Source organism: Patiria miniata, unplaced genomic scaffold (genome assembly GCF_015706575.1).
Source record: "Patiria miniata isolate m_02_andy unplaced genomic scaffold, ASM1570657v1 HiC_scaffold_20, whole genome shotgun sequence".
In the NCBI taxonomy this organism is placed as follows: Eukaryota; Metazoa; Echinodermata; class Asteroidea; order Valvatida; family Asterinidae; genus Patiria; species Patiria miniata.
The window spans coordinates 36,659,508-37,208,971 of record NW_024037059.1 but is presented as its reverse complement, the minus strand read 5'-3'; the positions used below and the strand labels follow the sequence as shown (position 1 = coordinate 37,208,971).

At 41.5% G+C, this 549,464-nt stretch overlaps 13 protein-coding genes across 24 annotated transcripts; 6 read left to right on the top strand and 7 right to left on the bottom strand.

Moving 5' to 3' along the window:
* The first annotated feature begins 1,090 nt into the window (after positions 1-1,090).
* Positions 1,091-15,484, top strand: LOC119728949 (serotonin N-acetyltransferase-like). Of its 5 annotated transcripts, none has more exons than XM_038201401.1 (7): positions 1,091-1,397; positions 5,029-5,196; positions 6,116-6,172; positions 9,772-9,878; positions 10,422-10,544; positions 11,044-11,197; positions 11,575-15,484. In XM_038201401.1, the coding sequence occupies exons 2-7, from the start codon at positions 5,121-5,123 to the stop codon at positions 11,640-11,642; spliced, it is 585 nt and encodes a 194-aa protein (XP_038057329.1). In that variant the 5' UTR covers positions 1,091-1,397; positions 5,029-5,120; the 3' UTR covers positions 11,643-15,484. The 5 variants fall into 5 exon arrangements, with proteins under 5 accessions (XP_038057329.1, XP_038057327.1, XP_038057328.1 ...); XM_038201399.1 differs by lacking the exon at positions 1,091-1,397 and adding an exon at positions 2,273-2,616; XM_038201400.1 differs by lacking the exon at positions 1,091-1,397 and adding an exon at positions 2,629-2,754.
* A 7,681-nt stretch (positions 15,485-23,165) lies between these two features.
* LOC119728947 (regulator of G-protein signaling 20-like) lies at positions 23,166-49,259 on the top strand. 3 transcript variants are annotated; one of them, XM_038201397.1, is made up of 6 exons: positions 23,166-23,458; positions 41,837-42,023; positions 44,517-44,594; positions 45,694-45,755; positions 46,944-47,110; positions 47,917-49,259. In XM_038201397.1, exons 2-6 carry the CDS (start codon positions 41,854-41,856, stop codon positions 48,100-48,102), a joined length of 663 nt encoding a protein of 220 aa, XP_038057325.1. In that variant the 5' UTR covers positions 23,166-23,458; positions 41,837-41,853; the 3' UTR covers positions 48,103-49,259. The 3 variants fall into 3 exon arrangements, with proteins under 3 accessions (XP_038057325.1, XP_038057324.1, XP_038057323.1); XM_038201396.1 differs by lacking the exon at positions 23,166-23,458 and adding an exon at positions 30,457-30,746 and having other exon boundaries at positions 41,837-42,020; XM_038201395.1 differs by lacking the exon at positions 23,166-23,458 and adding an exon at positions 30,457-30,746.
* Positions 49,260-59,633: 10,374 nt separating this feature from the next.
* Positions 59,634-80,087, top strand: LOC119728946 (transmembrane protein 214-A-like). The gene is made up of 17 exons (XM_038201394.1): positions 59,634-59,794; positions 62,224-62,528; positions 63,795-63,879; positions 65,809-65,940; positions 66,714-66,799; positions 67,804-67,909; positions 69,402-69,483; positions 70,057-70,158; positions 70,966-71,005; positions 71,283-71,384; positions 72,780-72,920; positions 73,829-73,942; positions 74,525-74,642; positions 75,831-75,927; positions 76,768-76,936; positions 77,690-77,904; positions 79,470-80,087. Exons 1-17 carry the CDS (start codon positions 59,665-59,667, stop codon positions 79,477-79,479), a joined length of 2,034 nt encoding a protein of 677 aa, XP_038057322.1. The 5' UTR covers positions 59,634-59,664; the 3' UTR covers positions 79,480-80,087.
* A 7,336-nt stretch (positions 80,088-87,423) lies between these two features.
* Positions 87,424-98,995, top strand: LOC119728945 (palmitoyl-protein thioesterase 1-like). The gene is made up of 10 exons (XM_038201393.1): positions 87,424-87,571; positions 88,968-89,077; positions 91,479-91,606; positions 93,573-93,643; positions 94,632-94,719; positions 95,107-95,121; positions 95,515-95,605; positions 96,524-96,622; positions 97,057-97,128; positions 98,184-98,995. The coding sequence occupies exons 1-10, from the start codon at positions 87,475-87,477 to the stop codon at positions 98,304-98,306; spliced, it is 894 nt and encodes a 297-aa protein (XP_038057321.1). The 5' UTR covers positions 87,424-87,474; the 3' UTR covers positions 98,307-98,995.
* A 16,296-nt stretch (positions 98,996-115,291) lies between these two features.
* LOC119728944 (gamma-aminobutyric acid type B receptor subunit 1-like) lies at positions 115,292-138,401 on the bottom strand. Its single transcript, XM_038201392.1, has 20 exons — positions 138,261-138,401; positions 137,941-138,058; positions 128,808-129,283; positions 127,437-127,574; positions 126,655-126,825; positions 126,096-126,197; positions 125,447-125,512; positions 125,106-125,300; positions 124,258-124,399; positions 123,490-123,593; positions 123,000-123,063; positions 122,805-122,879; positions 122,136-122,286; positions 121,278-121,410; positions 120,657-120,767; positions 120,364-120,486; positions 119,452-119,566; positions 118,721-118,938; positions 118,442-118,558; positions 115,292-117,753 (listed from the first exon to the last, which is right to left on the bottom strand). The coding sequence occupies exons 3-20, from the start codon at positions 129,261-129,263 to the stop codon at positions 117,139-117,141; spliced, it is 3,096 nt and encodes a 1,031-aa protein (XP_038057320.1). The 5' UTR covers positions 129,264-129,283; positions 137,941-138,058; positions 138,261-138,401; the 3' UTR covers positions 115,292-117,138.
* A 1,675-nt stretch (positions 138,402-140,076) lies between these two features.
* On the bottom strand, positions 140,077-428,788 carry LOC119728943. The gene is made up of 224 exons (XM_038201391.1): positions 428,337-428,788; positions 415,774-415,835; positions 401,344-401,445; positions 400,541-400,618; positions 399,906-399,998; positions 369,553-369,829; positions 368,449-368,690; positions 367,475-367,594; positions 367,058-367,153; positions 366,279-366,409; positions 364,993-365,161; positions 364,758-364,846; positions 364,383-364,587; positions 363,227-363,355; positions 362,628-362,705; positions 361,718-361,879; positions 360,912-361,016; positions 360,300-360,395; positions 355,655-355,777; positions 354,435-354,581; positions 353,629-353,783; positions 351,842-353,403; positions 351,334-351,497; positions 350,035-350,207; positions 349,494-349,632; positions 348,813-348,991; positions 348,014-348,257; positions 346,766-346,966; positions 339,101-339,247; positions 338,073-338,318; positions 336,576-336,722; positions 335,296-335,721; positions 334,394-334,531; positions 333,805-333,987; positions 333,487-333,601; positions 332,829-333,043; positions 331,844-332,161; positions 331,254-331,420; positions 330,681-330,840; positions 330,220-330,457; positions 328,942-329,186; positions 327,661-327,861; positions 326,753-326,899; positions 325,794-325,934; positions 324,957-325,241; positions 324,565-324,745; positions 323,708-323,847; positions 323,313-323,427; positions 322,564-322,778; positions 321,403-321,720; positions 320,895-321,061; positions 320,081-320,240; positions 319,469-319,667; positions 318,762-319,003; positions 317,696-317,929; positions 316,686-316,832; positions 315,781-316,527; positions 315,378-315,492; positions 314,386-314,603; positions 312,697-312,858; positions 312,280-312,435; positions 311,234-311,400; positions 310,802-310,961; positions 309,700-309,919; positions 309,177-309,406; positions 308,762-308,995; positions 307,903-308,049; positions 307,115-307,540; positions 306,358-306,678; positions 305,570-305,902; positions 304,785-305,102; positions 303,913-304,079; positions 303,080-303,450; positions 302,626-302,858; positions 301,827-302,060; positions 301,527-301,673; positions 300,493-300,727; positions 299,835-300,025; positions 299,106-299,541; positions 298,617-298,834; positions 297,722-297,865; positions 296,839-297,012; positions 296,462-296,628; positions 295,724-295,883; positions 295,131-295,323; positions 294,242-294,504; positions 293,141-293,344; positions 292,338-292,484; positions 289,294-289,482; positions 288,211-288,447; positions 287,226-287,546; positions 286,560-286,674; positions 285,753-285,970; positions 284,863-285,180; positions 284,240-284,406; positions 283,970-284,129; positions 283,152-283,344; positions 282,320-282,552; positions 281,502-281,735; positions 280,624-280,770; positions 279,729-280,154; positions 279,224-279,544; positions 278,924-279,038; positions 277,765-277,982; positions 277,084-277,395; positions 276,451-276,617; positions 275,331-275,490; positions 274,799-275,039; positions 274,298-274,527; positions 273,752-273,985; positions 273,016-273,162; positions 272,302-272,727; positions 271,421-271,741; positions 269,056-269,170; positions 268,034-268,251; positions 267,534-267,851; positions 267,000-267,166; positions 266,378-266,537; positions 265,180-265,251; positions 261,338-261,530; positions 260,407-260,639; positions 259,805-260,038; positions 259,143-259,289; positions 257,191-257,616; positions 256,368-256,688; positions 256,127-256,241; positions 255,386-255,603; positions 254,371-254,688; positions 253,818-253,984; positions 253,132-253,291; positions 252,228-252,447; positions 251,105-251,337; positions 250,034-250,267; positions 249,124-249,270; positions 247,695-248,120; positions 247,109-247,429; positions 246,177-246,291; positions 245,310-245,527; positions 244,633-244,801; positions 244,135-244,283; positions 243,781-243,947; positions 242,915-243,074; positions 242,155-242,374; positions 241,266-241,498; positions 240,330-240,563; positions 239,765-239,911; positions 238,897-239,322; positions 238,362-238,682; positions 237,127-237,241; positions 236,398-236,615; positions 235,556-235,873; positions 234,664-234,830; positions 233,882-234,041; positions 233,224-233,431; positions 232,045-232,277; positions 231,032-231,265; positions 230,254-230,400; positions 229,389-229,658; positions 228,941-229,096; positions 227,744-228,064; positions 226,754-226,868; positions 226,147-226,364; positions 225,383-225,700; positions 225,048-225,214; positions 224,744-224,903; positions 223,811-224,036; positions 223,392-223,630; positions 222,009-222,242; positions 221,731-221,877; positions 220,699-221,124; positions 219,515-219,835; positions 218,936-219,050; positions 218,251-218,465; positions 217,321-217,638; positions 216,270-216,436; positions 215,868-216,027; positions 215,491-215,740; positions 214,797-215,032; positions 213,316-213,445; positions 181,086-181,285; positions 179,309-179,641; positions 178,446-178,608; positions 177,704-177,870; positions 177,009-177,338; positions 176,439-176,589; positions 175,525-175,688; positions 174,841-175,056; positions 174,436-174,549; positions 174,124-174,237; positions 173,697-173,909; positions 172,996-173,157; positions 172,607-172,777; positions 171,850-172,176; positions 170,802-171,128; positions 167,842-167,926; positions 166,991-167,220; positions 166,333-166,539; positions 165,973-166,098; positions 165,233-165,562; positions 164,789-164,995; positions 164,275-164,394; positions 163,918-164,023; positions 163,309-163,535; positions 162,608-162,934; positions 162,041-162,367; positions 161,711-161,911; positions 161,333-161,461; positions 160,844-161,020; positions 160,261-160,416; positions 159,925-160,131; positions 159,521-159,640; positions 159,180-159,346; positions 158,585-158,744; positions 157,995-158,189; positions 157,072-157,200; positions 156,459-156,602; positions 155,756-155,944; positions 155,070-155,351; positions 154,674-154,836; positions 154,182-154,348; positions 153,527-153,719; positions 151,643-151,809; positions 150,438-150,597; positions 140,077-144,056 (listed from the first exon to the last, which is right to left on the bottom strand). Exons 1-224 carry the CDS (start codon positions 428,395-428,397, stop codon positions 143,779-143,781), a joined length of 47,766 nt encoding a protein of 15,921 aa, XP_038057319.1. The 5' UTR covers positions 428,398-428,788; the 3' UTR covers positions 140,077-143,778.
* An 8,693-nt stretch (positions 428,789-437,481) lies between these two features.
* Positions 437,482-450,890, bottom strand: LOC119728939 (eukaryotic translation initiation factor 3 subunit E-A-like). Of its 2 annotated transcripts, none has more exons than XM_038201387.1 (13): positions 450,754-450,890; positions 448,259-448,318; positions 447,269-447,326; positions 446,228-446,388; positions 445,012-445,116; positions 443,859-443,984; positions 442,821-442,945; positions 442,390-442,510; positions 441,069-441,170; positions 440,184-440,293; positions 439,323-439,425; positions 438,599-438,739; positions 437,482-437,683 (listed from the first exon to the last, which is right to left on the bottom strand). In XM_038201387.1, exons 1-13 carry the CDS (start codon positions 450,853-450,855, stop codon positions 437,642-437,644), a joined length of 1,356 nt encoding a protein of 451 aa, XP_038057315.1. In that variant the 5' UTR covers positions 450,856-450,890; the 3' UTR covers positions 437,482-437,641. The 2 variants fall into 2 exon arrangements, with proteins under 2 accessions (XP_038057315.1, XP_038057316.1); XM_038201388.1 differs by having other exon boundaries at positions 437,482-437,680.
* An 885-nt stretch (positions 450,891-451,775) lies between these two features.
* LOC119728938 (E3 ubiquitin-protein ligase rnf146-like) lies at positions 451,776-453,821 on the top strand. The gene is made up of 2 exons (XM_038201386.1): positions 451,776-451,930; positions 452,357-453,821. The coding sequence occupies exons 1-2, from the start codon at positions 451,864-451,866 to the stop codon at positions 453,556-453,558; spliced, it is 1,269 nt and encodes a 422-aa protein (XP_038057314.1). The 5' UTR covers positions 451,776-451,863; the 3' UTR covers positions 453,559-453,821.
* Positions 453,822-458,428: 4,607 nt separating this feature from the next.
* Positions 458,429-465,264, bottom strand: LOC119729139 (uncharacterized protein C8orf74-like). The gene is made up of 5 exons (XM_038201663.1): positions 465,118-465,264; positions 462,518-462,716; positions 461,728-461,954; positions 459,546-459,722; positions 458,429-458,887 (listed from the first exon to the last, which is right to left on the bottom strand). Exons 1-5 carry the CDS (start codon positions 465,166-465,168, stop codon positions 458,582-458,584), a joined length of 960 nt encoding a protein of 319 aa, XP_038057591.1. The 5' UTR covers positions 465,169-465,264; the 3' UTR covers positions 458,429-458,581.
* A 2,158-nt stretch (positions 465,265-467,422) lies between these two features.
* LOC119727283 (monocarboxylate transporter 13-like) lies at positions 467,423-471,842 on the bottom strand. The gene is made up of 4 exons (XM_038199137.1): positions 471,610-471,842; positions 469,834-469,978; positions 468,287-469,177; positions 467,423-468,058 (listed from the first exon to the last, which is right to left on the bottom strand). The coding sequence occupies exons 1-4, from the start codon at positions 471,778-471,780 to the stop codon at positions 467,937-467,939; spliced, it is 1,329 nt and encodes a 442-aa protein (XP_038055065.1). The 5' UTR covers positions 471,781-471,842; the 3' UTR covers positions 467,423-467,936.
* A 6,653-nt stretch (positions 471,843-478,495) lies between these two features.
* Positions 478,496-479,020, top strand: LOC119728094 (C-type lectin domain family 4 member M-like). The gene has a single exon (XM_038200167.1). The coding sequence runs from the start codon at positions 478,496-478,498 to the stop codon at positions 479,018-479,020; it is 525 nt and encodes a 174-aa protein (XP_038056095.1).
* A 4,564-nt stretch (positions 479,021-483,584) lies between these two features.
* Positions 483,585-491,055, bottom strand: LOC119728936 (monocarboxylate transporter 13-like). Its single transcript, XM_038201384.1, has 6 exons — positions 490,688-491,055; positions 489,869-490,162; positions 488,336-488,670; positions 487,231-487,459; positions 486,220-486,363; positions 483,585-484,464 (listed from the first exon to the last, which is right to left on the bottom strand). Exons 1-6 carry the CDS (start codon positions 490,860-490,862, stop codon positions 484,193-484,195), a joined length of 1,449 nt encoding a protein of 482 aa, XP_038057312.1. The 5' UTR covers positions 490,863-491,055; the 3' UTR covers positions 483,585-484,192.
* Positions 491,056-503,676: 12,621 nt separating this feature from the next.
* Positions 503,677-549,231, bottom strand: LOC119728934 (mediator of DNA damage checkpoint protein 1-like). 5 transcript variants are annotated; one of them, XM_038201379.1, is made up of 22 exons: positions 549,119-549,231; positions 542,945-543,059; positions 541,729-541,845; positions 540,284-540,376; positions 537,957-538,055; positions 525,181-525,288; positions 523,908-524,070; positions 522,994-523,065; positions 522,492-522,527; positions 521,726-521,848; positions 519,979-520,089; positions 518,549-519,168; positions 517,049-517,430; positions 516,456-516,832; positions 515,578-515,739; positions 512,826-514,274; positions 512,040-512,243; positions 511,114-511,182; positions 509,615-509,714; positions 508,139-508,320; positions 507,198-507,358; positions 503,677-506,662 (listed from the first exon to the last, which is right to left on the bottom strand). In XM_038201379.1, the coding sequence occupies exons 2-22, from the start codon at positions 543,038-543,040 to the stop codon at positions 506,569-506,571; spliced, it is 4,818 nt and encodes a 1,605-aa protein (XP_038057307.1). In that variant the 5' UTR covers positions 543,041-543,059; positions 549,119-549,231; the 3' UTR covers positions 503,677-506,568. The 5 variants fall into 5 exon arrangements, with proteins under 5 accessions (XP_038057307.1, XP_038057308.1, XP_038057309.1 ...); XM_038201380.1 differs by lacking the exon at positions 549,119-549,231 and adding an exon at positions 549,022-549,041; XM_038201381.1 differs by lacking the exon at positions 522,492-522,527.
* Positions 549,232-549,464: the final 233 nt, after the last annotated feature.

The following is a 549,464-nucleotide window of genomic DNA, read 5'->3' as shown; positions in this document are numbered from 1 at the left end:
TGGAATTTTCTTCTGCTTGGGGATGGACATGCTTGATTCGTTGATTAAAGTGCCGTTTAAATCCAAAGAATATTTAACATACATTTTTGGGGTTTTGCCCTTCACCGACCTATATTTAAAGGCAAAAAACACATAATTTTGCATCACCCCAACGCAAACTCTATCTTATGAATAACAATCCAACAAGTTAACAGTTCAAGTTGCTATACCACCAACACATTTTGGAGTTATTGATGAGGGTCTCTTTTGTAGTCGGTGTAATTTATTTTAAAATCAGAATTTGGCATTTAAAGATGGGAAAGTTTCGAACATCTTTACACGTGTAGCCAACTTTGATCATTATTTCTTACTTTTTAGCGCTCTGTTTTTACTTTGTGAAGCGCTTTGAGACATTTGTAACAAGCGCTATACAACCACGAGTAGAAACGGTGATGGGAGACATTTTAATAGCGTCATAAGTTATACCTTTGGGAGACATGGTGGAATAAGGGAGACGTTTCAGTGTCTCCCCAATGCCTCAGCCCCTATTTAGAGGCAACATTTTATCGTCGCAAATAGGCTAGTTTGATTGCTCGTTGTCCAATTAGTAAAAATACCAAAATTCGTGGGGGTATGATAAGGTAAAATTGGGGGCATGGGGTCGTATGGGGTGGCATGGGTGGCTTGTGCGTAAAGCGCTCGCCTCTCACCAAGGTGACCGCGGTTCGAATCCTGGCCGCGGATCACAAGTGAGTAGAGTTGTGCGTTGGTTCTCTCCTGTGCCACGAGGATTTTTCTCCGGGCCCTCCGGTTTTCCTCCCTCCGGCAAAATCAAACACTTTCGATCTCAGGCTGTGCTCCATGGTCATATAATTCAGTCATGTAACTTTTCCTCGGATCAGCTGATTTCCTCTTTTTTACGTCCAATGTGTGCCATTGAAAATAGAAAAACTCTGTACAAAGTCTTGGAAAGATTTGAATTTCCTCTTTTTTTGTGACTTCCCAGATGCATGCCTGATAATTATGGGTCGATGTGGCCGGCAGCCATAGGCGCCTTTACGTGCCAGCGGCCCGACCACGTTGCAGCCGCGTCCTTCGCAATTCAGCATACCAGCTGCGAGTAAGGATGATTAGGGAGCGTCTCCAAAGTCGGGAACGTTCCCGTTCCCACGGAACGTTCCCGTTTGGATATGCCCGATCCACTGGATCGCGAGCATATACCCGCGGGGACACAGCTGTATGCTGCTCGATCCAACGGAACGTCCCACTGGGCACGTTCCAACGGGCATATGCCCGCTGGGAACATTCACACTTGGGACTTGTACACGTATGCCAGTGGTCAGCCTAGCTGTGGGGCAGTAGCACTAGCCACGGCAAGATGAGAGGACGCTTGTTTTAATACCGTTTGAAAAGAAACGGTGGGTCATTATTTATTTTTAATCTATGTATATTTTTAGGCCTATGAATCTAGTTTTAGCCGTATCAGACAATAGTGAAAATGTTCCCGTAACTTTTGGTATACTTCCTCCATGGTATAAGTGACATTATTACACTGGAAAAGTAACTGAAAGCGCACTTGGAACGACTATGGTTTTCAATGTTGATAGTATAGCATTGTTTGTCTTCGTTCGTTTTTATTTCTTAAATTTTGTTTGAGGAATTTATCACGCATAGCCTAAATTAGTTGTTTGGAAATCGAATTTCTATTTTCAATTAAAAAGGAACTGCGGCATTAAAAAAAAGAAGTAAACCACGACGATGGAAAAATTGTAAACCGTGATCAGTGTGGTCAAAATATAAATCAAGTGATTTATATATAAAGACCGCAACTCGTAAGTCCTTTGTAGATCACCAGCCGGTCTCACCGGTCTCACCAATATGGCGTCAAATTCATTCACTGTGCGGCTCTTTAGCCGCTATCCAGTCTTTATATAGAGATCAGTGGCCTACTCTAAAGTAGAACATGCTGGTGTTGTTGATGTGGAAGATTATTTAAACAAAGTATATGAGGAGCGATTGCATCGTGCTCGTGTATTTTAACACGAAACAAAAGAAGACACATGTATAGGGTTGTGAAAACATTGGAAGGGGTGGTCCCCCTTTCTATTTGTAAAAAATTCAGATCTGCCCGTCAGTATGTGCAATATACCTTCACCCGAAGCGAATAATATTGATATCCCTCCCCGCCACACACGCAATTTCCCCGACCTTCCCATGGTACATGTATGTCTATGGCGGTACAGGTATCCACCACCGTAAAATAATCATACAACATTAGTAAATAGTAACCTATTAGTAAATAGTAACCTATCAATAGGACCAGCATGACCAGTTGATGTGCTCTCGCCGTAAAAACCGTATTTTGTGCGCCACTGGCATTCAAGCCGCTTCGTCTTCTCCAATTGGCACTCCAAACGATAAACGTGTGAACTTTGAACTCCTCCATGCGTAGACCCTACCACTGCCCTACTGTACACCACTCTTCCTAGGCTCTGTTTTCCACCGTCATCAACTCACCCGTGTTGGAGCCGGTAGATCCATTTCCGCAGATAACAGCAACACGGCAGTCCTGTGATTTACCATCAGTATTTTGTACATGTATAATTAAGCAGCTACATGCACTTTTAATTTGAACAGGTGAGTGAAATAAGTGTAATGTTGGGAAGAGGTTTGGCAGACGCCATGTGAAGTGACTCGCTATACATTTTATTGTTGTTCTGAGAAAGAATTGGAAGCTTCGAACTGAGGAAGAGACTGAATGATATCCGTCAGAACGTGAGTTTGCTGCATGCTAGTATAAGTAGTCTACCAAGATAAGCTAGGATTGTTTTGGACTTGTTTTATAGGTCTGAGCTCAGACTGGGACCTTGAGTGCTCAAAAACATGCAAAACGAAATCAGGCCAACTTTACTCACTCTTTACTTTAGCCAGCAAAAATCTCCGAAATTTTCATTGGCAAATAAGGTCCTCAGTATTTTACCAACCAAGTTTGAAGATTCAATTCAGTGTAACTTTAAAGGAGACTTTTCTTCAATATTTAGGAGACTTTTCTTCAATATTCTGCACATGAGAGGGAATCAAGTGATTTCAAAATGGGCTGGAGATTAGACAGTACATGTCCACCCAAACTAATAAACAGTCTTTTCAAACAGCTAGGTCAAACAAGTCCAGTATGCCTCTAAAGCAGAAATAAACAGACGTACAGTCGATATGTATTTGGTTCTTGGTAAATATCCATCTTATAATAATCCTCCACAAGGAGGACCTCTCAGTCACCGGAAAGGAACATTTTCAGGCGTCCCCCAAAGGTTAAGTATGAGACAGTCTAATGTGAGGGCCCCAGTAATGGGTCGAAGTACGTCCTATCCGTTAGTCGCTGAACTCGGTTCAAGGTCAGCGACACACGATTCCATACGGATTACAAGGGGAAATCCATTCAAGGAGGAGGCTCTTATAATACACCGTATAGTATCCTTTCTCTACATTAGACTGTCTCATATGGTGTGACTGTGTGTTGTAACATTAAACAAAATACGGTAATAGTCCCGTGAGCATCATATAAGCAGGATACTGGCGGATAATGTGACAAAAAGACGTGTAGTAGAAGTGTGAGTAAAGATTGCATATAGCCCTTATCCGATCAGAAAACGAAAAGCAATAATCCACAACTGCAAATGGGTGCTTCTTTGTCTCTTGCCCTCCAAAAAAAATGACATCTCTAAATTTGTTTACAAAGAGCGTGCGCCATTTTGTACACAGAAATATATAGGCATAATACTAGGGTAGCAGACCAGTAAATAAACTTCGATAGACCCCAATGGTAAATGCTCCCACTTCAAAAATTCGGGAAAAATACTCGCAACTCTCCAAGGTGTTCGAAACACACATCAAATTAAAGCTTATTTCATCATCTTTCATTTTCTGTTCAATTTACGGGGGGTCAACTGATGACTTTTAGGAGAAATTTCCATCTGAAGACGATCACCCCTGAAAATAGTCCTGAAGCCCATCGCCATTTTGAAAAACGATGCCTACACTCCATTGCAAAATAGAGCGCTTTTAGGGTGCAAATTACATCCAAATTACACAGAACTGCAAGCTCCCAGTCCTGTGCACGGCTTCCACCCATATTTTTTACAAACCCTCAAGTTCATGGCCCACAGCATGCTCAAATACCGAAGATTTTGAGGGCATGCAAATCGCGATTTGGCCGGCGCAGGCAATTTCGGACCGATTTACTGGTCTGCACCCCTAGGTGCAGTTTGCGTTGCCGCCGGGGCAGGCCCTCCAGTGGAGAGTTTTAACTACGTGTACTCAGTGGCGTAGCCAGGAATTTTTCAGTGGGGGGCGCTGGGGGGCTGGAACATTTCATGGGGGGGGGGGGGGGGCGTCATGTAGATCAATGATAATTTTTTTAGAAACTCAAAATCTCAGTGGGGGGCGACTTGGGGGGGAGGGGCGACAAGGTTTCATGGGGGGGGGCTGTCGCCCCCTCACGCCCCCCCCCCCCCCGGCTACGCCACTGCGTGTACTGTTTTAACTACATGTATAGAAAGATATATGCTCAAATTCTGCCAATATGCACCACCGTTTTCCAGTGCTGTAACCGTAGTTAGCAATACCAAAGGCAACCGGTTGTGCGTGCAGTAACACAGTATTCGCTGTCGATGGTTCAGACATCGCCATAGTTGGTCTATATATAAGTTAAGTTGCTGGTAGCATGGAGGAATAAGAACATTCCTCCATGCTGGTAGTGTCTTGCCATAGTTGGTCTATATATAAGTTAAGTTGATGGTAGTGTCTTCCTATATTGACTACTCAATATAGTCACTATAATTGATTACTCAATAGACACTTCTTTGTTAAGCTGCTGTGGATTGTATTATTCAGACACTACGTGAATTGATCTTTTTATTATGCCATGCACCATCAAGCAAGACGGCCGGGTATACAGTCACAGTGCAGAAACGGACGGGTGAGAATTTCACGCGAGAATTTCAGGCGATTCAACTCAATTCTTTCGTCTGCATTCTGTTTTGATCCCACCAGAGGTTGATATACGGGCCCTAGTGCAGGTTGGGTCAGTGTGGCATTGACGTTCAGGGCAAAATTTGGTCCGTAGAACCTGACAGGAGAACTTAATGACGTCCCCAAGTGCATGCATACGGAGGGTAACGGCGGAAGAAGTTCACCAAGCTTGGCTACTGCAAGCCCAAGGTAATTAAACCCGCATGTTAAAAAAAGCAGTACTTGGCTAGTGATCGAGTATAATCTATCGAGAGCGTCCGACAAGCTCGATGCAGACTAAGTATAGGCCTACGTTCATGACTATTTCCTTGCGAAAAGGGATCGATATGGCCCTTGTTTTCGGATTTCCCCCAAAAATTTACTTATCCAAATGGGCGAAGTGGTTGTGGGCGAAATGGTTGTGGGCGAAATAGTTGTGGGCGAAGTGGAAAATGGGCGAAGTGGAAAATGGGCGAAGTGACCGACACTTTTATTACCTTATATACCGATGTATAGAGTGCAGATAGTGAAGGTAGCGCTTGAAAGACTAACTAAAATAAATTATGGCATAAGCTTTCGTAGCTACATTGTACTTCATCAGATGCAATGAAGAGAGACCATTGCATCTTTATTGCATCTGATGAAGTAGCCGATGTAGCTACGAAAGCTTATGCCATGATTTTTTTGTTATTTTAGTTAGTCTTTAAAAAGTGATACCTTCACTTTATATCCGTAAACAGGGTATAATTTAAAAAAAAAAAAACACAGGCTGCATTTCTACCTCGATGTGCCGAGCACCGCTATCACTTTAGGCCTCCAAGTACATTCATGGAGGCCCATTTCAAGGCCTATTTATAACCAAGCGTGGACATTCAGGAACTTCAGGGATCTTCTTATAATTATATCTCGTTCCCTGACCCATTTTCATGCAACTGAATAGTTCTGAAGTCCAGCATGCTGAATGGTATTATAACAAGCGGTATACTAATGAAAAGAATGTTTTCTCCGGCTGACGTAATGTCGCGCTGCCATGTGCAAAAGCATTGTTCCAGGTATTGTGCAATAATTAAGTACAAAGCAAATGTATGATGACGGATTATCCGAATAGTCTATTATTGGTATTATATAGGGGCGTCATCTACTGGAGGGGTCACTCAGTGTGCAGTTCGTGTTGGCCAACTCTTCGGTAAGAATTGACATAAAAAGTGCCCGACAGTACCGACACTAACATTTTTTTAAAGTTATAACTGCCAATGTTTTGTCCTGCAAACTCTTTATAGCATGATATTGCCATTAACGCACACACGCACCAACAAAATCCACCAAGTTTTTTTCTTGGGGAAATACGCTATTTTAGCAATCTCCAGAATGCCCATTTCTGCATCCGAAATGCCTTATGACCTAGTAACCTGTGTCCAAGTTGGAACATTGCCTAACCAATACAAAATCATCATGAGCTGCATGGTCAAATTCCATTTTTTTTTGCAAGAGAGATACGGCGAATCACCTCAATAAGACACTTGAAACGTAATGTAAATTGACCACAAACGAGGTTGAAAATAAAGTAGGACGATGTTGTATAATTACCGACCTAACTCCTTACTTGTGGGTGTTTGCATTGTGTGACACCTGATCAAAGCGAGCTTTGGATTCTTACGTCCTGGTATTGACATTAAAAAAAAAATCAATCCCAATAATTATCGCATTGGATTATCTTCTCTAAAGTATATGACTGTATGTATTATTGACTGTAAGTGTAAACATGGACTTTAGTCTCATGTTCTGTTGGATCTATATCATGTGTGGGTGGAGTCGGTGCTCTCGTATCTGGCATTGCTCTTCAGTTATCCCTGTCCAATATTGGCAACTTCTATTAGTAATACTCCTCAGAATAGAGGAGTATTATAGAGTGAGTTTCCCACATTCTGTAAAATACTTATCTGCTCGCTTTTTACTGTTTAAAGGTACAGTCGATTTGTGCATTTTGTTCGTTTGAAGCAATAAACGTGCTCAAAATCTAAAGAAGGGTGCTGAACAACTAACCTGATGAACTTTCAGCTCAGCTTCAGCTGTATATTCCGAGAAAAACAGCATTCTAGGATCTCGATTTCAAATCAAAAATTGCTAAATCGTGTTTTTAATTGGGCCTGAATTCAGCGTCCGAGACACGTTCTCACTGAGCCAATTGCAGCTATATACGCGATGTCGCGCACCGATCCGACGAATTATAGCAACCGCGTGTGCGTCGTGCCAAGGGGGGCGCGCGCTTCGCCGAATGAAAAAAACGAACAACAGAAACTAACGGAAATTTCCTTCAAAATTTTCTTCAAAATGACAGCATGCTAGAAAGAATAATTTCACTGGGAGTTGGTTCCCTTACTATCTTTCAACCAAGTATGTTTTCCAACAATAATTACGTCAGTTACTTTTTGGACAGCTGCAAATGATGGACTGTAGCTTTAAAATGAAAACATCTCGTGAGTATACGAGTTACCATTAGACCGGCATTTGCCTAGATAGTGTATATGTACACGGTTGACTAAATTCGTTACGGTACGTAGTTCCGTATTGCCATACGAAACGATTATGCCTCACAGATGGCGCAGTTCTCCTCTTATTTGCATAATACATTTAAAAATACCAACAATAACGTCAATAACATTAATATCACGTAAGTATACAATTGAATTTTATGCTGGCGTTTCACGGTTTCAGCTGATGAAGAGACAATGCAAATTTAGCCTGTTCAAAGCTTGTCGCCATCTGGTACGGTCAGAAATTGTGTAACTTCACCGGTCTCGGACCCAAAAAAATCCAGTTTTGTTTGATTTTTTTCAAGTTGGTCTAATGTGCTTTTTCAAAATTTCGATTTTCTTTTCCGAGCGAAATTTAAAGGAAAATAATGTTTTGCTTGTTATTTGAAACAAATAAATTTGCTTGTTATTTTTTGCAGGCCTTTATACATTTTTAACAAGTGGTTTTTTTAATGGCTCGCTCCAGTTCAGAAATTGTGCACACTTTTCGGACCGATTGGGGAGCGTCCCGCTTCTCAATTCGAAAGTTAAACTTAATTAATTGATAACTTGTCGTAGGCCGATTTTTGTTTCGTTGGAAAGCTCTCAACTAATGTAATGCTAGAAAACTATCCATTCAATTTGAAAATCTTTTTTTTTTTTAAGGTGCAACACCCAAAAAAGCACGCGTACACCAACTTTAATGTATTGTTATAGTGGGAAAATACCCAAAGGCCGACATAAATACCTTGACCGCGTGGCCAACAGGAACTACACATGTATTTAGTGTACTAATCAGTACGCTGAATAGTGGTTTTTTTTTAGTGTACCCCGAATAGTACACTGGTACTTGTTCCTTAATTGTGGCAGAGATTGTGGGGACTACACACGATTTGTCTCATGGTAGTTAGCCTATGTGGACCGTAGGCGCTGTGGGACAGCAGAAAGTCCCCATAACTCGGTCCTAATTGCCTAAACAAAAACTTCCACATAACGCGGTGGCCCGTCCAAGGAATAGTACACAACTCGATGCACTGATCAGCACACTGAATATAGTTCCTGTTGGTCACTTGGCCCAGGTAAAAGTCCGTCTGGAGCCCCAATAATGATTCTAATATCAATGGCAGTGGCTATATTACAAAAAAATCAAGATACTTAACCAGAACCCCTATGATGTGGAAAAAAATCATATTGAAATTGAAGGATTCAGGACTGTCGGGGTTAGTCATCTGACTTCCCATTTCAAGAAAATTTGGCTATTTTTTATTACATAATGCACTCGATATTTTTTTCCCAAAAATAAAACAGTTTGTTCACGATATTTTTATTGATGCAAATAAACCTGCCGTTGATCTGAGATTATAATAATTATTATTAAACTGTGTTGTTTTAACTGCACATTCAAAAATACCTGAGAGAGTTTGCCCATTCCTATTGGTCGGGAGCCCATCACGTGGGTGGTTTTAAACGGTCAATAAAACACCAACTATAGTAAACACTTTTTTTTCTGTTGTCATTTGAATTTGGTCCATTTTACCCTATTCATTACAGAACTGAGCCCAATCTAATGCATTTTCTTGAACCTCAGTTTCTGAGGTTCAAGCCTAATGAAGCATGTAGTGCCTGCAGCGGATTACCTGATGTTTTAACATGTTTAGACTGATAAGAGCCTACTTGTGGTCAGCTGTAACTGATCCACCAGCTAAGAGCAGTGACATGCAGGTCGTGGTCAGTATAGGTGTTATATATACCGGATGCCAGTGTGTGACCATCCATATGATGCTACATGTATTATGTAATCGCTTCTGCACTACATGTAGGATAGCATGTACATTGTGTATGTACAATGCAGCTGTGTGATTCAGGTGGCTGAAGCATAGTGACTAGTTGAACGTTCACATTCTTCACGGATGCGCAATACTACAAATGAGTTCGAAGCAAATATGTGCTTGGCCGGTATTAAACAAGTACGCTTAAAACCGACTTGGTGCTCGGTAATACCGATAATTACTGCGGCCAGGCCCCTACCCGTGTAAAACGTAATTGTTTAAAACCGGCCAAGCACATACATGTATTTATTCCCTTATTTTTTTGGGTTTGCAAGGTTCAACCATGGTTCAACTGTCAGTGTCATTTTCTCAAACCAGTACCAGGTGATGTTGTAGCTGTGATGTCACATTAGACACTGTTCATTAGGTTGCCAAGACATTCAAAAACATTCAAATCAAGATCCAATCATCGAACTTTTTCCCCCCCAATTCGTTTGTTGCAGGTTCAGAAAATAATGATGACACGCTGCCGGAAGAGGAATATGAATTACGACAGCGGGAAGCGCCAGACCTGTTCTGGGGTTATTTTGAAAACGGTCGTTTAATTGGCGTAAGTTAATAGACCAAGTCACCTCTGACGTCATATCGACATATCGACATGCAACATTAACATACAAGCATCTTTCACATTTTACTTTGTCAACCAACATTAAACATAAAATGTCAACACTCTTAAACAGATCATGTTGCGATTGATAGACGTGCAGTGCAGAATAGAAAATGGGTTTCATGTGACCACACATTTTCAAAAAACAAATTCTATAATTGTTGACATAAATTGAATTTCTAGCTGTGACCCAGCCTTCGAAACATAATGATAAGTGAAAATCTAAAAAAAAACACCAAAAAAAACAAACAAAACGTTTGGAGTATGAAGACGAAGGTGCACCCTTAACCCTAAGGGCTCCTTGGGGGTCAAGGACCAAATACCACAGAATACTACATGTGTTGTGCACACTTGTATGGAAAGAAATGCATACTACAGGTTACTACTTAGTAGTATTTTGTAGCTTTAGGTGAGGTTCATCTGCATATGTAATTTGCATTATTAAACCTCAATTATACAATAATTACTATTTTGCATTTCCATCAGTTTGCCAGTGCCAGTTTGACCTCTGAGAGTAAAGTGACCGCCCGAGCAAGGCTGGCCCATGATCCTGATGGCTCTACCGTGTGCTTAAACACGCTGCGTGTTCACCCAGATTATCACGGAAAGGTACATTACTTAGCCATTTTGACGGGAGTTTTATAAAAATAAAAAAAAACCGGTCACCTTCTATCCGTCAGCACAACCAACACATCCTACACAACCAACACATCCTTTCATAATCAGGAAATACATAAAATTGAACTAGAAAGTCAGTTGATAATAGAATCGAATAATAATAGTCGGCCGACCAGCGTTGCAAATATCCCATTTTTCTTGACAATGACAGCACACCAGGAGCCACAATTTACAGGATGCTTTAGACTGTCATTCCCTAACAATCCAGTAAGGTATTTCGTGATAATTTGATCATTTCGTTTTGTGATGTTTGCAAATGTTGTATCTTCCCTTTAAGTCTGGTAGAACATGCATGTTGTACCAAAACTACTCTGCATTCTACCTTACCGCGAAGAGAGACCCTCCGGGGCGGGTTTTTTTTTTGCCTTTTAGGAATAAAACAAATAAGATGTCAGGGTACAATTTTGATTATCGTGTCTTTCTTCCACAGGGCATTGAGACTGTTTTGATTGACCACCTCCTCTGGTATGTGGAGGAAAACTTGAAGAACGTGAATCAAGTCTCCCTGGTATGCAGAGACACCCTGATACAGTTCTACGAAGGACTTCACTTCCGATGTCTGGGACCTTCGATGGTGAGCCTAGGTATGTTGAGACTCGTCATATCAGTTTATCGGGTGGTAGCATGGGGTTCATATCAGAAAATGAAAACAGTGATGAGCTTTAACAGCAAAAGAAGTTAACCAGCCAGTGGCGTATAAAAGTTTTAAGCCAAGAAAAAATAAATCCCCTCCCCTTCGTTAGGGCCAGCTTCTTTTTTTTTGTAAATTTGAGAAATATCTCTCCCTGTTCCACCTCTATAGATACCCAACTGCCACCAGTGAATTTTACATGTCGTTATTTGTAAAATGCATTATTTAAATATATTTTCTGATTTATGTAGTATTCTTGCCATACTATTTGATTATACATTTATATATACAGTGTATATTCAGCCGAGGCATTGTGTTTGTGTTTCACAGGGGTTAGTTCCAAGCAGTGGTTTGACATGGAGTACAAGATGTCACATGAGAACACAGGTTTTGCATAATCGTCACCTGATGCCGTCTTGCCCGTGCGCCTTACGTTTTTCGTCGGGTACCCTGGTCCATGTAGATACTAATATTGCTAAAAAAAAAAAAAGATAAGTGCGTCACCTGCATTGAGTTTGTGTGTTCATGTACATGCATCTTGTACATGTAAACTATCTGCATTTATCGGTCTCCTTGGAGGTTTACCTGACTAAATTCAATAAAGAATGAATATAGAAGAGGCTTAATAGTACGATCAACTGCAGAACAAAAGCACCTGCACCTCAAGGATGTCTGCCATGCAAAGATTTATTGGCTTTATCCACAAGATGGCCATTGTACATGTATATCGTCCTTCCAAGCACCAACGAGTGTGCGCTAGGTTACCACGTTAATATAATACCAATTGCAAACCTTGCTGCGTCCCCCCCCCCCTTTTTTTTGCAATTTGGAAAAAAGTAAGATGCTGTTTCATCCTTCTTTTGGAAAGTTTGCATCACCACACTGAGTAGATTATTGAGCAGATGACTCTTTATGATTTTTGCGGTGATTCAACCGAAGATCTTTATTGTCATTCTTTCAAAAAATATTGTTTAACCTCCAGATGATCCATCTGGGTTTTTTTGCTTTGTATAGAAGAGTAGATGGAATAGGTAATGGTGGGTACTTTGTATTATACCGATGTATACTGTAAATAAGTGTATTCAAAATCATCGAGGTCCGTATTTATTTTGTATCCCATGCATATTTTATGAATACATGTATTTCCAATTTACAGAATTCTGTTTTGTTACCTGCAAGGACCATCGCATGTTGGAACCTGGTGCAAATTTCAAACAGATGCTACACAAACAAAACAATTTGCTTAGCACTGAAAGTATTTGCTTAGCAGCAAATGGTAGCCAACAAAAATGTAATGTGGTGTGAACCGTGCACTGGGTAACTTTGGCACCCTGGGTAACTTTGGCACCCCGGGTAACTTTGGCACCCCGGGTAACTTTGGCAGAAGCCTAACCCGGTGCTGCAAAATGGTAGCCAACCAAATTGTGGTCATGTGGTGTGAACCGTAAGCTGGAGTAACTTTGGCACCCTGGGTAACTTTGACACTCTGTGTAAATTTGGCAGAAACTTTACCCCGTACTGCAAATGGTAGCCAACCAAAATGTCATACGGTGTGTACCGTAAGCTGGGGTAACTTTGGCACCCTGGTTAACTTTAGCACCCTGGGTACCCTTGGCACCCTTGGCACCCTGGGTAACTTTGACACCCTGGGTAACTTTGACGGAAGCCTTACCCCGTATACTGCATTAGTATTGCGCGGGATTACTGACAATTTTAAAAGAAAATTAATTCCGTAAAAAGTCATTTCCTAAAAAGAATATTTCGGTTTTGGATGGTTTGTTTTTTGTTTCCTTTAATAAGTTAATTAATTTGTTTTTGCCAGTAGTGTAAATCCGTTTCGGGCAGTGGGGAGGACCTTTAAAGTAAAGACCTTAGTTTGAACTTTATTCTTCACAGAAAAAAAAATGAAAATCGAGAGAACATTACCCTGCACCAGTTTCATACCAAAGGCTCTTATTACAGAAGAACTGGCATGGCTCAATAACACAAGATGTAGGCCTACGGAGCTTCTCCTTTGTGGTACTTTTTTTTCGCAAGATTTTTTTTCAGTGAATGATATGTAGGCCCTATCTCCCCAAAAACTCTCCGGAATTTTCGACAATGATTTAATTACTACCCTATCAATAACCATGCAAGAGCATTGTTATTAGACAATTGAATTAAAATCAATTAGATAAGGGAAAACACGACTGCACAGTGTACATGTTTTGAACACCTGTTCTTTGCCAAAGCAACAGGCGGAATGATGCCACGATCTAGGCACATCCATTATACAAACATTAAAGCAAACACAATAGATGCAACTGCATGGACAAAAATCGAAATTGAATTTAAAAAAATAACAATCGATACAAAACATTATTAGGCACAAGCCTGGGCCAAAATCAGGGAAAAGGTAATTAATATCTCAATTGTCTCGCTTCGCATTACTCATATTTAACACTTTCACAAAAAGACAATGCCGTTTCACTCTGGCCATAAAACCTTAGTTTATTAAGAGCGATAATTTTCAAACAATGACACCCAAATAACAATTTAAAGACAAATTCAGGACAGTCTCTGTTAAGTTCGTTGTTACCCTGGGTAACTTTGACGGAAGCCTTACCCCGTATACTGCATTAGTATTGCGCGGGATTACTGACAATTTAAAAGAAAATTAATTCCGTAAAAGTCATTTCCTTAAAAGAATATTTCGGTTTTGGATGGTTTGTTTTTTGTTTCCTTTAATAAGTTAATTAATTTGTTTTTGCCAGTGGTGTAAATCCGTTTCGGGCAGTGGGGAGGACCTATAAAGTAAAGACCTTAGTTTGAACTTTATTCTTCACAGAAAAAAAAATGAAAATCGAGAGAACATTACCCTGCACCAGTTTTATACCAAAGGCTCTTATTACAGAAGAACTGACATGGCTCAATAACACAAGATGTACGGAGCTTCCCCTTTGTGGTACTTTTTTTCGCAAGATTTTTTTTCTGTGAATGATATGTAGGCCCTTTCTCCCCAAAAACTCTCCGGGATTTTCGACAATGATTTAACTACTACCCTATCAATAACCATGCAAGAGCATTGTTATTAGACAATTGATTTAAATTCAATTAGATAAGGGAAAACACGACTGCACAGTGTACATGTATTGAACAACTGTTCTTTGCCAAACCAACAGGAGGAATGATGCCACGATCTAGGCACATGTCCATTATACAAACATTAAAGCAAACATTACAGCAAACAGTTGCACGGACACGAATCGAAGTTCAATTAAAACAAAATAATAATCGATACAAAACATTTTTAAAAAATGTACATTTGTAATTCTTGCGGGAGAACATTTTGCAATAAATCGAATAGGAGAACGTTGTCACGAGTGCCAGTGCGAGTACATGTAATGTTTTTCTATTGAGTACGAGTGCGAGTACAGATTCATGAGTACGAGTACCAAAAAGTACAGTGCCAAAAAGTACGAGTACCAAAAAGTGCGAGTACCAAAAAGTGCGAGTACCAAAAAGTGCGAGTACCAGAAAGTGCGAGTACCAGAAAGTGCAAGTACCAGAAAGAGCGAGTACCAGAAAGAGCGAGTACCAAAAAGTACGAGTACCAAAAAGTACGAGTACCAAAAAGTACGAGTACCAAGTACAAGTACCAAAAATTGCGAGTATGAGTACGTACTCTATACAACACTGCACTGAAATGAGACTGATTTTCCTATTAAATGAACCTTTTAGAGTATTAGGCAGCGGGTCACTTTGACGAAGTGTTTTAGGCATTCAAATTCTACTGAGTAAGGACAGCTTGCTGAGCAAAGGGGATTACAATCCAAAGTGTCAAAAGATGTGTATCGATTTTTATTTTTTTTATCAGTTTTAACTAGGGAGAGCCGTTTTAGTTTGCTGAGCAGAAGTTTCTGCTCGCTTATTTTAGATAAACGAAGTTGAGCCTTTGACACATTAAAGCGGTTGCTATTTAGACATATTATTCCGTGGTGCAAATATATACAGTTTAAATCAATTGTGTTATTTCTTTGTTTACGTTTGCAAAGCTCCTTTTTTTCAGGGTTTAAGTGAAAGTGCATTTCAATCCCATTTAGATAATTTGTGGCTTAATTTTATTATACGTTTTCGAATTAATGTTCAAGTTTTGTAAAGTTCAATTTTTGGTTGCTTTTGAAAAGTTTGAATAGACAGTACAAGGAGTTTATTGTTTTTCGTGGTGCAGGTAATAAATTGTATTTTACTTTAACAGGAATGTCTTGCAGCCGTTTCAATTCTTTGACTTAAATCGGGAATTATTTTAAGGCCGTGTCTTGGCAATTGCTTGGGCATTATACCCGCATCAATCACTCTGAGATATGCGTTTGTTCGTTCGCTTATTTTCAATTTGTATATGTTTCACGCGTTTGTTCGTTTGCTTATTTTCAATTTGTATATGTTTCACAAAGAATTTGACTGTGGCGAGATCGAACCTTCAAACTCCCAAATACTTGCGTATACTGTTGCTGTCATTATGGCTTCGGATCAGCGCCCATTTACCAAAGATATAGGGCTGGATGTTTGATCTTGATCCACTACTTGGCAACGGATCCATTGGAATCCATGTAGAGCCAGGGGGGGGGGGGGAGATTGGAGTGGTCATCAGATACATGTATTTTGAAGTGAATTATGGTCCCTTATGACGACTTTGTCTTTGAAGACCTTGATTGTAGATAATAGAAAACCTTAATTACTAGAAAACCAAGATCCATTATTATCTATGCACAGAGCTAGAGCCATGTACGGGAGATCGGCGTGGTCATGATACCTGCATTTTGAAGTGAATTATGCATGGTGACATTGTCTTTGAAGACCTTAATAGAATACCTTAATTACCAGAAAACCCAGATCCATTAGAATCCATGTACATGTATAGAGCCATGCACGGGGGAGATCGGCGTGGTTATGATACCTGCATTTTGAAGTGAATTATGGTCCCTTATGGTGACTTTGTCTTTGAAGACCTTACAGATAATAGAATACCTTAATTACTAGAGAACCCAGATCCATTATAATCCAAGTATAGTGCCATGCACGGGGAGATCGGCGTGGTCAGGATACCTGTATTTTGAAGTGAATTATGGTCCCTTATGGTGACTTTGTCTTTGAAGACCTTACAGATAATAGAATACCTTAATTACAAGAGAACCCAGATCCATTATAATCCAAGTATAGTGCCATGCACGGGGAGATCAGCGTGGTCAGGATACCTGCATTTTGAAGTGAATTATGGTCCCTTATGGTGACTTTGTCTTTGAAGACCTTACAGATAATAGAATACCTTAATTACAAGAGAACCCAGATCCATTATAATCCAAGTATAGTGCCATGCACGGGGAGATCAGCGTGGTCAGGATACCTGCATTTTGAAGTGAATTATGGTCCCTTATAGTGACTTTGTCTTTGAAGACCTTACAGATAATAGAATACCTTAATTACAAGAGAACCCAGATCCATTATAATCCAAGTATAGAGCCATGCTCGGGGGAGATCGGCGTGGTCATGATACCTGCACTTTGAAGTGAATTATGGTCCCTTATGGTGACTCTGTCTTTGAAGACCTTATAGATAATAGAATACCTTAATTACCAGAAAACCCAGATCCTTTATAATCCAAGTATAGAGCCATGCTCGGGGGAGATTGGCGTGGGCAGGATACCTGCACTTTGAAGTGAATTATGGTCCCTTATGGTGACTTTGTCTTTGAAGACCATGTCTGTCGATAATAGAATGCCTTAATTACTAGAAAACCCAGATCCATTATAATCCAAGTATAGAGCCATGCACGGGGAGATTGGCGTGGTCAGGATACCAGTATTTTGAAGTGAATTATGGTCCCTTATGGTGACCGTCTTTGAAGACTTTCAATGTAGATAATAGATGCTTTTTCGCTTTTAATTTGTATTATGTTTCACAAAGGGTTTGACTGTGGTGAGATATGAACCTGGAAAAGGAAAAATACAAACTCTCTAAGGTGTTTAAGACACACATCACATTAGAGCTTATTTAATCATCTTTGCATTTTCTTTTCTATGTTGGGGGGAGGGGGACCGATGACTTTTGGAAGAAAATTCCATCCAAAGACAATCACCCCTAAAAGTAGTCCTGAAGCCCATCGCCATTTTGAAACCGGAAGCCTAGCTCCATAGCAAATAGAGGAATTTTAGGGCCTAATTTCATCCGAATTTCACAGAAATACAGTGTTGCAAATGGTGATTGCATGGCGCGCGAAGGCAAGTTAGGGCATATTTACTGGCCTGCACGCTTACTGTACTGTATGAGAAGTATCTACTCTTGAATGTCATAGCTTCTCAGTGAGGGCGCTCTATGGGTCTATAGACCTTTCTGCGCTTGGTTGGCAAACTGCATTTTTGCCAACCACGGCCTGCAAAACTATGGAAGGTCCAACACTGCAAAAATGAAGAAGGGTTATTACAGATCACCAAAATATTATTTGATACATTTTGTACTTGAAAATACAACATTTTCAACAAAGCTTCAAAATAATTCCTACATATGCCTTTCTACTATGTGTTGATGGCGTTATGAGGACTTTTTTGGAAAAATATGTTGCCAACCACGTACGGCTTCAATTTTTGCGCTTACGGCAGCAAAATGGCGCCAATGTTTACAAACAAAAGAAAGGCCTATAGACCTTTCGATTGTTTGTAAACATTTAGCGCCATTTTGTATGGGCTGCCGGATGCCGCAAGCGCATTATTGAAGCCGTGGTTGGCAACATATTTTTCCAAAAAAGTCCTCATAACACCCATCGTATAAGAACAAGGCATGTTTAGCAATTATTTTGTAGCGTTTGTTTTGTGTTTACAACAATCAAATAATATTTTGGTAATCATTAATATAATAACTTTTCTTCGTCTTTGCAGTGTTGGACCTTCCATAGTTTGGCAACAATGGTTATTGGCAAAATGTGCCAGCCACGCGTCGGTGATAGAAAGATCTATACATTTTTATTAGCATACCAGTGGAGTTCCGTCAATCCAAGAAAACCCCTCATTTGGACCGCTGCGACGAAGCCCTAGCCACCAATAATCAGATTTCCCCAACGATGAGATGAATTCTGAAATATCGCAAAGTAATCATGGCATAGGTTAGTGTGAAAACTGGGCACTATTTTCGTTATGTCCTAGATACACTAGCCGAGGTAGGTATAAAGAAATAACATACAGAAGAATACATTTAGGCATAAGATTTTTTTATCGGCAACAAGTCATTATTTTGGTTGGTACTTATATTATTCGCGGCCTAGTACATGGTTCTCCCGTGTTGGTTAATGGGGAGGTATACCAGCCGTGGTCACATGGTTTTCTACAACCAATGAAATTTGGTTTGTGTTGTTAGAGCCAGCAGTACGATGTATTAAAATGTAGGCTTCGGAAAACTCATCCAAGACGTTAAATCCTCAACTGGAAACACAACACCAAAATGTTTACTCCCACCTTAGGTACCGGTAATAACTTCTTTCCAATTTCAAAAAACCAAATCCAAAACACATTAAAATAAGAATTAACCATACTGGGCAACGTGCAGTCATTATCCTTTATGAGAAATAATGGCAACAATGGGAGGATGTTAGTTTGTACTTTGTTGTATTTGAAATAAATTGAAGTTACCAAAATCAAATAGCACCGTAGACCTCAAAAGGCTACTGAAAACATACCTTGCACGAAATCATTCTCTTGTTGGCTGTGAATGCTAGGCAGGTGGCCTCCGTAGCGTTTACACAGGACATCCGCGTCTTGGAAACTCCACAGCACCTCTGGGTAATTGTGCTCGAAAAGGTAGCAAGAGGCTTCAAATTCATAGCGGTTATAGTCGCATGGGATTGCTGGAGAGACCATAATGTATCAAAAATATATAAACTTGAAACAGAATATTTACACTGAATTATCAATGGGGCACCCATAATGTGCTTTTATAGGATGGGTTTAACCCTTTCTATAATCTTGAATCTATTTTTTTTTTATAATCTTGGATGCGTTAAAGGGAATATACAACATTTGCAAACATCGAAAAATAAAACTACCAAGTTTTTGCGAAATACCTTAATAGGACGTTGGTAAATGACAGTCTAAAGCATCCTGTAAAATTATGGCACCTGGTATACTGTCATTTTCAAGAAAAGTGGTATTTTTGTATCAATTTCCAACGCTGATCGGCCGATCAGCGTTGGAAACAACTGGCTTTTTTTCAAATACTGGCCCCAATTGACTATTGCACTTGTTTGCAATCGATTACAAACCTATAAACGGGTACGAGCCAGCTAGACTGGTTCCCTGACCTTACAATTCCCCAATGTATGTAAACTCCTCTGTTTCTTCTTATATGGAGTCAGGGAACCAGACTACAGGTAAATGATCGTTTTTCTTGGTTTTTATAGCATTTTCGAACCCAAAACCTCCAAAAAGTCAGTGTAACTATATTTGCTTTATATTTCCAATCCCCCAATTCCATCCATTTCTGAAAATTACAGCAAAAGCAAATGATGTATATTCCCTTTAATATCGCTGCGATAAACATCATCATCTTCGTACAAGTCAGATGAAGACGAATAAGCCCCATGTCACGAAACAATTTCAGATTGTGCGACACCATCGTTGAATCCATACTTCTTGCAACTAGTAAAGAAATTAATTGCCAATAAATGCATTTTGTGCACGATATTTTAACCAATTGCAGTACCAACAGCTCATGTTCCAGTCCGAGCTACCTACCTTGAACTATTTTACCTGAGCGTCTACCTCAGCAACTCCATCGCATCCTTTTTGTCAGCATCCTGAGACTCTCATCAATGGGAAGAAGTTATCGAGTGTGGTCAAGGACAGCTCATATTTTCTTAAGAGATTGAAATCTTCGTTTCGCCATCCCTCAACTACGTGAATTTTGCGGTTCGTGATTTGACAGTAGGCGCTCGATGCATTTGCCACTATAGCGCCCCCATCGTCATTAATACATGTTGTTGAGGTAGTCGGATGAGGGCGCAATTCGCATTGTCTATTCTCTCACGCGCACACCCTTCGCTTCATCCAAAATGAATGCCAAGGCGCTAGTAATCAAATAACGATTTTTCATACTTTTAATATTATTTAATGATAAATGCAGCTCAAAGTATTTAGTTTTTTTCTGTATATGCTCTTATACTTTTTAGGCCAAGAAAAAAGTGCAACAGCCTCCAACACACAACAGGATTTTTTGTTATCACGTGGGAGAACGCAAAGTTTCCCCCTAAAAAGATCCAGCCCAAATTACTGCTAAACAAGAGGATCAAAAGGAGACTGATGTTATGATATAATGTTATTATGCTCAGTAAAATGGGGCCAATGGGACTCAGGAGAAGGCATCGTACATCGTACACGGGCTACTCACAATACATCTCAAGTTTGCGAAATTGATATTGAATTGCTTTTTTATATAGTTTTTTTTTTATGACGTTGACCTTTTGCATACACTCAGATGTCAGATATCGGTGAGAGAAATTGATTACTTTGACTGCTCCAAATGATATCTTTTCAAGGACGTCAATCATTATTATCTGGAGACCGTTGATAAAGCGGTCCATTTTCATGCAAATTTGCTGTGAATCAACACTAAAATAACAAACGCCCTCTCTTCTTCGCTGACGGAGCCCATAGTAAGCAATCATAATGATGATGAGTTGCTTGTTATTTTTCATGTACACGTAGGGGTTTTTTTTTCAGAAGAGAAATCTCCTTCTTATTACGTCAATGATACGAATAGCTACATTTTCCAAGCAAAACATTGTCTCCTTGCTTGAAGGACATTATTAGAATTCGCCGTATAATTTCCGTGTATAGTTGAACCCATACATTTATTTTGTTTCCCGCTTTATATAAGCAATGTTTTAATAATAGCTTTTAATGAACCATTGCTTACATCATGTACTTCAAATCTTATTCAGAACATAGAGCTTCGTATTATCAAATGAACCAATGCATGTCTATTATGTATAACAAATCCATGTAATCCGGTTTCTCATTCATCCTCCGAGTTCCAAATTTAACATGTCCCTATTTTGCTTCCACAAAACCTCCTTGATACATACAAAACTTCCTTAGCCTATAGGCCTGCACTGAAACATTCATTATTATATCTATATTTGAAGAAGTTCTTTTCACTTCATGATGAACAAGTATCCTCTCTGAACTGAATCAATACTCAGTTTTGCACATTTCAAATGAAAACGTCATCAAACCGGATATATCGAGTACATGTGAATAAAATGTGTACTCAAATTTATACAATCCAAAAGATACTCTATTTTCAAATTAAAACAACTTGTTCCACTAGAAAAGCTGAATGTCGAATCGTGTGACAAAAACAAATACTCACAACTTTACAGGGTAATATCAAATGAAAAAGTTATCTGCCCGATCACTCTACGTTTGTAACTCAACAAACGCAAATCTCTGTTTTGTTTCCACGTTTCTAATCGTCTTCAATTCTGAATTACCTCGTGTAAGCTCTATGACAATTTGTTTGTGCCAACTCCGTATTACCAATTTAGTTTTCATTATATTTCTGTCCCTAAGTTTATACGTATTGGAAATGGGGTTGCGTTGTACTATAAGTAGTCGAAACGTTTCGCTATTATATTTCTAGATTTTAATTTATAGGCCATATGTTTTATTTTGTCTTTATTTTCAAGTTTCAACAATCTATACATACATGAATGGATGTGTAACGGAGTCGCTGTTCTTTCTCGTTTGGTTCATAATCATTTACATTAATTTCTACATCTCAATTGATCCGGGTTCTGCACTTTCAATGCATAGACTACGTGACCGGAAATCAACCTGCATTGTGTGGTTTCCTGTACAAGATCCGGTGATACCACTGGTGGTTCATTGTCGTTTATTCACCTCAGATCTACTTCCGCAGGTTTATTGCATGTCATCATATTATAGACGGCATAAGCCAATGAACCAATAGAACTTGGAACATGTTGTTATAACTGCGGATCAATTAATTAAAGACCCGTGTAAAGTACAAGGTGCGATGATATCGCGATTCGTTCTGGTCGTAATGTGCGTTGTTGTGGAATGCGGTGTTGCATCAAAGACTGTGTCATAGCATAGCTTCGCTCCATGGTCATAGTTATACCCCCTCCCCCCTCATATAGACTCCGTCTCCGCCCCTAGTGCCATCCGGTTCGTGTGCATATTTAGAGTTGACTGAGGAATGCGTCATAATGAAGAACAATACAAGGTCGCATAAATTAAATTGCAGTAGAAAAACTGATGACTTTAATTACACCTTGCCTAACTTCTAAATATGGGAACCATTTTACAGCAAGGCTATTGTTAGAAATTGGTAAAGGGATGGGTATTTACTTCATTAATTTTTCTGAAATTTCTGAATAGGCCTTTCATCATGTTGAAGAAAAAAATCATGATTGCTTAATAATTGAGAGGCGTGCATAGTTATATCCAATCCACCCACAGATTATATTTTGTATTGTTGGAATGATGAAATCCGAACTTTCTTCCACGAATACCCGAATTTCACGAAAGCCCGTTTCCTTGGTTGTTTTTGTGGGCAAACTCCGGATCCGAGAACGGAAACGGTTCATTTCAGTTGAGAGAGGTGCCGGTACTGGTTGATGGTATTCGAGCTCAAACGCAGGAATACAAAAAAGGTTAGTTTTATGTGTGTGAGGGAAGTTTGTTTCTTCACTAAATGATATAGCTTTGTAGTGGCGGTACATTCTCCCCCATTCATATTAAGGGCAAGCCATGATAATTAGTGTTATCTTGATGGAATCTGTTATTTGTTTTTCTGATAATGGTTCTGTGCTGGTCTGTTTTGTAAACTGCGAGCAGATAAAGTTATCACGTGTGGCCGTCGATCTGCGGCCCTAATACTCGCGGTTTGTGTATACATGTGTAACAGCTGCCTGCGGGGGCCGTTCCGCCAGCTACGCTTTGCTAAATACAATGTGAGTTGTCGCAAGACTGCATGGTACGTGTCCTTTATCGTCAACTTGTGGATTGAAATTAGTTTGACGTCTCTCTCTCACAACTGTGCTGGTTTTCAAACAAACGCCCGCTAATTGTGACTTCATCAGTGTTGGCATTGTATAATCATAACATGAACGTCATGATGGATTGTTATGGCCACTGATTGACTACAGGACGAGTTTACACACATGGTAAGGCAGGTGTTTTCCAATATCCCACTGTCTTATATATTAAAGCTTAATGGGCAAATGTTATTGCAACTGTGAAAATAATTGATACTCTAATTCTAGCTCCATGCTCTAATCTTCAAGATATGTATTTTATGCTAAATATGGAAAGATTGACTGACTGGTGTCTGCTTTCGTCATGTGAAAAGTCCATGGTTTATCATAGTGGCATATCTCATACGCCATATCTCGTTTTCAGAAAGGTCACAGATTAGAATCGTTTTGGGGTTTTTTTTTGGGGGGGGATTTGTTTTTCGTCTGAAGCAAGACAAATGGTTCAAATATTAAAGTAGGGTCTGAAGCTGTTGCAGTTTCAGATCAGTGGATACTATAGGCCAATACAGACAAAAACCTACGTACACTATTCTGGACTCAAAGTGAATTAATTCAATGCTAGCACTTCAGATTCAAAAGATGCCGTTTCATTTCGAGAATATTGTTCCGTTTCGTGATAAAATCCACAAAGCTGCTCTGTGGAAATGATTATCACTCAGCCAGTATGACGTCCAGGTGGGTGATCTGCGCTGAATTCCACGAATATTGTTAAGTTGTTAAAACTTTGCCGCATCAGGAATCAAGGTTTTTTTTAACAACCTTCAGTGATTGTTTTCTTTCGAAAGATACTTTTTTTTCAGACGGAATAATTTTACAAGGTATTTGGTACCATGCATTCCTTTCATCACTTCGTTTTTCTGATCAAATCGGCAGGTTCTTTTTTTGGGGGGGGGGCGGGGTTAAATATTAATGCCTTTCACAAAGCTCAACACTCGAAAGCGAGCATGGCTATAGTGTTGAGGCAAAAAGGCTGATGAAGTTTCGGGTTGTATTGTACAAAAAAAAATGTCAGTTGCAACAAGCGATTCTCTCGATTCTGCGTATCACCAAAACTGGTTATTTACTCATCCAAAATGTACCTGCTGCTCCTTGCGACACTCACACGACACCTCTATGGATATAAAAAGGGAAGTATTTCCGGGTTTTGGACTCCCCGGTTTATCCTGTTAATCTTCACTGAATAAACAGTGAACGTTAATCCGCAAAACCGTGCGCATAATCTCTCAGGTATTTCCACTAGACATTCAGAATACGAAGAGAGGTTTACGTCGCGCCGGTCACAAATTGAATGCCATGCATCGGAGACATCAGTGGAAACTACGTCAGGCTGAAAAACTATTGGCCTTGCATTTGAAAACTCCCCAATCCCAAAGCCCACACATAATACACACGATGAGCTCACCATGTGCGAACGAAAGAGGGCGTTGTATATATATATCTGAACATGAAATTCGCGAGCGGCGGCAATTACATTTCGCTGGTCCATGTGCGCCGACCCTCCGTTTACATTTGACAATGAATGCGCACCAGTGAAGGTGGGATTTGGCCAATCAGCGAAAGCGAAGCAGTGTGGGCTGGTCTGGTCTGTCCACTGAATGGAAAACTTTCGTATTGATTCTAGTCATCTAGGGTTGTCAAAATTAACAAGTACCCTCATAAATACATTTAATTCCGATATTATCAAATAAAAACAGGATAAAGGCAAAACAGTCATCATCACATATCAACAAGACACTTGTGTAGCTGACCGTAAATTTCCTAAGTGAACTGCTAATAAGTATCCATGTTCATATTTGCGTTTTAGCGAAACAAATTTTTCAATTTTTGTTTGCCCCTATCGTGAAACGACAGAATTTCATTCAAGTGCCATAATTATTATGTCAATCATTCTCAGAAATAGGCTTCACCGACAAATTATGGTTTGTATGAATTTGAATTTCATTGAATAACCCTTATCATTATTTGTTAGTATTAGTAATGAGATTCGAGTCTAAATGGTTTAACATAAAAAAACGTCCACATTGAAAGAGCTCCGCATTATTGTTGTGCCTTTTAATTTCATGGCACCCCCACTTCATTTTGGGTGTTCTCTACATATTGTTTAATGTTTCTTCTTGTTGTCGGACACAAATTCCGGTTTTTAAGTCCAATCGTTTTATGTCTTGCCCGACATCTTCATATTGCTACCTGCTTGGTCAATTGCATGATGGTCATGTGTTTGTGTTTTTACCATAAATACTATTGTTTCCTTTTCCATATCACTAATTTGGTTTACATAAATATAATAATGTTATTTGTTCAGGATCTGATTGTATATAAAGGGCCCATGTAATGTGTTTTTAATGCAATGCTTGGAAATCCACCGTTGTGTCTCATTTAACTCTATATTCGTTTTGCCATTTTCAAGGGAATTTTGGTGCTTTTTTGGTTTTTATGCTATTGCAATTTCTATATTCATGAGCAAGGATGTGACGTCATTTCAGGCAGAAATCTCAATGTCACAGCAATTATCAGCACCAAAAGTTGCCAGAAGTTTGGATATTTCCCTGTCGTAAATTTTATTTTCTTTGGTGATTCGTTGTTGTGTCAGTACATGACAGTAAGCCAATTAGCAAATTTTTCTCGCAAATATTTCCAATAAGTAAAATTTTGAGTTCACAATTTGAACTGAAAATTGTTGTTACTATGGTTATTTACAGATTTAGATTTTGCACTAATTTTTCTTGTATTTTTCCTTTTTCTTAGTATGGTAGACTCTATTCGTGTTGGCATAGCTCATAGTGATTAGAATTTAATTGTCTGAATTGAAATATAAAGGATGATATAGTTAATGACGTATAATTATTAAGTGCATATTATACGGAAATGAAATATTAAAAATTGAACTGAGTGGCTTAACATAATTATTAGGGTATGTTAAATCACAAATTTTAAATTATTCCTCAGAGCAGACTGATATTAATTTGTAATGAACTTTTATGTTAATTCATTGCAGTCAGCGACGGCGGAACGGTTTTCAAACTGGGGGGGGGGGGGGGGGTGGCATCACCAAAAAGGGGCACTTGCACATCCGTGCTGAAATGTCGACACGTTTTTTTTCACTGGACACTTGGCCTCCGTAAAATCAATGCCATTTTCCAAAATAGGGGGCGCTCTTCTAAACTGGCCATTATGCAGGGTGCTTCGTAAGGGTTTTGGGGCTTGGTTTTCATATTCCTCGCTCATATCAGAACTCTCTATACCATTTTGGGAAATGGTTACTGAAAACAAATTATCCGAAATTTTACGGCCAGGTTTGTTTTCATCTCGAGGGGGCACATCTATGCTCAGGGGCCACATTTATGTCCGCAAAAGGAGCACTTGGGTAAATCTGGGGGAGGGGGCGGGGGGCAAGTGGCCCCCTTCAGCCCCCCCCCCCCCCCCGGTTCCGCCGCCCCTGACTGCAGTGTTGTAGTACTGCAGTGTACTCGTACTCGGTACTCGTACTCGAATGTCAAAGTACTCGTACTCGAAATGACGGTACTCGTACTCGGCCAGCAAAGTACTCTTACTCGACATGTCGAAATCGTACTCGATCATCAAAGTACTCGTACTCGAATAGCAGTACTCGAAGAAACAAAATGGCCTAGCTTGACTTACCACGTCGGCCTTATTTTATCGATACTTTCAGCTAGCTGTAAGTGGGTCTGTATATCGGTCTGGCTGGGCCTGGGCCAATTATTACGCACAGCGAACCATCTGCCGTATGGCCGTATTCGGAAATAGAAGTACTCGTACTCATACTCGTACTCGGAATACAAGTACTCGTACTCGTACTCGGGCGTACAAGTATCGTACTCGTACTTGTACTCGGAAGGGCAAGTACTCGTACTTGGAGACCTGTACTGTACTCGTAACAAGTACTCGTACCGGCGTATTCGGTTACCTAAGTACACGGCAGTACTCGGTACTCGGAAAAAGTACTCGACTACAACACTGATTCATTGCTTTCATTTCTACTCGCGTTCCAAAAATGAAGAGGTTACCTCGCTTTCAAAGTAATGTGGTCCACTCGTGAATAATGCCCATAGGGGTACTAATGTGTATTTGTTGGATGGAAGCAAAAGTGCTAGGGTGAGAATTTGTATCCCCTTCCCAATGTAATTGACAAAAAACTGACTAGCGCGATGCACAATTTTATCAGGGCCCAATTTCACGCACCTGCTACATAGAATATTTCGCTTTGCAAATTTGAATTCTATATAAGAATTAAAACCAAAAATCAATGGCATTTTAAATTATTCCATTTCTTACCCAGTGCCCAAGCAGTTTAAACTGGTTTCAATTGGGTCCCTGCGTGCAATACAAATTATTAAATGATGCTAAACAAAGTAAAACTCATAAGGAAGAAGAACATTGGTGAAACAGACGACGTACATTGATACTTAAAGTTCAAACATTTCAGAAATATTGCAGAAATAGAGCTATATACACAGCACTTGTGCACAGAGGCAGACCACACCATGGATCACTGCCTCAAATGGCCGATACTACCCCACCCATGCAGCTCCGGAGACCTCGCGAATGCACAAATGGAAAACGACCATTTGATGCTTTGAAGATAGACAAAAAGAAGAAGGACACAAGTTCATTTTCTCGCAGCTGATAAGCACATTATCTGCTGAGCACATTATATATGTGCTAAACAAACCAAAGAAAAAGAGGGGGAGAGGGCGGGGGAGACAAAACAACCAAAATAACATTCGATGCATATTGACCAGCAGTGATTGGTGCTAAGCAAGTAAGTTAAGCAATAATTTCTGTTGCGCAGCCGGCCGCAGATGAAGTTGAGGCTCACCGTATAAGCAAACTTCATTATCTCAAATCCAAAGTCAGAAAATGATTATCATGTGAACCACAGAAGCGAGTATTTAATCAATGGACGAAAGACTTTTTTCCCCGTGGGTTATAAAACGGTAGTCCATTGACGCCACTGTGACGTCACCGTGTGATAACAAGCGCCGGGACATCCTGTGCTGTGTTTAATGACTTTGCGACCAAGGTCCTGATGGAGTCTTTAGTGATTTACTTACGCTAAGGCAGCTGCTACTACTTTCGTGGTGTTGAACTGTTAGGGTTCGACCTTAACTTTTCTGTTCACTAGCCAGCCGGGCTACTGAAACGGCCTCTTAACTAGCCCGTGGGCATTTTCACTGTCAGTGTTTGTCAGTGTATTTAATTAACAGATTTTTAATTAACAGATCTAATAATTTAAACTTTTAAAACAGTTGATAAGACTAGACACAAATTGATGGGGTTTTGTTTCTGAATTTAATCCGTTTATTTCTTCCTGTGCGTTCATCTTTGCCGTATCCCAATAATTTTCTCTCGCCAGCCGGGCTACTTCAGGAATAGTTTGACTAGCCCGCCGCTGTTTTGACTAGCATTTGGCTAGCGGGTTACCGCTAATTTCGAACCCTGGTTGAACATACCACTCTTTGTATTAATATTTTAACAAATTTGATAAAGGAAAGGGGATAAGTAGCATCGATTCGAAAAAAAAATGTTCCCTCCTCTTCTTAATTAATCAATATAATGAGTAAATAAATAAATCAATCAATTAATTAATTAAAAAAGATAAGAGATACACTTGTTGGGGGTATCCACCAACCACCCTACCCTGATCCGCCTTTACAGAGTGCCTTGCGGGGATCACATTCGCGCATAAACATAACAAATTATCTCCCGGATCATAGATTATCAATCGGTATGCAAATAATTGCAGAGTACTAATAAAGAAGTCGGACTAAGAAGAACATTAATGTGTACACATTAATACATAGAAACCATATCCTGGCTCATTTCATTTCGCATTTGAAATCACCTGTTCTTGTATGTGGGTTATTCTAATTGGTAGGAACACAATACATTACGTAATGATAGGGACAGAGCCCATTCAATCGTCATGGTCGAAGTTAACTAATAGAATACACTCCTTATAGTGCATAGTCAAATGATATTATTCTTTGTGGTTATTGTGTTACATGTATATCTATATCTATATACACCGTTACAATAAAGATTTAAAATTCAACACGATTTCTGCCGTTTACGACTTGTGAATAAACGTACTTTGAATGTGCTATTGAAACGTAAACAAATTGACATTACTATGACATGGTTATATTGATGGCATTAATATGACATTTTATCACCACCATCTCGCCGTTATCACCTTTATAATAACGACGATATTGTCATTACCATACTCTCTATTATCGAATTATAATTACTATCTAACCGCCATCACTTTCCCAATCATCCATACCATAACTGCTACATTTTTGTTGTTGTTTTTGTCGATCGTAGCGTTCATGATATCGCAAAATGTATAAAATATTGTCCCCATATTATATGCTAAATATCTGATATCAAAAAAGGGGAAGAAAACCAACAAGAAATGAGTGTCGAAGTGATATCCTTTTAAATGCCGAATGTGAATCATTAGTCTATTTTATTTCTGTTTTCCCCGAGCGTCTGTAACTAGCCAGGGAGAAGCGGAGTCGCTCTGGGCTTACGTGCCGATGGCTAGTGTCCTCATCGCCCGTAAACCGCTTCACTTATAACGCGAGCTCCCGTGCACCAAGCGACCAAATGCTTTATGTTCATGAGGACGTTTGGAGCTGATGTTCCCCAAGCATGCATAATTATCTGAAAGCGAGTGCAGTGCTGTCTCTGCACAACTACGATACGAGTCCCTCTGTACGTACGTTCAGAACATTTCCATTAAGCGCGCGTTCAGCGCATACAACCCCTTTCCCGGCACTCGCACGCAAGCATCACACACATCCACATACGGTACATCCCTGATATGATATCTATGTTCAGCGAGTTCAGTTCGTCTACTGTAGATAGCAAAAGCAAAATCGTATCGACGAATCCCAACCGTCTGATCTCCGCGAGATGCGTAAACCCGTAGCGGAGCGTTGCGGAGGCAGGGACCAGACGTTGTTCAGATCAGCTGGCGACGTTGCTGGGAGATTAGCTCCCGCTGTCTCCAATTTTTTTTTTTACCCAGCATTCCACACAGCGCGTCCGCATGCAATTATTATAATTGCACTGCGGTCACTGCAGCGGTCGCTAGTTGCGATATAGCGGTTGTCCCGTACCGTGTACATAGAACTCCCTGCATACATCACACAGCTTCCATACCATACAATCTCTATTATAATTTATATATCTCGCTACGTTAAGTCTATACCTGCTGTCCCTTTGCACGAGATACTCGCTTAATCTGTCGGCCATTCGAGCTGCAATATAAGGCGCATAGCAGGCAGTCAGCCGACGCATTTTTCGGGCGGGCGTTTTACGGGGGAAAAACATGATCGCATGAAGGTGACAGGGCTGTGCCGAAGGAGATCTGTTCGTTTGCCGTTGGGTATGTACCTTGGATTTCCCCTCTCTGGTAGCTAGATGTCATTTTTGTTGTGGTAATTTTCATTTTGTTTGCCCGCTGCATCTCTTGGTCGGTTGCTGGGTCGTCCCTGACGATCGTAGCTGGGCCGGTCGTGCTGGTTATCTTGCTCTGTCTCACTCACAACAAAATCATCAAGAATCCTCCCCCGATCCGTGGTATATACCTCCCCTCGATCCATCCTCCATCTTCGCCCGGCACTGTCACTTCACCACCATCCATCCATCTCAATTTCCATGTCGCTGCCTAGCTCTTAAATCAACGTTCATTCTAAATGCATTTTGTTCCACTCTAATTTATAGCGCCGTCGATAAATACCAATCCTGCCTTTAATTGTCTGGAATAGCAAGGGCTGGGAGCGTTTCCCTTCGATAGGACCGAATTGTTATCACCGATTTGGAAACAATTGCTTTCCTAGAACTTCCTCTTTTGAAATGAAATAGAGCTTGACGTGGTATTTACAAAAAAAATGACAACATTGACTTTTTCAAAAGAACGATTTGGTATTTTCGTAAGAATATGTCAGATATATTGGGTAAAGTATAATCTGTTAATGTATATTGTAGAATGTCATTCTGCAAAAGCTACTGTATTTTCTGCATTTTTATATGTGACTATCCCATAAATGACTTAGACCGCAAAACGTAATCGGAATTTCACGCAACTAAGCCAGATAAAATATTGATCAATGGTTTGGGGGTTTTTATTCAGGGAATATTTGCACGTAAAGAAAAATGTATGGATATTTAATCTTATATTTGTTGGCAATAAAACCTTCTACCGAAAAAAAATGTAGCGCATTGAACTCTATAAATATTTAAAGCTGGTATTAAAAATATCAATGTGTTGTATTTTCTCTGAGTACTGACAAGCGCATAGGCCTATATCCATCTGTCACATAAATACCCTTAGAAATACAGAGTCGTAAAAATTCCAAATACGATGCTGCGGCGGTTATTGTATGGTTGTTTGTACAGTATTTGTCCCTCAAACGTGGCGAGCACCAGACTAAAAGGTAAATATTATTACTATTGATGTTTTGCAAGCCTAGCCACATTCATCAACGGATACGTGGACACATGTTAATTTCAATGAATACACACACTCATTACCAGTACGTCCTCATCGATATGCATAGTGCTTTATAATTGGCTATGCTTTCCACAGTTCTCCAAGCTGACGGTTAGAAAATGTACACACGAGGATTTTTTTGCTTGTATTAAAAAAAAACCCAGCAAGTCATGTAGCACAAAGAAATTTAGGTCGAGCTTAACACATGTGCAATAAGTACAGTTATTGGTATTTAACTTGTTTTGATAAAATGGTCATAATGAAAAGACGATGAATGACCACAGTGGAGAATCAAAAGCTATGACATTTCTTCATTCGTCGGTCACTCAAAAATGTCCTGCTTGTGTATTGTTTGCTAGTAAGAAATTATTTGTTTGTATTAATGGTTTGCATGTTCTTTTAAGGTTGGTATAGAAACAAGTGAAAGAAAATATCAATTGCACTACTGCTACTAATATCACATTCACTACTACTGCTGCTGCTGTTGCTACTTAAACTATAACTGATAATTTTGCTGCTGCTGCTTCTGCTGCTGCTGCTATTGCTACTAAAACTATAACAGCAGATTTTGCTGCTGCTGCTATTGCTACTTAAACTATAACTACTGCTGCTGCTATTGCTGCTATTGCTACTTAAATATAACTTCGGATTTTGCTGCTGCTGCTTCTATGCTACTATATTGCTACGTAAACTATTACTGCTTATTTTTGCTATTGCTATGTAAAATATAACTACCGATTTTGCTGCTGCTGCTATTGCTGCAATTGCTTCTTAAATTATAACTTCTGATTTGGCTGCTATTGCTGATATTGCTACTTAAATTATAGCTTCTAATTTTGCTGCTGCTGCTATTGCTACTTAAATTTATAACTTTTGATTTTGCTGCTGCTGCTATTGCTACTTAAACTATAACTGCTGATTTTGCTGCTGCTGCTTTTGCTACTTAAACTATAACAACTGATTTTGCTGCTGCTGCTGTTGTGACTGCTGCTGCTGGTTTTGCTGTTATTGCTACTTAAACTATTACTGATGATTTTGCTGCTGCTGCTGCTACTGCTGCTGTTATTGCTGCTATTGCTACTTAAACTATATCTGCTGAATTTGCTGCTGCTGCTATTACTACTAAAACTATAACAGCCGCTGCTACTGCTGCTGCTATTGCTTTTATTGCTCCTTCAACTATACCTGCTGATTTTGCTGCTGTTGCGACTGCTGCTATTCCTACTTAAACTATTACAGCCGATTTTGCTGCTGCTCCTGTTGCTACTTAAACTATAACAGCTGATTTTGCTGCTGCTCAATGCTGCTGCTGCTGCTACAAAACCCATTGACACTTCTACCCATGCCGCTTCTTGCCATGTTTCTGCTACTGATGCTGCTTTGTCAAAGTGTTAGTAATTAGTTTTATTGCTGCTGCTATTATGCTGTCGTCACATTAAATTGCATCTGCTGGTGCTGGTTAAAGAGCTTCTGATATCATTGCTTCTACATAATAATTACTTAAGTGAAAATTGCTTATAGAACAATTGCTGTATAGTCTTGGCTCATTCTGCAGTTATTGATGTTTGCCAGGTTGGGCTATAATATGTTGTCGCTATTGATGCTGCTGCTATACGTGCACCGACTTTTTTGTGATTGTCTTGATGTTATAATTCCTGCTGACTGTAATAATGCTATATTTCTGCTCCTGCTGGTGCCGCTGCTATTGCTGCATCAACTACCTCGGCTAGTAAATGGAATACCATTCGCTGACGCTGTTGCTATACTTGCTGCAAATGTTGGTGCTGATGCAGCTGTCAATGATGCTGCTGATGATAATAATGACGACGACAAGATGGCGACGATGACAGTGACCACATCGGTGACGATGACGATGACTATGGTAACACAGATATTAAAGGCAGTGACATTCATTACGATACAGATGACAATGATAAGGATTATGACACCAAATATAATGACGAGGGCAAGATGGCAACAACAAAATGACTGACGCCGACATTAAATACTGGTGATAAAGATGTTGACGATGACATTACTGACAAACAGACAAGAAAATCAGGAAAACAACGTCGAAAGAATTCAATAATTGTTGAAAACCATACATAACTAAAACAGGAGCGTAAAGGGTCATCTAAATGAACGTCACACTACAGTAAGTTTCTCGTGCACTTTTTCGTGAAATTATGTGAAATTGTGAAACTCCCCTCTTCGATATTATTGTAAAAGTCAATGTCAATGTTATTTCTTGACAACTGAGGGCGTTGTTGCTATTATGTCAAAAGAGCCTGAAAGTTCACCCCTGGTGGCGCGCTGCTGAACCCCTTGAATACAAAAATTAACGTGCAAAAATTATACAATTTGCAATTATTTTTGGTACATTGACTTCTGAAGATTATCACCCTCAAAAATGCCTTTGTAAAATTGCTACTAGCATCTCAATTAATGGAAACAGAAAAAGATCGCCTGACGTGAAAGAGAAATATCGTGCCTAAAACTGACCTCTCATTTCCAAAAATCTAAAATACATGTGGATTAGTGGAACTCGGTGTACTGGTACAAAGATGAAAATTTATGAAATAATTTTGGGGCGGTCATTGGGTGAAAACTGAAACTTAGATAGGAGAATAAAATGTATTTCGGGACATACTAATACTTTTTAATAAAATGGAAGGACTCATCATTCACAAACAAATCTAAAATTCTGTATTCAAGCAAGCCCGACTATTCTAGAACCCATCGGCTGTAGGTAGGTAAATCTTCGCGTCGTATCATATTCGTTCTCACGCAAGTAGGCCTACAAGATGTGCCAAACAAAAGTGATCGAACAAGGAGACCTAGGTACGAAAATGCCGGATGTGAAAGGTCGTAAGTAAAGTTCGTTTTTACCCATCTCCAACTGATTTCTCATCGATATTTTTTGTGGAATGCCAAGATAAAATTCCACTGTAATTTTTTCTTGGGGTGATTACGGTTGGAAATCATTCTGTCAACAATTATGGCAAGAGAAAGGGCAATCCAGTGTAAAATGCCCATAGAAGGGTCGCAGAGGGGTCCGGAAGCTCAAGGACAAAATGGCGTACTTTTCGGCTCTATTTTAAGCACTCCCATCAGGTACATTATCTGTATAATATTTTCAACCTTGAATGCTCCTCATTGTTTGTACATTAGGTTTGCTCATCACATTGTATGAATATCGAAACAAAACGCCATTTTCCAGAAAGGGAAAAGTTGGCACCTGATTCTACCTAAATTGTGACGCTGAAGCCTCTATGGACGATGACGTCACTGCTTTGCTAATGAATATGGAAATTCTTTTAACACAAACGAAAATTGTAAGGCTCGTATAATTGCCCCCTGAAAGGCTAGTACAACCTGAAAGGTCAGTCCTATACAAAGTTGAAGATTTCAAAGAATTCATTTAATACTGTTTCTTTGGTCCTACAAAATGGCCATGCATTAATTTTTTTAAATTTGAAAAAGAAACAAATATACTGAAAGTGAAAGAAGGTCAAGGACAAGACGACATATTTAAAAAAATAAATAGAATTATGGAAATATGGCCTAATAATGTATTTAAATACACCGCCCCGCTTACAGTCATCCACACTATAGACTCACCACTTTCTCTTGTCCGCCTAAAAACCCATCATCACCATCGCACCTCCTAATCCACCCTCCTAATTTCACCACTCCCGCCTTATCACCCAAGACCCCTTGGCATCGCTGATGACCACCGCACAACAACCCCTGACCGACCGTTCCCCCTCCCTCTGCCTTTGTTGTGATTATAGCACTAACATTGTTGTATCTTCTATTAATTAGTGTAATGGTCTGAAAACGTTCGATTTCCTGACCAGAAATGTCCACCAGAGCCCATTGACCAGAATAAGTTCATTAAGTACGGATAATAGCGTAGTAATGATGACAAAAATAGTATTGTCTAATGAATGGGTAACTATACAAAAAATATAGAGAATAGTTAATATGTGGCACAATGACGTCTTTTGAAGCCATGTGAATAGCATTTAGCTATAAGAAGTAACAGTCTGGTGTACATCATATGGTTTGAATGGCTATAAGTATAAGTATAATGATCAATGGAAGATTGATGTTAGTTTATCAGTGCGTGCCTAAATAATGTACGAAATAACACCATTTTTCATTATCCCAATATTTTGCATAGAATTTTGCATTTGGAAGAACCAGCCAATCAACTTTTGCAAGTTTTTTGCTTGAGCAGTTTGTGAAATGTGAAATGCTGTAATACAATTAAAGCAATTTTAATATACCACAGGCTGGAGAACGCCCTTAATTATAGTGAGGGCAGATTCTATATTATAGACGCTTTGCATGGTGCGTTAATGAAGACTGTTTTAAACTAAATTCGTTGACAATGAAAGTACAAACTGTCTACTTATGCGTATGTCAGATGTGGAGCCAGATGCAAGGGATCTATTTGGCCAAAAGCAAATATCGATTTAATGCTGAACTTTTCATCCTTAAAAAATATTAATAACTAAATTTATCCACCACATAATGTACAGGGACATTATTATGTGTACTTGTGTGTTTTTCTGCCTACATGCGAATTAACAAAGAAAACGAAGACGATTGTTCTGGGAAGTACTGACTTGTTGTATTACACACACAAATAATTAATCAGCACAATAAGCAAATGGCCACTTTAACTGTTAACTATGAAATGATTTTAATGACTCAACAAAATTGTTTGCGTGACGCCAGGCCAGCTCATTTTGTTGATTTGTACAGTTCAGGTCAGTCCAGTCGGTATAGCAATTTGCAGCAGTTTAATTCATTTTCATGATTTTAATAGCTGTTTGCTGTTTGGCTTCTGTATTGTTAACTAGTGCTCATCGGCTGCAGAAAGCACGTTGCAGTTCTAGGAATCTATTGGGTACGCTCAATTGACGTCAGTTCTGAAACAAAGGTACAAACAAAGAAAAACGAGATATATCCAAAAGAGGAATATCTGTGAAAGAATTACGGATTTTGAGATAAGGAATGCACAAATTGGACAGGCACTGTGATAGATATATAGGGACACAATTCCGCGTGAAATAGACTCAACAGAAAGCTGAACTACTTACCTCACTCTGTGGCATAAATACAAATATATACATGTATATTTTTTAGAACTGTGGTAAATTGTGGAGTTGAAATGCTTTGTGGCATGTATGACATTGCAGTTGTCATCACAGCATTATAATGATCTTGTTAAGACAGTGTTGTAGGCAAGTACATTTCATGACAACGAGTACGAGTACTTTTCCGTGAGTACGAGTATCTTGCCGTCAGTGGCACGCCCCCCCCCCCCGCCTTTGTCCGTGTCCCTCCCCCCGTCCCCCCGGTCCCCCCCCCCCCTTTTGAAATAAACAGTTTATGTCATATGCCTTCAGGTGCTCCCTTGAAAAATGTGTGCACCCCAAGCTGCCTCCTCAGAATTTCAACCCTATAGTTACGCCACTGCTTCGCCATGAGTACGAGTACGAGTAGGGCCTGCAGGTTTTTTTATGAGTTCGAGTACTGCTACATTTACAGGAGTACAAGTACATTTACTACATAACTGAATACTGTAATTAAGAAATTGCTTCACATGTAATTATGTTCCCAAGGACTTACTGTTGTCGTATTTGGCATTTAACATTTACAAAATTCTACCTAACAATAGAACGAGTATGTTGCAAGTACGAGTACCGGGTACTTTGCCATGAGTTTAAGTACGAGTACGAGTACAAGTGTTTTGTTCTTTGCGAGTACATTCTCACTGTGGTATGATGTGATGCTGTTAAAAGTCCTTGCGACTGAAGATATGTTTTGCTGCTTTTTTTGTATACACATTTTTGCTCTAGCACTGTGGTGTTTTGCGGTTTCAAATGGGGTAAGAATTGAACTGGAAAAGCCTTGGCGCAACTGATTTTTTTAGACGACAAATGTAATGCAAGGTTAAGTTTCACTGCTGGCAAAACCGCCCGGTTCGAGTGACTTTTACGTTAGGAAAGAATGCGAAATTAAACGAGCGTAACTTTAGGTAGAACCCTGCAGTACCCGGTTAAACCTCATAAAACCCCATAAAACCTCATAATACCCCATAAAACCTCATAAACCCCATAAAACCTCATAAACCCCATAAAACCTCATAAACCCCACAAAACCTCATAAAACCCCATTAAACCTCATAAAACCCCATAAAACCTCATAAAACCCATAAAACCTCAAGGTAAACCTCCAGTTACCGCCTGTTGAGTATTGCATTCTCCCCTTACCGAGTTTACACGTCTTGGATCGGTAAATTGGAAGAACTACCTTCCACGATAACTACTGTACTTTTTTTTGTTAAAAGACAAGTCAAACCTGCTCCCCAGAAAAAAAACCCGCACAGACCTGTAGTTAACCCCACAGATATCTCCGAGGAAATCGGTGCATTTGACACTAAAACCTTACACAGTGCTTGATGGAGTGTGGTACTTGCTGCGACTGCGAATTTGCAGGGGAAGAAATCTCTTGTCTAATTAAAATGTTAGCCATTTTGTAACGGACGCTCCACAAACCAATGACGTCTGCGCCCATTGACCACTGCAAACCAGAATATTGCCCACCTCCATCAGTATTCGTTAATTTTCTCCAGATTACTCACAGGATTATTATTTTAACGCAGTACTTGCGTTTACCCCGCTTGCAATTCGCAACCTTGGTTTGTAGCGGGAACGTGAGCAAGCTCTACCTTCGACGGTTTCGAACAATGAGACCTTGGTGACGTCAACGTTAATTGTACGCGCCGTGCAGCCTCTAAAGGTCGCGAAACTAAGAAGGGGGATTCGAAATTGCACATCACGTGAACTTCAAGCAAATTCGTCAAGCTCCGCTGGAACAGATAGGGCGCGAATGAAGGCAAAGCCCGTGGACCCAATTTCCATGGAGCTATTTTTAGCAGAAAAATTTGCTCATCAAATTTATGGGCTAAGCAAAAACTAGCCGAGAACAAGTCTCAAACACTATACGCTGCATGACATTTATTATTAATGTATGATAAATTAAACCAAGGATTCCTCAAAAGCGCCCACGGCACTGTAGCTCGCAAGCCTGAAGAAACCTGTAGAGAGGAGACAATGGGATGAAATTACAGTTTTAGAGATGTGAGGAAAACCCCTGAAGATTATTCTGGGGAAAACACATGGAATCAGGTAGGGACTGCATGGAAACCCAATCCACATGTTGGCTCAGGCGAGATTCGAACCCAGGTCACAGCGGTGGAAGGCGATGATAGTGCCGCTACGCCAACCTGACTCCCCATAATTATAGCCCGGTAGGCTACTTTTGATAATTTCTTTTCCCGACAGTTTCTGTTGTTGTCATCAGTAACAACATGAAATTGGCCCTTGGCCTTTCGAAGCAGAGACAAGGGAGGCAAACTGTTCTCCTACCCCCATCCCACCCCACCCCATCCCACCCTACCCCATGCCACCCCACCCCCGATGGTTATACGCCACTGTCTCTCCATTGTGTAACATAAATGCACATTCATAATGTGCACATGTGAAATTAATCAGTGTCTCGTATAAAAGAAGAGGGGAAAAAATGTACCCTTGAAAGCATGCAGCGTTGACCTTCGTGTTCAACCATGGGAGAAATTATTATCGTTGGCTGCATGTCATGTTGAACAGGATGAAATGTGGCTATTTATTTCTTTTCGTAAGCATTGAGGCAGTATTTAAATTAGGCCATGCCCATAGAAGACGAACCTCCTCCATTCAGTAGCGGAATTAGGGGCGGGGTGGGGGTCGCAGCCCCCCCCCCCCCCTCCCCCGTTCAGCCGCTGACTAATGTTATGAAACTAGTAAAATGGGGCCAAAATAATAAATGAAAATTTGCTAAAGTTCCTAAATTTATTCTCAAATTGCCTTAGAATGCAGGAGAAAGCAACGTAGATTTCTCTCGAAATTTCCCCAGGGGCAAGTCCCCGACCCGTACCCCCGGACCCCCTATAGCAATGCGTGCCTACGGTACGGCTTAACTGAACCCCCCCCCCCCTCCACCTTCATATCAACCCCACCCCCGTTTCATGAAAGCTAGATCCGCCTCTGTCCATTATGTATGACTTAGGCATGAATTCTCGCCAAGTGAACTTTACAGGGTTTGTGGCAAACCATATGTGGCAAACCATATGTTATTGCTAATTAACTGGTCTTGAACGAGAAATACAGATATAAGGAAGGTACCCAGTTACTGAAAAAAAATCTTTTACATCTGAAATTGTCTTGAATCTTCTGAACTTTTTCATGAAAGTCAAATATGTGTGGGGCTAAGCTAATGATGGAACGGGCATATTGACGTACGATGTAACAGATTGACATCGAAAATATGAATTTGGGTTTGAAAATAGGAAATCCTTCCCAGAAAAAAAACATTGTCTTTATCAGAAAGAGGGGTCTTAAATTATGGGGAAAAAACCCTTTAAATTGGAGTTGATTTCAAGTACTGTTTGTTGCATAATATGAAGATTGGGATCATCAGTATTACGCAACCCGAAGTAGACGGTTTCCGTAGCGTCAAATCGTGTAAGTAACTCGAGGAGAAAATTCTGAAACATAGACCTACATTACTTTCTTTTTTTTATTGGCCGATACAATCTTCCCGGGAGCAACTTTAATACCAAGGTCGTCTCCTTCAAATGTCTTCTTCTTTTTTTCGACTGCAACGCTGCAGACACAAGAGCCCTTTGGTGACCCAGTTTGGCCGTGTGCCTCTTTCATTATCTCAGAGGTATGGCCAGGCATCTGCCTGCCTTCGTCCAGATCCCAATGATTCGTCTAAAAGACTATAGGAGTAACGAATATGCCCCCAGCAGATCAGTTTGGCAGGGAGGAAGATACGCTACATACAGCGCGCTGCTGCACGGTGATAATGTGGCGGAGTCGCTGCCAATATAACGGTTGGATGATGCCGAGATTGCGCGGTCATTTCAAGCAAGCGCAAATATGACTACGGGAAATGTCACTATTTCACTTTGACAAGATCAGTGATTTTTTTCTGAGACAGAGTTTTACTCATACCGCTACATTTCACATGCTCATGTCGTCTGCGCTTTCTACTGTCGTCTGCGCTTTCTACCTTATACTCTCTTGTGTTTTGTGAGTCGTATAAACTTCAGTTAGTAGTGAATTGCTCGTTTTAATCGTTTGTGCTTTCCTGTGTTTCTTGTCTCTTGTTTGGTTTAACCCGCCCGCCTGTTCATCCTCTTCTCAGGCAGCCTTCATTCTTCCCATGGTTCAATCCATTCTTTAGCAAACCCTCACCTATTACAAAAAAAATAATCAAGTTATATGTGCCTATTGATTACCATTTTTGAGAATTTGTACTTATACAGACTCACCGCATTATATTTGTGACCGGGGCTGAATTATCAATGCAGGAGGGTCTGGGACCAAGGTTTTTGGGAGGCTCAACACAACACGAAAGACTGGCTTCTTAAACCGAATGAATTGATGCAGTGGGATATGTCAGTGACATGAATTACGTAATCGTTCTGCATGGACAAAATTTTAAGATAATTTGAACGTTAAAAATATTCGCCGAGTTGCCATTTTATTCTTAGCTGTGCAACAACGTTTCCACAATTTTTTTTTTTACGAGCGAGACGGAATGTTTGTAGGTCCCCAAAAAGTTGGAGGTCCTAGACCCGAGCCTTTTGGGATCGTGCCATAGTCTGCTATAAACTGCTCCAAGGACCAATTTGGGGGCGCTATAGGCAAAGAAGCACATGGATTTACGTAACTGCTCAGCAAAACAGGATACCAGCCAAAATACCGATAGCCTAAGATGTATTTGTGGTTCCCAGCTCGTTTTGCTTAGCATGTTAGTTGGCTACGCCAGAGTTTCTGCTTAACAGGTCCATCTCTCTTTTGACCCTGTTGACCAATATTGATCATACATCTTACTTTCTCATCTCCGTTGTCCTACAGCACCCGCATTTCGTTCCATGCTGGTTGAGGCGCCGGAGAGCATGAGGGAGTCGTCTCACCAAGCGGCCAGGGATCCGCCGTCTGTGTCCTCCACCCACCAGGTGACGGAGGGCGCACAGGAGCGGCCGGGCACGCGTGGCTCCAGGGCCTGCTGTTTCTGCTGGTGCTGCTGCTGCAGTTGCTCGTGGTAATCAATAACCAACTCTGTGTTGTTCCCCCACACCCACCCACCCCGGCCTGACCCCCACTCCTGCCCCAGCCCCTGCAGTCCATGGTTGCATGTGTGTTTTGCTTGCATACTGGATACAGTGGCTAGAAAAAAACTGAGGAAGGAGTCACTTTTTAAACTGACAGGATAATGTGTCGTAGGCTAAAATCATTTGGGTGCCATCTTTGTGGTACAGTGTATACAAATCCGGCATCTAATCTTGATCCTGCCCTGTAGTCATCAGCAACAGTACAGTTATACAGGGTGAGTCAAAAAACCGAAACCCAAATGTCGGGACTATTGTTTTATTGAAGTTCTACATGTAGCAATTTCAAAATCTAGGATATGAAAGCCCAATTCATAAGCTTTCTTTCAGTACAAGAATCAGTCAAAACACTTCTGTACTTTTTAAGTTACGGAATTTTAAACACAACCACCGTTTGAAGGTTCTGTCCACGGATCACAAAAAAGGTATGCGTTCTTTCAGCAAAACGAAAACAATTCACACACATTCCTATGTAGTTTCTTTTCGTTTTGCTGAAAGAACACCGAACTTTTCTGTCATCCGTGGACAAATCCTTAAAACGGTGGTAGTGTTTAAAATTCCGTAACTTGAAAAGTACATGAGCGATTGTAATGATTCTTGTACTAAAAGAAAGCTTAGGAATTGGGCTTACATATCCTAGATTTTAAAAATGCTACATGCAGAACTTCCCTAAAACAATGGTCGCAACATTTGGGTTTCATTTTATTTTTTTCTCACTCTCTACTTTGCGGCCGCCATATTTTTTGGCCGTAAGAGTGACTCGTGGTGGCTTCATTTCTTCCTGCATGGCCATAGGAGCGTGCGCAGTCCAGATTCAATAGAGATCACTGGGTGGAGGGTAGCGCGAATGAAGGATGGGAGGAGTGTACCCGTCATAACTCGTCATAACCGAAAAGTCTGACCTCAGAATTTTAAAGGAGAAACTTCCGTTGCTAAGTAAATTTTAGGCCGAGTACCAGTCAATAACATTACATTAAATTTTATCTGCAGCCTTTTGTTGTTTTGGCTAATAATTCTTTGTGAAATGGGCCCTAGACTACGCTAGTTATGGTAAATAATCTGAAGGTGTGAACACACTGACCGGCGGCCTCTACGGGTTGAGGAATCCCGTGGGAAAAAAACCCAATAATTCCAGAATTGGACAGGACACTAAGTGACACTGATGTAAATGCCAGGTTTAAGCAATGCAACCAACCTTGGTATGCCAATCTTAACTAGTTCAATCATCGTCAAATAGTTAAACTGGAGTTAGCGTATAGTTCTTGGTTGATCTTAATTTATGCTAATGAAGGAGTGTACCCACGAGCAACTATCAAAATTATCCGATCGGGTTTTCCTTTGAAGCAATCATATCCATGTCTTCTTGAGTCCGAACATGGACAGGTTGCGATCTTTTGCTCATATTGTCAAATTGGCATATAGCGGACCTTTAAACTCTAATAGTATCTCTCTTTTTCCTACTTTGTATAAACATGCCACTGCATTTCGACCGCTTAACCTGAATTTCGAAAAGTTCATGTGCCCCGTTCTCGTATCTGATCAGTTCAGCTTGCTATAGTGCTAGTGGCAAATCGAATGTCATGACTTTTGTCCCTTTTACAGTCTTGTTTATGGCAAGCCAGATTCGCACCTCTGTGCAGCTGCGATATCGTAATCGCTGGGCATAAGATAAAAGTACTTGTCGTCTGATACAGAAGTCAAAATGACTTTTGCGGCGATTTGATTGGCGAAATGTAAACTCCAACTTTGCCAAGGAGCTCAAAGTACAAAGACGAATTCGGTACCGTCAACAATCTAGGCAATGTAGAATTCTAAAATACGTAGGCACTTGGTCGTGTGCTGTATATTCGCTAGTCACAACAAGGTCGACGATTCGTTGCTTCTACGGCAGAAAGAAAGAAATATAAGTCTTCAATCTACGTGGAGTAGGCCTAGTGCATGTGGGCGTTGATGTCCTTGATTTGAATTACCGTGCGATTGTCTGGCCATAGGTCTTCTCAAAACATGTCGGATCTTGCGTCACAAGAAAGCGGCGATATCGAAAATACTGTTGACGGGCAAGAGTGAGTATTTGGTGGTTTTTGCACGGTATCTGTAATTGGAACAAAATGCGAGACTTAAACCAAACAACGACCCCGTTCCTCAACGTCACTGTGAGGGTTACCAATATATTACGTAAGAACATTCAATCAGACGTAACTTACCAGCCTGTATCTCACAAACGTGAAATGTCCCATTGGAACTCGAACTAGTTCTGGCCCCTCGTAAACGAATCGTTTTTATAACACATGAGAAGTTGTTTTCTCATCCTCTTGGGAAGTTGATACATGGTTAGTGCGGCATCGGATGCAAGCAGGTTGCACATGTAAAGATGATATTAATTGGAGTCAATCTCTCTCTTTCTTTCTCTGGTTATCCGTCTTAAGTTTGAGCATGAAGAACACAGCCAAGGAGGAGTCGGGAGGTGGGTCCATGGAATTGGCCAATGGAGATGCCAATGATAAGTAAGTATGCGGAGTCTTTATATATATCAAACCAATGCTTCGTCTCTGTCTTGTTGTGCTTCGGCCTTCAGACTAATGACTTAAGACCTCGAAACATTTTGATAAACATTTTGCTCATCAGACTTTACTCATTATGGCCTCACTTTCGGTCGGACAAACATCAAACCTCTCACTCGAAGCCAGAGATAGGAGTATTTCTTATTGGTTCCTATTAATAGTAAACACGTCACAATGATCCTTGAGCCCGAGATGCAGAAGAATTATAGACGAGATTTAGAAACTGGCCCTTTTGCATGCTGCGAGGTGCAATCACAGTGCCTACCAAGGTGGAGTGCCGACGGTGCCTCGTGGTCTGGAGCACTGATCTTGTGGTCTGCGGGTAATTCTGCAGGTTGTGGGTTCGAGTCCAGCCTGGGGTCGTTGTCACTCATTGTGTCTCCCCACCCAGGAGTAAATAAATGGTATACCTGTCAGGGCAGAGATGGTTATATTTTATTGATTCTAGCTGCCTTGCGCCGAATTGGCTGCATCGAGCTGTATACTTCCAAAGGGGGCAGAGATTGTAAATTGTATTTGGAATGTTTCATTGGGTAATAATAAATCGCTTTGATCTTAGTTACCCGTTTTTGTTATTATTACCTTAAGATAACTTAAGACCCAATTTCATAAAGCAACCAATTAGAAAATATCTCTGAGCGAAAATACGTTCTGAGAGCAAAAATCTGCAAAGAATCTGCCATAAGCCATTCACATCGCTTGCAATTTAGGATGTTGACTGGTGTTTTCTAAAAAAAATTATATATGGGGAGTAACTATCGATAGCTGGAAGCTTCATGAAAGCTACCCTTGACCATAGAGTTGTGTTTATCCTCAAAAACCACAAGAAAGTTCGGAGGAAAAGACAATAGAGATAATTAGTGGCACTATAATGTTCTTAGCAGGTTGACGAACTATTTGGCATCAGCACTACGATGCAATAGTAGCAAGATCGAAAACATTTTTTCATGTGTGGGAATTGGGTGGAGTTGCGGCACTGACGAATAAGGAATTTAAACTTTTTGTACTAACTGGTACGTCTTTCGCTTTTTTTCATGCTCAGTCCTACCATGGAGGAAATAAGAGTTTGGTCACACTCATTCGATGCAATGATGAGAAGTGCAAGTAAGTGATACTTGAATTTGCACGTAAATTGTATATTTCGAGTTGTAATGGACACAAAGGACCAGCTGCGTATAGTTAGTCAATGGTCTGGTTGCCTTTCAAGCTACTAGATTAACTATAATTAGCTGGTTGGTTACTACCCTGGTTAGTTGGTTAGCAACTGGCATGACCAGCTGCATCGCTAGTCACGTCTGGTTGGCTATCAAGCTGTTGGCTTATTTAATCGTGTTGGCTTGTTACTGGCCTGGTTAGTTAGTTAGCCACTGGAAAGACCAGTTGGCCGGTCACTGTCTGGTTTACAATCACGTTGTTGACTTAATCGATCAGCTAGCTGCTTACTTGCCTGGTTAGTTGACTAACTACTGGCTTGACTGGATGGCTGGTCACTGGTCTGGTTGGCTATGACGATGTTGACTTAATTGATCAGCTAGCTGGTTACTGGCCTCAGCCTGGTTAGTTTGTTAGCTACTGGACGACCAGCTGGCCAGTCACTGGTCTGGTTGGAATCAAGCTGTTGGTTTAACTGATCAGTTCGCTGGTTAGCTACTGGCATAACCAGCGGCATATCACTGTCTGGTTGGCTTAAATTATCAGCTAGCCGGTTACCGGCTTTTTCAGTGCTGGCAGGTCATTGGCCTGCCGGTTAACCAACCTGGTCAGTTGGCTAAATACTGGTTTACTGGCTACTGAGTTTCTCGGATGGCTGGTCGCTTGCCAGCTGGTAACGGACCTGTAGGTTAGCTAGCCACCGGCGTGATCAACTTGCTGGCAACCGTCTGACCGTATCTAAATGGCTGGCCAAAGTCTAAAAACATGTATGTAAATGCTCGATGATTGCATGCTGAAGGTTGTTTAATTTGTGCATCCACATTTCACATGTTCATGACAGGGCTTTTTCCGTTGCAGTGAAGGGAACGTTCTATCCAAAATGGTGTCCAATATACCTCTGGCACCATTATTAGTCTTCCCATCCCATGATTTAAGCCTTTTTTTTAATAAGAGAACAACATCCCAACAAAACTGTTTCGATAAGTCCTAATACATTTTCAACAAGGTGCGCAAAGTGTCGTACATATTTTTTTAACGTTTTGGACGACAAGGTGCTCAAACGGTGTTTGTTTTTTTTTAAATCCCAAATTCTCCAAAAACCAGATTATAAACTTCGTGGTATTATTTGTTTGTTTTCAGGGGGTCGCAGGAGATTTCGAGATTTTTTACGATCGGAATATAGCGAAGAGAACCTGCTGTTCTGGCTCGCCTGTGAAGAGTTGGGGAAAGAGTCGAACTCGGCTGCCGTGGAGGAGAAGGCCAGGCTAATATACGAGGATTATATATCCATCCTCTCGCCAAAAGAGGTTGGTATCTAACAGTGGACAAAATGTTGTTTTGTTAGACAGTGCCGACCGTCAATATCTTGACTGGCCGGTGTTGGTGTTTGTTAGAGCTGTACGATTGTATGTGGTTGCCATTGTGCTGCTACTGCTGCTGTTGCAAGGACATGTATTGCAAACTGCTGCAAGGGTATAGCTGTCTTCACTTCTAGTGCTACTAATTAATGCTGCTGCAACTACTCCTAGCTAATGCTGCTGCTACTGCTACTGCTTCATTTAGCTGCTGCTGATGCTACTGCTGTTGCTTCTAAATACTCTTGCTGCTAGCTAGCTGCTTTTTATATATTGCTACTGTTGTGGTCCCAGCGGCTGCAGCTTTTGCTCCACCTGTCTTCCGCTGATGCTGCTGCTTCTGTTCATACTTGCTCTTGACGTCGGTTTTAGCTGCATCTTCCTGCTGCTGCTACTGCTGCATTAGGGATACTGTTGCCGCTAGTTGCTCCTGCTGTTGCTTTGGGTATACTCTTACTGCTAGTCAGCTGATGCTAACGCCAGGTAATGTTACCGTTGTTGCGCCTAGCTGCTGTTGCTGCTGCTGTGAAGTGCATTTACTTGCTCCGGCTTCCACTGCAGCGGCTAACGCTGCCCCTGAAAACTGCTGCTGCTGTTGCTGTATACCATACTCGAGCTGCAGCTCCACGCGAAACTTTGGCAAACGCACTTTGATCGTTCTTGTTCTTGGTCGTTGTTGTGCCGCATTGTTGTTATATTGTTCCTTTTGTGGACCAGTAGTTCTGTTCAATTTCCATTATTATTATTTTTTTGTTCAGGTAAGTCTAGACTCGCGCGTTCGGGAGGCCGTTAATAAGAACATGGACAACCCGACCAACCACACGTTTGATGAGGCCCAGCACCAAATCTACATCCTCATGCACCGTGACTCCTTCCCCCGCTTTCTCAACTCCAAGATGTTCCGGCGGATGCTCGAGAACGCCAGCAGGGGAGAGAAGAAGTGAGAGGGAAACCAATGGGTGGGGTGTGGGTCTGGGGCCAGACCTGCCCTCGTGACTTTATTGGTGTGATAAATTCGAAACACTAATGATGACGTACAATTGGACGTTGAACGGAGCAGTGTACCGGATACTATACATTGTGTGGACAAAATGGACGACAAGACGGTATCGGCGATTGTCTGGCATGTCTGGCTGTTGCCCTCAATAGGAAGAAACGATCAAAAACGATTAACAAAAACACCAAAAACTAATTCAACAATAACATAAACATCAATACCATCAACAAAACATTAGGATCAACTACAAGAGAAGCATTGCAACTTCATATGGAAAGAAATATCAGTAGCAACAACACAATGTCAACACAACCAAACAGCAAAGAGGACGGCATCGCACGGATATACACACCTGAGGCTTGTCACACACCGTGATAGAACATGACGTCACAGATCAGACCACGTGACCATCAGACGAACGAGATGACGACAGCAGAACGGTCCCGCGCCGCGCGTGACACCGTTGGAAAAATTGGCTGCATGGTAGAATGTGCGGCATCCACCGCGAGAGGGCGTGATCTCCGATTCTAGAGGTTTACAATCAGGTAGAATATAATGTGGTCTTCAGCAAGACAAGACGGGTGCCGTACTGATGACTTCAGTGCTGGAGGAAATGGTGTGGTGGAAAGGTACGGAAGTGAACGACGGCAGTATAGCCAATTATCTTCCTCAGGGATTTACACAAATTTACACGTCTGCGCGCTCCGCCATTTTCAAAATGGCGGTCGCGTTGACAAATAAGGAAAGAAAAATAATTGGAAGGGGGAAAAACTTGAAACCCGGTGCTTTCGTTTATAAGGCTGCTTTGATGTAATCCATGGCCAATTGAACTGGTGTAGCTGAAAACGAGGCGTGCATTACGAGAACGTGTGTGATTCAAGGGTTGTACGGTCGCTTGCCCGATGGTTTGTCTTAAAACCAAAGAGCTGTCAAATGGCCTAATTTTAGAGTAAGAAAATAGGGGTAAATTACAAGTCCTTCGCCAAACCTTTAACGCATGACAGTTAAACAGAACTTTGATTCGGGGCTCGTTTTTGCTGGGGATTTTGGAAAGCCGAACTACTCACTCGATAGAGTTTCCAATTATCTGGCTTTTCAAAGAGGATAATACAGAAGATTGTGTCGGTAAATTGTCTCGCGATTACAAAACCTAGAAATTGTCACTGAGTAAAAACAAAATCACGCTCATAACGATTTTTGGAGCCTAAATCACTAACATTCAATCTTATATCCCGGTAGAAACGATTCGAAGCCACATTAGAACTACATGTAGAAGCGGAGATAAAAGTCATGTGACGTTCTATGGTATTTCACACTGGTAACCTTTTACCATGTGAAAAAAATTCGGAAAGGATACTGATCTATACTGCCCCAATTTGTGCCTGCGGGACTACTTCGATGGTTCCCTGATAAATTTTGGAAAAGGTTGAGATTGGTATCTATAGTGAGGCCACTCGGCTGAGTTTGGTGATGGCTTAAACGATAACAGGATGAAAAGTTTGACTTGAAACATAGTGTGCCGGGTTGTTGGGCTTGTGACGTCAGAGAAAGGAATTAGAAAAAAATAAAGAGGTTAAAAACTGAAGTTAACAATTTTGTGGCCTTTTTATCAACGTGTATTCGCGCATGAAGATGGGACTCTGAACCGGTGCAAGCGACTTTTCTACACCCTTGACCAAAGTAGTTTCGTCATTATGACGTTATATAGACTACATTTTGTTTCCTCGCCACATAGGCTCAGATAGTGAGTTTTTATTACGTAACGCAACGGATGGTGACTTTTGATTTATTGTGATACGGTAAACCTATGAAAGAACACGCGCATCTGCCAAAGAACTTATATTCGTACGAAACGTATTGATGTATTATGTTTTTCGTTTTCTACCCACGAATTTTGATGTGTATTGCTTAACGATTTTACAAACGGACGGCCTGATTTGTATTGATTTTTTTGCTGTATTTTTGGTGACCGTAGTGTATTTTTAACAAAAAATAAGTCTGAATGTGAAAAAGTCTTGATGGATGACAAATTAAGTAGTGAAATGTTTTAGATTAAGATCTGGGAACTTGTCAGATTTTTTTCGGTTTTCGTCGTCATCGTGGTTTGTACTCGTACCTTTTTACAATGTCACACACCATTGTGTATGTGCACGTGTATCGTATTATAAAATAGGTGCTTTTTGAAAAGCGAGTGGTAAGTTTGGAATTTGTAAGTTACAAATTTAGCAGTGCAATTTTTTATCGTTAAAATATTGATTGAGCTGTACAGTGTGAAGAGTTTTAAGGCAAAATGTTACCTCAATTCTATGGTTCTGTCGTCGGCAGTTCGTTTGTAAATCCACACGTAGGTGTCTGGCTTACATGTTCACTTTTCTTCTTCGTCTTCAAATCTTTAAACTTTGTATTGCTTCGTAGGAAAAATACAAGAATTCTGCAAGCATTCAATCCCATTCCTTTGTTACACTCAGGGTGCCAACCATATCGTAATATAACTGTTCAGTTGGGTTTTTTTTGTCAGTGACCGAGGCGACTATAACACACTGGAACCAATAGGCACGCACACCAAATTAGACACCCCGGCCAAAGTATAAAAATTGGGACAAACTGAAATATTTGTTTAGTTGTGTATATATAACTAAACAGGCTCGTCATAAAAATAAGTTGACTAGTTGGTCAAAAAGAAAACACATTTCTCTCGATTTTAAAAGTTTGTAGCCTAAGTTTCAAAACAATGTCAGAAAAAAGAGAAAACAAACAAACACCAAAAAAATGTATATCTCAGACGCGGTCTATATTTATCTACATTGAAAAAACTGTGTAATAGCAATTGAACACTTTTCTAAACACTTTGTAAAACAGTTTGTAAACATGTTTAAATAATAAATACGTTTAGAGTAAGGATGTATATAGTGTTTGGCAATTGAATATTGATGTTTAGGAATTGACCACATAAGTGTTTAGCTTCTAAACATGTTTACAAAGTGATATCAAAATTGGGTTTCATTGCTAGACACAGTTTTTAGAATGTATATTTGGGAAACGTGTGTATCGGCGTGATACTACAAAAAGGTCGAAGTTCAACCTTACTTTGCAAAATGGCTCATCTGACGGCTCAGCTGTATCTTCTTGACATCTTTATTGCAAAAAAAATCGAGCGCCAATTTAAGATGAGTCCGAATTACCTGGCTTCGCCTACTTGCCAGCCGTAGACAATTCGGACGCGGTCTGTACGTGGAGCCCTGTGAAAAAAATATTCCAGCAGAATCTTGAATCAAAGTCAACATTTCGACCCTCAGGCCTATCTCAAGTTGTATTAAATTCGGAAATGTTATGGGGAATGGGTAGTGGCCATACGGTACCGCTCTATGATCTAAACCCTAATCTTAATCTGAAGCAAATGTCTGAAATTCAATGGATATTTTAAAAACATACTCGGTAAAGATCTTTCTTTTATTAATCTTTTAATTTTTTTTACGAATTAATAGTTGTCGAATATAACTTAATGAGGAACATAACAATCTCTTTTAACGCACGAACCAAAGATTTAAAAATGTTTCCAACGTTGTATAGGCCTAGGTGTTGCTTCTTCTGCAGGTTTGCTAGGCTACTTAGGATTTGATTTTTGAATAGAGAGATTTTTGCAATTCGCTTTGCGCCAATTTGAACCTTAACGAGAACAATTTCTTGCAGTTACGTAGAATGTAGATTTTTCTCAATTAGGTCTCAAATTTTCTCAATTGTCGAAGAAGGCTTTCTCATTTTTGAACAGATTTCATGTGTAACAGTCATTTAGAAAAAAAATACCTGTTTTCCAGTTAGAGCGATAACAGAGTGAAAATCATATGGAGAAGTGAAAAAGAACTGTTTTGTATAGTAGCACAGCCTGGATTTTAACCCTTACAGAGCAAGTGCGAAATTCCCTCATTTTCCCGACATCACCACAACTTTTTCGGCTGATATATTTTGCGCATGTCTTGAGACCAAGTTTATAAAAAAAAATGGGGGTACCGTCTGCGCAATACAGGGTGAGTCAAAAAAAGCGGAACCCAAACCCCCAAAAATATATTTTATATTTAAACAAATATGTAGCGCCGAAAAAAATAATGACAGGAAAGCCAATTTCATAAGCTACTTTTAGATGAAAAAAATTACTGAAATTTCTCAATCCGTTCAAAGAATATCACCATTTAAACGCAATGACCCTAAAACCTGTCTCGTCCAAAAAAAGAGCAATTTATTGTGTGTTTTGACTGTTTGGAACAACAAAGAAAATACACATAATACTTGTTTCAACAACTGTCAACAACCGTAGTACACAATATCTTTATAAACACCCTGGTTAAGCAAACAATATGATTTATAAAATCCACTTCTTCTTTTTAAAGACGGGCCTTCAAAAGGACTTTGTTGAATATTTTTAACTTTTAAACTGAGGTTTTATCGCTGGTGATGTTTGAAGACAATAAATTATGACGACGATTCTTGAAATCGCATTTTTGGACGAATTAGGTTTTAGGGTCATTGTGTTTAAATGGTGATATTCTTTGAGTGGATTGAGCAATTGCATTTTTTTTCACCTGAAAGTAACTTATGAAATTGGCTTTCCAGTCATTATTATGTTTGGTGCTACATATTTTTTAAAAAATATGAAATATAATGTTGGGGGTTTGGGTTCCGCTTGCTGTGACTAACCCTGTATCAAATGTTCGGATGGAGGATGGCGCGAAATGTGAACTTTTATATTGATCGATCACAAGCAAGAGCGCTTTTATTATTATAGACCATTGTGTACAATATAAATCACAATAATTTATCAAAACCCTCAGCAAATTGACTGAAACATTGCACAAAAACTAAGTATGACACTCGCTGGATGCGTATTAAATTTAAACAAAATCTGTCGAGGCAGCCGAGATAGATATTGGTTGGAATTCGCTTCAAAAGGCAAACAAAATCTTGCTCTTGAAGGATTAAAAACCGCCACAGTTGCACAAACGCATAACTTGTATAATTTTGTTCCGATGTGAGTTCAGACGTAAAGGTCCAAACAAGTGAAACCTGGTGTCATATTAAATGTGGACTCCTGTGAAATCTGGTCTGTTTTACCTTATATGGATCATAACACTCACTGTCTCGTGAATTGCCACTGTTCCCATTGTGTCCACTGAGGCATGCGCAACCAATGAGTCCATATTTCATAAGAGTCCAAATTTCACACTTCACCGGTAATTTGGGATATGCCATGATGGCATTTTCCCCCACGTAATTCAGAGGCTGTTGTTGCTGGGCATTTGCGAGAAAAGGTTGACCCAAGGAAAGGAAAGAGTTTGACCAAAATGTGCCACTGTGGTGTGTATTGGTATACGGTTTGCTCTTTGCGCTAAAAAAAAAAATAATAAACATTTTAGATTCGTCATTCTGGTTACTACACAATGACTGACAAACCAGCGGCACGGCGACATTGCTTTGTCGGGCCTTCGTTTTTGTAGTATAATAGATGTCAGTGACCTCTGTTCCTTGTCGTTGTTTTACATCACCAACATAAACTGAGTATGCTAAACAAATAAAAAGGGACCAAGTAAGATCTAATGTAATAGAGGAAACTGTATTATTAGCATTGAATTTTATTAATTGTTATTTTCTTCCCGATTTCAGATCAAACTATTCGTTTTTACGTCTTGCTGCAGTTTTGAAGCACTTCAACCGTGTGTACATACATGTAATGTACGGAAGAAATAGTTTATGGTGTAGATATGTTTTCATTTTTTTGATGATATCTATTTGTAATCGTGTCGACATGGGGTGATGATTGAGGGATATTATTTTGTTACAGAAATTTAAGAATACCCAGGATGACTTTATACTTATACGTTTATGTCTGACCGTAATTTGCACCCTGGATTGCACAGTTTGGTATACTGATTGGCAGAATCCCCCAAATGCCAATGCTTAGACGAGATTATGACTTGTGCAGTTTTATCATGCAAGGATCTGTGCATTCGTTTTGATATGGTGTGAAATCTCGTGTACTTTGGCCAACTGGGAAATCAAATTTCTGCGTCATTTTGTATGCTAAAGTTTAAGCCAGTTATCGTATTATCAGGTGCGTCTTTTACCAGACAAAAGGCAACATAAGTTCTCTTTTTTTGTCTAAAATAATTCTAATTGGATATAACAATAGAATAACGTACCGTTCTATATGCGGCCATTGAAAAAATTTAGCCGCAAATAAGACTTTTTCCCCCTAAAATAATTTGTCCGTTTACGAATTCAGAGAATATCTGGCACCCTGACTCGTTGCACATGCATTGAATTTTACGGTCTGAATAGACCGTTGCCCTAAGATTTGGAGCAAGATTTTGCATTAACGCCCAGCACAGCCGGCATGTGTTTTAACTGTTAGGCCTACAAGCCGGGAATTCACATTTGTACGATTTCTCCCTTAAAAAATTCCCATAGAAGAAAAAAATGCTGTAATATATCTCTCAATTTTTCCCTGTAAAAGTTTCAGAAACACTTTTGATTTGTTTTGGAAAATGAGGTCCTAAAAAAATCGACCGTCGCTTACTGAAAAAGTTCCTTCCAAAATTTGCATGGCTTTTGGTCAAGGAACGCGCTGGCCTTGATTATTGAAAGCATATGAGACCAACGTCATGAAAATTGATAACATTATTCTCACAGTTATGAAACCATGGAAACAATCTGGATAAATCCACTTAATCAATAGAAGTGTATTTTTTTAAATTTATCTAAAAGATAAACGTATAGGCCTACTTTGTAATCCCGATCAATTGTATTAATTTCCACCATGGGGGGAAAAAGGTTTACAAACGTAATTCTGTGTTATATTGGTTCGTGAAAATGTCCAGAAAAATCCCCATCCTAAATATTCATTTTCCGATCCTTATCATTTATTATTTAATTAACGCATGATTCTTTTTGTAAAACAAGAAATGATCTGGAGAAGACGGATCATAACCAAAAGTGGATGCTTGTGCGCATGCGTGTGGCGCAAAAGGTTCTTTTCTATACCAACCGTGTTTTATAATTACGTACAAACGCTTGTATAACATGTCAACCTTTGTAAATAGTACCCTTTTTCCACCAAATCACTGGGGTATACGTAGATATAAATAATTATTGTTAAGAACAAACAACTTGTGAAAAAAATTGTATGAAAATTGGATTCCTATAGCGAGTAGCAAATTTTTTTGTGCATATTTGCCTCATAAGAGGACGACAATTTTTCGAGGTGTACATGTTGCGTGTTCGTGTTGAAAAATAAATAAATAAGCGCTGATGGTTCAGGCTTTGCACAGATCTATGGCAGCCAAATGTGTCTGTTTTGTGTAAGTGTCGATTGTCCACAAATTAAAAACATTACTGCTGTATAAGTGTGATAGTCGAGTGGCATATACCGAGTGTGCCCAAAAAAGTGCACATTCATAAAACAAATTAATAATCAACACTGTTCAGTGTTTTTTTTTCCTTTTATGTAATTATATATCACATTAAAGCCTGACTATTTCTTAATCCACTCCTTTTTACCCCATTCCATGTCAGTCCCTAGATCCAGTATACAATCAATTAAGTGAAACGGTGTAAATTTTACTTGGGCCCCTCTCACCTGGACATGCTGAATCTACAATCCCAGCCAAAATGGTTGGGACACTTCTTGAGCCTGCCACGGTCACCCACTCCCCCGCTCCCCCGGTCTGAATGTTGTTCTCCCCAGCTGATGGAGCACACACCGCGCAATGAGAGACAAAATTGAACGGGGGCTGGGGGATCGCGAGGATGGGGGCCCAGCGAGATTTGGCAAGGATTGTAGGTACAGGCCAGTAAATCGGTCCGAAATTGCCTACGCCGGCCAAAATACGATTTACATGCCCTCATAATTATGCAGTATTTGAGCACACTGTGGGCCATGAACTTGAGGATTCGTACTGGAACGTGAGCTTGTATTTCTGTACAATTTGGATGAAATTGGGGCCCTAAAAGCGCTCTCTTTTGCAATGGAGTGTGGGCACCGTTTTTCAAAATGGCGATGGGCTTCAGGACTATATTTTAAGGGATGATTATATTCGGGTGGAAATTTCTCCCAAACTTGTTCATCAAGTTAATGAAAGACCATGAAATAAGCTTTAAGCTTGATGTGTGTCTCGTAAATTGTGAGAATAATTCCTGACTATCTGAAGTGGGGCCATTTATCATTGGGGTCTTTATTGCACCCATATAGGGACACTGTTAAAAGCGGGCCCTTATATGGACGCTCTCGGACAGTAGGTGGCGCTCTCCATCGCTGCCGACTGACGTGGCTCGCTTTTTCCGATGATGTCGCCGGCCCCTTCGCGCTCCCCCCCCCCCCCTCCCGGCTCGCTCTTATAAAATCTGTCGCTGGTTGCAATTTGCAACTGTACAACCCCCCCCCCCCCCCCCCCAAGGTGTCAAAAGGCAACTTATGAACGGACGAGCCATCGGCTGATATCCTGCTGCCTAGCTGCTTGGTCGTGGCCCACAGGCCTTCCCACATTCTGGGGACTCCAACAATAATTTCTTACCCCATTTCATTTTCTCATCCTACATGACCTACAGCAACTTCATTTGGCAAGTCAAAGGCAAGTCTGTAAAAGCCCCATGTTATGGAATTTTCCAATTCAATCCTTAAGGTACATGGGGTTTTTCACTTGACTTTGTTTTTCTATTTTGTATTTCCAGTTTTAAGGTGAGGGGCTTTGTTTTCTTGCGTTTTCCTATTTTGCGAATATCTGTATATTTGGGGAATGTTCACAATTAAATAAACGTTATAATTTTGAAACATGTAATAAACACATTACAATGTACATTTTTATTTTTGCCCGGCACAATACTGCATACTGCGTTTCTTACTTCAATTGAAAATTGCGACATTAATAATGGCATAGTCATATTGATGGAACAAAACTTCGTTTTGATTATTTAGTAAATTATTAAAAATTCATTGATTTATTACATAGACCTTTGTTTTGTTTTTAATGCTACCATAGGCCTGTCGAGCAGATGTAATCATGAAACTAATTAAACCAAAGTTTTAAAAAGTAGAGGCTAAAAAAATCAAAAAGTTATGTGCTAGCCAAGCTTTCAGGGGTCGGTCTGAGCCATAACAATGCCCCAGCCAACCCCTTAGTTCTCTTCCGGGGTCTCGGTGTCCCCGACCAATACACACTTTCTTCCCTGTCCATCCATGTAACCCCGGAGGGCCAGTCACCATGTAAAAGCAAAGAGCTAAGGGAGGAACAGGGCGGCACCCTAAGCCCTGATCCTCCGAGTGGACCACATGCCCTGAACCTGTACGAAGGTGCCAACCTGGAACTCACGGACAGTACCAGCCGCAGAGCTTACCGATTAAGCTAAGGTACAGTTGGTATCTTACGACGGGAAATTAAACATCTTATATGACTGAATAGAACGCGTGTGTTGAAAAGCAAAAAGACACCGACAGGATTCGATCCCGGACTCCGCGATTCGTGGACGATGAATCTAACCACTCGGCCACCAGGCTTCCTTAGAATTCTCCTCAAAAATAACTTGTCTTAATAATAGGCATCTGTTTTGGCTTCATGGACGAACAGATTTGAAGAACAAGATTTTGAAGTCAATTGAAGTCGCCGTTTCGGGCAGTAATGAGTCAATTGTATACGGCAGCCTTGTTAGTAGTAGGCCTATACGTGCGCTACTTATCGTTACGCAACAATGAACACTTATTACTATGTAGGCTATTTTGAATTTTGGCGGGATGGGGGTCCAGGCTCGTTAGATTTCTATATCCGATCTGATCATGTTTGTAATATTTAGCCTATTCTGCGTGTGTCAGAGCAGGGGGGGGGGGGGGTTCCAGCTGGGTGGGGAGGGGTTGGGGTTCGAACCCCCTGTGTATCCGCGCCTGACTATACTGTTTGTATTTGGAGAGATACAGATTCTCAACTCCATCAGTACTATTTCAAGAAAATACGGACGTTTTGAAGAAAAAACAAAAAGGAAACGAAAATGTGTTTCTACAATCCCGGCCAAAATGATTGGGACACTTCCTGAGCCTAACAACAGTCACCCGCTCCCCCGCTCCCCCGGCCAATGTTGTTCTCTCCAGCTGATGGAGCACACACCGCGCAATGAGAGACAACATTGAACAGGGGCTGGGGGGGGGGGGGCAGCGAGATTCGGCAAGGATTGTAGATGTCCCATATGGAAATTACCATTCATCAAAAATAATGTTATCATACGGCTTCCATAGAATTATGACATCATCAAATTGTACTTTTGTTTGATAACATTTTATTACTCGTTGGTGCATTATCCATCCCGTAAAAATATATTTTTTGGGTGAACGCCGTTCACAGAGTACGTTTTTTTTTAAAGTCAGGCGAAGAGACGTAGATAGCTGCATGGGGATAATAGCATCATAATCTGTCTACCTGTAGGTAAATGAGGTTTTATCTTGATAATTACCAATTGAATCGCCACCGTATTGCATGTATGACGTAGGCAATTACGCATATTACGGACTCCTGGGAGTACGCCAATGAAACAGGGGTGGGAATGGGGAATGAGTTCTCTGCACCCACCCTCTCAACTGAACCCCCCCCCCCGCCACCACCACCACACCCCCATCCCCCCATCACACCCCTTGAAATAATTTATCCATGCACTCGTTGACTACACACTATTATAAGCATAATTTTGTGCCCCGGTGCCCCAAAATAATTAACGCCTTCCGCGGAGTTGCTCGAGCTTATTGCATAAAAACGAATTATTGGCCTATTGTATTTTAATACATAGGCCTAACTATAGGCCCAAAAAAAATTATTTAGAAATCGTAAGTTGGAGGTCAGTGGTTCCAATCCTAGGAGTGTGGTATATTTCGGGTAAGTAAAGTCGGTAAGCAGTTTGTCGTATGCTTTTTGCCAGTTTGAATCTAGGCTTATTGTGAAAATTCTTAAATAGTCCGTATTTCCTTTGTTTAATTAAGGCTGATTCCCCCCCCCCCCCCCAAATAATATCCTATCTTAACGAAAACTGATCAGAGCATTGGGCATATGCCTCATTAAAGATTAGAAAAAGTTTAAATTTGGATTGTTCTTATTGATTTTGCAGTATTAATGATCTACTATTATAAAAGCTTCAGAAACGCTCTTAAAAGTTTTCCGCCCCCCCCCCCCCCCGGGTGATAATATACTATAACCCCGCCCCCAAAAATACCCCGCGACACACAAGCACACCAACAAGCAAATAACTAATTCGTTTTGTAGTACATATGCCTTTATTGTATGATTTTTTGCATGGCAACAAATTCATCAGAATGAACAAATAGAACTGAGACGGCATAGCTCAAATTCCCCTCCGCAAGTTTGGAGCCACGCCCACCCTTCCCAACACACACAACTCATCGTACAAGCAGGTACCCGTACCGTGCGTGCGTCGATGCGGAGAATTATGACGGGAACCAGCGAAAATAATTTAGTGAAAATCCAACATGGCGACCTTCAATGTAGAAAACGTGAACAAATGGGAGACTGTCTCCAAAAAGAAGAAAGCTTCCACTTCAGACAAAAAGGCGGCCAGGAAAAACTTTGCAAACACTGCGCAGACATTGGATGTAGCAGGTGAGTGCTTTCTGGGAAATATTGCGGATAAGATCGATTTGTTTCCGATAATCGGAAAGGAGCTGACTAAACATATTTTCTGTCCATATGCTTACTGCAGCCAGGCTGCCCAGTTTCCGGTCTACGCCAAGTAGTAGGCAATCGACGCGACGGAATAGTACATAGCTACTTCTAGTGTAGGGCCCCTCTTTAGTTTCGATCAAATTAGAGTCAAGGGTGTTTTTTATCATTCAAAAATCATCTTTTGGAAAAAAAGGGGAAAAGTTCCATACTCGGACGTCAATTTATCTGCTGCCAAACATATTAATTGTTACTCCTAGAACTATGAGGCTCCGCGTGAGCGGAGCCTCATAGATCAAGAAGCCCGCAAAATTGCCTGCAGCACAAAACACTAATAAAGTACAAAAACGTCCATCAAAATGCAGCCATTTCACACAGAACCGCTGCACAGTTTGCCCCTATACTCCGTACTTTATCTCTTGACATACTCACGTATCTTGTGCGGAACTAACATAGGTGGATTCTGTCGGTTTTTAGGCCAAAATGATGAAAAATATGCCCTTTCCGCACTGAGCCAACCTGACACTTGAAACGTGCACGCATATGATCGAGCGATGATTTTCGGTTCGCTCGGAGCGCGCCGCGGGGGGTACGGTACAAGCGAAATGACGGGCTTGTACCGTACCCCCCGCGGCGCGCTCCGAGCGAACCGAAAATCATCGCTCGATCATATGCATGCACGTTTCAAGTGTCAGGTTGGCTCAGTGCGGAAAGGGCATATTTTTCATCATTTTGGCCTAAAAACCGACAGAATCCACCTATGTTAGTTCCGCACAAGATACGTGAGTATGTCAAGAGATAAAGTACGGAGTATAGGGCAACCTGTGCAGCGGTTCTGTGTGAAATGGCTGCATTTTGATGGACGTTTTTGTACTTTATTAGTGTTTTGTGCTGCAGGCAATTTTGCGGGCTTCTTGATCTATGAGGCTCCGCTCACGCGGAGCCTCATAGTTCTAGGAGTAATTAATTGTCACCTCACCTTGTCCTTTGAACCAAGAGAAATCCAGGAAGCTGTGTTAAGGTGAAAAAAATTTACTCAAAATGTGTTTTTAGAGCACATTTTGGATGCATACGTCATGCAGAACTAACTTGAAGCAGCCGGTCAAAACTGATTGTAGTGGCTGAAAGACAGCGGTACGTTATACACGTGACATCAACAACCATGACGTCGCATGAGCCTGCCAATGATAGTGCAATACGTCATTATGAATATTTATTTTCTCATGAATATTTAGTTTATTTCAATGGATACTTCAAATACGTCCAAAGATTGATTATTGCAACAGCGATCGTGCGCGGCCTAGCGGTTAAGAGTCTCGTGTATCAAGCAAGCGTCAGAGGTTCGAATCCCGATGAAGTAACTGACTGATTAATAAATAGAAATTAAGGAAAGGTGAGAGTAGAGGAGGGAAAGTGGAGGAATAACCATAAAAGATGTAACTTTTGGCGCTAGAAAAATTAATTGAAAAAAGTGACGTCCGAGTACGGAATTTTTTCCACATGTAGAACTTTGTCAAATTTTGATTTTCACATTTAGGCCTAGTTTGTAGTTTATTTTTGCCTTAGAAGCATACTCGCCCTCTTTATAGGCTAATCAGAAAGTGCTGCCTTTTTTCAGATGTCTATTTTTCGTGAAATTGCCAGATTCATTTGCACACATTTGTGTATCAAAATTTCAACATGAAATTTCACGAAAATTTTCACTATTGCCTTATACTACATGATCGTCCATTACTAGTTTAGTATTGAAGATCTATATCTCCTTCACGAGTTCTAAAATGGTTTGTTGTACCAAAATAAGTTCTGCATACAATTACAAAAGCAGGTAAGAATGTTGCATTCTGACGCCACTTTTATCATCATATAAATCTCAATAAAGGTCAGTCAGTCCAAAATTGTTAAAAAGACATGAATCTGGGACTGAGAAACATTTTCAATTTTGTCAGAAAATACTCTGAAAGTGCACTCCACTATCAATAGAATTTGTACACAACCAAAGAAGTGGCGTCTGGATACTACAGTCTTTCCTATTAAAGGCAATGTACCTTCCCCCCAGTTTTCAAGGTTTTTAACGGTAGGTATTTTGACCGAAAATTATTATTTTATTCACACGAATCAATGGCCAATGCAGTTGACAATTTGTGTCCATTCACTTTCTCGTAGGATTGCCATCTTCATTTTCGTAGTGTGTTTTGTGGTCATTGCTATCATTCATAGTGCTTATAAGACTACTCATTTCCAAATTATACAATTTTGGAGACTAACTTTCAATCAAAAATTATGTAGACTAATTTTCAATTTCGTCAGTGTCTGTCGTTTATATTTTGATTGATTTATTTGTTATTTTTCCTTTTTCCTTCCTGAACTAGTCCCTTTGAAAGAATCAGAAACGGTCTTTGATGCCTTCAGCCAAAAGCAGAATGCACAGGATCCCCAGCCCTCCACCCGGGCAGACCCCGACAGCCCCTCTGGTAAAAAGGCCGCCGGCGACGCCTCAAAGAAGGCACCCGGCGGTGGGCAGCAGCAGCAGCAGAAGAAGAAGAAGGATAAAGAGCCGGCTCGAAAGGCCGAGAAGGGATTTGAAAATCTGGTGGAGGCATTGAAAGCGCTGGATCCCAGAGAGCTGAAGGCTCAGCTGAATGACGTCCAGACGAGATGCCCGGAGTCAAGATCGGTAAGATTCTTTGAAATATAAAAGAAATTTAAATGCGTTCTTCTGCCTTGTCACGGATTTTTCTCTTTTTCTCTTTCGTTTGCAATTGTCACAACTAGTTTTCGTTGATCACAATATTTATTTTATTTAAAAATCTGAGTTTTTAGGAATAAGTGAGACCTATGGAAGTGAAGCCAGCAATGTCAATGTTCCCTTCCAGTTGATAAATAGGGAGCTACATTTGTTTTTCTATTCACAATTATTGATTTGCTCCTTATGCATTATGATTAAAAAAAATTATACGAATATTCCGTTTTAAAAAATGTAGCCCGGTTGATTATATGGTGAGTTTTATTGGAAACTTATTTTGAGTATATATTTGTGAGGTATAACTTTGGGAAAACTCATATAATAGAAAATTTGGGGCATTTTATGCCACCGTAGCGCCAGAGTATGTTGGTAAAATGTCGCCAACGTGCGAAGACTAGTGGATGTCTCACACTGCGCATGTGCAGCAAGTAAGCCCATATTGAATTAAGTGACTGCACAGGCCGGCTATGGGCTATGAACATACATGCAGCAAACACGTATGGAAATAAACAAACAAACAAACAGACAAACTACGTCAATATAGCAAATGGGTCTTTACTACTTCCCAATACACGTTCAAAAGTACCAACAATTTGATTAAAGTCCAGTGCCCTTCTCTGAAGCTAACCCTGTCATTTGTTGAAGGGGAATAACCTGTATTCAAGCACTTACCAGTGATGTAGTGCCTTGATGCTAGGCCTTGGCCTTAAGGCTGCCTTAAGGCTGGAATTGTGCGTCAATATAGAAGTAAATCGCTATTTTGTTTTAGTTAAACCATATTTATGAAGACCTGAACTTATACTTTAATAGATACAATGCAGTCATAAAACAGTGTATGCGAGCATGTTGATTGCAATTAAAGACAAGTTGTTCTTCTTAATGAGCGATTCGTGATGATGTGTCATGTGACTATAATTAGTTCTATATTAGTGGTCATTTTATAAAACAGGGCCTTGGCCTTGGCCTTAGCCTTGAGGGTTTGGCCTTGGCCTCGAGGCTTGAGGGTCAAAGCCTTGGCCTTGGCCTTGAGGGTCAAAGCCTTGGCCTTGGCCTTGAGGGTCAAAGCCTTGGCCTTGGCCTTGGCCTTGAGGGTCAAAGCCTTTGCTCCAACACTGGCACTTACAAACAGACATACACTTGTTTTGTGATACATTTGCAATGATTGATTTGATTATTGTTTTGTTTTTTGTTTTCTAGTTGTGGCTTGGTGATATCGTTGGCTTTATGAATAAAAAGTTAGTAACCAAGGAGAGTGACCCAGTGTTCAGCGATCAACCTCCCAGTGAGTACTGCAAGCTTCTTCTGTTTTTGTTGTTGTATTACTCTTATAATTTACTTTGCTTTTTCACTTTGTGATATTTGTCTTTTATCTTTTATCTACGGTGACCCGGTAATGACATGTTGATGTTAAAGGGAAGATACAACATTTGCAAACATCACAAAAACGAAATGATCGATTTATCACGAAATACCTTACTGGATTGTTAGGAAATGACAGTCTAAAACATTCTGTAAAATCGTGGCTCCTGGTGTGCTGTCATTTTCAAGAAAAATGGGATTTTTCCAACGCTGGTCGGCTGACCAGCGTTGGAGAAAACTGGCTTTTTTCAGAAAGTGCTCCTAATTTTTCATAATTAGTTATTCCGCGTTTTCTTTGCAATTGATTACACACCTGTGAAGGGGTCCAAGCCTGCTGGACTGATCCCTGACCTTACAATTCTGCAAAGTTTATAAATTGCTCTGTTTCATCTTAAGTGGGGTCAGGGAACCAGACTACAAGAACATGATTGGTTTTCTTGGTTTTTCCAGCATCTACACAAGCCCAAATCGTGAAACAAGTCATTTTAACAATATTTGCTATAACATACTAATCCTCCAAATCCATTTATTTCTGAAAATTGCAGCAAAAGCAAATGTTGTACATTCCCTTTAACCTTTTTAATATCAACATTTAATCTTCGCAGTATGAACATTCAACCTTCACATGTTGCCAAACCCTAACCTTCCCAAATCTTCCAAAATCCTCTTTGCAAAATTGAGGATTTTGAGGCTATTATGGCAAAAATGTGTGGCTGATTTTGTAGGATGCACTGTGTCAAGGTCTTGGGCCGGACCTTGTGTTGTTTATGCCCAGCCATTCATGAGTTTAGGTGTACATTATACTTGAAATCCTCCGCACTGCTCCAGGATGTCACTGGCTCTGCCTCAACATATTGACAGTGATTGCTGGAGGATTTTGCAGGATTGAGGCTGTATGCAGTTTTTAAGTGGAGGCAGTTGGAGAATTTTGCAAGATTGAAGTTGCATCCTAGCAAAAATGAGTTAGGGTTAAATTATACAAATTATTTTGTGAAAATTAAAGGCATTCTCGTCCTGATGAGAGTGCAAGAAACTCAGACACTTCATATCGTCTACATCAATCTGACATAAAACAAAAACAATAAGTTTGAAACCTACCAGATCAATCAAAATTCAGAAGATTTTGAAGGATTTCACAGACTTCAGAATCCTGATCAGCGACCAGTTTAGACTGGCTCACTTTGAACATTTGAATATTCGATCAAGTCCAAGTTAGAATGATTGAATACTTACTTATTGGAAATAAACACCACTATATGTGTAAAGGTACCACTAAGGAGACACGTTATCATAATTTCTTCGCACGATGGGAGACATCGGTCATTAGGGAGACATTTTCATGTCTCCCTAATGTCACAGCCCTCCTTTAGAGGCACAGTTTTATTGTCGCAATTAGGTTATATTTGTTGCTCGTGGTCTAATTAGTAAACATACCGAAATTTGTGGGAAAAAGGACAAGGGAATATTGGGTTAGGGCACATTTAAGTTTGAAAATCTTTGTGCACAAGCCTATGGGGATGTCTCCCAAATGTCCAATCCAGGGTAATTATTGTAACACTACATGCATTTAGGGTTAATCTGTCGGCATTAGGGTTAATCTGTCACATAAATTTATCCCTACACTGCTTCTGAGGAAAGACTTGTCCCATTTGCAGGAATCTTTTTTTTTTATGTATGCAGGACAAATAGTTATATACAGAGTTGATCAAAAGCAAAAAAAAGGTCTGTTTACAAGAAAAGGACAAACATTGTGATGTGGTTTAAGGCACATCCAGTAGGACTTCTGGCAATACCTTGCTTCATTCCCAAATTATGCTTGAAGGATCAAATTGGTGTTGTTTCTCGTTGGCAGCTTATCCGTTAAGCAAAACAAGCAAACACTTGTTGGACTTCTTGAACGCCACACTGAAGAGCTACAACGCCGACATGCTGAAGGCGTTCTTTGACTACTGCATCAGGGAGCTAGCCGGGGATCTCGGCAAAGGTAAACAAGTATTAATAGGGTTGATGCCTAAAAATAGTCTGAAGATGACGTGGGTGCTGACAGGTTTCGGTTGTGGCAGCATAGCATCGTAGCTATGAAATTGAAGCCCTTGTGAAAATTGTAGCCTTTGTGGACTTGCAGCCCTTGTGAAATTATAGCCCATTTCCTCCCCACCCTCTACCCCCACCCATTGCCCCCACCCTTTGCCCCACCCTTTGCCCCCCCCCCCCCCACTACCATGTCCCTATCCCACCCCTTCCCCCACCTTACCATTTCCCAACCCCATCCCTTGCCCTATTTAAACCCTTCCCTAATACTCCACTCTTCTCAGATCCCCATGTCCATCTCTCCCCCACTTCACCCCCACCAGCTGAACACCTTAAGTAGTTAATCCTAACCTTGCCAGACGCAGCACAGTGCATCAGGTGGAAACAAGTCTGGTGTACCTTTGATGCATTTAGCTATCAACACCAGTGCATAAACGGCCAGTTCTGAAACAATGAGAGCTAGTCCCATTGAACAATGCCACAGTTGTATCCTGCTGCATTCGGTGAACACAGACTCTGAGGCAGTTTGGCCTTTAGACTTTTGACCTGATGGATCTTGCTACACTGAGCAGGCTTTAATTTTTGACAACTGTTGCATGTTGCTGCGTTTGGCAGGGTTTCTAACCAAAATATCGTAAAGGATTAGGGTTAATTAAACCACCCCAACCCCGTCCCAACCTCATCCGAGCAAACTTAGTACTTATGCCATGGTACCTTTTCCCTCAGGTCAAGCAGCAGTCAATGGCTACCGGGTTTTCATACAACTTATCGCGTCCAAACACCCAGAGTTTGTCACAGAATCCATGGACCTTGTAAGTGAAAATGTTTTTAAAAAAAATGTGGTTTTGAAGGGGGAAGATTGGGCAGTGTTTTCTTTTCACAGAACTTGGAAAAATTAAACAAATATGTACAAAACCACAGTTTCCAGTCAGGTATTCAATATGTCAATCTGCAGATTGTATAAATGTGTTTGTCTTTCACCAAAATATGTAAATCTACGTACAGGATGCGTAAAAAAAAATTTAAAAAATGCTAGGACCATTGTTTTAATGAAGTTCTACATGTAGCACTTTCAAAATCTAGGATATAAAAGCCCAATTCTTCAGCTTTCTTTTGGTACAAGAATTATCCAAATCACTCATGTACTTTTCAAGTTACAGAGTTTTGAACACAACCGGCGTATTAAGGTTCTGTCCACGGATCACAAAAAAGTTCAGTGTTCTTTCAGCAAAACGATAACAAATCACATGAGGATGTGTGTGAATTGTGTTTGTTTTGCTGAAATAATGCACACCTTTTTTGTGATCCGTGGACAGAACTTTAAAACGGTGGTTGTGTTTAAAACTCCATAACTTGAAAAGTAAATGAGTGATTTGACTGATTCTTGTACTAAATGAAAGCTTATGAATTGGGCTTTCGTATGCTAGATTTTGAAAGTGCTACATGAAAAACTTCACTGAAACAATGGTCCCGACATTTGGGTTTCGTTTTTTTGACTCACCCTGTACAGCAGGGCAGCAAGGTTATATTGGAATAAATATGTTGATGCTATAATTCTGTGGATGGGAGGTTTGCAGTAATACCATGTCAATGATATGAGTTGTGTACATGTACTTCTGAAAAGAACCAGTTGGTTCAACTCGACGTGTCAAACAGTATGCTTAATTATTCGTCATCTATAATTCTAGTGAGGAGAGTTTATATTTTCAAATTCACCATTGAGATTTACAATTTACAACGTCAGAGAATCTGTCAGGTCGATAGTGATGTAGATCATTTCTGATTGTGCTTTGTTCTGTATTTGTTTTTCTCCCAGTACTTAACCATGGTGAGAAGGAAACAGAATGAAAAGTCACACTGCCTGTCCGTCTTGTGGTCGTGCGCTCAAGCTGGATACAGTGACCCCATTATTGGACTGCAAGGTAGGAGGAGGGGGTTAGGGGTGCAAGGTGGGGGGTGTCACATTTAAACTTCAATTTAAAGGAAAGATTACCCATTCGAGAATCATGTGAACTTTACGAAAGATTTCATGAAATGTAATTATTTTATTATCCTGTAGCTAAATAAAATGATTGTCTAAACTTAGAAACACAAAACTTAGAACTACTGTTGGCCTCAAACTTTGCAGACTTTTTTTAACGTAGTAATCAGTTTCGAGGCGTGGCAGCAGCAGAAATAACAATGTTTTTCTGCGGCAAGGCATTGTTTGTGTTCTCTGTGGAGTTTGTAAGATTTCAAGATTTGTTTTGTGACCCTCGTTTCTTTAAACAGTTTCAGAGTTGTGTTGAACCAAAATATTCTGAAACCTTAAAATTCCATGTTTGACGTCATTATGGGGCACGACGCGTGAACGATGGACTGCCACAGACTTTGAAATGACTCCAGAGTTCAGTAAATTGACAATTAGTGCAACAATTTTGCCTTGCTGAAAACAAATTCTGTTTGAAAACAAATTCTACAGGGATTTTCGATTGGCACCACTCTGGAGCACTGAATTTTAGTTTAAAAAAAAGAAGCAATATGAGAAGATTAGCGTTGTTATCAATTATAATCATTTTCGGCTGCTAACATTCATTTAACCCTAACCCCCTAGGCCCTTGTTGCTTACAACCATCCTCAATCCTCCAAAATCCTCCAAAATTTTTCAACTCCGCCTAAATTTTTCAAAATTGTCAGACAGTCCTGCCTCAAAATGCATTCATCCTCAATCCTCCAAAATCCTCCTCATCCCAAAACTTTGCACTCGTGTTTAAATGAAGGATAACCAACGCCAAATCCTTCAAAATCATCAGACAGTCCTGCCTCAAAATGCATTCATCCTCAATCCTCCAAAATCCTCTTGTGCTTTATTCACCATTCATCCTCAATCCTCCAAAATCCTCATGTGCTTCAATCACCATTCATCCTCAATCCTCCAGAATCCTCATTTGATTCAATCACCATTCATCCTCAATCCTCTAGAATCCTCCAAAACCGCCAGGAGGATTTTGGAGGAGTGAGGTGGGTTAGGGTTAATGGTCAGGGTAGATCATTTTTAATTTGTGCATTTATTTTCGTTTGAAGTAACAAAAGATTGCAGCACGCGATGTCACACACTGAACCGACAATTAATAGCAACCACGCGCACGAGTGCCTTGTGTCAACACTTGCGCAGCCATTCACAGAAGTGCCGAATTACAAACCAAGTACTGATGGAAATTTCCAAAAATGTGTCACTTGACGGATCTTTGGAAATGGCCTTCTTTTAGATTTTTCTTCAAACTGACAGCATGCCAGAAAGAATAGTTTCACAGGGAGTTTAGTGCCATTGCTATCTTTAAAACAAGTAAGATTTTCAACAATAATTAGGTCAGTTACTGCATATGATCTACTTTACCTTTAAAATTCAACTTCTTGTATGAATTTTCCGCCTAGTATGGTGTGGTTTGATGCTACCATTGCTTGGTGTTAAGCCGGCCTCCGCGTATGCCATGGCCAATCTGGACAGAATATTGAAGTAAGTCAGCTCACCGTCAAGAGAAACGTTACACAACTTGCTACAGCATTGCCTAAAACACGTTGAACTCACAAATGTTCTTTTAAAGGCGTCAATTTGTTCGTTTCCATTAATAGCACCACGCAAAATCCAAAGAAGAATGTTCAAATCCTAAGCTGTTGAAGTTTTAGCTCAGTGAATATTACACTATTTAAGAAAACAGTGAAAACATGCAGAATCTTTGACCATGAAACATGATACCATCGATAGAACTCTTTATCTCCGACGATCAGTCGTTTAACGGCTTTATGTAAAAAAAAAATCACCTTCATTTCTTGATTTCTTCTAAATGACAGCAAGCCAGACGGAATAATTTCACATCTTGTTTAGTACCAGTAAGCTTTTTGACAATAATTCTCTACGTTACATTTTGGATAATGCAAATGATCCTATATGCCTTTTGGGTCCAAATCACACTTGTCAATTTTCACAAACGTCCTCGGGCCAATGACCTCACCACAGAAACCTACCAATTTAAACTTAATTTTGTATTTAGTTTTCAAAAAATTGATGATTGATTCGATGTGATCGCAGGCAGAAGATGGACAAGCAGAAGGCCCATGAGGTCCTGGGGCCCAATCAGTTCTTTCCCATCGTGGACTTTGTCTTCACACCAGGGACTGCACTCCCAGCCCAGTGAGTACATCAGTGTGGTTGTCAACCACAGAGTGTTCCCAAAAAAAGTGCAACATTCAGCAAACAAATAATTAAAACTGGTTAACCCTAACTCCCTAGGCCTTTTTGCTAGGATGTAACCTCAATCCTGCAAAATCCTTAAATTGACCTCATGAAAAAATAGCATTAAGCCTCAATCCTCCAATTCCTGCATTATTTCTTGAATATGGTCCGTGGAGGGGTGACCACTGCCTGAATCCTGCAAAATCCTGCAGCAGTGACTGTCAGTATGCTGAGGCTTGGCCAGTGACATCCTGGAGCAGTACGGAGGATTTCAAGCATAATTTTTGTATGGCTGAGCAAAAACAACACACAGTCCGGCCCAAGACCTTGACAAAGTGCATCCTACGAAATCAGTAACTCACTTTTACCATGTAACCTCAATCCTCCAAATTCCTCCACTTTGGCAAAGAGGATGAAGGATTCAGGGCAGTTAGGGTTAATGTTTTTTTAATCAGTGAAATTATATATTTACATTCAAGCCTGGCTATTTCTCAATCCACTCCTTTTTACCCCATTACATTTGGGTCCCTAGATCCAGAAGTACAATCAATTAAGTGAAAGGGTGTACATTTTGCTTGGGCCACTCTTACCTGTGATGTCTCCAACTTCAATGCCTGTTCGATGCCTATTCAATGCTTAACCCAGATTCAGCATGTACAGGTGAGAGTGGCCCAAGTAAAACTTGCGATATGTGGAACAATAACTAAAACAAATAGTCGGACAATATAAAAATTAATCAACTTTTTTAATTTTTTTCCTTTTCAGACTGCAGAAGCAACTCCTTAAGCATTACTCCAAACTGAAGGTAATTCGGTTTACTCTTTTCAGTTAAAATTAAGCAAATTTTCAGGATTTTTGTGAAAAAAAGTTGTTGAAGGGGAATTTGAAACGACAAGCCTAGGATCCAATCCCGGGCCTAATTTCATAGGATTGCTCAGATCAAACTTGGTAACACCAAGAAAATATTCACTTAGCTGCAATGACTGGCGGAAATGTCTGGTTGTCAAAAACGACTTTTGCTGGCACATAAATTTACTTGATCTAACTGTTTTTGAAATTGTGTGTGATTTTATATTTCCCAGAGCATAGCCTTTGGAACTCATCCAGAAACCACCCTGCGGCATTTCTTTCCCTCGCTGTTAGCAAGAACGACGGTGAATTGCCCGGAGCAGATGAAGAACGAGGTGAGATAGCGTCCTGTGAAGCTGTTGTGCTTGGGAAAACTTAGCTAATGCAGGTTACTACAATGTAGCTAAATGATCATGTGACATGGAAAAATCCCGGAAAATCGAGGAATGTAAAGCTCTCATGGATAGTCATGACTCAGTTATCTGATAACCAGTCACAAAAAGTTGATATTCCAAGTGAAACGTCTTGGAGTCCAGCACAACCCATAAATAATGATGCATAATATTTGCGTTAAGTGTTTCATGACGTGTATGTTTAACAAGAATAAGTGTGAGGATTGGTTGGCTGTGGGGGGCGGGTGGAGGCCATCTTGTAGATGGTAATGCAAAGACCTTTGTTTTCAGTCTGATAATAATATTAATAATAATAATAATTACCGAAAATGGGACCATAGGGAGACATTCCCATAGACTTGTGCACAAAATTGTTCAAACTTAAATGTGCCCTAACCCGATATTCCCTGGTCCTTTTTCCGCGAATTTCGGTATTTTGACTAATTAGACCACGAGCAACAAATATAACCCAATTGCGACAGTAAAATTTTGCCTCTGAAGGGGGGCTGTGGAATTAGGGAGACATGAAAATGTCTCCCTAATGACCGATGTCTCCCAATTGTCGAAGAAATTACGATAACGTGTCTCCCTAAATGCTACATTTGTAGTTTTAATACAATGTACAGTATTTATAATCTAGAATCCATCTCTAGAATCCATTCAAAGGCGCCGGTCTATAGATGTAAAGAAAAAAAAAATCAATTGTTGGGAAAAGCCAGCATGATGACTGGCCAGTGTATTGTAAATAGGCTCCTGAGATGGAACAACAGTGTAGAAATTTGTCATTGAAAGCTGTAATTTTGTCTGGAAAAGTCATGGAATTTCATTTTAAGTTTTCTGTAGGAACCCTGAAAATTGTCTTTGTCTGGTTTTCAGCACTTTAAATAATGCCTTAAAATTAAAATTCCTTGGTATTTTCCGCTCACGGGTCCATCAGATGGGTCTAGAATTTCTGGGTCTGAATTTCAAATTCATACCACAGGACTGTTCTTCAAAACAGTTGGGCATATGGCAGCTTAGACAGTGGTTGATTGATAAGCCAGCTGTGCCCCCAACTTGCCTGATTTGTCTGTTCATGGCCTGTTGACTGAGTTTGACTTGTCATGGTGCTTGCTTGGCATATGGTCTGACTGCTAGTGACTAGCCTGTGTTAAAAGTATAGCAGGGGAAGCGGATGGACATTTTGACTGTCTGTGACTGTTTAAAATAGTAAGAGGGTTAAAGTGAGTAAAGATGACCTGACTTTGCTTGGAATGTTTTCCTGCGTCTGGAGTCTAGAGTTTGACATTGTCCTCTGTCCAACAAACCCTGTGATTACTCCTCTGCTTGCTTTTACAGCTGTTGAACACCCTGATCATCTGTCTGAGTACGGACCACCACTGCTTCAGCAAATGGCGCCAGATGTACGACACGCACCTGTCGCAGTCTAGTGTGCTGATGAACCACATGCTGGCATCGTGGGAGAAAGTACAAAAACAGGTTTGATAAACATCTCTCAAATGATTTTCAGCATCGTTAGACAACAAAGGTGGCTTCTCCTCCTACCAACGTGTTTGAAACCCTGGCTCCGTTCCCATCCTCGGCCTCGGATTAATTTTTGAACATAATGTTTTTCACTACACATTTGTGGAGAGTGTAGCCTAGTGGTTAGGGTTTGTGACTCATGATCAGAGGGTCAGGGGTTTGAATGATATGTTGTAACATGCTGGCATCATGGGAGAAAGTACAAAAACAGGTGTGATAAACATCTCAGATTTTTTTCAGCATCGTGAGACAACAAATGTGTCTTCTCCTCAAACCGGGGGCTCTGTTCCCATCTTCGGCCTCGGATCAATTTTAGAACATAATGTTTTTCACTACACATTTGTGGAGAGTGTAGCTTAGTGGTTAGGGTTCGTGACTCATGATCAGAGGGTCAGGGGTTTGAATTCAACTGCTGGCTACATGTTGTGTCCTTGGGCAAGCCACTTCACCCCCACTTGCCTCTCTCCACCCCAGGAGTTAAATGGGTACTGGCATTGGCTGGGGAGTAACCTGCGATGGACTGGCATCCCATCCAGAGGGAATAGAAATATTCTCAGTCGTTTCATGCCAAGGAAACCAGAGATAAACACCAACCTGATTGGCCATATTGGCTTGCAACGGAATCTACTACCCGCTACACCTTGTTTTTAAAGTATTGGGAGTACTTTGTTGGTGCCTTGGAATTAGTAAGAAAGTGTCTCTGGGATTTGCCAGGGATTGTACTGATTTTGTGGAATTGAAGAAGGTTCTAGCAAAAATACCATGGGCATTTGATATGAACGTTGCATATATCACATTAGCAGACTAATCCGTTCTGAAGCTATGTACTTCTACAAATTCATTTGTTTTGCTTTGTTGTGTAGTTACCAAAGCAACTTCTGAAGGAGACCGTCCGCGCGTTTCACCTGACCAACGAGGACATGGCCAGCGCAAGAAACGGACGATCAGAACACGAGCAGTGCAAGCTAGCATGCAAGGTTAGGCTTGTGTTTTGTTACTGTTTTAAAACTTCTCAATTGGTCAAAGTCCACAATTGGGTCCTATAGTGAAAAAAGGTAACATGATCTTTTTTTGTTGTTATAGGAAGGAAAAAGAAGTATCTTCCATGCTTAAAAATCAGAAATTCAATTTCAAAACTTTTTTTGTGGGGGGGGGGGTCCCAATGCCCCAATGCATGCACAGTATAACCCAAAATATAAGCTAACCCTAACCCGCCTCAATCCTCCAAAATCCTCATGGCGGTTTTGGAGGATTTTAAAGGATTGAGGATGAATGGTGTTGAAGCACATGAGGATTTTGGAGGATTGAGGAATGAATGGTGTTTGAAAAGGAGGAGGATTTTGGAGGATTGAGGATGAATGCATTTTTTGAGGGCAGGACTGTCTGAAGATTTTGAAGGATTGAGGCACTGGGCATCTTTCATTTTAACACAAGTGCAACATTTTGGAGGATTTTGGAGGATTGAGGATGGTTCCTAGCAAAAAGGGCCTAGGGAGTTAGGGTTAATCTCATTTGTACTTTTCTTGTATTTCTCTTGGTATTTTCTTTCTTTGTGATAGGAATTGCTGGAGCGAATGAGTGGCTTCGAGTTTCCATGGAGGAGTATCCTGACTACGATAGCTCTTGCCGTGATCACATTTATTGCCTTTGATGTGTATAGCCACAAAGGATTCCACGGTATTGTATACTAGTCAGTCTTGTGGCTAGCCTTCTTACTTGTGTAACAAAGTAACAACGTTTCCTTACGTGTAAGCTTCGCTCATTAACAAGTACTTTTGTCAGTTCTATTTGTGTCCGTTGCACAGCTAGACCGATACATTCTATAGGTTTAAATACAAATGAGTCATTAGATTTCGGGTCCATTTTGTGTCGTGTCCCTGTTACATCTGACATCTATGATTTCATAATTCTGATGCACTTCTTAATGCAGTTGCCCTCCAAGAGTGTTTATTAACCCTAACTCCCCAGCCTAATTTACTAGGAACCATACCCATTCAGGCAAATTCCAACACCCACATGGGAAATTGTACACACACACTGTTGGACTTAGTTTCTGGAGGTATGCCAACCCCAGTGTGAAAGACCATCTGTTTAGGGGAACTGTACCTATCCCAACAGATTTAAACACAAACCTGCTGTTGAACTTTGATGGCTTGTGTTCGGTTAGGGTTAATAGCAAATGACCTACCCAACAAACAAAAACATCGTTTGAGGGCATTTTTAATGATACTTGAATGGCAATTTGCAAAGTTCAGTGGTGACAGGGACAGGACAAGTGTCACACTTGGGGCTCTTGCTTTATAGAATGGCCCAGATACATCAGTGCAGTAGTCGACTGTATCACCACTCCTCACAAGTTCTACTGTTATCATTCTTGTTACTTACGAGTTACGACAGGATTTTTGAATTGATTCAATTATGTTCAGCCTAGATGGCCTGGCGGTTAAGAATGAGATGGCCTAGCGGTTAAGAACACTGGACTCGTGCTCTGGTGTTTCAGAGGCAACAGTGGCGTGGGTTCAAGCCCGGGCCCGGACACTTGTGCCCTTGAGCAAGGCGCTTGACCATTATTGCTTCGTCCTTCGGGTGGGACGTAAAGCTGTAGGTCCCGTGTGTTGTATAATGCACGTAAAAGAACCCAGCAAACACTTATCGCTAAGAAAAGGGGTTCGCCCCGGTGTTTCTGGCAGTTATCCTCATACATACACCATGAGACTGTACTTGATAGCCACATCAGGCGTTTGTACAGAAGCTAACAGACACAGATACAATCAATTGAACATTTCCATTTTTCACACAAGTTGATTTGTTTCACAGTCAGTGTTTTCATAGCCGACTTCTTTTGTTTCACAATTGACTCGACAGGCTCTCTGACGCAAGCATTCTTTGAGCGGTCTGGCATCTCGGCGGTGTGCAAGCAAGCCTGGACTAAAATCAGTCTCTACCTGGGCATTGCAGTCGAGTAAGTATGCGTGTATGGTCAATCTCATCCAAAGTATGTGAAGCTTTGGGTGCGTTCGAGTAGCTCACCCGGGTCAACTCGGGCTAGTCCCTTGCTGTCGATTAGCTCTGACGTCATACTCTGGTCAGCCACCACAGAACCTGAGAAATACATTTTCTACCAATTTTGTATTGAAATAAAAGTCCAAATATATCAAATGACAAGGATCTACATGTCAATTATATAAAACAAATATTGAGTGGCTTTAAATTGTGAAATGGGAGGAATATTAGCGCTTCCAGTTCACTCGGCTTCGCCTCTTAAAATGGAAAAGTCCAGATTTACTTTGCGATAATATTCCTACCATTTCACTCTGAGCCACTCAATATTTGTATAATAGTCGACTGATAGTCCAACCATTCTGCATTTGAGTGAAGTTTAATGGTTTACCATAGTCCTTGCTAATAATCACTCTAAGGTATCAATGGAAAGCTGATAAACTACCCTATCACATTCAACCACGCTGACAGTGATTAAGAGTGAAGTTTAATAGTTGAACTATGGTTAACCATAGTCCTTGCTAATAATCACTCTAAGGTAGCAATGGAAAGCTGATAAACTACCCTATCACATTCAACCACGCTGACAGTGATTAAGAGTGAAGTTTAATAGTTGAACTATGGTTAATCATAGTCCTTGCTAATAATTACTCTAAGGTATCAATGGAAAGCTGATGAAGTACCCTATCATGTTCAACCACACAGACGGTGATTAAGCTCAAACGTTTTATAATTAACTAGGTAATCCAGTATATTTGGATTACCTATTTTCTTATGAATCTTTTATATATTTTGATTTCAGCTGGGCATCTGTCAACATCCCCATCTACTACGTCAAGGCAGCTGAGTTGTGCGGACCCTACCTGGTACTGATGAAGGACAAACTCTATGCGTTAGTCCTGTATCTGGCTGAACTGACCGCGCCTTTATGGGCGTGGCTCAGACTAAACGTCCCCATTGCTCTAGAGTGGGTAAGCTTCAGGAAACTTAGGGAAAGTCCTAATCCTGTAATGATTGGCACCGATTTATATTCCCTGGTGAAGATTGGCAATTGTAGTAGTAAAGTGTCTTGCCTAAGAACACAAATATCATGATTTCCATCAAGGTTTGAATCCCAGTTGAACATGAAGTAGGTGAAGTTGTAGCTGAAGAGGAAACAAAGAAGAACCAACACCCCCTCCCCAACACCCCCCCCCCCCCCAACACCCCCTCCCAATTGTGTGATGGTCATAAAATCATTGCCGCTTTTGAATCTTTTGTCTATGGGCTCCGTGCGCCAACAAGAGAGGGTGCTTTTTTTACCCCTTTCGAGAGCCCCGTGGATAGGACAAGCAGTGTGAGCTTACTGGTTCACGCACGTATCGCAGGAAGTACGCACGACGTATTTTATTCTGAATATACACAAAGCATTGCGCAAAGCCATAGCGTCTTCGCCTCAACGTCAGGCGTTGTCGGCAATGCGTTTGAATGTCTCTCCAAGTGGTCTCCCCCAACTCTCCCTTTCTTACCGTTGAAGGGTACTTGTGCACGGAGCCCATAGCTATTTTCTAGGTCTTTGACAGTGTCAATTATGCAGGAACAACATGTAGCTGTACCTCTACAAATCTGCTTTACGCACAGCCCAATACTGGACACACCACACAATGAGGGCCAACTTGAACCAAATCACCTGCCAGGGTATTATCCTTAATTGCATCTTTTTTCTCTCTCTTCATATCCCCCAGATCAAAGCCCAGATTCCAATCCTCTGGAACCTCCTCTGGGGCTACCTAGTCTTAGTATGGGACTTCCTCTCCCCTTACCTCGTCACCTTCTGGAGGACCATCTCTCCTTACCTAGAGGCATTATGGGACGGCATCCTGCACTACTCCGTCCTTCTCTGGACGTCCACGCTGCCATATTTGAAAGCGGCCTACCAGTGGTTACAGCAAATGCTCAAGTGAGTGAGGTTTCTATAAATGGCATTTTACTTCAAAACTGTTGATGGATCACAGGTCATCAGAAGTCCATCATTCAATCACGGATGTCATCCATTTCCAAGTCTCAGGCATGCAACTTTTCCTCGGATCTGCTGATTTCCCCGTTTTTGACTTCTCATGAACGCCATTACAAAATAGAAACACTGTAGAAAGTCTTGGGTGGTTTGGAATTTCCTCGTTTTTTCTAAATTCCCAGTTGCATGCCTGAAGTCTAGTCACGTGCTATATTCAATTGAACTGTGGCAAAGACATTCCTTTGCTATCGTTCAGCCCTTGTTACTTAAAGGTAGCATTCAACATTTGTAATTTGTGCATGATGTTCGTTTTAAGCAACAAAAGCGCTCAAAATCTAAAGAAGGGTGCTGAACAACTAACCTGATGTACTTTCAGCTTAGTGAATGCTGTATATTCCGAGAAAACAATATTCTAGGAGCTCGATTTCAAATCATGTTTTGAATTGAACCTTCATTCAGCATCCGAGACATGTTCTCACTGAGCCAATTGCAGCTATGCTATGTCATGCACCGATGAATTAAAGCAACGGCGCGCGTGTGCGTTCTGTCAAAGCTTTCGCGCGCTTCGCCGAATAAAAGAAAAAGAACTCCTAACGGAAATTTACAACGATGCTTTTCAACAATAATTATGTCAGTTATTTTTTTGGATAGCTGCAAATGATGGACTGTACCTTTAACACTGGCCTTTTGAATTGACTTGTTATGTACTTGTGGTCCGTCATATTTGCCTTCATTACAGACATCACTGTTTTACTCTCAATTTTTTATGAAATGTAGCATTGGTTCAAAACTGGAACTATTAAAAAAAATATCTATCGAAAGTTCTAGAACACTTTATCCTTACCCCATTCAATTTGGAACTTTTGCACCCTACTGAATCGATAATTCGTCGGGTGCACCACGAAGTGACATATTGTCCATGGACTTTGTGCGCACAATACGTCACTTCGTGGTGCGACTGACTAATTAGTCACGCCTGAAGCCTGCAGAGTCCAACAGAATCCAAATAGCATTTTGTCCACAATGTTCAATGGCTTTACAGATAATTGACCTGTCGCGGAAGAATCGCGTTAGAATTGAGTCAAAGCAGCAATATTGTCCAATTGCATGATATACAAATGGACGTGGAACGCGCAAAATCTCAGACAAACAAAACTTAGTGTATACAAATTACATAGGGTTGTCTAAGGGGCGTGGATAACTCGCAAACAGCGATAGGTCAATTGAGGTATTGCAGTAGAATCGCGTCAATGTAGCTTGTGAAATATTGTCCAATTACACGATATAGTAATGGACGCGGAACGCGCAAAATCTGAGACAAACAAAACTTAACGTACAAAATTCCATAGGGTTGTCTAATGGGCGTGGCTAACTCGCAAACGGGGATAGGTCAACTGCACAGGACACTGCTGCAGTTACGTAAGTGTAAAACAAAAAAGACCGTTCTGTTTGTAGGTATTTGTTTGTGTCATTTGAGTTATTGAGGTTGACTTTTGTTTTCTGTCGCACAGCACGTCGTAATCAGATGGACAGCTGTCAAGACTTACGAGACATTCCAGGCGAGCAGGCTTTTTCCCCTCTAATAATTTGGACTACACTACATGAGAAAGTACAGTTCCTTAGATATATCGTTGTGTCAGTGCAAAAACATCGTAACTTCCAGTTTTTTCAAAATTCAGATTTGTGTGTATTTTTATCAAGATTTACCCATAAATTATTACAGGAGAATTTCATTGAAAAATATTGCGTCATTGTATTGTTATTGATTAAAGTCATAAAGTCGTATCTCCATTACGAGGCTGAACTTTTAAGCAAAAAGTCGTATCGCAGCACATTTATATGCAAAATGCCATATGGTCGTAAGGGTGTTTGTGCAAAAACATTGTTGGAAAACATCTCAAAAGTATTCCAAATTCATATGCTTGTACTGATGTGACAATAGTGAAGTTTATTTTTGCATTTTCTTGAAACCAGATTATCAGAATAAGAATATAAGACAAAATAATTTCTAATTTGTAATAAAAAATTAAGTAGGTGGAAAATACGAGAAACAAAAATAAAATGGAAAACACGAGAAATATTAAACTAGAGATTATTCGTACACTGAATAAGATGCTTCTGGGAATTATAACAACATTCTTGAGACAAGCTAAATACAAGCATGTTGTTCAATCCTGAGATGTTTTTAGGGATACGGTAACAAATATTTTGTGACTTTACCCGATTTGAGGTCTATGTGCTAAAGTAATTGGGCATTATTGTGTGTTCGTAAAAAATCCTTGTATTTCGATGAGTCACGACGTTTTGACGAAAATATACTTAGCGCGTGCGTCTTCTCAAGCTAAAAAATCGTACGTTGATCCAATTCGTTGATAAAAGTTCTTTTATCTAAAATCAAAGAGTTCAACATATTGAACATGTTTCTGAATAAATGATCTTCCTAAAAAAAATTTAATCTTTTAATTTAATGAAACGCAAAAATTTAGCGAGCCACCACGAACATATTTATGCATTTTTCTTAAAAAACAACTCAAAACCGAGATACAATGTTTTTGCACTGACAACATGACGATGTCGTCTACAAGCAATGCTCTGATTGGTCAAAACTTTGTGTCATATGACCGGTTTACCGGCAATCATTTAACATACGTGCTATGTCAATTTATCAAGGTCGTAGTTTTGCTTCAGTGTAGGGTTTAACCTGTTTCAGGCTGCAATGCCTTACAAACAAATGTTAACAAATATTTGTTCAAATTTACTAAACATTATTTTTCTGCAAAGGCAGAACTTTGAAGATTTTAATTCGCTATCTAAAGCTTTTCTTTTTGTCAATTTCTTCTCCAAATATGTGTTCCCCAAGGTAGGGGAACCCATAATTTTTCGTATATTCTTAAGAATGGGATTTTGCTTCAGTTTTATGGAAAAAAAGGGGGTTGTTTTCTTGGTTTTTGGTGGGGGTTTTTTGGTTGTTTTTTGGGGGGTTTTTTGCTTTGGTTTTTTGGGGGGTGGGGTGTTCTATTTTTGACAATTTTTCTCTTGATATTTGCCACTTTATTTGGGATATTTCCAGGAATTATTTAACAATTAAGGCCACAAGAAAAGCTGTCTTGTCAGTTGCAACTTGATGGCTTGTGGTTACCTTGAGATGAGTTTGAATGACTTGGCTTTTCCTGTCATCAATTTTTGGTCTTGTGTGGTGCTAGCTGTTTTTAAGTGAGTTTTCACTCTTTGTGAAACATCTCTTCTGTGTTATATAAAACTTTTCATTCTATTCATCCATATGAAGCTTTTGAAAAAATGCTACTGAGAAAGGTGTTTTTTTTCCAATACATGTATGTCAAATTTCATACAAGGTATTTAAAGGGAATATACATCATTTGCTTTTGCTGTAATTTTCAGAAATGGATGGAATTGGGGGGTTGGAAATATAAAGCAAATATAGTTACAATGACTTTTTGGAGCTTTTGGGTTCGAAAATGCTATAAAAATCAAGAAAAACGATCATTTTCCTGTAGTCTGGTTCCCTGACTCCATATAAGAAGAAACAGAGCAGTTTACATACATTGGGGAATTGTAAGGTCAGGGAACCAGTCTAGCTGGCTCGTACCCGTTCATAGGTTTGTAATCGATTGCAAACAAGTGCAATGGTCAATTGGGGCCAGTATTTAAAAAAAAAGCCAGTTGTTTCCAACGCTGATCGGCCGATCAGCGTTGGAAATTGATACAAAAATACCACTTTTCTTGAAAATGACAGTATACCAGGTGCCATAATTTTACAGGATGCTTTAGACTGTCATTTACCAACATCCTATTAAGGTATTTCGCAAAAACTTTGTAGTTTTATTTTTCGATGTTTGCAAATGTTGTATATTCCCTTTAATGTTAAGACCATCTAAATTTAGATATTTTGTTTTCGATTAAATCAAGTTTTCTGTTTATGTTGGTTCTATTATTTTTGTCTCAAGAATTACATTGTAAAAGGACATTGTGGTTAACACACATAATAAAATTGGATCATCTTTACATTTTTTTAACAATCTAATCCTAGCCGTATGAAAGGAATGGCTGGCAAAATATTGTAAGAAAAGACCTAAAGGTCTCTGTTTGTCAAAAACGGTAAAAGTAAAGAGGTAAAAAGGGGTAAAAAGGTCTCTGTTGTCAAAAATGGTAAAAGTATCGAGGTAAAAAGAGGTAAAAGGCCTCTGTTGTCAAAAATGGTAAAAGTATTTAAGTACGAACATTTTTACTAAGAGAATTTTGGGACTACTTAATCCTTCTATTTTGGACGAACGTTGGTTATTTTCTATGTTAGCCAATGTAGAACTTTGGGTTGCTTTTGCAAGCAACTTGAATATTTATCATATAAGATTTTTGTTAATGAATGCATTCAATGCAGCTATACAGTGTACGCAAAAGAGAGCAATATTACATGTAGAACTGTATTTTCATAAAAGCTAGATTCTGCCTTGTTGAATCTATTCAAATCGGATAAATATTTTCACTCGCAAAAACAAAACGGATTGACAGATAGATAATTGTTCATTGTTAATGTAAGAGTTAATTTGAGATGTCATGGTGTTATTTGATAAAATTGACTTTGCTATTTGTTTGCTAGATTGATTCAAAGTTGATTTCAGTGCATTGACATTGGTATGTTAATAAATGTGTTAACACATTATTTCCTTTAATGTTGCCTTGAGTTTATGTTAAACTTTTTTGTTTTTAATCTAAAAAGTCCATTTTTTTTTTACAAATTACTAAGTCTGAGCACTCTCGTATTGTTGCAGCATTTTATCTGTTCCTTTTTGGTTTGACTTTCATATATGATCTCTTTTCCTTCAATCAATTTGGTTTTCACGTTTCGTTGTTTGCCAGTTAAAACTACACTGTAAAAACTATATGATTCTTGAGTTTTGCCACTCAGTTGTTTGTCTGTGACCAGAACCAATTGTCATATGAATGTTAAGTCGTGCCCAGGAGATTTTGAATTGAAACATAAATAAAAACGTTGTGTATTTTCACAAAAATTGGTGTTGTCAATTTCGATTTTTTTAAATTGTTGAAAGTAGTGTCTACTTCTTTTTTTTAACTAGACCCAGGGGCGGATCCAGAAATATGACCTTTTTTCTAACTATATATCTATCTGGGTTTTCTACACACGGGAACAGCTTAGCTGGTATTTTATGCTTTATTGAAAAACGTTTCATGTTTGCTTTTATCACTTGAATGCATATCTGACTATAACTTCTATCTGTATTACAAATAACTTTAGAACGCTGACCAAACGTGGCGTCTTGATCAATGCTTGCCGGTGCGTTGTATCGCAAACCGCTCATACTCGTGCTTAATAAGATTACTGAAAAGTGGTTCATCGTTTCATTACCAACATGATGAGGGTTAAAGAAAAATAATCATAGTTTAAACCATTTAACTGTATAGATATTACCTAACTTCATATTTATGTTTATATACCTCTGTTCTATGACTATTTAGCTATCATGTACATTGATTCCTTTTGGCAAATTTTGTCATGTATGTGTGAAAGCAAATCAAAAAAGAGAATTGAAGAACTGCCCAAAGAAAATTGCTGTCCATTGTGTTCATTCATTTTTAAGAGTAAAAAACTTACATTTTGAGTAAAAAATCAACCCTTTGGATCCGCGCCTGCGTGTCAATGACAATAAATTCTATAAAGCCCCAGGTAATGGCATTTTAGAATTCAATCCTTTATGCACATTCTTGTGTCTAAAAATGTAAGGCTAACCCCTTACATTTTTGGCCAATTTTGGTCAAAAAATGGAATTGCTTGAAACTTGCAGGGAAGATGCCTAAGCGACCCTAGAACACATTCCTATTCGTTTTGGTCAGAACTGTTTGCAGGGCGGGGTGAGGGGGGGTTGCGAGCGAAGCGCTATGATGCACATCAAGAACAGCGCCCAACGTTTGATTTCTTTTTTTATATATAGAATTAAGGATGAGAACATACTGCTCTCATTATTTTTCAGGAAAATAATGTTTGATTACAGGCTAATGAAAAACTGTTGGAAACAGCGAACGGAACAGAGGCCTGATTATAGTGTTAACAATCAATCCGTAAAAACAATTTATTTCCTTTTCTAAATACGTCCGTATAATGTTGAAATAGTAGTGACGGAGTTGAGAATCTGTATCTGTCCAAAAATACAAAGAATGGAAGTCAGGCGCGGATCCAGAGGGGTCGAAATCCCCCCCCCCCCCTCCGAAAAACGCGAAAAATGTATAATTATTTTATTAATGACACTGTCCACCTGTCCGCAACAATCGGATATGAACATCTGACGGGCCTGGACATCCCCCCCCCCCGCAAAATTTCCTGGTCCGCCCCTGAACGCACTTGATGCCTTTTCAAAAAAGCCTACATAATCACGGTGTTCATTGTTGCGTAACGATAAGTAGGTTTAGCCCACGTATAGGCCTGAAACAAATGAAAACAGTTGGCTCATTGTTGCACGAAATATCGACTTCTGTTCGTCCATGGAGCTAGATAAAACAGATGCACTCAACAATGTTCAGTGTTTCTCCGCCTATTCAAACAAATCGTTTTTGAGCAGAATTCTAAGGAAGCGGAATGGCCTAGTGGTTAGATTCGTCGTCTACGAATCGCGGAGCCCGGGTTCGAATCCCGTCTGTGTCTTTTTGCTTTTCAACGCGCGCATTCAGTTAGTATAAGATGTTTAATTTCCCGTCGTAAATCACCAACGGTACCTTAGCTTAATCGGTAAGCACTGCTGCTGGTACTGTCCGCGAGTTCCAGGTTGGCGCCTTCGTACAGGTTCAGGGCATGTGGTCCACTCGGGGGATCAGGGCTTAGGGTGCCGCCCTGTTCCTCCCTTAGCTCTTTGCTTTTACATGGTGCCTGGCCCTCCGGGGTTATATGGATGGATAGGGAAGGAAGTGTGTATTGGTCGGGGATGCCGAGACCCCGGAAGAGAACTAAGGGATTGGCTGGGGCATTGTTATGGCTCAGACAATCCCTGAATGCTTGGCTAGCACATAACTTTTTGATTTTTTAAAAGCCTCTATTTTTGTTTAATGCTTTAGTTTAGTTTGATATTTACATCTGCTCGGCAGGTCTCCGGTAGCATTAAAAACGAAACAAAGATCTATGTCATAAATCAATGAATATTTAATAATAATCAATATTAGGTTTCGTTCGATCAATACGACTACCATTATTAATGGTGCAATTTTCAATGGACGTAAGAAACGCCATAGGCTATACAATATAGGCCTACATCTTTCAAATAACGTTTCTTTAATTGTAAACAATTCCCCGGGGTCGGCGGGCCGCGGTCCGACGCGGCAGTCGGATAAACCCCTCCGCCGAGACCTACAAGCCCGGGCGTCCCCGGGCCGCGAGGTCTGTGGGCGACCCGCTCCGGCCGCGCCGTTTTCCCCACGCGGAACTCTGGCGTGGGTCACTCCCGCAAACGACCTGAAGATAGCACGGTCCAGTGGTGGTTCTGGGGTGGGGGGGGGGGGGGGGGGGGGGGGGGGGGGGTCTAGCCCCCCCCCAAAAAAAAACCCCACAAACAAATGCACTAGCAAAATGTAAAAATGTGACGTACATGGGAACGGGTCTCCCCCGAAATAAATAGTCGTGAGAAGGGCGCATTATGTACACTTTTAGTTGATATAGTGTGCCTGATTGTAGGATTTTATCAGCGCTCCCCATTTAAAATATGGCACGCAATTCAAGAAAAAGAATCAAAACTCTCCGAGGCGTTCGAGACACACATCGAATTAAAGCGTACTTCTTCATCTTTCATTTTCTTTTCATTTTTGGGAAGTCAACCGATGACTTTTAGCAGAAATTTCAATCCGAAATTATGATCACCCCTTAAAGTAGTCCTGAAGCCCGTCGCCATTTTGAAAAACGATGCCTACGGTCCATTGCAAATCCCAAATTTTAGATGCAATATTCTTTTGAATGCCAAAGTCTGTCCAGAAAACGAATTGGAATGTGTTTTAGGGTCCCTTAGGCATCTTCCCTGCAAGTTTCAATCATTTTAATATTTTGACCAAAATTTACAAAAACCTAAGGGCAGCCTTACATTTTAGTAAATTTTGGCCAAAAATTGACTTTTCTCCAAACAATGCAGAAATTCATTTAGAGGTGAGAGGAACATCAATCAATATCCAAAGGCCCAACATTTGGAGAATTTTGGCAGAAATCGGCAATTTGTTGAGATTAGTATTGACATATTTATGATTGATTTTATCCCAAATTTGAGATGCAACATTCTTTTGAATACCACCGTCTGTCCAGAACACGAATTGGAATGTGTTCTAGGGTCCCTTAGGCATCTTTCCTGCAAGTTTCAAGCATTTTTGTTTTTTGACCAAAATTGACTAAAACGTAAGGGGTTAGCCTTACATTTTTAGTCAAACTCGGCCAAAAATTGACTTTTCTCCAAACAATGCAGAAATTCATTTAGAGGTAAGAGGAACATCAATCAATATCCAAAATATCCGCGGTCGAAATTCCTCCCCCCCCCCCCCGTCCGAAAAACGCGAAAAATGTATAATAATTATTTGAATAATGACACGGTCCTTCTGTCCGCAACAATCGTATATGAACATCTGACGGGCCTGGACATAACCCCCCCCCCCCCCCGGCACTATTTCTGGGTCCGCCCCTGAACGCACATGATGCCTTTTCAAAAAAAGCCTACATAATCACGGTGTTAATTGTTGCGCAACGATAATAGTGGAGCTGCTTGATTAGGCGAAGTAAAAAAAACAACATGTTTCTCGTCCCCGCTCGCTTCCTTTTGGAGGCCGCCTGGATTTTCTTATTATTTTTTATTTTTGAAAAATGCAGTAAAAAAACACCGAAAAAGTCCACAAATTCATCGAAAAATAAATTGTAGACCAATACAAGTCTAAATGACACTGTAAATATGTTCAGTTCTCTTGTCCAACTTATCATTTCATTTTAAAAGTGTCATTGAACAGTGGAAGCACCAACAATTGCAGGAAATTTTTAAATGGCGGCTATCTTGAAACAAATAAGAAATAAAGAATAAAAAGCCCCGCTTCCTTCTTTCTTTCGAAAACCCGGACGAGAAACATGTTGTTGTTTTTTATTTGGCCTAATGTGTTGCAATCATGATTTAACCAAGCCACAAAAAGCAATCGATAAACCTCATTCCCCATTCTGCCAGCATTTGCCGGATCGAAAAGCGATAAAAATATAGACTCGATATTTGCAGTTAAAAGGGCCAAAATAAACACGTGTTGAATTTGACGGAAGAGCACACGGACATGACGGCCAGAGAACTTTAATTACAATGCAGTATCATGTGACATGATCCTCGAGGAATCACATGACTTTTACAGCGCAGCGGTATGGTCTTGATCCTAGACGTCAACCACAGTTTGGAGTCGGCAGTCAGTGCAGTCAGGTGCACTGTGTTACCCGTGTTTTGTGCACTCTTTCAGTTTCACTTGTCAATCGACCAGCGAGCGAACGACATGGAAGTACAGATTTTTCTGGTTTTTCTGGCCTGTTTGTCGCCAGTATTGGCGACAACCAACAGTACAGTCCCACTTGTTATGTGGCATGGCATGGGTAAGAATATATGATTGTTTTGAAATCCTAATCAAATGCCTGTAATTAAACACTAAACAAAAAACTTAAGTGGATGATTTTTGATCAATTATCATTTTGACATTTAGGGCTTATACATTTACTAAGTCTGAACAATGCTACTTCCGCGTTGGCTAAATAAAACAAAAGGTTTTGTTTCTCTAAAGATATCCAAACATAAGATTAAATCATGAAAAACGTTTTGGGGAATAGATAAAATATCCCATGGACAAACATCTTGTTTGATTAACCTTCAGTTAAATTTCATTTTTGGGAAAGATGTGCGGTCAAATCACTCATCGAAATCTCATTTAAGCAGTCAAGGCCTAAAGATCAAATTCAACCCAATCAAAGTTTCCCCTTTGAATTTGTAGTTGTACTGTCTTAAATCATTCCTCCATGCTTAAATTATGTATAGTCGGACTCCCTATTATCGCGGCATCCCTATTATCGCGGCATGGGAAATTTCTCTTTTTACAGTGTCAAAACTCCTTCAAGTGGCGATTTTTATCCAGTTCACCAGTCATCAAGGATTTTCTACCAAGTTGTATAAAAAGGACGATTAAAAAATGTTGTGTCTTTCGGGACTTTTAACGATTTTAATAAATATTAACGTTTTCCAAAACTTGCAAAATTTTCCCTCACCGTGTCTGCTAAAAGGTACCGTTTATATTTTAACATAAATCTTTAATTGCGCTCTGTCCATGAAAGTTCCATTGTCTGGTTCCCATTCTTCAGCTGCAAATGTAAAATGAAGTCAAACGACGATATTTGCAGCGCGAAATCGTAACGACTTTTACGGGATCAAAATAAGCACCGCGCGTTAGCAAAAATAAAACGGCACACCGTGTAAAGTGAATGGCGCCCTCAATCGCCGATCAGTAGACTTGCCTCAGGGATTTTGTTCTCCTTTCGGGGGAAGGGCAGGGTCTTAAGAAATCATCCTGCAGACATTTTGTCTTTAATCAACTTGAACGTTACAGGGAAAATATCAGACTTTTTTCAGGGGGTGTTTTGGTCAAACATAAACTATGAACAAAAAAGTTGGGATCATTATAAAAACCACTTCCCGCATACCGCGATAATAGGGAGTCCACCTCCGTTCGCACACGCCGCGCATGTCTATTTTCACAGGCATCGTACACGGAATAAACCGCACTACCCGTCAGATTTTTTTATATTAATTTAAAAAGGAAGAGTTATACTACACATAAGACAGGACAATTCTGGAAGGTTAGTGGGCAATCTCTATTCCGAACGAGAAACGTGATAAGTACCGCGATAATACGGCGTTCCATCCTACTTCCAATAATTTTCTTGATTCTGACTTTTCATTGTTCAAATTTCTTGAATCTTTGTCTGTTTTTAAACTCTTAAGGCGACAGTTGTTGTAATCCACTCAGCTTGGGTCACATCCAGACCCTGATAGAGAAAGAGGTACCAGGCATCTATGTCAGGTCTCTGGAGATAGGCGACGGCATTGTGGAGGTAAGCACCCGGCCAGACCAGCCCCACTAGTGTGGCCGTCGGTATGCTGCGCTGAACCAAAGGCCACACACCATGGTCCGCGCACTACTGAGGACGTTTTCATAAAATTTGCAGGGAATTTCTTACATATGGTTGTATTCTACGATGTCCCAACTATCACTTCTGGGATGCTTGGGTGTAATGATGTTCAATTTTCCAAGATATTCTTGAATCTTTCTGGAGCCCATATGCACCCGTGAAACGTCTGGTGATGGCAGCCATTTTGAATGTGACAAGAGATGACCTCAAGCTGTGACGTCGCGTTTATGCAAATTGCTTGTCGAGCGAGGGCGCGAGTTGCAAATGCAACGGCTGTTTCCTGTGTCGCGCGACGTCACAGCTTGAGGTCATCTCTCTTGTCACATTCAAAATGGCTGTCATCACCAGACGTTTCACGGGTGCATATGGGCTCCAGAAAGATTCAAAATATCTCGGAAAATTGAACATCATTACACCTAAGCATCCCAGAAGTGATAGATGGGACATCATAGAATACAACCATATGTAAGAAACTGCCTGTAAAATTTATGAAAACTTCGTCCTCAGTAGTGCGCGGTACCACGGTGTGTGGCCAGAGGTTCAGCGCAGCATACCGTGGCCACACTAGTGGGGCTACGTCAACACATGCAGAAGCGTCAACACAGCGTTAACACCTACAAAACGCATTCAAATTGACAAAACCAGTGTTCAAACCGAACAGTATGGGCAAAAATAAAATTTTGGCTCAAAATCAATAGGTTAAACATCTGAAAATTGCAATTTTCCGTTCAAGAAAATTGGCTCTCAGTGCAGCCCCGAAATCGGTAGCCATGTTGCTTCAGGGCAGCGCGGACGATACCATTAGGCAAAAGGGGTGATAGCAATATACAATAAAGCAACAAAGGGCGGCCATTAGGTGTGAATCCGCATACAACATGATAATTTCATTTAACCTGCACACCCATATCTTAAATGTTGTAGCCCAAGCTCCATGTGAAGGCAAGATGGCGGACAACGGCAGTGCTGCTTAAGAGATATTTTTCGCGTGAAAAAAAATCCATTTTCGTGAACAAAATGTAACATCTGACCCACCAAAAATCTCTTTAAGTCTAAAGTTTACTGTTCTATGCCTTTTTTGTCAATTTAGAATGCGTTTTGGCAGTGTTGACGGTGTGTTGAGGCTTCTATCATGTGTTGACGCTGTGTTGACGCTTATAAGTACGACCCTTCCTGAGTCAAGGCTATATATGAAACAAGTCAGAGTGACTGCTTTTAACCAAGGAAGTGCATATTTAGCCAGCTAGATTTAGCTGGCTTTCTTTCAGTAAATGATATTTAACCAGTTAGATTGCACAGCGCCCTCTTTGATGAGTACATGAGTAGGCCTACACTATAAAAGGTATTAAATTATCACCATCATCGTTTTTTTTTTTGCAAGACCCGTGGACGAGTGGATAGCACATGTATCTCATGAATAACAGATCCCCAGCAGGGTTTAATTCCCAGCTAGCGACATTTTCAATTTTTGGGGTTTTTTTTCATCCAAAGTTTTTTAGAATATTCTTCTTGTATTATTTGAAATTAGCTCCAACACTGTATAACTGCCCACTGTCCAGGAACTTTACCCAGCTAAAAAGAATGGGACCAATAAATAGGTGTCAACAAGGAAGTTACCATCGACAAACAGTGGCATCTGAAAATAAAACCTCAACTTTACGATTAAAATGACACCACAGTCAAGTGCGCACGTGCGTATCTTTTTTTAACGGTATAGTCCATCATTTGTAATTTGTGCATTTTGTTCCTTTGAAGCAACAAAAGTACTGAAAATCTAAAGAAGGGTACTGAACAATAACCTGATGAAGTTTCAGCTCAGCTTCAGCTGTATATTTCGAGAAAAACAACATTCTAGGAGCTCGATTTCAAATCAAAAGTTGCTGAATCATGTTTTGAATTGGGCTTGAATTCAGCGTCCAAAACACGTTCTTACTGAGCCGATTGCAGCTACGCGAGGTGGTGCACCGATCTGACGAATTATAACAACCACGGTGCTTTTTAAGACGCGCTGTTGGAAAGGCCTTCTTTCGTTGATTTCTTCAAAATGACAGTTTGCCAGAAAGAATAATTTCGCAGGGAGTTTAGTCCCCTTACTATCTTTCAACCAAGTATGTTTTTCAACAAAAATTATGTCAGTTTTTTTTTACTTTTTGGATAGCTGTAAATGATGGACTCTGGCTTTAATGTTCAAACCAGGGAAAAGTTATTTGAATATTTGGTTGATGGTCAAGTATTCGAATACATGTATGCGGTAAATTCGGGACAACCCTACTGGTGTGCCGTTCATTTTCAAACTTATTTGCGTTTCAATTTCAAATATTTGTAGGACACCACAAACGGCTTCCTCCTGAATGTCAACAAGCAAGTGGAGATGGCCTGCCAGAAGATCAAGTCTGACCCCAAACTGGCCAACGGCTACAACTCCATGGGCTTCTCACAAGGGGGTCAATTTCTGTAAGTTAGTTCCCCACCCCCTTAGCTAGCAGCCTCCGAGTAATGTCCCCTTTTCCCGACCTAGCACCCGTTCCCCGACCTAGCACCCCTTCCAATATCTAGTCACTCCCTCATCAGAGTATAGTCAAGTCTAGCTGTCATCAATCGACTAGACTTGTCTAGTTGAGCTGCAACAAAAGGCACAGTTTGAGACGGTGTAGATACTCATTGACCAAACCAGTCAGTTAGTAAGTCGGGGAGTCAGTCAGTGACTCGGGGGGGGGGGGGGGAATTCAGTCAGTCAGCCAGTCAGAGACTCACTCAGTCAGAGGATAAAAGTTTAGCCTTCGGATCCAGCAAAAACAAAAGTTCAATGTATGTCAGATCATAAGTAAAATCACAAGTATTTGAGGACAAACAATGAGAGATGAATGCCCTTGTTATAGTTAGGTCGAAACGAAACTCGAATTGATGCTAGCTGTGAGTGTGATCAAATTGTGAGGATTGTCTTCAACTTGAAGATGATCAAAGCTATCGCATGTAATCAAGTGTAATCACAAGTAAACCACAAGCCTAACCATGAGTAAGATCACAATTAATTGAGATACATGTAAGTAGAAAGTAAAGATACTTGTGGAACTTTGTGAGCCAAGGCTTGTTTGTGTGAAATACTGTCCATCCAAATCTAAGTTTTCCATAAACTTGCTGGAAAGTTGCTGGTAAGTGACACTGAAATGTGGAAAGTTGTGGAACTTCGTAAGCCAAGGCTTATTTGTGAGAAACATTTTCCATCCAAATCCAAGTTTTCCACCTCATAAAATTGCTGGAAAGTTCAGAAAAAGGTGAGTCCTACTAAAACACTAAAGTCATCCAACTTTATGGTTTGTTTGCTTAACCATGAACACTGACCTCCTCTGCAACCTAGTGTGTGACTGGTTTGCCAGACTTTACCCGTGTTTTATCAGTCTTTGTATTTTTATATGATTGATCAGTTTTACTAGCATTGTCAGGGAGTGCTTTCAAGTGTTGTGACATGTGTACAGTGACTACTTGATCTTTGGTCAATCTGTGTCATGTGCATCTGTGCGAACAAACATCGGCCAGTTTTCACCAAGATCCTTAGCACAGAATATGCTAAGCACCAAAAATAGTTTGCTTAACACAAAGAGGTGACCAGCTAAAATGCCATGTGATGTACATTGCCTTTGACTGCTTCCCTGCTTATTTATTACTGAGCACACAATGTTGAAGTTAGAGCAATATTAATAGTAGCTGCATGAAATTGAGCTCAAAACTTTTTTTTTATATTTATTCATTTTGTACTTATTTTAACTGGGTAGCCCATTCCGTGGAATCCACTGATCTTCCACGAGGCCCAGTAAAGAGAAGACAGTGTGAAGAGATTACTGTTTTAGATGTGGGAGGAAAACTCCAGAAGAATATTCTGAGGAAAATCCAGGGAATCAAGTGGGGACTGAAAACCCAATCCATGTATTGGCCCAGGTAGAAATCGAACTTGGGTCACAACTGCGGAAGGCAAGGAAAGTACCGCTACGCCAACCTGACTCCCCAACCTGACTAGCAGACCAAAAAATATCTTTTAAACTATAGTTTTTCTGACGTGTCCACTAGGATTGAACAAGGAAGGACCTAGTTTGAGTCGACAACAAATGAAAAGGCCATTTAATAAGCATTATTATCTTCAAGCAAACTTGAATCCTCGATGCTGATTGGTCGATCCATGGCAACAAACGACACCACTCGGCCTTTAACCTCGTGGCATGTGGGACACAGACACGCTACATTATTCCGTGTTCCACTCGCGCTCAAGGGATAACTTAATAACATCCTAAATACTAGGGCACACTACTGAGGGTCAATAAACTGAAACACAAATTGAAATTGAATGACCAATTTTCTTGTCTTTGATGTTTGAACCTAAATATTGACCACGTTTTTTTGTTTAACTTTTTGTTTGTCTTTGAAGGAGAACAGTGGCCCAGAGATGCCCAAGCCCTCCAATGTTCAACCTGATTTCAGTGGGAGGACAGCATCAAGGTATGGCCCTAAACAAAGCTTTACAATCACTCTTATGTTATGATGGATATCATTTTATTACTTACGATGGCCACCATGAATGATTTCAAAATATTTACAATGTATGATGAGTTAAACTCATCATAACTTAAGTTGCAAGTCCATCATTAGTCCATCACAAGCCATCCAGTCCTATTAGTTAAGTCACAAGGTACTCAAACAGATTGTGACAAAAGCATTCCTTTGTGACTCGTAACCTAAACTTGGTCAAGGCTTTCGACGATAGTGTCCAATTATCAATTTTCGGCCACTAAACAGTAGCCGTGGCCTATACACTCACACATAATATACGAAGCGCGGCTATGTTTTAATATTCAAATCAGTTGGTGCTGGTTGAAACACCTTGGAACAACAGTGGCGATGACCTACTTTTTGGGGCAACTTTCATTGACTTGTTGCTGGATTTATATCGAGTTATATTTGGTCTGCGGACTCCAAACTTGTTGGAGAATGTAGCCACACTATCCAGCTCTCTCTCAATGTAAAATATGAGCCTCCACGACCAAGTACTGAATGATAATCTCATCTTTATTCACATACGGGAAATACAGCTACGAAATAAGAAAAAAACATAAGCCAAGGCTGTTTCAAGGCATTCGTTCAGCACCAACAGATGGCATATTTGTAGCCTAGCCGCGTGAGGTTGCTGTTTGCGCTTTGTACAGTACGTGTGAGTGCATAGCGTGCGTGGCTACTGTTAATGGTAGCGGCCGACAATTGACCACCGGACACTAAAGTCGAATGCCTTGACCAAGACTACTTGTGACCAGACTAGCAAATTGACCTGTGATTTGTTTGTGACCTGGACTTGTGATCGACTCAACTATCGATTCAACTACAACAATGCCTTTTGAACTATTTTGCACACTATTATAGTACCACTGACTTAAACTGAACATAAACTCCCTGCCTGTATAATTTATAATTATTATTATTTTTATTTTTGAAGGTGTCTTTGGCTTCCCAAGATGTCCTGGGGCATCAGTTTCCCTGTGCGACTATATGAGGAAACTGCTGAACCTTGGTGCCTATATTTCGTAAGTAATTATCAAGTCCAAAAGGGGAGGGGAGGAGACTGAAAGGGGGGGGGGGACATCCCAATAGCAACATATTTCTCCTTTTTGTTGGAATTAAGGGTACAAGCACTTTCCTGTTGGTACTAGCATACCCCTGCTTGTAATTAGGTTTTTGTATTGGTAATTGCCTTCCACTCAGAACCAAAACCTAAATAAGCAACTGGATTTATAATAATATCAATGACATTGATATTATCTTTTAACCTAATATTCTTCAAATATTTTATAAAGAAAATGAAAAAAAAAATGACCGTTTACAATCATCTAACAATTTTAAATATAAATTTCATTTGATATTAATTGTCCTTTTTTTTATTCTTTTCCTTGCATGAAATCCAAAATGGGCAGATTTGTACAAGACAAGTAAGTATTATAATTCTTCTTTTTTGCCCTCTTTAACTGACTTTGGAAGTAATTACTGACATATAAACAATTGGGGATTATTTCCTCAAGAAACATTGAGGAGAATAAATACAGAGGAATATAACTTTGATTCTATTGTCAGTTTTTCCAATGCTGGTCGGCCGACCAACGTTTGAAATTGATACAAAATTACCACTTTTCTTAAAAATGACAGCACACCAGGTGCCGTGATTTAATACAGGATGCTTTCATTCGCTAACAGTCCAGTAAGGTGTTTCATAATAATTGTGTATTTCGTTTTTTGATGTTCGCAAATGTTGTATATTCCCTTTAAACTAAAGAGTGTTTGGCAATTGTCTGCGACTGATTTGTTGTTTTGCGATTTGTTTTTAGCCTGGTGCAAGCGGAGTACTGGCAGGACCCACTGAACGAGGCAGAGTACAGACAGAAGAGTATCTATCTGGCTGACATCAACCAGGAGAACGTGAGGACCAAACCCACCTGTCAATCAAATGAATTAATCTAAATAAAAGAAACGTAGGTTTTGTGGAGTACCATGGCCTCATGGTCTGGTTGCGGGCTCGAGTCCAGCCTGGGGTTATGGTGCGTGTGCCCGTGGGCAAGGCACTTTGTCACTCATTGCTTCTCCCCACCTAGGAGTAAATGTGAGGGCAGAGATAGTTATTGTCATTGATTTTTTTTTAAATTAGCCAAAATGGCAGCATGGAGCTTTATTTTGTTTTGGAGCCTAATGAACAGGGGCAATAATGATGTGATTGAGAGTCCACCTAATTGAATTGGGCTTTAGAAACCCATTCTTGTTATTAAGCTTTATTTCATATCCAGTGCAAATGGTGCTGGTACTATTATAGTTAAGTCATCACAATTTCTGAAAAGTTTCCTGTCAATCACTGCGAAGTGACAAGTGATCCAATCTAGCATAAGTGACGAGCTATTTTACATAAACTGTGACAATGTCCCTTGTCACTATTTACCAAATGTCACATGTAATTGTCTTTATGATTTGACTTGTGATTGACATGAATATTTGATGACATCCCCTTGAAACAGTTTGTAACATTTGACGTCCGAACATTGTGCCTCCATTGAGTGTTGCAGATGGGATCTGTGATGATCTGAGATGATAATCTTTGATGATATTTGGGATGACCAGAGATGATAATCTGTGATGATCTGTCTTGAAACCAATGGACTTGTGATTGACTTGTGATTGACTTGTGATTGACTTGTGATTGACTTGTGATTGACTTGTGATTGACTTGTGATTGACGTGTCATTGACTTTTCCTTGACTTGTCTTTGACTTGTCTTTGACTTGTGAGGTCTGTCAATCAAGCCTTCGGCTAACTGGGTTATTTGTTTTCTGTGACATTCATTTACAGAAAGTCAATGAAACCTACAAGACGAACCTGCAGAAGCTGAAGAAGTTTGTGATGGTGATGTTTGGCAACGACACCATGGTCCAACCCAAGGAGAGCGAGGTAATTATCACGCAATCTCTTTATCACAGAATTCAATGCGCACAATAAACACGGTGCGATATCACCCTGAATGTGTGACATGCGTTTTAATATACCAGACCCGTGGCAGTTCTAAACCAATGAAATGACAGTATCCAAGCATACGATAGAACAAAGTCGTTTATCTATTACATTAACTCATTTTTTAATGGAAATATACTCCCGTCAAAGGTTTCAAAATAAGCATCTTCCACTTGTGTTCTTGAGCAAGTAACTTTACCACAATCTTGAATGGCGGAATTTACATTGGAGAGATTTATGTTTAATACAGAAACAGCTGTGGAAAGCCACTGATCTAATTGGGCGCATGATTTGGTTATCAGGTTAATTTTAACTTTGTTTAACTTAACGTTCATCACAATTTCTTTTTCTCTGCCCCCCCCCTCAAATTGTAGTGGTTTGGCTTTTACAAGGCTGGACAAGATAAGGAGGTGTACACCCTGCAGGAGAGTCCACTTTACACACAGGTAAGATAAGCTCCCTTGAATCTTAAGATTTTGGTTTTTGTTTCTTAAGTGTGCACTATGGTGAAGATACTTAGAAATGAAGTTCAGTTTGGAATCAGAATGTTTTAATATTGAGTTATGATATAATTTGATTATGCTGGTCCAACATCTTTTTTTTTTATCTGTGTAGCCTATTCAGTGGAATCCACTGGCCTCCCGTGGGGCCCAGTAAAACCTGAGAGTAGTATATTCTGGTGAAAACCCACAGAATCAGGCAGGGACTGAAAATCCAATCCACATATTGGTCCAGGCAGGAATCGAACCCGGGTCACAGAGAAGTACCAGCTACGCCAACCTGACTCTTTTTGCCATATTTAACCCTCATTCCCAAGAGTGTATGAACAATCATATTGAAATTGGAAGATTCTCATTCAGGACTGCTACGGTTCATGGAAAATTTGAAAATTGAATTTAAATTGAATAGTCCTTTACAGGGAATATACAGCATTTGCAAATATCAAAAAGCAAATTACCAAATTATTTTGAAATACCTTACTGGACCGTTAGTGAATGACAGTCTAAAGCATCCTGTAAAATCATGGCACCTGGCATGCTGACATTTTAAGAAAAGTGGTATGTTTGTATCAACGCTGACCAGCGTTGGAAAAAACTGGCTATTTTTTTTCAAATACTGCCCCCATTTACCATAATTAGTTAATCTGCAATGGATTACCCACCTATGAACTAGCCAACTTGACTGGTTCCCTGACCTTAAAATTCCCTGCAGTCTATAAATAGCTCTGTTTCATCTTAAGTGGAGTCAGGACTATCAAGACTATCGAATCAGACTATAAGAACGTGATTGTTTTTCTTGGTTTTTCCAACATCTATGAACACAAAACGTCAACAGGTTTAATAGTGTAATACTATTTGCTATAAAATACTACCCCCCCCCAAGTCCGTCCAATTCTCAAAATTACTACAAAAGCAAATGTTGTATATTCCCTTTGATGTCAAAGCAAAAACTACTTAATCTAATTTTGACATTTTCTTTTGTTTTCTCTTTCGCTTCTCAGGACAAGTTGGGCCTGAAGGCAATGGATAAGCAAGGGAAGCTGGTATTCCTGACGTCCCCCACCGATCACCTGCAGTTCACTGAGACATGGTTTGTGCAGAACCTGGTACCGTACATCAAGTAAATCTGTCCCCTCCCCCCCCCCCCCCCAGCAAAGACAATCAAATTTCAAAGAATACTTTGGACTTTGATTGTGAATAAAATTTAAACAACCTTTAAAATTCTATGCAAGGGATTAATTACAAGGGCGGATCCGGAGAGGTCCGGAATGGAGCCACCATTGAATTTGAGCAAACTTAAAAAAAAAAAAAGGTGTTATGTCACAAAAAGGTGAAATTGAGTTGCATACATGGTTGGAAAGCCCACAACGTAAGCTTTCATTTGGTATATAATAGAGCTCCATAGCCTCTCCTGGTCTGGAGATATGACGTATTTGCATGTGAATTACATCCCTGGAGTTCAAATTACACAACTGAGAAAACAGGCTTTGAAATGGCTGGCTTTGTAGTAGATCAACAGAACGATGCACACAAAAGGGTTGTGTTTTCTACTTTGTTCATCAAAATCGACATTTCTGTGAATGAACCCTGAAACTGTATGTATTAAAGATGTTGTTTATGACAAAAAATGAAAATCACATTTTGATGAAATCTTCACCCTCTCAACGTTGAGCGGGCCATTACAAAATAATGCATGGCGTGACTTAATACCCTTTTTTGTGATGCCGGTCACATTTAGAAACTAAGAAAACAAACAAGAATTCCCCCACCCCCTAAAAAAAGATTGGTAAACATTTCAACCCTAACAGGATCAGATCCAAGCCAAATGTAAACCAACTGGGTCACCAAAATATAACTGAGTTTTGATTTAAATAATGAACTCAGAGACATGATGTAGAATTAAACGTGTACCTAAAACTAACAAAAAGAAAACTCACATAAAACCAAAAGAGGAATGACAAGAAAACCAAACAAAAACCAAAGTAAGATTTAAGGCTTTGCATGGTGGAGATACTAATGAATGAAAGGTTTGCGGAAACGCCATGTGCGAATAATTTCTCAACTAAGACAGTTGAGAAATTATTCGCACATGGTGTTTTCGCAAACCTTTCTTTTATAAAGTAATTAAAACAGAAAAAAAAAAATCATTGCCCTGAATGAATTGTTAAAACCGAAGAGAACCAAATTGACTAGAATAATCATCAGTTGGAGTAACTTCCCTGAAAGCAAAAATCTGGCACATTTACACGTTTACATGTACATGTAGTTTGAAATTTAAACACATTATATCGGGCTGATTATGTGATTAATTTACTGTCACATTTTTATAAGGAAATCTTTGTGATAGAATTGATTAAACCTTGATGTACACGATTTCGTTCAGTATATCAATATAGCTAACTTTGTATCAATTGTTGTTTTCTTTACAAAATATAGCGTAACGGAATATTGGATTTTTTTACTGTGTTATTTGATTATACTTTTTTTTCTTCATTTTTTTAAATGAAGATCTGTTTGAAATGTTACTACAGTTACCAGAATGTCACCAATGCCAAATAGCCAGATGCAATAATTGCAACAAGTGATCATCTCTACAAATTCACTGAAAAGATACTCATGGTGTGGTTTCGCCTAATTTAATATTGTGGTTATTGTGCAGTAATTCTGCCGCAAATATAATCAAATTTTTCTGGTAACATTCAGATGGCACAATATTTTTCTATGAATAAAATAATGAAATATCAATCATGAATGATACTCATCATATTACTAATGAATTCTGGATTGATTTAGGAGCATTCTCCTTTTATTTTACCATTATATAATTTGGCCTTATAATGAGAGCTTGTTCTTCTGTTTCCACTTTCTTGTATTACTTCTCTCCAATTTTAAGTTTTTAAAAATGTTCAAGGCTTGTCTGAAATTAGCCTTTAGTCGAGTCCCACGCGCCTATACCCGGACCATCCGGACACGTAATGCACCCCGGATGCTGGCACGTAAAAAGACTAGCACGAGCGGCAAAGCCGCGAGGGCCTTTACTATCACGTGGAACTAATCACTTACTCATTTATTCACGTAATATAAATCAAGCAATATAAACCAATCATCTAACGGTGGTTTGCGGTTACCAGCAACAATGGCGCGCGTGCTGTCTGGCGCCAGACGACGGCTGATTTACTTGGGTAATTCTGCATTTTCATTGGTCAATTCACAACGGGTAATGCATTATGCATGTCTACCAAATCGGTAGACAAATGTAAAGAAAAACATAAGCGTTCTCCACGAGATGGTAAAGGCCCCCGCGGCTTCGCCGCTCGTGCTAGTCTTTTTACGTGTCAGCATCCGGGGTGCGTCACGTGTCTGGGTAAGCGCGTGGGACTTGACTGAAGGCTAGTCTGAAATTAAAAGTGTTGTTGATGTACATATTTAATATGTTTTGTTGATCGTCATCGTAATGTTTGTTTTCTTGAAATGTAATAAATTGGGCATGATTCCAAGTAGCAATACAAATTGTTTACCTCAATTGTAAAACTTTGTAGTCTGTTTGTTTAGGGTGAGTGCCACACCTATTCCCCCCCCCCCCCTCCCACCCATCCACCCCCAAATACATACTTGCAGATTTAAACACATTCCAACTCCATTATTGGACAGATCGATAGACAATTTAAAAGAAAATTGAGTCCACGTTTTGGGGGAGAAGTAAAAATTAAGGTCATTCTTGCCAAAATCCTCCAAATTTTGGGTATTTGAACACCTCCAGGGTCGCCCCTGGAGGTTGTATGATTTTTTTATAGCATCGTACCGCTAATTCATATTTTGGCCAAATTTCATTTAAAAAAAATGTAAGGCTAACCCCTTGCAATTTTTGTCAATTTTGGTGAAAAAAATGAAATAGCTCCAAACTTCCTGGAAAGACTCCGACCCTCGAACACATTCCTACTCGATTAAAGGTTTCCACCTCTAGGGGCGACCATTAAATGTCGCCCGCAGCGGTTGTGACCGCTAGGGGCGACCAAAATAAATCGCCCGTAAAAAACTGAAATTGCTCCAAACATCCTGGAAAGACTCCTAAGGGCACCTCGAACATATTCCAACTCGATTAAGGGACAGATATATCAGTACAAAAAAATTCATATTTTGGCCAAATTTTATTAAAAATGTAAGGCTAACCCCTTGCAATTTTTGTCAATTTAGTCAAAAAATGAATTTGCTCGAAACTTTATGAAAAACTCCTTAGTGCACCTCGAACACATTCCAACTCGATTTAGGGACAGATATATCAATACAAAGAATTTCATATTTTAGCCAAATTTCATTAAAAATGTAAGGCAAATTTTGTCAATTTTGGTCAAAAATGAAAGTGCTCCAAACTTCCTGGAAAGACTCCTAAGGTCCCCTCGAACACATTCCAACTTGATTTAGGGAGAAATATATCAATAAAAAGAATTTCATATTTTGGCCAAATTTCATAAAAATGTTAGGCTAACCCCTTGCAATTTTTGTCAATTTTGGTCAAAAAATGAAAGTGCTCCAAACTTCCTGGAAAGACTCCTAAAGTCCCCTCGAACACATTCCAACTTGATTTAGGGAGAAATATATCAAAAAAAAGAATTTCATATTTTGGCCAAATTTCATAAAAAATGTAAGGCTAACCCCTTGCAATTTTTGTCAATTTTGGTCAAAAAATGAAATTGCTCCAAACTTCCTGGAAAGACTCCTAAGGTCCCCTCGAACACATTCCAACTTGATTTAGGGAGAAATATATCCAAAAAAAAGAATTTCATATTTCGGCCAAATTTCATAAAAAATGTAAGGCTAACCCCTTGCAATTTTTGTCAATTTTGGTCAAAAAATGAAATTGCTCCAAACTTCCTGGAAAGACTCCTAAGGTCCCCTCGAACACATTCCAACTTGATTTAGGGAGAAATATATCAATAAAAAGAATTTCATATTTTGGACAAATTTCATTAAACATGTAAGGCTAACCCCTTGCAATTTTTGTCAATTTTGGTCAAAAAATGAAAGTGCTCAAAACTTCCTGGAAAGACTCCCCAGGTCCCCTCGAACACATTCCAAATTGATTTAGGGAGAAATATATCAATAAAAAGAATTTCATATTTTGGCCAAATTTCATAAAAATGTAAGGCTAACCCCTTGCAATTTTTGTCAATTTTGGTCAAAAAATGAATTTGCTCCAAACTTCCTGGAAAGGCTCCTAAGGTCCCCTCGAACACATTCCAAATGAAAGTGCTCCAAACTTCCTGGAAATATGAAATTCTTTTTTTTGGATATATTTCTCCCTAAATCAAGTTGGAATGTGTTCGAGGGGACCTTAGGAGTCTTTCCAGGAAGTTTGGAGCACTTTCATTTTTTGACCAAAATTGACAAAAATTGCAAGGGGTTAGCCTTACATTTTTATGAAATTTGTCCAAAATATGAAATTCTTTTTATTGATATATCTGTCCCTAACTCAAGTTGAAATATGTTCGAGGGGACCTTAGGAGTCTTTCCAGGAAGTTTGGAGCAATTTCATTTTTTGACCAAAAATTGACAAAAATTGCAAGGGGTTAGCCTTACATTTTTTATGAAATTTGGCCGAAATATGAAATTCTTTTTTTTGGATATATTTCTCCCTAAATCAAGTTGGAATGTGTTCGAGGGGACCTTAGGAGTCTTTCCAGGAAGTTTGGAGCACTTTCATTTTTTGACCAAAATTGACAAAAATTGCAAGGGGTTAGCATTACATTTTTTATGAAATTTGGCCAAAATATGAAATTCTTTTTTTTGATATATTTCTCCCTAAATCAAGTTGGAATGTGTTCGAGGGGACTTTAGGAGTCTTTCCAGGAAGTTTCGAGCACTTTCATTTTTTGACCAAAATTGACAAAAATTGCAAGGGGTTAGCCTTACATTTTTATGAAATTTGGCCAAAATATGAAATTCTTTTTATTGATATATCTGTCCCTAACTCAAGTTGAAATGTGTTCGAGGGGACCTCGTAAATGTAAGGCTAACCCCTTGCAATTTTTGTCAATTTTGGTCAAAAAATGAAAGTGCTCCAAACTTCCTGGAAAGACTCCTAAGGTCCCCTCGAACAGATTCCAACTTGATTTAGGGAGAAATATATCCAAAAAAAAGAATTTCATATTTCGGCCAAATTTCATAAAAAATGTAAGGCTAACCCCTTGCAATTTTTGTCAATTTTGGTCAAAAAATGAAATTGCTCCAAACTTCCTGGAAAGACTCCTAAGGTCCCCTCGAACACATTCCAACTTGATTTAGGGAGAAATATATCAATAAAAAGAATTTCATATTTTGGCCAAATTTCATAAAAAATGTAAAGCTAACCCCTTGCAATTTTTGTCAATTTTGGTCAAAAAATGAAAGTGCTCCAAACTTCCTGGAAAGACTCCTAAGGTCCCCTCGAACACATTCCAACTTGATTTAGGGAGAAATATATCCAAAAAAAAGAATTTCATATTTCGGCCAAATTTCATAAAAAATGTAAGGCTAACCCCTTGCAATTATTGTCAATTTTGGTCAAAAAATGAAATTGCTCCAAACTTCCTGGAAAGACTCCTAAGGTCCCCTCGAACACATTCCAACTTGATTTAGGGAGAAATATATCAATAAAAAGAATTTCATATTTTGGACAAATTTCATTAAACATGTAAGGCTAACCCCTTGCAATTTTTGTCAATTTTGGTCAAAAAATGAAAGTGCTCCAAACTTCCTGGAAAGACTCCTCAGGTCCCCTCGAACACATTCCAAATTGATTTAGGGAGAAATATATCAATAAAAAGAATTTCATATTTTGGCCAAATTTCATAAAAATGTAAGGCTAACCCCTTGCAATTTTTGTCAATTTTGGTCAAAAAATGAATTTGCTCCAAACTTCCTGGAAAGACTCCTAAGGTCCCCTCGAACACATTCCAACTTGATTTAGAGAGAAATATATCCAAAAAAAGAATTTCATATTTCGGCCAAATTTCATAAAAAATGTAAGGCTAACCCCTTGCAATTTTTGTCAATTTTGGTCAAAAAATGAAATTGCTCCAAACTTCCTGGAAAGACTCCTAAGGTCCCCTCGAACACATTCCAACTTGATTTAGGGAGAAATATATCAATAAAAAGAATTTCATATTTTGGCCAAATTTCATAAAAAATGTAAGGCTAACCCCTTGCAATTTTTGTCAATTTTGGTCAAAAAATGAAAGTGCTCCAAACTTCCTGGAAAGACTCCTAAGGTCCCCTCGAACACATTCCAACTTGATTTAGGGAGAAATATATCCAAAAAAAAGAATTTCATATTTCGGCCAAATTTCATAAAAAATGTAAGGCTAACCCCTTGCAATTTTTGTCAATTTTGGTCAAAAAATGAAATTGCTCCAAACTTCCTGGAAAGACTCCTAAGGTCCCCTCGAACACATTCCAACTTGATTTAGGGAGAAATATATCAATAAAAAGAATTTCATATTTTGGACAAATTTCATTAAACATGTAAGGCTAACCCCTTGCAATTTTTGTCAATTTTGGTCAAAAAATGAAAGTGCTCCAAACTTCCTGGAAAGACTCCTCAGGTCCCCTCGAACACATTCCAAATTGATTTAGGGAGAAATATATCAATAAAAAGAATTTCATATTTTGGCCAAATTTCATAAAAATGTAAGGCTAACCCCTTGCAATTTTTGTCAATTTTGGTCAAAAAATGAATTTGCTCCAAACTTCCTGGAAAGGCTCCTAAGGTCCCCTCGAACACATTTCAACTTGAGTTAGGGACAGATATATCAATAAAAAGAATTTCATATTTTGGCCAAATTTCATAAAAATGTAAGGCTAACCCCTTGCAATTTTTGTCAATTTTGGTCAAAAAATGAAAGTGCTCCAAACTTCCTGGAAAGACTCCTAAAGTCCCCTCGAACACATTCCAACTTGATTTAGGGAGAAATATATCAAAAAAAAGAATTTCATATTTTGGCCAAATTTCATAAAAAATGTAATGCTAACCCCTTGCAATTTTTGTCAATTTTGGTCAAAAAATGAAAGTGCTCCAAACTTCCTGGAAAGACTCCTAAGGTCCCCTCGAACACATTCCAACTTGATTTAGGGAGAAATATATCCAAAAAAAAGAATTTCATATTTCGGCCAAATTTCATAAAAAATGTAAGGCTAACCCCTTGCAATTTTTGTCAATTTTGGTCAAAAAATGAAATTGCTCCAAACTTCCTGGAAAGACTCCTAAGGTCCCCTCGAACACATTCCAACTTGATTTAGGGAGAAATATATCAATAAAAAGAATTTCATATTTTGGCCAAATTTCATAAAAAATGTAAGGCTAACCCCTTGCAATTTTTGTCAATTTTGGTCAAAAAATGAAAGTGCTCCAAACTTCCTGGAAAGACTCCTAAGGTCCCCTCGAACACATTCCAAATTGATTTAGGGAGAAATATATCAATAAAAAGAATTTCATATTTTGGACAAATTTCATTAAACATGTAAGGCTAACCCCTTGCAATTTTTGTCAATTTTGGTCAAAAAATGAAAGTGCTCCAAACTTCCTGGAAAGACTCCTAAGGTCCCCTCGAACACATTCCAAATTGATTTAGGGAGAAATATATCAATAAAAAGAATTTCATATTTCGGCCAAATTTCATAAAAAATGTAAGGCTAACCCCTTGCAATTTTTGTCAATTTTGGTCAAAAAATGAAATTGCCCCAAACTTCCTGGAAAGACTCCTAAGGTCCCCTCGAACACATTCCAACTTGATTTAGGGAGAAATATATCAATAAAAAGAATTTCATATTTTGGCCAAATTTCATAAAAAATGTAAGGCTAACCCCTTGCAATTTTTGTCAATTTTGGTCAAAAAATGAAAGTGCTCCAAACTTCCTGGAAAGACTCCTAAGGTCCCCTCGAACACATTCCAACTTGATTTAGGGAGAAATATATCCAAAAAAAAGAATTTCATATTTCGGCCAAATTTCATAAAAAAATGTAAGGCTAACCCCTTGCAATTTTTGTCAATTTTGGTCAAAATATGAAATTGCTCCAAACTTCCTGGAAAGACTCCTAAGGTCCCCTCGAACACATTCCAACTTGATTTAGGGAGAAATATATCAATAAAAAGAATTTCATATTTTGGACAAATTTCATTAAACATGTAAGGCTAACCCCTTGCAATTTTTGTCAATTTTGGTCAAAAAATGAAAGTGCTCCAAACTTCCTGGAAAGACTCCTCAGGTCCCCTCGAACACATTCCAAATTGATTTAGGGAGAAATATATCAATAAAAAGAATTTCATATTTTGGCCAAATTTCATAAAAATGTTAGGCTAACCCCTTGCAATTTTTGTCAATTTCGGTCAAAAAATGAATTTGCTCCAAACTTCCTGGAAAGGCTCCTAAGGTCCCCTCGAACACATTTCAACTTGAGTTAGGGACAGATATATCAATAAAAAGAATTTCATATTTTGGCCAAATTTCATAAAAATGTAAGGCTAACCCCTTGCAATTTTTGTCAATTTTGGTCAAAAAATGAAAGTGCTCCAAACTTCCTGGAAAGACTCCTAAAGTCCCCTCGAACACATTCCAACTTGATTTAGGGAGAAATATATCAAAAAAAAGAATTTCATATTTTGGCCAAATTTCATAAAAAATGTAATGCTAACCCCTTGCAATTTTTGTCAATTTTGGTCAAAAAATGAAAGTGCTCCAAACTTCCTGGAAAGACTCCTAAGGTCCCCTCGAACACATTCCAACTTGATTTAGGGAGAAATATATCCAAAAAAAAAATTTCATATTTCGGCCAAATTTCATAAAAAATGTAAGGCTAACCCCTTGCAATTTTTGTCAATTTTGGTCAAAAAATGAAATTGCTCCAAACTTCCTGGAAAGACTCCTAAGGTCCCCTCGAACACATTCCAACTTGATTTAGGGAGAAATATATCAATAAAAAGAATTTCATATTTTGGCCAAATTTCATAAAAAATGTAAGGCTAACCCCTTGCAATTTTTGTCAATTTTGGTCAAAAAATGAAAGTGCTCCAAACTTCCTGGAAAGACTCCTAAGGTCCCCTCGAACACATTCCAACTTGATTTAGGGAGAAATATATCCAAAAAAAAGAATTTCATATTGCGGCCAAATTTCATAAAAAATGTAAGGCTAACCCCTTGCAATTTTTGTCAATTTTGGTCAAAAAATGAAATTGCTCCAAACTTCCTGGAAAGACTCCTAAGGTCCCCTCGAACACATTCCAACTTGATTTAGGGAGAAATATATCAATAAAAAGAATTTCATATTTTGGACAAATTTCATTAAACATGTAAGGCTAACCCCTTGCAATTTTTGTCAATTTTGGTCAAAAAATGAAAGTGCTCCAAACTTCCTGGAAAGACTCCTCAGGTCCCCTCGAACACATTCCAAATTGATTTAGGGAGAAATATATCAATAAAAAGAATTTCATATTTTGGCCAAATTTCATAAAAATGTAAGGCTAACCCCTTGCAATTTTTGTCAATTTTGGTCAAAAAATGAATTTGCTCCAAACTTCCTGGAAAGGCTCCTAAGGTCCCCTCGAACACATTTCAACTTGAGTTAGGGACAGATATATCAATAAAAAGAATTTCATATTTTGGCCAAATTTCATAAAAATGTAAGGCTAACTCCTTGCAATTTTGGTCAATTTTGGTCAAAAAATGAAAGTGCTCGAAACTTCCTGGAAAGACTCCTAAAGTCCCCTCGAACACATTCAAACTTGATTTAGGGAGAAATATATCAAAAAAAAGAATTTCATATTTTGGCCAAATTTCATAAAAAATGTAATGCTAACCCCTTGCAATTTTTGTCAATTTTGGTCAAAAAATGAAAGTGCTCCAAACTTCCTGGAAAGACTCCTAAGGTCCCCTCGAACACCTTCCAACTTGATTTAGGGAGAAATATATCCAAAAAAAAGAATTTCATATTTCGGCCAAATTTCATAAAAAATGTAAGGCTAACCCCTTGCAATTTTTGTCAATTTTGGTCAAAAAATGAAATTGCTCCAAACTTCCTGGAAAGACTCATAAGGTCCCCTCGAACACATTCCAACTTGATTTAGGGAGAAATATATCAATAAAAAGAATTTCATATTTTGGACAAATTTCATTAAACATGTAAGGCTAACCCCTTGCAATTTTTGTCAATTTTGGTCAAAAAATGAAAGTGCTCCAAACTTCCTGGAAAGACTCCTCAGGTCCCCTCGAACACATTCCAAATTGATTTAGGGAGAAATATATCAATAAAAAGAATTTCATATTTTGGCCAAATTTCATAAAAATGTAAGGCTAACCCCTTGCAATTTTTGTCAATTTTGGTCAAAAAATGAAAGTGCTCCAAACTTCCTGGAAAGGCTCCTAAGGTCCCCTCGAACACATTTCAACTTGAGTTAGGGACAGATATATCAATAAAAAGAATTTCATATTTTGGCCAAATTTCATAAAAAATGTAAGGCTAACCCATTGCAATTTTTGTCAATTTTCGTCAAAAAATGAATTTGCTCCAAACTTCCTGGAAAGACTCCTAAGGTCCCCTCGAACATATTCCAACTTGATTTAGGGAGAAATATATCAAAAAAAAGAATTTCATATTTTGGCCAAATTTCATAAAAAAATGTAAGGCTAACCCCTTGCAATTTTTCAATTTTGGTCAAAAAATGAAATTGCTCCAAACTTCCTGGAAAGACTCCTAAGGTCCCCTCGAACACCTTCCAATTTGATTTAGGGAGAAATATATCAATAAAAAGAATTTCATATTTTGGCCAAATTTCATAAAAAATGTAAGGCTAACCCCTTGCAATTTTTGTCAATTTTGGTCAAAAAATGAAATTGCTCCAAACTTCCTGGAAAGACTACTAAGGTCCCCTCGAACACATTCCAACTTGAGTTAGGGACAGATATATCAATAAAAAGAATTTCATATTTTGGCCAAATTTCATAAAAAATGTAAGGCTAACCCCTTGCAATTTTTGTCAATTTTGGTCAAAAAATGAATTTGCTCCAAACTTCCTGGAAAGACTCCTAAGGTCCCCTCGAACACATTCCAACTTGATTTAGGGAGAAATATATCAAAAAAAGCATTTCATATTTTGGCCAAATTTCATAAAAAAATGTAAGGCTAACCCCTTGCAATTTTTCAATTTTGGTCAAAAAATGAAATTGCTCCAAACTTCCTGGAAAGACTCCTAAGGTCCCCTCGAACACCTTCCAACTTGATTTAGGGAGAAATATATCAATAAAAAGAATTTCATATTTTGGCCAAATTTCATAAAAAATGTAAGGCTAACCCATTGCACTTTTTGTCAATTTTCGTCAAAAAATGAATTTGCTCCAAACTTCCTGGAAAGACTCCTAAGGTCCCCTCGAACATATTCCAACTTGATTTAGGGAGAAATATATCAAAAAAAAGAATTTCATATTTTGGCCAAATTTCATAAAAAAATGTAAGGCTAACCCCTTGCAATTTTTCAATTTTGGTCAAAAAATGAAATTGCTCCAAACTTCCTGGAAAGACTCCTAAGGTCCCCTCGAACACCTTCCAACTTGATTTAGGGAGAAATATATCAATAAAAAGAATTTCATATTTTGGCCAAATTTCATAAAAAATGTAAGGCTAACCCCTTGCAATTTTTGTCAATTTTGGTCAAAAAATGAAATTGCTCCAAACTTCCTGGAAAGACTACTAAGGTCCCCTCGAACACATTCCAACTTGAGTTAGGGACAGATATATCAATAAAAAGAATTTCATATTTTGGCCAAATTTCATAAAAAATGTAAGGCTAACCCCTTGCAATTTTTGTCAATTTTGGTCAAAAAATGAATTTGCTCCAAACTTCCTGGAAAGACTCCTAAGGTCCCCTCGAACACATTCCAACTTGATTTAGGGAGAAATATATCAAAAAAAGCATTTCATATTTTGGCCAAATTTCATAAAAAAATGTAAGGCTAACCCCTTGCAATTTTTCAATTTTGGTCAAAAAATGAAATTGCTCCAAACTTCCTGGAAAGACTCCTAAGGTCCCCTCGAACACCTTCCAACTTGATTTAGGGAGAAATATATCAATAAAAAGAATTTCATATTTTGGCCAAATTTCATAAAAAATGTAAGGCTAACCCCTTGCAATTTTTGTCAATTTTGGTCAAAAAATGAAAGTGCTCCAAACTTCCTGGAAAGACTACTAAGGTCCCCTCGAACACATTCCAACTTGAGTTAGGGACAGATATATCAATAAAAAGAATTTCATATTTTGGCCAAATTTCATAAAAATGTAAGGCTAACCCCTTGCAATTTTTGTCAATTTTGGTCAAAAAATGAAAGTGCTCCAAACTTCCTGGAAAGACTCCTAAAGTCCCCTCGAACACATTCCAACTTGATTTAGGGAGAAATATATCAATAAAAAGAATTTCATATTTTGGCCAAATTTCATAAAAATGTAAGGCTAACCCCTTGCAATTTTTGTCAATTTTGGTCAAAAAATGAAAGTGCTCCAAACTTCCTGGAAAGACTCCTAAAGTCCCCTCGAACACATTCCAACTTGATTTAGGGAAAAATATATCAAAAAAAAGAATTTCATATTTCGGCCAAATTTCATTAAAAATGTAAGGCTAACCCCTTGCAATTTTTGTCAATTTTGGTCAAAAAATGAATTTTCTCCAAACTTCCTGGAAAGACTCCTAAGGTCCCCTCGAACACATTCCAACTTGATTTAGGGAGAAATATATCAAAAAAAAGAATTTCATATTTCGGCCAAATTTCATAAAAAATGTAAGGCTAACCCCTTGCAATTTTTGTCAATTTTGGTCAAAAAATGAAATTGCTCCAAACTTCCTGGAAAGACTCCTCAGGTCCCCTCGAACACATTCCAAATTGATTTAGGGAGAAATATATCAATAAAAAGAATTTCATATTTTGGCCAAATTTCATAAAAATGTAAGGCTAACCCCTTGCAATTTTTGTCAATTTTGGTCAAAAAATGAATTTGCTCCAAACTTCCTGGAAAGGCTCCTAAGGTCCCCTCGAACACATTTCAACTTGAGTTAGGGACAGATATATCAATAAAAAGAATTTCATATTTTGGCCAAATTTCATAAAAAATGTAAGGCTAACCCCTTGCAATTTTTGTCAATTTTGGTCAAAAAATGAATTTGCTCCAAACTTCCTGGAAAGACTCCTAAGGTCCCCTCGAACACATTCCAACTTGATTTAGGGAGAAATATATCAATAAAAAGAATTTCATATTTTGGCCAAATTTCATAAAAAAATGTAAGGCTAACCCCTTGCAATTTTTCAATTTTGGTCAAAAAATGAAATTGCTCCAAACTTCCTGGAAAGACTCCTAATGTCCCCTCGAACACCTTCCAACTTGATTTAGGGAGAAATATATCAATAAAAAGAATTTCATATTTTGGCCAAATTTCATAAAAAATGTAAGGCTAACCCCTTGCAATTTTTGTCAATTTTGGTCAAAAAATGAAATTGCTCCAAACTTCCTGGAAAGACTACTAAGGTCCCCTCGAACACATTCCAACTTGAGTTAGGGACAGATATATCAATAAAAAGAATTTCATATTTTGGCCAAATTTCATAAAAATGTAAGGCTAACCCCTTGCAATTTTTGTCAATTTTGGTCAAAAAATGAAAGTGCTCCAAACTTCCTGGAAAGACTCCTAAAGTCCCCTCGAACACATTCCAACTTGATTTAGGGAGAAATATATCAATAAAAAGAATTTCATATTTTGGCCAAATTTCATAAAAATGTAAGGCTAACCCCTTGCAATTTTTGTCAATTTTGGTCAAAAAATGAATTTGCTCCAAACTTCCTGGAAAGACTCCTAAAGTCCCCTCGAACACATTCCAACTTGATTTAGGGAGAAATATATCAATAAAAAGAATTTCATATTTTGGCCAAATTTCATAAAAAATGTAAGGCTAACCCCTTGCAATTTTTGTCAATTTTGGTCAAAAAATGAAATTGCTCCAAACTTCCTGGAAAGACTCCTAAGGTCCCCTCGAACACATTCCAACTTGAGTTAAGGACAGATATATCAATAAAAAGAATTTCATATTTTGGCCAAATTTCATAAAAAATGTAAGGCTAACCCCTTGCAATTTTTGTCAATTTTGGTCAAAAAATGAATTTGCTCCAAACTTCCTGGAAAGGCTCCTAAGGTCCCCTCGAACACATTTCAACTTGCGTTAGGGACAGATATATCAATAAAAAGAATTTCATATTTTGGCCAAATTTCATTAATTAATGTAAGGCTAACCCCTTGCAATTTTTGTCAATTTTGGTCAAAAAATGAATTTGCTCCAAACTTCCTGGAAAGACTCCTAAGGTCCCCTCGAACACATTCCAACTTGATTTAGGGAGAAATATATCAATAAAAAGAATTTCATATTTTGGCCAAATTTCATAAAAAAATGTAAGGCTAACCCCTTGCAATTTTTCAATTTTGGTCAAAAAATGAAATTGCTCCAAACTTCCTGGAAAGACTCCTAAGGTCCCCTCGAACACCTTCCAACTTGATTTAGGGACAGATATATCAATAAAAAGAATTTCATATTTTGGCCAAATTTCATAAAAAATGTAAAAAATTGCAATTTTTGTCAATTTTGGTCAAAAAATGAATTTGCTCCAAACTTCCTGGAAAGACTCCTATGGGCACCTGGAACACATCCCAACTCGATTTAAGGACAGATATATCAAATATTTTTGCCCTTTATATTTAATATTATGTCGCCCCTAGAGGTTTCCACCTCTAGGGGCGACCATTAAATGTCGCCCGTAGCGGTTGTGACGGCTAGGGGCGACCATAATATGTCGCCCGTAGCGGTAATGGCTACCGCTAGGGGCGACCATCATGTCGCCTGCAGCGGTTGCTACCGCTAGGGGCGACCATTATATGTCGCCCGTAACGGTTGTGACGGCTAGGGGCGACCATAATGTCGCCCGTAGCAGTAATTGCTATCGCTAGGGGCGACCATTTTGTCGCCCTAACGGTTGCTACCGCTAGGGGCGTCCTTTATATATCAATACAAAGAATTTCATATTTTGGCCCAATTTCATTAAAAATGTAAGGCTAACCCCTTGCAATTTTTGTCAATTTTGGTCAAAAAATGAATTTGCTCCAAACTTCGTGGAAAGACTCCTAAGGTCCCCTCGAACACATTTCAGCTTGAGTTAGGTAAAGATATATGAATAAAAAGAATTTCATATTTTGGCCAAATTTCATAAAAAATGTAAGGCTAACCCCTTGCAAGTTTTGTCAATTTTGGTCAAAAAATGAAATTGCTCCAAACTTCCTGGAAAGACTCCTAAGGTCCCCTCGAACACATTCCAACTTGATTTAGGGAGAAATATATCAAAAAAAAGAATTTCATATTTCGGCCAAATTTCATAAAAAATATAAGGCTAACCCCTTGCAATTTTTGTCAATTTTGGTCAAAAAATGAAATTGCTCCAAACTTCGTGGAAAGACTCCTAAGGTCCCCTCGAACACATTCCAACTTAATTTAGGGAGAAATATATCAATAAAAAGAATTTCATATTTTGGCCAAATTTCATAAAAAATGTAAGGCTAACCCCTTGCAATTTTTGTCAATTTTGGTCAAAAAATGAATTTGCTCCAAACTTCCTGGAAAGACTCCTAAAGTCCCCTCGAACACATTCCAACTTGATTTAGGGAGAAATATATCAATAAAAAGAATTTCATATTTTGGCCAAATTTCATAAAAATGTAAGGCTAACCCCTTGCAATTTTTGTCAATTTTGGTCAAAAAATGAAAGTGCTCCAAACTTCCTGGAAAGACTCCTAAGGACCCCTCGAACACATTCCAACTTGATTTAGGGAGAAATATATCCAAAAAAAAGAATTTCATATTTCGGCCAAATTTCATAAAAAATGTAAGGCTAACCCCTTGCAATTTTTGTCAATTTTGGTCAAAAAATGAAATTGCTCGAAACTTCCTGGAAAGACTCCTAAGGTCCCCTCGAACACATTCCAACTTGATTTAGGGAGAAATATCTCAAAAAAAAGAATTTCATATTTCGGCCAAATTTCATAAAAAATGTAAGGCTAACCCCTTGCAATTTTTGTCAATTTTGGTCAAAAAATGAAATTGCTCCAAACTTCCTGGAAAGACTCCTAAGGTCCCCTCGAACACATTCCAACTTGATTGAGGGAGAAATATATCAATAAAAAGAATTTCATATTTCGGCCAAATTTCATAAAAAATGTAAGGCTAACCCCTTGCAAGTTTTGTCAATTTTGGTCAAAAAATGAAATTGCTCCAAACTTCCTGGAAAGACTCCTAAGGTCCCCTCGAACACATTCCAACTTGATTTAGGGAGAAATATATCAAAAAAAAGAATTTCATATTTCGGCCAAATTTCATAAAAAATATAAGGCTAACCCCTTGCAATTTTTGTCAATTTTGGTCAAAAAATGAAATTGCTCCAAACTTCCTGGAAAGACTCCTAAGGTCCCCTCGAACACATTCCAACTTAATTTAGGGAGAAATATATCAATAAAAAGAATTTCATATTTTGGCCAAATTTCATAAAAAATGTAAGGCTAACCCCTTGCAATTTTTGTCAATTTTGGTCAAAAAATGAAAGTGCTCCAAACTTCCTGGAAAGACTCCTAAAGTCCCCTCGGAACACATTCCAACTTGATTTAGGGAGAAATATATCAAAAAAAAGAATTTCATATTTCGGCCAAATTTCATAAAAAATGTAAGGCTAACCCCTTGCAATTTTTGTCAATTTTGGTCCAAAAGTGAATTTGCTCCAAACTTCCTGGAAAGACTCCTAAGGGACACAATCCACCTCGATTTAAGGACAGATATATCAATACAAAGAATTTCATATTTTGGCCAAATTTCATTAGTAATGCAAGGCCCTTGCAATTTTTGCCAAATTTGGTCAAAAAATGAAATTGCTCCAATTTTCTTCGAGAGAAGACCATTATGTTGCCCCTAGCGGTTGAGACCGCTTATCTAATTCAATTCCGAATTTAAGTCAATCATAATTCAACAAAAACAACACAGTCAATGAGGAGGCTATAACTTCAGAAATAGGTGTTCTGTTGAATTGCAATTTTATTCCATAATTGGGCGTACTATTTGACAGAAGTAGTTGAAATTACAAGAGGAATTGTCGGAAAAAAATGTAAATATAACCGAAACAATTACTGTGTGCAATCAGTGCCACATTTTTATTTCCAGACAATAAATTCAGAAATACCAGTTGTATTCAATTGAAATGTTGTCTATTAACATGCCCTACCATTGTGAAGAAGCATATTCTATGTCCAGTGGAACTGTTAAACAATAAAGGTGATCTCACCTAAACAACTGAGTGCGTTCAGCGAAAAAAATACAATCCAAGTTAAGGACAATCGTAATAATGCAACGAAAACCACACACTTGTTTTCCAGACGACAACTCCAGAAATACTTGTTGTATTGAATTGAACTTTGGTCTATTATGTGCTCGTGATGTCTTACATAAGCTTTTCAAATTATAAGAGGAAATGCCAAACAATAGCATTAGTATCACCAAAACATTTTAGTGAGTTCAGCGCAAAAAAAAATATAATCCGAATTAAAGTCAATATATAATGCAACTAAAACAACACACTCGTTGTGGAGACGATTACTTCAGATATATCCGTTCTACTGAATTGAAATTGTGTTTAATAATAAATCGTGGTATGTTCATGAAAAGGTTTAAATTACAAGAGGATTTGAAAAACAATAAAGTTGATATTACTAAAAACAATTGAGTGCGTTCAGCGCAAAAAATACAATCCGAAAGTCGTTATTTATGCAATCAGAACAACACAGTTGATTTCCAGACAACACCAACAATCCATATTGTATTCAACTTAAATACAGTCTACAATTTGATCGTGATGTCTTACAGACACCAGTTAAATTTCTAAGATTGTCAAACAATAAAGTTAATATATCGAAACAATTGAGTACGTTCAGCGCGAAAAATACAATCCGAATTAAAGTCAATCTTTAACGCAAGTAAAAATACACACTCCTTGTGGAGACAATTACTTCAAAAATATCTGTTGTATTCAATCAAAATTTTGTCTATTAATAAGTCGTAATATGTTCATAGCTTCTAAATGTTGCCTGCACAATGTGCAAAAATATTTTGTTTAGGCTAATTAACATGTGGAGTGAGAGGAGCCTAGAAATGAAGCAGAAATATGTTTTTTATTCATTCATTAGATAAAGTGATGAATGCAGATACATACATTGGCACAATTATTCACATTTTACACATTTTACACACATTATTTATATGTTAAAATATATGTCTTTTAATTTGTTGTTCAAAGATTACCAGAATTTATTTTGTTAAAACTACTTACAATTAAATACATCCATGTTTAACAGGCCAATTGACATTTACATGATATCCTAGAAACAGATTAAGTTATCTATAGAAATATTTACCAATTTAATTTATAGTATGACTTCAATTTTTTTAGTTACCTTGGGCGAACAAAATTTACATTACAGTTATCATTACTTTCAATATACTGTACTCTACTTCCAACCCAGTCAATATGCAATAAATAATAAATATGATACACCAATATTTATGCTATGATATACTAAAAAATAAAAAAAAATTCATGCTTTCCCAAGCACTTACAAAACCGAGGTAATATAACATATAATTTAGTATACATATCATTAATTTGTGCAATTCAGGTTTTCTATAATTTTGACACAAAACATATAACATTTATATGGCAAGATGCATATTTTTGTAAGCCTCTTCAACAATTATATACATAAATATTTACCACAGTGTTTACCATTGAAGATACTCGAAGTATAAGGTATGACATAACATGTGATCACAAACATAATATGAAGACGATATGAAGTCATTCATATTTACATCATCGTGCTTTCTATGTCATCCCCGTCATGCTCACCCGGCACCCAATCGCCAGCCTCATGTTGGCCCTTCATGCCGATTGGTGACGCCCTAGGTGATTCCTGTGGGGTTTTCCTACCTGGACCCAGGTCCGCATCACCGTCCGAGTCGTCATCGGTCGGTGGCGCCGAACTCATCCGGCCGTTGGCTCTCTCAGCCGCCGCAGCTTTCTCCGCGACTGCGGTGGAGTATTTTGGCGGGTCGTGGTAGGCCTCCACCGCCACTGTGATGTCCGAGGCATCACGGGCATCCATCTCCGAGCCGTGGACAGGGGCCGCACCGTTACTCACCGCCGCCGCCTCGCCCGTCGGGGAGGTAGCCCCACCTTGCTCCAGGTTCCAATCCGACACCTGAAGGCCCTTGTTGTCGTAGGACAGGACCCGTATCTCGCCTGTGTCCTCGTCTCCACGGACCGAGGCTACGATCTCGGCAACCTCGCTGGTGAGCTGGCCACAACTGCAGCCGAAGAAATGACCAAAGCACCACAGGCCGCAGCCTCGTGTGACGCCCTGCCGGCCATAGCTGGTGCGCTGGTTGACTTCTTTCTTCACTATTTCAATCTTTCGGTCCACCTGTAAGTTAAGAAACAAGTAAGTTTATAAAACAAATGCTTCTGAAATTTCAAAACGTTGAGACAAACGTCTGTCAAGAAAGCATGGGGGGGGGGGCTTATCACTACGTCGCTTTTTTTCAATACTGGCGAACAGGTTGCATACCGGCGGACATTGTATACAAAAATTGTTTATAACTGTATTATAACATATTATGTTCGCCAGTATGAAAAACGCGTGGTGCAAATTATTCGCCAGTATGGAAAAACGCGACGACAAGTGAACTTTCTATTTTGTTTTTGACCGGACGGTGAGGTGTATAATTATGCAAAAAATTCAATGACTTTAAAAAATTACAGTCCTAATTTTGCCGGGAGTAGAAATATTACTAAAATATCTATCTTGATGGTGCCAACTACATGATGGTCAAATGTTCATTTTAGAGAATGAAGACAAACTAGCAGTTCCAACACAACTTTTGTTTTAAACGAAAAAGACGGGTGATCTATTAAATTTTTCAAACCACACTTTCTATAGCGCAGAATTACTCCGACTAACGAATTTGACTCCAGGGTTTTACACTATCGTGTAAGTATATAGTTAAGTATATAAGTATATAAGTAAGTATATAAGTAAGTATATAGTTAAGTATATAAGTATATGTAAGTATTTAGTTAAGTATATAAGTATATAGGTTCTCTCTTGGTACCTCATCGATCTTGTGACGTAGTTTGGTCTCCTCGTCCACCTCCTCTTCGTAAATCTCGTCATCTGTGCGGTAGTCTGCATCCGTCTTGTCACCGAACGAGTGACGCAAGGCAACCAGCTAAAGAGGATGGGTACCAGCGAACACGAATATGTAAATGACTTCATGTTGAATACAAAATGGTTTTTCTTTATGTCTGCGATTGAGACATGTTTTATAACAGAAATAAAGCGGACAGACTTTGAAGTCAAAGACAAAATATTGACGCCCATGTTGATTCACCTTGGGCATGAAGACGATGAGCAGTGTCAGCGTGACGGCGGTCCAGGTCAGAGCACCGATGACGGCGTAGGAGATCTGTGGGGTGTTGCTGAGAATGAAGGACAGGGGCGCACTGACCACGCTCAAGGTGACCACGCAGTAGATGGCGATGCCGGTCCAAAAGGTGTCATTCAGGGACAGGATCTTCAGCTCGCGGGTCTCGTAGGCCAGGAACGCACCTAGATGTGCACAAAAAGGTCCGATACGAGACGTTCGACCGCTCATTTTCATTTGTTTGCATCATGTTTAAGCCAATGTACGTATGTATTACGGTTGAATTATATCCGACATTCAACTTATTTTGTATTTGTATGTGAATGTTTACACAATAGAAAAGAAAAGGTGAGTTTGCTGCCACCATGCGTCTCAAAAGTCTCCATTCACATGGATCTATGAATAAACTAGGTCCAATTTCACGAAATACCATTTGAGCAGAACTACTCTATAGTCATATTTATCACATGACAGCGCTGTTAAACTGATTCTGCGAAGACCGTGTCATGTTAAGCAGAAACATTGTCTAAGCCTGGAAGAACATTTTCTCCACTAAAACAGGTTATCAGTCAAAATGACATACATTGTATATTGCTTTGCAGAATATTGTTATTGATGTTTTGAGTAATTATATTACATTACTAAGATGGCTTCATTAAAAAAATTCGAGTGCAAGACACATTTGAAATAAATCTTACCAAGTAAGAGTGCCAGACCGTGAAAGACGAACAACCCAACAATGAAGTAGATAGAGTCACCCTGGGTGCAGAACTCAACCAGGTCATTGTATCGTGTGTTCTCGTTTTCATTCAACTGAAACATGACCAACAAAGTATTTATACAATTTATGTTCAAAAAGTTAAATAAACCACAAAAGGGGACTGACTGAAATGAAATTATGAGCTGTGTACAAGCCTATTGAGGGCACTCTGTAGGGCGATGTTGGCCTACTTCCCTGCCATTTTCTAAATCTCGGCTTCATCTTTTGATCAGGCTTCGTATCTGGTGTCTGAATCTGTTTTAGACGCCTTTAAATGTCAAAACCAAAACGAGTAGGACTACTCCAAGTTGATATCATTATTTGATAAAGGCATAATACTGTTTGCGAAGTATACACTGTACTTATTTTAAGTCTCTCACTATGTCATGGAGCTAAAATCTCCTGCAACCGAAATTGGAGGTGATACCAAGGGTTCGAAAACCCTATTTTTTGCGACCAATTTTTAAATTTTCCAAAAAGGAAGTGTGTGATTATTCGGCAATCGGCCGGGATAGCCCACGAAGGTCTCTCGACTTATTCCCAGCGGAGCCCCTTGGTAGAAGATGTGGAAGGAAATTACAGTTCTAGTGGTGGGAGGAAAACCCCAGAATGATATACTAGGGAAAACCCACAGACTCAGGCAGGGACGGAAAACCCATGGAGCCTACACATATTGGCCCAGGCGGTATTCGAACCCGGGTCACAGCGGTGGAAAGTATGCCAACCTGAGTGGGAACCAGTCTAGCAAAGCAGGGAATTGTCTTTCATATTGGTAGCCATGTTCTGTAACCTTTCCCTGCGAAGGGGCACCTTAACTTAAAAGTCCTTTGAAGAAACATAAAATGATTACCCTCTCATTCACAATCTCCGTGGTTGACTGCATCGGGAAGGCCACGATCCACACGACCAAGGCGGCGATGTCTACAACAAAGAAGATCAACATGGTCCGGGCCATGTGACCACCGTGTGGATCCTGCGGATAAAATTGCATGAATTATCAGATTATATAAATCAGCTACTTGTTTCCAATATACCTTAAATGTGTTACCGATTACGTGAATGCACGATGAAAGAGCTACTAAAAGGTATTAACTTGATTGCACCCTTAGGATGCCAAAAAGGTTAATGTTCAAATATACGCACTGGCTTCCACAGGTTAGCCTTGGTCACCAGCAGCTTGTGTGCCCGATATATCTTGGAAAACAGGACACCGTAAGCACAGGCGAATCCAATGGTCAGTGTTGATGAGCTCAGCTGTGAAATACATCAAAGAAACATTTAGAAAATTAATCTACGTCATCACAAAGAAAAAAGGGAGTATTTTAATAATTATAAAACTGTTAAAAAGTAAATCAAGACATAAAACTAACACGTTTAGTTACCTCTTTTACGTTTGAGTAAGACTGACAGATATGGAATTTTAATGTCAAAACAGTAAAGAATACACACGGTGTTAGATAATCTACAAACAATAATGTTAATTTTCTTTTAAGAGCCTAACAATGAGCTAAGATAGAACATACTTCGATGCATATCAACAATACGGAGTGAGAGGCTTTTGGATATAATTAATAAAGAGCACATTATTTTTAGTACTACAAATTATGAAAAATATCATAACATTACACAAATTACAAAAGTATTACCCAGATGCTGGTTTCAATTATATGGCAGATTAAACAGTGGGAAATGGTGTGAAGGTATGAATACAATAAATACAGTACGACGTTGTGCGAAAGCTAGTTACTTGATAATGTGACAGACCTTGCAGATAGTAGTGAAGTATTCCTGTCCGACGAGACCGCTATCCATACCAAGCAGCACCACCGTGCCGTAGAGGAGAACACAGCCGAATAGCATAACACCCAGATAACCGGGCATGGCTCGACCAAATACACTGTTGAACAGAAATCAAGTTATCATAGATAAACAAAAAAACATGGGATATAGGAACAATGCTCGTTGTATTCCATCACAAGGCTAATTTCAAGTCCGTCACATGTGAAATCACAAGTGAAAACACAAATGAAACCACAAGTGAAATCAAAGTTGAGTAACATAAAGACATAGGTTTGCCTCTGTGACAGCTTATTCAAATAGCTTGTGACTGGGCTTGGTGAGAACGAATACCTCGTGAATGTCTTGGTGTTGATTTGTGAGAGCTTGACTACAGCTGTCTTAAGTGTTTGTCAATCCTTTTACCAGATATTCGTTTTGTTTCCTTTCGTCAGTGTTTTTAACATGTCAGCCATAAGTCGATGACAATTTAAATCGTGTTAGAGCAATGAAAATGAATTCCTTCGTCAAACTTTATTTGAATAGTTTGTCACTCGACTTGAGACTAGACTTTGCGATGTAAAGACTTGTGATTGACTTGCAATGACTTCCGATTGACTTGCGTTGACTTCATCACATCTCACGCTTTCCTCGACATTTTTTGTCCTCATTTTCTTCGTAGTATTTTTAAAACCAATTCATGTATAAAACTGTCACAAAAATTAAGGCAAAGCTGTGGAATAGACGATTTACCAATTACGATTGACCTACTTCACTAAAAAAAATCCCCAAACTCTGCAGAATTCTGCAGAGTACTGGAATAAATTTTTATAATGATTCACTCACGATCTTTGCCTGTATGCCACCATGAAGAGAGCTAGGACAAAGACTAGCGTGACCCCAACACCCGAAAACCCAGCAGCTACGTAAATGTAGGTGTGTGGGACGTACAGGCTGATATTCCTCTCAGTGGTTGCATCTTTAGGTGCTACTCCACCTGTTAAAAAAAGACAGTAAAACACACTTTGCACCCTTGATTGCAAAACCAAAAGTAAGTCCTCACTAGAGGGAGAGTTTTGTGGGCATACAGTGACAGGTGACTTTCTCTGAATGGGGACGTGGTTCCAAGAGGAACCGGTGACCAAATATTTCATGGAGCTGCTACATGCACAGAATTTGCTAATTTGCTTACGTGAAATATTTGCCGAGTAAGAACAGCTTACCAGCTGAAATAATCACACAATGTCAATGCCTGTGATTGGTTCTCGGTGGATTTTGGCTTAGCAGATAAGATTTAAGCAATATTTTCTGCGAATCAGTTCTGTGAAAACTTGCGATTTACTTTGTAAAAAAAACGTTTACAATTTCCGGTAATACTCTTAATATTAAATTGCTCAATGCTCACAAAAGTACAACTATTACGACTAATAATCGGTAATATTCAGATCAAGATTTAGACAAATCCCACACTGTTGTTACTGTTTTCCAATAACACAATGTTAATGAATAATCTACCTTGCCATTCGATACCGTCGATGATAAGCTCTTCCTTCTGAGGCGAGTATCGGCCAATTGGTACCTCCGTGCTTTCTGAGTGAAGGAACACCAAAATCAAACAGAATCGACCATAGGTTAAACACATTCATGCTAAAAAGAAAATACATACGTATAAACGGTGATGGCAAAAGTTCTCTGAGTCTATAAGCTTACCTTTCATCTGGCGGACTTCAATTAATCCTTCCCGATTGCCATCTCTGGTGAAGCTGACTGTCCCCTGCAATTTATTGCAGCAAAATATCAATGTATCGTTAGTTCCTTTGCCTATTTCTAATAAATTTAAAAAACGAAATGATATTGAATGATTTACTCTGACATCGTGTTGTATTGAACTGCCATTAAACAAGTGCGAGTGCACAATAAGTTCTAGCCGTGTTGCAAGAAGTCTTGCATGGAATTGATCAAAATGATGCCTGCCAGAGCTTAAAAGTGCGACGCCGAAAAGTGCGACGCCGATGGACATATGGAACACCATACCTTCAAGTGGTCAATTTTCGGGACAGACAGACAGACCAAGTGACATGTAGAAGCTCCTGCCAGAGCTTAAAAAGCCACAAACTTCGTTATTTGGACAGCCTATTCAACACCGGACAAATTTCCTGAACGATAAAATAATGTGCATGTTGCGCGTATATATACTCACCGAGACACCTTCAAATTCCAAGTTGTAGAGAGTGTCCATGAACACTTCCCGCATCGCCACGTTCTCATAGTGAAAATCCTCCAAACTGTCCGATGTGAAATTGCCTAAGGATCATAAACACCATTAACAATGAGGCACATACAAAGACGGTTGGAACATAATATTTGGGACTCCATAGAATTTCTACACAATTCAAAAGACGATGTCGTCACAGCAAACAAAACAACATCAAAAATGCATTTAGAGAACAAGATACAATGTACCGGTATTCAAACGGAGTACATGAGAAAACGTAAATAACGATATGGCAGGATCAGCATTATTGACTTGATATTTAATATACTGCAGGCAGTTTAAGGCTCGTTGTATATTCAATTAAGAATGCTGCCTAGAAAATTGTTCATCAAATTATCCTAAAAGGACTTCAAACTAAACTGTCCGATTTTTTTTAGAATGATCTAGATTCAAAGCTTTCGAGAAGATATCAACGAAGGAAAATGGGTCCATGAAAAGTGAGATTACGCAACTTTAGAAAGTTTAGACGTTCAGTACGTTCCGTACGGAACGTTCAGTACGTAATGAAAACAATACCTTTAAAAGACGAAACAGAGAGTGCTAAGCTTATTAAGTGCCTTCTTGAAGAATAAAAACAAAAAAACACGTTCTTCTTTTATAATCAATCAGTGGAGGAATTCATCAAAATGATTCTGTTTCAGTAGAGCATGGACTTGCGGGTTGTAATTACGGAAATTAAATGTTGAATCTTACTCAAGCTTTTATTAAGCGTGAGTGCGATGGTCCAGGTAGCGTCGTAGGCGTAGGAGGCGGCAGCCTTGTTGGCGTCAAATGACGTCTGGTTCTTCTGGGCATCAAACAGTTCCTCCACAATCGCCTCATATTCCCTCGCAGTCTTGAGGAGAAAGATAAAAATACTATCCAGGTAATGCTGGTAGGCCCTAATCACTAAATGCATGTCTTGAACAAATCGATGCTTGGTTATCATTTGATTATTTGCACTCCTTCAAGTTCGATCAACCTTAAGAACTGAACATCACGATACAAAGTAAAACATTTGCAGATCTTGAAAAGGAAAGAGGGAGGAACGGTTCCGTTGGGGTATCCAGGTTCGGGATGTAGGGATACTATGGGGTATTTTCCTTTAACAAAGAGGCCAAAACTCGATTTCGTGCGTAAAATGGTTTTGTAAATGGGGGAGATAGTACCAGCCATGAAGTGCAGGAGCTTTCAATTCCTGAAAAAAACCAAAACCCCAAATTACAACATGTCATCAGGGAAATCCCCAATGGATACGCCACTGGAAGTGTCGATCCCATTCCTCAAAATCCTACTTGATAAATTGTATCTTTTGTCCTTGCTAGCTCAATCAGCGTCAAGACTCAACCAGCAGCTCCCAATTGCAGGAAAGGCAAATGTCTGGTTTCTAAGTTGGAATACTCACGGGTACTCATTAAATGCCAAAGGTAACTCTGGCAAGACCAGAAACTCCGTCTTTAGTGCAGACCCTTGGGATTTCAGGTTGGCATTCAAGAAAATGATGGCAGCACTAAAGCAAAAACTCCTTGTTAAGTATTTTTGTTTCAAACAATTGTACTTACGTAACCAGACGGAGTTTTCTGGTCCTTGTAGATACTCAAGGGGATGTTCTCAGTCGAGATGTATCCTTTAATTGCCTGGTGCAGCTCCTCGGGAGTGCAAGCGACTTCATCGTCCGGTACCTCCCACCACTTGTCCTTGTACCCGCCGGGCAGGAACCAGGCATAATGCTTACCGTACAGCTTCTGCTGATACGCCTGTAAGGAGCCATAATGAACACAACAAAGTCTTCAGAGAGCACATATTGTTAGGGGAAAAAATGAAGGACTCCATTTACAGTAGTTGAGAAAAGGGTACTGTATACTACTGAAAATGGCTTTAAAAGTTTAAATGTATGAAGTACCTGGCAAAATACACGCCTGGCCATGTTCTCGTAGAAGTTGCCGAAGATTATCCACGCCCCTTTGCTCTGAAATGGGAGAGAATGCAACATAATCCGTTGATGTTCAGACAATAACATCCCTTTAGTAAGAGACAAACTACGCTTTAGAACATAAGACGTACCTCCAGAAATAGATTTGTGAAATTACCATGCATGGCAGTTCACAGCAAGACGATTTCATGAACATAGTATTTTTTTCTGACGATCATAAACTATAGGCGAAATTCTCTCGGAAAGACCAATTAATTTATGAATATGGAAACTTAAAATAATATACACAACATGATATCAAGACAGGTTGGCGCAATGATACCTTCCTGTGACTCATTGTGAAACTCCCACTCAGGCTGACATGTGGGTTGGGTTCCCATTTATTCCATACTTTTTCCTCACATCTCGAAAACGTATTATTGTTGATCGTCTCCTTTCCCTCTAGGTAACCTATCCCTCTAGGTAACCTATCCCTCTTGGTAACCTATCCCCAGTCTTCCTTGCTATACACCTTTGCAATTATCCCGTAACCCTTGTTCTCATAATTGAACAGATGAAATAAAATATTTGTATAATGTAAATTTAGGGAATCTGATGGTTACTAATATTGTAAACCCACCTTAAGATTCTTGACCTGTTCTTCCGGATCCACGGTGAAGCTCTCTGAAGTTATCAGTTCGATATCATTGTTGGCCAGTAGAGTGCTGAAATCGTTGATGGACTGAGGACATTGTAAAAACATTATACGTATTGTAGTCGCTAAGACATTTATACGTTTTCACTTCTACAACACCATCCGTTTTGCCAATTTAAATAAGCGCCTTTACGTTTATTGGTACTAAAATAAACTTCATCTTAAGAAAGTTCCCACTTTGGATAAAGCTAAATGTGTACGGGATCATTGATGTGTTTCAATTGCCTAGACACAATCCCCAATTTTGAGAAAAAAAACGAAGATCCGGCTCGACACTTCTGTATATCTAGAAGCATTCCTAAATGTTTTCATTCATTTGCTCCCCAGACAAAATTCGAAATAAACAAGAAATTGAAATTACAATGATATCAATTTAGTCAATCAGTCAGTCAGTCATTGACCCACTCAGTAAGAGGCAAATAAGTTGGCCCGAAGGTCCACCAAACCAAATTAAACACAATTACGCAAATTGCGCTAATCTTACTGTCGAGAAGACTTCCTGGTTTTCGTGCAGGGTGGCCACTCGGGTCCAATTATATCGCTTGATCATCGCCAGGCGGGCGTTGTTGAACTGGGAGTCGGCAGCGTTGGTACGGAAGAACGTCTTGTACTGGCTACGGACTGACAGCGCTGGGCTGGATGCTGAATACGATATCTGGGGGAAAGATAACGAATTTCACTTGCATCTATGGCTTCGTTTCAAAGCATTATTACTATATAGGAGCATAGTGGCCGTCTATAAGAGGGTGGGATTTCAATATTTTCAGTAACAAATAAAACGTGTACCATGCCTATCCCAGCGTTACAAAAACACTGCCTCTAAGCCACTATACATATGGTCTACTGGAATGAACAATTGCGGCCCTTACAATAACTGCTCTGGAGGTGATACCGATCATCTTGCTATTCATAACTTTCGTAAATAGTGCCATTTGGGAGACACTTTAGCCTCATGAGAGATATGTGGCATTAGCCTCAGCTCTGATTTAGAGGCAACATTTTAATGTCGCAAACAGGCTAGATCGATTGCTCCATGGCCCAGTTAGTAAAAATACACAAAAAAATTGTTGGGGTAGGATAAGGGATAATCTGGGGTTAGGGGTCAGGAAAGTCGGGGAAAATGTATGCACAAGTCTATGGGAATGTCTCCCTATGAGTCCCTAATGGTACCATTTTTGGTTGTTATTATTATAATCAACCCTATTAAACTGTTAAAGCGCACCTTTCCCTTTCAAATTGGACCCCAGTTACACCACTACTCTGTACCTGGATAATGTTCCAGAGGTCGGCAGCCAATGAGATGGTCTGAGCCACGGAGGAGCAGCCTGCACCTAGCAGCATGTGATACTTGGTCCCGGAGTTGATGTGCTCAAATAGAGCCTGAGTAGCTATACCTGCATTGCACTACACGCCGGAGGCAAGGGGTGATAGAAGTCAGATTAAACATGGTATGTGTTATGAGGGTTACGTGTATCTGTCGACAAAACATGAAGAAGAAACAATCCGCTGATTATTGTAGACCCTAACTGTTATTATCTTGGAAAACATAGAAAAGGCAAGAGATGATATCGTCATAACGTTTAATACCTGGTATTTCGCACATACAGCACTTTTCTCTCATCGCAGTCGAACCATTAATGACAAAAACGCATAAAAAACCTAGAACAGACAGTTGTCGGTGTGAAAACAGAAAGCGATGTACAGGGACTGGCCAACGACGTGCCTACTTTATCAAACTGAAAACAAGGTGAGCGCGATTTACATCCAACGCTCAATAATGGTGACATAATTTCGATACGTTTTTAGATCTAAATGTTTAATTTATAACAATTATAGAGTATAACATTATTCTTGTCGTATAATAATTCGTTACCTCTGACTTTGGACAAGAAGGGATAACTTCAAAATAATCAGTTTCCTATAACAGATGAATGTTTGAATTAGCCATAGGACAGGCTATTAAAGTTCCGCCTTAAAGGGCGAATTCCAATGTTTAAAAGATTTATGATTCTCTTCTTTCAATCAGTAGTCGAACGGAATAAAAACAAAAGAGACAGTCGTCGACAGCACATGGATCCTCATGACACCATACACACACACAAATAGAGGAAGTTAGCGTCGTCTTGTGTTATCTGCACTCTCAGAAAGCTCATAATTGAAAGCGCTGCTATCTTCCATCAACGAGATTAGATTTAGCCTTTGTCGTCACTGAATTCCAGTGTTGTGAAGTAGCATTACAACCGTCGTAATCAAATTACATTTCTCTACGGAATCGATGATGCAAACCAATGACCTTCCTGAGGTAAGGTACATATCTGAAGTGTCCTGTACAATTGACAAAAGCCAATTATCTCTGGAGAAATATCAGACGCGCAGTCAGAAGTTAGAAGTGTAGATTAATTGCTCAGCGAAGATGGGTGCTTCTATTTAGTTTATTTGTTTATACATTTTGCAGAAGGATGAACACAAATTATATCAAACATAAGACTCACTTTCACTCCGACATGGAGAGATATGTCTAAACAAAAATTAAAATGCTCTTCTCTTGTTTCAAAATTGACTAATCTATAACCAATTAATACCAGAAGAGAACACATTTAAGCCAATGTTAGTAGGCTAAGTTGTAAAATTACTCACAAAGCTATCATTCCAGTTCATGGCGAGCCGATATCCCGGGAGGATGTCCTCCTTGTCGTTGATGTGCTCCAGGGCGAGGTTCGCTGCCAGCAAGGCGCTGTTCCCGCGGTGAAAACTATCCCCGGAGATCGGAAAGAACCCCACAATGTACAACGGGTACCTCGGGTCCTCCGATAGCGCCTCGGTTGATGAACTACCCGGGGAGTTGGTGGACCCGGCTGGCTCCGTAGTCATACGTGGCTGTGGCGTGGTGGTGAACTGGACACCAGACGTGCCTGATGTCATGGTGTCAGTCAGGACAGCACCAGTTGATTGGGGCAGACTCAGGGAGACGGTGGTGATGGTGTCTGCCGAGGATTGTGGGGTAAAGGTGACGGTGGCATTCGGGGTCGGCTGTTGGGCGTTGATGGTTGAAACTCCGCATAAGAACAGCACCAGCGCACAGTAGTACTCCATTTTGGAAAAAAAGTTTGATCCTGCATCGGGATAGAAAACGCATACATTAAAAATTCTGTTTCAAAAGATATCGCTTAATGGTACATGCACTTTACTTAATTTTTGTGCGTGAATTTCTTCTCCAGGGCAGGGTGAAACCAGGTTTTTTTTCAGGTAGTGGGGCACTGAGGTAAAGTTTGAAGTAACTGCCACTTGAAATGGTGGTAAGAATGGAAGATATTAAAAGAATGTCGATATTTCATAAGTGAGTACGTTTTCAAAGGGAATAGACATTGTCAAACACCGGTTTGTTCATCGAGTTTGGTACAACCAGCACAATAAACGACATCTTTGATCGATGTAAGCAAATATTATACACCTTTGTATTCTTTTTTTTTAAATGTGGGTATTTTAGATAAGAAAACAGCCGAAATCGACCAAGCAATTCGGGACAGCTGAATCAAAAAAATAATACTCTAATGAGGATTATTGATCGGAAAATCCACTGAAGTTTATGCGATTGCGTTGTTTCTAATTCTTTCTGCGTAGGCCTATGACAAACCTTTAGGTATTTGTCAAGAAATATGTTACACTTTAATTTGTGGAAAATACCGCAAGAAAATCAAATCGTGTTCATTTTTGGAGTCATATTTTTGGAACCATTTTTGTGTGTCACACTCCTTCGCATTTTCCTCCACGTATGTCAGTAATAAAACCCGTAGGCGTTTTAATATTCAGACACTTAAACACACGTTCAACAAGATTTCCGGAGGCCTCGAGGTCATAGCCGTTATATAAAAAGAACTCGGCATTTCTCACTGGTTATTTCACTCATGCATTTTCCACATGAGAGCTCTTTTTCATTTGCGACAGGAAGAATTACTGGTCGTCGTGCATTGTTCAAATAAAAGGGATTTAATATTTAAAAATAATGTCATCGAGCAAAACAAAACTTGTTACTACAATCGCATAGAATCACTGGTGCAGGCCTATACGCCCTGCACAGATAAAGTCAGTTGAAATTAAGCATCACGAAATAGCAGGGGAAGTGAGATTAACGTAGCACGCTAGATTTACTAGCAGTAGACAAACTCAACCAAAATCCTTCATATTAAAGGATATATTTGAATTCTGAGCTTTACGTAACTGGCGATTAAACTAAAAGCAAAAATAGTTCCGCAGGTATCGACTAGATAGTCTGAGTGATGTTTAAGTTTATGTTAAATAGCAACCGAGTATAAATGATTTAATCAATGAGGAAGAAAACTGATGAGAACTGATTCGACGTTTGAGACTATCACCATGCAACGCTTCGTTTGGCGGAAGATTGCAAATTGAAATGATTTTGATATTGCACGAGGATTTATTTGACAGGTTTGGCATGCCAAGACAACAATTACATCGCATCATTGGACATTGGGCGCACGGTAAGATGATACAGCTGCTATTAGATTTGATTACGCTTGAACATTTCTTGGAGTTCACTACCCCATCAGTGCAGTCATATGAGCAGTACAGCAAGTTAAAAAAAAAAAAACATGAACAGAAAGACAGGACGTTTATGTGAATTGGTCTGGTTTTACACTCACTTGATTTACCCTCCCTTCCCCCCCCCAAAAAAAAAAAATTCAACGATATTAATTGTGTTCACGTGCTACAGACAAAAAAAAACATTCTTTATTATTATAAGTAAATTATTATAAATGATTTGTTTGTTTCTTAAGACAAGATGTGGCAATCACAGATTGAATTGCATCAAGTCGAGACAGGAAATAAATCTAGCACACAGTACTTATAAATACATCCAAATAAAATAACAGTAAACAAGTACAAATATTAACAATTACCCAAATGTCAACCCTCTAAAAAAAAGTTTTTTGTCCCAGCTTCAGGCCTACTACTGCCCCAGCCCCAAAACTACAAAAAATCCCAAACTTTATTAATATATGTTTCATTAACATATGTTTTCCATATCTTTACACTTTAATTAGCGAGAAATATGAAACAATTTTACAGCTGTGAAATTTAATGCAAAGGGCTTCAAGAACATTGCTTTAATATTGCAGTTGAATTACGTTTTAAATACATTTCCAGAAAAATAAGAAATTTGAAAACAATCCACGTGGTACCACAACAATGTATGCCTTTCAGCCAAATGCAGTTAACTTGTGCAAAATTGTGAAAACGTGTTTAGCCTACAGAACTTGGAAACAAAATGAGGTCAGCGATCTTCGGCTTTGAACGATCTTTTGCTTAATCCACGTTGTGCTGTTTCTTTGTTGCACGAGAGAGTGTGGTACTTGAAAATAATAAAGGCTTCAACACCAATCTACTGACAACAAGAAGTGATTTATCTTCCATACCAAAATAATAGGACAGAATACAAAGCACCATATCTAAACAATAGTCTATCATCAGTCTATTGCAAACGTCGGGAAAAAATGTTGCCTGAAACAAATGGTATACTAGGCATATAGTATACCAAACGGATTCATTCTAAGCACGTACAAATAAATGCTGAATAGGATTTTTCTGATGGACTAAAGATCTATACATCGAAGCAATCTGGGGATCTCTTCAATACACATGCATCACTTTATTATTAACATCGTGGGAGCCTCGATGTTTTTTCCTTGCAGGACGAAATTGGCAAAAATTATGTTTGTCTCGGGAGGCGTTGATGCCGCTCGCACAGAAAAATTGAAAGGACTTGTGATTTTTGTTCTTGTCACACACAAAAATTATATTGTCGGGGGAAAAACTAAGCACTGTTCAATCCATGGATGGGCATTTGCTCAATTCATAGCTTACCTAATTATCTTTTCACCGACAACGCAGCAATCATTAAATTTTACAATTTTTGTCTCTTGTTAATATCTGAATGCATTGACGTCAGTATTCAATAAGGTAGGGCTACGTTTTTCCTAGCGGTTATAAACAGGAGTCAAAGTAACACTTAATCAAATGTGACGAGGAAAAATATCCGCTGAACAGCTTGACCTTTGCGATTTCTAATTCTCTTATGAGTGTTTGTTTGATCGTCATCCCACATAAAAGAGGGTAACGATATATTGGGATTTAAATGATTTAAAAGAAAACATAAGCACTTTCGTCTGAGATGCGCCATTTTGTTCCTTAAGCGCGTTTCCCACGAAAACATAACCTTGCAAAATGTAAAGATTTCTGATAATTATCGCCATAGAATATATCTCGACACCAAGGTTTAATTTCGAAAACCTTTGCTTCAAATGCAATTAAAGCGCTTTCGTTGTTGCTGGACGTGATGTCCCCCAGATAGATGTCACGTACATGGAGTGAATTACGCGCCGCCAGCCTGATGTTGACAGCTTTGGCTTATAATTCAATGGCATTAACTCACTGTTGGAAATACGTATAGAGCCCAGACAATGTCTGCCATTTCAGATATAAAGATGCGGGGTTGAAACATTTTCTCCATGAAATATGAAAAACATTTTAAGTTCATGTGACCCAGACCTTTGAAATGTGGTAAGTAAACAATCTAAGACACTAAATTTGGTGATCTTCGGACGAAAGTACACCTTTAGATTGCTAAGTGCTGGCAAGTGTCAATATTTGAAAATGGATAGACTTTGGTCCCTAGGACTCTTAAACAACTATCACTGCTAATTATCATTTGTGACTGCGGTGTCTGGTTAAAGATTCTCTCACTATTTGTGTGAGTGACTCATTAACGATTCTGCACGATGCTATTTTAATATCATGAATTTCTAGAATATTACAATATTAATCTCCACTGGTTTCCATCGCCTCAACGATCCGCACAATCTCGCTCTTTCAATTTTCCTACTCCTTCCGTTATTAAGACAAGAAATTATCAACTTAAAAAAGAAGTGTTGAACCTGAATAGTATTAATTAAGAATTCAGTATATTTCTGTAAATCTTGAAAGTTGTCGTAACAGCTGTTGTAAATAATTATGTCGTTTTTGCTGCATAATCTTGCGTATGTTAATTCAAGAACGTCATGTTCGTATTTTTTTTAGGAAGAGATGGTGGTGTACGCAGTGCCTGCCTTTATTGCCACGTCACTTTAAAACAAAAATTGGGTTCGCTTTTTTGGGAGGGGGGCACATGGCCCCGTTGCCCCCCCCCCCCCCGGATCCGCCATTGATAAAGCATGAACAACATTGCTCACAGTGTTCGATTTCTCAGTGATCAGAAGCGCCCCGTGACATGCATTGGGCTAAGTTCACACGATTCACACGAGTTAAAATGCGATCTCAGAAACGATATTCTTCCAGGCCGAGCGAGAAATCCCCCTAATGATTCCATCAGCGGGCTTTTTCTCGACCGTTTCTCTCCCCCGAGTCAAAACATCATCTGCGATCCGGTTAGAGAATGATTAATGGGAGATTAAACGAAAATTTCACAGTAGCACGACGGTACGAGACGCAGAAAACAACTAGTCTTTGGTAGGAAGCAATTACCGAGGGCTCAATTCGGCTGCAGGCTACCTTGATAAGTATGATCAGCTGTCACGCTTGTCTGATCTGTCCTTGCCCAATATTGATGACTTAATTTTGAAACTCATCACGTTCGTGCACTTAGTGTTTACATTGTATCATGACTCTGACATGTTGAATCGCACAGCAGATTGTGGTTTAGACAAAGGATGTAATGCAAAAAAGCAGTGACAAAGACACCTCTTTGAAAGCTGCAAACAAATTAGGATATCGCTTACAATTTTTGGAATAAATATTATGTTGATGATAAACATGCCATTTCAATTCATGTTCATGTGTTTGTACCAAGAATTTCATGGAATCCGATTGTTTAATCAAATTATTCGATTGCCTTTTTGAGTGAGAACGACTAAAAGTTGGCATTTAGAGCATTGTTATTTCTTTGGATCACATTACTGACACGTATACTTTAGGAGTATTGAGTTGTTCGGATTATTTTAACGCTTATAAAAAAAAGACAGCAAGACATAGACTAATGATGGACAACCCTACTACATTATATTACAAGTTTTCGCAAAATGGCTCACAAAAGAAAACATTCCCGGTGGATAATTCGTTGTTTACACAGTTATCAAGCCAAGACAGTTGATATATTGCGATGTTGCTCAAATGGATGGCTAGATTCACCGAAATGCCGTCGTTTTTTGCGGCAATAAAGGGCTGCAGGAAAGGGCAAGCGTGTCGTAAAAAAAAAGTACATGAAAAGATAATTAGGTTTTCAATTATCCTTTGCGGATGAGCAGCAACAGCTGTAAGTTCACAATGCCAGGCACTGACGGGGCCGGCCGGAACTGATTGTGTAACAGCGACTTTATGTATAGGCCTGATTGGGTCAAGATTGATGGAATCTCTTCCCTAAAATCAATAGACCTTTAGGATATCATGCTGCTACCATTTCAGTCATGTTCCCTGTTATGTATCCAATCACAGTACTGGATAATAATTTTGTGTGCACAAAGGACCAGACTATTATTCCTTCAAGCCTCGCCTTGGTTGCGTTGATTTGAATGGGAAAAATCCAAATGGCCGCAACATGATAATGGTCTATACACTTTATTCACGAGTCGGCCATTTCAGATTAAAAGCGAGGCAAACATTTCATTTTTGGAACTTGCGAGTAGAAATGAAAACAACAAAACAAAAGTTCATTACAAATTAATACCGGTCTGCTCTGATGAATAATTTAAAAGTTGTGATTAAACATACCCTATTGTTTTAACCCACATTTAAAACAAAATTGAAAGTGAGGCTTGGCATGCACTCCAATCATAAACTAGTCTGGCACCAATCCATTCAACAGTTCACAATTTGTACAATAGATTCAGGGAACACGATCGAAAATGGCTTCCTCGAGAATAAGGTATATTCCAGATTTCAGAGTCCTGATTTTGTTTTTGCTTTTTTTTTTAATGCAAAGGTACAAAGAAATATTTCGTGTCAAGCAAACTCTTTGTAAATGAAAATTGGGGTGTCCCACATATTGCAACATTTCTACAAAATGTAAGGAATATTTCTGGCGTACGAAAGTGTTTGAAAGCGAAAGTAATATCAATTTGTATACATAAAACTGTGGCATTTAATTGCCAATCCCCCTTTTCCTGTTTGGCCATCTACACGGCCTATGCCTATATAATAAGGCCAAAAAAAATAATAGTTCTGCTTCCGGTTACCCTACCTACCCTATTTGGACAGCCTCACTCTATTTTTTTTTGGGGGGGGGGGGAAATGAGGGAAAAAATCCGAAAAGCATCAATTACTACCTTTAACCATTGACTACACGCAGATCCCTCCATACAATAGTATACAAATAACGAATGTTTGTGAGTGCGATGGTAAGAATAATTTCATGAGGTGACAGATTGAATGTTCTATTCCACGAGGCGAAGCCGAGTGGAATAGAACATTCAATCTGTCACCGAATGAAATTATTCTTTCCATCGCACGAACGTAAAACATTCGTTATTTGTTTTATACAACACCTGAATAAGTTCTAGATTGAATGTTCTATTTCTCGTCATTTGATTGGTAAATTATAAACTACAATTGATTTTGATTTTAAAGATGTTGAACTACCCCTTCACGAAAATGTTTGAACCCAAGCTGTAGCGCTGGCTCTTTGGAACAATACGCGCTACGCTGAACGCGCACACCAGCATGCATTTTGCACGCAAATACCGCGTCATGGAACAAGCGCAAAGTGAAACGGTATAACGCATGGGTATAACGCATGGTCGCACCGTGCATTATACCGAATAATACTATGTCACGTGATCTACAATTCACCAATCAGATGACAGGGATTTATTCAGGTGTTGTATAATACACAACAGATTTGCCAACCTACCTACGATATTTTCAAATGCCATGTACTCGGAAGCAGAACTATTTGTTATTGGCCAAAATATATTACTGCCCTCATTTTCAGGCTGGACTTTGAAAAGCCCGTCAAGCCTTGCTGAGATCGAATACTCCTTAATACTACAGGGATTATTCTAAGGGCAATATAATAGATTGGATGCATTACATGGAGAGGTTACTGTTTGCCTAAGCGCAGCTAAAATAACTTGGTTGTACCAATTGGAAAAAGTGAATGAGGAAATCCGAGATACATTGGTATTTGCTATAAAACAAAACAATTATTCATTTCACTACCATTAAGTCCTACTTCGTTATAATTACTTTTGTTGGGGGCACTTATTTTGCCGTAGGTTTTCTCTTTTTTGAGTGCCCTGCAAATTCTATTTTTTAGGGCTGTGTTAGGAAAGAATGTAGTGTCCACACGCCACTTCTTTGGTTGTATACAAAGTCTATGGAGAGTCGAGTGCATTTTCAGAGTATCTTCCAACAAAATTGGAAATGTTTCTCAGTCCCAGATTCATGTCTTTTTCTACATGTTTACAATGACTGACCTTCAGTGAGTTAATATATTTTTTAAAAAGTGGAGTCATGATGCAACATTCTTTTCCTGCAACCTACTTTCCCTAAATTTGCCAATTAATCATACCACTTTAAACTATGGCTGTCGTGTTTTGTTTTTCGTGGAAATTGCCTATCACAAAATATGTAAATGATTTCGAAGCCAGTGATGAAGGTAAAATCGGTGACGAAGCCGGATTTTCAAAAACATCCAATAAAAGAGTAGAATGAAACTACATTATTATAATTTTAATGAAGAGAGTTTCCATGGTGTCTAGGCACTGCGCATGTGCCGATTTCAGAATGATTCACATTAATATACATGTAAGCTAGTTGGCCTATCTAAAAAAAAAATCGCACAGTTCGACTGCACGTTGTCGGACTACACATATTTGGACAGTACAACAGCTTGCATAAGAAATGTTATAATCATAAGGTGGATTTAAGTTCTGATAAAACGTATCAGTAACTACAATTATTTTATTTTTTTAAATCACCCACTTTTTTTCCCTGTAGAAATCAGTTCAAAACACCATGGTGTCGGACGTACTTAGACATATTGATATTTTCAGCTTAACCGTTGAACATTGTTAGAAATAAACTATATTTCAATAAAATACAGATATCAAGCTTCAAAATGATATACATGTTTCATTTGTGACATTTGGATTTTTTTAGAGTTTTAACATGCTTTATATAATCCGAGGAATTGCCTAAATATATGTAAACAATATTCATGTAAAATGGAATGTATTTCTGACCGTCTGGCTGAATGATTCAAAAGATTTTTCTTTTAATATGGCGGCTTCAATCATTTCTATTTGCACTACAGCAACATATCTATACCAATATACACTTTCATTCCGAACAATCAAATAATACGAGTAATCATGATTGTTTTGAAGGGAAATTACACTAATAAGCCGGTTTATGTGTTATTTCGTCATCCTTCTTACGGTTTCACTCTTGCCTCGATGCAAAAGGTAACCAACACAATGTAAGGTATTTTTGTGCAAGTGCGTGCAAGGACGAAAACAGCAAATTTTTAAATCGTGGCTCCGTAGTAGCATGTATTACTGTTTGGCCACACTCTGACAAAAGGGTTTTAAAAAAGACTTGGTTTGAAAATTGTCTGTAAGATTCATTCCTGAAATAACGAATCAACACTAGGCCTAGTATACAATGCCACATTCCGCACGGCCAAACCTTTTCAACGAAAATCAGGCCGATACCTGACAAGAATTGGATATCTCTCATACCAATGTGAGTGGTCACTTACCTTTAAAAAATGTGTCCGCTAGCTTGTGTAGGCCTATGTAGTCAATGTCCAGGCCTATACTCGGGCCTTTATACGAGGTCCTGTGGGCTACATCCCATCAGTTTCTACGGCAACGAGACTGTGAACATCAGGAGTTAAAATCGCAAATGGGTAAATTAAGGAGGATGAATTACAAAGTCGTAAACGAGTGAAGCTTAAAATGCCTGACGAAGAAAGGTAGACCACTGCATGAACTCGCAACTGCCGAGGCTGTCGTTTTCATCTATCTCTCTCCAATCTGCAAAACAAGGCAGATCCGCATATGACGGTTTTCCGCTAACCATACGGTCGTACTCTCACGTAGACCACGTCTAAACAGGCGGGCAAAATGCATTCCCGCCCGTTTTTATTGCAGACGAGATGAGGCGTGCGCGATACAACGACGATAACATCTATGGCAACAGAGCAGACGGTGGAAAAAGAAACGCCAAACAAAATTGCATTGCTGGTAGCCGTGTCTGGTTTACGCGTCTCCATCGAATGGGAACCATTGATATTATGCACCTGGCCAGAACAATGCGCGCATTCCGTGCTTGGCCGCCGCTGTTGCATGTGCCCACAGTTCGATTATAATCATGTGCGTCGTTTATGGGGAATCGAAATTATGCCTATAAACATCTGCTGGAAGCATAATAGCGCATACATGAATAATGTGCGATCTAGGGTGGTTGAAGGCTTTCTGAAGTTAGCATATTAAATTAGCGAGACCGTTCGTCTCTTTTGAACGAACGGCCCTTTGTACAAAAAAAATGATGTAATTTGTTATCAAACATTTTCTTGGGATACCCTAGTCACTCTTCAATTCGAATTTGATGTAAACTTAGCATTAGAAAACGCGCAAGACTACACCAAACCTTTTATATTATTGCACTAGATCACCCCCACTTTTTATTTTTTATATATATATATTTTTTATAAAGAAAACAGTCAATTTAACAGTGTATAACTCACAGATTCGTGTGCCCGTTGTACAGAGAAACGTACGTTAGGTTACCTCAGTTCAGGCCTATTATCTTCTCACAAGTTTGTATTGAAGCCAGGGCAATTTTCACCGTAAATTACTTCGAAAGCACGGGAAAAGGGAGTATAATTATAAAAAAATATATATATAATATAAAATTAATTTGCCCAAAGAAAGTTGCACGCAAGTATTATTATCATATCCCTTATGTTGCCCTTGCTCTTTTCATTGAGAGAAAGCCGAGCCCTCCGATCAAATTGGAAAATCGATTCTTCGATGTTGACATTTCGAGATGGAGGCACGCGTGCACTGGCGGTGCAGACAAGGTGTACCTGGGAACGAGGTCTGAATAAGCGAGTTCCAAAATAGTCTGGTAAACAGCAAGATTCGAAATTTTTTGGGGGTTAACTGTGGCAGATAAATGCACACAAGGCTGGGGGGGGGGGGCGTGGTAACCAAATCTGCATTCTGTGCAATTTTTTGTGCAATCGAAAAGAGGTAGATGGCACTTCCGTTCGCACAAAAGTTTTGACACAAAGACACCTAAAGACACTTCGCTGTCCAAAGGTTTTTGCAAAATGTTCTACTTCAGAACACGATGATTTCTTCAATTCTGCTGGTACCCCGGTATGCTTTTGCACGCATACCATGAATTTTTTTATCCCGAAAGAAAAATCGGCAAATCTTGATGTGCACATATAATACCGAAATGGATTATTCAATTCAAACCACACTGAGACCTTACGCGTAAAATACACAAGGGGAATAATAGCTTAACTGGAGTTAACTGCTGTACAATGTACATAAAGTGCATTGTATCGTTCTGAATTAGTGTTTCTCAACGGCGTTTCCGGAATTGAGCGCAGCCTTTGGGTGTAGTACGGTCCCTGCATTTCCAAAAATTCCCTGCATTTCTCGTCAAATTTTACAGCATTATACTGTAATACAATAAGGAAATGATTGATGCTCTTGGCAATAAAACTCATGAGCGAGTGGAAAACACATTTTGGGACATCATTGCCAACTGTAAAGTCAATTCGCTTCAAATTCGCTTAAAGACAAACATGGCCATTCCACACAAACAACAATGTGTACCGGTGAACGACAACCAAAAAAGAAACGGCGACAAGACGAAATGGCTTATGTTTTTATTGCAAAATAAAAATTTATTCGCTTAAAGGCAATCGTGTGACAAACACGATTATAGCAAAAAGTCCCCCAAACAAATGTAGGAAAGCCGATTGTGTACAACTAAATCAAATCCGTTGCTGACGAAAACTTAGAGTAAACCTCCTACAATTGTCAATTAAAAAAACAAACAAGTTTTGCATTTCTAACAAGCATCACTAATGCCTCAATTTAAACAAAAAATGTAAACTCCTAGTCTTGCAACCAGTCGTACTGTTTTTAAACCTGCACTATAAAGCGACACCGTTATAAGTCCCTTTGATTGGACAGAACTAATGACGTCACTCAGATCGCCATAACTTTCGACCAATCACATACAAAAAGAACATGTTATTCAAACGAATGGTAGAAACAGTTCAGCCAATTACAAAAAAGATATCGCCAAACATTTGAATAATACATTTACGATTGTCGCATTTTTATAATATGTTTGTCAAAACACTAGTGCAAGAAAATCTAATTGAAATCTACGACGAGCATGGAAAAACAAAATTAGGTATTTTTTTTTGAAAAAGTGCTACTAAACAAGAAAATTTAATGGTAAACTTAAATCTCGCTCACATTGTTTTATATTTTAAAAAAATGCTACAAATCGTTTAAATTTTAAGGATGCCTCCTTCCAACGCAAACTGAATCAAATCAAATGCAAACATATCTAGAAAACTACGCATTTAAATAAAAACGCCTCGAAAGAAGTCTAACTCACGTTATTTTATGTTTTCTTTCGGGTCTCTATTTTCTACTGCAAAATAGAATGCGTTGATTTCTAACAGTTTTTATGATAATTGTCGGTTTCTCTTCACGCCAAATAACCCATTTCACGTTTAAGTAATAATCATATGCAAATGAGAATCATCGACATTTTTTTTGTTGAAAGACGAAACGTGACATGACGCCCACAATGACACGGCAAAGAGAAATGTACGGCCATATGGATGGCAGGGGTTCGATTCCCAACAATGTATCACATATTGTCTTGGTCCGTGATGCTAACTGTAAAACTGTTTGATAATTTGCTAAGTTTGGCAAATTTGGAACAGATTTTGAAAGATTGACATCAGCAATTGCTCGAACCAGTATAATATAAGACGGTCAATGAAATCGAATGCGAGTTATTACAAAATTACTTCTTTTATCCGAAGAGCACATTCAAACGACCATCAAGTATTATACTATTACATACAGTTAATGTGATTTTTTTGTTACTCAAGCTAATATACGAATGCCAGTCATTGATGCAAGAGTAGTAATGTCAAGTTAGCTAATTCCTTCAAGGATTGTTTCTTATTAACCCGGTTAAGTGACCTGTGTAACCCGTCCAATAGGGAGCCTCTCGATGAGTTAATTCAACTGGTTTATATTAAACCCCTCCTGGTTAGTGATTACTAACCACAGCTTATTCGTTTGAACGACATAATCTACTCTGTGAACCATTAACCTGGAACGCTTAGTACACTATACATTTTTTTTTATACACTATATGATACGAAAGACTGATGCAAAAAGAAAACAAAAATTGAATTTTCAAAGCTACATCTAGTTTCTTATTACTTGCTTGCTTTAATAAAAAAAAAAAAGGAAGCATTTCGTAGTTAAAATAACGCTGCTTATCATGGTTAACACTGGTTTTGCGATTACTAAATGCATGATTTAGTTACTGTGTGTTACATCCTGGGTTTGACAGGTAATTTCCTATGATCGCTGATCCCCAAAAGCCATCCAGGAAAAACCTGTCAATCCAAAAACGAACCACGACACAATGTTCATGATTTTGATTGGATGTGTCCCCAACATCCACACAAAATCACAAATTTAGGCTTTTTTTTTAAAAACACGTTCTTCAAGTTAAATGCAGGCGCAGAACAGGTCCCCACATATTCAGTGCCTGCAAATAAAATGCAAACCGGGTATAGTGTTAAAATAATCAACACAAACAAATAAATGGAATTTTTTTTTTGAATGATTGGAATATATGCTGAATCGGTAGTTAGATTAACAGTTGGTTACCTGTCAGAAAAACAACTGGTCCCCACAAGTTGTTTTCGCTTCCAGTACCAAACCAAACCGTGTTGAAATCAAACATAAGAAACTGGTCCCCATTCAAGTTCCTCATGTAAGAACAACACAGTTAAAGTTACGGCATATTACAAGGAATATCCGTTTGTTTCACAAATAATACAGGACTTCTCCCCAAAAGTTTGTATTATTCAGAATAAAAGGATAAACTTAGTTTCTTTCCAAACTCAGCATATAAAAAGGAATTAATTTCAAAATTCACTTGTCTACACTACATGTATATTATGGATTGTTTGTATTTTGTTTTTACTTCACGTATACAACTACAAGATTACTACACTGTACTAGTAAATTATGTTATTTTTTTAACAATTTTTTTACATGTAATTTCAAGCAATAAAGTCTATGCTGTCTTTTGCGACCATTTCCACTCAAAAATATATAAAAAAAGATCCCACACACCAATTTAAGAAATGGCATTTACTTGACAAAAACAAAATAATCCTGTCGTTTGACGACGTCTGCGCCACTGTTATTAGAAAAAAAAATCTAGTCTACATGAAAATTAAACAATGTCAGATCGTGGCCACATACACTTGACCATAATCTACATCAACTTAACGAGCAAATCCATTTTTTTTGGTAGGGGTGGTTACTTTGGCACAATCCCCAATTCAGGGGCAGCACATTTCTCCACAATCTTGACACTTAATCACTTCATGTGATTTTAAGTTTTTTTTTTTTTATAGTTTTCAAATCCAACTGCGTGGATCTGTCACATGATTGGTACATCTTGACACAATCGATGGTTACACTGTCACAATTGGTAGACTGTCGTTATGGGGTATGACAACCCCAAACTATTAAGACCACATTGGCTATTTCAGTTGGACATCTTTCAAAACAAAACATCCACAGTCACCAATCCACAACTATTTCATGTATACTTTTTTTTTTCAATAAACACTGCATAAACTCATATCTAGTAAGTAACTGACTTTGTCTCACCTACAGATACAAAAATATGATCAAATATAGAAAAAAAAGACAGGAATAATAAATCACATCCTACCGATATATACAGATATGAAAGCAAAACAATATTTTCTACACAGGATTTCAATCAAAATGTTTTCTAAGACTATCATTCAGAGAAAAATTCAACGTTTACTTTAACATCTTCTTCATTTCAACAAGTAACTTTTAGAGGAAGACAGTACATTAATTTTGACAATTTTCCCAAGAGCGGCAAAAACAAAGAGACAGAAAAAGTGTTTAGGCAAGGACATCAAACAGGCACAGAATTCACCAAGACAAGTACATCCCTTCAGATAACTTGCCGCGGTAATTTCTGTAGCTAAATTTAATGTCCTGCAGAAGTTTTAGTAGCACTGGAAATAATTCCTCATAGAGAACTCCAGCAGGTCGTTTTTTTTTTAATGAACTATGAAATTCTTAAATTCTAAGATATAAATGTCCATAGGGTTTTCCATTTACAGGGCACCCTTTAACATGTAATAAAGCATCTAAGAACTGTTTTCCAGTGGATTATTAATGTCTTGTCTCTTTTACTCTTTCAGTGCAAGCTCAAGGGTGATTGTCTAGATTTGGTGTCAGAAGTGGGATCAGGCTCTCTAACGCCAGGCCCCGGTTTTGGGCTTGGGCGATGTCTTGGTCGTGGAGGTTGTGGTCGTGGTCTTGCTAGTGGGCTTGCTCAGCCGTGCGTAGACGGACGAGGCAGAGGAGGCGGGCCTGGTGACGGTGCGCTCCTCATCGCGCAAGGTGCGCACCGTGACCTCGCCACGCATGCTGCTTCCCCTGGGCTTGGTCTGCACGTCCACTGTGGAGTATGTGCCCAGCACGTTAGTGGAAGTGGAGTAGCCCGAGGCCCCAGGACGACCTGTACCCATTCCTATCACGAGACAAAACAAACCAGAAATATTGAGTTAGTCACAATAACTCATAAAATCCTTACTTCAAAATTAAAAAATAATAGCAGTTAGGCAGAATGCGGCTATAACAAACACCATGATTCTGAACACACTGTACTATAACGATCTTTCAGCATTGCCTGCTGAAAATTGTAATAACAACCACCCATCTACCAAACAATCTGTTTGTTCACGCCATTGTGTTTGCTACAGGACAATGTAGGAAGTTCTACAGTGTCGTTTCTAACCATCTACATTGTGTTTGGGGTAGGGTTGACAACTGAGCAAATCTGTTTTTTTCCCCAAAAATTCACGGTTTTTGCACCACTGTGAAAATTTAAATCTCTCATGGCTTTCTGCAATATTAATTTCTTCCTGCAATGACTGTTTTGATCACAAATTAAATTATGAACAGACTTGCTCATTCAAACTTATGGGCCTCTAATAGTATAACATCTTCTAACATGCAGGGCTTTGTTTTATTTGGACTCTGTAAGTGCATCAAGTCCAAACATGCAGACACAACAAGGCAGCAGGCTTTTATAAATCTCAAGTACAAAAAAATATAAATATCTGGATAAAAACTTTGGACGTATCACATTCATAAAATACAGGGCGAGTAAAACAAAGGAAACCCAAATGGCAGGACCATTTTCTTAATAAAGTTCTGCATGTAGCACTTTCGAAATCTGGGATGGGAAAGCCCATTTAATAAGCTCTCTTTTAGTACAAGAATCATTCAAATCACTCATGTACTTTTCAAGTTCCCAAATCCTAGATCTATGTCAGATGTACCAGGGACAGGGAAACAAAAGTGGACTCCAAATTTTATAGAAAGGTCAAACATGTAAATGCATAGTTTTTCCCATGACATGCATAACAGAGGAGTCAGAAAAACCAGGAATACGTATTATACATAATAGTAATATAATGAATCTAGTACAAAAGTCAAAGGAACTGTATGCAAATTTAGTATCGACTTGGAAATTTATTGAAATTGTACTCCTATGCTTTTGCACATGTAACCAATAGCCAAAACACAATTCCTTAACGTGCCGTCATTTAAAAAAAAAAACCTTTTTAGTTTCCATTCTACAGTATATCCTATGCCCCTAGTCGCGTATTCCCGTAGGTATTCAAACACACATCTCAGCCAATTTGCTCTTCAACATTTGCCTGGCCTGGACCTATTGTTTGCCCGTCCATCAGCGCCTGGGGAATTTTTTATTAGACGTCTTATTTGGACAAATTGAATGCATTAGGGATCTCATTTCAGGCTCATAATGAAGTTGGGAACGCATGGCCTCGCATACATATGTTAAATTTCAGTGATGTTTGTTCGAGTAAATAACACCGAAATGCAAAGTGCACTATATCCTCTTAAAAATAATAAACAGAATTTGTGTATGTTTGTACACCTACTCCTGCCTACTCCTATTGTTGTTAATATCGTAGAGCTTCAGAAATCTAAAAAAAAAAATAATTGGCTAGACTGCTCACATCTCAATTTAGCAACGACTACCCAAAATTATAATAAAAATAATACTGCCTTGAAGTCTGCAATATTTTATGAGGAATGCTTCATTTTGTCGGACAACGCAAATCTGATTCATGTACTAAATCACTAGTCCGTTGTACTCAAGCCCATTTCGTAATTTGGTAAGAGACACTACACATAGCCTTTTGTTATACTTCCAAGAAGACACTTCAGAAATCTAAAGAAAAAAAAAATTGGCTAGACTGCTCAGATCCCAATCTAGCAAGGACTACCCAGATTATAATAAAAATAAACCTGCCTTGAAGTCTGTAATATTTTATAAGGAATGCTTCATTTTGTCAGACAAAATCACTAGTTCGTTGTACTCAAGTCTGTTTCATAATCTGGCAAGAGACACTTCACAAAACCATTTGTTATACTTCCAAGTATAACATTGCTATCCAATTTAAAATTATATTACTACTATCCTTGAAGTCATGTCTGTCATAACCACGACCTCCTGCAGCAGGAAGAATTTTAAATACAATCCATGCTCCAAAATTTCTGGAATATTATTTAGCCAACCAAAACAACACCAGAGATAAAACCCAATATCTAGCAAATTAAATATCTCTCTTTAGTACAGATATGGGCAAGGAATATTTCTTATCTGAATCTGCCATTCTTATAAATATATTATATCTGAATATTTAATCTATAGACAAAGTTCTTATCCCTATCTCTGGCAACAGAATCTGAAGCAAAAAATCTTTTCAACTTAACATTTCTATAGAGAAAAACCGTCAATGTCACCATTATCAATGCCTGACTGAAATGAAAAAAGAAAAAAAAAAAAAAAGAAGAGACGAATGGCCGATGCATAATGCATGTCTCTTTTGGCAGTCGACCAATTTAACACGACTTTATTGTGTTTGTTCTGTGTCCTATCAAAAGTAATTTCATTTTGATGCAGTTTAATCAAATCTCCATCCTTGGGGGCCCGGGCCTATCGCTCGCTGGCCGTCCACAGACCTCGATGCAAATCAAGTTATATTGCCACTGCCGAGAACTGTACAGTGATTTGCACGATCCAAAAAATAAATTCTATCCCCTCCCCCCCCCCCAAAAAAAATAAATAAGTAAAATACGAAGGAATTTGAAATTAAACACGGAACCTCCTGGGCTAGGTCAATGATTAATAAACTGATTTGCTAACTATTTCCATTTGGTTGTATGATTAACAACTCCCGGAGAACTATTTTTAAAAAACGACTGATACGAATAAAAAAAACATCACATTTCAAATTCACATGTACTATGTTTTGCTTGATTTAAATGTACGTCTGGTTTAAATTACTTTGGATGGTTTTTTCATTTTTTTTTCTCAATTAGAATCAATATTGGAAATACCTTATCACTATCGGCATGAATAATTCTTCATAGCTTCGTAATGTGAGATAACAAAGGGAAAAAAATGGAATAAAATAAATTTAAAAAGGAAAAAAGGAATAAAGACCAATTATCTAAGCACAAATGTCCCTATTGGCTGATACAAACAATAAAATAATATCAATTCGTGCGACGCATCATCGTAGAGAGCTGATGCAGCCCAGCAGGCCAATTGCCATGGCAACAAAGTGGGGGAGATTGTGGCACTGACAGAAGCCATCTATTCAGCGAGGCTGGACAACCCACGACGGAAGGTTGAGGAAGCCTTGATATCTATTCAACTCCAGACTCGCGTGGGGCAGATAAAGCCTAATGGCTTAAAAGCATTTACAGATACTCCGACATCTTCAAGAGAATTTGTTGATACGTGGAGGACGTAGAAGAATCTTAATGTGCTTGATTTTTTTTTCCTCCCTTAATACATCCCTTGAGGTCTTGACTTTTGTGCCAAAAGGCAGAAGTGAAGGAGGCTTAAAAAATGACATAAAGTAGACGGAAAATAAAAATCTACAGTGTATGGGGAAAAAAATGAAATACATTCTTTGACTTTGCTAAATAAACTTGACTAACGAAACTGAATTCAATAAAAACAATTTTGCTTGTGAAAACTATTTAAGTAAATAAATTTAGAGGGACGACAGGGAACATAAAGTTTTTCCCAAGCAAAACATCTCACAGACAAACTGATACGAAAGGGCTGGGACTACACACTTCATCAACAACTACAACACGTTGCTAGCTGCTCTCACCATCAATTAAGCAAACCACGTGAAACAGGTGTTTCCAATATGCAGGAATATAAGCCTGCCTAAGGTCAACCTGCGATTTGCTTGCGTCGTGATGGAACTAGCCTTGGCTAAGGTGATCAATCAGTTGGCGAGGAAAGAATGTTCGTTCTTTGCCAGCTGATTTGTATATTGTAGTTACATCAGGTTGCTGTTTGCGCTTCGTACAGCGCATACAATGTACATACTGAAATTTTTATCCTTGTGGAGACATTTCTTTGTTCTCGTGTAGTAAAGTTTTCGAGTTTGAAAGTGTAGTTTCAAAATGCTCTTATTTTAACCAGAATTAATTTCCTTGGCTGAAATTCGGACTTATCCCTTTTCTAAAACTCTTCCATTTGCGACAGATTAACCCACCTTGGAAATTCCTAGATTTTGAGTAAAATCCATATATCTATTTCGTGAAAACCTTGTGGAGACGTATTCATCTATAGAAATTGCCCTGTGGAGACGTATACAATCTTTTTGTTCCCTATTGTGTGCATGTCTCCAGAGGGCACGGTGTATCAGATCATACATACGGCTAGTGTTTATGTTTTAAGGGGCCAGATACCATCATAGAAACTATTGACGAACGCCTTGACCAAGGCTAGTTCCGTCGTTGCGCAGGCATTTCGCAGGTCGACCTGAGGCCAGCTTAACAACAGAATCATTCAAATGTTGGAACTGGGAACGGAGGGTTCAGTGAAAGTTTCAAACGAAGGATTAGGAATCCAATTTGAGTTTGTGACAAATACATTTCGGGGCGGGGAGGGGGGGGGGGGGGCATGATGCACACCGAACAATACAAACCAGGCAGATTATATCTAATAATGGGATTTTACAAACAATCTAGTCAAAATCTAATCGAAAGAAAGTATGGATTAAAAACAGGCGCTAGAAGTAAATTTGCAGCATATACATACTTTGCAAATAATCCTAGTGGCGCATTCCACCTCTTTTGGCGGCTTTTTGGGACGAAACTGAACAACCAAATATTGCGGGTTAATACAAAAGGCCATATATTGTTAAGTGGCTGTTAATCCATGCCATTTTTTCGAATAACAAGATTAAAAGGAAAGAACAGCGTTAGTGAGAAAGCCACAGCGAGCGCGAGTTTTTTTTAGTTGAATCAGTGGGGGATTATTTTAAAGGCACTCTGATCTTACACAGTTCAGACCTCAAATCCTTGTGGTGATAATTACGGTCATCGTTTTTGTCTTTTCAATAAATTAACATCTCGGACATGAGAAACTGATCCAGACCAGAGTGCCCCTTTAATGCAGGAGGAAAGATTGACCCTTCACCCTGTGTGTGCGTGTGTCTTTTAGACAGAGTCCAAGCATAGTGGTGCTTCTTCCTTTAAAGGTGAAAGTGGATCTGGATCCCATGGACAGAAGAAGGTTCAAATAGAGAAAGACAGAGGTACAGACTAATTAAAATGAAGTATTATAGAGGAAAATAAAGGAAAAATGGAATGGCATATGAAATGATAGTATTGGCATACTTAAACCAAGCAAATTATACAAAAGATATTATATCACATGATGATATCATTGTGGTACTATAGAATGAATGTTACTATAAGAGTGAGTATTAGCTGCAAAAAAAATCGGAGATATAGCACAAAAGTATCGCTGAAAGCATCGTGAAGAATTCTTTACTTCATAAAGATGTTTCTGTCACAAAATAGCATCATGTCTTGAAGTATTAATGTGCACGATTGTGGCATGAATTAAAAAAAAAATTGTTATTTTCTGAAAACTGTTATTAAGATAGATGTATCATGGAAAATGCAGCAAATTTGGGCACTTTTGGCTGGATTTTAGAGATTGAAAAGTTCAGTATCGCATAACAGTGGGGAAAAACCAGAGAAAACAACCTCATATGTACACCTGCATCTGGAAATTGCACTGACCCAAAACAGGTGTTACGGAGCCCCTAGTCAATCACAAATCAGGGTTTTCTGATGGCTGGTCTGGGTGTAATTGTTCCCCAAGAATCTAGACACACTTCTAGAACACTTCCTACTACTAATGGTACAACTACACTGATAACAAAAGCTGGCCGCTGCACGTTGAGGACCATGGGGCCAATTGACCTATCGCTGTTTGCGAGTTAGCCATGCCCCTTAGATAACCCTATGGAATGTTTGTACCCCAAGTTTTGTTTGTCTCAGATGTTGCGCGTTCTGCGTCCATTTGTATATCGTGTAATTGGACAATATTTTAAAAGCTGCGTTGACGGATTCTAACGCGATTCTAGTGTGATAGGTCAAGTTTAGGGATCTGTATTACGCACATTCGCTTAGCACAGATAAGTGTGCCTTAGCAACGACAGGTTACCAGCCAAAACATCACACAAAGTATACAGCTGGTGACTGGTTCCCCGCTGGAATTTTCTGAGTGAGAAAATTTGCTTGGCACTATTTTCTACAAAGATGCTCCGTGAAACTTGGCCAAGTAAATGAAAAAAAAGAAAGCCGATCGCAAATAATAGAGTAAAGGCTGCCTCAGAATTACTCGGCTACGGCTAGGGGTAACGCACATGTCTATGGAAAGTGGCTTCAGCCGCTGTGTGATTGCTAGCCGCAGCCATGTAACTGTGGCGCAGCCTTATTCAAGAATCATCATCAATGACGTTATGGTCTTGTTTTTATTTCTTCTACTCACCGGGTGCGGAGTGTGTGTCTCTGGTCGTGCTCTTCCTGATCGTAGGGTCACCGTTCTTGACACCGCTGCTGCTGGAGTAGGCCGAGGTCCTTGTTGTGCTTCTTGGCGATAGGCTGCTTCCTTCTTGCCAGGGCCTTGTCACCTTCCGTTTTTCTTTGATCTGAAACAGAGTTTAAAAAATGTGTATTATTTATTTGGAATAGAAGAACAAGAAGAGTAGGAAAAAAATTGTACAAAAACAAGGATTTTTCTCAACAACAAAAACTAGCTGGGGAGGCTGGCTCATACATATGCCAATGATAAGCAAATATGATGTCACACAACACTTGTGTCAAACTTTACTGGCAGTGAAATGTTGTCAACTTTTGTGCCTCTGGAGCATAACTATTTTGCCTTAAGCCCACAAATTTAAATTATCAACGCTGACGCAATGCGCAGCATCCAGCTGCAAACACCATTCATGGAAACAGATTGTATTACAGTTTATCAAAAACAATCAAAAAGAACCTGGACATTATTGTATTACACTGTATTTATTCTCTGAAAAATCAATAAAACCATAGAGTGCTCGTGCGTTTAGGCAGGGCGGTTTTGGGTGCAGTGACTGGAGGGTTAAAAAGGACTGTTGTTTGTTTGTTTTTACTTGTATTGATATTAAGAACGATATAAAAATAATATCAATTTCAATGCATGAATTGGGAGAACAAGACCACTCAACTAATGACCAGTTTTTTCAGCACAAAAAAACCCACTTAATAAAGCAACATGGGAGTATAACAAGAACATATTGCATAACAAGTCATTTGGGATGTTCAACATAACCATTTGGGCAATTCCATGGTTACTCACGTTACATTTTGGATGTACTTTTGAGTTTCCTTGGGCTGAAATTACCTTACTGAAAAGGTTTAATAACTGTTATCCCCATGGTAGATAGAGTAGACCTAGACCTACCTAAGCACCAAAGATGACATTCAGAAAACTGTGTTATGTATGATAAACAAGACGCACAAAATCGGTTACTCACGTTACATTTTCGTAACAGTTATTAAACCTTTTCAGTAAGGTAATTACAGCCCAAGGAAACTCCAAAGTACATCAAAAATGTAACGTGAGTAACCGTGGAATTGCCCATCTTGATTTATGGGTGTGATGGATAAGATACAAGTCTGAGAATTTCTTCTTCTTTTTTTTGGTGTGCCTACCTTGATGAGTGGTCCGCTGAGGCTGCGGGAACCAGCGCTTCCAGTACTGGACTCAGATGGTGAGCGAGAGCGCCGGCTTCGACTGGACTGGAAGGGCGTCAAGCCTTGGGTCACGCCCTCGGCCAGAATGAACTGCTCGCGCAGCTCCACGTTGGTGCGTCCCTTGGCTAAATACAAACACAAATAATAAATGTATACAATAAACAAAATCTAGACAATGCCTGTTTTTCCTTCAACCTTTTGAGACTTTGTAGATGTAATCATTCAAAGAAATTCGAAATAAACCAAACAAATTAGTCATTGAATAACACAGTTTGTCCTTCATATTTTTTTTGTATCACCAGAAACTGAAGAATCCAATTTTGATGGAATTAAAGAGTAGCAATATGTCAACTTATGGAGAAAAAAAATACTTGAGAGAAATAAAAGTTGATATCCATTACCCTTGGAAGGGGATACAAGGGACTAAAATATTTAAATACGAAGCAAGAAAAGTTGTCAAGCCCAAGCATTAGACCAGCATCTTAAATATGCATTTGAACTATATGTCTCTCTCAAAGATGGCCATTGCTGTAAGAGAACTGCAACTGCGTATTTTACGTAATCAAGTGTGCAGTGTTGAAAATGTTCCAAACACGCGTGCTTGTTGCTCGAAATGTGTTCAAAATACGACGCAGCGGAAGCGTGTAATGTAAGTGAAATTAAAAAGGCTGGCGCACATGGCTGGTCTGTAGAAAATGACGTCATTTGCGAGAGACCTATTTAAGCAAAGTTCAGCCTTTTCTAGGGGCGTTTTGATGAGAGACAATTTTTTTTTTAACTGCGAGCCTCAACTTTACTCCATTATTTTTTATCAGACTCAAAGAGCGTGCGAAAAATCATATTAAAACTGGGGGATTCAGGACTGTTAAGGCACTGGAAAATATTTGGAATGTTCTAAAATTCCTGGATAATATTGTTCACTTAACCATTCTAGGAATTGGTACTAAGTTCCAAAAGAGAAGATCAAGCAGAGAGTAAGACTGCCAGCAGAGTGGTACAGGAGGGAACGTCTTCAAGAAGGGGTAAAGGCAGGGGAACCTCAGAAGGTTGCAGTTACGGGATTCCAAAAAAAACAACCAAACTTTTGCATGCACAATGACCGTTCAGAATCATGCTTACCCCTCACGCCCTTATCGGGCCCAAAGCTTCTTAAAACTTCTTTGTGGGAATTTTCAACAGGATACAAGAAAATGTTAATGAAACAAAAATTGTACTCTTTACCAAAAACTACTGTCAATTGTCAATAAAATGTTGTGAAGACAAAAACGTCTCAGATGAGGTAGCTACCTTATACTGTGTTACAACTAAAGCTGCCTCCTCACAACAGGTGCAAATCGCAAAGTGTTGTTGTTTTAAATTCCATGTTATGACTGGTCTTTAGTATAGCCAACTTCGTCTCCACTCCAAAAATCCTGCCACATTCAAACCAAATTCACCAACTACTGGCTTTGTGCACGAGTATTTTGTCTCTCCATAATGTAATTGGTTGAAGGAGCCCGGAGCACGACTCACACGAGCCTGGTGCCACCGCAGAAAATGCCTGTTGCCAGATTAGTCTATATCAGATACTAGACCAATATTGTACTGGAATGTATCAAGTTGATGGATTAAATTGTTGGAACTTTAACCAAAGCTGGCGTGAAGCCGTGATTTCGTAAATTCCCATGACTATACTTCACAAGAGTAATGGGATGTTCCGGAATTAGCCATAAGCCCTGCCCACTGGTTTGGTGACCATAGCTACCATGGTCACCTGACCAAAACTTGTGACCTAATTGGTCAATGCCCACTGTTTGATTGACAGGAATGGTCCATTGCAACAAGGGGGTGTCATTGCCTTACCTCTGCAAGGATCGTTCTTGACCAGGAATTCGTCCAGTGCCAGCCAGCCGCCGCCCACGCGCACCATGACGGTGCTGCGCAGGATGCGCACCAGGCGCATCTGCTGCGACTCGCCGAAGCGGTATTTGGTCTCGGCGATGCGCTGCACCTTGAACTTCTTGGAGCAGGTGCAGAGGTTGCACTGCCGCTTCACCTGGGGGGAGGGGGGGGGGGAATAATTGGGATGGAGGTTTTGTTAACCATTTAAAAAAGTGTGAGGTATTCTAAAGACCAAAGAAATCCACAATATAAAAATAAAACGTTTTCAAACCAGCCAATGTACAAATTTCTAAGACTGGTTGAAGCCTAAAAATGTACGGCCTTAATAGGCTGTTAAACATACACCTTTTAAATTTCTGAAATGGTCTTTTCATGATGGACAAACTTATGTCACAATTTCTTAAGTTTATTTGATATGCAAGTGGAAAAATAGCAAATATGCCTAAAATCTGTTAAACCTTTATGTACATTCAAAATAGAAGGGCATCGTTTTGTATTTATCATTTCTCAAGGCATGCAGTGTGGTGGGTTATGTAAGGGTCTTTTCCGCAAAGCTGAAGTTTGCGCGCATGTATGCTAAGAATGCACCTCCCCCGCCCCTTGTTAACTGACTTACCTCATCTTCGATCTTCTGAGCGTCAGTCGCTGGGTGGGACTGGCTCTGGCCACTCTCCCTCTCCGGCCACAGCGCGGCGATGAACTCCTTGTAGTCCACGTAGCCGTCGCCGTCCCGGTCAAAGATGTCTACCACGGCGTTCATCTCCAGCTGGTTGGTCGGGAATTCTGTGGAGGAGAAGACAGAGAATTTGAAACCTGGTTTTACTCTTTAAATATGGAATTCAATGTCTCACTGAGTAAATTGTTTTTTACCGTTAGGAATCCCATGCCTACATAAAGCAGGATTGACTAGCCGTGAATGTTAAATTTGATACAGCTTTTGCTTTGGCAGTAGGTGATTGATAAGTTACCTGCTTGCGTCTGTTGATGGAATTTGACAAATCACGGTGCTCAACGCAAATGTGATCTGATTGTTGGTGACTAGCCTGTGTACACAGGCATGGCAGGGAAAGCAAATTAAATTTTGACTGTCTGGGACTGTCAGACTTACTGGAATTGATGATTCCGTCCGAGAACTCCTTGCGAGTCAGCTTGCCGTCACGGTCCAGGTCCAGCTTGCGGAAGAAGTCCATGACGCGAGCCTTCTTGTGGCTCATCCAGCGCACGTAGCGCTGGCGCCAGTCGTCAAAGTTGAAGTTCTTCAGCTTCTTCAGCTGTGGAGGAAAGTAAGAAAAAGTGGGCTGACTTAAAACAATGCCATGCTTGAATTGACGAAAAAAAAGGTTACAAAATATTGGGCCAGTACTGTAAATGCTCCAATTATATGACTAGCTTTTGTGCAGATGCAGAATTGATGTAACTGTGGCTAACCCATAAACTTTAAAAAAATAAATAAAAAAAATTGCTGAAAACTTTTAAACAAAATTTAACAAAAGCAAACACCAACCTCTGCTTGTCTGTCGAGGGCGTCCTGCAGCCTGCGTCTGCGTTCCATGGCCATCAGCCAGACTTGCTTCCACTTGTTGTGCAGGGCGGCCACGCGGGGGTTGCGCGAGGCGTCCGGGCCGGGGCTGGGCTCGCGGCTCATGGGCCGGCTGCCCTTGCCGCGGCGCGAGCGGTCAAGCATTGGGATACCGGCAGGGCCGATGTCCGTGGAGCGGCGGCGCTTGTGGGACTTGGTCAGGCGGTCGACTTCGGACTGCCTGGTGGCCATGTCATCCTCAAATGCCTGGGGAACAGAAGAAAAGTACCGAGTGAAAAGCAAGTCCTCAAAAGGTGAAGGGAATTCTGGGTTTTTAAAATGTTACTTGTGTCTGTGATGGCTTATGTTGTGCTTCGAGTTACAATTCTTGTTCCTTTTGCCATGTCACAGCGTTACATATTTTACTTTTTCTAGCGTTTTGCATTTATTGTCTTCTTTAGCCTCGCTTAGTTTATGTGTTTGGGTGATTTTTGATGTATTTGAAATTTTTTTTTTTTTTTCAAATTTAACATTTAAAAAGTCCTTTCAAGCTAAACATTGTCTTCTCTCTATAGGTTTGCTTCAAGCTTGCGAGCTACAGTGCCATGGTGCTTTTGAGGAATCCTTGGTTTCGTTTACCAGAAAATAAAACTGATGAGTGACTATTTTACCTGGTGTTCCTCCAGCAGCTTGTTGATGCGATCGATGTCGTCGGGAGTGGGCCGGGTGTCCCTCTCCTGCAAGGTGTTCTCCGACTGCTCCAGCCACTTGAGTAGCTTCTCCAGGAGCTCGGCGTTCTCCTGCAGGTTGGTCAGGGCATCCTCCAGCTTGTCCTGTCTCTCCTGGTACCAGTTCATCACCTGTAGAAAGGAAAGTTTGCAATTTTCATCAGGCCTGTTTTGAGGCGAGTAAAAAGATTCTATACACTCTTCTCCACCAAAATTTCAAAGAGGATACTTCTGCACCCCTACCTTCCAAAAAGTGAGGGCAGCTACTCAACAAATAATGTAATTATTTTTCCTTATTTCTCACTAAGATCCACAAATTAATCTGTTTCGCTTTTGAGAAAGATCTTGCTAGGATCCAAACGGCAGAACCTCTACTTTTTTTATTTGTATATTTCAAGAAGTATTCATTATTCACTTTGGTTATGCACAGGTAATAAAGACAATTTCACACATGATTGCAATACGCATAAACAAAATTTGGCATTTCCACATTTTATAAAATAGTGCAAAAATGGGAGCTTTAGCCAGAAAACTATTAAACTTCGGCACAAGAATGCATAGTGGTGACAGGGACCGTTTACAGGAACACCTATCAAATGATGTCAAAGCAAACATTTAGTTTATGGAGATGGAAAGTTGGACTGACCTCTTCCCATCTAGCTTGTAGTACTGTGATCCAGTGTTTGATGACGGTGACAGCGTCTGGGTGGCACTTGGCCAGGATGGCCTCGCCCAGCTGACAAGCCTCGTTCAGCCGTCCCTCGTGGGTGTCGATTCTCAGCTTGAAGTCCTGAGAAAAACAAAAAACATCCAAAAATATAAATTCTCAAAACTTCGTAAAAAATCTCCAAGATGTCATACCAATCGCAACTTTGCAATGCCCTCTTTATGGAAGAGCACGTTCTGATGAGGACCATTTAATAGTCGACTTGGGGTTGATTTGTGACATCACATACACCTGTGCACTGATGGGAACATGCGAATGCCTTTAGTCAAACGATAGTCCAAACGTCATCAAGAAACTTCTTGGTCTGAGCTACCTGCTGTGGATTATAATGCACGCGGCTATTGATAACCAGCGAAGCAAAACTGCCCCAGGCTAAATGGTAGACTAGAGTAGTCCAACTGTCCTGAGTTGGAGTGAAGTCTGTCGAGTGAAGTTGGTCTATCATTAACCGTACTTGTCAATCTAACTTGCTCAAGTTTGTCGCTGCCAATTCAATTTGGCGCTTTGGATAGAATTTGACAGGACATATTACCCTGTGGGCTTCCAGTAGATCTTGGATGATCTCCTTGTCTTCACTCAATGGTCCCTGGAATTTGAGGGTCTGTTCGGCATCGGCGAGCCACTCCAGCAGCATGTGCACCGCCTCGTGGAACTCCTCAGCCTTTGGAAAAAAGAAAGATGAGCAAATTCATAGTCATTTGAGAAGAAAACATATTTCAAGTCAGGTTGGCACAGTGGTACTTTCTTCGCCTTCCACCTCTGTGGCCTGGGTTTGAATCCCATCAAGGCAAACATGTAGAATGGTTTCAGTGCCTGCCTGATAAAAAAAGGCTTTCCATGGAATATCACTATGGGGTATTCCTCCCACCAAACTTAACAATTCTTCAAGGGGATTTTTCAGGATTGTGAGTAACACTTGAAACCTTTGAAAACTGTTGTGAAGTGGTTTCCACTTCACTAACTGCTTAACCGATTAGAACCTGTACTACATTGTATTACATTGTGCTTATTTACTGAAGAATCCATAAAGCCATAGAGCGCTTAGGCGCTTTCAGGCACTAAAGTGAGTAATAGGCAGGGTGGTTTCGGGTGCTACAGTGACTAGAGTGTTCAGGTTATCTTTACAAGACGAACAAGTATCCTCATGGTTCTGAATTTAAAAAATGTGTTCTTATACTGAATTCTCATTATTTATTACATTGATGTTTGAGTGAGATAGATTGAATTTCATAGGTTGAAATAATCAGGGGTTTTAAACCCTCTGCTTCATCTCACGATTCAGCACAAAGAGATTTTAGGCATCGGAGCCCCTTTCAATCTCTTGTCAAGTGCTGCTGTCTAAGTCAATGATAACTAAGGGGGAAAAAACCTAGTGCTGACAACAGACTTAGCCGTAGCTCTGAAAATTCGTTTTGGACATGGCCTATGGCTATGAGGAGAAGTCTGGTGCCTTACCTCCTTCATGGCATCCTCCAGGCGGTCCTGCTTGACCAGACTCAGCTGGCAGACGTTGTCCCACTTGATGCCCAGCTCCTGCACCTTGGACTTGAGGTGAGAGGTGTCCTCGCTGGACTTCTCCATCAGGTCCTTGGCCGACTTGTTGACCGAGCGCACGCTGCTCTTGCGGCTGCCCAGGTCTCGCTGGAAGCTCTGTGGATATAGAAAAAGAAAGCATGCTACATCGTCAAGGAGGAACTTTGTGCAGGAATGCCAAAAACTCACTGCTCAAGGGCTGAAATATTTGCCAAAATTGCAATACACCATACAGACTCACATTGCAATACCACACACTTGTTGCGTATGTCGGCAGTGAGCGTAGCACACTAGCATGGTGATTGTTCGTCATTCAATGTGATTGCGGCGAGTCTATGCAGAAAACCTACCTTTGACCAAACGCGCTCAGTACAAGTCTAACACGCTGATAACACACAGTACATAACCAATTTTCTTATTGGTTTATGAGCTGTATCCATACAAGTTTGTATGACGCCCTCAACAGACCATGCACGAAGCGATTACCATACACCCGTACACATTTTTTTTACCTTGTGAGCTTCCATGAGGTTCATGACAGTGTCGATGTCGCCGTGGACCAGGTTGTTCTCATTCAGTTTGGGTTCCACCTCGTACAGCCAGTCCAGCAAGGCTTGCAGGGCGTCCTTGAACTGGCCGCTGTGCAGCAGGGATTCCTCCAACTTGCGTTGCCTGTGGAACGAAGGACACAAATGAATAAAGACATTCTTAAACCCCAGAAGTCCTTTTTTAATATGTCCTCAGTCTGGGTGCTAGTAATTGTAAAGGACCGGAGTTTGGTTTTGTTCCCAATCATGCAATCAGTCGCGACCCCTGGCAAACCTGGTTGAGCCCCTGCAGTGGTAGAGTGTGCTATCAGCAATTTTATTCAAATCCAGTCTTGGGAACATTGGCAGCCTGACCCAAAAAATTCCAAGCATACCTTACACAGGCTGTATTCAAGCTAAAGTGTGCATTCTAAAGACCAAAGAAATCCACAATACAAAATAAAATGTTTTCAAACCAGCTAAATGTACAAATTTCTAAGACTGCTTGAAGCCTAACAATGTATAGCTGCTTCTGGCTCTCCTAATTCCTCTTCAGAAAGGTGTGACTCCGTTTTCCTACCTGTCGACCGATTTGCCGCAGACGGTATCCCATTTGTCCTTGAGGTCCGTCAGCATGCCATTGATGATCTTGGTATCAGCTGGGTTACTCTTCTCTCGCAGGGAGCGGCCGGCTCGCAGAGTGCCGTCGTAAGTCGGCTGCTTGGATCCCAGAGAGCGCTGGAGCTCCTGTTAATGGAGTAGAACAGTAGATGGTCAAACGTGCTCCAACAGTATTTACGTTTGTTAAATTTATGTATCCATTTTACCTCTGCGCCAAACAGGGATTGACTTGTTCAGTTAAGCTTTGAGATCGCAATAACATAAAAGCATGAAGTACAAAGATTATAAAAGGCAAGTTACCTTGTGTTTCCTGAGTTGAGCTTTGAGGGTCTCAGGGTCGCTACCGATGGATTTGTCCAAGTCCAGTTTGTTCTCGGCTTCATCCAGCCAGTCAAACATCTTCTTGTACTGGTCAGCAAACTGGAAGGCAAAACGATGATCACTTACAACTAACAAGTACAATTCATTCCTCAAAACAGGATATTGCATGATTTTTACAATGTTCATAATAATTCTCTAATGAACAGATTATAACAGTCGATCTTCTGCCAACCTGTGCAAGTAGTCACCCGTAATTGTTTAAAACATAGAACCTATTTATAATCCTCGGAATAATTTAGTACCGCGCGAATCTAGAACACTATTCTAAAACAGGTGTAAAATAGTGTCACAGGTGGTGGACAGAGACCAGCCCCCAATTGTACCTGTTTAGAGCGTTTGAAGCCGGAGTCAAGCTGTCGGCTGCGCTCGTTGCAGCGGTTCTGGACCCTGTCCCAGCGGTTCTGCACGCTGATCAGCAGGTTCTTGATCAGCGTCACGTCCTGCTTCTGGCTGAAGTACTTGAGCTGGGTGCCGGTCCGGTCCAGGTCTTTCATGGTGTCTCGCTTGGCTGCAATGTCCCGAAGGAAGTCCTGTCACGGTAAAAAAAAAATATAGTTTAGTTCAGTTCATTATGAGTAGGGTCAAAGGCAGACAAGCATGCACTATCCGACAGACAGTCAGGGAACCAGGCCAAGATGGCTGCAGATGAGACAATGTACCTTGTGCTCTGCAATCTGCTGGTTGACAGTCTCCAGGATGGTACTTGGAGGCTTGGCAGCATTCATGGTCTTCTCGGCTGTGGTCAGCCAGGTGATGAAGGACTGCAAGGCATCGTGGAATTGCTGGGCCTGCTTCAGGGCATCTTCAAGCTTGGTCTAGAAAAAGAAATAACAGGGAAAATTAAAGACCAAAATTAGTTTTGTGCATCCTTCTATAAAACTGTTTAAAATTTGGGGGGTTGTTACAGTGTTGCACTCGCATGTAGTGGCTAGGTATTCAGAATGAAGGTGTGGACCTGACCTGGGGATCACAGATGTTGGTGTCCCCCAGCTGGACAATTTACAACAATTGCTGCACTCAGGAATGGGCACCTGTTTGTGGGAGCACTTCTTTACACTCAGAGAGAAAAATAAGGTCTTTTAATTTTAATAATCTTTGAAAAGCTTATGATAGCGTTGAATTTTATCGTCAGCTGTACAGGAAGTATAGTTTTCAGATAGATATGGCCCAAGACAAGTGCACGTCATGAAACATCAGGTCACTTTACGATTTAAATCGACAGACAGCCATTTTTGGACTTACCTGTCTCTCTGTGGCTTTCTGCTTGGCATTCTCCCAGTTGTTCTGCAGCTGCGACAGCGTGTGGCCAACACCGCCCTCGCGGTCCGCCTCGGGTCCAGCCTTGCTGCGCAGCCGGCGACCTGTGTCCATCAGGCGGTCGTAGTTCATCTGCTCTCGGGCCATCTGCTTCATTAGGTCCTGAGATGGAAAGAAAAAGCAAGAAAGACATCGCAAGTTGAATTGGATGAAGTATTTTAAGTCTGATCACTTGGAAGGGATACTGCTTCTTAATAAACATTGTCAAATAACCCACAAAGGAAAACCAAATTGTCTCACTGTAAACTTTGCTTTAAATTTGAAGAAAAGGGTTTTTAAGATTTAAAGAAATGTCAGAGAAATTCCTCAAAATACTTATAAATAAGTACACAGTGTAAGCCACATGGTCACTTAGCTCTCAATATTTTTAGTCTAGAATGTGATAGGCCTCTATATGGTGCAATGAATTCTTACACTGTGTTTTTCTAGTTGTTCTCTGGCAGTTTCTGGTAGTCCACCGACTGGCTGGGCCGATGAGAGCTGGCTGTCAAGGTCCTTCAGGTAGTGGAGCAGGCGATTGGCTTCATCTCCAAACAACTTGCTCTGCGATAAACACAACCAAATGAAAAGTTCCAAGTCAGGAAAGAGAAGATGCTCCCAACGCTGAGTATATTGGGGTCGACTGATTGATTCAAATCAACGATAGTGAAAAAAATTCCTATTATCTTCACCCAGTAGTCCCTAACGATGTATATGGATTCATCAGGAAAATAAATACAATGTAATACAATGTATTACAAATCAATACAATGTAATACAATGTAGTCAGGTGTTACTGGGTTACTGCCATACCTCTCCAAGGCTTCCCTCCAGTTCGCGCTGCCGGTCCTCGCTCTTCTTCATCAAGTTGCGCCACTTGACGTTCAGGTCGTCCAGCTTGATCTTGATGACGCTGGCCAACTGGCGGTTGTCGGCCGTGGTAACAAAATTGCGGCCGGCCTGGTTGACCGAGTCCACGCTGGACTGGTGCGACATGATGTCGTTCTGAAGGACCTGTAAGGGGTAACAGCCAAAACGCAGAGTGTGGATTAAAACCAATGAATATCTGCAGGGGTCTTAAGAATGGAGCTCTCCCGACGTCCATATTCAAGTGGGAAATCTTAAACTGTTGATTATGCTCACCTTGTGTTTGGCCAGTTCAATCTCGGCCTGCCTAGGGTCTCCCATGATGGGCTTCTGGTCCTGCATGGCCTGGTCGGCCCGGTCCATCCATCCTATCAGCTCGTCCAGCGTGGAGTCCAGCTGGCCCAGGGCCAGCATGCCAGCCTCCAGCTTGTGCTGTCTGTCGAAGCTGCGCTCTGTCAGGGCCTTCCAGCGCCGGTTCATGTCGCTCAGCGGACCCTGCAGGGCCTCCCGGTTCTCAAAGGTGCACTGGGCCAGGAGCTTGTTGCCAAGCTGGTTGGTGCGGTCCAGGGTGGGGCTCTGCCGGTCCTGATCTTGCTTGAATTTCTGTCAGGAATTCAATCAAAGGGTTTTTTCCTTTAGTTAAAATCTTAAACTAACTCTCTCTTTAATAAGGTTTTTTTCTCCGGACTTTCAGGGAAAACATGATAAAATTCATGGAATCTTGAAGGATTTGCATGGTTATCTCGACAATTTTCAAAACAATGTTGCACGATGGCAAGAAAATACTCCTTACCAGACCCGCCCATCATGAAAAAAAAAAACAGGGTAAGTTCGGTGCCTCACCTTGAGGTCATCTAGTTGATTCTTGATGGTCTGTGGGTCTGCGCCCACGGCCTGCATGGCTTCCAGCTTGTCCTCAGCCTCAGTCATGTACTCATCCATCTTCTTCAATCCGTCCTCGAAGGCCTTGGACAGGTCCGTGGCGTTGCGCAGGTTCTCGTCGCGGTTGCGGTAGGCGGCATTTAGGGCCTCCCAGTTGCGGTTCATGTCGTCGAGGTTCTTCTGGACCTCTGGCTTGTCAGCCTCGCCGACAAGCCGCATCAGCTCCTTGCCGGACTGACGCGTGTTCTCCAGGTCCTGGTTGACGGCATCGACGTCTTCCTTGATGGCCTGTAAGGTTTTTAAAGCGTATCAAAATGGCCTCAGCATAATAAGTATTTTCAATTTGAAAAGATGTGAAGGTTTGTGTGGCCAGCCAAAGAAGAAGAGAAAGTTCACAGAGACACAGCACGCCAATAAATCAATTTTGCGAGTTGTGTCGCTCTGAGCACTTCTGTGTAAACATTTAGTGTGATATTCTCCTATGTTTATCTAGTGACTTCTCCGTTCTGACAATTTTGGAGGAACAAATATACTTTCAATAAGCTATACTATTGGTTCATAATTTGAACAGATCCATCACAAAAATCAGGTAGAGTGGATGCCTAAAATGACATCACTGCAGCAATTTGGAACTTTCACCAAATTATTTTCTAAGGACTTACCTGTAAGACATCCTGTTGGTCTTTGACAGCCTTCTCCTCCACGGCGGGTGGCTCCTGGGTGTTGATGTGGTCCTGGATGTCCTTGATCGTAGCGTTGGTGCTGTTCAGCTCCACCCAGAATCCCTCCGCGGCATTCATGGCTTCCATCAGGTTGCTGGCCCGTTGGTTGGCTGTGCGGACGATCGTCTGCCACTTGTTGCTCAGTTGGTCCAACTTGTCGCGCATCTCTGCAGAGAGTTTGAAAGTTGTCGCTTAAGACTTGAGAAATCTACTTTTATGTGACCCAATCTAGCAAAGTGGGGCACAAGTTGCCAGAGCTACTTTTGAGTTATTGACCTTTTAACAGATTCTTGCACAATTGAAATCAACAGGAACGGTTTACCTATTCATTAAGTATGTTTGTATATCAAGTTGTCAAACTTGATATAAAAAGAATGAAGAGCAATTATGTACTTATTACAGCATCTGAAAAAAGTGAAAAATTGTCCTGGAGAATTATTTTGTGGAATCCGGTCACACATGTGCTACGTTTGAGTGTTTACCATTCTACAGCTAGACCCTTCAAATATCTCCAAATATTTAAACAGTGACCTTTTAACCTTATCTCACCTCTGACATAGGGGTCATCTGCGGATGCTGCGCTGATCATGTCTTGGCCGGCCTTGCGCATGTTGTCCACTGCGTCCATCTGGCTGTCCACCTGGTCTTGCAGCAGCTACAAATCAGAAAAGAAAAAACATGACAAAGAGTGTCTGGAAGGACTAATGGATGCCATCTTGCCGAATGCACGCTGGTATACGTATATATTATATAAATGGTGAATTGCACTTGTGAACCAATGAAGCGTCCTTCACATTTCTCTCTTTTTTTTTTCAGGGACAGAATACATTCAACAGAGGGAGTGTTGATGATAAACTCTAGTGGGGATTGATACATGAGACTGCTGGTGAATGGGTTTTTGCTAACCTGTAGCTTCTTGCGTTGTTTGCGGAGCACCTCCGGATCAGAGGAGATTGACTCTGGCCGGGAGAGCTTCTCAGCGGTGATGTTCAACTGCTCCAGTGTAGAATCCAGATCCTCAATGAACTATTACAGAAAGTGAATATTAATGAAAAATAGTGATCACAACAATTCCTTGTACAAAGCTGCACAAAATACAGTGAATGTGTTTTATGTTTAAGGTGTCAAAATGTTCTTAAAATGTTTTGCTTTCAGCAGCAAGATTTTCTTTTTCTTTCATTCCACTGCGTTGTCCTCATGAAACTTTGGGAGCATTGTATAAAGTAACTGCTCCCTAATTGTTATTCTGAACCAATAATCATTTGCAGTGTATGCAGGGCCCCAATGGAAACCAGTTTTTAACTGTTTGGGCAAACCCTGGGTAAAGAAATGAGTGAAAAGTGATTCTGTGGTCGGGATTGGTGTATAGTTCCTTCAACCTTAATATTTGTGAAAATTTCAATTATGGAACTATACTAACCGAGCTGGTTCGTTGGAGAAGGTCGTAGAGTTTCTCGCCCCGCTTGTCCACGTCCTGCTTGACGTTGTCGTAACGACTGTTGTCGCTCTCCACTTTGGCGTCCAGGGAGCGGGCGCCGGGGCCAGGGCTGATCTTGCTGAGCTCGGGGGCAATCTTGTTCAGCTTGTTGACGTACTGTTGCTTCTCATTGACGGCCTGGCTCATGAGCTGTCAGAATTAAAAATGCAAAGATAGAAGATATATCAACAGAACTATCAGTGACAAGGCTTCATCTGGCCCATTAAGGGGGCAGATTTGCAGCCTGATACTAACGAAGCAGGCGAGTCACCAAATCCTCAAAACTTCTGAACAGCTTAAAATATCCTTGGTGTGGTTTCTAAAGGCGAGTGACATAACATAGGATATTTTTTGCCAATGGTTGGAGCAGTGTCTCAACACCCTTACCCTGTTCTTGTCCACTTCCTTCTTGATCTCTTCAGCGTCCAGTCCCGGCGGTCGCAGGCTCTTTAGCTCCGACTCAATGTCGGTCAGCCAGTTGGCCAGATCGTCGTGGGTCTCGTTGAAGGACAGAGCCAGTGGTAGGGCTTCCTCCAGGACCTCCACGCGGTCGGCACTGGCGTTGGACAGTGTGTCGTATTTCTGCTTGAGCTGCTTGAGCCGGTCATCCAGGCGGCGACGCTGGGCAGGGTCAGCAGTCTGCTGGAGGAGGATCTCGGCGGCGCCGCTGACGTCCTGGACTCGACTCATCTTGGAGTTGATCTCTCGGTCTAAGACCTGCCAAGACAGAAACAGAAGGTGCCACACTTGTTTTAAAGCTGGTCTATCTGATTTTAGCATTGTCGGAAAACAACAGAGGATGGATTGATAAATGTAACTAACAGGACCTGTTGGCAGACACAGAGTCTAGGGGTGCATTCCAGTCACGTAAACATGTTTGAATTCTTTTCTGCAAATGTGCCAATCCCAAATGAAACTATGATATGCAATCGATATACTGTTGTCAAAATGGTGGTGCCCTGTATACCAATCCTACTGTTATTATAGCAGCTTTAACATAGCTAATGACTCGGGAAGACCATTTGCCTTTGTTGCTAATGTTTGCCAATGATGGTGGCGAACAGTCAGACATACTTGGGCAAATGCTGCCAACGTTGACTAATGTAAAAAAGGACCTACTGACTGACCTTAGCTTTCTTGAGCTGTTCCCTGACTCCGTCTGGGTCTACACCCACTGTCTCCCTAGCGCTGTTGTTGAGTGTTCTCTCAGTATCGTTGATCCATGCCAGCAGGTTGTCCATGTTCTGCTCCACCTGTTGCAAACAAAGCACAGATATTTTTTTTAGTGAATCCCCTATTTGTAATTGGCTACATAGTATGTATAAATGATGCCACCAGAACAGAGATATTGACACATTGATAAGTTGCCAACACGCGAATGCAAAGTGAATTTGAGGTCACAATTTAACACTTGTAGCAAACTTTGTTTGCACCAGGTATAAGCTGGTACCAAGTCCAATTCAGCAGAAGGAAACTGCCAGGCCTACCTTCTGTGCCCCTTCCAGCTTGGAGATGAGCCGGTACTCGATGTCCTTAGTTTGAGCGCAGAGTTCATTGAAGCGGGTGTTGGCATCGCTACACTGCTGTCGGATCTCAGCTGCTCCTTGGCCTGGGCTGATAACTATCAGCTTGTCGCCTTTGTTGTTCAAGGCGTCGATGGATGGGCGGTGCTCGTCAATCTCTCGTTGCAGTTTCTAGGAGGAGGGAAGGAAAAGTGTTGAGTATTATATTATACATCCAAGACTCACCAGAACTGTGCTGGGGTTACTCCTTCAACATCCAAGGAGGAGTAAACCCAGAGATGTTTTACAGACAGCTCTGGATCCTGATGTCTGGAACCTGATGTCTGAAACCTGACGTTTGGATACTGACGTTTGGATACTGACGTATGGATCCTGACGTCTGGATCCTGACGTCTGGATCCTGACGTCTGGATCCTGACATCTGGACCCTGACATCTGGACCCTGATGTCTGGATCCTGACGTTTGGATACTGACTTATGGATCCTGACGTCTGGATCCTGACGTCTGGATCCTGATGTCTGGATCCTGATGTCTGGATCCTGACGTCTGGATCCTGACGTCTGGATCCTGACGTCTGGATCCTGATGTCTGGATCCTGATGTCTGGATCCTAATGTCTTACCTCTTGTACAGCCTTCTGCTGTTCGGGGCTGGCCGAGCTGTCAAACCTGCGCAGGTCCTGCTCAGCCTGGGTCAGCCACTTGTCTACGTTGCTCTGGAGTTGGTTGAATTCCTGAGTCAGCGGCACAGCCTGCTGGAGCTGATTGAGGCGATCCTCGCTCTTGGTGCAGACGTCCTCGTAGCGGTTCTGGATAGAATCCAGCTTCTGTTGGACATCGATGATCTCTTTGCCTGTTGAAGAGGAAAACATGACGTGTAAATTGCAGGTCCATTCCATGATTGCTGGACGTGAAGGGCCAGCATACTGGCCTCTGACTGAGTCACCGACTGACTGACTGATTGATTGATTGACTTGGTCGCTGAATATAACTACTGCTCAAAAGTGAGCATGTGATAATGTGTGCTATTTAGCTATGGCAGTTTTCCAGTTTGCATTCCAGTTTTTACTATACTTTCTCTTTATGCATGTGTGCTCTATACTTGTTTGTGACGCTTTGGGGGTGCTCAGGAGTCTTGTGTCAAACTGGAAGGCTGAGAGGAAGTTTCTGACTGACTGACTGATTGATTGATTGATTGATTGACTGAATATAACTACTGCCCAAAACTGAGACTTTCTGGTCCATCGTGTCTAGTCCAACTCCATGATTTACTTCTCAATCACAACTTTCAAGGTTTCAAAGTAAAATCTTTTGTTTTTCAAAGTCTTTTGCTTGAAACTTTTTTGGGCCCATAAGGAACTTACAGGCAACTAAAGCAATTGCTCAAAGACTAAAGCTTAAAAATCCCAGTTTAGAACCAAAAATTGAAAACTTTAGGCTCTTTCAGCCTAGAGTATGATCTGTTTGGTTTTACCTGTGCACTGCTTTAGCAGCTCTTGGCCATCTCGTAGTACTTTGTTGATATCTGGTCGACGACCCTGAATGTTCTCGTCCAGTTGCTGTAATAACGAATTGATTACAAAGAATTTTAAAGAAAAATACACAAAACGGCAAACTCTGCAAATTAAGTGTTGTCTTGGCATCCAGAAATAGTCTTGCTGTTCAAATTTCAATGTTGACACTTGTCAAGTATTGTGGTTCAAATGGTTCCATAAAAAAATGTTAATTTAGAACTACACCCAGTAGTTAGAGAACAAACACAAAACTTATTTAAAAAGTGAATATATTGGAAAAAAATGATCAGGAACTGAATAAAATAGGTAATTGTCAGTGTTAACACTGTTCAGTGTGGGGTTAAATAATGGGGAAATTGGGATAAAACAACATGAATCAGTGTTAATTCAATTCATTCAAACTTTGTCATTACTTAAACACATTAGTTAGACTTTTTAATAAAACTTTATGTAAACAGCAAAATGTACAAATGTATCATGAACTGCTCAGAATACAACCAACTTGTCTCCATTTTAAAATATTTGTCTTGTTTCCAACATTGTTAGTCGTCCCATTGAAATTATTTGAAGATGAAATTTGATGATATTTTTAACTGATGACTTTTGTTACTGGATGGATAATGGTTCATTATATAAATTTTAGGGTCCAAATTGTGACATTTTTCCTATCTAAGTTTACCTTGGTACTTTGTAATTCACCATTCAAATACATCAAGAATGACTTCAAATGATTTTTATAATTGTGGGTTAGGTAGTTGGCTCTTCATAATCACTCTTGGAGGATGACTGCATGAAAGAGTGCATCAGAATTATAAAATATATAATTGCAGATTGAACAGGGACAGGAAAAAAGTGGACCCCACATTGATAGAATGACCAATACAAGTTTAATTACAAGTTTCCCGACGATTTTCATTTGTTTTGCTATTTGATGATAAAGCTTTTGCATACTGGCATATTTGTTTACCCATAGTTGACCCATGCATAAATGGAAGGACTGCCAGTCATACTGGATTATGCATAATCCTAGTTGATGAAAAACCTTAGTTAACTAATGGAGATGAAATGAGGTTAATTAAAAAATTGGTTAATGCTTGTCCCAAGTTTAACTTGGGTTGGGATGAAGAACAAATGAGTTGATATATAATCCAAGTTAAAGATATGTGAACTGGAACAGCCTGCAGGGGTTGACGACTGTACAAGGTAAACCAGTTTGTGTTTAACCAAGATTGAAGAGTCACTGCCTTAAACCAGTGAGAATGGACTGGATTATGAAGGTTAGTTAAACCCGGTTGAGTTACAATCCAACTTGATGAATCACTGCTTGACCAGTGGCGATGAACTGGATTATGAAGGTGAGTTAAACCGGTGAAGTTACAATCCAAGTTGATGAATCACTGCTTAACCAGTGGCGATGAACAGGATTGTTTAGGCGAGTTAAACCGGTTAAGTTACAATCCAAGTTGAAGAATCACTGCTTGACCAGTGGCGATGAATGCGAGTTATGTCAGTTCATGTAACAATCGATCCAAGTTGAAGAATCGTAACCAGGCCAGTGGAGATGAACATGACTTTATCCTGGTTAGGCTAAACCAAAGTTGACATAACTTCCGATGAATCACCTTGAACTTTGTTTATGGGAATGTCAGTGATGATGAACGAAATGCCAGTATTTGAAAGTCGCAATAGCTTTGTTAAAGCATGAAAGATTGTTAACGTCATAGTTTTTTACGCAGGAAAAAAAGCTCAAAATTTTTTACAAAGTTTGACAGATTCATTAACTCTAGGTTATACTACTATTTACATGTAACTAAAGATGATACTAACTGTGTTAAGATAAACTTGAGAGTAACAAATGGGGAAAAGTGTTAAGAATATATGCCTTTTAAGAACAAACAGAAGTGAATCAGTTTTTGACAAGATTGAAAGATGTGCTTGATAAAAATTGCAAACTTTTCTGTGTTCAGAATAACTGTGTAGCACTACAAAATTGAGCAGAATCAAAAAGTGATAAAAACAATTAAGAGAAAATCGGAAATCTGAGGTTATTTCAAACACACTGAGAGATCACCGTTAGTAAAAAAAAACTTGGGGTAAAAAAAAGGCAAAAAATGGTCAAAGGTAAAAGGAATGGGAAACCGCAAGCAACCTCCACCTTCAATGGTTAACTGTTTTGCCCTAGGAATCCACAGTACTATAGATGGTTACCAACCAATCTCAGATCACAAGGAAAAACATGCCAAGGTATTTAAAATGTTTAGCTGAAGTCAAAAACAGAAAAGTGTAGAAATAAACCTCCACCCTCACCGGTGCCCAGAAGTTAAGGGACCAGCTTTGTGAAACGGAAAGACTGAATAAGCAGAAAAAGTCAGGTAGATCTTTAAAGAGAGTTTGCTTGTTTGAAAAAAAGTACATTTGTAGTGTTTCCAACCGTCTTGGTCTGGTAACCTTAGGGTAACCAATGACACTGTAATGGGTTCAGAACAGTGAATTATTGTGCTCAGCTTATTATGGCATACAAAATCCCTAATTAAATAAGGACACTTGCTTTTTAAGATATTTTTTTACATAGAAACACTTCAAATGTACATTTTTAAAGACCATCTAGCCTTAAGCCTGCAAGGAAAGAAGGAAAAGGAATGTCACTAGCAGTTTAAGTCGGACAAAAGCATGTGAGGGGAACCGCAACCAGTAAATCTCTAGTAAAGAACACAGTGCAAAACAGCAGGAATAAGAAGCAAACAGGTTAAAGCAGAAAGGGGGAAAAATTGTGAAGAAGAAAGAAAAATCAAATTCAGCCAACACCAATCACTGACAATCAGAATCTCTCCACACGGTTGGGGAAGAACAACCCGCGAAAACCTCAAAAAAACCCAAAACACCCGGTGGTAGTAGAAGGGGTAGTAGTGGACTACTGTACCCTGTGCTCCTTCAGCTGCTTCTGGGTCTGCTCCGGGTAGATGGAGATAGGCTCCACCTTGGCTAGTTTCCTCTCTGTGTCGGTCAGCCAGCGCAGCAGGGAAGCTTCCCCTTCCCCAAAGACCTGGTTACTGGCCAGGGCGCGGGACAGCTTGCCCTGCTTGTTGGCGGTCTTGTCCTCCAGGGCCTGGAACCGGCTTTCCAGGTTGTCCAGCCTGGTCCGGACAACCTCTTGCTCCACGGGCACGCAGATGTCAAACAGCTCTTCCCCTTTACGTTTGGCTTTCTCCACGTTGGGCGCCTGGCTCTGGACCTCATCGGCCAAAGTCTTTACAAGTTTGCATGGGGGTTCAAGGATATTGCATTTCTTTTTATCAGTACACTATTTGGACGAAATGCTTAGTTTCCGAGGGTGTTGACAAGTAATGCTTACACAACAAAAATCGAGGTCGTCAAAATTTAGAATATCTGCGGTATCTTTCCTGTGTATAGCCAACCCTTACTCCTTAAAGATGATATGATTTTGATGTCAACTCCACCAATAATGCATTTACCCCCTAGCCATCCCAATTGGCGTCACAAAAAAGACCCCCGTCAATCTCTGTGTGCCCATCAATCCAGTCTTGTAGTCAAGTCCATCACAAGTCCTCCAGTCTCGAAGTCAAGTAACAAGCTATTCAAATGAACTATGACAAAGGGATTCCTTTGTTATTGTTCATTCCCTGTAAAGGCTGGTTCGTTCTTGACGCGACTGCAAATTGAATTCGATGTCATAAAACATTCGCTTCGAAATTCGCCCAAGTCGAAATTCGCCCAAGTCAAAATTCGCCCAAGTCGAAATGTGTCCAATTATTGGGAATTTGCATTGCGAAAATACTTGCCATGCTGTCACAACTTTGAGTATGACACCGGACCTTACTCATGACTGGACCTGTGAAAGGGCTTGTGATTTCCTTTTGATCAGACTTGCGATGGACTTGACTTACAGCATTGCATCTAACGTTGCTGGCGTTTTGTACTACAGATTCAATCTCCACCAATCGTCTTACCTGTTGTTCCTGTATCTGTCTCTGTATCTGAGCCTTCTCGGTACTGACGGGCTCCTGCTGGGCCAGGCTTCGCTCTGTCTTGTCCAGCCACTCCACCAGGGGGTCGATCTGCTCGTGGAACCCTTTAGCTGTCTTCTCCGTCTGCTCCAGCTTCTTGCGCCGGTCCCGGACCGAGTCCACCAGGGCCCGCCAGCGCCGCTCTAGGTCTGTCAGCTGTTGCTGGATGCGACTGCGGTCCTGGGGCTCTGAGACACGGGATAGCTGCTCACCCATCTCCTTGAGAGCGTCCACGCTGGGCTCGCGGTCCGTGATTAGGCGGTCCAGAAGCTGTGGAAGGAACACAACACAAAATGAAAGTCTGAAATCACCATCTAATGCATGTTTCCAAAATACACAAATGTAACTAACAAAAAGTTCACAAGCTTACTTGGGTGGGACTTGAACCCACGACTTCCTGCTTACTAGTGCAGACGTCTTACTACTCGACCATGGAGCTTGCCAGAATCGCTTTAACTTCCCCCACCCTTACAAAAATGTATCCCACCTATAACTTTGTTTAAACCTGCCATTTTTTGATGTACCCAAACCCTGAATGAATAAAATATACATGTTCTAGTGAGAATGCTGCATGCGACATACATTGCATTATATTGTGCTAAGCAATACATTTGAGCTTAGTAAGTTCTTTCATTCTTTCCCTCTGTGCTTCGCAGCTACACGCGTCCTGTTCTTGTTTGGTTTTTGGCTTCCTACTTACCAGCTGTTCAGACAGCTGTGCTTTGACCACCTTGTAGTCTGAGGACGGATCCTTCTGGTGAGTGACCAGCTCTTCGGTCTCCCCGATCCAGGACATCAGGCTGTTCAGGGCCTCCTGGAACTTGCCGCATCGGAGCAGTCCCTCGTTCAGCTTGGCCTCCCGGTCAGAGTTCTGTAAACATCAATCCCACAAGGCCAACCAATGATTAAGACTTGTAGAATTCTATTTCATTGACCACAGTTCGCCAATTGTTGGTTGTTTAGTAGTGTTGTCACTAGTTGTAACAATCTCATTGATCAGATATTCCGAGTATGAGACCTGCAAGTGCTAGGGCCGTGCATTCTCGGATAATTTAAGTATTCAATTTTCGGATAATTTAAGTCACTTACGGCAGTCTTCAGCTTGTTCCAGCGGTCGTTCATGGCCTCCAGGTCGGATTCCAGCTTGGTGGTGTTGACCCTAGGGGCTGCACTCTGAATCAGGCTCTGACCCACACGATTGGCCTCACGGATGCGCGTCACCAAAGGATCCACGTAATTCCTGATGTAGGTCTGGAGGCAAAAGGAATGTTATATGTATTAAGAAGATGCTGAAAACTTTTCAAAGACTTCCTATAAAAAAGGGGTGACTGAGACACCAGGCGCCAAAGTTTGGCTTTAAACAGGTTCAGCACTTCAATAAGTTCTTTTGTTAATTTTTCCAAGCTTAATTTATAAGGGCAGAGTCTATTAACTTTAACCCTTCCAGATGCACCACAGTTGGACCTTGTTGCATTTGGCACTTAACCCAAGTGCATAAACTTCCAATTCTGAGACAATGGGAGTTAGTCTCATTGAACAATGCCACAGTTGTATCCTGCTGCAGATGGTGACCACAGACTCTGAGGCAGTTTGGCCTTGGGACTTTTGACGTGTTGGATCTGTCTATACTGGGCAGGCTTCTCACTTTGACAAGTATTGCATGTTAATAGGACCTATATACCATTTGGCAATAATATCTTAAATTTGAACTTGTCAATTTCGCAGCAGATTTTTCAGTTCAATTATTTTCAAGTTTTCCATTACAAGCACACAACTGTCATCTTCCCTACCCTGAATTCCTTCATCTGTTGTTTGACCATCTCCACGTCGGCACCCACAGGTCGCTGGCTGCGTTGCTGGGCCTCGGCCTTCTCCAGGCTATCGTCCACATCCTGGATGATCTGCTGTAGGGTCTTGAGCCTGCTGGCTGTCTTCTCCAGGTCGGCCTGGCGGTTGTTGGTCCGCTCCCTGATCCGGGCCCAACGCTTGTTCAGGTTGTCCAGCTGGTTTTTTTTTTACGAGTGGGAGAAAACGACAACAAATTAGACCGATCTCTTAATTTCATACAGACAACTTGATGACTGAAATTTTGTCAGGGGTAAAAATGGGTGGCTGTGAGGGTGGAGACCAGACTGCACTAATCTCAAGGTGCTGCAGGAAACTGGTCTAATGGCCTGATGAACGGGGGTAATAACAGTGCTTATCATGATACACTACCTGATCTCTGAAGCCATCTGGGTCGGTCATGTAGCCACGGTCGATGATGTCACGGAAGTTCTTGTCAGCACCCAGGAGCGCCTTCTTAATGTCGTCCAGGTCATCATGGAATTTCTGTAAATATTAAAAAGTGATCACAATTTTTCAAACCTGCAGGGTTTTACATAAAAATTTTACCATAGAATTCAAAGGGGAAAAAAACAAGCATTCGTCTTTCAGCTTTCTTAAAAATCTTTGGTTTCTTCATTTAAAAAAATTTGAAACTTTCTAAATGATAAATCTTACATAAGCCAAATGTCCTATGACTCCTACCTGTGTTTCTTCAATCTGTGTGTTGACAGTCGGCGTGTCTCGGCCGACTGGTGAGAAGTTCTCCAGTTTTTCCTCGGACTTTGTCAGACGAGAGCCGACGTCATTCAGCAGTGACTGAAACAAAAAAGTAGTTTCTTTCATTAATTGATGAACAGACTTGAAAAACTATGACTGAAATTCATCCAAACAACAACACTTAAATTTCATCAATTCAACATCAGGGCCCCATTTCTTGGTGGGCTAAGCACAACCTTTCTACTACCACTGCCTCCATCAATTTCATGTCAAATACGCTTAATGTCAAGCAGAAATATTCTGCTGCAAACTGCATAGCTTTGCTGCTAACTGTTAAAGCAGTGCAACCGAATCAACCCTGGTATTTTCAGAAAATCTCAAGCGCTGTACCTGGAATGCTCGGACTTCCTGGTTCCCGGCCTCTAGCTGGTTCCTCCTCTCGCCCACCATGGCCTTCAGTCGGTTGTAGCGGCGGTCCACTCCGTCCACCTCGTCCACGATCTGACCCGTGTCGGCTTGTGAGGGCGCCGCGGCCATCAGGTCGTTGCTGTGGTCCTTGACCACCACAATAGTCTTCTCGATGTTGTCCATTTCGTCTTGAAGCATCTGGCGTTGGAGAATGCAAGAATGGAAAAGATTTACTTTCACGTAATAAACTTACAATTAAAGTATTGCAGTAACTTTAACTCAAGTATTGTCTGAGTACCAGTCGAGCAGCTCAAAATCATTCTCTGATGTTCAATGGACCCTTCCCAGCTGTCAATCAACAGTATGTATTGACCAATCAGATCAAGACTTTTGATTGGGGGATCACGGTAGCTCAGTCAAACTCGACCAATAGTAGCTCGGTCGAACTCGGTCACAGGCACTGTGAGAAATTTACTCAACCCAAAGGTGGGTGGGGCTTATGGTCAAATCTTTTCCAAACTGTCAATCCACAGTATACATTGACCAATTAGAGCATGACTTTTGATCACATGACCAGGGTAGCTTGGTCAAACTTGACCAATAGTAGTCCAGTCGAAATCATTCATAGGCACTCTCAGAAATGTACACAAACCAATGTACACTGACCTGTAGTTTCTCCAGGTTGCGTGGGTCCTTGGTGCCGATTGCATCGTGGGATGCCAGCTTCTCCTCAATGTTGGCCAGCGAGCTCTGTGATTGGTTGACGTTCTCATGGAAGCTGCCCAATCGGTCGGTCAGGTCCTCTAGGACGCGCAGTTGGTTGTTGACGTCTAGGATGGGTAAATCATTTCAAAACATTTGTTCGCTTTATATCTATTTTTCAAGTTAACTGCAGTGCGTTAAAGTTGCTCTCACTTTTCGAGATTCACCTGGAAAATATAGTTTTGACTTTTAAAATGCGGCTTAGTGTGGCTTAGCAGTAAGGGTTTGTGACTCATGATCAGAGGATCAGGGGTTCGAATACAGTTGCTGGTCATATGTCGTGTCCTTGGGCAAGCCATTTCATCCCCACTTGCCTCTCTCCACCCAGCAGTATAATGGGTACCGGCATAAGCTGTGGAGTAACCTGCGATGGACTAGCAACCCATCCAGAGGGAAATATTCTCAGTCCTTTCATGCCCAGGAAACCGGAGATAAACACTGGCCTGATGAGCTATATTGGCTAGTGCAAGACTTTACTACTTCTCTTAGTGTGCAAAAGCAAACCAAAATGAAAGCCTTGTTTCAGAGGTTACAGCTGCCCAAAAAAGAACACAGTCAGCTTTTTTGGTTTAAAATCATACATCTATAAGTTGAAAATTCGTCAGAAGGAAAAATATGAATTTGTTCCAGAGCATGGGAGTGCAACTTCAACAGTAGTTTGGAAAAATTATATCAATTTAATGTTAATTTCGTTGTCAATTAAAGAACTGGTGTTGAAATCTTTGATCCATTTGCAGACAAATGGCTGTTTTTCAAGAGTTCATTTTCTGCTCACAACCCCATTCTCTACAAAACTGACCGAAGTGTATCCACGTTACCTCTTTGTAGTTTCTCCCATCGGCCGTTGACCTCTGACACTTGATCTTTGACGTAGGGGTGGTCCACGTCCGTCTTGTTGACCAGCTCGCTGCAGGTCTGGTTGACGGCCTTGTGGTGGTCCCGATGGTTCTCAATATCATCACGAAGTTGCTGTGAGGAAAAATAAATTAAATTATAGTTTCGTTTTAAATAAATATAATTATGCTGTTGTCTATATACGGAAATAGCTGCCTCAAAATTGAATCATAGGACACACCCCTTAGTATCTAAATTGTTTCTGTTTTCAGTCCCTACCAGATTCCGTGGGTTTTCCCCAGAAAACTCTGCTGGGCTTTTCCTCCCACCTCTAAAACTGTAATTTCTTCTCATTGTCTTCTTTCCACAGGTTTCTTCTGGCTTGCGAGCTTACAGTGCATAGGGCACTTTTGGGGAATCCTTGGTTTCATTACCAGAAATGATTAATAATAAGGACTTGAGGACTTATATCCCTGAGCTCAGCTTCAACTTTGACATTTTCTGAATTCCATTATCTACCATCATCAGAAAAAAAAACATCCAATTGCTCTCACCTTGACCACTTCATACTGGCGCTTGACCACGTTGGGCTTCATGGTGACTGGTCCCAGCGAGGCCAGCCGGTCCTCAGCGCTGCGCAGCCACGGCAGGAACTGGTTCAGCTCGTCCGTGTACTGCTTGGCCTTCCCGCTGCATTCACGCAGCCGCTCCTGCCGCTGCGTGGACTTGTCGTTGACGCCGGCCCACTTGGAGACCAGGGCATCCTGCTTGCGCTGCAGGGCCGACTTCTCCGGGCCCGGGGGCGCCTCGTCTATCAAGCCGTCCATCTTCTCGATCATGCGCTCGTAGGTGTAGACCTGCTTGACTATCTCCTTGGGGATTTCCTGTTCAAAAGAGAAATTGTCAATAGTTAAAACTGATTTTGGACAAAAAACGCCCTATAGAAAGCGGCAAGCAATGGACTAAAATGAGACAAGCTTTCCTAGTTGAACTGGAACCGAAAGATTCAGTTGAGGATATTATTTACAACCAGTGACTGGCCCTTTGGGTTCAGCAAAGTAAAAGTCAACTCTGTCTCATGCCAATATTATGGCCTTCCTGGGTGGAGTTATCTCCAGTTTCCTTAGTATGAAACAAAACCGTTATTTCATTCCCCATCCTCTACTAACAGGACAAACTGGAAGTAAGTCAAAAAGTCTTGACTCTTGAGGGCTATCCTCGCAAAATGCCAAATGATAACTGTCCTCACCTCGTGCTCGACGAGTTGCCGTCTGAGGACGTCGGGCTTGGCTGAGATGGGTTTGGAGGATGTCAGTTCCCTGTCCTTGGTGTCCAGCCATTGCAGCATGCTGGTGTAGGAGTCCTCGAAGTCCTTGGATTGGAGTAGGGCAGCCTGGAGCTTGCCTTGTCTCTCGTCTGGGGAAAAGAAGAAGAAATTGGAAAGTCTTGTGAGTGTTACTGGTTTAGATGCATTTTAGTCTATTTTAGAATAGTTTTTGGTCAGAATTTCAGAATTTCATTTCAGAATCAGGAACCAAATCCATAGCAACACTCAACGGTAAGCACTTTTTCCTGTTTACTACGAAGGATTTTAGAGTGAAGGAGTTTGGAAAATTTAGGAATACCAAGTGAGTTAGGGTCTGTGTGTCGTTATAGAGGTGGTGTGTGGGGATATCACACCCCCATCAAAATTGTTTGTTGGCAAAATTGTCGTCCTGTTGGCGAAATGCGTATATTGGTAAAAATGCCGCAACGAAGAGTGCCACCTATCGTTTGATAGTGTCTAAGATATTCTACTTTGAACAGTGCCTCGAATTTCAAATGATGTCCCCACCCCCTTTTGATTTTGCGGTCGCTGGCAGACCAGAAAAAAAATCCTGGCTACCTTCCAGCACTGAGAATCTGTCGGCAGTTTTTTTGTCACATCCACCATTCCTTGGCCAGGGTCCATACCGTCATGATAGTCCCTTTCCTTTCATCACGACACTTACCTAGTTTCCTGCAGAGTTCTGTGTATGGTGTCTTGACACTCTCCAGTTTGAGTGTGACCTCAGCCTTGGCCGTTGTCTCTGGGTTCAGTGTTGTCAATGCCCGGTGGACGTCCGTCATGGACTCCACAGCTGGCTTCTTCCTGTCCGCTTCCCTCTGTAACGTCTACAAATCGAGCAGAAAAAATGCACAGAAATGCATTATTGCAGCCTCATTCTACCAGTCATCCTTATGCAGTGTACTCAAACTTGAATGTGTTTTGTTATGGCTGAGTTTTATTGGCCGAGTTTATTTCCGTGCAGCATTTTCCCTTTGACTGCCTGTCAGCAGGCCTCAGCCAGCAATGACTTGGCTTGCTATATTTCGAGTTTTAGGCCCCTTGTCATGAGAAATTGTCGGATATTTTTTACATGGATAGAAGGCTGGATAGTGTGGCTCCATTCTTCAACAGTTTTTCGTTTCCAGTTGAGAAAGTTGGACTTACTCATATGTTTTTTTCTTTGTGGATGAAGCACTGAGCCTTCTTATCTCAGTCAGTAATTTTTGTTCAGTTTATTTAGTGAGGAATTCTAGAGAGAGGCAATATTTCTGGGCTGATCGGGGCCAGATGCCCAGTCCAGTTTTCTGCTTTAAGTGTGAAGCAATACCTAACCAACAAGATCGGTTGCGGTATAGAATTCATGTCACGAACTTACAAATAGGTTCAAGCTTATGCATTGATTGTACAGGATTTGAGTACTGAATAATAGTCAATGATTTTGCTTCATTTAGGAATTCTTCAGGAATAAAACAATGTACACTGTGAAAATGTGTAGTCCGTTAAGTTTGGATCTCAAAGAAACTTTTTTTCTAATCTTCTTCGTACCTTGGTCTCCTCCATTTGTTGCCTGACCACGTCAGGATTGCCGCTGATGGGCGCCAGCGCCGAGATCTTATTGCCGAACTCGATCAGCCAGTCCGAGTTGTCGGCCAGCGTGTCGTGGAACTTCTCGCTCTCCCGCAAGACGTCGTCCACCTGTCCCTCCCGGCCGTCCAGCCGCTTCTTGACCTCGTCCCAAAGGTGTTGGATCTCGCCAATCTGCTGTTGGACCGGGGAGCTCTGGCGGGTGCGGGGGTCCTGCTTCTCCAGGATGGCCTGGCCGGCCTCCTTGATGTGGTCCAGCTGGCCCTCGTGGGCTGCGAACTCATCTTGCAGGACCTGGGGAGGGATAAGATGGAGTTTTATGTTCTAGCACATTGTGGGGTCTCAAAAAGGGGACATTTCAGAAAATGAAAAAAATATGCGAACAAACTGTACGAATTGCATACAAATTGCCTCAAATTCAACAATTTTATCTTTATCATTAGTACAAATTTGGTTTTTAAAATGAATTGAGATTGGAGACAAGTACTTGCTTTCTGTCAATTTGGTCTTAATTTGTGCAATTTTGTATATTGATATATTTTCTTTTATATATATATAAAAGAAATGGGTGAAAAATTATGCGGAGGAGTTTGTTCATTTTTTTTAAATAGTTTTTTTTTAATTTGTCCTTTATTTCAGGCGTAAAATGCAAGTACTATGTACCTAAATATAGAGGATCTCCAAAAATTAGTTGCAAAGCAGTCTTAATTTCTTTTAATTATTTTACACAAATGACAATAAGAATCAAAATGTTAAACACAGCAGATATGTTATTACCTAAAAATGGCCATTCAGGGTGAGTTCGATTTATTGTATACAGAAGACATGCATAACAAAATCTGGTAACCAGCCAATATGTCATGGGATGAACACTGTCAATAACTGGTTCTCACAGTCCATAAATTTTCCGAGAACAATATCCGATATTAATCCTAGATTAAATACTCAAAGTCTAATATCGTTTTGACCTTAAACTGCCTGCTTCAAAATTCAAGACTTAAATATAAAAAGAGAGGCAAGATTAACGTTTATCTAGATCTAAATATAACACGCCTAATTAATATTTACAGAAGCGTTAAAAATTCACACAAGAGGTGTTTGTGTCAATAGATATTTTAAAGGTTATGTTGATTTAGTATTCCGTTTAGTGGATCATACAAGCACTTACACGCTGAATAAGCAGCTGTTTCTAGTCAGACTAAGATAGCTCGAGGCAATATTGAATACATTATCTAAGAGATATATTTTTTTGATATTCGTGTGCGAAGTCAAAGATGGAGTGCTGTGAGTGTTATCAATACTGATCTTGGTAATTTATTAGATTAAGTTGTCAAAAGATAGGCCCAAATTCCGCAGGCGAACAATCTTATGTCAATTAATCTTTTCATTAACTGAGTATTTGATAGGTATGCATACGTAACGTGTTTAAAGTAACAACTTTTTTTATCTTATCTGCACACAGATAGTCACCTAGTTTGTGATGGAAATGGAATCTAGTAATGGCCGGTTCACACTTCATGCAAATACGCATCAAATTTTACATCAGTGAGGTTTGAACCTGTGATCTCCGGATTGCCGTTCCGGCACTCTACCAAGAGGCCGTTAACCCATACATGGATATGCCATGTAGCCAGAGATCACGCCCAAAGTCATAATGCTAGCAATATTTACTGCAAACCTTGGAAATAGGGCATGTTATTGTTTAGCAAAAAGTCAGTTAATGCCTGGTTCTCCATACCTCCACTTGTTGTTTCTGGTTGCGCAGGATGCCCGGCTCGATGCCGATGGGTCCCAGCACGGCCGTCATCTTGTCCTTCTCCCCTAGCCATGTCTTGAGGCGGTTGTAGGCTTGCTCGAAGTCTGTCAGGCTGTTTATAGCGCCCTCTAGATCCTTGGTGCGCAGCTTGGCCTTGTCTTGGAGGCGGATCCATCGCTCCTCTGGTGGTTTGAAAAATTAAAGGAAAACATTCAAAATTTGTTGTTTTACAGTCTTTCCAGTCTTCAGTTGATTGTCGAAACATGTGCCAAGTTTAAAGTCAATCGGATTTATGAAAATGCCCAAAGCGGCTTGCAGAATGAAAACATGTACAAAGTCTATGTACAAGTGGGGAAAAAAATGAAGAAAGGAAGAACAAAAAATAATATTATGGAAAAAAGGGCTTTTTCGGGCAGTTACAGAAACGGCCAAAAAAACCTGTAAAACGAAAAGATAGGGGCTGACAATTCAACAGCTGATATACATAAGAAATGTAATTTTTTTCTGACTAGGCCTACGTTTCAACAATGCAGCAAATCTAAATAAACATATTACAAGTGAGTCGAAGCAAATTGTGTTGAAGTTCAACACAGCTGTCTTCTGGTGCCTGAAAGAAAAATGGGTTGTTAGAAAAGGTTTGGGAAATGGACGAGGCAAATCTAAATAATATGAAACAGCCAAGGATTGAGAAAGGATGGCCACACATATGGGAAAGAAATTTGGTTTCGAGTCGTCGGCTTATCCAGTCGAATCTACCTTCCTCAGCTGTACGTGAAAACCCACAAAACTTCTCTCCTTGGGGGACGAAATAACAACGGCATCCATGATTTGCAGCCCGAGTCGGGGGAAACAGACACAAGATGAGAATCGTAAGGATCAACGGAGCGACATAGAGCAGGAGCCAGTCCAGCATGGCGGACTATAAACGGAGACCAGTCCGGCCAAATAAACTCCAGAATGTGTACATGTATGTAGAGAAAGCAGTGTGGCTGCGCTAATAGATTTAGCATTGGAATCTGAATTGGTATCTGGTACTTCAAACAAGAGGGTCATCCGATGACATTGGTCTTGTATCTGAACTTTGACGTGATGAGGCAGTGTGAGTGTATGGTGTAGGACGGCTGAGAGTGAAATCTCTCAGCACCAGACTGGTTTCTGGCTGTCGTCTTCCAGATGGGATGCGAGGGGAAGACGGATGGCTTTGACGTGAATGGTATGATGGGAATGCACCTAAGGGGATGGGGACGTACATGAGAATGGTGGATGACACCAATGTGTTTTGGGGGTTCAACATTGTTCAACAACGGTTTGGTGCAACACACTTGAAGGGAAACTTTTTGAGTGTCATTCTACATCAGTGGATTAATTTAAAGCCATATGCGCCAAGATTTATGGTGACTGAAAAACTGAAGTGGAGATTTGTGCAGTCTCAAGTGATAATAAAATACGTGGGGAAGATGTTCTACTTGTTGGGTATGTATACATGCAGTAGTATGTAGTTACCAGAATTCAAATTACTAAAATCATTGTTTTTATGAATTTCACAAAAATGGCATACCAAATATGATTGCATCTTTATTTGATATATACAAAGTAGTAGTACATGATGATGGTAATAGTTTGGCCATTTCATTGTAGTTCCAGTTTATTAAGTGAAGGGAAAACTTCAGCAGAATTAAGGAGGATACAAGGGAAATATTACCATTCCCTCCTGAAACTAAAATTTGAAAAGTGTGAAAAAATGTTGGGAAATGTACAGCTTATGTATTTTTGGTATCAATTGACCAATAAAACATGTAGCTCAAAAGTGTAGAATCTGCACCTCATAATTAACAAAAAGAACTGCACACAAATGTCCAAGGGGTCAATGGACTTGGGTAGAACTGCAACCAATATGACTGAACATGGATAAATTACACCTCATGGGTGGAGCCCTTGGCACCAACTGTGTTTCAAAAGTGGCATTGTGAAACTAAACAAAGGCATTGCCACCTTGACCACAGAGGGTGCATGGATCTAATGACAACAATGAACCAGGTAGATTGGTAACACGATACGAAGCAGGAAGGTGGCAACCCTTCTTGCTCAGTCAGTGGTAGGAGACCCGAGACAGACGATCTCGGCCTGATCGTCTTACGTACTAAGGTTTAAATCAACAAGGATCCACCGTATGCAGAGCCGGGTTCGATTAAGGACTGCGCGAAATGTACCGAATATTTGATCGTATCTACCGAATATACGAATAGCATGTTACCAAATAGAATATTCTAAAAATATTAGCCGTCTCAAGAAGATGATAAAAAAAAGTTTTGTTTTTTTTAAATGAAGTTTACAAGAATTATATACCGAATAGGATTCCGTCTTTATTTGATTAACAAAATTTGTACTACATCACGGCTATAACTTGGCCATTTCATTGTACATGCATTTCCAGTTTTGCAATTGAAAGCTTAATTTAAGTAGAATTATTACCGTTCTCTCATAAGTATCACTGAAATTTGAAGTTTGGATGAAAAAGTTGGGAAATGTACACTAAAGTATTTTTGGTATCGACAGACCAATAAAACTATAGCAAGTAGTTCAGAAGAGTGCACTCTGCTCTGCATTGTGGGTAAGTTCACAACAAAAGACCTTTTGCGTAGCAGCCATCTTAGAGGGCAATGCCTTAGCTTTGCTGGGATATGCATGAGGGAACCTTTTGCGCATTCATTGTTACTAAATTAAAGGGGGGGGGGGAAATACATGGATTTATTCTCCCCACTATAGTTTGCTTGTTTAACTTGGCAAACAGAGCTGCGGAAACAGTTAATTAAACAAAAAAGAGACGTTGTCCATGGTGCACAGTGTGTGCCATTGGTTGCTATGATCACAAAGCTGTCTTTTCACACAGGAAATCCCCTTCCACAGAAGTAAGGATTAATAGGCCATTGGAAGAAGGATATTATCCAGCTAATCTCCAAAGCAAACAGATTACAAGATTAGGGCTATTAATAATGTGTAAACACTGCATTAGAGCTGGATTACTTGCATGCCTGTGATGTGCGTAATGGGATCAAGTATTTAGCTGGTGTTATTCTTATCTTGTTAAACCAACATAACTGTTGAAGTGGGAGCTCAATACTCCCACTCTTACTGGCCACTGTACTTTCTCTTTTTTAAAAACCTGAACAAAGAAATTGACTGGAACGGGGTTTGAACCGTGACATCCAGATTGCCAACTGAGCTACAAGTATCAAGCCCTATGTTGGTGTGTTTTTTTTCTGTTTCCAAAATGTGACTCCTTAACATTTTGTTACCAGTTTTAGGAAAACTTTCATGTTATTTTCTTCACTCGTAACATTTTAACATTCTAAAATTATTCTCACTTTTTGAATGACAAAAGTTTTAATCAAGTAGGATTTGAACCTTTGACCGCCACAATACTGTTCTGGTGCTCCACCAACTGAGCTATCATCAATTTTATTTTGTTCGGGGTTGGTAGTCAAAACACAAAAATGATGATCACTTTTTGGAAGAACACATTGAAATAAGCTGAAATTTGAACCTGCAACCTTCAGGGGACAGGAACAGCTGAACTAGCCAGCTCTAAATTAAAGCATTTCCAATTTGTCAATGTCGTTATTCAGGGGTACTAGTCAAAAGCCCCAAAATGTATACTGATCATATTTATGTACAAATTCTGAATGAATAATTATTTTTTGTCAGCGATATTTATAAGCGCCTGTCTATTTAAGTGGGTATTATGATTGTCATACACATGTGTGTTATTTTCAATTGCGTGGTATAACGATGTACACGCACCATACAACCAGATGGTGGGGACGTGTGTCACGAGAGCCCTTCATCAAAATTTGGACATCTACTTCAAGTCCTTTGCTGTGTCAGGTAATCCTGGATGAACATTTCAAATGACAATTCTTGATCAACAATCACGAGGTAATAGACTCTTTGCATTTGAGCCATGTTTGTGTTTGTTCCATGGGCTCTGTGCGCCAACAAAAGAGGGCGCCCTTTTACCTAGCAATGACGTCCCATGGGCGGGACACTTATTTCGCTGGTTGACGCGCGTGCACCGTTCCTTGTGTGTGACGCACGTGCACCAGGGGATTTGTACTATGTACACGCAGTGGCCACGCTTAGCGACAAACTATTGCAGTCAGGCAAGATGGCGTCCTTCGGTCACCCCAACTGGACTTTCTTTGCCGGTGAGGGGGTACTTGCATGAGTAGACCTCTTGTGCACTCACTGTTACTAAATTCAATCAACAATACTTCAACACCTAAAAAAAATGGCTACTTAGATTTTGTGTCTTGTGCTTTTAAACCCCCAACAAAAGTTCAGATTTTCAGAAATTTTAAAACTAACAACTTTAAAAACAGACGGAGTAATGATATTCAATCGTTACATATCATGCTGGTAATCGTGGGGATTAGATGCAGACCAAAGCCACGATGAAATCGACCATGTGAAATCTAGTCGCAGCCGACATTACAATTAAATTACAAGACCGCCAGTAAATCTACAGTAGAACTCGGGCGAATTGTAAAAACATGTGTTCTGCAACCGGCCAGCCATGAAAACATCAATTGCGAATTCAAATGGGAAAATACATGTAACCCTAACTCCCTTGGTGTAAATTTAACCGTGTTTTGCTTCAGTTCACCTTCAATCTGTCTGAATCAAACAATATGCAGTCACTTGAGACACGTTGAAAATGACATTTTTTTTTACATTTTGTAAAAATTGCGCCAGCAGCCCATGTAAAGTAATACTATGGTAAGTGATATAGACAGGGCTGTACAGTACTGTAATGAATCCTTGAAAATGCATCGAAATTCCGGTGCGGATTTCAGAGGATTTAAGGAAGTAATCTTTCATGTTGCCACATTTTTCATTTACATGTATGACCATACATATACATTAACACTGCCTGTGTCTTGTTCTCAAGCTGATATTTGCTAAGGAAATCAATTGATTTTCTGCAAATACCAGCATTATTGGACCCAGATGTTTGAACAAACTGCCTAACCTATCCTCATATGGTCTTATACAGCTCACATGACTAATTATTTTTGTGCCGTGGGGTACACGCATTGAAATGTACCAAACATGTAAAGTAACTGTCCACTCTGCATTTGCTGGGTTGTTTTTACATGTAGGTTTTGATGCACGGTCTGGCAAGACCGAATTGCCCGCAAACTTACCAAAAAATGAAGTAAAAATTTAAACAAATGCAGGACAATGCGGTACAATAAGTTTGTATTTTTCACGGATATGTTACCGATTACAAACCAAGTAAAGACTAAAATTGGTAAATTAGGGGCAGTATTTGACGAAAGTCAGTTTTTCCAGACCAGCCTTGTAAATTCCATTTTTCTTGAAACTGACAGCACACCAGGTGCCGTGATTTCAGAGGATGCTTAAGACTATTATTCACTTACAGTCCAGTAAGGTATTTCATAATAATTAGGTAGTTTAAATTTTGATATTTGCAAATGTTGTATATTACCCTTTATTCCCTGAAACACTCAAAAATAAACTGCCTGTACATTAAACTGTCCAAAAGGGCGCCTCAGCACTCTATCGTTTAATGGATCCATCGAGGATTAAGTACAGTGTACTTCAATGAAATATTAACCATGAAATGAAAAAACCAAGAAATATAGGGCACACAATTGCTTATAGTATACCCAAGTGCCTGACATGCCCTGGCCCTCAACAATGATATAAGTGCCATAAATACCACTGAGCTATTTATGATGCAAGCTTAATGTACAATTCAATGCGTGTGGCCAATGCATGTACATTCCCATGTGTTATAAGCGAGCAATTCACAATACTTGCTCAAAAGCAACCATTAAAAAATGTATGTCCGCTGACAATTTGTATGACCTCGCAAACCCACAACATGCTATACCCTATACAGGCCTCGAATATATTATGCATATTTTATTACCCAATGTAGCAGTATGTATCCTTCTAACAATACAGAATGTACGGAATATGGATGTGTACGGCCTATTTCACCAATTACACGCTGTGCTACTCCAGTGCTTTTGCCCATAAAAATAAATCATTGCTAGTCATCAGCCGTGAGCACCTGGGGCCATTTACAATAAGTCAAGTCGCTCCGTGATGCTCATACGCTACGCAGGTTTTTCTTGGGGGGGGGGGGGATTAACCTAAAATATTATAAACTGTTCCAATTTTAGGTTTAAAGTGACATGTGTCACTTGTGTGGTTATGTGTAGTATGGTGACTGTAGGGGCAAGTGTTTATTTTGTTGTAAATGTGGAGGTTAAGAACAAATTTATTTGTTGAAATCATGCTAACTGCCCCTCTGCTTAACCTTAACACCCTACTGTCTTTTACTAAGCACTGGACAAGTCCGCCAAAATCCATCAATCAAGCTGCTTCCAATGGATTGCTTTGCTTTAGGCCTCCAGGCCCAAGTCCATCATACTCCATCAATATTTAGCCACACCAGGCCTGCAGGACCAAGTCCCCCGAAATCCACCGAAACGGGGATGGATTTTGGTGGAGTTGGGGAGGTAAGGGTTAATAAATTTTGTTCTTGGACAGTTTCGGTGCTGTTTTTTTGTTGTTGCAAGGACACATTGAAATAAGGAGCAACAATTAGCCATTATCTGAAAGGAACTTGAGAAAACTATTACCGGCTTATAAATAGCACTAATAGCATCGGACATCCTGTGGCGGTATCTCAAAACATCCTGTTATTTAAATGAGATGTGAGCTGATGGTCTATCTTTCATGTCTTTGGAAGTTCCAAACATGTGTGTATATGATTAAAATGCTACTGCCAATTCATATAAATACAATAAAAAATGCTTGACCTGATTTCGACCACACTTTTTTTAATACCCAATGCAATGTGAGAAGGGCGTTTCCAAAATTGTCATGTTTCAATAATAAAAAAAGTCATGAAATCCAACATATTTATGCTGGCATCCTTTTTTTCAAACCCCTGCACTTGAACTGAAAATAATCAGATTTTTAAAACCTCCCATTTATGTTATTAAAAATGCTGGTTGTCTGCAGCCCCGACAGGCACTTAAGATCAGGTCGCTATGGTAACACAAGGGTTGAAAACAGAATACATAGATAATTGGTCAGATAAAAATTCATATTTTAAAATTTTCTCTCACATGTGAACTGTAATGGTCAAGTAAGATGGGTTACATGTACGTCCAAGACACAATTTGACTTCAAGGAACTCGGTGTGGTTCACCAATACCAAAATGTGATGACAAATGCGGTATTAATTTTTTGCATATTTCCCACCAATCGACATATTTTTTTTAATGATGTCCCAGTATGCATCTCTTTCAATGCAACTTGGCTGATCTCAAGCAAATCTTGTCCATACCAATTTCCCAAGCAAGAGAAGTGATCGTATTATGTAAACACAGTTTCAAATTCTAATTTCCTCTTGCTCAATTACAAATGTAGCTGTACTGAACTGGTAGGGAAGAAAACGGAAAACAGGAAAAGATGACGCACGGAAAGTAATGGGTGGGTTAATCAATTGCGTATTTCAATCAACTTCAGATGTGTAAAATAGCATCCGATATTTGGTTTGCCGAAACACCAGCAAATATTCTTGACAAGATAAATGTAAGCTGTGAGGTTTTTGTGAAAGTCTCATGAGTTTATCTGACCAACTTCATCAGCAAGCTCAAAACCTCTCATAGATTACATGTAGTATTGATTATTTTGGGTGGTTATATTGATTAATACATGTAGGCCTACATGTAGCAGAAGTAACATTATAGATATCACTACCGAGTAGTAATTTGGTTATGAAAAAAAACTGATGGAAATCTAAAACTAATGTTTCAATCAGTAAGCTCTAATAGTCTTCAAGTAAAAACAAAACTACTGACCCAATTACAGTGATTTCTTCTCCAAATTCATAACTATCTGGGAGCTCAGTAAAGTCTCAGAAAAATACATGAGGCATCATCTGTTGTCATGGTTACATAATGTGAATGAGGACAACTCGACTAACAAGGTAAAGAGAACGAAATCTGATGTGTGATGCAAGAATGTGTTGCAGTGCAAAACACATACAGCAATGATTCATTAGGGATACAGTGGTTGGTATTAGAAGATTAAATTAAGGTAATTCATGTCAACAATTCACAGGCTTCAATACTCACATTGCATATAAGCAATCACACTACAAAATAATAAATATAGCTGCTGGGAACGCAACCCCCCCCCCTCCCCAAGTTTTTTTGGCAAGGGACCTTTTATAATCCAGAAAAAAATTGTTTGTACTTGAAACTTTGAAGGGACATCAAGCCGGACTCTAAATGATAATGGCTAGGCTATATAAACAACATTCTCCAAAACCTCCTGGTAGATTTTGAAGAATCAAATAGGGCTAGGAGCACAATTTGATTTTTTTTTACATATTTTTTACAACTTATCTTTAGATGTAAAACTCTCGGTATCAGATGACTTTTTCACAAAATAAACACGTCTACTGGCTTGACACTTATGCACCCACAATTGACAATCAACGGATACGAATTTCAGACACGCACATGCCCGCATTTTTGTTTTTCATTTAGTCTTTTTGTTCAGTTTCAAGACATTTTCATTTCAACATTTTGATTATATTCATTGGACGCTCACTGCCTGGGGGGTTATTGTGTTTACAAAGCACCTGGCGTTCTGTCACGTGATAGCAATTGATGATTTATGAAGGTACATGTTCCCGTATTATATTTCTCACTGCTAAGGCTCATGACTGATTTATGACTTAAAATATTGATATTACGGGAAAATGGTACATTAGGGAGACATCCACATAAGGTTGTGTATTCATTATTCCAAACTTCCCTGACCCATACCTCCAATCCTACCCCCACGAATGTGGGTATATTTAATGTTTTGGACCACGAGCAATCGATCTAGCCTATTTGCAACAGTACAATTTTGCCTCTAAATGGAGTTGTGACATTGGAGAGACATTGAAATGTCTCCCTAAGGTATAACTTAAGATGAAAAAAAACATCTCCTTAAGGATGCACCAACAGGAATTTCTATAAGCTTTCCACAGATTTCAGATGAAATTTTTTTTTCAAATAAAACTGCATTTATAATAATATTTTGTGTACCGTACATTTTTGGCTTGTGATTTTTGAAATGGTTGAACATAACCCCAACAACCAAGCAAGTATTGCTAGGAATCGTCTCGAATCCTCCAAAATTCTCCACTGTTTAGGAAACCAATTGCACTTTTTTAACACTTTTAACATGGTCAAGGAGCATCAGGCCCATGTACATGTAAACTTACAGTTGCTGCACCCTAAAAAATCGCAAGCCTGCTTTTAAGTACAGCATCCCAAAAGAAATGCAACAGTTTTTTTACACCTGATTTCTGAACCGAAATGCAGTGATCAGTACATAGGAGAATAATAAGTGAAAGGGAATATACAACATTTGCAAACATCAAAAAATAAAGAAAACTACCAAATCATTTTGAAATACCTTGCTGGACTGTTAGTGAATGACAGTGTAAAGCATCCTGTAAAATCACGGCACCTGGTGTACTGTCGTTTTCAGGAAAAGTGGTATTTTTGTATCAATTACCAACGCTGGTCGGCCGACCAGCGTTGGAAAAAACTGGCTTTTTTTCAAATACTGGCCCCAAGTGAGCATATTTAGTAAGTCCACATTTGTTTGCAGTCGATTACACACCTATGAACGGGTACAAGCCAGCTAGACTGGTTCCCAGACCCTACAATTCCCCAATGTCTATAAACTGCTCCGTTTCATCTTAAATGGAGTAAGGCAACCAGACTACAGGAAAATGATTGTTTTTCTTGGTTTTTATAGCATCTTCGAACCCAAAACGTCAAACAGTCAGTGTAACAATATTTGCTATATATTACCAACCCCGCAAGTCCATCCATTTCTGAAAAAGACAGCAAAAGCAAATGATGTATATTCCCTTTAAAATACGATGAAAATGTTATCAATGATCAACCAGATTAAAGTACAGCAGTTAATTGTACAATTCCACACATACAGACGATTCCGGGTCCACTTTATGCAAACTTGTTTATAGTCCAATAGATTTACTAAGTAATTCTGTGTACGTGTATTGTGCGACATGTTCACTCAGTCTACGAACTTGTCAGTTGCTTAGCAGTTAACGAAATGCATTTGGAGCTTGTCTGGACGGTAAATAAAAAAACTGAGTTGTCTCTGTTTGCTATTCCAAATGTATGCAGCTGTGGATATAGATTGCACGAACTGTGAAATTGATTTCTGCTTCGAATACAGCCCTCTATCACCTAAAGTTCACCTCGCATGGAACACATGTATAATTGCCATCCAATTCCAAATGGGGATATGGAACTACATGTACACAGCTGGTGAAATTGTTTAATTATGCAGGCTGCATAAAATTAACTTGACACTGCCATCTGTGAACAATTGTCAATAAAATAAGCAGCGTCTTCAAAACTTTCATAGGTATGTGACTTCTTTATTTTTATTTATTTATTTATTTTAACTGGGTAGCCCATTCAGAGGAATCCACTGATCTCCCAGTTAAGAGAAGACAGTGTGAAGAGATTACTGTTTTAGATGTGGGAGGAAAACCCCAGAAGAATATTCTAGGGAAAACCCACGGAATCAGGTAGGGACTGAAAACCCAATCCACATATTGGCCCAGGCAGGATTTGAAACCGAGTCACAGCAGTGGAAGGCGAGGAAAGTAATGCTATACGCCAACCCGACTCCCCAACCGGACTTATTTAAGTGTTGACATGTCTGTCCCCTGTGGTGTTTTTCCTCCTCATTAATGTTAAGACTGTAGATCCATCCACATATCATGTGATAAACGTCTAGAGCAGAATAACACAGTTTGCTGAAAGTCGGTCTCCCATGACGACAACATCCAATTTGGTAAACAAGTGACAACTGACATAGACTTTTACTAATTTCTTCCACACAAACACACAAAAGTTTTGGAATTATTTCCACAACAAAGTAATTAAAGAGGTTGTGGAATGCTCGAAGACATTTCCGTCATTTTTGGGGTATATGTAGCCTAAGGTGTGATGAAATAAAAACGACTATTGTGTCCGTCATGAAATGAGTACAAAAGGTACTTTTGAGAGCTGTTTTTCAGGTCCTGTTTCGACCCTAACGTGCAATTTGTGTAAAAGTCGTCGTTGGGGGCAGCAAACAAAACATAGTAAATCGTGACGTAATAAACAGGACTCGTTTATATTACTATGTTTTGTTTGCTGCCCCAACCCCCAACGACGACTTTTACACAAATTGCACGTTCGGGTCGAAACAGGACCTGAAAAACAGCTCTCAAAAGTACCTTGTGTACTCATTTCATGACAGACACAATAGTCGTTTTTATTTCATCACACCTTAGGCAACATATACCCGAAAAATGACGGAAATGTCTTCGAGCATTCCACAACCTCTTTAACCTCGCACTTTTCAGAAAAGTTCGGGACACAAGCAGGCTCAAACAAAACCCAACCCACTTCTGAAGTGTCTTCACTGGGAGTCCAAAGAAGGTCTTTCAAATGTTTGTCCTCAAACAAGGAAGTTTACATGGGCAACGAGGCAAATATTTGCTCAGTTCTGACGGATATGTGTGTTCAATGCTTTGTGTACACCTCTGCCCAGCATAAACTGGGTTTAGTTTTCAGTATGGTGTTGAGTAGGGCGATAAAGAAAAAACATCTGTTTGCATTTTTCTGCATGACCAAAAAAGGACATGATTTGTAATGCTGACAGGTATATAAGTGGCTTAGCGGAACGCTATCTACATACCGATCCAAAACAAATTCGTAAGAACAAGACAATGCAAACCAATTAAAGCTGGCCCCAGAGCACACAGAATTGCATTCCACGTGTGTGGACAATAAAATGCATGTCACGCACCGAGGGTGATATCGCACTGCCTTCATTGGAAAGTAGGCTGGACCCTCTGGGACCAGCCAAAAATTAATACTTGGAAAAATATTTCAAGAGATATTACATACAATCCGGAATTTCTGTTCAAAAAGCATTTTCAATCAAAAGAGGATTTCATAATTGCAGCCATTACCATTTCTGTTATAACAATAAATGCGAACATTTTGCGACACCGACACAATTTTCCACTGAAACAGATTCAGAGTGTATTTTCACACAATATTGCCTGTTTCGCTTCAGATTTCAGGAAAGCAAACAATGTTCTAATTATAATGACCGGCGGTAAACAATTAAAAAGAAATTTGGCCAAGGATGACTTCATTACTCAAATATTCCATCTAGTTATCTCCAATTACTCATTGGATTTTATGAGCCATCTCGATCCACCCAATAAAGCATGTACATGTAGACACGCACACATATCTTTTGTTTTACGGACAGCATTCATTCAACCAATGAGCTATTATGATTATGATGCACAAGTACCAGCACAATGAACAATGAGATTCGTCAGCCGCAGCGCTGGACACCCAAAACCTGCCGTCTTTGCCCAAATGCAATCAATAAAGCAGCTATATCAGGAATCAATATGTGTTAAAGCATGCAGCCCTGTACTATTCCGAAAGAAAAAGGGGGGGAAAAAGAAAAAGGGAAAAAAACTAGAGATTCAGCAAGCATAGACTGACATATATTATGTTTTCCAATTTTATATGAGTCTTTGAAATGTTTAGGCCGGTTGATTCTAATTCATAAAATTAATGACCTTCTGTGGTCGACCAAAACATGAATGATCTCAAGGTAGTCATGCTACAGATTATAAATACTGCAGCAGAAGCTAGGCGCTCGCCGTCTATGCTAATTAGTACTGAACAAGTAATGAGTTGTTCTGTCTATTTATATTAGGATTAGCACAGCCTTTTGTTTGTTGATGATGAGTCTGACATTAATCATTTATCTAGCTTTGTTAACGTATGGTTGGTACATGTATAAGCGATGCACATTTTAATGTGGGAGACTGCCATGCAGTTGCCTTTCATGAATTTGATATATACAATGCATACATTATTTTTCAAATTTGCAATTTTTTCGCTATACTGTTTATGCAGTTGCCTAAATGAATTTGATACAATGTATACATTTTTTTATAATTTGCATACGTTTTTGCTTTATGTGAGTGCTCATAAATTATGTCATTGAAATTTATTTGTCCAAAACTGCTCTCGAGTTAATACTGTAACATTAATAGTGTACCACAAGTCACCGTCTTTGCAATTGGGCGTGCAAACTCCTTTAACTTTTGCAAGCGACATGAAATTTGAAAAGACCAAAGCACTATTTTTTTGTGTTTGTGGTATAACACTTTGAAATGCTGGACAAAAATAAACCCATTGAGGCAAAATCGTGAATAGCTTTGCAACTCTCCCTGGATCAGCGGTGGAAAATGGCAACAATGAACAAAACACACCCCCTTTTTGAGGTGTCTATACAGTACGTTCAGTCTGATTCTCTGAAAATGGGCATTCTTCCATGACAAACTTGGCTCATTGGCCAGCCAGGCAAACAATGTTGATTTTGCCATAAGCTCTATGGTTGGGTGGGTTGGGTGAGTTGAATGGGATCTTTATTGAGAGTAGTTCTGAAAAAGGATCTAACAGTGTAGTCCAAACAACGCGGAAATAAGACAAATATTGTTTACTGGCGGTTTGCCTGGATGTACTTGTACTGCAGGGTTCATGATTCACATTATTCCAGCATTCCCTGCAAAAATCTCATACCAACAAATGTTTGATTCGAAACCGAGGTTTACTGAAGTTCTGAAAGCTTGTTTTGCAGTTTCCACCTACTGTCTGATTGACACTCTTTGTATGCACTAAAATGGGTTTAGCATAAAAAAAAAATTGTACTTGAAAAGTGTTAGAATTTGGATTGGAACTTGGGCAAAGCAATTTTGAAAAACTCAGGTTGTCTAACAGAGTACATTTAAAAGAAAATGCACAACATTTTTAGGGAGGCGTGACATGACAAATACTTAATTTCTCAGTTGAATGCTACATGCATTCCTTCTGATACAAGCATTTACAGCAAGCAACTGAACAAAATATAACCTGGAAGGGAGACGTTATGGGGTTTTTTTTTGGGGGGGGGGGCTATTAAAAAGCGATGCCGGTTCTGTTTACTTTTGATACTGCCAATCAAGCGGCTGACCTTTACCCGGATCATGCACCTTTCCATTATGTCATGATCTCTGCTCGATAAAAATCTATATTTGTTTTAGGATGCATCATCATGTGTTGATGCGGTTGTAAAGGCCAACTGTATAAAGTTTATAGTTAGGGTCATCACATGTCTTTCTATTTAGGGAATTGGTGGGTGTGATTGTACTTGTAGCACTTTCGGTTCGCAAGATTTAGTTATGTGTTAAACATGTGGATGTATGTAGCTGATGTGATTTTAAAGTTTTGCCATAAAAAAAACTGATGCATTTATACATGAGTTTATCACTTTGAAGGAATGAAATCGCAGTTTTGCAACTTCCTGAAATACCACTTTGCAACTACTGGAGGCAACAGTTTAGCAACATTCGGAAATTGGAAGTGACTGTTTTTAAAAGTGTGCATAACCACTTTGAACTGAAGATAAACAAAGAACCGGGTTGTAGTTCATTCCTGATCCTTCACAAGGAAAGCACCTAAATGGGGGTGGGGGAGATGGGTGTGGGGGAGGTTTGATGGAAAAAGGTACAATAACACCTTCGCACGTCTTACTCCACATGAAAAGAGCCTACACAGATATGTACATGTACAAATCTAACAATCCCATACAGTTTCTACTAGGGTGAAAAGAATGGAAGTTTCTTGGAAGTGCTGAAAGAAATCTTTACAACATAAGATGCCAACCTTTTATGTAGACTAGCAGTTTTGCTGACGATGATATTCGGCCTGCCGGATTGGTCACAGTTACTGTATATTCTGCGGTGTCACTCTCGTTAACATTACATATTACTAGCATGCTTTCGCTTTGGTTGGTGTAGATTAAACACCAGTCTGTCGTGACCACCTCCTGGGTGTTCTTCAACCACTGGACCTCCGCCCGCGGATGGCACGCGAACTGCGCGTGGAAACACACAATGTCGCCCTCGTCCACCTCTGTGTCCAGCAGGAGGCGGGAGAACTTGGGCTCCGCCTCCCAGGTGGGGCCGCTGGGCGAGCTGGTCTTGCGCGACACGGCCGAGACTTCAACCCGACCGAAGCGGTTCCCCGTGATGAACGTCCGCTTGGTGCTGCCGGGTGTCGTGTCCGGCACGTCCACCCCGGCCCCGTTGACCATACTCCCGTTCTGATGCTTGATCGGAAACTGGTACGGAATAAGCGGGGATCCCTGCCTGATCATCGTTCTGTTCGGGGGACCGTTCTGTTGCTTGGTCCCTCCTTGCCTGCTGACCGCAGGAGGAAAATTGGATATTCTCGGCGAACTCATGTTTACAAAAATATACACAGAAGGCACTTTCAAAGTATCAAAACAATCCTGGAATGTATGTCAAAAAAACTATTTTTGGCTCTTGTTGGACGAAGCTGACAATCTTCCCTATTGCATATATATGAACACATCTATACGGATGCTCTTGAACTTTTCAAAGTCAGCAGGGCTTTAGGATCCATGAAGAAATTCTCAAGGGAAATTAAGCCGAAGGACAAACACATATACACAAGGTCCTTCCACTGAGTCACTGACAGCATTTAGACACACACACATGTATGGGTGTAGCAGGTTGTTGAACTAAACTGCAACAGTAACCAAACACAGACATGAAGTGCCAGCAATCATCAATGCCCAGCTCCGTACAAACCCAGAGTTTGTTGTGCTCCCTTTTTACCAGGTCTTGGTATTCAATGTAACAATAGGGATGCAGACTCATCAATAGGACTCTCAAAGAATGAGCTGGCTTATCTTGGCTTCTCCTCAACAGTGGAATCAATACTCCAAAGCACTCTTCTCTCAGCTGTGAATGACCCAAACAAACACGGTCCGTAGAAAAATCAATCACACACACTGAGGTGGACCGTTTAGCTTGAAGTCAGTTCAGTGGACACACTCGCTAACATCAGCCACACTTTAATATTGCACAAAAAATTAGTAGTACTGCTGGATCCCATCTGCATGCTGTCATATATACACAACAAACTGACGACCACATGCACACGTTCAATCAAAAACAAGTGTCAATTGTCCGATACCCGTTATCCAACATGCACGCTGATATAATGACTGCGCTTCCTGTGCGAGGGTAGAGATGCCGTGTGTAGGTTGCTACCGGTGCTCTGCGCCACATCTCCCACACGCTGTCTTCTTCCTGTTCTGATGTTCCCACCAAAATTCCATCAGCCCCTTGGATTAACCCGGAAAGGTACTGGTGTGCCGACCATGCAACACCAGTTGTGATCAGGCTACTTCAGGTGTGTGCTATTTTACACCACAGTGATATGTATCTTGTTCCAGGCGATTGCACTGACTGAATTGCTGTTCAAACCCCTCCACAATAATAACAATGCATAGGCACTGCATAGACAGTACAGCCCGTGCTTTTCTATTCCCACTGTACATGACCCTACAGGTTAGGGTCAGACACTGACTGTGCTGGATTCTTCCATTTCAAAGCACAGGTGGTTTTTACAGAATTAGCATAACTATTAAAGGGACCCTTTATATCTGCTGATCTCCACACAAAGCTGAGTGAAAGATTTTGAACTGCTATTGCACGATGTTAGACTGGACAGACTTTTACTGATACACTAGGAACAGTTTTGAAATGGAAACATTGTTTCTTTTTTTTATCTTGGATTGTTTGATATAATTTTTTCATTAGAATGTTACGTTAACATTTGGAATCTGATTTTAACTGTGAAAAACGTTTTTAATAAACCACTATTAAATTGACAATTTTAACTTGAGCATTCCATTTCCTGTTAAAACAACCAACAGATTTACAAGAACATCTACATATATACCAATATTTTACCCCATTTAGTTTGCTGTCTTTCTGTTGATTTATTAGCAGATTTTCATAACAAACAACAAAAATCCACAATTAACAATGAAAATCTACAAGGAAACCTTACAAATTAAGCTGTATAGCCCTATGCTGGTATATTCTTCCCTTTTTAAGATTTCAGATACCGCAACGCCCACTTCTGTAATTACTACAAACAACAAGTGATGACATCATCAGGAAAGATAAACATTTGCCTCCGGAAGGCAAGGTCGACGGTGGTCAGGCAGCCAAAGTTCCTGTTTGGGTTTGGGGAGGGCTTTCGCCTTGTGATGTCATAAGGGCCACCGTAAGGACAACTCACACAAGGCCAATACCAATTAAACTGAAATCTTAATTTACATTAGCTTAGTATGACATAGTTTGGGCTTAAGTAATTACTCTGGTCTATGATTACATTATTAAAGTGGCTACTTCATTTCCCCAAGAGACAATTACACATGAAGATATGGGTATAATGCTTGGACTGTTTGCTTGGAAGCTGGAGCTCTACGTACCTTATTCATGAGGAAACCTTCTTTTTTTTTAATCATGAGGAAACCTGAATCAATTTTATAAATTGTGAACTGTTGAATGGGATGGTGCCAGACTATTTTATGATTGGCGTGTGTTCCACGCCTCACTTTCAATTTTTCAATTTTAATTTGGCTTGAAACATTAGGTATGTTTAATCACAGATTTTGAATTATTCATCAGAGCAGACTGGTTTCAATTCTTTTATTTACTCGCAAGTTCCAAAAAAATGAAGACTTTACCTCGCTTTAGATTTAATATGGCCGACTTGTGAATAAGGTATATAGGATAGAAGCATGAAGTTTGAGGGTGCTATTTAGCACACCCAAAGGAGTCAAGCTGTGAGTGAGTCCTTAACAAGTAAAATCACAAGTAGTGTGGAATGAGCAATGCCTCCATCGCCATTCATTAAAACAGCTTGCGATGTTAATAGGACAGGATGACCGGCTACAATTATGACAATACCAAATTTGAGGTGCGAGATGTTTATGAGCAAGGGGAGTCAGGTTGGCGTAGCGGTACTTTCCTCGCCTTCCATTCCTGTGACCCGGGTTCGAATCTTCCCAGGCCAATATGAGCATTGGGTTTTCAGTCCCTATCTGATTCAGAGGGTTCCCCCCAGAATATTCTTCTTGGGGTTTTCAACCAACCTCTTAAACTGCAATTTCTTCTTCATTGTCTTCTCTCTACAGGTTTCTTCAGGCTTATGAGGTACAGTGCCTAGGGTGCTTTTGAGGAATCCTTGGTTTCATATACCAGAAATGAATCATAATAGTAAGAATAATTCATTTTGAATAATTTGCAAAATGTGGGAATTTGTTATTACATTGGATACAAAGAATTTACACTGGGAAAAACAGATTGTAGCATATAGCTTGTGGCAGATAAATGTGGATGTGGATCATGTGGTTCACAGAAAGTTGCAAAATAGTTATGAGCCCTGCCCACTCCATTACTGTTGAGTCACAATTGCTTCCAACACATTTTTGTGTTGCTCTTATTATTTTGGTTGTATAACTCATTGCCACCCACTGCTTATAAAAGAGGTTAATTCCCATGCGTGGTTTTTGTGGGTAAATGACAATTTAAGCCAATGTTTGTGTTGTTTTTTTCCTCAATGAATTTTCGTTTAAATATGAGTATTTGAACCCGTCTCTTACTGTATTCTATAAAGGCAGACTTGTTATTCACATGAATACAAATGCAAAGTGAAGTCGATGTCAAAAAACATTAGCGTTGAATTCAACTTTTGCAAATTTACACTGATTCGCCGAAATTTGCTGCGGTCACGTTTGCGTTTCCATTCTCACCTATTGTGAAATGGCCTGAAAATGGTCCAATTTCTTGATAAATTTCTTAGTTTTATTAAGAAAAAAATATATGAAATAACCATTTTGACCATTTTTTGCAAGACCTTTAAAGAATACAGAGATGAAAAACAGACAGTAGGTTTGTCAAATTTGCCATAAGTGGATTAAACCAGACAGGATACTTAAGCTGGCATCTGACAAGTAAGGCAAAGCCTTTCAACTTGTTCCACCTACACACTTATCCTGTCAATGGTGATTAACCCTGGTCACATTTCTGGTGAAACCAACACAAAAGAACCTTTTAATTTATGAAAAGCATCGCAAGACTTTGATAATCCTGATTACTATATGAAACTGAAACATGGTCATTCTTTACAACTTAACATTAGATTCAAGTGGTTTCGCCTGGGATAATTTCGAGCAAAAGTTATATTACAATTTTTGAATGGAATTAATTTATTCAAAGTCGTTACATTCCTCACTTTATATTTATATTATATTCAATGCAATATTTTTGAGTGATTATAATTTTGTATAGATGGCTTGGTAAAGGGAAAATTTTCAAGTTAAAAAAAAAATAGTTTTCATGAGCTGTACCACAAGGATAAATTCCATGTGTGATACGTTTTCATTATGAATCAATTAATCATAAATGGAGGAGATGACAATCTTAATCTTCACTGAGAGTGTTGAAAAGTTTTATATGATTATTTCATTTTTTTTTGGGGGGGGGGGGGCAAGTTAGTTTAGGTAAATAAAAAAAAATGTATTTTTGCTTCAGGCACAGTTAGCCACTTAAAGTGAATATCCTATCTTATCAAACAGGAAATTTAAAGTGCCGACGGACAGTTTCCTAAAAACTTCCCAAGTTGTACAGGAAATTCTTATTGTAAGGTCATTAATTGTACCAACTGCTGTATCAGATTCGAACTAGCCAACAGACCCCAGCAACTATAGGCTTGGTGGTAGAGTGGTTAAATGTCTACACTAGAAGTTGGGGTTCGAATCCCACCAAAGAAGCTAGTGAATTGTTTTTTTCTCACAAGTTCCAGAACACTTGAGTACACAGAGCTCATAAAATTACTCGGCGAATGGCAAGACCCAATTCAAATTGACATGTCCGTGACAAATTTCCATCACATGTCTTCATATGTTGCTTTAATAGTTTAAGATCCAGCCTAGATAGATAGTTTAAGTCCCAGCCTGAGTAGTATGGGCACTTGAGACAGCGCCCGGCCGCTAAATTGATTATGTGACTGTGCATGGTAATCAAATGCCTTCTGGATGTTCCTGGGAATATGTTAACCTACATTTGAAAGATTAGAAAAACAACAGCAGATTTTGACAAAAGAAGATGGGGGGGGGGGAGTGTAAATTTGAGACAAGAGGTAGATGGTATAATTTTTTTATCAGGATTGTCACTGTCAATAGTTTAAAATGATTGACCATGAAAATATATGCAACACGGTTCCACAGAAACAAAAACAGGACAATCTCGTCAATGCTCGTCTTAGAACTGACCTTATTTGTCTAGATTAAAGAAGACTTAAAATTCTTAGGGGAACCTGGGACGCTGATTAACAGTGTAGAACAGCACCCTGAAGACTGCAATGACTGAATTCCCAAGATGATAAGGAAAGATCCTGTAACATTCTAAACACACTGAGTCATCACGATCAACGTTGGATGACTGCTGATGTTACTGGCACAAGGAAAGCTATTTGCATGACTGCAATTCTTAAAAAGTTGGTCAATAAAATAGACAAATGGGTACACAAACCCTAATTCTGTAGACAGATCAATGTAAATAAACTGACAGTCATAATTAATGTACATTGAATGGACAATTTCCTTCGCAAAGATTTTTTACTTGGGGAAAAAGAACTTGACATAGGCCTACATCAAGGATGTTAGTGGAACTGCAACATTTTTGCAGTTTTTGCAGAGTTCTACAAGAAGGAGTATATGACATCACTATGGTATTTGTCATTAAAAAAACAGGAGGAATTTCTGTAATCACAGTAGGACTTGCATCCCCCAAAGATGTTGATGAAAGTCATTTAACAATTCTTGTGCATGCTTGTGAGTCCCTACATTTCGCCTCTGAAGGACTTGTTAAGTTTGCAACATCAGGCCGCATTAATTTTTAAACTTTGCATACTTGTTATATATCGGTGATTTAAACTGCAAGGGGTCTTGTGCCCTGACTTCAAGTTATACTACTAATGTCGCAAGTAAAAAATGTGGGTAGCAGTTGCATTCACAGATATATGGCATGATTTGCAAAGTTTGAACTTGGAGATATTCAAGCTCTACGAAATGCACTCTGTGAAAAAAAGTTCACTTTAACTGCCGACATTGTACATATCAGGAGGTGTGCCGTTTAATACATTCCAAACTGCTTCCGAGAATTTTTCTTCTTTTTTCTAAAGGCCACAGTATAAAATTACAATTGATTCATGGTTGGAATTCGGGCAGGAAAAGCAGACATTTGACACACAGGAAGCTTTTCAAAGGAAATGGCATCGGATATTTACACCTGGAAGGCCTCGAACTAAATCCCACAACAAAGTCATGTGTCATTAATTTTTGTCTATTCTAAACTTGGTGATTGAATTTAATGACGTGACGGCTTTCACAATGTTTTGTTGATTATTCTAAAGAAACAGGAAGTTAGTTTCTCAGTTGGTGAAATATCCTGAAAGGCTTTTGAAACTGCGACATTTTCGCACTGAAAAGGGCAAAGTTCTTACATTCTTAACTTTAACGTTGCAGGAATTTTGTTTTTCAATAATTGTTTTCATTGGAACAGGAAATAAGCAGTGTTTGTACTGACAGAAAAATAGTTAGAAAAGATGACATTTAAAACTAAAATTCAGACTTTTCCTTGTTTTGAGAGTAACTTTGACAAATACAACAGAATGTCCCTAAAACCGTGAGTATATGGGTTAAATAAGTCACGGCAATATGGGTCATATTCTATACATTTAGGTTACAAAGTGTGACTTTTTCCTGTCCCTGTTACCTTTGGGGGGGGGGGGTTCTACCCGATGTTCCCCAATGCCTATGTTCCCCAATACCGATCGATGTTCCCCAAAATCCATAGGATTAGGGTTAGGGTTAGGGGTAGGGGAAAAAGTGGACCCCAAGTTTATAGAAATGACCCATATGAGGATACAATTTTACAAATACAAATTTCTGCAGTTGCCAACTCTCGAAGCTGCAAGCCCCTTTAAGCAAACATGACACAAGAACTGTGCCAGCGTAATGTACATTCAGTCAACAACAGAGGGCAGTATGTATTCCCCTCAGATATAGACATTATGCACAGTGTGCTGTGAGGAGAACAAGTCCCACTGGTTGTCTTATACACACATCTTCATTCAATGGTAAAGATATTCAGCCGTGTTGTGCAAATATCGGTCAACAAAGGAGGTTTTATTGATGTCCCTGCAGCTTCTAGATGTTTAACCCTACTCTGTAGACTTTTTTTTGTTAAGGTTCTCAGAATCTACATAAAGTCATACACTCTGCAGTGAATATGATGTTCCATAAGCTCCCCACAGAATAGTTGTTGGACTACATGGTCCTGAAATTGAAGTACTGCAAAACCTGGGCTGCGTTCCACTTACATGAACAACGTAAACATTGACAACAATTTCCCTTTGGCTATATGCACAAAAATATTGTGAACGGTCGGCAAAATTTGCTTTGAGTAGAACACAGCCAAGGGCCCAATGTCATGGAGATGCTCAGCAGAATTACTACCTAAGGCCGGGTAATAAAATAAAACAGTTTCTCGTCTGGGCTTTAAAAAAAAAAAAAAAAGATGGCGGAAGGATTCTTCCATTTTCTCAACTCTTTCCTAATACAAAATTGTGTCCACAGGAGCAGTAACCTTTTCTACATAGCTACAATTTTTTTTTGAGACAAATAAAAAGACAACATATTGATCATGTATTTACAAACTATATTGCAAATGTATGAATTAAAAAAAAAATTAAGGCGGGCAGTAAACCAGGAAGCAGGCAGGGACGAGAAACTTGTTTGTTTATTTACTCGGCCTAATACATTTTAATGCTGACCATGAAATTTTGCTTCATGGGTTCTTGGCACATCTGGAGTGCCAAGAAAAAATTCAGCCATATCTCTTTTATGACCAAATCATGCACTTAAATGTGTTCTTATTGAAAAAGGCTTTAACAAAGTGGACCACTTTCCCTGTAGGACACTGTTACCATGACAACATGTAGGATAAGCCAAAGGTCTTTGATAAACATGATCAATCACAATGTGAGACACTCAAACACTGGTTAATAAATAGTCAGGGGAAGGGATGTGTTCATCATGTCATACAAAATCTGACACCAGGAACACTGAGCGAAGAACTGTGATATACACATGTACATGTATACAAGCTGCAGTAGAAATATCACATTATTGCCAGAGGCATAACAGATGAGCTCAACATTAGTGGGTTTCTCTTTGATGTCACCTTTTTTTTTGCATTACAAATTCCTTGGCTAAATTCGGAGACTATATATGATAACTCTATTTTTATATTGGCAAAGAAATTTCAAAGGAATTGACTTTTTGAGTTGAAATTATACTTAATCTGTCATGCAGAGACTCTGTAAAATCTGCACAACACTAAAAACAAATGTAACACAAATGGGACTTAATGTTTGCATGGTGGACATGATCAATGAATGGGAGGTTTGCGGTGACACCATGTGAATGATATCTCTCTGTGAGATGTCTGTGAGAAGAACCAGTTGACGTTTCGAAAAAGTGAGCTCTATTCCTCATTGGTTTAACCGGATGTTTCAAACGGAGTGCTCTGTTCGTCAGAACAGAGTTCGAAGCAGATAAACCAACTGTTTCTTCTCAGAACCACACAACTCACCAAGAGATATCATTCTCATGGTGTTTCATCAAACCTGCCTTTCATTGAAATGTAACACAAATTGAACAAGTGGGAATTATCTTTGGATATAAAACCTCACGTCTGAACTGGGACAAAAACAGGGGAACAAACAAATTCAAATTGGGACCTATCTATTGAATTGAAAATGCATGCACAACACCACTTTTGTGAAAAAAAATACATAAATGAAGGGCTGAAAGCTGTAAGCAAAGTAACATTATAAAAAGCTAGAAGCATGATAGCTTTTGAGAAAAAAAATGTTTCCAATGACGATGAAAAGATAACCAGGAAGATATAATTCTAAAAAGAGAACAAGTCAATATTGGACAAAATGAAACATTTCTATAAATGCAAAAAAATAAAGAAAAAAGTAAGAGAGGTTCATGGGATACCCAGTGAGACCTTAATTTATTCTTACGTATGTCAAAATTTATTTTTGCCATATCAGACTTTTATTTTCTTTTGCACCACTTGTCACGTTTGCCTTTCATTTGGACCTTGTGACTTTTTATCTGTTTATTTTATTGGTTTTCATATTTCATAGAATCTAGTCAGTGTAATGACAATTGCATTCTGTGCTATCAGTTACAGTTGATTAATTTAGAGGAAAACTGTATTGAGGATTTTGGGGAACTACCCCTTCATAATAAATGGTATAGAATATCAACATTTGCGGGATGGGGTTCCAATGAACTAGTCCAAAGACTTGTTGGTTAATGTATAATCATTAGATAAGATTTCAATTCAAACAAGTTCACAGTTCAAGAGCTTGTGAATTGGTTTCAAATTATTTTTGTTCCTCAGTAATCGGATCTTCCACGAACTGACTGATGTGAGGCAAGAAACACAGGAGACATTGAATGAAAAACATATGTTTTCAGAAACAGATATACACAATCAAAACAAAACTTAAGTTTTGGGACATTTGCACGAGAGACGTTTGTTTAATACAGTTGTGTAGCAACCACATCAGCTACAAAAATGTTACTGTTAGTGGACTGTGACATCTGTGCCTGAAACTTGAGGTATACAGGAAAAGTACACACACATGTATACGGTGCCGATATGTTATGTACAATTTGAAAAGAAAAAGCTTGAAATCAGGCAATTGCAGGACATATATTAACATCCCTGCTGCTACTTTTATCTCAGTGAAATTTTGCGGATTCAACCCAATCTTACCCATTCCTCAAAATTCCAGTAGGTTTAGCCCCCAAAAAGGTGCTTTGCACTGGGCTGAATGCCCTTCGAAAGGTTTAAGTATGAAGAATGTGTCATTATAGTTTCCTGCACAGTGGAGTTTGGAAGATTTTGGTGCATTCGGAAGATTTCAGAAGATTTTGGTGGATTTTGGCAGAATTTGTATTTTCGTGGATTTGGAAGATTTTTGTACATTTTGGAAGCCTTTGATGGATTGTGTTAGATTCAGGATGGTTCAAACCAAAAATGCCCAAATATTTAGGGTTAGACAGCAAAAAATAAATAATACATAAATAAAAAAAAAATAAAAAAATTGGCATGCACACTAGTTTGTCACACGCTGAAAGTGACACTACTGAATATGAAGCCCAACTTTTGCTGGTGAAGCGGGATATAAATGAAGAGCTGGAAACAAATCAAGAAGCAAAAGCGAGAACTAAAATTTGAGGGGGGGGGAGGAACCACAAGACACAAAAAAGAGGGAGGGGTGTGGTATCATCACCTTCTGGAGCAGCCGTCGCATCAGGTTCCTCCTCTTTCTTCAAGCGCTTCTTGGCATCGTGCCGTGAGCAACATGCTCCCATACTTCCAGGAGCTTTGGTGAGAATTTTTTAATGAGGGCAGGCATGAAGAAAGCAAAGGATTGGATCGGTTATGAGCAAACAGAAAGCCTTGAACTTAAAAAAAAATGGCGTCTTCAGATACAGAACTGATTTGCAAAGATATTCTTCTTGTTATTTCATAGGTTAAACAAGAATATCAAATAGAGTTGGTTATTTCACAGTGAGAAAATATTTTCTTCTGATTTATTTGGTAAAGATATTCTGCTTGTTATTTTAGCTGCTCAACAAGTATCCAAATAGTTGGTTATTTCACAATTCCTTGTGAAACTTTTGAAAAGAAAAAAGAAATTCAAAGTCTTTGGTACTATGAATGACTTTTCAATAAACTGACCTAAAGATTTCAAGTTTTGTATGCAGACTTCTTAAATTTGTCAAAATTCCACGCATCATTTTTACCAGTGTTTTAAAAATCATGCTTGAATATTTCTTGAAAGGCTAATTGCATAAATTATTCAACGTCTCATTTGTCAATTATCAATCATGCAGCATAATTAGGAATGCATGTATAGGGAATGCTGGTCCCCACACTTCAATGAAATGTTTGTGAAAATATAATACAGTTTTCCTGGGTTGTGCCAGGTAAATTTTCTGTGAATTTGTTAACAGAAAAGGCTGCCATTTTTGTTCAGTCTGCTGTATACAAACTATGATTTGGAAGAAAAAAAACAAACAAAAACATAAGTAGCCTAATTTCCACAAGCTTAATTGGTTGAAAAAATATCAACAAATTACCACACATATTACACGTATAACATAAATAGGCAGCGGAGATGAACTTGGAAAATACTGACAGACGATATGACTTTAAGGTGTCTATGCCTAAGCCAGAAACAAGTATCATTATGAAGCATATTGTGTACATATGTGACTATGGTAACAACTGAACGTGGACTGTACATAAGGATAGAGAAAAAGACATGACAGGACACTATAGACAACACACATACCTTGCCAAGTCACAGCCAATTATGTAAAAAGCCGGCATGCAGTAGTGCAACGACAAAGTGAGAACTAGAACTCCGCGCGTCGGTATCACAGAACATTAACAGTAAACGTGGGTTGTACGAGTGACCTTGTCGCAACAAAATCAACACAATGGTAGTAGGAATGAACATGGAAATACTTTGTACAAAAAAATATCACATGCTGTAGCATTGTTCATGCGGAGAGACAGACAGTGTCGGTGGGACAATTGAATGGGGACACATGGCTGGATCAATATGCAAAAGAAAAAGAAAAAAATGCAGATGTCAAGGGTCATTGACTGAGGCCTTGGAATTGGTAGCTGTGGGACAATGAATACTGGAACAATAAAAGTCTAGGGCCCGGGAAAACAAAGAGAAAGGATCTCAAAATATACTTGTAAGTCTTTTCTAATTTATTTATATGTATCTTTTTTTTTTGGAGAAGTGAGAGATGATTTATACAGAAAGAACAGGTTTGTATTTTACTTATGCACTGTTCCGACGCGAGTGTTTTGCTTTAAGCCTCGTGTGTGACTTTTCTGCTGGACATTCATGTTGCATACTTGTTTTCATACGACAGACTCTTTGACATTTGAAATTAACACCGCTATCACCGACTCGGTCGCTTAACTTTCCACGGCTAAAGTTTCAGCACGAAGAGGGAAAAAAAATCTGGCTGTAACAACTTCTGAGTCATTTGATATTGTGATTTTTTTCTCTCAAAAAGTACTTGAAAAATTCGGGCAAATTGTATTTTTTAGTCAGCCATGCTTCCATAAAGAAACAAAAATGATGTCATCACGATAATATCGTATATCGCAATATCTTTTTCCTGATATTTCGGCTTAAAACTAAATGGATATCGAATATGCTGAGTTATATTTCAGTTTTCCATTTTTTTTCTCATTTGTTTTGCAAATATGGAATGGCATCTACCAAAATCATGGCATGCATGTTACTATTAAAATCCAACAAACAGGTACAATTAAGGAGCAGATTCGTATTATATATTTTGCCTGGATCCCCAAAAATGTATCATTTAAAAAAAAAATATCCTGATCACTTAAAAAAAAACAAGCTGGTTTTTGGATGGAGTATATCTGTCCTAGAATAATCTGTCCTGAATATACAAGACCTAGCTGGATTGCAACATTAAAAAATTATTAAAAACTAAAATATAAACACCATGAATATAAACAATGACACTTTTGAAAAAAAAAACAAAAACCCTGGTTTAAGTGTGCACGCAGTAAACCTCACTGCCAACGTGAACACCATAAAAACCAAGGTTACTTTTTAATTGGTGACGGATGGTAGTGTCGGAACATGTTTTATCTTTCTATGAAGAAGCTAATATAGATATGAATACATGCATGACTCCAAATCGACAATAGTGCATTGTCCCTAAGCTTGGGGGCACTGTACTTTTTTTGGCCATTTCCAAGTCAGTATTTCGACAATTAGCTGGAGCTTAACACAGCCTGTTGGAGCTGCATCATTGTCAGAGTATAGTCTGACTGGCACCACCATTATCTTCAACGGTTGCCATGGAAACAACCTTGCTAGTTAATTTGCCCTTTTGAGCTCAAGCCAATTCAAACAAATGATTGATGAGTTTTGATGAACAAACTGACCTTCTCAGAAAAATATAAAAATATGCAAGCCTGATAAAAAAAACACGCAATTGTTCAGCAATGAGCAGTAGAAGTACAAAATACATACAAAAGTCCCATCATTACAAATGGCATTGTTTTTACCATTCACCCCACCCCATTTGTTTCATGAATTAAACATGAGCTTCATACATGACCATGGCGAGTCATTTGGCATAATGCCAGATATACAGGTCATATAAATATCATCTCTATGAATTTTACACACAATCGGAGGACATCAAATTTATAACAGTTTTTACAATAGGCGATATATAACACATTTAACTGCACCTTTTGCTTTGATTTTAGCTAAAATTTAAAAACAAAAAGAGGGAAACGGCACATTTCCTCTAACTCTTCTTCTTCTTTTTTGGAATTTGCATCATTTGTACAATTTCAAATTAGACACCTAATTTATCAATTTCGCCAGATCATATGGAAATAATTCAGTTGACAAATTCAGTACACGAACATGGCAAGAATTGACCAGCAGGCAACATGGGACAAGTGGGAAAAAAATCCTCACTTGGGACCTGCGATATGGAGAACACTGAGAAAAGCACAACACAGAATGAAAACATGCACACTACCACAAGTGTGAGCACCGTGTGAAAACATACAACTGCACCAGTGTCAACGATTGAAATCCCCGAACAGACTGGGTGAAATGGGCCGTGAACGTAACAACATATCCCATTATAACCCACCAGAGGTGTCGAGTCGGAGAATCAGTCGGCGTTAAATGGCAACATGGGGTGGCACGGCAACAGGAGGAATAACGGAGCAGTTATAAAACAGCTGATCACGGTGCGAGGTGTGTGCTGCCATCAGACGTAATTTACATATCGCCGTGGACGTCCGTACGCCATGTTCAGCACGTGGCAATCGGCGAATGTTGATTCACTAGATGCCGTACACGATAAATCCTGAGTCTCTTTACAGATGACAATTCGATTGTAGGCTACAGATGTCATACAGACACGATACTATCACCAAAAATCTACACTACGTGAAACATTTACGTGTCACTTGGTAAAATGCTTTCAGTGTCATGTGTGTCTGTATATTATAGATTGATATTGGATGCTGTGTAGCCACACAGGATTTCACCCTTCTTTATTTACTAATGGTAGTGGTCCACCCACACCGTGAGGTTAAAATATCAACCTCATTTGCTATGCGGTGCATATCATTATCTATATTTACATATGAATGGACAGGGAGTGCTGGGGGAAACCGCAGGCCTGGTTGCATGGCAAATCAATATTGATTGGGTAAATTTGAATATGAATTGGTGGTGGGGGTTAGGCCTACATCAGGGCATTCCTGGCCTATCCATTTTTAATGATAGGTGTGCAACTGTATTGCATAGATCGGAGAAAATGACAGTGGAATTGGACCTTCATTTTTTTAACGAAACTTTCTGAGTTTTTCCCCCACCCTAAAACAAAATTCTGTAAATGTTTCTAAAAACTGAAAACAATTTCTAGTGGGGGTGTTAGAGCAGTTTAAGCTTTCAATCAGTACATGTATATTACTCTAATTTGAAAAAAAAAAACAAGATCAGTTTGTTTTTCTCTTGAAGATATGAAGCAAAAAAACAAGAAGTGCACACAAGAAATGTAGTTTAAAAATATCCACCTGATTATCTTTTCAATTATTTTTAATACTGAGCCACCAATGCCAACTGCTTGAGTCTATGTTATGATACAGTGAAGGAGACAGGACAAAATGCCAAGTGACAGATGTTAGATTATTCCTCAATCGGTGGAGGAGAAATTGATCAATGAACTGTTTCACGAAAAGCCAACGACCCGTGAAACGCACAGAGGGAGGCGGCAGACACAAGACCAATATGGATGCCATATGAATGCAGAATAAACCTTCAGTCGGGGAAAGAGATTGTCAACTTCACAAGCTCGCTCCTGGCAGGATTCGAACCCGGTACAACCAACATGAAACACAGAACCAAAATATAAAATTCAAATGCTCCGAAGAATTCTTTACCCATAAAATGAAGCACAAGTAATTCAAAAAAAAATTGACAGAACCCTTTAATTTTATGCAAATTACGTAACCTGGATGTTCCAATCTTATCAAGCTGTACAAGGCTAATGCATGTCTGGTACCTGACGACACAACCATGATGTTATGTAAACGTGCCAAACAGGAACCAGCAGCTGGCGAGGGCTGTATGCAAATTGGTTTTAATTGATTGGGTTTGAATCATATCTCTATAGCTTTATTGATCCCCTTGTGTTAAACACTATGTGCACAGGTGCTTTTGTGCTCATTGCATATGATTCAGACAGACGGTAAACATAATGAACCAGTTTGTCAAATGTTAATGAGTTGGTCAAAATTTGTTCCCAATTAAAATAATCTATCAAACTCAAACTGCTAAAGTAAGAAAGAAAAATGACAGCAAAATTTGAAAACAACCTTTAGGCCCCCCCAAAAAGTCTTCGGTTTCTGGTATGTGCACGTCGCCGTAGCCATGCGCATCGGCAAAATGAAAAAGTTTTTTTTTTCAATGAAAGATGATGTCTCAAAACCGCCAAACTCACTGGTTTGACTGGAATCCTGCTGCTGCACAAGTTTAACGTGTTTTTAGATGGGGTTACGATCGAGAATAAGCTTTATGTGGCCTCTCTGGACTCCCATATATTTGCACTAAGTTTAGTCGGGCACCATTTGCAGTGATCAGCCGACATTTGAAGGGAAAAAAAAACGGTAAATAAAACAAAACAAAACAAAAAACAGCGTCGCCACACCACTTTTCGGGCAAGCTCCGTACCAGAAACCGGAGACTTTTTTTTTTTGGCCTTAGGAAGCACACACAATATGAAACTGTAAACTGAATGCTGAAAAAGAAACATGATGCAAAATATAAAAATAAGACACAAACACACGGGAAAATAAAACAACAACCCGGCATACAGGAAAAGCAAAAACACAATGGAGGGATGGATGGGCGGGGTTAGGTGGAAAAAGGGGGTGTTTGTAAACACAGTCATTCCTTTATTTCATCATTCCATGCAACAATTACTGAAGAATAATCATTTTTAACTTTTGCTGGTTGAAATTCAAAGGGTTGTTGTTTAAAAAGAACAGGGCATTCAAGAGAACAATCAAAATTTCCGATTTGGCACAATTTTGAGGCTAAAAAAAATCTGTTTAATGTTATACCAAGTTTTGGCAGACTTTTTGGATTTTACAATTCAATCGGATACACAAAAAGGTCGAAAACATTTTTTAAAAAATGGCAAATTTTTGCAGCATTTCATGCTATCTTTAAAAAGTATATAATATTTTCTCCAGAATTTTCACCATTTCGTATTCCCTTCTGACTACGCAAGCTTTTCTAACACTGAACCATCTTCAAACGTATCTGTTAATATGGAAACCAAAAGTATTCACAATAATGCCTTGTTCCTTTTGTTCCAAAACCTGTAACTCAGTCGCAGCTTTTTATGAATCCAATAAGAATCCAATTTCGATCTCAGGAGGTGAAGATAAGCCTCAGAGAATATCTCACATAAAATGTCTCTCAAGTTGCACAGCCATTCCAATGTTCACCATTCTTTGTATCATCGGTTTGCACGATACTTATATTTGAAGATATAAAATAAACCAAATGTGTGATCATATCCTACAAATTGAGGTTTGTTTTTAATGCACTCCAACTTCACATAGATTTGTTGAGAATTAGACATTCACATCACAAAATATTTCAGGATCATGTGATGACTAAAATATTACATATGAATTTAATATCACAGGACCTGTAAGGCAAATTAAAAACTCAATATTTCCACCTCATTTCTGTTGGATTTGATGACATATTCATGTTCCACGTTCACATGGGACTCAAATGCTGCACCATTGTTTTCTTAAGACGGTGGTGACGATCCCCTCGCACTTTGAAGTGCTGAGTTGTAACTCCTTCGGTGTTTATGATTAAACAAGGAAACAAAAAATTCCAGGACTTACCGAGTGAAGACATCTGCTTGAGGATGTTGTCAGCTCCTGGTTGATGGGTCTTGTTCACGGTCAGGTTCTCGGCAAGGCCTCGGATGGTAGAGACGTTGGCAGAATGGTCGTCGATGTCGCTGGCAAAGACCTGTTAGTGAAAACAATGTTTGCATTCTTGAGAAAGTTGCTTCTTTTTTAAAATCAGTTTCTGTTGAATTGACCTGTCGCCGTTTGCGAGTTAGCCACGCCCCTTGGACAACCCTATGGAGTTTTTGTACACTAAGTTTTGTTTGTCTCAGATTTTGCGCGTTCCGCGTCCATTTGTATTTCTTGGACAATATTTCACAAGCTGCGTTGACGCAATACTACCGTGATAGGTCAATTAGCAGTCTTTTCAAAAATATTAGTTCAGGAAATGTAAGAATGCAATCATTTATTGAATTTTTTTGGCAGCTATTGATTGCTATTGCGCCCATACGCCTGGGACTCATGCAAATAAAGTTCTGCGCACATTAAAAATTATATCGCATGTACTTTGCGTCACAAGTGCACAAACTTTTCCATACACACAGTGCGTCCCATCTCCTTGCCACCCATTGAGACCATGCCATGACATGGAAAAATCAAATTCCCTGGACTAGGGTTGTAGTCGAGTCCATAAGAAGTCCTCACGAGTCTCCACAAGTCCATCACAAGTCCTTCACAAGTCCCCACAAGTTCATCACAACTCCTCATGCATATATCATGAGTCCCCACAAGTCAATCATGAGTCCTCGCAAGTCCACACAAATCCTACATTCTCAAGGCAATAAGCCATCTGTGAGTAACCTATACCCTATATTTGAAAAACATCTGGTACACTGACTTGCTCAGAATGCTTGTCACATTTTAATTTTGAATTCTTCAGCCCACAGACACTGTTGCTAATCACATGATTCAGGGCAAGCTCTTGCATAGTTACATAAGAGACGCTCAGCACCAACACATTGTTCACAATGGGTGAGAATGGCACAAAGACACCAGACCATACCGGAGCTGGGGGTTGCTAGCGTAAGGCTTGCCCCGAATCACGTGATATAGTAACAGTCTCTTTGGTCGGGAGAATGCAAAGTTAAATCGTGCAAAGCATTGGATTAAGTCAGCGTCCTAGATTTCATTCAAATTTAACTCGCAAATGGCTTATTCACAAGCTACTCAAACAAACAGTGTCAAAAGCATTCCTTTGTTACTGTTCATCAGCTGTTACTTGTGACCGGACATGCGATGAACTTGTGAAGAACTCCTGACCCATTAGGCCCCGCCCACAAAAAAGTGAACAACAACATGCGCGCTTCTCTAATGCCACATTATACGCTCCAGCTGCGCACGTCATACCACTCAGACGCATGCCAGACTTTTGTGCATGCATATTGGACAATAATCACTGCTGCAATTGGTTTAAAAAGCACGGGAGCTGTGTTAAATGGATCGGCCTTATTACAACACTGCCGCAGACCTACCATGTGGTCTTGTAGCTTCTTGCGAGCCTCCTGGGCCGTGGGTCCCGGGGTGACCTCGGTCTTGAGCTGCACCTCGGCCTTGTCCATCCAGGCCAGGAAGTCGCCCACCTCGTCACGGTACGTCTGGGCCTTCTCTAGCGCCCCCTCCAGGTCAAACTTGCGCTCCGTCAGCTTGTCGCCGACCATCTGGTAGCGCTCGTTCACGTCCGCCATCTGGCGTTGGACCTCGCTCATGCCTGCCAAAACCATTGAAAATTGTTTTGTTTAAGTTCATTTACAAATATACAATCTGTTTTGTGACTTTATTTAGGCTTTGGAGAGTAAAAATTTGGAGATGGCTGTTGATACATCATGTGTAGTGACTAACTCTAGTTTTGAGAGAAGAAGTATAAACTAGGCATTTTGGTAGGCATGCCCTGACCATCACCAAGCAATATTTGAGGCAGAAAAAGTTTGCTAAGCACTAAGCATGATGTTTATTGCCTGTAACTGATTCCCGGATGAATTTGAATTGAATTGAATTAATCTTTATTATATCCCACTGGGGTAATTTAAAATGCTCGCATACAATAACAACATTGACACATTATAAAACACAGTTACATATACAATTGCACGAACAGTAAAAACGAACAATAAAAAAGTTACAAACAATATCTAAGTAAATGTACAAATTTGGACTTTCATGACTTACCGTCATCCAGCATGAAGGAGCTCTGGTCCAGGTCAGAGCCGATGGAGCTGCGTCGGGAGGAGCTCAGGCTGCGCGAGTCGTAGCTGCGCGTGTCCGAGCGCATGGACAGGAAGAGTTTGGAGCGCTTGATGGGAGAGGTCTTGCCGATGCCCGGCAGGTCTGGGTCCTGGGACAGGGACTCCAAGGTGATGCCGAGGTGGTTGACGTCGTCGATGCGGTTCAGGCAGTTGTCGTATTCGGACTGGAGCGGCTGGATTAAAAAAACACAAGGTCGTTCAACATTCACTTCATGTAAAGTAATCAATGTAGTGACAAATGTGTAGTCAGGGTACCAGACCAAGATGGTTGCCATGCAGCGTAGTGAGAGGGACACCAACCTGGTATGCATCCATCTGGTGCTGCAGGGCCTCCGGTTCGATGGCCACCGGCGGCAAGCGGTCTACCCTGTCCTCAAACTTCTCCAGCCAGTCCAGGGTGGTCTTGTGCTGTGCCTGGAACTTGTCCTGCGCCTCCTGACGTTCCTGTAGCTGGCGGTTCCTGTCAATCAAAGAATAATAATTAGCGTTGAGAAAATAATCTAGAGCGGAATTTGAACCTGTGACCTCAGAACTCTTAGCTGGCGTTCTACCCACTGAGCCTCCCAATTTGAGATGTCTTGGCTCAAGACATAGCGTTATAACTTCTGTGGCTGTCCTAAATGCCTGGCGCTCCAAAATCACAATCGGTCAACAAAATGTTAACTGTCAAACTACACATTTTTCTTGAAAAGTTAGACCTACCTCTTCTGCATGATTCCTTCCAGTGACTCCCAGTTCTTGTTCAGATTGGCCAGCGTGTCCACCACCCGGGTCTTGTCGGAGACCTTGGGGTCGCGAGTCACTTCGCTGCCCAGCACCTTGATGTCCTGGTACTGGCTGCGATGGTCGTCAATGTCACGTTGCATCTCCTGAAATTGGGAAACAAGAAAACTGTTTATTAACCAGTTTGCATCGGAGGCCGAGTATACACGCAAGCGTTTTGCAGTATTCCGAACGGATGACTGATAAACACGCAGGAAGTGAGGCCGGAAATATCAGTCAGTGACCCACTCGCAGCGAGCGAGGCCCAAAATATGAGTGTGCTGTCCGAGGGTGTTGGCTTCAACCCGCCCGGCGTGAGGTCGAGTGAAAAGTAATCCCGCGCCTCGTTCCGTTCTTCTCAAAATAATCCCTGCGTGAACTGGTTAAGGGGATCCAAAAGACAAAGTTAAGTGGGCTTCTGGTGAAGTAAACAATACATTTTAGCCACGGGCATTGCTGTCGGCAAAATCCTGCGTCTGTCGGCAAATATGGCATAAAACGAGCAACGCCGCTAATTGACCGATAGTGTGTTAGACCATCTGCTTGGAGCAGCGCCCCCAACAGTTGGATGCCACCCCCTTCCCTAACAGTGCCCTTAATAATCAGACACCTCCACTACCCCCTATTATGATTTTGTGGTGCCTGGATGCATGGGCATCGCCAGGATTTTTTCTAGAGGGGTGGCAAAGCACATTATATCCCAAAATTCTTGTACTTTCTCAAGCATATTCTCAATTTATCATTTTTTCAAAGGGGGACATGCCCACCCCACCCCAATTGACACCCCTGCGAACGCATTAAATTAACAGCAATATGACTTTGCACCTCTTTTTTTGGTCTCCTTTTTCTTTCTTTTTTGCTTTTCCAGGGGACCCCCCTCCCATGCCTGGATTTCCAGAAAAAAATCCCTGGCTACCTTCGAGACTGGAGGGTCTGTCAGCAACTTTGTTCTCAACCCCTTAGTCAACTGGTCTTCGCCAGCCAATCTTACCAGCAAGCGAGTACCCAGCTCCAGTAGGTCCATGCGACCGAGGTCTTTGGAGGTCAGCCGGTCGATGAACGGCACCAGCCAGTCCTCGAAGATCTCCACCTGATCCTCCAGCTGGGACAGCTTGCCCATCAGCTTGTTCAGGTACTCGCCGTGGTTGCGCACGCTGCTGCTCAGCTTGGCATAGCGGGCGTTGACGTCCTCCAGCCGGGCCTGGGTCTGCCGGGCCTCGGCCGGGTCGCTGGACTGGATCAGCTTGGCGGCGGTCTCGTTCAGCGTGTCTACGGCGGGCTTGTGGCCGTCGATGTCGGTCATCACGTACTGTGCCAAGAAAAAACAGAACACAGGTGGATAGTTGAGAATCTAGACATTCAAAACCTTCCTGAAACTAGTTTCTAGTTCTGTCATATTTTCATTTTATTATGTTCAGCATGTAGGGATCCTATAACGATTTGCACTTTTTTTGATGCTGGTTAATACTTAGTTCGAATTTGTGACTACATGGCATGTTTATAAACTACGAAATCTTACAAGTTCAAAACATTTCAAGTATGGCGAATGTCAGTGCGCTTGTTCTATGACGTCAAATTCACGTCAGGTATCTGTCAGGTTAAGTTTATTTTTCCACTCGTTGACCATAATTTTGAGAAATACATGTTTCTGAGTGAGGGATCATTTTGGATCCCAATACATAAAGTAATGCAAATACTCTACTTTTACATTTGGACAAAGTACAAAACTGGCCTTAAGAACTGTTTATTGTTTTTTTATTTTTATCGATATTCAGAATCCCTCCAAATAAATTAAAAAGGTTGGTGATTGGTCACAGACCTTATGGTTTTGCATCATTGTTATTTAAAACCCCCTCCCACAAAAATTCCAGGCTGCTGATTGGTCATAGCAAAAAATACAGGATTGTGATTGGTCAGCTACCTTCTGGTCTTGCATCATCTCTAGTATGGCCTCCTTCTTGGCCGAGATCGGCGTGTTGACCACGCGGCTGCCGTTCTTCTCAGACACGGCCAGCCAGCGCAGCAGGCCGTCGATGCCTTCCTGCACGCTGTGGGAGTGGGCCAGGGTGCTCTGGAGCTGGTTGGTGCGCTCGGCGAGCTGCGACTCCATGAAGTTGCATTTCTCCGAGACTTCGCCTGAATAAGATGAAGGACAAGGGAGGGATAGTGCGGTTAGAGTTAATATCACGGACTATGGCTTACCACAGTTTGGGTCATCTTCATCGAGTGCACAACTACTCTCTTCTCTACAGTTTGCTATTTTGACAAATCATCCATGCAGTAAATTTGTGCTTTATCTTTGTTGAGGTCTATGGCTTGCATCACTAAAAAAAAAACCAAGCAGGGCTTTTTAAGGGACATTTTTAAGTGTGCATGGAGGAATTAACTTTGCTGATCCGCAGATGTAGGTCATCAGACTTCTATAAAATGCATAGTCAACCGAGTCGTTCTCCGCTATGGCAGAGTCAACTTGGGGGAGCGTGGGAGCAGAGTCAACTACTGGGAGCTTGGTTAAAAACTTTATGGCGTTAATCAACCATTCAAATTGGACAAATAATTCATATATTTTGAGGAGTTTTTTGGTGGAGTTTATTTCCGTAACTTACGGATGGTTGCCAAGACCTCATCCTTGACGGTGTCCTGCGTATCGGCCAGGTCCTTGCCGTACTCCTTGAACTTGCCCACATCCTTGGTGTGAAGCACGATGTCATCGTGAAGTTTCTGCCAAGAAAAAGAAGTACATTCGCTCGTTATAAATATAAAAGCCGTAAACAGATGTTGATTTTTTCGATGACACCACGCAGGTACAGCAAGATTTATGTTTGCAACAGCAGCTTTTGGGTGAGCAAGTACGGGTGAAGACAATGGTTACCCGTAGTTTGACTTACTCCAGTCAAACACAGGATAGTTGGACTTCTTTAGTCGACTATTTGGAAACGGATCCAGGGGCACAGTTGCTGCACTGGTTACCAATATCCACGCACATCATAATGTACCGCTGGCAGCAAGGATCATGAAGTTTTCTAACGTTTTGACCGGCGGTTGACTGGAGGGGTTCGCACGTTGCTATTAGCGTGCAGGCGTCAGTTACATCACGAATCAACCGCTAGTCGACTAAGGGTCCTCGCCCCGACTTGTTCTTTTCTGCATTGCAAGTAATACCTCAAAATCCAGCAAAATCTTACTTTGACTCTCTCCAACTGTGTCCGGACGTTCTCAGGCTCAGCGGCGATGGGTTCCTGCAACTCCCTGCTCAGTTTGCCGTAGGCCTCATCCACCCATGGCAGCACTACGGCACAGGAGCTGTTGTACTTGTTCTGTTTGTCAGTCAGCTGCTTCAGGTGTTTGTAGTGTGCTCGGCTGCCCGTCCGCAGCTTGTTGTAGCGCTCGTAGACGTCGTTGATCTCGTCCCGGATCACGTTGGCGTCGGGGGCCTCGGCGAAGGTCCGATTGAAGTCGGCCGGGAGGGAGGACATGCGGAAGTCCGTCAGCGACTCCCGGTAGTTCTGTGGCAGTTTGGGGAATGATGCATGCATATTTTTAGCTTGATGAAAGAATTCTTACATTCACCACTAGCTAAATTAATACAGGTTGATGAAGGAGATCCAAGAACAATATTTTCAAAACTGTTAATAATATTTACTGCCTTACACTCTCCAAAGCCAACATCTGGCTACATGTATGTGTTTAAACAATATGTACAATTTAAGTCCATTCCTTTTCTTTTTTTATATACAGAAACGTATTTCACGTAAGGCCTAGACTCTATCCTCGTACATACTACAGAGGAGGCTTTTTTGTAACTTCAAATACATTTAATATTTATTTCTGTCTTTTATTTGTTATTTTATTATTGTAAATGGCATGCAATTCAGTTTTTAACAGCTAACTGTCATGTTTTTAAATAAACCATAAACCAATGTAGTAATTAGATGCATCTAGAACTTTCCAAAGCACTTATCAACATTCCAAAGTTGTTAAATACACAAGAAGATATCAATTGAAAATTTAATGCAGGTTTATAAGTGAGATTTAAGAATACTTTCAAAACTGTCAACGATCTTTGCTGTCTTACACACTCCAAAGCTACAAGTTGAGTCACTAAACAAACTTTAGAATCCTCAGCACAAAAGCTGCCAACATTCACAAAAAAGGTCGCAAAGAGTTCACACATAAAGGCCACTCTGTACTCCATTTTCTAAGCAACTTCGATGTCACAAAACATCTGAGATGATATTCATCAAGAGTAGAAACATGTTCAACCTTTGTCCAGTTTGTCTTTATCTTTATGTTTATTTGTTGCCTCAAGTATGAACTGAATGGACTGTCCCTCCTGCCAACGGATTTCATCCTCAAACATAACTCTTACCTTGGCGTTGTCCACGATCTTGTGACCCGACCTCTGGATGAACTTGAGGTCACCCTTGTGGTCACTGACCTCCTCCATGATACGCTTCTCCTCCTCCACCTGCTTCTTGAGCGCGGCCAGGTCCCGGCCCGGCGCCCTCTGCAGCCCGTCGTGGGTCTTCTCCGCGTCCTTCAACCAGTCCTCAAACTCCTCAAACTCCTCTCGGTACTTCTGCAGGTCATCCAGGGCCGACTCTAGCTTGTTCTGGCGGGTCAGGGACTGGCGATTGACTTCGTCGTAGCGGGGCCGCAGCGTGTCCAGGCCTGCGTGCAGGAAGGACTCGTCCTCGGGACGCAGCTTGCCGCCGAAGTCGCGCAGGAGTTGGCTGATGTCGTTGACGTTCTGGTTGATGGGCTGGTCGTGGGCTACGATGTCATCCCGCAGCACCTTCATGACAGGAAAAAAGAAACTATGTCATAAAAAACTGGAAACACATCGGAAATCTCCTGAGAATGAACAGAGCATACTGTCGAAACACGCGTTCTTTTTAGAACTGTGTAATTCACAAAACTTTTGCCGTCGTATGGTATCATTGCAAACTTTCCCTTTATTCTGACCTCACCATGACATCTTTGATATCTTATTCAAAATCTGCGAACGTTGACATTTGAACCAAGCTGAATCCGAACCCCAGTACTCTGGACTACTGCTCAAGTGTGTCACCCAGCTAAATATTACAACTGTAGGAATGTCATTCTTTAAGACGCTCTTCGTTCGAGATGAGTGGTCAATATAAACTTTTCATCACTTTAATTGTGTGTTTTCCGAAACTTTTTATATCTTCCTTCACTTTGAAGCATAATTTTGTTTAGTTCAGAATCTATCAGTTTACTGACAGAAACATAAAATATCCTGAAAAATATCTTAATTGTTGACAATATTTCTTTTTGAATTTTAAAACAATTCAATCGTTGTCTGCTGGAAGCAAACGGCACCCAAGGCGCATCCTCTAGCATGGTGTAACATGACTCTATGAACCCCCGGACAGCCTACCTTGTGTCTGTCCACCTGGCTTGTCAGCGGTCGGATCTGTTCGTTGATTGGCTGCTGAGCTCCTAGTTTCTGCTCTGTCTGTGCCAGCCAGTCTAGATGTTCCTGGAGCATGCCTCCGACGTCCTGGAAGCGACGACTCATGGCCGACTGTAAAAAAAAACATGTAAACCAGTAAAATTAACAAGGAGGGATATAAAAGAAGCCCATTCATCCCGAATATGCACAGTAATGAGAATTCTAAATTTCAGATTCTGGAATTTCAGACTAAAGTTACCGACCTGTTCCTCTTTTTCAGTACGCATCTGGTTGATGTTAGACTCCAGGTGTTGTTTGCGTGCCTTGACGTCGCCGGCCAGCTTGTCGTAGCGCGTCTTCAGGTCCGTGTTCTTGCTCTGCAGCTGCTCCTGCTGCTCCGGTCGCAGTTTCTTGGCTTTTTCGTTGATCAGGTTGACGGCGCCGGCTGAGGCTTCCACCACGGGCGCCTGGCTGAAGACCACTTGCTCTTCCACGGCCTGCAACAAGATAAGGAAAATACGGGTCACTCTACAAATTGGGGGCACGTGTGGTCTAGCGGTAGAGCCTAGGATTAATGATCGTGAGATTGTGGGTTCGAGCCCCGCCATTGCCATGCGTGTTGTGCCCTTGAGTAAGGCGCTTTACCTCAATTACTCCTCTCAACCCAGGTGTTAAACTGGGTACCGGCATTATTCAATGTTTGGAAGGTAACAGACTCGCTGTGGAGGAGGTGTGGCATCCCCCCACAGCAGCATTTCATGGCCCGAGTCTGGCCTAATCGCTTCGAAAGAGAGATGGGCACTTTGTTCCTGAAAACACAGGTTCGTCCCCTTTACCTTTGCCCATAAATTGGGGATCCACTTTTTGTCCTGTCCCTGTTACATCTATAATTATATAAATCTGATGCACTCCTTAATGCAGCCGTCCTCCAAGAGTGATTATGAATAGCAAACAACCTACCCAAGACATACAAAACTGTTTGAAGTAATTCTTAATGATACTTGAATGGCAAATTACAAAGTACCAAGGTAGCAGACACAGGAAAAGTGTCGCACTTTGGGCCCTAAATTTATAGAATGACCCATATATCACTTGCTAGAGTGCATTTGAGGGCTTATCTCAGGGTGCTAATTTGGAAGGAAATCACTACAGACTTGTTTACTATGGCATGTTTACTGCCAGTGAGCTCTGCAAATATTGGAGGAAATACAAACACACATAGGGGAGTTACTGTTGTAAAGAAGAGCTGGAGTTAACAGGATCACTTTCAACTGGAAGTTGCCGTTTTGAGCACTAAAATGCATTGATCACAAAAACGATACTTGGAAAGATCATTAAAATAAACAACTGGGCCTATACAATGAAAATTTGTGGTTGAAATTTAAAATAGTTTATCGGATTTTTGGCTGTCTTTTGCTTTCTGTATCGATTTGAGTACTGCCTCATGTTGCAACATTCTTTGCAGGACAACTCAGCGCTTGTTATTGTTCATGCTTGGGAAGTATACAGAGACTGGGGGCCCTTATTTCCCTCATGACGACATAGCGCCCCCTGAATCGTTCACATTTTGGGAGTATACGGAGACTACTGGTCCTTTACCAATGACGACACAGCGCCCTCTGTCGTTGACGCTTGAGAGTACCTACCTGTATGGCTTTGAGTTCTTCCTCCAGCCCCTCAAGCGGGTCCATCCCCGGCGGGGGTGGGGCCTGGGACAACTGGATCTCCGTCGTGTTGACCCAGTCCAGGAGGTCCTCCACGGGCTTGGTGCGGTCCGCCAGGGCCAGGGCCGTGTCCAGCTCGTCGTCGCGATCGTCGATCTTGATGTCCAGGGCATTGTAGCGCTTGTTGATGTCAGCCAGCTGACGCTGGATCTCAGACTCCTCTGTCGAGACAAAAATATGAGACAGGGAAAATAAGGTTAGAGTATCTATGGACTCCAAAGTTTTCAAGTACAGCCTAGCTGCTAAGAAACAATCAACCATTTTTTAAAATCGCGATCTTCAAATCGTTCCTTCAATGACCAACTGTTTGATCGACAGAAATCCAGACTTTTTTGACCCACCTTCGATCAGTCCGCTGATGTTGGCCTCCTCAAACGGCTTCTTGGCACGTGCCCGTTTGGCGGGTCCTTGGTCCGGTTTGGGCGTGGAGGTGACTATCTGTGAGGAGCGACGGTGGGGCCGGCTGGGGGCGGTCGTGATGCCCCGCATCAGGGTGTCCAGGCGGGTGCCTTGGTCATTCAGCTGGTCCAGATTGGGGCGGTACTCGACCACCTCGCGTCGCAGGGGCTGGGGATGTGTTACCAAAACGAAATGTTTTTAAAAGGGATAATTTGCGACCCAAACCCAACATAATGACTCTAGCATCACCATCCGCAGGGCCCTTTTTCATGGAAATACCTATCAGCAAATTTGGATGCTAAGCAATAATCAGCAGGGTACTGTGCATGAGCTATCTTCATTGCACATAGCTTTGGTTGGTAACCAGTTTTTGATAAGCCAATACTTTCTATTCTTAGCAAATTTTCTGTGAAACTCAACCTGGCCCCAGAATGGATGCCAGACTAAACTGTGGAAACTTTACTTAAATTTGGACACTGTAAAGAACCGAATGTGAACGGAATTCGGTTACACTGTTGGTGTGCAAAGTTGGGCCTGAATTCATTGTTGAGTTTGAAATGAATGAAAATTTAAACGCCAGTTCATAATTTATAAAATGTGATTTTGACTTCACTGAACATTTGTGGCGTTGATGAATTTCTACTCTGAAGAAAAATCGGCGTAGGAATGTGTTCAAGTTTGCACCAAGTATGAGCATGTTCCTGTTTCACTGGGGAATGGAGTTTCACTCTTATTTTGACTGCTAGTGTTCCTAGAATTATGGCAATAAATTCCACAGCTGTTGGTCAAACAAATTGTAGTTTTTTATTTAAGTTTTGGAAACCACAGCCTTCTCAAAAGATGGTTTCGTGAGGCAGGATTTTGTGAGTTTTTACCTTGAGTTCCTCGTATTGTGTCTTGATGGTGTCCATGTCTTTAGCCACTGGCTGGAACTGGTTGAAGCGACGCTCCGTCCCGATCAGCCAGGTGCTGACATCCTTCAGGCTGTCGTTGTACAACTTCTGGGCTTGGCGTCGCTCTTCCAACATCTTTTGTCTGTCCCGGGAAAAAAGACAATAAAAAACAAGGGTGAAAAAAAAAAACAGATGTGAGACTAAACAATTCGTAAAAGCCTTAAATGTTGTTGACAGACTATTCTTTAAACTATGTCACCATTTTCAGAACATTGTATGAACTTACCTGAACTGTAGGAGCTCAATCAGAGCGTTCCAGTTGTCGTCCACGTTGCGGACAATGTGCTTGACCGCGCCAGGGTCGTTGACCTTTCTCTCGTTGGTCAGCTCATTGGCCAGCTGGTGGATCAGCTGGTATTGAGGGCGCTGTCTGTCCATCTGGTCTTGCACGTCCTGAAACGAGATAAAACAAGTGGTCAATGAGACTCGGAAGAAAAAAAGACGAGCATATCTCGAGACAGATCACTCCCCACAAGCCGCTGATGTTTCTAATACATCAAACAAATGTCTTCATGACTCATTTTGCAAAATCTGGACAGAAATCTGGGAGAATTGCCGAACCTTCAAGATGCCGCTGAGCTCGGCGATCTCCATCTTGTTCATGTCGGGCGCCTCCAGGGAGTCCAGCGCCGGGATCAGCCAGTCTTCCAGCTTGTCCACCTCGTCCTGCAGGCGGTTCAGCCGGTCCGTCAGCAGCTGCAGGAAGTCGCAGCCGTCCCGGGCAGGCTTGGCCAGGTCGGCGAAGCGGGTGTTGAGGTTGTCCAGCCGGGACTTGATGGTGCGCGCCACCGAGGGCTCGCAGGTCTGCAGGAGCTTGCCCGCGGCCTTGTTGACGTTGTCGATGCTGGGCTTGTGGGCCTCCACGTCCGCTACCAGTTTCTGTGACGAAAAAAAAAAGAGTAGGGAGTTATCAGGAGCAATGAACAAATTATAGCACATCAACAACCATCTAGCTCAGAGATGCCACTTTTCAAATTTACAGTCCAAAACCTTTATATAGTATCCTGTAGTAATGCTCAGAGGAGCTGAAGACGAAGCTCAAGTTTCAAAAACAACCGTCAACCAAACGCTGTGTTTATTCCCTGACGAATCCACAAAACTGTAGAATGTTCGAGCGGTTTGGGGCAGTACAGGGGTAACAAGCAGGGTGATTTGGGATGGTACAGGGACTAAGGACAAAGACACACCAAACCAGTCCAAGGTTAAACTTTAGAATGCTCGAGCGGTTTGGGGCAGTACAGGGGGTAACAAGCATGGTGCTTTGGGGCGGTACAGGGACTAAGGACTAAGACAGACCAAACCAGTCCAAGGAAATCAGCGCCCACCTTGTACTGTTGCATGTGGTCGTTGAGAGGCTCCTTGCGTAGAGTGACGGTGGTGCGGTTCTGCAGCCGGTCAAGCGTGGCCTCGGTGTTGTCCAGCCAGGCCAGCAGGCTGTCCAGCCCTTCCTGGACGCTGTGGGACTCGGTCAGGGCAGTCTGGAGGAGGTTGGAGCGCTCGGCGATCATAGACTCCAGCTGGCTGTAGCGGTCGCTCACATCACCTAGCGTCAAGGAGTAATAAGGTGAATTGAATTGAATCACTGTTTAAATATACAAGTAAACTTTTGAAAACCAGCAAATCTGTTAAACAGACTCTTTTCCTCAATGTGATATATTTGTGATTTCTTTGGTTCTTTGTACTGAGCACGCTCAATATGATCTGAGAGTCAGTTCTTTATGCGATCCAAATTTCATGCAACACCCGACAAACTATTATTGTTCTTAATAGTTCTAGTTCCACTAGAACTGCCGAGTGTGCAGGATCTTGTACAACCAAAATTGACTACTGCTGGAATTACGGTTCTGGATTGAGCTTGATCAAACTTATTTAAAAAAAAAAAAAAAATGGAAGAATGATGACAAATCTTTGTTCTTGTTCGAAGTGACTTACGTGTCTGTTTGCCGACGTCCTTCTTGACATCTTCGTGGACGTCACACAGCTCCTTGCCTGTGTCCTTGACTCGGTCAATGTCTTTGCTGTGCAGGAGAACGTCGTCGCTGAAGGCCTGAACGAATAGCACAATAAGATACAAGTTAGGAGTCGGGAAAGATCCTTGGAGGGCACTAAAAATACTTTGACCAGCTCCCTTGAAATGGGAGTAAAGCAAAGCAACAACAAAAAATATTCAGTATCATGGAGCAAATTACAGTATAAATATTGACTGCTTTGAGGGGTAAACATAAACTAGCCTTCAAAGGTGATCTGTGGAGGATTTACTTTCCCAAAGAGAAAATTGGGTATTAAATGGCATGACGTCAAAGCTCACATGGTCTATAAGGGTTCCCATCATGTTATGACAACAAAATTCCCCAAGTTTTCCCTGAGAAATTCCCCAAATTCCATGAGAAATATTTTCACTTTAATGAGGTGGCTGGGAGGTCAAGCATGTCAAGAGGTAGTTTCAACCAAACAACTTGTTGACATGCGATAGCCTCCCTTCTTCCTTTTAATATAGCCATCCTTTCCTCAACATATGCAACAGAGACACACACACGCCAAACAGTCAAAAACGTTTCCCTTCTGGGTCACTGTCAAATTCTCTGAGTTCTCCCTGATTTTATGTTTTCTCTGACTGGATAAACGGAAACTCATTTTCAAGGTTTGCCCTGATTTCCAGAGTGGCTGGGAATCCTGCTAAAGAGTGATTATGTAATTAGGTTGATTAACCTGTTAGTACTACATTGTATTACATTGTGTATATTCACTAAAGAATCAATACATTGTAGTACATTGTATTACATTGTGTTTATTCACTAAAGAATCAATAAAACCATAGAGTGCTTGGGCAGTTTCGGGCACTACAGTGACTAAAGGGTTAAGGGTAAAACCCAATCGTAAAGTTGACATCTCCCCAATGCATTACTACTACTGCTTCCATACCTTGAGTTGTTCAATCTGCTGTTTGACGGCCTCCGGCTCAGCAGCGATGGGCTCCTTGGTCATCTTGCCAAGGGTCACGTAAGACGTGTCCAGCCAGGGCAGGACAGGCTCCACCTCGTTGCGGTAGCGCTGCTGCTTCTCCTGTACCTCGGCCAGCCGGTTGCGGTGGTCCAGGCAGCGGGCCTTGAGACGCTCGTACCGACCGTTCACGTTGGCCAGCTTGTCCCGCAGGACGTGGGAGTCCGGCGCCTCGCTGAAGGTCTGGCTGAACTGGCGGGGCAGGGCCGTGGTACGGAAGTCGGCCAGCTCCTGCCTGTAGGTCTGTTGCAATTCACAAAATCAAATCAAAACTTTTTACAATCAGTTTCTGAAACGCATTGGAATTAATTGTTACCTTACAAAACCATTCTTACAAATTCAGAAACTACTATCTCCAAGAACAAATTTTCGAGACTGTTGTTTAAAAAATTACCATCAAATAAAACAAAAGCTGTAAAATTATGTAAAGCCAAGTACAGAAATGCTTCATAGACCATGGGCATAACTATGGGTTTAACGCCCACCTGAGCAAGCTTGTGAAGTTGTTCTCAAAAGCTCTCAGACTGAGTATACCATGATTTAATAATTATTTCGGCAACTTGGCAAAAGTATTTTTGGACGGACCACAAGTCAACACAAGGCAGTCACAAGTCTTCATAAGGCAATCACAAGTCATCACAAGTCATCATAAGGCAATCACAAGTCATCCCAAGGCAATCACAAGTCATCCCAAGGCAATCACAAGTCATCCCAAGGCAATCACAAGTCATCGGAAGGCAATCACAAGTCATCACAAGGCAATCACAAGTCATCACAAGTCATCATAAGGCAATCACAAGTCATCCCAAGGCAATCACAAGTCATCCCAAGGCAATCACAAGTCATCGGAAGGCAATCACAAGTCATCACAAGGCAATCACAAGTCATCATATGGCAATCACAAGTCATCACAAGGCAGTCACAAGTCACCCAGTCCCAAATCAAGTCAGAAGCTAATCAAAGGCATTCCAGTGTCATTGTTCCTTCCCACGTACTTATGACTGGACTTGAGAATTGACTTATGATTTACTTGTGATCAACTTGTGATCCATCGAAAGTAATTCGACTCCACTGCGGCAGGGAGCCACAAGAAATGATTCCTTTGCTTGTAGTTTTTACCTTGGCGTTGTTGATGAATGCCTGTCCGGTCATGTTGACAAACTTCAGGTCTGCTCCGTGGGTCAGCACGTCCTCCGCCAGGTCTCGCTGGGCAGTGTACTGGTCTCGCAAGGCATCCGGTTCAGACTCGATCTTGCGGAGTGAGGACTCCAGTTGCTGCACCAATTAAGGAAAAAAATGAAGGATGCATGAAATATGCAATACTCAGGGGTGAGATTAGAGGAATCTGAAGAAGAAAAAAAAATTTAAAACTTAAAAAAAAAATTTTTTGAGGAAAACATGGCGGTGGTGAATTTCCTACCTTTATTGCGACGTCAATTAAAAAAAAAAAATTGGTACGATTTGGGGGGCCATGGCCCCCGTTGCCCCCCCCCCCCCCCCTCTGGATCCGCCCTTGGTAATTCCCTTCACAAAAAAAGGAAAATACGGAAAAGAAACTGAAGCCCACCTGTTCAGTGTTGCGAAGCCACTCCTCAAAGTCCCCAATCTCTGGCTCCAGCTTGTGCAGGTCGTCAGAGGCAAAGCGTAGGGCGCTCAGCCGAGTGTTGGACTGCACGTTGACGGCCTCGTAGCGGGACTTGAGTGAGTCCACCGTGCCGCGCAGCGCGCCGCGGTCCTCGTCGGTGAGTTTGTCTCCGCGCTGCTTGAGCAGCTGGTTGGCTTCCTGGACAGTCTCCAGGACGGGGCCCTGGTGGGATACTATGTCCTCGTGCAGAGTCTGCGAAATTTAAAAATATAAAATCTTGAATAAGGACGCTGACAAAATGGATAACTGCCAACACAGGGTTGGAGAGCTCAGTTGGTGGAGCACTGGAATGGCAATCCGGAGGTCACAGGTTCAAACCCCACTCCAGTCAATTTCTTTGTTCAACTTGAAAATCATTGCAATGCACTTAGTCAGTTTCCAGTTACAGTTTATTTGAAAATTTGTTATAAAAAGCCGCATCCTCTTTGCATGAACCCGGTTTGCTATTTCCCAGGTTTGCAGCATTGCTGATGTTGCTAGCATCGTGACTTTGGGCGTGATCCGTGACTACATTGCATATAGGTTAACAGCTTATAACTAGTGCCTGTGAACAAAAGACTATGACGAAATAGGACTGAATAGCTCAGTTGGTACAGCACCAGTGCAGTATATCAGGGGTCGTAGGTTCGAACCCTCTAAAACTCTGGGTAGGATTCAAACCCTGTCTCAACACTGGAAAGTTATTAACATTTGTGGCAGAATTGATAAAGTAAAGGGCTATTCTGATTCCAGTGGGTAACACAAATGAGTTGAGTGTTTGGTTAAATAGACTGGTTCCCTTACTGACCTTGTGTTTGTTGTACTGGTCATTGAGAGGCCGGGTCTGTTCGCTGAGTGGCTGTTCTGATCCCAGCTGGTGTTCTGCCTTGGTCACCCAATCCTGCAGCTCATTCAGCTCGGTGGTCAGTTGGTCGTAGTCAGCCTTCAGCCTTGCCTGTCAAGTTTCAACAAAGACAAAGCAATAAACAGAACTGAGAACTCCACGCTGGCAAATTTTGCAACCATACCCATAATTTGTCACAAAAATGCAGTGTGTAGATTAAAATGCAAAACCTTTCAGTGAATAAAGAAAGAGACCCGCAAGTTTGCAATTATTTCTTCTTACAATAATCATTCCTTTTTAAAGTTATAGTTATGATTAATTAAACGGCTTATTTATTTTGGGTGTCAACTCATTGACATAAATGATATCGACAACAGAAGTTTCAATAACCAGCAATTCACTGGCCTTTTCAAAAAATTGGTCTTGAAATTTTTTTTCACCTACTTTTTGTCCAGTTTTGTGTTAGTTCCATTTCTTTCGGAGAGTTCAAGGAATTTTACTTACATGGTCTTCAACCTTTTGAAAAGAAGCCTTCATTTTTGAAAAGTAGTTTTCGATTGGTCAAACTTGAAAATATAACCCAATAATCGACACCTCAATTGTTTTTTCATACAACCGAATAACAACTTAGTTACCTTCTTAGTTATACCAAGTAAAATTTTGATTGCGAGTAAAATGTTGATTTTGCTCCAAATTTGGTAAAATATGAACAAATATAAAAAAAGGGTAATGGTACACATACCCGTTCCTCCATCTCAATCCTCATCTTGCTCAGCGTGTCCTCAGTCTGCTTGCACACGTCCTCGGAGCGCCTGGTCAGCTGGTCATACTGCCCTCGCAGGTCCTTGCTGCGGCCCTGCAGGTCCTCCACCTGCGTGGGTGTCAGCTTGCTGCGCTTGTCCTTCAGGAGTTGGTCCGTGGTGTGGATGGCGTCCAGGATGGCCGCCTTGTTGCTGTCGATGTCAGAGTGCAGTGTCTGCCAGAGGAACCAATTAAATATTCATTTTGAGCTTGCCTTGATATCACCCTATTAACCTTTCAATAAGTTGCATAAATTAACATAACATTGCTCGGTTTTCTACTTGGTGTGAATGTGTATTACTGAACAATATGCCGCTGTTTTCACTCTCTGTTAAAGGCATAGGATCATTTTGCTTTTCATGCATTTTGTTCGTTTCCAAAAATAACACCACTCAAAATCCAAAGAAGAATGTTCCAAACCGAACCTGTTGAAGTTTCAGCTCGGTGGATATCACACTTTTCGAGAAAAGAGTGAAAAAAACATGCACAATGTTTCGATCACTAAACCACGATTTCATCAACAGCGTTCTTTATTCAAAAAATCAGTCATTTGACCGATTGTTGGAAATCACCTACACTTCTTGATTTCTTCTAAGTGACAGCAAGCCAGATGGAATAACTTAACTGTGTGTTTGGTACCAGTATGATCTTTAATCCAAGTAAGCTTTTCTGATACTAATTCAGTAGGTTATTTTGGGGACGAATGCAAATGATCCTATATACCTTTGAAGAGGCTCTTATATTGCCATAGTCAAGAAAGTTGTTGGGGAATAGAAGAGGAGCATTATTGCCCTCCTAAATTTTGAAAATTTCTTCCTAATTTCTCCTTCATTCTACTACAGGGACATACATGTGCTGTGGCCTTTTGCGTTTAGAAACATTGGGCCGCCATTGAAGATTGCCAAGTGGTCATCAGCATCTTAAAGTTGGCCGGTTGGGCACACAAACACATACCTTGCTGGACTTCAGCTCAGTGTGGAGTTGGTCCATGTCGTTGCTGCGGGGTGCCGATTCCACCACCCTGGCGTCGGTGACCGTCACCCAGTCCATCAGACCACCCATGTTGCCGCTCTTCTCCAGGTACGCCTTGCCCAGGTCCAGCTCCTCGTCGCGGTCCCCTAGCTTGACCTTCAGGGCCTCGTAGCGCTTGTTGATGTCTGTTATCTCACGCTGGATCTTGGTCTCCTCTGTTCCAACATAAACAAAATTAATTAATTAAAAATAATAAATAAATAAATCTTTGTTAACATGAGCAAGGATTCCCTGCTAACTAGAGGAATATATATAGAGAGTTACGCCATGTGGGGTGCTGTTTTTGGTACGAAAATGGGAACACAATCTGTCATGAGCTTCTGGGATTAATTTAAACGTACTGTCAATGATAGCAACAGCAAATTTGAGAAACGTGTAATTGTGTGCAAAACGTCCCATTGCTTAGATACACTATGCGAGTTGGCCCTCCCAACATGGCCGCCACCATGTTCAGCCAAGGCATCCGTTGATCTCTATATAAAGATCAATAGCACAGAACATAGACTTGTTTACATTTCGGCCCACTTGCGACTTCAATGTGTAACCTCAGTGTGCTATTTGGACACTACAGGGTGGAGCAAAAAGATGGAAACCCACCGTTGACAGGAATTTTAACCTACTTACTTAACTTACTTGAACTGTTTTGGGGTTTTTTAATAATGTAGTGAAGTATAGCTCTTCAACCATACGTGGTGAAAAAATCTTTAAAAAAATCGCAAGAATAGTGTTATTATGCTAATTTGAAAACAAGTCACCAAAATCACTGTTGTCCACGTGTACGTCTATTGTAGTGTTTTTTGTCATCAAATCAAACTCCGGAGCGGATGGAATAAAGCCATCCGTGGACAAACAGGTTTGGCACATGAATTTTTAAACTACCATATCTCAGAGACAAAATGTGCATTTGCAATCATTTTTTTTTCATCCATTATGTTTAAAGATCAATATTTTAATACCATTAAATTGAATGTTTGAAATATGCTCAACAAGTAGGTGAAAGTTGCTGTCAAAAGTGGGTTACCTTCTTTTTGCATCACCCTGTATGTACAGATCAGTGGTTCCAATTTAACATAATTGACTTTTTCTCAAACCGCATCTCACCTTCTCCAGTGTATTCGCTTGCATCCGGGGCGTCGTACGGCCTGCGCGGCTGCTCGCTCATAGGGGTGGAGCCTATCTGGAGTGACCGGTAGCGGGGGCGGATGGTCATCGCCATGTCGTCATCTCGCAGGAGCTTGTCGAAGTTGTGGCCGTATTTGTTGACCTCCACGATCTTGGGCTTGTAGGCAACGACGTCGGCCTTCAGTGGCTGTTACAGGTTGAGAAAAAATATCAATTGTTTATTCTTCTACTTCAAACCCTTTCTCTTCAACTATGGACAAAAAATCAATCAAAATTAAAGTCTGTGTCTTTAAACAGAAAAAAAGGGATTTTAATATTTTAATGAAACTCAATCTTAGCCATGAAAATCAACTTGCATTAAAAATTTCTTCGAAACATTTTCTAATATCCTTCTTAATAGTTTTACTCCAGTTGAAATTTAGCAATTTATATTTAAATACAAAGATGGTAATGTCACTTTATAACAGAAAGTCTGAAAATTGACGAAAGGTCTAAAAGATGCATTTTCTGTCTATACTGATAAAGTCTTTCTTCAAGATACAAAAAAGTCTGATTGCAGACTAACATCTAAAAAAATATCATGCCTTTGGACAGATTTTGATCTCAGTGAACAGAGGGTGTTACGCCTGGTACCCACCTTGAGTTGCTCTATCTGTGTGTTGAGGGTGACAATGTCGTGGGCCACCGGCTGCAGCTGGGTCACCTTGTGCTCCATGGTGTCTAGCCAGTTGTTGGTGTCCTTGTTGGACTGGGCGTAGCGCTTGGAGGCTTTCATCTTGGCGTCTAGCTGTTTGCTCCTGAATGACAGAACATTGAAAGTAAAATTTGTAAGACTTTTTCCTTGAAAATAACTTATTTTTTTATTTATTTCCATGATACGCTTAGTATCAAAACACTTTCAATTTCAAAGCATAAATACCTCAAAAAGTTAACTTGTTCTTGTCAAGAGCTTGGGTGGTTTTAAACTGGCATTTAAACCCTACTGAACATGTTGAAAACTGGCCAATTACAAAATTGGCCCCTTAAACAGGACAACAAATATCTGCTTTTGTTCTTGTGATTTCTTTTAATGAAACAGCACACTTATACTCATAACTTGGTCGGCTTTAAAGTTTGTCCAAGTCTGGTATGTGATTTAAAAAAAAATAGATTTTAAATCGTTTCATTTAAAAGTGTCTTTTAAATGGAGAAACAAAATGTGTCTTGAAGACCAAGGCTAAAAAATCACAGTAAAAAGGTTGCCTTCTCAAAAACTTACATACTGCCGAACTAAGTGTGTAGTTAACAGTAATTTACAATGGGGAGAAAGGATTGTGAATTTCTGTGATGTGTGACTGCGGGAGAAAAAATATGACATGGATCTCTTGTTGTCACTCATCAACAAAACGTCCTTGATCAAACTTTCCCCAAGGTTTTTACCTCTTGACAAGCAGCTCCTCCAGGGTGCGCCAGTTGGCGTCCACGTTGGTCAGGACCGCAGTGACGTAGGAGGCGTCGCTAGCCTTGGGGTCTCGGACCAGCTGCTCTCCCTGCTGGTGGATGCGCTTGTGGGCCTGGCGGTGGTCGCTCAGCTGCTGCTTGATAGTCTGTCCACACAAAATCAGAACATTTCCAAATAATTGGATGATGATACCACAATTATTGTGGCTGGATTTTGATGCCTTTCCTATATTTCAATCCTCTTTAATTAAATTCTTCTACTAAATAAAATAAGGTCCAAGACATAATGACGTCACACTTTGTTTACACATTTTGCGAGCTTGGTCCGGATGACATAACTTTGTCCGGTGAAAGGCAAAACCCACTATTGAATTGATATCACCCCAAGGCAAATTCCATCTGATGAACAACTCTGTCCGTTATTGCTCCTGCAAAACGAGGGTAAAGTTGTAACTTTTCATCTCCTTTTCAAGTGACAATAAAGTAAACTTTAAAAAAACTGTTGGTTTTCCATGACATTTCAAACACCCCCCCCCCAAAAAAATAACCCACAAATTGCCACCAAAAAGTTTGTTTACAAGGAAATCACTTCTTTAGAATGTGGGGCTGCTCACCCTGGCCGGAATGTCCATGAAATAAACGATGGGTCACTCTCTTTAACTTTTAGCATTTGTATTAAATTTTAGTACACTGTATTTACTACTCCATGAATCAGTAAAGAGGTTGAGGCAAGTGCGGCGGTATGAGGAGTAACAGCCAGGGCTGTTTGGGGCGGTACAAGGTCTAATGAGTTAAGGTGAATATTGGAATTTTTTGTTACTGTAAAATCCTGAAAATACATTTGAATGCCAATGGAAAAATGTGACGGTACCTTGAGTTTCTTGTCGCATTCGTTCAGGTCCATGCGGCTGATGTCCCGCGACTCCAGCGTGTCCACCGTCGGGAGCACCCAGTCCTCAAACTGATCCACCTCCGCCTCGAAGTTGTTCAACTGGTCGAACATGGTCTGCAGGGTCTGGCCGTGACGGTCGGCTCCCTGGCTGACCTTGTCGTAGCGTGCGTTGAGCGTGTCCAGCTTGGTTTGAAGGGCCTTGGCCACTTTGGGCTCGCTGGTCTGGATCAGGTTGGTAGCCGACTGGTTGATGGTGTCCACGCTGGGACGGTGGCTGACGATGTCGTCTTCCACAACCTGCAAGCCCAGCAAAGAAAATGTGAACAGATTTCAGTCTATCCAGCTTAAAGTTGCATTCTTTATGCTCTTCACCAACTCAAATATTTTTCTATTAATACATTTTCAACTTGTTTGTTTTCTTTCAACCCAAAAAACTTTTTATCCTTTTGGAGGTCAGCAAACCCCTGAAAATATGGTTTTTGCTTTGGGCATAAACAGATCTGCTGTGCGAGCAGACTGGCTCCCGGTCCGTACATTATCGATATTGATTGTGGGGCAGGAACCAGCCTACCATTCGAGAAATGGAATCATTGTCTGGTAGCCGATAATTTAAAATTGTAAAGAATAATTCAATGAATAAGCATGGCCCGATTTTTTCGGTCAATGTCTTATGCAAAAGTGAATAACTCTTGTATTGCTAGAGAAATAGCAATTTAGAAAAGGACTCACAGAAACGCAATTTGTAATATTCGGTCTTTCAGCAATTACGCATCCAGCAATTTTTTTTTCAAAATCATCTACACACAGAGACGTGAGCCCACCTTCTGCTGTTGTAGGTTCTCCACCAGGGGGTCCCTCTTGACCACCAGCACGGTTCCCTTCTCCATCTTGTGGACGTTGCGTTCGGCCTCGTCCAGCCAGCGCAGCAGGCTGTCCAGACTGTCCTGGATGTCCTGGGACTGGGTCAGGGCGTTCTGCAGCTGCTGGCTGCGGTCCTTGATCTGGCCGTCCAGATCGTTGTAGCGACGCTGCAGCTCATCTTTACGAAGAAAATGAAGAGATTTAAACAAATTTGAAATTTGCAATATATCTTTTTTTATTTGTGGCAAATTAAAAAAACCTGGAGCCGATTTCAGTTGAGCTGCTACGCATAGAAATCTGCTAAGCATGAAACTTATAAGCTTAGCAAAAACAGGTTAAAACCAAAATCTCATATAATGTGTACAGTTTGTGACTGGTACTCAGCCAATTTCTGCTTACCACACAATTCTGCTAAGCATATATTTTCTGCTTAGCACCTCTTTGAAATTGTGCCCTGGGGAGGGGGCGGGGCAGGCTTGATCCGAATTAACACAAGGGGGTGCTGTTCGTGATATATGTAGCTGCACATAGCTGCATTTTAAAACCCTTTTCCATTAGTTTCTATTGTGCAATTTCTGCTAAATTCAAATTATAATATTGGCTTAGGGCCCCCTCTTTTGCAAGGCTGGAGGGGCGACGCCCCCTGAGCTGACCACATACCATCCAATTCCTCTGGACTATTCACTCACCGATTTGTTTGGTGATGTCCGGTTGGAGCGAAGGTTTGGCGTCGGCCAGGTCCCTTCCAGCTTCCTTGGTCTTCTCAATGTCCTTGAGGTGAAGGACCACCTCGTCGTGCACAATCTGCGGACAGACAAAATGCAATAACAATCAAACAGTTACACCTTGTTATTCAATCAGTGTTGTAGTTCAGATACTTAATATGGATCGCAAATCATCACAAGTCAATCACAAACTATCACAAGTCCCCACAAGTCAATTAAAAGGCATCACAAGTCATCAAAAGTCATCACAAGTCATCACAACTAAATCACAAGTCCATCACAAGTGAACACAAGTCAATCACAAGTCATCACAAGTCCATCACAAGTCATCACAACTAAATCACAACTAAATCACAAGTCCATCACAAGTGAACACAAGTCAATCACAAGTCATCACAAGTCCATCACAAGTCCTCACAAGTCCATCACAACTAAATCACAAGTCCATCACAAGTGAACACAGGTCAATCACAAGTCATCACAAGTCCATCACAAGTCCTCACAAGTCATCACAACTAAATCACAAGTCCATCACAAGTCGACACAAGTCATCACAAGTCATCACAACCCATCATAAGTCATCACAAGTCCACTACAAGTCCACCACAAGTCATCCTGTCCAAAGTCGACTCACAAGCTTTTCAACTGAACCGAGACAAATGCAGATCATCCCCTTACTCGTGAATCGACTTGTTATTTACTTGTGACTGGACTTGTGATGTGCTTGTGACTGGACTTGTGATGTACTAGTGATTCATCAAGAGTACCTCAGCTACAACATTGTAATAAGGCATATAGGATCATTTGCTCTTCATGCATTTGGTTCTTTTCCAATAAAAACACTACTCAAAATCCAAAGAAGAATGTTCAAAACCTAACCTATTGAAGTTTCAGCGCAGTGGATACTACACTTTTCGAGAAAACAGTGAAAAATCATGCACAACCTGTTGATCACGAAACATGATTTCGTCAACAGCACTCTTTATTTCCAAAAATCAGACAATTGATTGATTCATTGGAAATCAACTACATTTCATTATTTCTTCCAAATGACAGCACGCCAGACAGAATAATTTCACAGGATGTTTAGTAGCAGTACAATCTTTAATCCAAGTAAGCTTTTTGATAACAATTCAGTAGATTACTTTTGGGACAAATGCAAATGATCCTATGTGCTTTTAAGATTATAGCGCCCTTACCTTGAGTCTGTCGATCTGCTTCTGCACGGTGGCCGGGTCAGCCCCGATGGGTTCCCTGAGGTACGACTTCAAGGTACCCTCCTTCTCCTGCAGCCAGCCGCCAAAGTTATCAGCCATGTCGCCGAAGCGCTGCTGCTTCTCCACCACCTCCCGCAGCTGGTTGGCATGATCCATACTGCGGCTCTTCAGCCGCTCGTAGCGGCCGCTGATGTCCGACAGCCCGTTGGGGATGGCGTTGGTCTCTGGGTTCTCGTTGTAGGAGCGCGTGAACTGGCGCGGGAGGGCCGCGTCCCGGTACACGGCTAGGTCTTGGCGATACACCTGTTTACAGGAAGAACATGTTTATGTGAAACCATTTCTAACAAAATAAGTCTTCACGAAATTGTTTTGCTTTTAGTTTTTCATAAACTTTTAAACCTTTGTTTTTTAAGTAGTTGAATAACTACAGGCAAAATGACAAACAATTTGAAAAAATACTTTCAACAATTTAAAAGCAACGAAATAAAGCAAGTAATGAATACAATAGAGCAGTTACTTTAGCAGAGTCCAGGAACTTCTGTCCGCCCTTGACCACAAATTTCAAGTCGGCGGCGTGGGCAATCACGTCCTCGGTGAAGGCCCGCTGCTGGCCATACTCCTTCTTGAGAGCCTCGGGAGCCTTGGACTTGCTGGCCAGGGAGGACTCCAGGGCCTGCTCGGCTGAGAGCAGCCAGCCCTCGAAGTCGGCCACTTCCTCCTCGTGTTTGGGCAGGTCCTCGGCAGCGAAGCGCAGCTTGTTGGCCCGGCCGAGCGACTCGGTGGACAGGGCGTCGTAGCGGGAGCGCAGCTCCGATTGAAGCTCGGTCAGTTTGGTCTGGTCTTCGGGACGCAGGTTCTGGGTGTGCTGGCGCAGGAGTGACTGACACTCCTGCATGGCCTGCAGGACGGGGTTCTGGTGAGCCTGGATGTCATCGTGGATGACCTGAACGGTGGCAGGAAAGGAGGGAAAGATTTAATATCAGACTCTTCGCTTTGATCACCCTCATAATAATAATGTGGTGCTTGAATAGCAACAGTCCAAAGTGCTTCACAAGTGTTACCCAACATCATTAGGCTATGAGACCATTTTTTCTGCAACAGCTCTCGAGATCAGCGCAATCTGGTCTCTACTCTCACAGGTACCCATTTATACTCCCGGGTGGAGAGAGAGAGACAATTGTTGCAAAGTGTCTTGCCTAAGAACACAAGCATCAAGTTCACCGTTGAGTTTGAAACTCACATACCACGTAACCACTGGTGGTTTCTGGGGCTACAGAAATAATAGGCAGGGCGATTTCGGGGCTACTGGTACCAATGGGTTAATTCTAATCTTCAGAATAATTAAGTTCAGCTCAACCCAATCTGAGAGGGGTGTGATTGGGTACCTTGTGGTCCTGTTGCTGTGACAGCAGGGGCTGTGACTCCTCACTCAGCGGCTGCTCCGAACCCACACGTCGCTCAGCCTGCGTCACCCACTCCAGCTGGTCTGTCAGCAACTTCATGACGCCGTTCAGCTTGTCCTCAATCTCAACCTTAAATTAAAAAAACATTCCAAATTTGGCCTTCACTTGTTCCGAAAAAAACATGATCTGAACACTTTCTGTGTGACTAAGTTTGCTTAAGAATAATACCAGCGAATGAAAATGCGCAACATATTAAATGTATGGACCTGTTAAGAACAGAAATTTGCTAAATATTGGATGAAGGTCTGAAAGATGCATTTCTTTCTACACTGATACTATTTATCAGTGGGATTCCAAAGTCTGATTTCAGACTAAAGTCTCATAAAAAATAACCTAATGCCTGATAAATTTGGTAAGGCCAGAAAACATTCGCTTAGCCAAAACAGGGTACCAGCCGCAAAGTCATAGGAAAACATTGCCTGTGACTGGTACCTGGCAGGTATTTGCTTAGTAAGAAGATTTGATGAGCAGAAATTGGGGTACGGACCTGCTGGTCTTCCTGGGACTTGAGCGTCTCCATCAGTATCTGGGCTTCCTTCAGCCAGTCGTTGCTCTTGACCGAGACCTGCTCGTAGTTACCCCGCAGGTCGTTGGTCATCACCTTCAGCTTGCTCTGCTGCTCGGGGGACAGTCTGTCCCGGTGGTCACGCAGGAACTGCTCCGCGTTGTGCACCACCTCCAGGATGATGGGACGGTGGTCGGCCACTTCGGTATGTACAGGCTGTTTGAGAAAATTGGTTGGTATTAGACGTTTAAGCAATTAGCGTCTGTAATACATTGCACTATACTTTATTTATTTTCTCTTGACTGCAAAAAAACAACACAGTGCTGGGGCAGAGTTGGACTGTACAGGGAGTAACAGGCAGGGTTTGGGATGGAACAGGGACGAAGGCGTTATTCCACGTATTTCATGATAAAATCTGCAGTGAGTCTGCAAAACCCATATCAGGGGTACAAATTCTTGTTTTACCGATGGCAGTTTCTTGATTTTTTTCTCTTGATATTCTCCACATAAAAAATTGTCAAAATCAATACTGAAATGTGAAAAAAAAATGAAACTTTTTTCAACAATATTTTTAGGTTGTAAGTGCCACCCTTTCAGACATGTTTTCAAATTTTCCAAAATCAAAGCTAAATGTCAAACTTTGATTTAAAATTGATCTAAGTATTGTTCGAGACCAAAATCTTGTGGAGGAACTGATTTTTTGCAGGACCAAAATTTTCCTCCAGACAACTTTTTTTGGGCAAAACCAAACTTTTGATTCAGCTGATCCCAACTACAAACAATAATTCTCTAGTCGATTCTGAGCACGGCACAACGTTCCAAATTTGAGAATGCCCAAAGAACGTTCCCAAATGAGAATAGCATGCTCACCACATGAACAGGCAGCATTTTCCCATCAAAGAAACAATAACAACTCACCTGGTATTTCTCAACTTCCCGGCTGAGCGGCATCAGTTCCTGGCTGGTCGGTCGCGTCTCGGTCAGTCTGACGTCCACTGAGCTGACCCATTCTTGCATGTTCTGGACCGACTCCACCTTGTCGGCCCAGAGACGCACAATGCGCAGGTCTTCCAGCACGTCGGTCAGGCGGCGTTCCAGGTCATCGTAACGACGGTTGATGGTCTCCAGTTCCTTTTCCACTTCTGTGTCCTCTGCATTTGAATAGGGCCAAAGAATGTACTCGTCATATATTTGTCGACACATTTTAAATTTGGGTAGCTAGATTTCTCTGGGAGCTTTCCGTTAATTGGCTGATTAAACCAGTTTGGTATTCCAACTGCAAAAGAGCTTGACAATTTCCCTTTTGGATAACTAATAAATATCACGAAGGACATCAACAAAATGGAACATTTCATTTTGTGTTTTGAATGAAGTCAAAACAATTTTAAGTTGCATTATGTTTTATGCTTCAAATGTGCTACAGCCTCATCGAATTGTACACCACTGTCAATTTCTGTTACTATGACAGACGTTTGCAGACTATGCTACTAATAACTCGAATGCATCTTCTTCTTTTTTGGTCAAATGAAAATTCAGGGAAATAATTTTATCAAGATGGAACGTTTAATCTTTTTGTCCAAGATGGATTCAAAAGTTTCTTAAACAGAAGTTAGTTGTAAACCGAAGTATCTTTAATATGTCTTGAGGTTACTTGCAATGTGTGATGTGTGAAGAAAAACTGAAGCCCCCAAATTAAACAAAAACATCTCTGTTTTTGGCTACGACTACAAAATCACTTCATATGTTAAAAGTATTAAAAAAAGCAAATCCATAGCTGCAGTCGTAGTGAAATCGGACATAAACGTACCTTCCAGGAAGCCTTTGTCTAACTGGTCGGCTGGCTCCTTGGGCCTAGCCTTCTGCGGCTGCCAGTCGGTCTGGAGCTGGGCACCGATCTGTGAGGACCAGTAGTGGCGTCGGGCGTCCACGGGGCCCATCACCTCTCGGATCAGGTTGTCCAGGGCCGCGCCGACCTTGTTGACCTCCACGATCTTGGGCCGGTAGTCTGTGATCTCTCGCTGTAGGGGCTGCATTGGAAAAGCATTGGAAGGAAACCGGTTACTCCGGGAACCGTTGACTCAACAGTTCATGAATTACGATCAGCAGGTCAGGGGTTCACATCCAGCTGCTGGCAATAGGTTGTGTCCTTAGGCAAGCCACTTCACCGCAACTTGCCTCTCTCCACCCAGGAGTATAAATGGGTACCGGTGTAGCGTGAATTTAGGACTCTGTAAAATACGGACTCATTGGTAGTATTGCGCATGCCCAAGTGAAGATAATTAGGAGAGTGACCCTGAGGAGGGTTTAACCAATAATATGGTAAAAGGAGTCTGATTTTCATGGGAGTCTGATTTTCATAGGGGTGTGATTTTCATATGACACAGGCATCAGCTGGGGAGTAACCTGCGATGGACTTGCATCCCATCCAGGGGGAATAGAAATGTTCCCTGTCCTTTCATGGCAAAGAAACCGGAGACAAACGCCGGCCTGATGGGCCATATCGTCTCATGACAGCCAATTTTTTTAAAACTCAGAACTGAGCTAGGAGAGCTCAAACACCAGCTTACCCTGAGCTGTTGAATCTGGAGGTCCACTGCCTTGGCCTCTTGCACCGTCAGGTCTAGCTTGCCTAGCTTGCCCTCCATGCCGTCCAGCCAGAAGTCGGTCTCCTTGGCACGGCTCTCGTAGCGCTTGGTGGCCACCTGGCGGTCCTCAAGCTGCTGAAGTCTACTCAGAAAAAGGAGGATTGCAAAGAGACGAACAAGGTTCAATTTAATCTGAACTCTGTCTTACATCAAATTCTGACTGGTGTTACCGAGTCGTACCAAACCAAAATGTATTCAGAGCTACTCAAGTCGACCCAAATAGAAGTTGCTTCAGACAGGTGACTTTTAAGAACAAAATTTTCCATTGACTGGACTCTGGAATCATTTCAAATGACTGCAATAGTTTATCTTTCATGAAGAGAATTCTGAAATGCCAGTCTGAAATAAGGTATTCATATCTATCATTTTGGTCATAGAGTCTGGCTGTATGTGTACTTGAGAGCTCGTTCAATGATACTAAAAGGGAGACAATCAACTTTCACATGAGTTCAGGTTTCTAGTCAGATTTATATCAGCCTTTCTTTTCACATGTAACAATATACAATGAAACATACTCACTGTTCATCATTTGTGCAATGGTGAAAAACGAGCTATATGATTAGAACGACATATGTGATTAGAATTTGAGTGCCATGACCACCTTGTGCCCATGCTCGAGTGCCTTCCTCTGTAAAGATGCTTCAGGACTGTGCTTCTTCTGATCAAAATTTACCATGTATATTTCAGACCATGTATTGATGAAGCATTGCAGTGAGTGGGCCGTACAGCATCAGGAATTTGAATCCCTTGCCCAGACTAGGTTTGAGATAGGAAAAGCTTTGACATACCGTTTGGCCAACACATCGTCCAGGGACTGCCAATTCTGGTCCAGGTTGGTCAGGACGGCCGTGACGAAGGAGGTGTCGCCGGCCTTGGGGTGGTGCATCAGCTGCTCTCCAATGTCATGGATGGTGTGGTACTCTGGGCGGTGGCTCTCAACGTCCTGGTTGATGAACTGTGGACGGTCAAGGCAATCACAAAACGGGCTATAAAGTTTGACTGACTTACACTTGTTTAAGATCGGTGTTCCAGAGTCATGCAAAACCTAAAAGTATTTACAGGGTTCCTAACACTTTAAGACAACAAAATACCCTGAGAAATAAATCCAGGATAAAATTGATACAAGTTTGAAGAATCCTCACCTGTAGTGTTTCTTCCAGCTCTGGGATCTCCTTGCGGTTGAAGTCGGCCGACTCCAGCTCCTCCAGCAAGGGTACCAGCCACTCTTCCAGGGTGTCCAGCTGCTTCTCCAAGTCAACCAGGTCGCCTGAGAGTGTCTGCAGCAACTCACCTGGAATGTCAGATACAGAAGAGTTGGAGATGTTTACCAACAGTTTATTTGAGAACGAAATTCATTGCCACAGTAATAAGATGGAATTTGGCTTGCTTTGGCTTGATTTTCAGTTGCTATACCATAACTTAACACCACCTAAAAATGATTGTCTAATTTACACCATAGTTTGTTGTATAAATGCACCATTAAGCCTTACGAAACTTTTGTGAAATGTGTCTTACAAAATAAATTGTGGCGCAAGTGGAGTTACGCCCTGCATAAAGTTTCATGGAATCGGAAGGAAGGTTCCTGGCAAGAATGCATTGGGAGTTACGGTGTTAATAACCCAGAATGCTAACCCTCTTACCATGTGTCTTGAGTGAGGCGGTCAGATCCCCGAACCGTTCCTGGAAGTTGTCCACTTTGTCCTGGTAGATGCCCTTCTCCTCTGGCTTCAGCTGGCGGACCACGTCAGCTGTGGAGCGCAGGACGCGGTCGATGGTCGGACGATGGTTCTCAATGTCCTTCTCCAGAAGCTAAGCAAAAAGACAAAGAAAGATTTAGAAGAGCTTCTTGGAACATCATAAACTGCTTATTTTAAAGAAATTGACTGGAACGGAATTTGAAACCGCGACCTCTGGAATACATTCCGATGCTCTCCCAACTGAGCTATCAAGCCCTAAGTCGGCAGTTCCCCAGTTTGTCAATGTCTTCGTTCAAGGGGCGATAGTCAGAAGCCATAAACCGTATTCAATACTGTCGGATTTGCAGCGCAAGGGCTTGAGAGCAATGTTGTAGTCGAGACCCTGCAAGACAATCACAAGACCATCAAAAGACCAACACAAGACCTCCAGTCTCAGTTCAAGTCACGAGCTATTCAAATGAACTGTGACGAAGGCATTCCTTTGTTATTTTTTATCCACTGTTACTTGTGGCTGGTCTTGTGACTGGTCTTGTGCTAGCCTTGTGTCTGGTCTTGTGATGGTCTTGAGAGGACGGTATGAATTCACTTTGCGTTTGAGCCAAGTATGAGCCAGCCCTAACCCTGTATTCCTGTAGGTTCTCCACCAGCGGCTCCTTCTTGACCACGATGACCGTTCCCTTCTCCATCCTCAGCAGGGCCTTCTCCTTGTCCTCCAGCCACTTCAGCAGGCCGTCCAAGCTCTCCTGGACCGACTGGCAGTCAGCCAGGGCCTTCTGGAGCTGACGCATGCGGTCGGCAATGTCGCCCTCGAGTGCGTCGTACTTCTGCTGAATGCCAGCTGCGATGATTACATGAAAAAAAGAAAGTAGAGTCACTCTCCCCGAACGTTCTTCAACAGACGCCAAAATGTGTCCACATCATGGCATTAAAGGCATAGGATCATTTGCATTTATCCCAAAGGTAACCTGCAGATTTACTATCAAAAAGCTTACTTGGATTAAAGATCGTACTGGTACTAAACAACCCGTGACATTACTCCATTGCTGTCATTTGGAAGAAATCAAGAAATTTGGATGATTTCTGCTGATCACTTAATTGACTGATTTTTGAAATAAAGAGTTCGCATGACAAAATCGGGTTTCGTGATAAAAAGATTTTGCATGTTTTTCACTGTTTTCTCGAAAAGTGTAACATTCACTGAGCTGAAATTTCAACAGGTTACGTTTTGAGCATTCTTCTTTGGATTTTGAGTGGTGTTATTATTGGAAACGAACAAAATACATGAAAAGCAAATGATCCTAAATGCCTTCAATTCACTCTCTCCTTTTAGAGAGAAAAATGTTTAGAAAAAGGATTACAATTAAGAGTATATTTCTTTTAACTATTCTATTCAAATAAATGGATATTTCTAAGGAATTGGCAGTTGACAGAGATATTTCTGTTATTTTTATATTAAAATCTGTTATTTTGGTGAATATTTGTCTTACCCTTGGTTTTGTCGACTGCTTCTTTGGTCTCTGGTTGGACTTCGACAACCTCATTGCCTGTGTCTTTGACTGCCTCCACATCTTTGCCATGGAGGACGACATCGTCATTCAAAGCCTAGCAAAGAAATCGTCAAAATCAATTATTGCAAAAAAGAAACCCTGAAACAGTTTTAAAAAAAAAACAGCAAGGAAAAAATTCCATACTGGACCACCATTCAGACCTCCTGCACAAAGTCTATGGGCAATGACAGAAAAAGTTAGAGTATTAACTAAGAAATTTTGCACTCTTTCAATGGTGTTTCTTCATCAGATTTACAACTTTTGGTACTCTTTAGGTCATATTAGGGAATATGAGTGGTGGCCCAGTATGGAATTTTTTTCCCAGCAATACCATACCAAACAAACTGAAAATTGAGATGTATGAACTTGCTTATAAAAGTCTGATATGACATGTCCAAATTCTTGCATTAAGGCAACTTCAGTGTGGTGAAAGGAAGTGTCGTGTCCATGACAGAGCCACGTAACCATGATATCTAATTATTGATTCAGATCCCAAAACTCCTAGTCTGTAATCTCCTTGACCATAACTAGATGATGGATGTATAAGATTTGAAAAATACATTTTCAGGTCTATTCACTGAGCTCTTAAAAGTTCTGTGAAGGACATTGCATAACGCTGGAATTTCCCATTAGCAATAGGGCCCCAGTCATTAGTACTTGTACCAGTAGTTTTCGAGCCCGTTACAATATCTCTGGCGATATGCAATGAAAAGTACAGTAATTACGTTTGGGGTTTTACCTTGGCTACTGACCATCACCCATATATATCCGATTTTCCCAGTCTACCTGGAGGTGACCGAATGCACTGCCATTCCTCTTTCGTTAATATTGTGATCTGAATAATCAACAAAAATAATAATAATAATGGGTACCTTGAGGTCGTTGATCTGCCTCTGGATGTTGACCTGCTCGGCGGCAATGGGCTCGGCCATTAGTTGGTCCAGATCCACGCGGGTCTCGTCGCACCACCGGTCGGTGCCACGCACGTTGGTCGCAAAGCGCCTGTGCTTGTCCAGCAGCGTGTTCAGCCGGTTGGTGTGGTCGTTGGTCTTCAGCTTCAGGTTGTCGTAGCGGTCGTTGACGACGCCCACATTGTCACGGATGCGGCTGGTCTCTGGGTTCTCCCGGAAGGCGCGCTGCTCATCGCGGGACAGGACGGCCGAGCGGTACTCGCCGAGCTCTTCACGGTAGCCCTGTTGAATAAAGTTGGAAAAAAAGTGCAATTACAACACCTGCAACCGTAAGCAGCAGGTTGTGATCAACAATTTGTGATTTTTTTCACAAGCTCTCAGATGCTACTGACCACACAGTGCTTAAAAAATCTCCCAAGAATGCAAAATTCTATCAAAACTCCAAACATACATTGCTGAATTTTAAAGAATGTTCCTCCTGAACAGAGCAAAGTGTTTGTACTCAAATGTAGCAAGTGTGTTACTTGATTAAAAAGACACTACTTACATTAGCACTGTCCAGGAATTTCTCCCCGGATTTGTTGAGGTACTTCAAGTCGGCGCCATGGTTCACGACATCGTCGGCAAACGTCCGTTGCTCGGCGTACTGCGCTTCCAGCTCCTCCGGGGTGGTGCCCACCTGGCGCTGGGCCGACTCCAAAGCCTGCTCTGCGGATTCCAGCCATGTCTCCATCTCGTCCTTGTCGCCCTCGTAGCGTTTCAGCTCCTCTGTCTGTGAGGACAGCTTGTTCTGCCGGCCGTAGGACTGGCCCAGTGCCTGGTCGTAGCGCGTCTTGAGGTCGTCGGCAAAGTTGCGCAGCTTGAACATGTCCTGGTCCTTGAGCCTGTTGTTGTACTGGTCCAGGAGCTGGTTGGCGGTGTGGATGGATTCCATGACTGGCTGCTGCCGGGCAAGGATGTCTGTATGAAGAGACTGAGGGAAAGACGGAGGATACAACTTATTAACCCTCCTAGTCTTCTGCACTTCAAAAACCCTTTAAGTTTTGCAAAACCCCTTTTTCCCATAGACATAGCACCCACACTTCAAATTCCTTTGAGGCAATCTTCTGTGGAGTATGGATAACACTTCAAGTCCCTGCACCGTGCTAATTTCTGGAGCAGTGACTCGCTGTGTGACACAGTTACTTTAACACTTCATGTACCTTCACTTGAAACTGAACTTGCAGGGTTTTACAGGTTTTTAATATTGCTCTGAATATTGACTTTGACAAATATTCAAATGCGTAACTGGATCCAACAAAATGAGTCTTAAGGACATTTTTCCACGCTTTTGAAATGCATTACAAAGAGCATGCTCTGCTCTCCGTTTCGATATATCACTTTTGACATCTGAAGATATGCAGTCATTATGTGAGTTGGAAATGTTGAAAGTTTCCCATGTTTTCCCTTTTGCAAAGTCTTTTCAAAAGAAATAAAAACTTTACTCAAAAGGAAACTTGGGACTCATTTTGCTATTTTATTGGGTCACCTTTTTCGATTAATTATCAAATATACAACAAAACTTACATATCATAGCTAGCAAATATATTCCGAAAACATGAAACGAAACCAACTTTTAATCCAGACTTGTGTTTTTAAGCAATTTATGATTTCATCTTCATAAAATTATTCCCTTCTACTACTATTTGGGCAACTCCAGCGTTATGAAAGGAAGTGTAATGTCCTTGATGGAGCCAAAGAACCATGATATTTTATAAATGAAACAGAGAATTTATCCAAAACCCCTAGTCTGTAATCTCCTTGACTATAACTAGATGATGGATGCATAAGATTTGAAAAATACATTTTCAGGTTTATTTACTGAGCTCTTAAAAGCCCTGTCACGAACAGAACATAACGCCGGAATTGCCTATTTTGTTATTTCAAAAAATCCCAGCACAATTTACGATGATTTAATTTTTTAAAATTGTCTTTACCTTGTGATCTGTTGTCTGCTTTGTCAGTGGTGGCACCTCTTCGCTCTGCGGCTGCTCAGCTGCCAGCCGCTTCTCTACCTCTGTCACCCAGTCGATCAGCGTGGTCACGGACTGGCTGGAATCATTGTACATCTTACGCAGACGCAGCTGAGGAGAAACGCGGACAGAGGGTTTGTTGAATACATGGGACTGAGCTAACAATCCCGGTCCGAAAAATTAGTTTAAGGGGCCAAGTCACACCAAGAACTTTTTACAGGCAAGTTGAAGGCAACCAAATAAACCTCAGACTAAAGGAACCTTAGGGTGGGAACAATATATAATTTTCTGACAGTATACTGAAACTTCTCAGAAAATAATATGAAAGTAAAGTTTGCCAGTCACTTAGTTTAAGTGGCCAAGTCACATCATGAACCATTTTAAAGGGAAGTTGATGGCAAACAAATAAACCTCAGACTAAAGGAACTTTAGGGTGGGAACAAAATATAAGTTTCTGACAGTATACTGAAACTTCTCAGAAGATAATATGAAATTAAAGTTTGCCAGTCACTTTCTTCTTTACGACTGTATGAACTGATGCCTAGACAATTATTACCCCTGCCATCAGGCCATGACACCAAGACGGAGTTCAGCACAAGTTGATCTCTACCCTTACAGGTACCCACTTATACTCTTGGGTGAACAGGCAATTGTAGTAAAGTGTCTTGCCCAAGAACACAAGTACCAGCACAGGATCCAATAGCAAAAGACTATATGTTGAGCAACCCAACAAAAACTGGACCTACAAAGAGCAGTGTAAGAACCCCTGTAACACAAAAATCCCTGTCCATATCAAAAATTGCCTTTGAGTGGCCCCAGCATTGTGTTTGGACGATATCCAGAAAACAAGAAAGTCTTCCCCCTGTTTCCTTACCTCTTCTTCCAGTTCCTTCTCCAGCCTGTCGATGGTGCGCTGGGTGTCCGTGTTGATCTTGTCGCTGCGGTTGTCCACCTGGTCAAAGTAGGACCGCAGCTCGTCAATCTTGCGCTGCATCTCTTCTTGCTGCTCGGGGGAGAGCCGGCCCCGGTTCTCCTGCAGGAACTGCTCCCCCATGACGATGGTCTCCAGGACGGCTGGCTTGTTGGAGCCGATGCTATCGTGAACATCCTGGGTGAGGAGGGGGAAGAGGGGGAAACAAAATGCAAGGATTACATCCAAGGTTTGTTTTGAAGAAAGTAGCAAACATGAAACATTTCTTTGATACGATCTTTTCCTTTTTTTTTACCCTTCATCACCTTCAAATATAAGATTTACTGTAACATGATGGTGGATTCAGGAATTTTGAGTCACTTCACTACAATTTTCCGGGGGGTGGGGGAGGGGTGTTGTGTTGATGCAGCGTTGTAATTATGTCAGTCACAAGTCAGTGTAGGATGAACAGTGATGACTCATTATTCACACCACAGAAGGAAAACATCTTGCACTCTACATCATCACTTTAACGAAGTTTAGCGACCAAGGTTGGATTCGAGACTGTTAACTCTTATATATATCTGGTACTGTTACTGAACCAACTGTGCTATCTAGCTTGAAATTTCTCTGTTTGGTGAAGTTTGAATTTGAACCCGGAAATAAATTAACTGGGGCAGAACTCAAACCTGGAGTTCTTCTGGAACACCCAAACTGGCATTCAACAAACTGAGATGTCAGCCTGAAGATCAAATTACATGTAGTTCAACCTATAAAGCCAGTTCATCATTTCACAAGAATGCAAGGCAAATGTGACGTCATGAAACAGTCGCTGCAAAATTCGCCGGAGTTGAAATGCGTTCAAGTTTGTAAAATTGCAACTTGAAGACTTACCACAAATTTGCGTCAGCATCGCGCTCAGTGTGAAATTACCTGACTACTGGTCACATGTAAAAGAGAACCTATTAAGCTTCCCTTATGGTTTACTTGATGGATTTTTTTTTCAAAAGCAGGACAGAAAAACTGCAAACCAACCTGGAACTGGGAGTATTCCTTCTTGAGTGGTTCCAGCTCCCTGCTTGTGGGTTTCTTCTTCATCAAGCGGTTGTCCACCGTGGCGCACCAGTCCAGCCGGTCATTCACAAAGCCCAGCCGGTCCAGGAAGAGTCGGGCCAGGTCAATGTCCTCCTCTCGGTCATTGATCTTGACCTTCAGGGCGTCGTAGCGCCGGTTGGTGTCCGACAGCTGACGCTGGATGTCTGAATCCTCTGCGACAAGGCGACAAAAACAATTGATATAATCATGGCCTTTTCCCTACGCTGTGTTTGCGTCTTGGAAGCCAATTTGTAATACACTGGCCAGTCATTACGCTGAGGCAAGGGACGCCATTGCCTTTAAGCCTTCAAGTTTGACACAAGACCACTGAGCAACACAAACGCATCACAAACAACAAGTATGGAGCATACAATGAGAAAGAGGAGGTAAACTTAAGTGGAAGACTGCCATAGCTAAATAGGACGCATCATCACGTATGGGTTGTGCAGGAATCTGTGATTTTTTCTAGGAATATCAACTCTCGATGACTCCTTGTAAAATAACAAAATTCCATGGCTTTCCATGACAGCTTTAAATTCAAGGATTTGTCCATGACTGTGGAACCCTGAAAATGTCATGGGGTGCTGTGGTCCAATGTGGGGTGCTGTGGTCCAATGGTTACGGTGTTCGACTCGTGTGCCGTGGTACGTGGGTTCGAATCCTGACCGTGGGAACATGGTGCTTGTGCTCTTGAGCAAGGCACTTTACCATTATTGCTTCGTCCTTCGGATGGGACGTAAAGCCGTAGGTCCCGAGTGTTGTGTAATGCACGTTAAAGAACCCAGTAACACTTATCGCTAAGAGAAGGGGTTTGCCCCGGTGTTTCTGGCAGTGGCTGCAATATGCGACGCAGCACCTTGTCAACCCTTATAAGGTGCTACATAATGGGTCTCATACTTCTCATAAACTTTATGTACCTTTCTTTAATAATAGACATATCTCCAGCGCCTTGAATACCTAATTGTTGGTAGATACATGCGCTATATAAGACCCCGATATTATTATTACACAGGGATTCGGAAAAGAACATGATAAAAAAAAAACAAGGGCATACAAAACTGACCTGGTGCTTCAGGCTGGATGATGCTCTTGTCCATCCTGTCCTGGATCTCCCTCTGCTCCATCTGCTCCCTGGTCATGCTGCCGCTGAGTTGATTGGACCGGTAGTGGGGCTTGGTGGACAGCGGAGCCTGCAGCTCTCTCAGCAGCACGTCCAGACCGTTGCCCACGCGGTTCAGCTCCTCCACCGCAGGTTGGTAGGTGGCCACCTCCACTTGGAATGGCTGCAAAAACACATGGTCGCAAAGGGTATTAATCAGCCGAAAGATATTGGTAATGAGTCAAAGAAAAGTTTCTGCAATATTGAAATCATCTTTCATCTGCAGATAGCTCAGTTTTGATCCCTAAAACAGATTCCTGTCCATTTAACCTTTACATTTCAAACCATTTGGCTATGAGGATGTCAGATTTCGACAAGATTAAGTTTACGGTGGTGAGGTTATGAAAAGAACTGGGGAAAATCTTATCTGAGGTTTGTTTTAATGCTAAAAATAACTCACCTGGGAGAATATCATTCTGCACTAATATTTATTTTGAACAGTCATTTTAGACTATTTAGATTTTTTTTAAAGGAAAATAATCATTATAATCTATAAAATGGTTGCCTAATTGAGTACCAAAAGACCACGCCAAGTTTAAATACCCACCAGTCAACAAAAACATCAAAAAGATACTCCTTTCTGAATTGCTGTGCCCAAAATAATTCTTGTTCACATCTCGATATGTTGAAAAAAATTACCAAGGATGCTTGAGACTTTCAGGAAAAAAATAACCAAATTCCGCTTTGCGCTGCTCAAATCATTAAGAAATGCAGACCCCTTGCCAAAGTGAACTGTCTAGTGTTCATAACACGGCTCACATTGGGGTCGAAAGGAAAAGTCCCAATTGCAAGTATTTCTCCTCCATACCTTGAGTTGTTTCTCCTGTCTGTCCAGTGTCTTGTTGTCCATGGCCACAGGCTGCAGTTGGCTGAGTTTGCGCTCCATGCCGGTCAGCCAGCCGCTGGTGTCCCGGTAGCCCTCGTTGTACTTGGCCGTCGCTCGCTGCTTCTGCTCCAGCTGGCCCTTCCTGCAGGAGACAGTTTCAGGATGTTTCAGAGATTAGAATTATGATTTTGAGAATTCTACAAAAACTCTTTTCCGAACAGTGTTGTAGTCAAATGAAACAAGTCATTACAAGTCATCCAAAGTCCCACAAATCATCACAAGCCCCCACAAGTCCTCAAAAGTTCACACAAGTCCAAACAAGTCCTCACAAATCCTCATGTCGTCACAAGTTCCTCACAAGCGCCCACAAGTCCCAACATTTTATCACTAGTCCCCACAAGTCATTAGAAGTCATCCAAAGTCCCCACAAGTCATCACAAGCCCTAACAAGTCCTCAAAAGTCCCCACAAGTTCCAACAAGTCCTCACGCCTTCACAAGTCACTCACAAGTGCCCACAAGTCCCAACAAGACATCATAAGTCCACCACAAGTCCTCACAATACCACCCCAAGTCCTCACAATACCACCGCAAGTCCTCACAAGTCCATGACAAAGTCTCACAAGTCCCCACTTTTAACTTTTTTTGGTGGGAGGAGTGTTTTGCTTACCTGAGTTCCAGGAGGTCCGAGAGCGTCTTCCAGTTGGTGTCCACGTTGCTCAGCACAGCGTTGACGTGGCTGGTGTCCTTGGCCTTGGTCTTCTTGACGATGTCCTCGCCAAGTTGGTGGATCAGCTTGTACTGGGGCCGGTGGTTCTCAAACTGGCTGCTGTAGTCCTGTTGAGGATAATGTGTAAGATTTCAGTAAAAAAACAAACTTGTTTGTGGTCTTGCCATGCAATATTAAATGAACCGAACGCTCCAATTGTTCATATTATTGTAGATTTCTTTGAGCGGCCAGACAAAACTCAGTTCTTGCAGAGTAGACTGGTTTCTGACCCTATCAGAATCAATGAGGCAGGGACCAGGAACCAGTCTACTTGCAGGGTGGATCTGTTTGAGCACAAAGACAACCAAAAATAAAAGCTCTTTTCAAAATAGAGAGGGAAAAAAAATAAGTTTTAAAAATTAAGTTAAGAGGTTAAAAATATGTCAGGAGGAAATTTATATCAAGATCATGGACAAAACATTTCTGGAGGAGAAAAAAAAGGCAAGAGACTTACATTGATTTTGCGGCTGAGTTGGTTCATGTCCATCTTCATCAGGTCGCGTCCCTCCAGGGCCTCGATGACGGGCATCTCCCAGTCCTCCAGCTGGTCCACCTCCCGGTCAAAGTCCGTCAGCTTGGACTGCAGCAGGCGCAGCTGGTCCCCGTGCCTGTCGGTTGTGTCCGCCACTTGAGCGTAGCGGTCGTTGATGCTGTCCAGCTTGGACATGACCAGCTTGGCTTCGCTGGGTTTGGAGGTCTCCAGGTACTGGGCGGCGGCCTGCTGGACGGACTCCACGGCCGGCCTGTGGGCCTCGATGTCTGTGTGGATCAACTACGCATGCAAACACAAAAGGAATTATTAACCTATTACTCTCTTCTGCCCAAAACCTGCACCGCCTTGTACTCCTGGTACTGCCCAAAACCACCCTAGCACTCTACGTATTTGTGAATTCATCAGGCAATAAGTACAATGTAATACAATGTACCACAGGTGCTTGTGGGTTAACAATGTTTTTTTAAGAAGGTACCCTGTTCTGGCCATTTTTTATCCAGTTCCAAACATCATATTTTTCCCTTCTAAATCTCAATGTTGGTGTGATGTTTCCTTGCAGGTAATTTGCCACAGAGTCGTAGTTGAGCTACGTGTGACAGATCACAAGTACATCACAAGTCTGTCACAAGTACATCACAAGTGAAAATCCACTGCCAGTCCAAAGTAAGTGATTTGTTTTTGACTTGTGATGTTCTTTTGATGACTTGTGATTGACCTGTGATGTTTACTGATGACTTTGTGATTGAGTCGTGATGTTCTTCTGATGGCTTGTGATTGTCTTGTGATGTTCTTCTGACGACTTGTGATTGTCTTGTGATGTTCTTCAGATGACTTGTGATTGTCTTATTATTTTCTTCTGATGACTTGTGATTGATTTGTGATATTCTTGTGATGACTTGTGACCCATCGCAAGTAACCTGACTACATCACCTCCATAAATTCAGATTAAGAGATATGGTGTGAGTTGTGATCTCACCATGTGCTCCTCAATGTTCTCATGCAGCGGCTCCTTCTTGGCGGCGATGATGGATCCCTTGTCCATCTTGTGGACGTTGCGTTCGGCCTCGTCCAGCCAGCGCAGCAGCAGATCCAGTCGCTCCTGGAGGCTCTGTGACTCGGCCAGGGCTGATTGAAGCTGGGCTAGGCGGGCCCTCAGGCGGGCCAGCAGGTCCTCATAGCGGTCTGTAAGATCCACTTTTGGAGCAAGGGTTTCAAAAACAGAGAACATGAATTTGACTCATCAATTTGCAAGAACTGCACTGCTCAGCCCTCAAAGATGTAATTTGAAAGTTGAACAAAGAAATTGACTGGAGCAGGATTTAAACCCATGACCTCTGGAACGTTGGGGAAATCGCCAACATGGGGTTGGATAGTTCAGTTGGTAGAGCACAGCAATCCAATCCGGAGGTCGCAGGTTCAAACCCAGTTCCAGTCAATTTCTTTGTGCAACTTATAAATTGTTATAATGCACCTAGTCAGTTTCCCTTTGCGGTTTATTCACAGTTTTTAGTTGAATAGCAATTTACAGAAAAGTGACCCTTTTAGAGTTCTTCCAAAATGATACCATTTCAGGCAGAATAATTTCACAGGGCAATTGATACCAGTTCTAACTTCACTTTCAACGAGGTTTCTGTCATTGAATGGATAGGTACTTATCCATGTAATTGCACATGATCCTACTCAGCTTTGAATTGGTGTAATTTAATGAGCCCTGTACCTGTTGTTTCGTTGACTTGTGGCTTGGTTTCTGGTTGGGTGTCAGTCAGGTCGGCGGCTGTGTCTTTGACCTTCTCCAAGTCGCTGGCATGGCCCACGACATCATCAGTGAAATCCTAAACAAAGAATCATCGAATGAGAATTGTTTAGACTCGATCACAACACTTACCCCTCTTTCTATTTACCCTCCCTCCCTCTTTCCCCTCCCCCTTTCCCCTCCCCCTACCGCTGCTACAACTTGCCTGGATGCGGTCAATCTGTTTCTGGATCACGATCGGGTCGGCGCTGATCGGCTCCTGCTCCATCTTCTCCAGCTTGACCTCGGCGTCCGGCAGCCAGGTCGAGAAGACCCCGACGGCCTCGTTGTAGACGCGGTGCTTCTCCACCAGGTCCCGCAGGGTGGCGCCGTGGGCCTGGGCCCGGTTCTTGAGGGTCTCCACGCCCGCGTTGATGGTCGCCGTCTGCTCCCGGACCACGCTGGGCTCCGGGTCTTCTTGGAAGTTGCGGTTGAACTGGCGTGACAGGACGTCTGTGCGGAAGTCCCCTAGCATCTTCCTGTAGCCCTGTTGAGATTGGGTTTGGAAAGTAAACCGGATATAACTGTCTTGTAAGCACAAATTTTGCATCTGGGAGATGTTCATTTCTATTTCCGATGTTATTTTCTTAGCACTGTGTACTCAGTTCTGTCTGAGAACTTGCAAGGCAAAAAGTCACAGGTTTGCTCACGGACAATTAAATGAGAATGTGAATTCTAAATTACAAAAGAAAAACTTATCAATTGAAAATAATTACATGGAGATTTTTTTTTTTTTTTCCATTTACAGCACTTCTTGCAATGTTACTACTGACAATGGTAAAATCACATAATGTTTTTGTTTTTTTTAACATTATTTGCAACTTTGCACCCAAAAGCAATATGCTCAAAAAGTCATAAAAACCTGGGCTGCTCCGAAACAGTGCTTTCCAATCAATTCGAGGACTATGCATAGAAACTTCATGTCTGAATCTCCATGTCCTGTGTTTGGAGAGACAGGAAACCAACTTCAACAGACTTGATCGACCTACCTTGGACTGATCCAGGAATTTCTTGCCACTCATACTGATGAACTTCAGGTCGCCCTTCTGGTCATTCAGGTCTTCCATGAAGACCCGGTGCTCGTCCAGCTGTCCCTTCAGCGTCGGGTAGTCCGTGCCGACGTTGTCGACAAGGTCCTGGAGGATCGACCCGGCCTCCTGGAGCCAGTCCTCGAAGCCGGTCACGTCCGTCTCGAACTTCCCGATGTCCTCCAGGGCCGGGTTGAGCTGGTTCAGGCGGTTGTAGGTCTGGGTCAGGACCACCTCGTAGCGGGACTTGAGGTTGTCGCCACCTTCGGCCAGCTTGGAGGCATTGTCCGGGCTGATGCGGTCACCGTACTGCTTGAGGAAGGCATCCACGTCCTGGACGCACTGGGCGACAGGCTGCTGGTGGGCAGTGATGTCAGCGTGGAGGACCTGTGGTGGGAGTTTAAGAAAAGACAGGTTAAAAGTACTGTATACCTAAACAGAACTGGGGACAATTTCATGTAACTGCCAAGCTCAGATACTTGCTAAGCACAAAAAAATACTTGCTCAGCAAAGAAAGGTCACCAGCCAAAATATCATGGAATGCATTCATGCTTTTGGCCGGTTCCCAGCCAATTTCCAATAAGTATACATATTTGCTGAGCAGTATCTGTTGCTTAGAAACTCTGCTAAATTGGGCACTGGACAACTTGTCACAGAGAAGAAAATTTCGCTTAGCAGGAGAGGCTCCAAGAGGCCGGTTCTACACATGAAAATTGTGCAAACTGGGCTGTATACATCCCTTGACATTGTGGCCTGTAACTGGTTTATTTTTTAAGCGAAAAAAATCAATGCTTAACGAGTAGTAGATATTTTAAATGTTGCCAGCAAATTTAGTGTCAAACATAAAAATATTGAGAACCAGTTACAAGTAATAAACATACAAAGACATTTTAGCCGGTAACCGATTTTTGCTTAGCGAATATTTTCAGAGCTTAGCAGATTGTAATTTGTTTCAAGATAAACTCAACAAATGTTTTGAATGGAGTCCAGCGCCCAGGGCATACTTTCACAACAAAATCAACTTAATCATATTTGATCAGCCTGTTTGGCATTCCAATTTGGCATGTGCACATCACGATTCGAGGATTTTCCTTTTGGGATACACAATTCACCGTATGCATGCCAATTTATTATGAATACAAGTAAAATTAAAGAAATTGTTATGTTTCGAAGTAAGCTCAAAATTTCAAAAGTTCGGAGAGCGAAGTGTTTTTAGGTGTTTAATATGCCCCAACTTTTGTGCGAATGAAGCGTACCATCGTCTTTTTGATTGCATGCAAAATTGCAGAATGCAGATTCAGTTACCACGTCATCATCGATTCGTGTGCGTTTATCCCGAAGCAAAAATCGTTGAATCTCCTTATGCACACGTAGAGTTGGAATACCATTTTGGCTTAGGCCAGCTATCAGATGAACCAGCAAACAGACCGTTCGGGTACCGGGCCCGGTAAGCCAATCCCTTTCAACCCGATCGGTATGAACCCAGAAGCCACCCGGTTACTGAAGCATGACGTCCCGATCAGTTCGAACTGGTGACTCAGGGTTTAAACAATAGGCAACATAGATTGAAGTCTGGCCATTGTTGGAGGATTATAGTATTAGTAAACATCTTATTAGTACACAAAGGCAATGGTATGCGGGATTACCAGCGGCAAACTCTTTGAAGTGCACAGGCATTGTTGCCTACTGGAGGATTAGAGCGTCACAAATTGGTTCCTTTGTGATGAGCCAGAGCATGATGCAGAAGCCTGGTGGAGTTAATCTGGGCCCGATCAGTTACATACAAAGTCCCAATCCCTTCGACATACTAGGTGGGCTCAACCCCAAACGGTCTGGGGAGGGATTCTAATTTGAGGGCTGGCCTTATTCACGGAACACCTATTTTTTGACAAACCTTTTTATATGTTTATTACCTTGTGGTTGTCCAGCTGAGATGCAAGGGGCTTGGACTGCTCTGCTTCAGGCTGCTCGGACCCTAAGGCTTCCTCGGCCTGAGTGATCCAATCCATCAACTCCAGCAAGACCAAGAGCTTCTCCTTCATCAACGCCTCGATGCGTTTCTGCAACACACAGGCAAATTTTAAAACATTTTGATAAATCCGTCATTTTGTAGAATAGATTCTAGCTAATACAAAGATTAGATACTGGCTTTATAACGCTGTAGCCTATTTACGCTTCAGCCTATTTTGAAACACCTTCAATTGTTAGTTTGCTTCTGAACGACCCAATTTAAGATGGAATAATTTCACAGGGCATTTGACACCAAGGTTTCTGTCATTAAATCAGTTAGTACTTTTCTGGGTAGTTGGAAATGATCTAATGTGGCTATATGGGCTCCGTGCGCAAGTACCCCCTCAATGGTAAGAAAGGGAGAGTTGGGGAGACCACTGGGAGAGTCATTTTGAGCGTATTGCCGACGACGCCTGATGCTCACGCGAAGATTCCATGGCTTTGTGCACACTCAGAATAAAATTAGTTGTGCACACCGCGCGTCATACGTGTGTGAACCAGTACGCGCACGCGGTCAAAAAGCGCCCTCTCTTGTTTGCGCAAGGAGCCCACGGTTGGTACTAACCCTCTCTTCTTCTTCTCGTCTCAGTTTCTCCAGCCTGGCCATATCCTCATTCAGCCAGTCCTTGGCGTTCTGGGCAGCATGCTCGTAGTCGACCCGCACCTGGCCCACTTTCTCGTTCAGGACCTCGCGCTGATCCGGGTTGAGCCGCTCGCCGTACTCCCGGTCAAAGTGGCCGGCCTTGCTCAGGGTGTCGCTGATGTCGGGCCGCTTGCTCTCAACGTCGGCGGCTACTTCCTGTAAAGTGGGGTTGGAAGCAAGAAATAGTCACAAACAAAAATAATATTAATAACAAAAGCACTTTTCGCCATCTCCGTTTGCTATTTCCTGGGTTTGCAGAATTGCTAATGTTGCTGGCATCATGACTTTGGGTGTGATCCCTGGCTACATGGCATGTAAGGATTTATGGCTTCTGACTAGCACTCCTTGAACAAGGACATTGACAAATAGGGGAACCACCAACATAGTGCTGGATAGCTCAGTTGGTAGAGCACCGGCACAGCAATCCGAAGGTCTCAGGTGCAAACCCCTCTCCAGTCAATTTCTCTGTTCAACTCTGTCAAATTTAACATTTGCTTTGCGAATATTGGGTCACCAGCCCTTACCTGGAAGAGCATGACCTCCTCGGCCAAAGGTTGGATCTCGGTGGCCGTTGGTCTGGTCTGCTCCAGCTTGGTCTGCACGGCGTTGATCCAGTCCAAGTTGTCTTGGACGTTCATGGTCTCGTCCACGCAGCGGTCAGCGATCTCCAGATCGTCCAGGGAGATTTGTAGGCGCTTACGGAGGGCCTCGTAGCGTCGGTTGACTTCGTCGAGCTCCTGCTGGATCGGGGTCTCACCTTGGATTCAGAGACAGATTGTTGGTGGATTAAAAAAAAAGCAATCAAGTTTGGTCCTCTATTGTTAAATGGAGCGCAAGTCTCAATTTATATCCGGGACGAGTTTCGGACAAGTTGTGGACATTGTAACGTGTATAAGTGTAGGATTCTGAACAACTTCTCTGCAATCTTCCTGCAATGAAATTAAGCAGGTGAGTCAAGCAGTTGCTGATGAAAAATTTCCCGACATGTCTGGAACAGTGCAGAGCTTCTTCCGGACAAAGTGAATGATTTTTGTTTCTACCCGCACCTTATCAAGAACTCGTCCCAGATATGAATTGAGACAGGCCCGAACTGAAAGTAATTTAACATGCAGTAAAAATAAAGTCTGAAACGCGCCAATATGGCCCATCAGGCCAACATTTATCTCTGGTTTCAGTGACATGAAAGAACTGAAAATACTTTTATTACCCTGGATGGGATGCCAGTCCATCGCACGTTACTGCCCAGCTAATGCCGGTACCCATTTATACTCCTGGGTGGAGAGAGGCACCTGGCAGAGTGGAGTGGCTTGCCCAAGGACATAACATATATCTAGCAGCAGCTGGATTCGAACTCCTGTCCCTCTGATCATGTGTCACAAACCCTAACCGCTAGAGGACACTCCCCACTGCAAGGTCTCAAGTTTACATCCCTCGTTACTCCTTTTTCCCCCATACCTCTGAATTCTTCATCAGGTTCGTCCGGGATGCCGGGCACAGCCGGTTCCCCTTGCCCCTGCCGGGTGGAGAAGTAGTGAGGATTGCTGGATACCGGGGATGAGACCTCCTTGATCAGGTGGTCCAGGTCCTTGCCGATGGTGTTGGTGTTAATGATGTTGGGTTCGTAGTCGTCAACTTCTTGAAGCAATGGCTGATGGGTGAAGTCAGTGCGGTAACGTTATTGAAAAGAAACAGAACAGGGCCAAGATTTTGTTGTAGTACTTTTTTTTTAAATTGAGTGGCAGAAAAATGGTTATTTCTTGTTTTATTTGTGTTTTGGTTCTGTTTTAAATGTTACATTCCCAGTTCAGTCTATTGTAAGTCACAATTTACACATAACAAAAATTCAGGTCAAAACATTACCAAAAAAATAAGCTCCATGGAACCATTTGCTTTCGTGCATTTCATTTTTGTTTGAGGCAATAAAATTGCTCAAAACAACCAAATTGTTGAAATTTCAGCTCAGTGCAAACCATACATTTTGAGAAAATGTAAGCATTTTTTTGGCGTCTCGCATCTGGGTTCTATTGCCAATGCACATAAAAATCGGTGCCTGCAGGCACATTTTCTTAAACCACCTTCAATAATTGTTTGCTTTTGAATGGCATCATTTTAGGCGGAATAACTTCACAGGGTATTTGGTACCAGTTCAATCTTCACTTTCAGCAAGGTTTTTGTCATTAAATTGGAAGGTACGTCTCCGGATAATTGCTAGTGATATGTGCCTTTCACTTTCAACCATGCCAATATTTACTAAATGGAATTCTGCCCTCCCCCTTCCATTGTTGCTGAGATAATGACTGCTTAAGAGTACATCCATTTATGTAAAGAAATTCTCCAAAACTTCCATCTTCTATTTTGTTAATCATGCAAGGGTAGTTAATATCCCACATCAAAATGTTACACTTTACAAATGTCATTGGTTAATATACAAATAATGAATGTTTATGAGTACAATGGTAAGAATAATTTCATGAGGTGACAGATGGAATGCTCAATTCCACGAGGCGAATGGAACATCCCATCTGCCACCGAATGAAATTCTTCTTTCCACTTTACGAATGTGAAACATTCATTATCTGTTTTATACAACACCTGAAAAAAATCTTCGTCATCTGATTGGTCAGAGCCACCAATAGTGTGACCGGAACTTCTATTCACCTTGGAATGGAACTTCTATTCACCGTGGAATAGAACTTCTATTCACCGCGGAATAGAACTTCTATTTTTGCGGTGCGGCTAGGCCGTTGGTTGGGACAAATAATTCAATGTCATGTGATCAACAACCTACCAATCAGATGACAGAGATTTATTCAGGTGCTGCATAATTGGTGTTATCCAATGATTAATGAAAACAAACTCATACACACACAAACACAAATTGGTTATGTCATGTTATGTTATCTCTGGAAATGCAAATACACACTAGTTTATACATGTAAGTACAAAATGGGTTTGTTAATGTATTATGCACCATGTGATATGCGAGACTGATAAAAACCTACATATAAAATAACAAAACCAGACTTCGAAATGTAATATCCTCAGTTATTGCAAACTTTCTACCGAACATGTTTATATTTATAATACATATAATGTGATGTGAAGTGTTATATCACAATGAGGACTTTAGTACCAAAATGTTGATGTCACAGGAATGATTGATAACTATGTTAACTACTGTAAACAATGAAAGGGAATTGTTTAAGTATCTGTAATGAAGGGAGATTGAAGGGAAATGGGCCTTAAAATCATATGTGACCCATCACCAAAAAAATAAGCTTAAAGTCGGAAACTGCAATTTGCAGTACAGTAGGTCAAAGCTAACATTTAAAGGGGTGGTCAATTTTTGTTTGGTTTTCAGGTAAACCTCAATCTGTGAGTTCTGTTCAACCTTTCCCCAATTATTTTTGTTCTATCAAATCCTTAACTTATTTTCATCCTGTTTTATTAGTTAATTCATTTTTTTATATGCCATTTTCTCACAAAATACTTTTGCAACTTCATTTAGTTGGAATTCTACACATCTGTTACTGAACTCAGTGCCCCCACATATTATACCATTAGAAAGTTCTTGTTCCACAGAATCCAGAAATGCACATACAATGTATCTGAGTTTTTCAAAAGTCTGACTTTATGCTCATTTTGCGGTGACAAGTCACATATACATGTACCCTTTCAGTATGTTAGTTGTCTGTAACCGATTCCAACGAGCAATCAGGCCAGAAAAAATGACCTGTATCACCAGAAAGTATCACTGCAGTCGGAACCCAAATACAAATCTTTGTGTAACTGCAATGTTAACGAGGGAGTCGTGAGTGGAGTGGGAAAATTACCTGACGTGGGATGGGCGTCTTATGGTTTAAAACAGATGAGAGAAAGAGTTCATTGGGAGAGTGTGAGTATCACATGAAATACGGAGGAATATGTTAAGAGCCTATAATATCGGTGAAGAAACAAATGCTTGCCTGTTTTCCAAAAAAGATTAATGTACAAAACATCACATAGATATTAACACAACCATATCTCAATGTGCTTACGTATTGTCCCACAACCTCAATCCTTGTTTCAAAATGGGTACTGGAAATTCGAGTTGGGAATTACAATCTGACATACCAAATTTGACCCTCAGAACACACACACAAAAAAGGATGCTGCTCTTAAGGCCAAAAAAAAAATTCTCCGGTTTCTGGTATGCGCGCGCGTCGCCGTAGCCTAGCGTCGGCAAAATGAAAACGTTTTTTTTTCAATGAAAAATGATGTCTCAAAACCGCCAAACTCACTGGTTTGACTGGAATCAATTTTAACGTGGTTTTAACATGTTTTTAGATCGGGTTACGATCGAGTATAAGCTTTATGTGGTCCCTCTGGACTCCCATATATTTGCACTAAGTTTAGTCGGAACCATTTGCAGTCATCAGCCGACATTTGAAAAAAAAAACGCGTCGCCGCACCACTTTTGGGGCAAGCTCCATACCAGAAACCGGAGACCTTTTTTTGGGCCTTATACTCTTTTGACCCAAAAAAGTTTAGTCCTATACCAGGTAAATGATCATCCATGTGGCTTCCCAGTGAAGTGAATAGGAACCAGACCAGGTACACCTATGATATGTACACAATTTAGTCCCAACAAATGTCAATGGCAAAATCGGTGTTGGCAAATTTGACATTTTCTCAGATTTTCCCTGGATGGGAAGGGCTGGAGGGATGTAGCAGTCGAGTTCACCACAAATCCGGTCACTAGAAAATCAGAAGACCATTCACAAGTCCGGTCCTTACCACATGGATGAACAATAACAGAGGAATGTCTTTTGCCATAGCTCATTTTAATGTGACTTGTGGGGATTTGTGGGGATTTTTGAGGACTTGTGATGGACTCGACTGCGACACTTCTGGGGGGGGGGGGAATAAAATGGCAGGCCTGTAATGAGTTAGTAGATGAGTTGATGGACAATTGGGAAGAGGAGAAACCGTTGGCCAAATCTCACGGAGCTGTGAATTATTAGAAATAAGTGCTTAGGAGATATATGTGCTTAGCAGAAAAGCCTGCTGGGAACCAGCAATTATAAAAAAAAATCTCTGTGGAATTTTTTGCTGGTAACTCATAATTTTGCTGAGCGAGACAGTAGGGGTGGTATTTGAAAACCCCTTTTAATACTTCTAGCAGCTCCGTGACACAAGGCCCCCAATGGCATCATGTTTATTCATTATGCAAATGAGGATGCATGAATATTTAGTGTGAAGTGACCCATGGTGAAGGCCAGGTTAACCTTCGACCTTTTACTGATAACCCTCTATACCTTGCTGACTGATTTGGGTAGTTTTTGCTCCTCGTCGGCATATTCCGACTCCTCTGCCGATTCCGGAGCCCGCTAGAAAATACGGAGGGTCGGTGAGAATACATTTACCGTTGGGTTAGTGTTGGAACAGTGTTCTGTGGGAGTTAGCAGTGTATTTAACTTTAAATACTTTTTAATATTTTACAACTGAGTGTTAGTGTTATGCAAGTGCTTATCGGGTGTTGATGTGGTTTACAGAATTTGATGGTTTTAAAATCTGAATCTCTTCGATGACATTTATTTGAGAAAAAAAAAGTTGGTAAGTATATTGGCCATAAAACAATTACAGTAACAGTGACTATCTAAATTTGAAAGACTTGTGTCAATCAAACTTTAAACCATTTGTGAATGGATCTGAACGGATAAATATTGTGTTTAACTTTTTAATGATTTTGATGAGATAAATTACACCATTATTACCAAAAAAATTGAAGTGGACAAAACAGAAGAGAATATCTGGTATAAGTCAACTTAATACTGGTTAGTGATTTTTCTTACTTGAAGTAATATTCGTGGTTATTTTTGACCGACTGTTACATGGAACAAACCTGTGTCCAGTCTAACGCATGGTGAACGTCCCTGGCAAATCTTTTGGGCTACAAACAGTGCAAGGCGTGACAATCATCACCAAAAGTTGTGTCAGTTTAACTTAAGCAAGTTAAAAGTTCCAATTATAAATAATAATAAACAAATCAAAAATGTATTTTTGAATGTTCAAATGAAAGGATGTCTCCTAAAAAAATATGTTGAACTAAAAACAAGTTGAATGGACATGGTAACCTGTAAAACCTCATCTCAAAAAGTGTTAATATTGTTCATACATCAAAATCATTTTGTCATTTTTAGTCAGATATGGATGGAAACATTTTCCATCAATTTGTAACTATGAACAAGAATAATAAAAAAAAATCGCAAAACCTGAACATTTCTTTACGATTTCACTTGCGTTACTGCCTGTGTCTACCTTGGTAGAGCTTCGCAACCCTGGTGCCTACCAGGGTTTGGATTCTACCTGGGTTTTGACCCAAGTAGAAGCCGTGTTGGATTCTTGCCGGTGTGAAAGGGGTTCCTGAAATCTCCGTGTTGGACCCGGTTCCGGACAGTGTAAAAGGCCCTTTTGACTTTATTTTAGGTGACCGAGTCTTACGGAGACACTCACCTTGAGTTCCTTGATCTTGGCCTTGATGGCGCCCGAGTCTCTGGCCGTCGACGTGGCTTGCTGCAGACGTCGCTCCATGCCTTCCAGCCAGAAGTTGGTGTCCTTGTGGATGTCGTTGTACTTGTTGCTGGCGGCCTGCAGGTCGTCCAGCTGCTTGGATCTGATAAAATAGCAGAAAACGGGAATCTTAATTAAAATGAATGTTTTTTTTGTTGTACATGGAGGTAGGTCCTTGGCCCTGTGCAATCAGTTGCCAACTAAGGCAAAACATTTGAACTCTACAGTTGAGAGAGACAGGGGTGCGATTGCGGAGAAAATTGAAAATCCACTATAAAAAAGTCAGCAGAGGGTTTGGAGGCTGCAGGGGCAAAACAGGTTTGTATTTGCTAGCATGAAAGGGGTTCCTGAAAGGCAACCTTTAAAAGCCTATTGCTTTTGTTCTATATAAACCTTTTTTAGGTAAAAAATATCTTCCAAAAGGGACGCTTTGAGAAAAAAACAGGAAATCCGGGAAAAACATCCTGACAAAATTCTAAATCAGAAAAAAATCCTTACCAATTTCACCAAATTCAAAAAAGGCAAAAGTTTGCTAAAAATTTTCAGTGGGGAAGGATAAGCTAACCTCTTGGACACGATGTCATCCAAGGCGGACCAGTTGACGTCCACGTTGGCCAGGATGGCCTTGACGTGGGAGGTGTCGTTGGCTTTTGGGTCGCTGATAAGCTGCTCACCCAGCTGGTGGATGCGCTTGTTGACTGGTCGCTGACTGTCAAGCTGTTGCTTGATGCTCTGTAAAAAAAAAAATTCAAAAGGCCTTATGCTTGAACATTTGAGGGCACTGTAAAGATGCCATGTTGGGGATATAAACCAGACGTGTATCCAAAATTATTGACGTAAATTAACTTGTTGCTACATTAAAAAAATTACGTGTTTGGTTTTTCAATGACTGGATGCCAGTATTTTACCTGAAGGTAACTGTCTTTTACCTCGAGGTTACTGTCTTTGATCTTGAGGTTAATGTCGCTAACCTCAAGGTTAATGTCTTTTACCTCGAGGTTACTGTCTTATACCTTGTAGTTGCTCTCTTTTACCAGAAGTTACTCTCTTTTACCTTGAGGTGACCATATTTTTACCTCAATGTTTTACTGTATTTTACCTTGAGGTTACTGCTGATGATGGGCAGGTCCTTCCTCATCAGTTCCTTGGACTGCAGGGTCTTGAGCTGGGGCAGCACCTGCTCCTCCATCTCGTCCACCTGGCGTTCGAAGTCACCCAGTCGATCGGTCAGTGAGTGCAGGACCTGCCCGTGGGTCGACGCTGCCTCGTGCACGTCGCCGAAGCGCTGGTTGATGCTGTCCAGCTTGGACTGGATCAGCTTGGCCTCCTGGGGGTCCTTGGTCTGCATGTGGGTCGCTGCCAGCCGGTTGACTGTGTCGATGGTGGGCTTATGGTCCTCGATGTCCTTGAAGACAACCTGAGGAATGGGCGACGTCAAAGAAAGATGACCACAACTGAATACATGAGGACAAAAAGGGCCTTAACACTGCAGCAGCTTTACTGCACTAGTCAGGAATCGACTACATTATAGACTATACAAGAACCTGTATCAGAAGTTAGCTGTGAGAAGCCAGTTTCTTAGACTAAACTCTTTCCTACCTTTTGTGCCTCTGTGTTGTCCAGTAGCGGTTCCTTCTGGATGACCAGCAGAGTTCCCTTGTCCAGTTTGTGGACGTCGTTCTCGGCCTGGTCAAGCCATTTCAGCAGGAGGTCCAGCTGGTCTTGTAGGTCCAGGGCTGCATTCAGGGCGTCACGCAGGACCTCCAGACGGTCGTCAATGGTGGCCTGTAGGGCATGGTATCGCTTGACGATCTCCTCTGTTTCAGTGAGAGATAACATTGGTTGTTTTGTAGAGCATCTCCAGCTGATTTCACGAAACAGTGCGTAACTAATGCTAGGCGTAACATTTACTTAACAAATTTGTTGCATATTTGCACAATAAACTTACAAACAATTTCACAAAACTTGGTGTAGCCGTGCAATGTTTTAAATAAATTAAACATCTTAGACGAGGATCATTACAGCTTTTATGACTGCTGTTTGTGCATGATTCCTGTATGGTAAAAAAGCAGTCAATGATTCGAATCTGCCAGCCATTTGAAAAATATTTTTGTCAGACTTTCTGCGGAATCAAGCAGCAACTCTAAAAATTCTGTCATGGGTAAAACAGCAGTTCATGTACTTCAAAATCAAATTTGTGAGCTTCTTGTTAGTCTTCTAAACAAGTCTTACCCATGCATGCAATTTAAGCTGGCACATGTAAATTCTATCAAATATTCAGCTGCAATTCAAATAATCAAATACTAAATCATTCCAAAACAACACAACCCTAAAGCAAAGACATCAAAACTATGATGGAAATAGGCAGGGCAAATCGCTTATAACATATATAATTTACATATTGTAATTGTAACTGCGTACAGGTGATGTTTTTTGTGTGTATATTTGTATGTATTTTTAATGTTTTTAAACACGCAAAATCAAGGAGCATTTCACTGTATATCCATATAGATGTGTGACAACAAATAAAGTCAATCAATCAATCAATTACCCGCCTCCTTAGTCAGAAAACAAAAGCCTAGCACTGGGTAGACAATTTGGTCCAAACATCTTAGACTTACCGGTTTTGTAGTCAGTGTCGCGTTTGACGGCAACGTGCGCCTGGCCTAGGTCATCTGCGGTGTCTCGGACTTTCTCCACATCGCTGTAGTGCTGGATGACGTCCATTCTCACAGTCTACAAACATATGATTGTTTTGTTTGGTTAATTGACATGTACTACCAGAGGATAAATGCAACCAACCATTCTAAGGTTTAGGGACATGCTGTATGACATAAAACATAGTTTATTTAAGAGGCTAGTATGTCATATCACATTTCCAATGCTTTCTCAATTGTTCACAAAGATTTTGCAAATATTTCGGCAATGGAGTGAAACCAAAATAAAAATGTAAAAAAAAAAATGTTATTTTTTTCCATTTTCTGTCAAATAAATGGAAATATTTGTCTCTGTCGCTTTTTTGGCTGATACATTTTTATCCATATCAGGTTTTTGTGTGTTTGAAACCCTGAAAAACATTAACATGATTATTATTTTGCCTACTGTGCAAACAAAAATCATTAAATACATTACATGCTATGCGCAAGGAATACAAATTACAAATACAATACAACACCAATACCACAACTTGATGAAAAATAGACGAGAAATTAAAAAAAAAAAAATACACAAATGCAATAAAATTGTTATTGATTCAAATACAACTCAAGAAAAATGTACTCATGATCAATGACGCACACCGAACTTTGACTTGTACATGAGTTGATTCATGCATTGAAGGAACTTAACTCCAAACAGTATTCCAAGATACGTTGCTGGCACAATTTTCCCCCAAAGAGGGTAGAAAGAATTTTATGGACAAATTTGAAAAATTAAGTTGTAGGAAAGTGCACCGCAATCAGTATCTACTAGCACGTTTGTTTATGGTTTTAATCGAGGATTTACTACTGTTCCTCTTCCCTTTTCCTTTGTTTATACTTTTTCGCAACAGCTCTCATTGGTTTTGTACACGTTTTCTAACCAAGGAGTCCTCGATTTGGTTCCTGTCCTCAATTCATCGATGATGTTACACGTGGTGTTTGCCCATGCTGGAATTTGTATGGATGTGGAGACATTCCTTTGTTCTCGTGTACTAAAGTTTTCGAGTTTGAAAGTGTAGTTTAAAAATGCTCTTATTTTAACCAGAATTAATTTCCTTGTCTGAAATTTGGACTGACTATCCCTTTTCTAAAACTCTTTCATTTGCGACGGATCAACATAGCTTGGAAATTCCTAGTTTTTGAGTAAAATCCATGTATCTATTTCGTGAAAACCTTGTGGAGATGTATTCATCGATAGAAATTGCCCTGTGGAGATGTATACAATCTTTTGTTCCCTATTGTACACACGTCTCCAGAGGGTACGGTGTATCAGATCTCGATGTACACCATAAACAAACGCGGCCCAATATAGCAAGCTAAAGGTCCATTGTTTTCCTGGACCAGAGAGGCCAGCCTACTTTCCTCTGAGCGACCGAGTGACTCAATTTAAAAAAAAGAAGAAAAAAAATTGACAATGCACCAGCAACATATCCCGAGACAGCGTTTGAAAGCAGTTCCTCACAAGACACAGGTCTTACTCTTAGCTGATCAGACATGAGTATCATCTCTGCAGGCTGAGTGAGGAATGGGGGTATTAACGACATTAATTATTTCTTCCTTTCAAGCATTACATCTTTCTCTGTGCAATTTTCTTTTTGTAACGGAAATCTTTGAAGTGTACCGCTGTGTCCTAATTACCTTCATTTTCAGTCTTTGAATTATAATTGTATGGTTTCAGGGCCTTCTTGGTTTCGTTACTTATAAGAATTTCCATATTCATGAACAAAACGTATTCCTGAGCAAAAAAAGTTTCCCGGAACTTTGCACAGAATGTGAAATCCAAGGCCAAATAAAGGAAGAGCTTTAAGGGTTAAAAAAAAAAAGTTGTCACTTTCCCTGTTTAATCATAGAGCTTTATATATGACTGAGAAACCTTATAAAAAAGAGAATGGAACAACACCTGATGTAAAAGTTCTTTAATAAATAGCCTTTTTCCTGTCAATTAAATACCATTTGACATGTTATAGCTTTCTAAAGTTTGCATTTATCGACATGTCCAAAAAGTAAAATACTGAGAAAAAGGCCTTTAGAGTTTAAACTGTTTTGTAGTTGTGAAAACAAAAGATGACAATTGTTTTTCCTTAAGAACACCTTCTTTTTTTTTAAATGTGTAGTAGACAGGTCAAAGATCATAAATATCAATAACTCTGAAATTTTTTTTTTTTTAAGTCACCCCATTCACTTTTTTAAAAATATTTTTCTACACTACGGCCTGTGCCCAGTTCGATTTCATTTTGCCAGAACACCTCACAATTACTATTAAAACAAAATTTAATAAAAATTTTACCTTGAGTTCCTCGATCTGCTTCTTGATGCCGGCAGGCTCGGCGCTGATTGCCTCCCGGATGACCTTGGCAAGGGCCTTCTCGGTCTTCTCCATCCAGGGCGGCAGCGGGGCGCAGGCGTCCTCAAACTTCTGGTGCTTGTCGACCAGGTCCCGCATGGTCATGGTGAACTCGGCCGCGTCGGCCTTGATCTCGTTGTAGCGGAAGTTGACGTCCATCAGGTTGTCCCGCAGCCAGGAGGGCTCCGGGTTCTCCTGGAAGCTCTTGGTGAATTTGGGAGGGAGGGTGGTGGTGCGGAAGTTCTCCAGGTCCTTGCGGTAGGTCTGCAGACGGAGAGAAGAGTTGTGAAGAGTTGACAATTTCTTTTTGGAAAACTTGGATTTTTTAATTTTCCTTATAGGCCATTCCAAAAAGTTTGGGTGCATTTTTTTTTTCGTTTTCCTATTACATCTGATATAAAATTTTGTAAATTCAGGACACATTCTTTTATGCCTGCTATCTTCAAGAGTGATTATGCAAAGCAAAGTACTGTACCTGCCAAACAAATACAAAGTAGTTTGATGTCAATTTTAATGATACTTGCAAATCACACAGGTCAGGTTTAACATGGACATCAACAATTTCACACTTTTGGACCCCAGATTTATGGAATGACCCTTGTGTATTTATCATGACTGTCATAATTTCTGCCCCATCTGAAACTATTCACTGACTTCTGAAATTATTTTTAAAAATCTTCTGAATAATCTCACAGTAGAATGATGAAACTGATGAACGGGGTAATAATTGTTAAGCGCTTTGAGTGCTAAAGTGCTGGTATAAAGCACTATAGAAGCACCACATGCTTCTTCTTCCTATTATTATTACATGCTAGGTATCTTACCTTCCCAACATCCAGGATCCTATTGCCGCTCATGTTCAGGTATCTGACGTCAGCTCCCTCAGCCACCATCCTCTCGTTGAACTGGTCCTGCTGTGCCAGCTGCTGCTTGAGCGTCGGCAGGTCCGTGCCGATGCTGCGCTTGGCCTGCTGCAGCTGCTGCGTTCCTTCCTTGATCCAGTTGTCCGTGTCGTCCCGCTCGTAGGCGAACTTCTCCAAGTCAGGCACTACTCCCTGCAGCTTGTTCTGGCGGGTCTGCGACTCCACGTAGACGTTGTCATAGCGGTCCTTGAGCTCCCGGCTGATGTCCTCCAGCTTGGAGCAGTCCTCGGGTCGCAGGCGGGAGGCAAACTCGTCCAGGAGCTGCTTGGCGCCGTGGATCTCCTGTGCGACGGGCTGCTGGTGGGCCAGGATGTCGTCATGGAGCACCTGGGAGGAATGGTTGATTATAGAAATTGAAATGGTTTGAAACTTGAACAGCAACCTCTAAGGTACTGAAACAACAATCTAGGCATTGTCAGTTGAAAAAAAAGAAAAAGAATTTGATGCAAAGAGTGTCTGATTCCAAATATCGAAGGTAACTTTTTTTAAAAGACATACACAGTACTGGTAAAAAAAACTGTAGCTTCGCTTATTTGGCATGAAGAGATGGAGATGGATAATGAAGGGAAAAACCTAGAGATTGCAAATAGATCAGTTACCCCTTGTCATACTGACCTGGTGTTCTTTGGTCTGTCCGTTCAGGGGTTTGACCTCATCGCTCATGGGCTGCTCGGAGCCCAGGCGCCTCTCGGCCTCTGCCACCCAGTCCAGGAGGTTCATCAGAGCTGCCAGCTGTCGGCGGAGTCTCTCTTCAAGAGCAAGCTACAAGATGACACACAAAGATAAAAATGAGATTTACGAGTCATTCTCAAGAAACATCTCCGATAAATTGCGGGAAAATGTATCTGCAATAGGCCTACTGACTTCTGACTAGGGTGAGATCTGTGGGACTTGAGCTACTTACTCTGGGGACTTGTGACTCTAACTCCGACTCGAAGCTTAGTGACTCAACTACAAATCTAGCAGACTGTAAATAGAGGCCTAACTTATCCAACCCCAACCTCCCTCTCCCAATAACTCAACTAAGAACCTCCTCTCACCTACTTTTTTAATTTGTTTTTCTCCTTCTTAAGCTAATGCTTAAAGTTCTAGTCTGGTATCAGAGGGTAAAATGAAGTTTGATGCAGAAATGATTTTTTAAAGTAATTGTCATAAAATTGAACAAAGAACCTGACTGAAGCAGAGTTTGAACCTGCGATCTCTAGAACTCCATACCGGTGCTCCACCAACTGAGCTATCCAGCCCTTGTTGGTGGTTCCAAAGTCTGTCAATATCTTCGTTCAAGGTTTGCTACTCGGAAACTAAAACAAATTTTCAAGTTTTGTTCAAGATTTTCATCTGAGAGCTTTACCCTTTCGTCCCGTTCCTTCTTGAGTCTGGCCAGGTCGTCCTGGGCCGTCTTGAGCCAGTCCTGGGACTGGACATCCAGCCGGTCGTAGGTCTCCCTCAGGTTGGCCGTCTTCCCATTCAGGTCTTCTTGCTGCTCGTAGCCCAGCTTGTCTCGGTGGTCCTGCTGGAACTGGGTGCTCTTCAGGTAGGACTCGTTGACGGGCGACTTCTTGGCAGTGATCTGGGAGCAGAGGTTCTGGGGTTGGGGACGGAGAAGAGGTGTGGGTAGGGTTTAGATTATAACCTCAACAAATTTATTGGGACTGGAAGAAGAATATTGCCAGTAATATATGAACTAACTGGAGAAGTACATCACGGCAAATTGCAGCTCGGTCAGAATCATTACGTTCATTGTGTGTCTCTGCCATTTTGGAAAAGAACAGTGAATGACTCAGAAGACCAATCACCTTTGTTGCCAACATTCACCAATGTAATGGCAAACAGTCGGTGGTAAAACATCGAAGTGCTTAAGGGTTTTAATAAGCGATATTCTGAAGCCTACGCTCACCTGCAAATCGTTGATTTCGCTCTCCAGGGGCTCGATGTCCATGGCGGACGGTCTTGATCTCTCCAGGTTGGCCTCTGTGGCGGTGGCCCAGGTTAGGTCATCCACAACGGCCGAATCTCGCTCGATGTACTGCTCGGCCAGACGCAGGTCGTCCAGACGGAAGTCGATCTGGACCTTCAGGTCATCGTAGCGCTTGTTGGCGCTGTCCAACTGGCGCTGGGTTTCTGTCTCTGTGGAGCAGGGGTTAAATTTCATTGGGTTTAACAGGTGGCAGCAACTCTATGCAAAATTTGATACTTGCCAATTTTTTTTTTTTTAATTTAGGCTTGTATTTCCTAAATAAATGGCAATCTAAAGATCAAAGTTTTGAATAATGAATTTCCAGATCGTTGAAATTGATGTAGAGTAACTATTTCTTCCATAAAAATTCAATTTTTTTTTAAAACTTTACGACAGACAAATAAGTATGTGAGAAATAAGTATACAAGGACTTCCACTGACCTTCGAGCAGTCCGCTTCTGTCCATATCCACCGGCCTGGGTCTTGCGTCCTTGGCTCCCCTGGCCGGTGAGATGCCACGGCCGATGTCTCCTTTCTTCTTGTCTCCTACCTGGGTGGAGCGGCTGTGGGGCTGCTTGTAGGCGGGCTGCTCCACCTCCCGCACCACCGCGTCGAAGGTGTGACCCAGCTTGTTCAGGTTGTCCATGTTGGGTTTGTAGTCAGCTACGTCCTTCTGGAAAGGCTTTGATTAGAGAGGAACAAAATTGGAAATTGTAACATCTTTGATTATATAATTCTGATGCACTTCTTAATGCAATCGTCCTCCAAGAGTGAATAGCAAACTACCTACCCAAGAAATAAAAATTTGTTTGAAGTCATTCTTAATTTCAGAATCTCTGAATCCCAGAAGGGTGACCAGACATCGCCGCTAGACATCATTGCCTAGTGCCACTGGAATGGGAAATTACAAAGTACCAAGGCAACAAGGACAGCTATGGACCCTAAGTTTATAAGAATGAGCCTGCTCTAGTACCGTGACTTCTTTCAGTTGCGCCTGCACAGATTTCAGGTCTCGGCCCACTGGGTGGAGCTGGTTGAGTCGGCGTTCGGTGTCGGTCAGCCAGCCGGTCGTGTCGCGGTGACTGTTGCCGTACTTCTTGGCAGCCTCCTGCTTCTGTTCCAGCTGTTTGTTTCTGGAATGGAAAGTGGAGAGATATTTTTTGCTTAGAGACCATTTTTGTTTGCTCTGAATTAATTTTTTTACAATCTGCTATTTGAGGACATGGAAAAGCTATGAGAAGTTTCAGTGTTTGATACTCAAGTTCAAAAACATGAAAACTTGATGACTTTTTTTGTACGAGAGAAAAGAATTACATGAAACTAAGGATGTGTTTCTGTGTCATTCATTCCATATGTTTTTTTTAAAGTTGTTTTTAACGATGGGCATTTGAGCGCAAAAACCTATGACATGTATCAACAATAATTAAGCTGTTCATTTACAATGTGGAAGAAGAAAATTCTGGGGTGTATAAACTCAAATGAAACCTAAAGGATCCCCATATTTGGAATGGTGGTTCTGAAGGAATCTGCGCAACAGTCACCACTTGCTGCTTAACAGTCGGTGAACTTGCAAGTATGTGATTTTTGTTCGGCGTCTTGAAACTCTTATAATCAGTCCTTGCCAGGTTTAACCCCTTAAGGACGGGGTGTAATGGGGACATTCCTCCACACATAGAGCAAGTGGCCCGCATGACTGCACAGCCTTTGTGTGGTAGCGGGACTGCACAAAAGCAGCAGCTGTGGAACTACCCACTAGCCGTGTGCCGCGGCATACCACAGCTGGCAACTGCATTCCAATGAGGATTAGCGGCCGCGGCCATGACCGCTTCCCGTGCGCATGGGGTTAAGAGGTAAATTATCTGCTTTGTTTAAAGCAGTGCAAAAGTAAGGGATGACTGCACAATTAAACAAGCGGTAACCTCGAGGTTGAACCTTGAGGTAACCCGCAAAACCCTGGAAACCTCGTTGAACCACGAGGTGAACCTCGAGTTACTGCCTGCATATTTTCGTATTAATCCCCGAATTGCTTTATGTATCCCGCTTGTCGCCTCTAGGGGGCGCCATTTTGAGCCACGCGCAAGGTGTCAACCAACCTCTTGTTCAGAACCTCGTCAAAGTCGTTCCAGTTCAGGTCGACGTTCTTCAGGACCGCGGCGATGTAGGAGGTGTCGTTGGCTTTGGGGTTGCTCAGGAGGGCCTCGCCGAGCTGATGGATTTTCTTGTGCTGCGGCTGGCGACCCTCGTACTTGCGTGAGATATCCTGTAAAACAAAAACAATGAATTTCAATGAAAGGTGATGACTTTAGAAGGACTTTGCTTATCGGATGGAATTTGAATTCGGGAGGGGGAGGGCGGCAAGAATCCTTTTTGCTCATCAGTTTTATGTTTATTCATGAGAAAAGAACAATGACGTCAACACCATTTAAAAGAACAGCTGTCATCAAGCTGTCACAATAGCCTAGTGGATTATGAGGTGAAATACGGATCAAACAATCCTGGTTCAAATCCACCAATACCCATTCTTCAGCAACTATTCTTCTCCAAATTTATTTTTGGGATAATCTAGATTGAAGGGGAAAAAAAGAGTCCCACAACCCAAATGTCTTGCAGTGATTCTATTAAAACTACTGAGTTATTCATGAAAAAGGCTTCACCCATCTACGAAAAAAAAAAATGCTGTCTGCACTTGTCAGGGCTCGGTTGCTTGAACTAAGACAAGTACCTACCCTGAGCACTGCCTCCGTGTTGTCCTGCGCCATGACCTCCCGTGACTCCAGGGTCTCCTGGTCCGGCAGCATCCAGTCCTCCAGGTCGTCCACCTCCCTCTCAAACTCAGCCAGCTTGTCCGAGAGCTGTCCTAGCCCCTCGTTGTGCTTGCGGGTCGCGGAGTCCACCGTGCCGTAGCGCTGGTTGATGTTGTCCAGTTTGGTCTGGATCACGCGGGCGTCCTTGGGGTCTTTGGTCTTCATGAGTTGCTGGGCGGCCACGTTGACGTTGTCGATGGCCGGCTTGTGGTTGGTGATGTCGTCTTCCAGCATCTGGTTGTCCACGAAAAAAAAAATGCTTAATCAATCAAAATGCAAAAAAAGTGACTCCAGCAGTTTTCTCTGATGACTAGTTTGATTGTTAATGTTCAGACAAAAAATCACAATTTGCCTGAACTATGCATGAAGGAAGGTACAGACATTGGGCAAAAAGGACTTGTACTAAAGTTCATAAAGATTATACTTCTCTTTCAGAATCTACAAATAATTCAGGCCTGGTGCCATCTGATTTCACCAGAAATACATTATATATATTTGTCAAACACTTGAAATAAAAGATCGTGTTATGGATATTTTTGGTATAAAACTTTTATAATCCAAGGGTTCATAGCAATGGCTTATCACAAACAGCAGAACCAGTACCTTGGTGTTTTCAATCTGTTCCAGGACCGGCTCCCGGCGTGCCTCAATGACGGTTCCCTTCTCCAGCGCGTGCTCTTTGCGCTCGGCGTCGTCCAGCCAGCGCAGCAGCATGTCCAGGTTCTCCTCCACGCTCTGCGTCTGGCTCAGAGCCTGCTGGAGCTTCTCCAGGAGGTCGTTGACGCCAGCCTCCAGGGCCTTGTAGCGGTCCACGACCACGCCTATGCCAAAACCAAGGAGAAAGGAGGAAGATGATGAGGGTATACAAACTTACTATCAGACATCACAGGCCCATTGGAAATGCAACCTGTTACGGCATTTTTAAAAAATTAATTTAATGGTGAATGTTGTTATTTAGAATTGAATGTGCACACATATGATTCCTTGTGGGGTAGCAAGCACACAGAGTAACAATACGGACACAAGACCCCACAAGTCCGTCTTAGGAAATCTATCTGCCCCTATAAAGGAAAACGCTACAGAGTTTGAGATTTCAATACAAATAAAGGAGAACAAAAAATGGGAAACGAAGGTCTACCCCACAAGTGTGGTTGGGTACGTGCTTACTAAACCTTTGTTTTGCATTCTTACTTTTTCTGACTTTGGAGACTACCTTTTAGGCCTTTTTTTGGGAAGCTTGGATTACATAATTTTTCAGGTCTAGAAGTAAAGTTGACAGCAAAAAATAAACATTTTAAAGCATGGAGATGCCAGTTATTCAGAGGGTGAAAGTTCTCAGACAAATTATGTCTGATGGGCCGTGCCATTTTGCAGCATTTTTAAAACCTATCCTGTAAAACTGTCAAAACTTGCTTTGATTTACGTAGAAATTAAAGCTGACTTGCACAGTTTACTTGTGATTAACTCTGAATCGTTGTAAATTATTTTTTTTTATAAATACAGTTGAACTCAATGGGTGTTTCTCAAATTGTGGCTTTCCCTATAGCTTTGGCTTCATATATTTCCCAACCACCAGATTTTTTTATTTCCCAGCAAAATGCAAAGAGCCAAATTTGCAACTGGTCACTACGGGATCCGACATCCTCGAAGCAGATAATTAACACACTTCTTCAAAAATCAGGAACGTAAATTTGAGAACTCGGAACCAAAGCCAAGAGTCGAAGCTTAGATTTCAGACATGGCCCTGGATTGTTGAACTTACCCGTGGTTCTCTGGACGACTGGTCTGACTTCAGGCTGGACGTTGATGACGTCCTCGCCCCGGTCCTTCACATTCTCTACGTCGCTGGCATGTGCAACCACGTCCTCATGGAAGGTCTGGGAAAAAAATTTGAGGTATTTTGAAATACAGGTTCTATGATGTGAAATTCCAATGTGAAATTCCAATGTGAAATTCCAATGTGAAATTTGGCGATTAAAAAAAAAATACAGAAAAAAGGAAGCGGGTGGGAAAAAGGAAACGGGCGGGGACGAGAAACCTTTTTTTTGTAACTTGGCCTTACCTTGACTTTCTCAATCTGTCTAATGATGACGTCGGCCGTCACTCCCACGGGCTCCGACTGTAGCGTACCCAGCGTCTTCTCCGCCTGGCCCAGCCACGTCGACGTAGACTCAACCTTGTCGGCATAGGCCCTGTGTTTCTCCAACAGCTCCTGCAGGGTCCGGCCGTGCTTGAGCGAGCGCAGCTTCAGCTTCTCAAACCGCCCGTTCTGGTCCGTCAGTTGGTTGCGGATGACGTTGGTCTCCGGGTTCTCCTGGAAGCTTCGGGAGACCTGGCGGGGGAGGGTGGTGTCACGGAATGTGGCGAGCTCCTGTCGGTACACCTGGAGATTTCAAGTAATATTCGTAGTCATCTCACTATCGTCACAGAAATTAGAAGCAAACAACTCAAGGGAAAATATCTTTTGAAAACCCTTATAGTTTTCCGAAGTAAACTCCAGGAATTTGTGTTTATTTTCTTGCAAAACCTTATGGAAATTGTTTGTGGAAATGTGCACTGCCCTTTACCTTGGCAATGTCCAAGAACGTCTGACCAGCCTTGTTCAAGAACTTCAAGTCTCCCTTCTGGTCGTTCATGTCGTCGCTGAACTGCGTGTGGTCCGCTGACTGTGTCTTCAGCGTCGGTAGGTCCTGGCCTACGTTCCTCTCGGCCGTGTCCATGTGCTGCTCTGCAGCGCGCAGCCAGTCGGCGAATTCGCCAAAGTCGGCCTCCAGTTTGTTGACATCCTCGATGCCCGCGTTCAGCTTCTGGAGGCGGGTGTGGGAGGCGGTGTGGACGTTCTGGTAGCGGGAGTTGAGCTGGCCCTGGCCGTCACGCAGGCGAGTCTGGTCGGCGGCCGGGACAGCGTCGCCGAAGATCACGAAGAGCTGCTCGATGTCCTCGATGCACTGCAGGATGGGCTGCTGGTGAGCTTGGATGTCATCATGCAATGGCTGGGGAAAAAAATCAGTAAAAAAAAAAGTAATTGACATAATACTTAAGTCAATACTTAAGTTTGCTGAGCCAAATTTGAATTGAGAATTTTTCTTTCATAAATTTGCCAGTTTTCTTTTTTTGTTTAACAATTTTAATGCTTTACAAACATGCACTACGGGTTCTGCATAAATAAAATGCTTCTTAGGCCACAATTAAATTTGCTGTCTTATGGCTACAGATTTAGGTTGTGACACTGACACACTACAATCAATATCTTAGCTATAGAAAATAGACGAAATTAGTAAATCAGTAAAGGCCATGGCTTCTGTTTTTGCGATTGGTACGCTGTGTTCAGCAGCTGTGGCCACCACAAGGGTCTCAACTTTATTGTCAGAAAGTTAGTCTGGTGCCTCTGAGGAAAAAGGAGAAATCCTATAGCAATTATACTGCAGGTTTCAGGGTACATGACCAAGATGGCTGCCATACCTTGTGCTGGTTGTACTGTTTGGTGAGTGGCTGTGACTGCTCATTGAGTGGCTGTTCTGCACCCAGGGCCTGCTCGGCTTTGCTCAGCCAGTCGAGCAGCTCCTGCAGGCGCAGGCTCTTCTCCCTAATCTGACCCTCCAGACGCATCTGAAAAAAATCAAACAATCTCAGTCAGAACGATTTCTAAACCGTTACTCAGTTACACATACTCATTTATAATTGTAAAAAATCACTTGATGAGTAGTGAGTCAAAAACACTACTCACTGACCACTCACTGATATTCGATTGTAGTTATTCAAAATTCAGTACTCAGTTACTCAACCTATAATAACAAACAACTTAGACTGAAGTGGCTCTTCAGTTTCTCATGACTCACAACTCGGACCGAAATCCCTACTCAGTTACATCCAATAGAAATACTAACAACTTAATCTAAACTTACTACTGAGCTTACTCATGATAACCAACAACTAACTTGGACCGAATGGCTACTCAATTACTCATGACTCACAACTCAGACTAAAGGCTCTACTCAGTTACTCACGACCCTACCGATCACTAAAAACTCAACCAAATTACAAACAACTCAATCTAAACTCACTATTCAGATTACTCATGACTTAACCCATTATAACAAACAACTCAGACAGAAGTCTGAACTCCGTTACTCATGACTCAACACGGAATTACAACTCAAACTGAAGTTGCAACTTAGTTACTCATGACTCACCATATACTCGTACTACAATTGGAGTTGGTTTAGCAAGTGATTATCCATCAATCACAACAACGCAACTACTCGATTTACTCACGATCTGTAATTACTATTAACTCAGACTGAAGTCTGTACTCAATTTAAAACAAACTCATGACTCACCCTGTACTCGTACTCCTTTTGGAGTTGGTTCAGCCTGTCGATGGCCTCCTTCTGCCAGTCCTCTACCCTGTTGTAGTCAGTGTCATAGTTGGTCCTCAGGTCTTCGATGCGGCGTTCCATCTCTTCCCGTTGCTTGGGGGACAGCCGCTCACGATTCTTGCGCAGGAATTGCTCCGAGCTGGTCACCACGTCGGCGATTTGCGGCTGCCGGCTGCGGACGTCACTGTGCACACCCTGAAGTACGAGCAAAGACAATGATTTTTCAGTAAAACATGTAAATGAAACCTTTCAACGTAATTTTTTTGTTTTTGTGAATTTCTTCATCAAACACTTCTGTGTGGTACAGCAATTTTTGGTGAATTCAAATAAGAAATTAACATTCAATTACAAAAATGTAATGAACAAAGAAATAGAAAATTCATACTTCCTCATTTTTTTTGTTTGTTTTTTTTAACTGAAATCCAATTTTCAGAAAGTCATTTTTGTTTATAGAAATAAAAACTTTATATTTGAAATACATGCAAAATAACACTTTCGTGTGAAAAAAATCTGAGACACGAATAAATGCAGTTTTTCAATTTTCTTACGGAAAGCCCCTGATCAGTTAAAATAGGTTCTGTTTAAGACAGCAATTCTAATTGTTTTTCTGATATTGTCAGATATCTGTAATAAAAAAGGGAACAAAAGAGATACTGCTATCTGAAAGAGTTTGATCAAAGACATATAAACAGATATGTGTAATACAGAAACATGGTGGAATACTCTCAAACTTAAAAAGTCTTAAAAATAGACTGTTCTATAGACTTTGTCTTCCTCACCTTGAAGACTTCGATTTCTTTGATCAGCGGCTGAATCTCGTTGCTGGTGGGCCGTGTCTTATCCATCTTGGCCTCCGAGCTGGTCACCCAGTCCCGCGAGGTCTTGAGGGCGCTGTTCTGCTCCACCCACTGCTCCGACAGCATCAGGTCGTCCAGTGTGATCTGGGCGCGCCGCAGGAGGGCGTCGTAGCGATGGTTGACCTCGCCGACCTCGCGTTGGATCGGAGTCTCGCCTGGAGATTTACAAAAAAATCCAAGTAACGATTAGAATTATTCGGACAATTTCAGGAACCGAAGTGAGCAACCAAGTGAAGAAATGAGCTATTAACGTGTCTGTCATGGCCTCGTGGTCTGGAGAACTGAACTTGTGGTCTGCGGGTAATTCTGTAGGTTGTGGGTTCAAGTCCAGCCTGGGGTCATGGTGCGTGTGCCCTTGGGCAAGGCACTCTGTCACACATTGCTCCTCCCTTCCCAGGAGTACCTGTGAGTGGGGGGCAGAGATGGCTATTGTGATTGATTCTAGCTGCTTTGCGCTGAAATGGCAGCATCGATCTGTATACTCCCCAGGGAGCTGAGATGGTATTTAGAATGGTTCAGTGTATTTAGAATGTTTCAGTGTACATCATAATAATGATGTAGTGGCTTGTACACCAATAATGGTGGATACGTGCACTTTATAAATGCACATTAACTACTGAGAACATAGCAAAGAGCGTTCTGTTTTCCTGTTGCTTCACAGAGGGAAAAAACCCATAATATTCCATGGATCACCTCAGGAGGCTTGTTATACTTAACAATTCAAAGCAGTCAACATTTGTTTACTATTACGCACCCAAGAACTGGACTGGTTCCTCTGGTTTTCTTGGCGTCTTGTCCTTGGTGACTTCAGACAGCTCCGTGGAGCGGTAGTGGGGCGAGGCCTGGACGGGCTGGGCCACCTCCTTGGTCAAGGTGTCCAGGGTGTTGCCGGTCTTAGTGTTCTCGTCAATCTTGGGCCTGTAGTCGATGATCTCCTTCTGGAGGGGCTGTTCCAGAGGGGGGCGGATTGAAAGGGTGGAAGATGAGAACATTGAAATTTGATTTTAAAGTTTCAGAAAATTGCATTGAAATTGTATGATGGGCTTGGGTCATTAAAAGGATTTTGAAGTCCTGACTACTTTTAGGAGGAATTGACTACCTGTAGTAGCCAATCACACTTGCCAACAAATTCTTCTCCAATTACATCAAAACTTCCATGTGGTGAGTGATCACATTTTAGACAGGAATTACCCCTTTTTTAAATGATTTTGCACTTGGTTTAAGTTGTAGTTCATCACTAGTGTTATGAAAGTTTTCCCTTTTTTCCATGCTTTCTGTGTCAAAAGTAATGACGAAATTTTGGATTGTGTAAATGCGTACATCCTGTTAGGATTCTAATGGATTCATGGTTAGTTAAGAATTTCTGTGCTAACACTGTAAGCACAGAATTGGGATCACATTTACAGAAGAAAAGTTTGTGCTACATGTAAGCTTGAAAAAAAACCACTTAACAACAAGTCACAAAGTTTTGCGTGTAAATATTTCTATGCTTCTATAGAAATATTTCTATTTCCACACTTTGCAGCTCCACAAACTTGACTCATGTTATTTGAGCCTGGAACCTTGACTGACCTTGAGTTCTTTGAGTTGGACCTGGATGGTGTTGAGATCCAGGGCTTCGGGCTGCACCTGGTCCAGACGGCGCTCCGTGGTGTCCAGCCAGTAGGTCACGTCCTTGCGTGTGGTGCCGTACCGCTTGTTGACAGCGGTCAGCTCCTCGAACTGCTTGTTCCTGGAGGGGAGAAAAACGGTGATCAAAAAGTTATTGAATTGCAAAGCAGTAGTTCCTGGAGACAGAGAAATGAAATCGAAAATGAACAAACACGGAGTGCGTAACCCTACCTCTTGGCTAGCATATCCTCCAACGCCTTCCAGTTGAAGTCCACGTTGGTCAGGATGGCGGTGACGTGAGAGGTGTCCTTCGCCTTAGGGTCCTTGATCAGTTCGTCGCCCATCTGTTTGACCTTTTTGAGTGCTGGTCGGTGGTTCTCCACCTGCCGACGCAAGTCCTGAAGATGACAGAATGGTCAATACCACATTGAAAAATTAAAGCTCATCTCAACAAAAGATGGGATAAAAAAGGAAATCTAAGAAAAAGAAAAAAATACTTCAAGTAGAAAGACAAGTATTGATGTTTTGCCTGAACTGGGACCGATCAAAATCAACTGGGAAACAAGATACAGGTAAGGAATTCCAAAGCAGGGCAGTGCGTGGGACGAAACTGGATGAATACCTCTTAGAATTTGCTTTGGGAACAAAGACTGTACGTGGATGTGAATGGATGGAGAGGCCTGTAGTGCACCAAAAGGGACGGTTAGGAGGTACAACCACAGAAAGACCCTCGTATATTTTATTATAAGAGACTTTTTAGGTAAGCAATTAAACAATCCGTAGCTGGTGAAACTTGTGTCGGGTGAAATTTTGCATTCTAAGTTGATTGACTTTGATTTCGACTTGGAACTGACCTGGAGTCGGCTGCCAAACTCCGGCAGGTCCTGCTGGGTCAGCTCGTTGGACTCCAGCATGTCCAGCGAGGGCAGCAGCCAGTCCTCCAGCTGCTCCACCTCGCTCTCAAACTCCGACAGCTTGTAGCCGAGCCCGTCCAGGTACTCGCCGTGACGCAGCGTGACGCCGTCGATGGTCCCGTAGCGCTGGTTGATGTCGTCCAGTTTGGCCTGGAGCTGGCGGGCCTCCGTGGGCTCGCTGGACTGGATCAGGCGCTGGGCGCTCACGTTGACCGTCTCCACGGCCGGCCGGTGGTTGTCGATGTCCGAGAAATTGACCTGCAGGAAAAATTTTGGACAGACAATAAAAAAAAGGTTTTACAAACATGCAGATTGACTGCAAAGAGTTCCAGGTGCCATCAATGCACCAAACATTCATTTTCACAAAATATTCAACCACAAAACTAGTTTGGAATATACCGTTACTGATTTGAGTTTTGAATGAACAGAACTATTTTCTATTTTCTTGTTTTCAACCATTATTGAAATAAATTCAATAGGTCTTAAGGCCGGTTCACACTTAGCACAAAAGGGAACGCGAATGAGCGTTTGTGATGTCCTTTCCCAAAAGTTGAACACATTTCAACTCAGGCGAATTTCACAGCGAATGCTTCATGACGTCAAAATTCGCATCGCATTCGCATGAAGTATGAACCACATGAAGTATGTACACATACACACATGAATCACAGGTAATTTGCATACGTTTGCAAGTTGCCACAATTAAAAAGATTACATTCATACAATCTTTAAGGTACTAATATGCTTTAGTGAACGGGATTATTCTTGTGTTTGTACCAGAAAATGGTGTCAGTTTAGTATCCTCATATGGCCTACTGAACGGAATGTACCTTTTGTTCCTGCGTGTTCTGCAGCAGTGGTTCCCTCTTGACAGCGATCAGCGTTCCTTTCTCCATTTTGTGGGTGTTGCGCTCGGCTTCATCCAGCCAGCGCAGCAGCATGTCAAGCTGCTCCTTGACGTCCACGCACTGGGCCAGGGCCCGCTGCAGGGCGTTCAGCCTCTCAGCGATCTGCGCCTGCAGGGCCTCGTAGCGCCGCACGATGTCATCTAAAGACAAGAAACTTATTTTGTTAGGCTGATGTGATTGATTCATACGAGAGGTTGCAATGGAGAGGCAGAGTTGTAACAAGCCACTGAATTTTGTGACTCAAGTTGAGTTGAGTCATTAAGTCAAGAAGATTGAGTCAAGTCGAGTCACAGTGTGTGGTCGAGTCGAATCACGGTGTATGGTCGTGTCGAGTCAAGTCGTGTCAAATTTATGCTCCAGTCAATTTGAATCACTGATATTTGTTACTGAATGGAAGAAGAAACACAAGACAGAAGGGAAACTTCAGTTTTATCTCTCGTTTGGCTTTGGGTCTGGAATAATCTGTATGCTGACAACGTCAAAACCACATAGCAAGAAAAGTGACTCCAGTCGAGTCGAGTCAGTTACTCGTTGGGACTCGAGTCGAATCGAGTCAAGTCATTGACTCGAGCCATTGCAACTCTGTGGAGAGGCACTGTTTGCAGCACATTATGGAGCAAATAGGAGCAAGAACTACTGTTAACCACAGGAGCAGAAGTTACAAGATCAATAACGAGAATTGAAATGAGAGGCAAAACAAAATGTTACGAGAGACTGCGACTAGCTTACCCGTGTTTTTGGTGATTTCTGGACGCAGCTCCTCCTGTACTTCGATCACTTCACTGCCAGACTCCTTCACGTTCTCCACGTCTTTGTGATGGAACATGACGTCATCGCGAAGGGCCTGTAACACAATTGGTCACCATGGTAAGAAAACGGAGTCATAGTCGAGTCCATTATAAGTCAAAATTTCACAAGTCAATCACAAGTAAAGGTCCAGAGTAAAAGGTAGGGAGTGCCTTCTTCACACTTGACCTACAGCTAAAAATCTTGTCATTTACTTGTGAGAAATAGACAATTCTTTGAAATAAACCCCCGTTGTGTTTTTTCTCAGACACTGTCAAAGTTTTTTGTTTGTTAATTTTTGCCTTCCTACTTCGAAGGGGGAGTGCAGCCTGGCAGTTCTGGTTTTTGACTTATGATCAGATGGTCAGGGGTTTGAAACCTGCTGCTGCCTGTAAGTTGTGTCCTTGGGTAACCCACTTTACCTCAACTTGCTTCTTTCCACCAAGGAATATAACTGGGTACCAGAATTAGCTGGGGGTAATTAGACTGGCACCCCATTCAGGAGGAAATAGAAATATTCTCAGTCATTTCATGCCACAGAAACAGTAAATAAATACCAGCCTGATGGGCCATACTGGCTCAGAACTGACATTACTTTATCTTAATTACCTCTACTTTGTCGATCTGTTTCTGGACGCTGATGGGATCAGCCCCGATGGGTTCCTTCACCAGAGTGGCGACTGTCTTCTCCGCTCCGGGCAGCCAGTCCAGCATGGTGTCGCTGGCCTTGCGGTAGGCCTGGTGGCGCGTCACCAGGTCCTGGAGGAACTCCGTGTGACGGGCTGAGGTGCGCTTGAGGTCATTGTAGCGGTCGCTGGAGTCTCGCAGCTTGCTGTTGATGGTCTGGGACTCCGGGTTCTCCATGAAGGAGCGGGTGAACTCGCGTGGCAGCACGGTGGCCCGGAATTCCGAGAGGTCTTGGCGGTACACCTAAGGTTGGAAAAAGGTGAACAATTGAAAAAGTATATCATGCAAGTAAAAACTGATGTCCTTCATCTAACTTGCGCATAATCCGAAGAAGTGAGGAATCTCTTCCAGTGTTCTCCATGGCGTAAACATTTTTCTCTGCTGAATGCAGCAACATGCAAATACTTTTCAAAATGACAAGCCTGCTCGGTGTAGCAAGATCCATCAGATCAAAATTCTTAAGGCTACAAAGCCTCAGAGTCTGCGGTTGCCAACTGCAGCAGGATCTGACTGTGGCATTGTTCAATGGGACTAGCTCTCATTGTTTCATAATCGGCCAATTACGCACTGGTGTTGATGACCCAATACAGCAAATTCCCACAGACTTTTACACCTGATGCAGTGTGTTGCGTCTGGCTCGGTTAGGGTCAGAGGGTGCTTTTACAAAACGTGACACTTTCTATGCAATTAATGGAGATATCTGACCTGTTGTGCCTACAACTGTTGGTCTTTAGTTTTTTTTTATATTAGTGCCGTTGGCTAAAATGTGATGTAGATGACATAACAAAAATAGCAAGGCAGTAAAAATTACAGTTGGCAACAAAACTTCAGCAGAGTAGCGTAAACTGTTAGCAGGACAGCCTCTCCTCCCAAAACTTCTCGTGGAAAAAACTGTCTTCATGCTTACCTTTGCAGCATCCAGGAATTTCTGGCCGGTCACGTTCATGAAGCGCAGGTCGGCGGCTTCACCCAGCACGTCCTCGTTGAAGGCTCGCTGCTGGCCGCTCTGCTGTTTGAGCGTGGCCAGGTCGCGGCCGACGTTCTTGAGCGCGGCCTGCTGGGTCTGCTCCGCCTTGGCCAACCAGGGGTCAAACTCGGCCTGGTCCTCGCTGAACTTGACCAGCTCGTCGACCGCTGTGGTCAGCTGCAAAAAACAAGAAACACAATCAGGATGTGAAACTTGTGCGAAAATGGCGGTCGAAACCAGGGGCAGATTTTGTGACATTGCTAAGCTAAGAGATTTGCTAAGGATAGAAAATTTCTGCTCGCATCAGCTCAACGTAGGCAAAAATGTGATTCACAACAGAAACACCTTTTGGGCAAACAGCTAGGGTAGTGTTGTTATAGGAATCAGGAATGTGTGGAACTGTATAAATACCATAAAAAAAAAACATATTTAACGAGAAAATAATATTAGAATTCGTCAGCAACTGTAGTCTTAGGGCCTAATTGTTATAAAAGGGAGTATTCCTCAGCTGTAATGCCAAGTTAAATTTCTTTATTGGAAGCTAAGTCACATTGGCAACTAATTCATTATTTTTTTCCCTCTCAGAAAGGTATTGTTTGAATTTGCAAACAAGGGCCCAATTTCATAGCACTGCTTAACAGTAAGCAGAAAAGCTGTGCTTACTATAGCAGAAAATCATGCTGCTGCTTAAGCACTATTTCATGCTAACGGTTGCGCGTGCATGGAGATTCCTATTGTTACGTCACTGATTTAAGCAAAGTTTTCTTCCGGGGTTAAGCGTGCTTTTGCTGTGCTTACTGCTTAACAGTCCCTATGAAATAGATGGAGGCTCGGTAAGCGCAAAGTCAGCTGTTAAGCAGCTCTGTGAAATTGGGCCCTGGTTAATGATAATAAACAAACAAAAATGTCGAAAACCAGGTAAGTGCCAGTTCTGGTCCTGTGTCATATGTACTGGTTTCTGTCCTAGACCTAGAAAAGGCCCTTGCAACAGGGCAACTTTTCTGAGGAAACTGGTTTTCGTACCTTGGTCTGTCGGTTGGTGGACTGGTAGTTGACAACGCCGTAGCGGGACTTGAGCTCCGTCTGCAAGGTGCGCAGTCGGGTCTGGTTGGATTGGTCCACGCGGCTGCCGTACTGCTTCAGGAAGCTCTCCACGTCCTGGACCACCTCCAGGATGGGCTGCTGGTGCTCCTGGATGTCCTGATTCAGAGCCTGAAGAAGCGGGAGAAGAAATTGAGATCGAGCAGGAGTGAGATTGGAGGAAAGAAAAAGTAAAAAAATAAAACAGAGGGTTCGGGACCGCCGAGGGCCTAATAGTAACATAGGGTACATGTTTATATTTGCCTAAAGCCCAGTTCATACTTCATGGGCATGCGAATGCGAAGCGAATTTGACGTCATGAAACATTCGCTGCGAAATTCGCCCCAGTTGAAATGTGTTCAACTTTTGCGAATTCGCAGCGCGAATACTTGCCATGACGTCACAGATGCGCGTTCGCTTTCGCTTTCACGCCGAGTATGAACCGGGCTTTAGGGCACCCTTTGAAATATCCACTCTTTGTTCTCTTGTCGTTTATAGCTAATGACAACTTCATGGTAAAATCTCAGCAATTCCAGATTTTCGAAAGCAGATTTTCAAAATCTTGAAATTTTGGAAAATACTGAACAAATCTCACATCTGATAAAGTGATGGTTGTTGTGGAGTGTGTAAAACAATTGATTGTGCTTGATGTTTTTAAATACACCACTAGGCCAAGATCAACGTTCCGTGCCTATTAACGTGCAACGCATACACACTGGGGCAGTCGGAAGCCTTTGTAAAGTTTAGGCCAGACATTACAAGCATAAATGGTGCATGAAAGTTTCACTAAACATTTTACCAAATTAAATGTGGCTATTTTTAGCCTTGGTTCCTACTTGTTACAACTCATGCGACCAATTATAAACGAACGTTGGTGCTTCGGCCATGCATACATCCAATTTCACTGACATACTTGACACAACTGCACCAATGCACAATAATTATTCAGCACAAAAAAATGATAATAGACATTTACACAAATTTGGTATGTCCATATGCAGCTAAAAAAAAAAAAAAAAAATGAAAAAAAAAATGATTTCCCCTGCCAACAAATTACAGATGGGTGTTTTTTTTTTTTTTTTTTTAATTTCTTTAAAAAAAAAAACCCTACACTTGGCCCTTCATTCTGTCTTCCCCAAAAAATCTTCATTTTATGTCAGATGTTCCCAATTTAGTGTGAAATTTATTCAATTATTGTATTTGTACTTTTACACTGGGATGGAAATAAAGTCAAGCAATATATATCTGTCAAATACCGTAGGCTGAATATTGGTAAAGTATCTCATTTGGAAAGCTGATAGCTTATCTCATGCTAAAAAAAAATTTCAAAATTAGCAATTTCGATTGAAATATTCTTTTTATTCTTCTTTTTTTTTTAATTTGAAGGGGGCGACACCAAAAAGAAACAGACATAAAAAAACTTTTAAGCAATATAAAACTGAACACGCTTATTGTGATTAAAAGAAATGTGACCTACTGAGGCAAAATGAGGAATGTCCCCCAAAACCTTGTTTTGAGTAATAGACGCCTGAAGTCGGACATACTAGAAAAAATTAAGTCAAAATCGATATTGATTGTTTTATATTTTTGAGTAGCCAAGATATCCAAGATGCACACTATGCATTTTTGTTGGGGAAAAAATACCCACAAAAGTGAAAAAAACTTCAAAACGTTTTCACTGCCGTTGGCGACGCAATGCGTGTCTTTTTTTTCTCGAAATGACGTTAGAGAAACTTGGCAGGACACTGTTGAAGTTCCTGCGTCATAACTTTGGAATAAATTAAGCTACAAAAATAAATAAGGTATCATTGGAAAGCCAATGATATGCACTTTAACATGATGTACATACCGTGAAAAGTCAAAGGTGGGGGTTATTCCTCATTATGCTATGGCAGGTCACAAGTAAACTTCCGCTCAACAGCGACATGTAACTGTTTTTGTTTTATTTTACAAAACTGGAGTCATACACATTTCTCATGCAATGAACACAAAGATGATTGAACATTGCAACATGGCACAGAGATCTTACTATGAGTTCCTGGTATGCTGTCCTCAGTGGCTACATGACAAAAACAATTAATTCCAACATTTCATTCACAATTTGAGAATGTCAAGCAGTCACTACAGAATGTCAATGTAACCTTGTTTGGGAGGAGCTTCAAAATAAAATCGGTCTTTAAAATTGATTCAGTAATTTGAATCCATATAAACAATGAGATGAAATTATTATCTTAGGTTGTCATTTTCGATTTTATTTTTGCAATATATTTTAGGAAAAAAAAAAACGATAAAAATAACTACAGAGTATGCTTTGTGTGAAAAGATAAGTTTCCCAACACTGCAAAGCGAGATAATGAATATGTATGAAGAATAGTAAGCCGGCATAAACCATTCTGGGCACGATTATCACTGTACACTAACTGTGGCCCCCTTCAATGGTGAAAGCATTGTTGCTAGCTATTGTTCAGATAATCCATCAAGGAGCAGTTGCTCTGTACAATAGCGTACACAATGCTTTCGCCATTAAAAGGGGGCCTCCGTATGTTGAATGGTCCACATGTTTGAGGAATTCGGGTGATTCACAATGCAGTGCGCCACCAAGAGTTTGCCATGGAGAGTCCATTTTTCAAGTTTATGGTCGACAAAACATTGGCCCATTTAAATGAGTGTCAGTAGACAACTTTAGCTAATTTGTTATACATAGGAGCATAGCGTTCTGCCGCCTTACAAAACACACCATATTGATCACAAGAAAAGAAAAGAGCAAACTATACTCAAATCATACAATTACGAAACTAGCGACCGGAAAAACTAACAATTTCAAATGTCCCGCACTGCAAATTTGTCGACCATCTCCCACAATGCACTGGGAAAAATTAACTCTCCGTGGCAAACTCTTGGTGGCGCACTGCACTGTGAATCGCCCGAATTGTAGACTGGTACCCGGCCAAGTGGGTTAGAACAGACAGATATCGGATTCAACATACCGTGTGCTCGGTCTGCTGTCTGGTCAATGGTTTGACAGTTTCGTCCTGGGGTTGTTCGGAGCCTAGACGTCTCTCAGCTTCGGCCACCCAGTCCAGCAGGGCCTGCAGAGCTCTGAGAAGCTCACGGATGCGCTCTTCAAGAGTCATCTGAAGAAACAACATTTCTAAGCTTGATTTTTGTTTTATTTAATCCTTTTTTTTTTACAAAATACACACAATTTGAAGAAAGAGACAATTTGCACATTTAATCACAATTCTCAAAGTTGTCGACACATACCTTTCCTGACTTTTAGTGCTTCACTATTTTATCACTGAATTTGCTTGAAGCTGTTAAAACTGAAAACCTTAAATAGGGAACACCAATTTACTGAATTTCTTTTAAAAATCCATGCAAGTCAGTCTTTGAAATCTCAAACATTTTTGGAACTCAGAAACAAAAGAGGCACATTCCTAAATATGTGACTAGATCAAATAAAATGGGCCTCTATATTTTTTATTTTTTTGTAATTTCTTTTTTTCATACACATAAAGAGAACACTCCTGTGTTCCAGCGTTGTAGTAAAGTCCAACACAAGTCTGAACCCAAGAAAATCACAAGCCCAACCACTAGGAGCAGGGGACAAACAATAACAACGTGACGCCTTTGTTGCAATTCATTGGAACAGCTTGTGACTCAACTTAGGAGAAGATGACTTGTGATGGACTAGTGATGACTTTTGACACCTTTGTGACGAACTTAACTACACCACTGCCGTGTTCATTTAGATGCCAAACCCAACTCCGATCACCCCCAAAAAGCTTACGTTCTCGTCCCTCTCCTTCTTGAGTTTGGCCAGCAGGTCTTCAGCCTGCCGCAGCCAGTCCAGGGAGTGGCCCTGCAGACGCTCGTAGGTGGTGCGCAGCTCCCGGACGATGTTGGTCAGCTCGTCCTGGAGTTCGGGGGTCAGCTTGTCCTTGGTGGTGCGCAGGAACTGCTCGGCGTGGACGGTTACGTCCGAAACTGGTCCCTAGAATAAATAGAAAGACACGGCAAGCCTTGTAAAGCTGGTCCCAGGACACACAATCAGTTGATTCAGAATAGCTAAAAGGTTCGTAGAGATCTCATTGAGTGAGATAGATAAACAGTCTTAGGCTGCATCCGAATCAGCTGTCTAGAGCTACAATCCCAGCCAAAATGGTTGGGACACTTCCTGAGCCTGCCACGGTCACCCACACCCCCAACCCCCGGTCAATGTTGTTCTCTCCAGCTGATGGAGCACACACTGCGCAATGAAAAAACATTGAATGGGGGCCGGGGGGTTGAGGGCCCAGCGAGATTTGGCAAGGATTGTTGGTCTAGGTCTGCGCCCATTGAAAATACACGGGGACGCGCTGACAACAGACGTAGCCGTAGCTCTGGAAGCCCGTTTTAGACACAGCCTAATTCACAAGCGACAGTCAGTCCGTGAGAGACTTAAGCAAGTCTAATTCACAAGTGACAGTCAGTGTGTGAGATAGATAACCAGTCTGAGGCCGTGTCCTAATTTCTTGGCTACGGTTGGAAATTACACACGTGCCCATGGAGGCGGCTCTGGCCACTTCTCATTGACAAATGTGTTATTTCAATTCGGAAAACCTAAATCACGATTGACAGTCAGTTAGTAAGAGACTTCAGCAATTCTAATTTCAAGGGAGTGAGTGAGATAGGTAACCAGTCGAATTCACAAGTGACAATGGGTGAGTTGGAGACTTAAACAAGTCTAATTCACAAGTCAGGTCATGTCCGAATCACATAGCTGTGGCTGGTAATGACATACGAGTCTATGGGAAAGAAGCTGCAGCCGCTAGCCAGTGGCTACCCTAGTTGACAGGTAGGAAGGGTCCGTTAACTTGCCCTGACAGCAAACGAATCTGATTCTCGTTACCTTCTTGGAAGCGATGTCGTCCACGATGACCTTGAATTCCTGGATCTCTTCCTCGAGGGGTTCGATCTCCCGGCTGGTGGGCTTGAGACGGTTCAGCTTGGTCTCCGTGTCGTTGGCCCACTCCAGGAGGCCGAAGACCCCGCCGCAGCGCTCCATGAACTGCAGCATGAGCTCCAGGTCTTCCAGACGCTCCGACAGCAGCCAGACCAGGTGCTCGTAGCGCTGGTTGGTGTCGGCCACCATGTGGTCTGCTTCCGTGTCACCTGGAAAGAATTGTTCAACAAGCATTTTGGAAATTATGACGGATGTAAAAAATTCATCTTTGGAGGGTTTCATGCCGTTTTACTAAAGCTATGGACTACTCTGACTGTAACACCCATCATTTCATTCCATGAATGAGACATGGCATTATTGTAAAGTATCCTACCCAAGGACATAAGCCCAACAATACTTCCCTGATTCAAAGAATCAGGTATAGATTCATAGAATCGGGTATAGATTCATAGAATCGGGTATAGATTCATAGAATCAGGTATAGATTCATAGAATCAGGTATAGATTCATAAAATCAGGTATAGATTCATAGAATCAGGTATAGATTCATCGAATCAGGTATAGATTCATCGACTCGGGTATAGCATTTTAAGTAACTTATAATCCTTGATAAAAACTTATGGTAACATATCCTGCCAAAGGACACAAGACACCAAGATAAATGATTTGAAAACTAACAATCATCCAAAAGCAGTTATGGTAAAGTATAATGCCCCAGGTCACAAGAGACCAAGATATAAAATGTTAAATAGCTTACGATCCTCAATAAGCAGTTATGGTCAAGCATCTTGACAAGGACACAAGAGACCGAGATATAGCATTTTTATTAACTTACGATCCTCGATGAACTTGGGTTCCTCAAAGACTCTCCTGTCGATGGGCTTGGTCAGGTCCAGCTCCGTGGAGCGGTAGTGGGGCCGGGTGGCGATGTTGATCTCGGTCTCGTAGATCATCTTGTCGTAGATGGCTCCCAGACGGGCGTTTTCCGTCACCTTGGGCTTGTAGTCCTTGACTTCCTGCTGGAAGGGCTGCAGGCGGAAATGGTAAGGCAAATTTTGTAAAAAAATATTACAACTCATGCATATTTACGAGCCAAAGCACTTCTTTTATTGGTCGATTCTCCAATGCAACAGGGGAGGAAAGTAGCTATCGCCCGACTGGTTGGCAGTAGCAAGGATCTTACACCCCAATATAAGCTTCTAAACTCCTCAAGTTTAGCTCCTAGATTGCATCCCTCAACTAGCTCGGAAAAGTAGCTATCCCGTACGGTTGATGCATGTGCTATCGCCGGACTGGTTGGCAGAAGCAAGGATCTTACACCCCAAAATAAGCTTCTAAACTCCTCAAGATTAGCTCCTAGACTGCATCCCTCAACTTTATCAGCCAAGACTTTGGGTCGCAGTCAGATATATCATGGGCGATGCTTACCTTGACTTCAGTGATCTGTGACTGCAACTGCTTGGTGTCTCTAGCCACTGCTTCCATCTGGCCTATCCTCCGCTCCTGGCTGCCGATCCAGTTGTTGACGTCCTTCATGTAGTTGAAGAACGTCTTCTGGGCGGCGGTCCGCTCCTCGTAGTGTTTGGTTCTGAATTGGGAGACAGAACAAAACATTTCAATAGACTACTCCGTGGGCAATTACTGATCGCGCATGGTCGCGCAGATGTCTTATGCATTCTTAAAGTTAAGGCATGCACATGTTTTGGTAACCCTATTGGGCAAAGGAGCGCGGAGTGCGTGCAAACAACCTCTGCGTTAGCTAGCCCAGTCCCACCTCAGTTCCGGCCTCTGTAGAAGAATCCGGACACGCGATCACTGTACACTCCTGAGGCCCCCATCAATGGAGGAACCATTGTGCACGCTATTGAACAAAGCAACTGCCCCATGACGGATTATCTGAACAATAGCTAGCACAATGCTTTCGCCATTGAAGGGGGCCTTCATGATGGAATTGATAGCGTGCCGGGATTGGTCACTAAGTTCTAACAAAGAACTGACTTAAGAGCAATTTGAATCCTCTGGAGAACCTAATCAGCACTCTACAAAGTGAGCTTTTTAGCAACATGTTTCCAGTGTCCCATTTTTGTCAGTGCTAGTCTGAAACCAAACCCCCTAACAAAAACAAACACATAAACAAACACAAACAACAAAAACAAACAAACAAACCTCTTGCCCAGAGCAGCATCCAGGCAGTCCCAGTTAAGCTCAATGTTGGTCATCATGGTCTTGATCTCTGAGACGTCGGTGGCCTTGGGATGTTTCATTAACTCCTCGGCCACCTCGTGGATTTTCTTGTACAGTGGTCGGCGGTCGTCCATCTGCATCTTGTAGGTCTGCGGGGGAAAAAAAAACGGAAGAAAAAGAACAAAATTATGCTCTTAATTTCTTATTCTGACAATTCTTTTAAGCTTTGCCCCAATTCATGACCCACTTATACACTCAAATTTCTGAAGAATTCAAGCAGGAAAGACATGTTTCCTCTTATATCAAAATTTGCTTAACCCTAAACCCTGCCAAATGCGACACAGTGCACCCATACTGACCTTGAGCTGGTCTCCGACAACTGGAAGGTCCTGCTCCATGAACTTCTTGCCCTCAACGTGCTCCAGGACAGGCAGCAACCAGTTCTCCAGCTCATCCACCAGCTTGTCAAAGTCGCTCAGCCGTTCCTTGAGGCTGCCCATCTGCCGACCGTGCTCCTGGGTTGTGTCTTTCACCTGAAAAGAGATGAACCTTAAATCAGTGTTGTTGTGAAGTACATCACAAGAGCAATTTATAAGTCAGGTCATAAGTAAAGTCACAAGTCAGGACTTGAGTGAGGTCAGAAGTCGGGTCAGAAGTCGGGTCACAAGTTGGGTCACAAGTCGGGTCACAAGTCAGGTCAAAAGTCAGATCACAAATTAGGTCGTAAGTTGGGTCGTAGGTTGTGTCACAAGGCCGGCCACAAGTCAGGTCATGCTGAGGTCAGAAGTCAGGCCGCAATTAGGGTCACAAGAAAGGCCACAAGTCAGGTCTCAAGTTAGGTCGTGAGTGAGGTCCAAAGTCGGGTCAGAAGTCAAGTCGCAAGTCCGGTGGCAAGTCAGGGTTATGGTACGTCTGATCTCAAGTCTGGTCTCCAGTCGGGTCACAAGTCAGGTCGCAAGTCAGGTCAAAAGTCGGGTCACAACTGGGGTCGCAAGACGGGTCGCAAGTCAGGTCGCAAGTCAGGTCGCAAGTCAGATCGCAAGTCAGGTCGCAAGTCAGGTCGCAAGTCAGGCCACAAGTCAGGCTGCAAGTCAGGCCGCAAGTCAGGTCGCAAGTCAGGCCGCAAGTCAGGTCGCAAGTCAGGTCGCAAGTCAGGCGGCAAGTCAGGTCGCATGTCAGGTCATAAGTCAGGTCGCAAGTCAGGTCACAAGCAAAGTGACTTGACTACTGTTCTGCACCTACCTGATTGTAGCGGGAGTGAAGGTTGTCCAGTTTGGACTTGATGACTTGGGCCTCCACGGGATCGCACTGCTGCACAAAACTGTTGGCCCTGTTGACGCACTCCTCGATCATGTTGTGCTTGGCTGTGATTTCTTCGTTGATTACCTGAATAAGAAAACAATATTCAAAAATGTGATTCGAGATTTATTCTTACTTAATCCTTATCTACTATGCAAGGGACCATTCCACAAGGCAAGTAAATCCTACTTAATCCAGATCTACATTGGGAGAGGGCATTTCACAAGACAAGTTAATCCTAATTAATCCATTCCACAAGGCAAATTAATCCTACTTTAAAACGAGTTAATCCTACTTAATATATTCCACAAGGCAAGTTAATCCTGCATAATCCATTTCACAGGGCAAGTTAATCATACGTAATCCATTCCGCAAGGCAAATTAATGCTACTTAATCCATTCCACAAAGCAAGTGAATCATACTTAATATATTCCAATAGGCAAGTTAATCCTAGGTAATTCATTCCGCTAGACAAGTTAATCGTACTCCCTAATCCATTCCACAAGGCAAGTTAATCCTACTTAATCCATTCCACAAAGCAAGTTAATCATACTTAATATATTCCAATAGGCAAGTTAATCCTACGTAATCCATTCCGCAAGACAAGTAAGTCATACTTCGTAATCCATTTCACAAGACAAGTTAATCATACTTCTTAATCCATTCCACAAGGCAAGTTAATCATACTTAATATATTCCAATAGGCAAGTTAATCCTTCGTAATCCATTCCCCTAGACAAGTTAATAGTACTCCCTAATCCATTCCACAAGGCAAGTTAATCCTGCTTAATCCATTCTGCAAGGAAAGTTAATTCTGTTATATCCACATCAACCCACCTCTCCCTGTTGCATCTGCTGCTGCATGGGGTCCTTCTTGACCACCACCACCGTGCCTTTGTCCATCTTGTGGACGTCCTTCTCGGTCCCGTCCAGCCAGCTCATCAGATCGTTCAGATTGTCGTGCATGGACTGGGACTGGGCCAGCGCCTCCTGCAAGAGGCGCGATCGGTTGTTGAGCTGACCGTCCAGGGAATCGTACTTGTCAACAATATCCTCTGTAAAAAAAGTAATAAAATGAATCCGTGGAATTTCATTTATGAACTGAAAATATTTAAAAAGCCAGGAAACAGTTAGGAGCCAATTTTCCAAAAGATCAACATTTGCTGTCTTTCAGAACAACCCAAGAGTCTAGGCAATTGGACAATAAAATCTCCTTTTTGTTGATTTGAGTCACTGCTAATATACCATTCGGTTTGGTACTATTCTGGAATGCCCGAATAAAATGAGTATAACTTGAATGATTCCTGATTTAGACCTCATACTCACCGACTGTCCTCTGTACAGGCACACGGACGCTAGGCTGGATGGCAATCAAGTCTTCGCCAAAGTCTCTGACCTTGTCCACATCGGTCCGCCGCTGCTTGACGTCCTTCTTGAAGTTGTCCAACTCATCAATCTGTCGCTTGATGGTGTCTGTCTCGGCACCGATGGGCTTCTGGAGCAAGCCTTGCATGCGGTCCTCGGCGTCCCGCAGCCAGGCGTCCGTGTCCTCTGACTTGTCAAAGAAGCGCTTGTGCTTGTTCAGGAGTCGCTGCAGGTGCCGGCCGTGGTTGAAGCAGTCGGCCTTGAGCCGCTCGTAGCGGGCGTTGAAGTCCTCCAGCATCTTGTGCAGCAGGTCCTGGTCCGGGTTCTCCTGGAAGCTGCGCTGGAACTGACGGCTCATCACGCGCTGGCGGAAAGCTGCCAGGAACTCCTTGTAGGTCTGGGTATGGGGAAAAAACAAAATGAAATTAAGAAAAGCGGTTTATTGTACTTGGATGATGCCCTCCAAAAGCTGAAAGGAAGTATACAGCTCGGTGCTGCCATTTCTGCCCTCACAGATACCCATTTACTCCTGGATGGGGAGAAGCAATGATTGACAAAGGGCCTTGCCCAAGGGCACACGCACCACAACCCCAGGCTGGAATCGAACCTACGACCTGCAGAACTACCAACGATGCACCAGACCACGATGCCATGGCACTTCAAATGATCATTTAAACGATAATGACTTACCTTGGCCGAAGACAAGAGTTTCTGTGTTGCCTTGTTCATGTACTTCAAGTCGGCTGAGTGTGTCACGACGTCGTCAGTGAAGTTCTGGTGCTCGTCTGTCTGCCTGGACAGCGTGTCGTAGTCGTTGCTGACATTTTTGAGGATGGTGGCCAGATCGTGTTCTGCATTCTGAAGCCATGTTGCAAAATCACCTAGCGGTAGGGGAAAATATTTATTTGCTAATTTTGTTTCCTCCATGTCTATTTTTTTTTTGAAAAAAAAAAATGTTAGATATTATCTTTAGATACAATGATGGTCAAGTGCAGCAGCATCCAATTTGGCTTTGTGTTTCCGTAAGTTAAATAGACATCTAAAGGCACCATAGGCAGCCATCACATGCCATATCAGACGACGGAGCACAGCCAGATTGAAAGTACTGATTTTTGCAGCGGGAGAAAAACTGGAGAACCCGGAGAAAAACCCTTGTGGCACAGGAGATTCAACAAACAACTCTACTCACACATGAGCCGAGCCGGGAATCCAACCCGGGCCACAGCGGTGAGGGGGGAGCGCTTTACGCACTGCGCCACCCATGCCACCACTGGGCCTAGACAGCATTCGGAAAGGAAAGACGGAGGATTAATGAAATTAAAACTTGAAATGCAAGCAAGATACATACCGCATCCCTCCTCAATTTTGTCCAGGTCCTGGTGGCCAAAGGTCAGCTTGTTGGTGCGGTCGGCCGAGTTGCCGTTGATGACCGCGTAGCGTGACTGGAGCTGCTCCACGGCGTCCTCCAGGTCTCGCTTGTTGTCGGCAGCCATCTTGTCACCTTTAACCTTCAGCAGGGCTTTCGCGTCCTGGCAAACCTGCTGAACGGGCTCGTTCTTGCTCTGAATGTCCTCATTGATTTCCTGAGAAGAGATGATTGGAAGAAATAGAAACAAAATTTGTACAAACTTTATGGGATTTTTGGTAGAACAAAACAAAGAACAATTTATTCAGAACAAAAACAAAGGCTTTTCCAGAAGTGTTTTGGTTTCGCAACTAGCTGCTGTATCACCCTGGTGCTGGATCATTTTCCAAGTTCAAAAACCTTGCAAATTTTACTTGGGTGCGGAATAGTCTGATGCCTAGCCATGCTTTAAATTGGTGTTGGTTTTTGTATGTGGTGTTACGGGTGCAGATCAAATCATGGCGTGAGATTGGAAAACAACTGATTGTTTTTTTTCTCCAAACTTGTCATATTATAATCTTACCCATCCAACATGCAGTATTACACTAAATATTTTTGAGGTGCATTAGATGTAACAATTCACTTAAAACATGTTAGAAATAAAAAATCACCAAGTACACGATATAAAACCACTACTTGTAACTGGGAGAACGAGGATGACAAGGCATCACAGATCAAGTTTGGATGTGAACTATCGTTAACACAGTTCGACTAACTTCGCTCCAAAGGATGTTGGGCTACTCCTGTCGACTATTTTTTACCGGTAGCCATTGCACAATAAAGCACAACAGGGGCCAGGACCAAGAGTTTTGGGATGACGTTCGGCCATCGCTTGCCTAGAGGCGTTAGCTATTAGTGCGCAGGCAGAAGTTACGCAATGAATCAACCACTAGTTTACTACTAATGGTCCTAGCATAAACTTGCTCACATTTTACAGCACTCAATGTCTCATTATCGAAGTGATTTTTTTTTTTTACCTGTTGCGTGTTGAGTTGGTTCCTGAGGGTGTTGGTCTGTTCAGTCATGGGCTGCTGAGAGCCCAGCTGCTCCTCTTTCAACCGCACCCACTCCAGGAGATCCTTGAGGGCTTCCATCACTGTCAGGAACTCTAGGCCAAGGTTGGACTAGCCAAAGGGAGTTGGAGAAAAGAAAAAGAAAAAGATGTTCAAAATGATACTCTGTGAACCTCTTCTTTTTTCTTATTTTTTTCAGACGCTCTCCACAGGATTTGTACACGTTTTTCTTACGGACACCGACTTAGGCTTATTTTTTTGTACCTGTTCCTCCTGTTGGAGGTTGATGCTGTGAATCTCGGTCTCTGTCTCCTTAATGATCTGCTCTGTGATGACCCAGATCTGGTCCAGGTAGCGCCGAAGCTCGTTGATGCGCTTCTGTAAGGTCTCAATCTGCTCGGGGGACAGCTTGTCCTTGTTCAGCCGCAGGTAGGCCTCGGCCTCGCTGATGACCTCCTGGATGGGCTCCCGCTGGGCGCGCATGTTGGTCTGAATAGTCTGGGGAGTGAAAAAGGTAGACACAACCATTACTTACATTCTGTTCAAAGTTTCAACTCATTCTTTCAATTTTGCTAGACAAAAATGGGCCAACCTGAGGTCTTGTGTCTGAGTAACTGACAGTCTGAGTCACTTGGTGGAACTTTTGTCCTGTCAAGCTGAGACTGTCTACGACGGACCAACTGAAGCCATCCAGCTGTGACTCACCAGCTGACCAACTGTCAAACTTTCGGGTCCAGCTGGACTAGGCAAGCCTTCAATTCCGGCCAAACCTCGCTGGGCCTCCCTCCCCCAGCCCCAAGTCAATGTTGTCTCTTGTTGCACGGTCTGTGCTCCAGTTGAAGATATCAACATTGACTGTGGGAGCAGGGGAGTGAGGAACCAGGAGAGGGTATGCTTATTGTCAGGTGTCTCAACCATTTTGGCCAGGATTGTAGTCTTCTTTCCTTAAGTTATTTTACTGCTGTGCAAATTCTTGTTATTGTATATCTATCACGAGATGTGAAAAGCTTGTTGGGGATATTCATCATGCTTGACTGAAGTTAATGAGATTTGAGATGCATACCTTGATATCGTCCATGTCCTGGGTCAGCGAGCCCAGGTCCTTCCCGCCGGGCTTCTTCTGGTGCAGCTTTGAGTCCATCTGGATGACCCACTCTTGGGTGTCAATCAGCCGGGTGTTGACTTGGTTGTACTCGCTCAGCAGCTCCAGGAGGTCCTGCCGGCCGGTCAGGCGGCGCAGGAGGTCGTCGTAGCGGTGACGCACCTCCTGGGTCTCGTCCAAGATGGGGGATTGCTCTGCAATGGAGAAAAAAGTGGCAAGATTTGCAAATGCACTTTTGTACAGAAACTGCCACAAATTTAGAGGTTTTACTCTTTTCTTTCACTTTGTAACTACTGGGTTTTGGGCTTCGTTGATGTTATTTTGTGTGATTTATTTTGTTTGCTTGTGATGTACTTGTGGTCCACCACAGGTACCTCCGCTACACCATTGGGCTTCAGTGCCACAGTTTTCTCACCTTCCAGGAAGCTCTGATCCAGAGACTCCTCGATCATCTTGGGTCGCAGCCGCTCCCCGGGTCGCCGGGCCTGTCCCACGGAAGTCGACCGCTGGTGCGGCGGCACGGACAGCGGTGACTCCGTCTCTTTAACCAGCCGGTCCAGGGTGGTACCCAGGCTGCAGACGGTGTCCACCTGGGGCTCGTAGGCCACGACTTCCTCCCGGATGGGCCGGACCTCCTTCAACTGGATGTCGATGGTTCCGGGATCCTTGGAGACGGCCTGGAGCTGGTTGACGCGACGCTCCGTGTTGTCAAGCCAGTAGCTGGTGTCTTTGTGGGCAGCCAAGTATTTCTTGGTGGCCGCCTGGCGGTTCTCGAACTGGGAATTCCTTGATGAAATAGCGAGTGCAGAAAGAGACAGTTAGCCCTGATAGAATGACTACATTCACTCATCACTAACCCTTTAGCACTTGTACTACACTGTAATACACTGTATTTATTCCTTAGTGTGCTACAGTGGTTTAGGGTGGTATAACGGCTAACAGGCTCGAAGGGACATTCGAAAGCGTTACCTATCGCGCCCAGTGCTCACACAAAGACACTACATATTTGTGCATATCCAGAAGTCATGCCTACTTCGCGCAATATGCGCACAAACTGGTATGGGCACATGTCCTGTCCCTCCCAATAGGGCTCTTGAAAATGGTCTCAAAGTGCCATCTACTAGTTGTGCATGGCATTCACAATCTTATCAAGTAAACTAAATTTCCATCTTTAAAACCTGAAGTACTTAAATGCCATTTTTACATCTCAACAAAAATTGTCAAATCTTGAACTGTGAATGTCGGTACCTCTTCTCCAGGACGTCCTCTGTAGTCTCCCAGTTGCTGTCCACACTGTCCAGGACTTTCTGGACGTAGGTGGTGTCGTTGCCGCGAGGGTGGCTGAGCAGCTCCTCGGCCAGCTTGTGGACCTTGGCCAGCTGGGGCCGGTGGTTCTCTACTTGCCTGGTGGCATCCTAAGAGAGACGGAAATAAATGTGGCAAAGATGAATTCAGATCTCTTTGGGCGGTCTTTTTTTTGTTTTTTTTTCAATTTTCACATTTTCACAACATTACCTAGAAAACTGCAGCTCAATAAAAACGCAGAAAAGAACAAACTCTTTTAGCATCTTCTGGCATGTCTGGTTACGGCAAGGTTGGGTGAAATGAACATAATTTTTTTCAAATAAAAAAAAAACGACTCTTAGCAAATTTGTCCCCACTGAGAAAATGCGGCTTCGCTGGAATGGGATTTCTACATACGCTAATGCTGCGTTCACACTGGACTTAACTTTTTGTATAATGTTGCTGCAAGTGACTGCTAACAATCCATTGTGGTTAGTTTTCTGTGTGTCCACACTTGGATTTGTAACGTTAAACGTCACCATACCGTGCTCTCACAGGATTTCTTCTAGAGCGCCCTACGATTGGCCTTTAACCCAACACCAGATGTGGGTGCAGACAAATATCGCAGAACACAGCACAAGTATTCTATCGCAACCCTGTTGGCCCTGTAAACTTATCACTGCAGAGAGTAAAGCTTACAATCGACGATCAACACATGGGGGGGCTGTCCACACTTGACTTAATTTTAAATAAGTTGACAACGGTCGCCATAAGTGTTACTCAACGGTCGCCATAAGTGTTACAGGTTAAATGGGAACACGGATTTAGAAGCTCACCGTCAGCTTGCTGTGGACGCTGGGCAGCTCGTCCTTCATGAAGCGGCGCGACTCTAGCGTCTCCAGCAACGGCAGCTCCCAGTTCTCCAGCAGGTCCACCTCCTTCTCGAACTCGTTCAGCTTGTCCGTCAGGTCTGTCAGCTGGCCGCCGTGCCGCTTGGCTGTGTGGTCCACGCCGGCGTAGCGCTGGTTGACCTCGTCCATGCGGTTCTTCAGGACCTCGGCCACCTTGGGCTCGCTGGTGCGCATCAGCTTGGTGACTTGGTCATTCAGGTTCTGCACCACGGGGGCATGGTTGTTGATGTCCGTCTGGAAGACCTGCGATGGGGAATGGAATTGATTCAAAATACCATCGGAAGACTTTTAAGCCTATAATTACTTTTTAATTTATAGAATTGTTGCGTGTGTAGTTTAACACACACAATGCTTTACAAGCCGAATTGGTTAACAGCAAGTTTTTGTAGATCTCAAGACATTTTTAAAATGAGTGTGCAACCCACGGAGTCAGGAAGTTGATTTATAAATACATTTACAAGTAAGAGCGGTAAACAACGACAGTAACTGCCAGGAGATTGACCTACTCCTCCAGCAGACTTCATGCAATACTGAACGCAATGCGTTATTTGTACATCACGTGCCAATCGGCCAACGTCCCACTACAACCAGAACCTGGACCGTCTGTCGCCCGAGCAGCGCGATGCCCTGCAGCGCCTCAGCGACGACCTGCGCAACCGAAAATCCGAAGTGAGAGGTTTTGTGGGTTGTTGCCCGAACTACCCGTTTACCTTGCAGTTCTGCGAGGATTCCTGCAGTGGCTCCCGTTCAACTTTGACGACGGTCCCTTTGTCCATGATGTGGGCTTCCTTCTCGGCCTGGTCCAGCCACTTGAGCAGGCTGTCCAGGCTGTCCTGCACGCTGCGGGACTTGCCCAGGGCGTCCTGCAAGCTGTTCAGCCGATCCCCGATCTGGCCGTGGAGGGCGTTGTAGCGCTGGTTGACGTCGTCCGTGGTCCGGCCCACGCTGGGCGCCAGCTGGGGCTGCACCGCACACAGGTCGTTGCCGTTGGTCTTGACGGCGTCGATCTCGTCCGAGAAGTGCACCACACCGTCAAAGAAGACCTAGTGGGGAAGAATTTTTAATGATATTTGTGAACCCAAAGCATCCTGCTTCCTTCGGTAGGTATTTTGGGCAAATTGGTTCAAGGGACAAAATTAGAAGGAAATTGAACAAGGTCTGAAATTTTTGAACTGATATTAACTTCAAAAGTGGATCTTATCTATTAATTTGAAATTTAAACAACAGGTCAAATTTTGGAGAAGTAGGATAACAATTATAAAGAAAAGAGGGCATAGAGAGACTTGCAAGACAAAAATACAAGTTTCTGGTAATTCTCTTGAAAAACAGAACCTTAAAGACTACTATAATTTTTAGGTTTATTTTGCTAAAAATTGATCCTAAATCCCTAACTCATTTTGTGAAGTGTCTTCCTAAATCTTTAAAGATTTTGTGAAAACATTAGAAAGTAATAAAAGCTCCAACATACAATCAACTTGCTATAAATTCGATTGAGTACCTTGAGGTCGTCGATTTGCTTCTGTATTTCCGACGCCTCGGCTGGGACAGGCTTGCTCAACAAACCGTCCAGCGTGGAGCGCGAGTCCCCAAGCCACCGGTCGGCTGTGTTGACTGACTTCTGGTAGCGCTGCAAGCGGTCGGCGATGTCGGCCAGCTCGTTGGTGAAGCGGATGCTGTCCGTCTTGAGGTTGGCGTAGCGGTCGTTCAGGTTGCCCAGCCGGTCTGTGATGATGTTGGTGTCGGGGTTCTCCTGGAAGGAGCGGATGAAGTCGCGGGGCAGAGTGGTGGCCCGGAACTCAGACAGGTCGGACTTGTAGCCCTGCAGAAGGGGGGCGGGTTTACAGAAATGGTGTAACTGTATTTACAAGTCCTGATTTCAAACATTAATTTAAACAGTAAATTAATCTCACTTTTTTTTCAGAAATTTTCAAAACTTTGTGAAGTCATAGGTGCTACATGAATTGTTATTTCATATGACGAAAAGGAGTTTGTAAAATTTGAAGACAGGTTTTCCTCCAAGCAAATGGTTTTCGTTTTTCTTAGGTACCATTCTTGAAATATTTCAACAAAAATATGCCACATTTTGTCTTGGTTACATTTTTGATGGAGTATAAATAATGACCCAAATTGAGACTTTCGGGTCCTGTTTGACTGGGTAAGCCTTGTATTGTATTTGAACCACATACGTCTCCTCCCGCACATGCATCATTTTGAATGATTCCAGCTACTTGAAGTTCTACAGAACTACTACAAACCTTTGCATCATTGAGGAATTTCTGGCCTGTCATGCTGATGAACTTCAGGTCTCCCTTTTGGTCGCTGACCTCCTCGGTGAAGGCTTTCTGGTCGGCAATCTGCCGCTGCAGGGCCTCCAGGTCCTGGGGTACGCTCTTCTGGGCCTGCTGCAGTTTGCGCTCGGCGCCGTCCAGCCAGCTGCCGAAGGACCCACCTTCCGTGTCGTACTTGTTCAGGTCGTCAGCGCAGTACCCTTGCTTGTTCAGCCGCTGGTGGGACTGGTTGTTGACCACGTCGTAGCGGGAGTGCAGGTTGTCGGCCATGTCCTGGAGCTTGCTACGGTCAGCGTCCCGCAGGCGGGGGCCGTACTGGTCCAGGAAGCGCTTGGTGTCTTGCTCTGACTTCAGGATGGGCTCCTGGTGCTTGACGATGTCCTCATGGAGGACCTGGACATTTTGAGAATTTCAATTCAATTCAAAAAATGGTTTATTCATGGCAAAAATTGCAAACTGAGCTGAATTGAACATGAAGAACCACCAGACGGAATTCAATGCCCAATTTGACGGCTTTGCTAAATTCTGTGCGTAGGATTACCGTTTTGTGCTTACACCACTTCCAGGGATGTTAAGAGGACTGTTGACATTTTTGCCCGACATTTGAGGAATAAAGGAAAAGTACACACACACACATGTACGGTGCCAATATGTTACTTACAACTTTTCAAACTGCTTTAAACTTTGGCCAGGAATCTCCTGTAGTCAAAACCATAAATGAAGCCAAGGTTTCAGAAATCGCTTCAATCTCTTACCTTGTGTTGGTTGACCTGCTGGTTGAGGGGCCTGACTTCCTCGTTCAGCGGCTGCTCAGAACCCAGGGCCTTCTCCGCATTGTCGATCCAGTTGGAGAGCTGCGTCATATCGCCCATTAGCTTCTGACTGCGGGAATTCAGGGTGTTCTGCAAAACAAAAACCAGAAAAAAAAGGATGAAAGTTCAGAAGATGTACATCCTCGTTTCTCAGAGTCTACTTTTTTTTTAATCTTAGTCTCGACAGTAAATCTTGGAAGGGTGATAGGTTCCCAAGCAGGATAATTGGTTTCCAAGGTAACAGGCTTCCTTGGAGGGTAACTGGTTCCTGTGAAGGTAACTGGTTTCCCTTTTTTTCCAATTAAGTAACAAGAAATGAATTTTGTACCGTGCACTTGGTGATTTGAAAAAGAGTGATTTACAGCAAGTGCCAACTATTATCAGTGCATGTGGCCAGATGTATTTGCACAATTTTAATGAGCAAAAATTTATAAAAAAATTCAACGTAGTAATTTTCCATTTCACAGGTCAATGTTTAACCATTTATCAAGCCGGAAAAGGCTTCAGTCAGTGTTGGCCTAAGTGTTTCTACAGTATAAACACTCTAGTTATGACCGGTGAAAAAGTTTAAAACTACGTTCGCAATAATTTGTATGTGCCATTTTCATCAACTTTTTCGACTCTGCTTTGAAATTATAATTTAAATAACATCACACATTGTGGAAAAATCGTTAAAAAAATCACGTTTTGTTGGAAAAGTCAGAAAGTCGGTTTTCCAATCAAATTCAGAAAAGTTTTGTCTCTGGATGCAGAGAGTCTATTGATTTTTCTAAACGACAGTCATCATTCAACTAAGACTGACCAGTTCGTCCTGTTCCGATCGCAGCTGGTTCAGCCGGTTCTCGGCGTCCGTCATCTCCAGCCGGCTCTTGCGCACCAGCTCGTCGTAGCGGTTGCGCAGGTCGTCGCTGAGGCGCTGCAGGGCGTCGCGCTGCTCGGGCGACAGACGGTCCAGGTTCTGGTTGTAGAAGTTGTCGAGGCGACGGATCATGTCGTTGATGGGGTTGTTGTGGTTGTCAACGTCTTGGGCCAGGAGCTGTTGGAGACAAAGGTGATAAAATCTCCTCTTGTTAACAAATCATCTAGAAAAGGCAAGTTACCTGAATCAATCACAAGTCTAGTTACTAATATAAAGGGATGGGCAATGACGAAGTTAAGCTTTGCCACAGTTGACATGCAACTCCTGATGGACTTGTGATGACAAACAATCCACTCACACTAAAGTTGTCGATCTCCTTCTGCAGTGTGTCGATGTCGTTGCTGGTGGGTCGCTGTCGGTCCAGCTTGGCGTCCGTGGTCATGGCCCAGGACAGCAGGTCGTTGCCGTCGTCGTTGTGGCCGATGAAGTCCTGCATGAGCTCCAGGTCCTCCAGACGGTAGTTGATGTTCTTGCTCAGGTCGTCATAGCGCCGGCTGGAAGAGTTGAGGCGCTGGGTGGGCTCCGATTCTGGTCAGGTAGAAAAAGTTGACTGTTTAAGCCCTTGTCTGTTGGTCACACGCACAAGATCCCAATTTTGTGGTCCATGTGTTGGTTATAAGTGTCCAATTTTTTAACCATTTTGTTACCACATTGTTTATTTTATTTTTATTATTTATCGCTAGTATTTCAAAAGCTTGGATAATCTTACAAGGACTGAAGGCACAACGGGACAGCTCCTCAAACGTCCTCTTGACCTGGGATCCACCATAATTACGAACTTAAGTCCAATGCGAACGCGGAAAAAGCTTGGATAATCTTACCTTGGGGAAGGAAAGTGCTGCGGGACAGCTCCTCAAACGTCCTCTTGACCTTCTTGACCTGGGGCTCACCGGGGGCCATGCTGCCCAGCTGCATGGAGCGCTGGACGGGCTTGGCCTGGACCGGGGTGATGACCTCCCGCTGTAGGTTGTCCAGGGTCTTGCAGATGTTCGACATCTCCTCCATGCGCGGCTTGAGCTGGGCTGATTCTTTCTTCAATGGCTGCGGAAAAGGAAAAAATCAAGAGATGATTGATGTAACAATGGAATATCACTCGCTGCCGTAGCAGACTCGAACCAGCCAGCCGACCCCAGCAAGAGTGGTGGTCGAGTTGGAAGACGACTGCACTAGCAAGCAGGAGGGTGTGGGTTCGAGTCCCATCCGAGTAAGCTTGAGTAGTTGTTCATGCAAGCGCTCAGACAGCACAGAGCATACAGTACTTTTGAAGTTACTTCAGTGAAGGGCAAAACCTGATATTGAAACCTATATTGATACGTAATGAGTTTCTCATTCAAGAGTGATGCCAACAAATTTTCTTAAAATCCCTTCGGGCTGGAAGGTAGCCAGGATTTTTTTTTTTCGGTCCAGCAGCCATTGCAAAATCAAAAATCCAACTTGCCCTTTAATAAATAACAATAATAACATTTATAACGCGCCTTTTCCAAAGGTTACAAAGTGCAACCAAGGAAACCTCTGATAGTACATAAAGTAGGGGGAAAAAAACAAAAAAGAACATTAACATGAATCAAGTGAACAGGTAGGTTTTTAGTGAGGATTTAAACATATGTATTGAGGTGGAGCATCGAACTGATTGTGGGATGGAGTTCCAGATTCTTGGACCAGCCACAGTGAGAGCCTGATCTCCTGCTTTCTTGGGAAAGGCACTTTGCCACTCATTGGTTCTCTCCACCCAGGAGTAAATGGGTACCTGTGAGGGCAGAGATGGTTTAAATACTGTGGTTGATTTTAGCTGCTTTGTGCCGAAATGGCAGCATCGAGCTGTATACTCCCCGGGGAGCTGAGATGGTACTTGGAATGTTTCATTGGCCCAATGAGCGGGGGTAATAATGATGTAGTGCCTTGAGCACTCTTTTAGTTCCTTACCTTGACACTGTTCATCTGACTAGAGATAATCTTGCTGTCTCGTGTGACCGACGGCAGCTGCTCAAACTTCCTCTCCATGGTGCCCACGATCCGGTCGATGTCGTCACTGCAGGTGTTGTAGTGCCTGTTGGCGTCCTCCAACTCCTCCAGTTGCTGCATCCTGATAGGAGATTCAGGGGAAAAATCATTCCATGTCAACATAGCAGCAATTAAGTTTGAAAGAACACCATTGGTCGACAAGTGGTTAATTTGCTGGGTAGCTTACGCCTGAGCACTTATAGCAATGTGTGGAAACATGGAATCCATGACCAAGTACCCCCTCAATGGTAAGAAAGGGAAAGTTGGGAGATGCTCAAAATCATTAAAAAGAGATCTTTGCTGGACTTTTACATAATACATGTTCATCAAGGGTGAAAAGACAAGCAGGGATACCTTGTGTTGAGGATGTCCTCCATTGTGTTCCAGTTGCCGTCCACGTTGTTCAGCATGGAGGACATGGCGGAGGAGTCCTTGATGGCAGGGTTCCTGATGACCTCCTCCATCTGTTGACGGGTCTTCTGGTAGTTAGGTCGCTGCCGGTCAATCTGCTGGCTGATGTCCTATGGTTATAATCAACAAACAATTCATGTTTTCGTTTATCTTCCAATGGGTTTTTTGGGGGGCAGGGGTCTTTTTTTGTCCAATTTAATCACTGTGTACTACCTCCAGTCAACATTAAACATGGAATGAGTTGACCCAGAATAATTTGTTAGAGATGTGGAAATGTTCTTACAAATCGTCTCAAGTCAGTCTCAAGTCAGTCTCAAGTCGGTCACAAGTCAGTCACAAGTCCATCACAAGTCCATTGGCTCCATGCACAAGTACTCCCTCAACAATACTTTGTGAGTACTTGTGAGGTTTTGTAAGGACTTGTGAGGTTTTGTGAGGACTTGTGAGGACTTGTGATGGACTTGTGAGGACTTTTGGGGCTCTCAAAACTGGAGCCACGCAACCATACGAAATGGAGAGTTGGGGGATACCACTGAGAGTGGCATTTGAACGCACTGCCGACGACGTCTGACTAGAATAGAATTGGTCGTGGACCTTCACGCTATACAAGCATGAACCAGTACACGCATGTTGTGTTTCCCTCCATTGGAGCTCTCAGAACTGGTCAAAAACACCCCGTCTTGCTCTCGCAAGGAGCCACTGCAAGTCCTTACAAGTCCATCACAAGTCCTCACAAGTCCTCATAAAACCTCACAACTACTCATAAAGCTTGTAAGTCCTCACAAAACCTCACAGGTCCTCACAAAACCTCACAGGTCCTCACAAAACCTCACACAAGACAGCACAAGTCCATCTCAAGTCCCCAACTGTGACAAAGTCAGGCATTCTGTTGTTATTGTTTATCGCCTGTTATTTGAGGCTGGACTCGTAAACGGACTTGTGACTGGACTTGTGAATAGATTTGTGATGATCTTGTGATTGACTCTTACCTTGAGCTTCTTGCTGAGCAGGGGCGGATCCATCTTCATGAGTTCTGAAGACTGCAGCTGCTCGACCACTGGCAGGATGAAGTCATCAAGAGTGTCGACGGAATCCTCTGCGTTCTCCACCTGGTTCCTGGCGTTGTTCCAGTTGTCACCAAGTTTCTGGAATATTTAAAAAAAAGAAAAAAAGAGGGAAATTGGACACGTGAATTGACAGAGGGTTGGGGACCTGAAGGCAATACTTTTTTGATTACAAAATGACTTGGTTCGTTAATTTACAGGTGTTTGACTGAAACCTGTTTCAGACTGGGTTTCAGAGTTGCGCTAAACCACAAAGTATGAGGAGTGACCCAGATCAACCCAATCAAAAATTTGGATATTTGGTACAGCCTTAATCCACGGACTGGACTTTGTTTTACATACCTTTGTGCGGTCACTGATGTCACTGTAGCCAGAGTTGATCTTGTCTAGTTTGGTTTGGATGGTGCGCGCCATCTCCGGGGTGCTCTCGCGCAGCAGCGGGGCAGCGTTCATGTTGACGGACTCAATGCTGGGCCGATAGCTCTGCAGCTCCGTGGCAAAGCTCTGTGACGGGAGAAAATAAATTTCAAATCAATCAATGTTTCATTTTTTAATATAATAATGTAATTCGATCGTTTCAAACACTTTTGTTTCTTTTAATTGAAATAAAATAAATTAAATAAGTAAAAAATAAAATGAAACTCTGCACAGCAATAGATAATAGACAATTGTTACATCATGTTTCGGATCCTCAAAATTCCAATGGCGATAGTTTCCTCTTTTGTTTTCAAGATACACAATGTGTATACAGCTAATACAATAATGTAAAAGGTCTTTCCATGACCAATTCCTACACTGTTTTGGCATCTTAGGAGCCTATTCACAATATGCTGGCCAGTCATCACACTGAGGCAAAGGATACCAGTACCTTTCTGCCTTCCAGTTTGATGCAAGACAACTGAGCACCTTAAAGGCATCACAATGGTGCACTGGACATGCAACAAGTTAAAAGCATGCAAGAACATGCGTAAAGAGGAAGTACATGAACTGTAAACTGGGATGCTAACTCGATGACTGCCATAGCTGAATATTTCACATCATCACGTACGGGCTGTGCAGGATTCCCGGACATTTCCAGGACTTTGTTCTTGTAATATCAACTTTCCAAGACTTGTCGCATAACAAAATTCCATGGCTTTCCATTAGGCTCCCCAAAAAAGTCTCCGGGTTCTGGAATGGAGCTTGCCCCAAAAGTGGTGCGGCGACACGTTTTTTTGTTTGTTTTTTTCCTACTTTTTTTTTCTGCAAATGTCGGCTGATGTTGCAGATGACACTTCGATCCCCAGTTAAAACTCTCCAAAAACTTTGCTTCAGAGTGGAACTTGAGGTGACCTCAGTAAGGCCATAAGGCTTGAGAATTCTGCACCCACTTACGATCTCGACCGACACGAACATTCTTCGGGAAATTTGGATAGTCAAGACAAAAATCAGGGAAAATGGTAGTAACGTTATAACTTGGACCATCCAGCGACTGCCAGGCTGGTCATTAGTCTGCGCTCATTAAAAAGTGTTTACAGGTTCCAGATACAGGACATCGCTCCCTCAGTCTGGCTTCCAGACGCACAATTACAAAATTGCAACACCTTCTGCAAATGGTGCCCAACTAAATATAGTGTAAAATGTATGGGAGCTTACACTCGATCGTGTCCCCATCTAAAAATAAATTAAAATTGTGCAGCAGCAGAATTCCAGTCAAACCAGTGAGTTTGGCAGTTTTGAGACATCATCTTATATTGGAAAAACAACTTTTCAATATTGCCGACAGGCGCATGGCGACGACACGCGCGAATACCAGAAACCGGAGACTTTTATTTTTTGGCCTTATAGCTCTAAATTCAAGGATCTTCCAGGATTTGTTTCCATGATTGTAGGAATCCTGAGATAAGAACAGGACTAGGTGTGCCTAGTCAAGCTGTACCTGAAGGTCACAGTTTAGGACATTAGTGACTCAGTCAAGCCAGTCAGTCAAAGACTCAGTCAGCCAGAGTACAGCAGGATGGCCTTTCAGGTCGAACAAAAATACGAACATACCTTCTGCTGGTTGCAGCTCTCCTGAATCGGTTCCCGCTTGGCCTGCAGGACCGAGCCCTGCTCCAGCTGGGTCTCGGTGCGGTCGGCCGTGTTGAGCCAGTTCAGGATGCTGTCCATGCTCTCCTGGACGTCCTGGGTCTTGGTCAGCGTGCTGCGCAGGAGGTTCATGCGGTCACTGTAGCTGGAGTTCAGCCCGTTGTATTTGTCGACGATGGCTCCTGGAAAAATACAAACGAGAGACAGGAGTATGTTAGTGAAGCTATGGGGTTTACTTAATTTAGTTTCGATTACCCGAAACTGATTTGGAGCAAATATTTGGATATTTGAAACTGCCAGCTGCAACTGCATGCTGTGCCGGTAAAAATCTGCACGAAGAAATTTCTGGTTAAAATTTGCATGCAGCAATCAATATGAGGCACTGGAGTATTTTAAAATAAACATTTTTAAATTTTCAAAAGGGCTTTAACCTGCTAAAAAGATGTGAACAATGAACCGCCGTTGACAAAAAAGTAAAAGTCCACAAAAGCTGCAACTTTACGATAACGTGTGTATGTACGTTGTTTTTTTCTTTTTTCCTTCAAATATTCAAATTGGCAAAGGCTATGAAAATATTTGGTTAATATTCAAATATTCAGTCATGAAAATAAAGATGCCAGTTGTTTTTCTTAAAAACACTTTTATTCCACGATTTTAATACAAGTTTTTAAAAATGTATGCAGCTGACATATCAAAGATTACAAATATCAATAAATCTAAAAATCAGAAAAAAAATCACCCCTATTAACTTTTTTGCCTTTTTCTCCACAAAGGCCTGTGCCCAGTTTCGTCTCATTTTGCCAGAACGCCTCACAAATTGGTTGGTTTTTTTTGGTCCCAGAATGTTTGCAGTGAATATCAACGACACAATATGGAATAAACAGGGAAACAAATAATAATTCTTATTCTCCAGGCACCCCAGATAAATACTGATTCCAACAATGATAACTACTGACCGACTGTTTTCTCCACGTCGGGTTTGAGTTCGGGATGACCCTCGCACAGATCTTGGCCAGTCTCACGGCAGCGCTCCACGTCCTTGGCGTGCGCTGTGACATCATCGTAGAAAATCTGAGGGAGGAAGAGAGAGAAATAAGCCATCACCCTCGGGCAGCACACTCATATATCTGGCCTTGCTCGCTGCGAACGGGTCGCAGACAGATATTTCCGGCCTCGCTCCCTGCGTGTTTATCTGTCATCCGTTCCGAATATCGCAAAACTTTTGTGTGTATACACGGCTTCCAGTGCGAACTGGACAAAGACATGTTCAGTATAAACATATCTTCAACTGAAATTTTTTTATGATAGCTGCCAATCTCTAAATATTATAAACAGGCAACAACAAAAAAATTTCCTCACCTTGAGTCGATCAATCTGTTTGCGGACAAACTCTGGCTCCACTCCCACTGGTTCTCTCATCAGTCTGTTCAGCGTCTCGTAGGCCTCCTGAAGCCAGGACAGGGTCACATCCACAGAGTCCTTGTAGCGGGCCAGCTTGTCCAGGAGGTCGCTCAGGACCGTGAAGTGTGTGCTGCTGGCATTCTGCAGCCGGTCGTAGCGGGCGTTCAGGTTGTTCAGGTTGTCCCGGATCAGGTTCCTCTCGGGGTCCTCGCGGAAGCTCTGGTTGAACTGTCGCGGGAGGACGTTGGTGCGGAAGTCGCCGATGGTCTTGCGGTAGAGGTCCGCGCCGTTGACGAACTTCTGTCCCGCCATGTTGATCATCTTCAGGTCGCCCTTGTGGCTGAAGACGTCCTCGTTGAAGTCCTTGAGCTGGCGCACCTGCCGGCGGAGCGTTTCCGTGTCTGAGCCAATCTCCCGGTGGAACTTTTCCATGGAGCGCTCGGCTCCCTGGAGCCACTCCTCTAAGCTGGCGGCGTCCGGCTCCAGCCGCTCCAAGATGTCCTCGCCGTTGTTCAGCTGGCGCACGCGGGACTCTGAATCCCTGGTCACGGTGTCGTAGCGGGTCTTGAGGGCCGTCTTGCCTTCTTGGAGCTTGTTGCGGACCTCGGGCCCTAGCTGGCCGCCGCGGTTCTCCAGGAAGGTCTCCGTGTTGTGCACTGCCAGAAGCACTGGCTGCTGGTGAGCCAAGATGTCATCGTTGAGTGTCTGCGGATAAAAAAAAACAACATTACAAGTGAAATAACAGGTATCTATGCTGTACTTAGCTGTGGATACATCATAACAGGCTGATTTTCTTTCTGACCAGTTAATCCGGAAGAGAGGGGAAAAACTTGGGGTATCTTAGACATACAACTCTTTCCTACCTTGTGTTCCTTGGCTTGGTGTGTGAGCGGCGGGTGCTGCTCATGGAGGGGCTGCTCATTGCCCAGGGACTGCTCTGCCTTGGTGACCCAGTCCAGGAGGTCCACCAGGGTGTCCACTCGCTGCTTGGTCTCACGCTCCAGGGCAGCCTGGAACAGAAGGGGGAAGTTAACATTGTCAAAATGAAAACATTCAATTGTACATTCACAACTACCGGTAGACAAGAGTGCTACGTATTGTTATTATTTATAATTAATGCACATCTATGAAGTGCACATTTCCTTTAATATTGATGTTAAGGCTGCTACATCATTACTACCCCAGCTCGTTGGGCCAAGTCAAATTCCACAGATCATCTCAGCTCCACGGGGAGTATTACAGCTTGATGCTGTTATTTTGTAGCAAAGCAGCTAAAAACAATCACAGTAAACCATCTTTGCCCTCCCAGTAAACCATCTTTGCCCAGCTACCGTTACTCCTGGGTTGAGAGAGAGAGCAAGTAATGATAAAGTGACTTGCCCAAGGACACACACACACACACACCCACACTTGTTTCACATGACTAGTGTGGACTTTCCATTGCTTTCGTGTAGTTAAGAAAAACCAGTGAAAAAACTCATTTTTCTCAAACTGTGAAAACTCTTTCAACCCAATTTTTTTTCTATGATTCCCTTTAGTGTTTCTCTTCATTCTGCTACAGATAAACCTAACCCAAAAATGCCTCTAAACCTGTTTTCCAGAAATGGGGAAACACTGTGTGGACGTGGGGTAAGTCCACACAACGTCGGTGCTACCTACATTATGTGGACGTCTTTTGTTCGGAAGTCCACACTGCGTATGTAAGACAAACTCACCTCAGGCTGGACTCACACCCTGAACGGTTACCCACAAATCTTGGGTTGGATTCTCCAGACAAATTGCAATATAAATCCTACATTATTACTATGAACTTCCATGAAAAACAAACAACCCATTAAACCAGGGAGGCTCAGTTGAAAATCCCTTCGCCTACCTTGTCTCTCTGTTCCGAGTCCAGCAGGGCCAGCATGTCCCGCAGGGCGTTCAGCCTCTCCAGCGACAGTCCGACCAGGTTCTCGTAGTACTCCCTCAGCTCGTCGATGCGACGTTGCATCTCTTGGACCTGCTGCGGGGTCAGCTTGTCGCGACGGTCGTGGAGTAGGTGCTCGGCGTTCTGAATGGCCTCCAGGATGACCGGCCGGCGGGAGACCAGCTCAGAGTGCAGGGCCTGTTGAGAATGAGCGATGCATTAATCAATTAACCCAAACCCTTGCCAGCTGCAACAAGTGTGACAGGTGTAAAAAGCCTGTGGGACCTTGCTGCAATGAGGCATCAACACCAGTGCATAAACGGCCAATTCTGAGACAATGGGGGCTAGTACTGTTAAGCAGTTTGCCAAAGTTGAATCCTGCTGCGTTTGGAAATCACAGACTCTGCGAATTTGGCTTTGGGATTTTTACCTCTGCAAGGTTGTTACATTTACCAGGCTTCTAATTTTTCTTGCAAGTGTTGCATGAAACATTTCTATGGCCCAGATGGACTAGAAATTACACACATTGGAGAACATTAGCAATGAAGGTAAACAGTCTTCTCAAGTCAGTTGCAATTTTTTTCCAAATTTTTTTTTTTTAAGTTTCTATTTTTTTGCATCCCAATTAAAGCCCGGTTCGTATTTAGTGCGAAAGCGAAAGTGAACACAAATTTGTGACGTAATGGGGAGTATTCGCTCTGCGAATTTGTGAAAGTTGAACATATTTCAACTCGGGCAAATTTCGCAGCACATGTTTCATGACTTCAAATTTTATTCGCATTCGCATGAACTATGAACCGGGCTTTGATTCAAATATTGCTGGCAACATTTCACTTCTTAAGTCACAATTAATTCTTCATGGATTTAAATAGCTGCTATCCAAACAGCAGCACTTGTAGGATTGTCATATTATTACTCCATTTGGGGTTGGCATGTTTGCAGGGGCCTAGCTAACACCGCAAACATGTTGGCGTGACTGAAACGCACCCAAGGATTAACAAAACCACAGGAGTGACGGGAGTCGCATTACCTTGTGGTCCGTGATGATAGCCTGCAGGGAGGACACGTCCCGGATGTCTGGGATGCGTTCCTGCAGCTTGGCCTTGATGGGCCGGCTCCAGTCCAGCAGGACCTGCAGGTCCTGGTTGCGATCGTTGTACTGGCGGATGATGTCGTACATCTCCTGGATGCCCTCCTCCCGCAGGATCACATTCTTGTCCAGGGTCTCGTAGGCGGTGCGCAGGCCTTTCACTTCCCGCATCACCTCCGTGTCTAGTAGGCGGGGGGGGGGGGGGGGGGGGGGGGGGGGGGAAAGATCAATCTAAATAATGCAGGAGCAAATTTCATATAGATGTTGAGCACAGGTAAACACGCAGTAAAATTAAACAAGCAGCAACTTCAGGTTTATTCGTTCATTCATTCATAACTGGTTTATTCTTTATAAAGTTAACATGAATAACATCCATCCCGGCTCGAAAGCCGAATTGCGCAGTTATACAGACTTGCGGTTGCTACAGCCGATTTGGCCACTTACGTTATTATGACTGGACTTTTTTTGTAGTCCTTTTTATGTAATTTTGTACTTAATATTATAGAGCAAGAACTTCTTGAAACAGGCCTCTGGGATAATCTTCTGCAAATGAAATCGATCAATCAGAGGGCCAAAGCCAAGGCATTTTAGGATTCCTTCAAATCTTGGAACTAATGCAAAACACTCAAGTAACCAAAGCGACTCACCTTCGGACACCTGGAAGTTCTGCTGGAGTTCCACCACGCGCCGTTCCATCTGCGCCGCATCGCCGCCGGCCACCTTGGTGGAGCGGCGGCGATTGGTCACCACGGTCTCGGCGGCTTGGATCAGCTGGTCCAGTGATTTGCCCAGCTCGTAGGTCTCGTTGATCTTGGGTTTGAAGCCGGTGACTTCCCGTTTCAGGGGCTAACAAGAAAACAAAAAGTTATTTAGTACACCATCCCTACTACACAACTAGCCTGTTGAAGTTTTACCACAGAGACTACTATCCCTGTCTAGAAAACAGAGGAAACATGCGCACAACTTTTCGATTCTCGTAACCGGATTCTGCTGCTATCACATGAAAAAGTGCAACCTCCTTCAAGTTTTCTTTTCTTCCGAACAATACCATTTCAGACAACAGGGTATTTGATACCAGTTCTACCTTTACTGTAAGAAAGGTTTCTGTCATTAAATTGGTAGGTTTTGTCCGGGAAATTGCACATGATCCTACATGGCTTTGAGACAGGGAAGGGGGACACCAGATCTCAACCAAGCTCCATTAGTGAAAAGCTTTGACAAAATGAGACCTTTTTTCAGGGGTTAAGGAACTTCCGTACCTTCATCTGTTCCAGTTGGTTCTTGAGGGTGTCCAGATCCCGGGCAATGTTGGGCAGCTGGTCAAACTTGACCTCTGTGCTCTCCAGCCACATGCTGACCACCTTGACCGAGTTGCGGTACTTGTTGTGCAGCTGTTTCCTCTCCTGTAGGTAGTCATTCCTGAAACAAGAGAGAAATTAAGGATAATTCTCACGACAACATGTAAAAAAAATATAAGTCAGTCTAGAAATTGGGAAGGTGTGGACACTGTCCATTAGCAGGATGCTTTACCACAACTTGCTTCTCTCTATTCAGAAGAGATATCGATGGAGACGACAATGGATACTAACAGAGGCGACATGACAAAAATTGGCCACTCTAGGAATTAAGAAAGTTTGTGTCTGTGAGGAGGATGCTTTACCACAAGTTGCTTCTCTCTGCTCAGATTAAACACAGACGGGGTTAACAATGGATTTCACTGGGCGTCAAAATGTGAAAACAAATGCATTGTTTGATCAATTCTACTATGTAAGCAACGAAGGACGAATAGTTAACTGCAGGATATTATAGGCAGGAAGTCAATTTTAAAATTGTAAAAAATGTGTCCATGAGCAGGAGGCTTTACCACAATTTGCTTCTCTATATGCAACAGAAACATGGATGATGATGGACTTCATAGGGCATCAAAATGCAAAAACAAATGCATCTAGAACGTAAGCAATTAGGGGCAAAGGGTTAAATTCTGGATAGTACTTGCAGGGAAATTAATCATGAACTTGTATATCGGCAAAAACTTGTTTAGAGTTGCAAAAACTTGGTGGCCTGGCCACTTACAGCCTAGTGAGAGCCTCCTCCATGGTCTGCCAGTTCCTGTCCAGGCTCTTCATCAGGTCCACCACGAAGGTCGGGTCGCGGGTGCGGTGGTGCTTGGTCAGCTCCTCAGCCACCTTGCCGATGCGCTTGTACTCTGGCGTGTGGGTGTCCACCTCCCGTGTGATTTTCTGCAACAGAAATCGGGATGCAAACGGCAAAACAATGTAAACATGCAAAAACTGGACTGCAAACCAGGGACCATTTTTCATGGCGCTGCTTAACAGTTGATAGACAAGTTGTGTTAACTGTAAGTGTTGATGTAAATCTAAGCAATTTTTCTACTTGGGTTTTGGGTTTTTTTTGCGGTGCATATCACTCATAATCTATAGCAGAACATTGTAAGCTCAGCAGTGGCAGTCCATGATATTAGGTCCTAGTGTCACAAATGAGTACAGGCAACATCCTTCTCTGAACACACGTTTCTCAGTATGCCTGAAAAGCTTTATCCTGCCTGGAATCCTTATCATACCTGGATGGCCCGCTCAATCTCGGGGATTTCCTGCTTCTTGAGGTCCCGGGACTCCAGCGTGTCCAGGACCGGGAACATCCAGTCCTCCAGCTGGTCCACGTCGTCCAGCAGCTTGCCCAGCTTGTCCAGCATCCCCCGCAGGTCCTGGTCGAAGGCACCGACGCCGTCGCAGAGCTTGCCGTAGCGCTGGTTGATGCCTTCCATCTGAGCCTGCAGGTTGCGGGCCACGATGGGGTTGGAGGTCTGGCTGACCTTGGCCACCCTCTCCGTCAGGGTCTCGATGGTCGGACGGTGGTGCTTCAGGTCCTGCTCCAGGATCTGAGCAAGAGAAAGGGCACAGACACACAAAAAATCAGTCTAATTCCTGTACCTCCTTATATACATTAATAGTCATCTGATGGTAAGCCTTTCTACCCTTGACTCCAAAGGCACCGTAGAATGTTCAGTATCTCCTGCAATTTATGCTTAGAGAAGATTGCAAAATTAAATGAACTGTAATTCGATCTTGACGAACGAGGTACCCAATAGATCCCCCACCTTCCCCGCCCCTGTCCTCTAACCTGCTTGCACACAGGTAGGATGTGGCGATTGCTCCCATTCGACTCATGAGCTCACCTCTACATTCTGAATTTCCTAGCTCCTACATGATGACATCCAAATAGTCCCATCATCCCACTCTTACCCACCAGCTTACCTTCAGGATCCGAGCCTCTTGGCTCCCGATTAATGACATTCAAGGTGCCACCAACCCAACATTTACCCCAACCCTCTGACCAAAAAAACTTACCTTCAGGTTTTGAAACCTTTCGAATCCTGATTATTGTCATCCAGAATCCCATCATCTCCACCATTAACACCTACTTTCAGACCCACAAGCTAACCATCAGTTACCAAGTCTTTGGCTCTGCTTAATGACATCCTATGTGCCATAATCCCAACATTTAACCCCTACCCTCGGACCCATCAAACTCACCTTCAGGTTCTGAAACCTTTCGAATCCCGATTAATGTCATCCAGAATCCCATCATCTCAACCATTCACACCTAATCTCTGACCCACAAGCTGACCATCAGGCTCTGAATCTCTTGGCTCTGCTTAATAACATCCAATGTGCCACGATCCCAACCTTCAACCCCTAACCTCCGACCCACCAAACCTCACCTTCAGGTTCTGCACCTCCTCCAGGATGGGCTCCCGCTTGACGGTGACCTTGGTGCCTTCCATGCGCATCAGCTTCCGCTCCAGCTCGTCCAGCCAGCTCTGGGACATGTCCAGGCCTTCCTCCAGGCCGTGCATGTCCCGCATGGCCCTATGCAGGTCGTTGCTGCGCGTGGCCATGCAGACGTCCAGATTGTTGTATTTAGTCACAACCTCATCTGGAAAACAAAAAGGAAAGCCAGTGTTATTATTTCCACAGAAATGTTGGTATTTCATTCTTCGTTCTTCGCAAATCTCAAAGAGGGTCTTAGACCAATTCATGGAGCAAGCTTCAGCACAAAAATAAGCTGAGTGGTGCTTATATAGCACATTTTACCAAAGGTCTCAAAATGCTTCAAAATAATCACCCCTTTTATCTACAGCAGCTCAAGCTCAGCGCAATCTGGTCTCTACCCTCACAGGTACCCATTTATACTCCTGGGTGGGAAGAGGCAATTGTGGTAAAGTGTCTTGCCTAAGAAGACAAGCGCCATGCTCCCCGTTAGGATTTGAACCCATGTACCACGGCACATGAGTCGAAGATGGTAACCACTGGACTGGTTTTGAATGGTTCTCTATTTCATTTTCCCAATGCATATTATTTACTGAAGAATATTTTCTGCAAAGCAACTTCGTGAAAGTAATAATTCGACCATAATATGCCAACTTTTTAGGCGAAAGGCGAACGAACCATCCGCAGTTTGAGCACTTACTGACGGTCTTGTCGATGCTCGGTTTCAGGTCTGGCTGTTCCTCAGACAGCTCGTTACCAGCAGCCTTCACCTTCTCCACGTCCTTGAGGTGGCGGGATACGTCATCTTGGACTCCCTGTGTGGTAAACAAGAGGAACAAATGACCAAAAAAATGGAAAAGAATGACAAAAAACTGCACCTTAAAATCAGTTACTTGTGATTTAAAATACAAGAGAACCTGTCTTGGTCATAATGCATACTGGGTCAGTTTAACATGTCTAAACAAACACCTGTTTTCAACAAACGATAAAACAAAAATAAGACAGGTACCAAAACGTGCATGATAAAATCTATTGTCATCCATCGGTTGGGCTTCAGGGAACTATACCAAGATGTCAATTTTCACTTCCACTCACCTTGATGCGGTCTATCTGTTGCTGGACCACTTCTTGGCTCTCGCCCAGTGGCTCCTTTGTGATCTCGTCAATCTCCCAAGTCGTGTTGTCGATCCAGACCAGCGCGGAGTCCACGGCGGTGCGGTACTTCTCGTGCAAACCTGCACACAGAGGATAGGTCAGGGACATTCATAACATGGCTTGTTTATATTTATTTTGGCAAAACAGGCCAAAACCTGCGTCCGGACTTGTGACCGGACTCGTGATGGACTCGACAATAAACAATGCATCTTTGTTCCTACACAGCATATCCCCAAAAACTGTCCGTCTGACTATTTTTGAAATAACTACAAACCCAAGAGGTCAATTTTGACAATTTTTGGTTGTGCAGATACCCCTAGGACTTTCCATTTAATTTCAGTCACGCATCACTGCACAATTGTCAATTGATCACAAAAACATTTCTGGACAGTAAAAAAAAAGTAAAGTCTGTCACAAGCCAATGTGGCCCATTAGGCCGGCGTCTATCTCCCGTTTCAGCAGCATGAAACAACTGAGAATATTTCTATTCCCCCTGGACGGGATGCTAGTCCATCGCCGGTTACTCCCCAGCTAATGCCGGTACCCATTTACACTCCTGGTTGGAGAGAGGCAAGTGGGGGTGAAGTGGCTTGCCCAAGGACACAACATATGACCAGGAGCTGAATTCAAACCCCTGACCCTCTGATCAAGAGTCACACTCCCCAAAACATTTTTGGATACTGTGACCAAATTCCTTGGGCATGTCTCAGTGAATCGGTCATGCAAAGCGGGTAAAATTTCGGGACAACTCAATGAGGACGGGGTTCGAAACTAAAACCAAAGAGAAAAAAATGTACCGAGCAGGTAGAGGATGCGCTGAGTGTGGTCGTTGCATTTCAGCTTGAGGCGCTCGTAGCGCTCGTTGGCGTCGGACAGCTTGCTGCGGATGATCTGTGACTCGGGCTCCGGGCGGAAGTTGCGCAGGAACTGGTTGCTCATGACGGCATCCCGGAACTGGTTGAGCTTCTGGCGATAATCCTGAAAGAGGGGGCGGGGGAGGGAACAAACAACAAGTCCTTTAATCATGTGTTTTCTCCATCTTTTTTCTTTTTCTTTTCTTTGAAATGTAACCCAATTTGTCAGTCAGTGTTCTGGAAATCACGTTCTTGCACAATACAAAAACAAACTATCTTTTTACTCCAGAGCTGAAGTTCATTTCAAATTATTCATAAGACAAATGAGGAAATACCTGGTTCTCGTCCAGGAACTTCTGGCCCGAGATGTTCATGAAGCGCAGGTCGGCCGAGTGCGAGACCACCTCCTCATTGAAGGGCTGCATCTTGGCCACCTGCTTGCGCAGCGCGTCCCGGTCCCGGGCCACGTCCATCAGGTAGGCGTCCAGCGTGCGCTCGGCCGAGCGCAGCCAGGTCTCGAAGGAGGAGAACTCCCGGTCGAACTTCTGCAGCTCGTTGTAGCCTGAGGTGACGTGGTGGTTGCGCGTCTCAGAGCTGGCGTTGACTTGGTCGTAACGCCCCTGCGAGCAAAAAAAAAGAGATATTACAAGTTCTTAGCAAATCCATGCACTAAACAAAAATCAGCAGGATACCAGTCAGAAGCAATATGCACTGCATGACGTTTTTGGCTGGTAATCATTTTTGGCTAAGCAATTTCAATTGTGCTTTGCAATTTTCTGTGCTACGAGCTATGTCCCCTTAGCTGTTCCCTTCGCAATTTTTTTTCTGGCATATGGCACATTGATTATCCCAACTTGAAAAATCAAATCTTGACATGAGCACAACAGAGTTCAAGTCCATCCCATTGCCAGTCAATCGCAAGGCAATCACAAGTCAATCAAAAGTCAATCGCAAGTCAATCACAAGTCAATTGCAAGTCAATCACAAGCCCATCACAACTCCATCTCAAGTCGATCGCAAGTCAATCACAAGCCCATCACAACTCCATCAGAAGTCAATCACAAGTTAATCACAAGCCCATCACAAGTTTTAAACTTACAAAAAAATATTACGGAAGGGGCATACCCCACCCCCTTTCCCCTTCCCCCCAGGATTGTGACCCCAGCGCTCACCTTGAGATCACCGGAGTAGTCCTTGAGTTTGCTGTGGTTGCTGTCGCTGAGTTTGTCTGGCTGGGTCTCCAGCAGGAACTGGGCATTGTGCACAGCCAGCATGACCGGCTCGTGGTGCACACGCACGTCATCATACACAACCTGGGTGGAAAAAAAAACAGGGCAATTCCCCGATTATTAAACACTCATTACACTTTTAATGCCGTCTTTTACATACTGAGTGCTGAAATCTTCATACCAGTTGGACGTCACGTTTCCTTTTTTGGGGGGGGGGGGCCGCATAAACATGCCCAATATTCCAAAAAAACATAGCTAATATACAAAAAGCTGTGTGTTCCCTCATTTTCGCATGGCACTCTCTGGAAATGTGGTTACTCCATTACACAAAAAAGACATTCCGAAAATCGTCTTTGCTTTTAAATTACTTGCTCCCAAAGAATGACACTGTAATAATCAAATGAGTTTTTTTTCACTGTATTTTGGATGCTTAAAGTACAAGGGGATATGAGCGTTCTGACCCAAAAGTCATTTTCAAGAAAATTGCATTAAAAAGGTTTTACTGTTCCCCGTGCGTATTATGAATCCAATACTCTCCCACGCATAATATAAATCTTATGAATTTGAAATTTGTCACAGGTGTGAGTCATAAGTTTTGGAACAATACTTGTATTAATTTATGACAAAAATGTTTAAATTTCATTAAAATAGAGGCAGTTTTCTGGATATGCCCTTTTGCTGGGAACATTTTGGTGACTACGCATTTGCGCATAAGGGCATACGCGCATATGACCTTCTGCCGGGCACACGACGAAATGTAAAAAATAAGTAAGTGTATACCGAATTCAGGTATAGAGTCCGAAAAGAAAAAGGCTGGTTACTTAATATATTATGGTTACTCGCATTACAACACAGACCAAGTGGGTGACTATTAAAAGCCAACACGCATTCATCAACCCTACCTTCTGTTGACGATGCTGCTCAGACAGCGGGCGTAGCTCCTCATTCATCGGCTGTTGGCTGCCCATCTGGTGCTCCGTGTCGCTGATCCATTCCACCAGCTTGCTCAGTGTGTTGATCTTCTCCTGGACCTCACGAAGGAGGTTCAGCTATTCAATAAGAAAGGGAAAAGGTCCAAGTCAGATTTCAATTCTGTTTGAGTGACATCATGGTAGCGTATCAAACTGTTTTTGTTCTTACACAAAATCGTTGGTATTACATGTACAGTAGAGTGTGGCCACAATAAACACTGTTATACCGAAAATTCTGCTATAACATAACTCATCCTCTTTGCGTCCCGAATCTTATGTACAATTATGCAGAGCATAGGTGGGTGAAATTCGTTACAAATCACGCCCTGTATACCAAAATTAGTTTGTCGGCACCATCGTGTTCGTTATAGTTAAAGCTGCATTCCCTATGCTATTTTCAAGTTTCACCCTGAAAAATTGTTTGTTTGTTTTTTTCAATTGCTCTTTTCTTAGCAAAGTTCTTCACTTTTTAAAAGAGTCTTCGAACCCAAAAATTCCCACAATACATAATAGTTACTGAACTATTTCTTTACAAAGTTTTAATCATTTGTGACGCTACAACAACTCTGCTCTTGCAGGGCGGGTTCATTTGTGTGCAAAATGAAAAAAAAGGGCCCGGAGGATTGCAGATGCCAACATCGCAGAAAAGTAGGGTATTGTGTTAAAACAAAATATACAAAATAAAAAGTTGTTAGGAAGAAAAAACAAATGTGAAGTCCTACTGTATTTGGTTAGCGTGACTCCGGGTGGCAAGGCGAAATCTGAAACAGGTGAAATCAGCATCAGAATAGATCAAAATTGTTTGAGAAATTGGGAAAATTCAATGGTGGTTTACAAACCTTGTCTTGCATTTGTCTGGTCCACTCTCCGGCCTTGTGGTTGGCCTTGTCAAAGTGGGAGCGCAGGTCGTAGACGCCGCGCTGCAGGACGTCCTGCTGCTCGGGGCCCAGGCGCTCCTTGTGCTCCCGCATGAAGCCCTCCGTGGACATCATGACCTCCTCCACCTGGGGGCGACTGTCGTTCATCTCACGCTGGAGAACCTGGGGAGTTTTAGGAAAATGAATAGTGAAATAGACAACACTACAAAAATTGATTCTGCTGTTCAAAATGCAGGTAGATCATTTGTAATTTGAGCTTTTTTTGTTTGAAGCAACAAAAGTGCAAAAAATCTAAAGACTGGTGCTTAACAACTAACCTGAATAAGTTTTGGCTCAGTGAATGCTGTATATTCCAAGAAAACAATATTTTAGGATCTCAATCTGAATTCAAAAGTTGCCAAGTCATGTTTTGAATTGCACCCGAAATCTGCATCCGGGACACGTTCTCATTCAGAAAATTACGGCTACGCAAAGTCACACACAGAACTGACTACTAATAGCAACCATGCGCGCATGTGCGTCCTGGCAATGCTTGCGCGCACCCGTTCACAAATTCGCCGCAATTACAAACCAACCACTGTGGTCTACACAATGGGATAGATTTATAGTCTTGTCTACACAACAGGCCAGATCTCGCCTAATCATCGGCGTTAGCACTGCTACTATTCCAAGTGTTCCGCGCTTGCTTATTTCCTAAACTTGATTGCAAGGGCAAACCAAGGTATCCATAATGCAGCAACACCCGAAACAGCATTTTGACTAGTAAAGCATTTTTGGGGGGGGGAAGTCACAAGCATGGAAGGCCATTTTTTTTTGGGGGGGGGGGGGCCGCTGATTATATTCTGCTATTCATGAGCAACTTATGTAAAAGGGGAACTTAGCTGGTACCCAATTTTAGAGCATCTTAGTCAAAATGTTACAAAGCAAGCTCGAGCAGGCCAACGAATTCGTGTTCATGCACGAGTCACGTGATTGTGCCATGTAATTTCTGGAAGGAATAGTGTTTTGAGTAAAATAAGCAGGTTTTTGACCCCAGTGACCCCATGATGACCTTTGACCCCAGTTTGGTCATGTGGCATGTTGGGGCTGGGCTAATGATACTTTTGACAAAGTTGGGTTGAAATCCGTCAAAATATGTAGGGGCAATAGACAGTGTCAACGTTTGTTACTAGCTTAATAACTAAGTTGTTAATAACTTGTTGAGCTGCTACCCGCAGCTAAAAATTCCTACAGGACACTGACCTTCATCTTGTTGAACTGTTCCTCCAGCGTGCCGATGTCGTTGCTGAGTGGCCCCTGGCTGTCCAGCTGCTGCTCCACGCTGGTCACCCAGTCGTACTGGTCGTTCATGACCCGGACCCGGTCCGCGTACAGCTTGGCCAGGTTCAGGTAGGCATCCAGCTCCTCCTGACGGAAGCTCAGCTTGTTGCCCAGGTGGTTGTAGCGGTCGATGACGCGGTTGACTGTGCGCTGGGTCTCCGATTGCTCTGTGAGAAACACAGGAAACGAAAGAAAGCTTTAACTTGGGAAAAGTTTGCAAACACATTATTCGAAGTGAACTACAATTCAACACCTTTGCCCTTTATAATCTAACTTTATTATTTATTTTTTAATACTTTTGTGAGACTACTTCGTTTGTACTGTCATTTAAAATCTATGTTATCAGCTGAATTAAATAGAACTGTAGTACAAGTAACTTGAAAACGCATTAGGTCCACAGAATTAAGCATCCCGATGCCACTTTTTTCATCATATATTATCTCAATGAAGGTCAGTCATTGCAAATATGTTGAAAAGACTGGGACTGAGAAACATTTCCAACTTTGTTAGAAAATACTTTGAAAAGCTCTCCATAGACTTTGTATACAACCAAACAAGTGGCGTCTGGATACTACATTTTTTCCTTATGTTTAATCACTGAAGAAAAGAATTTGCCTGATAACGCCTCAGCTATTCCAACCAAAGTATGGAACGGACTACGAGCAGAACTACCCCCTTAACGATGACAGAGTGAGAAACTATAAACGCGTGAACAGCAACGCTGCCGAGTTACCGGTACGAACCAAAGGATGCTATGGGTTTGAGCACATATTGCTAAAAAATTAGTAAGGCATATTTGCCTCATGCACATGCCACCTATGCGTGAAAGCATTGTACCTGAAATGCTAGAACTCTTACCAGTGGTCACACAGCGCAATTTAGCAGAGAGTTGGTGCAATGGACCCCTTTATCTCGCCTTCCATCTCTATGGCCCAAGTTCGATTCCTGCCCTGGCCCCACATGTGATTTGATTTTCAGTCCCTACCTGATTCCGTGGGTTTCCCCTGAACATTCTTCTGGGGTTTTCCTCCCACCTCTAAAACTGTAATGTCTTCATAGACTTCCCTCTACAGGTTTCTTCAGGCCTGCGAGCTACAGTGCCTAGGGCGCTTTTGAGGAATCCTTGGTTTCATTACCAGAAATAAAAAGTGATAAAAGTAATAAGAGTCAACATTGATCCTGACTTCACGGGACACAGACCTTCTTCAAAGAAGCTCAAGCGTTGTCGATCGGGCTCCTCCGGCACGTAGCGCTGCATCCGGGACGACCTGCCTTCCACCTGGTACCTGCCCTCCTTGGGTGTGATGGCAAGGCTGGAGCGTCTGGGCGCCACGTTTAGCGGCAACATGGCCTCCCGGGTCACCGTGTCCAGAGTGCGGCCCAGCTTGCGCACATCCTCGATGTTGGGCCGGTAGGCGTTGTACTCCTTCTGGAGCGGCTGTAAGGGGCCAACAACAGGGTCACATGATACAAATATAACATGGTTCGAGGGTGGATAATAGATGCTAGCATTGAAAATGTCAGCACACCAGGAGCCACGATTTTACAGGATGCTTTAGACTGTCATTCCCTAACAATCCAGTAAGGTTTTTCGTGATAATTCGATCATTTCGTTTTTTGATGTATGCAAATGGTGTTTCTTCCCTTTAATAGTCCCCTACCTGCAGTTGCTGCATCTGTACGTTGATGGTCTCTTTGTCCCGTGCGATGGGCTGCAGTTGGTTCACTTTGTCCTCCATGCCGCCCAGCCACACGGTGCCGTTCTTCACCTTCTCGTCGAAGGCCTTGTAGGCCTTGTTGCGCTCCTCCCACTGTTGCATTCTGGGATAGGTACGGACACAGGGAGGAACAAAATTGTGACAACAGATGCATGGCACCAACTGAATCAGTTTTGGGGGTTTTTTAAATAGTGCTCAGCATGTTATGGGTGCTTTTTAAAATCGGCTGTGAACTTTCTAAAGTACACATTCCGTAAAACAGGGAAACATTTTCCGGATTCAATTTCAAGGTGCTGCAAAGCACAACAAAAAATTACTTTGAGAAAACTATCGCTGAGCTGCAAACAGCCAAGAGCTAGCCACACACCGAGTTCCTAGCACTTTTTGAAAACAATATTTTTCCCCGAGTTTCCCCTGATGTCTCCCTGAGAAATTCTGCGAATGAATATGATCTGCGAATCAGTATAGAGGGAGCCCTCTATTGCCAAACTCTTGACAGCACAGACAGACGCTTACCTTCGGCCGAAGGCATTCTCCAGGGAGCGCCAGTTCAGGCCCACGTTGTCCAGGATCTCGGCCACGTAGCTGGTGTCGGCGTTCTTGGAGCCTCGCAGCAACTCCTGGCCGATCTTCTGGATCTTCTCAAACTGGGGCCGGCGGTTGTCCACCTGACGCTGGTAGTCCTAGGGACCGGGGGAAGGTTGGGATTAGTTAGGGTAGTGTTCATCTCTAGCCAGTGCTTATCTCTAGTTTCCTTGGCACCAAACAACAGAGAATAATTATTTCTTTTCCCCCAGGAGGGATGCCAGTCAATCGCAAGTTACTCCAAAACCAATGTTGATACCCATTTATACTTTGGGGAGGAGGGATGCAAGTTGGAGTAAAGTGGCTTGCCCAAGGACACAACATACGTCCAACAGCTGAAGTCAAACCCCTGACCCTTTGATCTTGAGTTACAAACGTGTAAAATTCTCCAATTTTCATGTGATTTTTCACACGCCCAAGGGCGTTATGGTTAAAACATATTGATTGGGATTCTTCCGAAAAGGTCAGGAAAGGAATTCTAATTTGAGGTCGGGCCTCAGGTTTCAGTGTTTTATTTTTACCTGCAGTCTGCCTCCCATGTCTGGCAGGTCCAGCCTCACCAGCTCCCTGGACTCCAAGGTATCAATCACGGGCAGTATCCAGTCCTCCAGATCGCCGACCTCCTCCAGGAGCTGAACCAGCCGGTCCAGCAGGGAGGAGAGGGACTCCTTGCGGTCCCGGGCGCGGACAATGACCTTCTCGAAGCGGGAGTTGAGGTCGTCCAGACGGGTCTGGATGTTGCGGGCCATCTTTGGGTCGCACTCTTTGATGAGCTCGGCCGAGGACTCGTTGGCCGAGGCCACGCTGGGCTTGTGGCTGTCGATGTCGGTTTGGAGGAGCTGGAGGCGGGGAGAGGAGACAAAAGAGATTTGATAAATATAAAGAAAGTAGGTTTTAGTCAACGTTAAAAGAAAATATGGCAGTATTGAGAGTATGGCCTCAACAAAACCAGAACAGTTTTCAGATGCATCTGAGCCAGTGTTGTAGTCGAGTCCATTGCAAAACCAGAACAAGTCCTCACAAGTCCTCACGAGTACACAAGTCATCCACTCAAAAATATTACATCGCAAGCTAATCAAAACAGCTGTGACAAGGGCATCGCTACGTTACCTGTGATTGTCCCTGTGGACTTGGGCTTTCTTATAACTGGACTAGTGATGTACTTGCGATCCATAAGAAGTACCTCGACCAAGATACTGTTTGAACACTCCCTAATGTGCCCAAAATGGAGTGCTTAAAAAAGGACCAGCGCTGTTACTAAATTTGCCAGGCTCTCTTGAGGTCCGTTCATACTCAGCGCCAAAGTGGGCATGAATGCAAATTTCCGATGTCTTGGCAAGTACTCACACTGTGAAGTCACAAAAGTCTAACACACTTCGACACCAGCAAATTTTGCAGGGAAAGTTTCTTGACGTCACATTTGCTTCGCATTCACATTTGCGTTTGTGTGGAGTATGAAACTATTAGTCCTATTTGGAAGCCTTTGGACCTATTTTGAGTGGCTACCTTGTGCTGCTGGAGCTGCTCCATCACAGCGTTCCTCTTGACCATGGTCTTGGTGGTGTCCAGCTTGTTGAACGTGTTCTCCTTCTCCTCCAGCCAGATCAGCAGGCTGTGCAGGCTGTCCTGCAGGCTCAGGCACTGCATGCGGGTCATCTGCAAGGTGTTGCTGCGCTCGGCGATCTGTCGCTCCAGACGGCTGTAGCGCTCCTGCGCATCACCTGGTGAATGAAAAAAGTAACAAAGTTAAGTCCACCGCGAGCCAATATGGCCCATTAGGTCGGGGTTTATATCCGGTTTCCAAGGTATGAAATAACTGAGATCATTTCTAGTCCCTCTGGATGGGATGCCAGTTCATTGCAGGTTACTCCAGGGTGGAGAGAGGCAAGTTGGGGTGAAGTGGCTTGCCCAAGGACACAACATATGGCCAGCAGCTGGATTCACACCCCTGACCATCTGATCATGAGTCACGAAAACATGCTGTGTCCAAATGAGGGTATTATGGGGCCAGCTTACAGTCCTCTTTGAACCTGAGTCACTGACTCACCGACTGACTGTCTTGAAAAGTTTGCAAGAGGATTACCACAGTTTGAAACGGGATTACATGACCATCCCACCTCCCTCACTTTTGACAAAATCTGGGAAGAACCTTAAATCAACCTACCAAGGGCTTGCTGTACGTCATTCTTGACTTCGTCCTGGGCGTCGGCAAGGTCCTTACCGGCCTCTTTGGCTTGCTCAATGTCTCTGGAATGCTCAATCACTTCATCGTTGAAAGTCTGCAAGAAAGTAAAAATAAACAGCAATTTAAACAATTGAAGGTTTACAAAAAGACAACACTCCAAGCACAGTTATTGATTCTTTTAAATAGTTTTTTAACCATAGATGTGGGTAGTAGTAATAGGTGTGGGGAGATAGTTGTAATGGTGGGGGACGTGTTAGGATAGAGAGAGCGGGCGATATGCTGTATCTCCCAACCTACCCTGAGTTTGTCAATCTGTTTCTGGACGGCCAGCGGCTCGGCGGCGATGGGCTCCTGCAGCAGTTTGCCCAGGGTCTGCTCGGCCGACTGCAGCCAGGTCCGGAACTTGCCCAGGCTTTCGTTGAAGGTCTGGTGCTTGCCGATCAGCTCCAACAAGTGGTCGTTGGTCTGGTCATACTTGGTCTGCGGGGAAATGGAAATACACCAGAATATTTGAAGTTTTAAAAATGGACAAACTTAAAAACATGGCACAAGACGCACATATGCCAATTTGGCAAAAACCTGTCCCTTTGGGGCCACTGTCAAAATTCCCTGAGCTTTCCCGAGTTATGGTGTGTTTTTTCCAAAATTCACTGAGCTTTCCCTAACTGGAAAAACAGAAATTCATTTTCAAGGTTTTTCCTGATCTCCAGTCTTCCCAAATCTTTCTCCAAGGTTATATTAACTTCACAAAAAAATGCAATCTTGTTGATATTGAGGGAATGGGTCCAACACCAAAGCCTTCAGTAATACCACTATCATGAAAATAGGAATAAATTGTAGCAATTTTTGGAAACAATTCTCCATTTGTGGATGATGCGAATTTTACCTGGAGTTTGTCGGAGGCATCGTTGAGGCGCGTCAGCCTGTCCTGGATGACGTTGGAGTCCGGCGCCTCGCTGAACGTCTTGTTGAACTGACGGGTCAGGGCGTTGGTCCGGAACTCGTGCAACATCTGCTTGTAGGCCTGGAGTGAGAAGACGTTTGAATAAGAATGCTCAGGTGTTGGCAATTATTCAGTAAATTCACCCGAGGCTAAAAAATTCAAAGAGTTTTAAAGAAGTTGCAAGACCAGCTTTTTGCGTTAGAAGCCCTTACATCTTGCATGTCAACTTTTTTTTATCCAAATAATTCCTATATTCATCAGAATGACAAAGGCTAATCTCATGGGAACCCGTCACATATTTATGCCTAAGTTTCTCTATGAGAAATATGCAAATGACCTTGATCCTGTTCGTTAGTGACTTTGTCGTACAAGCGCACGCACCACTGATTACAAGCGCCCTTTGGCTAAACACTCAAGTTGCATTAAGTTCCGGTTCCATTCTTGCTATGCTACATCATGTGAAGTACGCATGGTTAAGTTGAGATGACGTCACACTAACAAACCGGATAGACAAATCCAGGCATGTTATCACTTCTATCACGAAGCCCCCCTTCAATGGCGAAAGCACTGTGGTAGCTATTGTCCAGATAATCTGTCACGGGGCAGGTGCTTTGCACAAGAGTGTGCCCTGTGGTTTCTCCATTGAAGGGGGCCTCGTGAGTGTACAGTGATCACTTACTCAGATTCATCTATACCTATGCACCACATGAAAGTAAATACATACATACATACAAACAAATATATCCCTATCCATGTTCCTTTTGTTTATGAGAGGAGGGGCGGCAATCTGTGTAACTCAATACAAGATGTTTTTTATAAGGCCTTGACAGTCACAAATTTCTCACCTTAGCGTTGTTGAGGAATCCCTGTCCGGCCAGGTTGGTCTTGTTCAGTTGCTCCTTCTGAGAGCGGATCTCGGTGTTCAGCGACTGCAGCTGGGACGACTGCTTCTTCAGGACGTTGATGTCCCGGCCGGCGTCCCGCCCGAACCCGTCCACGGTGTCCTGGGTCTTGCCCAGCCAGTGCTGGAAGGCAGAGACCTCCTTGTCAAAGTTGCGCAGGTAGTCCAGGGCGTCCGACAGCTGCTTGACGCGCGAGTCGGCCTCGCCGTTCAGCCGGTCGTAGCGCATGCGCAGCTCCGAGACGTAGTCCTGCAGGCGGGTGGCATGCTGGCGCGGCAGCTTGTCGCCTTGCTTCTTGAGGAACAGCAGGATGTTGTCGATGTTCTGGCGGATGGCGCGCTCGTGGCTGACCACGTCATCTCGCAAAGCCTTCAAAGAAAAATTACGAAATGTAAGTACAATTTACAACCCTGTCGGCCATTTCTTTTTAATGACACTACATTTCTCAGTTAACGGCAAATACAACAAATTTAACCACAATTATCATACAGCAATAACCACAATTAGCATACGCTGTTATGTTGGTACCACGCTAGTGCAAATGTCACAGGCTCCTGTACGTTTCAGGTGTGTGGGCATTTTGTTGCAAAGTTGTCCCAAGATGTATTGGTCAAGTAGGTTTGGAGCAAGGACATCCAAGCTGTTTTGTTTCTTGTGAAACTGATATTTCCCTTGAGATATTTCCAAAATTCCACGAGAAATATCTTCACTTTAACGAGGTTGCTGGGAAGTCAAGAGGTGGTTGCTGGACAGCTACCGTATTATTGCTATTGTCTGGCGAGGTGTGTAATGTTCACGCTGCACAAACACTAAAAAGACACCCATAGCAAGTCAGTCAACGGACACAACTTGGAGACATGGCACAAGAAACACACATGGCAAAAAGTAACTGAACCCCTCTGGGTCACTGTCGAATTCTCTGTGTTTTCCTTTATTTTTTTGCTGTTTTCCCCACATTTACTTAACTTTTCCTGACTAAAAACATGGAAAAGTCATTTTCAAGGTTTTCTCTGATTTCCAGAGTGGCTTGGAACCCTGGACTTGTGAGAACAAAAAATATTACAAGCTTGCTAGGGTGGGACTCGAACCCACAACCCCTTGCTTAACGGAGACATCTCAACAACTTGACCATGAACAAGCCAGTTTAAACCTAATGTTAAAAACCAGCAGGAACCGCAAGCAGTTGATTTTTTGGATAGAATTCTATCCTTGAATCCACCTACCTTCATGTTGTTCAGCTGCCCGTTCAGCGTCATGACCTGCTCCGCCTCAGGCTGGGCGGAGCCCATGGCGTGCTCCACCTCCGACACCCACTGCAGCAGGTTCTGCAGGTTGGCCACGTGGTCCAAGTAGGCTTTCTCCAGGGCCGTCTGCAAAAGAGGGGGGACGCAAAAATGCAATTTTGAAAAAAAAAATCTTTAAAATCTAACAAACTACTTAGTAATCTCTCAACTGTTAAAAAGGGAGAGTTGGGAGACCACTGGTAAGGGACATTGCTAACGACGCCCAACGCAAAGATGCCAACTTTACAGACTACAAAATAGTAATGATTCTTCCTGCAAAGAGTAATGCTAATGTAAATACATAGGACAAGAGTCGAGTTTAAGAGTAACCACAGTACTTTTCAGAGTAACCACAATGTTGGCGTATAGGACAGTTGGAATTTTCAAGAGTAGTAACATGCCTCAAAATCTTAATAATCACTCCAAAAGAGTAATGGTTGGCATCTCTGCCAACGCTCATGTGAAACCTAATGGATTTGCACACATTCAGAAGAACACTAGTCCCTCCCACTCTGGCTCTCGAAAGTGGTCACAAGAGCGCCACCTACAGTTTGTGCACAGAGTCTATAAAAGGGCCTTCGCAATAGACGAGGCCACTCACAGCGTCATGCCTTTTGGATTTAATGTCCCATTTAATGTCCCCCAAAAAGTTGAGCAAGCAGATATCCTTTAATTTCTCAAAAACTACTTAAATGAGTATTTCATCTTGATGGAGCACATTAATCATTAATTATACTCTTGTGCATAATCAGAGAAGATGTCATGGAAATCCGTTCATGCAAACCAGAGATCTAACAGATTGTAAAAGCTAAAGGGTTTTTCACCCATTCCAATGGGATTTACACAGTTAGTGATATCAGTGCATCTGATTACCATGGGCCTTTTCACTCTGACGTAAATTAAGTTAACAGTGTAAATCCCATCCCATTGGAATGGGCGAAAAACCTATAAGCCTTTATAATCTGTTAGATCTCTGGTTTGCATGAACGGATTTCCATGGCAATTTCACTGATTATACACAAGAGTATAATAAATATGCTTCATCAAGATGAAATACTCATGTTAAGCACTTTTTGAGAAATTTAAGGATATCTGCTTGCACAACCTTTTTGTGGACACCCTGTGAAAAACAATAACAAACTTTAACTGTCAATATTCCAAGTGACATAAACAAGATGCAGAATACATGTAAAACAGCTAAACGTTTAATTTTGTGAAGAAGCATCAATGTGAATGGGACTAGCAATCCACTTCATACAAAATACAGATATAACTAATACGAGGCTTCGCCTAACCTGCTATAGGGTAAAGAGAGGCAATTGTAATAAAGTGTCTTGCCTAAGAACACAAATGGCACCATGGGGCGCCCTCAGGTAATAGAAACACCAAATCTATAACTCTTACGGCTGTTGTGTTTAAACTGATATTCCTCATTACCTTTTCATCCTTGTCTTTGTGTAACTGGCCGAGGGTGGAGTTGAGCTTCTTGAGTCGGTCCTCGGCCAGCTGGACGATGACGTCGTAGCCGTGCCGCAGGTCCCCCATCTTGGCGTTCAGCTCCTGCTGTTGCTCCGCCCACTCGGCCTTCTGGCACTCCTCCCGGTTGTTGTGGATGAAGCGGTCGGCGCGGTTCAGCGACTCCAGGATGGGCTCCTTGTGGTGCACGATCTCCTCCAGGAAGATCTGTGATAGAAACAAAAAAAAGAAGAGCACATGCAGTGAGCGCTTAGACATGTATAGTCTTGTTCCCAGAGACCAAAAGTTTCCCACTTCTATGCTAATCTTATGTGTAATTAGAATAAAGAAAGGATCATTGCTTTCTTGCGATCATTTGCTGTTCATGCATTTTGTTTGTTTCCAATAATAACACCACTCCAAATCCACAGAAGAATGTTCAAAACCTAATCTTAAATTACAGTTTACGAGAAAACAGTGAAAAATGACGCACAACATTTTGATCACCAAACACGATTTTGTCTATAGAACTCTGTATTTCCAAAAATCAGTCAAATCACTGATCATCAGAAATCACCTACATTTCTTGCTTTCTTCTAAATGAAAGCAAGCCAGACGGAATAGTTTCACGGGGTGTTTAGTACCAGTACAATCTTTGATCCAAGTAAGCTTTTTGATAATTCAGAAGTTATCTTTTTGGGCTAAATACAGATGATCATATATAAGGTTGCAAAAGTCATTTTAAGACAAGATAAGTTTGCGATAGCACCATGTGAATAAATCTCTTTTGTGAGTATGTGCGGTTCTGAAAAGTCATTTTGGAATGATAAAAAGACTCTTTAACAAGGGGCCAGTAGCTTCACAACTGCCCGACTCGATGGCGTGGGTTTGAATCCCACCGCTGCCACCAGTGTACATATAAATGTATTATAGTCTTGTATGTGGACTATATATTGCTAATGATACAGTAGTTGTGGCTTATTTAATACAGACACAAGTCTCTCCGTTACCTTGTGTTTTTCCATCTGGACAGTCAGGGCCGGAATGTCCTGACTGATGACCTCCATGTTGGTCAGTTTCTGCTGGGTCATGTTGACGTAGTACACCATCTCGCTGACCACCTGGTAGATGCTGCGGAACTCCTTGTTCAGGTCGGCCTGGGGGGTCAGAGGTGAAAGGTCGACGTTAGATCAAAAGGTCAGGCAATATTGAACCGAGGCCATGGCCGAATCGCTTAATGGTTATACGGTCGGAAATAACACGTGCACCTATGGAAGCCACTGGCTAGCGGCTACAGCCACTTCACATAGACTCGTGTGTTATTGTTAGCCGTAGCCAAAGTGATTTGGACACGGCCAAAGTCATCTTTGAAAATCAACAAAAATTTCTATAGTTTGTTTACAATCATATTCATTAACTGTGAATGGATAGTGTTCTGTGGTCATGTTGATGTCAAGATTGAAGTTTTTTTGTATTGTGTACAGAATGTGAGCAAGGCAGCCATGCATGTGGTGTGATATCTCATGTAATGCAGTCTGGGTGCAAGACCTTACAAATATAATTATGCATCTGACAAAAACAAAACCAAAAAAAACAATCAAGTTCATAAATGTCATTTGACAAAAAAAGATCCCCAAAAAGAATTTTTAAAAAGAAATTAGAAATGCAATATGGTGACACAAATGTATATTAGTGAAAATTGAAGACCAAAAGGGTTCAATGACGATGAAAATGATAACATTCCAGTTAAGAGTTAATAAGATGCGGAAACACAAACTTCACTTGAGAAATTTACAAAATGAATGACTACGTTCGAGTTTGTAGAGTGATTGACTTGGTTCCTATTTAGCCTGACTAAACTTAGTGGTCTCCTCAAGCTTGTGGGTTTTTCTCCAACATTAAACGGTTCTTATCAATACTTTTTTGGATATGATATTCCCCAACAAAATAAAAGTACCTAGTGATACTTGTTTTGGGTTTATATGTACATTTTTTTACTTTGTATTGATTTGTTTGTTTTGGTGCACAAGTTAAGGTGCAATTCTAGATCACAACAATTTTGCTTCTTTTCACCCTAAAAGCAATGTATCATCTCAAACCGCCCCACCTATTACTCCCTGTAGCGTCCCAAACTGCCCAATCACTTGATGGTTTAATGGATTCACCAGTGAATAAACACAACGTAATACAATGTAGTACAGTTGCTATATGGGTTAACGGACCACTTTTTGAATAGCCTAATTATAGACCTTGAAAACACAAGATAAATAAAAGTAAAACAAAAAATATTCTTCGACAAAACCACACTGAATTCCTAAGTGTTCAAGTAAAATCATACCCCCAGCACTGTTGAAAACTGAGAAATTACATGTAGAATATTGCAGGCAAAAGAAAAATAAAATTGTCAAAAAAAAAATGCTTCAGTAAACACCGTGGATAGGAAATAATCAGTATTTTAAATTTTGGTAACCGACAGTTGAAGGAATCTTCCTAATTAGCAAAATGCAGAAACAAATCTGATGTACGGATACTTTGAAACTTAGGGCAGGAAAAAGTCTACAAAAGTACACGTCACAATGAATGTCAATGAACACATGAGTACAAGTAATGGCAAGGTTACCATATGCGAAGTTCACAAATTTTCCTCTGTAGTCATCAAAGTCAACTTGAGCAGTGAGAAAATACAAGCACTTTCTTAGAAAACACTTAGAATTTTTCAGTCCACTCTCATAGGGTCTGTACACAGAGTGTTGAGTGAACTTCTTATATGGAAATCTTTCCCAAGTAATGACATGTGTTAACTCAAGAATGGGAAGATTTTGATTCCTTGGGAAAATGAGGACACAGACACTCGTGGGTTAAAAGGTTTTTTATTTGGAAGTTTTTATTAGTCACACGTTTGGTTCTGAAAGGCGACAAGGCGAAACACAGACACACACAAAACGGTATTAAATTCACAGCAAGAACTTGGGTTTGTGTTAATAATGTGGCAGTTATGAATTAGGGACAACAGATTGATGGATAAAAACAACGTGGTAAATAATGATGAAATAAGTATAAACAAAAACAACAACAAAAAAACAAAGAAACCATTCTTGATTTGTGTTAATAAAAGTGGTTGAGTCGTTCGAACATTCCACACGCAGAGTTTTAACTCACGCAATCGTCTTCTTGTCTTCGCTTCTCATTTTCAAACAACAAAAGAAGCAAAAGAAGAAAAAGGAACTCCAATGAATTCTGGGTATTTTCAGAATATAAGATTGTCGACCAAAACCACGACCTCTATGACTCGTAACTGATATGGTACAGTACGCAGCAGTTTTCAAATTAAATATGAACTGCATCCAAAGATGTAATCTTTTGCCAAAATTGTCTACGAAAACCTCTCTGCTGATTTTTTTTTTTTTTGGGCATCTCAGTATAAACAAAATCAACCAATAAAGAATTATACTTATTTCATTTGAAACAATTGAACAATGACTTAACATTTTTATGATGTAATACCTATATGAACAAAAATGGTCATGTGTGAATGAGGATTGTTTTAACAAATAATATGCAAGGGGTAAGTACAGACAGATACACCTTTAAACCGATTTGAAGGAAAAAAATGATCTTCATGTATCGGAGAATTTTTAAGCACGAAAATATGAAATCACACACTTTCCAAGTACAGAAAAAGGTTCGACTATTAAATGAATGACAGCCACACAAAATGGTACTACAGAATCATGAGATGTTTTTTATTGCGGTAAGGAAATGAACTCATTACAACGGTTAATCTAGGTCTAACGTCTACAATGATTAAAGTGATTCCAATTAAGGTCTTTAGGAAAACAATACTTGCAGGGAAACGAGACAAACTGCGGTGGGAAGCGGGAAATTTGCGTTACAGGCAACAGAAAGATTAGCACCACTGCTGTATTTAGATCAAATATTAAGAGTTTTCCTGAGCTTGAGCTTTATATTATTTGAGAAAGTACTTCTTATTATCACAGCTTTCAGAACCTGAATTTTAAACATATCCTGTTGCAATCTACATATACTGAAGGCAACTGCGAAGAACACGAATGTTAATCTTCTATTTTCATTTTTTCTTTCAATATTTGAAGTTACCTACACAGTTGCCTTTAATTATTTGGCTGGAATAGCCCACAAAAGTCTCTGGACTTATTTCCAGTGGGGTCCCTTGGTAGAAGATGTGGAAAGAACTTACAGTTTTAGTGGTGGGAGGAAAACCACCAGAATGACATTCTAGGGAAAACCCATGGAATCAGGCAGGGACTTAAAACTCAATCCACATGTTGGCCCAGGCGTGATTCAAACCCGGGTCACAGCGGTGGAAGGCGAGGAAAGTACCGGTACCACTATGCAAACCTAGTCTACTGCAAGCAGAACGTTTGTGATAAAAGAGAGGGGAAAAGTCAGCAGGTGAAAGATACAATGGAAATCTATGTCTTATCTAAAGGAAAGTTCAAGCAACCTACTTCAATAAATGAGATACAATTTGCAACATTCCTTTCCATGCATGAGTAAAGATGGACTACAGATCATCCTCTTCCTAAAATGGTGATGGATGTTCAAATTCACTAGCAATGTGGTAGAGCAATTACAAAAGCACAAGAAGATGATGGGGGCTGGGTCCTGGAAAATCTAGAGATCAATAAGTAGTGTGTGCAGGAAGATCTTGCCGAGCAAGGAAGGTGGAAATCCTGGCGAGATGGATGAGGCAGAAACTTAAAGATGGGATCGCTGTGATGGGTGAAGCAGCTGCGTTGCTGGAAGTGAAGGCTCTTGAGCAATTAGAAAAGCACTAGAAGATGGAGGGTGCTGGGTCCTAAAAATATCTAGAGATCAATGGGTAGTGTCGGGAAGATCTTGCCAAGCAGGGGAGGTGGAAATAGTGGCAAGTTGGATGAGACAGAAACTTAAAGATGGAATTGCTGTGATTGGCGAAGGAGCTGGGTTGCTGGAAGTGAAGGCTCTTGAGTAATTTGAAAAGCACTAGAAGATGAAGGGGGCTGGGTTAAAAAAAAATCTAGAGATCAATGTTTAGTGTCGGGAGATGTTGACAAGCTAGTGCTAGTGTCATAGACATGCAAGGCTCTGTGAACTGAACCACCTCAGGGGTATAAGAACTGTAATAAAAAAAAACCCGACATCGGCGCTCTGGAGATCTGAGAATGAGATGGCTAGTTGGCAGAGCCCAATGAGGAGAGAGAGTGGGATGCATTAGTGACTAAGACTCTAGCTTACCCAAGTTAGTACAGAATCAGAGGGAGAAGCAGAGGTGTCCTGCGCGAAAAAGCTTCTCAAACGCTTTTCGCTGGGCGACAAATGGCTCACCGATACTTCGGCACTGAGGAGGCGCTGCACACGCCACATCACCACCTCGGGGCTGGCTATCGCGGGGGGCTGGTAAGTCAGCGGTGAGACTTCTCCAGACTTTTCAGGTATTTTAAAGTCAAACGTTTTAAAGGCTGACCCTAGCGGCTTGGCTTCTCCGAAAGTTGGTGGGCCTTCTCTACGAGGCTTCCAAGAGGTTGTGCTGTAAGGATCATCAGGAGGGGTGCTTCTTGCTTGAACATTTGGCAGTTTAGATGTCTCAGATTTGGCACCTTCATCATCCGCACCTCTTGGGAAAGACACAAGCTTCCTTGTGGTCGAAGTGACAGAGTACTCTTTCCTCGTGCTCGGGCCTTCCTTTTTATCCTTAGGATTATCCGGTTTTGGATTACCAGGATGAGGATTACCTTCTCTTGGATGGGGATTCGTTTTATACGGATCATCTGTATCCGGAGTTTTCGGATGGGGATTTCTGGATTCCGGACTGGGATTCTCCGGTTTGGTGCCAGGGTTGCCGGTGCCAGATTTGGGATTCTCTGGATTTGGATGAGGATTACCGGGATGCGGATTACCGGGATGCGGATTACCGGGATGCGGATTACTGGGGTGTGGATTACCGGGATGTGGATTACCGGGATGCGGATTACCGGGATGGGGATTACCGGGATGCGGATTACCAGGAAGCGGATTACCGGGATGCGGATTTCCAGATTGAGGGTGAGGATTATCTGATTTTAAACTCGGATCTCTGGATTTGATAGGATTTGGATTTCCAAGAGCGTCTTTGTCCGTTGGCTCTTTTTCGGTCAGATTCTCCTCCGCGGGAACAACCGGGCCACCTTCTGGCTCCTGGCTGCCCAGCTGTTTGACCTTTGACATCAGTACAGACGCCAACTCGGCACTTTGCACTGATTGGACTATCGGATTCGCTTCAATAGCTGATTCTGGGTCCTAAAACAGAACAGAAGGGTGGTGGTTATTGTCAGAATGAAATAAACAACAAATCCACATGTGATAAAGAACTTCCCCTTTGTAACAAAAATGTGTTATTAAAAGAAAAACATATCCTTAGAATTAAACTTGTACAGCTAAGCCTAAGAAAGCTATATTTTGAAAAATTGTACCATGCATAATATAACATGCACAAACACATAACCAAAATGACATGCATAAATGGAAGGAAAATGAGATGGGGAAACGTGCTTAATGAATTAAACTTTCAAATGCAAACATGCAATGCAAAATAACTACGAACTACATGTACAAATTCCAAACTAAAATATTACAAAGATTGGTGTATCTGAGAATCAGTTTTATTCATATGATACAATAATTTACAAAGTTTTTCATTTACTTAATACAAGACATAATACTCATCTATAAACACACACAAAAATAACTGTAGCAATTCAGTTGATTATTTTTGTCAATTTCTTTGCTTTAATAACTAATACAAGGCAGCATATTGCTTACACATTTGGAGCAAAAACAAATTGTTGTGTGTTGAGTACAACTAAGTAATTTGCCCTAAGTTTAGTAACAAAAGGAGTGCTTTAATTTGAATTTTTTCACAAATTCTCTAGGAAACAGGCTTTTTCGGTGTAGCACACAGCAGAATTTCTTCTCCTTTTTTATACAAACCTTGTTATCATGTAAACGGGGGGAAAAAAACAATAACCTAAGTCATGAAATGGTTAAAGGCACTCACTGCCACAACATCGTGTGCACGCAAGAGTTGGCGTAGAGAGAAGCAAGAGTGCACAAATGAAGGAAAATGCTCGGCAAAGCTGAACAAACAAAACTTCCAACAAAATATTTTGATGAGAAATTTATTTCCCAAAAACATGTAACCCCCTTCAAACTTTCAAACAGGGAAACCACTCATATATAAAAGCTCCACACAGGACACAATAACAAAGGCAACAAGACTTGGTGCCATTCCAAAGGTACATGTGGAAATATTATTCAAATCTGGCAGCAAAAAAAAAGAGGGACGTTGGTTGCAGATGTTGAAATCAGTCAAAGAGCGATCGGATTGCAAATTGTACAACACACAAGAAACAAGGAATGGAGGTGTATTACAAATATGATTCGGTACAAGTTAATACAAAAAGAAAAGGAGGGGGAAGACTTCTTTAGAGTAAGGAGGCAAAAATAGTGACAGGACTCACCTAATAGCTAGAATGGCAGTGCGGTTGACTAGCTTAATACATAACCAGGAATAATACAGTCCCACAAGAGGACAACAAGTTATTATGAGGAAATGTTAGTACATTTTTCTTCAGCTTTTACCGGCGAGTTTATATCACTTGCCACTCAGACTGCATTTGAAGACTCACACTTGGCGGTGCGTGATGTTTGCCATGTGTATATGTGATGCTTGATTTGCAGTTATTACTTGTTTTGTTTTTTGTTTTGGGTTGTGGTGGTTTTGTGAGGTACATAAATGTGTGGTTTAATAGCATCAGATGTGTTACAGCTGAATGAGCAAAAAAAATTCCAGCAACAGAGAAACAGTCAGCACATAAGAATCAAAGATGACAAAAATGAAGGAGTTGCGATGGACTAATAATTAATCAGTCCTTTTTTTTTACTCAATCAGTGGAAATTTCAAGTTAAATATCATCCGAAAATAAGCACAGATGTTGCGTTTATTTGTTGTTATGCTTTTTTTTTTTACTAAAGGAATCTCAACTTGTTGCTTTCGCCACATAATTTTTTTGAAATTTAGGATCAGTGTTTTTTTGTATCTTACCTCATTTTCGTTAAACTATTTCCAAACTAAAAAATGGAGAATCTTTCCAATGTTATTCAGATAACAGGGGGCAATCTACACAAACAAAATGAGGGCTGTTCTGTGAAAATGAAATTGATTAAAAGAAAAAATATACTTTCTGAAAATATCCAACATCACAAATCATTTGAATCAATTATGTAAGGATTTGGTGGGTTTTTTTAAATGGAGCAAATCCGTACATGAATAACAAGCAAGTTATGTATGGATGGAAAATGCAAAAAAATATGAATGCAAAATTTGAAAAAAAAATTATGCAAGTGAAACGTGGCATTTTTTCAAATTTTTTTTACAAGCTAAGTCTCATCCTATCTTTACAATTTTTGTAGTTGTATTTATTGCAAATGCTCTGCTTGTGCATGTGAAACATGTCAGTTTTTACTATGCTTTTCACAAGCCATGTTTAATCCCATCCTTACAATTCGCTAGGTATATTGGTTGCAACATTCTTCAGTAGGTAAAAGTGTTACATATCCCAAAGTGTTACGCACTTTTAATGTTTTGTTTTGTTTTAAACAAACCTTTTTTTTCTTACATTTTTAAAATTTCCGGCGGAATGGATGGTGTCGACGCGCAAGTTCACGCGGGCCACCAGGTCACGGTAACGCCTGTTCAGTCGTTCCATGTCCTCGCGGACCAACCGCGCACCCGGTATGTGGCCGTCTTTTTTAGCCACAGTGCGGGGGTGGTGGTGCTGGATCTTGGCCTTGTACGCTTCCACCATGGAGTCGTACGACTGAAAGTGAAACAAAAGCAAAACAAAATACTGTAAGTAACGCCACTTATGCAATTCCAAAAAGTAATTACCATGCAACAAGTAACAGTATTTCTTTTCGTACTATGGAGTTATTTCTCTCAAACTTATTGCCCGTTCATGTGTCTTATGGTGTCTACCGTAGCTAAACTTTACCTTTGCATGCTCTAAAAAAATCTTTTCTCTTTAAAAATGCCAGTTATTGTTCTTTTTCTACACAATTTGAGCAGCTGAAATAAAACAAATGCACCCAACTGTATGCGGAGAAACTTTTGGCCAATCATTGCACTTGCGCACATCCAAACAGGTTTAAGAATGGGATCAACAATAGGGGAGGGTACCAACGAAATGAAAGGGAAATTCTTATTTTGTAGAGCGTACAGAATCCTGAAAACTTTGCACCGCACCATCATTTGAAGTTGGTTTTTATGCTTGAACTAGTTCTAACTCTACGTCCATCTTCATACATAAATAACAGTAGAATGCAAATTTGGTTACGATTTCCCCCAATCGACTTGTCCACATTCACACGCCGTGTTGAAATAACCAACTGGTTTCAAAATTTCAAATTTTCAACATTTCAAAATTTCTTCCTCTAAAACGGAGCCAGCTCATTCGCTTACGAAAGAAAACGAAATCAAAACCCATGGTAACACCACCTGGGTCTTTCCAATAAAAAAGTCTTCTCCCTTCAAACCCACATTAACTGGTTCCCAGCTAAACATGAACTCATCCAATAAAAAAAATATCAAAAACTGGTTCCCAACCATCCTACACTCACATTCACTTAAACCAAAAAGCAACCGGTTCCCGTCTACCTGTTCACTCACTCAAAAATCAAAATGAAACTGGTTCTCAACCACCACAGACTAATCCACTTTAAAACAAAACGCAAGTGGTTCCCCGCAAAAGAAAATTCAATAAAAACCAACAGAACCTGGTTCCCAACCTGGTTCCCAACCACCACAGACTAATTCGTTTTAAACAAAAAGGAACTGGTTCCCCTCAGAGAAAATGACTGTTACCCACCTGGGCCTGTCCAATGAAAACCTCCCCCCGCCCGTTGGCCTCCATCATGTGGTGCTGGTGGCGGGCCACCGACGTGTTGAAGTCGCGCGCCGCCACCAGCTGCTGCTCCAAGTTGAGGGCGCCCTTGGCCACGTGCTCAAACTCCATGAGCGTGACCTCGGCCTGCGAGATCCAGTTGCTCTCCCTGGTCAGGAGGTTGTTGAACTCTTGCAAGAGGTCGCCCGATTGGGTCAGCCTCTTTAAGCTGCAACACAGAAGAAGAAAAAAGACAAAATTAAATCAAAATCAAAATTCAAACTCTCAATAAAGACTGTAAAACTTAAAGCATTTTGCTAACTCTTTGACACTGCATCTGCAGCAAAACTAAGAGCAAGACAGCATGTTCCTACCTTAATCTTTTTAGAAAAATCCTAAACATTGCTCCAATTTCTACTTTTGAGTCCCCCATGACAAAATTGAGCTATACATGTAGATATACTTTGAATAAACATGGACATTAATGCATAAAAAGGTCTTGCGCCTGTACAAGCTGAAACCAACATTCAAAAGGAACCTAAGTAATTTGGATATTAAGACAAACAAAAATGGTGTTTAACTTGAAAAACAAAGATTTTTTCAATCTTTCCTTTTAAAGCTGCTAACATCTTTCAAAACAATTTACTGAAGATGTCCCAAACTTCCCAGCGAACGTTTCTCTAACCCAAAAGTGCAAATGTTGGCATTTCTTCAAGATCTGATGAGTGTGACACGAAAGTGATAGCGCCCTCACAGGACCATGCACAAGGGCTCGAGTTCTCACCGTTCGTGCGTCTGCGTGCAGACATCCTCCCACCTTCCCATGATGCCATGCACCTCGCTCTCCAGCCTCTGGACGTCCTGGTGGGTGGGCGTGGTCTTGGATAGACTGCGCACCCGCGCCATTTCGTCATTGAGCTTGTCCACCACGGGCTGGAATGGCGGAAGTGTTCTTTGTAAACCCTGCAACGAAGAACAAAAACATTTAACCATGACGTTTTTAGCTGTAGGCAGGATTATAATGGTTTTGTCATGGTTGATTTAAGTACCCTCGATTTCACACAACCCAATTTGTACATTCACCCACAAGTCCACAAAACCCACATGGCATTTTACCAACAATTCTACGAAACCCAGATTTCATTTTTACCTACTTCCACATAACCCAATTTGCATATTTAACATTTTTACCTATAATTCCATACAAGCCATACACATGCATGTGTGTATATACCCACAATTCCATACAACCAAATATGTAGATTTACCCAGAATTCAACACAACTTAATATTCATTTTTACCAACGATTCTATACAAATATGCATATTTACCCACAATTCCATGCAACCCAAGAAGCCCATTTACCCACAATTCCAAGCAGCCTGATATGCGCATTTCATTCCCTGTCATATGGCTACACACACTTTTTCCCTGGCCCTGTACAATGAATAAAGAGGGTCTTACCTGTATTTTGTCCAAGTGGTCCTGATGTTTATCCATATCACCGGGCATCCTGCCATGTAAGGTCAGGACTTTTTCACAGCTGGTAACCACTTCGCGTGCTCTGTGCAGTGTATGCACTATGTCGGTTACCAGTGCAACTCTGTTATGCAACCATAAAAAAAAAAATCAGCTTCAAAATACTGACCCTCTTCTTAAAGTTAATTAATATGTAAAACAGTCTTTTTCTCTATCTCTTCAATATTTCACATTTATTCAACAATATTCTAAAGCAATCAAATGTCTACTTCTTGATTACAATATTCATTTGAAGGACAGACAAAAATCACAGCAAAATCAAGACATAACAAAGACAATCTTTTACAAGAAATAAGGCAATTTCAAAATTCAACCGATTCTGAACTAGAGATAGTACAAACCTCAACCCAATAATAATAATAATAACAACTGGTTGGGTAAAAACAAGCCTATTAGCTGGAAAAAAAATGATTCCAAACAAACAAATAAACAAATGTGGAACGAACAGACCAACAGACAGGCCTACCTCTCGGAGCACGCGTTGGAATGACGGACTAGGCTGTCCCACTTTTCGTTTAGAATGTGGAATTTTTCGGCCAGTTTTGGATACTGGCCTTCCCGCTCCTGGAGAATGTGGGAAACGGCGTCGCTGATCCGGTCGTAAACCGGCTGCAGCTCGGCCAGATCGTAATGGAATGTCTGCGGCAAAAAACAGGCAATACACACACGATCACTAATAGAAACTTAACATTTGTGTGGTAAATCGCTAATAGAAACTTAACATTTGTGTGGTAAATCGCTAATAGAAACTTAACATTTGTGTGGTAAATCGCTAATAGAAACTTAACCTTTGTGTGGTAAATCGCTAATAGAAACTTAACATTTGTGTGGTAAATCGCTAATAGAAACTTAACATTTGTGTGGTAAATCGCTAATAGAAACTTAACATTTGTGTGGTAAATCGCTAATAGAAACTTAACATTTGTGTGGTAAATCGCTAATAGAAACTTAACCTTTGTGTGGTAAATCGCTAATAGAAACTTAACATTTGTGTGGTAAATCGCTAATAGAAACTTAACATTTGTGTGGTAAATCGCTAATAGAAACTTAACATTTGTGTGGTAAATCGCTAATAGAAACTTAACCTTTGTGTGGTAAATCGCTAATAGAAACTTAACATTTGTGTGGTAAATAGCTAATAGAAACTTAACCTTTGTGTGGTAAATCGCTAATAGAAACTTAACATTTGTGTGGTAAATCGCTAATAGAAACTTAACCTTTGTGTGGTAAATCGCTAATAGAAACTTAACCTTTGTGTGGTAAATCGCTAATAGAAACTTAACATTTGTGTGGTAAATAGCTAATAGAAACTTAACCTTTGTGTGGTAAATCGCTAATAGAAACTTAACATTTGTGTGGTAAATCGCTAATAGAAACTTAACCTTTGTGTGGTAAATCGCTAATAGAAACTTAACATTTGTGTGGTAAATCGCTAATAGAAACTTAACCTTTGTGTGGTAAATCGCTAATAGAAACTTAACATTTGTGTGGTAAATCGCTAATAGAAACTTAATATTTGTATGGTAAATCGCAAGTCTAGTCACAAGTCCAGTCATAAGTCAATTACAACTAAATCACAAGTCCAGTCATAAGTCAATTACAACTAAATCACAAGTCCAGTCACAAGTAAATCACAAGTCCAGTCATAAGTCAATTACAACTAAATCACAAGTCTAGTCACAATTAAATCACAAATCAACATAAACGGTTCCTCAATTCACAAATCGAAATTTCAGTTAATGGGAAACAAAATATGAAAAGGCACCTGAAAATCACTATGTAGTACCCTGGCTTCTTCCATTGTGTGAGGGAGGGGTGTTTCAACCATGGATTGGAGTCTTTCCTCAGCTTTGTACAGCCTTCTGAGGAATGAATCGATGTCTAGCATGACCGTTTCAACTATTTGCATGTCTTCTGAAGAAATCGAGGCTTAAAAAAAAAAACAGAAATAGACTTTTGTCATTGGGTGACAACCTGAAATTACACTTGAAAGAGATGGTATTTAAACACTCAGTAAAGAAAATAGAAAATGAAAGTAGCATTTCAAACTGTGAAAAAAAATCACAAATTTTACAAGTAACAACGTGAAGATATTGTTATTTTTTGGGATGGTTTATATCTGGAAGACAGCAAAATTAAAAAAGCAGTTGAACCATGAGGCGCCCCATAAAACTCCAGTCAAACCTTGAGTTACCGCCTGTTTAAATTCACAGTGTCCCATTATCAAAGGCAAAGCAACTCAACAAACAAACAAAAAATGATCAGAACTCTACCTTGAGATGCATTGCTCATTTCATCAATGAGTTGGTTACAGCTCTCAACCTCCCTGGCCAATTCCTGAGAGACAAGGTCCAATTGCCCTATCTGACTTGTATCTACGTCTTCAATCATATGAGCACGCTGTTGCTCTCTTATAACTTCACGCTGGTCCTCTTGTCTTTGCGTGTACTGCGTCGACACTTGCTCAGATGTTACGTATTGGTTTCTTGTTACTTGCTGATGCTGGAGTCTTTCTCGGGCTTCCTGCTGCATCAGTTCCAGTTCGGAGCGTCTCGGAGTATCATGTCTTGGTTCTGGCCTGGAGGACTGGAACTGGTCAGTGAGGTCTTCTAGTTGGTGTAAGCGGCTCTCAATCCCGCGGGGCGTTGAGGCACGCACCTGATGCGGCGAGATGCTTTCAGCAACTTCTGGTTGTCTGGGTTGCTGCGCTTGGCGCTGCCGTCGCTGTTGGGCAGCCACAGCGGCTTGCTGCGCTACTAAACGCTCGTACTGCATCCCGGCGGCGGTTATCTCTTCCCCGAGCCTCTGCCTTGCTGTCAGCTGGGCCACCTCATCCAACTTGCGCCGCTTGGCTGCAATGTGCTCGGCACTCTCCCTCTCCGACTGCTCGGCCTGTTGAGCGACAGCCATCTCAAAGTCCAGCCTCTCTAGAGCCATCTGTTCAGCAAGCCTCCTCTCTTCTTCCTGTTGCCTCTCGAGGGCTAGCTGCTCAGCTCGCTGCTGCTCATAGGCAATCCGTTCTGCTTGCTGCCGTTCGGCCTGTTCTGCTAGCTGGTGCCGCTCCAGTCGGGTCCGTTCGGCTCGCTGTCGTTCGGCTTCCATCTGCTCTTGCATCACCCTGATTTCCTCTCTTCGCTCCATCTCTAGACGCTCCCGTCGTTGATGCTCTTCTTGGACCATCCGCCGCTCCAGGTCCATCTCAGCGGCTTGCTGCTGCTGCTCCTGCTGCTCCTGCTGCTGCCTCCTCTCTTCTTCCAGTCTCATCTGCTCCGTGTTCTCCTGGAATTGCTGCAGCATGGCATGGCGTTTGGCCTGGGGGAAGGTGCCGCTCCGATCCGGAGCCATCTGGGGTGCTCGGCTCTCGTGACCCAAGGTGTGCTGCTTCAGCGTGACCGTCCGGTGAGTGTGGATCTCTGGCGCAGCCATCCTTTCCAGGGGGGCTCGCTGAGGAATCTCATCCGGATAAACCTCCTGGGTCCGGATTTTCCTGGTCGTAACCGTCCGGTGAGTCTCCCCGTCTGGCATTTGCTCCGTTATCTCCTCCGTAATGAACGTCTGACCATCTTCCGTGGTCTCCTTTCTGGAAGTCACAACGCGACGGGCCGAGGTTGATCTCGTGTGAAGCTCCTGACCATTTTGCGTACTCTGTACAATCTGCTGTTGCTGAGGCACTTGTTGGGTATGTTGGACCGTAGTCGCCGTTCGTCCGACAGAGTCAATGCTCTGTGTGGACTGCCTCTGGCTACGGCTCTGACTAAGGTGCTGGATCCATTGCTGCATTCTTGTGTGCGTTGAGCTCCAGAGATCAACTAAATGCTTGAACTGTGCCTCAAGTCTGCATGAATGAAATGAATCAATGCAAATTCAGAAGTCATCATATGCAAAACAGTTTCATCAAATGTAACCATAAATGAACTGACACTGTGACAGAGAATACGAACAATTAGGAAGCAATGTTACCTTTTTTGAAGGAGTTGGTATATTGGTGGTTTTTTTTTTCAATACTCTGGCTAGCTTTTTTTTCCCATGTAATTTCCGGGTAATGGATTATTGTACTTACTGTAGGGCGTGGTCTACCGCCTCGTTGTTTGGGGGCGGAATGAGGAAGCATACCCCTGGTACGTTCCCCTCCATTCCGGCCCGATTGACCACCCGCCACTTGGTCCGATTGCTGTTGTCAAGCAACATGTACTCCTCGCCTTTTACCACATTCAACTGTAAAACAGGAATTCAGATAAAAATTTACAACTGTAAACTTCCTTCAAACCATTTCAGAATCAATTTTGGCTGAATATTATTAATATTTTTATACAAGCTATTAATATTTTCATACAAGCTATTCAGAATCTTTCAATAAAAAAATCTTCAAAACATTTTCATGCAAGTTATTCATATTTTCATACAAGCTATTCAGAATATTTTCAAACAGACTGTTTTATTTTCATAAAAAGCTATTCATAAAATATTCATACAAACTTTGCACAACTTCACCCAAAGCTTTTGATACTAATTTTCAAAAAATATGAATATACATGGTAAATAGATCAATGAAAATCTGTTCCAATTGACCAATAAACGAATGAATAACCCAAAAGAAGAGTTTTAATCGATGTTTCTCTATTTTCCTTAGCATACTAATAGAGGAAAGATTTCATTGACAAATGTGAGGTTCTCATGACATATTTTCCACTCAAGAATTTAAACTCGGTACAAACTCATGACTATCGCCCTCTAGAGGGATGAGCAAGGCGCAGACAAAAAAAAATATTTAAATTTAAAAAAAAAATTTAAAAAAAAAATTTTTTTTTAATAATAATAAAAATACCAGTAAAAATAATAAAAAACCAAAGATTTTCATGTACTTACATCAATACCAGGGTAATCGCACACAGCGATGACTGGGATTGGTTCGGTGAGGCGCTGGCGTCGCTTTTTGAGGTGCACAACGTGCCTGCTTCTCTGAGCGAGATCACGCAAGATCAACTGATACTCTTCTAATCTTTGTTTCATTATCTGTTGGGAAACACACAAGAAAAAACAAATACATGAAAAAAATTTTAGCTAGTGTCAGTGAAAAAGAGATATGAAAAGATGATTCTGTGTCATTGATGTAGAGCACAAAAGGCGCTGGACGCCGGTAAGGTTTTTTTCTTCGATAAAAAAAAACAGGATACCAGTGAAAAAACAAATTAATGTGGTGTGTTCACTGCTTTTGGCTGGTTCTCGGTTAAGTTTTGGCATGACATTGATGATGGAATTCTGAACTGGGTTGTGATGGCAGTGTGGATATCGACTTAAGTCAGACTCGAGTCAAATTCACAGCTGAATTTAAGGAGGGTCCCGCTCCTAATTCAAAAGCTGAATTAAAAAAAAAAATTGAAAATCTAGCCTGCATCAAATTTTTTATTCAATTTTAAATTTGGAAAGTTCATAACTTTTTTAATGCTATTAACGAATGATCTATTCAATTTTAAAATAGATTTTTCCCAAACAAAACAGGGACCTTCCGTGTAATGTCTTGGAAAAAAAAGAAACATGTGCTCAATTTTTTTCCCCAGAGTCTGCAAGTTCTAACAGTAAGAAAAACCTCCCTCCTAAGGCCAAAAAAAAAAAGTCTCCGGTTTCTGGTATGCGCGCGCGTCGCCGTAGCCATGCGCGTCGGCAAAATGAAAATGGTTTTTTTTTCATTGAAAGATGATGTCTCAAAACCACCAAACTCACTGGTTTGACTGGAATCCTGCTGCTGCACAATTTTAACGTGTTTTTAGATGGGGTTATGATCGAGAATAAGCTTTATGTGGCCTCTCTGGACTCCCATATATTTGCACTAAGTTTAGTCGGGCACCATTTGCAGTCATCAGCCGACATTTGAAGCAAAAAAGTCAGGTAAAAAAAAAAAAAAAGCCGCGTCGCCGAACCACTTTTTGGACAAGCTCCATACCAGAAACCGGAGACTTTTTTTTTTGGCCTAACAGAACAACTGCAATGATCCACTTTTTGGGTCGACAACTTTTTCCTTTCTCCTGTATGATAACCCTCGTTTGAATCAAATTAAAAAAAAAAATTTAAAAAAATTCACTACTCACCGTTATTTCTTGGAGCATTTGCTGTGTCTCCGCTTGTGACATTTCTTTCTTGTCCAATGCGGAGACCAGAATTTCTTGCTGTCGGGCCATCCACTGCTCAAACTCTTTCACGTCGTAAAAGTACTGCAAAAAGAAGACAAAGAACCCACTTGTGCAAAGTATCGTCTTGCGAGCCCGTCTGTTTTAAACATTTAAGATTTTGTTTAAAATTCATATTTAATTATAACTTCCTCTAATTTATCAGAAAGCCTTTTTTTATCTCTGGATCTTTTCAGTATACTTTTTTGGGTTGAACTTTACAAAAAGGTTAATGTGCATCATTAAGTTAGTACTGAATTTAATACTAGTAAGGAGTTTAACGGGTTTAAGTTGTTTGGATAATCTTTCTAAAAAAAAAAAATCTTGTATAAAATGTAGAATTTAGGGAAATTAACTTAAACATTATTGTTGCGCTCACAAAATGTGAACAGGACCAAGTTTAAGAATTGGACAAAAAGCAACCAAAATCGTCCAACTTGAAAATTTCTGCGGTCATTTACAAAAAAAAAGGGTTTAATTATGATACGCTTAAAACCCATATTTCGAATTACGTTTTTGGGACTAAACCAATTTGTAAATGCCTATTATACAACTAGTACTACCATGATCGCTATTGTGTATGATTACTACGTGCAGTTTACATTGTCAAGTCACAATACATTTTTGACTGGGCTCCACTGACTTTTTGTTTTTTCTTTTCTTTCTAAAGAGTGAAAACACACCTGAGACATATTGACAGAGCCAGATTATAAAAAAAAAAGAGCTGATCTCATTCTGCAATTACCAACTGGACCTGTTTTTCATATGAAAATGTCCCTTTTTTGGCTTAGTGCTGCCGAAACCACAAGCAAGATTTTACACTTTTTTTTTCCCTAAAAGTTTTTAAAGGCGCAATTTCACAGTAAACAACTCCCGATTTTTTGTCCCCTCTTTTCAAATCATAATGGTATAAAGATGATAGGTCTGGAAATGGATGATCCCATCGGTTTCGCAGGAATGAGTTCAGTTAATAATAGCGACATGGATTAGTACGTCATAAAATGAACGAAGGAAGAAAAATGATCTGGATATACTGACACAAAAAAAAATCACGAATTCAAAAAAAAAATGCCTTCACCATCATGGAAAGATTAACCATGGAATAACTGAATACAATATATGGACTAATGAAAGATACACATACATATCAAAAAGGAAAAATTAACTGTGGCTTAGGGATATATACATTTTACAGCATTATTACAGGAACCACTTACCATGCAAAGACAACACGGATGGGGGGTTTACCGAGCAAACCGCACAGAGATTTCGTGGGTGGGTTGTGGATATGGTGTGCCAAAGGAATTCCACGAACAATAAAGGTACGGAAACGAAAGACGGGGGGATATCGATACAAAATACGGAATGACGTCAGGTTGGGCATGCAGGGTTACAAGACTCAGACAGCACCGAATCAGAGAGGAAACAGTAGACACGCCATTTGACAAAAGTTGGTCGTTTTCGTTTCCTCGAGATGTCATGCACACATGTACACACCGTGCGTCGCCGTTTTTTTTTTTCCCAAGAGCACACCGAAAGACATACGATATCATGCAACATTTTCTACATATAAGACAACATCATGCACAAAAAAAACATTCATCCTGAGGAGACCACAGATTTCATGCAAGTATACCAAAAAATGGCAAAGATATGTTCAAGTCAAAGATGGATCGTTTCGTTCTTCCCTTCTATCATCCGGAACTGAAAAAGCTTGATGAACTATTTTACTGAATATTTCTACAACTAGCTTGTATTTGGTTTTGGCATCGTTGCTGCAAAGTGTTCAGAGAAGATAACATTTTTAAAAGTCTCTGTTCAAACTTCTTGTGTGCTGCGCTTAGCATACCTCTTTTTAGCATACCGGTACCTAGCTATTTCGGGGGACAAGTCAAAATAATTTATGCACAACTGGAAAACTCTTTTCCTTTTATCATTTGACAGAGTTTTTTCAAGTTACAAGCAAAAAATGGGGTGACCTTTTCTAATAATGAAGTACATGTATGTGAAATGCCTGCAACTTAGGACGGTGCAAAATGCTGCACTCAACAAACTGTATTGTACATTTAAAAAAAAAACACCTATATCGAAGTATTAAACCTGAATTTTCTTATTGTGATTATCAATAAATGTTCAGTTTAGTTAGCAATACCGCATTAAGACATTAGAAAACCTGCACGGGTAGAAAACTTTCTACTTTTGAATAACTTCACAGACCATATAGTGTTCATTTTTTTTGGGGGGGGGGGGAGTGAGAATGTTATTTATTCAGTGCGCCAACACCAGCCATTTGGTGAATATGCAAATTTATGCTTATTAGGCCTAATCACGATAAAGTCCAATCACAGCTCTTCAACTGTATTCATAGCAATCCAAAACCCCCATATGACTGGAATTAACTGTTAAAATGTCAGATCATGCAAAATACTGTTCTAAGATTTATGCAAGCTTTTTTTTAAGGGAAAAATTAAGTTGTTTTTGAGTTACTGCGTTAATATTTCATGCGAAACATGAGGGACCAGTTAATAGGTTTTGAGTGTTTGTGAGTGTCGCATATCATTTGCATAATAAATGCAGCATGGGATGACAAACAGGTGGGAGTGTGAATAAGCAGACCATTGAACACTGTTACCACACGTGTTAAAAAAACAACAGGTCCAGTTAGGTATTAAACATCTACTAAACGCATCTGGCTTTGAGGAAAAATAGAACCCCGACCTAATCAAAATGTACGGTGACTTAACAATGTCTAGTAAATAAAAAAATGAGCATTTTCAAGCTTTTGTGACTATTCAGACAATGAAATTTTGGAAGTATTGTACAAATGAGTAGTGCTAACTAATATGAGACAATAAAGATCGTGTCAAATTCTCCCATTATCAGGATTATGAAAAACACTAATGTAAAGAACTCTAGAGTAAAAAATAGGAAAGGGGGTGTCATTTGTTCATTGTAGTGTGCTGGTGAGCTAGGGTATGTTTGCAAAGGGTGTACACTGCACATTCACATTAACCAGCGAATTAAGCAAAGCAGGTGTCTGGTGAAAAAAAATCATATTTGATCCACAGCATTAGTAAGCCAAACTTGGTTTTTGGAAATTAAAACTCAAATTTATCAAAAATGAAAAACGCCAGTTCAGCAGTTTTCAACAGAAGGTTTAAAAAGCTTGTGAAAGTTGGTAGTAGGGCTTGATGAGTACAAGCATAGAACTGTGGAGCATTGTTCCTTTTCTTGTTTTTTTTTTCTCTCAAAAAGTAAACCAATTTATTTTAACTTCAATCTTTCGGCCCCCTTGCTATGAAGTTCCGTGTAAAATAATCGCATGTTCGAATCCTGCACCCTATGTATGTGGGTTCTTGTACCCAACTGTGTTTGGATTGTATAGCACTGACAAAAGTTGTATTTGCTCATTTGTGGTATAAACATTTCTAAGTACTAAATTCTAGAAGAAACAAGTTGGCTCTAAAGTACTACCGAGGAGTCATACTATTTCCTTCTTTTGTCCTGAGAGTTGACTCGTCCCATAAGGTTTGTGCACAGAAACTGAGGACTTGGGCTTACATGTAGGTCCTCAGAGTTGACATGTCCCATAAGGTTTCTACACAAAAAACTACTGAAGCCTTGGACTCAGGTCCTCAGAGTTGACATGTCCCATAAGGTTGTATACAACAACTGAGGACTTGGGCTTGGCTCCTCAAAGTTGACATCTCCCATATGGTTTGTTTGAGGACTAGGCCTTAACATCTCTTGTATTGGGTTGGTAGTAAAAACTACTGAGGACTTGGGCTCATACCAAATAAGATTTGTGCACAAAAGCTGAGGTCCTCAGGGTTGACATGTCCCATAAGGTTTGTATTACAAAAATAACTGAGGACTTAGGCTTAGGTCCTCAGAGTTATTTTTATTTTAGGTATTTGTTTGATGTCCTCAGTTGAAAGGGATAACCTTTACATACTGGCTTCACATAAGGGGTCATATGGACAACAATCTTACACAATTTTTTTATAAAATGGATGTAATGATGTTTGAAATACAGACTGGAAAACAAATCTTGATGTTTGACAAATATACATGTATGGGTATCTCTTGAAAAAATGTGGTGGGGATGACGGGTGTGTGTGGGTATTTGTCAGGCACCCCAGGGTTAAAGCTGGCCGGTGTGTATGATAGTTCCTTTATCTCTCCCCCTGGGTGGGGCTGGAGTGATAAAGCCCATATCTGGTTGGGGCAAGGATGGGGCAAGGTTGGGGCATGGGTGGGGCATGGGTGGGGCATGGGTGGGGCATGGGTGGGGCATGGGTGGGGCATGGGTGGGGCATGGGTAGGGCATGGGTGGGGCATGGGTGGGGCATGGGTGGGGCATGGGTGGGGTTGAATGCGAATATGTGGTGGATTGAAAACACAAATTGTTTAACCCCTTGCATGGCAATGGGCAAGTGTTGTTCAATGACTGTTATGTGTCAGATTTAACTGCTTATCCCTTCTACCCCAATGGGGGGAGGTTGAGGGGGGGGGGAATGTTGAGGGTGGGGTTTGGATGGACTGGGGGTGGAGCTTGAGGGTTTACCTGGAAGTACTCGGCGGCATACTTGAGGTGCGTCTCCAGCGAGTTGGCCAGCTGGGTCACAGTGTTCCACTGGGACTGCATGGCAGACATATGGTCCTGGGTCGCAAAAAAGAGCAAGGTGGAGAAAAGGGGTTGGAGGGAAATTACCAAAGGAAAGACAGAGAGAAAGAAATAGATCAATAAAAGAGTCAGGACTCGACCAGAGATACTAGTTTCTGGGATGTTCTGGACTGGTTCTAGAACAGAACTTTGGAGTCAAATGTTCTTTTTTTTAAACGGGAGTTCAAGTAATTTTGTCGTGAAGTTTTGGGATCTTACGCAATAAAGATAATTGAACTATTTAACACAGAAATAGGTGGGATATTTAATATATATATATATATTCATTTTAAAACATTAACATTCCCAGCAAAATTTGCCAGAGTTGAAATGTGTTCGAATTGACAAATTCCCGTCACATATCATTGCCGTAACGTCCAAAATTCTGATTCGTCTTTGTTTTTGCAAAGATGGTTTTAGAGCGATGTATAAATGGTCTAGGTGGACTTGATACACAAAATGGGTCACAAAGCTTTGGCAGGGGGGGAAGGAAGGGAGGGGGTGGGGTCTCACTGAAATGCAAGGCTTGGCAGGGTGGTTCTCCACCATCAGACGGTCCCCGTGGTTCTGAACCGACGTGAACTGGCGCTCACGTCCCTGGATCTCTCGCATCAGTGTCTGGGGAACAGGGGAAAAAAAACAGATTTAAAGGAGTTATAACCCAATCGAGTTCAACAGGCAGCAACTAAGGTTAAACAAGTAAAAGGGGATAAACAACTATGGTGGCTCGACTTGAGACTAGACAGGGAATTTCCTGGGTAGCGCTGCCAAACTTCCCAAGACCGGATTTGTCTCATCTTGTTGACAGTGATCTGTACCACCTTGACGGCTTCAATAAGATACAAGGGACGAACAAAGATGGTGGCTCCAATTGAGACTAGACTGGGAATTTCCCAGGTAGCGCTGCCAAACTTCCCAAGACCGGATTTATCTCATCTTGTTGACAGCGATCTCCACCACCTTGACATTTTCAATAAGTTACAAGGGACAAACAAAGATGGTGGCTCGAATTGAGACAAGACTGGGAATTTTCCAGGTAATGCTGCCAAAGTTCCCAAGACCAGATTTGTTTCATCTGGTGGACAACTACATCTACCGCCGTGGCGGCTTCAGCAAGTTACAGGGGACAAACAATGATAGTGGCTAAATTTGAGACTAGGTTTGGAATCTCCTGGGTAGCGCTGTCAATCTTTCTCAGACCGCATTTTTTTCATCTAGCGACCCCTGCCTCTGCAATGGCTTGACCATGCTTGCCAGGGTTGGGACCGGATGAATTCAGGGGACAAATCCAACGACTTTACTAACAACTTTATACTAACCTTGTAGTGTTTCTCTAGTTCGGCAATGTTGAGGTTCTTGGCGCTCCAGTCTCGGTTGGCGTGTTCGTCCTCCAGCTGGTTCATCCACATCATCTCCTTGGTGGCCAGCTGGACAAAGTCCAGGAGGATCTCAATGTCCCGCACGCGCTTGACGGCCATTTCCTGGTGGTGGGAGATAGTAACTCATTAGGAAATGTTATACATTGTATAAGGTTCCCATACATTGTATAAGGTTCAGGGTTCCCCCAGAAATCTTAAAATGGCATTCCATGACTAATCCAGAACAATATTAGAGTTTTCCATGACCAATGCCTAGGCTGTTTCTTTTTGGCATCTAATGAGCTTATTTAAAAATTTTCAGCCCTTTCAGCCTTCCCATTTGGCACAAGACCACTCAGCACCGCAAAAGCATCACAATGGTGCGCTTAACACGCAAGTAGTATAAAGCATACATGCATGAAGAGGAAGTATAGTATTTAAACTGGAATACAAACTGGAAGACTGCCACAGCCAAATATTACGCATCATCACGTACGGTTTGTGCAGGATTCCTTGACTTTTTTTCTTGGAATATCAACGTTCCATGTCTCTGCTAACAAAATTCCATGCCTTTTTCACCACTTTATGTAATAGCTTCCACTTCCAGGATTTTCAAGGATATTTCCATGACTGTGGGAACCCTGATACTAGGAAAATGTAGGTGTGTGTGTGCATTTACAAATAAGATCTAAACAAGTGAATATAACATTTAGGGAGTTTTACAAAATAAAATTCACAGCAAAGAAAATACATCTGGTGCATAGATGTTCCGTCATAAACGTTGTCATTGCCTATGTCTGAGTCAGTCAAGAAACCTTCCACAGCAGAAAACTGGACCAAAAATAAGAAACGATAATTTGATTGGACCTACCAGGAGTTGCTTGTAAGCATCTTCCACGATGGCGATCTGCTCCTGGTTACGCTGCAATTCCTCTCCAGTCATGTTGGACTATTCAAATATAAGAAAAAACGTAAAGTGGTCAACATTTTCAGTTCAACAAAGAAAGGTGGCAGAAGTGGGATTCAAACAGGACCTCCTGAACGCTGTGCCAATGGTGGTGTGTCCCACGTGAGCTAGCTAGCTATGCAATGGCAGTTCTCCAAATTTGAGGTGTGCTAGTAAGAAGCCAACAAAAAGCCATACAAACCATGTTGCCGAGGATTGCTACGTAATGCTGTAAAGCCGCCGCAACAGTAGTGGTCACTGTCCACAAGGTGAATCCAAGGGAGACTTTGGAACTTCGGCAGCGTTACCCATTCTGGGCATACCTCATGCGCGCAGGCATTACTTTGAATACAGCATGAGTGAGGTATGCTCGGAGTTCCTGGGTAGCACTGCCAAGTTCCAAAGACTGGATTTGATTCATGTTGATGATAGTGCCCTCTACCACTGTGGCGGCTTTACTGCGCTTTCCGGAGACTGTCCCTTTTAGGGGAATAAAATCCAACTCAGTCTTGAACTTAACTTACCAGGACGCTGCGACACTTGGAGATGTTGCGCTCGTACTCTCGTATGGCGTGCAGCTCTGCTTTGCTCTGCTGCAGGGCTTTCTGCACTTTCTCCAGATCGTCGCCGTAGCTGGCAACTTTCAGAGAAGACTGTCACACAAAGACAGATAAGTTATAAATGATTTCAGTTGGTAGGCTGCTGTAAAAATTGCTAAAATGACACCCTCTATGCAGATATATGCTGGGTGATTCCAAAAGGCATAATCAGTTTGAATTCTTGAACAAAATCCGTGCAAAATGCTAAGGAATTTGAAAACAAATTATCAAAAGATTTTTCACTGATATCAAAAGCTAATAAAAGCAACCAAGGTTAAAAAATCTTGGTCAGAATTCTTAGGTTTTTTTGCAATTTGAGGAATACAATTTTTGCTTGGAATTTTTTTTTCCAATCTCAAACAATCAGAAAAAATTCTGTTACAATTAATGGAATAACAGAGTTAACTAATCAAAACTTATCAAAAATGGTGTCTCACTCAATATCTCAATTATGTCGTGTATTTGAATGACTTCAATACCCACTTTGCGGAACACAACTGATAATAGTTGTGTAATTTGAATAACAATGCATGTGTTGTTTGTTTTGCGTAAACTCAGCCCTTCCCAGGATAACCTTATGTGTCGCTCCAAGAATAACTCCATAAAGCAATCACACGATAACAAGAAAAGATACCAAATCACAGAAAAGAAAAAAAAAAGAGTTACAAACCATTATATACACCAAGTGGGTTCGACAAACAATGCCACACTTGTTTAGTTTTGTTTTCTCAAAACATTGACCAATCCAGCTTTGTCTTAGGCCATCAGCCTCGGTCCAAAAATTTTGGCCACCGGTATCAAATGAGGGGAATAATCGTCATAGCGATTTTTGGCAAGGTGTACACCTCCAGAGTTGGAAAATATGTGATAGCATTGCAGCGGTGGCAGCTTTTTGGGTGTTACTACCCTTTTTTTCAAAATGTCCATCAAAATGCTTGTTACCACTCTAGGGGTGGTATACCTTGCGCATGCGCACCATAATCATTTATGCCCTGATTTGATACTGGCCAAACCCCCAGGCTGATGGCCTATCTCGGCTGCAGTAGCCACAGCCACGAGAGGCCGGGGCGCGGTAACCTACCTCCTTGTTCTGGACCCATTTGTAGCACTCCTTGATGAACTGGTTCACGTTGCCCTCCACGAAGCGGCGCTCAGTGCGCATCTCCACGCGGCGCTCCAGCTTGACCTGGTCGCCTTGCACCGTGGTGCGGGTGGTCACTTTCTGGGTGGTGCCGGCGATCTGGAAGTTGCGCAGCGTGGCCAGGCGCTGCTGCAGCTGCTCCAGCCTAGGCGACAATAAAACATAAATACGGACCATGTTGTTGATATAATAAAACAAAAACATGCCCCGAGTCCACAGACACAATGAGCAAGGGGTGATAATAAATCATAATCCATGAACATGTCCACATACTTAGATAGATGATGACAATTTAAACAACTGGACTCTACTCACTTTCTAGCGAGCTCAGCCCCGTTTGGGTGGTTGTTGGTCCTCAGTTGGGCAACCTCCCGCATCAGGATGGCAATATTTTTGTCACAAGTCTGCAAAAAAAAATCGGACAAATTTCAGAATTTTGATTGTCTTGTGGATGACCTGTGTTTTGACTTGTGGTTTGACTATTCATATGAATTGTGATTAAACTTGTGACTAGACTTGTGATGGGATGTGACTACGACTCTGCTCTTACCCGTGAGGCCGATTCGATGTCGTCAATGGTGTTGCGCACATCGGTGGCCGTCATCTTGTCAGCTTTGCCCTCGGCGTCGTGAATCCTGCTCTGAATGGTGTCCAGGTCAGCCGACACCATGGGGATCTGTCGGCTGACCTTGTCGGCCAGGGCGTCCTGTTGCTCCATTCTGGAACGCAAAATTCAGGGGGAAAACTGATCAAGTCAGTCAAAGTATACCAGGCTTGAAGTTTTTGGGGGTCAACCCGAGAAGCCACAACCTCAAAGGTTATAGGCAGAGCTACCTTAAAATGATTGGACAAATATCTTAGATTTGTATATTTGATTCAAGTCTTCTCGAATTTAGATAAATCGTAGGCTGAATGGATGCGAGAGGAATGTCAATTCAAGAATTAAGTTACATGAGGAGAAACAGCCACACTTAACGCCGCTATAAAGAACACCATACTCAACATTCCCTATGAGGAACATCCCCTTCAGCTCCTGAATTTATTGACAATTAAAATGAACAACGGTGGTGAAAAACTGAAATGACACACAACCGCTATACAGAACAATCTTTTGTGGACCAAACTGTGTTTGTTACTGAGAAGTTCTAAAAGCGTCAGCAAAACATTTCAATATGCACTTATGTGCATGTTAAAGCTATAGTCCATCATTTGCAGCCATCCGAAAAGTAACTGGCGTAATTATTGTTGAAAAACAAGCTTGGTTGAAAGATAGTAAGGGAACTAAACTCCCTGTGAAATTATTCCTTCTGGGAAGCTGTCATTTTGAAGTAATCAACGAAAGAAGGCATTTCCAACGGTGATTCTTAAGAAGCACCGTAGGAAAATTTAAATTAGTAGTTCGTTTTGTTATTCAGCGCAGCGCGCACAAGTATTGGAACGACGCACACACGCGCGCGCGGTTGTTATAATTCGTCGGATCAGTGCGCTACGTCGCGAATGGCTGCAATTCAAAACAATTCAAAACATGATTCAGTAACTTTTGATTTGAAATTGAGATCTTAGAATGCTGTTTTTCTCGATATGTACAGCTGAAGCTTAGCTGAAACTTCATCAGGTTAGTTGTTCAGTATCCTTCATTAGATTTTGAACCCTTTTGTTGCTTCAAACGAACAAAATGCACAAATTACAAATGATGGACTATAGCTTTAAAGGGCTTGGCTACAGATTGCAATTATGCACGTGTCTATGGATGTGGCTTAATCCACATCCCATAGACATGTGTGAAACTGCTAGCCACAGCTAGGTGATTCGGACACGGCCTTAGCCTTCATGTACCTGCGGAGTTCCGAGTTGAGGATGTGCTCTCGCTGCTGTATGGCAAGGTTGCAGCGGTCAAAGGCAGACTCTACGTTGTTGATGTGCAGGCCAGTCGGGGGACGAAACTGGCCTGTGGATCTGGTGCTCCTCTGTGAAAATCGACCAAGACGCAATGTCAAATTTTCCTTTCAAGCGGGTAACGTTATTGACTTCTTGCCATGAACAGAAATTCAGGCAATGTTGTATTTAGTAAGGAATATAGGCCATGTTCAACCCGGGATGGTCAAAAAAAAGGAAAACGTCCAAAACAGGTCATGTCCAAATGTGCAATGTCCAAAATGGAGCACATCCAAAATGGAACAGGTCCCAAATAGGCCATGTCCAAATGAAACGTGTTCAAATGAGGCATGTCCAAAAAAAGCCATGTCCAAAGAGAGCCATGCCAAACAGTCCTTTAAAAACAGGGCATGTACAAATGAGGCAATGTACAAATGAGGCAATGTCCAAATGGGCAATGTCCAAAACGGGCCATGTCCACAAAGGGGCATATCCAAATTGGCCACGTCCAAAATGGTCAGGTCCACAATGGGCAATGTCCAAAACAGGGCATGTCAAAAACGGGCAATGTACAAAACGGGCCATATCAAAAACAACCGTTTTCTGTGAAAAAGGCTTTTCACCGAAGCACTCTTATGCCAATAGCTGCAGCCATAGACAGAAAAAAAGGGGGGATTTCATGCTTTAGTGACCAAAAAGTTTTGTGAGAGTCTTGAAAGTTATGAAGAAGCCAAGCTCACCTCCACATCTCGGAATTTGTTGGCGATGCGCTGCTTCTCAGCCTGTTTGGTGGGGACCTCCTCAGACTTGAAGCGATTTAGATCAGCTAGAGCTCTCTGTTGTAAAAAAAATTACAAGGAAATTCAAGAAAAACTTCGAAATGACATTGTTGTGGATATAATGAATATAATAACACTAAGCATTTTTGCTTAGCAAAAACAGGTTTATACCTGTTTTCGCATTCACTTTCAAACTAAGCCTTCACACGTCAGGGCCAAAATTTCACTGACCTACTTAGGATGGAACTTTAATAAGCACAAAATATATTTGCCTGGTCACTTATTATTTCAAAACTAAATGTGGGCCTGTCTCATTCAAAAGTGAATAACTTTTGGTACTGCTGGAAAAATAGCATGGCTATTTTCTTTTTTCTTTACCTTGATTTCAGACGTAGATTGGGGAATACTACGGTCTTCCATCATGGTGGTAGTGCGCTTGACCCAGTCCATCATCTGGCGAGCCGGCTGAGCGTACACCTCCCACTGGGGATCAGTGCCCTGAAGTCAACACACACACAAAAAGTTTACATTTATTATGAGCCGATGGATTACCGTACAGTAGTGTATTTTGGTTGTTCAGGAATGATTACTAATGAGAATGCATTGCCAGGTAAGTGAAGCAATAAGAAATTAGATGTAATTTTTTTTTGGGGGGGGGGGGTTAAAAACGGAGTTGCTGTTAGATTCTGAAAAAAGGAATGAAATCTGTGTACATAATTGTTATTATATGTAAAGTTATAAATTGGTCGATTGGGATTTTGGCGATATGACTTGTGATTTGACTGTTGATTGAATCTTAAGATTTGACTTTTATATTGAATTGACTCGTGGTCAATTGGTGATTTGACTCACGATTTGACTCACAATTGGATTTGCGATTTCTCTCTGGATATTGACTCATGACTTAACTCGCAATTTGACTCACCATTTGACTCACATCTTGACTCGGGATTTTGACTTGCTATTTGAATGTAAGTTGACTCGCGATTTGACTCAAAATATGACTTGCAATTTGACCCCACTTTGTTTTCCAATTTCACTTGCCATTTTGACTATCATTTGACTCGCAATTTGACCCGCGATTATACTTGTAAATTGACTTCATAAAAATTGTAAAAGACTTGTGTTTTGAATTTTGATAGACTTGTCATTTGACTTGTGATACGACTTGTGAGTGACTTGTACTTTGACTTGTTACTGACTTGTGATTGACTTGTGATTTGACTTGTGATTGACTTGTGATCTGACTTGTGATTTGACTTCTGCTTGTTCAACTTCTTTTTCTCTTTACTACTTGCTTCTTCACATCTATAAGTTCCCACAACACTGATCCCCAAAACCAAAAAACTTACATTGGTGACACTAGCGGAAGATGGGGCGCTGGAGACAGTGTGGCTGCTAGAGGGCTGGACAAGCATCTCTTGGACATGTGAGGACGAGGCGGCAGTTGAGGGACCAGTCTGCCGGGACGTCTTCAGTGTGGTGGTTATGGACGATGTCTTGGTTGGCTTTGGGGGGACCGTGGGGAAGACATCGTACATGGAGGAGACATAGGTCATGATGGAACGCTCATCGGGCTCGGGGACATCCACATCTAAGGGAAAAAGTGACAGAATCCAAAAAGTTTGATGGACTGACTTCAAATAGGTAACAGGGACAAACACTGTTCTTGTTTTAGATTATACATTATTTCAATGCTGCTTTGAACAATTTAACAACAGTCTCCAACAGACTAGAAACTCCAAGGTGCTTCTATGCAATGGTGGGGTAGGGGAAGGGGCAGGGGTAGGGGAAGGGGCAGGGATATGGGTAGGGCTAGGGCTAGGGATAGGGTTTGGGGTAGGTGTAGGAGGGTTGAAGCCACCTCCGGACGCCAACAGACTAATACATCTCTCCATGATTCTTCTTGGCGGGAGAAGAGGTTGGGGTTAGGACTAGGGGTTGGGGTAGCTACAATCCTGGCCAAATCTCGCTGGGCCCCCAACCCCCCGGCCCCCGTTCAATGTTGTCTCTCATTGCGCGATGTGTGCTCCATCAGCTGGAGAGAACAACATTGACCGGGGGAGTGGGGGAGTGGGTGACCGTGGCAGGCTCAGGAAGAGTCCCAACCATTTTGGCCGGGATTGTAGGGGTTGGGGTAGGAGTGATGAAGACTCACCTTCTGGCTTCAACAGACTAGTATATCACTCCACGATTCTTCTTGGTGGGAGAAGAGGTTGGGGTTAGCGGGTTCAGGGGATTAAAGATTCACCTTCTGGTTCTAACAGACTAGTAACTCCAAGGTGCTTCTAAACAATGGTGGGGAGGGGTAGGGGAAGTGAAGGGGAGGGGTTGGGTAGGTGGGTTGAAGACTCACCTTCTGGTTCCAACAGTCTAGTAGCTCCTAGGTGCTTCTAAGCAATGGTGGGAGGGGTAGGGGGAGTGGAGGGTATGGGATAGGTGGGTTGAAGACTCACCTTCTGGTTCCAACAGACTAGTTACTCCAAGGTGCTTCTCAGCAGTGGTGAAAGCATTGCGCAGGTTCTTCTTGTGCTCTGAGGGCCGCAGGTTGTTGAAGTCCACCAGGTCGGGCCGGTTGCGGTAGATGATGGCGTTGAAGGCCAGGCCATCCCGCCAGCTACGACCAAAGTCGGTGATGCGGACGCCCGGCACGCTGTCTGTGGTCTGCTTGGCCCAGTGGAGGAGGGCCTCCTTGGGCTGCAGGTGCTGGCCCTCGATCTTGATATCCGAGATCTGAGAATTAAAACAAATTCAAAAATGTTTTGATTTACACGCCTTTTTTTTTATGACCTGGGATCATGTGCGAGGATCCGAGGACTGGAGAAAGGACTGGAGAAGATGCTTGGAATGTTGCTGGTGCTGTGTCAAGCTTGTGCTCAGGATTACAAAATTCACTCTCTTTTTTTGGCAGTTTTAGAAAGAACGACTACTGCACCCCCTGCAGACAAGCTACATCATCAACTGATCGAGGAGCATTTATCAAGAGGAAAGGAAGATTGAAGCAATCATCAAGAGCAGGATTCGAACCCCCAACCTCTGGAACATCGTACCAGTGCTGGACTTTTCATTCCTGTGTTGGCATTCCTCATTATTATCAACAGTGCAGCTTCTTGAGTCCTTGGTTCAGAATCTGTAACCTTGGTAATTTTACATGAATGCCCATTGTCAGCTGGAAAGTTGCTTCAAGATTTCCCAAAGCTTACTAGTGGGGCGCTGTGGTCCAATGGTTACGGTGGTCAATTACTCATATGTGAGGTGGTACGTGGGCTCAAACCCTGATGGGGAACATGGTACTTGTGTTCTTGGGCAACACTCTTTACTACAATTGCCTCTCTCCATCCAGGAGTATTAATGGGTACCTGTGTCCGTGAAGGTAGAGACCAAATCGCGCTGATCCTGAGCTGCTGCAGAAAAACGGTCTCATTCACGATCAACAGGGATAATAATTGTAAAGCGCTTTGAAACCTTTGGTATTTACCGCTGTAACACCACATTATTAATATTGCCCAGAAACATTTACATGAACGGTAACTTAAGTGCGACATGTACAACAGAGACTGATGAACACTGTATCAGACATTAACATTCATTGTACCTCCACAGGTTGTCTACAAAGTTGTAAACTACTGAAGGAGTCAGGTCTGTTTGAGTTGCATTTCATGTGATACTACGGGAATTATGGGTGGGGTGATAAACTTTGAAACTTATTTTTATCTGCTACGGTAGAAAGTTAATTGGTTTCGGATATTTTTTGTTTTTCTGAGTGCAATATCCCATGGGCATTGATAATTTAACATTAAAAATGGCTTCCATATTTCAGGACAATGCAATTTCTAAAACGCAGTACAAATGTACATTCTTGTAATGTATAGGACCTGAGCCACATTAACCACAAAAAAAGATAGGAAAGCTGTAAAGCTCAAGTTTTCAAAACGGTGCTTAGAGTCCTTCACAACTACAAATTGCTCTGGGCTAAAGGTCCTTAAACAAACAATAGTCTAGACTGAGCAGTTATTGACCCCATTCAGGGGCCCAGGGGTGCAACATTGCATGTGAATGGTGGACTGATTGTGTAAATAACGAAAACTGGTACCCTGCAACACTGGTAACCTGCAGCATGGATACCCTGGACACATTACTTAGTTTAAGGCCGCACCCTGCCGTGCCAAGGTTCACATGAGCAGAAAAAAAAATCTTGATTCATGACCATGGTAACTTTTCAGTATGTGCAAACAAAAAGCAGAAATAATGGCGTTTCGGATCCGGTGATGTATTGACACACGAACTGCGATTTTTTGGCGGGAAGTGGGATGTGTAAATACTTCTTGCCCAAAGTGCACATATGCATTTTTTCTCCACATTTTTACATTTTGAGCTTAAAGGGAATATACAACATTTGCAAACATCGAAAAATAAAACTACCAAGTTTTTGCGAAATACCTTAATAGGATGTTGGTAAATGACAGTTTAAAGCATCCTGTAAAATTATGGCACCTGGTATACTGTCATTTTCAAGAAAAGTGGTATTTTTGTATCAATTTTCCAACGCTGATCGGCCGATCAGCGTTGGAAACATCTGGCTTTTTTTTCAAATACTGGACCCAATTGACCATTGCACTTGTTTTCAATCGATTACAAACCTATGAACGGGTATGAGCCAGCTAGACTGGTTCCCTGACCTTACAATTCCCCAATGTATGTAAACTGCTCTGTTTCTTCTTATATGGAGTCAGGGAACCAGACTACAGGAAAATGATCGTTTTTCTTTGTTTTCATAGCATTTTCGAACCCAAAACCTCCAAAAAGTCAGTGTAACTATATTTGCTTTATATTTCCAACCCCCCAATTCCATCCATTTCTGAAAATTACAGCAAAAGCAAATGATGTATATTCCCTTTAAAGTCAGGATGCCTGCTTCAAATTGGAATTTCGGCATGGCACTTCTACACTAACGAAACTGCTGCATTTCAAGTTGCCGGTACATGTATGAAACAAAAAGGAAAGTAAATTTTTTATTTCACAAAGCACCAAATTATTTTGTTCATCCACCAAAAATCCAAATAGCGTTAAGTCCAAGTTAGACTAATCGTTTTAATAACTACATGTAGTTATTAAAACCCATTTTGTGAAGTGCTGTGGCCTTGTGGTTAAGGGCATTGGATTCGTGGTCTGTGGGTAAAGCTGTAGGTTGTGGGTTCAAGTCCAGCCCCAGGTCATGGTGCATGTGCCCTTGGCCAAGGCACTCTGTCACTCATTGCTTCTCTACCCAGGAGTAAATGGGTACCTGTGAGGGCAGAGGTGGTTATGGTGATTGAATTAGCTTCGAGCTGTATACTCCCCAGGGAGCTGAGATGGTGTTTGGAATGTTTCATGGGCCCAATGAGCAGGGGTAATAATGATGAAGTGCCTTGAGCACCAGTCCTGGTGGTGGATACATGCGCTTTAAAAATACCCATTATTATTATTAATAAAAAATGCAGGGCACCATTCAGAAGCTAGAAGCTTGGTGCACCATATCACCAGGCCACATTATACCTCTCGAAATGTACAATGTACATGTTGGTCCTAAATGCTCAGTTCCTTATTTATGCGGCATTCTGGCAAAATGAAATGGCACTGGGCATAAGTCGTAGTGGAGAAATATACAAAAAAAGCGAATGGGGGCAGCTTTTGTCAGATTTTCTGATTTATTGATATTTATAATCTTTGTTATTTCTACTACACATGTTAAAGAAATATTATAAAAATTGTGGAATAAAAGTGGTTTTGGGTTTTTTTAAGAAAAAAACAATTGGCATCTTTCATTTTCACAAAACTCAAACCTTTAAAGGCCTTTTTCTCGATATTGTTCTTTATTGACATGTCGATAAATGCGAACATTAAACAGAAATAGCTTGTCAATGGAATGTCCGATTGAAGTGCAACAAACAGTATTGTAAGGAGAATTTTATTCTCTTTCCTTATTCTAACAAGCCCTCATTTCAACCTCTGCCCAGTTATGTCTCATTTTTTTGTACGACTTTTATACCATTCAGTTTCATATGAATACCGGTAGGTGAGAAACACTAACGTCCTTCATCAAAATAAATTCAAAAACAAAGACGATTACACTGGTACATGTATATTTTTCAATTTCTATCTTTTTCAAACAAATGAATTGTCTGGACTGGGATTCGAACCTTCAAACTCCAAAGTACAAGACGGACACTCTACCAATGCAGCTATGCAACCCAAGGCTAGTCGTCCCTCGAAAGTCAATGTCTTTGTTGATCATGCCAACTTTAATTCTCTTTCCTAATTTCAACAAGCCCTCATTTCGACCTCTGCCCAGTTCTGTCTCATATTGCCAGAACACCTCAGATTTATGCATCTATGCTACAGACAGCATTTCAGCGCGGCAAGTCCTGCTCCCAGGAAACATTTACAGATTAGTAGGCGATTACGGACCAGGATCAGACACTGGCCAAGAACTGCAACCACAGGTGCCCAGTTGTCTAAACATTGTCGGGGGAAATTCCTCTGATGAGATCATATCGTTAGGGATGGACAGGGTCAGTGATGAACAGGTAAAAAAGAAAAAACCTGCATATGACTCATGCATTACGCTCACTCAGTGAAATTTGTTTTGTGTCGTCTTCAAAACTGCAGAATGCAGTTACATGTGTATGTAATTATTAACACTCTACAAACTGTTTAACACTCTACAAACTATGTAGTCACTATGAACAGCAAAAAGAACAAATCCTTTCAAAAAATATGTAATGTCCGTGACAGAGCCAATTACATGTAACCATGAGAGATGATTCAGAGAGAAATTCAGAGAGATGATCCAAAACTCCTAGTCTGTAATCTCCTTGACCATTACTAGATGATGGATGTACAGTATCAGATTTGAAAAATAAAATACATTTTCAGGTTTATTCAATGAGCTCCTAAAGTACAAAATAAAATTGACAGATTTGTTATGTCCGTTATGCTGGAATTGCTGAGATCCAACAGTATATTTGTGGCAACAGATTATTTAGAGGCTACTGTTTCTCTTCATCTTTTGATCCAAAATTTGGCAGAATTTTGTTTTTTGGGGGGTGGAATGCCCCATGTGTCCCTTCCATTTCCACTACCTATTCGTTTCCCAGATTTCACACATGGAATATTGGTGCGACCTTACGACCTGCACATGCATTTCAGCTGGAATCATTTCAGAACAACTTGATGGAGTTTGACTTGTGAAGGTCAGCAATCACTTGACTGAAAGATATCAGAGAAAATTGATATATGTACTCATTGGTAACATAACCTGCTGACGAATTATTTCCCTAATTAGATTCCGTGTATTATTACAAAGGGGAAAAAAATCAGATGGCTTTTTCAGGTGATGTACAGCTAGCCAGGGAAGGTATTTGGGGCAATGAGAATTTCGGATTGTAACCCAACCATTCAAAATCTATGCGTCCAGTGGGGAAATTCTTTTAAATTTTGTTTGCTTTTCGTGCATTTTGTTCGTTGCCCATAATAACACCACTCAAAATCCAAAACAAAAGAATTGTCAAAACCTAAATTGTTGAAGTTTCAGCTCAGTGGATATTAAACATTTCGAGATAACACTGAAAAACCATTCACACATTTTGATGGCAAAACACAATCTTTATTCCCAAAATCATCAATTGAATGATCGTTGGAAATCACCTACATTTCTTGATTTATTCTAAATGACAGCAAACCAGATGGATTAATTTCACGGGGTGTTTAGTACCAATACGATCTTTCATTAATCCAAGTTAGCCTTTTGATAATAATTCAGCAAGTTACTTTTGGGTTAAATGCAAATGATCTTATATGCCTTTCAAAATTACAAAACTCAAATTCGTGCCAAAGAAATTCATGAACAGCAAGCTCCTTCCTAATCTTTAAAACTTAAAAATCCATTTTCTTAATTTTAGCCAAACTATTTGCCAGACAACTGCTCTTAACCACCCCACTCCTTCAGTTATGCAAATAGCAACAGGCATTTCCATACATCAAATGCACTCTACGCATTAGCCTACACGTTGACATTCAATTTCAAGGAATTTTGAGTGCCCTCGATACGAGAGAGTGTAACGCAACAAAAAAAAGCATCTCCAGATATGCACAGGGGAATACACATATTGCTTTGCAATGCAGATTATCTGGGCACCTGTGGGGGGATAATGCGCATTCACGTGAACTAGACCTTTCCGTGCGTGTCTTCATATGACACATCACGCGTTATTGCCTGGGCCAGACATATTACGCTCATGAATTACGAAAAGCCCTTCTTTATCGCCAATTTCTAGATGGAGAACACATTCATTTTATTTATCGCTACTTTGAAAGGATGGCATTAAGTGTACAGAAATATTTTATCTATTTGATGGTGCTTATAAATTTGTCTAATGGGAAACATACTACATGTAAAAATATTCAAAGAGTGCAGAATTATTTTATTTATTTGATGGTGCTTATAAATTCGTCTAATGGGAAACATACTCAAAATATTCAAAGATCTAAAAAAAAAAATGTGATCAATCCTTCGGTACTTACATGTACTGGGGATCATTGTTGCCAAAAAATTGTGAGCTTCATTATTGGCAATGTGCACTCTAATGCTGTGACGTCATCAAACCGGAAATCGGGTGTCATTAATACGTACACAATTAAGTTTGTGTTATTTTTATATTTCCACAAGTTCTTTGCACTTTTTCTTGCATTATAAGCTGTCTCAACTAAATCAATATTCATTATGCACATTTTAACTAATGACGTCGTCTGACCAGAAGTAGCGTGTAAACAGAATGTGGTTTGAAATCTATTGATCCCTAAAGGATGAACTTGTTCAAATTAATGAAGGCTTTAACGGAAAAGAAGTACTTTCCTGGTTTTTTTGGCTAAAACATGTTTACAACTGAGGTAGTCAATGTCAAATAAAATAGACAGCGCCCCATCGCCCTGCATTTGTGACAAAGACAAACACAAACCTCTAGTTTTCATATCTTTCTTCCACTTTTTCTGCGATCAGGATTTGATTCCTGATCTGATAAAAAAAAACAATTTGGGGCCCAACATTTGTTAATTTTTACCTTTTTAAAAAAGATGGAAAAGTGCCTCCTTGATCATGTACGAGTACTGTACATGACCCATGATAAGCTTTTTAAAGAAAAATCTTAAAATACACCTTTTTTTGTACCGGTAGGTACAGAAATCGTTATGGTACAATCTCAAAGTTCCAAGGGATTTCTTAAAAATCCTGAAATCGGAAAAAAATCCCAACAAAACTCACTCCCGATGATGACTGTATTGAACCATTTCTGTCCCAACCCCTTGAAACAAATAGCAAAAAAGTTTCAGGTATTAAGATCTGAAACTTCAGGGGGAAAAAATATTCCATATTTCAATGTTATTCATTCTAGTCTAGTCCCTTTAAGAGCCCTTCACCTCTGTGTTTACAGTACGCCAGACACTACTATTTACTCAACACACTGCAATGGTATGACAGGCAGCTATCATCAATGGAACCAGCCAGCGTCAGTCAACACCAACATATATTATTTGGTCAATTGACTGGCCGGCCAAATATTATTTTGGATAGGATTTCGCTCATTGGCATGCAAAGCACAGAATAACAAAAACTTAAATACATGTATATAGATTCTTCATCTGACTTGTGATTTTTGGTTTGTTTGAATGAATAATTGCATCAGTATACATATGCAGAAGGCCTCAAGGAATTCCAACTATGCTTCAAAAACAGGGACATTATAGTCTAGTGAGTAATCTGAATGAATTAATAATTGTCATGTGCATTAATTAAATAAAACAGAACACTGAGGCAAGCACATTTTTTTACGATTTATATATTTCAGTTTCATATGCATCATAGGAAACAAATGCTACCGTCTTATCAAAATACATTACAAATTCCAACTGCATTCGCTAAATTCAAAACAACGACTTTGGTACCGGTACATGTATATATATGTATGCTTTTCAATTTGTATCTTTTCTCTAGAACAAAGAAATTGTCTGGACCTGGATTCAAACCCGCAAGCTCCAAAGTACAAGGACACTTTTACCAATGCAGCTATGCAACCCTAGGTTAGCAGCACATCAAAAGTCCGTTCTTCGTTGATCATGCCATCAATTTTTCGACAAAATTTGTCGGAGATTAAACCAAATTTTGAGAAAATGTCTACAAGTGATCCAAAGATTGCATCAGCAATTCCATCCAGTGTTTTTATGAAAGAAAGTGTAATGTCCGTGACAGAGCCAATTAACCTGGATATCTAATTAACGATTCAGAGAACTCCTATTCTGTAATCCCTTGGCGATTACTAGATGATGAAGGTATAAGATTTGAAAAAAAATATTTTCAGGTTTTTTTACTGAGGTTTAAAAACTTCTGTCAGGACATTATAGATGTACATGTACATAATGCTGGAGTTGCCCACATTTAAAAAAATACAACAGCAGCAATTTTTTTATTTTTTTTTTAGTGGCATTTTCTTCCTCCAAGTTTCTTTCAACCCTGGTTCACTTTTTTTCTCACCGGGTCAAGAAGACAGTCCCTTTAAACACCACACCGTTCCCTTCACACTGTTTATCCTATCCAGCTGATTGTATTGACTAAACGATGTCCATTACAATGACAACAGCTCTTCACTGGAGGAGATGCAATTGACCAGACAGTTAATATACAACAATCCATCAATCAATTTTGTTTTATTCCTTTGGCCACAATCACATTAAAGGGGCACTCTTGCCTTCAACATTTACTTAGGGCCTACTTGATTTAAAGGGACAGAGACATTGATGAAATATGTAAAGTATTGAAATATGTAAAAGATGAAAAGTAATTTCCCTTACTCTTTAGGTAAGTGGCATTTCGTCACAGTTTTCACGTAGAGACAAATTTAGTGTACACTGAGGGAAGAGGGAATTTGTCTCTTCGTAGAAAACTGCGAGTGACGATTCGTAAAAAGCTTTTGTAACAAGTAAGTTTGCATCGCTGTAAACGCCGTTACTTGAAGCATTCATTTCAAATTTGGAATTTGGGAGAGGTTTCGGGAGGATGCGTGTGTTGGGGAAATTAGGAGTGTAAGGGAAAATGGTCTTGATGTTTCTATAGTCTAAATCCTCTTCCCCCACCCCCCCCCCCCCAATAAAAGGGTGAACTTTAGAAAATTAAAAAACAAGTTTTTCCTTCTTTTTTTTGTGAATGACGATTTCACAAGAATCTTCATTAAATATAATGAAATAAAACTAAAAATAATGACCTGGGCAGCTTTCCAAGAATCTTATTGAAATGAAATGACATAATGATGAGAACCTTAGCAGTTCTAACGGCATGATCCTTAAATTTGTTGCCTAGAACTTTTGCCACCAAATTTACCAACTACGGTAGGAATGAAATTGATGTTTCACATATACCTATATGGTCTGACAGAAAGGTTTTTGCTGTTATTTTTCCTACCTCAAAATCTGCACTGTCTTGGTCTGGAATTTTCGAATATTGCACGTATCCCCCCGGCGAGAGGCTACCCCGTTTGGATCCATTCTTGGGCTTCTTTTTGGCACCCGAACCGTCCAGTTTCTTCCTGAAGAATTTGGGTCGGCGGAACCTCGACTTTTTGGTCTTCTTCTCCGTTGGTTCTTCGGGGGTCTGTTTCCGGGCCCGGAGGGGCGGGTCCCGGTAGAAGGGCTGGGAGAGGGAGGACGGAATGTCATCCTTTGAGTCTCCCAAACCGCAGCAGCCGCAGCAGTTCAGCTTGCTGGCTTTGCCGCCCATGGCGACGGCGAGTTGCTCGTGTCGGCTCTAAAACGCCGAATAACAATGATCTACCCAATATTTCCAAAAACCCTCATCATTTTAAGACATGCTTCCCGGTCATGAACACCTTCTCATGTAGACGCAGAGTTAAGTACGCTGGCACTGAAAACTTTGCAAGTGTACCTTTAATCATGAAGATTTCAAAACCAGATGGCAGCGTGCACATGTGCAATCCTGCTCAGATCGCAAAGGGATTTAAATACGCATAGATAGGGACAAGAACGGAGCTGTCAGATGCTTCAGTACTGAACGACATGTGATTGAAGTCGCATCTTGCTGTAATTGGGCGGGCTCATTGTTAGTAATTCCCAGTTGGGGCTTCCTGAAATGCTTTACTCTTTGTTACGCCGGCTGCTTCTGTTTTGATGGACACAGATGGGGTCAACAAAAGCAGCGCATCCGATGCTTCATTCTTCAAAATGGGCTGGAGGCCAATTCCCGTGTCGGCTTCTCAAGTCATCAACAAGGAACCACGGATTTTACCAACTGTATACAGAGATCTCTACAGAAGCATCACAGGATGGAATGCTGGAGACGAGACATATGTTCTCATCATAACATGTGATGACCATCCGAAGATATAAAGTTTGAGGGTTTGTTTGTAGTCTCCACGATCCTAGACTAATCAATGGCCTGATTACGATTCGCCCAGTGATGTCATCGTCGGAGGCAACGCTCCCATCGGACGATGTACGTCTAGAGGGAGACAGTCATTCATCAGAAGCAGACAGAAAAGATATCCAACGTGGCAAGTCTTCAGCCGGTTTCACGGTAGAACAAAAAAAATCATGTGGATACATCAATGCTTATCCTAATTTTTTTCCAATTTCTCTTGGCTGACAGAACATCCAGCAAACTCCAAAATTATTCAGGATGATTTGTGATAAGAGATGTCCTCAGGTTTTTATCTCCATCATGAATTCTCCTCGCCGCATCATCCATGTTCAACGCGTGGCGGCTGCCATCTTAAGCAATGACTCAGTCACCACTCCACATCATGCCACGCTACTTTTTTATTTCTCCCTGCTCCAGACGCACGAGGCCCCTTTCTCCTAATCATGATCATAATTTATGCCCCCCTGAATATTTTTTGTTTAATACCGGACGTACGGCGGGAGCCCCCACGCTGGTTGGGTATGTAGGCCGGGCATCCCCCCTCAGGTAATCACTCATTCACGGGCCAGCCAACATATTCACGGACCTGACCGACACGGTGTCTGTATTACAATACAGAGATTAGCCGTAATTTCCCCGGCCATACAATAACACATTTATTAATTCACTCTGAATTTTACTACACTGCTTCTGTGCGGGCCTATTACTTACGGTTAATTAGGTATGTGGGTGAATAAGGAATGGTGCGAATTATCAATAATCAATAAGCTTTGATTCATTTATCAGACAAAGCCCAGACGTGCAATATCCAACACAGGAATTCTATAGAGTAATCATACACTAATTTCCAAGAAAACATTGACCAACAATGAAATAAATTGCAATTTTCGGGTGCTACTCCCGGCAATTCAGAAGTTTTTATTTCTAACCATACCAGTAAACGTGGCAAAATTTTGAAAAATCCTTAATTTCCTCTTTAATTAATTATAACGTTTTATTTATTTATAAAAATAAAGCCTTTTCGAAAGCTGCTTACAACTGTTTTTGTTAATTTGTTCGATTTTTTTTGGGGGGGGTTGGGAATTAAACAACCTACATGTACGAGGTACATGTACTTGTCCAGTTTTTCCACAATTAATTTGGCAAATTTAGAGGATTGTAATTAATGTTCATGTTTTCCTAACACATTTTCAAGGTTGGATGCTTTGATGAAATCAATTTGAAATTTAATTTTAAAAGCACAAATTTCTTCATCCCAATCAGGGTTATTTTTTATTTTTGGCCTGATTTTTTTACCAAGATTGCTCAAAATTCTAAACAACTACAGTTTTCCAGTGAATTGGAAGCCTGGCAAAACACAAGAATTTTCCGCGCCCCTGAAAGATGTTTATCCTGACACGTATTGGAAGGGGTAGATCCCTCGAGTGCTGAATGCAGCTCGCAGCGTGATGACGTATTCAACCACAGAGTGTGACATCCCCACTCGTTTTAGCTATCGCTGGGCCAGGTCACGTGGCCAAGACCCCGAACCCCCAACGGTGGCGCAAAGCAGGTGACAGTTTTATAATTGCATGGTGGGGTGACTCCGCATAAACCCAAACCGTGTCCTCATCAACATCTTGTGAAATTTTATTAAAGAGCAGCTGGTGGATACGGCCATATACACCGTAAGTCATCACAGTAGTTTGGAATGAGGTAGAATGTTGATTGAGGCATCGTTCAACACATTCAAAATGACGATACATGGGTCATTCTATCACGTACGGAACATGCAAGGTCCAAAGTGTGACATTCGTAATTTGCCATTCAAGTGTCAAAAAAAATAACTTCTAACAAATTTTTTTAAGAGGTCATTTGCTATTCATAATCAGGGGATGACTGCATTAAGGAGTGCATCGGTATTAAAACAAATCACAGATGTCAGATGTACATATAATAGAATTAGGGAAAAAGTGGACCCAAACTTTACAAAATGACCTATCGGTCTTTTACATAGTGTACATGTATACTGGATTGCAAATGGTAGTAGATACCTGAGCTGCAACCCTAACCTTCCCAACTCCATCAAAATCTATCCCCCATTTGAGGGGATTTTGGTAGGCAAGCCATGAGTACCAAGTCCATCAAAATCCACCTATAGCACTGGTGGATTTGTGGTGGATTTCAGTGGATTTGGTCCTGAAGCATTATGCAAGGCAGAGTCAGATGGATTTTGGCGGACTTGGTCCTGTAATTAGTGAACCTCAGTAGGGAGTTAGCAGTAAGGGTAGGAATAAGTACTGGCGACAGCCATACACCACTGCACAACTGATGCAGGGTAACTGTACGAGCAGAGAAGACTACTGGTATAATGTACATAATCAATCACTGGGCGGCGAGTTGCAGGTCGTTACCCTTTAATAACTCACTTCAACAGAACATTTTTATTAATCAAAGTATATTGTAATGTGTGCTGTGCTTGCTACAATCTTTGCTGCGATTGGTCAAGTAAACATAGTAAACTGCACAATTGAAACTATTTTGCATCTTTATAATTTCTATTGACAGAGTAATGTCTTTCTATCAATTGAGGGCCCTGAAAGTTCCACCTTCAGCTTAAAGTTTGAAACAGGAAAGGCACAATGCTAAGAGAAAAAAAGTTTCACTACACACAAATTTTGAAGTAACATACCACATGTATGTTTGTCACATTTATCACTCTGATACAAAGCGAACAATGACCTTTGATGCAAACATTAGATACCGATACAACCTCAAAGAGTTCGTCACAATCAAAAGTACATTTTGCCAAAGTTGAAATATACACAAAGTAAACCATTACAGATGAAGTTGTTCACTATTAAATGGAACTCATTTTCAACACACAAAATGCACCTACCATGCCAACGCCACCTTCTCTATACGTCCAACACTGAGCCCAGTCCATTTTTCAAAGACTTGCACCGAGCAAGAAAAAAAATATTCCACTCCGATACCAGCTAATCGTGGGGACCAAAAAAAAATACTCCCAAACAACACCAACAGACTTGCAACTCAATGCTAACTCCTATGTAAACCAAGATCCAATGTCATCCTGCTGCACGGGCACCATAAATATGACCTCCCGAATTCACATGAGTTGGGGCATCCGAAACCATCCGACGCTGGCTCCGGTTTCGCTGAACTCTGTCAGGCCGATGCTATCGCTTAGCAACAACTCTTTGTCTCAGCAGACTCGGAGTTCGTTCTCTTCAACTTTAAGCCAGCAACAGCTGTATCCAATGCATGCATGGTGCAAAATGTCAAAGGGCTTTTAAAACGCAGTCGACTGGTGCTATTCCAACTTTTCTTTAAGATTAGCAGAGATTTTATTTTTTTTGCGGGGGAGCAATAGAGCAATTTGGAAAATCGCTGTCTGCAGAAATTCTGAGCTTAAAAGGTAAGCATATTTCATGAATTTGGGATAAATTTTGGCTTACGTACATGCTAAAATCCAGTATGCGATAACATGGTTAACACAGATTGTTCTGCTTGTGCTGTTAGCACGGAATGGTGATTATAATCGCGGAATTTTGTGGCTAGCACTAGCACAGCCATTAAATTGGACCCGGATTCCATTATTTTGAGCTAAGCAAGTTTACGATTATAGCTCCCGGTTGGGAAGTATGTTTGGAATGAAAGGGGATGGATGGTGAGAGCATGCTAGTACAGGGCCGTTAAACGAAGAGTATGTACTGGACCAACGTCCTGCGCAACACGTACGCCACTCCGTCCGTGGGGAATTGTTGGAGGATCTCGGGCCGAGATCAAGTCGGATGACGGGGAGGGGAGGTAGGGGGTTTGACAGCTGTCATGTTAGGAATTGGCCAGGGTATTCGAGCCCTCCCTAGGGTACCAATGAGTACTGTCCGGGTAGGCGTAGACAAGTTTGTCATGATGTCGACCCTAACGATCCTGAATCCTCAAATTTAAATATGATTTCTCACATACACACCAGGGAGTTAGGGTCGATACAATGGCAAAATATCAAAAATATAATCCTGATCCTGACATTATCGGTGACCAGGCCCCTAGCTGGTTTGAAATGTACTTATTTATACAGGTAAAACATATTTATTCCCATTCATTAACCCTAACTCTCTAGCATGATTTACTAGCATGATTAACCATAAACTAGCATGATTAAACATACCATCCTGGCAAATTCCAACACATACCGGGTAGCCTACCGGTATGGGAAACCGCACACACATATTTCTGACTTTGACTCTGGAGGTGTGCCAACCCAATGGGGTGTGATGGGTTGAGTTCTGTTAGGGTTAATACCTTTCGTCAAAAAGTGAAAACAAGTCATAAAATTCACAAATTATCCAACGATTTTGTTCAACAATTTGAAACACCCCTCTGGCCATTTCTATGGTATGCGCCTCGTGCGCGCAGTGCTAAAAATCTCCGTATAAAATACTAATTGGCGCGTGTGGTGCGTACTGCGAGATGTGGCACAGATAGCAGCCGTATTTTAACGGCCGTTCAAAACCACCCACGTGACGGGCTCTCAATCAATCTTTGGTAAACTGTCTCAGGGATTTATGAATTCATAAAAAAAGCCCAAGCCAACTATCCAAAGTTTTTCATGGCTTTCCAAAAAACCTCTTCAACTGTACATGTACATATGTACCTGTACACACCCCTTTTCTGCCCACGCGAATACAGCCAATCCAGTTCCTAATGCCGCTATTGTGTTCCATACAATTTTCCCCAGGTCACTCATAGGCACACCAAAGAGGATTAACTGGGCCCAAACAGGGAGAGAGAATTAAACAGAATAGGTATTGCTGTTGCGGTCATTACAGTCTATCAATTGCAATGGGCCTTTACAAGTGGTTTTTTTTTGTTCTGCTTGCTAAATGAAGTTACAAGGAACCTACCTGTATGGGCCCTGGAAATGGCTAGTCAGAAATCACAAAGCTCCCCTTCAATATAAGGTGGACTTGTGAGGTTTTTATAACCCGACCCAAAGCAATTTAAAAAGAAATCTTACAAAGGGAGAAGGTCCATGTTTTCTTTTTTCAAGTGATTAAATTTTCAATTTTGATTTGAAGTGGAGAAATGAGTTTTATTGAGAAGAAATGACAATGAAGGGGCACAAGCAAAGAAAACACAAGAACAAAAACAGTTTTTACCGGTAGTTGACCTTTTCAAACTTTTTTTTTAAATGGCCTTCAAAATTTCAGCTTGTAATTGTAAAGATTCTGGAGAGAACTTGTGATTGGGTCTGGATAAAAAAAACTGACCAATACTGAAAAAGTACATTGTCACAGGAATAACTATACATTTATTCAAAAGTGTTAAGAGGGCCTGATGTTCCGATCTTAAGAAGATTTTCTTTGAAGGAAATGACTGCCATTTGCCTCTGAAGAAGGTCTTCTTAAGATCGGAATGTAAGGCCGTCTTAAGATTTTTATTGATTTGTATATTTCAGGACAATCCAGTCATTAAGCAGTTTAATTTTATTTCATTTACATTTATTCTTTGAAGAAAAAAAAAACTTTTTAGTTGGAGAAATTTGGAGTTGATCTTGAATCGAGTCGTGACTCCTAAAATGGAATCAGAATCAATTAATGTCACCCAAGGCGTTTTTGAAATCTGCTTTTCAAATTTGGCAACTTTTTAAGTATGGCCTCCTTAGACCTAGTCACATTGCAGTATTAAACATACAAACTGAGTGTAGATTTTATCAGCAACATGTTAACGTCCAAAGTCCATTCCCAGAACTTAAACGTCCTTATTTTTTTCTCTGTCTGCACAAAATTCTTTTCCAGAAGATTTTTGTTGCAACATTATATCCAGAGCAAATATTGACTGAAAGATGAATACGAACCAGTAGGCCTAGCAGTCCCCCCCCCCCTCCCTTCAGCTCTTTAGAATGTAACTACCAGTTTCTCAAAGTTTGCCCAATGACTTAAAGTGCCTGCTTTGGTAGGCAAAGCCCTAATGTTAATAACATTCCTGGAAAGAAAAAAACTTCGAAAGAAAAAAAAAAACTTGGATGAATGCCTACGCTTTGTGATTGACCCACAAATAAAACCAACAGGGTCTTGGGGGAAGGGAAACAAAATTAAAAGAAAGTTTTGTGGCCATGTTAATAACTATTTGTGCTAAATTTTATACTTTTTACCGCATATTTTTCAGCTCTGGCAGGAGCTTCTACTTGTCACTTGGTCGGTCTGTCTGTCTGTCTGTCCCCGAAAAATTGACCAAAAGTATGGTGTTCCTTATGTGCCATCGGCGTCACATTTTTCGGCGTCGCATTTTTAATCTCTGGTTTAAAAGAAATTTTTGTGACCATGTTTATTACAATTTGTGCTAAATTTAATACTTCTGACGGCATATTTTTAAGCTCTGGCAGGGGCTTCGACATGTCACTTGGTGGTCGGTCTGTCTGTCTGTCTGTCCCCGAAAATTGACCAAAAGTATGCACGACTTTCATGTAAGGCTTCTTGCAACACGACCAAAGCTTAATCTGCACTCGCACTTGTTAAAAGCTGACCCACCCAATCAAAACTTGAATGGATGGTTTTCATCAAAAGCTTTGTGAGGTCTACAATGCACCAGTACATGTGATCTCAATGGAAAACGAAAACACAGTCCTTTAAACACACATGTATAGAAATGACATTCATGTAAATTCCATTCTCTTTTTTTATTGAAAAGGGTTCCAGTACTTTCGGTGACACTCTTCAAAACTAGCGATTAGATCTGGCAGGAGGGAACGCCAGAACCGTGGGAAGGCCCGGCATTGGGAGCCAGACCGGATTGTTATTCTTCGGCACCTAGACAAAGGTGTGGATTTAAAGTGCCAGCCAGCCAGGGTGAGGACTAGACATGGGATCAAACTCCGGCTACCCTGCCCTCGCTTCTATTGATCCTAGGAATGAATGTATGAGAAGTGCGTGGTGACACTTCTGTCTGGCAAGTGAAGCGGGCAACATTCCTATGATAACTGCAGTCTGTCACAGGCCAATATGGCCCAACAGGCCAGCATTTATCTCCGGTTTTCCTTGGCATGAAAGGACTGAGAATATTTGTATTCTCCCCTGGATGGGAGGCTGGTCCATCGCGGGTTACTCCCCAGCCTATGCTGGTACCAATTTTTGGGTGGAGAGGGGCAAGTCAGAGTGAAGTAGCTTGCCCTAGAACACTGGCCACCAGCAGGATATGAACCCCTGACCCTCTGATCAGGAGTCACACACTCTAACCACTAGGCCCCACTCCCGTCCCTATTGTTATCGACAAGAAATGGTCAAAGGTAGATTTGTTTTAAAATAAAATACCTTTTTCAAACAAGTCGAAAACCATGTCTAATTCAACCTGCGAGCTCCATCACTGACAACAATTTTTTTTTGGGGGGGGGGGGAAATTTCCCACTATGCGACAACTCCCTCCCTCTTAAAAAAAGCTTTAGAACTCCAAAATGGCTTTTTAATACAAAGAACGTCCTTCCATAAAAAAAGGGGAAAAAAGAACCTTGTTAAAAAAAACACTGTCTGCTCTTTGGTGCTTGATGGGGAAAAACAAAGTTTTGTATACACTTTGCACCGGTCTGTTTCAGCCATGTTGAAAGTTACGCTTCAAGGATAAAGTTAAATCAACTAAAAATCACAATAAATGCAAGTAATTCATGTGAGACTTTTCTTTTATGCAAAATCAAAGAACTGGAGACTGTGGCACATCACAAAGTGCATATGACTGCACACACTGCACGTAACTGTCTATTCCCTTCACCAACAGTTTGGGATCCAAACCAAAAAGTTTACCAAACTTTCAAATCCATAGGTACCTGGTCTAGAAAATCACAGTGTTTCTAAACACTTTTTTGTTAACTTGTTTTTTTTCCTCTCTTCCTTTAGCTTTTCTTGTGGAAAATCCTTTATTTTTTTATTTTCTACAGTTTTTCTTTAATTTTGCTAATTTCAAGAACTTTACTTTTTAAAGAATGTTGGCCTAGGGGCTGGCCCGACTAAAGGCCAGTGTCACTCATGTCAACACTGAGAACTTTGTGTCCGTGAGATTTTTAAGAAGCCCCTACCAGGGCACTCATAGCACAGCCAATTAAGTGCAAGGATATGTAATTCATGCCTTCGGGAACTGACAGCTTGTAGATGCACATGTATGGTACCACAGGTTATACACAATACACTTGGAGGCCAAAAGTGAACATTGTTAACACCACTTAAATGTGGCCTTTTTATGGAGCAACTAAGCGGAGTGTTAGAAGTACAAACCACGGTTGTTTCTCAGTTTGCTGAGATGCTTGGTTGACTTTTTTTCAAGTGAACAATCAGTTCCACAGTCACGTTTCTGTGGGACAGCATCAAGGGCAGACGCATACATGATCAACATTTTCCAAATTTGCTCCAAGGTGCTTAACATTGTTCTGTCGAGCGTGTACATGTACGCCCCCCCCCCCCCCTTTACCTAAAGTTTGTCCCACCCATCCTTTAATGCACCACTTTTACATTTATGACATCTTTGAGTTTTGGGGATTTTTTTGTCCACAGTGTACTAATGGGATGGCATGCATTCACTGTGCATGTAAACATGGGCGTGTTCAGGCATTCAAACCGTGGACGAAAAATGACGGAAAACAAAAGAGAACAATATCGTCCTCAATTCCAATCATATGTCAACAACTGGGATCGTGTACAAAATATTCGGTAGTCCTCCTAAAATCTTCCTAAAAAGTTAGAGTACAACAAAAGAGGGACAATAGGACGTCCACGGTGCACAGGACTGTGTGTATGTGTACATGCATGCTCAATTATTATAAAAATATACCTTGTGAAGTACATTCTGCATATGTGCATGTACATGCAAAGTTTGTTTACTTCTCCCAAAACACAACCATGTACTTTGTATTGGTTCGCAAGAACTTTGCAGTATGCACTGGTCTCATAAAAAAAAATTTAAAAAGGAAAAATATTCAGCGATTGTCAAATCTTCAATAGTTGAAATTCTGACTTTTTACTTTGCATGGCTGAACACACGGGGCTTTATTCCCGTGGTCACGCATGAGGATTTTTATTCTTTGACAGGTCGCTCACGTGTATCTGACACAACCCCCCCCCCCCCAAAAAAAAAAAATTGATGCAATGGGGTATAGCTGTCAGAACCAGTGGGTTCGTGTAGTGCCATATTCACTCATTCATGTCAAACACCATTATCGGGAATGAGTCATCATCCATTACGTGCTAAGGTTCACACCTAACAGCGTTAAAACACTTTATTTTACTACAAAGTTTCCCAAGATTGCAAGCAAACATATTAGGTAAAAACCAAAGATTTTTTAAAAGCCCCTTTGGCCATGAATTTCAGATTGTTCTTCTCCGCCCCAAAAAGGTTGTTTAAATTTAGATTTTACAATTGTCTAATGAAGTGCATATTGGTTAAAAGCCGAGTCAAGTTTAAAACAAATTAGGATCTTTTTGCGATTACCCAAAAAAGACTACCTACTGATTTAATGGCAAAAACCTTACTCAAAGTGAAGACAGGACTGATATCAAATACCCTGTGAAATTATTCCATCTGAAATGGTACCATTAACTGGTAGAAAACTAAAACTGAAGGTGGTTTTAAATAAGGGTGACCGCTGACGAAAGACTGTCCACTTGAGAACACAGTCACTGAACAGACCTGGAAAATCACCCGCCTACTTTTCAGAAAGAAGAGTCTGAACCTGGCAAAAACAAAGTATATACTGCTACATGTATGTTGAGACCGAACAGTCAAGCAAGAAGTAAGACTACCGAAAAAAATCTGCAATGCGATTGTCACACCCCCTTCATGTATCTGACAACGCAAACCAGCCTACAGCCTTCACAATACATGGGAAAGTGTCATTCTTCACACTGCTTGGCACTCCTCAGCGAACACCTACCGGTATCAAAACTCATGCTGTGCTTTTTGAAGTTCCAAATCCAAAGCTTTTCATCGCATAAAAACTGCCTTCTTTCCCTTTAAATTACATCACTCCACTGACCTCAGATCGTTTAGTGACAGTTAGACTGTTTTGAAGAATGAAATTACATGGAGTACCTCGAATATGTGGACACTGAAGCAAGTTTATTGCTACTTGAACAGAACAAGTTCACAGCATCGTGCACTTGACTGCACTTTTTGTGTGTGTAAAGTCAAACAACGAGGTTTTAAACATCACAGATTGAGATTATAGGCTATTTCAAACAAGAGCTTTATTTTTCCTTAAAAAAAAACAGGCACAGTTGGGGATTGGCTGACAAACAATTCCGTACAGCCAACACCCCCCCCCCCCCAAAAGCTCAAATTTCTTTCATACTTTGGTTTAATAACGAAAACATGTCCCAACATATATTGATGATTTCAAAAAATTCAGAAGATGTTTCAATAAAATTAGACCAGGTTTCAGAACATCTGCAGGTCCCTCAAGAAAATACTGACATCCAGAATATTTGAAAATAAAACTACCCATGACATTTTAACTCAAATATATCAACAACTTGGTGCAACAGGTGGATTTTTTTTCTCTCAAGAAGAGTCACCAGCAAAAAGTCAGGCACATCAAACCACATGAAACTTTGGTGGAATTTAATCCGTTTACAACCTTGGCTTTCTGACCAAGGTGAGACTTAACCAACATTAATTCACAAGTGACATTCAATCAGTCAGTCAGTCAGTCAGGTAGGTACAAAAAAAAACTATAGCCTGGCCCTCTGGGACCAGCACAAACCTCAACACAATATACTTTGTGGACGTTACAAGGCTAGATGAAACAATATCCTGAAACTACATGTACATGTACATTGTAATACTAGCAGAAAGTGGTTATAGGCACAGGATTAACCTTACACAAGTTACAGCTCTGAAAATAAATTTCCCCTTTAGAAAAAATCAGGGTTTAAATATATAAAGGAAAACATTTTGGGGGAGAAAAAAAGACAAGCCTGCCATTATTTCTCATCGACTTTGGTATTCAGAAAAAGCCAAGCCCTATTTGCCAGAAAACTGGCACACGAGTTCCATAATTACACACAGCCTTTTTCTGCCATCCATTCAGCGAATACAATCCAACTTTTATTCTTCTCGGTGGATATTCTTCTCGTTAAATCCCACTCATGCAGAGCCTGCGAGAGGCTTTTAATTCTCCAACATCAACTCAGCCATGACAAAAAATAACTACATGTATTCCAGATATTATTTGTGCAGCAATTTGTTTTGTCAACGCAATTTACCATAAAGGCAATACATTTTACTGGGGAGAACTTGTAAACTTGCACAATTACATCAAACCAAACAAACAAATCTATCAGGACCCCTAAGCAAACTTTCTACTGTCTTCTTTTTGTTGTTGCTGTTGGTGTTGTTGTTGTTGAGGGTTAGGTACAATGTACTTACTCTTTTCAATGGTCCACCGGTGCGGCTGACGTTTGTGACCCCGCGAGTGGTGCGCGTGGTCACAACTCTCCGTGACTGCTGGGAAGATTGCTGCGACGACGCGCGCGAGTTGGCGTTGGATCTGTACGACATGACTGCAGGCGACTATGCTCTCCGTACGCACAACCGCAATAGCAAATCAAACTATCCAACGGAACTTGCAAACTTTCCGACTCCTTCAAAAAATACCTCTCGCTTACAAAAAAAAACTTTCTAAAACTCCCAACTTGGACAGACCATCCAGTCTGATCTCTCCACTTCCAATACCATTCCCTCAGCTCTACAAAAAGTCCGGGTACTAGACTTCAGGGGGGCAGAGCCAAGTTGAACGGGATAACTTTCAACCGAGCTCCTGCCTGACCGGTAGTCAGACCCAGAGTGGAGTCCAACCCACTGTCACACCGGCTCTTTAAAAAATGTCAGTCTATTGTTGCTGTGCCACGTCATGAAACAGAAAAAAAAATAAATGAAAGGTGTGTTTCAAGGCCTACTGTGGCAACCGGCGGAACAAAAAGCTTACCTGTGTGGGGCGACATTCAGCCATGCCTGAATGGTCCGACCATCCACGCTTGTTAAAGCTTCAGTTTATAAAGCACTCATATCAAGACCTATTAGGGGGCAACGTGCACCGATGGGTAGAGTTACAAGTGAACTTCGAGTGCTGCTGCTAAAAAAAAAACTTAAACCAGGGACCTTGCCGCTTGTTTTCATTCACAGTTTGGGCAGGGTTTGACCTTCGCCATTGTTGATCTGACCCCAGCCGCATTGTTATGCTAAACACCTTTCTTGGCCGACTGGCAGACATTGCCATGACAAGTGTGGGGTTTCTTTTGGACAAACAAAAAATTCCTGGGAAATTCTCAAGGTGCCCCAGAGCTTCCCATGGTATCCAAACAAGAATATCAAGTGGTTTTTTTTTTTTTTTTTTTAAAGCGAATTTCCTAGCTGATAATGGTTCATGATACGTGTATGAGAGTCTTGGAGGTGGAGTATTCGCAAACACTGCAATGTTTGGGAATACTGAGCAAGATTAAACAAAAAACAAAATTCCCAGATAAGGGAATTCCAGGTTAATAAATGCATATAAGCTGAATATTATTTTTAATCTTTAACAGAAAATTCAATTTGAAATACTTTTTCTATCAATGAATGGATTTTATAAACTTAAGTGTTACATTTTGACTTAAAGGGAATATACAACATTTGCAAACATCAAAAAATAAAACTACCAAGTTTTAACGAAATACCTTACTAAGATGTTGGTAAATGACAGTCTAAAGCATCCTGTAAAATTATGGCACCTGGTGTGAAGTCATTTTCAAGAAAATGGTATTTTTGTATATACATTTCCAACGGTGGTCGGCCAACCACCGTTGGAAAACCTAACTATTTTTCAACTACTGCTCCAACTTTACACTTTTTTCAGTCCAAATTTTGTTTGCTATTGGTTACATGTTCATGAACGGGTGCAGGCCAGCTAGACTGGTTCCCTTACCTTACAATTTTCCGGCATCAATAAATTGATCCATTTTTTCTTTAGTGGAGTCAAGGAACCAGACTACTTGAACATTTTTGTTTTTCTTGGTTTTTCCAGCATTTTCGAACACAAAACTTCAAACATGTCAGTGTAACAATATTTGATCTATTATACTAACCCCTCAAAAAGTTCATTTCTGAAAATTACAGCAAAAGCCAATGATGTACATTCCCTTTAAGGGTACAGGTATATGGAAATTTTCATAAATTTCTAACCATATATTTATTTACACAGCAAATATAAACCCGAACAAACTATTCTGAAAATGTTCAGCCATGTTACTTGTCTCTGGTCACTATGTTGTTGTTAATTTTTAAGACTTTATTGGGAAGTTGGATTTCTTTCTGGTTTCCTTCAAAATATACCATACACAAAGTACATGTTTATATCCACGCTTGTCAAGCACAGTATGTAAATGGTAATTATGGGCACACCCACTTTTCGAAATTATAAACAGTCCGTCTTCGAATAAGACTCTTTTTTTTTCAAATAAACCACAAATTAGAAAAACTGACTTGGCGCATTGTAATCAATTTTAAGTTGAACAAAGAAGTTGACTGGAGCGGGGTTTGAACCTGTGACATCCGGATTGCCATTCCTGCACTCTATACCACTGAGCTATCCAGCCCTACACTGAACATGTACATGTATGTGCCGGTATGTTGTTGGGGGTTCCCCATCAGTTTGTCAATGACTTTGTTCAAGGGGCACTTAAGTCAGATCCCGTATATATGCCATTTAGCCGGGGATTACCCCCGAAGTCACGATGCTGGCAACATCAGTTTCACCAATGCTGAAAACCTTTTTTGATAGGCTAGCGGGATGCCACGCTTTGCGCGGCACTAATGTATATCTTTGACCTCAATTTCCATGTTGACCCCAAGTGGGCGTGGTAAACCTTGGTGAAGCAATTTTGCCACATTTTTCATCATCAACGTTATGTTTTGCGTAAAAGCGATACATTTTGGAGTATTTTCATAGAGATAACGTTTGTAAGGCCAAAAAAAAAAAATATTCGGTCTTTGGTCAGACCAAAGTTCCGGAATTGACGCGGCCACACGGCTTTTTCTTCTTTTTTTTTTGGCTTTTTTTTCTTTTTTTCTTCAAGCTTGGATTGTACAGACAAGGTAGGGTACTACTTTGCTTTTTTGGTGTCCTCATGTGCATTGGTGTCCTCCATAATTTGCCTTGGTAATGTCGATCATTTGCCTTGGTGCAATTTCCCATTCCTTGGTGCTCTTTGGTAAAAAAATTTGAGGAGGTGCGGAAATAGAGGACGCTGTTGGAGCTACCGCGGAACATTTTGGAAAAAAAAAAGATCGACGCGCATGATTAAAATCAACGCGCGCGCTGACCAGAGACCGACTTATTTTTTTTTTTGGCCTAATATGAAGCTTTTCAAAGACTGAAAGAAACAAATTTGCCAAAAAAACACAACAAAACAAATTTGTCACATGCCAACCGTGACTTCAGAGGACAGTGAAATCGGAACACGGGCCCTGCATACACTGGATATCTCTCCATTAAACCCTTGCATTTCCGCACACTCCTTAGGCCTCCTACAAAAAAGTGACACACAGACACCAGACAGACAGACAGACCGACATCAGACAGACAGCGTAGGATATATTAGTATAGGACTTTCTGAAATTGGACTTTCTGCTAATTGGCATATTAGCACCCTGGAACAGATTCAAAAGTCAAGTGGCTCTGATAAGCAGTACCTTATATGTTTTCTTTTTTAATTGTGTAAAGAAACGCACCACCTGCAGGGCAACGGATAAGAAAAGCGCTCGCGATAAGACAAAATAGACCAATCCAAAGTCGCATCATTGTCACAGAGGTTACTTAGGATCACCTTGTAATACGGTAACTTGGATGACCAAAGTTTATATGAGGGTTTTTCAAAATTTCTTTCATGAACTTTGGACAAAAGAAATTGAATGAAATCGTCGTCATTAACCACCAAATGATCTTAACCTGTTTCACCTTCCTGGTGATTAATCAGTCGCGCCGTCACCAGATAATGAGCTTCTTTCAATGACTTGCACATTGGAATCACTATTAAACAAACAATAGATTTAACAATTGTTGACTGGTGTGATGTGGGATACGCGCCCCGAGGGAAATAAGATATCAAGCATAAAACTGCAGGCCTCAATTATGCACTGGTTTAAAGATACGGTAATAGGGGCCTAATGACACTAAACTCCCGGTGCAATTGACCTATCGCGGTAGAATCGCGTTAGAATCACGTCAACGCAGCTTGTGAAATATTGTCCAATAACATGATAAACACAAATGGATGCGGAACGCGCAAAATCTGAGACAAACATAACTTACATTACAAATTAATATACCGGTAGGGTTGTCTAAGGGGCGTGGCTAACTCGCAAACGGCAATAGGTCAATCATTCCTTCTGGCATGATGTCAATTTGAAGGAAACAACAAAAGAAGGTCCTTTCCAAAGATTTGTCATGTGACACATTTTTGGAAGTTTTCGTGAATCCGCCGCCCTGCTTTGTGATTTGTGTTTAGTTCGCCATTGGGCGAATCCGTGAATGGGTGACAACCAGCTGAACGAGTATCATGTCGCGAATGCTGATTTCAGGATTTTGTCATGAGAGGGCGCAATTCACAATTTGACTCGGCAACTCTGGATATACTGAAATTGCGATCCAGAATATATTTGATTTGTTGTACAGCATTCATAGAACTAAAACTTCATCAGGTTAGTTATTAAGCATCTGCTTTTAGATTTTGAGCACTTTTGTTGGTTCAACCGAAAAAAATGCACAAATTACAAATGATCTACCGGTACCCTAACTTTAAAGTAAAAGCACAGATACAATGTAATGTCACAATAGGGTCCCTATACGCAGTGATTAAAGCAAGTTTCTGGACAAAAGGGGGGAAAAAAGTGTTAAAACTTATGTCTGAGTTTTGAGGAATCGCTTTGAAAGTAATTTTGAAGAAATACCGCAGGGTTATTGTGCAATCCAAATGCTCAAGGCTAACATTGATCTTGCATGATAATAAAAAGCTTTCATATAATACAAAGCACGTCAGCCAGCATTGTGTTGATACAGTCAAACTGACAAACCACAATTCATTCGCTGCTTTCCATGACTTCACTTTACAACAATTTCATAATTCACGTCGCAACAAACGATACCTGCAAATTGTCCAATCTCCCCCCCCCCCCCCCCCGACACCTCAGGTTTTCTTTTGTACAAGAGGTCGACGCTGCACGTGCAAAGTGAACAAAGGTTGTTAACCCAGATCTAGAAGCCTGAAGGGTATTGTCAAGCCAGTCTAGAATTTCACAGCTCTACGATTATGCGCCTAAATTATATCAAATAGAGATTTTTCACTTTTGTTGAGACTTCTGTGGCATTTTAGGGTTGGGCCTGTGAATAGAAAACTCTCCATTTATAACTTGACAATGCTCTGTGCGTGCCCCTGAACACGTTGGTCAGAGCGGTTGATGAATTAGAGTGTAACACAGTAAAAGGAACAAAAGGGGTAACTTCAATGAGTCTGCATTCCATCATCATCAGGAGTTCCTCCTTTTTTTTTTGCAGACAAGTCTGCATACTGGTATTTGCTCATAATTTAGTATCAATTGATGGAAGACATGCGCCGTGCATAAGACATGTCAACCTCGTAAAAGCTGATCGTAATTAAGTTGGTCTAAGGGGTGTACCGTAGGTAGTCATCTGAGTCAAAGTTTTGGCCAATAGTGAGCCTTGAGCAAGTCTATTTCAGACTAGGCAAGCTGGTAAAGCTGGTAGCCAAGTTATTTGATCTAGGGGGTCTACATGAAGGTAGTCATCGGAGTCAAAGTTTTGGGCCACGGTAAGGCTTGAGCAAGTCTATTTCAGACAAGGCAAGCTGGTAAAGCTGGTAGCAGAGCAATTTGGTCCAGGGGTCTACATGTAGAACGTCATCTGAGTCAAAGTTTTGGGCCACGGTAAGGCTTGAGCAAGTCTATTTCAGACTAGGCAAGCTGGTACAGCTGGTAGCAGAGTTATTTAGTCTAGGGGGTCTACATGAAGGTAGTCATCGGAGTCAAAGTTTTGGGCCATGGTGAGGCTTGAGCAAGTCTATTTCAGACTAGGCGAGCTGGTGCAGCTGGTAGCCAAGTTATTTGGTCCAGGAGGTCTACATGTAGGGCATCATCAGAGTCAAAGTTTTGGGCCACGGTAAGGCTTGAGCAAGTCTATTTCAGACTAGGCGAGCTGGTGCAGCTGGTAGCCAAGTTATTTGGTCCAGGAGGTCTACATGTAGGGCATCATCAGAGTCAAAGTTTTGGGCCACGGTAAGGCTTGAGCAAGTCTATTTCAGACTAGGCAAGCTGGTACAGCTGGTAGCCAAGTTATTTGGTCTAGGGGGTCTACATGAAGGTAGTCATCGGAGTCAAAGTTTTGGGCCACGGTAAGGCTTGAGCAAGTCTATTTCAGACTAGGCAAGCTGGTAAAAGCTGGTAGCAGACCAATTTGGTCTAGGGGGTCTACATGAAGGTAGTCATTGGAGTCAATTTTTTGCGCCATCATGGCGAGGCTTGAGCAAGTCTATTTCAGACTCGGCAAGCTGGTAAAGCTAGTAGCACACCAATTTGCTCTGGGGGTCTACAATGTACACATGTAGGTACTAGGTAGTCATACGAGTCGAAGGTTTGGGCCATGGTGCGGCTTGAGCAAGTCCATTTCAGACTAAGCAAGCTGGTAAAGCTGGTAGCAGACCAATCTGGTCCAGGGGGTCTACCAGTACATGTAGGTCATCTGAGTCAAATTTGTGGGTCATGACAAGCCTTTGGCAAGTCCTATTCACAATCAGTGGCAATCAGTCAGTGAGTAGGGTTGTGCATTTAAAGCTACAGTCCATCATTTGCAGCTATCCAAAAAGCAAACTGACGTAATTGTTGTTGAAAAAACATACTTGGTTGAAAAATAGTAAGGGGACTAAGAAATCAACGAAATAAGGTCTTTCCAACGGTGCATCTTTTTGGGGGGAGGGGGTTCTTAATCAAAAAATGCCTGAAGAGTAAGGGTGTTGTTGGTTCTGGGTTTTTTGGGGGAGGGAAGGGGAAGGGGTAGGGTTGGGGGTAGGGTTTGGTTGGAAGAGGGCCATCAGTTACCAAGTTCTTCTCAATGAAAAAAAAGTCTGATGTTCGTTAGCCTTCAACAACTTCCAAAACTCGAACCGTACACATGTATGCAATCATTCCTTATATAGCTACTTCACACAAAAAAACAAATTATTTAATCACTGAACACTCCATCCACACAAAAAAAACACTTTCTCTACGAGTCAAACAATTTTCCCTGGCAACTTCCAAGGGCAGAGCGCCATTGTTGGCACAGTACCAACTATTGCCACGGAAACATCCCATTCAGTGAATGGAGAAAACCGCATCTGTTGCCAGGGCGACACCCATCAACAATCACAGCAAAGTGAGGAATGTCAAACCCAAGTGACTCTCGGATGAGAATAGACGTTCCGTTATTTTTTTTTTTTTCGCATGACGAGACTTGCATAAACAACGGAGTGAAACCACCAAAGTTGATTTCTTGAACTGAGTGGAGCTAGTTTCTTTAGCTCCACAATGCTTTGTATGCATGGCCGGAACACCTTCAAACAACGCGACAATCCATGTTTTGTGGACCTTTCGGCAGAGAAAACAGCTGGGCTGTGTGGAAAGAAAACAAGGCCCGGCCTCGGCCCAACTCGCCCCCTTTTCAGAGAGGCTCCCCAAAACCTGCCGTGGGAATAGTTGAGGCTTGGGGAACAGACGCAGAAACAACGAATAAGTTTCTGGGCTTCGACACAATCCAACCGCGGCTGGAAAGGTCTTCCAAACAAGAAATCTGGTACCTCTCCGAGGCTAAACACACTTGTGCAGGGTCTCAACCAAAAAGGGGGGGGGGGGAGGCTGGTGATGAGAAATTCATGAATGAGTAAGATCGTAAACTTGGAAAATTTCCAGTAAATTTTGGAATCTATCCCGTTTTCATTCATTCACTTTGTAGCCGAGAATAAACTTGTGCTAATAGTAACATGAAGGCCCTCGTAATGACAAATTTCTACGCTGAGGAAAGTTAAGCAAAGTAGTGTCTTGTAAGTTTTGTTCTCTGAAGGAAAAACAATGTTGTATATTAATCTTTGGGGCGAGACAAACTTTTAAGTTTATCCAAGAAGTTAACCATGCACATTGGCTAAAACTTCTCTGTTGTTTACGCAAGAAAAAAATGCTTGCTGTAAAGAAAACGGGAATTTCCAATTCTCGCTGACCCTCCAAAGTTTCTTCTAAGGCCAAAAAAAAAAAATACTCTGTCTCTGGTCAGACCAAAGTTCCGGAATTGATGCGGCGACGCGGGTTTTTTTTTTTTTCAAGCTTGGATTGTACAAACAAGGTGGGGTACTATTTTGCTTTTTTTGGTGTCCTCATGTACATTGGTGTCCTCCATAATTTGCTCTGGTGCAATTTCCCATTCCTTGGTGCCCTTTGGTAAAAAAATTTGAGGAGGTGCGGCAATAGAGGGCGCTTTTGGAGCTACCGCAGAACATTTTGGGGAAAAAAAAGGTTGACGCGCATGATTAAAATCGGCGCGCGCGCTGACCAGAGACCGACTATTTTTGGGGGGGGGGCCTAAAAGAAAAAAATTCGAAGGCAAATTGCTTAATGGACAACTTCTCATTTACTTTACTTGGCTATGACCAGCAATTACACATGCAGACTGCAGCTATGGCTGCGGTTTCAACCACTGCCAATGCACTAGTGTGTTATTCCGAGCCATAGCCATGTAATTTGGACGCGGCTCAAGCCTCATCCCTACTCATGGAAGAAATCAAAGATGGCCACCATACAGCTGGGGCGTATTTGAAACCCCAATCTCGATGACCCGCGAACAGTGTTCTCTGGTTGCCGATTACGACCGCTCAAGTGCACGTGAAGTGCAGCTGGGCGAAAATTCAAGACGGCAGCCGCTGCATTAAAATGCCGAATGAAAAGAAGGGACAATTAATTGAATTAATTCGAAAATAAGTGAAATACCGGAACAGCTATAAAATTCGGCAAAGACAAGGCTGACAAGCCCACTCTATAACCACGTACAATTTTATTTAAAAAAATTAAACGCAAGTTCCGGTAGGGGCCCAAGTCTGCCATCTTTGTTCTTGACGTTCTTCATCTACTCCCAATAAGTGGGGAATGAGAATCTTGTTCGCGAACACCATTTGCGTGTTGGTTCTTGTCATTCAAAACCCTGTTCTTGTGTTCATTCAACCGAGAACAGGGTTTCGAATACGCCCATGAGGTCTGTTAATTAACGGTGTTAGTGTTACTGAAAGTAAGACTGACCTGGAAGTGGAGAATGATGGTCCAGATGAGGCCCAGGGTCAACTTGCTGTTGCCGTCAACGATGTCAACATTCCCAATGTTCACCACATACACCTAGGATTTGAGAAAATCTAATTATAGAAAGCAGGCAGGCATAATCTTCAAATTGCACTTGTAATGGGCTTTTATCTGCTTCTGTCGATAGGAAATGAAAGAGAGTCTTTTGCAATACCCCTTGAGAACTTGTACGTCGTAGGTTCGATTCCAACAGCAGTCAATTTTCCTAACTTTTTTTTCTAGTTCAGCAGTCCTAGGGCATTTGAGTGTCTGTGGTTCAATCCCAACCATATTCTTCTTTAACATTCATTGGGCATTTGTATGTCACAGGTTCGATTCCCAATGCGGTCTATTGTCCCTACTTTCTTTTACTACTTTGTTACTCCTTGGGCATTCATACACGTATGTAAGATATTTGATTTCAACCACGGCCAATATTCTTAATCTTTTTTTTTGTACGGGAGCACTCTTACTGCATTCATTTGTCACAGGTTTGAATCGACGCATGGTCAAGTTGCCCATTTTTTCTTCAGCATTCTTACATTACATGACATTCGTTTGTCATAGGTTCGATTCCAACCACTGACAATTGTCTTTACCTTTTTCTTCTTCAGCACTGCTAGGGCGTTCTCCACATTCTGCAGACGGTGGAGTCTCAACTTGCCACGTTCCTGGGGCTGTAGGAATCACAATTTTAAAAAGGGTGTTTAGCAAACCGAACATGCAAATTGTGTATTTCTGTTCCATTTGGAAATTTCTTTGCTCCCTAGACCATTTCCCTCCCCCCCCCTCCCCTCCCCAGAAAAGTCCCTCATACACGGGAAATGTCCAACAAATTTGTGTAAAAGATATTGAAAAATAAAAGTTAGGAAAACAAATTTCAAAAACATAGAAAGTTCAATGGCCGATTCAAAAGCTACTAATGACCAATGTTGGGTATTCAAGAGATTGCTTTTTTTTGGGGGGGGGGGGGGGTGATTCTTTTTGTTTTGTTCATTTTGTCAATTTACGCCGACAGCTCTCAGCAACTTCAGGCCTGAACTACAGTTAACCATAGTTCGACTAACTTCACTTGAACGAAGGTTGGTCGGTTGGTTGGAGTTCTTCGGAACCAAACCATGGCGCACGGCTCCATTGCTGGTTAACAATAGCTGCCCACATCATCAAGCACCACGGGGACCCAGGACCAAGAAGTTTTGTGATGATGTTTTGACCAACATTTGAACAGAGGCGTTCGCATGTTGCTATTAGTGCGCAGGCGTAAGTTAAGTAAAAATTCAACCACTACCGGTAGTCGACTAATGGTCCTCACATCTGAACTCGCTCTTAGAGAAAAGGCCTTAACATGCAACAGACACGAAACCACCTGAAATCATGCATTAAAAGGCGGCTCAAGACTCACTATCTTGTCTCCTGTCAGGACCTCGAGCAGCGCGATCAGGCGACTCCCGTCCCGTAAATCCTTGTACAAATCATGCACGACAGACAATTGCTTGGATGGATGCTGTAACAGATGAGAAGACACAAGTCATAACAGTTAGATGGATAGATAAAAAATATATATTTTTCCACTTCAAAAATTTGAAATGACCTTGACAATACCAACAAACGAACAATCAGTAATGCTGAATAAAAATGGACAGGTAAAACAAGTCATTGCTCAGATTGATGTTAAAAGGCTTTCGCTTCGTGGGCCTGGAGCCCGGACCAAATCATAACATTTTTTTTCCTGTAACCATACCGCTGGTTGCAGAGTACCGTAGCAAATAAACTGCCATAGGCCTCAATGATAAATACCGGCGTACCGCCATTTCCCAAGATCGGAAAAGATACTCACAACTCTCCAAGGTGTTTGAGACACACATAAAAGTGAAGCTTACATTGTATTTCATTACCTTTCATTTTTCTTTCACTTTTTTTTTTTGGGGGGGGGGGTAATCCGATGACTTTTGGGAGAAAATTCCATCTAAAGACAATCACCCCTTAAACTAGTTCTTAATATGACTGTCACCAGTGCCTACAAGCATGATCTGACTGTTGGTGACAAGCCTGTGTATAAGTTATGGGAGGGGAAGTGGATTGACTTTTTGACTGTCTGTGACTGATCAAACCTTAGGAGCTGGTTTTAATTCCTCACCCTCCTATGCAAACATACATTCTGTGCAAAGTTGTCCTTTCAGTCAAAATCAATCAAGTGACTGTTTTTAACAGTTCCCAGTCTACATAAAGCAGGATTCACTGGCTGTGACTGTTTATGTATTACAGCTAAGTTATGTTTGACTGTAGGTGATTGACAAGCCAGCTGGGCTCACAACTTGCCTGCTTTGTCTGTTCGTGGTCTGTTGACTGACTTTGACTAGTCACATACTTGCCATATGATCTGACTGCTGGTGACTAGCCTGTGTTAAAAGCATAGCAGGGGAAGTGGATGGACATTTTGACTGTCTGTGACTGTTTAAATGGCACAAAGTTTCTAAGTGTTGAATCTGACCCTTAGCCATCTCCCTTTGAAAAGTTCTGGAACAGCTGAGGCGAACGAGGTATAAAATTTAATCCTTTTCTATTTTTAACTTCAAGTGTCTTGATTTCTTATAATTTTGTTTGTGAGGGAAGGATAAGGGTTGGGCAGGACTGATCCCTGCGGTTCTAGAGCTCAGTACATGAACCTGTACAAGCGCCCAACCCTGAATTATCCTAGGAAGAATGTGTGGTATTCCAAAGCATTCAAGTCGTCTTTTCTTCAGTTTGGCTCCAATGTTTTCTTTCCTTTTCTCTGCTTTACAATGAAAGGAAGGTCACTCTCTTCTTTTATTCCTGCTGATAAAAAAAGTCTCAGCTTGAGAAAATTATTTCCCAGGGACACACTCTAGAGAACAAACGATAACAAAGAACTAAACATGTACTACCAGGGAAAAAAAAATTGTTCCTCTTATAAAAACTTCAGAAAGTAGAAAGGATATCAAATGGGCTCCGTGGGCGAACTAGAGAGAGCGGCTTTTCTACCCAGTGGACGGACACACCACGTGCACGTACTGGTTCACAGGCATACAGCGTGAAGTGGCAATGACTAATTTCCGAATTTGCACAAAACCAAACCCCCCACACCCACCACGTCCCCCCCCCCCCTCCCCCACCCCAACCCCCCACCCCAACCCCCCACCCCAACCCCCCACCCCACCCTCCCGGCATAAAAAGCTGAATATGCCACTGGTTGGGTTCAACAAGTTTTTAACAACAATGAGATCTTGTGGGAGGAAGTTCCAACTGGATGTTTTAAGGAATGACCTTCAGACGTTTCTCACAAGCTTGGTAGAAGATGCAAATAATTTGAGAGATCGTTTGGTGGACGCTTTTACTGCCTCATATATATTGAACTTCAGGCCTTGGAAAGGCCTTTGTTAAGTTGTTCATCATTGTTACAGTCTAGACAACAACACAGAATAATACCCTCCAGGGGTTGGGCCTCACCCCCCAAAAGAAATTGACTATTGGTCTTGGACAAAAGAGTAAGACTGAACAAATAGTCCTTGTGGCAATGACCTGAGAATGGATAATCCTGCAGGTACAGATGTTTCAAAAAATGATGCCTTGTTGAGACCCGGGTATAATACGGAACAAAAGATTGTAAAGGGCTCCACAAGGCAATTCTAAAGGTGAATAGGTCTCCACAAGGAATTCACGAAAAATGGATTTTACTCAAAAACTAGGAATTTCCCAGGTATACTTATCGGTCGCAAATTAAAGTATTTTATGTAAGGGATAATTGGTCAGAATTTAAACCCAGGAAAGTAATTCGGGATAAAATAGGGGCATTTTGAAAATAGCTTTTGACCCTTTAACAAATTTGTTCACCAGAACTAAACAATGTCTCGACAAGGATACAAATTTGAGTATTTGGGTACCAGAACATGGAAAATGAATGAACCGTTTTCTAGCCAAATTTTTGTTTCTCATTTCTACACCCTCTGGTTTTAAGTTCTGTATTAAATGTGCCCAATTGGGCTGCAAAACGTGTTTCAAACGAAATGATGTTAATGGAAGAGCATACATCCACACAACCATCCTTTTAAAAATTGGCATTTTTGTGACATTCTTGCGAGAACGAAGTTTGGGGTCAGAATCTTTACTCTCGAAAATCGAGCTGCTGGGTACTACTGGTACTAGCTCCACCAGTGCATCGCATTATATGGGTTGGGGCTGTGTGTATTATGTGTCACATACATAAAACGTGTACCGTACACTGAATTGACAAGGCTGGAAATACGCATGCATATGCCACAAAATGTCTGCCGTGTCTGATGTAACAACCAGGTCTTTGTTTGTTCGTCTTTTTTCGGGAACGGTAAGACATTAGGTTATGTTTCCTTTCAACCAGACCTGTGAATTATAAGTCAAAAATCAGAAACATAAAATTTTTAGGAATTTCAGGCTGTAATGCCCCTTTAAAGTTGCAACCCGCAATAATCTTCTTTAAAGTTTTAGATTGCTGAGCATTTGATCCCATATTGTCAAACAGCTTCCCAGGAACCCATGCTATATGGTTTGGATAACTTCCGTTCTCGAGGCTGCAAGATCATAGGATTACTTCCTGAATTGTATCGACAACAAAAGCTTCAAGGATATAGTACACGTACAATGTGCAAACGTTCCTACTGAAGATGAAGTGTACAGTAAAATGAAAATACCGGTAGGGGAAATAGCTTCAACCTTCTTTTTTTTTTATAGTATGCCGGTAATTGATGATTGAGCCATTAAATCTTACAACGTAAGTTCATACTTTTGTAATACTTTTTCGGAGGAAATAATGTGGATATTAAAAGGAAATCCGATTAAATTTTTTTTTTTGTCCCGACTCGGAGAGTCCAGCCTATTGTCCTCTTACTGACTGAGCTGACTGACTGAGCTGACTGACTGAGCTGACTGACTGAGCTGACTGACTGAGCTTACTGACTGAGCTGACTCCCCGAGTTGACTGACTGAGCTGACTGACTGAGCTGGCTGACTGAGCTGACTGACTGAGCTGACTGACTCCCCTGACTGACTCCCCTGACTGACTCCCCTGACTGACTGTGCTGACTGACTGTGCTGACTGACTGCGCTGACTGACTGCGCTGACTGACTGAGCTGACTGACTGAGCTGATAAGACTGACTGAGCTGACAGACTGAGCTAACTGACTGAACTTACTGAACTGACTGCATCACCGAAAATAAACCATGTCCTTAACTGAGACCATATGGTCCAGTCTAGGCAAGTGCATTCTTACATGTAAATTCGTTAAACATTTTGGCTTTTCCGCAACACTGTGAAAAAAAAATGAAGGTGTACCATATTCTTCAAAGTCTTATAAATACATGTGGAGAACTACAAGCGTGATCAGGTTGAAACTTGGCGATATGTACAGACAGAGACATGTTAAAGGTATAAAAAATACTGCAGTGACATCATGATGATGTCATCATGTAATTTGTTTATGGAAGTTTGAATTAGGGAGACAAAATCCAAATCGAATTTTGCACCGAGATTAGGGTTTCAGTGTAGAAACTACAGGTAGATTTCAAGGAGAGCATCGAGGTCCCTGGATTTGTGAGTGATCCCAAACAGCCAGGGTATCGAGATGCACTTGATGGGGCCTTGGTCGGGTGGAAAAGCCCTATTGTACGAAGCTTGGGGTCCCATTAATGCACTGCAGTGCCCCGCAGACACCCCGGAAAATGCTTTTTCCCATGGGACAAGCTCGAACCAAACAACACTTTCGGTTTCACAATTAAAAAAAAAGGCGAAACTAGACCAAACCGGTGAGCACAATCACTCCAAGGGTGTCAAAGGCAAGCATCCTTGACTCGCGCTGGGTGAAGCTGGCAAAAGTTCTTTTGGCATTCGCGCAACTGAACCGTGCACGTTTAAAGGCCAGTTTTACTATCAAAGTGCCAGACACAGAAATTTCTTTTTGCCCATTACAAACGCTCTATTATGCATCAACTGTGGATAATTTCGTGATGTATTAAACTCACTCCATCCATCAAGTCAACTGCTTACAAGTTTGGGGTATTTTGGTACACATGTATTGGTAAACCAAAACTTTTGTCTGATGTGGAACACTTTTTTTTTTAATTGTTTTTGAGAGCATTGTTGTGGCACCATCCACCCTCTCTGGCTGGCAATTTCAACAAGGCCAGCGCGGCAGTCAAAGTAAATCAAGCGACTGTTTTTAACAGTTGAATTAATGCCCACTGCCTTCATAAAGCAGGATTGACTGGCTGTGATTGTTATGAAACCTGGTATAGCTATGCTCTGACTGTAGGTGATTGAGAAGCCAGCTGTGCCTGCCAGTCACCTGCTTTTGTCTGTTGATGGAATTTGACTGCCACAGTGCCTACAAGAAAGATGACTAGCCTTTGTAAAAGGCATGGCAGGGAACAGGATTGAATGGTTGACTGTCTGTGACTGATAAAAAAAAAGGAGGATTAAATTAACAGTCTGATTTTTGTAGAAACAATTTGTGTGCTTTGAAGCCCCTGGTGACTTTGAAATACACCATGGGCATAAATCCTGGGGTGACTCCCTCCCCTTTCTTTTTGATAAGGGGGGATGGACCATGATGATCCCCCACCCCACCCCAAAACCTGTTTTTTGGTGCTGGAAAAAAATCCTTTTGGTTGTGTGTGGTTGTGGAAAAACCAGTTTTGAATAAAGACAGGAGATTCCTTCCCCCCCCCCCTCCTTCCCAGCTAGATCCCCCCCTTCCCCAAGAACGTTAGGTGTACATGTAGTTTCAGGATTGAATGTGTCAACACTCCCCCCCCCCCCCCCCACCCCCGGTAGTTGACACAGATACATGTACGCCACTGAAATACAAATGATTTGGAAAATGATTCCTAGCTGTCAAGTTACAATTGCCACACAGATGAAGTGAAGGGAAAGATGTTTTTCTACAATATAAAAGTAAATTGACATTGTAGTCATTAAGAGTATACTTTTCCCCACAGCAAACTAAACTGTGTCTTCTGGTGCCAAAGCCTCAGGACTAGGAAATACAACACTACCCTGCAAGACTGGGCAACACCCCTCAAAACTGCTGCAACCACTCACAAGCAAGCATATATTTTTATCTTCCCAGTCAGCCAATCACAGGCTGCCATGTTGGGCAAGCCTCCTTCGCCATTCAAAGAGAAAGGCAGACCCGGTGACCCGAAACTAAGTTACTAACGTACGAGACGCCAGACCCAATTCAACCTGCACACTTGGGTTCCGGGGGAAAAAAAACAAGGTTTCTTTTTTTAATGGTACGTCTTTGTGAAGAAGTTTATTGTTCATGGTGAATACATGTACAAGAATACGATCCCAGTCCCAGACTAATGTGAAAGTTTTTCACTGATCACAGGGGGCCCATAATTTGCATCTAAATTAAGAAATGTCATTCCGATCGATCAACTGTACACACTTAAATGACACTCAACCATACAGGGTTTTTGTACAAAGGCCAGACAAGTTCAGACTGGATTTAACTTTGTTCAATTTATCATCCAGTTGACAGGAGGAGCAAAAGGCTGGCCCAAATAAGCTGTGGTACGATACTCTCCCCTTTACATGGTTTCTGCCTCTATCCAAGATAACTGATAAGGCATTCCATCCCAAGATTTTGGGGTGTCCTTTCTTTAAGGCATTCGATCCCAAGATTTTGGGGTGTCCTTTCTCCATGGAGAAATGTACGTGTACATCAATCATCATAATCTCTCTCATAGGACTCATAGGACACCATCTTCGCAGGAAAATTACAACTGTGTATCCAGCGCCAAGTGCGCAGTGTGCAAAATGTTCTAAACACCCGTGCGTGTTGCTCATCGTTTCTTCGAAAGTGGCACAGTCGAATACGCGTCACGAAAATATGACGCCCAAAATGCCGATGCACGTGGCAATCTGTTGGAAGTGAGAGACCTATTACAAGCTAAAGTAAATTGTGATGTGATTGTTGTCTTGACTTGTGCTCCACTCAATTCATTCGTGATTTGATTCATGATTTGACTAACAAGTTGACTTGTGATTGACCGTACATCAATTAACCTATGAAAAATGAGCACACTTTTGAAGATTGAGAAAAGCTCTCGAAGATAAAATATTACATAAAAGTGTACATTCCTGTGAAAAAAAAGAAACAAATCATTCTACCTCAAAATTACAGCTGGCCAAGGTTAAGTTAATACCTGATGAATCTACCGTACATGTAGCTAAAAAAAAAATCACTTCTGAACTTTATATTCAACTATACTGAAAAGTTTTTCAGACTGAACTCTACCTTACTTACTTTTCTTTGAACTCATTCTCCACTGTTACTTTGTTCAGTGGCCGTTTTACACCCTGCAGCTCCATAAAATTCCAATAAATTTTTCAAAGTCGGTCAGTGTCATTACCAACAACTTATAACATCCCCACATTAAACCAGATATTCAAACCACCTGTTGAACATAAAACGTCCAGTATCACTATGATTAGTCCCAAGGTGAATTTACTGATTTTTTTTTTACTGGGAATAAAATGATGCCCTGGCACGTACAGAGTGCATTTCATTTGAATTTTACTATGTTCCAAAGGTTAAAGTACCGGTAGCCCTAACCGCGCTCTTCATCATATTCATTTTTTTTTTCTCTCCAAACAAATTTTCGATTTGTATGATTTATTTAAGCAATTAGTAACTGTACAACATTGTATTACATTGTGTTCATTCAATGAAGAATCTAGATAAAACCATTGAATGCTTGGTCATTTTGGGTGCTACAATGAGTAATAGGCAGGTCGGTTTTGGGCACTGCAATGGGTAATAGGCAGGGTGGTTTTGGGCGCTACAATGGGTATTAGGCAGGGTGGTTTTGGGCGCTACAACGGGTAATAGGCAGGGCGGTTTTGGGCACTGCAATGGGTATTAGGCAGGGCGGATTTGGGCGCTACAATAGGTAATAGGCAGGGCACTTTTGGGCGCTACAATGAGTAATAGGCAGGGCAGTTTTGGGCGCTACAATGAGTAATAGGCAGGGCAGTTTTGGGCGCTACAGTGACTTAAGGGTAAAATGGAAAAAAAAAACCTTTTTTCTGTTTGGGAAAATTTCAGCCCTCTGAACATACACTTTACATGCCTGAATTACTGTCGGCCTGAAATAATTCAAAATTTGTAAAAGTTTATTCCATAACTATACAAATGTGGGTTGCATTTTTTTGTTCCATATTCAAAAGTGAATAACTTTGTAATGTTCAAAACAGAGCAATTCGATAACAAACTTTTTTTCAGGGGTGAAACTCAAAAGCAGCACGGGGAGAGCAAACGCAACTTTAAAATTTCAGGGTATTTCAGATCGGGACCTGCGAAACTGAAAGTAGTCCTGGAGATCAGACAGGTTAGGGGATTTAATGGTCCAAGTGCTGACACAGCTCGAGTTTTGGGGTGTAGGATTACCCTGTCTGATTTCCCTAGAGACCGATTTCACAATGTTTCCAATCTAATTTGTGAGGAAGGGGGGGGGGGGGGTTAAGACATTGTTCTAGACAGTCAACACCATACCATGTTCTTACAAAGTGAGCATTCATGTGCTCAATCACGACATACATGTACATGTAAAGAGGTCTTGTAGACTTCCCCAGAATGCAGTTTGTACCATAATTTAAAAGTCAAAAACTTAACTTGGTCATTTTCAGAACTTGTGAAATAATAACGTCCACAATTTTATTTTTGAATAAGAAAACAATCTTTACAAAAATAAAAGCTGTCCCGGCTGGTTGCCAATAACAGCAAAGTTAACTGGTGCTGTTCCTTTTTCGAATAATTTAGAAAATTTATATTATTGCCAACAGTTTGATCGAAGATTCGAACGATGACACTGAGTTAAAACTTTATGAATGTAGTATGTATTTTTTCAAACGGCTGACTACCGGAAGCTGATATTTGACAGATTTTAATGATGCAAATTTAGGTTAGTAAGCCCGAGGAAAGTAACAAGCGCGCCCACCCGACTCCCTTATAAGTTCTTATCTAAATTCTATCCAATCAGTTCAGAATGGCCATCCACTGGAAATCAGTGGGTTTTTTTCAGTTATTGACGCACTCAGATTTCGGCACTACTCTCAACATCCAATATAAATTAAATGAAACTTGTGCAGCAAAGAAGGGGTGACATCTCAAAACACACAAGAAGAAAGAGCGCCCTCCTATGTCCAAACTTGTCCAATACTCAAGTCAATGAAAAACTACCAGTAAATGACTATAAACAGGTATGCAATCAAAACAGGCGACAGTCAAACGACCAACCTTGAAAACTGTCTGTATTGTGTTAAACGGCTACCCAAATAAAAGACTGAAAGAAACAGGGTCAAACACCATCAATGGCAAATTTACCTTGTCTAAAAGGCATATGATAGGGGACAAAAATGGGCAAGTCTTCAGAAATTCATGAATGGAGCTCTCGGAACACAAGGCCCCTCTGTCTGAGTGGCTACTTTAATATTACTTGAGTCACCTGAAAGAAAAATAAAAAAACCTTTTGTGTTGGGACCCTGAAGCCCCGGGAACCGGGAATATCTGGTTGACAATGGAAGCGTGGGAAGGCAGATTTTTTTTTTTTTTTTAAGCCAATGTTAGTTTGCGCGATGGTGCGACCGTGACAAGGGCACTATTTTATGGCTAATACTAATAGAAGGGCATACATGTACGTGACTGATTCTTGAGAGGTGTAGTAGAAAAGGAAAAAAAAATGAATGGGTTTAAATGAGGGAAGTGTTTTCTTATGCAAATGATTCACGGGGAACCGTCAATGTGTGGTGGGCATTGTGGGTACAGCCAAACAGCTGTAGCTGGGGGGCGTGGCACTTTGTCTGGTTCAATACGTGTACCGGTACATGTGCACAACTACATATGTGTAAAAGGTCAGATTGATTTTAAAGTTTTCAGTTTTTGAAGGTTTAAATAACACAGTAAACTAATTAAGTAAACCCAACACAGACCATTCACACTGAAAACTGATTGAGATTGTTCATCCTTGTAGGAGCAACGTTTTGTGTCCAAATTCATCCTCTGTGGATCTTCATCTAGGCTGTGCATGGGAACCGGGGAACCGGGTACCCGCGTACCAGATTATGGGATCAGGTACCCATGACCAACTGTACTTTCATAGCTTAGCAACTCCTCAGACAATGAATAAGAAAGGTTTCGAATGTCATTCGTGGACCATTTTTTAAATGAAAACCAGGCTACATGTACATGGAAAACAAATTCACGTTTACGATGCTTGCAAAAATGCAATTTACATTATGTACACTCAAAGTTGTGTATAGCCTTCTGTACCGGTATTTTACTGACTTGGAGCTCACTGTATCTTGCTGTAATTGACGCACTGATGTGGTAGCATGCGAATCTTTAAATTTTGGGGCTTTAAATTTTGGGGCTGGATTTCTGTAAGGCCAAAAAAAAAAATACTCGGTCTCTGGTCAGCGCGCGCGTCGATTTTAATCATTTTAACCTTTTTTTTTCTTCAAATTAACACGGAAGCTACAACAGCTACAACAAATTTTTGTACAAAGGAGTACCAAGGAATGGGGAAATTGCACCAAGGCAAATGATAAAGGGCACCAAGGCAAATTATGGAGGACACCAATGTATAATGAGGACACAAGAAAGCAAAATAGTACCCACCTTGTCTGTACAATACAAGCTTGGAAAAAAAAAGCCACCAAAAAACAAAACAAAAACGCGTCGCCGCATCAATTCCGGAACATCGGTCTGACCAGAGACCGACTATTTGTTTTTTTTGGCCTAACAGGTACCCGTGTATTTCTACCCATGTAGCCTGGTTTTCATTTTTCCTCCACAACTGACATTCGAAAACTTTTCTCTTTTCAATGTCTGAGAAGTTACTATGTAATTTGTAAAGTTTGTTGTGGGTACCCAATTCCATAATCTGGAACCGGTTCCTGACATTAACAGTCGGGTACTCAGGACTGCCCGGTTCCGATGCACAGCCCTATTTACCATGCAAATATCATTATAAAAATTGACTTCAAACTGTTTTTTTATTTGTTTGACAGGTACAACTTTACTTTTTGCCTACTCACTCTTGGAGATATCCATAAAAGGCATTAAAGACCGTTTTCTGAATTTACAACACCTTATATCAGACGTACCGGTAACTAGGGGCACAAAAAAAACCTGGGCCCCAAATTTATGGAACGACAACCCACGGTCCGTGTACACACATGTACCTGTAGTATCAGTATGCATATCGGCACAGTACAATGAAAAGCCCTTTCTAAGCAGCACATTACTATTACACGCAATGCACTGTCCACATTTCATTCAAGATTGAACTTTATGGTACCGATACAATGAAAATGTACACAAAGTGGCGCCATCCTAGAAATTTCTCCAAATCTTGTGAATTTGTTCAACGGGGAAACAAAAATCTGGCCCTTGACACGCTTGACGCAAATCAATCATTTTCCTATCTGGGTTGTTTAGGCGTCATGGCACCTCCACTACAGTTCTCTTATCAATTTTTTTCTTGGCAAAACGGACCCATTAACCGCCTGTACGCAAATACAAAGAGTCAACAAAAACTCCTAAAAAAGATAAACGTGTGGGTTTTTAAAAAAAAATGTAATCTTCTTGAGTTGGAATTCAGAATTTTTGTGTGGGCATACACGTAGTTTCAAGATTGTGAAACATGTACGCACTTACGGAAAGTGTAATGCCACAGTTTCTTAAGTGTGGCCTTGTATATGCACATCAATATGTTTTTATAGACATTTTTTATAAAATAGGCAGCTATTTTTAACTGTCATTCTCATCTCACTGAGAAATCTGTAACAATACTAGGCGATAACTTTCAAATTCAGAGTTGGCCTTTTGCCTGTGGCAACGATGATAGACGCCAGCCTAAATTTTTTTTTCAGGTTCTTTCATTTCTGTACAATTTGAAAAGGGTTTTGGTCTAAAAATACATGTAGGCAGCTATTTTTAACTGTCATTCTAATCTCACGAAGAAATCTGTAACAATATTAGGTAATAATTTTCTAATGAAGTTTAACTCAGAGTTGGCCTTCTGCCTGTGGCAACGATGATAGACGCCAGCGTAATTTTTTTTCAGGTTCTTTCATTTCTGTATAATTTGAAAAGGTTTTTGACCTAACAGGGACCCTAAATGCCAGTTTAGCTGGTCGCTGAACTTTTTTTTCTTCTAAATAAGATCAAATGGGGCTATCTGGGCCATGGAGTGGGGCATAAACTGAAAGGGTAGTTTACGGTTCAGTTATTTGCGGAATTATTAAGCAAAGGCTTTGAACAATTGTATCCACTGCTTGCTTTTGCTGTAATTTTCAGAAATGGATGGATTTGGGGGTTAGTATTTTATAGCAAATACAGTTACACCGTCCTGTTTAAAGTTTTGTGTTCATAGATGCTAAAACCCCAAAAAATGTTGTCCTTGTAGTCTGGCCCTACTTCAGACGAAACCGAGCAATGTACCTATAGACTTCGGGGAATTGTCAGGTCAGGGAACCAGACTAGCTGGCTTGCACCCCTTCACGGATGTGTAACTGATTGCAAACAAAATGTGGACTCACTAAATTTGGTAAATTGGGGACGCTACTGTTTGAAAAAAAGTACAATTTGGTAAATGGGGACACTACTATTTGAAAAAAAAAGTCAGTTTTTTTCCAAAAACAGTCGTTGGAAAATGATACAAAAATTCAACTTTTCATGAAAGTGACCGTGATGACAGCACACCAGGTGCCATGATTTCACAGGATGCTTGAGACTTTCGAAGTCAAGTAAGGTGTTTCACAATAAGTTGCTATTTTTGTTTTTTGATGTTTGCAAATGTTGTTATATTACCTTTCAATTTCTTGCATGACTCTTCAGAGAATTCTCATGATGGTGGCCAGTTTGCTTACCAAAATTTCTAATCAACTCTAGTAGAGAGCAACTTCTCTTTTCAGAGTTAGTCACTCCCACCCAGTGTGACGGTCATCTCACAAATTCTTCACCACCATCCGCTCACGCCCCCAAACCACCACCACCACCCCCAACCCCAACTCCCACCCCCCCCCCCCAAAAAAGGAGCAGAAACTAGCCTTGATCTGATCTCCACTCATAATGTAGATAATCCATGAACATGTTGCAGAGGACAGCCAGGATTTATCAAAGGGATGGGGTAGCTGAAGTGCTTTGTCCAGGATTTTTTTTAAAAGGGGGTGGGGTGGGCTGGGGTGGGGTGGGGTGGGCTGGGGTGGGCTGGGCTGGGGCAGCTTGTAGGTGTTGAGGTCAACATATTTAGTGAAAAGTTAGGCTTTGCAATTAACATACTAGTGCATATATGTGATGCTTTTTGGGGAAAAGAAACATTTTTCTTTTTGCAGGAATACAATCATTCATCTTTGTCAGATGAAAGGGGTTCGGGGGTAGTCTGAGTATAGCTAGCTACCGTAGCTCTGCAACCAACGTCCGATATACGGTAGGCTTATAAAGTGAGCATTGCAAATTTATGCGACCCCGCGCGCCAGCCATTTAGAGTCGAACTTAGAAATTGCGACGTCATTTGGTGCAGAAATGTGGACTAAGCTGTTGATTGGTCAATTTGCTGCCATGTTTTTGTTAAAATGTACAACAACGGGTTTAACAAAGACCCGATAGAAGGCGCCCACTGAATGGTCAGAATCTGCAGGTCAAGACAAGGTGAACACTGTTTTGCATAATTAATCGCCGGATCTGCAAGTGGATCTTCCATAGACTACCGGTAGGGTTTGGGGAGGAGGGTATAGTTTTAGACATTGTACATGTAGGCCTGACTCAAAGTGTTCATGTACTCATTCACTGAAACGTATAATTAATACCTTGCCTCATCTATTAAATTCATAACGCTTTGCAGATACAGCGTGTATAATATATTTAAATACAAACTCTCTCCAGATATTTATTGTTTGAATGGGCAGCTTTATCAGGCTATTTATTTGATAAAATATGCAAACAGGTCGAGCAGTGCAGCACGCCTGGCACTATATGTACAGTCTTGACGTTATCTGTGAGCCATGCATTGATTTATCAAGCTGCATGCTACGGTAGAAATATATTTCTCAGTGTCACACGTATTGCAAGTGTAAACGTCTGAATATCATAGACTTACATATGTACATGTGTATAACCAAAGAGAATTTAATGAATTTTTTTAAGCCTCCTGCTGTTTGAACAGTCACAGACAGTCAAAAAATGTAATCCTGTTCCCCGTCATGCCTTTTACACAGGCTAGTCACCAACAGCCAGATCATATTTCACGCAAGCACTTTGACTAGTCAAATTCAGTCAATAGACAAAAGCAGGCAAGTGGTAGGCACAGCTGGCTTAAATATCAATCACCTACAGTCAAAACATAGCTGAATCAAGTTACCTAAACAGTCACAGCCAGTCAATCCTGCTATAGGCTGGGAGCTCTCAACTGTTGAAAACAGTCACTTGATTGAGTTTGACTGAAAGGACAACTTTGCAATGTACATTTGCATAGGAGGGCGAATGCTGTGTGCCAGCAGGCTCACTTTTAAAAAAAAAAATCACCTTCAGTGATCATATTTCTTCTGAACACCACCATTTCAGGCAGAATTATTTCACAGGGTTTTTGGTGCCATCCCTACCGGGTATCTTCACTTAGAGCGAGGTTTTTCTGAGGTAATTATGGCACCTGCGTGCCTTTAATTGAGAATTATAAATTGAGGGATTCGATTGCAAGAAAATATTTTGGGGGTACAGGATAATTTAAATGTGCATAGTTTCAGAATGGTGACCTGAAATTGATACGTCTTACCTTTTTGAGATGGGAGTTGACCCACTTCGTGAAAGTCCTCTTCTGCACGTCATCTCTCGCATCTGAAAACAAAAAAATATTTCAAAAAGGTAGAAACTGTTTATGGACTACTTTGATACGTCAATAAAAAACACTTTGTGAAGATTGAAAATAGATTGTACAGAGTTTACCTATAGGGCCCTTTAGAATGCCTGGAATACAATTTTAACGAGACAATCTCTCTACTGTACATGCATATTGTCAAATCACAGTAATGCCACACATACATATACCGGTATATTAAGGGGGAAAAAGGAAAGAATATTATTTTTTATTGTATTTATAATCAAAATTCATAAATACCTAACACAGTTTACGCATTCCTATTGGTCGAGAGCCCGTCACGTGGCCGGTCTTAAACGGATGATAAAGACATGGCTAGCTGGTCTTAAACACTTTTCCAGTGTCACAATAAAATGTGGACTCCTAAAAATCCAGTGCCTCTTATCGTTTCATTGGTTGAACGTTCACAATCCTCACGTAGGCATGTGCAACACTACCAGTACCAGGGAGTCAGAATTTTATAGTTCTAAATTCAAAACGCAACGCGCCAGGTGCGTTCTGCGCGACATCGCGCAGAACATGTTACGCGCGTGTCAATCTCCATAAAAGGGTTGTTTACATCTTACTCGCCAGCTGAACACTCCATTATTTTGCAAGAGGGATGTTTCAAAAAGCATAAAGTGAATTTGTTGATTTTATATGATTTTATATTATATGATTTATTTTTACCGAAAAGGTATTTATGAATGGGAATAAATATGTGCTCCGTCGGTATTTATCACTCTGTTTAAGACCACTTAGAGTCTGGGTGCTGATAATTACCCTCGCCTTCGGCAGCGGCGGCGGAACGGGTTTGAAACTGGGGGAGGGGGGCCATCACCAAAAAGGGGCACTTGCAAATCCGTGCTGAAATGTCGTCACGTTTTTTTCACCGGACACTTGGCCCCCGTAAAACCAAATTGGGGGGGGGGGGGGGGGGGGGGGGGGCGGTACCATCTTCCAACATAGGGGGCGCTCTTCAAAAGCAATGATTATATGCTAAATATGCATTATGTGCCCATTTTCAGGCCGTATTGTATGGGTTTTGGGACTTGGTTTTCATATTCCTCGTTTATATCACAAATATCTATATCCTTTTTGGAGATATGGTTACTTCTAAGAAATAGTAAGATACTTTAAGGGCATTTTTGTGGTATCTTGAGGGGGTACTTTACTGTTCCAGGGGGCACATTTATGGCCGCAAAAGGGGCACTTGGGAACATCTGGGGGGGCAAATGCCCCCCCAGCCCCCCTTCCGGTTCCGCCGCCCCTGGCCTCCGGCTCGGGTAATTATCAGCACCCAGACTCTAAGTGGTCTTAAACAGAGTGATAAAAACCTCCGGTGCACACATTTATTCCCTTAATAAAAAATAAAGCAACAACTTTAAAAAAAAAAATAAAAATTTAAAAGTCTAAAATCGCACATGAAAAAATTCAACCACAATTTGAAAAAGGAATGTTTGCTTTGCTGTGATCGGTCCATGGAGAGGCTGACCTTTTTCTGAGCAAGGATCATGCACAAACAATGTCTGAACTGTGTACATACCGGTACTCAAAACCTGACAGACTGGACAAACCAATCAAATTGCAGCAAACACTGCACCCGGTACCGGTACCGGTACCAAATACCCACTCAAATCTGTTCATGTTTATCCACAGCCCTCTGCTCACCTTACACATTCCTCACATTAATACAAATCAGGGTCAAAAAAGTATGTTTAGGCCAACAAAAAAAATACTCAGTCTCTGGTCAGCGCGCGCATCGATTTTAATCATGCGCGTCAACCTTCTTTTTTTTTTAATTAACACGGAAGCTACAACAGCGCCCTCTATGTCGCGCCTCCTCAAATTTTTGTACCAAGGAGCACCAAGGAATGGGGAAATTGCACCAAGGCAAATGATAAAGGGCACCAAGGCAAATTATAGAGGACACCAATGTATAATGAGGACACAAAAAAGCAAAATAGTACCCGCCTTGCCTGTACAATACAAGCTTGGTACCTCAATCCATCAAAATCCACACCCCTGTTTTGGAGGATTTCAGCGGATTCAGGATACCTCCATATTGAAAAAGTTAGGGGATTTTGATGGATTCAGGACAGTATAAGCCTAGCGGTACTGCAGGATTTTGATGGATTCAGGATATATGTACCTCCATATTGAGCAGTTGGGGGGGTTTGATGGATTCAGGATCTCAACAGTTTAACTCCTTTGCTTCTGTACATGTATGGTGTGTCCGAGGCATATACTACACTGGTGGAGTCTAATGGACTCACCGGTGGATTCTGATGGACTCAGGTCACCAATATTTGTTTGCATGACAAAATTGGTAGATTTTGCCGAATTCAGGATACTTTCTAGTAAAAGTGCTCTTAAAGGGGTTGGGGTTAAGGTGGGGAAAATATTCCAAAATAATTATTTATTGGAAATTGGAACTTTTCATAGCCCGAAAACTTTGTAGTCGTAGGCTACTCTAATTTCCTTGCCATCTCTTGCACAGGAAACAATGCCCCTTGGACCCTTGGGAAAACCTCTGGTGTCGATACCAGACTAAATCTGTGGTTGGTCCTTCCTACCCTACCAGTACAGTACGTGTCGCCATGCCATTATGTTTACCAAGACAGGGGTTGGATGTCAGAATTGTCTGGAACCCAGGAAAAATAAAAAAAAGTACAAAGTATGTTCGCCTGGGCTCAATAGGTCACCTTTTTGGAACTTTGGCATGTGCCATGTCTGGTGGCAAAAGTCACCATGCAAGCTGAAAGTTCGGTCTAACCTTTGAATTGTGTTTGTGAGAAGTAAAACCTGTCATTTTATTGCCTTTACTGGTGATTTATTTACGAAAGGTTGCCGACAACAGACAGAAAACATTTCCACTCCTACGCAAGTCATGTGACGAACATTAAATATGAAGAGAAACTGCAGCTTTTTGGAAGCATAAACTTCTCATTCTTTAATAAATACATACAAAAAACTAACACTCTCATACGGACATCAAGTCATTATAAAGTCAATCACAAAATCGAGCGACGAGTTATTCATGATGAACTACATGTGAAAGAAGGTATTTTTTTATCAAAAATGAATTTTTTTCATTTTCTTTTTTTATTTATTTATTTAACCAGGGTAGCCCCATCATTTATCACATACCGGTACATGTTACAGGCCCAAGTCCATCATACTCCATCAATATTTAGTCAAGGCCTGCAGGACCAAGGCCCCCAAAATCCACCAAAATGGGGGGGATGGATTTTGATGGAGGTGGGGAGGTTAGGATTAAAAACTGTCCACATCACTGTGCATACAATATAAGTTCAAGAACTTTGCAAGGATTTTAAAACCCACTAGCACTTGTACTACATTGAATTACATTGTGTTTATTCACTGACGAACTCCATAGACAGCTCAGGCGCTACAGGGAGTAATTAGCAGGGCGGTTTGGAACAGTAGTGCTAAAGGGTTAAAGAGTCGGTTTTCGACATACTGTGGACAAATTTAACAGGAATACTTTTGCATAATCAAGTTTATCACTAAATACTTTTGCATATAATCAAGTTTATCACTAAATGATCAAATTATTTACACTTATTTAAGCAGCAAATTTGGCAACTGATCTTCCCCTATTCATTATGTGTGCAGGTGCAAAATGGCAAAGACCATTATCATGTTGCGGCCATCATGATTTTTTTCCCATTCAAATCAACGTATAAACCAAAGCGAGGCTGGAAGGAAACTTAGTCTGGTTCCTTTTTGCACATAAAAACAGTATCATTCAGTACTGTTGTTGGATACAGGGAACATGACTGAAATGGTGGCAGCGTGATAGAGTTTTATACTGCAGGTAGTATACAGCATCTCACTGTGGCTGCATTATATGTACTTTGTTATTTTCACTTTTGTCTGCTTATAAATATGAAATACAGTTTTATACAGCGCCAGGGTGTTTTAAACTGTACAATATAAAATCAGTGTTCAGCAGACCTTCAATGCCATGTAGGCACGTAATCGTAGAAATGTCTAGACACGCTGAGGATGTTTTCTAGCACGTTTCCAACAACAGCCTATGTTTTTGTACTTGCACAATACAGTAAATTTAGTTCAAGCATACTAGTTCCAATTGTACACTAAATAGTCATAACAAGTTCGATCTGGTTTGGCTTTTTCCCCAGAAAAAAACTAGGCCTTTTAACCCTCTCTATGATTCATCAATGACGTACGGTACAGGACCCCACCGTCTCTCCATTTATATTTGCCTTTTTTTTTTTTAAATAAAGTACACTGTACCAGTACCGGTACTTGTGCATGGCTGATCTACCCCTATCATGTACAGGTCCATAGAAGATCCATTGTTCCCATTTCCAAAGAACTTTGCCGTACCCGAATCTTGTTCAAGCTCTATGAAAATTTGGAAGAAAAAAAAGGATTGTCAAACATGGGGCCCTGAATATGGCAGGTTTGCATGAGTAATGTATGCAAGTTGACTGTTGAAATGTATTTTTCAAAAGCGTAGCTGAAACACATTCAGCCGATTCACACAATCCAAAATGTCCGTGTTGGATCCGGGCTCAACACGGAGATTTTGGCAACCAGGCAAGAATTCAACATGGCGTCTACATGGGTCCAGTGCTCTACATGGGTAAACTCCATCACTGGACAGGATCAGGGTGTAAAGACTCTCAACCCGAGTGAAAAAATTCGAAATGCTACGGTCGACTTGTGTAAAAACCTGTTTTTGCTCAGACGTGGCTTGCTCACATGGTTCCGTGTTGATTTCAACACGGGTCTACTGGGGAGTAGTACCCGGTAGGCCTACATGTATATCCGCTTGAAAGGCAAGCGTCTATAATATGCGCCCAGTTTTGGCGATTAATTATGCCAAACAAGACTGCATCTTGTCCTCGAGATTCTGACCATTCAAGGGGCACCTTTTATTGGGTCTTCGGTAACCTGTTGTTGTAATACAAAAACATGGCAGGCAAATCAACAGCTCAGTCCACATTTCTGCTTGAAACGATGTCACAATTTCTAAAGTCGACTCCAATTGGCTGGTGCGCAGGGTCACATCAAAGTTGCATGCTTACATGTATCAGACATTGTTACGGAGCAGGTTCTGTTGACCAACAGATGATACTCAGACTCAGTCAAAGTCAAGAACTCAGACTCAAAGTCGAGAAACCGTCCACATTAATGGTTACTAGTGTACCGTACACGTACATGTATGTTGCCACGCCTTCTTTCTGGTTTAACAAGTAACCACTGCCCAAAGCTGCAGACTTTACACATTCCACGTACGTGTACCGTACAGCTAGCTAAATCCCCTTAAAGTCTCAATGGATGCACGATGCGAAAATAATATGCCAGCTGAATGCCAAAAATTCGACAGGTCCTGTTGGGGCATTTTTTTATATCAACTGCATTGTTTTCTGCTCCAACGATTTCAACTTGGAATTTATGGTGCCTATACAAACACACACGTAGCGCACCCTGAAGTTTTTTAAACAACGTGGTGTGTTGTATCGTGTTATTATTTGGGTTTAATATTTGGGTAAGACAGCATATTGCAAATTTGAATGGGTCGACAGCACAAGTATTGCAGCTCTGCTGCAAAAAAAAGGTAAAATGCTTGTTAATGTAAAGGCAGAGGTATATTTTTATTGGGGGGTGGATTTCACACTCGATGGTCAAAAGTTTATGTGTACATTACGGTATCTACCTGGGCCGCCAATTTCATGGAGCCATGATTTTAAGCTTCTGCCTTCAGAAAGTTCTGTTCATTGGAAAATGTTAAGCACACAGTTTGTTAAGTTTCTAAAGCAGAATTTCATACTAATACAATAGCCACATTACAATATAGTCTAGACCCTAATCAAACAGGCTTTCTGCCATAACGGTCCCTTCACACAAACGTCTCGCCAATCAGTGTTGATTTTGACACGGGTCCTTGCTAGGGATGTGCAAAGGAACCGGGTACTCGGTTACCCGGTTCCGTCGATGTCAGGAACCGGTTCCAGATTATGGGATCGGGACCCGTAACCAATTAACTTTACAATTTGCTTAGCAACTTCTCAGACAATGATAAACGCTTTGAAAGTAGTTTGTTTGGAATTTTCAAAATGCAAACCAGGCTACCGGTAGATGGAAAAACAAAACATCTTTCACATTTATGACGTTCACGAAAGTTGCAGATTACACCGTAAAGCTAAAGCTCACTGTACAGTGCACACACTATACTTCGACTTCTACTTCTACGTCAATAATTGACTGGTGCGTCCAACTGGATATCTTGCTGTATTGACGCACTGATGTGGTACATGTGCCGGTATGGTAGTACTATCGTGCGGACTTTATGAACCATCTGAACAGCAACTTCCGAGATTTGAATTTTGGGGTCGAGTTTTTTAACGCTTGGTACCCATGCTTTTTTTTCAATCGGTTACCTGGTTCCTGGTCTATATCTGCACATAAATGTAGGTCAGCTATAGATTTTGGGTTTTCTAGGCTCTCATCCCTGGTCCAGACCAGGGTTTGATTTTACCCGTGTAGAGCACCAGACCTGTATACAAGTTGTGTTGGATTCTTGCGAGCATGGAAAAGATTCCTGAAATCTCCGAGTTGGACCCAGGTCCATTACACAAAGATTCTGGATAGTGTGAAAGACAGCCATACAAAAAATGTAAAGTGTTTGCGAACACATTTTCTGCAAACTTTTTACTAGCAGTTCCATGAAACAGACTTCTGTCTCAAATGGGTCAAACTTGATAAAAATTTTGTTTTAAAAGGAGAACAACAAACAAGGGGTAGCCTTCACAGATGAATTGCAAACACTAGGTTTAACTTTCAGGGAAAAACACAATCCAATATATATGTGAGGGCCTTATTAACACAATCCAAAATCTCTTTGTTGGACCCGGGTCAGACTCGGATTTCAGGATCCCCTTTCACACTACCGGTAGCAAGAAACCAACATGGGTCCAGTGCTCCACATGGGTTGAGAGGCTCTACCCAGGTAGAAAGCCCCAAATCTACAGCCAACCCCGGTACAACCCGCGGTGTTAGTGTGAACGATTTGCCTTGTCTACCCGTGTTCAATGGAACCCGGTTCTGTTTGCGGTGGACCCGTATTGGTTTCAACACGAGTAGGCCCTATAGGGCACGATCGTGTGATAATAAGGCCTTATATTAACTTATAATAGGTTCAAGTTTCCGAGTAAAGCACAATACAATGGAATCCCTGTAAATTGAGTTGATGAGATCTTTAATAGAAATTTACTGTGCAGAAGGTACTGTATGACCACCCACTGGCGCAGACTCTAGAATCATGTGTTGAATTCTGACACCATACCAACTGGGGCCTCGGCCTTGGAATCCAGACAGTACGTGTTAACGCCATGTGCAATGTCATGTGCAACACGCACATAATGTTAGTGCATACGTGTCATGTGAAACATAATGCCATTACATCTACTTGATTGCACAATTATAAAGATGTGCTGTATTGAATACATTACAGGCTTATGAAATGAAAAGGCTTCAGCAAGGTACGTCAGCGTCAGCACGCCGACCCGCTCCAGAGCCCCTGCACTGTGAAGTGCGAAGATCAAGCGTCGCTAATGCTAGCCAAAATTCTCGCGTCAATCTTTCAGTCACGCGATCATTTGACCGTGAACCAGCCTCTAGGATGCAGACTAGTAAAAAAAAGTCCAAAAATTTCCTACGCCGACCCTATCACCATTTGTATGCCCTTCCAATTTCTTTTAACTGAGACTTTTTGTGGCCCTTAAATTATAGGGTTGGTAGCAAGGAACTTAAATTTCTGAGAAAATTTGGATGATGTTGGACCGAAAAGTTGCTCTTATTTTCAATGGAGTACATGCACCGGTAGAAGACAATTTTCAAAATAGCCATGGACTTTAGAACTTCTTTTTAGTGGTTGCCGTCACCCATAACTCATGGCAATCCTCAAAAAGTTGCCAATCCCCAAAAAGTGGAAAAGGGTTCATTCAAGCTTTCATTTGATGTGTGGGTGTCTTGAACACCTTGGAGAGATGATTTTTTTTTCACAATTGCCGAAGTGGGAGTACTTTGGGAATTTATGTTATTTATGGGTCTGGACCCCTAAGAGCTTACCCAATACCACAAATTGACAACCTGTGCTAAAAAGGCAAGCTTAGTATTGCCACAACAGACCACTCATTCAAGTAAAAGCCATTGTGCGGCTAATGAATCCCACTACAAAAAAAATAGACAAAAAGTATTCGAAGGAGTAAATCAAGCAGGTTTAGACATCGTTGCCCACAGAAAAACTCATTGTTGTATAATAGCTGCCTGCTATACAGCACCAGGAATTGGAAAGTCACTGCACTCTGCTTGCAACACTCTACCTTTCATGTTTAAATACAGGCAATGAATGAGACTAGCTGGAAATGAATAGATTGGAATGCATAATTTACTGCTGACTGGTAAATTGAATTTGGATTCACATGGGAATGATTGTGCACCCATCAACTGTACAGGTATGACACACCTCATGAAACCTGCGAATGGTGTCACTGTCCAACCAACAGTGGGTCATCCTTTACACACCCCCGCACTGTGTCAGAATAGTGACACACCAAATGTACACTTTCGATATCAACATTTTATTTAGACATTTAGCAACATTTTTTACCCTCGTACATGTACCTTTAACAGATTGTAGGCCTAATTAACCCTAACCCTCCAGGGTATGTTTGCTAGAACCCTGCCAAACGTAGCAACATGCAACACTTGACTAAGTGACAAGCCTGCCCAGTGTAGCAAGATCCATCAGGGGAAAAGTCTCAAGGCCACACTGCCTCAGAGTCGGTGGTCACCGCATGCAGCAGGATACAACTGGGGCATTGTTTCATGGGACTTAGCTCTCATGGTTTCAGAGCTGGCCATTCATGCACTGGTGTTGGTAGCTGAACGCATCAAAGTGCACCAGTTCTTTTCCACCTGATGCACTGTGCTGCGTCTGGCAGGGTTAGGGTTAATGTATACTTACATGTAGGAACAGATTGTAGACCTAATTAATACTGAGGAAAAGTGATGCATCCCATAAAAATGGTTTGACACATAAAATCACTACTTGATGCTCCCCTCTGTCACAGCCATGATTGAGCCATGGGGCACTCTTGATGCACTGTGGAGGGGGGGGGTGTCACAGGGACTGTCTTACAATTGACAGAGCATTAATAAGTAAAACATAGGGTTTTTGCTGCAGGGAACTTTAGGCTTGGGCAGTTCTAGGTCAGATCAAATAGAATCGATCCAGAAGTTGAAATTAAAATCGTGATTCCACAGGGTTTTTTTTAGGAATCGATTCCTAGTAGCAACAATGAATAGGTTCCAGACAAAATCCAAATGTAGCGTCAAAAGATCATTTTTATAATGATACATGCATGCAGTTCAGGTTTTTCCTAAATATTTCTTGAAATTTAAGAACAAATGCAGTTGAAATTTGTGCCACTTCAATAACGTCTTCTCTTTGTGGATATTGAATTAGTTTACACAACCCACTCTGTGTTATAAGTGGAGGGGTAAACAGAAAGGATCTATGTAGGGTCACTATGTATCCGATGAAATTGTCTTCTACATGTATCACAATTCACAGTGCTCGATACATCTCTGTAAAGCATCATCTACATGTAGGGCCTAATCAAAGAGATAACAGACACGTTGTAAGGAATTTTTGATAATTTCTCTGAATGGTTAATTGGCTCTGTCACGGACATTACATTTCCTTTCCAGTGGCGGATCCAGTATTTACGGAAAGGGAGGGCGCCACAAATGGAGGCAAAACCTGAATGGAGGCAAAACCTGAACACACCGTACAAGACGGGCAATGTGGGTGACAATTTCCATCTTTGAAGTGATTACATTGTAAATAACCAGTTGACAGAAGAAGAAACTGGGGGGCAAAAGACACGAAGAACCTCCAAAACAATTTGTTTTAATATAAACTGTGAGAAATAGGAGGGGGGGGGGTCTGGATCCGATACGGCTTTCATAATTAATGCTGGAAATGCCCTTGTACTTTTGAATAGGCCTTCTGCACAATTTTTCTACCAGTCTCCTACGGTGGGTCAGGTTGAAAGGTTTTATTTGTTTGCGCCAGTCCCAGGTCTTTGACCCGACTATTTGGATACCCTTTCAAGGTACAATGGGATACTTCTTGAGAGAGAAGAATGGCCAACGTAATCCGTATTCAAATGGGCCCACGCAGGATCCGCTGCGCACTGTAATATACCCACACCCCTAATCAACCTGCACAGGTCAATGGGAGGTAAGTGGGATGGGAGTGGACCCAAGGACACTATCCACATGTACGTATGGTCATGTACATACATGTACATAGTACATAACGTTGTGGTTCCAAAAGTGTAAAAGTAGTTGTTGAAAGGAAGTCTTCATCTTTATCCAAAAAAAAATATCTTCAATTGCGTCCTATCTCTTGAAGGTCAGGGACTGAAACTATTAGTTGAAGAGTTCAGCTTTACCCAACAATTGTTTCAAAAAAAACAGTCATACACTTGTACTTTTTACCAAGCTTCTTGTAACCCTAAGCTTCCTGTAACCTTTCACTTCTGAAAACAGCGGCATAGTTTTGGGTACTTGTTCAGTGTCAGTCAAAACAAAACAGTTAGCAGCATCACAAATTTAGCAGGTTTACTTGTTTCTGACCAAAGATGGAGAAATTTTAAGTTTAGTGATCATTAATAATTGGACATTTTTAAACAAATACATTTGCAGCCAAATTTGAAAATTGCTTCAGATCTGGGCATTAAGGTAAAGTCAACTTGGCACAGAATGTATGTTTGCTAAGGAGGGTTAAAGAACAATGCATACTATATATGTGTAGGTTAAAGAGTTTACCTTAAAAATTGGTAAATTTGTAAGCTTTGAGCTTGAACTACTGTCTGTAAATGATTTCATGTGTAAACTGTGTACAACAGAAAGTCGAGACGTCAAAATGGACAATTCTTAATGGACAACTTGTCTTTCAAGTTGAACAAACAGCAGTTGAGTTGCAACAATGGGCAAGAGGTCGAGTTGGTTCAAGTGGAGTTGACCGACGTCGAGCTGTTTGAAACGATCATGCCATGAACCATGTGTGTTGTTAACTAGTAAAACCATGGAGCTATAAACACACACCCAGTACATTGCTTTTTTCCTAGAAATATGATGTAATAAGGAGCTCTTTCACCCAGAAACTATAACCTTACTGAAATTAAAGTCTAAAGTTTAAGATTAACGAAAGGGAAAGAATGTTTGCATCCCGACGGGGTCAGCCATCATTACAAAAATGTTGAAAAGACATGAATCTGGGAATGAGAAACATTTCCAATTTTGTTAAAAAATACTTTGAAAAAGCACTCAACTCTCCATATACTTTGTACACAACCATAGAACTGACACGTCTGGATGAACTGTCTGGATACTACATTCTTTCCAAAGAAGTACCTATCCCCCAGTACTCCAGTCGGATGTCTACAACAAGTTGAACATTCTAAGTAACAATAACACATTACTTTTTGATTGTGCACAAAGTCTATGATGAAGATCGAGTCAATGATGGACATTTTGGAAAGACTGTTGCATCCTGATACCACTTTTGTAGGCCCTATATCATCTCAAATTCTCAATGGCAGTCAGTTACTGCAAAAATGTTGAAAAGCATGATATGAAATAATTATTTCCAGTTTTGTCAGAAAATATAGTTTGAAAATGTTCTTGATGAATGCATTTTCAAAGTATTTTTCTTTTTTAACAAAAATTGGAAATGTTTCTCAGACTCAGATTCATGTTTTTCAACATGGGAAAGAATGTTACATCCTGACGCCACTTTTTCATCAATGAAGAAGGTCAGTTATTGCAAAATGTTGAAAAGACGTGAATCTGGCTGGGACTGAACATTTTCAATTTGTAAGAAAATTCTTTGAAAAAGCACATTCAACATTCTTTCCCCCTCGTTTTCTTTGCAGGGGTGTGAGTAACCACTGATAAAAAATAGCTGAAAACAGCTGAAAAAGGTGTAAAAAAAAAAGCTGAACTTTGGAAATCTCCTATACTTTTGTACACAGCAAGTGAGGGAAAAAAGCTGAAATCCAAAACAAAAAAAAGCTGAAATCAGCTTTAAAGCTGAGGTTTCACACCCCCGTCTTTGGCAATAACTCACCTTCATTTGGGGTTATAGTGAAAAATATTTTGCGTCAGGATATTGCATTCTACCCGCGGATTGTCGATGGTGTCATTACGTAAGACAGACAACCATCCTTTGCTCCATGGCAACTGGTGGTGTTAAAAAAAAAATATGGATGCACACCGTACCCCCTTCTAAGTTCTAAAATAGACATTTTGAAGGCCCTAAACAATACTCCATTTGTCACTTCTTCCAAACAGCTATCACAAAGAACCATAGAGAATTTTATAATGGCACTCATTCAGCAAAAGCGACTAACCTTTGGCGGTGTGAATGGTTCGCTCGAAGACTGAATCTTTCTCTTGCTCGTGGTCGGCCATTTTTGTTTTTTCCCCAAAAAATCAACACGTGCCTAGAGTCATCATCTCACGATAAACTTGCAAAATAAAACTCAGTTCTGGGAAAACTTGCGTCTCGGCAGTAACTCGACACTAAAGTCCTGAAGCTGTTCGCAGTTCAGGGCAGAAATGACAGCTTCAATGCCACCCCGGAAACTGGCTTTCTCGGACTTGAGTTCGTAGCGATAGCCGGGCCGACTTGCCCCAGTTGCTCCCAGGGTTCGTCTGCGCCGAGTGGTCTCTTGTGTTGTTGGTCCTGCGGTGTTTTTTTACACACCCACACAAACCACAGAGCAGTCGGATTTACCGTCATTTATCACGCATTCAACCAACCGTGGCTACCGGCTCTCCGAGGGTATTTTAACTCCTGTCATTGTGTATTTATACAACGGTCTCGGCTATGACTTCCCTAATTACCATAACCATTGTGAGGCATTTGGGTTGGGCCTACGATTCAATTCATGCTTTTATTGATAAAAGTTACCGTAGATTTTGGAGCCGTCTGTGTGTTCCGGAACACACGTGTAGAACTCCGCATACAAAACTGGGGGCGGGGTCAAAAGGTTACAAAGTTGGTAAACAGTCGAGTCGAATGATCGTCTGCTTATGGAAGCATTATTAATCTCTTCTGCCATGTTTTGTCCAACTTCAATCAACTTACCGGCAACTTGAAGCACCACACGGTCCGATAGATTCGTCACCTCCACGAACCAGCGGTAGTTCTCGTTGCCTTGACCCTGCCTCTCCAAGACTTGGGAGACGGACATCCGCGGGATGCTGCCCGACTCGCCGAAGTCCATTCCGCTGCTGCCTCCCTCTCGCCGTAAAAACTTTGACCCTGGTCTCCTCCTCCGAGAATCAAAACCATTAAGAATTAAATTGTATACTTTTACACATATTCAGCTACTTTAATTGTTCACGGGTGAATGGTGGTATTAGCGCATTTGACCTCATGCCGCGTGAAAGTTATATCCTTTTTTCCCCACCATGTCCTCAACTTTTTGCCACTGTTATCCGATAGCGTTGTGCGTCATGCATGGTCATTGGTGCGGATTTGGTGATTTTTCTTGCTTTCTCGAGCGTAAAATCAGATTAAAGTGGCAACAAAGTTGAAGTTTGTGTGTTTTGTATGGTCCTTTGGTGCATTTTTGTGCTTGTCTCCCGCTGCCATCTTCAACCTAATCAAGAGCAAGCTAGGCGTGCGAAAATATAAATTTCACTCGTTCCCAAGAGGATAGCATGATTATGGCACTACACATGACACCTGTTGTTGTGATATCCCCATTACATTGTGAGTTTTCTTTAGACTTTGATCCTCTGTTCAATGGAGCAGATCAGTCACAGCCCTTCTTTTTTTCCCTCCAAGTTCTAATCGTCAATATTGTACCTCAATTAATAAATAGAGATTTCTTTCAAGCAAAATCTGTGGTTTTGTGCCAGACTGGCGAGATGGCCGGTAGGGGGCGCCCCAACCACCATTTTCAAGGATTTTCGTGAGAAGGCCAACCAGGCGTTTTTTATAAAACAAATAAGCGATCTGTCATCAATTACAACTTGGCTAAAATGCTTATCTATCACCATCGCAACTGCTTACTAAAAGATGACGTTCCTTTCTCACCAAAAAAGAAAGGACGTTAATCATAGGTTCAAGGTAATTGACACCATTTGCTGACAAAATATGAAATATCCTCATTGACCGCACTTATTTTAGTAGCATCAAGCATTCATCCTGTGGAATAGGCCTAATTGCGCCTTATGCCTTTATTTTCGAGAAAAGAGGCCTACCACGTTTTCTCGCCAAACCAAACCATCCCGAAAAAAACACTTTACTCCAAACACTGCTCCAAAAATTGTTTAATTTGCAATCGGTTACATAATCCGTGAATGAGAATTATTTTCCCAAGTGCATGGAAAACTATATAGGGATCATAGCTGCAAGAACGGTCAAAACGTCTTTCCGGGATGGCTTTCAACGGAAACCTAGCTTTGCATCGTGAAAAAAAATATGAACACACATTTTCGGAGTAACCTTTTCTTCAAAAAGTGTATCTGCTGAGCTGATGATGTTGACAGATATTCTTCAATTAAAGCTTTTGTGTTCTTGCTCCTTAAATCGGCAAAATACACGTTTTTGTAAAAAAAAGTAAAGGTAAAGGTGTGTTCACATGATCAGAATTTCGTTAGCGATTGCCGGACTGGTATGCTGCTGTGGGGGCATCGCCACACCTCCTCCACAGCGAGTCTGTTACCTTCCCAGCATTGAATAATGCCGGTACCCATTTAACACCTGGGTTGAGAGGAATAATAATTGAGGTGAGACCTTACTCAAAGGCCCAACGCGCATGGCCACGGCGGGGCTCGAACCCACAACCTAACCATCATAAGCCTGTGCTCCAGCGCCTATAGACCGCACGTGCCACACGTTTTTGTAAAAATTAATGATGTCCATATACCTAAATCTTGGTTGGCATGCAACTCTAAGGCAAAACTAACTCTGAAATGTAAGCGTTCATTTTGAAATTCTCTCACTTGGTGGGAGAATAATGATATAGCTCAGCCTGCTATGGTCTGTTGGTGATCTGGGCCTCCCTTCATCTAGTTAAAAGCAATTGGCCACTTTTCGGCCGCCTTTTAATAAAACCCACTTTTTTGTTTAGCCGAAAACCAGAACAGTGAAGAAAAGAACTAAAGCAAAGCAGATATCCACTCTTCGTCCTCTATACTAGGCCTACAATGGCACAAGTAATCCTTCTGCAGCCAAGTACATGTAGTCACCATAATACGCATGCTTGAAAACATATCACGCGATTGAAATAATATCACGTGATTTCACGTAAAAGCTGATGAAGAGGATTCTTTTCAGTTATAAATAACTCCTTTTTTTGGGGGGGGGGGGCCTCCAAATTCTTTAAGCTTTCTTTATTCTTTAAGTCGAGAGAAAATGCTTAACAGCTGGATAACGTCACCATGGTAACAGTATCTTTTTTGTCAAGTTGTATGTAATTATTCGTGTCGTGTCCGACGAAATCGTATCCGACGGAATGAAATTTTGATATGTTTTTTTACGCAGAGCAATATAATTATGTCCGAGGTACATGGAGACAATTTGCAAACATTCAAAAAAAGAAACGAGCATCCTGCGAAATCATTGCGCCTATAGTATGCCATTTTCAAGGAAATATGTCTTTGAATGACCTTCAATTCCTTGCGATGGGTAGGACCAAACTATCACGAGAATAAAACGGAAACCCAGCTTTGGGTCGAAAAAAAGGAAGATGCATTTTCACAGTTTTGTCAAAAATTATGAGCTGAAATTTTGACTGTGTAGGTTTAAACAGGAACCTGCTTTAGATTTACTGTACAGGGTAAAAAAAAACCGGAAACCCAAAGGAGATACGTAATAATAATAATAATAATACCGAAGTCTTATATAGCGCACGTATCTACCAACAATTAGGTACTCAAGGCGCTGGAAATTATGTCTATTATTAGAGACAGGTAAATGAAGTACATGAGAAATATGAGAACCATTATGTAGCACCTTTATAATGGTTTACAAGGTGCTGCGGCGCATATTGCAGCCACTGCCAGAAACACCGGGGCAAACCCCTTCTCTTGGCAATAAGTGTTACTGGGTTCTTTAACGTGCATTAAACAACACACGGGACCTACGTAGGCCTATACATTTACTTATTTCAGTAAAAGTGAAACCATGTCGTAAAAAAAAAGAAAATGATCTCGAACCAAATAATCCCACAAGTCCCTGGGGTAGCCAAGTAGAAGGCATGACTATAAACTCTTGACATTGTAAAGCATGTTATTTTAACATTGGATCTGAAAGCAGCAGGTTTTTAGATAAATGTTGTAAGTGCCAGTGTATAACATCATGGTTATGAGGGTGTTCTCATGTTTTTTTGATAGAGTTTCCGTGGACAAGATTGTGTCCAAAATTCCATAACTGGAAAAGTACATGAGCAATTTGATTGATTCTTTCACTAAAAGAAAGCTTATTACTTTGGCTTCAGATCCTAGATCTAGAAAGCGCTATACAAGCAGAATTCTTTAAAACATATAGGGGTACCATTTGGGTTTCCTAGTTTTGACTCGCCCTTTATTGTTGTTCCTTGAATCGACAGAAATAGGCCTACACTTTTTTTTGCAAATGGGATCCATTACATTTACATTTTAAATGTGAGTATAATGTCATTGCTGTCATTTAATGTCGTTGTTGGCTCTGCCATCGGCATTCGTCGATTATCGCTTGGTGGCGCTGCCACTGATGCATAAATAAGACTCACTTGTGCAAACTTGCACTTTAAACGCCAGAAAGTCTACCTTTAATCTGAAATCGCTTTGGTAAAGCCATAGACACAAAAAAGACCGCGCGACTCCCATGGTTTTCGAAAAGATCAACAATGAAAGAAATGAAAACAACCGGGATAAAAAGCACCCCGGTCCGGTGCAGGTGTTATATTTTCTGCGTGGTTGGCACAACCGAAACTCGTTCACGACTGGTCTTGACGGTAAATCGAGAACGACACCCACGCAAAGCATTATTCGGGCCTCCCGCATATCCTTGAATCAGTTCAGGGCGGTTTAACACATTTTTCACTCCCCCCCCCCCCAAAAAAAAAAACTTTGAAGAATAATAATTGCGACATAAAGGGGAATTGAAAGAGCTATGCAGGTGCGGCCCTGAAACATGGCCGGCAATGTACTGTGCATTCCCATATCAGCATGACCAAGTTCGAAATCTGCACTAATAAAAACATTAAACAGGCTACAATTCTCAGAAAATAGGCCTACAAAACTACCTCTTACTTACCTAAATTTAGCGCTTCCCTGAACAGCACGTCAGCATGTTTATTTCTACTACATCTAAGGCGATCCGGACTACTTAAGAATATAAACATTGCAGTGATATTGCACACATGATGCTTTCTTTACATGTAATCACTATGTTACAATAACACACTGTGCGTATGTACGGGACTGACTCGGGGCAAGTATTAAACAATCAGCTTTAACCATGCGTGCCATGTGCGTCAGAAAATATAGAAGAGATTTAACTGCCATATATTATTTTTCGGTTTTCGTCATGGCGGGCTAGGGTATAGCCCGATGATTCAGCCTCTTCAGCCGTGCATAATATCTAGCAGTCCCCTGCATGCTTGCCGTTGACTTCGGCACACGGGTAGCTTTTGGCACCCTCTGAATGCCATCCACATCTTAAAGACCTATACACATCGAGAGGCAGGCCAAAGCTAGGTCAGGATGTCTTCATTACAATTTTGCTGCTACGGGCGGAAACTTTGATAAGTGTGTTTTGCTCCTCTATGCAAGTTTTAACTGTGGCCAAATTGTACCTATAGCTATACACCTGCATGTTTTTAGATTCACTCGAGGTAGATCTTTCAAAATCGGATGTTTCAAATTCAAGAAATGATGCGTCGGGCATTGATGTTGCTTATTTATCTTCATTTTAAAACGATGCGTTGATTGACATATGTTTTTGGCCTAGCGGTTTCATCCATACCGAGGCGTCGTAAAAAGGTAGGTAAGAATGCACGAGGGACAAGTTTCTTCGAAATGATGGATATTTTCGAGGAAAAACGCGAGTTGGGAGAAAGTGCTTGTAAATAGGCCAAAATCCATCCGCCGAGCTCATGAATAAAAGTTATACCCTCAAAACATTCTTTATTAGAGCATTCTGAGAGCCATAAAATTGAAGAATTGAAGAGATATGGCAACGAGCCTATAGCCATCTTGAAAAACGATCCCTCCCACAACATGGCAAAATAGCGCCACTTTCGAGCCCAATTGCATCCAAAATACTCAGAATTGGAAGCCCCATTTGCTATAAAATACTAACCCCCAAATCCGTCCATTTCTGGAAATTACAGCAAAAACAAATGTTGTATATGTACCTTTAAGTAGTGCGTGGGTGCTGAATGTTCTCTATGTTGTTTGTGTTTCAGCCACATATTTCACACAACATAGGGCCCACCATGTGCAGATTTTTGTTGAGTGATCAGCTAGGTTATGTCAACACATTTTTCTTTTCGTTTTCTTTCACGCAATACTTCAGGGATTATACCTTTCAATGGAACCCAAGTGTCGAATTCCAAAAGTTTTCTGCGGTGCATGGAGACAACAATGTGTAGGTTTTAATGGCACTTGAAAACATCAAGTCTTCTGAATTTCGGCAGCCAGTTTTTGGTTTGGATTCAAATTTTAAAGGAGCGTTTTCATTTATCATTTTGCACGAGAATGACGTTTACAGGTATTCAACTGGGGATTTTGAAAAAACGAGGGAACTCGAAACCACACAAGACTTTGTACATTTTTTTTTTCAATTTGTAATGAAATTATGAAAGTAAAAAATAAGGAAATCAGCGGATCCGACGAAAAGTTGCATGCCTGCGTTAAAATTTGAAAAGCTCGAGTAGACTGGTGCACGTCCAACTCTGACAACAGATGGACCATGCAGAAGTCTGGGGGTACGACTAGGAAAATGTTTACAGATACAGAGACTACAGGCATTTTCCAAATCATGGATTCGTCTTCAGCCGAATCTCTCGCTCAAAAATCATGTTGTGGCCTTTGATGTCAAAATGATCGAGAAAAAACTCAAAATATTTTGACTTCAAATTATAGGACTTAATGTTCTTGAAGAGTATGGTCCTTAATTGGAGTCAGATTCCCCATACAACAATATTGGGCCTGATTTTTTTAAAGTTCAAGCTGGAATGAGGCCGAAGTTTTGGGGGAAAAAACCCGACAGATAATTCTTTTGATACTCTTTACTCGTACACTACAAGTGAAGTATTTGGCATGTTACGCGTGTCATTTTCTTGTTTTGCATGTTTTCCCAAGTTCGGAAACTCAGTACACGAGTATCTCGATTCTCAAATTTAGGGACACTGACGATTTCAAAAAGTCTGCAAATTAGATAAAAGATGAATTTCTTTCTATACTGGTAATGTCTTCCTCTCAGATTCAAAAGGTCTGATTTCAGAGCAAAGTCTGAAAAAAAATCTCATTCCTGCAAATTTACACAGGCATGCAACTAGGAATTTAGAAAAATCGAGTAAACTCCAAACCACACTTTTGTAAGACTCTGTTCAGTATTTTTTAGCTGCGGGATAGCAGCTCAACAAATCATCATGTCTCTCCGTTAGTCCGTTAGTTAGTAACAAACGTTGACATTGTCTATTGCTCCTACACATTTTGACCGATTTCTACCAAAATTGGTCAAAAGTATCAGAAGCTCAGCCCCAACATGTCTCATGACCAAACTGGGGTCAAAGGTCATCATGGGGTTGCTGGGGTCAAAACCCTATTTTCTACTCAAAACACTACTCCTTCCAGAAATTACATGGCACAATCATATGACTCCTGCATGTACACGAACTAGTTGGCCCGCAGCTTCCGAGATATTTCCGACCGAGCTTGTTCAATTTGTAACAGCATTCACGAGAAGTACAAAACGAGGAAATCAGCGGATCCCAGGAAAAGTTGCACGACAGTTTACCAGACTAGAGCAAAGTCAGAACTGCTCGTATCGTATCAGACATCTACAATGTCACATGGGAATCTAAAGTTTGGATGGTTCACGAAGTCATGTGGTGCAGTGCACCCTCGTCTTACCCCTTTCCAAAACCCTGGAACCCTGACCCCAACTTTCATGTGGTGGCTGGCCACACATGCTTTCAATATGACGTTGACACAAACAGGGCAAAACAAAGTGATTGGGGAGAAAAACACATGGCTTGGTGTTGACAGAGCTTGTTTTATTCAGATACCTCAAAGCAACCATGAGGTAATTGTTTTCTAACAACCACACAACTGGAGGGGATTCAAGGAATCATGTCCAGATTGCGATTTGCTGAAAGCTTGACAAATTCCTCAGATCAAAGAGAACAAGTTGGTTTTAAATACGGTAAATAATTCTACATGTATAGTTTTTGTCAACGTTAAAATCTGACAGTGCAGGTATACTTAAAGGCATTTAGGATCATTTGCTAGTCATGCATTTTTTTTGTTTCCAATAATAACACCACTGAAAACAGTAAAAAACCATGCACAACCTTTTTGATCACGAAACACAATTTCATCTGCAGTACTTTTTCCAAGAATCAGTCAACTGACTGATCGTTGGAAATCATCTACTTTTCATGATTCTTTTTCTTCTCAATGACGGCAAGCCAGATGGAATAACTTGACAGGGTGTTTAGCACCAGTACAATCTTTATTCCAAGTAAGCTTTTGCATCATAATTTGACAGATTTTTTGGATCAATGAAAATGATCCTATATGCCTTTAAAAGGAGGATAAGTAATTTATACATGTAATAGTATTTTTTCTTTTTGAAAGTGGTTAACCAATCAGCAGTCGGCTAAGAAAGTGTTAATAAGCATTGTGTGCTTTAACATGATTGGTGCACTTCTGTAGACTCCTTCAAACCCTGACCAATCATAATTCTGCAACAGAAAGCAGAAATTGAACTGCATCTCTTGCAGAAAATATTCATGTTCTTGTGAAACTCTTTTCTCGTGTTTTAACTTTTACTGAAAAAGGACATTGGGGATATTTTTTGTTTTCTTTTAGACACAATCCATTATACACCTGAGGACTGTTTGTTAAATTTGAGCTTGTGGTTAAGGGCATTGGATTTGTGGTCTGTGGGTAATTCTGCAGGTTGTGGGTTCAAGTCCTGCCTGGGGTCATGGTGCGTGTACCCTTTGGCAAGGCACTATATCACTCATTGCTTCTCTCCACCCAGGAGTAGATGGGTACCTGTGAGGGCAGAGATGGTAATTGTGGTTGATTTAGCTCCCTTGCGCCCAACAGGCAGCATCGAGCTGTATACTCCCCAGGGAGCTGAGAAGGTTTCAGGAGTGTTTGTCCGCTGAAACAGGGAAAATAATAATTGTAAAGCACTTTGATACCCTGTTGCGGCGGAAGAGCGCTATATAAATGCCTGCTCTTATTATTATTATTATCTTAGCCATTTGCTGATTGGCTACAAAAGTAGAAGTGGGGAGAAATAGTGTACGGAGAACCTTGCAGCATACAACTACAGATGAACCATTCCAGTCTGTGACTGTTTCATGTTTGACGTGAGGACAAAAGTCTTGCCTGCAGCCACTGCAGCAAACGGTTGCTGACATCAGTTGTACTGTGGGATGCTCCGGTGGTCTTTTGAGAGTGCAGTAAACGGCCGTTACATGTCAGCTCCCCACATCGAACTCCCTGCTTGTTGTTGCTGGTAAATTAAAGAAGAAAAGTTTAGTCGAAGAAAAATCAGTGTTTACTTACTATTCATAAATACCTCAGACAGTTTAGCTATTCCTAATGGTCGAGAGCCCGTCACGTGGCCGGTCTTAAACGGATGATAAAGACATGGCTAGCTGGTCTTAAACACTTTTCCAGTGTCACAATAAAATGTGGACTCCTAAAAATCCAGTATCTCTTACCGTTTCATTGGTTGAACGTTCCTCACATAGGCATGCGCAACACTACAAGCGAGTCAGAATTTTATAGTTCTAAATTCAAAACGCAACGCCCCAGGTGCGTTCTGCGTGACATCGCGCAGAACATGTTACGTGCACGTCAATCTCCATAAAAGGGTTGTTTACATATTACTCGCCAGCTGAACACTCCATTATTTTGCTAGTCTTACTCGCCAGCTGAACACTCCATTATTTTGAACAAAATCGGGATTTTTTGAACGAATTATTTGATATTTTTTTACGGATAAGGTATTTATGAATGGGAATAAATATGTGCTCGGTCGGTATTTATCGGTCGGTATTTAATACCGCTTAGAGTCTGGGTGCTGATAATTACCCTCGCCTCCGGCTCGGGTAATTATCAGCACCCAGACTCTAAGCGGTATTAAACGAGTGATAAAAACCTCCGGAGCACACATTTATTCCCTTAGTCATAGAAATCAATAATTTAATTCTCTTGCCAGTTCATTCCTTGTATACCCTATATAAGGTGTAGTTAAAACAAAATGTACACATTTGAAAAATTTTTTTTATGAAGAGCACAAGGTATGCAACGTGAAATTTTGTCTCGTCACATATCTTTGAAAAAGAACCCACTACTTATAAAACGAGTATGACAAAACCTATTGTTAAAAGAGTTTTCCCTGGCCATTAGTAAAGGAACCTACCGGTTTTGAAGTGGCGTTTTTCGACGCGTCTCTCTTCTCGATGTTACTGGCCAGTGCCTGGCTCCGGTAGATCAGGTTTTTGGTCTTCTCGATGACCTGTTGGTATGGCGACACGTTTTGTGAACCCATCACCACGTGACCCTTTGAGATAAAAATAAGAAAAATGTGAGGGCTGATTTTATTTAATTAGGAGTTATTATCAATCACATATTTATTACATTTTCACTTATAAGCCAGATGCATTATTTATTTATTATTTTAGTAAAATAGTTTGAGTCACTACGCCACAACTTACACCACCTAGAATAATTGTGCCAGTTTCGCCATTATTTGTTGCGCAAGTCACTGACTTACGCACTATGAAACTTTCATGACATGTGTCATGACTGAAATGATGCTCCGCGTGAAATGTTGCGCAAAAGTTACGCAATAAATTGTTGCGCAAGTGGAGTTATGCCATTGGGCAAAGTTTCGTGAAATCGGCTGTAGGGATGTAGTTGAGGCCATCACAAGTATAACACAAGTCCCTTCACAAGAAGCAGTGGATGAACAATAACAAGGGACTGCCTTTGTCGAAGCTCATTTGGATAGCTTGTGAGTTGGATTGGGACTGGAGGACTTGTGATGGACTTGCAGGGACTTGCGATGGACTCGACTACATCCCTGGTTGGCACAGCAGCTGAAATTGAGCTATGCCTCATTCAACGTTGGTTTTGCTACTCACCAACTTGGAGTCAATCTTAGCGTCCAGGTGTGCATTACGGATGAGATTGACGATCCAGCGCTCTGCCTCTTCTGGTACCATGTTCAGCTTATCAGAAAGCATGCTGTTAGAGGAGGTAAATGGAAAAAAAAGCAGGAAATAACTCAGAGATTTTTTTTCAGCTTGAATTGTTGACCAATATCTATTAAAATGCATTTCGTGATTTTGCTTACAGTGGAAATGTACGTCTCAGTCATTCTATAAATTTAGGATCCAAGTGTGACATTTTTGCTGTCCCCTGCTACCTTTGGTACTTTGTAATTTGCCATTCAAGTATCATAATGACTTCAAACGATTTTTCTGATATGTTGGGTAGGTAGTTTGCTATTCATAAACACTCTTGGAGGACGACTGCATTAAGGAGTGCATCGAGAGCTATACAACCACAGATGCCAGACGTAACAGGGACAGGAAAAATAGTGGACCCCAAATTTACAGAATGGCCCATCTCTAGAATACATTCTTTTTAGGGAGCACTTTAAATTTTAGTGGGGGAGTGTGGCCTAGTGGTTCGGGTTTGCGACTCATGATCAGAGGGTCAGGGGTTCGAATCCAGCTGCTGGCCGTATGTTGTGTCCTTGGGCAAGACACTTCATCCCCACTTGCCTCTCTCCACCGAGGAGTATAAATGGGTATCGGCATTAGCTGGGGAGTAACCTGCGATGGACTAGCATCCCGTCCAGGGGGAATAGAAATATTCTCAGTCGTTTTATGCCACTGAAACTGGAGATAAACGCCGGCCCGATGGGCCACAAAGGCTCGTGACAGACTTTTTTACTTTAAATTTTGGGGCACTATGAATATTCCACATGCTGGACTCACTTGATGCTGATGCAGTTGTGGATGCGACAGAACGTCTCAAAGATGAACATGCGAGCGTTCTCGATGAAGTCTTCTATACAGGCCACCAGGAAGAAATCGTTGATCAAAACCTGCGTCCAATGAAAAGAATCGATATCGTCTGGTTATCATGCTTAAATGTTCTACTATGGAAAGAACACAACATCACTACAGTGTTACAACTGATAATGTAGTAACCAACGGATCAGGCCAAAAAAAAAAAGTATCCGGTTTCTGGTATGAGCGCGCGTCGCCGTAGCCATGCGCGTCGGCAAAATGAAAAAGTTTTTATTTCAATGAAAGATGATGTCTCAAAACCGCCAAACTCACTGGTTTGACTGGAATCCTGCTGCTGCACAATTTTAACGTGTTTTTAGATTGGGTTGTGGTCGAGAATAAGCTTTATGTGGCCTCTCTGGACTCCCATATATTTGCACTAAGTTTAGTCGGGCACCATTTGCAGTCATCAGCCGACATTTGAAGCAAAAAAATCAGGTAAAAGAAAAAAAACAAAACGCGTCACTTTTTTGGGGGCCTAACGTATCACCAACCGATAATGTCACACAAATTGACCGATATTTTATGACTAACTGATAATGTAACGAAATTGACCGATAGTGTAGTAACGTTACTGCACTATCGGTAATTTTTTTTACATGATCGGTTTGTTAGGACCGATAATGTAACAACAATAAACTGACAATGTAGTACATTTTCGGTCAATTTTTGTTACATTATCGGTTAGTGATACAATATCGGTCAATTTGGTTGGTGACACGTTATCCGTTGGTTTAACTACATTATCAGTTGTAACACTGCAGCAAGAGAAGCTGGGAAAAAGAAAAGAAATCTGAAGTCAAAACTCACCGTTTCACAGTCTCGAAGCTTCTGCTGCGCTCCGTCAAAGTTAAAGTTGACGTAGAGGTCCTCCACAAACTCTGTGATGGGGTCTCTGTACGTGTACGACTCCTAGAAAACATAAGTCAAAGAGGACAAAAGACTTGAGTATGGCTTAAAGCTATAGTCCATCATTTGCAGCCATCCGAAAAAGTAGCTGGCGTATTATTGTTGAAAAACATACTTGGTTGAAAGATAGTAAGTGCACTGTGAAATTAATCTTTCTGGCAAGCTATCATTTTGAAGTAATCAATGAAAGAAGGCCTTTCCAACGGTGCGTCTTAAGACGCACCGTTGGAAAATTTAAATTAGTATTGCACGACGCACAGGCGCGCGCAGTTGCTATAATTCGTCGGATCAGTGCGTGACATCGCGTATAGCAACAATTCAAAACATGATTCAGCAACTTTTTATTTGAAATTGAGATCCTAGAATGCTGTTTTTCTCGGAATATACAGCTGAAGCTGAGCTGAAACTTCATCAGGTTAGTTGTTTAGTATCCTTCATTAGATTTTGAACACTTTTGTTGCTTCAAACAAACAAAATGCACAAATTACAAATGATGGACTACATCTTTAATTTAATCCTCCCTATCTGGCTGGCTAATTCAAGAAAGCCATCCCAGCAGTCGAAATAAATCCAGTGACTGATTTTAACATTCAAGTACTCCCTGCCTACATAAAGCAGGATTGACTGGCTGTGACCGTTTATGTAACTTGATACAGCTATGCTTTGACTGTAGGTGATTGATAAGCCAGCTGTGCCTGCCAGTTACTTGACTTCAGTCTGTTGACGGGGTTTGACTAGTCACGGTGCCTACAAGAAATATACTGCGACTGTTGGTGACTAGCCCGAGTATAAGTTCTAGGAGGGGAGGTGGATTGAATTTCCGACTGTCTGTGACTGATCAAAAAGAACTTCCAGAAAACTTTGTTTGTCTCCTGTTTGATGCAACAAAGTTATCAACTTATCAACGATTTGTAAGCCACTTTTGAACTGGCTGGCTGGCCCTGGAGGTTGTGGGTTCCAGTCCCACCCGAGCAAGCTTGTGTGGTCTTTTCCCGCTAGCTCTTGGACTGTCTGTCACAAGCCTACATGACCCATCAGGCCAGATTTCATCTCCGGCTTGCCCAAGGACACAACATATGACCAAGCAGCAGGAATTTCAAACCCCTGATTCTCTGATCATGAGTCGCAAACTCTAACCACTAGGCCACACTCCCAAAAAGCCATGTCAACTTCAGCAACCAAAAAACCCCCAACCTTTTCAACAACTCTTTTTTGGACTAACCTGTTGGATGACTTTGACCAGGTCTTTCAAGACTTGCCGCCGTCTGTTCTTGTTGGTGATGACAGCTGTGGTGAGATATCGCAGGATGTGCGGACACGTGGTTTGAATCGCGTTCAAGTACCTGCCAATATGAAGAAAAAAATTTAAAAAAAAGAAAACTGATATCAACCAACTTTGATTTTAATGATCATTACTCTTCAGCGCTTCTGAAAGCCTGTGTGAAAATCCACCCAGGCTTACATAGGCGTTGGGAGAGACTCGAACTAAAAACCATGCGTTTACTAGTGTAGATGTCTTAACCACACAACAACTGAGCATGCCAAAAAAGATAATCTCTGGTGATTTTTTTCTACAAGTGGTCTCAGTCTCAGAAAATAGCTTAAAATACAGTAGTCATAACGGGCAAATTATGATAGTAAAATCTGACTAACGCTGGTTGGTAGAGGAACTTGTCGATGATGAAATCTCTCCCTTGTGGGTGATTGAAGTACACAAAGAGACTCCAATGGATCAGCCACGTCCTCTGCTGTAATGACTGCAGTGGTGTGACAAAGGTCTGCAGAAGTAAAAAGAAGAGAGCACACTAAGTCATGGTACACTGGTAAACCCCACGCCATATGGCTCAGTTCTGACCTGTTCAACTCAGCCCAACCCAGCTAACCTAGTTCAGCCACGTCCAACCCAGCCCAAACCCAGCCCCACCCAGCCTACATGTAGCCTAGCCAAGCCCAACCCAACCACGCTCAGCCCTGCTCAGCCAAGCCCAGCAAAACACACTCAAGCCAAGTAAAATGCAGCCAAGCCCAGCCCAACCCAACCTTGCCCATCCCCAGCCCAGCTCAACCCAATCCGACCCAACCCAAGCTAACACAAGCCAACCCATCCCACCTAACCCCATCGCATCCCACCTTACCCAGCCCGACCGCACCCAACCCCTTAACCAAACCAAACCAATCTCATCCCGTCCAGCCCCAACCAAACCAAACCCAACAAAACCCAACCCACCTCAATCCAACCCAACCCATTCCATCCCAGCCCAACCTACATGTAGCCTAGCCAAGCCCAATTCAGATCATCCCAACCCAACCTAGACCAACCCCACCAACCTCAGCCCTGCTCAGCCAAGCCCACCAAAACGCACCCAAGCCAAGTAAATGCAGCCAAGCCCAGGCCAACCAAACCCCAACCTTACCAATCACCAGCCCAGTTCAACCCGACCTGACCCAACCCAAGCCAGCCCATCCCACCTAACCCTATCCCATCCCATCCTATCCCACCCAACCCAACCCAGCCCAACCCAACCCAGCCCAACCCAACCCAACCCAGCCCAACCCAACCCAGCCCAGCCCAGCCCAACCCAACCCAACCCAACCCAGCCCAGCCCAACCCAGCCCAGCCCAGCCCAACCCAACCCAGTCCAGCCCAGGCCAGGCCAGCCAGCCAAACCCAACCCAACTTGACCCACTCACATTAGAATCGATGACTTCCTGTAGCTGGTTGAGGTCCTCCAGTGCCTGGTCCCAGTCTTGCTTCAGGATCTCCGAGGCAAGTTTGCCCCACAGAGCCGGCATTGCATTCTTGTCGTTCTGCGAGATCTGTTCAGATGAAGAAAACAAAAAACACGACCTCCTTCATCTTCACTCTTCAAGAATTCTCCCAGGTTCTCAAAAACTTACTTATCAAAAAACTAAGGTTAAAACTGTAGTGGAACCCTTAGGGTGCATTCGAGCATGTTACTCTTGCTACTCCCGAGTGCAGGAAAATGCTGCGTGCGCATTACTCTCAGTGCGAGAGTGTACTCCCGGAATGACGGAGAGCATACTCTTGCTAACCCGCGGGTCGTACTCCTGCCGTTCGTGCGCTCAGGAGTATACTCGTGTTAACACGAGTAGCACGCTCGAACGCACCCTTAAGGTTTAAAAAAAGGGAAGTATGAACAATGGTAACTACCCCAAAATTATCCTACCCATTTAGTGAGGAAAACCTTACTCAGAGTGAGGACAGGACTAGTCCAAAATACTTCTTGAATTATTCTGTCTGAAATCATTTGGAAGAAAACCATCATTAAATGTTGTTTAAAAAAAAATTGACAATATCAGTCAAACTCTTCAAACTGCCAGGACAACCCATCCATTGTGACCTCGACTTCACATACACTAACTGGCTGAACGAAAATCCGATTTAACTCTAACCCCTTCGGTATATTTACTAGAAAGTATCCTGAATCCGCCAAAATCCATCAATTTTGCCATGCAAAAAAAATCTGGCGGCCAGTGAGTCCATCATAATCCACCAGTAAGCCAGGAGTAAATCTGTTGAGATCCTGAATCCATCAAAGTCCTCCAACTGCTCAATATGGAGGTATCCTGAATCCATCAAAATCCTGCAGTACCGCTGGGCTTCATGTCCTGAATCCATCAAAATCCCCCAACTTTTTCAATATGGAGGTATCCTGAATCTGCCGAAATCCTCCAAAACAGGGGTGTGGATTTTGATGGATTCAGGTACGTTAGGGTTAAAGGGGTTTTATCCTAACAGGGTGCAATTCAAAATATGAAACGACAATTTTTGGATCCGAAGCAATTTTTTAAACTTTAATTTAAAATTGACATATAAGCTCACCAATACTCTGAAGAAATACAAGTACTGAGCCGCTGTGCTGTAGTCTCCGCACTCATACTTGAACTTGGCAAATTTGTACAGTGTGTCCAACATGTCCTGACGGAACTGAAAGAAAGAACGACAACAAAAAAGACAATTCACTACTGGTGGCGAGTTCAAGAACGATGAAAAATCACTAAGCTGTTTGCATTTATGCAGGGTGTTTCAATAAAAAGGAAACCCAACTTTGAAGAACCAGTATGGACAGACTAAATGTTTACTGGCTATAAAACTGTTATCATCTGAAAGCGTAATCTCTATGCTTTTCAATGATACCTTGTTTACATTTCCAGGGTCATGCATCAGTGAGCGCCACTGTCATGAGATTTTGATGCAAAATTGCAGTTGGTTCACTTTCATGTCAAACACAATGGGCATGGTGTGCATGAGAATAAGTATTCAAGAAGAAGACACGAGTGCATAAAAAGAAACCAAAAAACAAGTCGGGTTGGTTTCAAAACTGGATTTTATTGTTTGTCATGAATTTCTCGTTTTGACCAAGCCACGTTCAAAACAGTGTGCCATTTTCCTGAGGATTAACATGCAAACCATTTCACAGACATTTCGGTAACAATAGGCACACCGTGCCCAGTGTTATTTTTTTTATGAAAGTAAACCAACTGCATTTTTGCATCCAGTTTTCAAGACAATGATGCTCAGTGATGCATGACTCAGAAAACCTAAACATAGTATCATTGAAAAGCATAGAGATTACGCTTTCAGATGATACCAGTTTTATAGCCAGTAAACATATCGTCTGTCCATACTCATTCTTTGAAGATGGGTTTCCTTTTTATTGAAACACCCTGTATATACCATTCCTATTGGTCGATATACCATTCCTATTGGTTGAGAGCCTGTCACATGGGTGGCTTTAAACGGTTGATAAAGCACCGACTGGTTGTAAACGCACTGCTGCGTTCTGCGCCACATCGCTCAATACTAGCGAGTGACCTTGCGAGTATCCTGCCAGTACGTGCGGACCTCACCAAGTTTTGAACATGTCCAAAACCCGGCAAGCAACTGTGAGCGCCCCCTGCCAGCTGTGAGTGCCAACAAGTGCTTGCGAGTATTCCCTCTCCCACGAGGCGAGTTCCTGAAACTCGCAACCACCCACTGGCATTCGCTACCACTCAAATGTCGACACTTTTTGTGTCCCTTTCTGTTTTTTATTTACCCCGTGGTTTGTAGCCATGTAGTCGAAGAGAATGCGGCCGTCCCGCGTTTCCTGGATTTTGGAGATGACCTCTTCTTCAGAGAAGATTTCAAGGATGGGCTTGGTCTGGTTCATCAGCTTCTTCATCTCTTCGACGACAACGGTGCGCTTGTCGTACATGTCTGAGAACAGAAGTAAAAAAATCAATGAAATTTGACAGTTTTTATTCGTGGACTGAAGGTCAATGAGGAGTTTTATGGTCAGCCAGCAGCCAGCGGGAGTGTGGCTAAGTGGTTACAGTTCACGACTCTGATCAGAGGGTCAGGGGTTCGAATCCAGCTGCTGGAAGTAGGTTGTGTCCTTGGGCAAGCCACTTCACCCCCACTTGCCTCTCTCCACCCAGGAGTACAAATCGGTACTGGCAATAGCAGGGGAGTAACCTACGATGGACTGGCATCCTAACCAGGGGGATCAGAAATATTCTCTGTCGTTTCATGCCAAGGAAACCGGAGATAAACGCTGGCCTGATGGGCCATATTGGCTCATGACAGACTTGACTTTACAACAACAGCCATAGCCTTCATAGACAGCAGCCGCAGCAGCATAACGAAATAGGCATCTGTCTCAGGCTGTATATCAGTTTTATTGTGAGCCATAGCCATACACCTGAATGTCAAAGAAATCAGATCAAAAAAAATTTCATGGACTTTTTCTTCATCTTCTTGAGACTGCTCACATTTTCCAAATAATTATTTAAATCGGAAAATTGCTGGTCAGTGGATGATCAAATATGTGTGTGTGCTGTGGATGCACAACTTTTTAGGGGGGAGGGAGGGGGTGGGTTGGGGAGGGAGGGGTGGGTTGGGGAGGGGGTGGGGGAGAGTAAAAGGGGGCAGGCATGCAACTGGGAATTTAGAAAAATATGAGGAAATTCCAAACCACTCAAGACTTTGTGATGACATTCATGACAAGTAAAAAACGAGGAAATCAGCGGATCTGAGGATCCGTTGCATGCCTGAAGGGGGCGGAGCTTGTTGAGTTTGGGGGGGGGACACAACTTACCAGGGGGGACCTCCTTGTCAGGATGTAAGCTTCGGTAGACATCCATGATGTAGTCCACCTACATGGATTTAATCAATCAATAAATCAATCAAAATCAATCAATCAATCAATCAGTGCAATGTGAAAGGCAGTACAGGGCAGAGGTTTCAGAATGAAAGACATAAAAACTATCTGTTACAAGGCAAAAAGCTCTCACTTTTAAAGGTGGAGTAGGTCATTTGCAGCTACCCAAAAAGTAACTGACCAAATTATTGTTAAGTGGCCTTCTTGGTTTAAAGATAGTAATGGCATTATTAAAACTCCCTATGAAATTATACCTTCTGGCATGCTGTCATTTTGAGATAAAAGAAGGTCATTTCCAAAGACGGGTCAAGTGGCGCATTTTTGGAAATTTCCGTTAGTGGTTGGTTGTAATTGGGCGAATCTGTGAGTGGTCGCGCACAAGCGTTGATACAGCGCACATGTGCGAGCAGTTGCTATTATTCGACGGTACAGTGCGTGAGATCGCACAGCTCCAGTCGGCTGAATGAGATCGTGTTCCGGATGCTGCTTTCCAGCGCAAATCAAAATATGACTCGGGAACTTTGGAAATGAAATAGAGATCCTAGAATATTGTTTTCTTCGGAATATTCATCATTCACAGAGCTCAAACTTATTTGTTCAGCACCCGCCTTCAGATTTTGAGCACTTTTGTTGCTTCAAACGAAAACAAATGACAACCGCTCTACTCTACCTTTAAGTAGGAGCAAGGTCACTGAAATGCACTACGAACAATTCAAACCCGTGAAATCAGAACTGAAACAGATGAACGTATGTCTTTTCTTATTTGGAACAAGGTGACAATTAAGTTAAAATAATTTGCAGGATGCAAGAAAGTCTTCGCTAATTAATTTGCACAATGCACATGAAATCTTGCATCTCGGGTGAAACAATTGAACAAATGGTTATGGGTCATTCCAGAAATTCAGGGGTCCACTTTTTTTAACCTACCATTTTTGTGTTGCTCAACAGATTCAACTTGCCTTCAAGCATGTCCCTTTCATGATAGATCTGCAAAGAGAAAACCAACCCACAAACAGTCATGAAAAGTTCTGAATGAATGTACGTGTCGTGTCCTGACGCCAATTTCCTAGCTGGCTATGAAGTCTACAGGCGAATTAGGCCCCCAATGCTGTAAATTTCGTGTAATTCAGCAGTTGGCTGCAATATGATTTTTTATGAAATAAACCAATAAATAAAGCAATAAAATAAATATTTTGTAGAAATATGCTGGGGTATAAATTTCATCTAAGTTCGTCTCAAGATCAAATGCCCCAAGGACAATTAAGTTTTTCCGGAAACTGGCCAACGAATTCTTGAAGTTGCAATAAAACTGGTAATTTAGGACACCTCTATTTTTACGAGTTCTGTTCAAAACTGACTTTTGCAGATGACTGTCCAGTTCCAAAGAGACTTTTGCAGGCTAAAGCAGTCTTGTTTCTTCAGATAAACTCATGTTAGGCCTAGTTGTAATTTTGAAAGCACTTTCAAAGAAAATGTGACTTTTCTACCTTTTTTTGCAGTTCGCCATCTTGCTTTTTAAAATTTTTAATATATTTTCTGTTTTGTCATCGTCGTCTTTAACCCCTCATACATGTATATCAAAGCCCTGCCCTCTTTCTACAAAATTAAACGAAGTGGCTATCGTTACGGCAGCCGTTGTTTAGCGCCCTCTACGATACTTTTTTGATACACACGCAGGTATATAATTATTTGTTTCCCCATGTTTTAGCGAGCAGTGCGACAGCTCAGTCGATAGAGGGTAGGATTTTGCACCGCGAGGTTGCGGGTTCGCATCTCAGTTTTGCACGCGAATTTTTTTCTTTTTTAACCTGAGGCTTTGGAGGATTTTTTTTAAAAGGGAAATAAAGTCCGAATTTCATAACGTTCAAATTCACTTTTTTCCTTCTAATTTTATATTTTCCTCTCATGTTTTTATAAAAGTTGCAGTCTACCGTAACGATAGAAAATGGGAAATGCGTTACGGCTGCCGTAACGATAGCCTCTGCGTAGACAAAAAGTGCGTCAGGTTGCAATATTGTTCATGTTTTTTCCTATTTTTTTTTTAAGTTGTAAAAAATCAACCCAAAAGTCAACAACAATCATGACAATTAAGCGCCAGATCATTCATGTATTAATTTCCCCAATTATTTCCATTTTTTCCTCAATAATGGAAATAATCCGGTATTTTAACATCCACGATTTTTAACATCCATGACATCAGTTGTCTGGAAACTGGTCAACGAACTCTTAAAGCTGCATGTGCAATGCAAATTGCGGGTGTCGGACGCTTCGCCCCATTTCCACGTCGCCCCATGTCACTTCGCCCCTAACCACTTCGCCCCATCCCCACTTCGCCCCATCCCCACATCGCCCCATCTCCGCCTCGCCCCATCCCCACTTCGCCCCATCCCCGCTTCGCCCCATCCCCACTTCGCCCCATCCCCACTTCGCCCCATGTAGTATGAAAAAGGTGAAGGCTAGGGGTGCAGACCAAATAAACTGCCAAAGACCCCAGATAATAAATGCTCCCAATTCGAGCACCTCATCAGAGCGTTTGTATTTTTCCTGAGTTTCTAGAAACTCAGGAAAAATACAAACGCTCTGATGAGGTGCTCGAGACACAGATGAGAGAAATGATGGCTCTATCCCATTCAGAGACGCCTCTCCTATTGGCTTGTGAATACAATCATCAGCCGCTGGATTCAAAAGAATCCCGTACATGCATGTAGGTATGGGTCAGTGAGTTAAAAGGAACTCACTGCCTTGAGGAAAATGTTCCGTCAAAATTTGTCTGATATGTGACACTTACAACTTCATTGATGAGATTGGTTCCTCCAAGAGTGAAATTAGGGTGTTCTTATTCCTCCATGGTCAAAGGTATTGTCGTTCTCAGATAAGTGGGAGACGGGTTGGTATAGCCGCCGGGGTTGGGAACAAAGTTGGGTCTTTTACTTCAAGCTTCTCGGTAGGGGAGAGCCTAGCTTGAGAGGTTGGTTATGAATTGTTCATTTGGTGATGGGCTAATTCTTTCCGTTGGTTAGCAATTAGTGAATCTATTGAAATTGTTTTTTTTAAGCCAAAAAAATAGATGAGAATTTTTTTTTTTTTTACATGTAACGGCTGGGGCGAAGTGGGGATGGGGCGAAGTGGGGATGGGGCGAAGTGGGAATGGGGCGAAGTGGGAATGGGGCGAAGTGGGGATGGGGCGATGTGGGAATGGGGCGAAGTGGGGATGGGGCGAAGTGGTTAGGGGCGAAGTGACATGGGGCGACGTGGAAATGGGGCGAAGTGTCCGACATTCCAAATTGCAATTGCATTACTGTCCGCGCGCGCGCATGGTCAACATACGGTAGTAAACTCCGGTCCTTTATTTTAATAATCGTTCACAACAACTGAATTAATCAATTGATCTAAAAACAAGGTATTATTTAAAAAGAACCTACCTCTTTTACCGACAGGAATTCCAGCAAGGGGAAGACCAAATGCCGGTCCAAATACTGGCCAATTTTCGACGTAAGATCGTATTCCGCCATCTTTTCCCGCATGTACTACCGGAAGTAGGGGAATCCCACAATGCAGGCGGCAGTTCCGACGCTTCACAGTGCGTATTAATCCATCGAATCTCCAGTAGCAACTAAATGCCCATAATTTCTCTTTCTCGGAATATTTTCTTAATAGGGAAATATTCTAAACCGGTTTTTGACTTGCAAAGGCAGCTGTAAAAATTATAATCCAAAAAAGTAAAGACATCTGAGAACTATTTCGTTGTGCGTAGTTGTGGAGATGTCGAAGTACATGTACATGGAGCCTAGTTATCGATACCAAATTGACATCGGAATGGTTGGTATCGAAAACCTTTAACAAATTCGATATTTTCTTCTCTCTATATTAATATGCTTAATGTTTTGTTTTTACGAAAAATTACTTTTAACAATTCGTTGGCATATAATACCCTTTGAAAAAAAATATTTTGGACTACTTTTGAGATTCGAAAATACAAAAAAAAAAATCCATCTGAAGAGCTGAACTACTGTCGGGTAGAAAATAAAGTGAAATTTGTAAAATAAAAGTTCTTAAAAAGAGCTTTAAAAAGGACGATTTTATTTTCGGTCGAAGTCTCATTCAAAAGTGAGGGGTTTTTTTGTACTGATGAAAAATCAGCAAATTGGAATAATTTGTTTGGAGTGGAACTAAAAAAATAGCATAGACAGTAGCCTACATCTTTAAAATTGATATTAAACTGGCGCTCAAAAATTAACAGATTTAACAAAAACATGAGGGATTTTTCTGTAAGTACGATCATTGCCAGTCAGTTGGAAAATATAATTCATAATATTTTGCAAGTTCAAAGACGTACTTTTCGAGCTAGCAAAGTAATCGATTCCACGCTATCGATTCTCTTTTTTTAAGCTTCGATAGCTTCTAATCGACAATACCGCGGAGTTGAATCGAATGTTTAGTTCTCTAGCTGGTTGTTGTACTCACCAAGACGAGACAGCTCTTCTTAAATTATTATTTTTTCTTCCTTGGTTTACATTTGTTTGCCAAGGACGATGGCCGAAAGGTCACCCAAGAGAAGCTCCTCAGCTCCATCATTGAAGAAAGAGAACACAGTCACTGGTGAGTTTGTGGGCAGTAGATTTGCAACACATTGTGATTATGACAAAATCATGTATGATGATGTTTACAAACATGACATTGACAAACATGACAAATAACATGTACACACAAGCACAATGTAATGTTGAACTAATACTATGTAATAGGCCTAGTATGGCCTTCTGAAATATCACAATGGTCGTGTAATGATGTATGTAAGGGGGGGGGGGGTATCGACAGGGTGTGAAATCATGCACCAAACAGCTGCATACTGTGATGATTGGCTTGCGAAGACCGTGTATGTGGATGGGCTATCAACTTTTCATTCATTTTTTACTGCTACAAAAAGTGCTAGTGCTAGTGCTACCCATGAACCAAGCAACATACCGAGGCTTGCCCAATTAGTATTCAAAACATAATCTTGTTTTTGTACTTTTTTTGTTCCAGATTCAGCAGATGCTGTCAACAAAGGTGACATTTCACCCGGTGAAATTCCTGAGTGTCCAGTGTGCCTCCAGACCTGCATCCATCCAGTCAAACTGCCATGCAGTCACATCTTCTGCTTCCTCTGTGTCAAAGGGGCTGCTAACCAGAGCAGTCGGTGCGCCCTCTGCAGACAAGGGATTCCTGTTGAATTCTTCACCAATCCAACTCTCGTCAGCAAGAAGGATGTGTGTGGCAAAGGACTGGATCTTGACGCCGAGACGGAACACTATTCGTGGTTTTACGAGGGTCGAAACGGATGGTGGCAGTACGACGAGCGGACTAACGTGGAACTGGAAGAGAACTACAACGCCAAGAAACGGACGTTTGAGCTGCTGGTCGCTGGGTACATGTACGTCATCGACTTGGACAATATGGTACAGATGAGGAGGAACGACCCCTCACGTCGACGTCGGATCAAACGGGATTTGGTCAGCGCCCCGAAGAAGGGCATTGCGGGACTGAAGATCGCTGCCCGGCCCGAAGGTGCAGCAGCAACTGTAGAGGATCAGCAGGCTTCTGACCCTGGGAAAGATGAGACGGCAGCAGCTGATGGGGCACCCCCAAAGGAAAGTGGTACAGGCCTGAAATCTGTGCCAGCTGGTGGACCGGGTCGTACCAAGTCACGGTCGGCAGGGGTAGGAAGAGATCATGCGCATGAGGATCCGAGCAGAGAGCCTTTAGATCAGTACGACGCCGATGACGATTACGAGGGAACAGATGATGAGGATGAAAATGATGCGCAGTGGCGTGGGTCGCGGCTGAGATCGCGACCACAGCGGCAGGTTAGCAGAAATGGACGCAACACCCACGCCGATCTGGACATTGCGCAGAACCCGCTGCCCGGCGCAAGACGACTCGGCGCGACCAGCACCAGAGCTCACCCCCAGGGGCTACCAATCAGGCACCACAGGGTGAGCTCAGCCCCCGAGACCCGCCCGGGGCGATACGCACAGCCGCGACAGCCACCCACCACCAACCGCGTTGATCCCCCGCAGGAACAGGCCGACTCCACAAACCTCGACAGTGCAATGCATTCACTTCATCTGCCTACTCCCGACGATTCTGTGTACGAGCCCACGCAAGCCCCCGACCAGTCTACACGGGGAGAGGTACGTCAGCGTCGACGCCGCCAACGGCAGAATAATGACGACATATGGTTTTAATCAGCGAGATTTGGCTCCGTGTGTGTGTTGAAACTTCATGTCACTCCCAACATGCCTCGAGTCATAAGTGATCTTGTTGGAGACATGTATACATGTAAATGTATTTTGAATTTGTAATGCCCAAGTTGCATGCTTTTAGCACAAATCTGTCGCATAATTTTTTTGTCAATCTCTCTACAACCAATCAGTTAAAGCCCGAGTCCATCATTTGCAGCTATCCAAAAAAGTAACCGGCGTAATTATGGTTGAAAAACATACTGGTTGAAAGATTGTAAGGGGACTAAACTCCCTGTGAAATAAATCTTTCTGGCAAGCTCTCATTTTGAAGAAATCAACGAAAGAAGGCATTTCCAACGGTGCTTCTTAAGAAGCACCGTAGGAAAATTTTAATTAGTTGTTCGTTTTGTTATTCGGCGCAGCGCGCACAAGCATTGGAACGACGCACAGGCGCGCGCGCGGTTGCTATAATTCGTTGGATCAGTGCGCAACATCGCGTAAAGCTGCAATTCAAAACAATTCGAAACATGATTAAGCAACTTTTGATTTTAAATTGAGATCCTAGAATGCTGTTTTTCTCGGAATATGAAGCTGAAGCTGAGCTGAAACTTCATCAAGTAAGTTGTTCAGTATCCTTCATTAGAATTTGAACACTTTTGTTGCTTCAAACGAACAAAATGCACTAATTACAAATGATGGGACTATAGCTTTAAGGAACAATTTCTGGGTGAAATACATGTACGTATGGGTCATATTGTGTCGCGCGATAAATTCACTTCGAATTTGATTTTTAAAAAACGCAACAAATTATTGGGGATGAAAAAATATCTCACGTGAATCAGTATTTATTTACAGATGTGCAAAAATAGCATGTTCAACATGTAAAAGAACATCTTTCGATTCACGCTAAAAGAAAGATAACTTTTAAACGTATTTATTGTTGTCCAGTGAACTCTGTTTATTGATGAAGTGTATTAATAATGGTGCCCTCAACATGTTAAACTCTTCATGCATTTTGTTAGTCTAAAATAAACTATAAATTATAGAATAAATGTGATATAAACTTGATTGTTATATCGTGTGCTTGGATACTGTAATTTTATTGGTCTAGGACGGCCACGTGTCTGGACAAAAAAATGCATGTCACACACTAAGGGTGATAGCCCATTGCGTTCTTTGTGCGCATGTGCAGAGATGCCACTTTTCTGGTTTTAACCGGAATTCCGGTTTTTTAAAAAAATCTCACAAAATTCCGGTTTTCCGGCCGTCAAATTAACCAGAAAAAGAGAAGAAAAACTGCGGAAATGCATTGATTTTTTCCTCGATTTAGTACATTTAGGCACACGCATGGCACAACGTCGTTCGTTGAAGTAGTCTTAAAAACAGTCTTTGTGTATGTTGTTGCCGAGCCTGCATGCAATATAAGCAACGTACTTGCACGCAGTATACAACGGCGCCTCGCGCGTGCTTCACCGCGTGCGGGCATGTTGTGTGCTTAGCACACGTAGCATTCAGCCTGGAAATCAAGTCTATCATTTCAGCTATCGGTGGTTTCCGATCGCAGTGATATATGTGAATACAAAAAATGCGGGTACCAACCATGTTTTCGTTGAGTGCATCGCGTAGTGCATGCAAGGATCATGTACACCGACAGCAGTGTTGTGGAATCATGCACGTTTCGTGTCGAATATTACGTTGGAAATTCGGGTAGGCAGAAGCCTAAATATTACAATATGGAAAAAGTCAAAGTGATTGAACGAACCGACAGCTTTAAAGGCCATAGAAGCAAAATTAAAAAATAAACCGAACTTGGCTTGGCTACAAGATAAAGATGACAACGGGGACTTTGTGTTGGACACGGAGTGGCTTTTTCACACAAAAAAGTTCCGTTTTTTTCAAGCAGCCGTTCCGTTTTTTTTTCAAGCAGACCCAGTTCCGTTTTTTTCAAGCAGACCCTGTGGCATCTCTGCATGTGGAACCTGCCGGCTTGCTAGCTTTGTGCCATGAGAACTGCAACGTCAAACGCACAGTCTCATGTCCGGCAGGACATCAAAATCTTCAGTTATCAAAGGCTACATCGCAGTGATATAATTTATTCCTTACTTCAACCATTTTATTGGCACGATATAACAAAACAATTGTTGACTGCTGTGATGTGGGATATGCCATTTTTAACCCCCTCTGGGCAAATAGCACCCTCGGCTTCGCCTCGGATGCTATGCGCCCCCGGATGTTAAAAAACGTCATATCCCACATTACAGCAGTCAAAAATTGTTAAATATATACTTCAATATATAAAAATGCTTTGTTGAAATGTTTTGTTTAGTTAACATCAATATTAATAATACACTTGAGAATTTCAGAGACCATCTAAAAGCGAAAAATGTCAAAAACCATCTGAAAGTCTAAATTTAGGTTAGCTTGTGTGGGGGAGTGCAAAGTGAGATTTCTCCCTACATGTACATGTACACATGCGCCAACTGTATTCTTCCCTGTAAAGATGGTCTGGTGGTTGGAAATGCTCATAGTTTCTGCTTTAAGAAAAATAAACCAAACAACTTCAATTGCAATCATTCATCGTGTTCACTGAGTATAAATAAATTTTGTGCTTTTCATTAAATTCTCTGCATAGATATAAACATTTTAGATGTATTTACAAGTTATTATTTAAACATCTCCATAAAGCCACGTACAATCATTTGCAGTTACCCAGAAAACAGTATCGATTTAATGACAGAAACTCACTAAAAGTTCAGAATCAGATAGGACTGGTATCAAATACCCTGTGACGGAAACTAATATTGATGGTTATGTGCGTTAGTACCGGAGTGCAGTTAGAGACCCAAAACATTGTGTAAACATGTACGTTTGCTTAAAATGCACAGCAAAAAGTATCCACTGCGCTGAAACTTCCACAGGTTAGTTGTTATGCACCCTTCTTAACCAGTCCACGCCAGAGGCTGTGTCAACACGCAAAACTTTTGTGGTATTCGGAACGGATCAAAGATATACACGCGCAGGAGTGAGGCCGGAAATATCTGTCGGCGACCCGCTCGCAGCAATGTAAAGTGTTCGCCTTCTGCAGATGTGTAAGAAACCACATTTGTGCATTGGTGCTGTGTGTGATTTATGTGACATACACAACGTGTATCGTACACTGACTGAAAACGACAGGAAAAACACATGTGTACTCCGTCGTATCTGATGTAAACAACCAAGTATTTTGTTCACCTTTTTTCTCAGGAACGGTAAGACATTAGTTTGGTTTCCTTTCGACCAAATGTTTGAAATAGGATTAAGTAAACAATCCAAAACATGAAAATTTTCGGGATTTCAGGATGCAGTGCCCACTTAAAGAGATGTAAATTTGCATGAAAAAAGGCACACAGCTTCTCGCGTGCGGCCTTGTTACAATTATCGATCATTTAATAAAGACAATATTATAAATGAATTTTTGATTGTCTAAAATTTTTGTTGCGTAAACAGAAGTATAAACAGATAAACAGCACTTTGTAAACTTTCCTTTTTTGAAATCAAATTAAAATAATGCTTGCGGTTGGCATTTCAATCACATTTCACACGGTCACTCACTTGTTTCCTTAAGGGCGGTATCAGGTCGACCTGCGATTTGTTTACGCCTTGATGGAACCGGCGGCACTAAGCAAAAAAATAATGCTCAGGTCACAAAACTGAGAAAATGCGATTCAACTGTATCTTTTGTGCGTTACGAGCCGTAAAGCAACCCGAAATGAAAGCGTAGTTTCAAATTGTCCAAAACAGAAACAAAAGTAGCTTTTATAATTTAAATAAAACATACAATTGAAAGTTGTCAAGAGCACAGGCTGGGTAACTTTAAGCAGAACATACTGCCTTGCAACTTTTTTGTTTTGCCTAGCAAAAAATTAGAGAGGAAGAAAAAATTAATTATAAGGCCAAAAAAAAAAAAGTCGGTCTCTGGTCAGCGCGCGCGTCGATTTTAATCATGCGCGTCGATCTTTTTTTTCTCCAAAATGTTCCGCGGTAGCTCCAACAGCGCCCTCTATTTCTGCACCTTAATTTTTTTTACCAAAGAGCATCAAGGAATGGGAAATTGCACCAAGGCAAATGATTGAAAGCACCAAGGCAAATTATGGAGGACACCAATGTACATGAGGACACCTTGTCTGTACAATCCAAGCTTGAAGTAAAAAAAAAAAAAGAAAAAACAAAACAAAAAAAAAGCCGCGTGGCCGCGTCAATTCCGGAACTTTGGTCTGACCAGAGACCGAATATTTTTTTTTTTTGGCCTAAGATGGAATTTTGCGTCGGGTGATTTAAATCAAATTAGGTTTTGCCCTTCACCGACGTTCAAACACTGTATACTCGAACCCACGACCTCCTGCTTTTTAGTGCAGATGTCTTACCACTCGACCATCGAGCTAACGGGATCGGTTGGCTGGTTCGAATCTGATGTACATAGCAGCAGGTACCCCATAAACTGTTATAAGATGGAATTTTTTTTCCATCACTGAGTATACAGTGTTTAAACATTGGTGAAGGGCAAAACCTAATTTGAAGAAAACATTTCACTAAAATATCATTTAGTTAGTAAACCTATTTGTGCTTTAGTCAAAACATTGGTGCTTTGTGTACAATGCACTTGGTGAAATTAGTCGCGTCTGGAGAGGGGTTAAGTCATGAATTATGTTCACTAAGGCATGCGCAATACAACCAAAGAGTCCGTATTTCACAGAGTCCAAATTTCCCACTACACCAGGGGTACATGTACATGTCCGAATTACAGGGATGCCACTTTTCAGGTTTTAACCTGAATTCAGGGGTTTTTTTTTCAAAATATTTGACAAATTAAAAGTGCTGGATTTGGTCTGAAACATCCAGAAAACACATTGCTGAAAGGGTAGTTTCAGGTTTTTTAGTAGTGTTTCAGGCTTTTTATTGATATATTGGTGGCATTTCTTGAATTAGACAAACCAATTTCCTTGCCTGCCGACGATTATCTCTACCCACCGATTGAAATGTAAGCCCCTTAGCTCTTAACAGACTTGGGTGTCTTGGATCGCAATGACTTGGCTGATCCTTTGGGCAACGCGCTGCCGAGGGAGTTCTTCCCCCCGGTTCCCCCGCTCTTGGTGCTTGCCGTCTTGCTTCTGGCCGGCGCGCGGGGTGGGGACTTGCTTCGCGGGGGCGGGCCCAGGGCCGCCGGGCGGGGCAGTGCGGTCTTCTCAAAGTAGTAGTCCATATCCTCGTGGGTCTCTTCCACTCTGGCCTGGAGCAGGCGCTCGGTGTAAGTGCCTTGGAGGCTGGTAGCCTCTCGGATCGCCCGAGAGAGGACCTGGCAGAGGCAAGCAGAATAAAGTAAAAGCCATTTGCAAGTCACCTTTACCCTTTGGGAGTTAAATCTGAAAAGTGTCTGGCACGCTGACTTGCTCAAAATGCTTGGCACATTTTAACTCTGAATTCTCCAGACCAAAAACACTTTTGCTATATCACGTGATTCAGGGCAAGCTCTTGCATAGTTACATAACAGAGACGCTCAGCACCTTCTTTGAGAATGGCACAAAGACGCCAGACCATTCCAGAGCTGGGGTTGCTTGAGTAAGGCTTGCTCCAAATCAAGTGATATAGTAACAGTCTCTTTGGTCTAGAGAATTGAAAATTGCCAAGCATTTGAGGAAGTCAGCGCACCAGATGCTATTCAAATTTAAATTGCAAATTTATTGGGGAAAACTGTAATCTACAGATACACTTTGTGTTTGTCTCATCTTCACCGCCTTCAATTTTCCCCATTTGCCCAATAGCCACTACGGACTCCATGCATGAAAAGTAGGTGGTGCATTTTTACTACTATGGCTTTTTGCACATTTAGAATAAAATACTTAGTGCATAAAAAAAAAAAAAACTCATGTAAATAAATAAAATATTATGCATGCGAAAAATGGTAAATATGCGCCCTCGCTAGTTCAAGCATGGAGCCCATGAACCCTGCCTACCTCCTCTTGGAGTGGTGCCCCAGCTTCATTCAATGCACACAGAGGCTCGTTAGTGTCGGGTTCCTGTCTAAGCAGCTCGTCTCTCTCTAATTGCAGGGATTCCATCCGGGTTCGCTCTTCGTTCTCGATGGCTGCCAACTTCTGGTTGTACTGCCAGATGTGCTCTGGTTTGCTTTCCTAACCAGATAGCAAAAAATATTTGAAATTCAAAAATATATAAAAAATTGTGAAAAAATTTGCACAGTACATGTACTGAGGTCACCACTTCCAAAGAATTATATCCAAATATTAAGTGGTTTATAAAAATTGGTCTGTAAAAATCAAATCACAAGTAAATTAGAAGTCAAACATAAGTCAATCAGAAGTCAATCACAAGTCAATCACAAATTAATCACAAATTAATCACAAGTCAGACACAATTCAGATCCCAAGTCAACCACAAGTCCACCACAAGTCCACCACAAGTCCACCACAAGTCCACCACAAGTCAATCACAAGTCAACCACAAGTCAACCACAAGTCCACCACAAGTCCACCACAAGTCCACCACAAGTCAATCACAAGTCAACCACAAGTCAACCACAAGTCAACCACAAGTCAATACAAGTCAATCACAAGTCAACCACAAGTCAACCACAAGTCAATCACAAGTCAATCACAAGTCAACCACAAGTCAACCACAAGTCAACCACAAGTCAATCACAAGTCAATCACAAGTCAATCAAAAGTCAATCACAAGTCAATCACAAATCAACCACAAGTCGACCACAAGTCGACCACAAGTCGACCACAAGTCAATCACAAGTCAATCACAAGTCAATCACAAGTCAACCACAAGTCAACCACAAGTCCACCACAAGTCCACCACAAGTCAATCACAAGTCAATCACAAGTCAATCACAAGTCAACCACAAGTCAACCACAAGTCAACCACAAGTCCACCACAAGTCAATCACAAGTCAACCACAAGTCAACCACAAGTCAATACAAGTCAATTACAAGTCAATCACAAGTCAACCACAAGTCAACCACAAGTCAACCACAAGTCAATCACAAGTCAATCACAAGTCAATCACAAGTCAACCACAAGTCAACCACAAGTCAACCACAAGTCAATCACAAGTCAATCACAAGTCAATCACAAGTCAATCACAAGTCAATCACAAATCAACCACAAGTCAACCACAAGTCAACCACAAGTCGACCACAAGTCAACCACCACAATCAATCACAAGTCAATCACAAGTCAACCACAAGTCAATCACAAGTCAATCACAAGTCAATCACAAGTCAACCACAAGTCAATCACAAGTCAACCACAAGTCAACCACAAGTCAACCACAAGTCAATCACAAGTCAACCACACGTCAATCACAAGTCAATCACAAGTCAATCACAAGTCAATCACAAGTCAACCACAAGTCAATCACAAGTCAACCATAAGTCAATCACAAGTCAATCACAAGTCAATCACAAGTCAACCACAAGTCAACCACAAGTCCACCACAAGTCCACCACAAGTCAATCACAAGTCAATCACAAGTCAATCACAAGTCAACCACAAGTCAATCACAAGTCAACCACAAGTCAATCACAAGTCAATCAAAAGTCAACCACAAGTCAACCACAAGTCAATCACAAGTCTAGTGCCAATCAAAAGTGCCCCCCCCCCCAGTTTGCCCCCCATCGCCCCCCCCCCCCCCAGTTTTCCCTGAACACTTTATCTACAAGTAGATTAATTATGTTCATTTCCTTTGCTGTGAAGATTCAAAACATTTGGGGCCAATGAAAGCATTAAAACATTGGAAATTTGGACAAGACTCGCCACACATGCATTATACAGCCGTAGATAGTGTGCAGCCAACGTCTTTGTACATTGTTTCACATGTTATACACCATTCTGCGGTTTGATACATTTCTCATTCATAAAAACAACTACACCTCTAAGCTGCTCTAGTGGCTTTTTCCGGACCATTGACAATGATACGCGTGCGTACACAGGCTTGAGAATTTTTTTTGGACACCCCCCCAATTATTTCCTTGCCCCTCCCCCCCCCAATTTTTTTTAGAGTCTGGAGCCGCCATTGACCACTCTAACAGAAGACAGTGTATGCCATATCCTAGTTCCTAATGAACCTCAAAATACCCAAAAAAAATGTAAGACAGAGAAAAAAACTTATACCTTCAACTCAAAAGTATCCGGGGGTGGTTGGACCTCCAGCCCCAGCTGGCTGACCATGGGATCGCGGGGCCGCGTGAAGACAAACTGATAGAGTCTGTAATGCCTCATGAATGTAGCAAAGAAGTGACTGGTAAAGATCTTCAGGTTCTTGTCCGAGATGCGACCTCGCTTAGCGTACTCCACAGACTTCTGCCGGTACAGTCGGATGGCGTGGCTGAGCGGCTGGCCTGCAAAAACAAAAAGGTTTTGTGTATGAATTATGTTTTATTTTATTTTCCTATGACCTTTTGCCGGTCCCAGAGGGGCTAGCCTATGGTCTCCGTGCGCCAACAAGAGAGGGCGTTTTTTTAACCACTTTTGGGAGCCCCGTGGATGGGACACGCAGCGTGTGCATACTGGTTCACGCCCGTATAGCGCAAAGGACACACAATACATTTATCCTGAATGTGCACAAAGCCATAGCGTCTTCGCGTGATCGTCAGGGATTGTCGACGATGCGTTCAAATGCCTCTCTTTGCCAACTCTCCCTTTCTGGCCATTGAGGGGGTACTTGGACACGCAGCCCATAGTCCCCAAACACCTTATTTGCAAGGAAGCCGCGCAAATTACCCAGGACTTATTATTACTCAGAATGCGTCTTCGCATCAGCATCAGGCTTCGTCAGCGATCCGTTTGAATGTCCCTCCCAGTGGTCTCCCCCAACTCTTCGTTTTGTAACTGTCGAGAGGATACTTGTGCACCGAGCCCATAGAATCCACTGCAATGACATCAACTTCTACATTGTACATACCAATGGTTTGCTCCTGCATTTCTCGGGCCAGGTTCAGCACGCCGCACACCTGGTGCAAGGGGAAGCCGCGACCAGCAGCAAACAGGAGGCTGTCATGCAGGTAGTCCAGCAGGATGGACTCCCGCATGTGGTCCTCCTCGCTGAAGCCGCTCAGATCCCAGCGGAGGCACTGGGCCAGCTTCAGACGCCCCTGAGGTTTCTGAAGTCACAACAAATGAGCAAACATTAGTAAACATGAGTAAACAAATGCTTGGTTCCGAAGGAAAAATTCACCGGGAATTTTTGTTGGTACTTTTTGACAGTAAGTGAACAGCTGTAGCTAAGATGGCTAAGACTAGTTGTAGATCACATTAATGATGTTCTGACACCATTACAATTTCAAGAAGTGAGAAATCAGTCATTCATTCATAGATGCAACATGGCAACCTTCATATGGAGTGGAGTGTTACTTCATGGTGTTGTTGACGATTTGTTGAGACATGCAACGATTTGATTTTACAAGAAGTGCATGGCACTGTACTTAGCAGTACATGTACATCGTTGAAGTCTACAGGCATCCAGTTGGCGATGGTCACGTCCAGGAAAAAAAAAATCATAACTTTTTTGTATTGAGCAATGAAAGGCTGATTTGAAAATCAACTGTTTCAGATGTCTATTTTTGGTTAAATTTCCAGATTCGTTTGCACACATTTGCGTATCAAAATTTCAACTTGAAATTTAACGAAAATTAGACATCTGAAAAAGGCAGCACACTCTGATTAGCCTATACATAGGGTGAGTAGGCCTATGCTTCTAAAGCAAAAATAAACTACAAACTAAGCCTAAATGTGAAAATCAAAATTTGACAAAGTTCGACATGTACGTTTTTGTACATGGTGGAAGTGTGGCTTTTATATACGGAGGTAGGCCTAGTCCAGTAAATTGGCCACATTTATGGGCTAGGCCTAGTCCAGTATTTCAGTTACATTTATGGGACTACGCTACGCAGAGGCGTATAAAATTAGGGGAGTAATTGCAGAATACCCCGCCACTCAGAAATACACCCCTAAATTCTCTGGCTACGAGGTTGGAATCAATGGAAAAGAAACAATTCAAGTCCATGCCAGCTACGCGGATACTGAGTGGGGGTCCATTATTTGAGAACGAAGCAACACAAAAGGAATGGGAGTTGCTGAAAAAAATTCTAAGTCCAAACCAACATGACCAACCACCCTGTTGGCGGCTACGCGGATACAGAGTGGGAGTCCCCTTGAATATGCTTGAGAACGAAGCAACACAAAAGGAATGGGAGTTGCTGAAAAAATTCTAAGTCCAAACATGGAGGAAGGAATATATTCCTTCCTCAATGGTCCAAACCAACTACCCTGTTGGCGGCTACGCGGTTACGAAGTGGGAGTGCAATGGAGCATGATGCACAGTAGGATGGAACGCCGTATTATCGCGGTACTTATCACGTTTCTCGTTCGGAATAGAGATTGCCCACTAACCTTCCAGAATTGTCCTGTCTTATGTGTAGTATAACTCTTCCTTTTTAAATTAATATAAAAAAATCGGACGGGTGGTGTGGTTTATTCCGTGTACGATGCCTGTGAAAATCGACATGCGCGGCGTGTGCGAACGGAGGTGGACTCCCTATTATCGCGGTATGCGGGAAGTGTTTTTTATAATGATCCCAACTTTTTTGTTCATAGTTTATGTTTGACCAAAACACCCCCTGAATAAAGTCTGATATTTTCTCTGTAACGTTCAAGTTGATTAAAGACAAAATGTCTGCAGGATGATTTCTTAAGACCCTGCCCTTCCCCCGAAAGGAGAACACAAATCCCTGAGGCACATCTACTGATCGGCGATTGAGGGCGCCATTCACTTTACACGGTGTGCCGTTTTATTTTCGCTAACGCGCGGTGCTTATTTTGATCCCGTAAAAGTTGTTACGATTTCGCGCTGCAAATATCGTCGTTCGACTTCATTTTACATTTGCAGCTGAAGAATAGGAACCAGACAATGGAACTTTCATGGACAGAGCGCAATTAAAGATTTATGTTAAAATATAAACGGTACCTTTTTTAGCAGACACGGTGAGGGAAAATTTTGCAAGTTTTGGAAAACGTTAATATTTATTAAAATCGTTAAAAGTCCCGAAAGGCACAACATTTTTTAATCGTCCTTTTTATACAACTCGGTAGAAAATCCTTGATGACTGGTGAACTGGATAAAAATCGCCACTTGAAAGAGTTTTGACACTGTAAAAAGAGAAATTTCCCATGCCGCGATAATAGGGATGCCACGATAATAGGGAGTCCGACTATACATACAAGTAGCGCTGAGAATGTCTATTGAGGTCAACCAACCGTGACCTCGAAGCCGGCTACGAGGTGGGTAGATCGAGTGGCGGGGTATTCTGCAATTGTGCCCAACAGGTGGCAACAGCTCGCGCGCGTCGCAAAATAAGCGTTACCTGCGCAGATTATGGAAGGTCGAGAATACACCAAAATGGCACGAATTTTGATGATTTATGTAGCGTTTAAGTTTCTTACCTATTCATCATAGTTTATTATCATTTTATCTACAGCTAACGGTTAAAAAATGAACAAAATTACCGGTAACAATGCCACTTGTTCGGCCTCTTCCGGACTCATGGACGCAGCCATCTTGCACTTGTCTTGTTGCTAGGTGCACCGCGCTCCTCTGCAAACTAAGATTGGTGGCGCCCTTTCACGTCATGGAACCACCGTCGGCGCGTGCGTTTATCTGTGGTCGGCGCGGATATCTGTGGCTAGGCTACACTGTGACTGCAATCACTGTATGTACTGACTGTCCCCCCTCAGGCATGCATGTTAATTGACATAAGTTATTGGAATTTTTTATCCGGAGAAAAAAATATGTCTACATCTCGGCGCCGCGGATGTTGCGGCCCGGCCCCGGCCCCCCGACTTGATACTCCTCCGCGTACCTCACTGACTGTCCACTTGCTTGCAAGACGGGCAGTGGTATTGTATATGATTACCCCGTATAAAACCCCGTATGAACGGGCTTCATCCCGCCCGCGATCTTTTCCCCTTGCACACGGCGGATAGGTGGGTTTCTTCGTTGTCAGTTCATATCCGCCTGGTTACACAAACTCAACATTAGCCGGCCCTATAGACCGCTTGCAGATGTGTTCGATAATCGACGCGCGAAGGCGCGCGACGCCATGTTGTGGGACAGGCGTATATCTATTCATGCACATTTTGTCCCATAACATGGCGTCGTGCACCTTCGCGCGTCAATTATCGAACGCGTCTGCAAGCGGCCTATAGCCCTACATGTATCCAGCAGTTCGTTTGTGACTTCGTCATACACGTACACGCGCGCGCGCACCAAGATAACTAACGCCCATCGGATGACACTCCAGTACAAGTGCGTTAACTTCCGGTGTCTAATATTAATACTACTTAATGTGGGCGTGGTTTGAAATTAATTAACGTCATACTAGCGATCGCCCCTATATTAGAGGTATGTTGGTGTTGTCATGAATACCTCTAGGGGCGACTAGTGCAATAATAATGAACGCCCCTATGGGCTCCATGCGCTAGCAAAGAGGGCGTTTTCGAACCACTTTGGAGAGTCCCGTGGACGGGACACAAGGCGTGTAAACTATGTACTGGTTCGCGTCCGACTTTATCTTTCAAAGCACCTCCCAGACTAATCCCCGCACCAATAACTTTGGATCATTCGAAGTCCGCAGTGGATGGACCGGAAACTAGTCTAGGTATGGCCCCCAACTCTTCTTTTCTGGTCTTTAAAGGGGTGCTTGTGCACGGTGCCCATACTGGAGGTATGATGTTTGTGACTTGTGAAGGACTCTGCCAATCAGTGATACATGAACGTATGCGCGCATGACGCGCGCGCGCGCAAAAGTTGAATATTTCATGAAGGGTGGAAGCCCTTCAGCTACAGCTAGGTCACGTGTTAGAGTCAGGGTCACGTTTAACGTGACCAATAGGTAGGTAAACGAGGCGAGATTTCATTGTCCGAAATTCATTTGACATCGGTCCTTTTTAGGACTGTAGTATCCTTACATGATAGCTATGTACAGACACCACATTACCTCATCCACATTGCAATGCATGAACCCCAAATATTGATCTCCCTTAGTAAGACCAATGACCCCCAACTTACTAAATGAATAATGAATAAGGCCACAGCTTAGGTCAAATTACACCATAGAACAATGTAGCCCTTTGATAAGCACAGAACCTCATGTGATGTACTGAGATGTACTGAGACAAGGACCACCACAAAAATAGAAACGACTCCACTTTTTGACAATAAAGAGACCAAAAAAAGAACAAACTAAATCAAAATTCCAAAGAACGGTCAACACTGATGTCTGTTAATCAGCCTGGAGATCGATTAATGGCGCACACAAGGATGGCGATTTATGTAATGCATATATTGTACATTTGAGTACAAAATATGAGTTTACCCGCTCAAAACATCGGCCTATTGTGTCCAATGTAGACGAATCCGGGCGATCGAATAATAAACGTACACGATATTGCACACAGCAACTACGATGTGACGTAATATACCCTATGAGTATAGCAGCAGTCATCTTAGAGGGCTTATGGGATATGCTGAACATTATGTTTTAAATCTTTAAACAAGTGCACTTTTCAATAAAAAAAAATACCAAAAAGGGGATGTCAAAAAATTGCATACATTGAAGAGGAGCAGAAAGTTGCACAACATAAAATTATGTTCCTGAGAAAAATAAAATAAATGGACATTATAGATACACAATGTTTGTACCACAGTTTTGCTACAACAAGGTACATGATTGTGGTACATTTTGGTTACGTCTCGATAGTCCGAAGTGCCATTGGTCCGAAGTGCCATTGGTCCGAAGTGCCATTGGTCCGACGAAACATAATACTGTCTAGTTCCACTTGTTCAGGTTGACTGACCCTAACCCTTACCCTAACCCTAATGGGGCTACAATAAGTATACAGAGTTGGGACTACACTAACTCCCTAGGATGATTTACTAGAACCTTCCTCATCCTTGCGAATTCCAACATCCTAGCTGTGATATTCATCTGTGCACTAAATAGCTGGACTCCACCAAACCCTTATGTTGAAGTTTGGCTGGTTGGGGATCGTTATGGTGGGTCTGGAATAGGCCTACAAGTTACAGGCTTAATTGATTTCAACACATAGGCTCGGGCTACATTTAGGTACAGGGTTGGGGCTACTGGCTCGGGCTACATAGAGGTACAGGAATGGGGCTCAGTACATTAAGAACCCGGGCTACATAGGGCTGGGGCAACATAATGGGCTTGGGTTACACAGCGTCTTTATATATGTGGCATTTCGAAGACGCAGTTGGGTCTCGTCTAGGACAAGCTCCACGTCTCGTACGTCGACACAACCACTCATCAGTGTGAGCGGCGTTTAGCATATACAGCATCGGCGAGGAACAACAGAATGCATAGAAAAGTCACTCCACCGTACACGTAGAAGGATGGGCTGAAACTCCCTGTCCACTCATAAATCCAACCTGTGTACACAAAATGAATGACAAACACAATGAATTTAGTGTCACTTCAGCCCATGCTTGGGCTCACAGTTTGTAAACGTATATTCATAACTTATATAACTTGCTCACAAGCACACTGTTCTCTATAAGTACTGAACATTGTGCATAATGAATTACTTCAAAATAATGTTGGGTCGATTTAGACTTTAGATTAATCTAAGAGGTTTATATGGTAAGAATGAGGCAAACCTGAGGTCAGTCCACCAAGAACCCCAGCTACGCCAACAAACACTCCTTGCCAGCCCATGAGATTAACCAATCGGTCGTCCGTGGACAGGAACCGCAACAAGACGTCAATAGCCTGATACAGTACACCGATACCTATCCCAGTGAGCCCAGTCATGGCAAACTGTCCGATGAAGGGGCTGATGGAGACGTTTGCAATCATTGATGCGCCTGTGAGGGACGACCCGAAAAACGCCCAGCATGTCATGGATGGTACAACGCCAATCACCTGCAGGAGTGGTGGCAATGCTCTGCCGATGATGTTGCCGATCCCCAGCGCAATGGGAAGAAACGACGCCTGGTGGACGCTCAGGCCCGAGATTTGCCCCTGCGACACCATGAACACCACGTACCCGCTGTAAGAGAAACTGAACGTGAAATGAGCCGCGGTCTGCAAGAGGAACCTCACATTGACCAGCACTGCGAAATCGAGTGCTGCCGTAAAGCGCTGACAACACTCCTTTACCCCGCTGTTATGAAAGTCTGAATTTGCACGCCCTTCATCGTCGGAGGTTTCAGTTATGCTCTCGTATCTACCTTCTCCCCACTCTTCTTTGCTTTCTTCATCATCGGTTACCGAAATCTCTTGGTACTGTTCAGTGTCTGGTGAAGAAGAAGATGGATTTCGTCGCACCAACAGAGCACACGCCACCAGATGAAACGAGACACCTCCCAGCAAGAGCATAGTTGCTCTCCAGCCATAGGTATCCAGAAGCAATTGGGTCATGGGCCCGTACACCATCAAACCAATTGGAGTAGCCATCATCGATATACCAACAGCCAATTGGTACTTCTCCTTGAAGTAAGACGCCATTACGGAAAAGCAACTGAACCAAACCAATGCAGCACCAAAACCTGAAAGAAGAAAATATTAAGGTTCAACCAAGATGAAAGTCGAGGCTACACAAATTGTTTTAGTGGATTTTGTTTAAGGGGATGGCTCTTCTGGTTCTTTTATATAGCTTAGTTTATTCCCTCCTGCGGATGAGACATAATTTACAAACTATATCAAGGTATAATTTAGTATATTTGGGGGAGTGTGGCCAAGTGGTTAGGGTTCGTGACTCATGATCACAAGGTCAGGGGTTCAAATCAAGCTGCTGGTCATATAACTGCGTTCTTCGGCAAGCCATTTCACCCCACACAGGAGTATAAATGGGTACCGGCATTGGCCTGCGATGGACTAGAATCCCGTCCAGGGGGAATAGAAATATTCTCAATCTTTTCATGCCACTGAAACAGGAGATAAACGCCGGCTTGATGGGCCACATTGGCTCGTGACCATGCTCGTGACAGACTTTACTCAAGGTATAATACTAAAACAGGTACATCAATTAAAATGCACTGATTTTTATGCACAAAAGTATTGCTGATTAAAACAATTTTTTCAGCCTTTGTTTTTTTGTTTGCTTATTGAACTTTATTCCTATTCCCTCTTTCATGTTAAAAACTAAGGAAAAAGAAAGTTTGAGAAGCGGTCTGAGACAATAGTTTCAACTGAATTTAATTACCTGCAAATGCGACAATGAATATGATCATAAGTGGGACGTTGGGGGACAGAGACGTCAGGATGAAGCCCAACGTAAGAAGCAATGCACCAGATACCGTCACGGGACGGCTGCCACCATAGGCGACACAGAGCTCCCACAAGAGGCCCTGAAAAAGAGTTCATATCACGGTATACTCCGTGTCAGTAAACAATTCGATAACACAGGGTGAGACCAAAAAAAAAAGGAAACCCGAATAGCAGAACCATTTCCTTAATAAATTTCTGCATGTCGAATCTAGGATATGAAAGCCCATTTAATAAATCAAACTATAGGTTTTGCCCTTCACCGACGTATAGACACTGCATACTCAGTGTGTAATACCTCCTGAGTGAATATGACAAGCATTATATTCAGTGTGTGGACTTCCGAACAAAAGATGTCCACATAAACCAGCAGGTAGCAGCGCCGTTGTGTGGACTTGCCCACGTCCACACAACGTTTTCCCCTCTCTGGAAAACAGGTTTAGAGGCATTTTGGGGTTAGGTTTATCCGTGGCAAAATGAAAAAAAAACACCAAAGGGGATCATAGAAAAAATTGGGTTGAAAGAGTTTTCACAGTTTGAGAAAAATGATTTTTTTTCCCACTGGTTGTTCTTAACTACACGAAAGCATGAATAGAATGTCCACACTTAACATGTAACGTAAACATGTGTGAATATACAGTGTTTATACGTTGATGAAGGGCAAAACCTAGTTTAATATACATCACCCCGACGCAAAATTCCATCTTATGAATACCCATTTAATAAGCTTTCTTTTAGTACAAAAATCATTCAAATCACTCATGTACTTTTTAAGTTACGGAATTTTAAACACAACCACCGTTTTAAAGTTCTGTCCACGGATCACAAAAAGTTCTTTCAGCAAAACGAATACAATTCACACACATCCCTGTGTGAACTTTTATCGTTTTACTGAAAGAACACGTTTACCTTTTTTTGTGATCCGTGGACAGAACTGTAAAACGGTGGTTGTGTTTACAATTCCGTAACTTCAACAGTACACATGAGTAATTTGATTTTTGTACTAAAAGAAAGCTTATTACTTGGGCTTTCATATCCTAGATTTTGATAGTGCTTACATGCAGAACTTTATTTCAAAATTTGTCGTGCCATTTGGGTTTCCTTTTTTTTTTGTCATCCTGTAGATTGCTCAATTTCGCATGTAAATCTATGCAGCAATGTTTGCCATATGCCGGGTTTCTTTGCATAATTCAATTTTCGTAACCTTGTGCACAAAATCCATTTAACATGAGGGTGCACTAGACGTAGTAAACAAGGTGACAAAAATTGAATTATTGAATGTGAGAAGCGTGGCAATTATAAGCTTGTGAACAAGCCAGAAAATGACTTTCCACCACGTCGTGGAATTGTATATTCGGATTACCCCTCGGAGGGGTAATGTGCAGTTCAATTATGATTAAGTCATTGTAAACACAAGAAAATATGCCAGCCCGACCACTCTGCGTTTGTAACTCAACAAACGCTAACCTCTAGTTGTTGTTGTTTTTGTGGACGAGACAGGTTACTGGTTCATTGCGTTTAAATGGTGATATTCTTGGAACAGATTGAGAAATTTCAGCAATTTGTTCGTCTAAAAGTAGCTTATGAAATTGTCCTTCCAGTCATTATTATTTTTGGTGCTACATTTTTTTTTAAATATGAAATCTATTTTGAGGGGTTTGGGTTCCGTTTTTTTTTTTGACTCATCCTGTACAAAGTGAAAAGGTATACCCACCACAGCAGTTCTGGCCCGCGTTGAACCAGATTGCGATCCAGCCCACCAGCCACAGCTGGCTGTCCAAGTCGTTGGTGATAGGAATGAGGAGGACACCAAGCGCTTTGAGGTTACCCATGATGACAAACCCACTGGCGAACATGACCGCCACCATGACCCAGCCCCGTTCATCCTGGTCGTAGTTGACGGGCGTGGTTGGAGTCGACGCCATGCCGGAAACTCGATCTACCGAACGCACTGTCAATTAATGCAGCAGAGAGTGAATACAATAAAGCGATGGCGATGCAGATATTTCACCCGTTACATAACTTATACAGTTGCTCTTCAACACCGTACGGTTGAAATATGCGTACAGCATAAATTCCGCAACGACTTTGAATTAGGTACGAAATGGCGGCCTCTTTGAAATCCCAGATGGCCGTCATATTGTACAGATGGGAAAAAATGTTACCAATGGATTTTTTCGCTTCGGAAGGTAAAAATCTATCCAAATATGACAAAAACTTACTTCTTTAGCAAGGTAAAAATCTATCCAAATATGACATACCGTAATGTGCTATACTATAAGTCATGAATTCAATAATGGTTTATTAAAAACATGTCCCGCAGTTAAAAAAAAACTCTGAATTTTGCAGTTTGATGGCCTTTTCAAAACTAGGCCTACCATTCTTTTTTGCAATTTAGAATAAGATAATAAACAATGTCCCATGGATCGATATCACAATGCTTACAATAATAATGTATCATATTAATCACTGTAATGCGATGCCCGTGTGTCGAGCCTATAGAGATGAATACCGTAAAAATTACAAAGTTACAAACTTGACAACACAAATAGCGAGTACAGAATGTGGTTTAAAAACAAAAAAACATTTACACTTTTCAGACGCAGAGTTTTTGGAATTAGATAGACATATATATGTTCAAAAACGTTTCAAGATATTCCTAACCCATAGCATCTTCGTGGTATATGGTGAAAACGGCACTGAAAATTAAGCCTATTTTGGCGATGGTTTACAGAAAGACGGTCAAAAACCGGTCTGTCCACACGTATATAACGCAAGTCCATGGGATATGGCCAACACCACAGCACTGCACGCACAAAGATCTGCAATAATTGTAATTAGGTCTACACGACTGTCATAGACGTGGACAAACTAGTTTTTGACCATACTTCTGTAAATGGCCGCTATTTCATAACTTGGGCTTTATTTTCAACGCCGTTTTTACCATGCATAGGCCTTTACGACCAAGATATTGTAGTTTAGGAATATCTTAAAACAATTTCAACATGACTTTGTCGCTTCAATTATTCAAAGAAATCTCTAAAGAAGTGTTAACTTCTTTGGACCACCCGCGCTGTATTCGTATGGTAAACTTATTCGCATAATATGCAGCAACAGCAGTTTGCATGAGCGTTATGCTTTCTTCTAGCTGATTTTTCCCAATATCTTTTTGTTGAAACCCAAAGTCCAGTGAATCAGGTCAATGTATGGCCCCACGCCACACGTTTGTTTACACTAATCCAAGGTCATCAATTTATTAGTAACAGCGTTAACTGAATGGGTAGGAAGAAAGAAAGAGTGTGGCCATGTCTAAAGTTTATGACCCGTTTACACTGTGAGCTTGAGGCAACTGACCGTGACCCGCACTCCAGCCAGCTACAGATGAAAAGATCGAGTGGCCGGGTATTTTTGTGCCCGGTGGACGTGTAGCGAATGGCGAGAGTGCCGTGCGCGGCTCCTTTTTTCTTTCTTTTTGGGGCAAGCGCCGGGGCACGGCAAAAAAACACCACAAGTTCACCCTCAAAGAAGCAAGTTTGAGGATTTTTGTTTAAACATTTAAAGTCCCTTATATTCCTACCTTCATTCTCAGGCATACCTTCACCAATAAACGGGGATACAAAAAAAGTGAGACACACCTAACCAAATCCTTTGACGCTTTGGTGATATGCTAGCCTTCCATCATATCAGTGTGTACTGCGTAGCCATTTTGTACTCAACTTTTTGTAAACGTACCGGTTAGTAAAAGAAAGAAAAAAAAGTGTGGCACAATGTTTGTAAACATACTAATGTACACGTACCATGTAGGTAGGAAACACGAAGTTGACTTCGGCAACTTGTCTCGCTGCGTTGTCTTGGAGCAAGGTTCCACACGAATCTCGCTAAAACTAGTCCAGCTATAATATAAGCATCTGCGGCCGGCCAGGTTCACTCCGGCAGAGTGAACATCAGGGTGACCGTAAGGTAATGGCAAAATTCTGCTAAATGCGCTTCAAAAATCTGTGAGATTTATCAAATATCTGCCAAATTCCCCAGATTTCTTCGAAATTCACTAAAAAAAACCCCTTAAAAATCACATGCAGATTTGTAGTACTGACTTAATTAAGGTTCAAATTACATTATTAACAATTTATAGTCACATAAAGATGTTATGAAATTATTGCGTAAATTTCAGGCAAAACGCGATTGCGGCGTGAAGTCCGGTTCCTAGTGAACCTCAGCGCCTAGATCAGCCAACCTGTCTCATTATGCAAGGGTTTGTTTGAAAAAGACTGAAGATTTTTAAAAACAAATGTACAATTTTTTTCACATTTGCTATGGTTTTCTGTAAATAACCATTTTTGAGAAATCTGCCAGAAATCTGCCAAAAATATTCACTCCGTCAAATTTTCTGTCAAACTCGTTTTTTAACAAAAAAAAACCAGTCAAAGTTAGCCGAAAATCGGCTAAAACGGTCACCCTGGTGAACATGGCCCCGGTATTCGGCCAGATGCCACAGCTGCGCATTCAGTGTATTCAGCCGCGTATTCATAAGTACTGAGGCCAATTAATAAACATCAGTATTGCTGTGATAAATTTTTGATATTTAATGCGGATTTCATCAAGGAGTGTACCTAAAATGAAGGACGTCAGTAATATGTTTGATGGTCAGTTATTAAGGGGTAGAGGTCGTCTACAAATTATTTTGGTTTCAGATCTAGGGCAGCTATGAATCACGTGATACTCGTCCTGGGAAAATTCGTACTAAAATAGCTTTTTGCGGTTTTACAACATTAAACTTATATAAAAACTTCAGAGACAAAGTGTACCAAACAGTGTAGGAGAAGCAGCCAAATTGCCGATGACATCTTAAAGAGTGGCGTCCCGCCTGCCGGCAGTGCACTCTATCTTGCTTTCAGCTTTGTGAGATGCATATGTCACGTGATAAATGGCATGTAGGGAACACTTGCAACTCTGTCCAGATGACAACCACCCTCAACCTGTACAGACTTGACAACAAGGAAGAGAACTCCAAAATATCATTAATACACTTGACATAATTCAAGGTATCTGTTCATGTATCATACTAGGAACGTCCATTGTTTCACCTCCAGAATCCGCGTTTCTACAAGGCGCTATAGAAATTGGTTTTCAAAAAAGAATTTCCGGACAAGCCCCCATTTAATTTGTCGCCACCAAACTCAGATAGTATCAATTTTCTAATTGATGGCTACAACAGACACAAGCAAGACTGACCTCTTGACCCGGTCCGGTTGCCAGTGGCTCGAGTAACCCGATATCGTTCTATTAGTGATAGAAATTGCGCACGTACGTGCATCTATACCAAAGACGAAAATACGGTTAAGCGTGAGGGAAGTAAGCGAACGCGCTGCTAGTGGGATATTTAAATTACAAAAGCCACCATACCTGGGGTTATGATTGTAAGGAGCAGTTTCGTCTGGGCCGCGAATTGTTTTTCCCCCAAACAACATCGTATGGATGGTGGTTGAGCGCCCTCTACGATAATTTTATTATACATACGCAGGTATATTATGCCACGAATTACGGTTCGCTGTCGAGCTCTCCGGTCCGATAGTCTGAGTATCACCCGTTATCCACGGAGCCAAGTCCTGTGTAACGTCTGATATGTCTAGACATGCAGACGATGCAAGCCGCGCGCCAGCCAATCGGAGTCGACTTTACTTAATCGTGACGTCATTTCATTCCTAAATCAGGACTAACTGGTTTGATTGGTCATTCAAATGGAGTGATTTGTAATACAACAACCGGGCGCAATCGATATCGCGTAACATGATACAGAGCGCATGACATTTTGTTTTATCTTTTGTCTATGGCGCGCAACGGGTGAATGTCCGAAGACCCGATATAGAAAGCGCTCGCTGATTGGTCAAAATCTAGGAGGTCAAGAGGCGGGGTCTTTCCTAATTAATCAGCGAATTTGTTCACGCATAATAGACCATGGCTTTCTATTACATAGACTACCGATATCGATCCGATGGCTCAGCTGGAAAATGCCATGGCTCTGAGATCGGAGGGTGTGAGTTCAAAACCACATTTTCCCTACATTTTTTCTTTTCTAATTTGCGGGTTCAGAGGATTTTTTTTAAAGGGGAATAAAGTCTGAATTTCGTTAAGTTCGAATTCCTTTTTTTTATTTTGATCTGCATTTTTTATCTCAAGTTTTATTTCAGGGAAGTGAAGTCCAAAACCTCATAGCGTACACCCCATTTTCTTGTGTCGTTTGGGAAACAAAATTTCGCGTCCGGGGCCACAATGGAGGCCATCCTGCTGTGGGTTGCGAGTGCTGAACCCTAACCCCGACCCTTCATCAGAAGTCCCTCGACGGGTCTTACAACAGAAATGTTAAGGATGGTGTTCGACTGGAGAGACCGCGAGGGTGCATTCGAAACCCCGTTCTCGAGTGGCCCGCTAACAGTGTTCTCGGGTAACCGATTACGAACGCCAAAGTGCGTGTGGAGTGCAGCTGGGCGAAAATTCAAGACGGCAGCCGCCATATCAAAACGCCGAATGAAAAGAAGGAGCAATTAATTCAATTCGAAAATAATTGAAATCCCGAAGGTTACATGCTGTAAACATTGGAAAAGACAAGGCTGACACTGAACCACTCCTTAACCACGTACAATTGTGTTTTTTATTATCATTACTGCTCCTGCACTGAATGAATGCTTTCAATTTTATACATTAACGCAACTTCCGGTAGGGGCCTTAGTCGGCCATCTTTGTTATTGACGTTCTTCATCTACTCCCCAATAAGTGGGGAGTGAGAGTCTTGTTCACGAACACCGTTCGCGTGTTGATTCCCGTCATTCGGAACCCTGTTCTCGTGTTCATTCAACACGACATCGGGGTTTCGAATACGCCCCGAATGTCCAACAATAGCCCTCTACGGCAAGCTACCGCGTATCTCGCAGAAAGATCGCGTACAGGCAGATGGGCCTGGCAGGACAGCTGCTACAGACATCCTGAGCTTCCGGCAGGCAGGGTGGTGCTGTGGGAACCGACTCCGATAGGCGAAGATGAGGGGAGGACAGAGGACGAGCTACGTCGCGCGGTGTCCGTCACAGGGATGTTGGGGTGGACGGCACTGCAGACTGAGCTTGCTGCCTGAATAATGCCAGCCTTTCAAAGGAGCCCGCGTGCGGGCGACATAATAATAAGATTGCGCAACTTTAATGGGGGAACCAACATATGGCGCAGTAACATCGTACTCATGGGAACGAGGGTGATACCGAACTAAGGACCGGTGTGTTTGCTGCCACAACACGTCTCAAAATTCTCCGAATTATAATATGTAACAACAGACCCAATACATAATGACGTCACGCTTTGGGTACATGTGCGCTTTCCTACGGGAGCCAGGTACTGACGGCAGCCAGTCATCCCCACCTGGCTCCCATAAGAAAGCGCACATGATCAAACAAAGCGTATTGTCATTATGTCTTGGGTCTATAAACATTTGTCGGTCCCTCCCCCTCCTTCTCATCGGATCCGCCCTTGGAGTAGGTTAAAGGCTTCTACAAAAAAGAGAGGAATACTGGGCGCCTATTCCCAAACAGACGCCAAGGTAATTTTGTTTAGTCAATGATTGCACGGTTAGATCGCTCTGTGACACTAATTGAAACGTAATGACTCAATATCTCACCGCGCGGTATTGGTTTTCGTTGCTCAGCCCACCACGCAATATTAAAGGGATATTACGCCTAATTGGGCTACAAAGCGAGTTTTAAACGAAAATGATGTTAATTGGAAAGAACTTTTAAAATTAGGATATAAACGTCCACAAAATTAACCTTTAAATACACTGTACTGGGCGTTTTTGAGCATGTTATTCGTGCGAGAACCGTGCGACAACGAATTTCGGGGGTCTAAATTTTAACTCTCAAAAAGAGAGCTGTTGGGTGCTAGTCGTGAATCCTGCCGCATATGTTCCACCAGTGCACTGCAGTGCATTGCATTCTGCGGACGCGCGAGAAACAACATTTATGTATTGGTGCTGTGTGTATTATGTGTCACACACAACGTGTACCGTACATTGAGTGTACACGGCTGGAAATACGAATGCGCATGCCACTAAATGTCCGCCGCGTCAGAATTCAACAACCGGGTTTATTTTTCGGCTTTTCTCAGGATCGGAACAACATTAGGTTTGTCATTTCAACCAGACCCTTAAGGTTAAGTAAACAATCCAAAACATAATTTTTTTCAGAGATTTCAGGCCGTAATACGTCTTTAACATTTCACGACGTGGTTTAGCTTTTGTTGCTCAGTCTTCCGCCATGCAAAATTAAATGCTTCATTACTAAGTGCAGGCTTTAATCGTACCCCGCGCTCATTAAAATCGTCCGCATTATATTCTAGATGATTGATTCACTACGAAAAGGAAGTGTAACCATAGAGACTACCATTCCCCCTTCGATTATAATAATCGTCACCATTTTTGCGGCAGGGAATATTTTGCCGCGACCACCAGTTTTCTTTTCGCATCATTCGACCTGATAACTGTTAGAGTGACTGGGTGGTTGTATAAAACACATCAGATTCTCGTCGGTTGACTCTGCTGTTGTTGTTAAACTATAACCAACATGTACTTGTTCAAAGTTTTCGGCATTGTAGCAATAACTTCAGTGAGCAATGCTCAGTTGGGGTCTAGTCCCTGCCTCAGTCGGCTCACTGTGGAATGCTCTTGCCCGCCACAGTGGCAACTGTGGGGGAAAGCGTGCTATCGCCTCACTCCCGCAAGCCATATTTGGGACGACGCCAAGTCAGCTTGCCGAGACCTGGATGGCAAGATGGCCGCTCCTCAATCGCTTGAGGAAATGAATTTCATGACGGAAATGGCTCCGAAAGTGGACAATAGGTTCTCTGTCTGGATCGCTTGCAACGACAAAGAAGAAGAAGGGACATGGGAGTGTGACAATCAGGAAGGGAGGGAGCCCTTGGTATGGGATGATGGGCAACCGAATAACAACTACGGCGATCAAAATTGTGCGCGGATGGCCTCAGTTCATCATGACAGAATGGATGACTATGGATGCGATTACCGTTTCACGGCTTTCTGCGTTCGTCGAGCTGCTTGCACCCACGGCCTAACCCAACTCCGTCACTAATGCCTCTCTATCGACTCCCACGGCCGCATCAACTCAACCCGCCTCCTCGATCACACCATCCGGGAGTTTATCACTGAGGGCGTGGCCGTCTGTGTTGGTCGGCCTCTGCTAAGGAGCCCGGATGTCGCAAGAAAACCGAATAAAGGGATGGACATGATCATGCCAGCTGAACAACAACGCGAGCTCCGAAGTTTCATCAGCCATCCATATCAAGAAAAATCCATGGATGTCGGAGTGTACAAACTTGAAATAACTAAAAACAAAAAAGCTCACGTATTCGGAAATTCAGGTGAAGTTCAACAAACCCGTTGTTTTCGCTCTAAAGACAAAAAAGGCAAGTAAAGCAAACATTTTGTTCTCATTACAAATGACTCAGCTCCGGGGTTATAAAATGAACTATATAACTCAATAACATTCATGCAACATTTTTTGCGCAAAAAAAATAGTGGTAAACAATGCGAACGAATTTTTGTGTCATTAATAATGTCACGTAGTTATTTTGAAATTTCCCGGAAAAGGACCTATACCGAGTTAATGTCAGAAACCTTGTTCAAAGTGAAGATAAAACTGTGACATTATTCCGCCTGAAATGGTAACGTTTAGAAGGAAACTAACGTTGATGGTGGTTTCAAAATAGTTTGTCTCCGGGCACACTTTTATAGTGCATGAACAACGGAATCCAATTTCGAGTACCTTTAAAAGTACCTTTAAAAAAAGTAACAATGCTCAATTCAACACGATTCTGCATAATTCAAATGAAGGTGAGGGTTATTGATACCAGATAGCGTTATCGCAGCTTAGAAAAATATTCAATTTTACTTTATTTCGTAAATATTATTACATGCAATAATAATAAAAATAAAAACCATATGGCGCTTTCTGTAAAATACCTCAAATTGCCTCAATAAAAACTATAAAACAGGCAATACAGATACTTCAAAAAAAAAAAAGAAGTTATATCAAGTGCCACAGTGAACATAAATATTATAACATGGAAGCAAACAAAACTTAAATGCAAATTAATATGCAGCAGAAAAAAATTCTCAAAAAACCCCTAAAAACGCCAAATCAAAAACATTTAAAAAAATCAATTATTGATAAAATACAACATGCACAAGTGAAAATGAGTCGATGCAACACAAGGGGGAAATGGCTACAATGACAAAAAATGTACAGTGCAACACATAAACACCAAACCAAAACAGCAAAATGCAGAAATATTAACTACTACAAGTAAATCAAAATATGTATAATGCAACAAGAAACAACAAGCCAAAAGGAAAAAATATGAAAAAAAACATGGTAGTATAGGTATTCACCTTGGTGAAAGAACAGTATTGTGTTTTAAAACCGTGTCAGATTGGAAATCCGCTTGTAAATCCGCGTGGAGTAGTCCAAGAGTTTGAGGTATATGTGTTAAAGTTGAAGGTGGGTTCAGTTCTAAAACAAAGCAATAAGTGTACATTCTAGAAAGAAGATTTTTCGATTTACCTTTCGGTAACACTTTTATGGGCATACATTGAACACTGCAGTGAACATTGGGTTAACGTTTCAATAATTAAAGTGTTGTCCGCATTATAGCTTAAGCAATACCTACTGAATTGAAATTATTATTATTTATTTGACCTCGACAAACAAAATACAGACAGTAATACAAAATTAAAAAATCCACAGAAAGTAGCTGAGAAAAAATAACAAAAAGAACGTATTAAACTTATATGTAATAAATAGTAATAATAATAATTTGTTAATTAGTATTGATGCATATCTTGTAGCAAAAGGTGTTGATCATTCGCTTCTAGAAAAATAATGGATCTTTAATTAAATGTTGTCGTTTTGCAATACATTTAATTGACTTTTCTCGGACCTCGGAGCACGTTTTCATTCCGGAGTAATGTTTCTGTGGTTAAAGTAAAGAATTCGGGGGAAAACATGGCTACACGTACTTTCAGAGTCTGCTCCGTGATATATGAATCCAGGAACACAGCATCGTTGATAAATTCTTTCGTCATCCCATGATAAATTATCTCAGAATGTCGACATCTTACGTGCGAGATGTCGTCATCCCGAGATAAATTATCTAGGGATGTCGACATCTTATACGTGTGAGATATCGTCATTCCGTGATAATTATCTCGACAGGATGTCGACATCTTACGTATGAAATGTCGTCATCCCGTAATAAATTATCTCAGAATGTCGACATCTTACGTGTGAGATGTCGTCATCCCGGGATACACTATCTCAGGATGTCGACATTCCATGATAAATTATCACAGGATGTCGACATCTTACGTGTGATATGTTGTCCTGTGATAAATTATCTCCAGGTGGCGACACATTACGTGTTAAACGTCGTCACCTCGTGATAAATTATGTGAGAAACATCTTGGATGGCACCTCTAGAGCTCCGTACCACATCAGAGCAGAAACGGTTGTTTCCAGAACGTCCGATCGCATTGGCTGCTCCTTTGAAACAGAAAAATAGACGGCAACTTTTTGACCACCTGTGATTAAAATCTGCTTTTCTGGGTAACTGAAAAACAGAAAATGGAAACCTCGAAAACGTTCGATCTGATATTCTGCTGCTGTGACCACAGAACGACATGCCACTTTTTGTCCGCTGTGGAGCGAAAGGAGAAAAAAGTAAAATCTGCTTTGCAAGTTAGTGTTAGAAAAGCAGAAAGAGCAGAACATTGTAGATTTAACTAAACTTCAAATCTGCCTTACTGATAGTGGAAAACCAGAAAGGCTGGAAAATGACTTGGGTTGTAATCTTTTCGTCCACAGATGCACATGTTTCATCTAACAAACCCCAACCCACCCCAACCCACCCCACCCGTAGATTCGATCGCTCCTGCAGGCGAAACAGCCACAAACCAGTCCAGCCTTGAAACGCTTAATCGATGGTTGTTAAAGTATGTTTTTTTTTCATCTCTTCATTATCTTTCTTCAGCATTTGAAACAACTAGTGCAGTGCCCGTCTAAAATGTGCATGTTCGGGAAACGCAAGTTGCTTTGCCGCTGTATAGGTTGCATACTTGCAGAGTTTGCATACTTGCAGAGTTTTGGAGAACTGCTCGTGCAAACAACGCACGCGATTCAATGGTGTTGTTTTCACAGGTTGAACGCACACTTACGTCGAAGTTTGTGCCAAGTTTGAAGTTCGACCAGGTCGCTCAGTCGACTGCAAAAATAATGTGCCCGTGTACATACGAAAACATGGTATGCAGTGCTATTCACCCATACTGGACAATGTATCGCCCTACAATGAACGTGCGCGTGCCCGTCCTTTTTGCATTGTTTGCGTCATATTGAGCACGCGCGCTTTAGCTTAAACATGACGTAAACAATTGAAAAGAACGGCAGTGCGTGGTGTTATGTTCTAAGCTGCCACGTTTGCCTCCGAAAATTTCGAGAACTGCTCATCCAAACCATTTCAAACTTGGCACTGCACATTCTGTGGCCCCGAGCAATACACCCGCCGATTTTCAACTTCACACGGTGCTCGGTTCTGGAGATAATTGACGGACAGACAGACAGACAGAGATTCCTGGAATTATAGTAAGATAATAACTTCATTCCTTCGAGTTGGATGCACGTCCATAATGAGTATTCCTTGAATTTCCTTCCATCCACCACAACTAAGATTTGTTTCGAGATAATTGCACAAGTGATATTTTTGAGTTAATTGCACGACGTCCGTGGTTGCCATATTAAAATCTTTATTTCATCAATATATAAAAAGATTACACACAAAACCCAGGTAATTGGTCCTTTTACAGACCGTATACAGGGTACAAAAACAGACAAGCAGACAAACACGGAGTATTTACAAGATAAACCACAAACAGTGTAAAAGATTGATTAAAAATTGCTCAACGAGAATACAAAATGACAAAAGGAAGAAGGAAAACACCCCATCCCGCATCCCGAAAGACGTCTCATATAAAAAGGGGCGGATTAAAACGATGCATATCAAAAGAAAAAAATAATAATAAAAACCAAACTTTTCAACCTATTAAAAAAAACACTGGTATTCATGACTCATTCATTTTGTATAAAGACGTGGAAATGCGATTTTTTTTCTTTCTTTGCAAGTAAAAAACATGTTTTTCTGCCCTTACCTCTACCAAGTATTCACTTTATACTAAAATTCATGGTCAAGGGGTCAGTGCAATGCATGCCGGGAATTCATAGCGCCCTTTAGCGGTGACTCATATAACATGTCAAAGAAAAATGTTTGATTCGATGAATATTGACCCCAAACTGATGTTATTTCCAAATTTGTGAGCATTTTAATATTGAAAAATGTACTATATAAGCCCTATTCCTGAGAAGACACCAAACACTCCTGTCCCGAGATAATACAAATCGGTAACCTGGCATTATAGGGGTCTTCATATCCAGACGAACTTTGACTAGCCTCATGGGCGTCGCGAGGGGGGGAAAGGGGGGTGCTTGCCCCCCCCCCCCCCGGAAAAGCAACCAAAAAAAAAATAAAAAAAATAAAAAAATAAAAGAGGCGCGAAGTCATAGTGGTGTAAATTTAATGAGTTGGGGGGGGGGGGATGTCCCTGCCCCCCTCTAAAACTGAGAAATCGAGAATATGTTGAGAAATACAGGATATTTTTGGGAAAAATATGTTTTGCCCCCCTCTAGAAAAAAATCCTGGCGACGCCCATGACTAGCCTATACAGGGTGGCCTACAAAAACGGAACGGCATGTACACTTCCACAACCTTGAGACTCAAACCACCTGTACCAATAGATTTCTTTTTAGAAGAAATATGAAACCAAGATCTCCCGATTCGGTCCAATAGTTTTTGCTGCTGAGCATTTTTGTGTGTGTGAAGCACACGTCTTTCATTATGTGGGTATAATTACATGACAATTAATGCCTCCATCTAATTAAGTTACGCGGTTAGTAATTCATCGGGACAAAATGACTGCCAACCTTGTTTAAGGCTGTAGAACAAAAACTACTGGAACGAATCGGGCGATCTTGGTTTCATTTTTCTTTTAACAGAATTCTCCGTGCATTGGTATAGGTTGTTTGCGTCTCAGAGAAGTGCCGTTCCGGGTTTTTTGGGCCACCCTGTATTGGGTTCATTCAAACACATTCTTTCATAAAATACTATTATATACATTATGTTGTGAGTTTTACCAAGGCTTAGCCCACAAAAAGTTGCCTAGATTTATTCTGTCCTCTGTGGGGATTGTGGGAATTGGTGCCCCGAAGATCTAGTGAGTCGCCAGCGACCGGAGTTTCAGCGGGCACCTTGGAGGCGTCTACCGATGCGCCATGCGAATTTCGCGCAACTCGTCTGGTTTCAAGCCGCCTCTTTAAAGGAATGATCATCAAGCTGACTGTTGAGCATACAAATATGGCTGCAACGATGAGCAGGCTAAGTGTGTAGTCTCCCGTCAAGTCGTAAAGACCACCTGAAAATATTACAGAGATTTGATCGGAAACCCAGCATAATAAATGAGATAACGCGACAAAAGGATTATGTCATTAATGCACATGAAGTTCCAGTGGAACAAGGCACGATGGATAGGTACACTTGGTGTAAACGTTGGTACAGACTTAAAAACAAAATAATAACGACTTTGACCATAAACCCTCCAGCTATATTAATGGGGTGCTGGGGTCCGTGGGGTGCTGTGGTCCAACGGTTACGGTGTTCGACTCGTGTGCCGTGGTACATGGGTTTGAACCCTGACCGTGGGAACATGGGGCTTGTGCTCTTGAGCAAGGCACTTTACCATCATTGATTCGTCCTTCGGATGGGACGTAAAGCCGTAGGTCAAGTGTGTTGTGTAATGCACGTTACAGAACCCAGTAGCACTTATCGCTAAGAGAAGGGGTTTTGCCCCAGTGTTTCAGGCAGTGGCTGCATATGCGCCGCAGCACCTTGTAAACCCTTATACGGTGCTACATAATGAGTCTCACATTTCTCATAAACTTCATTTACCTGTCTTTAATAATAGACATAATTCTCAGCGCCTTGAGTACCTAATTGTTGGTAGATACGTGCGCTATATAAGACTCCAGTATTTTTATTTAAACAGTCACAGACAGTCAAAATTTCCATCCATTTCCCCTGCTATACTTTTACCACAGGCTATATAGTCACCAACAGTCAGATTATTATATCAAGCAAGCACTGTGGCTAATCAAATTCAGTCAACAGAAAAAGCACAGTTGGCTTATCAATCACCCACAGCCAAAGCTGTATCAAGTTACAGAAACAGTCACAGCCAGTCAATCCAGCTTTATATAGGATGGGAATTTTTAACTATCGAAAACGGTCACGTCATTGATTTTGACTAAAATGGCAACTTGGCTCAGAATATTTGATGTACCGGTACAATTTATTTGGTTCTTGAGTTACCAAAACTGATATAATACTAAAAGAAGATCTTCTACTGGATTGATTCTTTTAAAACAGAACTCAACCCATCAAACCCCGACGGCATGTTTTGCTGGAGTCTGTCAGGATGGGTACAGTACCCCTAAACTGACAGTCTTTTACATTGGGTTGGCACACCTCCAGAATCAAAGTCAGAAATATATGTGTGCAGTTTCCAACATGGTGTTGGAATTTGCCAGGATGTGTGTATGCATGGTTCCTAGTATAGTCGTGTTCCCTAACGTGGCGCACTTCGAAGCTTACCCGACTTTCTTCGTGAAGTGTTGCCAAACCTCTTTGTTGACAAACCTCAAATTCATGCAGTAAAATACTAGTACTTTTAATTTATCTATGCTTGCCATTTAATCTCTTTGAACAATTTCGGTTTCATAAGATTTAATCCGAAATTCAAAAACGGTGGCGCACTTGAATATATCTCGAAAAATTCCAAATTAACATTTAAGAATTTCTGTAAACTTGATAAATTCTGATAAATAATTATTATCTCTACTTAAATACCCAGCCAGATGTTTGTCAGAAAATTATTTTCTTACTTTTCGGGGCATTTTCAAAGGGTTCACTTGGCACTTGAAAATACAATCGGAAAATCACGCCAAAATACATTTTTCTTCTAAATGTGTTACGGGTAAATAAACTGGCGATTTATGAACAGGAGTGTTTAGAACTTGATGAAATTTCACTTTCTGTGAAATTTCAGTTTAGGTAGGCGTTACAGGCGATAAATCATGCTAGGGAGGGTTTAAGTGATCGAACCAAATCTCACCTGTCAAAGGACCACCAATAAATAGCCCGATGCCGATCGGCACAAGCAGTAACATAGTGACTATATCAGATCCGAAGTCTCCGAATATCTCCATCGCTGCGGGGTAGGGACAAACATACGACACACCGCGAACAAATCCCACGACTAGTCCGGAAAAAAAGGATAAAATTGGGGACGTGAACAGAGCTCGCTCAATGACGGCCTCCTCTGTAGGAGAACTGCAACGTATTTTACGCAATCGAAGCACGCATTGCGCAGAGTTGAAAATCATATCATTATGCTCGAAGTGTGTTTGACACAGCCGATGCGCGTTTATGCAAGTTAAAGCTCAAAATGATGATGCACGTGGATGGTCTGTAGGAAATGGCGTCATTTGAACAAGACCTATACAGTCTGTAGTAGTATGGGAAGTGTCAAGACGCTCCCGCAAGGCAAGAAAGGAAACAGATGGTATATTGCAAAGCAGCTGACAAGCAAACAATTGACAAACTGGGCAGGAATTGAACATCCCACCAGTCGAAGAAAACAAATCTGACGCGAGTCTTGTTCATTGGAGCAACGCCAGGACTGGTATCCCGAAAATTCAATGTTCCCCGATTATCATTCAAAGGATACTCTTGGAAATAATCATTGTTCCTGACTAAATTGTACAGGAGTAAGTTGGAATAGTTGGAATGGATGATGTCAAATCTACCATGCAACAATGCACCTTCTCAACAGATTCTTGCGTTGTGACAAAACGCGTTTTAGTTTGCATACTCGGAAAGTATACCTTTAAGAGTCCGTTTGCTCACGTAGCTCACGAAATATCCTCGTGTGTGGTGATTTTTTTTGCCGAGTTCTTTGCCTCGTGAGGCCATGAGGCAAATTTCTCAGCAAAAATTCAGCGCAAATGGGGAAATTTCATGAGCTACGTGTTGAGCAAACGGCCTCGAATGATTTCTCGCTTAGCACGTAGCTCTCGTGTGCGGCGGGCTTAGCGAAGGGGTATGTATTTTGTCTTGGACTCACCGAATGAAAATATGTACATAGCCGTCACGCTGTACAACACAGTCACCAGGCCAGATGCGACAGCTCCCAGTATGCCCGTTACGGCCACGGCGTAGATCTTGAGACACGGCAGACGATCGCCGAAGATCGAGAACAACAACTTGCCAAGGATTTCCCCGACTGCTCCCAAGACCAAGGACACGGTAACCTGGTTAGGGGTGAATCCTCGATCGTACTCCATGAAGCTTGCCTGGATATAAATAAGAAAAGAACCACGAGACTAACAGCAAACATAAATGTATCAATGTTTGTAAACATAAATGTATCAATGTTTGTATAAATGTAAACATGCAAAGTATCAATGTTTACTGAGGTTATGTTCAATTTTTAAGCTCTCATGTCACTTGGTGGTCGGTACGTCGGTCGGTCTGTCCGTCCGTCCCCGGAAAATCTGACCAAAATAAGGCCCCATAAGTTTCCCACAAAAAAAACCAAATAAAATATATTAAATACCTTGACAAAAATTGTTTGTAACAATTCGGAAAGATGTTTATGAACATCTCGTAAATGGAAGCAATATATGTGCAGTAATGTTGTAGTCACGTGGTAATTATCACAGATCGCTATAAATCTAGGTATACATAAAAAGTACAATCTAAATTATGGTGTTGGGATGTGAAAGGGAACTCCAAAGCTACACGACAATGTGACTATAGAGGTCGCTGTTCATATGGGTCTGTGTAACACAGAGCAGATTTCACGCAAGACTTTCGTGTAAGACGGCCAGAGCTTGTTGTGCACCCTCACTTGTTTTTTTTTTTTTATAAGCTGCAATATAACAACATGATAGGACTCTCAGTTGTCAACAATTATGCCATATGACGTCAACAAATATGCCCAATGATGTCTTTAAGGATTAACATTCACGAATGTATGCAGTACAACTCAGTTTGAATATATTTCTAGATTAGGAATTAAAATCCAACATTCCATTTTCACAGTTGCGACAGTTTAAATATTGAAAAATTGATTAATAACTGCAAAATTCTGATTTGAACAGTCCTGTAGCAACACCAAACTCCATTCACGGTTTCTTTGTGTGAAAACGAAATAATAGTAAGCTCACATAATTAATGATGAAGAATGCCCAACCAAGACTGCTCAACATAAATCCAATGAGCCAAAGCCACGTGTCTGCTCGAAGCAGGACCCTGGCGAGGGTACGTCGGAATGTCGCTCCCTCGGTACTGTCATCGGCAGCGACCTCGCTAGCTGGGTCAGTAGAAGCATCCTTCCCTTCTTCGACTCCGTTCTCTCGCGTTTTCTCTTCGGTCGGGCTAGCGATGAACGCACCGCAGGCTGCACTTATGACAAAACATCCGCCACCAATTATCCGCAGAGCGTTGCGCCATCCGTATGCCGTAATCAGTGCATTTAGGAGCGGAGCAAACGCCAAAATACCTGTGATGTGATCGTAAGAAAAGGGATAAGACAATCCGGTGCCGCACAAGGTAGAGTAATATTGGGGAGGGGGAGTCGGTATCTTGAAGAAGTGGAAGACTTTTGAGACGTCGGTTGGTGGCAGCAAACACACCTGTCCTTTTCAGTTGTTCACGTCATGTTTACGCTAAAGCGCGCATGCTAAATATGACGCAAACAATAGAAAAAGGACCTGTACTATTGCTGCCACCACCGTCTCAACTTAGTCTCCCATTCTATGGTACAGTCAATATGAATAGGTCTGCATGTATTCGAGCTGATAGACCAAATCCTTCGCCCTGTAGACCTTTCCGCGCTTGGTTGGCAAACGGCATTTTTGCCAACCACGGCCTGTAAAACTATGGAAGGTCCAACACGGCAAAAATGAAGAAGAGTTATTACAGATCACCAAAATATTATTTGATACTTACAAATACAACATTTTCAACAAAGCTACAAAATAATTCCTACATATGCCTTTTTACTATGTGTTGATGGCGTTATGAGGACTTTTTTGGTAAAATATGTTGCCAACCACGGCTTTAATTTATGCGCTTACGGCAGCCCATACAAAATGGAGCCAATGTTCACAAACAAAAGAAAGGCCTATAGCCTTGGTTCAAGAGGTTCTCAGCGGGGTACTTCACGCTAGAACTTTGTACCGCATGCGCGTTCCCATCCTCGAACCTGACTCGGCTAAGGATATATTACGTCCTGGAATGCGCCCGATTGGGCCAAAAAACGCGTTTTACACGAAACTATGTTAATTGGAAAGAGCATTTCAAATTAGGATATAAACGGCCATACAGCCATACTTTAACAATGGGCGTTTTGTGTGTTATTCTTACGAGAACCACGCAAGAACGAATTTTGGGAGTCAAAAAACTCGAGTCGTTGAGTGCTAGTTGTGAATCCTGCCGCACAGTGTTTCGCATTCTGCGGACGTGCAGGAAACAACATTTGTGTATTGGTGCTGTTTGTGTTATGTGACATACACACAGCATGTAAATACGTAATGGACACGGCTGGAAATAAGTATGCATGCTTGTGCCACAAAATGTCCGCCGCGTCCGAATTAAACAACCCAAACAGGCCCGTTCAGACCGTAATGAACATTCATTACACCAGCTGCTCGAGCCCTTTGTTTGATCCCACGGGGGAAAAAGCAAATGATACTCACCCACAGATGGGCCCAACAGTGCCCCAGCAGTAGCCCTGGAGCAGTTCTCTCTTGGATACCAGTCAAATATAACCTTGACTCCCGACTGAAATATAAAATTCCCGCCGACGCCGACGAGGACTCCGAACGTCAGGAAGGCGTAGGCCAGAGCAGGCACGAATGATGTTGCAACTAGTCCGCAGGACAGCAGTGCGGCTCCTAGCATGGCCACCACCCTGGGACCCAATCGCTTGATGAGCACGGGAGATATCGGGCTACAAAAAATCAAAGCGGCCGCAAGTGATCCTAACCACCCTGAAAGATGAGCAAAAGAGGCAAGAAAAACTGTTGGAGGATATTAAGACAGGCTTACGAAAACATCGCGCAGTACGCGTAAGGCTTGCGCCAATCTCCATTTTTCAGTGCCCCCCCCCCACTGAAAAATTCCTGGCTACGCCACTGGCTGCAGCGCCCGCAGCACCCCCGTTCCCGCGGGCCTGCAACTGAGACTGCCCAACTGAAGCTGTCCAGCTTAGACCTTCTATCTGCCAAGCATGGTCGTGTTATAAAAACTCGCTTTTCCTGCCCCTTATTCTGACATGGGGTGAAAAGACTGTAGTATCCAGACGCCACTTCAGTTGTGTACAGTCTATGGAGTGTCAAGAAAATGTTCTTAGTATTTCCTCACAAAATTTAAAATGTTTTTCAGTCCCAGATTCATGTCTTTTCAACATTTTTGCAATGATTGACCTTTATGATATATGAAGAAAAAAAGTGGTCAAGTTGCAACATTTTTTTCCATGAACAAAAATCTATCAAAACTTTAATGTGTATATCTACCCGTTAATGCCGCCCCTGCAGCAAATTCCTCTTGAACACTAACGAAGAGAATGCTGTAAGTGTAGGCAGGCCCAGTCGCAGTGAACAACTGCAGGAACACGATGACCACCATGAAATGTCCGCGGTATCTTCTGTCGAAGGAAAGCAGGCAAGCAAAGCTGCGAGATTCCGTCATGACGAAAGATATACCGGCAGCGCAGGATATCAAATGGGGATAGATTTATCAACAGAATCGTGATAGCCAGCTCTCCCGTGTCCACATGTTTAATACTATCCGGGCAACGCGCCAGCATTGTTTGCACCAAGCAGAGACACGCAGATCTTCCTTCTTTGTGAGATCAGAGAACGTGCCCGTCATTTCGATGGAAAGTATGCGTATTCATGAACAATAACAATGACGTAACACCACTGTAAGTTAGCCAGTTACATTAAAATAAGAACGGCTGACGTCGAGCGGCCACAGTAGCCCGAAATGACTATGGATCGCAAGATGCCTGGTTCAAAATCCACCTTTGCCCATTAATTTGTCATCGACTGTACTGCTCAAAGTTCATCGCTGACATTATTGTTAACTTGTTCTATCCGGTTCGTATTAGCGACTTCGTCGTACGCGCGCACGCACCACTGATTACAAGCGCCCTTTGGATAGACACTCAACAAGTTACGTTGCAATATGTATACACCGTGTGCAGTATTAAGCATGGTTAGGTTGAGATGACGGCACACTTACGGACAGGATATCTTTAGTTCTCATGTTGCCGATATTCTATAATAATCTTGATAACGGTCGTCAAATTCAAAATTGTACATGACGCAGTAAAAAGTTCGCCCATACGATCCGAGTACAATGTATATATATTTGATGCACAAAATCGTAGTTGAATTTCAGGTTTTCTAAATGAAAGCAATGAATATTAATTATTAACTCATTAAAAAAGTTTTAATAAGCAATTAGCAATTAATTAAACCTATATTATACTCGGAAATACTCGGGCGCTATCCGATTGTCGACGAAACGAATTCGGCAAACTTCGGAAATTTTCGGAAAAAGGAGGAGTTCCTCCCGTTTTAGTCACGTGACGTAAATTGTAATACGATGTATTACCGGAGGCTACCTGACCTAAGATTCATCAGGAATAGTCAGAATCGTTTAGTCTGGGAACCAGACTAATATTAACGCCCACGTGCGTGCGTGTGGAGTGCAGCTGGCTTGCCGTATTAAAACGCCGAACGGAAATGAAGGGAAACTGATGATCTTACAAAAAGAACATAAACCCCGGAATAGCTGTAAAAATTGGCAAAGACAAGCCCATTCTATAATGATCACGTATATTTTTTTTTTAAATGTTGCTGTCATTCATGCTGCTCCTGCATGTATCGAATGAGTGCTTTCCATTTATGCACAAAAATTAAAGCAAGTTGCAGTAGGGGCCTAAGTCCGCCATCTTTGTTCTTGACACGGCTCGTTTCAATGGGTAACGATCATTGATCTCCATATACACAGACTGGATAGGACATCGCGTACGAACGTGCGTCCGCGCGCGCGTTTTTTGAAAAGGGTAAAGAACACAATTTCGCATTCGAGTTGTGTACACTTTCGAACGGAGGATTAAAAAATGAAGTTGGGTTTTCTTCGGTTTCTTTGTCATTTTTGAAAGAATAAAAGAAACAGAGATCTAAATTGATCAAACTCGACGAGGAGTATAGTCAAGGTGTGCGCAGCATTAGATTGCTGGAGTCGGGAAGTAAGGAGCGTTGAAGAATAGGACAATTATTCGCAAGTAAGTTGTTTTTTTAACGAGGCCTATACAATATGGCATGGAGGAATATGAACATGGGAATGACAAAGCGAATTATGTCGCTCTGAGTTTGAGGGGACGGGCCTGTGTGGTAGCTAGCGAGATATTCTGTTCAAATTCCATGCGATCTAGGCCTGTCATGCTGGTCGGCATAATTTTTCTTTAAAAGACATCGGCCTAAACGTGCATGATTGACCCGGCAATGGCAATGAACAAAAGTTGACTTGTTTAAGATAGTTTATTCGAATAACTTTTATATGCAAAATCTGATTGAATTATGTCTGCCTTGGCTTAACGCCTACCGAAATGTTTCTATTCTTTTCTTTATAAAGAGAAACCGAGGAGATGGTTTATGCTAACTTACTGCACAACTGGCCGATTGACCTTCATAATTATCAAACAAAGAACTTCAGCAAAGCCATGTAGCAAAAACCACCAGCTGCAGGACCGAGCCGGACGAAAATGGAGAACTTCACGGAGGGATGGAATCGACTGTATCATCCACTGAATGGAACATGCGTGTGATAAGCATCTGAGCGTTTGACTTAATCAATTTTTACGATGTGTATATGGAGATCAATGGTAACGATCTTGCTGCGCCATGTTTGTTCCCATCATGCCTTGCGCGACATTAACCCCTAATTGTGTAATTGAAATGTCCCACTATTTGGGACATTTAAATTAAGACGGCAGTCGATGTATTTTTGAAATTTTGAAAGAAGGGTTCTTAAAGCATCTGATGAAGATTTAGTTCAGTGAATGCTCATTGCTGCATATTCCGAGAAAACAATATTATAGACTTTTCTACGCTTGGTTGACAAACTGCACATTTTGCCAACCACGGGTTGCAAAACTATGGAAGGTCCAACACTGCAAAAATGAAGAAGAGTTATTACAGATAACCAAAATATTATTTGATTGTTAGAAATACAACATTGTCAACAAATCTACAACATAATTCCTACACATGCCTTTTACTATGTATTGAGGGCGTTATGGGGATTTTTTTTGGTACAACCACGGCTTCAATTTATGCGCTTGCGACAGCCCATATAAAATGGCGCCAATGTTTACAAACAAAAGAAAGGTCTATAGGATCCTGATTTCAATTCAAAAGTTGAGTGGATAGCTGCAAATGATGCACGCTACTCTCACCTAAATACTTCTCAAAATCCTTTTTTTCCCCAGGCAAATTGGGCCGCATGCCACAGTGTGACCGATTGAGGGCGCCGTATAACGACGCCATGGGGTTACAAACAGACGCGAACCCCAGGTATTGACGTTATATGCACATGTAATTATGTTGCTCAACAAACACATTATTACAATCTTTACTTTTTAATAAATATACGAGATATTCCCCCCCCCCCCCCCCCAAACAAAAACCCAGAAAAAAAATAGCCCCCAAAAATGAAAAAAATAAATAGCAGTAGCGAATGAGATTGAAAATTGTATTGATAATAATATTAACGTACATGTCCGCCAGAGGCGTAGCAATTCATGAGAAGGGGGTATTTGCACACCACTAGGTAATATAGTGGGCATGGTTGTAGGATTTGTTCAGCGCTCCCCATTGAAAAAGCGAGCGTCCCCCCCCCCTATACAAAATGTATATTGATTTTGGGAGGCTATAAGTGTCCGCCAGAAGAAAAACCGGTCTACATTTCAGCACGCCTCCCTGGAAAAAATTCTGGATCCACCCCTGCTAGCCCCCCTAAAATATAGGCTCTAGAACCGCGCCTGGGCACTGCATATTGGCTGGATATTCGATTGTAACATTTTAACATTGAAAAAAAAAATATATGGTGCTTTCGGATCTCACGCCGCGACGAATTGATTCTGTTTTTACCCCAGACATCGCATACAAAGACAAACTCTGATTTAAAGCACAGCCAGACAGCAGTTACTAATTATTACTAATTTGTGTGCAGGATATTTGAGTACGCAATGATCCGATACCGGGTTGAAAGAGCAGGTAGTGGTGGGACCATACTGCTCGACACCGTGGGAAACGAGGTTGTGTGCAAAGATCGCTAGCCTTTTTTATTTTATTTTATAGAATGGTGGACACATGAGGGCGCTATTTGGAGTGGGAAACTCTTGTGTTTACCCAAATTTACACAATCCAAATGGTGTGTTTGTCCGCTTGTCTCAAAAAGTCTCATGGGAATAGTGAAGAGAGCGGGAAGACTATACTTTACTCACTGAATTAAATTATGAATATTACCTTGAATTTTAACATGGAGCTATGTGTTTAGCTCCATGATTATAACCATTTTAGGCCCCCCCCCCCCAAAAAGTCGGTCTCTGGTCAGCGCGCGCGTCGATTTTAATCATGCGCGTCAACCTTTTTTTCCAAAATGTTCCGCGGTAGCTCCAACAGCGCCCTCTAGTGCCGCACCTCCTCAATTTTTTTTTACCAAAGAGCACCAAGGAATGGGAAATTGCACCAAGGCAAATGATCGAGGGCACCAAGGAAAATTATGGAAGACACCAATGTACATTCAGACACCAAAAAAAGCAAAATAGTACCCCACCTTGTCTGTACGATCCAAGCTTGAAAAAAAAGGCAAAAAAAAAAAAAAAAAAAAGCTGCGTCGCCGCATCAATTCTGGAACTTTGGTCTGACCAGAGACCGAGGATTTTTTTTTTAGGCCTTACCTCATCTTTCCACTTTACGTGTAAATTTGTTTTGATTTTTTATTGTTTGACTGGCCTGCGACCTCCCGCGGAGAACACTAAAATAAGCATGGAAGTCAACGCGAATAATCAATGAATAGCTGAGGAGATTAATTATTCAACCCAAGTATTGATTTTTCCCGCCTCTTACAGACTGCTTCAGCGGCAAGGGAGAATGATCAAGTCTTCGCTGATAATCCATGAAGGATTTTGTGTTATAAACGGGAAGTGAAGCTGTCGTATATATATTCCAATGTTTTTTTTATATCAGCTGTAAACTTCATCAAGTCGAATCTGACCAGGGAAAAACATATCCGGAGATGATAATATGTATTATCCTTTAATTAATGTCCTCTAATTGTTTATTATTTTTAAAGCAATGACATTGCCGAGCTTATGCTGCATATTATGGTCGTTAAAACTTAAAACTGGCCAAATTATTCTTATACAGATATGGGGGGAAAACATTGCTCAAAACTCGTTCCTTGCATGCTCGGCTTTATTGCAATATTAAATTGGTTCCTATTATTTACATTAAATATACAGAGAGACTTTGGAGTTTAAACACTTGTATAACACAAAGTAAAAGTAATGCATGTAGGCCTAATACATGAAGATAACAACTTTTTCATCTAAAAGTAGATGAAAATGATGATATTCTTTGAACGAATTGAGCAATTTCAGTAATCTTTTCATCTAAAAGTAGCTTATGAAATTGGCTTTCCAGTCATTATTATTTTTTGGTGCTACATATTTTTTTAAATATGAAATATAATTTCTGGAGTTTGGGTTCCGCTTACAATTACAAAGTGGGTACAATTCAGAACAAATCAATGAACTTTTTGGAAGGGAGGGTTTTTCAATGGAAACTATACATGCACACGTACATGTAGTTGCTTTGTGTCGAGAATAATGAGCTGAAACTTCGGCAGGTTAACTTTTTGTTAAAAGGCATATACATGAAGGATCATCTGTTTTTCATGCATTTAATTCGTTTCCAATAATAACACCACTCAAAATCCAAAAGAAGAATGTTCAAAACCTAACCTGTTGACGTTTCAGCTCAGTGGATGCGACACTTTTCGAGAAAACGGTAATAATAAAATAGCATGCACAACCGTTTGATCAAGAAACACGATGTTGTCCATGGCACTCTTTGTTTCCATGACAATCTGTCAATTGACCGATCTTTGGAAATCACCTACATTTCTTGATTTCTTCCAAATGACAGCAAGCCAGACGGAACAATTTCACAGGGTGTTTAGTACCAGTACGATCTTTAATCCAAGTGAGCTTTTTGATAATAATTTGGTAGGTTACTTTTGGGATGAATGCACATGACACTTCATGCCTTTAATAACCTGCTATAACAGATGTATTGTATCGGCAAAAATACCCTTTTCTTTTAATGATGTCCGTTACCTATAGAGCAAACTTCCAAATTGCGCACTGTCTGCAGTCACGCAGGCCTCTGAACTTTTAACCCACAGCCTCTATTACATGCATTATACATGTATATAGAACCGCACTTGTAATACAAGTGATTACACATACTTTAGCACGCTAACTCCTAGAAAACGAACAAAGAATTGTTTCAGCAACGAAACCCTTGTGCAATTAATGGTAATACACATGTTATAGCGTTACATTACATTCTTACAATACTTGTTCTCCGAACAGTGTTTTGTTACACCAACATTAATTAGGTCAGTAACCGGAGCCCGGGTATCCGTCAAAGTCAATTATCTCGGGCTCGGACAATTAATACTAGGCCTATATGGCCGAACAAAATAAATAATGCAGCACACGTGGAACGGTCTGAACTATAGTGGAATTTCAAATTGGCACTGAAGCCGAGGGTTTCAGCGCTGTCTTTTGTTGAGAGGATTAAAAAAAGGTCCTCAATTCATACAGTTCCTTTGAAAATGCGAAAAATTCTGCGCGGGTATCGTTACTATGCTGGAGTTTGAAATAAACATCACCCTTGATCATTCGCAGAAAATGGGATTTAGGCCTATACCTTCTAAATTTCAATAATAAAGAAACCGACTTTTAAAAATCCATATCTTATATTAAAACAAGTGCGAGTGCACACTGGCCGTATTGCAAGAACTCTTGCTTGAAAGTTTGCATGAAATCTATCAAATTGATTCCTGCCAGAGCTGAAAAATGCGACGCCGAAAATGCGACGTCGATGGCACATGTGGACAATCATACTTTTGGTCAAGTTTCGGGACAGGCAGACCGACCGACCACCAACTGACAACATGGAGCAAGTATAAGCCCCTGCCAGAGTTTAAAAGGAATTATTTTTTAAAAAAATATTCAGACTTGCATATTACGAGTACTGTTGACAGAATTTACTAAAAATATGCCCCTTAAATGTAGCCTACACATATCCCCATTTTTCTTCAGAGCAACTGATTTTGTGTACGTCATGCTGTAGTTGTAAATACAGTATTGCACATTGACTGCTAGAATACATTCTTTTGTTGACGAGATTAAAGCGGTACAATGAATGGGGACCAACGCACAGCAACCACCTCATGGGCCTTATTCACGAGTCGGCCATATTGGATTGAGAGTGAGGTAAAATCTTCCTTTGTGGAACTTGTGCAGAAAAATGAAAGCAATGACGTTACAAATTAATACCAGTCTGCTCTGATGAATCATTTAAAATTTGTGATTAAACATTCTCTAATGTTTTAAGCCACATTAAAAAAAAAATGAAAGTGAGGCTATAATGAATAAATAGTCTGGCACCATCCAATTCAACAGTTCACAATTTATGAAAAAATTGAACATCCAGGGAACACGACAAAGATGGCCAACTTGTGCATATTAGGCTCATGGCGAGAGCACGATGTTCAAATCCGACCCGAACCCAGTTAAATGTTGTTGACAATACATGAGTCCGTTTCAGTGTACAATGTATTTGATTCAACGTTCACACCGAGGCTGGTTGGCCAAGTGATTTCATCAGGTACAAACTTCAGAGGGCCCATGAACAAACTTCAGAGGGCCCATGTAATGAAATGTTTTTAATGCCTTTCTTGAAAATGCACATCTGTGTCCCATTTAACCTTATTTGCTTTTTGGCTTTTATGCTAATGGAAATGTCCGTATTCATAAACAAACATGTGATGTCATTTCAGGAAGAAACCTCAATGTTACAATTACTTTAGCACAAAAAGTTGCCCACATTTTTTGATATTTTGCTGTCGTAAATTTTCTTTTCTGTGGTGACTCGTTGTTGTGTAAGTGCACGGCAGCAAGCCAATGAGCAAACCTTTCTCAGAGATGTTTACCATGAGCAAACTTTTTGGGTTCACAATTTGAACAGAAAACCCCTAAACTGAACCGTGTCTTCCTGAAATGATATCCCAGTAACATCGCTGTTCGGAAAAGCATGGCAAATTTTAAATGTTTAAAGAAGTGCACTTTTGAACCAAATAAACCAAAAAGGGATGTCAAATGGTTTTTATACACTTAAGAGGAAAGTTGCACGAAACGTGTTCCTAAGAAAAGTGCATTTCATGATCATTTGAACCTTATGGAAGTGCATGGCATTGGCAATATAATGTAGTTTGGATTAATATGTCATTGACGTCTTCGTGACCTTTATATACCCTTAAGATTAAAACTTTTCACGCAGATACCTTTGTGGCACTTAACAATATCTGGAATGCAAAGACAGGATTTTTCTGTTCATGCTGAGGCAAATCCATGGCGATAAAAATACTTGAGAGAATCAAGGGCAACTTTGATTGACGGTATAGTATTCATTCAAGGTCTGACACAGTGAATTGCTCGTTCAAGCCGAACGCAAATTCTGCCGCAAACTGTTTTTTCAGAGGAAAAATAGCGAAAATATCTTTGGTTCAGAAATTGCTTGTTCATGATAGTTTATTATGCCAACAGAAGACTGACTTAATAAGCGAGTTCGGTATTCCAACTACACATGTTCACATCAAGATTTGCCGATTTTTCTTTCGGGATAAACATTTCATCGTATGCGTGCAAAAGCACAGCGGGGTACCAGCAATATTGAGGAGATCATCGTGTTCTGAAGTATAACATTTTGCAAAAAGCCTTTGTACAGCGAAGTGTTTTTAGGTGTCTTGTGTGTCATTTCCATCTCTTTTCGATTGCACGAAAAATTGCACAGAATGCAGATTTTGTTACCACGTCCCCCATAGCCTTGTGTGCATTTATCTGCCGTGGTTATCCCGAAAAAAATCGTGGAATCTTGCTGTGCACCAGTTTATTTTCGAATACTGAACTGGCTTATATTAGGAACGGACCATGGTCCGTGATATATGTCAACTTATCAACATCCCATGGACTTGTTTTCTTCTCGCGCGAGATAATCCTATACAGCTCAACCCGCAACAAAATATAACATGAGCAGACAGATTTGAAAACTGGTTGTTGTCGGACCTGTCACAATGTTTAAAGTGTAAATGGCAAACAGATCATGTAAAATTCAACACAGTAACTGCGATGTTACAAATAGCCTACAAAATGGTGTACAATTTCAAAGTATGGTCATGTGATAATTTTGTCAGGGTTTCAGCTGCCTTTCACATACAGATACATGTGTACATGATAAGTTTAAGGTTACATAGTATACAGTTTCAATGTTCAATACTAATTAAAACGAGAAAAATAAATTGATAAAAATTAACAACTTCATCCAAAATCATGTCGATAAATTAGGTGGTCTAGACGTGACCTGCCATTGCACCAAGTTGCCAGCATCCTGAGCTGTGGGCGACGTCCGTATAGCAGAGACGTTCAGCACGGGCTCAGTAATGGGTATTGCAATGCCTGCCTCCCAGGCGACGGGGCGTGAGTTGGGACCGACAATCACCCTCCGATGTCCCGATGAGGGGCCGGCACTCCTTGGGCCGTTACTCGGGCCAACCCCGGTAGGATTCGGTTTCACTCCGGGGATGTCCGAGATGATGTAGGTCTCGATGGTCGAGCAGCGGGACGGCGGGCGATCTCGCACCGTCGCGGGCATCTCGATGGCTCCTCCTTCGACCGGGGAACTGTCCGTTGGGCTTCCCCCTCGTCGGAGATGATACAAAGGTGAATCGGAGGCGACAGATCTTTTCCTAGGAGCTTGGGATCTGCTGTTGAGGGACATCTGCTCGCTGGTGACTAAAGGCAGTCTCTGTCGATCCCAGGACTCTGTGGGCGATGGCGGGACCTCCGAGTGGGCACCGTGAGCTGGGTAATGTCCCCTCGGTGGAGTTGGAGATAAATTCGGCTTCGGGTACTGCGCTCCGGCCGGCAGCTGTTGGTGGTGATTGATTCTCAACCTGGACGGGCTGAACGCCGCAATGGCGTTCCCACCGCCCACTCTCCGGGTCTGGGACACGCCCAATTCGTTCACGATGCTGGCGGCGCTCCTTGCCCCGTGCCTCGAAGCCGCCGACGGGGAAGTCGGCAAGGAAGCTTGCACCCTCTTGCTGGTCTCCCACTCCTTGTAAACGCTGGAGTCAAAATGCTCCCCTAGGGCCGCCGTGATCTGCTTCAGGTTCATAGCGGCACGGCTGATCTTAGACGTCCTGAAATTGGCAAAAGTGTAGTACGGATTGTTGGCGTTGGTCATAGCCTGGGCGCTCCCTCCTTGCGGTCGGACCCTCTTTGCCCCAGAAGTCGGGGGCATCGGGAACCCATTCGGGAGGCTGAACAAGTCGATTATCTTTTTAGTCGTGGTGGCTCCCAACAGATACCGGTCTTTCCCCTCGAGGTCCAGCGGGCGAGGGACGAACGCCAGCGGGTGATGCGGCCGGGCGTAAGCGGTGCTGGCCGCTGGTCGTCGCTCGTAGATAGGAATCCGGTTGGGAATGGTGTGGACCTGTAAATCCAGATCAAAGGTGACCTTTTTCCGAGTCCGAGACTCCACTGAAGCCTTCCTCTCTACTCCAGCTTCGCCTGGGGAAGTCGCTGTCTGCCCCGGTTCCATCACTGCTGGCTTACTCCCTTCTTCCTCCATTACAAAACTGTTGTAAATATCATCCTAGTATTAAGAGACTCCTACAGTCATGTTGATCGCTGCAGAGCGAAACCGTCCATTCCACAGTCCAGTCCCGAAATGAGCATCTGCGTTCCTAGTCAAAGCTCGCTTCCTAATCGAGTTCAATGCGAGCACTTTATCGCACCTGCATTAAAGTACACTGCCCACGACCCACAAGTGAAATTCAAAGTCCATTTCCTCAGCCGACACCTCGTAATAACTGTCTCGTTAAAAAAAAATGGCTGCCATTAACCAATTATGGCCGTTAATATGAAGAATCAACGTGCGAGGTCACTGTAATTTCCTGCTATTTGAAGTCATCGCAACCAACAATATTTATGTTTGTCCAAGAACACTCCCAGGGTCTGGTATACGAGATCGTATCGGTTATTGGGTGCTTAAACACCTGGCATCATTTGTGCGATCGTTTACTTGAATTCCTACTACATGTATTTTGAATCCATATTCCTTCTTTTATTTCGGAGTTCAGTTGATGACCGTGCGATTTCTCTCTCCTAATTAAGTACAACAGTTATGTTTGTACTAGTACTTACAACGGCCCTGGTCCCCCGACTTGTCAATAGGCACTGACAAACAAAATTCCGGTGCGGCGTCCACAGTAGCTATGGAGATTGGCCAGAAACTGTCGGGCAAGAAGTTTTAGGGACACCAGGAACACCATGTCCCTTCCGAAGTTCTCGATAACCAATCCTGGATTGAGGAACGCCGAGTAGGAAGATGTCTTTTCGTATTGAATAAAATACCTTCCACTGAGTGTACAGTTGTATAATATCCTCGCCGATTCCGCATGGAAAGACGGAAAGCCCATTCACATTCGACTCCAAATTTCCTTCACCGAAAGTTGCCAACAGACTGTGAAGCTTCGTGGGAGATGAAATAATTCACCGAAAGTCCAGTTCCCTTTTCCCCCTTCGTACGTCAGGGTTGACTGCCTTAGCTCCAATTTTCTCCCCGATTGCCACTGATCCAGACACGGGTTAAGCTCCCAGGCGTAACACGCTTCAGCCGGATCAGATTGTTACCGAAATTTGTTGCCCAACAAATTTCCACCTGAATACAAATCCGCTTCGCAACAACGCAAGCAACCCATAACCCTTCGTCTCATTGTATGGCGTACAAGTCATTGTCGATGCGCCGATATGAGCCGTTTCACCGGAGTCACTATTGAAAATATCGCCCTGTTGGACATCCTAGCCCTTTGTGATGGAAATAGTATTGTGTATTTTATCGATCTATTGATAGACCGACACGATGTGTGCGCCCCTACCTACATGTACATGCACGCGACAATCATGCACGTTGCATACTGCATTTTGTACATGCATAGTCTCTCTTTCAGGCGCTAACTTTTCTTTGGCGTAGCTCTTTCATTCTATACAAGGGATAATCGATAGTCATGCATACAAATGTACTCGATCAATTTGGGCCGCGTAGAATGGTTTTGCGCCCCCCATAAAACCCAGAAAGCAGGTAGGGGTTTAAAGCGGCTAAATCTCTTAATAAGCTCCCGTTTGCCTTTTTTTTTTTTAGAGTGTCTGGACTTTAATGGGTTACCAGGAAGGGTACCTACTGATTAAACGAGAAAACCACAGTACAGTGAGCATTGGCACATCCCAAATACCCTCTGAAGGCACAAAGAAAAGCCAAAAGATTATTCATGATATACAAGATAATAAAGGGGCTGGTTGTTATACCGGCAGACATCTACTTGACTCCAAATGCAAGGTAGACTAGAGGAAACTCACAGCAGTTTAAACAAATTCGTACTCGCACCAGGGCATTTGAAAACAGTTTCTTCCCAAGAACTACACTGCAAAAACTGGAGTGTTAAATCTACACCATTGGTATCTATATAGGACCATCTGGTGTTAAATTTTACTGGTGTTGTCCTATATAGATACCGAATGGTGTTAAATTAACACTACAGTTTTTGCAGTGTAGTAAGGATTGGAACAAAATACCGTCGTCTGCAGCATGTGCAACGCCAACATCACTAAACTCATTCAAGGAAGAAATTCGCCAAAAAAAAATGGGAAACGTTATGTAAAAAATAATTTCCGGGTGATGATCATTTGGCGAAGTCCCACACGACATGCACAACAAGTTGGTGTGACGTTTCCCTTGGGATGCTTTGCCGACTATATGATACAGTATACAAATATAGCATGGTTTGAGGGTGGACAGTTTTGAATTTTCTTCTTTGAATTTTGAGTGGTGTTATAAATATATACTAACAAAACGCATGGACAGCAAATGATCCTATGCCTTTAACGCCTTGCACCGGCATGAGGATGCACTGCTGTTGTCATTCAATTATTAGAACGTTCAATTAAAAATGTGTGTTGACCGAGTACGAAGACTACCATTTATGCATCTGCGCGTCTCCAACAGACTGTGCATATATTTGCAAATAAAAAGTAAATTTGCAGAAGCGTCAGTGAAATTTATGGTCACGTCCATATAGCTTTATCACAACTTTCGCTTATATTTGCGGCCCCACGATAATTCAGGCGTATCTTTTTGTGCGTCATGGGCGCAAAAGCATATTTTCAGAGGATTGAGAACAGCCAACACAGAATAAAGTATACGTAGCATTTTAACATGAAGTTTGAAAATTCGTTGGATAAAAAAAACCAAAATCGAATATTTCGAAAAGCACAGAAAGATAAATTTGAACATTTTCGTGCCCGACTTAAAATTCGTTACGGTCCGCTTCGGGTAAACTTTTGTGTCCCGTCCGCGCCTTTTATTAATAGTAGTTACACCAAAATGCAACAAACGAAAAAATCCCAATTTTTTAATTTCAATTTTGTCAACATCAAATATTTATAGACCGCCACGACATGTATCATATCACTTGAAACAGCTTGCTTTTATATATAAAGAACTGAAAAAGAAATTAAAGCATCGATTCATTTCATAAATAGTGACACAATATAAGTTATCAAAATCATCAAAGGATGGTTTACAATTGCCAAAAAATAGTTTCGTTGGTGAACTTAAGAATAAAAGAAATACTCACATTTTCTTTTAGACAGACATTTTTTTTCTCGGACGAAATATTAAAAATAAGGCACTGAATGACAACTAATTACTGAAGTCCATAAATCCAAAATCTAATAAATCATTATGATCTAGTTTAATGTTGCTATTGGAAAAAGATTATGTTTTTCAAGCCTTTACTAAGATGTGGCGGTCAAATTAATATTACTTTATCTGAATTACTATTACTGAATATGGAATGCAACACCAGTTGACCCTATTTGGCACTTTTTATTACTTAATTTTTGAAAATTATACCACAAAACTATCAATAGGCCCTGAATTTTCAATTAAGTCAACAAGATCGCCCAAATTTGCAATGACATTATTTTCCACAACTTCTTTAAATATGATCAGTTTGAACTTGTGCTAACGGAATCAAAGGCACATTAAATTGCACTAAACTTAAAAGACATACAAATGCTGATGTTAGTCCTTCGGTATACTGTTATAAATAATTACTTTTTAATCACAAACAGTGTAGAATTTTAGTGATTTTTGTTTACTTTTGTCTGTTTTATTTCTTATTTAACCGGAGGAAAACCTTTCAGTGAATTACTGTGGTGTAGTTGTTTACATACTCAAAACTGAATGTGGTCTTGTCATTATATTTTGTGACATATAATAGGCACCAAAAACGGTTGATAATGAATCTGCAATCCCACAGAAACTAAGACAATGCAGCAACATTTACAATTTCAGTAGACGTTTTTTTTCCAATTGTTTTTCGCACCTAAATCAGGCTAATTTGTTCTTCTGCATAAACTAAGCAAAAAATACTGCATAAAACTAAGTCAAAGAAAGAGATCCTTCCATTCTCTCTTTCATATGTGTGAGTATTTAAATTGTACAAACATGTTTTAAAATAATATCATCTGGTTTAATTGAGTTATTTAGTCACTAGACTAAATTTGCTATCAAGGTTTTTGCTGTCAAGGTTTTTGCTATCAAGGTTTTTGCTGTCAAGGTTTTTGATGTCAAGGTTTTTCCCTGGTCCCAGAGGGCCAGTCTAGTGTCCTCTTTGCTTTGTACCTATCTCACTGATTGACTCACTCGCTGACTGACCGACTATCACTTGTGAGCTGGGCAGTGCTATCGTATAGGATCACCCGTTACACAAATGATTGGGCTGAATCCGGCCCACTGTGTAGACCACACGCCATGTTGAATCAATTGAGTAGAATCTTGTGTGCTCTTTGCACCAATGTGACTGACTGACACACTCCCTGGCTGACTGACTGTCACTTTTGAGCCGGGCAGTGCTATTGTATAGGATTCCCCGTAGCGCTAATGAATGGGCTGAATCTGGCCCATTGTGTAGACCAGATGGCATTCTTAATCAAGTTAGTAGAATCTTGTGTCCTCTCTGACCGATTGACTCACTCCCTGCCTGACTGACTGTCACTTGTGAGCCGGGCAGTGCCATCATATAGGATCCCCAGTAACGCCAATGAATGGGCGAAGCCCGGCCCATTGTGTAGACCAGACGCCATTCTGAATCAAGTGAGTAGAATCTTGTGTGCTCTATGTACCTATCTGACTGATTGACTCACTCCCTGCCTGCCTGACGGTCACCTGTGCGCCGGGCATTGCTATCATATACATGTAGGATCACCCGTAACGTTAATGAATGGGCTAAATCCCGCCCATTGTGTAGACCAGACGCCATTCTGAATCAAGTGAGTAGAATCTTGTGTCCTCTTTGCACGTATCTGACTGACTGACTCACTCCCTGCCTGACTGTCACTTGTGAGCTGGGCAGTACTATTGTATAGGATCACTAATAATGGCACTGAATGGGCTGAATCCTGCATATCATGTAGATCAGACACCATTCTGAATCAAATGAGTAAAATGTTGTGTCCTCTTTGCACGTATCTGACTGAGTGACACACTCCCTGACTGACTGTTACTTGTGAGTCGGTCACTTGACTGTCACTTGTGATTGTGTAGACCACGGCCCAATTTAATAGCGCTGTTTAACAGTTAGCAGAAAATCATGCTGCTGCTTAAGCACTATTTCATGGCGTGGACATGCCAACAGTTGCACGTGCATGGAGATTTCCATTGTTACGTCACTGAGTTGAGCAACTTTTTTCCTTTAGGGTTAAACGTGCTTTAACTGTGCTTATTGCTTACGGTCTCTATGAAGTAGATGGAGGCTCGGTAAGCACAAAATCGGTTCTTAAGCAGCGCTATAAAATTGGGTCCAGACGCCATCTTGTGTGTACTGGGACCAGTTTTACTAGGCTTGGCCGCATATTGTTTGTTTCCGGGATTTCAAACCTAGCCTATCCAGAAAGGACGACGGTTTAACGTCTTCTTTTGCTACTTGATGGAGTGTCGCCGACTTTGCGTTTGCTACTGGGCTCACTGCTTGTGGACGAAGGGGTAAAAAGCTGATACGTGTAACGCATTAAGGAATTTAACGTTAAATCATTTCACACTGATGGTCGTACAGGCTTTTTCTGACCTTTTTTTCAAAACGTCTTTCGTTCTTCAAGAGTATTGTGGTCCAATGGGGTGTTGTGGTCCAATGGTTACGGTGTTCGACTCGTGTGCAGTGGTACTTGGGTTCGAATCCTGACGGGGAACATGGTGCTTGTGCTCTTGAGCAAGGCACTTTACCATTATTGCTTCGTCCTTCGGATGGGACGTAAAGCTGTAGGTCCCGTGTGTTGTGTAATGCACATTAAAGTACCCAGTAACACTTATCGTTAAGAGAAGGGGTTTGCCCCGGTGTTTCTGGCAGTGGCTGCAATATGCACCGCAGCACCTTGTATACCCTTTATAAAGGTGCTATGTAATGGGTCTCTTATTTCTCATAAACTTCATTTACCCGTCTTTAAAACATACATAATTACCAGCGCCTTGAGTACCTAATTGTTGGTAGATACGTGCGCTACATAAGACTCCAGTATTATTTATAACAAAAGGATATAGCTCTGGTCTAGTTTCCTGTCTCAGCATGCCGGTCAGTATGAATTCGGCACTGACAACCTGCAGGCCTGCCTTGATGGCCGGTTGGCACCTGGCTTCGTCGGCATCGCATGATACGATGATTGTAGATGGGTCTGGTTTCTTAGGCATGATGCTCAGACACTGGGAAAGACACAAAAAAGAAAATTGAGACCCAGTAGGTCCCACTTGCACAAATGTTGTAAACGTTAACAAACGTCAGCACTATTCTTGGGCCGTTACTGGAGTGTACAACTGTGTGGTCTAGATTGGTCTGCAGAAATGATCTCATATCTTTTTATGCAAAGACAACCAGTAATTAATCAACAGCCTAAAGAGTTTTGATAATTTGAGACAATACTACTTTCCTTCAACATTTTATAGATGTTCTCTCAGTGCTAGTTTCATCGCCCCCCCCCCAAAAAAAGAAGAGGTGCTATCGTTCTAGCAACACAAAGTTATTCACTTTTAAATAATGAAACATCTGTTCAATATTAAGTTATGGAATCAGTACATAATTCCTAATTATTTGCGTTTAAACAATAACTCAGGAGTATCTTTTTTGCAGTAGAGAGGCATCAGAGAACTGCCGATGCCGACAATAATAAAAAAGAAAATTGTAAAAATAAAAATTTCAAATTGGAAAACAAAGACAAATTGGGGAACCACCAACACAGGGCTGGATATCTCAGTTGGTAGAGCACCGGAACGGCAATCCAGAGGTCGCAGGTTCAAACCCAGTGCCAACCAATTTCTTTGTTCAATTTTTATAATGACTATATATGCACCTAGTCAGTGTCCCTTTCTGTTTTATTTTACAAATTGAAAATTCGTTAGGAGAAAACAAAATCAATCAAATTGAACAGCACATAAACTTTATCTTTATGGTTGAATGAAGAAGAGGTGAAATTTTTCTCGACTTACTTTCCCCCCAGCACTCTGTATAATCTCTTTCATCTGCGCTGGCTCTGGTTTGACGTTGGCCGTCACAAAGACACTGAGCGCGCCCAGAGCGCCTCCCTGCAGCGCCCTCTGGTGAGAGGTCACATGACTGAAGCTGTACTGCTTCTCGGCAGCTTTGTCCTGCAGCAGATACGGGGAAGGGTCTGTAAAGGAAACAAAATGAGGGGAAAAGGATTTATATTTGTGGTTAAAATTACCCTCACTATTAAAGATGCACTCCCTGTGCTATTTTTGATTTTCACTTCAAATATAGATTTGTATTTTTAATTGCTGTTTTCCCAGCAACATGAAAGTTACGCACTTTTCGGTGAGACATTGAACGAAAAAAATCAACAGAAGTTCAGTTACTGAATTATTTCTCCACAAAATTCAAATTCTAAGCTGCCAGACAATAATTCAGCTCTCAAAGGGCGGGTTCATTTCTTAGCGCAAAATTAAAGCCCTTTTACGTCGCAACAGGGTATCAAAGTGCTTTACAATAATTATTTTCCCTGTTTTAACGGGCAAACAGTCCTGAAACCTTCTCAGCTACCTGTGGAGTATACAACTCAATGCTGCCTTTAGGTTGCAAGGAAGGAAGCTAAATCAACTACAATAAACCATCTCTGCCCTCACAGGTACCAATATGAGGGTTGCACATATGCCAAATAATTGGGAATTAAGTTTGTTTGTTTTTATAAGAAATACATACAAATTGATAATGCGCTAGGAGACAAAATATCTATGTTTTGAAGGGCACGGGGCACGCATCTTTAAATATTCTAAGCCGTTTTGAGAATTTTGAATATTTGTAGGGATGGTAAATCATAATGAAAAATAGGTTTTAGTGACTTTAAATTAGACTTGATTTTATACAGAAATACACTTTTCAGACACAAGACAAATAAACAAGATCATCTATGACCAAAGTTGCAACAAACTACGGGCTGCAAAGAAGCACAGTTACATAAAAAATGGGAAAAATGAAATGTTCACACGATTAACGTTCATACAACCCAGTAACTCACTACTGAGTTATAGCCAAATCCTTCACAACTTAAATCACAATTCAATCATAAGTCAATCGTAATTCCACCAAAAGTCAATCACTAGTCAAATCACAAGCCAATTACAAGTCTGTCTCAAGTCCAAAACACAAGTTGATCATATTAAATCAGAAGTCGAATCACAAGTAGATCACAAGTCAAATCGCAAGTCCATCACTAGTTAAATAACAACTCCATCACAAGTCAAATTACAAATCCATCACGAGTCTATCACAAGTCACAAGGAACAGAGGATGAACACAGGAATAACTTTTTATCGTGAATAGCTTGCCACTTCATTTGAGACGAGATGAATTGCGATTGACTTCTGATTGGCTGAAGATTGACTTATGATGGACTTAAGATTGACTTATGATGGACTTGTGAGGACTTGACTACATCTCTGACTTACCGACAAACGTTTTGTGCAGTTGGCACTGGTCCAGCCACTTAGGAGCGATGATCAAGGCGCCCCTGGATAGACAGCACAAGAACTTGACAGTGCGACGGACCTGTCAACAAGAAGAAGAAACCAGTAGGTATGAAATTGGAAATTCGGATTGGAAATTCTGGTGCATGGTAAGACAAATAGGAACAATAGAGGGTGCTGTTATGATGCCATTTGAGGATATAAAGAGTTGTCTTTACAATTTAATAATGCAAGATTAGAAACTGCAACAGCTCAAAAATCACATTTTTACAATCATCATTTTTGTAGATTTAAGTTAAGTTATTAAACTGCTTCAATAAATTTGTTAATCTGTTAGTCATTTTACCATTCAAACTGTAGTCAAGTTGAATCCTCGATCCCGATTGGTCGATCCATGGCAACAACAGTGCGATATGAGGCTGTATTGCACGGTACATATCGCACCCTGCGTATTGCGCTATTCCAAGATGCGAGCGACATTCCAGCTGCATGCGCTAAATCGCTAAAAGGTTCGTGTAAAGCGATGGTCCAACTTTACTGCGCGTCAAGTTTGCTTAAAGATAAATTCGTTATCAGGCTCGCGCTCGTGGAACACGGAAAATGTAGTGCGTCTGTGTCCCACAGTGGGACACAGACGCACTACATTATTCCGTGTTCCACTCGCGCTCGCAGGATAACTTATATTAGATCGCGGTCCGTATTGCGCTGTTCTAAGATGCGCACGCCATTTCTACAGCGTGCGTGTGTAATAAGATAGCCGTTGAAAAGGTTGTGTACAGCGTGCATCTTCCATCTTTACTGTGCATCAACTTTCCTTGAAGATAGATTTGTTATCCCACTCGCACTTGTGGAACACGGAAAATGTAAAGTGTCTGTGTCCCATGTGCAACCAGGCCTTTGGCCTCATGGCATTAAGGGACACAGACACTCTACATTATCCGCTGTTCCACCCGCACCGTTTGTAACAGTATAAAGGTCAGGTGGTCTCAGGAATGCTTTACAGGCCTGATGGGCAGGGGTAGTAATATCGTTTCGGTTTTGCGGTAACACCATGTGGTAATAACTACTGCTTAGAAGATATTAGTTCTGAGAAGAACTTGTCCTGCTTATTATCAACTTGCTAAGTAGTTTTTGTTCTGTTTAGAACAGTCCTGCTGTAAGTTCTAAAAGAACTTGTCTTTGGTCTCAACGTTTCGACTAGCCTGCTCTAGTCATCGTCAGGAGACTGTCGATGACTAGAGCAAGTTCTTTTAGAACTTACAGCAGGACTGTTCTAAACAGAACAAAAACTACTTAGCAAGTTGATAATAAGCAGGACAAGTTCTTCTCAGAACTAATATCTTCTAAGCAGTAGTTATTACCACATGGTGTTACCGCAAAACCGAAACGATACCGATACCCCACCATGCAAAGCCTCAAATCTTATAGGGGTAGTAATAGTTGACTATTACAATGATTGTTATTCTTATTATCTTAAATACCTTATCTGTGACCAGATGAGTGCAGTCAAAAACGGATTCTACCAATTCGCCTCCTAGACTTGTTACGATCTGTGAGAGAACCAAAACAAAATGAACGTGACAAATGACACAAACAGAAAGACCTGTGTAAAAGCTATGTCCTCCCAGAGTAATGTTGTGCATCGGATCAGGTTGACCAGGCCAAACCGATCCGAAACATTACACCGGTACAAAATCGGAACCAAAACCGATGTGAACTCCCCAAAGCCGACTCAACCCAACCCGACAAAACTCAAGCCAAAACCGACTCAAACTTACCCCCAAACAGTGGCGTAGCCACGGGGGGCGTGGGGGGCGACAGCCCCCCCCCCCATGAAACCTTGTCGCCCCCCCAGTCGCCCCCCCCCCCCCACTGAGATTTTGAGTTTCTAAAAAAATTATCATTGATCTACATGACGCCCCCCCATGAAATGTTCCAGCCCCCCCCCCACTGAAAAATTCCTGGCTACGCCACTGCCCCCAAAACCCCCAAATATCTGGCTTGGACAACTGTGTATGCTTTGTGTGCATCGTGTGCAAATTGTCATCTCCCACGATTTCATTTGTCAGAGTTGTGGGACAAATAAGTAGGACAAAGTAAGAATTTCAAGAAAAGGTAGGAAAAGTAGGAGTAAAATAAACACAAACTAGGAAAAAGTAGGAATACTTGAAAGACTGCCAGGACTTTTGAATCATTGCTTTGCATCAATTAGATATAGTTAACTGGCTCTGTAACGGACTTAACATTTTCTTTCAGAACGCTGAAATTTGCCCTTAAATAAAAAATAACAAAGTGGTTGGAAGAAAAAAATGGAATAGGCCTGTGTCGAAGAGCATTGGTGAGAAGCTTTAAAGTGTAATTTGTAAAAAAATAATATAAAAAATTTAACATTGTAAAAAAATCTCACCTTCTCCCAAGTTTTATTTACGACCCCGGTGAACATAACCTTGGGCTTGGTTTCACTGGGTCGTTTCCGTAGCGATGGACTGGAGACTTCGCTCTCGGGCGTCTCTGGGTCTTTGCGCTTCTTGGTCGGTGTTGGGCTGGGCGTGGTTTGGGCGGGCCCCGCCCTCTTACCGCGCCTATTACTTGTAGGTGTGGCTGCCGGTTGCTGTTCAAATATGCCAAATGAATTTGTGTTCATGAATATTCAAATGAATTTTTATTGACATTCCTTTACAATTATTACAATATTATATTATTATTACTATATGTCTTTATTTTTTATTTACTCAACAATAACTTTTTCGTTTGATAAATGAAAGAATACATTTCATGCACTGCGAAAAAAACAATCAACCGTGTTGATGGCCCTTTTTTCACACTTTCAAATACAAAACTTTCAAGTATCATAATAAAGCAGCCTTTCAAATCAAAATCTAAAATTATCACAAATGTGGGTATGATTTCACTGTGCACAAATGAACTTACACTCATGCGTATAAGTTCTTCTGACGATTTTTATTCTTTGGGAAACCACATCTCTGCGGCTGCTTTCGTTGTACCAGGTACTCTCGCTTTACATTCAGAATTCACCGCTGAAATTGCATCTCCTCTCTTTCAATATTTTGCACAATCACGCTTTCGCATTTAAAATGTCTGTGCCCTTGACGTGTTCAAAAGTATACTTCATGAAGGAATGAAAAAAATAGTGCTCTGTGGTTTCCCCCTGAAAAATAAAAAACCTCCTTACCTCTTCTTTTTGAGGTGTTTCCATCGTCCCCGAGTTTCTTCCCTTCTTCTTGCTTCTCCCCTGCGTGGCAGTTTCTGCCTTGTCTGAAGTCGCTGTCTGAGGCTGAGAGGTCACAGGGGGAGATTCTGTTGACCTCTGACCTTCGTCTTGCTTAGCTCCTTTTCGGGGACGTCCCCCTCTTTTAACTGGCTCTGGGGCCACGAATGCATCCTGTTTTTGAGATGCTGTATCAGGTGACTTTGATTTGGTCTGCGGCGTAGTTTGTTTTTTATGACTAGACGGTGCTGACGTCTTTGCTGGTTTTAAGTTAGACGGAAGTAAAGAAGGGCTATCATTTGATTCCAGGCTGTCGGTTTTATTTTCTGATATGGAACTGCTTTCTTCAGGATGACTTCTCGATCCAACCTTGTCTTCTGCAACGGCGACAGTGAAGTCTGTAATGGAGGATTGCTTGGGTCCCTTCGTCTGTGGCGTGGCTGCCGATTTGGGTTTTCTGCCCCTCCTGGCTGGTGCGGTGATTTCTTTGGTTTCACTCCCTGTGACATTTTTGTGGTCACGAGATGGTTGGGTTAAATTGGCGATATCCTCTTTGCTCTTTTGGTCCTGTTTAGGAACATCAGTGGATTGTTGGTTGTGCTGACCTCTACCCACTTTTGTTATTGGCTTTGGAAGGGTTTCGGCTACATCGCTCTTTATCACAGCTGACCGCCTGGATTGCCTCCTTCCTGAAGTTGTTGCAGGTTGTCTGCTGCTTTCGGGAGAAGGCTCATCAACCTCCTTGGCAAGCTTCTCCGCTCTTCCTGACGATGTCCCTGCAGCTTTCCCAGTGTTGCTTCTCCTCCCTCTACGTGGCTTCGATGCATCCTCACTCTGCTTCCCATCACAAACCGTCACTTGGACCTGGACTGCGCTCCCAGAAAGGTCTCCCACCTCCACTTGCAAGCTGGATGTCGAGGACATGGACTCTGTGTCATCCGAGTCATGTCCCTCCACAGCCTTCTTGTAGCTGGCCTGCCTCCTTGAGGTCCTTCGAGCGGGAGCTTTCCCCTTCGGCTCTGTCTCATTGTTGTTGGCCTCGATCAGCTGGAACCCACCGACGGACGTCCAGACCATGTCACTGCCTTCCTGCAACTCCAGAGTATCCTCCTCGGAATCCCCATCAGCCAGCTTGCCCTGGGTTGCTAGGACATCCTTGCTGCCTTCCAGGACATCCTTGCTACCCTTCTGCTTCCCCTTGGCAGCCTTTTTGGGCTTTGCCACATCGGATGCTTCCTCCTCTCCCGGAGCTGAGCGGAACTCTTTGGACTTCCTGCGCGTGGGCTTGGCATCGGTCTCCGTGACTGAGCTTGTTGGAGTCTCTTCTCGAAACCTGGCTGGGGCTTTCCTGCCGCGGGCCGATTTCCGAGAGGGAGGATTCACTTCTTCAGAAGCGGCTTCCTCTGGTGGTGTCTGAAATAGGAGAACAACAAAACATATCTAGCAGCTACATGTATTACAACAAAGTACATATTTACAATAGAAGACATTTAACGTTGAAGTGGTGCTCGCTATTTGCTTGTAGGTACTTCCCATCATACTAACGTACATGCCATTTTTCTGCTTTCATGGGAATTCGGTTAACTACTCGTGAGTACTCGACTACTCGCAAGACATTTCTGTGTCAGTACTCGAGTAAAAAGATCCACTGCTCGCCCAGGCCTAATTTATATAGACTGAACCTATAGACTGTTTGCACTGCAGCCATCTTGGAGGTGTGTGCTTTTGTTTAACCCTAACTCCCTAGGCCTTTTTGCTAGGATGTAGCCTCAATCCTGCAAAATCCTCCAATTGGCCTCATGGAAAAATAGCATATAGCCTCATTCCTGGAAATTCCTCCGTTGTTTCTTGAATATGGTCCATGGAGGGGTGACCACTGCCTGAATCCTGCAAAATCCTCCGGCTATGACTGTCAATAGGCTGAGGCAGAGGCAGTGACATCCTGGAGCAGTGCGGAGGATGTCAAGTATAATCAAGGACTAAATTATGCACAGCTGAGCATAAACAACACAAGGTCCGGCCCAAGACCTTGACACAGTGCGTACTCCGAAATCAGCAACGCACTTTGGCCATGTAAGCTCAATCCTGCAAATTCCTCCAATTTGCAAAAAGGATTTTGGAGGATTCAGGGCGGTTAATAGGGTTAACGGGGGTACGCATGAGTGGACCTCTTGTGCATTCATTGTGAACAAATTCGTCACCGTCACCACAAACTGACACTCACGCGTGCGTGAGTGCACTGCACACACGCGTATTTACAGAACCGTGATATTTTGGGTTTCACGAACTGACATCCTCCAGAGAGCTGCACTTTTAGAGCGCACCCCGTGCATTTTCGGTTTCACGAACTGACACTGATCTTAATTTTACCAATTGAAACGCTTTTTAATTAAAAATTTGTATAACCACACAAGCACACGGATAGATTAAATTCGTGTCAAACCTTTTTTCTCCGTTCTGTATTAACGCATCAAGCTTGGGTGTCAGTTTGTGAAAACGAAAATGTATGGGGTGCGCTCTAAAAGTGCCGCACTGTGGAGGATGTTGGTTCGTGCAGCGCACTCATGCGCGCGTGAGTGTCAGTTCGTGGTGACGGTGACGAATTGACATGACAAAGCACACCTCAAGGCTAGCTACTGAATGCAATCCATCTATTTATTTCCCCAGACTGTGATTGGTTAGGTGGTGTTTTTTGTACAGTGGTGTAGTCATCTACCTGTTCCTTGAAGGCGACCCTGCGTGTTCTCTGAGGGTGTTTCTTCTCTGGGCTGGCCATGGCGGAGCGGACAGGCACCTTGCGCAGCATGGAGGAGATGCGAGACATGCCGACGAGGGGTTGCATCTCGTCGACTGCTCCGTCTTGGCTGTCGGGTACTTGCTGAAATCAAACAAAGGAGGTCTTCTTTAAAAGGCATATACCGTAGGATCATTTGCATTTATCCCAAAGTAACCAACTGAATTATTATTTTCAAAAAAAGCTTACTTGGATTAACCCTCCAATGGAAACATGCATTGTCAGCCTGGTTATTACTTGGGTCAATATTGGTCAAGACCCCCATTGGGTTGTACACAGTAGGCGAGGAAGAAAAGTTTGACCATTGGTGACCTCTTATACAAGAGGAGGGTTAAAGATCATACTGGTGCTAAACGCCCTGTGAAATTATTCCATCTGGCTTGCCGTCATTTGGAAGAAATCTTGAAATGTAGGTGATTCCTAAGGATCAGTCAGTTGGCTCATCTAGGTTGGTTTCAAAGCGGACGCAAATTTAAAATCTGCTGGAATTGACATGTAGGTCATGGCAACTCGAAAGGTCTACATTAGATACAGTGAAATCTCGATTTAGTCAAACTCTGATAACTCAAAACAACTGTTAAGCCAAACAAAGAATCCATTCCCTTCAGTAGTATAACAATGATATACAACCCTGCTTAACTCAAAACTCTGCCTAAGTCAAATTTTGAACCTGTTCCCTTGAGGTTTGAGATATCGAGATTTCACTGTAGTATACAAAAATTATAGGGAAAAAAATTGACAACTCTTTCAAAAAGGCGACGCCATAAAAACAATCTTTGGAAATTGGACGCACTGCTTACCGTTTCCTCCAATCCGTCTCCGCGGTTACCTCCTGGTTTTGTCCCGGCAATGCTCGGACCTGCTGATGTCTCTTTCTGTCCTCCATTTTGATTGGCCGGCTGGGTCACGTGACCCAAGGAGGTGGAGGGATTAGTGATGATGTCCAGTGTATCGTCGTCTGTGTCGTCTGTGCCATAGGCCTGCGTGGCGGCCGTTGTGTCGTCTTCGTCTTCTGTAGTGTTGTATTGGAGTGTTGGGGCGTCTGGATGACTGTGGATGTCTGGGGTTTCGTCCTCGTCCTTGTCCACCCCGTAGGCCTGTGTGGCGGCTGTTGTGTCGTCTTCATCTTCAGTGGTGTTGTACTGGAGGGTCGGGACGTCTGGTTGGCCTGCAATATCTGTACACAAGACAAGAAAATTCGAGAGGCAGGGCTGTTGGAGGATTTTGAAGGATTGAGGTCATGAGTATCCTTCATTTGAATATACATGTAAGTGCAAAATTTTGGAGGATTTTGGAGGATTGAGGATGGTTCCTTGCAAACGGGCCAAGAGGGTTAGGGTTAAAGGAAAGGGTAATCTCTCATTTACTGTCAGTCTGATGTCCATGTCGGTACCTGATTCTTTCCCAGCCGGTTGGGTTTCCATCTCCGCGTATCCCATCATTCTCTCCTCTCCCTCATCCAATGGCATCCCGGTATCCGTGGCGTCATCCTCGTCATCATCGTTGTACGCAAGTGTGGCCTCGTCGCACGGACCGTACCCGGCATCTGACGACCCTTCGTCACCGAGACCTGCTTTGGGCTGTCCGGACGCCAAATCTTCTTTGATATCATCGTAGGCTAGTGTCGGCGCATCTGAAAACACCGTTGCTTGCTCTCTGGCCGTCTGCTGTCTCCTCCTGCCCGTATTTGGCTTGGGTTGCTCTTCATCCAAATCGGAATCCGTTGTAGTGTAGGCCTGCGCTTCAGCTATGGCTAAGGCAGATACATCCATGTCCTGTGTTTGAAATAACGAAAAAAGGAAAGAAAGAATAATACAAAAAGTTTCAGGAACAATAACAGATAATAGACCTTATGTGCTGCGGGTGGCTCATACAATCATGAAAGAAGTTCATCAGGCTGGTGAATTTTCAACTTTGTAAATGAATTTTCTATTAACACAGCCAATTACTTACGTAGTTTTGTTTACGTTTCGACTAGTTTCACTAGTCATCCTCAGAACGAAGCACCACCAGTCGGTTGGTGGCGCTGTTTCTTGCTGCGGCCACTAGATGGTGGTCTGGCCCCTTGTGTCCTCCCCCGGGGTGGTACTTGGGGTATGAGGGGGTCAGAACACGCTAGAGACAACAATCATGTGATGAATTGGACAGATAGTGAAATCTTGCGCAGGGAGGGCGACAAATTTAGACGTTAGATACGGGAAAGTCTATGGATAAGGAGACGACGATCAACTCTTAACAGAGATGAGGGAGGGTATGAACTGTCACACATATGGGCCCCCCTCATACCCCAAGTACCACCCCGGGGGAGGACACAAGTGGCCAGACCACCATCTAGTGGCCGCAGCAGGAAACAGCGCCACCAACCGACTGGTGGTGCTTCGTTCTGAGGATGACTAGTGAAACTAGTCGAAACGTAAACGAAACTACGTAAGTAATTGGCTGTGTTAATAGAAAATTCATTTACAATGTCTCGTACAATGTTCTTTGATTGTTTAATTCAGTAACCATGAACGCAGAAAAGGTTCACTCATGCCTAGCCCTGCGCTACAAAACCATTGCCCCCTGACCTTGACGTATTAGGTCTATAAAAACGCTGGCCGGTTTTCATCAAAAACATTGACTAGATATAATTTATATACAGAGCAATGCAAATGAGCATTCACTACAAATTCCAGAAATTTCTGCTAAGTGGATTAGCCACTTTTCCCCGGTAATATATCTGTAACCACAAATGCAATTGTATTATGTTAAGCAGTTGCTAATCAACTTTTCATGACTCCTTGTAAAATAACAAACATCCATGACTTTTCCATGACAATTCCAGGATTTTCCTGGAATTTCCAGGATTTTTCCATGACTGAGGGAACACTGCCATTACACCAGGAATTCTCACCTCTTCATCATCTTCCTCAGTTGTATAAGCAATGGTAGGCTCCAACCCAATGTCCACCTTGACCTTTGACCTTTTGTCATCGTCCTCTACATCCATATCGTACTTTAATGTAGGCTCAACGACCCTGCGTTTCTGCACATCTGCGTCGCTATCAGTTTCCCCCTGATCAGGTCCGGCATCCGGACTCTCTTCCTGCATGTCGTACTTGACAGTCGGGTCCAATGTCTGCACTGCCCGGCGCTTCGACCTGATTCCGAACTCATCATCTTCATCGGACTGCTCGTCGGTTTCGGTGCAGAAGGCTTGGGTGGCCAGGTCGGGAAACGCAAGCGTGGGCTCGTCGTCGTTCTCGCTCGTGTCCCGAGCTTGAGGGCGCTCTTTACTCGATTTGTCGGCATCGTCGTCCGACTGGTCGTCCGTGTCTGCACAGTAGGCCTGGGTCGCCAGGTCCGTGTAGGCAAGTGTTGACGTTTCTCCATCCTCGTCGGTGTAGCCTTGAGGGTGCTTTTCAGGGGCCCCCGCAGCCTCTTGTTGAGGGTAGGGTTTGGGTCTCGCTGGTCTCTTGACCGGACTTGTCTCATCGTCAGTTGAAAGATTTAAAATCATAGTGGGTTCCACACCTAGACAACAAATGAAAGACAAATTATTTAAATTTCCAAAATAAGTGGTTAAGGAGCGCCATGGTCCAATGGCAACGGTGTTCGACTCATGTACGAAGAATTCGAACCCTTACTAGAAACACTGTACTTGTGTTCTTGAGCAAGACACTCTACTACAATTGTCTGAAGTATAAATGGACACTTGTGATGGTGAAGACCAGATTGCACTGATTTTGAGCTGCTGCAGAAAAATGGTGTCAAAGCCTGATGAAACGAAAACAATAGGGATGTATGTGAATTGAATGAAAGAACATTTACCGTTTTTTGTGATCCGTGGACAGAACTTGAAAACAATGCTTGTTTAAATGCCGTTACTTGAAAAGTACATGAGGGATTTGTATGATTCTTATACTAAAAGAAAGCTGATTAATTGGGCTTTCATATCCTAGATTTTGAAAGTTCTACATGCAGAACTTCTTTTAAAAAAATGATCCCGACATTTGGGTTTCCTTTTTTTTGACTCACCCTGTATAAACACCATTGTTATTTTTATTATTTTCAACATACCAGAACTATTTGCATAACCCACATCCAAAATTCCAGAGTCCACCGAAATCCAATTCCACCTAAAAACACAAGTGTACATGTACATTCTAGTACTCAAATGAAATACAGAAACCAAGCCCAAATGTCAAGAACAGCGTTATGTAACAAAGCTAATCCTTGCAATTCTGACTCCAATACTGGTATATAACCATTTCAGATTAGGATTTGGATTCAGGCAGATTGAGGGAGATTAAGAGTTACTGATCCTCTGTTTTAGCTGCTTACTTGTTCTCTTGTTTTTCTTTCTGGTTCCCTTGTGACTTTCCATCTCATCCTCCGATTCTGGCACAGCAAAGGCCTGGGTGGGTGCATCAAACAGGCTCTGTCTTATCTCATCTGAAAAATGTGGGCATAAAAATATACAATAAATAAATAAATAAATGGAATGGCTGATAAACTCTTTGCAAAAAGCAAACCTAGGTATTGGCTCAAAATCAGCTCATTGCAATGGTCTAACTTTATATAGACGAACTGACAGGGCTTAAACCCTAACAAACCCGAATCCTCCAATTTTAATAAGGGAATAAATATGTGCTTGGCTCGTTTTTAGTACGCTTAAAACCGGCGCAGGGGCATTGGCGCTCATTATTGGCGACCGGGCGCTCATTATTGGCGACCGGGCCCCTGAGCAGGTTTTAAACGTACTTGTTTAATACCAGCCAAGCACTTTACTTCTTCCCATTCAAAAATACCTTGGAGTCAAAAAGTCAAAACATGTCAAAATTTTCAACGATTTTGTTCAACAATATTACTTCATGTTTTTTTAAACACCCCTCTAGCTATGTTACGGTATGTGCCTCTCACGAGTAGCTGTAAACATCTCCTCATATGGAGATTGGCACTTGTGGCGCATACTGCGCAATGTGGCGCATACTGCGCGATGTGGCGCATACTGCGTGATGTGGCGCAGAACGCAGCGGTGCAGAACGCAGCGGTACTGGTGTTGTGTGAATTTAGGGTTCAATGGAGTACTGACTCATTTGTAAAACTGCGCATTCCTAAGTGAAGATTGTGAATGTTCAACCAAATAAAGGGTATTAATTAAAGGACCAGATTTCAGAGGAGTCCAAATTTCATGTGACACTGGAAAAGTGTTTAAAACCAGCCAGCCGGTGTTTTACCAACCGTTGAAAACCACCGACATTACGGCCTCTCGACCAATAGGAATGGGTAAACTGTCTCAGGTATGAATATGATTTTTACACGCACAGGGTTAAAGACCATCTTACACACACATAGACAACTTTAAGACCAGTTATCGCAATCTGCCCCATAATTGATTGCCTTCATCAGAAGGACTAAAAACAATTCAAAATGAGGTGATGCAAAAGTTCGTCATCTCTAGGGGGAAAGCATGTGATGAAGAGTTTATGGGTCATTCTATAAATTTTGGGTCCAAAGTGTGACATTTTTCCCATCACTGTTACCCTCAAATGATTTTATATTAATTGGGTTGGCAGTTTGTTATTCATAATCACTCTTGGAGGACGACTGCATTAACCCTCTTATGCAAACATACACTCTGTACAAAAGTTTTCCTTTCAGTCAAAATCAGTTGAGTGACTGTTTTTAACAGTTAAGAGCTCCCAGCCCACATAAAGCAGGATTGACCGGCTGTGGCTGTTTATGTAACTTGATACAGCTATGCTTTGACTGTAGGTGATTGACAAGCCAGCTGTGCCTACCAATTGCCTGCTTTTGTCTGTTGACTGAATCTGACAAGTCAGAGTGCTAGCTTGAAATATGATCTGACTGTTAGTGACTAGCCTGTGTAAAAGGCATGGCAGGGGAAGAGAATTTTTTGACTGTCTGTGACTCTTCAGAAAGTAGAATGGTTAAGGAGTGCATCTGAATTATATAACCATAGGCTAGATATATCAGATGTACATGTCACAGAGACAGGAACTAAAGAGGACCCCAAATTTATTGAAGACCCTCATGTCACTTCGCTGCACTTTAGGTGATTAATTACCATCATCTGAATCAGTGTTTGCCGGATAAGCCTGCGTCTCCAGTTCGTCCATGCCTCCATAGGGCTGTGTGGGAGCCATAGCCAGAGCACTGACATCCAGCTCAGAAAGCTTCGATCTTCCAGCTGAGAAAAGAACATTCATGACAAAAAGCCATCAATCAATCAAATACGTTTAACCAGTTCGCGTCGCAGGACATGATAACACGCACTGGCTGCTTTTATACACAGGCACGGCTGACGGGTTAAGACTTCAAGATTGCCTCGACTCGCCTCCGGTTGACGTTTAAACATGCTAATCCCGCGTGCCTTTTGTACACACACACAAAGTCTGTGAAGTCTGTGGAGGCAGACCGCGTGTTGATCTTGAATTGGCAGTTGTACACGGCCTATTGTTACACAGCGCACACCCCGGAGTATTGAAACATATGAGGTTTCAGCAAGAAATATCGTACAAATACTTTTGAAATGACTCTTGCAAATCAGTTTTGTGGCGTTTTTATCAAAAGTTGGCTGGAAAATTTGGCCTTAAGCAAAAATTGAAATGTGGTTAAGGGTATCATTCATTTGGAGATTGACGAAATTTAGTATTTCTGATTATTTAATACTGACCATATTTAGAGGGTCTGGACCTTTGATACAGGTGAACGTCTGTTTTAAAATGTCTTACAAAAAATGTCACAAGGATGTGAGATCTCAATATAAACTGGTTGCTAATTATGTATTTTGCAGAAAAAAATGTCAAGTAATTTTATTATTGTATACTTACCATCTTCAATATCTGACTCATTAATCACAGTGCTCTCTGCAGGAAAAAAACAGACAAAAATTATATATTAGCCGTTTGGTTGTGTTCATCATTTAGAAAATGACGACTTGTGACGATTTAGACTTGTGACGACTTGTGAGGACTTGTGGGGACTTGTGATAGACTTGCGAGAACTTGTGATGGACTTGTGAGGACCTTTGCGGACTTGCGAGAACTTGCGAGAACTTGCAATGACTTGCAAGGACTCATGAGGACTGTGAGGACTTGTGATGACTTGTAATGGACTTACGAGGACTTGCGAGGACTTGCGAGAACTTGCGCGAACTTGTGATGATTTGTGATGTACTTTTGAGGACTTGGGAGAGCCTGTGTGGTCTGGTGAGGACTTGTGGGGACCTGTGAGGACTTGGAAGGACTTGTGAGGACTTGTGATAGACTTGTGAGGACTTGCGAGGACATGTGATTTTGCGGGGACTTTCATGAAATTGCGGGAATGACTCACCAGCTGAGGGCTTGGTGGCTGGTGTCTCTGCTATACTCCCTGGAGAAATGGAGCTATCTGCCACAGCTTTAACTATCACAGGGGGAAAAAAACAAAAGAATAAAAACAAAGGGTTCTGTCAAAAAACAGTCTCTTCTGGGCAGCTGATCAAAAATATATGTTTTTAAAATGGTGCTAAAATGTTTATCTTGCCCTTTTCAATGACTGTTTAACAGACCTTCATTGACAAAAGTGTGCCCATTTGAAGTTCTTGATGTCAGGTTTTCACCAATTTCAGAGAAATTGCCAGAATTTCTGAAATTGATGCACCTCTACAAAGCATCCCAAATAATTCAGGTCAAATCACAAGTCAATCACAAGTCAGTCAAAAGTCAATCGTACCAATATGTCAATCATAAGTCAAATCACAAGTCAATCACAAATCAATCACAAGTCAGTTACAAGTCAATTGCAAATCAATCACAAATCAATCACAAGTCAATCACAAGTCACTCACAAGTCAATTGCAAATCAATCACAAGTCAATCATAAGTCAATAGCAAATCAATCACAAGTCACTTACAAGTCAAATCACATCGTCAATTGTAAATCAATCACAAGTCAATCGCAAATCAATCACAAATCAATCATTAGTCAATCACAAGTCAATCACAAGCCAAACACAAGTCAATCACTAGTCAATCACAAGTCACTCACAAGTCATATCACAAAGTCCATCACACGTCAATCACAAGTCAATTACAAGTCATCTAGTCTCGAATGAACTTTGACAAAGGACTTTCCTTTGTCGGGTTTTATCCCTTAACTTTTGACCTCACTGGTTATCAACTTGTGACTGACTTGTGATTTGTCTTATGTCTGACTTGCACTTGAGCTTGTGATGGACTTGACAACAATTCCGACCATTACCGTACCTGCTTCGGCAGGTGCATTGTCATCTGAACTCTCGGCAAAGACCAGGGTAGCTCCCTCCCGTTGCGGTGTCTCCAGAATAATAGTGTGCCTGCTCTCCCTGTCCTGGTGGGCTTGGGTTGGCTGCAGGATGTCGTAGCTGGAACTGGACCCTAAGTCTGGTCCCTGGAAGAGAGATAAATGATACTATCAAAAGGGATTTAGTGGAATAGTTGATTAACTCTGTTCCAAGTGGATTCATTTGAGGGCAAACATGCCCTCATTATATTGTCTTCCTGAAGGGAATGAACGTTGCATCCTGTCGCCACTTTTGTCATCATATTTTATCTCAATGAAGGTCAGTCATTGCAAAATTTTGAAAAGACATGAATGCACTCAACTCTCCATAGACTTTGTACACAACCTACCGTAAGAAGTGGTGTCTGGATACCTCATTGTTTTTTAGTCAAGGATTGTTAAGATTTTTTGGTGGAAATTGGACTGTTAAGTTGTTTGTGGAAATTGGATTGGCATTTGCTTTTTTTAAAATAAATTTTGATTAAGATTGAATTGGGAATAGGACTATTTGGGTTCTCATGAAAATCTTATAGGCCTACATGTAGGTTGGCTCGTACATCCAGGAACTTCCTTACATGCATCTCGTTCACAGATCCATTTTCATAAACTTGAAGGGTTCTGGCGTCTGGAGTGCTGAATGGTATTAGGGGCCAATCATCCTTACTCGCAGCGCAGGGCTGAATTGTGAAGGAAACAGCTACAATGTGGTCGAGCCGAAGGCATGTAAAGGCACCTTAAAGGCAGCCACAAAACGACCCATGTCTGACCACGGAGCACAACCAGAGATTGAAAGTGTTGATTTTTTTTGCGGAGGGGAGAAACCAGAGAACTGGGAGAAAAACCCTTGTGGCACAGGAGAGAATCAACCAACAACTCTACTCACATGTGACCCCAGCCGGGAATCGAACCCGAGCCACAGTGGTGAGTAGCGAGTGCTTCATGCACTAGTCACCCCTGAGACCACATGCTAAATGAAAAGATGTTTTGACCAGCTGACAATAGTTGACTATAGACAAATATGGCGGCAGCCATTTTCTGCGGTGGAGCAAGGTTTGCGCGAGTCGCGCTCGGGTAGTACACACACCTTCAGACTCCTTCGACCAATAGGAATACCAAAATGCATGCGTGCTTTGTCTTTAAGAATGCATGCAGCATGCACGTAAGCGTGACACCACCGCAGTAAAAGCTTTAAATTCTGGTCACCGGATTCCATTATACCTTGACTGGCTGCGCCTTGTCCTTAGCATTCTGTGAGTCCAGCAGCATTGACTCAGAGCCAGTATCAGACTCATCATCATCACTATCTTCAGCTAGCTCTGTGGGCTTCTGCAACAAAACAGAGAGAAAAACAAGAATTTATTACTTTTTCCCCATTGGAAAAAAGAATACATGAAAGAAAAACCCATGTCAGTTTGGGGGTGGTCATTCATTCATTCATTTTCATTATGAGAACACAAACAAATTCTTTCCAGTCATTAAAACACAAAAAAAAAAAAAAAAACCACGGTGGATACCAAAAGTAAAAATGCATCTAAAGTACACAATAAAAATTAATTTAAAAAAAAAGTATGAAAAAAGGAGCAGAACACATCTTTTTAGAATTCTACCACAAATTCCACCAGGTCCAGATGGGGAAATTCCTCAAAACGGTGACCACATTTTAGCAACGACACTTTCTTGATAAATGGGCAATTGTGTTTAACGGTAATGGGATCACTTGCCCTGTGTGCGATTTCTTGTTTCTTTTTTTTTAAACAAAATTTTGCTCAAAATAGGTATTGTGCAAAACAACAAACCAGCATTTTTGCCATACATGTGGCCGCAATCCTGCAAAATCCTCCATTTAGGCACTAGGGGGTGCTGTTTAGGTTAAAAATGTACCGAAAACTGGCGCACTTACGTACAATGCATCAAGATGGTACATTTAAAACTTTTGTGCTGTTTGTTCTGTTTGTCAGTGGTATTTAACAGTTTTGGGCTGTTGCAAAGTTAGAAAATAACCTTAAAATGTGCATTTTTTGTTTCTCACCAACCAAAATTCTATGGGGGATGATCTGATGGCACATCCCCCACCTGGTCAAAAAGTGTGTGTGGGGGGGGGGGGGGATATATCTCCCCCCCCCCCCCCCCCCCCCCCCCGAGATTGTGAACTTTTTCTTGCAAGCCCTTAGATCACAACCAGGATACAGCGTTGATAAAAAAAAAATTGGTGAAGAGCAAAATCTTCCTATAAACAGACGGCTGTCCTGCGCCTCTGTGTGAGCCATTCCGCCTGATTAAGCTTATTGTAAGTAGCCAATAAAAAACAAAGACAGCTCTCGTAGTGATGGGTACAAATGAAGTGGAAGTGAAGAATTCCACAGTATGCATGTTTCTGCATGGCAGAACCAACCAAAAAAACCTAGTACGTAGTGGCCATTTCTGACATTTTCTCCGACATCATCCAATTACCTAAAAGAATGTACTGACTACAGCATGTAATTTCCAAAAGTGCATAAATATCATCAGTGGGCATTCATACACAATGTACATGTACATGTGTAGCTTCAAACGGACATATCTCAACAGTGGCTTGGAAGTTCTTGGAAACAACCGCCGCACTTTTGAGATAAAACACTTCTGGTTTCAGTGCGTTTCATTTTTCGGGTTTTAATGCATCATGGAATCAGCACGCCTCATTTTCGCACTGCTTCTCTTTCAAGTTGAGTTTGCTGCCAGATACGACGGATGCGTGGTCTCCATTGGAGGGGCGTGTCCTCCTACTTAGCACAAGTGGGGGGATAAATGCTACAAAGCAATTGTTCTTGCAAGACCTTAGACAGGAGGCTCTCCTAGATCCTGTGTCACTGTGTGAGGCATTACACCTGATTAAGCTTATTCTAAGTAGCCAATAAAAAACAGTCAGCTGTCGTTGTATTGGGCACAAATGAATTGGAAATGTACATTTTGTAGGGTTGTTATAAAGCAAGTGCTGTCTGGCTTCATTAGGAGAAATCCAATCTGCATGTTTCTGCATGACAGAACCAACTTCATAAAAAAGCTAGCATAGTACAGGTTGGTGGCCATTTCTGACATTTCTCCGACGTCATCCAATTATTTAAAAGGATGAGCCGATTACGGTTGGTAATTTCAAAAGTGCGTGAATATTATCAGTGGGCGTCCATACACGATGTGCATATGTACATGTAGCTTCAAACTGAAAATTTTCAACCGTCGCCTGGGAACAACCGCTGCCGTTCTTTTTAGAAAAACCCTTTCCAGGTTTGAGTGCGTTTCATGCCGTCATGGATTCAGCACGCCTCATTTTTGCACTACTTCTCTTTCAAGTTGAGTTTGCTGCCGGATCTGACGGATGCGCGGTCTCCATTGGAGGGGCGTGTCCTCCTACTTGGCACAAGTGGGGGGACAAATGCTACAAAGCCACGGCGGGGGATTTGACCTGGGCCGAGGCAGTGCAGGAGTGTGTTCTGATGGGAGGGGTGATGGCCGTTCCGCGGTCTCACAGTGAGACTAAATTCTTGGCCACCTTTAGTTTGCCGCAGGAAGACAATGTGTATGCGGGTTTCTGGATCAACTGCAACGATATTCAACAGGAAGGTGAGTTTGCTTTTCTTTCATTGAATTAATTGAAATTGTACAATGTATTGTACATAATTTGAGCTTGAATTGGAGGACACCCTGTAGTCCAAGCCTACTAGTACTACAGTACATATGTGATGCAATCAAGCTAAATGCGTCGTTTGTCAGGAATTTTCATTTGGAGATACAGGCCAAAACAGGGCCACTTCATCACATCACTTCATCACATCTCTTGGTGTTTCAACTTCCATAATTTTTGAACTAAAGATGGTATCAGCATGCGGCTTTCACAGCAGTAATGCTGAGATTGTGCTCTTTTCCAATCTGTAATAAAAAAAAATTGACCAGGGTCGACAAACGACTCATGTAGCTTGATCGCATCACATATATTGTTGATGTACCCTAACGTGGCGCGGCCCCTAACGCGGCGCACTTTGATTTTTCGCCTGTAGCACCTACCTACAGCAAAAGTTTTAACTGAAATTTCACGGAAAGAGAAATTTCATCAAGTTCTAAACACTCCTGTTCATAAATCGCGAGTTTATTTACCCGTAACAAAGCTAGAAGAAAAATTTATTTTGGCGTGATTTTCCGACTTTATTTTCAAGCGCAAAGTGAACCCTTTGAAAATCCCCCGACAAATAAGAAATTAATTTTCTGACAAACATCTGGCTGGGTATGTAAGTAGGGATAATAATTATTTATCCGAATTTATCAAGTTTACAGAAATTCTTAAATGTTAATTTGGAATTTTCCGAGATTTATTCAAGTGCGCCACGTTAGGGAACACTCCGCCAATTTGTGCCCAATTTCCGGACGCCACCGTTTTTGAATTTCGGATTAAATTTTATGAAACTGAAGTTGTTCACCGAGGTTAAATAGCAAGCATTAATAAGGTTAAAAGAACCAGTATTTTACTGCATGAATTTGAGGTTTGTCAACAAAGAGGTTTGGCAACACTACACGAAGAAAATCTGGTAAGCTTCAAAGTGCGCCACGTTAGGAAACACGACTATACTGTATCCACTTTCCTCTTACAGGCGTCTGGGTGTGCAAGGAGGGTGCAACCACGCTAGATGTCGACAGCCTTAGTCAGTGGTACCCCGGAGAGCCAAATAATGCTGACGGCGAAGACTGCGGCCAGGTGTGGCTGATTAATCTTAAATGGAATGACACACCATGCACACTTCTGCGGATGTCAGCAGTATGCAAAAAGCCTGCCAGCCAAATGCTGCATTTTTAACGGGCGCATGCAATGTGATTTTTTTTTAATGCGATCCCGGGAAATGCACCTTTGTGCCATTCAAATCTGAACTACAGATCGAATGTTCAGTCAGTAATATTCCTGCAAACATGTCAGCATTTCCATCGTCTTTATCATTTTTCAATGACTGATCTATCATTTTCAATGACTGTGCTGATCTACGGAGTTGACAAACTCAGTTGCCATAGAAATAAGGAACTGGATGGGATTTTCCACGTGTTTCTCCCACAAGTTTTTTGCAGGTTTTTCACCCCTTCCCGTTATCAGCGAATCATTAGGCCAAAAAAAAAAAGTCTCCGGTTTCTGGTATGCGCGCGCGTCGCCGTAGCCATGCGCGTCGGCAAAATGAAAAAGTTTTTTTTTCAATAAAAGATGATGTCTCAAAACCGCCAAACTCACTGGTTTGACTGGAATCCTGCTGCTGCACAATTTTAACGTGTTTTTAGATGGGGTTATAATGGAGAATAAGCTTTACATGTATGTGGCCTCTCTGGACTCCCATATATTTGCACTAAGTTTAGTCGGGCACCATTTGCAGTCATCAGCCGACATTTGAAGCAAAAAAAAACAGGTAAAAAAAAAAAAAAAGCCGCGTCGCCGCACCACTTTTTGGACAAGCTCCATACCAGAAACCGGAGACTTTTTTTTTGGCCTTAGCCTTAATTTTTTGATTGCACAAATTTATAGACGCATTTTTTTGTGTTTACTCAATTCACCTTTAGTAAGCCTTGTTTAGCGATGGTGTTTAATAGTTGTAATAGTTTTAAAATATAACATTTGTTTAATACTTATGCGTCAATTATAACTTTTGAAATGTAAAAATCAGGGACCCTACATGAACGTATGCCACTTGGCTTTAATTTGTTACCATGGTTACCTCGATCTCAAAATGCTGTGATCAGAAGTTGACATATTTTATTTGAATGATTTAATAACTTTTTCAAGATTATAAAATGTGTTATATGACTTTCATGGGAGAAGCATTGTAATGCATTGAGCAGTAAGCCTATTATAAAAACAAAATAATGATCAAGAAACAACCCTCTTTTCAATTTTAATTAATAATTGGAGCACCTTCGGAGATGGAATATCTTCTGGACAGTGTCTGTATATGATGTGTCACTCTTCAACATGGAACATGTGTACATGTAGGACTTTTGATGTTCCGTTTGAGGTAATCCTAATCGAGTATTAAACCCAAACATACTTTTTGTGACAAAGTCAGAACAGCTGCACATTATCGGGGGGGGGGGGGGGGGGGAATCAAAACAGCCCCAGCTCTGTCAATTGATGTCAATTTTGTTCTCATAGAAATTAATTACAAATAATGCGAACCCCCCCCCCCCCCCCCCCCCCCGACAAAGGAAAAAATTATATTGGCAATAATGTCCGCCTATGCACAAAATAGGGATATAGAGCCAGCTTGATTAGGGGGTATTTAACACTATTCTGTAATAAAGTGTTAATAATCGTCGGATTTGAACAGCGCCCCCATTGAAAGTATGGTACGTACCCTCCCCTTGATTTTATAGCTCAATGATTTTACGGAGGCCAAGTGTCCAAACAAACAAAACCTGTCTACATTTCAACAATGAATTTGCTGATTTGCGGATTTTTGTTTTGTACAGAACCTATTGAATTCCTGTTGTCTTCTCTGTATCTCTTTCATGTCATGGGTAATGTAGGATTAGCTGCAAAAATCACACTTTTATTTCAAAGGGCAATTTGTTTAGTGAATCTTAAAAATGGAATATATGTAATAATGTCATTTTTCAAACACACACATTTTTTTTTACAAGGACATTTTTTGAAAAGTGAATTTACTTTGGAGTTGGGACCATGTTCAATGCAATTCTAAATGCACAGTTCTCATCAGCACTGTAAAATTAAACTTGTGTTCCCTCGTGTTCTTTCAATTTTTTTTCTATTAATAAATTTTCAACTTGTATGTTCTATTCCAACTTGCCTGTTTTATTTTCTATTTTTTTTTAACGTCTGTAAATGTAATCCTCCGAGAAAATATTTCTTTTTTGGGGGGCACAAACATTTCCGCGAGAACAGAATATTGTCTGGCAGCCCATAATTTGAAATAGTAAAGTAATAATTCTTATATTTATAACTAAACACTCAAAACTTAATAATTTTTGTATTGCTGGAAAAATAGACGTTTAGAGAAGGAATTTTTTTTTTCAGGATGAAACTATAATTACAATGATCAACATTTCATCTAAATACTGTTCAAACTCTCCAATGTTGTCTACAAAAGCGCACATTGATATTTGCTGATGAATATCGAAATGTCTTTACAACTCACCAGACACAACATCTATAAAGATTGATGGTGAGTATTGATACAAAAGCAAATATAATATTGCAATCTGTTGTACACTATCATTGGTTCAAGGATTGAATCTGTCTATACCTGGATATTGATTCTTTTTCAATCTCGTGTTTTTACAATAATCTAAATACCGGTACCGACCTTTTCTTCATTTCTTTAAAGTTTTCAGAGAGTGACACATGTGTATTGAGTACAGCATTCACGCACGCATATACATGTACCGTACATGTGAACCAAAATCTATCTCCCTTGCATTAATTATCCAACATCACAGTAAAAACAGACATGACTGCAGCCAATCACAACATCCAAAATGCTTGAGACTTGGACCAATCAGAATCCCGAATCCGGAAAAAAAGTCGCAGCGATCACACTGTGGCATGCTATCTGCTCCACAGTGCGGTAGTTTCCAGTTCATAGCGAACAAATCCTTTCTCCACATGGTCCCGTCGTGTTCTTCCAAGACACAGACAAAAACGCTTGGAAATGGCCAAATCTGTTCACGTGCTCCCCCTCCTTTTTGTGGTGCTGGCCCCCAACTTCATCGGAGCGGAACCCGCATGCAGCTGCGGTGAGCTCTGCCCAACGGGCTGGACGCAGTGGGGAGGGCACTGTTACCTCAAGATCGCCGACAGGACCTGGCAAGAAGCCATCGAGGAGTGTCACCAACTGGAGAGCTTCATGGCCACGCCCCACTCCAAGGAAGAAAATGACTTCCTCTTCGGCATGCACAAACATTTCTGGATAAACTGCATGGATATCTACAAGGAAGGTTTGTACAATTTTTTTGTTCATGGGGAAGGGGATGGGGGGGGGGGTGGAGGGGTTTATCAAATTTCCCCCCCGAGATCAGATTCAGCACGTTGATCAGAGATGCGTGGCTATACCCCCCATCTTCCCCCTCCCCCCATTTGTTTTGTTTGTCGCTACGCCACAGTCCATGCAACAAAGATCCAGAGTTGTAACGAGTCACTGAATTTTGTGACTCGAGTCGAGTCGAGTCGTTAGGTGAAGAAAGTCGAGTCAAGGCGAGCAACAGCGTGTGGTCGAGTGGAGTAGAGTCAAAACAAATTTATGCTTGAGTCCATTCGAGTCTCTGATATCTGAACACCATCTACTAAATTACAGAATGGAAGGAGAAACACAAGGCACCACTTTATTATGAAGATCCAAAGACTTAAAATTTCCTGCATGATACCCAACAGACAGCTTCCGCTGGACGTACCAGTTCTGGTAGCTTTTTATTTTGTCCGGAGTGGAAAAAGTGGTGACTTCTTTACAGAAAAAAGTTCAAAATGCCAAAATAAATCTACACTAAAGTAGTAAAACATTGACTTCTTTTGAATTAATCACATTTCATCGAAATTTTCTTTTGTGAGGTGGTACACATTGTACATGACATACCAGTATACATGTATTTACAGTGATAAAAGCCGGGGGTGGCTGCCAAAATTTGCGATGAGGGCCACTTCATAATTGAATGGGCAGGGGGAAACACTGTTCAAGTACTGCAGGCATGCAACTTGGAAGAAAGGAAAAACGAGGAAACTTCAATCTTTACAAGACTTTGTACAGTGATTTTCAATTTTGAATGGCATAAGTGTGAAGTGAAAAACGAGGAAATCAGCTGATCCGAGGAAAAGTTGCATGCCTGGTTCTGAGCATTGTAAAGCGAAACACACAGTGGATCAAGACAAGCTATTTGATTGATTTTCAAGGGGAATGGGACTGCTGTGACGGTAAGAAAACGGACTTCACCAACTGGGACAAAGGGGAGCCCAACAACGACCACGACGAGGACTGCGCCATGGTGCAGACCTCCGGGACATGGAACGACCTCGACTGCAAAGAGAAGGCCAAAAGCTTCTGCAAGAAACCCGTCGAGTGCCTCCATTGAAAAAAGATTAGCACCACATCTGCAGAAAGATAATCCGCGGGCAAAGCACCCAATCTCTATTGCTCAGTTGCTATGCTTGCTCAGTCTGAACCCATCAGAAATTCAGGTTACGATGAACATTATAGACTATTTCATTGAACCTTAAAGGGAAAATACAACATTTGCAAACATCGAAAAATAAAACTAATAAAAGTTGTTACGAAATACCTTACTAGGATGTTGGTAAATGACATGCTAAAGCATCCTGTAAAATTATGGCACCTGGTGTGAAGCCGTTTTCAAGAAAATGGTATATTCGTATACATTTCCAACGCTGGTCGGCCGACCACCGTTGGAAAAACCTAACTATTTTTCAATGACTGCTCCAAATTTACCATTTTTTTAGTCTAAATTTTTTTTTGCTAGCTATTGGTTCCATGTTCATGAACGGGTGCAGGCCAGCTAGACTGGTTCCCTTACCTTACAATTTTCCGGTATTTTTGATCCATTTTATCTTTAGTGGAGTCAGGGAACCAGACTACTTGAATATTTTTGTTTTTCTTGGTTTTTCCAGCATTTTCGAACACAAAACGTCAAACGTGTCAGTGCAACATTATTTGATCTATTATACTAACCCCCCAAATAGTTCATTTCTGAAAATTACAGCAAAAGCCAATGATGTACATTCCCTTTAACCACGCCCAACTCTTCAAGATCCAGATGAAACTGGCCTATGGGGAAAACCAATTGGGAAATAGGCTGAACAAAAATCCATTTCTGAATTCTGGGCTGCGCCACAGTTACACCAAGACGTACCAGGTACATTATGTACCGGTGCAATAAACTTTGTGCCCAATTTCCACACACTGCCTCCTGTTTTCATTTTAGATCCAAACAACATTTCGATGTGAAAAATGTTCAGTGTTTTCATAAAATTATAAAACCTGAATTAAGGTAAGAGTTTACTGATGTCATCAAACAAGTCCACTTTTTACTTGAAAACATGAAGAATGTCGAGAAAAAAAAAGTCTGAGACGACAACTCCACTATAACAGTCAACCTGTTGAAAAGTCCATTACATGCATTTGTTTACTTGGAATATTAAACACGAAGCCGTAATACGAAGCCGTATGTTGCGAATCAAAGGAATTCTTGAAATAAAAGTGACATTATACGTGTACGCAAGAATGGTAATAAATGACACAAGATCTATAAACTGATGGATTATAATCATCAATCAAACAAGTGCAGAAATAACAAAAACGGAACTCAGAACCGTAATCAACTTTATTGAGCACTTTCTTATCAATGCATTGTGGTTTTTGGAATGAACATATAAATCATCTACAAAACTATCTCAATTGTTATCATGCATATGACTTTTATCAACACTTCCCATAATGAGTAACACTTTGAAGGGAGGGTTTATTTTTTTTTGGGGGGGGTCAAAATGAAGAGAACAAGGTTCTGTTTTTCTTCCATGAATACTCAAACAGTTATGGTTAGAGATGGTAACAAATCAATGCAAGACTCCCTGACCAATCACAGAGCGGCATACCACCTACATATATGCATGGTTTGACCAATCAGAGCTTAAATCAGAGACATCAGGTGACCAAGGTCCAATAGGCAAGCAGGAGGGAACGAAGGACAAACCTTTGCCAGTTCTCAGTGAGACAAAGCAATCCAAACAAGAAAACACTTGGCGTACATGTACATGTAGCGCACAGTTGGTCCATGCGCAACTCTTCGTCCATTTGCACTGAAGCATGGCCAAGTTTCTCTTGGAAGCATTTCTGCTCATACTGATTACTGGAGCGTATCTAACCCATGCGGAGGACACATGCCCCTGTGGAGGGGTCTGCCCCGAAAGTTGGAGGGAGTGGGGCGGCCACTGCTACCTCAAGATCTCAGGCCGGACCTGGCAGGCAGCGATTGCGGAGTGCCACCAACTGGACAGCTACATGGCCGTGCCGCACTCCAAGGAAGAAACAGACTTCCTACAGTCCATCAAAAACTATTTCTGGATAAACTGCATGGACATCTACAAGGAAGGTGTGTAATAAAGGACAACATTTTCTTTCTAGAATCCGGTTGTATCAATGCCAAATTAGAGCCTTGCATTTTGTTAAATTACACTGTCCATTCATATCAGATTAGGTTTTGTACATCAAAAGCACATCAAAAGCACATATGGCAAATTGAATAAAGTACATGTACATCATTAACCCCCCTATGGAAACATGCATTGTCAGCCTGGTTATTACTTGGGTCAATATTGGTGAAGACCCCCATTGGTTTGTACACAGTTTGCCAGGAGGTGAGATACAAACATTTTGACCATTGGTGACCTCTTAAATAGTACAAGGGTTAATATACGTGCTTTAAAGCGTAAAAGGCGTTTTTACGAGAGCTTACTTTTGGGGTACTCACACAAAGGGAACAATGGTACCCCATAAGGCGGTCTTTGTCTAACCGTACCCCAGAAGGGAAATGTTAAAGAGAGATAAACACAGACTTTTGATCGTGCGAGCAGATTTCCATAGTTAACCCTAACCTTCCCAAATCCTCCCAAATCCTCTTCGCAAGATGGAGGATGTTGCAGGATTGAGGCTATCCGCTCCGTTCACAAGTACCCCCTCACCAGCAAAGAAGGAACAGTTGGGGGTGACCGACCGACGCCATCTTGCCTGACTGCAATTTTGTCGCGGCCGTACCACTGCGTGTACATAGTACAAATCCCATGGTGTACGTGCGTCACACACAAGGAACGGTGCGCGTCAACCAGCTAAATGTCCCGCCCATGGGACGTCGTTGCTAGGTAAAAGGGCGCCCTCTTTCGTTAGCGCACGGAGCCCATAATGGCAAAAGCGTGTGGCTGATTTCGTAGGATGCACTGTGTCAAGATCTTACGCCGGACCTTGTGTTGTTATTGATCAGCCGTACCGGTACACACTTTTAGGCCTAGATTATACTTGAAATCCTCCGCACTGCTCCGGGATACCACTTGGCTCTGCCTCGATATAATGAACAGTGAGTGCCGGAGGATTTTGCAGGATTGGCGCAGTGGTCATCCCTCTATGGATCACTTTCAAGAAATAATGGAGGATTTTGCAGGATTGAGGCAACATGTACATCCTAGCAAAAATGCCTGGAGATCCCGTTAGCTTGGTGGTTGAGTGGTAAGATATCTGCACTAGAAAGCAGGAGGTCATGGGTTCGAGTCCCACCCGAGCGATTTTTTTCCAACTTTCACTCGGGAGGTAACACACTGAGTATACAGTGTTTAAACGTCGGTGAAGGGCAAAACCTAATTTGATTTAGTGCCTGGAGAGTTAGGGTTAAAAAAGCCATGAAATTGAGCACTCTTGTCCCTTTTAATACAGGGGAGTGGGAGTGCTGTGATGGCACCAAGACAGACTACAGGAATTGGGGGCCCGGAGAGCCTAACAACTCAGGCAATGAAGACTGTGCTACGGTGCAATCCAGCGGCCGATGGAACGACATCAACTGCAAAGCAATCGTATCCAGCTTCTGCAAGAAACCTGCCGAGTGCCTGCACTGAAGTTTTACAAATCCAAACTGACAATATATTTCTGTCCGCGATGGACAAACGTGGATAGGCGGGGAAATTTGTCAAATACATCATGTACACGTATGCTTGCTAACTGTAGATCTCATTTATATTGATTACTTGGAACACTCAAATGCTATGACTTTGCAATAAATTGAAAGGATGCTGAAAAAAAGAAAGAATGAACTTGGTCCCATTTCCACTTCCCCACGTCAGTGCGCCAAACCACTTCGCCCTATCATCACTTTGGCCAGTTGCCACTTCACCCTTTTGCCTTTTTTTGTTTGCTTTAATTACTGCAGAAGAAAATCTCAAAAACTTTTGAAATCTTGTTTGATACATGTACCGGTACATGTAATAACCATTAACAAACATGTACAAGCTGATCAAACTATGCATGCTGTCTCAAATAGTTGATATTTTAATTGAATGAAGAAAATTGTTCCGCATATCGATATAAAGTACACAGCTCAGAAGCAAATAAACTATGTAAATTTTAAAGGAAAACAAATGATGAAATAGCAAGTAGAAAAAGTCTCGTACACAAGTACCTAGGCCAACATGCTTATAATGTGATCCGGAAGAGCAACTCGGGAAATTAACTAGAGCTGCATCATAAGCGTTGACACTACGATCTGAAACTCTTACCAAAATCATTTTTTGTCTTTTCAAACTTTTCAAAATAATCGACACCCAAGTGACATCCAATCTGGGGGACTCTTTTCAGGATCAATGTTACTTACATTTTGTACATGCATCCTGAGTATACATGTAAATGCAATATTTTGGGGAGATAAACACTTTTGGATATTATTATTAAAATCAAATTCAGTGCACCATTAGATTAAAATGGCGACAGCCATTTTCTGCGGTGGCACCAGGCTCGTGGGAGGCATGCTCAGGTAAATGCACGCACTATAGGGCTACCAAAATACATGCGCGCATCGCCGCATCGTCTTTAAGATCATATGCGGTGCATGTGTGAGCACCCCCTTCAAAAATGACTATTGTTTTGTTCACCCAATTAGTCTATCGGTGTGGGTGGGATTACATCATCAAATGAAAGCATCTATTCATTTTCACAACCAGTTTTCATCGGTTGCGATGAGTTACCATTCAACACTCAGACTCAAGAACCAATGAGTGTTTATATGTAAATTTACATGTAGGTCCGGGAACTAGATAAGGCAATGTAAGATACTCCCAGATGTCTGTGCTCACCCACACGTAGTGACTTCTTTGAGAAGTCAAAAGTCAGGGGGCGGGGGTGAATTGATCGGTCCATTTGCAGGAGGGTAAACCAAAACACCATTCGGACAAGTGACTACAAGGGGACAACGTTTCTCGGGGACAAGCTTACCTTTTGTATCTCTGCCCTGGTGTACTCGCACCGGATGTCACCGAAGAGGAGAGAATCTGGGTCCTGGAGCTCGTAGCGGACAGACGGCTTCAGAAAGAGCTAGGGAGTATAAAAGAGATCCAGGAAACTGTTACTCTGTTGATGCATCTTCGGGAATAACAAATTTCACCTGTGGAGCATATACTCTCTGCTTTCTTAGCATTATGGTTTTCGAGAAATGGCCGATGGCTTCAGAAAAATTCCGAGATTTGGAAACGAAATTGGGCTCTGGTTATTAACAGCCAGTTCAGCCTCATTGTGAAAGCACACAAGAGCATGAACACAGAACGCAAAAAGCATATAGACCCCTCTCATAAACAGCCATCGATTTTGTAGGAAAGTTACAACTGCGTATTCAATGCCATCGGGTGTGTGATCGAGCAATTTCCAAGATGTTCTAAACACGTGTGCATTTCTTCAAGATATTGCGTAGCCAATGTGCGGCACGAAAATTTGACGCCCAACATGCTGATGCACGTGGCAATCTGTAGGAAGTGACGTCATTTGAGAGAGACCTGTTGTGACATCACAGCGAGTACTCATGCTGTGAGTTTTCAAAAGTTGAACCCGTTTCAATAAGCTAATTCAGTATCTCGATGAAGTAGTCCAGGACAAAGGTCATTCAGGATAAAATTGCTGACGCGATGTTATGTGATGTTACGCGAACACCCACTCTGTTGTAGTTAAAGACATAGTCCATCATTTGTAATTTGTGCATTTTGTTCGTTTGAAGCAACAAAAGTGTTTAAAATCTAATGAAGGATAATGAACAACTAACCTGATTAAGTTTCAGCTCAGCTTCAGCTGTGATTTCGAGAAAAACAGCATTCTAGGATCTCAATTTCAAATCAAAAGTTGCTGAATCATGTTTTGAATTGGGCCTGAATTGCAGCTATACGCGATGTCGCACACTGATCCGACGAATTATAGAAACCGCGCGCGCGTGTGCGTCGTGCCAATGCTTGCGCGCGCTTCGCAAAATAACAAAACAAACTACTAATTTAAATTACATACGGTGCGTCTTAAGAAGCACTGTCGGAAAGGCCTTCTTTCGTTGATTACTTCAAAATGACAGTTTGCCAGAAAGAATAATTTCACAGGGAGTTTAGTCCACTTACTTTCTTTCAACCAAGTATGTTTTTTAACAATAATTACGCCAGTTACTTCTCTGAGGGCTGCAAATGATGGACTATAGCTTTAACACGCGAGTGTCATGCGATCATCTCCTTGCGCGTTCATACACCTTCGATGAGCGTTTGATTATCCCAAATGACCTGTGACCAATATCATCATGCACATGCGCAGTTGATATACCAAACTGGCTTATTCTTGCGAATTTTACTGCCGATGTATATGTATGCATTACATGAAGCATGAACCGGTCTTTACACAGGTTGATAGGTTGTTAACGTTTTCCTATTGGACATGTTGGAGTTGTTATGCCCCGACTATGGGCTCCGTGCGCCACCGAAAGAGGGCGCCCTTTTACGTAGCAATGACGTCTAATGGGCGGGACATTTCACTGGTTGACGTGCACCGTTCCTTGTGTGTGACGCACGTACACCAGGGGATTTGTACTATGTACATGCAGTGGCCGCGCTGCGGTAAATGAATTACAGACAGGCAAGATGGCGTCGGTCGGTCACCCCCAACTGTACTTCCTTTGCCGGTGAGGGGGTACGTGTGGACGGAGCGGATAGCAGGCCCCAAACTACAGTTCTGACCAAGATTTGACGGGTCATATACATGTAAGCCCTAGGCTTCAATTCGACCCTCAATTTCAAGCAAGATTATACATGTTATAGCAGTGGCCCCAAACTACAGATGGGACAAATCCAACTATTGTTGGTGCCTTCCCAGCTGTAATTGGGACTAGGTGGAATCGTTCAAACTACAGTTGGGATCTGTGATCTGTTAGCTTCTGTACAAATGCCTGGTGTGGCTATCGCGTACAGCCTCATGGTGTATGTATGAAGATAACTGCCAGAAACTCCGGGGCGAACCCCTTCTCTTAGCGATAAGTGTTTGCTGGGTAACCGCATTATACAACACACGGGACCTACAGCTTTACGTCCCATCCGAAGGACGAAGCAATAATGGTTATTAACCATTATTGCCTTGCTCAAGAGCACAAGTGTCCAGGCCCGGGCTTGAACCCATGCCACTGTTGCCTCTGAAACACCAGAGCACGAGTCCAGTGTTCTTAACCGCTAGGCCATCTCACTCCACTCATAAATGACGTCATCCCACTCAGATGACGCTATAGATGGGGCATTGCAGAGCCTTACCTTTCCCCTTCTAGTCTTGTTCCTGCTTTCTAAATCGTAGATCAGATGAGAGTCTCCCTGTATCTCAATGCACGCGTGCTTCTTGGATAAGGCCTGCAGAACAGTTCAACAAATTCATAATACAATGATTAAACTAGAAAGCACTCAGAGATCGCAAACCTCCGCCAAGGCTTAACCATTCCCGCCATATTGTCAGTTCACCCAAAAGAAATACCGGCACAAATGGTGAAACAGTCCTGAATCCTCCAATTTTGCACACCCACCAGGGAGTTAGGGTTAATGGTGAAGAATCCTTAAAAAAAAATCCTCGATCCACAACCAGATCACTTCCAAAATATTATTCATTTGTATTTGCACCAAGGACCATCCCTAAAAATGTTTTCATCCAAATCTGTCCATAACTTTTTGACTTATCTTGTTAACAGACAAACCAACCAACCAACAAACTAATCAAATCCGATGAAAACATCTTAATGTAATAAGTATTCAAAAATACCTAAGACAGTTTACTCATTCCTATTGGTCGACAGCCCGTCACGTGGGTGGTTTTAAACAGTTGATAAAACACCGGCTGGCTGGTCTTAAACACTTTGACATTGTCTATTTGACCGATTTCAACCCAACTTTGTCAAAAAGTATCAGTAGCCCAGCCCCAACATGTCACATGACCAAACTGGGGTCAAAGGTCATCATGGGATAACTGGGGTCAAAAACTTTCTTTTTTCTTTTACTCAAAACACTACTCCTAGAGATTACATGGCACAATCACGCGACTCATGCATGAACACAAATTCATTGGCCTTTCCGAGATATTTTATGATCAAGCTTGTTTAAAGAGGTTGTTGAATGCTCGAAGACATTTACGGGCATTTTTCGGGTATATGTAGCCTAAGGTGTGATGAAATAAAAACGACTATTGCGTCTGTCATGAAATGAGTACAAACGGTACTTTTGAGAGCTGTTTTTTCAGGTCCTGTTTCGATCCAAACGTGCAATTTGTGTAAAAGTCGTCGTTTGGGGCAGCAAACAAAACATAGTAGATCGCGACGTAATAAACAGGACTCGTTTATACTACCCTGCATCGAGAGTCCTGTTTACTACGTCGCGATTTACTATGTTTAGTAGATCGCGACGTAATAAACAGGACTCGTTTATACTACCCTGCATCGAGAGTCCTGTTTACTACGTCGCGATTTACTATGTTTTGTTTGCTGCCCCCAACGACGACTTTTACACAAATTGCACGTTCGGGTCGAAACAGGACCTGAAAAACAGCTCTCGAAAGTACCTTTTGTAACTCATTTCATGACAGACACAATAGTCGCTTTTATTTCATCACACCTTAGGCTACATATACCCAAAAAATGACGGAAATGTCTTCGAGCATTCCACAACCTCTTTAACACCAATCATCAACCCGAGCTACCGCACGGCTGCCCCTTTACCTTGAGTGGAATGCATATCTGGTTGCTCTCATGTCTACCAATGAAGTTATCGCCCTCGAACACAGGGAACGAGGTTTCGAGGAAACTCTTCTGACTGAAAACTTTCAGGTATCCTACCTGTAAATAAAAGTACGCAAAAACAATAAAAACACTATAAAAGACTGGTCTTTTCTCACATCCCAAGCCTCCAATTCCACTCACTCCCCTTCAAATTGGGGAAAATGCAAAAAATAATCAGCGGTAACGAAACAGATTTACCTCCAGGTTTTATGAGGATTTACAGGGTTTCATGGAGTACCTCATCTCAGAATTGGCAGTTTTTGCATGGATACGAACATTTTATTTTGGCAGAAAATGTGATTCGCGGTAGTGTGAATTCACGGTGCAGAGCGGTGACCGCCATCTTTATTTCTGTGTTGCGAGTTTTCATCCTCGTGGCAATTTTACCACAAAATTTCCCACAAAAATTCAAAACCCGGCTCTCTATTTGTGATGTTTCAATAAGGGAATAAATGTGTGCTCCGGAGGTTTTTATCACTCTGTTTAAGACCGCTTAGAGTCTGGGTGCTGATAATTACCCGAGCCGGAGGCGAGGGTAATTATAAATACCCATCATAAATACCTTTTCGGTAAAAAAATATCAAATAATTCGTTCAAAAAATCCCGATTTTGTTCAACAAGTTCACTTCATGCTTTTTGAAACATCCCTCTAGCAAAATAATGGAGCGTTCAGCTGGAGAGTAAGATGTAAACAACCCTTTTATGGAGATTGACGCGCGCGTAGCATGTTCTGCGCGATGTCACGCAGAACGCACCTGGGGCGTTGCGTTTTGAATTTAGAACTATAAAATTCTGACTCGCTGGTAGTGTTGCGCATGCCTACGTCAGGACTGTGAACGTTCAACCAATGAAACGGTAAGAGGCACTGGATTTTTAGGAGTCCACATTTTATTGTGACCTGGTGACACTGGAAAAGTGTTTAAGACCAGCTAGCCATGTCTTTATCATCTGTTTAAGACCGGCCACATGACCAATAGGAATAGCAAAACTGTCTGAGGTATTTATGAATTGGAGTTTAAACACTGCTAATCAGTTGGGCGATTCCAAAGTGGATTTTAGTTCTTTTATAGGTAAGGAGACCCGCAACAACACCATGCCAATACCGGTTTACAGCTGTTTTTGTTTTTGTTTTGTTTTGCTGGGGAAAAAAACTTACAGGTGGTTTGTTGTCCAGATCCCCCAGATCGTCCGTATCATCGCTGTAGTCATCAAGCGCTATGGCTTGCGTCTGGTCGAAGCCGTCAAAGTCCATCACGCAATGGTACAAATGCCTGCATTTCAAAACAGAAACAAAACGGCTCAAAATACTATGAAAATAACCACTGCCTTATTCTAGGGTTGCTGCCAATAAGACTGTAATGCATGTCACAGACCTAGCTTTCCTACTGTCCTGAAATTCCAGGAACTTTACCATGCTTCGCTGCACGGCTCCCAATGCAGAGCCTAGGGGCAATTTCACGGTTAGTTTCATTACATTTTAATTACAATTACTTTTCGTGTAATTTTGTGTTGGAATTTAGATATGCAAACGTGTGCAAACGAACCTTTTACGGGCAGAAGCCAGATGCATTGCGCTCGGTAACAGAATCGCACTCGGGATACGGGGACCATCGAGTGAACGCTGGGCATGAAGACGACATCCCAATGTTTAAACATTAACACAAGTCGGAAATTTAACGTGTTCACGATCGCGAGGGGAGCTCTCGGAATTGAACGGGAAATTCCACTTTTCATCCGGATCGTAAGTAAACTTCAGTACAACCATCTTAATCATCGATGTCTACTTGTACCTCGGGTGGCGTATCTAGTAATTTGTAGGCCATTTTGAGGGTGAAATCTGATGTTTTGTTGGGCAATGTTGGGTTTTTGGGTCAAGGGCAAAATTGTGTTGCTCGGCATATACGGATTAGCTTGGACCCTACTATCGCCAGACCATGTCCGAATGTTAAAAACGCGATAAGTTGGATCCAAGTTACTCGGACTAGCCCTTTAATCTATGACATAAACCTGCATGTTCTTAATGTGGCCAACTAGTTTGGTAAGTCAAATACTTTAAAAAGTGGAAGTTGTTCCCTTTTTAAACTAGTTATAGGAACTGAGCCAGTAGATACACGATTGCCAAACCTTTGACCCAGCACAGAACATGTCACATAAAATTGATTAATCGGTCATAAGTGCACGCGGGATCCGGAACTAGGCAAAAACATACGGTCATTTGTTGGCGAATTTTCAAACACGAATACATAAACAAACATTCGATGGAATTGGAAGAGTTTATATGACTGTAGTGTGTGAACAAAAACATTCGAAATCACATGGTACAAGTGATGTACCGAGGAGGCAATTTATCTCCCGAGATTTTCTACAAACCGTCCAAACATGTCTTTGTGAGTCAGAAATCTGGCTGAAATTCCTCTGCTAAACGTTTTATCGAAAAGATCTTTGCGTATCAAGAAAAGAAGCTTACATTTTCTTTTTCAGAATGCACTTCCTCAGAAAAAAATTATTGGAGACTAAATCCAAAATAGGTAGGTTTTTTATAGGGGCGCTGTGGCCCAATGGTTAAGGTGTTTGACTCGTGTACCGTGGTACATGGGTTCGAATCCTGATCGTGGGAACATGGTGCTTGTGCTCTTGAGATAGGCACTTTACCATTATTGCTTCGTCCTTCTGATGGGACATAAAGCCATAGGTCCCGTGTGTTGTGTAATGCACGTTAAAGAACCCAGTAACTTATCGCTAAGAGTAAGAGAAGGGGTTTGCCCTGATGTTTCTGGCAGTGGCTGTAATATGCGCCGCAGCACCTTGTAGGCCTATAAAGTTTTGCTATTGTGAGTTTCCTAGCGTTATGCATAAACATAACGCAAGGATCATCCTAGCTAATAAAGTGATACAGTGGGAAACTTGGAACCAGGAACTGAAAACACAACTTGGCCCTCTCCATTTCGACCTATCGTCGGGTCATATAACTCCGTCACAAGCAGGTGAGGTGTTCACAGAGTCATTATTCAACTTTGTCAAAGGAAAACCGGAACTAGTTGAATCAGATAAGCACACGGGGTATGTTTCTCATGACCCCCGAGTACTCACCAATGCCAAAAAGGAAATGAACAAATTGAGGAAAAGAGCGTTTGGAAAAAACAGTACACATGAAAACCGCAAGAGATTCAACGAAGCGAACAGACACTATAGTGCTCTCAAAAAAGTCTTCAAGAAAACCAAAGATCTGAAAAACGTTGAACACGAAGAGAAACTATTTCACAGCAATTTCTACGAATTTGCAAAGCGCCTTACCAAAGGCGAACTGTACAAAGACGTTACCAAGCCATCCTTCACAAAATGTTGTGCAAATGAGTATTATACAAAGAAATACTCCTCCTCAGCCCACTTCATCCACAACGATCTCAACTGGTTCCCTTACATCCGAGTACCCGATGACGGCACGGACTTTAACCTCACACCGGTTCGGCCGAGGGACATCAAATCAGTTCTACAGCACAAGTCATCAAATAAATCCCCTGGCCCGGACAATATCACCTACGGAATTCTGAAAAAGCTACCAGCCACTCATCATTTCCTGGCCACCCTCTTCTCCCGGATCATGCAAGTTGGATCACCGCCAAGATCATGGTCGTGCTGCAAAGTCAGCCTCATCCACAAGAAAGGAGAAGCATCTCTGCCTGAGAACTTCCGTATGATCGCCCTCAACAGCTGCGTAGCCAAAATCTATCACCAGTTACTGTTGCAACGTTTTAATAGGTACCTCATAGACAATGAACTTATCGACACTACTATGCAAAAAGCTTTCATACAAGGTATCAACGGATGCATCGAGCACACACAAACCATGCATGAGCTCATATCTCATGCCAAAGCCAATCAAAAAACACTGCATGTTACATGGTTTGATCTTGCTGATGCATTTGGAAGTGTTCAACACGATCTTATTTATCATGAACTCGAAAGAAACAAGTTCCCTCCCATCATCCAGGCCTATATCAAGAACCTATACAGCAATCTGACAGGCTATGTTAGGGGACCTGGCTGGAATAGTGAAATCTTTCAATTCAAAAAGGGAGTTTTCCAAGGAGATCCCCTGTCACCCATTATCTTTGTAATAGCATTTAACCCCCTGGTACAATACATCAAATCAGAGTTACGTTTTGGGTATACCATAGATGACACTAAATTCATCTGTACCCCATTTGCCGACGACTTTAATCTCATAACCACCAATGTTAAATCGCACCAACGTATAATCAACAACATTGTGTCTCGAGCTCAATCAATGAATCTTATTCTCAAACCCAGCAAGTGCAAATCCTTGTCTCTCTGCAGCGGCAAGCCTACAGAAAAAATCTTCAAAATCAACGATTTTCTGATCCCAACAATTAAAGATGAACCGCACTCATTTTTCGGGTCGATAATAACATTCAGTGGGAAAGCACGCGACACAATGTTCCACATTAAGCAGAAAATTATTTCGTATCTTAACAGAATAGATGAATCTAAAATCCGTGATGAGTACAAACTAAAGGTGTATTGTAACTACCTACTCTCTTCACTACGATTCTGCCTGACTGTTCACGACATAACTAAAACTGATCTAAACACACTCGATCAAAACATCGATAAGTACCTGAAAAAATGGGGAGGACTGCCCAAAAGTGCTACCAATTCCCTCCTCCATTCCAACTCTGGATTAGGGATCAAATCACTCACGTTCTTGTACAGAGAATGTCATGCCCTAGCTCATGCCTCCACAAGAATCAAAGGAGACAATATGGTTAACAAATGTCTAGACTCCAAACTACACCGCGAATCATCCTGGTCTAGAAAATGTTCCGTTACTGCCTATTCAGAAAACGTTCTCCAAAAAGCTCTGAAGGAAATACCGGCCAAAGACAATAGCCCGGGAAAACATTTGCACAAACTCAAAACAGTCATCAAGTCATCCGTAGCAAAGGACATTGCTAATACATGGGATCAAAAAATCAAATCCCTTGCTAAACAAGGCCGTCTCCTAGAACTTATGGAAACGGAAAAATCCAACATCACTTGGAAATCAATAATGTATAATTTACCTCGGAAAATTCTTCGCTTTGGACTCAATGCAATCATAGATACTCTACCAGTCAATACCAATCTCTGCCTCTGGGGTAAGTCAGTTGACACCAAGTGCACACTTTGCACATCCAAGGAAACATTGTTACATGTCCTCAATTACTGCCCAGTAATGCTCAATCAAGGCCGCTACACCTATCGCCACAACAACGTTTTACTGGAAATCTGTAAATCCCTAGACAAAATGTACAACAGCTGCTCTAACCGCAAACTCTTTGCCGATCTCGATGGTAAACACGCTCCTGGCGGCAATACCATCCCGCCATCCATACTACCAACCACACTTAAGCCAGACATTGTCATAACAGACGAACATAACAAAGACATCACCATAGTTGAATTAACGGTACCATTCGAAACTAACATAACTAAAAGCCATGACTACAAAATGCAAAAATATGCCAACCTAACACGAGATTTGCGTGAGATAGGTTTCAACTCCAAACTCATCGCCTTGGAAATAGGAAGTAGAGGCTTCATAGACGAAAACAATAAAACACAAATCCGCTCCCTATTCAATCTGATGACAAAAACCGAAATACGGCAACTCACCACTCACCTGTCAAAAACAGCACTGGTCTCATCCTTCGTAATCTTCTACTCAAAATACAGCCCCGTTTGGATTGATTCTCAAGATTAAGGTATTCTTTCATATCGCCCATCCCACTCATCAATATTCCCTTGACCTAGCCAAGCAATCGTTATTCCCTGGTTTATGCTTTTCTTGTTATGCTTTTCTTGTTATGCTAAATTGTTAATTATTTAATTTGTCAATTTGTCTCTTACTTCTACATTAATTTCTAGTTCCTTGCTTCATTGGCATTTAGACTGTTTCTTTTGATTCGTCTTTCATGTTCATGATGTTCTAGGTTTCCTCCATGTCTTTTGGTTGTTGTTGTTGATTTATGATTAATGAATAAAAGACATGAATTAATAAAAAGGTCTCATATTTCTCATAAACTTTATTTACGTTTCTTTAATAATTGACTATTTCCAGCGCCTTGTGTACCTAATTGTTGGTAGATACGTATGCTATATAACTAGACTCCGTTATTTTTATTATTATTATTTGAAGCAATCCGGAAGTAGGAAAAACCTGGAACTAGGAGTAGGATTTTAGGAAAATGACTGTAATTTACTCTACCTTACCTACTACTCCCTACCCTAGCCTAAGCCTATGATTTAGGAAAAAAATAAAAACTGGAAGTGGAAAAATGGCAATTAACAGTCTAACCGTTACGCGGATGGAAAGATTCCCATATCTATCACTCAGTAATTTTTCTCTTAAATAAACTATCAGCCATCAGAAAGTGATAATATGTCATAAAAAGTCAAATTTAGCAGGGACAAATTTTGAATGTTTACTGAGATTAGAGAAAACGCTCCCACTCATCAATATTCCCTTGACCTAGCCAAGCAATCGTTATTCCCTGGTTTATGCTTTTCTTGTTATGCTTTTCTTGTTATGCTAAATTGTTAATTATTTAATTTGTCAATTTGTCTCTTACTTCTACATTAATTTCTAGTTCCTTGCTTCATTGGCATTTAGACTGTTTCTTTTGATTCGTCTTTCATGTTCATGATGTTCTAGGTTTCCTCCATGTCTTTTGGTTGTTGTTGTTGATTTATGATTAATGAATAAAAGACATGAATTAATAAAAAGGTCTCATATTTCTCATAAACTTTATTTACGTTTCTTTAATAATTGACTATTTCCAGCGCCTTGTGTACCTAATTGTTGGTAGATACGTATGCTATATAACTAGACTCCGTTATTTTTATTATTATTATTTGAAGCGATCCGGAAGTAGGAAAAACCTGGAACTAGGAGTAGGATTTTAGGAAAATGACTGTAATTTACTCTACCTTACCTACTACTCCCTACCCTAGCCTAAGCCTATGATTTAGGAAAAAAATAAAAACTGGAAGTGGAAAAATGGCAATTAACAGTCTAACCGTTACGCGGATGGAAAGATTCCCATATCTATCACTCAGTAATTTTTCTCTTAAATAAACTATCAGCCATCAGAAAGTGATAATATGTCATAAAAAGTCAAATTTAGCAGGGACAAATTTTGAATGTTTACTGAGATTAGAGAAAACGCTTACAACAAGTTTTAAGACCAGTCGATCCCGTAGGGTTTGTGCACAGGATGACAAGTGATGGCCAGATACGGTAATCTTTCCACACGGACCAGCTACATACCTGATTCGACAGTCGACACAGGAGCGTTTAATTCTGCTCACGTGTTGCCGGCTGAAGTAGGCCTAGGCCTACTACCATAACGTACTAATATCGTCTTTATTAAAATTGTTTAAACTTGCACGACATGTCATGTGTGTGGGCAAGCATGCAATTGACTCACGCCCTCTCGATCTCCTGGCCGCGGCCGCTTGCGAATTGCGCAGGTCAGCATGCCGAGGATTCCCGCCCTCTCTTGTTCGCTGGCAGGCCAGTAAAATACGCCGTGGATTCTGCTATTTTGTGGGCCATGAGCATACGCGACGCGACGATCGAGTAGGGCCCTACGAACTTTGAGCTGAGGGTGCTG

What these genes read in the sequence shown, in the direction of transcription:
- LOC119728949 (XM_038201401.1), top strand. Translation starts at nt 5,121, where the DNA reads ATGACGTCCCCAAGTGCATGCATACGGAGGGTAACGGCGGAAGAAGTT. An exon ending in TCGTGTTGGCCAACTCTTCG is followed by an intron (nt 6,173 to 9,771) that starts GTAAGAATTGAC and finishes CGTTTGTTGCAG; the next exon opens with GTTCAGAAAATAATGATGAC. An exon ending in ACCCAGATTATCACGGAAAG is followed by an intron (nt 10,545 to 11,043) that starts GTACATTACTTA and finishes TTTCTTCCACAG; the next exon opens with GGCATTGAGACTGTTTTGAT.
- LOC119728947 (XM_038201395.1), top strand. Translation starts at nt 30,698, where the DNA reads ATGAAGGTGACAGGGCTGTGCCGAAGGAGATCTGTTCGTTTGCCGTTG. An exon ending in AATGGAGATGCCAATGATAA is followed by an intron (nt 44,595 to 45,693) that starts GTAAGTATGCGG and finishes TTTCATGCTCAG; the next exon opens with TCCTACCATGGAGGAAATAA. An exon ending in TGCAATGATGAGAAGTGCAA is followed by an intron (nt 45,756 to 46,943) that starts GTAAGTGATACT and finishes GTTTGTTTTCAG; the next exon opens with GGGGTCGCAGGAGATTTCGA.
- LOC119728946 (XM_038201394.1), top strand. Translation starts at nt 59,665, where the DNA reads ATGGCGACCTTCAATGTAGAAAACGTGAACAAATGGGAGACTGTCTCC. An exon ending in TCACAGAATCCATGGACCTT is followed by an intron (nt 66,800 to 67,803) that starts GTAAGTGAAAAT and finishes TTTTTCTCCCAG; the next exon opens with TACTTAACCATGGTGAGAAG. An exon ending in GGGACTGCACTCCCAGCCCA is followed by an intron (nt 70,159 to 70,965) that starts GTGAGTACATCA and finishes TTTCCTTTTCAG; the next exon opens with ACTGCAGAAGCAACTCCTTA.
- LOC119728945 (XM_038201393.1), top strand. Translation starts at nt 87,475, where the DNA reads ATGGAAGTACAGATTTTTCTGGTTTTTCTGGCCTGTTTGTCGCCAGTA. An exon ending in AGTGGGAGGACAGCATCAAG is followed by an intron (nt 93,644 to 94,631) that starts GTATGGCCCTAA and finishes TTATTTTTGAAG; the next exon opens with GTGTCTTTGGCTTCCCAAGA. An exon ending in TCCAACCCAAGGAGAGCGAG is followed by an intron (nt 96,623 to 97,056) that starts GTAATTATCACG and finishes CTCAAATTGTAG; the next exon opens with TGGTTTGGCTTTTACAAGGC.
- LOC119728944 (XM_038201392.1), bottom strand. Translation starts at nt 129,263, where the DNA reads ATGGAGTACTACTGTGCGCTGGTGCTGTTCTTATGCGGAGTTTCAACC. An exon ending in CCAGGCGTGTATTTTGCCAG is followed by an intron (nt 125,301 to 125,446) that starts GTACTTCATACA and finishes GGCTCCTTACAG; the next exon opens with GCGTATCAGCAGAAGCTGTA. An exon ending in CGACGGTATCGAATGGCAAG is followed by an intron (nt 122,287 to 122,804) that starts GTAGATTATTCA and finishes TTTTTTTAACAG; the next exon opens with GTGGAGTAGCACCTAAAGAT.
- LOC119728943 (XM_038201391.1), bottom strand. Translation starts at nt 428,397, where the DNA reads ATGGCCGACCACGAGCAAGAGAAAGATTCAGTCTTCGAGCGAACCATT. An exon ending in AATTCCTGGATCAGTCCAAG is followed by an intron (nt 256,689 to 257,190) that starts GTAGGTCGATCA and finishes CAATCTCAACAG; the next exon opens with GGCTACAGGAAGATGCTAGG. An exon ending in AGTCCCAGGAAGACCAGCAG is followed by an intron (nt 239,912 to 240,329) that starts GTCCGTACCCCA and finishes TTTTAATTTAAG; the next exon opens with GTTGAGATTGAGGACAAGCT.
- LOC119728939 (XM_038201387.1), bottom strand. Translation starts at nt 450,855, where the DNA reads ATGCGGGAAAAGATGGCGGAATACGATCTTACGTCGAAAATTGGCCAG. An exon ending in AATTCCTGTCGGTAAAAGAG is followed by an intron (nt 448,319 to 450,753) that starts GTAGGTTCTTTT and finishes TTCTCTTTGCAG; the next exon opens with ATCTATCATGAAAGGGACAT. An exon ending in TGACAAGGAGGTCCCCCCTG is followed by an intron (nt 446,389 to 447,268) that starts GTAAGTTGTGTC and finishes TTCTGTTCTCAG; the next exon opens with ACATGTACGACAAGCGCACC.
- LOC119728938 (XM_038201386.1), top strand. Translation starts at nt 451,864, where the DNA reads ATGGCCGAAAGGTCACCCAAGAGAAGCTCCTCAGCTCCATCATTGAAG. An exon ending in GAAAGAGAACACAGTCACTG is followed by an intron (nt 451,931 to 452,356) that starts GTGAGTTTGTGG and finishes TTTTTGTTCCAG; the next exon opens with ATTCAGCAGATGCTGTCAAC.
- LOC119729139 (XM_038201663.1), bottom strand. Translation starts at nt 465,168, where the DNA reads ATGGCTGCGTCCATGAGTCCGGAAGAGGCCGAACAAGTGGCATTGTTA. An exon ending in AATGCAGGAGCAAACCATTG is followed by an intron (nt 461,955 to 462,517) that starts GTATGTACAATG and finishes TTGTTTTTGCAG; the next exon opens with GCCAGCCGCTCAGCCACGCC. An exon ending in GGGCACCACTCCAAGAGGAG is followed by an intron (nt 458,888 to 459,545) that starts GTAGGCAGGGTT and finishes TGCCTCTGCCAG; the next exon opens with GTCCTCTCTCGGGCGATCCG.
- LOC119727283 (XM_038199137.1), bottom strand. Translation starts at nt 471,780, where the DNA reads ATGAACGGGGCTGGGTCATGGTGGCGGTCATGTTCGCCAGTGGGTTTG. An exon ending in ATTCATTGTCGCATTTGCAG is followed by an intron (nt 469,178 to 469,833) that starts GTAATTAAATTC and finishes TTCTTCTTTCAG; the next exon opens with GTTTTGGTGCTGCATTGGTT. An exon ending in TCTTGGTGGACTGACCTCAG is followed by an intron (nt 468,059 to 468,286) that starts GTTTGCCTCATT and finishes TTGTGTACACAG; the next exon opens with GTTGGATTTATGAGTGGACA.
- LOC119728094 (XM_038200167.1), top strand. Translation starts at nt 478,496, where the DNA reads ATGTACTTGTTCAAAGTTTTCGGCATTGTAGCAATAACTTCAGTGAGC.
- LOC119728936 (XM_038201384.1), bottom strand. Translation starts at nt 490,862, where the DNA reads ATGACGGAATCTCGCAGCTTTGCTTGCCTGCTTTCCTTCGACAGAAGA. An exon ending in ACTGTTGGGCCCATCTGTGG is followed by an intron (nt 488,671 to 489,868) that starts GTGAGTATCATT and finishes ATCACATCACAG; the next exon opens with GTATTTTGGCGTTTGCTCCG. An exon ending in TATTGGTGGTCCTTTGACAG is followed by an intron (nt 484,465 to 486,219) that starts GTGAGATTTGGT and finishes TAATATTTTCAG; the next exon opens with GTGGTCTTTACGACTTGACG.
- LOC119728934 (XM_038201379.1), bottom strand. Translation starts at nt 543,040, where the DNA reads ATGGACTTTGACGGCTTCGACCAGACGCAAGCCATAGCGCTTGATGAC. An exon ending in TAAATAAAACTTGGGAGAAG is followed by an intron (nt 511,183 to 512,039) that starts GTGAGATTTTTT and finishes GTTCTCTCACAG; the next exon opens with ATCGTAACAAGTCTAGGAGG. An exon ending in TACAGAGTGCTGGGGGGAAA is followed by an intron (nt 507,359 to 508,138) that starts GTAAGTCGAGAA and finishes TGTCTTTCCCAG; the next exon opens with TGTCTGAGCATCATGCCTAA.